Source organism: Rhinopithecus roxellana, chromosome 3 (assembly GCF_007565055.1).
Source record: "Rhinopithecus roxellana isolate Shanxi Qingling chromosome 3, ASM756505v1, whole genome shotgun sequence".
NCBI lineage: Eukaryota > Metazoa > Chordata > Mammalia > Primates > Cercopithecidae > Rhinopithecus > Rhinopithecus roxellana.
Genome location: NC_044551.1, coordinates 3,016,818 through 3,506,041, shown reverse-complemented (window position 1 = coordinate 3,506,041; position 489,224 = coordinate 3,016,818). Strand labels below are relative to the sequence as shown.

General features: G+C 38.2%; 4 protein-coding genes, 1 long non-coding RNA gene, 2 other non-coding genes and 4 pseudogenes across 15 annotated transcripts; 4 read left to right on the top strand and 7 right to left on the bottom strand.

Annotated features, from left to right (window-relative positions):
• Positions 1-2,476: 2,476 nt before the first annotated feature.
• CERT1 (ceramide transporter 1) lies at positions 2,477-148,881 on the bottom strand. 2 transcript variants are annotated; one of them, XM_010352831.2, is made up of 18 exons: positions 148,320-148,881; positions 143,194-143,328; positions 90,427-90,543; positions 59,027-59,134; positions 58,024-58,162; positions 49,159-49,242; positions 46,893-47,050; positions 41,064-41,156; positions 33,395-33,481; positions 30,653-30,745; positions 29,765-29,842; positions 19,400-19,495; positions 16,314-16,446; positions 15,072-15,142; positions 12,380-12,508; positions 11,496-11,625; positions 9,673-9,809; positions 2,477-4,288 (listed from the first exon to the last, which is right to left on the bottom strand). In XM_010352831.2, exons 1-17 carry the CDS (start codon positions 148,413-148,415, stop codon positions 9,682-9,684), a joined length of 1,875 nt encoding a protein of 624 aa, XP_010351133.1. In that variant the 5' UTR covers positions 148,416-148,881; the 3' UTR covers positions 2,477-4,288; positions 9,673-9,681. The 2 variants fall into 2 exon arrangements, with proteins under 2 accessions (XP_010351133.1, XP_010351136.1); XM_010352834.2 differs by lacking the exon at positions 29,765-29,842.
• Positions 148,882-148,963: 82 nt separating this feature from the next.
• POLK (DNA polymerase kappa) lies at positions 148,964-241,366 on the top strand. Of its 5 annotated transcripts, none has more exons than XM_030926801.1 (15): positions 148,964-149,121; positions 184,939-185,086; positions 190,812-190,931; positions 207,788-207,940; positions 211,381-211,512; positions 214,400-214,553; positions 218,863-219,102; positions 220,930-221,054; positions 222,402-222,568; positions 224,670-224,702; positions 227,932-228,028; positions 231,834-232,005; positions 234,168-235,127; positions 235,705-235,747; positions 235,892-241,366. In XM_030926801.1, the coding sequence occupies exons 2-15, from the start codon at positions 184,952-184,954 to the stop codon at positions 235,971-235,973; spliced, it is 2,613 nt and encodes an 870-aa protein (XP_030782661.1). In that variant the 5' UTR covers positions 148,964-149,121; positions 184,939-184,951; the 3' UTR covers positions 235,974-241,366. The 5 variants fall into 5 exon arrangements, with proteins under 5 accessions (XP_030782661.1, XP_030782663.1, XP_010351132.1 ...); XM_030926803.1 differs by lacking the exon at positions 148,964-149,121 and adding an exon at positions 149,143-149,171; XM_010352830.2 differs by lacking the exon at positions 148,964-149,121 and adding an exon at positions 174,037-174,073.
• LOC115896669 lies at positions 176,312-176,372 on the bottom strand. The gene has a single exon (XR_004056575.1). It is a non-coding gene; the product is annotated as a U7 small nuclear RNA (small nuclear RNA).
• A 6,055-nt stretch (positions 241,367-247,421) lies between the features above and the next one.
• Positions 247,422-302,660, top strand: ANKDD1B (ankyrin repeat and death domain containing 1B). The gene is made up of 15 exons (XM_030926779.1): positions 247,422-247,614; positions 252,588-252,691; positions 256,129-256,227; positions 263,363-263,461; positions 263,567-263,671; positions 271,642-271,740; positions 272,524-272,622; positions 277,661-277,759; positions 283,328-283,426; positions 286,208-286,306; positions 290,060-290,158; positions 294,149-294,244; positions 297,571-297,772; positions 300,066-300,197; positions 301,791-302,660. The coding sequence occupies exons 1-15, from the start codon at positions 247,422-247,424 to the stop codon at positions 301,850-301,852; spliced, it is 1,686 nt and encodes a 561-aa protein (XP_030782639.1). The 3' UTR covers positions 301,853-302,660.
• A 2,396-nt stretch (positions 302,661-305,056) lies between these two features.
• On the bottom strand, positions 305,057-343,016 carry POC5 (POC5 centriolar protein). Of its 2 annotated transcripts, XM_010352826.2 has the most exons (12): positions 342,834-343,016; positions 338,307-338,404; positions 332,903-333,041; positions 330,847-330,930; positions 327,422-327,627; positions 325,534-325,710; positions 323,370-323,474; positions 321,360-321,539; positions 319,951-320,104; positions 316,146-316,423; positions 308,822-308,998; positions 305,057-305,438 (listed from the first exon to the last, which is right to left on the bottom strand). In XM_010352826.2, the coding sequence occupies exons 2-12, from the start codon at positions 338,388-338,390 to the stop codon at positions 305,295-305,297; spliced, it is 1,728 nt and encodes a 575-aa protein (XP_010351128.1). In that variant the 5' UTR covers positions 338,391-338,404; positions 342,834-343,016; the 3' UTR covers positions 305,057-305,294. The 2 variants fall into 2 exon arrangements, with proteins under 2 accessions (XP_010351128.1, XP_030783487.1); XM_030927627.1 differs by lacking the exon at positions 330,847-330,930.
• Positions 307,486-308,550, bottom strand: LOC104653750 (annotated as a pseudogene). The gene has a single exon (XR_004056396.1). The product of XR_004056396.1 is annotated as a 40S ribosomal protein S4, X isoform-like (transcript).
• On the bottom strand, positions 334,651-334,754 carry LOC115896626. Its single transcript, XR_004056540.1, has one exon. It is a non-coding gene; the product is annotated as a U6 spliceosomal RNA (small nuclear RNA).
• LOC115896506 lies at positions 342,960-357,083 on the top strand. Its single transcript, XR_004056397.1, has 3 exons — positions 342,960-343,112; positions 345,342-345,470; positions 356,193-357,083. It is a non-coding gene; the product is annotated as an uncharacterized LOC115896506 (long non-coding RNA).
• Positions 357,084-379,508: 22,425 nt separating this feature from the next.
• On the bottom strand, positions 379,509-380,420 carry LOC104653748 (annotated as a pseudogene).
• Positions 380,421-438,166: 57,746 nt separating this feature from the next.
• LOC104653762 lies at positions 438,167-439,668 on the bottom strand (annotated as a pseudogene).
• Positions 439,669-473,714: 34,046 nt separating this feature from the next.
• On the top strand, positions 473,715-475,991 carry LOC104653747 (annotated as a pseudogene). Its single transcript, XR_746724.2, has one exon. The product of XR_746724.2 is annotated as an oxysterol-binding protein-related protein 9 pseudogene (transcript).
• Positions 475,992-489,224: the final 13,233 nt, after the last annotated feature.

Below are 489,224 nucleotides of genomic sequence, written 5' to 3'. Positions count from 1 at the left end.
TGTGTCTTAATAGGCAGACAATGTACATGATAGTATGAACCCTGTAGTAACCAAGTTCAAATAATGACAAGAAAAATCTGGAAGAGCCTATAAAAGCAACCCCATTTGAAACTGCTAGTTACAACTACACCTTACTTGCAGGTTATATTCCAAAGTCAAGCCTAAAGCAAAAACTGCAGTTAAAACTGCCCTAGAAAATCCCTCTAGGAATGAGGACCACATATTTCTCTGTCAACAAATTCAACACAAGTCAGATTTTTCCCTCCAGCATCCCACCAGATTAAGTAGTTGGTTTTTATTTACAGATCACATTGTTTGGATGTCATGTATTTTTGAACACTAGGAAAGAAATATGCTCAGTGCCTTTCAATATGAATCCACTGGCTGAGTGAACTGCAAGTTCACACTTCCCATTTCATGGGTGTTTCTAGGGCATAAATTCTGAGTGCAACAAGTGGAGCTGAGATTATTTAAATGAGATTTAAATAAATGAGATGATTTATTTATGGTTAAGTGCATACAGATCAATTACAAAATAAGTGTGTATCATTCGCCAGCACTGTGCTTCCATTTTAGAAACACCCAAGTGAATATGGCTTCTCTAGCAATCTTTTAAAACTTCTGGACGTGATCCACAGTAAGAAATTCATTGTAAACTGTAACCCACTACACACATATGTATAATACATATGACAAAATACATACAAAGTATTTATTACATGTCATATACTTGATATATTCCACTGTTATATTTTGTTAAAAAAAAAAAAAATTTGGGCTGGGCAGTGGCTCATGCCTGTAATCCCAGCACTTTGGGAGGCCCAGGCTGGTGGATCATCTGAGGTCAGGAGTTCGACAACCAACCTGGCCAACATGGCAAAACCCTGTCTCTACTAAAATACAAAAAGTAGCCGGACGTAGTGCCTCACGCCTGTAATCACAGCCACTTGGGAGGCTGAGGCACAAGAATCACTTGAACCTGCGAGAGGGAGGTTGCAGTAAGCCAAGATCGTGCCACTGCACTCAAAGCCCGGGTGACAGAGCAAGACTCTGTCTCAAAAGAATAAAACAAAATAAAAATGTCGGCTGCAACTCTGTGTTTTCTTGATCCCAGTGATCCCTAACTGGGTTACAGGAAGAACACTGAATTTCAAGCTCTTAGCTACTCAGAGTAGGGCAATATCTCAGGGTTAAGGAAACAAATCAAGCCAGCATATTTGTCCATAATATTTAATACTTTTCCACTTTAAATACTGGTTTTAATTTTGTGATTGTAACATGGAAGATCCAACTTTATTATGTTTAAAAAACATCATCAGGATCATAAAGCTATTATAGAAGTTACTCTACACACTCCCAAGGTACTTTAAAATGATTATGTTTTCAGTCTGTAGATGAACCATGACAAAATCCAAATACATCGTCTGTACAACTCGGACTAAATACTGGTGAAAAGTGTTTAACTGGACAAATAACTGATCAGCTTAAAGATAACCAGCACAATTTCACAAGAGAACCAGCTCAGCCCAACTAAAAATTTCTTAATAGCAGTTGACACTGACGTTGTATTAGGTGTATAAATTAGTTGATGAAACTGAACAAAGAGAAATCCATTCCTCCTTTTCCTTATTTTGCCTTCTTACACCTCCCTTGCAGATAAAACCCTCCTTTGGTTTAGTTACCCCTGTGGCAATACCAAACCAAGTACTGCAGTGATCATCCTCTACCTCAAAACGAGGAGTCCTGAATTCCAGCTGAAACACTGTGCTCTCTTGTCCTGTGCAGCGGCAGTCAGGGATAACACCCCACATCACCAATATATTTCAAGTTCTAACATAGCACAAAAGATAAACTGAGTAGAAAAGAGAGTAAAGGGTAGTTTTTTTCTTTTGGTTTGGGGGAAGACAAATATCTGTAGATGAGAAAACATGAATATTCAGGATGTAGGAATCAGCTTAATGAAAATAATTCTAGAGGATCTAAATGTTGTCCAGAAGGCCAGTACCTCTCCAAATTCTGACCTCTTTTGGACTCTTTCCATATTCACCAATTTATTTCTCAATCTGATTGGGTGGGATTAACTCTAGTGAAGTACAAGTGCAGTTATCTAAAGGTAAAATGTTATCTTTTCTTTAATACAAATATTTTAGTGTAATCATTTTATTTACAGAATCAATTGCAAAAGTATATCATCACATTTAGTCCAAATGCAACTAGTGATAGATTTAGATATTGCTTTGTAAACTTTCCATACTTCTGTAAAATAAAGCTATCCAATTTAGCAATGAAAGAGTTAACTGTCTGTGTTCATGACAGTTACCAGAAATGGCAAACAGAGAAACATTTGTAGTGAGCATACAGAATTTTTTTGAAGATTCTTATCAGTGGCTATGGTGAATAAACCTGCCCTCCCCAACCCTCCCATTCTCCCATCCCAGCCCCATAACCCACAGCTGATTGTAAAATAAAATACACATTTGAGGTATAAACTTTTCTTTTTTAAACATCACAATATAAAATGTTAACTGGTGATGTAGTAAACCAACATGATAATTTGTCTTATTTGCCTTACTAGCATTACCACCATATAGGCACTTTTCCACGTAGTCAAATTATGAACAGCATTTTTCTATAAGGCATATTCCATGCACATCATTTACAGATAGGTAAATTAAAAAATAGAAAAGATTATGGAGCGTGAAATCTGCGTGCATGTAATGTAAGCATATGTTTTATATGTATTTTTCTCTCTGTACAGAATAATAAATATCACTATATCTGATGCAAGTAATTCACTTCCAGGATTGTGCATATTAAGCGATCAGACTAATCCCATCATTAAATTATTATCTTGCACTTATCATTAAGACTCCATTACCATGTATGTGATATATACAGGAAATGTTCCATGTGACATAACTTTCTGCTTTACAAAATGGGTCCAATTTCTGTGTTTTTACAGAGCTGAACAAGTCAGCAAAGCATCTACAAAATGCCTCTGATTTGTATAAATACACTGGTGTGTAAACACAATGAAGATTTTGAAGTGGGCAGTCATTTCAACTTCAGTGAGTACTATTCCTTGCCTCATCTCCATGCTTCAATGTTGTTCACAGGACTTAAACTGAAAAAGGTATTTTACATTTTAAGTTCATATAGCAACAAAGAAACTCATTTCAGTTTGAATCATGTGGAATCTTTACTGCTCTGCTGAAGTTTCTGATCAAGAGGCAGAGAGGCACTGCTCACATTTTCCATGTATACTTTGCAACCTATCTTTTAAACTGACCCAAACTGGAAGAACAAACATATATACCCGTTACTGAATACCAGAAATATTGAATTAAATGTCAAACTCAGTCTGATTTGCTTTAAACAAGTTATACCATATACTATCTTAGAAATTTAAAGAAAACATGAACTTATCTTGACCATTTTCCAGAAAGTAGTCTATACCAACAAGATTTGTACGGATATTTCTGTTTGGAGACAGGCAGAACCAATTTAGGGCTTACCAAATTGTGTTTGTAATAAACTGAAAAAAATATCTAGCACACAGTACACAACTAAAAAATATAATAGAAATATAAAGATATCTGGGGGAAGAAATAAAGCTTTTCACTTTCTCCATCAGAACCAAGGTTCTTCATGGGAGTAAGACTATAGAAAAGGCAAAATCACAGGTTATTGACAGCCCTCAGTTATTAAGAGACACACGACAACATGAATCATTATAGAAATCAGCAGCAACGAATTCTATGATTATACAAAGCAAAAAAGTCAAAAAATTCTGGACACAGATTTGACTGTAGGCCTGAAAAAAGAACCTCATCCAGATATTTGCTGCACAGAAAGCACATGCCCCATGTGCGTTCAACTTTTGTGCTTTTCTTTTGTGCACAAAACCTGATACAACAGAGGATCTTAGGCCGGACCATAGTAAATTAAAAATTCTGGAAAAGTATCCAAAAATTAAAGCATCAATTCCTAGTTGTGATTCAAAGTTGATTTTTTTTTCTCTTCTAGGAGCAAGCAAATAAAAATATAGCCATATACATGTAATTTTACATGTATTTATAGTTATATGCTGAGCAAGGAGATCTAGCAGGAGATAGCTAGTGTTAGATGTTCAGCTTTGCTATTGCAGTATTTTGTCATTTTTGTACACAAGGCCAAGGTCTTGGGCCACAGACAAGGCTATAGATCCTACGTTCCAGCTTAGAGCATTCAGCTTTTTTTTTTTCTTTTTTTCTCCAACATGGAATGTCACACAGCCTTGCTTCAGTCACTGAAGGAAAAAAAAAAGACAAGTAAAAAACTCAGCAGTATGTTTGTTACTAACAGCTGCAAGACTACTAGAACAGAGTTCGCCCACTCTCCATATTCATGGAATGCACAGAATCTCTATTAAAATTTATCATTATGAATGCAAAATTATTAACCTTACAAATTTGAACTTATCCTATCAGCAAGGAATCGAAGGTATATGGAATTTTTCAAAAGTTAGGGGAATAGTCCTCTCTATGGTCTGGGCCTCCAAGATGACAAAGAAAAGAAGGAACAATGGTTGTGCCAAAAAGGGCCGCTGCCACGTGCAGCCTGTTTGCTGCACCAACTGTGCCCTATGCGTGCCCAAGGACAAGGCCATTAAGAAATTTGTCATTTGATACACAGTGAAGGCCACAGCAGTCAGGGACATTTCCGAAGCAAGCGTCTTTGATGCCTATGTGCTTACCAAGCTGTATGTGAAGCTACATCACTGTGTGAGTTGTGCAATTCACAACAAAGTAGTCAGGAATCGATCTCGTGAAGGAGAAGAATCAAACACCTCCGCCCCAATTTAGATCGCGGGTGCTGCCCCTTGACCCCCACCAAAGCCCATGTAAGGAGCTGCGTCCTTAAAGACTGAAGATGGACTATTCTCTGGAGAAAAATAAAATGGAAAGTGTACTTAATACTGCACGCTGAGTGTATTTGTGCCACATAGGGTGAGAATTTTTTGTGTGTGTCAGACCAAGTGTGAAGTGACACAGTGTATTTTCATGAGGGAGAAAGCTTATTCATGTAAATCAAATCTTAATTGTTTGTAGTCACATCCTTGGCCTCACAATTTGCATAGGTGTGTGAAATAAAGGGGGTTTAGGCATCTGGAAAAAAAAAAAAAAAGGGCAATAGAGGCAAGCAGAGGGGATCAGTGAAAGGTCTCCTGATTTTTACCCCACAACATGGCATTTCTTTTCTCTTAGCCTGCAATAAAAATTATGACATACAATACTATTTATCAAGAATTTTAAAAATGTATTCAAGCTATGAGAGAGATGCTTGCCTTATTTAATCAACAAACATGCTCCGACCTCTTTGTCAAATGAGTTTAAAAGTTTTTACTGGCTGGGCTAGTGGCCCACACCTGTAATCCCAGCACTTTGGGAGGTTGAGGCAGGCAGATTGCTTGAGCTCAGGAGTTTGAGACCAGCCTGGGAAACATGGTGAAACCCCAACTCTACTAAAAGTACAAAAAATTAGCCGGGCATGGTGGTGTGTGCCTGTAGTCCCAGCTACTCAGGAGGCTGAGGTAGGAGGAACACCTGAGCTTGGGAAGTTGAGGCTGCAGTGAGCTGAGATTGCTCCAGTGCACTCCAGCCTGGGCGACAGGAGTGAGACGCTGTCTTAAAAAAAAAAAAAATCTATCTATCTATCTATCTATCTATCTATCTATCTATCTATCTATCTATCTATCTATCTATCTAGTTTTTACTGTTAAACAACTTTGGATCTTATTAACTCTTTACAGAACTTTCTCTAAAGGTGATATACACACTATTTAATGTTACTATTTTTTCCATCACTAAAATTAAGAATGTTCGCTTTCCTAGGGTTTCAATGCTGGGTTTGACTTCATACATTTATCTTCCATAATTATTGTAAAAAAAAAAATCATGTTACAGTAACAAAGATTTTTTCACATTAAGGTTTGAATTTGGATCTTTGTTACAAAGAAGCTCAATCTGGACTCAAAAAGCCAGATTTGAGTTTGGGTCAATGAATCTTTTCAGTTGTATCTTTGCACACATATACACGTATCCACAAACAACAGACCTCTCTTCCCCAGAGATGTTTTTAAGATTCCAAGCTCCTCCCTCCTAGGTCCATAAATGAAAAATCTGTGCACATATACATGCACACACACAGACAGTCAGTAAAACATTGCTCTAAATCCAACAGCCTAGATGCAAATGCTGCTAATATCCTACCATGTTATCTTTCAAATGTTTCAAAAAGTTATTCTTCTCAAATATAATTGAGAGCACGTTTTACACAGAACTGCATTCTGATTTCTTTTGCTTTAATACAAAGTTGTATTTTCTGTCTTGCTTAGTTGAATATCTGAGCCCCTTTGGTAAGGAAGTCATATAAAGCATCAAGAGGCAGGCTGCTTCAGTGAGGTCATGGTGAAGAAGAGAGAAGACAGATAGAGTGAAACAAAATCTGGTCTTGGATCGAGTGAAACAGCACCACTTTAAAAACCTAGTGGCCATGGCAAAGAGACATATCGCTAAGCAGGGTGATAAGCCTGTTGCTGTCACGTGCCATCAGTTTTCTGGTTTATTTGATAAATATGGCACAGACACAGAAACAATAAGAAGTAATGCATCCAGATCTAGCTATAACAATTCTAAAGTACAAGATACTATAAAAATTGTGAGCACACTTAATGCAGTGCACATGTGCCTGAAGAGACACTCTAAAGAGTCAGGCTATATTACAAAACACCAATCATTCAGGTAAGAAAGACTGGAATCTGTTTAGTATTTTCAAATACCCTTTTTCCTGGGAAAAAGCTAAATAAGACATCAATGTAATATACCTTATGTTAGTATGGGATATTAGTATTGGACAATAAATTTAGCCTTTGCATTTTTTTTAAAAGAAAGACATACTATAAACATCATTAGAAATCAGATTTAACATTATTTCATTATATAATTGACTATTATTTTTAGCTAAAGAAAAGGACTCAAGAATATACATTTCTCAGCCAATTACTTAACATTCAGTATAGGTGAGAATGAGAGGATATTCACGTGTTACTGCTTACCATTTGTGTATCACAATTGGCAATACCTACTAATATTTTAAATGTTATTACAAAATAGAATTTATAGAAATAGTATTATACAAAAGATTCTCAATGGACCAAAGCAGGCTTAAACTCGGTCATAAGAAGAGGAATACAATTAAAACTACCCTGACAGATTATTTTTCACCTAATGAGTTGGGGAAGTTATGAAGTTTTGTTTTACACATTGTATGAAAAATTATGGGACACAGGCACTGCAATTCATTATTGCTGTTGAGATGGTCAATTACTATAACCTCTATGAAAAGTAGTATCTAAATTATAAATGCACAAACCCCTAGCAGGGCCAGTAGTACCACATCTATTAATTTTTCCCACATATAAACTTGCAAGTACAAAATGACATATGGATACAATTATAACACTGTTCTAGCAAAAACTGGAAACTGTAATATTCACCAATGCAGAACTGATTAAATAAATTATGTATATCTATACAATGGACTACTGTATAACCATCAAAATGAGGAAGCTCCTTATAAATATGTGAGACCTTCAAGATAAAATGCAAATGTAAGATGTTGAATAGTGTTTACAGTATGCTGCTGCTTCTCTAACAACAAAAAAAGTGTATGTGTGTAGAATTTACACTAGTATTTGTTCATTCAAGCATTAAAAACTTTCTGGAAGAAACTAGTAATAGCATATAGTAATAGTTAATAGTATATGGCGTATGCAAGACGGGGTAAATTTTACTGTGTAACTTTTTCATACTTCTTTTTTGTTTGTTTTTTGAGATGGAGTCTCGCTCTGCCGCCCAGGCTGGAGTGCAGTGGCCGAATTTCACCTCACTGCAAGCTCCGCTTCCCGGGTTTATGCCATTCTCCTCCCTCAGCCTCCCGAGTAGCTGGGACTACAGCTGCCCGCCACTTCGCCCGGCTAGTTTTTTGTATTTTTTAGTAGAGACGGGGTTTCACTGGGTTAGCCAGGATGGTCTCGATCTCCTGACCTCGTGATCCGCCCGTCTCAGAACTTTTTCATACTTCTGACTTTTTTTTTTTAAGAGACATTACCTGTCCAGGCTGGAGTACAGTCGTATAACCACAGCTCACTGCAGCCTAAAACTCCCGGAGAAAGCGATATTCCTGCTTCAGCCTCCCAAGTAACTAGGACTATACATGTATGCCACCACGCCTAATTTTTTTTTTGTCAAGATGTAACCTTGCTGTGTTACCCAGGCTAGACTTGAACTCCTGGCCTCAAGCCATTCTCCCACCTTGGTCTCCCAAAAAGTGATGGGATTACAGGTGTGACCCACTGTGCCTGGTCACTTTTGACTTTTAATCATGTTAATGTATCACTTACTTTAAAAAGTTAAAGATTCTGGGCCGGGCGCAGTGGCTCACGCCTGTAAACCCAGCAATTTGGGAGGCCCAGGAGAGCAGGTCACCTGAGGTCAGAGTTCGAGACCAGCCTGGCCAACACGGCGAAACCCTGTCTCTACTAAAAATACAAAAATAGGCTGGGCATGGTGGTGGACGCCTGTAATCCCAGCTACTCAGGAGGCTGAGGCAGGAGAATCACTTGAACCTGGGAGGCAGAGGTTGCAGTGAGCCGAGATTATGCCACTGCACCCCAGCCTGGGCAGCAAGAGAGAAACTTTGTCTCAACAACAACAAAAAAGGTTAAAGATTCTACCTCTTTGCATAGAGGCGTTCAGTGCTGTACTGGTTGACAGTAAGAATACGGAACCAACTCAGACATTAACGTGGGACTAGTTAATAAATTCTGCAACATGCATGTAACAGACGTTAAAAGAATGAGATGTTTTACACATCTGATGTCTTAAAAAAAAAGATAGTCAAGATACATTGTTAAGTGAAAAAAAAGCAGGCTATAAAACAAGAATTTTGTTGTAATAGTCAGTATAAACATTTTAACTCTCAAAAATATGTCAGTACATACAAAGAAAAATCTGGAAGATTATACAACAAAAATAACAGTTTCTAGGAAGGGAAAGAATACATACAGAAGTTTGCCCTTCTGCAATTCTACAGTTCTATAATATCAAAATTTCTTTACATAAGCATTAGAAGAAAAAGGAAACAATAAAAAAATTAAGTTTTAAAGGCTATAAACTACAATTCCCAAGGCCAGGCATGGTGGCTCATGTCTGTAATCCCAGCACTTTGGGAGACTGAGGCAGGATGATTGTTTGAGGCCAGAAGTTCAAGACCAACTTGGGTAACATAGCAAGACCCCTATCTCGACAAAAAATAAAAACTTAGCTGAGCGTGGTGGCACATGCCTGTGGGGACTCCCAGCTACTGGGAAGGCTGAGATGAGAGGATCGCTTGATGCCAGAGGTCGAGGTTGCAGTGAGCTGTGATGATGTCACTGCACTCCAGCTTAGGCAACAGAGCAAGACCCTGTTTAAAACAACAACAACGACAACAACAAAAACCAACGAAATAATACTCTATAGAGGAACATCAAAAAACACAGCAAATACTTTCAACAACTAAATTTTAGTATCGACAGAGTCATATTAGTCAAAGTTAAAAAAAAAAAAGATAAAACATATCTTCTAGTACCTGTTAATACTAGAACAAAATAGGCTTTCCTGCAGTTTTTTCTTGGACGTAAGAAGTAAAACGTTTTAGAAATTTAGGATACTCTCGCTTTGCCACTGCCCTTAACACTGAGGCTGGTGCCCATCCTCCAGGGTTCACTGTAAGATAAAGGAAAATTAAAATGTATTAAGATACAATTCTCCAAACATATGTGAAGCACTTCATTTGTTCCCTTGCTTTTAAAATATTCCTCACATTGGACCAATTCGCATCTTCTTTTTTTCTTTTTTCTTTTCGAGACAGAGTCTCGCTCTGTTGCCAGGGTGGAGTGCAGTGGCATGATCTTGGCTCACTGCAACCTCCGCTTCCCGGGTTCAAGTGATTCTCCTGCCTCAGCCTCCTGAGTAGCTGGGATTACAGGTGCACGCCACCATGCCCAGCTAATTTTTGTATTTTTAGAAGAGACAGGGTTTCACCATGTTGGCCAGGATGGTCTCGAACTCTTGACCTCATGATCCGACCGTCTCAGCCTCCCAAGGTGCTGGGATTACAGGCATAAGTCACTGTACCCGGCCGGACTAATTAGCATTTTTTAAGTCCCAACCTTTCATTCCTTAACACTATCCATCAGACATAATCAGACAGCAAATAAGAAAGCATTTATAACCTTTCTACAATGTTCTTGGTTCCCGAAGTTACCTGTAAAAATTACTATAGCACCACTTAAGGTTATTTAAGGCAGATTTATTCATAAATCTGTACTGTAATTAAATAGTAACTTACTCAGGTACAACTGTTTCTTTTTTCTTTTTTTTTTTTTTTTTGAGACGGAGTCTCACTCTGTCGCCCAGGCTGGAGTGCAGTGGCTTTAAACATACTAGCAGTTATGGCCCTGTATAAAGAAGGCTTGACTTTTGATGAGAGAGGTTGCAATGATTACTGCAGGTGCAAAGTAGGTAAAGTAAGGACCCAAAGCAAGCAATGAAAAGGCCTATCCAAAGCGAAAGAAATAGGTAACTAGCAACTAACAAGGACTAGGGAAGCGCTGACTCAGAAAACAAAAAGCCTGACAATGAATGCCAAAGAGAAATACATATGTAACTAGCAACAAATAAGGAGTAGGGGAGCACTGATTCAGAAAGTTAAAAAGGCTAACAATGAGTAAAAGAACTCTAATTTCCTTCCCCCACTGTTGCTTATATTCCTAATTATAAACACATTCTATTAGGCAAATATCTAAGAAAAAGTGCTTAAAAATGAAGGCTAGGCCGGGCGCAGTGGCTCACGCCTGGAATCCCAGCACTCTGGGAGGCCGAGGTGGGTGGATCACGAGGTCAGAAGTTCAAGACCAGCCTTCAAGACCTGGCCAAGATGGTGAAACCCCGTCTCTACTAAAAATACAAAAAATTAGCTGGGCATGGTGGTGGGCACCTGTAATCCCAGCTACTCGGGGGAGGCTGAGGCAGAGAAATGCTCGAACCTGGGAGGCGGAAGTTGCAGTGAGCTGAGATTGCACCATTGCACTCCAGCCTGGGCAACAGAGTGAGACTCCATCTCAGAAAAAAAAAAAAAAAGAAGTGTATATGACAGTGACCTAGGGATAAAGTTTTAAAATTTACCTATCCACCTCTAGCTTCAGAAATACTCATATAGTAGTAGCTCCAGGGTGAAATTCAGACATCTGTATTTTCAAAGATTCTCTAGTAATTCTGATATACCTTTCTCCAAATTAAAATTTAGTAATCTAATGGATAAGAACTAAAAAGGCATTTGTCCAAATTGTCATACAGGTCATGATCAAGAACAGCCACATTATCAAAGAGCAAAAACAATAAAATACATACCATTAGCTACATATGTAATCTTGCATAGAATGTTGTCCCTGCTAATTTCCTGGTTTCCCTCTGGTGGGCTTACCAAGGTTTGACAAATCATAGCAACATTTATTTTGGCACGGACACATCGGTTGTTTAGCTGCCAAAACAAAAAACAAAGCATCAGTAGATACCCAGTATTTTGTAAACTCTGCTGGTCTAGTATCATATTAGGTTAACCAAAATCATAACTCTTAAAAACTATCTCCAGTGAAATCTTACAAGCACCAAGCTGATATAACACCAGGATTCCTCCCCACCCACTTTTTTCGGGGACAGGGTCTTGCTCTGTTGCCCACTCTGGAGTGCAGTGGCGCCATCATAGTTCACTGCAGCCTCAAACTCCTGGGCTCAAGCAATCCTCCTGCCTCAACCTCCAGAGTAGCTGGGACCACAGGTGCACATCACCAGGCCTGGCTAATTAAAAAAAAAAGAAAAACGAAATTTTTCTTTAATAGAGATGGGGTCTGACCACGTTGCCCAGGCTTCCCTCCTCTTAAGTGCTAAATGGAGCTAAACTGTGGTAAACCACAGAGGTTTGGCTGGTAGTTGATAATGGCTTAAGAGATAACTGTGGGAAGTAGTCTATTGCCCAGTGTACGTACTGCCCTTTTGGCTGTTTCACCAAACCTTAGAAGGAAAGGTAAATGGCCCTGGTGCAATGTTCACAGCCATGACTGTTGCCCTCAGACAACACATGGGCTATACTATTGCTAGCACTCAATCTAACACAAAATCTAAGAAGCATTATCAAATCAAGTATTGTGTGTGGGATGTGTTTATCGTCTTTATCCTGCATTGTGTATTTAGCTTTATATTGTTTAATTATACACATTTATATATATTGTACTTACAGGAGCACTGTCATGATCCACAGAAAAATTACAAACTATCCAAGTTTCAGGGTCATTTTCAGTCAAGGCTGATATCTTTCGAATGGCAGAAAGATATAATACGTCTCGCTGAGAAGCAGGCCACACCCTCTGTGGAGAAGTAAAAATCTTCTGAAAAACAGATCTAACATGGAACTAACAGGACAAACAAATGTAATGCCAATAAATGTCTTAATTGAAGGTAAATCTCTCAAATTTTAAATGGAAAGCATCTGAGGCTATCTACCAAATGATTAATTATGAACAGAGTTAATAGCTTTGCAGAACAATATAATAAAAGGAATAATGTTCTTTTTTTTAATTATAGTAAAATATATACATGTATAATTTCCCATTTTAACTAATTTTTAAGGTACGATTCAGGGACATTAATTACATTTACAGTGCTGTGTAACCATACGGCGCTCTCTGAAATTTATCATCATCCCAAACAGAAACTTTGTACCCATTAAGCAACAACTTTCCATTCCTCTCTCCTCATACTCCATGATTATGGTCCGCTTAGATTCAAAGATTTAAAGAAAAAAGACTTCTTTGAATCAAATCACATTAGAAAGAATTCTAAGTCACTTAGATTGAGTATTTCAATATTAAGGTATGCAAGGGGAAACATATACTCTGGGAATGACATGGAGCCTAGGTCTTCAATAAATGGGACTACCTCCTTTAAATGAGAAAAAAAAAAACCAACAACAATCTTTTATCCTGTTTACGTTACTTCTGTTTTGGTTATCTCATATATGTACCTGGACTAGTCCTTATTATGCAGTGTCATTCTTGATTACTAAGAGTAATAAATAGCATACAATACAAATCATTTGCAAGATGAAATGATTCATTTTTTAAAGATACAAAATTTCATGCAGTTGACGAACACAGTGTTGGGTAAATTGTGTGGAGACAGTAATACATGAAGATTTGGCAAATTTAGACCTAATGAATACAAATCCACAGGATGGTAAGATAGAAATTTAAAGAATGAGAATGACTTAAACAACAAGAGACCAGTAGCCCTCTTTTAAGACCATATTGTAAAAGAAGTCAAATTTAAAGGGAAAAATATTGTAGTGTAAATAACACTATAGACTTTGAGACTAAGCAGAACATTATCATGGAATGTGAGGAGAGGGGAATGGAGAGTTGTTGCTTAAATGATTACGGAGTTTCTGTTTGGGGTGATGATAAATTTCAGATATAGTGTTAGTGGTATGGTTACATACATTGTGAATGTAATGTGATTTTCTTGAAAAAATTATTCCAGGACAATTGGTTTATTCCAAGAATTGGCAAATAATTATAACTGTAACACATTTTGTTACATATAAGATTTTAATAATTTTTAGTTTTATTTTTGAATCCTGATACAACTTACATGACCCTCTCTCCATCTACTATTTATCTAGTAGAATACCTTCAGCAGATGTTTTCCATGATGGATTATTTTCAGATAATAAGGCTCTTTTGGTTCTAAATTACTGGTTATTTATCTTCATTCCCAATTATAGGGTGACATTAATATTCTGACATTTACTAAATTTTAGATTTCAAATTAGACTTCAAAATTTGTATGCTAAAACCGAATCTTAACTGTTACGCATTTCTGAGCAGCTATTGTGTAAAATTAAGTATGGCTCCTAATTATTAGATATAAGATGTCTCAGATGACAAGACTGAGCTTAATACACAACAGACTTATAATGTTTTCATATAATGCACTCAAAAACCATTTAAAAAAGAAAAATGAAGTACTCACTGAATTGGAAAAACAAAGTACCTATTAAATCATTATATTTCTTTTATAATGTTTAATATTGTTTTTGGTGGATCTCTCCAAAATTTTAATTCCTTTTATTATGCTATACACATTATCTTATTGGGCAGTTTTCAGAAAAGAAAGAGCAGAATAAGGCAAGAGAAATATTAATTCTATAATTTTAAATATCAAGAATAGCAGAAGAAGAAATAAGGTGAAAGGGAACTAATTTATGTTTCTGTGTGCTCTGGTGTATGACTAACCTCTCAAGTCATGCTCTGCGATTTTTCTTTGCCTTCAGATAATCCACTTACTTTTATATCTATTAGTCTTAACATAGGCTAATACCGTACTAGCCATTACCCTTATTGTTGTTGTCACAGGAAGCTATAATTCACATTCATATTTGGTAACTATCATTTACCTCTTAATAGAGACTAGATACTAGAAAGGTATTTAAATGTATTTCAGTATTTCAGAAGGCTCTTTTCTAGACTTAAAATGTGTATAAAGAAAGCTGAGAGCGTGGCATACACCTGTAGTTCCAATTACTTGGGAGGCTGAGGCAGGAGGATCACTTGAGCTCAGGAGTTTGAGCCTAGCCTGGGAAACATAGCAAGACCCTGTCTCTTTAAAAATAAAAACTGCATAAAGGGAACTAACTGTTGATCTTTATCAAGCACTCTATTTCTAGATTGTATCTCTCAGATTCTTGCCTGCACACATTTCTGCTCTGAACAGGTTGATACACCTTTCAAATATATGACATTCATAAATCATTAATAAAGTCTTTGGATTTTTGTGCCTTTTAATAACCTACCCAATTTTACTTTAGGGAATCTGCATGTCTGTGTTTGAACTACATTGAAATTCTTTTAGGATGAATGAAGAGATCTTTACCTTGTGTGTTTGATAAATGATGATTGCATTATCAGCTAATGTTTCCACCACATGAAAGTTTTCAATAGTTGCTGAAATGAAGAGAATAATAAAAAGATAAATTATCTTTTCCTAGAATGTGATCAATTAACTTATGATGAAAGTCAAGTACGAATGGACAGTATGGTAAATTGAACAAGATACTGCCCTATCTAGGCTACGTCCAAATGGAAGGTAGCTAACACTTAGCATTGTGGTTACAGATGAGGGATGTGAGATCTCATCACCAGGAAGCTTCATTTTCTTTGGCCCAATATCTATCTCCCACAGCAAGAAAGCAATTCTAATCACTACTGCATCACTCGGGCACAAATAATTCCCTAACACTAAAACTGTTCCCTTTTCCCTAATTTATTGATGTTAAATAAACTGTTATATCTAATCTTAGGTGGCTATTTCTGTGAAAAAGGGATGTCAAACTGCCAATGATAAACATGATGTTGAGAAGTATACTTAGGAAATTTTGTGTCTAAGGGGAATACACAATAAGAATAACTCTAGGCTGGGCGCGGTGGCTCACGTCTGTAATCCCAGCACTTTGGGAGGCCGAGGCGGGTGGATCACCTGAGGTAAGGAGTTCGAGACCAGCCTGGCCAATATGGTGAAACCCTGTCTCTACTAAAAAATACAAACATTAGCTGGGCGTGATGGTGTACGCCTGTAATCCTAGTTACTTGGGAGGCTGAGGCAGGAGAATCACTTGAACTGGGGAGGTAAAGGTTGCAGGGAGCTGAGATCACGTCATTGCACTCCAGCCTGGGCAACAAGAGAAAACTCCATCTAAAAAAAAATAATAATTCTAAAGTAATCACAAAAGGATTCAACTAGGATTTACCATGGAAACAGTTTAGGAAAAAGTAGATGATGAAACAGAAATCTTCAATTTCAGTCTTGGCTTCTCCATCTTGTTGCCTTTGACAAGTCACTTTGCCTATCTGAGTTTTACTTAATTTGTACGTAAAATAAGCAATAATAACTACCTATCATTGTAGCATTACTGAGGTTATTGGATCAAATTACATAGTAGGAAGCATTTTGTACACTGAAAAGTTCCACATAAACGTATTGTTAGTCCTCTATATGATTTTCCAAATACTTTCTAAGTTGACTTTGTGAACTATGTATGAGATGCAGAAAACTAGGTTGGATTTGATATTAAATTCAAAATAATAATTAGATTAAAATATATTAATGACAGCTTACTTTCCCAGTCATTGCGAACGTCAACATTCCAGAAATAATTGCAGACCTCATGTCCTGTGACGCCTTTAACTGCATGGGTAGCTTTTAAAGGATCCAGAACAATCCCATTTTCTTCTACTTCTCTTCTGTATACCTAAAGATAACATAATTCCAAAACTGTTTGAAAATTAAAAATCAAGTCCATAAAAGCATGAAAACATGCTTTTAAATATGGCTGCTCTTTAGATTTTTATGAAAATCTATTTATAGAACATATTCTGCTAAAAGAAAATTAAAAATTTCAAATTAACAGACAAAAAGTACTGAAAATTATAAATCCAAAGTAAACTTCATAAAAAACATGCCTATGTGATAAATGACTTACTGTGAGTTGTTTAAAAATAAACGTATCAATTTGAATTTGGCATTATTTACCAAACATTCTCAAAGACTGTTTAACATGGCTAAGAAAACCAAATAAATCTGGCTAGAATATATTCTCCTTAAAGATACTAAATTAAGGTTGCTTTGTTCAATGCTGTATCCCAACATCTAGAATAGATGTATCTGAAACACAGCAGGCACTCGGTTATTTGTTAAATCAATGGCTGAAAGCTAAGATGGCAAAAACATAAATAACAGATCTATCTTACTTTAAATACTGAGGTTATATACCTTAAATGGTAAGTAAAATTAATTATTTTAAAATTATCGTTTGCTACTTTAGATAATTATGTGATAAATACTTTTGAGAAATGAAGAAACATGTATCATGGGGGAGAACCAAGTGTCAATTTATGAAGGACCTATGGGGCTAGACATTGTTAGACATTTCACATAGTTTCTACTACAGCATCTCTCAACAGACTACCTTCCCCTACATATTTATTACTCATATTACTGGGACCACCGTTTTCCCAGCTACCCAAACCAGAAACTCTAGACTTTTGATTCCTCCCTTTACAGTTCACACAGCTAGTAAGCTTTTTACTATTCTTCTTTTTTTTTTTTTTTTTTTTTTTTGAGACAGAGTTTCGCTCTTCTTGCCCAGGCTGGAGTGCAATGGCGCCATCCTGGCTCACTGCAACCTCCGTCTCCCAGGTTCAAACGATTCTCCTGTCTCAGCTTCCTGAGTAGCTGGGATTACAGGTGCCAGCCACTATGTCCAGCTATCACTTTGTGCCTGACTCTTTTAAGCAGTCTGCTTGTTCTCCAGTTTCTTCCCTATCAGCTTGATCTTCTTAAAATTATACTTTTCTATCCCAGCACTTTGGGAGGCCAAGACGGGTGTATCACCTGAGGTCAGGAGTTTGAAACCAGCCTAGCCAACACGGTGAAACCCCATCTCTACTAAAAATACAAAAATTAGCCTAGGGTAGTGGTGGGTACCTGTAATCCCAGTTACTCGGGATTACAAAAAAAAAAAAAAAAAAAAAAGATACTTTTCATACAGTGGCTAATCTACTGTTACAGACAATTGTTATAGACAATGACTATTCTCTTTAGAGAGTAACTTTATGCTTCCCATAATCTAGGCCCAATTTCTCTCTAACACTGTGGCTGTCGGAGTTCTTATTTTCTATTCCTCATTCCAGCTGGAGAGACTTCATCTAGACCATCACTCCTGGCTTCTCTTCAGTGCTTCACTTCCTCCTCCCTAGAGGTAGGTGACTCTACGGTGACTGAATGATGACTACAGAAGAAATAAGGCAGGTCTGGCTCAACCCTTTCTTCCACAAAGAGCATACATCCTGGCCTGCTTCTGTAGTAAAGGTTTGGGATTATCCAGCAATGCCAGGAACATGTTTAATTCTGGAATAACAAGACCCTGTAGCAGCTGATCTCAAACTATTTTCTACAATCACCTTATCAGAATTATAGCTAACATTCTGGTATCTCATTTATCTGTCTCTTTTATTTTATGTCTTAATTTGTTCCTTATTCAAGAGGAGAGGAGATCCCAGCATCTAATAATATATCTTATTTGCTAGAATAATTCTGGTCAACAAAGATTATGCAAAAATCCCGACTAAAAAGATTGCTTTCAAGTTTTTGCTCACATCATTATTAATAAAATTATTAATAAAAACAATTTTGTTATTATTTCCAGATGCAGTTCAAATGCTTCTCTGCATTGTAAAACAATCTAATTGTTTCAAATCACAGAGATCTTTCTTTTCTGATTTTCTCCACCACTCATCTGTACTCTTCACTCAGTACGTTATCAGATGGGGCCAAGTAATAGCATGCACACACATATATATACACACACTATTTTTTTAGACAGGGTCTTAGTTAGTCACCCAGGCTAGAAAGCAGTGGCACAAATGTGGCTCATTGCAGCCTTGACCTCCCTGGCTCAAGGGATCTTTCGCCTCAGCCTCCTGAGTAGCTAGGACCACAGGTGTGTGGCACTGCACCTGGCTAATTTTTGCATTTTTTGTAGAGATAGGGTTTCACCATGTTGCCCAGGTTTGACTTGAACTCCTGAGCTCAAGTAATCCACCTGCCACGTCCTCCTAAAGCGCTGGGATTATGCATATGAGCCACTGTGCCTGGCCAATAGTACCTTTTAAATGTCAATATTCTTTTTCCTCTCTCATTCCTTGCTCTTATTTTCCGTCCCTGTGTTTAGGGATGTAAACAAGATTAACTGACCAATGTCTGAACATCAAATAAAGGTGCAGTAAGATAAGAGAAAAGAAGGAGGGTATAGACCAAAAAGGGAGAGAAACAAAGTGTTATCTAGGCACAACATTCAGTATGTTAAAAAAACAAAACAAAAGGAAATATCCAAATACAGGACCATCAGCTAATTGTGACCTTTCATATCTAATTCTCCAAATTTTATTTTCTTCATGGCCTAGTCAAAACAGAAAGGTTTAATCATATATTTATATTACAATCATAAAGCAATTTTAGTAAAGGCAAAGCTAGAAAAGCAAAAAGACATTCTATTGTTCAATATATGATACTGCTTTGATCACATGTAATAATTTGTTTTAAAGGTAAGTTGAAAGTGCTATCCTTATTCATATCAATAGTAATGATAATATGACTGAAACAGAGATGCCTTTGGCAATCTACAACATTTCAGAGGGAATTACCTTCATTTCTCCTTCTTCTACAACCAACTGCCAATTGGCATCTCCGCCTACATCCTGTAATGAATAAGTCATGTGGTTCTGCACCATCTCTTCAACCTTGTGAGGGGAGGAAAAAGGCATGAGAATCCAATAGATATGTCATAATCTCTAAAACAGAATGGTATTCAGTTAACTTCAGTTAAGAAATGGTGCTCTTAGTAGCTGAGCAACCAAATGCACAAAGGTGAGGAGGTTTTACATAGCGTTTGAAGAGTTTGGTCCATATTCCAGATATCCAGGTTAACGACAGGAGACAGAAATGAAAAGAAGGAAGATGGGTCACTCAAGTAACACATATTGGCCTAATGTGTATCAAGTGACCAACAAGCATTTTCTGGAAAAAAGAAATATTCCATTCTATATCATAAAACAGAGATGATGTGTTAAAGTATAAAATAATGGAAGAGTATAGATAAAAGGGGCACAGAGATCATCCAGTCTAATGTTTCTATATTTAAGACTATGTAGAGATATCAGGAAGGTCTGATATGAACAAAGACATATAGAGAGAGAGCACATCTTTGCTCTCAGATGAGCAAAGATACACAAAGATTAGCAAAGATATATATGTATATGTCAAAGATTTCAATACAAAAAAGGTGAAAAACCTTCCTTATGCCACTGATAAACCTCTGTTTTACAACGGAATATAAGCCAATTTAAAAATAATCAAACTCTTATTTATTTGATTCCAGTTTCTTTGTTCTAAATTCTTTTAGGGACAATGCTAATATTCATATATTCAAGCATTTACACATAATCACCTTTTAGTTCATTTTAAAATTTCTAACAATTTCCTGTAAAAATTTTTAAATTTAAATTTATAACAACTTTTTACTGATATTTAAATGTAACTCTTAACTATCACAAATTGTCCTTATACATTTTATGTAAATAAGCAAAGAAAGTTGAATATTTCACACTACCAGATTTCTCAGATTTATTGGAGAACTGAAGTGATAACAAAGATTGTGGAAACAAAGTAATTTCATTTTATGTAATAAATATATTAGAAGACAGAAGAGCTGGAAAAAAATATATATATACACATATATATATCATACTTCCATTAAATTTTATCCTAAAGTTCATTTGTTTTATATAAAGTCTATTCTGCTCATTAGTAATATAGAACAGGAATCAGTTTTGAACATATTTCAAAGTAAATAATCAACTCCCCACCCCCCACCCAAGAGACAGGGTTATTCTGTCACACAGGTTGGAGTGTAGCGGCACAATCATAACTCACTGTAATCTTGAACTTCTGGACTCAAGTGATCCTCCTTCCTCAGCCTCCTAAGTAGCTAAAACTACAGGCCTGTGCCACCATGCCCAGCTAATTTTTTTTTTTTTTTTTTTTTAAAGAGACAGGGTCTCACTTTGTGGCCCAGACTGGAATACAGTAATATGATCATAGCTCACTGCCACTACAATTTCCTGGGCTCAGGGGATCCTCCTGCCTCAGACTCTGAGTAGGTGGGATTACACGAGTGCAACACCACACCTAGTTAATTTTTTTGTAGAGACAGGGTCTCGCCATCTTGCCCAGGCTGGTCTTGAACTCGTGGTCCCAGGTCATATTCCCACCTTGGCCTCATTAACAGTTTTAAAAAAGAAACTCACTCTGGGAATATAATTTTCTATACCAAAGGATGTTATCAATATGTTATAGTGATATATACTTCTGCTACCTCGATTTTCTGGATCTTAAATACATTTTTGATTACTGAAAGCAGGTATGGTCTTAAGTGTCTCCTGATACGTCAACCATCACAAAGAATATTTTTGATAAAAATGCTGAGATTCTATAATCTACTTTTGTACTAAATAAACACTAACAATATTTTATTCCTTTATTCATAATTCTCAAAACAGTGTGAGTTACTGATTTGACAGAAATTTAACAGGACATTCTACAATTTTACAAAGCCTTGGAAAATATAACTTTCAGTGTTGCATGGAGAAACTGTGCACCTTTATAATTTCAACATCTGCTTTGAGAGAGCAAGGATAACTAATGCAGGATTCCAAGTTACTAATACATACAAAATGTATCTGATTTCCAAAAAGAAAAGTGCCAATTACTATGTATAAATAAAAGTAGCATTGGCTTGATTCATTTGTCTGTGTCACACTGTGATTAGGAGAAATGTTTACACTCTTCAGATCCCAAAATCTTAAAAATCTTTAGATTTGAGTACATGCTTTGAGGTAGGAAACTAGCAGTTAAGCACACCTGTATTTATTATGAGATAAGAGACAGAAAGAAATGCTTCCCCCAAATAAACTCTACTTTCAATAGGTTACTTGTGAAAGAAGAACGTGAAGAACAGAAGAATTTTATTCTGTTAAAAAACAGAATTGGGTTCAAAAAAGAAAATTTTTTTTTTTTTTTTGAGATGGAGTCTTGCACTGTTGCCCAGGCTGGAGTGCAGTGGCGCGATCTTGGCTCACTGCAAGCTCCGTCTCCTGGGCCCACACCATTCTCCTGCCTCAGTCTCCCAAGTAGCTGGGACTACAGGCACCCACCACCATGACTGGCTAATTTTTTGTAGTTTTAATAGAGACAGGGTTTCACGGTGTTAACCAGGATGGTCTCGATCTACTGACCTCATGATCCACCCGCCTTGGTCTCCCAAAGTGCTGGGATTACAGGCGTGAGCCACCCCGCCTGGCCTAAAGTAATTTTTTAATGCTACTTAGCTCTTTTGTCAAAAACAATGCAGGTAGTTGTGTTTCTGTTTGGGAGATTATTCTGAATTAGGGATTTCAAATGCCTAAGAAATGAGGTGTTTTTGATTTGTGGTATTGTCCAAAAGAAACCAGATTCCACAAACATACACGCACAGTAGGTAGCACAAGTCAAAAAATATATAGAAAGCATATTTAACATTGTCTTTCTAGGTAGGCAAAAAATGCTATTCCTTCAACGGTAGGCCATGAGGCAGGTCCAGGTTCGATTTTCAGCCATGCTGTATAAAAATGTTTTAAAAATGATATTCCTGTAATAGCTACACTGCATCAATGGAAAACCAGTTTTCAAAAGGTCCAACAAAGAAACAAACATTCAGTGCTATGCTCCTAAAAAACTAAAGATCTAACGAAGTACTAAATTACTGTAATAAACTCTGCAAAGCTTTCATCATGGAATCTTCATTCATTGTAATATCTTCCTTGAGGTAATAACATTAAAGTTAAGAAGAGAGGTATACAGGTAAAAATCTCACTATAACAAATTTTATGTTTGCTATAGGAAAATATGAAGTAACCAATATTACCATAGGGGCAGTGACTTGGGCACTGGTGACCAGACTGACACTTCAGATCTAACCTAATAATCTGCTCACTTTACTGTTCAGTTAAGACACTACATATTAAAAAGAGGTGGGAAGCTGGGCGTGGTGGCTCACACCTGTAATCCCAGCACTTTGGGAGGCCGAGGCGGGCAGATCACAAGGTCACGAATTCGAGACCATCCTGCCTAACACGATGAAACCCCGTCTCTACTAAAAATACAAAAAAATTAGCCAGGCGTTGTGGCGGGCACCTGTAGTCCCAGCTACTCGGGAGGCTGAGGCAGGAGAATGGCATGAACCTGGGAGACAGAGCTTGCAGTGAGCCAAGATCATGCCACTGCACTCCAGCCTGGGTGACAGAGCAAGACTCTGTCTACAAAAAAAAAAAAAAAAAAAAAAGAAGTGGGAAACAAGGAAATACTGTTTCATAAAACAAACAAACAAACAATAAGCAAATATAGCCAAATTTACCACACTGTTAGGCTCAAAATTTGACATTCTAGGAAATAATATTATAGTAACACCTCCTGTCACTTATAAATGAAAAAGACTCAGTTAAAAACACTGAAGAAGGTGAACAGTGTTTCTAAGTTTTCTTTAGGCTAAGTGTAATTTCAGAAATCATGCCCTTGATTTTTCCGGACCTAGAGTTGAAAATGATTAGCTGACATACAAAGCATCTTCAAATTAATAAACTATGAAACAACATAGAGATAAAATACATTTGATACAGAAAATTAGCTGGGCGCGGTGGCGGGCGCCTGTGGTCCCAGCTACTCGGGAGGCTGAGGCAGGAGAATGATGTGAACCTGGGAAGCGCGAGCTTGCAGTGAGCCGAGATTGCACCACTGCAATCCAGCCTGGTCTACAGATCGACACTCCGTCTCAAAAAAAAAAAATACATTTGGGATAGGGGGACATTTGCTCCAATTCTAACCTTTTCTTCCATCTCATATCTGAATCACTCAGTATGATGCCATTTCCGGAGGCTACCAAGCAGGATTTTTCTAACACTATTACCCAGAAATCTGAAAAGAAAATTGCCTTTTGATAGCACAATAAAAGTCTAATTTGGGCATGGTGGTTCATGCCCGTAGTCACAGCAGCTTGGGAGGATCGCTTGGGCCCAGGAGTTTGAGGTTAGTCTTGGCAACATAGCAAGACTTCATCTACTTAAAAAAAAAAAAAAAAAAGAGTCTAGAAGGGCTCAAAAACAGCTCAGATCTCTTTCTCTTAGGCATGTAAAAGAAATACAACTATGTTGGTCAGGCATGGTGGCTCATGCCTGTAATCACAGCACTTTGGGAGGCCAAGGTGGGTGGATCATGAGGACAGGAGATTGAGACCATCCTGGATAACAGTGAACCCCCCTCTCTACTAAAAATACAAAAAATTAGCCAGGCGTTGCGGTGCATGCCTGTAGTCTTAGCTACTCAGGAGGCTGAGGCAGGAGAATCATTTGAACCCGGGAGGTGGAGTGTGCAGTAAGCTGAGATCGCGCCACTGCACTCCAGCCTGGGCAACATAGCGAGATTCCATCTCAAAAAAAGAACTACGAATACACTTACTACAAAGTCACCAAAGCACAGAGGGGCTTGTTAGATAGAATAATTATTAATAACAAATTAATAGTGTACTGTTAACCCAAAAGAGAGATGGCTAAGAACATAGCACTTTCAGTCTATCACATTGACAAAAATTAACTGAATTACAATATTCAGTGCTACTATATCAATAGAAAACTGGCCTGGGAATGTAAGCTGGTTCAACTTTTCTAATTAATAGTTTGGCAGTAAAAATTTTTAAAACTTGGCTGAGGCCTGTGGCGTGTAATCCTAGCACTTTGGGAGGCTGAGGTGGGAAGATCACTTGAGGCTAGGGGTTCAAGACCAGCCTAGGCAACATAGTGAGACTCCCGTATCTACAAAAAATAAAAAATTAGCTGAGAATGGTAGCCCATACCTGTAGTCCCAGCTACTCAAGAGGCTGAGGCAAAGATCACTTGATGCTTTAATGAACTATGATCGTGCCACTGCATTCCAGCCTAGATGACAGAATGAGACCTTATCTCTTAAAAAATAAATAAAATACCAGCCTGGGCAACATAGTGAGACCTCATCTCTGTTACAAATAAAAAAATTAGCTGGGCATGGGGGTGTGTGCCTGTAGTCCTTAGTCCCAGCTACTCAGGAGACTGAGGCAGGTGGATCACTTCAGTCCAGGAGGTCAAGTTGCAGTGAGTGTGATCTCACCACTGCACTCCAGTCTGGGGAACAAAGCAAAACCCTGTATTAAAATTAATAAAAATAAAATAATATAATATAATAAACACTTGAAAATGTTCACGGCCTTTGTTCCCACAATTATGCTTCTAGGAATACATTCTAAGGAAATAATTAGATAAGGGTGCAAAGATGTATATAAAAGGATGCTCACTGTAGCACTATATACAACAGAGAAAAATCAAAAATAAGCTAAATGTTCAATATTAGGTGAGTAGGTAAATCCAGCCATGCATATGCATAGACAAAGACATATAGACTTATATTTATTGATGGGAAGATGGGCCTAAATGTAAGTTTAAAATAAAGATTATAAAAAAGTTTATACAGTTACCTATTTTGGTAGAAGATTTTTTAAAATCTGGCACATATGGATAATTACATACACCTTAATATTTATCTCATATATATGACAGAAGATAAATGGAATATTAGTGAACTATTATTTTAATTTTATTTATTCTACTTTCAAGTTCTGTTAAAATTAGCATGTATCACTTGTACACTAAAAAAGGGAGAGGGGTGAAATAATTACCACAACAATAATGTGCTCCTATGGACAAAAGGTGGGAAAAAGCCTCACACAGAACCATTTTTTGCAATGATGCTCCCTATAGATTAAGCTGCAAATGTACTGTATATCCTTTGATTTCTTTCTTTTTCAACTGAGGATGATGTTTTTCCCCCTTTGATTTCTAAGGTGATACCTTTAAATGTGAACTGTTACGCAAATAAATGTGACCAAAATGATCAATTTATGAATCTAAATTCTTTCTATTCTCTGTACACCTGAAAATTATTTTCTGGTTGGTGGCTACAGTCATTATTTCAAGAACTTGCCAGCCTGGGCAACACAGCAAGGCCCTGTCTCTACAAAAAATAAAAACAATTAGTTGGGTGTGGTGGAATGCCTGTAGTCCCAGCTACTTGGGAGGCTGACAGGAGGATCACTTGTGTCCAGGAGGTCAAAGGTCAGGTTACAGAGCTATGATTGTGCCACTGCACTCAGCCTGGACAACAAGTGAGACCTTGTCTCCTTAAAAAAATAAAAATGAAAATAAAAAAGGCTGGGCATGGTGTCTCAGGTCTGTAATCCCAACACTTTGGGAGGCTGAGACGGGCAGATCACTTGAGGTCAGGAGTTCAAGACCAGCCTGGCTAACATGGTGAAACCCTGTCTCTACTAAAAATACAAAAACTAGCTGGGTGTGATAGCGTGTGCCTGTAATCCCAGCTGAGACAGAAGAATAGCTTGAACCTGGAAGGTGGAGGTTGCAATGAGTCAAGATCGTGCCATTGCACTATAGCCTGGGTGACAGAGTGAGACTGTCTCAAAAAAACCCAAAAAACAAAAATGAAAAAACAAACAACAACAACAACAACAACAAAACACAGAACCTGTAGTCCTTTACAACTTTAATTTCTCAGATCTGTAGTGACTTCGTTCCTAATATCTGCCCATCAGACAGATTCATGTGTTGGTACTAATTTCCTGGTAGATTTCTATATTTTATTTTAAGCTATTTTCAGGGCATCTCTGAGTTGTACACTTGATTATTTCAGCCAATTCAAGACTATAAAATATCATTTCAACAAGAACAAGGTAGTCATGAGCCAACACTTATGCAAACAGCAAAGTGAAATTACCAGAAATTTAGAAGGCTTCTGTATGGGAGCTGATATAAATGATCAAGAAACTAGGTATGATACATGTATCTGGACTTTTAAAATTTGTTGGAGTAAATAAGGATTATATTATGCTTATATAATATTTTGGCAAATTATCAAAGGTGATTAAAAATGTTGACTTAGTTTTTAAATTAATTATGAAGATCTTACAAAACAAAGAATTTGGCTACCTCCAATATTTCAAGTGTTGTAGAGCAACTGATGTATATTTGTGTATTAAGAACAATGTAGGCCAGGTGTGGTGGCTCATGCCTGTAATCCCAGCACTTTGGGAGGCCGAGGCAGGCAGATTACCTGAGGTCAGGAGTTCGAGACCAGCTTGGCCAATATGGTGAAACTCCGTCTCTACTAAAAATGCAAAAAATTTAGCTGGGCGTGGTAGCAGGCGCCTGTAATCCCAGTTGCTCAGGTGGCTGAGGCAGGAGAGTCGCTTGAACCCAGCGGGCAAAGGGTGCAGTGAGCCAAGATCACACCATTGCACTCCAGCCTGGGCGACAAAAGCGAAACTCCGTCTCAAAAAAATAAAATAAAATAAAACAAAAATAAAAATAAAAAACCGATGTAATATAACAAGTGTTTCTAATGTTAATGAATAACCTTTGAACCTCTTACTTTGCTTAATACAAAAGTCTCTATAGGGTGTGAGAACTGTAAAATGTAACACTACTGCATAGTCACTACTATACTTTTACACTGTGTTGACTGGAAGAGTTTTCCAGATAACACAATGTTTCTCAGCTAATATTAACTCCAGATCTACATCCAATGCTATATTCTCAAGTGTGACTATACAGAATCAACTTGCTAGATCCTTTGATAATGGGTGATAAGGCAGTGTAACATCCTCTGAAACAAAAACTCTTACAATTGGGAATCAGTCATCTATTCTAAAGGAACTGTCAAACATAAGGTACACAATTTAATCACAACAGTTAATTGCTAGAGTCCATATCTGGTAATGACAACTAATGCTTTAGCAAGGACAGTAAATACTTGAAGACCTTAATGTAATTTTCTTCATTTTTACCTCTGCTGGCATATAAAACAGTACATCATCAAAAGTTAAAACAGGATCGGATCAATCATGAGCACCATATATTAGGAAAAAAATTCAGCAAGATTTCTCTTGTTACATAGGTGAGCTTTACAAAAAGTTACTATTATGAAGAAGTAAGCTGTAATTCAGCAAAATTTTGTAAAAATATAGGCACCTGCTTCTCAGTGATATAGTTACCTGTACTTAAAGGCAATTCAGCTGTTCTACAGCACTACCATGAGGGCCCTGGTTTGGGTTCTGAACCCCTACTTCTTAGGCATTCTTTATTACTGGCTTACATTCTTTCCTTGCTGCCATTATATTTTCTTTCATTTATAGCCTATGTATTCCTCTATTTTTGATTAGTCTGTGATATTATTTTAATGCAACATGGAGCTTAGTATAATAAACCAAAGTCTCCTAGTATTATGTAGTTTTGTCACAGATTCATTATGAATGGATCTCTTTTTTAAAAAATATGTGGGGCCAGGCATGGTGGCTCATACCTGTAATCCCAGCACTTTGGGAGGCCGAGGGGTGCAGATCACGAGGTCAGGAGTGCGAGACCAGCCTGGCCAACATGGTGAAACCCCGTCTTTACTAAGAATACAAAAATTAGCTGGGCGTAGTGGCGTATGCCTATAATCCCAGCTACTTGTGAAGCTGAGGCAGGAGAATTGCTTGAACCTGGGAGGTGGAGGTTGCAGTGAACCCAGATCATGCCACTGCACTCCAGCCTGGGCAACAGAGCAAGACCCTGTCTCGAAAATAAATAAGTAAAATTTTAAAAAAAATGCATAAATGGACAAGCAAAAGGTAAAATAAACTGTAGTATATTTGGTTATGGATGATTTCTGATCCAGAATTGCTAAATCTTTTTCTTAAAAGTATTCAAAGAGAAAAAAGCTGTACAAGTCAGAAAAACACCATGCCATATTCTTCTCTATGGCAGGTTAAAAACTAATGTAAACTTTATTTATATATATAAAAATAATAGAAATCTCTTTTGACTTTTAAAAACTTTTATAGCAATATTCTCATAGAGGAAAAAATAATGATGTAAACTTTTATTAGCTCAAATAAATTATGTTATAATAGCAATAAAAGCTAACATTTATTGAGCACTTATTATGTGCCAGGTTCTAGCTAAAGCACAAAAAAGCAGCACAAAAAATTTAGAAAACTTACTGGGATCATACAGCTAACCAGGATTTAAACTTAGTCATTCCGACTAGAGTGCTCAGGTCTTGAATATAGGATTAACATAATATAATCTAATCCAATAAAATGCAATAACCAGAAAGATAAAAAGTTGAATGGCAAAGATGTGAAGATTAAGAAAATTAAAAAAAGAACCAGTGCTCACACTAAAAAAAACTTCCTCCAATGGTAATTTGATTTTTTTTTTTGAGGGTAGAGACTGCAAGCATCCAGCTTCCTGTCTTAAATTCCCAAACCCTTACCAATTTCCATAGATTTAGCATATGAACAGAAATATTCATTTATAATACCCAAAGGTAATCTGTATAAGGAAAACACAATCTGCTCAATGGAGCTTAGTATGATAATGGAAATGAAACATACTATTAAAAAGTGATTTCTTTGCTGAATATAATTTGGAGATACTTTAAATTAGCTTAAAAGTGAGACTGCTGAAATCTGCTTTTCTGCTATAACATATCATATAGACCACATCCATCAAAACTGCTAAATCCTGACTGAAGAAACAGATATTACATGATACCAAAACCCAGTATCTTCTATTTGTTTCAATTCAGTTTGAAAATCTTTCTGGAGTACCTCCTACATGACAAAATTCCAAGCTGTGAATAGTAAAGGACACATGCAAACCTGACAGAGAAACTATTTAGTAGACAAGGAAGACCTTTTTAATGCTTAATGTTACTATTTAAAGTTCAAAACTAAAATCAGTGGCCTAACCAAAAGATTTCTAGGAACTGGGAAAGCAGGCTGAAATATAGCACAGAAAGACTCAAGTCCACTCTATACATTCATACAGTACCTGGGAGCTGAATCTGTGAACATCATCAGAGGCACTGACTAGATCAATGGAAGACATGGAGGAAGAGCGACTATAGGGCTACCAGAGACAGACAAAGAAAAAACCAAGTAATCAGAACAAAGGCACAACAGAGCATTCAGTACCAACTTCCAAACACAAGATAAAGGGAAAAGAAAACAAAGCACTATATGAAACAAGCACAGCAGCAACTGCTGACTTCATGCACCTATTATGTATTATGTTCCAAAATCATTCCAAAAAAGAATGCAGTGCTTCCACTAATACAAAGAAATACCATTTAATCCCAAAGAAGAGAGAGATTTAGTATAACTGGATATGCTTCTGGTTAACTATTTTGGATTAGCCACTCCTAATTTGCCCACCCCCCACTTTCCCCTTAAATAAAAATGAAAGAACTTTATTTTCAGAACAAGATTTCTAACTGTTTTGGAGGATGTATATGGAATACAATATATAAAATCAAAAGCAATCTCATTACTTACATTCATGAAAAAGGGAGAAAACTTATACTACAAGATATTTCTGGCTGGGCATGGTGGCTCACGCCTGTAATCCCAGCACTTTGGGAGGCCGAGGTGGGTGGATCACAAGGTCACGACCATCCTGGCCAACGTGGTGAAACCCTGACTCTACTAAAAATACAAAAATTAGCTGGGTGTGGTGGCGCATGCCTGTAATCCCAGCTACTAGGCAGGCTGAGGCACGAGAATCTCGAGCCGAAGAGGCAGAGACTGTAGTGAGCCGAGATAGCGCCACTGCACTCCAGTCTGGCGACAGAGCGAGACTCCATCTCAAATAAAATATATTTCCACCAACAGTGAAGAACAATACAAGGTGTACTTTTAGTAAACTCTGACATTAGCTTACCTTTTGGACAAATCTATGTGTCCCCACAGAAGAAAAGGCATCTCCAGATGGCAAGGATGTAGGCCAATGTAATCTCACCTTTTCACTCTGTGACTGAAAAAACATATGTTAAGACGGGAAGGTTTTAAAGTGTATTTTGCAACTGAAGAATGCATAATATAACCTGGAACTACCAACATTCGATTAGTGAACGCCTTAGTGCTTATAACCATTAGAATTATGAAACTACTTCACAGACATGGCAAATCCTGATACTTGCCTCAGATATCCCAACCTCTTCTTTCTAACTCCGCAGATACTATGTTAGGCAAGGGATAAGTTCTTTGATTTTGCTCCTAGTCAGACTCCCTGCTACCTGCATAGCACTATTTATCATAGGTCAATCTTAACACTGCTGCCAATTCTCTCCTATCCAAACTCTGGCCAAATCATTCCAATGACTCTACCTTATAAGGCCCCTGGAGGGCTGACCCACAGGTTTATATATAATTGAAAATAATATTGCTGTTTGCTTCAGTCATGTTCCTAAGAACATAGGTATATCACTTTGCTTCCTCTCCATGAAGGTATTCTGCCCTTCATCTCATCATCTTAATCCTGTTAAGATGCCACTTGACCTCCTTCTTCCTCTTCAGTTTGCCTTGGTTGTTCTCATTTATTTCAACCAACTGCTAAGATCTCATTTCTCATGCACCCGTTTACCGCATGTATCTTTCCCTATGTTTGCAAATAATGTAAACTCAAAAATGTGTGATATGTCACCTGGAGAATATCTATTTAATGGCTGTGTTGTTGAGAGATCTGTGCAATATATACTGGGTATGAAGAGGGAAATGATCTAAATCTATGGAACTGATTTTATGGATTTCTGAAGCTCTCACTACTCTATAGAGTATTACCACACTGTATCTTTATCATATCAACATGCCTGGCTATTAGGCAAGAAAAACAACGCACTGTTCAATGACTATTTTGCAGAGCATCTAGTACAGTGTCAAGAATAGAATGAAGTTGATTGGATGGCCCCATGAATATTTCTTTTTCTAAAGCTTACAGAAGGGTTCATCAATTCTCTCAAACCCAACTCAATTACCGCACTGATACTCAGTAGAGTAGCATTTTACAGAAGAGATGTTTTGAATCATCTTGTCTACTTTGTTTCACAGATTAGAAAACCAAGGCCCAGAGAATTCAGTGATAAATTCATAGCTACAAAGTTAGAGGTAAAACTAAGAGTAAGACTGATGTCTTGACCCACTGACTACTTTTTCCCAAAACAGCACATCCTAGACAAAAAACCGAAGGGAAACAAATAAATAATGCTGCTTCAGGTAGTACTTTAGGTTTCCAAAAGTAGAGCCCATTTAGGAACTGAAAGTTCCCACTCTTCTTGAGTGGTATATAGCATCTTTTGGGTATTAAAAAAAATGAGCAATAAGCTTTACAAATTAATGTGACATGAACTTTTTACCAGTAATTTTTTAAAAATAATGAAAGATACACATGAGAAGCAGTTACTACCATAGTTGATTTACCCTTAGCTAGGTAGACCAGTAAGAGCATAGTAGCCATGTACTGCCTTAGCAACGACAGGAAATGAACAAGCTAACTTTTCCAGGCAAATTCATTTGTACTATAAAACTGACACATACATGATTATTTGGCAAGATACTCTGTAGCCACAGTTTATTAATACTTTCCCCCCAAAAAGGTTAAGTTTCCACCATAACTAGCACAGCTTAAACAAAGGGAGGAAATAACAAAATTCATCCTTAAGTACCATCTAGTGGTAACATACAGTAACTGTATTGTTGCCAAATTAAAGAAGACAAAGTATCAAGTTAATCTTGAAGCTAGAGTTAATGGGTTTAAGAAATACTTTTCTTTAATTTCCACAGCAGCTGGGTGTAACTACTATAAATTCAATAATGATGACAAAACACTGAACAAAGTAAAAGTGAGAAGGAAACTGAAGGTGAAGTAGTGAAGGCAATAAAAGGGTTAATAAAAACAATGATACTAATATAGATGAAAAAATCTTAAGTTTTTGGTTATCTTCCTTTTCATATCATACTGGGTGAAGAAAAATTCAAAGAAGCTTTTTACTTAAAATATATGCTTTATATTAAAAGAATGGTTTAAGTTGGACACTTAAAGGGAAAAAAGCAAAAAGAAAATTTCTATTTAAGTTCATGTTAATTATACATGATACCTTTTAACAATTATTGGTTTTCTTTCTATTGCTTGGAAATTCACATATAAAGGAACTGACTTATAACGATTATTTTACTGCCGGCACCATGGCTCACGCCTGTAATCAATCCCAGCACTTTGGGAGGCTGAGGCGGGTGAATCATGAGGTCTGCAGTTCGAGACCAGCCTGGCCAATATGGTAAAACCCCATCTCTACTAAAAATACAAAAAAATTTAGTCAGGCTTGGTGGCGTGGACCTGCAGTCCCAGCTACTTGGGAGGCTGAGGCAGAAGAATCGCTTGAACCCAGGAGATGGAAGTTGCAGTAAGCTGAGATCGCGCCACTGCACTCTAGCCTGGGTGACAGAGCAAGACTCCATCTCAAGAAAAAAAAAAATTTTACATTTGTGACTTAATATATTCACAGTTAAGTTTGTTGGTTATTAAATTCACAATGTTCAAATTCTATTTACATGAAATAATATACATCAAGGAATGCCTATAGTGTTAAAATAAATCTCAGCTTAGAATTTTCAATAATAGATATACCTGTTCTTCTATTTTATCTTGTCTGTCAAGAGCAGCTTCAACAGCATCAAAGAACTCTTCTTCATTAATCAGACTGTTAGGGCCTTCCTATTCCAACACACGGGGAAAAAAGCAGTTTATTTAAAGAAACAGAAAACTCTGATAACTCTGGTACTAACTTGAGGTTGAAAATTGACCTAATAAACATTTATAGAACACATATTTACAAACCAATCAGTAACCAGATCATATGTATGCTCTGTGTAAAATCACGAGTGTTATAATTAATTCACTTAGTACTCATATACTTACTTACTGTATATTGACCAATATTATGTTGGGATAATAGTCTAGAGCAGGGATTGGCAAAAACTGTGGCCCACGGGCCAGATCCAGTCTGCCGCTTACTTTTGTATAGCCTGTGAGCTAAGAATTTCATTTTTAAATGGCTGGAAAAAATAAAAGTAATAATATGACATGTGGGGATTACTTGAAATTAAAGGTTTGGTGTCCCTAAAGTTTTACTGGAAAACAGTGATGCTCATTCATCTATATATTATCTAGGGCTTCTTTAGTAGCATAGTTGAGACTTATGACAGAGACATCAGAGATATAAAATTGCAATGAGGTAAGTCAAAATGTGCACAAGAACTATAGCTAATAAGTATGGCTAGGCATTCAGAGGGGGATCTTCCTAAGCAGGGGTAATTGTTTCACGGGGAAATAAAAGTTGAGTTGATGCCTGACAGTCTGGCCAGATGGCAGAATAATGGCCATCAATCACTTGGGGAATTGTGTGGGAGATCTCTTACAATGAAAATTCCCAGGCCTCCATGCCCAGAAATTAATTCTCAGTAGGTCTTCAGTGGAACCTTGGAATATACATGTTTAATAATTCCCCCAAGTGATTTCCATGCAAGTGGAACCTCAGCAGCACCAGACGATAAACATATAAAGAACAATAACAAAATGTAAACAATCAACATATGTTCCTGCTGTGATGAACCAAGTAAGTGGACAGTAAGTGGAACGACAGCTTTGTATATGATAAAAGTAGAGGCTAAAAGGTAGGCTTGGGTTTAGAATTTCTTAAATGTTAAAATATATAAAAAAAGACACATGAACAATTGATGAAATCTTCCCAGTTAAACTTATAACGCCAAGTCATCATTAGTCCATTAAAAAGTATCTAGCAACATCATCCTAACCCCACCATAACCTAGAACCATACTGGAAGGGTGGGAGGTATGGGGTAACGTTCTTATAATTTGGCATGTAAGAAATATTGACTTAATGGAGTTCTTCTTTTAGGGTTATGAGGACTCAGTCCCCTACAACCTACTTCATAAAAAAACAAACAAACAAAAAACACAACAACAACAAAAACACCTTTCTATTCAGATACAACAAACATACAGAACAGTGCATATCTCAGTGAAGTATCATAAAGTGAATATAAACATCTAATGACCATCTGGGACAAGAGGGTCATGAAAAAAATAGTAACAACACTCTAGAGGCCTTCCTCCTGCAGGATTCTGTTTATAAAGTCAAAACATTTCAAAGACAGTAAAACGACAGCAGGATAACTTTGCTCTCTGTTGATCAGAGAAAACACAAAATATCCAAACTCAAGCATATTTTCTAATGATTTTAAAAACTATTTAACCACATCTACATTTAAAAAATATTACCATTCATTCACTCTACAGTGATTTAGTACACGTGGATTTCTAGTCCTTAAACAATCATGTCAGAGCCTCAAGAGTCTAATTGAAAACTAAAGCATTTTAAAATTCTGGCCAGGTGTGGTGGCTCATGCCTGTAATCCCAGCACTCGGGGAGATCAAGGAGGGCAGATCACATGAGGCCAGGAGCTCTAGACCAGACTGGCCAACATGAAGAAAACCTGTCTCTATTAAAAATACAAAAATTAGCTGGGTGTGGTGGTGCACGTCTATAAACCTAGCTACCTGGGAGGATGAGGCATAATAATTGCTTGAACCCGGCAAGTGGAAGTTGCAGAGGTTGCAGTGAGCCAAGATCGCACCACTGCACTCCAGCCTGGGTGACAGAGCGAGTCTCTGCCTCAAAAATAAAATAAAATAAAATAAAAATAAAAATTGTATTTTGCCAAATGAAATGGTTTTTCCTTTAATGGCAAACTTTTGGGAGAAGAACTGAAGTAATTGGCACAAAATTTTCTTTATTAAAAGGGACTTAAAAAAACCCTTTTATCTCATCATGCTTACTAAGGGCAGGAGCTACTTATCTGCCCTTTAGCACAGCATTTCTTATGTTAACAACTCTCCTTGAAGAGTTCTCTGACTATAAAGATCAACAAGAATTAGTTCAGATCCTGAGACAGTAGGTTTTAATCAAGAAAATGACATTTTCAGATTTGCAGTTTAAAAACTCATTCTCCCTGCAGTAGAAAGAATGGATTGAAGGTAACAATTGTGACTGGGCACTTGGACACTTTTTGTATAATAGAGATGAGAGTTGAAAGTGGCCTAAATTAGAGCCAAAGCAGGAGGAATAGAGAGGCACTGACAAATTACATATAGTAATCCCCCCGTATCAGTGGTTGGGGGACTCCTTTGCAGGTTTCCCCTTCTCTGCCTGTCCTTTAAATGTTGGTGTTCCTCAGGGTTCCATACTTGCTCTACCCACAGTATTCTTATTTATATCCAATGCTTCAGTCATCCTTTGATGACTCTTAAATTCACAGCCAGACTACCTCTCTTCTAAGGGTTAGATCTTTGTATCTAACATAGAAGACTTCCTCATATGACTCACCTCTTCTCCTATCTCCACACCTATCTGCAGAAACCTGGGCCTAATCTTGGATTCCTTCCTTTTCCCTCATTCAATCATCACACCCTTCAATTCTACTTTCCAAATACAATAGTCTCCCCTCTCTGTGGTTTTGTTTTCTGTGGTTTATATACAGTAAGATACTTTGAGAGAGAAAGAGACTACATTCATATAACTTTTTACTATAATACGGTGTTACAATTCTATTTTGTTATTGTTAAAATAAAAATTAAACTTTATCACAGGTACACACGTATAGGAAAAAACATAGTACATATAGGAAAAAACATAGTGTATACAGGATTCAGTACTATCTGCAGTTACTGGGGGGGTCTTGTAATGTATCCCCCTAACCACTGATACGGGGGGGATTACTATATCTCATTTGTCAGTGCCTCTCTATTCCTCCTGCTTTGGCTCTAATTTAGGCCACCTGCAACTCTCATCTCTATTATACAGAAAGTGTCCAAGTGCCCAGTCACAATTGTTACCTTCAATCCATTCTTTTTACTGCAGGGAGAATGAGTTTTCTAAACTGCAAATCTGAAAATGTCATTTTCTTGATTAAAACCTACTGTCTCAGGATCTGAACTAATTCTTGTCGATCTTTACAGTCAGTCTCTTAACCATTCTTTCCTCTCAATTTGTGGAGGCTCTACCTTCCAAAGAGAACTACTTTCAGTTGCCTGAGGAAAAATACTTTTACTTCTGACTTCTGGAAAACACTCTCTACTCAATTTACTCATTCTTAAGGTTCTGCTAAGAGGTTCTTTCCTCCGGAAAGACATCTCTGATTCAACACCTTCCCTGCTTTAAGTGTTTCATGACATGTATTACGATAATTGTCTATTAGTCTTTGTTCCCATTATGCATTCAGGTAGGGCCCTTAGGCAGGATCCTTATAAGCCTTGTTTCTTGTTGTATTGTATTCTCCAAGCTTAGTGAAGTACCCTATATTATGGTAAGTCGTTTTTTGTTTTTTTTTTTTTTTGAGATGGAGTCTGTCCGTCTCCCAGACTGGAGTGCAGGAGCGAGGTCTCGGCTCACTGCAGCTTCCGCCTGTTGGTTCAAGCAATTCCCCTGCCTCAAACTTCTGAGTAGCTGGGACTACAGGCGCACACCACCAAGCCCGCCTAATTTTTACATTTTTAGTAGAGATGGGGTTTCACCACGTTGGCCAGGCTGGTCTTGAACTCCTGACCTCAGGCGATCTCCCCGCCTCAGCCTCCCAAAGTGCTGGGATTACAGATGTGAGCTACTGCGCCCAGCCACATTGTGGTAAGTCTTACAGAATAAATTCAAGATTATAAAGTAATTTCTGAGGCTACAGAAGTCAGAAACACTTAAATCTTTTTTTATAATTAGAACATCATGAATGTCTGATTATAACCAAAAAGAGTCATAGTTTGAAAAATAAGTGTCTAAAACCCATACGACTATAATATCAATAACAAGAAAAGATAGATGGTTCGAAACTCCAAAAGGAAGAAGGGAAAGTGTAAAAACAGTTCCCAGTTTATATAAGAATTGTATATTTAACTTAGTGAGAAAAAAAAAAGTACCCTTAACCAGTTTCTTCGCTAAGAAAGAGTAAAGTGCATTTCAAATAGGTGAATAAAGGATGTTTATTCAACAAATGCTAGTGGAATAAAATAGGTTTCTACATTGTACCATTATTTTAAAAACTCCAGATGTATTAATATATGTAGAAGAGACCACTGGAAAATAAAAAATGAGAAAATATAAATAACGATTTGAAGTAGAAAATGCCCTTCTAAGCATGATACCAAATGTGGAGGAAAGTAGATCAAAGGACTGAGGAAGTTAATTACACGAAGGTTTAAAACTTTTATATGGCAAAATCTACCAAACTTTTTAAGTTATGAAAGAAAAAAATAAAATTAAAAAAAGGCAAATTCTACACATCTTCTAAATCAATAGGAAAAAACCCCCAAAAAACCACTAAAGGACATGGACAAGTTATTCATTAAAAAAGAAATGTGGCAGCCATAAAAAAGAATGAAATCATATCCTTTGCAGCAACATGGATGGAGCTGGAGGCCATTATCCAAAGTGAACTTCTCACAGGCCAGGTCTCACTAACAACCGTTTCAGTACTGACTGAGTGTTTAAGTCAAATATTAAAAGCCAGTGCCCTTATACAAAAGCTGGCATGTAACAAAAGTCCATCAAGAGTTTTGCCTAGGCCTTTCCTGGGCCTTAAAGCATGACAAAATAATAAAGGAATTCTTAATAGGACCCACTTAGGATTAAACAAGTTTGACCGTGGGTCTGAAGAAACTCACCAGTCCTCCACAAACAAGTTTATTAGCGGTCTGAAGGAACTCCTCAAACCTATATGATTTAGTAGGAGATATGATAAGGGTAATCACCCTAGCACTTTTCCAAGGCTCCAAAGGAAGGTCTTCAGGACTCAGACCTTAGTTATAGATTAAAAGAAGTTAATAACTTAGGTCTTTAGATGAATGCACACTTACAGGTAGACATATAGCTTAGAAGGTATATAAGCTGTGGAAAACTTTGTAATTTGGAGTTGGTCTGGTGATGATGTTCAGGCCTTCTCCCTGTAACCAGTTACAGAAATAACTCTCTTCCTCTCCAGTTTATCTGCATCTTGTTATTGGGCCGCAGAAATAGCAACTCGACCCTCAGTTTGGTCCCGGAACAAATTAACTCAGAAACAGAAAATCAAATACTACATGTTCTCATTTATGAGTGGGAGCTAAATAATAGGTACACACAGACATAAAGATGGAAACGACAGACACTAGGGACTCTAAAAGAAGGAAGGGTGGGAGGGAGGGGTGAGAGTTAAAAAATTAGCTATTTGGTATAATGTTCACTATTTGGGTAATGGGCACACTAGAAGCCCAATCTCTACCAGCATGCAATATACTGGAAGTACACAAATATGCGTGTGTACTTCCAATGTAAAATAAAATTAAAAAATAAAAAAAGAATGTCTGATAAACATAATTTTTAAAATGCTAAATCACATACATAAAGCAATTTTTTGGCTTTGAAACTAGTAAATGCATGTACCTAGCACAAGGGCCCTCTTCCCTCCACCCCGTCCTCTCCACATGGAAAAAAAAAAAAAAAACCTGTGTTGATCGAAGCAGAGATAAATATGTATACAAATTATACTTACATACTACTGGTAGATGATAAACTGTACAAGTATTGTTAAATTTAAAACATGGGCTTTATTGGCTTATTTGTATAATCTTCCTATAATGAATATATGTTTTATTTATAATATTAAAAAATAAGGTACTTTAAAAAGTTGGTATTTCTTCCAAAATAATAATCCTAAAATAGCAAAATAATTTGTTTAGTTTCAGAATAAAAATAATCATCATAATACCTCATATTAAAACCTCAGAGGATAGCTAATTATGTAATTCTAATACATTTTAGAAGGGATAAATTGAGAACAGTTAAAAAATATTGCAATTTAAGTCTCATCAGAATGTACTCACAGTTGGAAATTGATTCCAATATAAAAAAATTCAGCAACAGCAGAGCAGCTGTTTAGTTTTCCTTTCTAGAGCAAAAGTAGCAAGAAATTTTTCTTCTGTTTTCATAAATATAACTACAACTACTTTATTCTTCTGTTCCACCTCAATGATACTCCCTGATATCCCATTTTTAACTGCTCATTTCAGAAATAGCAACCCCCCCCCCTTTTTTTTTTTTTTTTTGAGACAGAGTCTCGCTCTGTTGCCCAGGCTGGAGTGCAGTGGCACAATCTCGGCTCATTGCAATCTCTGCCTCCTGGGTTTAAGTGATTCTCCTGCCTCAGCCTCCAGAGTAGCTGGGACGACAGTCACTTGCCACCACGCCTGGCTAATTTTTGTATTTTTTTAGTAGGGATGGAGTTTCACCATATTGGCCAGGCTGGTCTTGAGCTCTTGATCTTGTGATCCCCCAGCCCCGGCCTCCCAAGTGCTGGGACTACAGGCATGACCCACCTGTTCTGGCCAACACCTTTTTTTTTTTTAAGAGACAAAGTCTTACTCTGTCACCCAGCCTGGAGTGGAGTGGTGCAATCATAGCTCACTGCAGTCCTGGGCTCCTCAGTAGCTGGGAGTACAGGCATGTGCCACTACACCCAGATAATTTTTATATTTTATTTTGTAGAGATGAGGTCTTGCTATGCTGTCCAGGTTGGTCTTGAACTCCTGGCCTCAAGCAATCCTCCTGCCCTGGCCTCTCAAAGTGTTGGGATTACAGACGTGAGCCAGTGCACCTAGTCTCAACGTTGTTTAATGGCAATTACCAAATATATTTCTTACACATTTTTTTCTCTTAATATAGAAAGATAGCTTATAAGATTTTAACGTATGTGTGTATATATATATGTGGAGAAGGAGATTTTATTACCTGCTTAACAAATAAACACAAGGAGAAAAAAGCTGGCTTCAGATATTTCCAAACAAAGACAATAAGAACAGTTTATGTTCAGCTATGGATAAGATCTCACAGTATAGTACAGACTAAAATCTTTTGTCTGAAAAGCACTCAGAGTTTTCCTTTATAGCTTCCTTTTATGTTAAAAAAAAAAAGTAGATAACATTAAAAATGATCTTTACAGGGGAGATAAAAATTTGTCTTATGAAGTGAACAGGCCTAATACTAAGACTTTTAAAGCCTAAACTTTGTAGGCATTAAGAAATATATATTTGAGTATGCCTGGCATTTATATATCATGAAATATACACTGAATTAACATAAACACTGAGGAAAAAATTATATATTTAGAATAAAGTTACAAAACTATTATTAAAAATTCACTTTTGTGATAGACATGACCTATGTGTTTCTCTAAGATCAAAATATAAATTCATACTTCATAATCTGGTCCTCCAAAGTGGGATTTTTTCTTAAGTTCTGTCATTGCATTTTTATATGCTTCCTCTGTTCTTCTTTTCTTCTCAGTTTCCTATTAAAAAGAAGTGAAAATTTGTAATTTGAGGCAGGCATTTTAATTACAATGAAGTCTTTTAGGTGGAATTCCTCTACATTTCACTGAAATTTTATAATTTGATACAAAAAAATTACACTCCTGTGAAAAATAAAGAGTATTATTCTGCCCAAGAAAACACTTTTCTCTAGGATATAAATCACTTACAACCTACTATGTATGTATGGATGTATGTATGTATTTTTTGAGATGGAGTCTCACTTTGTCACCCAGGATGGAGTGCAATGGCATGTTCTCGGCTCACTGCAACCTCTGCCTCCTGGGTTCAAGCACTTCTCGTGCCTCAGCCTCCCAAGTAGCTGGGACTACAGGCGCGTGCCACCATACCCAGGTAACTTTGGTATTTTTAGTAGAGATGGGGTTTCACTATGTTTGCCAGGCTTTTCTCGAACTCCTGACCTCGTGATCCACCATCCTCAGCCTCCCAAAGTGCTGGGATTACAGGTGTGAGCCACTGCACCTGGCCACAACCTACAATTTAAATCATCACTAAAAACACATCCTTAAAAGTAGATGTGTTTAAATGGTTAAGTCACTGCATGTATACTTAAGAAAAAAAAAACAAATCCCAGGTAAATTAGCATCAGAAATACCTATTATACATTGTTGTATTTCCCCTTCCCACCAACCCCAGTAAGAGATACATTTATTTTGGTATGAAGAAAAACAGCAAGTAATACCAGAAAAGAACTCAGTAGGTGGGATCAATGAATTCTAAAAAGATATTCTAAGAAAGAAAACCTTCTTATACTTTCTCACTGCTGCTTAAGACAGTATTTTGGAGTTGAAAAATACTTCAGGTCTATTTTAACACTCTCCTTTTAATGATAGGGCCTATAGCTCTAAAAGGTTAAAAGACCCAAGGTCAACACTTAAAATAACAAAGGCTAGTCCCATATAAAACTTATTTCCACAACAATGGGGTTCACTGGGTCAAAACTGATACTGGAGTCCATTATGTTTGTAAATAATCTAATGCTTTTATTCCTTCAAGTAGAGTCATACATGGCTTTTTTCTTTTCTTTCTTTCTTTTTTAATCTTGTCCAAATTCCATTTTCTAAAAGACTGATTTGCTTGGTCCCCCTATTGGCTAATCTAAGCATGACACTTCTGAAAGTGAAAGGGAATGTCAGTAATAATCTTGCTGATTAAGAACTGCCTTGGTCAAACCAGGATTCATGGACACACTGGCAATAGGAAATGTTAAACAGCTCTTCCTATTTCCCCTTATTCCCAAAAAGACACTACTCTGAAGAGTGTGAGCATCAAAAATCATAAGAAAACAGATTATGCTTGTGATCTAAAGTAGGCTGATGAAAGCCACATGAATTTACTGTCACGTGTTACTTCACCACGGGGATACGGTCTGAGAAATGTGTCACTGACGACTTAATTCTTGTACAGACATCATAGAGTGTACTTATATAAACCTAGATGGTATAGCCTCCCTACACATCTAGGCTATAAACATTTACAGCATGTGACTGCACTGAATACTGTAGGCAATTTTAACATGATGGTAAGTATTTGTGAATCTAAACAGAAAAGGCACAGGAAAAATATGATATAAAGGATAAAAAACAGTATACTTGTATAGGGCACTTATGAATGGAGCTTGCAGGATTTGAAGTTCCTCTGGGTGAGTCAGTAAGTGAATAGTGATTGAATGTGAAGGCATAGGACATTCCTGCACACCACTGTAAACTTTTAAACACTGCATACTTAGGCTATACTAAATTTATTTAACAATGTTCTTTCTTCAATAATAACCTTAGCTTACTGTAACTTTTACTTTATGAACTTAATTTTTTAAACTTTTTGAGTCTTTTGTAATAAGATAACACATAAACATATTGTATGGCGGCACAAAAATATTTTCTTTCTTTATACTGTATTCTACAAGCATTTTTCTACAATTTAAACTTTTTTGTTATAAACTAAGAGACAACACAAACATTAGCCTAGGCCTGCACAGGGTCAGGATCATCAAGAAGTCACTAGGCAAGAGGAATTTTTCAGCTCCATTATCATATTATGGGACCACAGTTGTATATGTGGTCCATCACTGATGGAAATGTCGTTATGCAGTGTATAACTATACTTAATGGCTAAATTAAAGTCTAAACTGAACTCACAAAAAGCAAACTACTTCTAAATATCACATCAGCATTAAAGACAGTGGAAATCAATGAATCGATGGGTTCATTAGACCCAAAGATTTCATTAATTGATTTTTTTTGTACTAAAGAAAAAATGAGAGTACAGATCCACCAGAATGACTAAGCCAGGTGCAGTGGCATGTGCTTGTAGTCCTGCTCATTCAGGAGGCTGAGGCAGGAGGATCACCTGAGCCCTGGAGTTCAAGGCTGTAGTGTGCTAATGGCTGTGCCTGTGAATAGCCATTGCACTCCAGCCTGGACAACACAGTGAGACCCTGTCTCTCAAAAAAAAGAAAGACTCTCCCCAAAATCAAACAACACCAACACCACACACACATACACACAGACACACACACACATAATACCAAGTACAGTCAAGAGTGAACATCAACAACACCCACACACCCACACAACCCTAACAATACCAAGTGCTGTCAAGAATTAAAAGTAATTGGAATCCTCACCCATTGCTGGTAGAAATATTAATTTAATCACTTTGGAAAATCATTAGTATTCACTAAAGTTAAGCACATACCCCCACGGATCAATAAGTCTACTCCAAGGTATGAGAAATATACCTAAAGATATGCCCCAAGAACTCTCATAGCAGTTTTATTCATGATAGCCAAAAAATGAAAAAAACCTAAAAGTTCACCAACAGGAAAAGAGATAAGCAAATTGAAGTCATACAATAAAAAGTTATCATAGAATAAAATACTGTATAGCAATAAAAAAGAATAAACTACTATTAAATATAACAACATGAATGAATCTCACAGCCAATGTTGAGGGAAAGAGAAGGCCTGACTCAAAAGTATATTGTATGATTCAATTTATATGTTGTCCTAGAACAGGCAAAACTAATCTATAATGACATAGGTTAAAACCATATGATCACCTCTTGGGGTGGTGGTATGATATGGAATAGGAAGGAGCATGAAGTTACCTTCTAGGGTGCTAGAAAAGTTACATATCTTGATCTGACTATGGTTAAAGGGGTGTATACAAACATTAAAAAAATCAAGTAGTATACTTAAGATTGGTACACTTCCTTCTATGTATGTTATATATTTTAAATGAATAAAACAAAAATGCACGGCACAGCAATAATATTAAAGACTTACAGGAAAGTGAAAATGCATGTAAAATTACACATCTGTAAGTCTAATAATGTAAGCAAATGTATCTTCAATGAACAGGTTATCTCTCCTTAACATTGTTAACCGTAATTGCTAATTTTAGAATTTTTGGTCTTCCTGGACATGACTGGCTAACAATTAAGTACACTTCTTCTACAGTAGAAAGGATTATTATTATAGGTAACCAATAAAAATCATCACTACAAAATAGTATTTTCAATTAGCTGAAAGAATCCTGGAACTGACATGATAACTCTACGTAAGACTATAATATAGACAATTCTACTATTAAATAGTAGAATTTAATAGTAGCTGTTATTATCACCTATTTAATTGTTCTCATTAGATTTTAAGTCCCTAAAGAGACTACTTCCTGCTCATCACTGTTTTCCCATTCCTAGCTTAGAGTCAAGCACACAGCACCTGAATGAAACAATTTCAGTGAAACCATATTGCTATCATTGTACTTTCTTTCTCAATTCTAAGAATTACCTGAAAGACATATTTGTTGATAAACAACTTTCTCTATTCAAGGACTTTCTAGTCTTTAGTGTGTATATATACACACACACACACACACACTACATACAAAAGATTAGAAAGTTCTTGAATAGAGTTGATTACCAATAAATACACACATACCCTGCATATATTTTATATATATATATGAACACACACATACTGTGTGTACACACATGTGCAAATACACACACACTTACATTCCATGTAAAATGTAACTGGGATCCAGTTATTTCAACCTTGAGAAAAAATTACAGTGGAAAAAGTTAATAAAATTTGACATCAGATAGATTTGTAAGAAGACTATAAAACACAGTAGTGTCCAGATTTTAACCAATACTGCCATATTTTCTGGCTGTTCTTTGGTGAAGAGTGTTGCATGGAGAAGCAATAAAAATGATTTTTTTCTGCAGATCTTTGGTTTGCTCTGCTCATTGCTACCCAATAAAGAAAGAGAACTGGTAAGATAAACAATGCTGAAAGCAATCAAAAATCTATCTCCCCTTTTCAACATGGCAAATAAACTTGAATGCTAAAAAAATCAGGAAGTCGTGTTATATAATGTACAAAGGTTTAAAAAAATTTATTTTAGGCAATGTGGTTAGAGTATGTGACCAAAGAATACAATCTCTTTGTGAAGGAAAAAGAGACTAAAGAGAGAGAAAGTTGCCAAAAAGTTGGAAATAAGTTAGTCTGGACAAGTTGAATGATACTCTTGAACCATCAGTCTAATGTATTCAGGCATCAGTCTAATGTTTTTCAACATTGTTTTTTTGTGTGAACAGGGACTCTTCTAATAATTCAATTTGATCCACACTGAGTACAGAGTTGAAATCTTCGAAGATATAATAGTCTGGCTCCAGGATGATAATAAATTTTCTATACCTTAAAAGGATGTTTTCATTGCCTGTTTTAAAAGAAGACATATTCCTAATCAAAATGGCTTACTCTCACCTGCACTTGTGCATTCTGAACAGTTCTCCTTTCTTCTAAAACACGGGAACCTTCCTAAACACATACTGCTAACATTGCTTTCCTCAGTGTCCTGATCAAATTCAAAGGCCTTCAAACTCTGCAAGCAATATAACTCAGAATGAGTATGATTCTGGCTGATGTCTAATCTGGTATCCAGAGCTGATATATAAAAATAGAGAAAAATGCCTCTAACTCTGTTACTTTTCACCTTTTGACAAGCATCTGGGCCTCAATTCCTTCTTCTATAAAATGATGGCATTGGACTAGAACTTTAAGGTATGTTTCAATTCTAATATTTTACTATTTTTCCAAAGCTGAATTATAAATAGAAGTTTTCCTACTTAACAAATCCACTGAGCCCTACTTCACACTAGAAACTAAAGAGTCATACTGTAATACTATCAGTGCTGCAGTTTAAACAAAGGTGGGAAAATGTGAACATAGGGCAAATGCTCAAACAACATAATGTATGTTAAATGATATCACTGACCATGGAAAAAAAACATGAGTATTATTGTAATAAGTAAATGTTTACCTTTGTAAATTGGCATATAAGTTAGTTCGTATGCCTTAAATGCAGTTTCATACATCATACACTTAAAGGTAGGTAATGTTAAATGGCTCAACACTTCTATTCCAAATCATTACTAACATCATCACAAAAACTTTTATAGCAAATCTTTCAAGAAAGCATACTGTATAGTAATTTAACAAGTAACTGGTGAATCTTGTTAGGCAAATGAGTTTAAGATGCCCATAAAGCTTCAGAGTACTAGTATCATCTGCTATTTCTATCAACCCAAGATTCTTCCCTAAGAAGTTAGCTTGGTTTACATATTCAAACAATACATAAAACTTAAAATGTGATTATTTTTAAAAGGAAAAAAAAAACTAGTCTTACCTTATCCAGTCTCTTCTGCCAGCTGTCCTCACGTTTAACCATTAGTTCAATACAATGAGAAAGTGTTGCAAGGATTCCGGCAGTAGTTGCTTTAAAAGTTATCGCTTCCCCTTTAAAGTCTATACCATTAATTCCTTTTGGTGTCACATGTGGAAATACTGAAAATTAAAGTTATTTACTGAAAATATTTCTAATGAAGAAATAATTCATCACAATTTAAGATTAGAAACTGTTTAGAAAATTAGCAAGTCAGAGCAGATTTTGGGATTTTAATTTTCCTCCTGTAGGCTAACATTTAAAAATCTCCTATGCAAGCTCTATGAGCAAAGAAGCTTTGCGGCAGCATATGTACTTTCAAGTCCTTTTTTTTTTTCTAGATTCTGTTTCCTGAAATTTATTTGCTGTGCTGCACCCAATTAATCAAATGGTAGGAGGAGCAATACTTTAACAATAACATTCTGACAGCTTAGAGTAGGACCTAATTATGGCAAGAACTACCTTATATTTTGAAAAACCTAGAACTTAAAAACTCTCTGAAGATAAACTAAAGAACCTAATAAAATAATATACAATTTAAAAATAAACATACAAATTTAAATCCAGGACCAATGCACTTACTTAAACTCAATGCCTTTTACGTTTCAATTTTATCATTTTAATTCATGGTTAGTTTTTGAATTAAACAAAAAATCTTAAAACTCAAAGATGCAAACAAGAAAGCGTAATATTCTATAGTTAATAAGAAATCATTTTAGTAGAATCCTTATAAATGAAATGACACTTTTGACTTTAAAAACTATTAGAGATATGACAGTAAAGGTATAACCCATTAAAGAACAAATTGTCAAACTTAATCAAAATGTAAAATTTCTGCTCTTGAAAATACTCTTAAGAGGATAAAGAGATAAGCCACAAACTGGGAGAAAATCTTGTGTGGCATATGTTTAATAAAGGACTTCTATCCAGAATTATGAAGTAACCTCAAAGCTCACTAATAATAAACAACGGCCTGATGCGGTGGCTCACGCCTGTAATCCCAGCACTTTGGGAGGCCAAGGTGGGCGGATCACCTGAAGCTGGGAGTTTGAGACCAGCCTGACAAACATGGAGAAACCTCGTCTCCACTAAAAATACAAAATTAGCCGGGTGTGGTGGTGTATGCCTGTAATTCCAGCTACTCAAGAGGCTGAAGCAGGAGAATCGCTTGAAACCAGGAGGTGGAGGGTGCGGCGAGCCGAGATCACCCCACCGCACTCCAGCCTGGGCAACAAGAGCGAAACTCCGTCTCAAAAAACAAATAAAAAATAAAAAATAATAATAAACACCAACCCCAACATGAGCAAAAAATGTGAACACACACTTCACCAAAGAGAAGATATAAATGGCAAATAAAAACACAAAAAGATGCTTAATATCACTAGTTAGTATGGAAATGCAAACTAAAACCACAATGACATATCCCTACACACCTATTAGAATGACTGAAATTTGAAGACTGACCATATTAAGTGCTGGTGGGGATGTGGAGGAACTGGAACTCTCATATGTGGCTGGTAAAAAACAGTTTGGCAGTTTCTTTAAAAATTAAACACATACACATCTGCCATACAATTAGAACATTCTACTCCTAGGTATTTACCCAAAATAAATAAAATAAATTTCCATGAAAAGAACTGTCTATGAATCTCATAGCAGTTTTATTTGTAATAGTCAAAACTGTAACTGACCCAAATATCTACCAGTGAATGACTAGATACACAAACTATGGTATATCTATACCATAAAACACTACTGAGCAATGAGAAGAACTGATTGTGTTGACGGTTTTATGAAAATATTCAAATTTGTCAAATTATACACTTTAAATGGTATGTCAATTATATTTCAATAAAGCTTTTTTAAAGCTTGTATTTTCTTAATAAGAATAGACATGTACATCAACTCACCAGAATTGAGCGTGCAGAAATAAACACTCGCATTTACAGTCTATCAGTTTTTCACAAAGGTGCCAAGACAAGGGAAAAAAAATTGTCCTTTCAGCAAATGATGTTGGGACAGCTGGACATGCATATGTAAAAGTTACCATTATTACATAATGTCAGAATGTGATTTTTACCTACATGTCTTGGAAGCAATTTTCACTTGGATTCCAGCAGTTCTATTGCTTTTTAAAAAATTAATCAATCAGGTAATTATTCTTTGTGAGTTGTTATGTAACTTCTGAAAGTATACTTTATCCAGCTGAGGAGAAAAATGTATTACTTACACTTTTCTTTATTGCCGTTGGTATTATGCAAGAAGTCGCCATCAGAACGCGTTGTAGGAAAGTCATCTTCATCATCTTCTACCACTAAATAAAATATATTTAAGGAAATTAGGATGAAAAGAAACAGAAATTAATGTCTATTCTTATGTTCAACTGAGTCATTTTACTCTGGATTCTGATTTTGTGAGTACGAAGTCTTACTCATCTTTGTATTTTCACTGGTAATCAAGGTATGCTCAATAAATATGTGGTGGAATGTCTTTAGATACACTATTTTTAAACCACATTCATTCTCATTTGTGTAAGGGAAGGTTACTGAGTTATGATTTATTTCACCCTGTAGTCTTCCTCTATCTTGCTCCCTTACATGGGGCCATTTCAACTCTGTAACAGGACCAGAAGGACTGAGCAGGACTATTAAAAGGTACCTTCTATGCAGAAGACACCTTAGCTTGCCTCTGAGAGTTCTTTTTTGTAGATGGAGTCTCACTCTGTCACCCAGGCTGGAGTGCAATGGCATGGTCTCCGCTCACTACAACCTCTGCCTCCTAGGTTCAAGCAATTCTCCTGTCTCAGCCTCCCAAGTAGCTAGGACTACAGGTGTGTGCCACCACAGCCGGCTAATATTTTTGTATTTTTAGTAGAGAAGGGGTTTCACTATGTTGGCCAGGCTGGTCTTGAACTCCTGAACCCGTGATCTGCCTGCCTCAGCCTCCCAATGTGCTGGGATTATAGGCGTGAGTGACCGCACCCAGCCGAGAGTTCTTAAATATACTATTTCTGGAGGTGCAGGGAAAATAAAATGACTTGCAGATATGATATCAATTTTCATTCATCCCAGTGTATATCTGTACCCGGACATCCCTTTTAGCTTCTCTAATGGCAGAAAAAACAGAATCTCTTTTGTTCCACTTTAACATCTCTTTCTTCTACATGCTATCCCTTCTTCTACTACCTCACATACTTTAATTCTCTGTACTATGCATTCCATTCATAATGCAAATTCCTGCATCTTAGCTCCCAACATTATTTGCTGCTTTTATCAAGCTTTTCACGGCTTCTTCTTCTTCTTGTGAGACAGAGTCTGGCTCTGTTGCCCAGGCTGGAGTGCAGTGGCACGATCTCAGCTCACTGCAGCCTCCACCTCCCGGGTTTAAGCAATCCAGCCTCGCACACCACCAGCCCAGCTAATTTTTGTAGAGACGAGGTTTCACCATGTTGCCCAGGCCGGTTTCGAACTCCTGAGCTCAAGGAATCTGCCCACCTCTGACTCTAAAAATGTTGGGATTACAGGTGTAAGCCGCTGCACCCAGCCTACATGGCTCCTTTATCTATCTTTTGAGGAACTCTCTTTATAAAGAAGGAATCTACATTTTAAACTAATGTCTTACTTACTGCCTTTATCTTTTTACCTCAGGAGCACCATGTCTCTATAAGGAACATCTCATCTATCTTAGCTGTCTTTTTTATGGATGCAGAGTCCAATTCGATACCTTATTTCCTTCCTTTGATTAAATGGTAGGAATCACCATGGAAAATCTTCTGTACTGCCATTTTCTAATTAGTCGACGATTTTGTTTTTTAATAATCACTTGAAAATGTTGCCAATCATCTATAACAACTTTTACAAATCATAAACTGCCATTATCTATTAATACCTTGTATTCATTTCTACCTGGCTATGATCTCAATATTTAATTCTTTTTCTTTTCCACTTCCATCATTCCTATAGACTTCAATATGAGCATACCTTGATTACCAGTGAAAATACAAAGATGAGTAAGATCTGATATGCTCAATAAATATGCTGTGGAATGTCTTTAGATACATTATTTTTAAACCATATTCAGATAAAAAACTATGCTGACCATCAGTTGAAGTTACAATACGACTATCCTAAATTAGTCCCCTGGCATAATCCCATAAAGATGACCTTCAAGTACCTTTTGAGATCCTGACTTCCTGGGGCCTTTTCAAATTTCCCTACTTTTTTTGCATCATATCAATGAAAAATTAAAGCAGTTTGTTACTCACTCTTCAATTCTACCTTCATGCATTCTTTTCTACAGTAGCAGCAGATATTTTGTTTGCTCTAGATTTGACCTATTCTCCCAATTTGAAGGACTTGTTTTCTTGGAAAACTCAAAAGCCTTCTTGGAAAACTCAAAAGCCTTCTATACAGCATTTGTTTTCCGCTTTCTGCTGTGCTTTCCTTCTGCCTTCAGAAGGTTTGTTTATAATGCTAGCTCATACTTCTACAAGAGAGGGTATCCACGTATCAAGGAACTTTTGGTTATCTACCTATTAAGGAACTTTTTTTTTTTTTGGTTTTTGTTTTTTTTTTGAGTCTTGCTCTGTCGCCCAGGCTGGAGTGCAGTGGCTGGATCTCAGCTCACTGCAAGCTCCGCCTCCTGGGTTCATGCCATTCTCCTGCCTCAGCCTCCCGAGTAGCTGGGACTGTACAGGCGCCCGCCACCTCGCCCGGCTAATTTTTTGTATTTTTTAGTAGAGACGGGGTTTCACCGTATTAGCCAGGATGGTCTCGATCTCCTGACCTCGTGATCCACCTGTCTCAGCCTCCCAACGTGCTGGGATTACAGGCTTGAGCCACCGCGCCTGGCCTATTAAGGAACTTTTAAAGAACAAAACCTTAATCTCTCTCCCCTCAACCCCTGAATATTCTGGTTTAGTTGAGACTACGGTGAAGGGTATGATACAATTATTTCTTTTTTAAAGCTTCCCGAGATGATTACAATATCAGCCAAACTACTATTTATTTTTGCCACCCAAATATTTCTCAGCCACCAGCATTATAAATCTTCCTCTACCCCTTTACCATAACCCTCCAACCCCAAAACAGACATAGTTTTTTCAGGCTGGGCGTGGTGGCTCAAGCCTGTAATCCCAGCACTTTGGGAGGCCTAAGTGGGAGGATCACTTGACGTCAGGAGTTTGAGACCAGTCTGGGAAACAGCAAGACCTCATCTCTACAAAACAGCCCAGGAGTTCGAGACTGCAGCTATGAGTGCACCACTGCACTCATGTCTGGGCGACAGAACAAGACCCTGTCTCAAAGAAAACAAAAACAAAAACAAAAGTTTTTCAAAGGTTAACTACTGTTTAATAAAATCTGTTTTTATGGTTTGCTCCCATCTCTTTCTTGACGTCTAGGCTGTATGACACTGCTCATGCTTACATGTCAAATTTCTACTTGACAAGACCAAACAGCCTTGATGATTCTCACATCTTGCTAACATGACCCTATATTATGTTCGTTTTAAAAATTAAATTTCCTTTTACTCTTTAGCTGTGGGCAAACTTCAAGTCTCCTTCCTCAGATATTTATCCTTCTACCCCATGGGCATTTTATTCACTGTTATGACTCCAACTATTTTTATGCTAATGACTCCTTATTTTCCTGTGACTTCTTATACTAACACTAGGTTCACATCTCCTATATGATTTCTCTAAAGAAATGTCTATTACTAAAAGTAGTTCCATAAACAAACCAGCTATGCTAACATTGTTGCTTAGCTTCTCTGTGCAGTTCTCTCGTCTATAAAAAGGGCTTAATACTTATACCTACATAAGGTTATTATAAAATTATATTCAGATAATTAAAGTATTTAACATAGTACATGGGGAATACTATAAACATTACAAAAATTAATCATGGTAACTCCCCTCTAATGGATTTCCTCTATTCTTCATACTTATCTAGGGGTTCATTTACAGATGTTTACATTGCTACAATTGGTTACCACATGATTTTCTCCTATCTAAAGTCTCTCACCATTCTATCTAATCTATGTTACAATTACCTACAATGATTAATCTTTCAAAAATATTAACTTCAACTTATATCCTTGCCTAAACAGTAACTTTTCAAATTACCAATGTGAAAATTATTTTTTAGATTAAATCGCAACTGTTTCTGTGTTCAATATTCTCCACCTAATAGCCTACCAGCATCAAACAGTGATTTTCAGCTTTTTAAAGCTTTTTAAAATATATTTTTAAGGCCAGTAATATATAAAAATGATGAAAATAAGCTAAAAGAGTGGACTTCCCTTTTTTTCCCTAAAATAACTCCTTGTGCATCCTTGAAGCAACTTTATAGAACTCTTAGGGATATCTCACATGGTTTGAAACCATCATCCTAATACAAAGTTCCTCCATTCCAGTCAGACTGGTCTCCCTTACCAACATTCAAGTCTGTTAGGCTAAATCCCACCTTTGGATCTTGTACATTTCTGCTTCCTGTCACTCCAGCAATAATCCAAATTAACCATATTAATAACAGCTATTATTTGAGTTTTTGCTTTTAAACATAGTGCTAACATATACATTATCATTTAAGTCTCACAATCACAGGTGCTAGATATAATAACCATTTTATAGTTGAGGAAACAGGTGTTGAGAAATGTTGAGAAATCTACTTCATTAAACAATAAATAGAAGAGCAAGATTAGAAGAAATTTTACTTTTAATGTGGTATATATGTATTGTTTTTAAAATTAAACAATGTGTTTAGGTAAGAGGTGATGTCTGCCACTTCTGTAATTCCCAGAGTATCTAGACTTAAAATGTTCATTAAATCTTACTGAATGATATACATAAAGACAGACAGTGATTCTTAAAATTATTTACGTCATAAACTTAGTTTTAATAATTTAATGACAGTATATCCACAGAGATCCTTTAAACTCAGGTCAGCAACTCTGCTCTGCCAAGTAGGAAATTATGGTCCATGTCCTTATACCCAGCATGTATTCTTAAAAACATCAGTATTTCAGGCTGAGCAGGTGGCTCACGCTTGTAATCCCAGCACTTTGGGAGGCAGAGGCAAGCAGATTGCTTGAGCTCAGGAGTTTGAGACCAGCCTGGGCAACATGGCAAAACCCTGTCTCTACAAAAAATACAACAATTAGCTGGGCGTGGTGGTGCACGCCTGTAGTCCTAACCACTTGGGGAGGCTGAGGCAGGAGGACTGCTTGGGCCTTGGGGGCGGAGGTTGCAGTGAGCCAAGATTGTACCACTGCACTCCAGCCTGGGTGACAGAGGAAGACCACGTCTCAAATAAAAATCAAAGGATCAATCAATCAGTTGGTATCTCATAAATAACATTTGTAGGGAAATCAGTTGTTATGGGCTGAATTGTGTCTCAGAAATTCATATGTTGAAGTCCTTAATCTCCAGTACCTTAGAATATGGCTGTTATTTGGAGACAAGGTTTGTAAAGCAGTAATTAAGTTAAAATGGGGTCATTAGGATGGGCACTAATCCACTATGACTGTACAATATGCAGAGGAAATTTGGACATAGATACATACAAAGGGAAAGATGATGATGTGAAGATATAGGGAGAAGTTGGCTACCTATAAGCCAAGGAGAGAGGCCTGGAACAGGTTTTTCCCTCATGGCCCTCCGAAGAAACAAACCCTGCCAATACCTTTATCTCAAAACTGTGAGAAAATGAATCTGTTGTTTAAGCCACCCAGTCTGTGGTACTTTGATATGGCAGCCCTAGCAAACTAATATATCAGTCTACATTTTGCTATTTATTTAAACATGTAGCAGAAAAGATTCAGTGTAATGTCTAATACTATTTTTTAAGTCATCTACACAACGTGGTTATCACCGCATCCCAACTTCTACTTTTTCACCATCACTTTTGTCCTTCTAATACTATACACTATTGGTATGGACCATTAAGATAAACAAGGCACTGGCCAGGCATAGTGGCTCACACCTGTGATCCCAGCACTTTGGGAGGCCGAGGTGGGCGGATCATCTGAAGTCGGGAGTTTGAGACCAGCCTGACCAACATGGAGAAACTCTGTCTTTACTAAAAATACAGAATTGGCCGGGCGTGGTGGAACATGCCTATAATCCCAGCTACTAGGGAGGCTGAGTCAGGAGAATCGCTTGAATCTAGGGGGCGGAGGTTGCGGTGAGCCGAGATTGTGCCATTGCACTCCAGCCTAGACAACAAGAATGAAACTCCGTCTCAAAAAAAAAAAAGATAAACAAGGCATCATATTCTATATGTACCCTGTTTTTGTTTAAAGGACTACTTGCAAGTATAATAAAGCTAATCTGTAACATTTAAATTGATTAAAAGGTACTCTTTTTTAATGAAGGAGAAACAGAAGTTCAGACGTTTTTTATTTTTAGAGGGGGAAAAAAAAATCACACATTAACGAGCCAAAACCTTTATTAAAAGTTTTTATATTAACAAATAGAAAGGACTTCAAGGCCAGGCACAACAGCTCAAGCCTGTAATTCCAGTATTTTGGGCGGTTGAGGTGGGAGAATCCCTTGAGGCCAGGAGTTCAAAGACCAGCCTGGGCCACATAGCGAGACCTCGTCTCTACAAAAAATTTAAAAATTAACCAGATGTGATGGTATATGCCTGTAGTCCTAGCCAGTTGGGAAGTTGAGGTAGGAGGATCACTTGAGCCCAGGAGTTTGAGGTCACAGGGAGCTATGAACATTCCACTGCACTCTAGCTTGGGCAACAGAAGGAGACTGTCTACAAAATAAATAAATAAACAAACAAATACATAAAAACAGAAAATAACTTCCAGGCTACTAAATGTACACAAAATTGAGAAACTTTAAAAGGAATACAGATTTCTGCTTCTGTTCAAGACGAAATAACCGGGATTGAATTTACTCTCTAGCATAAAAGTAAAAACTGGACAAAATATATGAAACAATGCTTTTCAAGATACTGGCTATCAGGCAAAAAAGGACAGTGATCCTTAATAGTTGGGGAACAAATGAAGTGAAGTCTATTCTGCTCTAGCTCATTGTCTTAGGAGTTTCCAAACTGTACAGTAAGGACAGGAAACCCAGGAGAAGCCTTCTGGATTCCCTGAAATGAGATGAAGCTGAGCACCCAGAGACAAAGGCAACTAGCAATAGTTCACAAGGCAGAGTACTGCAGAGGAGAGAACTGGACAGACAGAGAACATTGGAGAATGGCAGAAGGCTACCCGAGTACTCTGCAGAGTACTGATAGCACATGCAAGGGAGCAAACTATAAAGGCAAGGGATAGAACCTTTTTAAAGGATTCCAAGAAACAGTACTTGAAGCTTACATGGGACCAGGGAAAATTATCTGCCTTATAATGCAGACTGGAAAACCTTGTAATTCACAGGGAATTGGTGAGAACTCAGAAGATTCTTGCCTCAGGAGTGAGGACAAAGAAATACATTATTGGAAGGTTCTGATACTACACATAAAGTGGTATATTATTTGAAGGTAGACTGAGGTAAGTTAAATATGCAAACTATAAACCTTAAAGTAGCCAATAAAATAATAAAACCACGAGTTATAGCTAAGAAGCCAACAAAGGAGTTTTATATATATATAAAAACTTCATCCAAAGAAGGCAGAAAAAGGGAATATAGAATAGACAAAAAGAACTTGGATCCAGATCAAACACATTTAATAAGAAAGAGAAATGAAACCATGTCAAGCCACTTAGTTATACTGGGAATGAACTTAGTCCTATTTGGTAATAATGGTAGAGTAGTTCATTTTTGCCATCACAATAAATTAAGAGAAAAGCTGAAGAACAATGTTGACATCAGCAGCATTTTCAGCACTAACAAAGGAAAGTTAAACTATAAACCTAACACTAAAAGTTAATTGAAGATATCTTGTTTCTTTTAAATAAAAACTCAATAAAATTATTTTTAAATGTATATACAATTATTATTTTCATTTCTATTACTGGCTTTTTCTTCTGAGAAAAAGGGTAGAGAAAGGGAGAGATTGAGAGAGAGAGGAGGCCAAGCGCAGTGGCTCACACCTGTAATCCCAGCACTTTGGAAGGCCGAGGTGGACAGATCACGAGGTCAGGAGATTAAGACCATTCTGGCCAACACGGTGAAACACAGTCTCTACTAAAAATACAAAAATTAGCTGGGCATGGTGGCGCGTGCCTGTAATCCTAGCTACCTCGGAGGCTGAGGCAGGAGAATCACATAAACCAGGGAGTCGGAGGTTGCAGTGAGCTGAAATCACGCCACCGCACTCCAGCCTGGTGACAGAGCAAGACTCCGTCTCAAAAAAAAAAAAAAAAAGAGAGAGAGAGAGAAAAAGACAAAAAGAAAGGAGAGGGGAGAAAAAGAGAAACGAGAGGGAGAAGGAGAAAGAGATCAACTGGCTGATTTCAGACCTGAAGGATTTAACATATACTTATCTCCTATAAGACTCATCATGGGGAAAATTTATCAGACATAATAATAATGTGAAATGTTCCATATTACCAAGATAATAGATACCATTTTTTAATGGAATAAAGAGTATCATTTGAAAATCTTTGCCTGGTGTGGTGGCTCACACCTATAATTCTAGCACTTTGGGAGGCCAAGGTGGGAAGACTGCTTGAGGCCAGGAGTTTAAGACCAACCTGACCAACATAGTGAGACCTCTGTCTCTATAAAAAATAGAAAAATAAATTAGCTGGGTGTGGTGACGCACACCTGTAGTCCTAGCTACTTGGGTGGCTGAGGTGGGAGGACTGCTTGAGGCCAGGAGTTCGAGGCTGCAGTAAGCTATGATTGCGCCACTGCACTCCACCCTGGGCTAGAGAATGAGACCACGTCTTAACAAAAAATAAATAAATAAAATAAAGGTCTTCAATGGCATCTGGTATGGATGATCAAAATGAATTAGTATGTGTAACTGAAGTACCCAAGTTACAAGGACACTGAAATCTGTTTCACTGGGGGTTTGCAGCAAAAAATGACCTAGATACCTTTATCACTTAAAGACATTACCCTTTGAGATCAAGAGGCTTTTAATCCATTCATTCTCCAAGTAAAAATAGTGGTAATAGCCTAATTAACCTTTATCCCTTTGAAGTTCATCCTTAGAGACAGCATCAGCACAGGCATCAAAGTACTTCTGTAGCGTGTCAACTTGTCTACATAAGATGTCTCTAAATGTTTCCATTTCAGCCAACTTCTCACGTAAACTGTGGCCTTTCTGCAAAACACAAAATAGGGAGATGTAATTCAAGTAAAACAAAACTGGATTTTATTTGGTCCCATGGTATTTCATCAACTTTTAAGGTCTGTACCTTATAACTGAGGGCACGGGATAAGGAGAGCTGTCTAGTTCAATATAATACTTTTAGGAATAGGCTTGAAACTGACTAATCTATTGGCTTGATAGTGATAAGTCACTTAGGAGTGATAACCTTGTAAGTGATATTACTTATAAATAAGCCTTATTTTTTATAGAAAATAAGAAAGCAGTAACACCTGACAGTTTGCAAATATAACATCTGATATTTTCAAATTAAAAAAAATTGTGAGGAACAACTGTGAAAGACTTTGAACTGGGCAAAAATATTACTAGTGTCCTTTCAAAGTAATGGTGAGCTGTCATTTATGGTGCCCTTGGGAAAGTACTGTTTGATCATATAGACACTTTTGCCTTTCACTGCATTTGAGCTATTTTACAACTCTTCTAGTAAAAAACTGAGTAGTATAAATAATTCTTGTTCATAGAGATGCAAATGAACTTTGTCTGGTGCAGAAGCACTGATTATTAATCTGTGGATATTGACCAGTTTTGCACACATTTGCAAATCGTTTCAGTTCTTCAGATTTTCCTTTGAACCAGTTTTTTTATGTTTTACCTAATGAATGAATGAAATAAAATCAGTGACGTGTTCATTTGTATGAGTTATTATTTTATACCTTAAAAAGTATTTCTCTAATAAGTTCAAATAAATTATATTATTAAAAAGCTTGTTCAAAAATTATCAAGTATATTCTGTTCACAACATCCAATACTAAGCTCAATTTACGTTGCTTTAACTTAAGGCATCCATTAACTACACACCTTGAATGAAGAGGTGGATGTTGCAGAGTAGCCACTTGCTCCAGACACCAGGGACACCATTGAGCCATGTCGACGCAAGCTGGATTCAGATCCATATCCAGATTCAGTCTAAAAAAAAAGTAAACTATGTGAAAAGAATTTAAATAAAAAATACTTCAGAAAACCAAAGGTTTCCTATGAATTAACAAGGTTATTATAACAATAATTGGCAGTTTGGGTACATATAAAATATATAGTCAATCCACTGACATAAGCAATGCCTTTCAATTCCTAAATGCCATTTAATTTAGAAATTTATTGAATACCTACTATGTGCTGGGCTAGTGGTCACAAAGACTGTTTAATAATAGGAAAACTAAAGTAGGCAAATTCATAGACAGAAAGTAGAATAGTTGTTACCAGAAGCAGGGAAAAGAAGAATGGGTAGTTATTATTTAATGGACAGAGTTTCAGCTGGGGAAGATAAAAAAGTTCTGAAGATGGATGATGGTGATAGTTGAACAATAGTGTCAATGTACTTAATACCATAGAACTGTATACTTAACAGTGGTCAAAATGGTAAACTTTATGTATTCTCACCCATTCTTAACACACCACAATTACAGCATTTACTACTCACAAGTTTGTGTTTTGTTATTACTACTGGACTTGGATCTTTCTGGAAGCAGCTTGTATCTTTTTAATCTTTGTAACCACCTCGACAGTTGATGGCACAAAGTTTCTAATTTTGCTAGTCTGTTAAGTCAGCATCCCATGGAAGATAACTGATGGGGACGATACTCTTCAGAGCATCAATTTTATATTTTACCTTCTCTAATACAAATGCAATATAACAATATAGACAAAGGAATAGAATCTTTGAACTTCCAAGTAATTAAAACCAGGTATTTTGGATCTCTGATTATTTTCTACTGTTACCTTTAAAAAGTACAGTGAATTAGGCCAGGCGCGGTGGCTCACGCACGTCTGTAATACCAGCACTTTGAGAGGCCGAGATGGGTGGATCACTTGAGGTCAGGAGTTTTGACACCATCTTGGCCAACATGGTGAAACCCTGTCTCTACTAAAAATACAAAAATTAGCCAGGTATGGTGGCAGGCACCTATAATCCCAGCTACTCAGAAGGCTGCGGCAGGAGAATCGCCTGAACCTGGGAAGTGGAGGTTGCCGTGCGCTGAGATCACACTGCTGCACTCCAGCCTGGGTGACACAGTAAGACTCAGTCTCAAAAAAAAAAAAAAAGTACAGTGAATTAATAAGCTTGTGTGGAAAAACCAAGGCATCTGTATTATATCCTTTGACAATGTATCATATCTATTATGGTTTGACTGATTTCAATCCTGCTCCTCTGTACTATTATGGTTCTAGATAAGTATTTATATTGAACAGCTTTCCTTCATTTGAATGGGGGAAAAAAAATCCCTAGGTTTACTAAACATTTTTTTTAATACTTAGAGATCAATACTGAAAACAAAGGAACAAAAAGCTACATTGCATTTAATTTTAATTCTACTCAGTAAACTTAAGTGGTAAAATAATATCTAATTATTTTTAGTGTCAAACCTATGGTTACAATGAAAAATTATTTAAAGTTACACAAATTTCAAGATTAATATTAGGAAACAAAATTACATACAATGTGTTATAGAAAATATACCCATTGACATTTTATAGCCTCTGTGGTCTAATTCCTGAAAATCCATTACATTTCCTATATAGCTGTTGGTTTACCCATGATATTATTCTAATTGGAAAATATTCTTTTTAGCTATAAGAATTCTAAGCTTCTATAGTTTAATAAATAAAACTTTCATGTTCTCATTTTTATGTAAATGATATCAGCACTAGTTTAAAACATTTTCCAGTTAGTATCACTTCATTTACCTTAACTTTAATATTCTAGGATCTCAGAAAAGCTATCAGAAACTAGATAAGTTTATCCAAATGTAAGAAAAAATGAAAAAGAAAAGCAAGGGTAAAAAGAACAGTAGAGATTAGAAGTGGCAGTAACAATGGCAAGGAATAGCAACAAAGAGGGACAATTCTCCTGAAGGTACAACAGCAACAATCTCAAAGGAAGAGCAAACTTGTCCCCACCCCCAACATCAATAATCAGATGGATCTGGTTAAAACGGAAAAAAGAAAAAAAAAAAAAAAAAAAAAAAAAAAACAGACGACGAGAGGAGGAAAGGAATCTGTAACCAAAATAACAAAACTGCTCATGAAAAAAGAAATGGACATCTTCAGGCAGACACTAGGAATATATCCATATGAAAACAAGTAGCCTCCTTAATTTCAAACTTCTAACACCTTCCAGCTGCCAAAGTAAAATGGTCACACTTTTTAATAATGCTTGCTTATAAAACATTCCATCTATAAAAAGTACTTCAATATGTTCTCAACTCTTAATTAACTAACAAATTACATATAATTTTAAGAGAAGGTGGAATCAAAGCTCTTCTCCAAGACTTTACATGACTCCACATCTCAAAGCAATATCTTAGTGATGAAGGAAAATAAATGTTCTGGAGTCAGGAAAATGATTAATGAAAAGGTAATCAAAAGTATGTACTTTATGGTATGCAAATTATGCCTCAAGAAAACTGATTTTTAAAAAAGACAAAACTAATCTACGACAAACAAGAGCAGGCCAGAGTACAACGAGGGCACTGAATACAAAGAGGTAGAAGAAAATGTGGGAAGTGTAGACTACATTTGTCAAAACTCAAACTGTACAATTAAAATGGGTACTTTTTAAGAATGTAATGTAGGCCGGGCGCGGTGGCTCAAGCCTGTAATCCCAGCACTTTGGGAGGCCGAGACGGGTGGATCACGAGGTCAGGAGATCGAGACCATCCTGGCCAACACAGTGAAACCCTGTCTCTACTAAAAAAAATACAAAAACTAGCCGGGCGAGGTGGCGGGCGCCTGTACTCCCAGCTCCTCGGGAGGCTGAGGCAGGAGAATGGCGTAAACCCGGGAGGCGGAGCTTGCACTGAGCTGAGATCCAGCCACTGCACTCCAGTCCGGGCGACAGAGCAAGACTCCGCCTCAAAAAAAAAAAAAAAAGAATGTAATGTAAATTGTACTCCAATAAAGATAAAGAAAAAAATGTAAGCTTGTTTCAACATAACAGAATCACAGCAAAATAGAATTCTAATTACAGCAATCAGTTCACAAAAAAAGGAGAACTTGACTAGGTGCATTACTAGGCTCATGCCTGTAATCCCAGCACTTTGGAGGCCAAGGCAGGAGGACTGCTTAATCCCTTCCTGCTTAATCCCAGGAGTTCCAGAACAGCCTGAGCAATAAAGCAAGACACCATCTCTACAAATTTTTTTTTAAAAGTTAGCGGGGCGTTGTGGTGTGCTCCTATAGTCTCAGTTACTTGGAAGGCTGAGGCAGGAGGATCCCTTGCATCCAGAAGTTTGAGATAGCACTGAGCTAGGATTGTGCCACTGCACTCCAGCCTGGGTGACACAGAAAGACTATCTCAAACAAAAGTCTTACTGTTTTTCAATTTTAATCTTAGGTTCAGGCAATACATGTGCAGGTTTGTTATATGGGTAAATTGCGTGCTGCTGGAGTTTGGTGTAAAATAATTTCATCACCTAGGATGTGAGCATAGTACCTGATAGGTATTTTTTTGTCCCTTGCCCTCCTCCCATCCTCCACCCTCAAGTAGGGTCCGGTGTCTATTGTTTCCCTCTGTGTCCATGTGTACTGAATGTTTACCTGTCACTTTTAAGTGAGAACATGTGGTATTTGGTTTTTTGTTCCCGTGTTAATTCACTTAGGATAATGGCCCCCAGCTGCATCCATTTCATGATCAAGGGAATTAGCACCCATTCCAGACTTACTACACTGAAGAGGTGGTCTAGCGGGCAGAGGGAACTCAAGAAGCACTTTGGATGAACCATGCTTCAGTAGCCCTATGTGAGCCCTGCCATGGCAGGAACTTTTGGCATCACCCGATTCCCTCCCTGTGTTATGGGGTTGGAAATGAACTAATTAGAGCTAATGTTGGACATAAACTTATTAGATAAGCTCCATGATTTGGCCCACGTGTTCTCATTATTTCGCTCTCACTTATAAATGAAAACGTGCTGTATTTGTTTTTCTGTTCCTGCATTCGTTTACTAAGGACAATGGCCACCAGTTCCATCCATGTTGCTGCAAAGGACATGATCTCACTCCTTTTTATGGTTGTGTAGTATTACATGGGGGTATATGTGCCACATTTTATTATCCAGTCTATTGTTGATGGGCATTTAGGTTCATTCCATGGTTTTGCTATTGCAAACAGTATTGTGATGAACATACACATGCATGTGGTCTTTATGGAGGAATGATTTATATTCCTCTGGGTGTATACACAGTAATGAGATTGCTGGCCAAATGGCAGTTCTGTTTTAAGTTGTTTGAGAAATCACCAAACTACATTCCACAGTGGCTGAACTAATTTACATTCCCACCCGCAGTGTATAAGCATCCCCCTTTTTTTTTTTTTTTTTTTTTTTTTAGATACAGACTTGCTCTGTCGCCCAGGCTGCAGTACAGTGGCACAATCTCAGCTCATTGCAAGCTCACTGCAACACTGCAAGCTCCACCTCCAGGGTTCACAGCATTCTCCCGCCTCAGCCTCCCGAATAGCTGGGACTACAGGCACCAGACACCACACCCAGCTAATTTTGTTTTTGTATTTTCAGTAGAGACGGGGTTTTGCCATGTTAGCCAGGATAGTGTTGATCTCCTGACCTCGTAATCCACCTGCTTTGGCCTCCCAAAGTACTGGGATTACAGGCGTGAGCCACCGCACTTGGCCAAGCATTCCCTTTTCTCTGTAACCTCACCAACATCTGTTATTTTCTGAATTTTTAATAATAGACATTCTGATTGGTGAGATGGTATCACACTGTGGTTCTGACTTACATTTCTCTAATGAACAGTGATGTTGAACACTTTTTCATATGCTTAATGGCAGCATGGATGTCTTTTGAGAAGTGTCTGTTCTTGTCCTTTGCCCACTGTTTAATGGGGTTGTTTGGGTTTTGCTTGATTTAAGTTCCTTATATTCTGGATATCAGATCTTTGTTGGATGCCCGGTTGGCAAATACTTTCTTTCTGTAGGTTGTCTGTTTACTCTGTTGATAGTTTCTTTTGCTTTGCAAACGCTCTTTAATTAGGTTTTACTTGTCAATTTTTGTTTTCGTTGCAATTGCTTTTGGAGACTTCATGAAATCTTCACCAAGACCTATGCCTAGAACAGTATGTTCTAGATTTTCTACTTGGGTTTTTATAGTTTTAGAACTTACTTAAGTCTTTAATCCACCTTGAGTTAATTTTTGTACAAGATGAGAGGAAGGCATCCAGTTTCAATCTTCTGCATATGGCCAGCCTGTTATACCAGCACCATGTATTAAATAGGGAGCCTTTTCCCTATTGCTTATTTTTGTCAACTTTTTCGAAGAACAGATGTTTGTGGTTGTGAGGCTTTATTTCTGGGTGATCTAACCTATTCCACTGGTCATGTGTCTGTTTTTGTACCCGTACCATGCTGTTTTGGTTATGGTAGCATTGTAATACAGTTTAAAATTAGGTAGTGTGATACCTCCAGCTTTGTTCTTTTTGCTGAGGATTGTTCTATTTGGGACCTTTATTGGTACCATATGAATTTTAAAATAGTTTTCTCTTATTCTGTGAAAAAAGACATTAGTAGTTCGACAGAAATGACAATGAGTCTGTAAACTGCTTTGGGTACTACATAAGCACGGAATGTTTTTCCATTTGTTTGTGTCATCTCCAATTTCCTTCAGCAGTGTTTTATTATTCTCATTGTACAGATCTTTCACACTTACCTGGCTAGCTGTATTCCTGGGTATTTAATTCATTTTGTGGTTACTGTGAATGGGACTGCACTCCTGATTTGACTCTCAGCTTGGACGTTATTGGTGTATAGAAATGGTACTGACGTTTTATCGAGATAGGGTCTCGCGCTGTCACCCAGGCTGGAGTGCAGTGGCGTGATCACGGCTCACTGCAACCTCAATCTCCTAGGCTCCAGTGGTCCCACAGCCTCCAAAGTAGCTGGGACTACAAGTGCATGCCATTACACCCAGGTAATTTTTTGAGTTGTTGTAGAGATGGGATCTCACTCTTTTTGCCCAGTCTAGTCTCCAACTCCTAGGCTCAAGTGATCCTTCTGCTTCAGCTTCCCAAAGGGCTGGAATTACAGGCATGAGCCATGGTGCTTGGCGTGTGGTACTGATTTTTGTACATTGATATTATACCCTGAATTTGTTTATTGCTTCTAGGAGCCTTTGGGCAGAGACTATGGGGTTTTCTAGGAATAGAATAATATTTATTGTCCATGAAGATAGTCTGACTTCCTCTTTTCCAATCCAGATGCCTTTTATTTTTTTTCTCTCGCCTCACTGTTCTAAGAACTTCCAGTATTATGTTCAATAGGAGTGGTGAGGGTGGACATCCTTGTCTTTTCCTGGTTATCACAAGGGGTACGTCCAGCTTTTGCCTGTTCAGCATTACATTGGCTGTGGGTTTCTCAAAGATGGCTTATATTGTTTTGAGGTATGTTCCTTCAATGCCTAGTTTGTTAAGGTTATTTTTTTCTTTTTCTTTTTTTTTCTATCATGAGGGGATGTTTAATTTTATCTAAGTCCTTTCCTGTGTCTACTGAGATGAGGTGTGTTTTTTGTTTCTAGTTCTGTTTATCTGATGAATCACATTTATTCATTTGCATATGGTGAAACAACCTTACATTCCAGGAATAAAGCCTACTTGATTGTGGTGGTGTTTTGACGTGCTGCTATATTCAATTTGCTAATATTTTGCTGAGGATTTTTGCATCTAAGTTCATCAGGGATATTGGCTTGAAGTTTTTGTTTTTTTGTTGTGTCTCCGCCAGGTTTTGGTATAAGAATGATGCTGACCTCACAGAATGAGTTAGGGAGGAATATGTACTCCTTGATATTTTTCAGAATAATTTCAGTAGCATTGGTATCAATTCTTCTTTATATGTCTGGTAGAATAGAGCTATGAATCTATGTGGTCCATGGCTTTTTCTGATTGGTAGGTTTTTTGTTTTTTTAAATTACTGATTCCATTTCTGAACTTGTTATTATTGGTCTGTTCAGGATTTCATATACTTCCTGGTCAAACCTTGGAAGGTTTTATGTTTCCAGGAATTCACCGTTTTCTAGTTTTTGTGCACAGAGGAGTTTAATCTCTGAGGGTTTTTTGTATTTCTGTGGGATGGGCGGTAATGTCACCTTTGTCATTTCTAAGTGTGTTTATTTGGATCTTCTTTTCTTCATTAGTAGTCTAGCTAGCAGTCCATCAATCTTATTCTTCCAAAGAACCAAGTTTTCATTTTGTTGATTTTCTGCACAGATTACATGTCTCAGTTTCATTCAGATCAGCTCTCATTTTATTTGATTTCTCCTGCTAGCTTTGGGGTTGGTCTTGTTTTTCTAGTTCATCATGGTGATGTTAGGTTGTAAATTTGTGATCATTCTAACTTCTTGATGTAGGCATATTTTTTGGAGGTTTTGTTCATTATTTAAAATTCTATCTCTTTTATTTTTGTCTCTCTGCACTGATTCAAAGGAGTGGTCTCCAAGCTCTGAGATTCTTTCTTCAGTTTGGTCTTTTCTGCTATTAATACTTCCACTGTGTTCTGAAATTCCTGTGGTGAATTTTTCATTTCCAGAAGTTCTGTTTGGTTCTTTCCTAAAATGGCTATGTCATCTTTCCACCCTTGGACTGTTTTACTGTGCTCCTTGGACTGCATTCAACCTTCTTTTGTCTGTCAACGAGCTTCCTTGCCATCCAGATTCTGAATTCTCTATCAGTCATTTTAGCCATTTCAGTCTGGTTCAGAGCCATTGCTGGGGAGCTAGTGTGGTCATCTGGAGGTAAGCAGACACTGGCTTTTAGAGTTGCTAGACTTCTTGTGCTAATTCTTTCTCAACTCTGTGGGCTGGTGTTCCTTTAATCTTTGAAGCTGCTGTCTTTTGGATTGGGCTTTCCTTTTTTATATTGTTTGAGGCTCTTGAGGAATTGGCTATAGTATAAGTTGGATTTAGTTGATTAGTTTCGTGTCTGGTCACTTTAAGGGGGCCAAGGCTTAGTTCAGCACCCCTTAGTGATGTGTTCTAATCTTGGGAGACTGAGACCAGGATTACTGTCTGGTCCCTAGAGGTTAAGTACATGCTGTACTGGAGGGATAAGGTGTTCCCAGTCTGCTGGTAAGAACACTCTGATGGGGGCTGCTGGCAAAAGCACTCTGGTAGGGTGGTGGTAGCTCCCTCACCCTGCACATATGCACATGGGGGGCGGTGGGGGTCCTCACTCGTGTGCACACCAGCAGGGTACCTGCAGGTGTCCTCATATATTTGTGTACCTGTAGGGATCTTTGCATGCATGCATGACAGCTGGGGCAGCGGCAAGTCCCTGTGTGAAAAATTCTTTTGAAAGAATGACGTGTATTAAAATCCTAGAGCAAAGGTATCATGTTAGGTCCTTTACTTAAAATGGTTCTAGTTTCTTCTTTTCTGAGACACAATGCTAACTTTGTAAGTGTAGTACTCTATTTCTTATACCGGTTTTGGTAAAGGTTTCCCTCCCTCCCTCCCTCCCTCCCTCCCTTCCTTCCTTCCTTCCTTCCTTCCTTTTCTTCCTTTTCTTCCTTCCCTTCCTTCCTTCCCTTCCCCTCTTTTCTCTTTCTTTTCTTTTTTTTTCTTTCTTTTACTAAATATGGGAGACTACAATTAAAAATAAGAATCTCTCTGTAACAGATGAAAATATAAGGTATTTCAGAAATTACTTAGACACCTTTGTGTGATTGATTTCTAAGCAAAATCTGGATTGTTCTTTTAAATATAATAATATCCCCTACAACTTATAATCCTATTTCATACTATTAAACACACATTTTGGACATTTATTCGAAAATATTTAAAACTCAACAGTTTGAATATACATATTCTTTTGAGACAGGGCATCCCTCTGTTACCCAGGCTGGAGTGCAGTGGTAGTCATGGCTCACTGCAGCCTCGATCTCCCAGGCTCAGACAATCTTCCCATCTCAGCCTCCCAAGTATGCTGTATGCTGGGACTAATGGCATGCAGCAAGATGCCCCGCTTATTTATTTTTAATTTTTACTTTTATAAAGACGGGTCTTATTGCATTGTCGAGGCTAGTCTCAAACTGTTGGGCTCAAGTGATCCTCCTACCTTGGCCTCTCAAAGTCCTGGGAATTACAGGCAGGAGCCACTGTACCTGGCCCAGTATGAAGTTTAAATCCAAATGAATCCACTCTATTCATGTCCAGTGTCAATGAGTCTTAAACAGAGCAAGTCAAAACTACTGATTTTTTAAATGATCTTAAAACAAAATATAAACATTAAATACTTTACTAACGGTGTCTTCACTGTATGTCTTATACCCTTATGTATTTCTTCAAGTTCCAGTATTTCAAAATAAGTAACATCATCTTACAACAAAGACATGATAAAACAAGACTCCATTTCAGCAAAATCGATGCAACACATTTTAAGTGATAGGTAACAGATAAATGTGGAGGCTACAAGTTTAGTACAATTGCACTTCTAAGTCTAATAAAATTTCATTTAAATAAGTTTCATTATATATTGTATAAATAATTCCAATGAAAAAGAAAAGAGGTCAGGCATGGTGGCTCACGCTTGTAATCCCAGCACTTTGGGAGGCCGAGGTGGGTGGATTACTTGAGGTCAGGAGTTTGAGACCAGCCTGGTCAACATGGCAAAACCCAGTCTCTACTAAAAATATAAAAACTAGCTGGGTGTGGTGGTGCACACCTATCATCCCAGATACTTGGGAGGCTGAGGCAGGAGACTCGCTTGAACCCGAGAGGCGGAGGTTGCAGTGAGCTGGGATCGTACCACTGCACTCCAGCCTGCGCAAGAGAATGAGACTCTGTCTCAGAAAAAAAAAAAAAAAGATAGTATACTCATGAATCCTACTTTCATTGTTATTCAATTTAATAATGAGGGTTCATTATTCCAGTAACTACAATAACTACTAATATAAAAATTTTGAGTTTTTAACAAATACACATAGACACACAAATATACCCTCATTGTTTAAAAATTAGTCATTCTGGTAATGTCTACAATTGTGCTAATGATGTTGTCATTGTGTGAAATTTCCTGAATGGTCCTACCATAACCATATTGAGAGCAATTCATTAGGCAAAATAGAGCTATTTCAAATCATTTTGGTGATTTTAGAATAAAAATTAAAGAAAAGTCTCATTATATTAAAGGAAGAGCTTAAATTGATTGTATTTATATGACACGGCTCTGAATTAGTTTTCAATTTCTCTCAAAAATCAACTCTATCATCAAAGATATCAGTACCTTTAAAAAGTATGATAGGGACCAAAAATAGTTCTAAAAGATAAGTTATCAAACTATTCTAAAAAGTGATAAAAATTTGTTAACACATCTCTTTGGCTTCCCAATATATCCACTTTGAAAAATGACAGTTTTTATTTGCATTTATAATGTCTGCTTTTTTTTTTTTTTTTTTAGACGGAGTCTTGCTCTGTGGCCCAGGCTGGAGTGCAGTGGCCGGATCTCAGCTCATTGCAAGCTCCACCTCCGGGGTTCACGCCATTCTCCTGCCTCAGCCTCCCGAGTAGCTGGGACTACAGGCGCCCGCCACCTCGCCCAGCTAGTTTTTTGTATTTTTTTTTTAGTAGAGACGGGGTTTCACCATGTTAGTTAGCCAGGATGGTCTCGATCTCCTGACCTCGTGATCCGCCCGTCTTGGCCTCCCAAAGTGCTGGGATTACAGGCTTGAGCCACTGCGCTCGGCCATCATGTCTGCTTTTTGAGAGTGAAGCAGGGTTAAGGAAATAAGGATGAAAATGAGAAGACATTACTTAGTGGTCATAACTGATACAGTGTTAAATGTTCTTAAAATTTGTAACATGCTTTCAAAATCCCAATGGCAGGAGTTTTGGGGACAATATTTTAAAGGCACGCTGGCTTTTTCTTAGTTCCACTTACACTTCCACAAGAAAAAAGAAGGTGAACTCATTTATAACCTCTAATCACCAATCCATTATTTTGAAAACACCAAATTCTATGAAAATTAATAATCTGGAATTCAAATATAGTTACTATAGGAGTATTTTCCCATTTCAACATATCTGCTTTAAGATCCCTCATACAAACTATTTTGCAAAAAAATTGCTCCCCAAATTTGTTAGTGTTTGTAAGCAGTATTCCTAAGCATGCTCTACATAAATGAAAAATAACATCTTGGGTCAATGAAGCACTTACTGAAACACCTCCTACACAGATCAAGGTTTACTACTTCTGAATACTACAGTAATGAGACCACACCTTTGTTATATTATGACATAACTTTTTTTTTTTCTTTTAACAGCAATACTAGCCTGAACACTTTTTTTAAATGGCAATCTTTTGGCCACTAGAGGAGGTCAGTAATATTTTTCAATCTGAAAGCTAATATGAAGGTTAGTACTGGTCAAAAAAAAAAGTAAACTTCAGACTAAATCCAAAATATATACCTTTATGCTTTAGACTTTGACGTTTTGAGAACATTTAAAAGCATTTCAAATTAAATAATATAGTTCAAAGTTATCAATTAAAATACCAGAAATGCTTAAAAACTGATCTGAACAAAAAGAAAAAGCCAAAAAACCTCCTTAAAGTTGCAGCTAAATTTGGTAGCTTGGTTTAATTATATGGAAGATAAACTCATACATTACCATTCTGCACAGTTTGTTCATCAGTCTATCTACCCTCCAAAGAAAGTGGTATAAAATATAGTTAAAAGGTTGACTTTAAAAAAACAAATAGCACTTGCCTTTTGAAAACCTTCTTCCTTTTCCTAATAACACTCTGTAGCAAGAAGCATAGCAAAGAAATTGAGAGAGAAATTAAGTAACTTCCTCATGGTGTCAAAAATTACCTAGTTATTAATGTCATAGTTCCTCACTCCCACTCCCTCCACCTAAACTACACTGTCTCTCTCTGTTTTAATTATGGAAAATGAGAAAATACAAGATTAAATGTTAACATAAGCATAATAAAGGATTTTTCTGAAAATAAAATTCTGAAACCCATAATAAAATCAAACAAGCTGTGTTGTGAGCATCCATACATTTAACTTCAATATTACTATTTTAAAACAAACCACATGAGAAGCCAGATACAATATCTAAGAGAGCAATTTAATCAATAAAATTGTAATTTAAAATATGCAATGGAAACAATTTTAGCTTGTCCAGGTCAATATAAATATATTATCTGAGATAAAACTTAGCATGACAATTTCATGCTCATTAATATTAAAATTTATTTAGGCTTTCAAATACTTATGGGTCCCCCACTAGAGAAGTTACAGTCTGTAGCAAAAACCCCACAAGGATATGAGTGAGAAAATGGGCTTTTGAATCACTGTTAACAGATAATTAGACACATTACTTATTACCTTCCCTGGGCTTCATTTTATCTTTAAAATGATATGGCTAGTCCAGAAGTGTAATTCTCTATACTAAACCTAAATACCAAAACTCAGGCTGAAAATGTACATATACAGTGGAAACTAAATAAGACAGTCCCTTGCGGATCCAGCTGGAGAGAGAAAGCATACAATTCATCAAGAAAACTAACTTTATAAGAAAAGGCTCAACTGACAATGATTTCCAGGAACTGAACCACTCATGAATCAAAAAAATTTTAAAACATATATTTTCAAATAGTATTACACAGGATTTTTATCATATTTCAATGATCTAAAACTTAGGTACAGTACAATTAATTTCACTGAGCGCACTATTTGCTTACCCTCAAGATACTTTTCTCAAATCATGCTGAAAATCAGAACATTTGTAAAAATTAGCCCATAAACTACCACGGGAGAGCTTTTTCAAATCCTAGTCATTCCTGCATCATAATTTAAGAACTAGTATCAAATACAGCAACTCATTTGAAGGTCATTTATGGGAGTTGGTTATTCACTTGGCATTTTCTTTTACTAAACTAGAACATGCGATAAACTTTCCTTTACAGAAATACATGAATAGGCAAAATGCTGAAGTGAGATGAAGCTGGAAAAATTAACCAGGGCCTATCATACACCCTAGTTCCTGTGTCTTAAGCAATGACTTACCTAACTCAGGGCTAAAAAGGTGAGTGTTACAAGTACACTAGAGGGGAAGAAGAGAGTAAGACATTGCTTATGACCATCCAAAGTAAAAGAAAAACCCCAAATATAACATGGTACCATAGAAGTAGAGGGCTATAACAGCTGCCCCCATTCTCTGCTTGGTTTCAATCTTCTTTTCTTACACTTATAATTCAGGGCTTCTGATTCCATAATATCATATACCTGCATCCATGGCTCCCGTTTCTCTTAGGATCAAGTCCATGCATTGCTAATAAGGTCTTGGTAGAGGCAGAAATACAATTACACTTAACTATCAGCCTCTATATTCATTTAGTATCCGATATTTAAAATATGTCACAACAGTATTGGTGTATAATAGTGTTTTGTTCCAGCACGTACAGTCATGCACTGCATAATGTTTTTGTCAATGACAGACCACATATATGATGGTGGTCCCACAGGATTATAATACCATATTTTCATTGTACCTTTTCTATGTTTTGACACACAAATAATTATCATTGTGTTACAACTGTCTATAATATTCAGTACAATAGCATGTTATACAGGTTTGTAGCCTAAGAGCAATATGCTCTATCATATAGCCTAAGTGTGTAATAGACTATACCATCTATATATAAGTTCACTCTATGATATTTGCACAACAACAAAATCGCGAAACTATGCTTTTCTCAGAATGTATCCCTGTTGTTAAGAATGTGGGTATTTGTTATAAAGCTATATTACATTGTGAAACAGTGGAACTATCTTAACCATTAAGACTATAGTTCAGTAGTATTAAGTATATCCACTTTATTGTACAATTAATCTCCAAAACTTTTTCAGCTTACAAAACTGAAACTCTATATCCATTAAACAGCAACATTCCATTTTTCACTCCCCCTGTCCCTGGCAACCACCATTCTACTTTCTGTCTCTATGAATTTGACTACTCTATGCACCCAATATGAGTGGAATCATACAGTATTTATCTTTTGGTGACTAGCTTCACTGAGCATAGCGTCCTCACACTTCAGGAACATGTGGCAGAATTTCCTTATTTTTTAAGGTTGAGTAATATTCCACTGAATGGACATACCACATTTTGCTTATATATTTGTCCATTTATGTACACATAGGTTGCTTCCATGTTTCTGCAACTGTGAATCATACCAGGAACATGGGTATACAAATCTCTTCAAGATCCTTATTTCATTGCTTTTGGGTAAATACCCAGAAGTGGTAGATCATATTTTAATTCAGTTTTTCATTTTTTGAGGAATTGCCATACTATTTTCCACACTGGCTGTACTATTTTACATTCCTATCAACAGGGCACAAGGGTTCCAATTTCTTCACATCCTTGCCAACACTTGTTATTTATTTGATAATAGCTACCCTAATGGGTTTAAGGTGGTATCTCATTATAATGTATAATTTGTACATTATACAAATTAATATACAATATTAATTTGACTCTGTCACTCAGGCTGGAGTGCAGTGGCATAATCTCAGCTCACTGCAACCTCTGCCTCCCAGGCTCAAGCAATACTCACAGCTCAGCCTCTCCAGCAGATGGGACTACAGGTGCACACCACCACGTCCAGCTAATTTTTGTATTTTTTGTAGAGATAGGGTCTCAATATGTTGCCCAGGTTGGTCTTAAACTCCTGGTTTCAAGCGATCCACCCGCCACTGCCTCCCAAAGTGCTGGGATTACAGGCAAGAGCCACTGTGCCCAGCCTTTCTGATTTAGTCTTGGTCAGCGTTGTGTTTCTAGGAATTTGTCCATTTCATCTAGGTTACTCGATCTTATGGCATACAATTTTTCATAATGTCTTACAATTCTTATTTTGTATAGTCAGTAGTACAGTAATCCCCTCTTTCCCATGGTTTCATGTGCCTAGATTCAGTTACTTGTGGGAAAATCTGATCCAAAAATAGGTGAGTATAGTACAGTAACACATTTTGGTGGGGGGGGGACCAGGGGAAGAGAAGAGAAGAGAGAAGAAGAGCCAGAGTGAGCATGCACATGTGCTCACATTCATATAAATTTTCCTACAGTATACTGTTATAATCAATCTATTTTATTATTTGTCATTGTTGGTAATCTTACTGTGCTAAATTTCTAAAATAAACTTCATTGTAAGTATGTATGCATAGGAAAAAAATTTATATATATACATAGAGAGTTCGGTACCATCTGTGGTGTTTCAGGCATCCACTGGGGGTCTTGGAATATATCCCCTTGTGAATAAGGCAGGACTCCTATAACATCCCTACATTAATTCCTGATGTTAGTAATTTGAGTGTTCTTTTTTTCCTTCGTCCATCTAGCTAAAGGTTGGTCAAATTTCTTGATCTTTTTAATCAAGTTTTAGTTTCAATGATTTTCTCTATTGTTTTTCTAGTCTCATTTTGTTGATTTCAGCTCACATCTTTATTATTTCCTTCCTTCTGCTAGCTTTAGCTTTACACTATTTTCCTTTTTAATTTGTAAAGCTATGTTGTTGATCTGAGGTCTTGTTTACTAATGTAGTGTTTATAGCTATATTTCCCCTTAGCACTGCTTTCACTGCATCCCCTAAGTTTTGGTATGTTTGTATTCAACTCTTAGCATTTTCTAATTTCCCTTGTAATTTCTTCTTTGCTCCACTAGTTGTTTAACTTCCATGATCCTGTAAATTTTCCAGTTTTACTTATTACTAATTTCTCAAGTCACCCAGCTGTGGTCAGAGAGGACACTTTATATGGTATTTATCTTTCAAAATGGAATAAGATTTAATCTTTGTCCTAATATATGATCTATCCTAGAAAATGTCCCATGTGTACTTGAAAAAAATGTATATATTATAGTTTGGTACAGTGTTCTGTATATGTCTTTTAGGCCTAGTTGGTATACTGCGTTAAGTTCTCTGTTTCTTAATTCTGTCTGGTCTATTACTGTAAAGGGGCATTAAATTATTATTGTAGAACTGTCTATTTCTCCTTTCAATTGTTTTTGTTTTATATTATTTTGATGGTCTGTCTTAGTATGTAAACGTTTATAACTGTTATAGTCTTCTTGCCGCAGCGAACCTTTTATTAATACACAATGTCCTTATTTGTCTCTTAAAATCTTCTCTAACTTAAAGTCTATTTTCTCTGATATTACTATAACTAACCCTGCTCTCTTTTGGTTGCTATTTGCATAAATATTTTCTTCCATTCTTTCACTTTCAATCTGTTTGTTGTCTTTGGATCTAAAGGGTCATATAGACAGCATGTAGTTGATCATGTTTTTTATTTTGCTGTCAACCAGGCAGGAGTGCAGTGGCGCAATCTTGGCTCACTGCAACCTCTGCTGCCCAGGTTCAAGCAAGTCTCCTGCCTCAGCCTCCCGAGTAGCTGGGATTACAGGCACCTGCCACCGTGCACAGCTAATTTTCGTAGTTTTAGTAGAGATGAAGTTTTACCATCTTGGCCAGCCTGGTCGTGAACTCCTGACTTCGTGATCCATCAGCCTCAACCTCCCAAAGTGCTGGGATTACAAATGCGAGCCACTGCACCTGGCCTGATCATGTATTTTTAATTCATTCTGTCAGTCTCTATCTTTCAATTGAAGAGTTTGATTTATTTACATTTAAAGTAATGACTGATAAGGAAGAACTTACTTCTTTTTGCTATTTTCTGTGTGCCTTATTAGCATTTTTGTCCCTCATTTCTTGCATCACTGTCTAGTTTATCATGGTTTAATTTTTCTTTTTCTTTTTTTTTTTTGAGACAGTCTCTCACTCTGTCACCAGGCTGGAGTCCAGGGGTGTAATCTTGGCTCACTGCAACCTCCACCTCCTGGGTTCAAGAGATTCTCCTGCCTCAGCCTCCCGAGTAGATGGGACTACAGGCCCATGTGACCAGGCCCAGCTAATTTTTGTAATTTTAGTAGAGACTGGGTTTCACCATGTTGGCCAGGGTGGTCTTGATCTCTTGACCTCGTGAGACACCCGCCTCAGCCTCCTAAAGTGCTGGGATTACAGGCGTGAGCCACTGTGCCCGGCCTAGTTGATTTTTCATAGTGAAATGTTTGATTTTTTTTCGTATTTCCTTTTCTGTATTTCTATAGCTATTTTTTTGTGGTTATCATCTGGATGATATCCTGAAGTTATAACACTATAATCTGAACTTACACTAGCTTAACTTCAGTAACATACAAAAACTCTATTCTTTTGCAGCTCTGTCTTCACCCCTTTCAGTTGCTGATGTCACAAAATTACATCTTTATATTCTATATGACCAAAAAAATGAGCAAATATTCTTTGAAATCCATTAGTCTACAGAAAAATCTGCAATTACAAACCAGTTACAATACTACTAGCTTTTAGGCTTAACTGTGTTCTTAAACATGTATCATTTTCTTAAATCATGTAGAAAACAAAAAGCAGAATTACAAACTGTTACAATAATTCTAATTTTTATAATTGCTCATGCATTGACTTTTACTAAGATTTTTATTTCTTCATACAGCTTAAGAGGTATTGTCCAGTATGCTTACAATTCACTTCAGAGGACTCCCTTAAGCATTTCTTGCAGTGCAGGTCTAGTGGTAAATAGCAAAGCTAACTCCCTTAGCTTTTGTTTATTTGGGCATGTTTAAATTTCTCCCTCACTTTATCCCCTCTTTTTACTGCTGGAAAACTAATTTTTTTTTCTTTCTCTCTTTCTTTAAGAGACAAGGACTTGGTATTTTGCCAGGCTGAATTTAAACTCCTGCGCTCAAGTGACTCTCCTGCCTCAGCCTTCCAAGTAGCTAGGACTATAGGCACACACCATCACACCTGCTATCTCCTTCTCTCTTGAAGGACATTTTTGTCAGACATAGGATTGGGTTTTTACTGAGATGAGGTCTTGTTATGTTGCCAAGGCTCGTCTCAAACTCCTGGCTTCAAATGATCCACCTGCCCCAGCCTCCTGAATAGCTGAGATTACAGGTGCAATGCCACCATGCCTGGTTCCACAAATACGGGAATCTTGGTTGACAGTTCTTTCCTTTTAGCGTTTTGAATATATTGGCCCAATACCTTCTGGCTTCTAAAGTTTCTGACAAGAAATCTGTTGATAATTATATTGAGGATTCCTTTTATATGATAAGCTGCTTCTGATTGCTTTCAGGATACTCTATATGTCTTTTGAAAGTTGATTATATCTGTGAATCTCACTGATTTTATCTTATTCGGAGTTCGTTAAACTTCTCACGTTTATATTCATGTCTTTCATCAAATTTGGGAAGTTTTCGGCCATTATCTCTTTGATTATTCTCTCTGCTCCTTTTTTCTCCTGGCACTCTCAAAATGTGTATTGAGGTCCGCCTGATGTGTCCCACAGTTCTCTTAGGCTCTGTTCACTTCAATCTTTTTTCTTTCTGTTCTTCAAACTCAATCATATCCACTGTCCTATATTTAAGTTCACTGATTGTTCTGTTTGTGCAAATCTGCATTTGAATCCCTCTAGTGAATTTTTCATTTCAGTTACTAAAGTTTCTAGCTCCATAATTTCTTTTTGGTTTCTTTTCAGGTTTTCTATTTCTTCATTGATATTTCTATTTTGTTCACTTATCTTTTTCTTAACTTTCCCCACATCTTCCTATAGTTATTTGAGTATCATTAAGGTAGTTGCTTTAAAGTCTTTGTGTAGTAGATCAGCCATCAAGTCTTTTTCAGGGACAGTTCCTGTTGATCTACATTTTTCCCTTGAAAAGGCCACATTTTCCTGTCTCCTTCTATGCCTTTTGTTTTTTTGTTGAAAACTGGACCTTTGAATTTACTGGTGTGGTAACTCAGGAAATCAGGTTCTTTTTTTCCTCATGGTTTGTTATTTGTTATTGTTATTTTTTGTTGTTGTAGGCTATTTCTGTGCCAAGGATCCAGCCTGAGGTGGAAAAGTAAAGTCTTCTTAGGGTCTTTTCTAGCCTTGCACCTTTCCCTGAGCATGCACAGTCATCACTTTCTAATTTTTCCTGTATATGCAGCTGTTTATGAATGTCCCAGTCTTTAATGTCTTGCTCCCAAAAGGAAAAAGAGAAAAGTTAAGGAGAAAGAGGGCACTGGCCCTTCAAGTCCCCTGGAAATCACTACAGCCAGAGGGGAAGGGACTTGCAACAACAATGGTCACCCACTTTTTGTCTGCCCCTCTGTGATAAGAAGCCATAATTGGCAGTCAGAGAATCCTTTGTGCTCACTCTGGCTCCCACAAGTTGTGTATGGATTGCTCTAGGAACACATGTACAGCTGCCTGCCACCAGGCTTGGATGGGTAGAGGTATAGGAAGCTACTACTGTGTTAAGAGCTGAAATTAACCGAAATTAACAGCAATTTATCACTCAAGCCTTCTCTGGAACTTGCAAGCCTTTAGTAGACTCAAGAGTTTCAAAACAGTTATATTAGACATATCTGGCTAGTGTAATTGTTGTCTAGGTGGGGAGACAGATTCTTGGTGCTTCCTGCTCTGCCATCTTCCCCAAATCCTATCTCCATCCATAGTATTTTTGAAGGAAAAGTTACACAGAAGAGAAAAATATACCATTGTCTGGATTATAAGACTGAAGGTAGCTTTTACATTTTCTTCCTTTTTTTTGTTAAAGAGACAGGGTCTCATTGTGTTACCCAGGTTAAAGTGCAACAATGCGATCACAGCTCACTGTAGCCTCAAACTCCAGGCTCAAACGATCCTCCTGACTCAGGTTGCCCAGTAGATGGGACTACAGGCATGTGCCACCATGCCCGGCTTGTATTTTCTTACTTTATAATTAACAAATATTACTTTAAAAAACCATGGTTGAGGGGTCAATAACATTTATGTAATACAACAATTTGCAGAAATAGTTTTAAGACTTGATAAGCATTGTTAGAGCTAACTGTATGAGTATTTTAGGTTGCTGCTCTTGAAATAATAATGTTACCACTTACCAATCAATAATCAATGTTCTCATAATCCATTCAATTTCATTTTTTATGTAAAATGGGGGCTTCTGGGAGAATTAAATAACACATTAAAGTGCTGAATTATTCCTTCTATCCCTCTATAGATTAGAGGAGTACTATTAAGAAGAACAAGGGGCTAAGAACTGAACAGCAATATAAGCATTCCTATATTAATCATTATTTGCCTGTGAAGTACATGGAGTTCCCGTGTGACTGAACTGTTTTCAGCTAGGGTAATATTTTAATCTATGGGACACTAATTTACTTTACTATTTTTATTATTCCTACCCCAATGTTGTTTTTCATTCTCAGTATCAGACAAGCTGAGAATATGTACCAAGCAATAAAGATAATATAAGTATAATACTTTTAAGTGATTGATTAAAAAGATTTATTTGATGAAAAAGAGCAGTTCTGTGTTGACTTTAGGAAACATTTTCTCCCAGCTAATGTCCTAATACTCAGCAAGTAAAACTGGAAAACAGTTTATATTGCTGTCAATATGTATAAGCCATATCTCCCACCATTACTTTTCCATAATAAATATAGAAAGAAGCAGAATCCCATGTGTCCCAGTGACTGTCAGAAATCTTCCCTCTTCATTAAATAAAAATTTAAATACCACATTAGGGCATTGTACAGAAATAACTTTTGCAGTATATAATCTCATTTTCTTTAATATCTTCTGTAAGAATTATATGGAACAGTTATTCGACTCTAGATTAACTTTTTTTTATAACTTGTTATTTAAATAAATTATTTCACAAATTACAGACGAAAAAGGATAGAGAATTAAGCTGAAAATCTAGTAATAGTAACCTAAATTGTTAGTGGTAAACATGTAGTAAACATTATAAAAACTTGAAAATCTGGTAAACTCTATGCAAAATTATAAAATGCATTTTCAGAATATTATACTTGTATAACTGCCAATCCTACCCTTTCCTTTAAACTTTATTTAAAAACAAATAATTAACAAATTCATAGTAATGTGGTGTGAAATGGCAAGTAGACTTTTTTTTATCTTTTTACTTTGGGAAATACTAAGAGATTAAGGCAGTTAGGGGTTGAAATCAAAAGACAGAAAAATGACAAACCGAGGAAACAGAAACTAAGAATAGGATAGGAGAGCAAAAGTTATGAATAAACAGGAATTTCAAAAAGGAGAAAAGAAATAATAGGATGAAACAGATATATTAACTGTAGCTGAGGGCATGTGATTGGAGTTTTGTTAACAATAAGAGCACTTGGGTTAAGTATACAATTCCACCTTTCCTTGCAGGTAGGGTATTCTAAATTTTCTTGGTTGCTGGGAATTTTCCCATCTCTCAAGGGAATATAGGCTGGCCTCCAGTCCCTATAACCTAAACAGCTTAATTAAAATGAATGGACCTATGACATCAATACCTGTGAGAGCTTCAAATTTTCAATATGCATCTGAGCAGAGGGGACATCTATGCTCAGCTTTAGTAGATATTGAAAAATTGTTTTCCAAGTGCGTGCACACTTTACAACTTACATCAGCAATGTATGAGATTACTTGTTGCTCCACGTCCTCACCTTGGTGCTTTTTTTCTTTTTTTCTTTTTTTTAAGCCATTCTGGTGGGTATATGGTGCTATCTCACTGAGGTTTAAATTTGCACTTCTCTGATGATTAATAGCATGAAGTACCTTTATTTATGTTTATTACCCATGTGAGCATCCTACTATGAAGCAGCAGTCAAATCTTCTGGCTTTTTCCCCCTTAATTGAACTTCCTAAACTTTTTGTTTTGATTTGTAAAAATCTCCCTGTCTTTTTGACATAGTATCTTGTTAAGTTACATCTCTTCGATTGGTTATATTAGTTAATATGATTAGCTATCTAAATATTTTCTTCCTTCACTATTCAATGTACAATCTTCCCAATCCTTTTACCATCTTGGTAAAAGCTAAGCACCTTCTCAGACAGAAGAACCCACCTGAAAAATCACTGACCTTTCCTCTCTCTCCAAGATTTATTTCTTGAAGTATTTAGCTGTAAACCAAAAATGAAATTCTAGGCGCCCCACCATCTGGCTGAATGTACCCTCCTCCTGGCCAAGGGGACCCAACTAAACCTGAAAAACTAGTTCAGACCATGAGTGGAAGAGAGGTGGGTCAGGCATGCCTCATTATACTATCCTCCCTTGGGAGTTCAGGCACAGAGCTGACCAGCATAACATTAAAATAGAGACTCTAAGACTAACAGAACAGACTCTACAGCAAGAAGATACCAAATTCCAGCCTGACTCTAGTATAGTATAGTAGGGCCCTGAAAGAAACCGAAGTATTTTATTCCAAAACATATTTCTTTGACATATTTTGAAATGGCCCCGCAAAACTGTCTCTTATAGGGGAAACTTACTTCCTATAGAGAATAGAGAGCCTTTCCCTATCCAGGTCTTTTTCTAATCCTGAAGAGACTGAGTCTAGAGCCTTTTCAGGATCTGTATAGGAAACATTTGCCTTCTACTGCCTCTGGTGGGGCAGCCACCCATGAGACTTCATTTACATAAGAAATAACCTTGGTCTCCACAATCCCTTATCTTAACCCAACCACTTCTTTCTATTGATTCTAAGCCTTTAGATAACTCAACAAATTGCCGATCAGAAAATCTTTGAATCTCCCAATGACACTGTAAGCTTCCCACCCCTTCCAAGTTTTCCTGCTTTTCTGGACTGAACTAATGTATGTCTCACATGTACTGTTGATGTTTTATGTCTCCTAAAACATAACCCAAGCTGTAACCCAACAAACCTTGGGCACATGTTCTCAGGACCTCCTAGGGCTGTGTCATGGGTCATGATCCATAACCTTGACAAAATAAACTTCTAATAATAAAATAAAACTTCTAAAATAAAATAAAACTGGTCTCAGATACCAGTTTTCAAATATTGCAGGCAGGAAAAAATGACAAATATGAAGTTACTTATAAACGCTTGACAACTGAATTATTTTTATTCCAGAAGACTATAAAAACTAAAGGGGGTTGGTTGGTATCTTGCTTTCCTCTTTGATTTCACCAACCTCAAAAATGCTGGTAGTTTGATACTATCCACATTGTGGTGTTTTAAAAAAATTTACTAATGGTGTATGGATCACCGCATGCAATTTGGCAGTTAATTCCCATTATTAGGAACCAAATTCTTGATTTTAATGACTGAAACATCCAGAGACAACATGAAGTTTCTTTGCTGGTTAATAAAGGTCAGTTGTGATTCTATGTACTTATTTTTCTACAACTTGAGAAAATGGCAGAGCCCTGACTACTGTGAGAACTATGTATTTGTCCTTCCCTCAAAATTTAAAACTCTTGAATGTAAAGAGGAAGTAAAATCTGATCCTCTGTCATCATCATATGATGCAAATAGGTAAATGGAGACTTGGTTCTAATACACTCATGAAATTACTTACATGAAATAAACACTCAAAATAATAAGTTATATTTGCATTATTAAACACCTCCCACTTAAATCATATTCAAATGTGAAGCTAAGTTTTATATAATTTATAAAGCAGATAAGTATAGAAAGGGTATCTGTTAAAATCTAATACTGATTTAAAATGGCACACACCAACAGTATGACTTTATATAACCTTGATATTTAAAAACTACTAAGAGTGAATAATTCTGCCATCTAGCTATTTTAGAAGTTTCCTAAGATTATGTCAAATTTAAGACAAAAAAATGAAAGTGTCAACTAAGTAGAAACTGCTCCTAAAATTAGAAAAAAAAGCAGCAAATCAAACTGACTCTGACAGAGCACGGGGGAAATATTTCATTATGGCAAAAGCAACAAAATTATTAAAAGATCTCTAGAGTGGGTCTTGAGCTTCAATTAGATGGCTCAATAATGCGGTTCTCTCGGTAAAAGACTTTTTCCACACTTCATTTTATTTCAAGTAAAATATATGTTCCTTTCAAAATTTGTTTTCCATATAATTTCCCCAAAAAGAAATCTCTAAGCTTCTCAGGTTGTGAATGAACCTTTCTTTCAAAGTTCATTGATGCTTCACACATGAATTCGGCCTTCACAAAGGGTAAGAACAATTCCACAAATGTTAAATGACAAGACAATTGCCTCTAGATTCCCACTACAGAAAATCAACATCTCTAAAAATTACCATTTGGATTCTTCCTCCCTAATTTTATATTTTCATATGAATCTTTGTGTCATGGATAATTTCCACAATCTGGGGAAAGTCTGTGTGGCCCACAGGCACCAACACTGTAGGATCTACTAAGGTAGATCCTAAATCTTACGGACATAAGAATGTCATATGATTACCATAAACTCTGTCAGAGGCAAGAAACTTAACTTTTTCAAGATGATTTTTAAATCTGCTAGTGTCAGGAAAGACTTCTTGCTAGTTTTAGGGATTTGAGGGGTTGAAGTGGGGGACTACATTTTTTTCACAGTAAGCAGAAACTTTGTTTTATCAAAATCACATGTATTCTAGTTGTAGAAGATTCTGAAAATAATCCTATAATTAAAAAAAAAGTATCAAAAGATGGTTTATTATATATCTTTGATAAATTATATAGAAAATGCTCACAGAGCCCTTTGACAATAGGCACCTCTTTACTACAAAAATGTTAGCTTAACTTTATACAATCTTAACTTTAACTCACACAGCTTTCAGTTTTTTTAAAGAACTTTTACAAACACTATCTCATTTGAACTCAAGACAGCATGAAAGACGGCTAAGATATTTAAAACAAAACCCTATCTTTAAAAATAATTTAGTGTTGTCTCAAAATCATAAGGAGAAATGCAGAATATTAATGGATTCCACAGAATAAAGCCAGCACATTATTCCTAAATAAAATTACTGGTCTGGTATACATATGTCCTTTTCTATGTTATAAATTGAAATAGAATTTTTGAATTTAAGAATGACCTTGGGAATAACTTTTTTCTGCAGGGGCTGCTGTATAATGTCACTTTGAATTATGTGATTTCTAATACATTGAGAATATTTAAATCATACAGTCATTTCGTTAAAACTTTTCTTGTAGTGAGTAAGCCATTCTAGAATGGATACCAAGGAGGTCAAAAACAGTAAAGCTAGACAGAAAGTATTCTGTCAGTAATCACTGTAATACAAACCATGAGGATTTTAAGGGTGAAAAGCCTTCAAATATCACAAATTTCTCCCATAAAATCTGTTTTACAATACTGTAAATTATTTCAAATAAAAAATTTGCATGCCCAATGCTTTGCTGATTCCTACAAAGAAGGTTAATTAGAATATGTCTGAGTCTTTAAGAAGTTATGGTCTAACTAATACAGTTGTGAGGAACAAACAGAAAATATGAGAATACCGTGATTCACGAAGCCCATGATTTATGTCAACAAAACATAATTCGCAGAAATACATACTTAAAGCACAGAATTGCGTGCTGGTCAAAAGCCCCTGGTTCTTGGGTCAGAAAAGACCTAGGTCTGAATGCTGGCTTCTTCACTAACTAGTTGATTGACCTTGGACAAATTATTTCACCTCTCTATGCCCCAATTTCCTAATCTGTAAAAATAGGATAATAATGCTAATCTCATAAAAGTGAGGAAAAAATGAGATAATATATATGAAGTGTTTATTATATTAGGCATATATAAATCCTCAAAAATGTTAGCTATCTTCATCACCATCACCATTACTATTGTTTAGAAGTCCTGTAAAATAAAACTCATTTTGCTTGCACACGTGTATGTATGAGAAAGCGAGCGAGCAAGTGGAGGGTGCGTGAATGTGCATGGGTGAAATAGATCAATACAAAGAATTTATCATCAGTGTAAGGGTCTCCTGGGAAGGAAGGACAAGAAACCCCCAACCTCTTCCTCCAGATGTTGAAAATAACTGAAACGTTCCAGGTAAGCACTAACAAAAGGCCAACAAGAAAAGGTATTAAAAGCCCATCCAATGGCATCAGAACAGAAAAGTACAGGTCTACTAATAGCAAGTGGTGCACTGATGAAGTAACTGTGAAATGAACTGAATAAACTGGTATGATGGATGCCAAGGCTAACCGCAAAGGGTAATACTCTTGGTTTATCATGGATAGGTTATTTTGTTTGCTTATTTTTGTCAGGGGTGCTGAGAGTATGGTAACGCATACCGTAAACTATCATTTTTTTCCTCTTTTAAATAACTTACCAAGGCCACTCAGCTAGTATTAGGTTGGTGCTAATGTAACTGCAGTTTTTGCATTGTTGAAATTTGCCGTTTGATACTGGATTACATTCTTAAATAAATGTGGTTATATTATACATTATTTTAATGTGCATTTCTTGCTTTATGTTTTTTGCTAATGTTATTACTTGCTGTTTATATCTATTTTAGACTATGAAAATTGATGTTAGACAAAAAGCAAATACAGCACATTCAAATGATTTTCTTATTTGAGTGCAAAAGGGGTCATAAAGCAGTGGAGACAACTTGCAACATCAACGACGCACTTGGCCCAGGAACTGCTAACGAACGTACAGTGCAGTGGTGTTTCAAGAAGTATGCAAAGGAGATAAGAGCCTTCAAGACGAGGAGCGTAGTAGCTGGCCATGAGAAGTTGACAACGACCAACTAAGACCAATCATGGAAGCTGATCCTCTTACAACTACACAAGAAGTTGCCGAAGAACTCAATGTCGACCATTCTACAGTTGTTTGGGATTTGAAGCTAATTGGAAAGGTGAAAAAACTCGATTAAGTGGGTGCCTCATGAGCTGAGTGAAAATTTTAAAAATCACAGTTTTGACTGGGCGCGGTGGCTCAAGCCTGTAATCCCAGCACTTTGGGAGGCCGAGATGGGCGGATCATGAGGTCAGGAGATCGAGACCATCCTGGCTAACACAGTGAAACCCCGTCTCTACTTAAAAAATACAAAAAACTAGCCGGGCGAGGTGGCGGGTGCCTGTAGTCCCAGCTACTTGGGAGGCTGAGGCAGGAGAATGGCGTAAATCCGGGAGGCGGAGCTTGCAGTGAGCTGAGATCCGGCCACTGCACTCCAGCCTGGGCGACAGAGCGAGACTCTGTCTCAACCAAAAAAAAAAAAAAAAAAAAATCACAGTTTTGAAGTGTCATCTTCTCTTATTCTACGCAACAATAAAGAACCACTTCTCGATCAGATTGTGACATGTGACGAAAGTGGATTTCATACAGTAACTGGTGACCACCAGCTTAGTGGCTGGACCAAGAAGAAGTTCCAAAGCACTTCCCAGAGCCAAACTTGCACCAAAAAAAAGGTGCCAGTCTGATCCACTACAGCTTTCTGAATGCCGGTGAAACCATTCCATCTGAAAAGTATGCTCAGCAAATAGATGAGATGTACAGAAAACTGCAATGCCTACAGCCAGCACTGGTCAACAGAAAGGGCCCAATTCTTCTTCACAATGTTTGACTGTACGTTGCACAACCAATGTTTCAAAAGTTGAACAAACTGGGCTACGAAGTTTTGCCTCATCCGCAATATTCACCTGACCTTTTGCCAACTGACTATCACTTCTTCAAGCAACTTGACAACTTTTTGCAGTGAAAATGCTTCCACAACCAGCAGGATGCAGAAAATGCTTTCCAAGAGTTTGAGAATCCCGAAGCACAGATTTTTATGCTACAGGAATAAACAAATTTATTTCTTATTGGCAAAAACGTGTTGATTGTAATGGTTCCTATTTTGATTAATAAAGATGTGTTTGAGCCTAGTTAAAATGATTTAAAAATCATAGTCTAAAACCACAGTTACTTTTGTACTAATCTAATATACAGTAGTGCCAGGATTCAAATCCACATTTGCCAGACTCCAGAATCCAGTACTGAAACAGTTACCAATATAATACACTGTCCTGTTTGACAATCCATAGGCAAAAAGAAAAATGAGCTTGTATTTATCTTGCATAGGTATAGCAGAACTCAGATTATACACCATAATTTGCAGGAGGTGAACTCGTGGGAATTGTTCATAAATAATCAGTTTATTAATGGTAACAGATAGACAAGTGAATTAACACAAAATCGAATACTCAGAAATCATGAACTAAATAAAAGACAGTACAGTCTCAGGCAAATTACTTAATTTTAATCTAAACCTGTTTCCTCTTCTGCAAAATAATACTCTATTTTTCAGGATAGCAGGGAGAAAATAAAACACATAAAGCACTGAATACAATGATTACTACTTGGTGATTCTCAGTAAGTGGTAGCTCCTATCATTATCATCATTATGCCTGTACAGTTTTAGAGTATCAAGACAGTAATGCATACTTAAATAGTAAAATTACTAAACTTAGCTTCTACAGTCAATATTCCTTAATGATACTGAAGAATCAATCAAGAAACATCTCACTAGCCCTGGTCTATGGGGAAAAAAAAACAATGATAACATTTGAAATTTCTCTCTCTTACATATTAAATGACTCAATAATTTACTTTTAGAATTCATATTCTAAATACGAATTCACTTAAATATTCACTGATAGGCTGCTCAGTTGGCATACATCACATATTTTACTTTAGTACATTAAATAATATTAACAACAATTAACAAAGATTTCTCCTTGTCTACGAATAAACTATCTTTAAAAATAAGAAATGGTGGCTGGGTGCAGAGGCTTACACCTGTAATCCCAGCATTTTGGGAAGCTGACGCGGGCAGAACACTTGAGTTCAGGGGTTCAAGATCAGCCTGGGCAACATGGCAAAACCCTGTCTCTACCGAAAATACAAAAAATTAATTAGCCAGGCATGGTGGTGCATGCCTGTAGTCCCAGCTACTTGGGAGGCTAAGGTGAGAGGATCATTTGAGCCCAGGAGGCAGAGGCTGAAGTGAACCGAGATCATACTCTGTGCTGGGTGACAGAGTGACCTCATCTCAAAAAAAAAAAAAAAAAAAAAAAAGAAAGGGCAAGTTTGTACAAGGCATCACAACCCTGCAGTTGAGTATTTTTTTCAAGAACTAAAAATCACTTGAATTTGTTATCTCAGCTTAAGTCCCACTGTTCTGAGAGAGACCCAAAGATTAAATCTATCCATTGTTCAAAGACGTAAAGAAATCAACAGTATAGGAGAAATATATGTTTCGTGCATTAATCTTCACTAAAGGAAGAAAACACAAAACAGGAACCTTGCAAAGGAACTGTCATTGGACTTAACAGAGAAAAGTGAGCAAAATAAAATACGTTTAATTAAAACAGAAAAAAACTTGCCGTGTAATAAAAATCAACTGATTAAGCCCTTAAAGGTCATCTCCATTAAAAATATAGAAATTAATTCTACTTAACATCTTTAATCACTAGTGAGACGGCTGGCCTTGATTAAATAACATGAAACAGGATGTTCTCCTTATATGCATATTTAGCTTCTCTCACCTAATGTAAAACTCTTCATCCAGAAACAAGATGGTATAATTTAGTGAATTTAGTTGAGACTCCAAATCTCTTGCTTTTCCTATATGCCATAAATGGGCAAATATATCAGTCATTCTGGTAAGAAACTTTCCATATTATCTCATTTATGTCTTACTACAACTTTGAGCGGAAGTACCAACATTGACAGCTGAGAATAAACACTAAGAAGAGGTTAATTACCACGGCTAAGCTCACACATGTCATACATGGCAGAGGCTGCATGTATGGCCTGGCTCCAGAGCATTGAGATTTTTTGAATACCAGCTCATTTCTCTTTTAAATAATAGAAAAACAATAATTTTTTTCCATATTTAGACTTTTCTGAAGTAACATTACCAAGATAACTAAGACTTAGAAAATGTTTTAAAAACTTAACACTAAAGTTTAAATATATAGTCCTAAAGCTAAAACAAAAAAAGACAGGTAACAGTCAATTTTATTTAGGCTGGTAGAAATCTTAATAAACCAAGAAAGAAAAGCTAATACGACTAGATAAAGTAGTATGCAATCTCAGGTGAGACTGGTTTTTCTTGGGTGTATGGGTGTAGGTGTGTGTGTGTGTGTGTGTGTGTGTGTGTGTGTGTTGTGTTTTGTGCTTGTTAAAAATAACCAAAACAGTACCTGAGATTTCACAATCACATACTTCTTTATCAATTGTGTTAGTTTTTCTTTTTCAGGCCAGACTGGTTTTTCTCGGGTGTAGGGGTGTAGGGGTGTGTGTGTGTGTGTGTGTGTATGTTTTGTGCCTGTTAAAAATAACCAAAACAGTCGTAGTGTTTCAACTACAACTCAGTGAAACTCAAACGAACAAGTACAGGCAAGTATGTAAAGAAGCAAAACTTCTCTAAAGTTATACTCAAGAATGATATGGTGGATTTAGAACTTTCTCTGTTCTTTGTTTTATCATGGTATTACTAAATTAGCTAATAATACATATTTATTAATATATTTCTTTAGTCTACTTAATATTTATTAACAGAAGTCAAAGACAAGCTTTAAATTATATGAATGTACCTTATATATTTATATAATAAGACTTTCTACAGGTTTATAATTAGATAGCCTCACATTTACAAAGAATAACTGATTTACAAATGTTCGTACTAAGAATTTACCCAAAGAGTTATAACAAAAATAAACACTGAAGCTTTTACAAGTTAGGGTTTTACAATCCAATGTTATTTCAAAAATCCTTTTCTTTAGATCATAAAAAAGGTATTTATTATGAAGCAAATCATAAATAAAAAATCGAAATATGTTTTATGAAAAAGGGCATATTTTTGTTTTAGTTAACAAGGAACAATATTTATCTTTTCTTTTTTTGAGACGGAGTCTTGCTCTGTCGTCCAGGCTGGAGTGCAATAGTGCAATCTCAGCTCACTGAAACCTCCGCCTCCCAGATTCAAGCAATTCTACTGCCTCAGCCTCCTGAGTAGGTGGGATTACTGGTGCTCGCCACTAAGCATAGCTAATTTTTGTACTTTTAGTAGAAAGGGGGTTTCACCATGTTGGCCAGGCTGATCTTGAACTCCTGACCTCAGTTGATCCACCTGCCTTGGCCTCCCAAAGTGCTGGGAATACAGGCGTGAGCCACCACGCCCAGCCGAATAATATTTATTATAGCAAATACCCTTAGTACAACTAAAGTGTTAAAGATAAAATTATTTCAAAAATTTACATATGAACTGCTTTAATCTTTACCACCCAAGTAACGTTCAATGTTTCAGTAACTAATGTCACATGTCAATATTTTTTTGAGGCATTGTCAACAATCTCTTACCTAGTCCTCCATGGACAGGTAAACATCAGGGATCTTACCTTGTGCTGTTCAATGGCATCTATCCATTGCTGTCTATGATCTGGATCCTGAGCACGAAGATACCAAACACTATCATTTACACTAATATCAAATCGACATTCATCAAAATCATGAGGCTGTGGAGAAAAAGTAGAAAATGAAAAGCAAAGCTAATTATATCCTTAGAAGTGTTATACCCCAAAGCCAAAACATGAACATATTCTGTGCTAGTGGGAGACTTGTTACTCTTTATTTTTCTATTCATATAACTTATCTGAAGATGTCTCAGATAAGAATGTACAAAGGCACAGTTACCAAAAGCCAAATTTCACTCACTACTCTTACAAAAGAGTTGTCACATATGCTACAAACATCTACTTCTAAAACAGAGCTAATATTTTCATCAAATGCTTTGAGTTAACTAGTGAGAACACCATGAAAAGGATAACTTTTTATTTACTTTTGAGGTGAGGGTCTTGCTCTATTGCCCACATTGGAGTGCAATGGCAGGAACATAGGCTCACTCCAGCCTCAAACTCCTGGGCTCAGGTGATCCTCACTCTTCCCAACTGGGACTACTGGCACACACCACCATGCCCTGCTAAATTTTTAAATTTTTTTAAAGATGGAGCCTTGCTGGCCAGGCGCGGTGGCTCACGCATGTAATCCCAGCACTTTGGGAGGCCAAGGTGGGTGGATCACAAGGTCAGGATTCACGACCAGCCCGGCCAAGATGGTGAAACCCTGTCTCTACTAAAAATACAAAAATTAGCTGGGCATGGTGATGGGTGTCTGTAATCCCATCTACTTGGGAGGCTGAGGCAGAGAATTGCTTAAACCCGGGAGGCTGAGGTTTCAGTGATCCAAGATCGCGCCGCTCTCCAGCCCGGGTGACAGAGCGAGACCTACGTCCCCCCAAAAAAAGAAAATAAAGCAAAAAGATGGAGCCTTGCTATGTTGTCCAGGCTGGTCTCAAACTCCTGGCCTCAAACAATCCTCTCACCTTGGCCTCTCATGTTGCTGCAGTTACAGGCACGAGCTACTGTGCCGAGCTAAAAGCAGAATTTTTTTTAAGGCCAAAATAAGTTTCAGAATATAGATTTACTACTTTTTTCTTACTTCATTATTCAAAAGTAAATGCCCATTAATAATTTTATTTCATTATTCTTGATATCTTATTTATCAAATCTTATGAAATTTAACAAAGCAAGGTAAAAATAATGTTAACATTTCCCTTTAAGTATCTAAAATTAACTTCCAGGCTTTTACATGTCTTTGATAGTAACAACCAAGAGCACTTCTAGCTAAAGGAAAAAATAAAATGAATATTACATAAGATCTATGTGAGCTATCTACAGAATACTCTGCATTAAGGTGTAAACATTTAGTGAAAATGTCAACTTTTTGATTCAGTGCTCTTGACTCTTAAGAATATATAAAATGAGTGTTTTACATCCTTGTTTTTAATCTCAACAAATGAATTATAATATGACAGGAATACATTACATTTCCCACCTCTTTTTCCATCAGATACAGTAGAGACAGTCAATCAATATCCTCTCCTGAAAAGATTCTTAACCTTGGAGGGAAAAGAATCCGCTCTGGGCAACACAACAGCGAACTTATTTGCTCAACAGAATTTACATCTTGTACTCCTCCCAGGGTTTATTGTTTATTCTCTCCCTCCCTTAACAACATCCACTTTTTATCTCGTCAGTTTATTTAGCAAAAACAATATAAACTAACTCTACCATTTTCTTTAGGCTATGAAACAACTTCTCTTTTAAGATTAAGATAAGAAATCATGGTTCTGACTGATTAAAGGATTCAAGTTAAATTTCCTGAATCAGTATGTGCTAGACAATAATAAGACTACAGTGAGAAGTAGAGTGTGCTAGAAAGAAGCAAAAGGGAAAAACAATGCATATCCTGCTTCAGTAATTATAAATACAGAAAGATGTAAGCGATAACAAGCAACATTCATAAATAATGATCATAAATTTAACTTAATTCTAAATATCCAGGCATCTTAAGAATCAAGTCTAATGATTGAGAATAGCTTCTTGGAGGAAATGAAACATATGCTACGTAAAGCAGGAGTCCTCAAACTCTGGGTCATAAACCAGTACCAGTCCATGGGCTGTTAGTAACTGGGCCACACAGCAGGAGGTAAGCAGCAGGCAAGCAAGCATTACTACCTGAGCTCTGCCTCCTGTCAGATCAGCAGCAGCATTAGATCCTCATAGGAGCAGGAACCCTACAATGAACTGTGCATACAAAGGATCTAGGTTGCTTGCTTGCTCCTTATGAGAATCTAATGGCTGATGATCTGAGGTGGAAGAGTTTCATCCCAAAACCATCCCCACTTCTATGAAACTGGTCCCTGATGCCAAAAAGATTGGGAAATGCTGATCTAAAGAACCAAATAAAGAAAGTAAAGCAGATGATCAGTCTCTTGCTGTAAGTAGCCCAGGAGTTTTAAACTTTTACTCCATGATCATTCCCATTATATTTCCAGCCAGTATTTCTCAAAATGTTTCACATTTTGTACTGTTAAATATCCTTATTAAAGCTTTAGAAAAATAAAAAAACATATAGCTCACAATTCACCATTTTCTCTCGCAAACACCTTCCTATGCAGACAAGGGAGCCATTTCTACCATCAATGATCGGAAGCCTACGTGGCACAGAAGAGAAAAGCATGAACTGTAAGTGGTGTAGAAAGTCTGTGAATAACACAGAAGTTTTACATCTCAACAAAGTGGAAAAAAACCGAGAGAAGGCCGGGCGCGGTGGCTCAAGCCTGTAATCCCAGCACTTTGGGAGGCCGAGACGGGCGGATCATGAGGTCAGGAGATCGAGACCATCCTGGCTAATACGGTGAAACCCCGTCTCTACTAAAAAATACAAAAAACTAGCCGGGCGATGAGGCGGGCGCCTGTAGTCCCAGCTACTCGGGAGGCTGAGACAGGAGAATGGCGTGAACCCGGGAGGCGGAGCTTGCAGTGAGCTGAGATCCGGCCACTGCACTCCAGCCTGGGTGGCAGAGCAAGACTCCGTCTCAAAAAAAAAAAAAAAAAAAAAAAAAAAAAAAAAAAAAAAAAAAACCGAGAGAAGAGTTTGCAGGGCAAAGAAAATGACAGATTTGGTTAAGAGGATGTGTTACGCAATAAAGCTCACATCACTATATTACACACATGTATGTGCCCCAAACTTATAACAAATTGTTTCATTCAATAACCAATCCTGTCTTTATTAAAAATTTTGATATTTTGCTCATTACACAGTAATTTAGTCCTTTAAAAAATATTGCAATGAAATATTTATCTTGATTACTGAGCTTTTTCTTGCTTCCTTAAATTTTGTGATTGAGGTAAGTCCCTCACTGGTCTTATCCTCCTTGCCTTGGTGCTGACAGGTAATTATCAGAAAGAAACAAATGTAGGATAGAGGCCAAAATTAGATGGAACACACTGAGAGGTGATAAATATAAGATATGACCTAAGGCAGCAGTCCACAAACTTTTTGGCCCCAGGGATCAGCTTCATGGAAGACAGTTTTTCCACAGACAGGTTGCGGGGAATGGTTTCGGGATGAAACTGTTCCACCTTGATCATCAGGCATTAGATTCTCATAAGGAGTGTGCGACCTAGATCCCTCACATACACAGTTCATGATAGTGTTCACACTCCTATGAGAATCTAATGCTGCTGCTGATCTGACAGGAGGCAGAGCTCAGGAGGTAATGCTGGCTTGCCTGCCACTCATCTCCTGCTGTGCGGTCTGGTTCCATGGACTGGTACTGGTCTGTGGCCTGGGGTTTGGGGACTCCTCATCTAAAGGAAAAAAAGACTAAAAAGTTTAAAGAAGAACTAAGGTGACAAGTGATGAAAAGAGGGCTGACAGAGCTAAGTTAAAAAACAAAACAAAACAAAACAAAAAACAGAGTTAAAATGGGGGAAGCAACAACAAAAAGCCAGGTTTAAAAAGTCATGGATGGCTCACGCCTGTAATCCCAGCACTTTGGGAGGCCGAGGTGGGCGGATCACGAGGTCAAGAGATCGAGACCATCTTATGCAACATGGTGAAACCCCGTCTCTACTACAAATACAAAAATTAGCCGGGCGTGGTGGCGGGCGCCTGTAGTCCCAGTTACTCGGGAGGCTGAGGCAGGAGAATGGCGTGAACCCGGGAAGTGGAGCTTGTAGTGAGCTGAGATCATGCCACTTGTACTCCAGCCTGGCGACAGAGTAAGACTCTGTCTCAAAAAAAAAAAAAAAAAAAGGGATGGACATGTTAAACAGATTTGAGAAAAGCACAAAATGCAAGAAATATAATAATGTAGAGTATCAAAGGAGATAAAGCAGATAAAATACTTTAGCTGGTGTTTTCAAACATGAGAATATAACACACATAACAGAAAGACACACTATGCCCAGGAAAAACAGACACAGAAAGATCAATACGAATATATATTCTGTAAGGTTAATTAATTTCAAGAATAAAGAAAATGCTGTAGGACACTGTTTCTTAAGCTTTTTGCATTATCACACCCTGTACCCCCAAAATTAAATACTAAGGATAAGATTTTTGTCCATTAGAATTTTGGGGGCCATAAACCATTGTTTTATCTAAGATTTCACCCCTTCTCAAGAACCAAGTATCACCACCACTAAGAATGCATGCTACAGGAAAAAGACATACATAAAAAGGTGGGTTCCATATTTTCTCATGTCAACATTCACTGTTAAGGACAAAAATATTTCAAAAGGTGAATAAATCCATGGCACTTATATCCATTCCCTACCAAAATAACCTCATAGGAACAAAAGAAACATAAATGTCCAAAAGAAAAAGAAAAAACTTATCAGCAAAATTCACAATTGGAATGTGGTAAATGACTTAAAAGGTGTTACCAAAATACCAGGGGTTTGGTCTAGGTCCTGCTGCTCACAACACAGCAAGCCAATCACTGAGACAATGATTACTGCTAGGGAAGAAGGCTTTAATAGGGTGCTAAAGTTGTGATGGGAGGTCTCAAATCCATCTCCCTGACTAACTAAAATTAGGGGTCTATAGAGCAGGGAAGAAATATAACCATGTGTGGAAACATAAGAATTACGAAGGGGTAAGGAAAAGGAGTTGCTCAATAGGAAGCAGGTGGTTGGTTAGGCACTCATGCCAGGTAAGAGTTCTGGCATTTCACTGTCCAGATGCAGTGATCTGGGTAAGTTTTCAGTTCTTTGATACCACCCGGGAGGCCTGATGGTTGGCTTCCTGAGAAAGGAATTCAGATAAGACAAATGTAACTTTCTCAAGTTTCAAAACTGGAAAGGTCAAGAGCTAGGTTTATGCAAAAGAAACCATAAACATCTGGCCGGGCGCGGTGGCTCAACCCTGTAATCCCAGCACTTTGGGAGGCCGAGACAGGCGGATCACGAGGTCAGGAGATCGACACCATCCTGGCTAACACAGTGAAACCCCGTCTCTACTAAAAAATAAAAAAAAACTAGCCGGACGAGGTGGCGGGCGCCTGTAGTCCCAGCTACTTGGGAGGCTGAGGCAGGAGAATGGCGTGAACCCGGGAGGCAGAGTTTGTAGTGAGCCGAGATCCGGCCACTGCACTCCAGCCTGGGCGACAGAGCGAGACTCCGCCTCAAAAAAAAAAAAAAAAAAAAAAAGAAAGAAACCATAAACATCAGTTCTATAGGAAAACTGGACCAGTTTCACAAGCCTGAGAAAACTGAAAATTAAAAATCTACAAGGGAAAAGAAGACAAAAGAATCAAGCCAATTTGCACGTAACACTGGAGATATAAAGGAACTGGGGGCATCAGGTAGCACTAGAGGTTAAGGCATGGATGGAGCTGAGAGCAGAATTGGTCATTAAAAGGTGCAACTAGACCCCTGAAACCCTACATGTCCATCCTAAGCACTGGTGACTACTCACCTACCGCCACGTAGTAACATTAGAGGCCTCACTCTCCACGCTCCGGACAGACTGAATCAGACATTCCTTCTTTTTTTTTTTTTTTTTTGAGATGGTGTCTCGCTCTGTCGCCCAGGCTGGAGTGCAGTGGCCGGATCTCAGCTCACTGCAAGCTCCACCTCCCGGGTTTACGCCATTCTCCTGTCTCAGCCTCCAGAGTAGCTGGGACTACAGGCGCCCGCCACCTCGCCCGGCTAGTTTTTTGTATTTTTAGTAGAGACGGGGTTTCACTGTGTTAACCAGGATGGTCTCAATCTCCTGACCTCGTGATCCGCCCGTCTTGGCCTCCCAAAGTGCTGGGATTACAGGCTTGAGCCACCGCGCCCAGCCGAATCAGACATTCTTACACAGAATAGGGTACAGAGTGCTATGGGGGGTGGGGGTGAAGGGAAGCAAATAAACAAAAGTCTTCATATTAAAGGCCTCTTTCCCCTTCTTGGCACCTAGAAGGCTAGGGCCCAAACTTGCTATGCTGCCCAGGGAGGTCTGGTAAAGACCTGAGCAGTGTTTTTTTTTTTTTTTTTTTTTTTTTCTTTTTTTGTTTGTTTTTTTTGGACAGTGTCTCACTTTGTCACCTAGGCTGGAGTGGTGGAATCTTGGCTCACTGCCACCTCTACCTCCTGGGCTCACATGATCCTCCCACCTCAGTCTCTGGAGTAGCTGAGACCACAGATGCATGATACTACACCTGGATAATTTCTGTATTTTTTGTAGAAACAAGGTCTTGCCACATTGCCTAGGCACTGGTCTCAAGCTCCTGGACTCACACAACCCACCTGCCTCGACCTCCCAAAGTGCTGGGACTACAGGTGGTGAGCCACTGCACGTGGCCCAGTTTTATACTCAGAATTTTAGGTTCTCTTTCTCTGGCACTGTAATTTGGGATTATCTCCTTACTATCTAGGTTCTTTTGCCTGGTTCCTACAGCTAAAATGATGGCAGGTTTTCTTTAACGGAGTTTTAGCTCTCTCACATCTCTGCCATGATGGACAGTGCCTGAGATCATGGTTCAGACTGCTCTCAGTCAGGTGCACACAAGCATGGTTCAGGAGTCAACCAGAGACTTGGAGAGTTTATATATACGATTTTGAGATCCCTTCCTCTAGCTCTCTCTTTTTTCGAAGTTTCAACTTGCTTTCTAATAGCCTTGGTTATAGCAAGTAACTTTCCCAGGTTCTACCAGTCAGAAAAATGGGTTGCTGATTTTTCTGTTAGAGTTATAGACACCTAGCACTACCATCACAATGGAGATTTGACCCGATTCTACCCTGACAGTAGGATATCTGATAATTTCCAAATATCCTGCCAAACACTTGTGAAGGCCAAAGAGTTAAAACCGTCTAAGTCTAGCATCTCTCTTTTCTGTTTTTACAAATAAACACAAAGCATTAGAATTTCTTTATTCAACGAGACAGTTAAATAAATCCTATTAGGTTCAAACAAGATGAATCAATCAGTGCTCTAAATTGTAAGCCACAGATATTGATTCTTGCTCACTTAAGAAAAGGAATTCATTTAGAAGTTATTAGGCAGTTCACATTGCTAAGAAATACAAAGAACTGATATCAGAAAACGGAAAGGAGCCAGGGTAGACTAGGCAACAAAAACCCTGCTGGGACTGCACCACAGGTGTCATTTGTATGAACAGGGCTGCTTCCACTTCTGGACCTTGTAAGCCACTACTGGCACTGCTTCTACTGGAAACTGCATGCTCCTGCTGCCAGCACTGTAAGAAGAAAAACTTCCTGTCTTCTGATTCTCTATATTGGTCCTGTTACAGAATCAAAGTAAGGCTGGAGAGGAAAACAAGGAAAAGGGGGGTGGGGGATAGAGAAGGACAGAGCAACAGTCTGATAGGTTAGGCCTAATTCATATGCCTATATGCCCTAACTAAGGAGAATTAACAAGATAGGAGATTGTAGGATGGAGGAAGCAATTAAGTATCTGGTCTTTATAGATCATTTGAAGGAGACCTTCCACTCATATAGTGGGGAATTCCTCAAAAGCAAAAAGAGGATTTTGATAATGCCACTTAACAACCTATTATCTCTCTTAAATCCACCCTTCTATACTGTTTTGTGCTACTGGAACTGGAATGCTGCAAACTACATTTCTCCTTTGCCAGCCCCGTTTTACTAGGTGCTGTCAATGTGGGACATTAGATAAGGATTAGAAGCCAGGAACAAGATAGAAGGAACTTGCACATTGCTGTCTGCATACTGTTTCCATCAGTATCTGCCCAGCAAAAGTCCTTAGCCCTGGCAGTGGCAGTCAGTTCCACTCAAAAGGTTCTTTTAAAACTCCTTGGACCAGCTTCATCTAGACACCTCAGAGGTTCCAGTACCAGCTATGCACGGGCCACTTCTTAATTGTATGAGGTGTCACTCCACAAGATTTCCTTTACAGATTAGTGGGATATTAGAGTATATGTTACACGAGCTATAATTCCCCTTCTAGATGTCCAAGACCCAGCTGCACCAAGCATTTCCTTTAAGCTTCTGAGACAACAACAGCAGATAAAGAGCAACCCTCTCCAGCTGAGCCTCAACTCTTCAGAGATCCTTTCTCTGAGTTTCAAAAGTACTCATCAGCTAGGTGGCCCTTTCAGCTCAGAGGTTTATTAAGTCTCATTCCAGGAGGGTCCTAAGGTAATGGTACAAACACCAGCAGGCAGCAACTTTTCTTCTGAGTCCCACCTCTGCAGGACTATCCCTCCAGACTTACGGGTTCTGATAACCCAAACCACTTCCCTTTGTTCCTGTAGTCTAAGAAGTAGAAGCTGGTCCTCCTTGCAATTATCACTTCTGTATTACCTCAATGTTTTTCTTTTATTATTTCACTTCTCCCACAACTATCTGAACAATTTCCTATATTAAACACTTTCTGCTAAAATACCTAATGTGGTTTTTGGTTCCAGGTGACCCTCTCTGTTGAATGCTGAGCATAACATTCAGAAAACTAATGTCCACACAAAAACATACAGAAAAATATTCATAAAAGCTTTATTTGTAACAACCCCAAACTGGAAACAACCCAAATGTCCTTCAATTGGTGAATGCCTAAACTGTGGTACAGAGATAGAATACTACTCAGCAATAAAAAGGAACCAATTATTGATACATTCAACAACTTAGTAGATTCTCAAGGAAATTACGCTGAGTGAAATAAGCCAATCTCAAAAAGCTATATACTGTATGATTCCACTTTTATAAAATCCTCAAGATAATAAAATCATAGGACTGCAGAACAGTTTAGTGGTTTCCAGTGGTTAGGGATTAGAGTGAAGGGAGAAAGTTGTAACTATAAAGAGGTAGCATAAGAAGCTGGACGTGGTAGCTCACGCCTGTAATCCTAGCACTTTGGGAGGCTGAAGCGGGCAGATTGCTTGAGTTCAGGAGTTCAAGACTAGCCTGGTCAACATGGCGAAACCCCATATCTACCAAAAATACAAAAATTAGCTGGGCATGGTGGTGCATGCCTGTAGTCCCAGCAACTTGGGAGGCTGAGGCCGGAGGACCACTTGAACCAGAGAGGCAGAGGCTGCAGTGAGCCAAGATTGTGCCATAGCACTCCAGCCTGGGCAACAGAGTGAGACCCTATCTCAAAAAAAAAAAAAAAAAAAAAAAAAAGAGGTAGCATAAGAAATTTCTGGGGCGGTAAAACAGTTCTGTAATTTGATCGTGATTGTTACAAGAATCTAAGTGATAAAATTGCACAGAACTACACAGATGCACAGATTAGTATATGTAAAACTGGTTAAAATATAAATTAAGGTGAGTTGTACCAATGTTAATGTCCTGTTTTTGATATTTTACTATAGCTATGTAAAATCAGACCATAGATAGAAACTGGATGAATAAATGGAACCCATTTATTCCATTTTTACAATATTTTAAGAATGTACAATTACTTCAAAATTTTACAAAATTTTAAGTGAAAAACTTAAAAATTCAACAAAATGCAAAAAGCGGTTGGCCCTTAGTGTCAGAATTACAAGTGGTTTTCTTCTTTAGAAATTTTTATATTTGGTAAGAGTTTGATAATGGATAGGCATTACTTTTGTAATGAAACAAATTAATGTTATAAGAAGGCAGAGCCAGATGGAGAAAGAGGACTCTCCAGTGATCATCCCCTCAAGAAACATCATTTTGAATAACTATCCATGCATGAAAACATCTTCAAAAGAGCTAAGAAAACCAAGTGAAAGTTCATAATACCTGTTTATGGCATACTAATAAGAAAATACCCATTGAAGAGGGTAGAAACAATAATTTTACAGTATCTGTGTCAACCCTCCCACAATCCTACTCAGCAGAACGCAGAGATATCTCCTCTGCCTGGGGAAAAAAAGAGAAGTGTAGGATTTTCCCTTGGTCCCTAATATTGGGCCTGACACAGTAAAAATGCAGTGCCGGGCAGACTCCCCGTGGTGACTGAATCCAGGTTGGTATCTGTGAACTGAATCTTCTCACCTATCCCAGTGACGGGTGGCAAACTGTAGCCCTCACAAAATGTACTCAATCTCTGGCTCCCATCACTGCTGGATGATGACAGCAGCCTCAGGTTTCAGTCAAACCTCAGTAACAGGTAGGCCTCATGATTTTCAGATGCACCCCAGAGCTGTGCCAGCCATGGTAACAACAGATTCTAGTCTCTTGTTATGCTGACCATGGTAATTCTGGGTGTAGAAAGCCTAATGCTGTAACAGTTGCAACGGTCATGGGCTTAGAGATCATACCAGATGACTTGCCCAGGATCTAACAACAGGCTTACTGATAAAGAGCCAGACAAAGCCAGGCTGCAAACATTCCAATAAGTACCTACTTCTTCAACATGCAGATATAGATGCACAACAGCAAGGATCAAGAACAATCAGGCAGGGAAACATGACCTTATCAAATAGACAAAATAAACTTCCAATGACAAACCTAACAGAGATGGAGATGTCTCAAAAGTCTGACAAATAATTCAAATAGCTATTTTAAGGAAGCTCAATGAACTTCAAGAAAATACACAGAAACACTGAACAAAATGAAGAAAATAGTAAATGACCAGAATGAGAAAATTGATGGATTGAAATAATAATTAAAAGAAAACCAAACAGAAATACTGGAGCTGAAAAATACAATGAATAAAATGAAAAATGCGATAGAGAACATCAATAGCGAGAGCAAAGCAGCAAAAGAATCTGTGAACTTGAAGGCAGGTTATTTGAAAATATATGGTCAGGAAAAAAAGATGTAGGATTGAAAAGGAATAAAAGAAAGCTTACAGAATTTATGAGATAGCATTAACAGAGCAAATTTTTGAGTCATTAGAGTTCAAGAGGGAGTAGAGAAAGGCAAACAGGTAGAAAGGTTATTCAAAGAATAAGAACAGAAAACTCTGCAAACCTGGATTCAAAATTTGGTAAAGAATATGCAATAATGATGTAAATTGTAACATCAAAAATTCAAAACATTGAGGGACAGTGTAGTAAAAAGAGTTTATTTTTAGGTTGTTATCAGTTTAAAATAACTGTTTTTTGCAAACCTTATGGTAATCACAAAGCAAAAACCTGCAATAAATACAAATAATAAATAAATATAAAGCAAGGAATCAAATGTACTATTAGAGAAAATCACTTAGCCACAATGACATTAAGAATGGAAAACAATTAGGAAACAAGTGGCAGCAGTTAAGTCCTTACCTATCAATACATAAATACCTTATACATAAATGGATGAAATTATCCAATCAAAAGATACAGAGTGACTGGTTGGATTTTTAAAAAGATCCATCTATATATTGCCTATAAGGGACTCATTTCAACATACACATACTGAAAGAAAAGAGATTGAAAAAGATATTCTATGCAACTCAAACCAAAAGACAGCAGGAATAGCTATACTTCTATTAAGATAAAATAGACTTTAAGTAAAAAACTGTAAAAAAGAGATAAAGGTCATTACATGTTGATAATTCAGCAAGATGATATCACAATTACAAATACAATATGCATCCAACATTGGAACACCTAAATATATAAAGCATATATTAACAGATCTGGAAAAACTACACACAATAATAGTAGGGAAATTCAACACCTCACTTTCAGCAATGGACAGATCATCTAGAGAGAAAATTAACAAGAAAACATCAGAATTAAACTATATTCTGGACCAAATGGGCCTAACACATGTATACAGAACATTTCAGTTGCAGAATATACTATTCTTCTTAACTACATATGGGACATTCCTCACAATAGATCATATGCTAGACCACAAAACAAATCTTAACAAATTTAAGAAAACTGAAATCATACAGAGTATCTTTTCTGACCACAACGGTATAAAACTAGAAGTCAATAAAAGGAGGAGCTTTGGAAAATTCACAAATACATGGAAATTCACAAATACATGGAAATTAAACATCGTGATCAAGGGATGCAATGGTTCAACACAAATCAATAAATGTGGTACATCACATTAACAGAATTGATGGACAAAAGTCATATGATCAACAGATGCAGAAAAAGCACTTGACAAAATCCAACATTCTTTCATGATAAAAACACTCAACAAATTATTTACAGAAGAAATGTACCTCAACACAATAAAGGCCATATGCAACAACTCACAGCTAATAGACTGAACAGGGCAAAGTTGAGATTTTCCTCCAAGATCCTGAACAAGACAAGAATGCTGACTCTTGCAACTTCTATTCAGCATAGTACTAGAAGTCCTAGCCAGACCGATTAGGCAAGACAAAGAAATAAGTTAAATTGTCCCTGTCTGCAGATTACATGATCCTTATATATGGAAAACCCTAAAGACTCCACTAAATTACTGTCAGAACTAATAAATGAATTCAGTAAACTTGCAGGGAACAAAGTCAACATGAAAAAAATCATTAGTGTTTCTATACACTAACAGTGAACTATCTGGGGGAAAAAATGAAGAAAATAATCCCATTTAGAATAGTTACAAAAAGAAAATAAAATACTTAGGAATAAATTTAACCAAGGAAGTGAAAGATCTCTACACTAAAAACTATAAACCATTCAAGAAAGAAACAGAAGACAAAAATAAATGGAACGAGATCCCATGTTCATGAATTAGAAGAATTTATACAGTCTTGTGTCACTTGGCAATGGGAATACTGAGAAATATGCTGTTTGGTGATTTTGTCAGCTACACATATCTAGATGGCATAGACTACTACTCCTACTACTCACCTAAGCTACACAGTATAGCTTATTGCTTCCAAGCTACAAACCTGGATGGCAGGTTACTATACTGAATACTGTAGACAATTATTATACAAGGGTAAATATTTGTGTATCTAAAAATAGAAATCGTTATGCATTAAGTTGTGGTCTTATGATGGCTACATCCATCATTAGGTGACAGAAAATATTCAGCCCCATTATGACCTTATGAGACTATTGGCTTAGAAGTGGTATGCTGGGCGGACGTGGTGGCTCATGCCTGTAATCCCAGCACTTTGGGAGGCTGACGCAGGCAGATCATGAGGTCAAGAGACAGAGACCATCCTGGCCAACATGGTGAAACTCCATCTCCACTGAAAATACAAAAATTAGCTGGGCATGGTGGCACACACCTGTAGTCCCAGCTACTTGGGAGGCTGAAGTAGAAGAATTGCTTGAACCCGGGAGGTGGAGGTTGCAGTGAGCCGAGATTGGAACACTGCACTCCAGCCTTATGACAGAGTGAGACTTCGTCTCAAAAAAAAAAAAAAAAAAGTGGTATGCTGATGACTGAAACATCACTGTGTGACACATGATTGTATTGTTAAAATGTCTACACTACCCAAAGCAATCTACAGATTCAATGCAATCCTTCTTAAGATACCAATGACATTTTTCATAAAAACAGAAAAGGTAATCCTAAAATTCATGTGGAACCACAAAAGACTCCAAATAGCCAAAGGAATCTTGATCAAGAAGAACAATGCTGGAGGGGGTCACACTACCTGACTTCAAAATATACTACACAAAACTATAGGAGTCAAATCAACAAGTAACTAGCATAAAAATAGACACACAGACCAATATAATAGAATAGAGCCCGGAAATAAATCCGTGCATTTATAACCAACTAATTTTTGACCGAGATGTGAAAAACACACATTGGGGAAAGGACAGTCTCTTTAACAAATAGTGTTAGGAAAACTGGATATCCACATGCAGAAGAATGAAATTAAATGCTTATTTCTCACCATATGCAAAATTCAATTGAAAATGAATTAAAATCTGAAATATAAGACCTAAAACTATGAAACTAGTAGAAAGCATAGGAGCAATGCTCCATGACACTGGTCTAGCAAGAATTTTTTGAATGAAACCTCAAAAGCATAGGCAACAAAATAAAAAATAGATGAGATTTCAACAAACTAAAAAGCTGCTGCACAGCAAAAGAAGCAATCAACAAAGTGAAGAGAAAACCCACAGAATGGGAGAAAATATCTGCAAACTATATATCTGATAAGGGATTAATATCTGAAAAATATCCGGAACTCAACTCAGTAACAAGAAAACAAATAACCCAATTAAAAAAATGCACAAACACCTGAACAAACATTTCTCAGAAGAAAACATACAAATTATCAACAGGTATATGAAAAAATGCTCAATGTCATAAATCATCAGGCAAATGCAAATGAAAACCATAATGAGATATTATCTCACTCCTGTTGGAATGGCTATTAGCAAAAAGACAAAATACAGTAAGTGTTGGCAAGAGTGGAAAAAAGGGAATCCTCCTACACTTGTTGGTAATGTGAATTAGTAGAGCCACTAAGGAAAACACTATGGAGGTTCCTTGAAAAATTAAAAATAGAACTACCATATCATTCAGTAATGCCACTGCTCGGTATATATCTAAAGTAAATAAAATCAACATGGTGAAGAGACATCTGTACTTCCTACTTTCATTATAGTTCTATTCACAACAGCTAAGATATGGAATCAACCTCAGTGTCCATTAACAGATGAATGGATAAAGAAAATATAGTATATGAACAGAATGGAATACTATGCAGCCATTTTTTTTCCTGTTTTTTTTAAGACACAGGGTCTTGCTCTGTTGCCCAGGCTGGAGTGTAGTGGCATGATCATAGCTCACTGCAACCTTGACCTCTTGGGGTGAAGTGATTCTCCTGCCCCACCCACCTCACTAGCTAGGACTGCAGGCGCATTCTACCATGCCTAGCTCATTTTTTACATTTTTTGTAGGGACAGGGTCTTGCTATGCTATGCTACTCAGGCTGTCTTGAACTCCTGGCTTCAAGTGATCCTCCTGTCTGGACCTCCCAAAGTGCTGGAATTATAGGCATGAGCCACCAAATCTGACTGATTCAGGAATTTAAAAGAAAAAAATACTGCCATTTTTGACAATATAAATGATTCTGGAGGGCATTAAATGAAATAAGCCTGGCACAGAGAGACAAATAACGCATTATTTCCCTCATATGTAGAATCTTAAAAAAGTTGATCTCCTGGAAGTTGAGAGTAGAATGGTAGTTACCAGAGTCTGGAGTGTTTAGCAGGTGAGGAGGGTTAGGAAGATGTTGGTTAAAGGACACATATTCATGGTTATATAGGAGGATTAAGTTTAAGAGATCAATTGTACAACATGATGACTATAGTTAATGATTACATACTATGTTCTTGAAAAATGCTGAGAGTGGATGCTCAGTATTCTCACTGCAAAAATGACAACTATGTGAGGTAATATATTTGTTAGCTAGACTTAACCATTTCACAACGTATATATACTTCAAAAAAGCATGTTGTATACAATAAATACATGTTATATGTCAACTTTAAAAATTAATAGATTTTTTAAAAATGTAAAAAAAAAAGTTACTTTAAAATAAAAGGGCTGGCTGTCAATCTTTATCATTGTTATAGTTTGGTGAAATAAAGTTGTAATGAAAATACCTGACAGTAGAACCCATACCTTAATCAAGTAGAAGAGCTGTTCTCTTAGTACATCACGAAAGTCAGTTAAAAATAAATGATTTTTGGCACTAATCCAATCTGAAGAATAATGAATTTAGCCTTACTAATAATGAATTTAGCCTGCCCAGTGGATGATAGTCTCATGTAGTCTATTAGATTCCCTCTACTAGAGGAGACCTCTAGTAGAGTCTAATAATCTCATGTAGTCCATTTGAGGGAGTCTAATAGACCACATGACATTATCATCCACTGGGCAGGCTAATGACACAATGAAGACTGAGGTGTTAAAGGAGGCCAACTAGCTATATCCAGTACTTAACATACATGGTATGATCTTGGGAAAATACCCACAGTCCAAGGCACGTAAACAAAGTTTTGCAAATCTAGAAACTAGATCTTGTCCATGCCCCAGAAATAGAGAGATTCTTAAGTCTAACCTACGATGCTTCTATGAGATTTAGGAATGTATAAATGAAAATACCATACTGACAATTTAATGATTTATAGCAAGGAACAAATGCCATGATAACCAGACATTTCAATTTTCTGGTAAATGTGCTCCTTGTAAGAATCCTATCCAGAAAAATCGAATATAAAAGTTTCAGCATGGGATCAAAATAAAGAGAGCGAAAAGACTTTTAGTGACCAGTAGCACCAAATTTAGTGTAATGTCTTCCCAATTTCCATTTTAAGTGACAGAACCCTGTCTGCTGCTGCCCCACCTTCCCAAATCTTAACTTTAATACCTACATATTGTTTAAATGTATGGGAATGGGGAAGGAAAGAAGAGCCCTACTGTTTTCTTTTCCCCTCAAGATCATTGCCACTCTCACCAAATGGCTCCTGAGGCATTTTCACAAAACAGGGTGAAAACCACGATTAACATATCCTTTGACAATTATACTGTTCCTGGGGTGCCTTTTCTTAAACTTGCCAAAGGTCTGTTCTTTCAGATACTTGTTTTACTGCTTGGGGGCTTAATATTAGCCTTTTGGTTTTTTTTTCTTTTTTCAACAATTACTAATTTAGCTTTCCTTGGAATCAGTATATTCATATATAGAACTCGCTTATGTTACTTTCCAGTCTATCAAAGGTCAGAGATGGTATATAAACTTTGTTAACCTTAGGCAATTTACTCAAACTCTCCGAAGTTCCAATTCCTTATCTATGAATGTGGGGGTAACAATAAAATTTATTTCACTGGATTTTTGAGAGGACAGAATGTGATAATCCACATTTTGTATGTGCAAATAGTGAAAACATTTTGAGCAATGTTTGGAATAGCAAAAGCACTCAAATGTCAGCTATATACTTTTAAAAACCTATTTTTTATTCAATAAAAAAAAACAAGTTTTAAAAAAACACTAGTTTTGAAATAATACAAGCTTCTCTATAACATCTGTCTCTATCAATTCATAGGGATTATTTATTTAACGTAAAAACACAAACACAGGTGGAAAAACAAACATGTTTTAGATAATCTGGCAGCATAAAACATTTTAAGTTGTAGATGAATTAAATGGTAAGTTAAAGAGGTTGTTTTCTTGATTCCAATTTGTAATACTGGGCTTCAGATAACTGTATCCCAACTCTGTTAAGATATAAGAAGAGCACAGAAATCATGACTATTTTTTTTTGCACCTATCACTACCTATTACCATGTATTTAGTATATATAACAGAATGATTATTAAAAAGAAAATCAAATCATGTCACTCCTCTCTTCAAAGTCCTTCAATGTTCTCCATGACAAATTCTATACCCCTGACTTAACCTCAGAGTCTACCCCTGACTTAACCTCAGAGTTGCTCTTTCCTCTTCCTAGAATACTCTCCGCCAAATATATTCATTATTTAGCTGTTACTTCCTTAAGGTCTTGACTCAAGTGAATCCCTTCCTTTGCCACCTTATCTAAAATTTCAATCTCTAACTCCCACCTATTCACACATGCTTACCATCCGATTTAAAGGCTTGAAAATAAGAAACTAGAACAAAGGTAGTTAGGTAATCAAAATGGTAACTTGTCGGATATATCAAAACCATAAGAACTGGATAATAAAATACTTCTGCTAGTCAGGGAACTCCCTACCCTAAACAACACTGGAGACAGTGAAAACTACTTAGGTTATTCTTTTCCATGCATAATGCCCTTCCTTGGAGGCAAAACTGATGCCTTGTTCTGTGTAATTATGGAAAAGCCTGCACATCACATTCAAAAGTCAAGGGGAAAAATACTGTGTACTCTGAGATGGGGAAAAAAAATCCAGTCAATTTACTTAGTTTCAAAGTGCCCCAAATTCCCAAATTAACAAAACCTTGAGCTGTTCCTTTAACTACTGACTCCCTATGTCGGTAGTGAAGTAAGTCCCCCATGACTTAATGACTCCCTAACAAGCCCTTTATCCTTGACTTCTGCAAAGGTGTTATCTGAAGATACATGATGACCTTTGCAGATATGATAATCATATGCAAAGTATGAAAAACCATTGTTTTTCCTACTATGTAGAGACTAGATGGAAACTTTGGAATCTTATTTTCGCCCCTTTAAAACTGACAGCATTTTTATTTGGGGAGTTGGTTCTACTGAAGTCTATATTCTCTTGTAAACCTTCTTCATAAGTAAATTTCTAAATGACTTGCCCTCATTTTGATACTGCTTATTGGCTCTCCCCTTACTTGGCTTTCTCTGATCCATAACATCAGGGCAGGTTGAAAGTCTGTATGTGACACAGTAATAGTCTGTTTTTTGTTTTAGATAAAATACAGTAAAATTGGTTAGGTTTTCTACTCTTAGTTGTGTTTCCATGAAACTACATCCTAGTTCATGAACGACATGAACTATGATACTATCAAAATCTCCTCTGGCATAGTCTTTAAAACCTCTTAGTGTTATTTCTAAAAATTTCTGGGGTTTGTAACTGCCTTATTGCTTACCCTCATGTCCCGACCATAATGATAGATAGCACAAATAAGTTCATAGAAGGTCACTTCAATGAGAGTAAAGGTCTAATAAGACGTAAAAAAAAAAAAAAAAAAACCCAACCAACCAAACAACAACAACAAAAAGCCTACTATGATACCTACTCCATGGAATATTACCCAGCTCTTTTAATAAGCAAGTTTGTATACATAAAAAAAAAAAGTCATATCAAGGATTAACAGTAACTACCTCTAAACTATATAAGTAGGGCTAACTGTTTTCATTTGCTAATTGTTTTCATTTGTTTACCTGTATTTTCCATAAATCATACATAATACTTTTGTCAAAGGAAAAAAAAGTTCATTTAAAAATACATAAGACCTGTGGGTAAATATGGTGGCAGATTGATATATTCACTTTCAGTTAACGAACTCCACTTAAAAGGTAAAAAAAGGCATTAAAGCATTAAACTAGAAATAAGAAAATTAGAAGGAAAAGGCCGGGCACTGTGGTTCACACCTGTAATCTCAGCACTTTGGGAGGCCAAGGGGGGCAGATCATCTGAGGTCAGGAGTTTGAGACCAGCCTGACCAACATAGCAAAACCCCATCTCTACTAAAAATAGAAAAATCAGCCAGGTGTGGTGGCACAGCAGCTATAATCCCAGCTACTTGGGAGGCTGAGACATGAGAATTCCTTGAACCCTGAAGGCGGAGGTTGCAGTGAGCCAAGATCGTGCCGCTGCATTCCAGCCTGGGTGACAGAGCAAGATTCTGCCTCAAAAAAAAAAAAAAAAAAAAAAGAAAAAGAAAAAAGAAAAGAAAAGAAATAGCACAACAACAAAAAAAGAGAATTCAATCAAATTTTAGATATCTGAAAGCAAATAAGCAAATTAAGATGTCACAGGTGACTAGGGAAACCTAAGTGTGCAGGGAGGGAGGACAGATAAGATGCAATCTTACTTGTGCCAAAGAACCACAGAAATAATAAAAAGAATGAGAATCAGCAATTTCAAACTCCAGATTCCTCTGAAGCTATAAACAAAAGAACTGATTAAAAGTTAGAAGCAATTAGTCTGCTTAGACACTATCCCTAAAAATAACCAAATTACCCTTCTAGCAGAAGACTAGAGTTTTTCTATTTGGATATGTTGAATTGAAAGTAAGCACTATCAAATAAAGCTGAGGAAAAGGGTTCAAAACAGAAAGATCAAGGCAAAACCTATATTGAGTAGTGAAACTGTCACTCCCTACCCCCTATCTGATACTATTTCCCCATCCAAAGCAATCAAGGCTCCTCAGAGAAATGGTCCAGGACTGGGGCAGGTGAGGTATAAGATAAGATGAATCCAGAAAATCTTGAGCTTGAAAGTAAGTACCAAAAAAGAAAAAAAAGAAAAAAAAAGAAAAAAAAAGCCACAGGGGTATGTCAAATGGACCAAGGAATCAGCTCGAAGGTGCTTCCATTAGCCAAATCTGGGACAATTTTGATCATCAAAACATGAGTACAGTACTGGATTTTAACACATTTAATATTAAGCAGAAACAGGTAAGTCCCCTATGTTATTAAATGGGACAAAAAAAAAAAAAAGAGACTGGGTTTTGTTGAGTTTTTAATAGTAAAATGTTGGCTGATAAAGTCTGCAATGTTTGCAGCATTAAAAAAATCACTACTTTGCAAACATTATTAAACTAAGATTGAGTGGGGCAGGCATCATAAATAATTGCTAAATAAGAGAAAAGGATGATGAGAGAATAAGATTTTTACAGTCTTTTTTTTTTTTAACTTTTATTTTAGGTTCGGGGGTACATGTGAAGGTTTATTAGATAGATGAACTCGCACCATAGGGGTTTGTTGTACAGATTGTTTCATCACCCAGGTACTAAAACCAGTACCCAATAGTTATCTATTCTGCTCCTCTCCCTCCTCTCACCCTCTACCCTCAAGTAGACCCCAGGGTCCATTGTTCCCTTCTTTGCGTCAATGAGTTCCCACCATTTAGTTCCCACTTTTGAGAGCACGTGGTACTGTTCCTGCATTACTGTGCTAAGGATAATAGTTTCCAGCTCCACCCACATTCCTGTAAAAGATACGACCTCATGACTGTTTTTTATGGCTGCATAGTATTCCATGGTGTTTATGTACCACATTTTCTTTATCCAATCTGTCATTGATGGACATTTAGGTTGACTCCATGTCTTTTTTTTTTTTATTGTGAACAGTGCTGCAATGAACATTCGAGTGCATGTGTCTTTATGGCAGAAGGATTTATATTCCTCTAGGTATATACTCAGCAATGGGATTGCTGGGTTGAATGGTAGCTTTGCTTTTAGCTCCGTGAGGAATCCCCACACTGCTTTCCACAATGGTTGAACTAATTTACGCTCCCACCAACAGTATATAAGTGTTACCTTTTCTCTGCAACCTTACCAGCATCTGTTGTTTTTTGACTTTTTAATAATCGCCATTCTGACAGGTGTGAGATGGTATCTTACGGTTTACACAGTCTTAACATACATTCCATGGACCTTACCTTCTAGTTTCAAGGAGATCCAGAAATTATAAAGCAGAAAAACTAGACAATCCCTTGGCCCTTTGCTGGATTATTGAAATTACTGTCAAATGAGGGTCTACTATCTATGTCTCTGATGTGATACCCTGAGAAAAACACTGCATCATTTACATAATATTCTGAACCTTACAGGAGTTACCTATATTATTCTTGCAACTTTTCTATGTGAAAAGATTTCAAAATAAAAAGTTGAAAACCAAAATGCTACTTAAAACTACACCATTGGTCAACTCTATCCTCCCTTCCCTCACAAAAGTCCTTTGTAGAAGCTGGCTGCTTAATCTCTCCTTATATCTCATTGTTAAAGACAGCCAAAGCTCATCAGACATTTGAAGAAAACCTCTAATGATAAAATCATCAGACTAAACACAAGGGGGAAAAAATGGAATTCTGAAGCAATAATGATGCAAGAATCAAATGATAAACTCACACACATACATGCCCTACATAATACACACATATGTGTGCATGCATACACATAACTCCAACTGGGCCCTCTTCCCTCATCTCCAGACTTTTACTCAGTTGCTCTATTATCTTCTTGTAATGCCTAACAGGCTTCTGAACATAATCCAAAACTGATCATCTGATTTGCCTACCTCAACTTCTCCTGCAGGCTTCCACATTTCTGTAAATGGTAACAATACAGTTGCTTTGACCTGAATCATCTGATTTGTTATTTCTCTCACTCCATAGGAATTCATTAGCAAATCTGCAAATCTTGTCAGCTCTGTCTTCAAAAGAAATCCAGAACCCAAGTGCTTTTCGTAATCTCCACCACTGTAACTCTGGTCCAAGCTACCAGCATCTCTCATCGGGATTACCTGCAACAGCCTTCAAAGGCTGCCTGATTCTATTTCCCTGCTTCCATCCCTTCCTCCTACAATCTATTCTTAACATAGCAGCCCAAGTGATCCTGTTGTAAGGATCAAACCACTCCTCTGCTCAAGCCTCCAGTAACTTCCCATCTCACTCAGCATTAAAGTCAAAGTCCTTATGGATGATCCACAAGGCTCTCTAAAATCAGGCCTCACTACCACTTTGCTTTCCCCCTGTCTACTCTGCTCCAGCCATATTGGCCTTCTTTAACTAGCTTTGGTTGTCCTTTACAACTGCTGTTCCTTCTTACCTGGTCACCACACTCATTCCTTTCCCACCCTCAGACTGCTTCTCAAATTCCCCATTTCACTCATTATAAAAACTGCCCCAACACACACAGTTTTATATCTCTGAAATAAGGATATATCTTACAAATGATATACATTTGAACAGTTACTATAGTATATAATGATATGGTGCAACTTAAATTTGGCGGCATCAAACTCATTAAAATACAGTAATACTTTGCCAGAGAAACCTTCCCAGCCCACCCTACAATAAAACATGTTAAAATAACAAAAGCTACTTAATAAAAATGTGTGAACAGCCTAAGAGGAACAGACTTCCAAAGTCAGTCTGAATAACTGTATCATCCCCAAATGTAAAATATCTTAAACAATTTGTTTTCTGTTTGTAAATCTTAACTGCAAATTTTTCAGGAAAATATATGGGAAAGCTAATTATAACTATTAATTATTCATTTCCAATTCTTTCATATAACATATTGACTTGATATATCCACTTGATTCGTTCAACTCTTCAATTTTGAGAATCTCTAAATAAAACAAAACCCTGTTTTTAATTTTTGCTCTCAGATGAAGGCACAGATACTGACAATATTGCTGTAATTTTTGGCTACAATGATAATAAAAGAAAATGCTAATTTTGTGGTTATATATGACTTTTCCTCTCGTAAGAATCACAATTTAATAAGACTAACATATAATATAATGGGATGTCAGAGATCCCGAAATATATTTTTACAATGATACTGGAATGTTACAGGACCTTACCAGAACTGATTTGATTATAATTACTTGATAAAAACGTATTTTAATGACCTTAACTTAGCTTCTAAACTATTTCTTTCCTGGTATAGAGCACCAGATGGGCTCTTGGGGTCCCAAATTCCAGGCCTTGGCTCCTGGATGCCATTTCTAGACCAGCCCTGGGCCAGAAGGGAGCTCACTACCCTAAAAGGAGAGACCCAGGCCTGGTAGCATTCACTACAAGATGACTAAAGAGCCCTAGGATCTTTAGTGAACATTGGCAGTATCTAGGCAGTACTCATTACAGGCCTGGGGTGGTGGTTAACACAGGAAGACACTCTATCATGAGGAAAGGTAAAGGAAGAGTGGGAAGGACTTGTGGCTTGGGTGCTAGTTCAGCCATAGCAGAATAGAGCACCAAGTAGACACCTAAGAGTTCTGATTCCAGGCCCTGGCCCAGGGGATAGCTTGCCACCATGAAGGGAAGGACATAAGCCTGGCTAAATTTGTCACCTACTGACTGACACCTACTGGAGAGCCCTCAGGCCCTGAGTAAACATCAGCAGTAGTCAGATGGTAGTCACTGTGGGCCTTGGGCAAGACCTAGTGCTGTGGTGGCTGTGGGTCTGACCCAGCGTAGTCCCAGTGGTAGTGGCCACAGTGGTACTTGTGTCACCTTTACCCAGCTCCAGGCAGCTCAAAGCAAAGAAACTCCATTTAGGGGAAAGGGTAGAGAACAAGAGTTTCTGCCTGGTAATCCAGGGAATTCTCTTGGATTTTACCCAAGATCAGCAAGGCAGTACCTCTACTTGTGAGTCTGCAAGAGACACAGCATTACTAGGCTTGGGGTGCCACCTAATGCAGATACTGCTATAGCAACTAGAGACTTTGATCGCACCAGTCAGTTCCCATTGAATACTTGGAAAACCTTCTTAAGAAGAATGGGTACAAAGCAGCCCACAGTGTGAAGACTATAATAAACATCTAACTTTTCAATGACCAGAAATCAATGTACATCCATAGCATTAAGAACATCCAGGAAAACATGACCTTACCAAACAAACTAAGGCACCAGTGATAAATCCCAGAATGACAGAGATATGTGCCCTTTAAGACACGGTATTCAGAAAAGCTATTTTGAGTTGGCTCAATGAAGCTGAAGATAAACAGAGAAGAAATTCAGACTCATCTCTGAATTTAACAAACTGTACAAATTTAATAAAATCAAATAGAAATTCTAGAGCTGAAAAATCCAATTGATAAAATGAAATATACATCAGGGTCTCTCAACAGCATAATTAATTATGCAGAAGATATAATGAGTGAGCTTGAAGATAGGCTATTCGAAAATAGAGAGTCAGAGGAGATAAAAAGAGAGTTAAGAATGTAGCAAGCCTATAAGATCTACAAAATACCCTCAAAAGGGCAACTCTAAGAGTCACTGGCCTTAAAGAGAAAATAGAAAGTGAGGTGAGGGTAGAAAGTTTTTTCAAAGCGGTAACAACAGATAAATTAATAAACACAGATAAAGAGATCAATATGAACATATAAGAAGGTTATAGAACATCAAGATTTAACCCAAATAAGTCTACATCAAGGCATTAACATTAAGATAAAGATCCTAAAAATAGTAAGAGAACAGAAACAACATACAATGGAGCTCCAATACATCTGGCAGAAGACTTCTCAGTAGAAACATTATAGAACATGAAATAAAGAGCTGAAAAAAATCTTTTAGGGCGGGAGGTTCCAAGATGGCTGAATAGGAACAGCTCCAGTCTGCAGCTCCCAGCGTGAGCGACACGGAAGACGGATGATTTCTGCATTTCCAACTGAGATGCTGGGTTCATCTCACTGGGGCTTGTCAGACAGTGGGTGCAGCCTACGGAACAGGGCGGGGCATCGCCTCACCTAGGAAGTGCAAGGGGTCAGGAATTCCCTTTCATAGCAAAGGGAAGCCGTGACAGTTGGCACCTGGAGAATCGGGACATTCCCACTCGAATACTGCGCTTTTCCAACAGCCTTAGCAAACAGCACACCAGGAGATGATATCCTGCGCCTGGCTAGGAGGGTCCCACACCCATGGAGTCTCACTCACTGCTAGCACAGCAGTCTGAGATCGAACTGCAAGGTGGCAGCGAAGCTTGGGGAGTGGCATCCACCGTTGCTGAGGCTTGAGTAGGTAAACAAAGCGGCCAGGAAGCTCAAACTGGATGGAGCTCACCTCAGCTCAAGGAAGCCTGCCTGCCTATGTAGACTCTACCTCTGGGGGCAGGGCATAGCTGAACAAAAGGCAGCAGAAACTTCCGCAGACTTTTTTTTTTTTTCCTGAGACGGAGTCTCGCTCTGTTGCCCGGGCTGGAGTGCAGTGGCCGGATCTCAGCTCACTGCAAGCTCCACCTCCAGGGTTCACTCCATTCTCCTGCCTCAGCCTCCCGAGTAGCTGGGACTACAGGCGCCCGCCACCTCACCCGGCTAGTTTTTTGTATTTTTTTTTTAGTAGAGATGGGGTTTCACCATGTTAGCCAGGATGGTCTCGATCTCCTGACCTCGTGATCCGCCTGTCTCGGCCTCCCAAAGTGCTGGGATTACAGGCTTAAGCCACCATGCCCGGCCAAAACTTCTGCAGACTTAAATGTCCCTGTCTGACAGCTTTGAAGAGAGCAGTGGTTCTCCCAGCATGGAGCTGGAGATCTGAGAACTGACAGGCTGCCTCCTCAAGTGAGTCCCTGATCTGCAAGTAGCCTAACTGGGAGACACCTCCCAGTACGGGCCAACTGACACCTCATACAGCCTGGCGCCCCTCTGAGACGAAGCTTCCAGAGGAAGGATCAGGCAGCCACATATGCCACTCTTCAATATTTGATGTTCTGCAGCCTCCACTGGTGATACTGAGGCAGTGTCTGGAGTGGACCTCCAGAAAACTCCAACGGACCTGCAGCTGAGGGTCCTGACTGTTAGAAAAAAAACTAACAAACAGAAAGGACATCCACACCAAAACCCTATCTGTACGTCACCATCATCAAAGACCAAAGGTAGATAAAACCATAAAGATGGGGAGAAACCAGAGCAGAAAAGCTGAAATTTCTAAAAATCAGAGTGCCTCTTCTCCTCCAAAGGAATGCAGCTCCTCGCCAGCAACGGAACAAAGCTGGATGGAGAATCATTTTGATGAGCTGAGAGAAGGCTTCAGACGATCGGTAATAACAAACTTCTCCGAGCTAAAGGAGGATGTTCGAACCCATTGCAAAGAAGCCAAAAACCTTGAAAAAAGATTAGACAAATGGCTAAACAGTGTAGAGAAGTCCTTAAATGACCGGATGGAGCTGAAAACCATGGCACGAGAACTATGTGACACATGCACAAGCTTCAGTAGCCAATTTGATCAAGTGGAAGAAAGGCTATCAATGATTGAAGATCAAATGAATGAAAAGAAGCGAGAAGAGAAGTTTAGAGAAAAAAGTGTAACAAGAAATGAACAAAGCCTCCAAGAAATATGGAACTATGTGAAAAGACCAAATCTACATCTGATTGCTGAACCTAAAAGTGACAGGGAGAACAGAACCAAGGTGGAAAACACTCTGCAGGATATTACCCAGGAGAACTTTTCCAACCTAGCAAGGCAGGACAACATTCAAATTCAGGAAATACAGAGAATGCCACAAAGATACTCCTCGAGAAGAGCAACGCCAATACACATAATTGTCAGACTCACCAAAGTTGAAATGAAGAAAAAAATGTTAAGGGTAGCCAGAGAGAAAGGTCAGGTTACTCACAAAGGGAAGCCCATCAGACTAACAGCAGAACTCTCGGCAGAAACTCTACAAGCCAGAAGAGACTGGGGGCTGATATTCAACATTCTTAAAGAATTTACAACCCAGAATTTCATATCCAGTCAAACTAAGCTTCGTAAGTGAAGGAGAAATAAAATCCTTTACAGACAAGCAAATGCTGAGAGATTTTGTCACCACCAGGCCTGCCTTACAAGAGCTCCTGAAGGAAGCACTAAGCATGGAAAGGAATAACTGGTAAGAGCCACTGCAAAAACATGCCAAATTGCAGACCATCAATGCTAGGAAGAAACCGCATCAACTAACGAGCAAAATAACTAGCTAACATCATAATGACAGGATCAAATTCACATATAACAATATTAACCTTAAATATAAATGGGCTAAATGCTCCAATTAAAAGACACAGACTGGCAAACTAGATAAAGAGTCAAGATCCATCAGTGTGCTATATTCCGGAGACCCATCTCACGTGCAGAGACACACATAGGCTCAAAATCAAGGGATGGAGGAAGATCTACCAAGCAAATGGAAAACAAAAAAAAGCAGGGGTTGCAGTCCTAGTCTCTCATAAAACAGACTTTAAACCAACAAAGATCAAAAGAGACAAAGAAAGCACTCACTCAAAACCGCTCAACTACACGGAAACTGAACAACCTGCTCCTGAATGACTACTGGGTACATAACGAAATGAAGGCAGAAATAAAGATGTTCTTTGAAACAGATGAGAACAAAGACACAACATACCAGAATATCTGGGACACATTTAAAGCAGTGTGTAGAGGGAAATTTATAGCACTAAATGCCCATAAGAGAAAGCAGGAAAGATCTAAAATTGACACCCTAACAACACAATTAAAAGAACTAGAGAAACAAGAGCAAACACATTCAAAAGCTAGCAGAAGGCAAGAAATAACTAAGATCAGAGCAGAACTGAAGACACCAAACACCCTTCAAAAAAATCAATGAATCCAGGAGCTGGTTTGTTGAAAAGATCGACAAAATTGATAGACCTCTAGCAAGACTAATAAAGAAGAAAATAGAGAAGAATCATATAGACACAATAAAAAATGATAAACAGGATATCACCACCGATCCCACAGAGATACAAACTACCATCAGAGAATACTATAAACACTTCTACGCAAATAAACTAGAAAACCTAGAAGAAATGGATAAATTCCTGGACACATACAACTACCAAGACTAAATTAGGAAGAAGGTGAATCCCTGAATAGACCAACAACAAGTTCTGAAATTGAGGCAAAAATTAATAGCCTACCAACCAAAAAAGTCCAGGACCAGACGGATTCACAGTCAAATTCTACCAGAGGTACAAAGAAGAGTTGGTACCATTCCTTCTGAAACTATTCCAATCAACAGAAAAAGAGGGAATCCCCCCTAATTCATTTTATGAGGCGAACATCATCCTGATACCAAAGCCTGACACGACAAAAAAAGAATTTTAGACAAATATCCCTGATGAACATTGATGCAAAAATCCTTAATAAAATACTGGCAAACCAAATCCAGCAGCACATCAAAAAACTTACCCATCACAATCAAGTTTGCTTCATCCCTGGGATGCAAGGCTGGTTCAACATATGCAAATCAATAAACCTAATCAATCATATAAACAGAACCAAAGACAAAAACCACATGATTATCTCAATAGATGCAGAAAAACCCTTTGACAAAATTCAATGGCCCTTCATGCTAAAAACTGTCAATAAACTAGGTATTGATGGGACATATCTCAAAATAGTAAGAGCTATTTATGACAAACCCACAGCTTCTGAATGGGCAAAAACTGAAAACATTCCCATGAAAAACTGGCACAAGACAGGGATGCCCTCTCTCACCACTCCTATTCAACATAGTGTTGGAAGTTCTGGTCAGGGCAATCAGGCAAAAAAAAAGAAATAAAAGGGATTCAATTAGGAAAAGAGGAAATCAAATTGTCCCGGTTTGCAGATGACATGACTGTGTATTTAGAAAACCCAATCGTCTCAGCCCAAAATCTCCTTAAGCTTATTAAGCAACTTCAGCAAAGTCTCAGGGTACAAAATCAATGGCAAAAATCACAAGCCTTCCTATACACCAATAACAGACAAACGCAGAGTCAAATCATGAGTGAACTCCCATTCACAATTGCTTCAAAGAGAATAAAATACCTAGGAATCTAACTTACAAGGGATGTGAAGGACCTCTTCAAGGAGGACTACAAACCACTGATCAAAGAAATAAAAGAGGACACAAACAAATGGAAGAACAGTCCATGCTCATGGATAGGAAGAATCAATATCATGAAAATGGCCATACTGCCCAAGGTAATTTATAGATTCAATGTCATCCCCATCAAGCAACCAATGACTTTCTTCACAGAATTGGAAAAAAACTACTTTAAAGTTCATATGGAACCAAAAAAGAGCCCACATTGCCAAGACAATCCTAAGCCAAAAGAACAAAGCTGGAGGCATCACACTACCTCACTTCAAACTATACTACAAGGCTACAGTAACCAAAACAGCATGGTACGGATACCAAAACAGAGATATAGACCAATGGAACAGAATAGAGCCCTCAGAAATAATACCACACATCTACAACCATCTGATCTTTGACAAACCTGACAAAAACAAGAAATAGGGAATTTAATCCCTATTTACTAAGTGGTGCTGGGAAAACTGGCTAGCCATATGTAGAAAGCTGAAATTGGATCTCTTTCTTACACCTTATACAAAAACTAATTCGAGATGGATTAACGACTTAAATGTTAGACTTAAAACCATAAAAACCCTAGAAGAAAACTTAGGCAATACCATTCAGAACATAGGCAGGGGCAAGGACTTCATGTCTAAAACACCAAAAGCAATGGCAACAAAAGCCAAAATTGACAAATGGGATCTAATTAAACTAAAGAGCTTCTGCACAGCAAAAGAAACTACCATCAGAGTGAATAGGCAACCTACAGAATGGGAGAAAATTTTTACAATCTACCCATCTGACAAAGGGCTTATATCCAGACTCTACAAAGAACTTAAACCAATTTACAAGAAAAAATCAAACAACCCCATCAAAAAGTGGGCAATGGATATGAATACACACTTTTCAAGAGAAGACATTTATGCAGCCAACAGACACATGAAAAAATGCTCATCATCACTCACCATCAGAGAAATGCAGATCAAAACCACAATGAGATACCATCTCACACCAATTAGAATGGCGATCATTAAAAAGTCAGGAAACAACAGGTGCTGGAGAGGATGTGGAGAGAAAGGAACACTTTTACAATGTTGGTGGGACTGTAAACTAGTTCAACCATTGTGGAGGACAGTGTGGCGATTCCTCAAGGATCTAGAACTAGAAATACCATTTGACCCAGCCATCCCATTACTGGGTATATATGCAAAGGATTATAAATCATATTGCTATAAAGACACGTGCACACGTATGTTTACTGTGGCACTATTCACCAGAGCAAAGACTTGGAACCAACCCAAATGTCTATGAGAGACGGGATTAAGAAAATGTGGCACATACACACCATGGAATACTATGCAGCCATAAAAAAGGATGAGTTCATGTACTTTGTAGGGACATGGATGAAGCTAGAAACCATCATTCTGAGCAAACTATGGCAAGGACAGAAAACCAAACACCTCATGTTCTCACTCATAGATGGGAACTGAACAATGAGAACACTTGGACACAGGGTGGGGGGTATCGCACACCGGGGACTGTAGTGGCGTGGGAGGAGGAGGGGGGAGGGATGGCATTGGGAGATATACCTAATGTAAATGATGAGTTGACAGGTGCACCACACCAACATGGCACATGTATACCTATATAACAAATCTGCACGTTGTGCACATGTACCCTAGAATGTAAAAAAAAAGTTAAAAAAATTTTATCTTAGAATAGTATATCCAGCAAAAATATCCTTCAAACATGATGGAGAAATAAAGACTTTCACAGAAAAGCAAAAGCTGAGGGACTTCAACACTAGACCTGTCTTATAAGAGATGCTAAAGGGAGTTCTTCAGTCTGAAAAAAGAAAAAAAAAAAAAAAAAGGACATTAACAAGCAATAAGAAATCACCTGAAGTTATAAAACTCACTATTAATAGTATGTACACAATCACAGAATACAAAACACCATAATTGTGGTGTGTAAACTACTCATATCTTGAGTAGAAAGACTAAAAGATGAACCTACAAAAAATGATAACTACATCAACTTTTGAAGACACAGACAGTGTAACATATAAAGAGAAACAATATAAAGTTTAAAAGTGGAGGGTGATAAAATTAAAGTATAGAGTTTTTATGAATTCTCTCTGCTTCTTCGTTTCTTTTAGTAACCAGTGCTAAGTTATCATGAGTATAAAACAATGGCTTGTTATTTGAAAACCTCACGGTGACATCGAATCTACAACAGACAACAGACAAAACCAACAAGAGACAAAAAGCAAGAAATTAAAACATACCACCAGAGAGAATAACCTGCATACGAACACAAAAAGAAAAAAAATAGGAAGGAAAGAAAAAAAAAGACCACAAAATAACCAGAAAACAAATAACAAAATGGCAGGAGTAAGTCCTTGCTTATTAGTAACAATATGAATGCATATGGACTAAATTCCCCAATCAAAAGTCAGAGTGACTGAATGGATTCAAAAAAAAAAAAAAAGCAAGACCAAATGATCTTTTGCTTACAAGAAATAGACGTCATCTATAAAGACACAGACTGAAAATAAAAGAATAGAAAAAGATATTCCACGCCAATGGAAAGCAAAAAACAGCAGGCTTAGCTATACTTAGACAGTATTTCAAGACAAAATCAACAAGAAATAAGGAAGGTCATTATATAATGATAAAGGGGTTAATTCAGAAGGATATAATAACAGTAAATATATATGTAACACTAGACCACCCAGATATATAAAGCAAATATTAACAGAACTAAACAGACAGACCATAATACAATAGCTGGAGACTTCAACACCCACTTTCAGCACTGGACAGATCATTCAGACAAAAAAATCAAGAAAGAAACATCAGATTTAATCTATACTATAGACCAAATGGACCTAAAAGATATTTACAGAACATGTTATACAACAGTTGCAGAGGACACATTCTCCTCAGCACATGGATCATTCTCAAGGACAGACCATATGTTAGGCCACAAAATAAATTAAAAAATTTAAAATAACTGAAATCGTATCAAGTACCAAACCACAAGAAAAAGAGCTGATGGTATACGTTGAAAGTAGTACTAAGAGGGGCAGTTATATTAATAAGCACTTAGATAAAAAATGTAGAAAACCTTCAAGTAGACAACCTAACGATGCATCTTAAAGAGCAAACCAAACCCAAAAGTAGTAGAATAAATAATAAAGATCAGAGCAGAGACAAATGAAATTGTAACAAAAAAATACAAAAGATCAATGAAAAGTTGGTCTTTTGAAAAGATAAACAAAATTGACAAACCTTTGATCAACAACCTAAGAAAAAGAGAGAAGACCCAAACAGATAAAATCAGAGATGAAAAGGGAGACATTATAACTTCTACTGCAGAAATTCAAAGGATTATTAGAGGCTACTATAAGCAACTATATGCCAAGAATTGGAAAACCTAGAAGAAATGAGTACATTCCTAGACACATACAACCTATCAATATTAAACCAGGAAGAAATTTAAAACCTTAACAGACCAATAACAAGTTAAGGTCAAAGCAGTAATAAAAAGTCTCAGCAAAGAAAAGCCTGAGACCCAATGGCTCCACTGCTGAATTTTACTGAACACTGAAGGAAGAACTAAACCAATCCTACTCAAACTATTCTGAAAAACAGAGCAGGAAATACTTCCAAACTCATTCTATAAGGCTAGTATTACACTGATACCAAAAACGGACAAAGACACATCAAAAAAAGAAAACTGCAGGCCAATATCCCTGGCGAACATTAATACAAAAATCCTCAACAAAATACTAGCAAACTGAATTCAACAACACATTAAAAAGATCATTCATCATGACCACATGGAATTTATCTCAGGGATGCAAGGATAGTTCAACATACACAAATCTATGTGGTACATCATATTCACAGAATGAAGGACAAAAACCATAAGGTCATTTAAATTGATGCTGAGAAAAACTGATAAAATTCAACATCCTTTCACGATAAAAACCCTCACAAAACTGGGCATAGAAAGAACATACATCAACACAATAAAAGTCATACACAAAAGACCCATGGCCTATATCATAATAAATGGAACAAAAGTGAAAGCCTTCCCTGTAAGATCTGAAAGACAAGGATGTTCACCTTCACCATTGCTATTCAACATAGGACTGAAAGTTCCAGCTAGAGCAATTAGAAAAGAGAAAGAAACAAAGGGTATACAAATTGGAAAGAAAGAAATCAAATGATCCTTATTGGAAATGATATGACCTTATATTTGAAACAACCTAAAAACACCAAAACTATTAGAACTCATACATTCAGTAAAGTTGCAGGATACAAAAATTAATACACAAAAATCAATAGCATGTCTATATACCAACAAAAACCTGAAAAAGAAATCAAGAAAGTAATTCCATTTATAATAACTAGAAATAAAATGATACCCAGGAATAAACTTAAGCAAAGAAGTGAAAGCTCTCTACAATGAAAACTATAAAACAGTGATTCAAGAAACTGAAGAGGACACACAACAATGGAAAGATACCACATATTCACGGACTGGAAGAATCAATATTGTTAAAATGTCCATATTACCCAAAACAATCTACAGATTTGATGCAATCCCTATCAAAATAAAAATGACATTGTTTACCAAACCACAAGAAACAATCCTAAAGTGTATACAGAACCACAAAAGACCCAGAATAGCCAAAGATATCCTAAGCAGAAAGAACAAAACTGTAGGAATGCCACTATCTGACTTCAAATTATACTACAGAGCTATAGTAACCAAAACAGTATGGTACTGGCATATAAACATATATATAGACCAGTGAAACAGAATAGAGAGCTCAGAAACGAATCCATACACCTACAGTGAACTCATTTTTGAGAAAAGTGCCAAGAACATACATTGGGGAAAGGACAGTCTCTTCAATAAATAGTGCTAGGAAAACTGGATATTCATAAGCAGAAGAATGAAACTAGACCCCTATCTTTTGCTATACACAAAAATCATGTCAAAATGGATTAAATACTTATATCTAAGACCTCAAACTATGAAATTACTAAAAGAAAACACTAGGGAAACTTCAGAACACTGTACTGGTCAAAGATTTCTTGAGTAATACCACATATGCACAGGCAACCAGAGCAAAAATGGACAAATGAGATCACATCAAGTTAAAAGGCTTCTCTACAGAAAAAGAACAATCAACAAAGAGACAATCCACAGAATGGGAAAAAATATTTGAAAGCTATCCATCTGACAAGGGATTAATAACCAGAATATACAAGGAGACAAAACAAGTCTACAAGAAGAAATCTAGTAATCCACTTAAAAAAATAGTGGAAAGATCTGAATAGACATTTCCCAAAAGACAACATACACTGGGCAAGCAGGTATGAGAAAAGGTGTCCGACAACACTAATGATGGAAATGCAACTGAAAACCACAATGAGATATTACTATCGCATCCCATTTATAATGGCCATTATAAGTGTCCGTCAACAGATGAACGAATAAAGAAAATGTGGTAGATATACACAATGGACTACTATTTGGCCATTAAAAATGATGCGATCCTATCATTTCAAGTAACATGGATGGAACTGGAGGACATTATGTCAACTGAAATAAGCCAGGCACAGAATGACAAACTTTGCGTGTTCTTACTAATTTGTGTGAGGTAAAAATTAAAAGAAATGAACTCATGAAAACAGAAAGTACAATAATGGTTAGTTACCAGAGGCTGGGAAGATTAGAGGGAGGGAGTGTGGAGGTTTAATAAGTACAAAAATATAGTTAGATAGAATGAATAAGAATCTAGTATTTGATAGCACAACACACTGACTAGAGTGAACAAAAATTTACTATACATTTAAAAGTAACTAAAAATATAATTAGAATGTTTGTAATACAAAGAAATGATAAAAGCTTGTGGTGGATGCTGCATTTACCATGATGTGATTCTTACACACTGTATGCCTATATCAAAATATCGTATCTACCCCATAAATACCTACCATTATGTACCCATAACAGTTTAAAAAAAAAAAAACAAAAAAACAAATTCTTGCCAATTCAAGTCTTCTAAACAACAAAAATAGTAACTTGAAAATGCTGATGTTTCTTCCAAAAGATTTATTTTTATATAGAACTTGCAAATGTTAAGTCTATCACTAGACTGTGAATTTAAAAACTAATAAATTCTCAGCAAATACACTTCATATAGTACTGCTAAACTCTAAATTTTAAGTTTTAATTTTTATCAAAGTTGTACATAGCTTATTTTAAAAATCACTTTTCTGAAGAATTGATATTTAAAGGACTCCTTGGTTAGACATAAAATCCTTGATCCACATTTTGTTTTCTAAGTTTAAAAATGCTGCTCCCTGTTGCCTTCTTTCTTAATTTTGTAAAGTGTGGTGCTAATCCAATTATTTTTGCTTTTATGATTTGTTCCTTTTGCTTGAAGAATTTTATATTTGATCTAACAGTTTTACTGTTCACAGTTTATCATTCTGGTTTAATTTTTCCAAGTACCCAGTATCCTTTTCAATGTGTATATCCAGCCTCTTTCTCTGAGACAGTTTTCCTTGATTATGGTTTTAAATAATGCCCCATTAAAAATTTTTTTTTTCAGAGCCCATATAACCAAGACAATCTTAAGCAAAAAGAACAAAGCTGGAGGCATCATGCTACCTGACTTCAAACTATACTACAAGGCTACAGTAACCAAAACAGCATGCTACTGGTAACAAAATAGATATGTAGACCAGAATAGAACAGAGGCCTCAGAAATAACAACACACATTTACAAACATCTGATCTTTGACAAACCTGACAAAAACGAGCAATAGGGAAAGAATTCCATATTTAATAAATGGTGTTGGGAAAACTGGCTAGCCATATGCAGAAAAATGAAACTGGACCCCATTCTTACACCTTATACAAAAATTAACTCAAGATGGATTAAAGATTTAAACATAAGACCCAAAACCATAAAAACTCTAGAAGAAAACCTAGGCAATATCATTCAGGACATAGGCATGGGCAAAGGCTTCATGACTAAAACACCAAAAGCAATGGGAACAAAAGCCAAAATTGAAAAACAGGATCTAATTAAACTAAAGAACTTCTGCACAGCAAAAGGAACTACTATCAGAGTGAACAGGCAACCTACAGAATGGGAGAAAATTTTTACAATGTACCCATCTGACAAAGGGCTGATATCCAGAATCTACAAAGAACTTAAACAAATTTATAAGGAAAAAAAACATCAAAAAGTGGGCAAGGGATATGAACACACACTTTTCAAGAGAAGACATTTATGCAGCCAACAAACATGAAAAAAAGCTCATCATCACTGGTCATTAGAGAAATGCAAATAAAAACCATAATGAGATACCGTCTCATGCCAGTTAGAATGGAGATCATTAAAAAGTCAGGAAACAACAGATTCTGGAGAGGATGTGGAGAAACAGGAACGCTTTTACACTGCTGGTGGGAGTGTAAATTAGTTCAACTACTGTGGAAGACAGCGTGGCAATTCCTCAAGGATCTAGAAAGCAATGCCATTACTGGGTATATACCCGAAGGATTATTAATCACTCTACTATAAAGACAGATGCACAAGCACGTTTATTGCAACACTATTCACAATAGCAATTGCCCATCAATGTTAGCCTGGATAAAGAAAATGTGGCACATATACACCATGGAATACTATGCAGCCATAAAAAAGAATGAGTTCATGTCCTTTGCAGGGACATGGATGAAGGTGGAAACCATCATTCTCAGCAAACTAACACATGAATAGAAAATCAAACACTGTATGTTCTCACTCATAAGTGGGAGGTAAACAATGAGAACATATGGGCTCAGGGATGGGAACATCACACACCGGGGCCTGTCAGAAGGTTGGGAGCAACGAGAGGGATAGCATTAGGAGAAATATCTGATGTAGATACGGGTTGATGGTTGCAATAAACTACCATGGCACATGTACACCTAATGTAACAAACCTGCACATTCTGCACATGTATCCCAGAACTTAAACTATAATAAAAAAAACTTTTTTTTCTTCTTCAGAGACTCTAGTAATACAAAAATTAGTCCTTCTTTGTCCGTTTTCCATTTTCAGTAATTTTTCTGATTCTTTTCATCTTACTTTCATTCTCTTCGTTGTTGTCTACTCTTTCAACATCTGTACTAAATTTTCATTTGACTCTATTTTCAATATCTGGTATCTTTTTTATTCATTTAAGATAATCTATTGTCATTTTCTTTAATCTCTTTCAGTACAATTATTTTTTCATTTTTCACCTGGTTTTTGCCCATTTTTGTTCTTCATTTTGAATTTCTGACTCAAGGTGGTTCCTCCTATCTTCAAACCAAAGTGTTGTATACTTTGAGTTCTATTTGGAGTGTATACTAATAGTTTTCATTTGCTTCGTAAGCAGTTTTATGGGATTAGAGGAATCTTCCTTAGTTGATTTGTATGAAATTGTCCATAATTTTATACACTAAAGGAAAGGATTTCATTTTCCTTTTGTTTCTTTTTGTGATTTCGGGGCATTTTTTCAATATCCTTAGTTTAATGGCATCTTTTCCTTTCTGAGTGGAGTTTTGTTTTGTTTTGATAGTAGACAAGAGGGTTGTGAGACTTCTAATTTTTTGGTTCCTTTTTTTCTTGCAGGTCTTTAAAATTTTTCCTTGACCATCCAATTTCCAAAGAACTCTTGTTTTCCTTTTCTGTCTTCCAGAAGTTATACATTCAGAAGTCTGTCTCTTTAAATCACATTTAAATGGCTGTCTAGCCCTTTAAAGTACTCATACTTTGAAATTCTTTTCCTGTAATCCTGCTCTGATCTGCCTGGTTAATTTTTTGCATTGAAAATACAAAAAAAAAAAAGGGTAGATTTAATCTTTCTGGTGGTTCTTCCAGCTCTCCCTCACTAGTGCTCCTTCTGTCTTCTCAGGGAACATATCTTGGTCTCATTTTCCTTGCCACAGGGTCCCCTTGTGGCAATGCGGTAAAAGCATGTAGGACTACTGCACTGGAGTGTGTTACCTTTTTCTTACATGATTATTTTGCAGTTTTGGCATTATCTATCTACAAGTAATGTTGAAGATGTTGTTTCATGTAGAAATGATATAGATGTGAAGTTATTTTATATCTTTCAGGGAGATAACATTTTGGGATGCTCTGCTTACCACAAGCCTACCACCTGCCACTGTCTTCAGCTACTCAGAAGCCAACCCACAAATTAAAGAGTTAAATCATTCCGAACTCTTTGAGTTAAGGTTTGATATGAAAAACAGTTGTAGCTCTTCTCACCTTTATTTCTCTCTCCCTAACCATTTTCACCTTTTTCCTGATAATACATAAAACAGCTAGCACAATGCATGTCACAGTTGCTCAGTCCTTATTTATATTTTTAAAAATCTGATCGTGGCCGGGCGCGGTGGCTCAAGCCTGTAATCCCAGCACTTTGGGAGGCCGAGATGGGCGGATCACGAGGTCAGGAGATCGAGACCATCCTGGCTAACACGGCGAAACCCCGTCTCTACTAAAAAATACAAAAAAAAAAACTAGCCGGGTGAAGTGGTGGGTGCCTGTAGTCCCAGCTACTCGGGAGGCTGAGGCAGGAGAATGGCGTAAACCCGGGAGGCGGAGCTTGCAGTGAGCTGAGATCCGGCCACTGCAATCCAGCCTGGGCGACAGAGCAAGACTCCGTCTCAAAAAAAAAAAAAAAAAAATCTGATCGTAATGGCCAGGTGCAGTGTCTCACACTGTAATCCCAGCAGTTTGAGAGGCCAAGGCGGGAGGAGTTTGAAATCGGTCTGGGCAACATAGCAAGACTCAGTCTCTACCAAGAAACAAAAACAAAAGACAAAAAAACAGCCAGGTGTGGTGGTGCACCTATAGTCCCAGCTACTATGGAGGCTGAGACAGGAGGATCATGAGCTCAGGAGGTCAAGGCGGCAGTGAGCCATGATTGCACCACTGCATTCCAGCCTGGATGATAGCATTAGGCCCCGTTTAAAATAAATAAATACAATTTTAAAAATTTGATGGTAGAGACAAAGATGAGAATGAGATCTGAAGTGGTTCACTAAAAAGCTGTGGTTTAGTTGAGCCCAGCAGGAAAGAGAGGCTTTTGATAGTAGAGGAGGAAAAGGCATTCCAGATTAATAAAAATTTCAATTGGCAAATTCAGCAAAGGATGTCAAGGTGCAGTTAGACAAGCAGCCAGGTTGGTATAAGGCGTGTTCATGTGTTCACCTCACACCTCTTCCCATTTCTGATACAATCACTATACTTAAGAGTTTCCTTAAATCTGAACTTTTACATCCATTGTCGAGATTGTTAGAACCAATAGCACAATACAGTATTTTTTATGTATAACAACTCAATTGATTTAGATGCCAGAGCAACTGTCAAAGTCCAGAGAGCAAGCAGTTAAGAAAATGAGATGATACAAAACACCAGTCATGTCCATTCTTTACTTGAGTAAAGCTATTTTTCCTGCTTTAGGAAAGTGGTTCTCAAACTTTAGGATGCATCAGAATCATCTGAAGGGTTTGTTAAAGACAGAATGCTGGACTCCATATCCAGGGTTTCTGATCCATTAGGTCTGGGGCAGGGCCTGATAATTTGCATTTCTAACAAGTTCACAGTTTACACTGATGTACTGCCCTTGGAGATGACACTTTGAGTACAATAACCTCTATCACATCTTCCTCTTGCTTATTTAATTCTTCCTCGTTTTGATGGGGCATATCTTTCAGCAGAAGACAGACGTCTGTGTCTGTGTTTTACTTTTTATTATGAAAAATTTCACATACATGAAAAAAACAGAATAATGAACCCTCTTATCACTATTTGGCTTCAACAATTCTTAACTCACGATTATTCTTTTTTTAAATCTACATCCTCATCAATTCATATCCTTCCCAAGGCATTATTCTGAAGCAAATTCTAAACATACTATTTCATCTGTAGATATGTAAATATGCATCTCTAAAATAAAATATTTTTAAAACAAGAAGAGGTAAATTTGTTGAGACTATATTTTAAAATGTTTTCAGTCTGTCCTTATACTTGCTTGGTGATCTGGCTGTATATACAATTCATTGTTGAAAATAATTATTCTTCAGAAGAATGTAGGCATGATCCATTGCATCTTAGCTTCCAGCACTGCTTTTGAGAAGTCCACAGTCATTTTGAATCCTTAACCTTTGTTGTGATGTTTTTTTCCCTCTGGAAGCATCCAAGATCTTCTTCCCAGTGGTCTGACTCAGTATAATGTGTCTTTAACGTGAGTCTTTTTAAAAATCTATTATACTGGACCTTGCTTGACCCTTTCAGTGTAAAACTCCTGTCCTTTATTTCTGTGAACTTTTTTTTAAATTCTTTCACTGATAATCCTTTTCTGCTCTGTTCTCTCTGCCAGGAGCTCCTATGTTCAGACGTTAGAACTCCTAGATCATTCCCTTAATTTTACCTATGTCCTCTTTACTACCTTTAAAAAACCAAAAACCTTTTTCTTTACTTTCTGGGAATGTCTATAATTCTACCTTCTAACTCTTCTAATTTCTTTCATCACTGCTACCATATTTATAATTTCCAAGAGCTCTTTTTTAACCTCTTCCTTTTTTATAGTATACTTACTTTTTCATGATTTCAAAAACTCTTATCTCTTTAAAAATGCTGACAAATTTCCTTCTTTATTTTTGTTGGACATCTGAATAATGTGTTTCCCAGTGTTGCATTTATTCTCGATCTCTTTCATATTGGAAACTTTCCTCATATGACTGATAGTCCTTTGCTGTCTGCTCATTTTTAACAGTAAGGAATCTTCTGACTGGAAACCCAAAGGCTGTACTTAGAGTTTACCAAAAATGGACTTCACCACAGGACAATCCAGTTGGGCTACCTTGTTAGGGAAGCTATATTGTTATCTTTAGGTCAAAACTCTTATGCTAGTCAGATTCTTAGAAAAGACCCCAGCAACCTCCTGTCCTGAGGATTAAAGTTTGTTGGCCAGAGTTTGGAAGTTGGGGAATAGTGGAGGGATAGGGTTGTGTGAGGCTCAGTAGCTAGTTTGCTTGCTTCCCTAATCTGTATTCAATGTGATACCTTGATTTCAATTGTATCTGGTGCCTACTCCTCTACCCTCCAAGACCAGAGACCCACGATTTTATTCTCTCTATAGAGGTCCAGTGTGGGGAGGAAATATCGAGATTTGATTGTTTCTTAAATTGACATATAACTCATCCTCCTTACACACTCCACCTTCAACACCCCATTCCAGGAGGTATCCAGAACTGCTACAATGTTATATAATTATGATGTAAATCTAGTTTTGAGCTTCCCTAACTGATAGTTTAGGATCTGGGTTTCTCAGATTTACTAACTCACTTAGCACTTGACCATTTCCAGTTTCTACAATGCTGTCTTCTGTAGTCTCCTCTCTTGTCCACCCTGTCTTTTGGGATTTCAACAGTTTTTAGCCCCATTTCTTTTCTTCATAAGGAAGAAGATAAACTAGATGTACCTTTATCTGGATGAAATTCCTACCTTTTAAAAAGCCAAGTGAAACTATCTGATGTCTTTCACAACAGGAGACAACCTTACTTTATGAAACTGGGTTTATCCGTAAGTTTTCAGGAATCATTACCCTTTCCTATCTCCCACCCTCGAGACATTATCACTTTACAGACTGTCTTAAAATCAAGATTCAACTGGTCATGGCTTCTCAATCTTTTGGTTCCTTATAATGAATTTATAAATAACCTTTTTCAAGTGATGAATCCTCATTAGAGAGAAAGTATATTTTTAAAATACATAATTGTTGGATAATATATATTCTCTAAATTGGAGACCAAGAGAATAGCTCAGCTTTCTTTATCAGCCACAATTTTCTTCCTTCAATAAAGACATGACAAGGTGCAGTGGCTCATGCCTATAATCCCAGAACTTTGGGAGGCTGAGGCAGGCAAATTGCTTGAGTCCAGAAGTGCAAGACTAGCCTGGGCAATATGGTCAAACCTTATCTCTACAAAAACACACAAAAATTAGCCAGGCATGGTGGCGCATGCCTGTAGTCTTGGCTACCCGGGGGGCTGAGGTAGGAGAATCACTTCAGCCCAGGAGGTAGAGGCTTCAGTGTACCAAGACCACACCACTGCACTCCAGCCTGGGCAACAGAGTGAGACCTTATCTCATTTACAAAAAAAAAAAAAAAAAAGAGAGACCAAACCTACACAGCACTCACTCCAAGGAAGCTAAACAGGAATACCAGCTCCCCTGGTGAATGCACTACATAACGAGTTGTCAGCAAGTTTTAAATTTAAGGCTTTGTCACTTTAAACAACAGGGTGCCACTGTAGACCCAACGTAAAAAATAAAAATTTAAAAACAGTGAGAAATGTTGCCTCTATATACATAACATAGAAAAAAAGTAAATAATAATGCTGTTAAGAACTCAGAGCAAAAAGTCATCAAAATACACATTCACATAGGTCTTAACTATAGATAAGTTTTTAGTGTTGGTGACAAAAATCAGTCTCTCAGATTGGGAGAAAATATTTGCCAAACATGTACCTGACAAAAGTTATGGTATCCAGAATACATATGAAGAATTCTCATAACTCAACATTAAGACAACAAACACAAGATATTTAAACAAACATCACAAGAGCTACAGATAAGCAAATGAAAAGATGTGCAACATCATTAGTCATTAGGAAAATGCAAATGGAAACTACAATGAGCTATCACTACATACCTACTAGAATAGTTAAGATAAAAAAAAAAAAGTGACAATACTGAATGCTGACAAAAATACCAAGCAAATGGAATTCTCACACAATGCTAGAGAGATGGTAAACTGGTACTGCCACTTTGGAAAACAGTTTCACAGTTTCTTACAAAGTTAAACACAGTTTCTTATAAAGTTAAACATATACTTACCTTACAACCTAGCAATCCCATTCGTAGGTATCTACCCAGGAGAAATGAAAATATGTTTATGCAAAGACCTGCATGCACATGTTTAGAGCAGCCTTATTTATTGTATCTCAAAACTGGAAATAAACATATATCCATCAACTGGTGAAGGCATAAGCAAAATATGGTACATCTCTATAGTGAAACAGTATTCAGCAAGAAAAAGCAACAACATGGATAAGTAGTAAAAGCATTCTGCTAAGTTAAAAGCCAGACACAAAGAGATGCATACTATAAGATACCATATATGTAATATGCTGGAACAGTAGTTACCAGAGGTTGGGGACACAGAGGTAACTGACTACAATGGAGCAGAAGAGAACTATCTGGGATTATGGAAATATTTTATATACGGATGTGGTAATGACTATATGACCGTATACATTTGTGAAAACTATAACTGTATACTTCAAAAGTATGTATGTATTTACTGTATGTAAATTGTATCTCAATAAATGTGATTTTTTAAAAGGCACAACATATTTCTTTTTTAAAAAAAGATATAGAATAAGGAAAACCAAAAAAAGGTAGAAAACAATAAACAGAACAGAGAAAAAAAGAATATCTAGAATACACAGAAAACATATAAAGAGTTAACTATTTTTTTAGGTTGGTAAATAGAACTGTTTGGTGGAAGAAAATTTCTAAACACAGTTGCATGAGAATCTGTTCAAACAGGACACACTACATATCCTGGCTCTAATGAGTCAACTGCATCTTCGTCCCCCTTTGATAAAAGGGTTTGACAACTTCTCCTGTCCTTTTAATTTTTTAACTGTAGGCTTTACTCCCAATACAAACATTTCACAAAATAAATTTGAGAGCCTACTACTGTGTACCAAGAATTGTACAAAGTACTTTTATATGTTCTTTTAATTACATAATCATTCCATACTTAGATATTATCCCCTTTGTTTAATCAGTTAAGGAAGCTGAAAGCTCAGAGAAATTTAGTAATCTGCCAAATGTACCTTTGGCTGTAAAAAGTGATATGGTTCGGCCACGTCCCCACCCAAATTTTATCTTGAATTGGAGTTCCTATAATCCCCATGTGTTGTGGAAGGGACCTCATGGGAGATAATAGAATCATGGGGGTGATGGTTTTATAAGGGGCTTTTCCTCCTTTGCTTGGCTCTCATTCTTTCTCCTGCCACCCTGTTAAGAAGTGCCTTCCGCCATGATTTTAAGTTTCCTGAACCTCCCCAGCCAAGCAGAACTGTGAGTCAATTAAACTTCTTTTCTCTATAAAAAGAAATACCCAGTATCGGGTATTTCTTCATAGCAGCATGAGAACAGACTAATACAGTAAAGTGGTACCGTAGAGAGTGGGGTGCTGCTATAAGGATATCTGAAAATGTGGAAGCAACTCTGGAATTGGGTAACAGGCAGAGGTTGGAACAGTTTGGAGGTTCAGAAGAACACAGGAAAATGTGAGAAAGTTTGGAATTTCCTAGAGACTTGAACGGCTCAGAAGATAGGAAGATGTGGGAAAGTTTGGAACTTCCTAGAGACTTACTGAATGGTTTTGACCAAAATGCTGATAGTGATACGGACAATGAAGTCCAGGCTGAGGTGGCCTCGGATGGAGATGTGGAACTTGTTGGGAACTGGAGCAAAGGTGACTCTTGTTAAGCTTTAGCGAAGAGACTGGCAGAATTTTGTCCCTGCCCTAGAGATCTATGGAACTCTGAACTTGAAAGACATGATTTAAGGTATCTGGCGGAAGAAATTTCTAGGTGGCAAAGCAGTCAAGATGAAGCAGAGCATAAAAGTTTGGAAAATCTGCAGCCTGTTGATGTGACAGAAAAGAAGGACGCATTTTTTGGGGAGAAATTCAAGGCTACTGCAAAAATTTGCATAAGTAACAAGGAGCCAAATGTTATCATCAAGACAATGGGGAAAATGTCTCCAGGGCATGTCAGAGACCTTCATGGCAGCCCCTCCCATCAAATACCTGGAGGTCTAGGAGGGAAAAATGGGTTTCCTGGGCTGGGCCCAGGGCCTTGCTGCTTCGTGCATTCTTGGCACATGGTGCCCTGTATCCCAGCTGCTTCAGCTCCAGGTGTGGCTAAAAGGGGTCAAGGCTACTGTGAGAACAGTTCAGGCCATTGCTTCAGAGGGTGCCAGCCCCAAGCCTTGGCGGCTTTCCCATGGTGTTGGGCCTGTGAGTGTAAAGAAGTCAAGAATTGAGGTTTAGGAACCTCGGCCTAGATTTCAGAGGATTTATGGAAACACCTGGATGTCCAGGCATTAGTTTGCTGCAGGAGTGGTGCCCTCATGGAGAACCTCTGCTAGGGCAGTACAGAAGGGAAATGTGGGGTTGAAGCCTCCCCCCACACAATCTTCACTGAGGCAATACCTAGTAGAGCTGTGAGAAGAGGGCCACCTTCTTCCAGATCCCAGAATGGTAGATCCACTGATAACTTGCACTGTGCACCTGGAAAAGCTGCAGACACTCAATGCCAGCCTGTGAAAGCAGCCAGGAAGGGGGCTTGTACTCTGCAAAGCCACAGGGACGGAGCTGCCCAAGGCGGTGGGAGCCACCTCTTGCATAAGTGTGACCTGAATGTAAGACATGGAGTCAAAGGAGCTCATTTTGGAGCTTTAAGATTTGGCTGCCTGCCAATGTCTCCCATTTGGAATGGGTGTATTTACCCACTGCCTGTACCCCCAATGCATCTAAGAAGGAACTAATTTGCTTTTAATTTCACAGGTTCACAGGTGGAGGGGACTTGCCTTGTCTCAGATGAGACTTTGGATTTGGACTTTTGGGTTAATGCTGGAATGAGCTGAGACTTTGGGGGACTGCTGGAAAGGCATGACTGTGTTTTGAAATGTGATGACATGAGATGTGGGAGGGGCCAGTGGCAGAATGATACAGTTTGGCTGTTTCCCCACCCAAATCTCATCTTGAATTGTAGTTCGCATAATCCCCATGTGTTGTGGGAGGGACCTGTTATGAGGTAATTGAATCATGAGAGTGATGGTTTTATAAAGAGCTTGTCCCCCTTTGCCTGGTTCACATTCTGTCACCTGCCGCCCTGTGAAGAAGTGCCTTCTGCCATGATTGTAAGTTTCCTGAGGCCTCCCCAGCCACGAAGAACTGTGAGTCAATTAAATCTCTTTTCTTTATAAATTATCCAGTCTCAGGTATTTCTTCATAGCAGTAAGAGAATGCACTAATACACACAGTTAAGGTCTGAACCCAGATTTGACTTCATAGCCCATGCATGATGTTCTAAACACTTTGGAATTAAGAGTTGCTTTATAAATATTTAACAGTCATGTTCCTGCAACCCCTACACAAAATAAAATGTACCACATATACAATTTTCTTATGCCCAGTGATGTCATAAAATAACAGATGGGAATCTGAAGACTTGGGTTCTTGAGTTAACAGGTACTTTGTGTTATGGGTTGAACTGTGCCCCCCTCAAAATCATATTATATGTTCAAGTCTTATCTCCCAGTAACTCTGAATGTGACCTTGTTTGAAAATAGCAGCATTGTGGATTTAATTAGTTAGAATGAGATAACAGTGGAGTAGGTTGGGCCCCTAATCCAATATGACTGGTGTCCTGATAAATAGGGGAAATCTGGGAAAAGACAAATACATAGAAAGAATGCCATGTGTACATGCAGGCAGAGATTGGAGTGATGCATCCACAAGCCATGGAGTACCAAAGATTGTCAGTAAACCACCAAATCTAAGGAGAAACTCATGAAACAGCTTCTCCCTCACCGCCAAGAGAAGGAACCAACCCTGCCCACACCTTGATCCTATTTCCAGCCTCTGGAACTGTGAAACAATACATTTCTGTTGTTTAAGTCACCCAGTTTGTGGTACTTTCTTATGGCAACCCTAGCAAATGAATACATTTTATAATTACCTAATTTAAATGATACAATTTTCTGTAAGTTATTTCTACATTCTAAGCCCCAAATTTCAACAGGTGCCCTTTTTCATGTTTTTCTTCTTCCAAGACCTCTTACTAAATATTTTAAGTACTTTCTACTTCATGCTATTTGAGTTACATTATCTGAATCACATGTTATTGAAAGATGGAATATATTGTTTTCAAATGAACTGCTAAACAGATAAATTATGAGTTCCTTAAAGCATAAATCTTAGCAGATTGAGAGTCTCACTTCTTTAAAAATTCACTGACAAATGCCCCTCCAATGAGAATTAACAACTAGTTTCTTATCTAGTGCTTTTATTTGCTGCATACCTTCCTCTCTTTCCTTTAGTTCTCATTAATACAGTTCAATATAGTAAAACTGCACACTTGAGAAAAGGCCAACTTCTTGGATTTCTCACTAATTTGGAGATCTTATAATGACTACTTACAGCACTAATCATCTTTGGTGATATCTAATTTGCTGAACTTCATTTCCATAATGTAATTTCTCATTTTACAATTCCACATTCAAAAACCTTTTAGATCTGACTGCTATCTGGCACTTTCAAAATTTATGTTTATTTTTGTGGTTCTCTTCAATTTTGAACACTTCCTTCCCTTGCTTTTGTATCTCCATTGTCTGGTTTTTGTTTTTTAGGTATTTTTTTTGAGACAGGGTCTCACTCTGTCTCCCAGGCTGCAGGGCAGTGGCATCACCTTGGCTCCAACTGCGAGGCTGAAGTAACTGATCCTCCCACCTCAGCCTCCTAAGTAGCTAAGACTACAGGTGTGTACCACCACGCCAAGTTGATTTGTGTATTTTTTGATGTAGAGATGGGGTTCCATCAGTTTATTTAATTTTTCCAAGATCTTTCAACCTCCACTCTTGTGGCAACCCCCCACCCCACCAACTTACCTAATCACTATTTGGATTTAATTTTTTTTTAATCCAACAGTAACATTTTCATTACCTTTCAGTTTTCCTTCTAAAAATATTAAAACATAAAACTGGAAAATTTCCCTAAAACCAACCTATGATAAGAATAATAGGAATCCTACTCATTTGGTGATTTGAGAAGTTCAACAAGATATCAGGTATACAAAGGCAGATGTCTAAGGTGAGACATGAAACTACAAAACTTAGGAAAACCAATTCTATCTGAAGATATTATACCAAAAATCTCTACCTGTTTTAATTTTAGTAACTGCAAATAAATTACTTTTATCTTCACCAATGGATCATTAGCAGTTTAAGGAACTGGTTGAAGAAATACTCACAATATAATTTTAAACAGAGGATAAGGAGGAGGACCAGCCAAATGCCCAAAAGAGAGTCCAGAAACAACCTTAAATAAACATGGGACCGTAACATATGATGAAAGTGGTGTTTCAAACCACTTGGAAAAAGATGAGTTATTTAATTAATGCTACCCAGATACATAATTAGTCATGTGGAAAAAAATTAAAAACATCAATATCACTCCTTAAACTAAAATAACTTTCACAGGAATCAAAATTCAAGTATAAATTTTAGATGAAAATATATCTACATTTATATAGAGTCTTTGACAGAGAAACACCTATCTAAACAAGTAAATACAGAAGCCATAATAAAAGATGCCAATAAGAGTATGTAAAAATCTAAGATTTCTCTAGGGCCTAATATAGACTATAAAACAAGCAAAGAAGAAACAGACAAGTGACAATGTGGGGGAAAATATTTGCAACAAATGTGCCAAATGGCTAATTACCATATGAAGAGTTTCCACAAGCCAACAAGGAAAGAAAAACCAAAAAAAGTACATAAGCAACTGGAAAAGGAAAAAGAAATAAAAATGGCTATAAATTATTAAGTTACTCAACCTCATGGATAAACAGTGCAATTTAAAATAATAAGATACCATTTTAATGTAGCAGTTTGACAAATACTTTAACATTTGCCAACACCCAAATTCCTCAATACTTGCGGGTAGGGAGAAACAGAGGCACTCATTCACTACTGGTAGGAGTGAGGAGTGGTACTGTTTTGAAGGAGTATTTGACAATAACTAAAAACAAATTTTAAAGTACATATTTGTTTCAATAATGACTGTAATAAAAATTAGGCATGATTTAAGTGTGCAAAAACAAGGACCAGGCAAATAAATATATCCATACGATTCAACAGAATGTAACAGTTAATGTGTAAGATATATTAAAACAAGGTGCAGAATGAAAGGCTTAATATAATACCATTTGTGTAAATATTTATGAAAGATATAAACAAATCCTTGTATAGGCTCACACATTTTCTGAAAGGATGACCAGAAATTTAAGTTGGGTTGTCCCTTGAGTGCAAGACTAAAAAGCAGCATGTACTTCTTAAACTTTTTAATGCCATGAATTATAATTTTTATCATGTGCACTTTATTTAAAAAATAGAATTTAAAAAGTAAACAGTGTAAATGTTCCATAAACATTTGCTTTTAACTGAAACAATTACAACTAACATATTCAGAATATCTACTATGTGACAAATTTTGTAGCAGGGGCTGGGTCTTCTAAGTATCAAGCTATAACTGAAGAATTCAACTGTCTTTCTACAAACACTTATTCTACATACAAATAGCTCTTTTTACATAAAGTAAGGGAATACTATTTTTCCTCTCACCTACTTACTGTCAATTCTTTCACATTAAGGAATAAATTCTCTCAAGACATATTTTCTTCCTTGAAATTATTTCACTCACTTTATTATCACACAACTAAAGAACATTGTTTTTATAAGAGTGATTTAATCATTAAACTAAGAATGAACTTAAAATGGATTAGGCTCTATCAAGAAATGTGGGCTCAGATGCTAGATGCTTAAAATGGATTAGGCTCTATCAAGAAATGTGGCCTCAGGGCTCAAGATCCACCAACAAATAATATAGTAATGAATGGTTATAGTAAAGTCACATCAACTCTTCAAGCCCAGATTTCTCCGTATGTGAATACTATGAATTTCATAAGGGTGCCATATAAACAATTAAACATTTATATTCTTTGTATTCCGACATGAAGTGATATAGGCAATAGCCCATATTTAAGGGAAAAAAATGCCAAGAGATGCCTATTAGTATTTAATGAGGAATATTACTATTACGTTCATTTATTTAACTAAAGTACACACTCTAATTTGTAAACTTCATCCTGAGTTCACTGAATTCAGTTATATTTTCAATTTCCTTTAAATATGTAACACGGAGTCTGTGAATCCACAGGGCAAGGAAAGTTCAAGTTCAATAATATAAATGCTTGTGTTTTTTCCTATCATCTGTTTCATTGTATCTAAGACTACCACACAGATTTTGCTGCCTCATTCATCTTTTTACTTTTATTTCTATTATCTCTCCTTCAAAGAATTCAAATTGTTCCACATTCCTACTCATGTCTTTCACTATGTACCACAATGAAAGTTATGCATGTACATATAGCTATAACAAAAATCATTTACAATAAAGTAACAGTTTTCTTCCTGAGATGGATGTAAATGTTTATTTAAAATTTTCTTTTCTCCAAATAAGCCAGGCAATATTATTATAGTCCATAATTCAAGACAGAACAACTATATCTAAATCCACAGAAACTAGCAGGAATACTACTACTTAGGGAACAATAAAGATAAAATTTAATTCCTCCCCATTTTTACATCAATCATTATACTGCTTTCAAACACTTAAGCATTGAAACTAATAAACATCCAATAATACGCAAAAGAAGGGGAGTGGAGGATCAAGGAAAAACACTTCAAGATTGCAAGGTACATTTCAATCCACTATTCTGTCCCCTGACATGAATAATGATCTATCTCAGAAGAAAAACACTCAAAATATTAAACTAGATACAATTTCTAAACACATTACAATGTACCACATACCAGTCACAATAAATACTGAGCCTTTATGTTAAAGTTATTTCCTAAAAATTGTCGCTAAGAATAGACAGTAATGGTTTCATTATCAACACTTCCAAACACTTCTTCTGTGTTTCTCTAATTTGATATTCAATTCTAAACTTTTGTTTTCAAACTTTGAATATACAAGCGGGGAAATAATGTATAAAAAATAATGTAAAAATACTGTAAGATTTTCCCTAACTGCGTAACAAACGTGTGCTAAGTTAGGATTAGATATTAAGAGAAATCTGAAGTATTACATATATATATATACTCTTTAACTTTTGTAAGCCATATAAATTCTATCACAAAATGTGACTTCTCTTTGAGTGAGTTAGTAAAATCTGTATTTTTGTTTTAACATACCCATTTTCAGATTTTAACTACAATAGCTCCCTTAACTGACCTCTATCTAAAATAACTCTCTGGCCTTAGCCAACACTTTTTTTTTTTTTTTTTTTTTTTGCCCATGGCATGCTGACCATTCTTAACTAGTATGTTATTTTTTGTATAATCAGGCATTTGTAACTAGTTGGGTTACAAGCTTAACAAGTCAGTTGGTTGTTCCCAAACCTGTTTATGCTCATTTACTTGTTATAGTTCTTACATATCTTAAACATTATTTATGTCTAATGACTATGAGTGCAAAAAGGAACAGTTGTTTCTATATAATAAGTTAAATATAAACTAAATAGGCCGGGCGCAGTGGCTCACGCCTGTAATCCCACCACTTTGGGAGGCTGAGGTGGGTGGATCACTTGAGATCAGGAGTTTGAGACCAGCCTGGCCAACACAGTGAAACCCCATTTCTACTAAAATTACAAAAATTAGCCAGGCGTGGTGGCACGCAGCTATAGACACAGCTACTTGGGAGGCTGAGGCAGAAGAATTGTTTGAACCTGGGAGGTCAAGGTTGCAGTGAGCTAAGATCATGGAACTGCACTCCAGCCTGGGTGACAATGCAAGACTATCTCAAAAACAAAACAAAAAAAAAACAAAAAAAGAACAACAAAATGTAAACTAAGTAGAATGACTCAACAAAGGTGAGTTATTCTTTCAAAAGGTGTTGAATTAGATAAAAGGGACATAACTGCAAAATATAAGGGGAAATCATAAAGTTAGAAGGAGTCTATACTTAGGGTTTTTCAAAAGTTATCTTTAGACTTTTGTTCCACGTTAGAGATATCAAAACTGCAAACAGCAAATCATGTGTGAGGATTGTAAGAACAGCTTCTCTCAACTCCACAAAGAGATGGCATTAGCTCAATGTTAAAAAGTTTATATTTTTTAAGTTAAAATTTTAGAACGTTACCTACAAGATGTATTATTTTTAAATTTTCAGTAACCTACAAAGTAACTGTCCCAGCCTCAACAAATAAAAAGGCTTCAAACATTTTTTTTTCCTGAAGTCCTTAAACCACTTTGATATACCCACTAGATAAAAACTACCTGTCTATGCAAAATAACAACATGTAGCAAAAAGCACAGTAAAATAACTTTATGGAAAAAAGTATTAGAATGTATATTCTACAAGGGCAAGGATCTTTATCTTATTCACAGATGTATCCTGAACATGTAGAACAGTTCCTGGTATGTGGCTGACACTCAGTAAATATTTGTTAAATGAAGAAGGAAAGGAACTTACTGTGATGACAGCCTTGCTGAGACAGATGGATCCCCTGCAGCCATACTCTGTTTCGTCTTCAGATTTGTAGTAACTCAGAGCATTATTTTTCAAAACTACCCAACGATCCTGCCACCCATGAATGTAGTTTGTCCACTGGGAGTGGGAAGGGGAAGGGAAGGGAGAAGAAAACAAAAAAGAGAAGTATTTTAGAAATCCAGACTTTTTAAAACAGCAATGTAATTTTAAAACAAAACGTGAAAAGTCCAACTTAATTCTTTTCAGTAAAATGATTACAGAGAGTGAAAAGTTGAGATTTTCTAGATTGCATAATGATTTTCAGTAATTTTTACAATATTATAAATAAACTGGTAAGAAACAAAACATACCATTTTCTTCTAACATTTGAAGAATAAAACAAAAGCCAGATTTTGGTTAAAATTATTGTTTGTTCTTTGTGTGCTTTCATCCTCTCCTAAGTACCTTTGTGATATTTATTTTAGTCCTTGTCATAATTAACACATTCAACAGAGAAGTATGTTCAGTTAGGTATGGAGTCTCTCATTTTCTGACACCAAAGACTGCATGAAGCCTTCTAAATCAATGGAAGTATAAAGTCAATTATTGCTAAACTCTACTTTTGTTGTTATTCCCATATGAAAATTTATAATGGTCATAACTACATCAAAATAAAAATAATAATCTTTAGTAAGCTGGCATCAACTTTAACTTCTCCTCTACAGAACGGAATAATATTTAAAATGGCCAATTCTTTTTCCAAGTTTCTCTGAACATATATTTTTCAAACTCAAGAGTAATAAAACAAAAATAAAATTGGTTTTCAAAAACATATTGGATTGCCTTCAATACCTTAAAAGAGTTTCTGTGTTGCTAAAGTCTTGCTGCACAGTGAAGATCACAATAAACTGGAAAAGGCAGAAATGTAACCTTTACAGGAATACTTATTTTTGCATGTTTTTATCTATGCTCTGGGGTTTTAAGTATAGAAAAATCTCAAAACTATCTGCCAATTCCAAAAACTTATTAAAAATGGATTGCCAAAATATACTGCATTGGCTCAGGCTCTATATCCACTGAGAAATCTTTTTCTATTCTCTAATTAAGCATTTTTGAGATTTATTCAGTTCTTAAATTTTCTTTTATTTTGTATTTTTTTGAGACAGGGTCTCACTCTGTCACTCAGGATGGAGTGCAGTGGCACCATCTCAGCTCACTGCAACCTCCCGGGCTCAATCCTCCTGCCTCCTCCTCCCAAGTCATCAAGACTACAGGTTCGTGCCCCACGTCTGGCTAACTTTTTGTAGTGATGAAGTTTCACTGTGGTGCCAAGGCTGGTCTCAAACTCCTGGGCTCAAGTGATCTGTCTTCCTTGGTCTCCCAAAGTGCTGGGACTACAGGTGAGCCACCATCCCTAGCCAGTTCTTAATTTTTCTAAGCCCCATCATTACAACCCCTGAGAACTCATCCAAGCTGACTATTTAACTCATTCTAGTGGCTCCTAATCACCCACTTCCTTATTTCTAACAGCTTGTGATGTACCACCACTTAGACACAGGCTTGAAATAAATGATAGTTACCAACAAAACTGAATTTACTTCTCTCTATAAGGTGTACTTCCTTCCTTTTTTCCTATTTCCTTGGGGGGGGGACTGCTACTTCTGCTCAGAGTTTGTGTATTTGATATACAAACAGATTAGTGTATACAGGATTAAACAGGCTCAACTACTGTACAACTCACGTGAAGAGTTTTGACAAGTTACTTTTGTAAGCTTCAGTTTCTTTGCCTGTTGATTGATGGCTGAATAAAATAATGAAAATGCCTAGCATAGTCACAGAGATACTCCTAAGTGTTCCTTCTCAATATTTATAGCCCATCACCAAAACCTGCTTATCTTTCCTTCATAGTAAACCCTTAAATTTGCCGCCTCTTCTCATTTTCAACTATTCCAATCAAATTACCCAGTTCCTGTATTCTTTACAGGACTTAATCTTTTCGCTAGTATCTTCTGTGTTGTTCATAATTTACACAAGCTTATTTACTTACTAAGCATGTTTGTCTACTTTTCTTACATGTTGATCTTATTGAGTCTCCAGCTCCAAAACTTACATGGACAACTTCCCACTGACTGTCATACAAATTGTTTAGGGCATTCAAGACCCACCATGGATTAATCCTACCTCATTTATAATTACCACACTTCATAAGGCTAAACTTTGTGACAGTGGTCAAGTTACTTACTCTGTGTTCTTTTCTCTGTCAAACTCTGTCTCTCAGAGTTAAGTTTAAACAAGAATAGACTTAGAACAGTGCCTGGACATAGTATTTTCTGAATCTGAGGAAGAGTTATACATGGTTAATAAAGCTTAATCTTCAGCATTTCTCACTAGAACTCTTTCAATATTAGAAAAGGGGTCCCAGCAATTATGTATCCATAACAATATTATGTTCTTGTAAGAGGCTGAACAAACTATATCAGCTTCAGGACCCTCTTCTCAGTAAGCTGTTAGCTGTTATTATGACACTTGGAAGACAAGTTTTTTGTCTTTTCTCTGCTCTCATAATGTTCCCTCACTCTTCCCCATTTAACAAATACAGACAAGGCAATATGCTAGACACTGCAGAATTGAATATTACTGTGGCCAACAGGCCAGCAAACACAAACACAAGAGAAAAAAATATATATTTAGAAAAAAACAAAATGCTATGGGAATTCAAGTGAAGGAGGTCTTGAATGATGGCAAAATACGAAAAGGCTTTACGGAAAGGACAGTATTTGACTTGGACTCTTAAGGATGGATAGAATTTCAAACGGTTTGGTGTGTGCAAAAACAGAAGGTAAACCATGAAGGATGGAGGTAATTCTGAAATTGAATGAGATTATTTTATCCAGGCTTAGTTGCTCTCAAGTCCTACACTAAGGCATGCATCTTTTCCCCACCATGATCCATCACGATACTTGTTATAACCAGATAGAATTATTGCCTATCAAGTATTTTTGGAATCTATACACTTAAGTGATTCATAAGAAATATGCTTCATAGGTATTTCCGTATATTTCAGATTACCATATGGAAAAATGCCTTTTGAACTGGTATATTTCTAATATAAATTTACCCAAGCCCATTCCAAATCCACCCCATTTTGGGGGACAAAGAAAACAAATGGTACCAGGACTTATTTATATTACTCAATGGAAGGAAAAGAACAAAAGCCAAGTTCTGACCCTTGTTTAAATTACCAGGTGAATATGAAGAACTCAAAATATATAATTTACATTTAAAAACATGTACCATACTCAGTATGAGTATATATATTCAATTTAGAATACCCTTGATTACAAAGTTTCCAGAAAACACTGTATATAACCATAAATTGGTAAATCTCAGGAAAATTTCCTTCATAGCTATTAGCAAGAATACCAAAAGCTTTATTCCTATTCATTCTACATAAGAAGCAACAGTCAAAATTTAAGTTATTCACTTTCCATAGAGGTGATCAAATGCATTTGTATGCATTTAAATATCGAGATTGGTATTCCATTTTTTGATCTATAGTATACCCACTCCACATAAAGTAAAACTCAGAGCACTGGTGACTTTTTCCCCCAGTCACTCCATTCCCCCAACCCCCAAAAAACTAATTATCAGTGGGTCAAAATTACAATTTGTTTTGTAAAATACTCAACACATCACAATACTAATATGGCAGTCAGCTTCCCATCTTATAAGCAGTGATGAAACTATCAAAATCACTGAGAAGCAAGTAACCCACTTCCTATTACCAAATGAAAATGTATACCTGCTACACAATGTGTTCAATAGGGATTCCTAAATTATAGGATACATTTAATGTAAAGAAATCCTGAGGAGCTTCTCGTTGCATGAAGGTTTCAATGCAAAACCTTGCACTGAAATTTCAAGAATGATCACAGCATCAATATACAACTAATTTTTCTGCTATACAAATAAAAGTCAACACTTGCAATCCTTAGTTCTGACTACTCATGCCTTTCCTGGTCCCCTTCTCACTAGCTTTCTACAGACATTACAAAAGCATTATATTAAACAATTCCACAAATAATGTCCAAGTGATGTGCCAAAGTATGAATACTGGAAACAGGGTGATTTCTTAATAGCCAGTAGCTGCACATGACATAGTATCTTATGACCAGCTTGTTGAGGGACTGGCCCAGCTCCCCCTCTCCAAGTTAACTGCTAGCTCCAGCCATTTCTAAAAAAGTTTAACAGGAAGGGGGAGAGAAGTCAAAAAGGCTGTGTGAATCTTCTTATAGCAAAAACTTAAAAAAAAAAAAAAATCCCAACCATGTAATATCAAGAGATCACCCATCTGCAGTTCTATAATGGCTGCTTTCCTAAAATTTTGATACACGGATTTTAAAAAATATATAAAGGTAAAACATATTTTCCTTACCCTGGACCCCTTACCGCAAAAAGAGTTTATTATTAAATAATGCTCTTCTTCCTGGACTAAAGATCAGTCTCCTTTCCACATGTTCCAAGTTACTATGAATATTTCCTGTACCCATCACGTGCCGATTCAATATCTCTATCCTGAACTACGGTATAGGGTGAGGGAGAAAGTCCTCTACATTCATCTGTCTCACTACATTTAACCTGGCGAGTTCAACACCTCAAATTTCAACACCAAGCCGAGTCGCTCCGGCTTCTGTCGAAACAGTTGCGTCCGCAGTGCCTACCAACCTACTCGGCTTGGCATCCTCAGACAGACCAGCCTCTTTTAAGAGGTCCGACTTGAACCGCTCCCGTGCCCAGTCGTTCGGACACCCCTGAAGCCCAACCCGGATTCCTTACACCCGGGACAGCTGCCGTCCTAGGTCCCAAGTCACGGCACGCATCTGGTCTCCCAAATTGGATCCCGGGTTGATACACCCTTTCCCTGGTCCTCGGCTGCCCCCTACGAGCCCTCGGGCAGCAAGAACAGGCCCCCTATATGCCCCCGCCTCATCCCTAGTCGCTGCAGCAGTATTCAGCCTAGCACCCCGGCACGTTCCGCGCCTCCCGCCAGCCCCACCCCACCGCCTCAGCCAATTGCCTCGCGGCAGGTGAGTCCGGCCAGGGGTCCCCTGGCACCACTGGTTGCTCACCTTACTGAGGACCCCGCAGCGCTCCACAGGCGGCCCAGACTCCGTCTCTGGATCCTCCTCCGAGCCCGACGAGTTCCAGCTCTGATTATCCGACATGGAGGCGCGACAGCCGAGCAGGAGACCGGCCCCCGCTCCCTCAACTGCGCCGGAGGAGGCGCCCAGTCCTCGGGGTGAAGGGTCGGGGAATGGCGAAGCGAACAGTGCCAGCTCCGGTGTGGGGGGAGCAGGAGGAGGGACGAAGTCCGCTCGCCGCGCCGCCGCCGCGCCTGACACCGAGCGGAGCGGGGAAGGAGGACGAGCGATGAAGGAAGCCTACCCTTCCAGCCGTCGGCCGCCGCCGCCGTCTCCGGGACCCCTGCGTTGCGCCCGGTGCTGCCACCTGAACTTAGCCCCCTCGATGCCAATTTCAAATAATGAAGGAAAAGGGAGAAGAAGGGAAGAGAAAATGCGGCCGCTGAGACCCGAGTCCACTCACACCTCCGCTACCGCCGCCATCTTGCTGCCTGGCCCACTATTTTCCCTCCCCTCCCCTGTCCTTTCCCCTCCCCTTCGTCCTCCCATTCTCCCCTCCTACTCCCCGGCCCGGTCCCCTCCCGGCGTCTGACGCGACACGCCGAGCGTGCGGGATCCTCCTCCCGCACCCTACCCCCGGCTCTCCCGGATGACGAGAGGTAGAAAAGTAGGAGGAGCGCAGTAAGGAGAGGGCGGGATAGGGATGCCGCTGTGCTGCATTCTGGGAAGGGCGTTGGTTCGTCGCTCGCCCAGCCTTCTGGGAGTTGTAGTCGCGATCCTGAGGTAACGGGTGAGTATCCCGCGCGGGGATCGCTTGTCGCCTTGGGGACTTGTCAGTCGGTGGGTGGGCTTCGTTTGACAGTTGCGTGACCTGCCCCTTGGCCTCGCTTCTATCCTTGCCTTGTGTGTTTGGGACGAACCCTCCGGGCTTGCGGGCCAGAACGTGAGAGAGCTTTCTGCTGAAGATGACGGGCCTGCGTTCCAGGGCGGCTTGTCGAAAGCCCGGGAGCGCATAGCCGCTTCCGCCTCAACCACTGGATGGGGTTTTGTGAGCTCCTAGTGCCAAGGGGGTTTTCTTTCCACCAGACCACCGCTGTAAATCTCGAGGGTCTTACCCATTAGAAGTTAGAATTCACATTTGACGTTTAAAGGAAGAATTTCCTTAGTACCTTCTGACAAGCACGCACTTCGCATTTTTAGATTTCTAGAGTTTTCTTTGTGGAAAGTAATTTTGAGGTTGTCAGAGAATGAATAACGTTAGAAAGGTTTTTTAAGTAAACCAAGAATGTCAGATGATAGCCTGGGATTTTCTCTTAGTTGTAAATGAATATCTTACTGAGAACCACGTTAACCATGCCTGCCCCTCAAAGATAGGAAAGTTTAGATATATATAAACTTTCTCGTATTAGAAATACCGAAGTGCAATGGTTTTGTGTATACAGGGTATTAGGCAATAGGTGGCTATTTTTAAGACTAGGGTTGAATTAGCAGAAAGACCAAAAGAAGATCTAACAGCTCTTGTCAGTTGTCAAGGATAACTTTGATGATGAGACCTTTGACTTTGTAGCTTCAGTAATTTCCTCTCGTTAGCTATTTTAATATAGTCGAGTTCCTGATAATTGCCAAGAGTAAAATTTGTTATTAAACCTTAGAAAGAATACTTTCTTAGTACAAGGATGGGACGATAGGAGCGAAATTTCGAGTCTAAGGGAAAACGCTGGTCGAGTGCGGTGGCTCACGCCTGTAATCCCAGCACTTTGGGAGGCTGAGTTGGGCGGATCACCTGAGGCCAGGAGTTTGAGACCAGCCTGGCCAACAAGGTGAAACCCCGTCTTTACTAAAAATACAAAAATTAGCCAAGTAGGGTGGCGGGTGCCTGTAATTCCAGCTCTTTATATCCTGGTTTCAAATCTAGGTATGATGACCTTTTCCCATATCCCAGTCTCAAATTTTTTTCTTCCTCCATGGGGGATTAATTACGATTCTAAATGGTTGGTAGCATGAAGCTAGGTTATCTCTATCGTGGCAGTGGATATTTAAGTAGGCATTGCCAATATGTATCTTGTTTTCTTTTACTTCTTTTTCTGACCACCCACACTCCATTTATATTGATGAATTCTTTTACTAATGTCAATTATTATTGTATTATGCTCATACTGCCATGTCTTATTCTGCAGCTTTGATCCTTAAGGTGACTTAGCATATCTGTCTAAGACTTCTTTATCTGTTGATTTCTACCATTTAAGTTTCCAAAGACAGCTGTATTTTTGGAAAAGTGGGAGGGAAGAGGTAGATGGGGGTACTCATTGATACCTTAATGCACTTCACAGCTACTTGAGAATATGTCAGATCCCACAAAAAGTTCTAATATTCGAGAATAAGACAGTGATTTCAGAAATGGAATTTCAAAGGGTGTGTAGGCCACCCTTTTTATTCTGTTTCCTGTTGTACAAATGAGAGCCAGGCTAGGAATGTTTCAAGGAGAAATATTCTTACTATTCAATGAAATTGAAAATATATTCCTTTATCTTTTACTCGTATCTGTTTGGTTTATGGGATAAAAACTTGTTAGGGTAGTTAGTATTTCATAGGCTTCACTATAACATTGAAAAACCTTTTAGTCTAAAAATCACACAGTACAGTACACTGATGAACAGTATTAGTGCCCACTCTTGGCATGTACACATGTTCTTTCTTTCGTTTTTATTTTGCTTAGCTTTTGAGTCGCTTTTCCTGTTAGATTGAGAAATTATTTTATTAATATTTTAAAGGCATACTATATAAAGCAGTGTGGTCATATCTTATGTATCAGTAGAATCCTCATGATAGTTACTTTGTAAACGTGTTTTGCTTCTTGTTTTTTTCTAACCCTTTTATTGTTTCACTTCTATAATTTCAAATCCTTTTCTTCTTAGTCAAATAGGTTGAAAAAATATTTTTATAGAGCATACATGTTGCTATGGTGATAGCTTATGAAAATATAGTTTATCCCTGTTTAAGATCTTTATTAAGATCTTGCTGTATGATCATCTGACTAAGATACTATAAAAGTAAGATATAAACCACTTCTGTAGTCATTGTTTTCTAGCATTTTACTGTCTAGGTATTCTGACAATAATTATGTGTAGAAAGTGAATAAAGATTTTAAATTGCCTGTGACGTAGGAGGTTTTCAGTAAATAATAACCGATAAATGAAATAAGTTTAGCCTGGTTGATAATTGAAGGGAAGTTGTAGGAACTGCAATTAACAAGGCCCAAGAAAAAAATCACCAGCATGATTAAAATCAGTCAGAGACCAAAGAATCAAATAACATTATAGCTTTTTGTAAGTAGCAAGTGTCATTTGCTAAAGGCCTACGAAATGTCAAACATTGTTTTAGGTTCATTTGATTTATTCACTCTTCACAAAAATCCTGCAAGGTAGACATTATTCTTATTTTACACATGAGGAAATTAACATTCAAAGAAGTTAAGTAAATTGCCCAGATCATCGCTAGTGAATAGTCTAGTTCAGACTTTGGACCTTAGACGCTTGTAATACATAACTTTTAATATGTATAGAATTGATTTTAGATTTAAGAAAAGCCACTCGGGCATAATGGTACATACCTATAGTCCTAGCTGCTCGGGGTGCTGAGGCGACAGGCTAGCTTAACCCCAGAGGTTTGAGGCTGTAATTAGCTGTGATCGTGCTAGTATACTCCAGTGTAGGTGACAAAGTGAGACCCTGTCTCAAAAAACAAATTTCCCAAACACTATTATCCCAAATTATTTTAAATGATTAAACATTTGAGAATCTGTCAGAGCCAGATAGATTACATTCTAGGTGTGTTACATAGTTTTTCTTTAGTTTAACGGTTTTCTTAAAAGAAAATTCACCCACATACATTTTTAAGGTACAATAACATACAGCCAGTTTACAGTTCTTTTCTTGCTAGTGTATACTAGCAAGTATATGTTCCAATTACCCATAAATAATTTAAATGATCTCTGGAGCCTCTTGCAACTATCACCTTGGCTTGTGTTGCTGCTAAAAGGAATAATAACGTGTTGATTTTAATGTTTAGTATTATCAGGAAAAATAGACATTGTCATTTACTATCATTTTATTTTTTATATTTTTGGTCATTTTATGAATAGTCCTGAGAAGCAGCAATAAAGGGATAGTGGAAAAACAACTTTATTAGAAATTATAATAAAAATAAAAATATAGCAAACTCAAGTTTTTATTCCATATATTCTTGAAATAGGGAGGCCTCAAGCAGTCCTCCTGCCTTGGCCTCTCAAAGTGTTGAGATTTGACGTGAGCCCACATGCCAGGCCCGATATTCTTTTTTCTATGGCTAAATTCCATTGTGTATATAGACCACATTTTCTTTATCCATTCATCCATTGATGGTTGATTCCATATTTTAGCTATTGTGAATACTGCTGTAATAAAACATGTGAGGTCAGATATCTCTTCAATATATTGATTTCCCTTTTGGATATATATCTAGTAGTAGAATTGCTAGATCATATAGTAGTTCTACTTTAAGTTTTCTGAGGAACCTCCATACTGTATTCCATAGTGACTGTACTAATTTACATTCCCACCAACAGTGTAGCAGGGTTCCCCTTTCTCCACATCCTTGCCACCATCCATTATTCCCTATCTTTTTAATAAAAGCAATTTTAGGCTGCCCATGATGACTCATGCCTGTAATCCTAACACTTTGGGTGGCTGAAGTGGGAGGATCACTTGAGCTGCTCAGGAGTTCAAAACCAGCCTGGGCAACATAGTGAGACCTCGTCTCTATTATAATAATACTTAAAAAAAATGTTTAAGCCATTTTGACTGGGGTAAGATGATACCTTATTGTGGTTTTGAATTGCATTTCTATGATGATTAGTGATGTTGAACATTTGTTAAATTTAACTCTTGGCCGTTAGTATGCCTTCTTTTGAGAAATGTCTATTCTTTTGCCCATTTTTAAATCGGATTATTTTTCTTTTATTGAGTTGTTTGAGCTCCTTATGTATTCTGGTTATTAATCCCTTGTCAGATGGATAGTTCGCAAACATTTTCTCCTGTTCTGTGGGCTGTCCCTTCACTTTCTTGATTATTCACTCTGCTGTGAAGAAGCTTTTTAGCTTAATAGAATCTAATTTGTCTATGTTTGCTTTGGTTGTCAGTGCTTTTGCGGTCTTACACAGAAAAGTCTTTGGCCAAGCCAGGAGTTGTGCCTCATGCCTATAATCCCAGCCCTTTGGGAGGCTGAGGCAGAGGCTTGCTTGACCCCAGGAGTTTGAGACCAGCCTGGACAACACAGGGAGACCCTACTTTCGCAAAAAGAATTTTAAAAGTTTAAAAATTAAAAATAAAATTAAATAAAAAAATTAAAAAATTAAATGTTTAAAAATAAATAAAGTTAAATGAATAAATAAAATTAGCTGGATGTGGTAGCACACACCTGTGGTCCCAGCTACTCAGGAGGCTGAGGTGGGAGGATCGCTTGAGCCCAGAAGGTCAAGGCTATAGAAAGCTGTGATTGTGCCACTGCATTCAAAGCCAGGTGACAGAGTGAGACCCTGTCTCCAAAAAAAAACCAAAAAACCAGCATTTGGCCAGACCTATGTACTGGAGTATTTCCCAGATATATTTTTCTAGTAGTTTCATAGTTTCAGATCTTAGATTTAGGTTTCTAATCCATTTTGATTTGATTTTTGTATCAAAAATCAAAAAGAGATGAGGAAGAAATATCTGAGAGATAGTCTCATTCTTCTGCATCTGGTTATCTAGTTTTCCCAGCACCATTTATTGAAGAGACTATTCTTTTACTATGATATGTTCTTGATTGCTTTGTCAAAAATTAGTTGGTTGTAAATGTGTGGATTTATATCTGGGTTCTCTATTCTGTTCCATTTGTCCATGTGTCTATTTTCTTGCCAGTATTATGGTCATTTGGTTACTATAGCTTTGTAGTATATTTTGAAGTCAGATAGTGTAATGCCCCCAGCTATGTTCTTTTCCCTTAGGACTGCTTTGGCTATTCAGAGTCTTTTGTGGTTTTATATACATTTTAGGATTCTTTTTCTATTTCTGTGAAGAATGTCACTGGTATTTTGATAGAGATTGCATTGAATCTGAAAATTGTTTTTGGTAGTATTGTCATTTTAACAATATGCTTCCAATTCCACAAGCTTGGAATATCTTTCCTTTTATTTGTGTCTTCAATTTTCTTCCGTGTTTTGTAGTTTTCTTTCATAGATCTTTCACTTAAGGTAATTCCTAGGTATTGTATATTATTTGTAACTATTGTAAATGTTATACTTTAGCAGCAAACAATATGAAAAAGAAATCAAGAAAGCAATCTAAATAAAAAATGTCTGTACTGACTTTTGTATGTTAATTTTGTATCCTGAAACTTTACTGAATTTGTTTATCAGTACTTAACAGCTTTTTGGTGGAGTCTTTAGGGGTTTTGTAAATATAAGATTATGTTGCCTACCAACAAAGATAACTTGACTCCTTCCGTTGCAATTTAGATGCCCTTTATTTCTTTCTCTTGTCTGATTGCTGTGACCAGGGCTTTCAGTATTATGTTAGGTAACAGTGGTGAAGGTGGGCATCCTTGTCTTGTTCCAGAACTTAGAGGAAAGGCTTTCAATATTTCCCCATTCAGTATGATGCTAGCTGTGGTTTTATCATATGTGGCCTTTATTATCTGGGGTTATGTTCCTGCTATATCCAGTTGGCTGAGGGTTTTTATCATAAAGAGATGATGAATTTGTCCAATACTTTTTCAGTGTCTATGAAAATGGTCATATGTTTTTTGTTCTTGATTCTGTTAATGTGATGTATTATGTTTATTGACTTGAATATGTTGAACTATCCTTGCATCCCTTGGATGAATCCCACTTGATCATGGTAAAGGATCTTATTAATGTGATTAGCTAGTATTTTGTTGAGAATGTTCATCAGTAATATTGGCCTATAGTTTTCTTTTTTTGTTGTATCCTTATTTGGTTTTGATATCAGGGTAATGCTGGCCTTGTAGAATTAGTTTGGAAGTATTCTCTCTTTGATTTTTTATTTTTTATTTTTATTTTTTTTTTGCGGGGTGGAGAGTTTGAGTAGAAGTGATATTAGTTATTCTCGAAATGTTGGGTAGAATTCAGCAGTGAAGCAATCAGGTTCCAGGCTTTTCTTTGATGAAAGACTTTTTATTGCAGCTTCCATCTTGTTACTTACTGGTCTGTTCAGGTTTTCAGTTTATTCCTGTTTCAATCTTGGTAGGTTGTTAAGTGTCCAGGAATTTATCCATTTCTTCTAGCTATTCCAATTTGTTGCGTATAGTTGCTCATAACAGTATATAAAGATTCTTTGTATATCTGTGGTCTCAGTTGTTATGTCTACTTTTTCATTTCTGTTTTTATTTATTTGAATTTTCTTTTCTTTGTCTAACTAAAGTTTTGTCAATTTCATCTATCTTTTGTTTTTCTTTTAACTTTTTTATATCTTTTTTTTCTTCATTTCATTTTTTTTATTATTATTATTATACTTTAAGTTCTAGGGTACATGTACATAACGTGCAGGTTTGTTACATAGGTATACTTGTGCCATGTTGGTGTGCTGCACCCATCAACTCGTCAGCACCCATCAATTCGTCATTTATATCAGGTATAACTCCCAGTGCAATCCCTCCCCCCCCCCCCATGATAGGCCCCAGTGTGTGATGTTCCCCTTCCCGAGTCCAAGTGATCTCATTGTTCAGTTCCCACCTATGAGTGAGAACATGCGGTGTTTGGTTTTCTCTTCTTGTGATAGTTTGCTAAGAATGATGGTTTCCAGCTGCATCCATGTCCCTACAAAGGATGCAAACTCATCCTTTTTTATGACTGCATAGTATTCCATGGTGTATATGTGCCACATTCTCTTAATCCAGTCTGTCACAGGTGGACATTTGGGTTGATTCCAAGTCTTTGCTATTGTGAATAGTGCCACAATAAACATACGTGTGCATGTGTCTTTATAGCAGCATGATTTATAATCCTTTGGGTATATACCCAGTAGTGGGATGGCTGGGTCATATGGTACATCTAGTTCTAGATCCTTGAGGAATTGCCATACTGTTTTCCATAATGGTTGAACTAGTTTACAATCCCACCAACAGTGTAAAAGTGTTCCTATTTCTCCACATCCTCTCCAACACCTGTTGTTTCCTGATTTTTTAATGATTGCCATTCTAACTGGTGTGAGATGGTATCTCATTGTGGTTTTGATTTGCATTTCTCTGATGGCGAGTGATGAAGAGCATTTTTTCATGCGTCTGTTGGCTGTGTGAATGTCTTCTTTTGAGAAATGTCTGTTCATATCCTTTGCCCACTTTTTGATGGGGTTGTTTTTTTTTTTCTTGTAAATTTGAGTTTTTTGTAGGTTCTGGATATCAGCCCTTTGTCAGATGAGTAGATTGCAAAAATTTTCTCCCATTCTGTAGGTTGCCTGTTCACTCTGATGGTAGTTTCTTTTGCTGTGCAGAAGCTCTTTAGTTTAATTAGATCCCATTTGTCAATTTTGGCTTTTGCTGCCGTTGCTTTTGGTGTTTTAGACATGAAGTACTTGCCCATGCCTATGCCCTGAATGGTACTACCTAGGTTTTCTTCTAGGGTTTTTATGGTATTAGGTCTAACATTTAAGTCTCTAATCCATCTTGAATTAATCTTCGTATAAGGAGTAAGGAAAGGATCCAGTTTCAGCTTTCTACTTATGGCTAGCCAATTTTCCCAGCACCATTTATTAAATAGGGAATCCTTTCCCCATTTCTTGTTTCTCTCAGGTTTGTCAAAGATCAGATGGCTGTAGATGTGCGGTATTATTTCTGAGGACTCTGTTCTGTTCCATTGGTCTATAGCTCTGTTTTGGTACCAGTACCATGCTGTTTTGGTTACTGTAGCCTTGTAGTATAGTTTGAAGTCAGGTAGCGTGATGCCTCCAGCTTTGTCCTTTTGACTTAGGATTGTCTTGGCAATGCGGGCTCTTTTTTGGTTCCATATGAACTTTAAAACCGTTTTTTCCAATTCTGTGAAGAAAGTCATTGGTAGCTTGATGGGGAAATTCCTTGGGCAGTATGGCCATTTTCATGATATTGATTCTTCCTATCCATGAGCATGGTATGTTCTTCCATTTGTTTGTGTCCTCTTTGATTTCACTGAGCAGTGGTTTGTAGTTCTCCTTGAAGAGGTCCTTTACATCCCTTGTAAGTTGGATTCCTAGGTATTTTATTCTCTTTGAAGCAATTGTGAATGGAAGTTCATTCCTGATTTGGCTCGCTGTTTGTCTGTTACTGGTGTATAAGAATGCTTGTGATTTTTGCACATTAATTTTGTATCCTGAGACTTTGCTGAAGTTGCTTATCAGCTTAAGGAGATTTTGGGCTGAGACAATGGGGTTTTCTAAATATACAGTCATGTCATCTGCAAACAGGGACAATTTGACTTCTTCTTTTCCTAACTGGATACCCTTGATTTCTTTCTCTTGCCTGATTGCCCTAGCCAGAACTTCCAATACTATGTTGAATACGAGCAGTGAGAGAGGGCATCCCTGTCTTGTGCCAGTTTTCAAAGGGAATTTTTCCAGTTTTTGCCCATTCAGTATGATATTAGCTGTGGGTTTGTCATAAATAGCTCTTATTATTTTGAGGTACGTTCCATCAATACCGAATTTATTGAGCGTTTTTAGCATGAAGGGCTGTTGAATTTTGTCAAAAGCCTTTTCTGCATCTATTGAGATAATCATGTGGTTCTTGTCTTTGGTTCTGTTTATATGCTGGATTACGTTTATTGATTTGCGAATGTTGAACCAGCCTTGCATCCCAGGGATGAAGCCCGCTGATCATGGTGGATAAGCTTTTTGATGTGCTGCTGAATCTGTTTTGCCAGTATTTTATTGAGGATTTTTGCATCGATGTTCATCAGAGATATTGATCTAAAATTCTCTTTTTTTGTTGTGTCTCTGCCAGGCTTTGGTATCAGGATGATGTTGGCCTCATCAAATGAGTTAGGGAGGATTCCCTCTTTTTCTATTGATTGGAATAGTTTCAGAAGGAATGGTACCAGCTCCTCCTTGTACCTCTGGTAGAATTCAGCTGTGAATCCATCTGGTCCTGGACTTTTTTTGGTTGGTAGGCTATTAATTATTGCCTCAATTTCAGAGCCTGCAATTGGTCTATTTAGGGATTCAACTTCTTCCTGGTTTAGTCTTGGAAGAGTGTAAGTGTCCAGGAAATTATCCATTTCTTCTAGATTTTCTAGTTTATTTGTGTAGAGGTGTTTATATTATTCTCTGATGGTAGTTTGTATTTCTGTGGGGTCAGTGGTGATATCCCCTTTATCATTTTTTATTGCGTCTATTTGATTCGTCTCTCTTTTCTTCATTAGTCTTGCTAGCGGTCTGTCAATTTTCTTGATCTTTTCAAAAAACCAACTCCTGGATTCATTGATTTTTTGGAGGGTTTTTTGTGTCTCTATCTCCTTCAGTTCTGCTCTGATCTTAGTTATTTCTTGCCTTCTGCTAGCTTTTGAATGTGTTTGCTCTTGTTTCTCTAGTTCTTTTAATTGTGATGTTAACGTGTCAATTTTAGATCTTTCCAGCTTTCTCTTGTGGGCATTTAGTGCTATAAATTTCCCTCTACACACTGCTTTAAATGTGTCCCAGAGATTCTGGTATGTTGTATCTTTGTTCTCATTGGTTTCAAAGAACATCTTTATTTCTGCCTTCATTTCGTTATGTACCCAGTAGTCATTCAGGAGCAGGTTGTTCAGTTTCCATGTAGTTGAGCGGTTTTGATTGAGTTTCTTAGTCCTGAGTTCTAGTTTGATTGTACTGTGGTCTGAGAGACAGTTTGTTATAATTTCTGTTCTTTTACATTTGCTGAGGAGTGCTTTACTTCCAATTATGTGGTCAATTTTGGAATAAGTGCGATGTGGTGCTGAGAAGAATGTATATTCTGTTGATTTGGGGTGGAGAGTTCTGTAGATGTCTATTAGGTCCGCTTGGTGCAGAGATGAGTTCAATTCCTGGATATCCTTGTTAACTTTCTGTCTCGTTGATCTGTCTAATGTTGACAGTGGAGTGTTGAAGTCTCCCATTATTATTGTATGGTAGTCTAAGTCTCTGTAAGTCTCTAAGGACTTGCTTTATGAATCTGGGTGCTCCTGTATTGGGTGCATATATATTTAGGATAGTTAGCTCTTCCTGTTGAATTGATCCCTTTACCATTATGTAATGGCCTTCTTTGTCTCTTTTGATCTTTGATGGTTTAAAGTCTGTTTTATCAGAGACTAGGATTGCAACCCCTGCTTTTTCTTTGTTTTCCATTTGCTTGGTAGATCTTCCTCCATCCCTTTATTTTGAGCCTATGTATGTCTCTGCATGTGAGATGGGTCTCCTGAATACAGCAGACTGATGGGTCTTGACTCTTTATCCTGTTTGCCAGTCTGTGTCTTTTAATTGGAGCATTTAGTCCATTTACATTTAAGGTTAATATTGTTATGTGTGAACTTGATCCTGCCATTATGATATTAACTGGTTATTTTGCTCGTTAGTTGATGCAGTTTCTTCCTAGCCTCGATGGTCTTTACATTTTGGCATGTTTTTGCAATGGCTGGTACCGGTTCTTCCTTTCCATGTTTAGGGCTTCCTTCAGGGTGTCTTGTAAGGCAGGCGTGGTGGTGACAAAATCGCTAAACATTTGCTTATCTGTAAAGGATTTTATTTCTCCTTCACTGATGAAACTTAGTTTGGCTGGATATGAAATTCTGGGTTTAAAATTCTTTAAGAACGTTGAATATTGGCCCCCACTCTCTTCTGGCTTGTAGAGTTTCTGCCGAGAGGTCTGCTGGTAGTCTGATGGGCTTCCCTTTGTGGGTAACCCGATCTTTCTCTCTGGCTGCCCTTAAGATTTTTTCCTTCATTTCAACTTTGGTGAATCTGGCAATTATGTGTCTCGGAGTTGCTCTTCTCGAGGAGTATCTTTGTGGTGTTCTCTGTATTTCCTGAATTTGAACGTTGGCCTGCCCTACTAGGTTGGGGAAGTTCTCCTGGATGATATCCTGAAGAGTGTTTTCCAACTTGGTTGCATGTTCCCCCTCACTTTCAGGCACCCCAATCAGACATAGATTTGGTCTTTTTACATAATCCCATACTTCTTGCAGGCTTTGTTCATTTCTTTTTCTTCTTTTTTCTTCTGGTTTCTCTTCTCGCTTCGTTTCAGTTCATTTGATTCTCAATCGCTGATACTCTTTCTTCCACTTGATCGAGTCGTTTACTGAAGCTTGTGGATTTGTCACGTATTTCTCGTGTCATGGTTTTCCTCTCTGTCATGTCGTTTATGACCTTCTCTGCATTAATTATTCTAGCTGTCAATTCTTCCACTCTTTTTTCAAGATTTTTAGTTTCTTTGCGCTGGGTACGTAATTCCTCCTTTAGCTCTGAGAAGTTTGATGGACTGAAGCCTTCTTCTCTCATCTTGTCAAAGTCATTCTCTGACCAGCTTCGATCCGTTGCTGGCGATGAGCTGTGCTCCTTTGCAGGGGGAGATGCGCTCTTATTTTTTGAATTTCCAGCTTTTCTGCCCTGCTTCTTCCCCATCTTTGTGGTTTTATCTGCCTCTGGTCTTTGATGATGGTGACGTACTGATGGGGTTTTGGTATAGGTGTCCTTCCTGTTTGATAGTTTTCCTTCTAACAGTCAGGACCCTCAGCTGCAGGTCTGTTGGAGATTGCTTGAGGTCCACTCCAGACCCTGTTTGCCTGGGTATCAGCAGCAGAGGTTGCAGAAGATAGAATATTGCTGAACAGCCAGTGTACCTGTCTGATTCTTCCTTTGGAAGCTTCCTCTCAGGGGTGTACTCCACCCTGTGAGGTGTAGGGTGTCAGACTGCCCCTAGTGGGGGATGTCTCCCAGTTAGGCTGCTCAGGGATCGGGGACCCACTTTAGCAGGCAGTCTGTCCCTTCTCAGATCTCAACCTCCGTGTTGGGAGATCCACTGCTCTCTTCAAAGCTGTCAGACAGAGTCGTTTGCGTCTGCAGAGGTTTCTGCTGCTTTTTTTTGTTGTTGTTGTTTAGCTGTGCCCTGTCCCCAGAGGTGGAGTCTACAGAGACAGGCAGGTTTCCTTGAGTTGCTGTGAGCTCCACCCACTTCGAACTTCCTAGTAGCTTTGTTTACCTACTTAAGCCTCAGCAATGGCAGGCGCCCCTCCCCCAGCCCCGCTGCTGTCTTGCAGTTAGATCACAGACTGCTGTGCTAGCAATGAGGGAGGCTCCATGGCCGTGGGACCTTCCCGGCCAGGTGTGGGATATAATCTCCTGGTGTGCCCGTTTGCTTAAAGCGCAGTATTTTCCAGGTGTTGTGTGTCTCAGTCCCCCTGACTAGGAAAGGGATTCCCTTCCCCCTTCTGCTTCCAGGTGAGGCGATGCCTCGCCCTGCTTCAGCTCTCGCTGGTCGGGCTGCAGCAGCTGACCAGCACCGATTGTCTGGCACTCCCTAGTGAGATGACCCCAGTACCTCAGTTGAAAATGCAGAAATCACCGGTCTTCTGTGTTGCTCGCGCTGGGAGTTGGAGACTGGAGCTGTTCCTATTCGGCCATCTTGCTCCGCCCCCCTCATCTATCTTTTGAAAAAAAACTTTTGTTGATCTGTATTTTTTAGTCTTAATTTTATTTACTGCTGTTTTTATCTTTATTATTTATATTCTTCTACTAATTTTGAGTTTGGATTGTTCTTGCTTTTCTAGTTTTTAAGATGCATTGTTAGGTTATTTATTTGAAATTTTTCTCCTTTTTTGATGTAGACATTTAGTATTGTAAACTTCTCTCTTAGTACTGCTACTTTTGCTGTATCCCATAGATTTTGGTATTTTGTGTTTCCATTGTCATTTGATTCAGAATATTTTTAAATTCCCTTCTTAAATAGAGACAGGGTCTCACTTTGTCACTTAGGTTGGAGTGCAGTGGTGTGATCATGACCCACTGCATCTTCAATCTCCTTGGCTCAGAGGATGCTCCTGCCTTAGCCTCCTGAGTAGCTAAGATGATAGGCACACACCACCAAGCCCAGCCAACCCAGGTATTGTTATGCTTCCTAGGCTGGTACTCAAACACTTGGCTTCAAACAAGGTCATTCCACCTTGACCTCTCAAAGTGGTGGGATTATAGGCATGAGCCACATTGCCCTGCCAGGAACAAATGATTTGGTTTGAACTTGCTCGAAATTAAATCAAACAATTAATTAATTAATTTTTTGTGTTGTTTCCGAGGTTCCTCTTGTTAATGATTTCAAGGTTTTTTCCATTGTAGTTACAAAAGATATGTGATATGATTTCTACTTTATTGACTTTGTTGAGACTTGTTTTGTGGCCTAAGATGTGGTCTGTTCTGGAGAATGTTCCATATGCTGATGACAAGGTTATCTGTTCTGCAGCAGTTGGGTGAGATGTTCTATGTCAACCAGGCCTATTTGGTCTAGTTTAACTCCCCTGTTTCTTTGTTGATTCTCTGTCTGTATGATTTGTCCTTTCCTGAGAGTAGGGTGTTGAAGTCTCCCTACTATTATTATATTGTACTCTCTCTCTCCCTTTATGTCTCTCAATATTTGCTTTATAGAATTGAGTATTCTAGTATTGGGTGCTTAGATATTATTAATTGTTATATCCTTTTGCCGAATTGACCTGTTTATCATAATATAGTGACCTTCTTGGTCACTTTTTGGAGTCTTTGACTTATAGTCATATTTTATTTGATGTGTTAGCTACTCCTGCTCTTTTCTGGTTTCCCCTTGCATGGAATATCTTTTTCCATTCCTACACTTATAGTGTTATGTGTGTCTTTGTAGGTGAAGTGGATTTCTTGTGGGCATTGTATGATTTGGTCTTGCTTCTTTATCCAGTCAGCTACTCTGTGTCTTCTAATTGGAGACTTGAGTTCATTTACATTCAGTGTTAATATTGGTAAGAACTTATTATTGCCATTTTGTTGCTTGTTTTCTGGTTCTTTTGTACTTCTCTCTTTTCCTTTCTGTGTTCTTTTGTGGTTAAGTGATTTTCTTTGATAGTATGTTTTAATTAATTGTTGTTTATTTTTAGTGTATCTATTATAGGTTTTTGCACCATGAGGTGCATTTTGTTACCATGAGGTTTATTAAAAAGTTTTAGAGTTATGACAAGTTATTTTAAAACAATGAAAACTTATCTTAGATAACGAAGAAAAAAATAGAAACTAACAAAGAAAGAAACTTAAAAACTTCTACACTTTAACTCCATCGCCCCTAAAATTTTGATTTTTTATTGTCTCAACTTACCTATTTTTATATTGCCTATCTCTTAACAGGTTGCTGTAGCTATTATTGTTTTTAACAAGTTTGTCTTTAGAATTCATACTACAATTATGAGAGGACCAACAACAATTATAGTATTTGAATATCCTGGGTTTGTCTATGTACTTACTTTTACCAGTGGATTTTATTTATTTCACTTATTTTATTTTTGTTTTCAGAGACAGGGTCTTGCCTCGTCACCCAGGCTGGAGTGCAGTGGCATAATCATAGCTTACTGTAGTCTCGAACTACTGGGCTCAAATGATTCTCCCAACTTAGCCTCCTAAGTATCTGGGACGATAGGCATTTGCCACCATGCTCAGGTAATTAGAAAAAAGAAATTTTTTTAGAGATAAGGTCTTATGATGTTGCCCAGGATAGTCTTAAACTCTTAACCTCAGTCAGTCCTCTGTCGACTCAGCTTTCCAAGTAGCTCGTATTACAGGCATGAACCACAGTGCCTGTAATAGACTAGCAGTGGGTTTTATACCTTTAAATGTTTTCTTTTTGCACATTTTTTTCTCTGAGATTGAAGAGCTCCCTTTAGTGTTTCTTGTAAAATGAGTCTGGTGATGGTGAATTTTCTCAGTGCTTGTTTGTCTGGGAAAGACTTTATCTTTCCTTTTTTGTAGTTGAAGGATAGGTTTGCTGAATATAATATTCTTGAATGGCAGTTTTTTTCTTTCAGCACTTTGAAAATGTCATCTGCACTCCCTCCTGGCTTATTTGGTTCCCACTGAGGAGTCTTTTGCCAAACAAATTGAAACTCCTTTATATGTTACTTGCTTCTTTTAACTTGCTACTGTTAAAATCCTCTCTTTGTCCTTGACATTTGAGAGTTTGATTATTACATGCCTTGGGGTAGTTTTATTTAGGTCAAATCTGTTTGGTGTTCTCTGGCCTGAATATTGATAATTTTTCTTAGATTTTGGAAGGCTTTATTTTTTTGAATAAACTTTCTATTCCTGCTCTTGCTTAGCTCCTTGAATACCAGTAATTCTTAGATTTGCTCTTTTGAGGCGATTTTCTGTATCTTCTAGGCAATCTTCATTCCTTTTTATTATTTTTTTTTCCTCCTCTATGTGTTTTAAAATAGCCTGTCTTCTAGCTCACTGATTGTTTTTTCTGATTGATCCACTATGTTGTTGAGAGCCTCTAGTGATTTTTTTAGTTCAGCAAACATATTTCTCAGTTCCAGCAAGATTTGTTTGATTTTTTATTGTTTCAAACTCTGATAATTTTCTCTGATACATTTCTAAATTTATTTTTTGTGTTATTTTGGATGTCACCAAGTTTCCATAAAATCACTATTTTGTATTCATGGTCCAAGAGCTCACAAATCACTGTCTCATTAGGGTTAGTCACTGGTTCCTTGCTTTGTCTGTTTGAGGAGATCATGGTTTGCTGTTGTTTCTTTTGGATGTACCTCTATGTCTTTGCACTGAAACATTATTTACTTATTTTAGATTTCTCTGACTAGTTTGGTTTTTATTGGACATGTTTGCTTAGAGATTCTTTGTAACTTACCAGTTGAATTTCTTTCTTTCTTTTTTTTTTTTTTCTGCTAGGTCACTCTGCCTCTTTTTTGGCACTAGATGGAGCCTTGATTCCAGGTTTGCCTCTACCCTAGTAAAGGATCAGATTGCTGCCTGTTAGGATTTGGGGAGGTCCCAAAGGCGATGTCTCAGCAGTGTAGAAAGGCTGGCTAGGGGTTTGTACCCAGGGGACCTGTGGAACGTACCTCCTGCCTAGTGGTCCTGCCGAACAAGTACTCTGATTTGGTGTCTCCTTTGACTAAGTTAAAGAGCAGAGTTTCCGAGACTGGGAATGGTAGTCCTCCCTTCCCCCTCTAGCCCTGAGTGTCCTCAGGGCTATTTTTCCCTTTGTGTACTCATGATGCTTCCCATGGGTTGAGTCAGCGACCCCATGGGCCACCAGGACCCTAAGATGGTGGGGGAAACTGGTTGTCTACTTCAGTCTCACTTTTTCAAGTTTAGACACTGTGAGTCAGGGATATTTTCCACATACTTGGTGTCAGGCAGGTTGTGGGGAGGGGTGTCATAGATACTGAATTCTGATTCTTTTTCTGTCTGCTTGGAGTTTTTTTCATTTTTTTGTGTCCCTTGGAACCGTTGATCTACACATTTGAGTTATGGGATATTACTAGCAATAATCTCAGCACCATATGTTTGTTTTTGGTTTTCGCTAGTGAGGGAATGAAGCCAGCTTACTTCTGCTTACCATTTGGAACCCAAAACTGGTTTCAGAACTCTTAATGGTGTTAATAAAAGCCACTGAAGAGAAGACTGCAAAAATGAGGTTTCTATGCTTTTCTGCTTTCAGAGATGTTATACTGTGGAAAACAATATGAGAGCTGAAATATATAAAAATGATTTCTTTTCCTACTGGATCATCTTTTTAGGTGATTCCATTTTATTTTTTAATTATTTTATTTTTAGGCCGGGCGCGGTGGCTCAAGCTTGTAATCCCAGCACTTTGGGAGGCCAAGACGGGTGGATCACGAGGTCAGGAGATCGAGACCATCCTGGCTAACCCGGTGAAACCCCGTCTCTACTAAAAAATACAAAAAATTAGCCGGGCGAGGTGGCGGGCGCCTGTAGTCCCAGCTACTCGGGAGGCTGAGGCAGGAGAATGGCATAAACCCGGGAGGCGGAGCTTGCAGTGAGCCGAGATCACGCCACTGCACTCCAGCCTGGGCGACAGAGCCAGACTCTGTCTCAAAAAAAAAAAAAAAAAAAAATTATTTTATTTTTAGCATATCTCCCAAGAAATAATTCATGAGTAATGGTTAAATAAACCCTAGGATGATGAAATACTAAAATACAGAGCATAGGAAAAACAGGATCCCTAAGATTCTGTTATGCATTTTAAATTAATAAAGAGGATGAATACATTCAGATAGTAATTGTAGGGTAGAATCAGTTTTATTCTTTTAAAAAAAAGAATCCTTTTTTCTTTGGAAAACTTCTAAGAAAATAAGATATGAAATATTAATGTTTACAAATAAAGTTGCTCAAAGAAGAAACTCAGAAATAAAAGACCCTAGTGGTATATAAGGGCTAGTGTAACTACATTCTTCAATTTTACTTTACAACCAAACCTGAGTTGGTTTATATTTCCTTCCCCATCTCAGGGTTAGCTGTTGTAATTCATTACAAAATAAGAATAATTTGCCTAAATAAGGTACTCTTTATCTTAAAGGTCAAAGCCATCGTAATATACTGCTAGTTGATTTATCTTTGTCCAATGTAGTAAAATTTTTTGCATTACAAAATAGAAAATATTATATATGAGTGTATTTATTAAATACTTATCCATTGGGATATCTAAATGTCATTTTAGTTAGAAATACCTAAAGTATTAAAATCATTTTTCAGGTTTCCACATAAAAAAGGTATGTCTGTCATGTAGATCACACCATAGAAATCAGTTCGTAGTAGAACCATACTGTGTAAATTGCAATCTAAGAGAATTATCAAGGACCAAAGTAAAGTCAAGGGGATCAATGACTAATATGCAGTAATATTTACCGTAGCCCTCACGCAGATATGTGAAAAGATGTGTCAAGTTAAGAAATACCTGTAAACTCCAGATACAAAGGCTTTCTGCAAACAAAGACCTTTGCTGCTTTCTAGGGATTATTGCTAGTTTTATTGTGGAATGAGAACCCAAACTGTTTTGCGATTAAGTTAAACAGGTAGATGATTCAAGGTAGGTTTTGTAGGTTATGTTCTTGAAAGAAGGCCTGGGAACTTTTAAAGCCTTGGAAAGCCTTGGTTGTTTTTTTTTGTTTGTTTGTTTTTGCTTTTTTGTTTTTCACTAAAGAGTGCTTTTTCAAAACTAGAAAACAATTTAAAATACGCATAATTAGGATTCTGGGGAGGTGAGGAAGGCATCTATGTTGCATGTCAGAGACAGATAAAACTTTAAGATTGTAGGCTGGGTGCCATGGCTTAAAACTGTAATCCCAGCACTTTGCGGGCCGAGGCAGGCAGATCACCTGAGGTCAGGAGTTCAAGACCAGCCTGACCAACATGGTGAAACCCTGTCTCTAATAAAAATACAAAAATTAGCTGGGTGTGCTTTCAGGCACCTGTAATCCCAGCTACTCAGGAGGCTGAGGCAGGAGAATCACTTGAAACTGGGAGGTGGAGGTTTCAGTGAGCCGAGATTGCGCCACTGCATTCCAGCCTGGGTGACAAGAGTGAGACTCCATCTCAAAAAAAAAAAAAAAACTTCCAGATTGTAAAAAGGGCAGATAAGAGGAAGCAGGAATAGGAGGAGGTTCTCATAGAGAATACAAGAACCTGTTTTATCTCTGTACTTTGAAGATGGGGTGGACAGTTCACTGAACAGGTTTAAATCTAGGAACTGAGTCAGTTCCAGGTACCTCCCTTAAATACTTGAGGGTTGAATGACTGTGTTAACCCATCTGAAACCAACCTAGGATTAAAATTTTAGAAGAGACTGGAGTTTAATTGACTGCTCTCCTCGCTTTGGATCTTGGAGAAGTCAGTGCTGTCAGCAAACATCTGTTTAAACACGTGGAATAGCTGCACTTTGGAGAGCAAAAGTTATTTTAGTACTTCAGGAATATGAAGTAAATTATGTATAAGTTTATGTGCTTTTAAATTTTTAAGAAACTTCTACTTCCAGTAGGGAGAAGTAAGCTCCTGCACATGACTGAAAACCTAGAAAAAAAATATAACAATCAATTACTTGTGGGGTCTGGAACAAAAAGCAGATAGATTTTGGAAGGTGTCAGGATCAAACTTTGACAAAGCAACCCTTACAGAGTGAGATTCTCATTCTTTGCAGCTTTGCCTTGAGGGCAGACACAGTATGGCATAACTAATGTTTCAGTAGGAAGCCCCCCATTATTCTGTCCAAAAGAACCAGGGAAAGGGGGCCAGTGCTACCAAGGAGTAGGGAAGGAACCCAAGAAAAGAGAGAGCCAGAGAATGGAAATTCTAAATGCCATATAAAAGCTTCATCTGACTCTCTGACTTGCATAGTCTACATGCATGCCCAGGGCAAATTGAAAGCAATCTGAACTGAGATCTGAGTCTCTCTCCTCACCAAACATAGAGAGTTTACAGTTAGAGTTTATTTGCCTGCTAAAACAAAAATATTAACACTCTTCAGAAAGATTAACCAGAATCCAGAGTTCTTACAACATAGCATTTACAATATCCAGGATACAATCTAAAATTACTTGATATATGAGCCAGGGAAATGTGAACTATTTTCAAAGAAAAGACAAGTCAATAGATGGTAACCCCAAGATGATCCAGATGTTGGAACTGACAAAGACTTTAATGCAACTATTAAAACTGTGCTTAATGAAGTAAAGAAATATGTTTCACTAAAAAGAAAGGAAATCTCAGCAAAAAAGATAATATAAAAAATCAAATGGAAACTGTAGAACTAAGAAATACAATATCTGAAATCAAAATGATGTTACTAGATGGACTTAATAGCAGAATGGAAATGACAGAGGAATTGGTCTGTCAGTTCGAAGATAGCAATACAAAATAACCAATATGAAGAAGAGTAAGGGAAAAGATTAAAAAAAAAAACAACAACAGAAAAGGAAACTCAGGTACCTGTGGAACAATAGCAAAGGAGTAATAACAGGAGTAACAGGTAATTGAACCTCCAAAGGGAGATGAGAGAGAGATTATAGGAAGAAGAAACAATTGTAATGGCCACAGCTTTCTCAAAAAAGGAAACATACATAGAGGAACAACAATTTGAGTGATCATGGCCTTAGCAGAAATAATGGAGGCTAGAAAACAGTGGAGCAACATCTTTAAAGTACTGAAAGAAAAAAAAACTGTCGATTCAATTCTAAATCTGATGAAAATATCTTTTGAGAATGAAGATTAAAACTGGCATCTTAGGCATAGTTGTATATTTGGCATACTGATTAAGAATGCGGGCTTTGGAGACAGAATCTGGATTTGAGTTTCAGCCTGAGTACCTCTTGTGATCATGGGCGAATTATATAAATTCTCTAACCTCAATTTCCTTATGTGTTAAAGATACTTTAATGAAATAACTAAACTAATGAGTAATCATGAGTAGCAATGAGAGGATGCTTCCTAAGCACTTAGTATCTGCTTGGCAAATGGTAAATTGTTGGAAAACATTAGTTACCATTTATATATGCATGTTTTAAACTTTCATAGTAAATATAACCAACCTTTATAGAATTTCGTATTTTCTATTTTTATCTGTTTCATTTTTGTTCAACTTTAGAGAGGTTGGCTCTATCTTGAAAAGGGAAGAGCGAGACTCCATCTCTTTAAAAAAAAAAAGAAAAAAGGGAAGAAACCACTGACAGTATTGTAAAAGGGAAATCACTTTTACTACTGCTTTGACTTCAGCACAAACAAGATTTAGGAAGCTCTTATTTTCAGAAAAGGAAATGAGAGGGGACATTTTTCTGTCTTAGAAAACAATACCCTCAGCACCTAATTAATAAGATTTTTACTATGTAAATTAAACTTTATCCAATCATTCTTTGTCCCATTTGGTACCCTTTTGTTTGTTTTGTCTCCTTATTTCTTTTCTTTTTCAGTATTTTTCATGGTATTTTAAAACGATAATTTAAACAGTTGGAGATAAACTTCTGATTTAATGTGACTTTTTGTTTTGGAGACAGAGTCTTGCTCTGTTGCCCAGGCTGGAGTGCAGTGGCACCATCTTGGCTCACTGCAACCTCCACCTCCCAGGTTTAAGTGATTCTCATGCCTCAGCCTCCTGAGTAGCTGGGATTACAGATGTGCATCACCACACCCAGCTAATTTTTGTATTTTTACTAGAGACGTGTTTTGCCATGTTGGCCAGGCTGGTCTCGAACTCCTGGCCTCAAGTGATCCACCTGCCTCAGCCTCCCAAAGTGTTGGGGATATGGGCATGAGCCACCGCACCTGGCCTAATGTGAATATTTTAATACCTAAAACCATTTATTTTCCTTTGAAGTAAAAGAGGTATCTAAAGCAGGTAAAGAGAGTCAGCTAGGTATGTGGAGTTTATCTCTCAGTCTGATTAGAGTTTTAATGTTCATAAGCATAAACCATAAGATACCCCTTTTGACTTTGTTTCTGTATTTGATATGAATGGTAGTGAAGGATATTGTGTATTAAATTTGGCTTTTAAATATAATTCATTACATAAAAAAGTCTCCAAGGAGGTTATTCTTCGTTTTGTTCCTTCAAAAAGAATTATATAATCAAACATGTTTTTTTTATTCCAGTTGGAAATCTTAAGATGTAGTTTTGGCCAGGTGCAATGGTTCACACCCCTAATCTCAGCACTTTGGGAGGCTAAGGCAGGAGGATTGCTTGAGCCCAGGAGTTCTAGAGCAGCCTGGGCATGTGAGACACTGTCTCTGCAAAAAAATAAAATAAAATTAGCTAGTTTTGGTAGTACACGCCTGTGGTCCCAGCTACTTGAGAGGCTGAGGTGGCAGGATTGTGTGACTGTACTCCAGCCTGGGTGACAGAGTGAGACCCTGTCTCAAAAAATATTTTTTATATATATATACACACACATACACACATATACATGTGTATGTGTATATATATAGTTTTATTCTTAGATCAACTATTTGGACTTTGCTGTTGACATACATACCTGCTTTTCTTCTCTTAACCTGGTAGTTTTGCTTTCACTTAAATTTTTAATTCTTTTTATAAGGTATCTCAAAATCTTTTTGGAAAGGAATAGATAACCAGGCAGGCTGATAGGTAAGAAGGTAAGAAGACCACTTGTTAAAGAATTCCTTGTGTTGCTTTTAAAATATCTGTCTTATTAAGACCAGTACCTAAAAATTTATGGGCATAGATATTCATCACAGCATTTTTTATAATAGAGAAAAATTAGAAACAACCTAACTGCTGTCACTAGGGAGCTGTTATATAAAATATAGTTCAACCATACAGTGTAATACTGCACAGCCATTAAAAATAATATTAGAATATTGGTACTGTCAGATAAAGATTTTGAAGCATGAAGTTAAAGTTCAACCATCCCCAAATGGCCAAACTAAATTCAGATGCCCAGACACATCATGATGGCATGGAAAATTTCCCTTCATACAGTCTTAAATAAAGAACACAGACTGCAAAACGATATGTAGGATGAAATCAACTATGTGTAAAATGTATAGATTACACACTTATACTCCATATAAGTAGAAAAAATATGTAAGAAAAATGATTCTATAGTTCCATAATTATTTAAATAAAAATAATTCTATGATTAAGAGGGGAAAAAAGATTACAAAGCAGTATGAATAGCATGATGTCATTTTTGTATAAAATATGTGAGGAACTAGACATAGAAGAAAGTAATGAAGTATCCCAAAATATTATATTAATGATCATTCTCTCTGGATTGTTGCATGATATATTTATTATCTTTGTTTCCCTTTTATGCATTCTGATATAAAATTTTTTTGTAGCAAGCATGAACTTTTATCATTGGAATAAACATTGATGCTATATTAGAATTAGAGTGTGTTGGAGCCTGGTGGCTCATGTCTATAATTCCAGCACTTTGAAAGGCCTAGGCAGGAGGATCACATGAGGCCAGGAGTTTGAGACCAGTTTGGGCAACATAGCAAGAGCTCCACTCTACCAAAAAAAAAAAAAAAAAAAATTCAGGCAAGGTGGCACATACATGTAGTCCTACCTACTCTGGAGGCTGAGTCAGAAGGATCACTTGAGCCCAGAAGTTTGAGGTTACAGTGAGCTATGATTGTGCCACTGCACTCCAACCTGGGCAACAAAGCAAGATCCTGTCTCTTAAACAAAAATAGAATATAATGAAATAGATATTATAAAATATAAAGTTATATATTTTCATTACATTAAGTGAATATAGTTATCCCTTCATATCCATGGGGGATTGGCTCCCAGACCTCCCACAGACACCAAAATCCATGAATGCTCAAGCCCCTGATATAAAATGGCATAGCATTTATATATAACCTTTATATAGTCTTCCATAGACTTTAAATCATCTGTAGATTCCTTAGAATACCCAATTGTGTTAGTCCATTTGCATTGCTTTAAAGCAATATCTGAGACTGGGTAATTTATAAAGAAAAGAGATTTATTTTGACTCAGGTTCTGCAGGCTATATAGGAAGCATGGGGCCAGCATCCACTCTTGGTGAGGGCCTCAGGAAGCTTCCAATCATGGTAGAAGGCAAAGGGGAGGCAGGCACATTACATGGAGAGAGCAGGAGCAAAAGAGAGAGGGGGAAGGTGCCACACATTTTTTAACAACCAAATCTCTTGTGAACTCTGAACTCAGAGCAACAACTCACTTACTAACACAAGGAGGGCACTAAGCCATTCATGAGGGTCATAGGTCATGACCTACCCCCATGACCCACCCCCATGACCCAAACACCTCCCACTAGGCCCCACTCCAACATTGGGGATCACATTTCAACATGAGATTTGGAGAGGAACACACATAAACCATGGATGCATGGTTTGGATGCTGTATAAGTAATTGTTATACTGTTACATAGTATATGCTATACAAATAGTTGTAAATGCTGTATAAATAGTTGTTATACTATTGTTTAGAGAATAATGACAAGGAAAAATGTCTGTACATGTTCAGTACAGATTTAAAAAAATTTTTTTATGTACAGTATGTTGAATACACAGATGTGGAACCCATGGATATGAAAGGCCAAGTACACAGATTATAATCTTGTAATATATATATAAACATATCAAAATGTATACTGGAGTATGTAGAGATCTTTTAGATTGAAATAGTGTAAAAAAATACTTAATACATTTCAATTATATAAGTATATACATATAATTGAGTATCAACATATACACATAGATGAAATTGTACCCTTCATATCCAGTCTTACATTCCAGGAGATACAATAGAACTATCAGCACAAATTTTGCAGTAAATCTTAGTTCACTCAAATTCACATGAAATGGCTAAGAACAACAAAAACTTACTTTTTATAAATAATGCTTTCCCTTTACTTTCCCTTTTCCTTTAAGTAGAAATACAGGGCCCTATTTTCTTGATAGTTGATTTTTCAGTTTTTAGGTTAGGTAATGTCTGGAGAAAATAAGCCGTTTTAGATGCCATGATTATTGAAGAAATTACCCTTTGGATTACAGGGAAGATCTCTAGTTGATCCCAAATGTTTTTTTCTTTATGTTTCTCACATTTCAGGGTATTCAAAAAGCTGAATCTATTTGTATTTCTCCTCTATGTTGATGATCTTCGTTTCTATCCATATTCTGAATTCTGTCTCTGACATTTCAGCCTAGTTAAGAACCATTGCCTGGGAACTACTGTGGTCGTTTGGAGGTAAGAGGACACTCTGGCTTTTTGAGTTGCTAGAGTTCTTGTGCTGGTTCTTTCTCATTTGTGTGGGCTGATGTTCTTTCAGTTTTTGATGTTGCTGTCCTTTGGATGGATTTTTTTGCTTTTCTCTTCTTTGATGCCCTTGGGGATTTGATTATGGTATAAGGTGGATTCAGTTGACGAGCTTTGATTCTAGTCTGTTCCTGGGTCTTGGAGGAACGCCCTCTGATTACTTTCTCTGTGCCTGCATTTTTTGGGGGGTGTTCTGGTCCACAGAGCTTCCTCAGTTGGGGTCCTCAGTTGGCAGAGAGGCTGCATTCTTGCCACATCAGCCCTAATCTACTATCTGTGTGCTTCCTGGGGAAGCATGGGGTTGTGCCTGCCCGTAGAGTTCAGGTGGAAGTGGGAACCCTGAATTGGAAGTTCTAGTAGTTGTGGCCCATCTGGCTACAAGAGGCAGGGTGGGTAGAATTGCCTGCTCTGCTATCTGGTTGTTTCCATGGCAACAAGAGGGTGCACCCCTTGGCAAATTCAGGCAGAAACAGGACCACTGGTCCAGAAGCTATAGCAGGCATGGCTCACCTGGCTACCAGTGGTGGGCGTGGGTGGAGGCACCCACCCTGCCCCCTGGGTGTTTGCTGGGACAATAGGAGGCTGTGCCCACCAGTTGAGTTCCCACAGAAGCAGGACCCCTGGGCCGGAAGCTCTAGCATGTGTTGCCCCCCCAGCTACCAGAGGCAGGGATGGGCAGGGTGGCATGCTCTCTTGTCTTGGTGTTTACTGGGACAACAGGAAACTGCACCCTCCTGCTGAGTTCACACAGTGTGGAGCCGCTGGGCTGGAAGTTCTCACAAGCATTGCTGGCCTGACTACCAGTGACAGGGGCGGGTAGGGTCATGTAATTTGCTGTCCCGGTGTTTCTTGGGATGACAGGAAGCTGCGTCCTTCAGCTGAGTTCACACAGAAACAGGATTGCTGGGCTAGAAGCTCTAGCAAGCATTGCCTGCCTGGCTACCTGTGGCAAGGGTAGGTGGAGTGGCCAGCCAAATTCTGGCTGAAGCAGGACCACTGGGCTGGAGACTGTTGCTGAGCCCCATCCAGCAAGGAGTAGTGGAGAAATACTGCTTTCAGGCACTGCAGTGGCAGCCTCTATTGGGGCTATAACACTGGTGCTGATCTGCTCCAGGGCCCAAGGCTTATAGAGGTCCCCTTGCACTTCAGAGTTGCCTCCACCAAACATCCCAGTGGCTCTCTGCCTCAGTCTAGAAGCGTGGGGATGGGGGGCACAGGGTGGCCAGGGGGAATCTCCCATTCCCAGTCTTGCACAGGTCCCTGTGGAAAGTATGAATCCCCCTGGGGGCTCTCACTCACCCTTCCAGGTGTGGTTCTCCTGACTCTGTGCTCAGCCCAGAAAAGCTGGTGCCCAGCTTCATTCCTCTGTGCTCTCTGTGTTCCCCTGCTGCCTCGATAGATCCCAACATTGTTTCTCAGATGATCAGCCTGCAGGGTCAGTGTTCACTAGCCCTTTTGCTTATTCTCTGTGAGAGCAGTGCACATGAGCTGCTTTTAGTCTGCCATCTTGGCCCCACTAACCTAACCCATTTTGAGATGTTACATTCCATCACTTCTACTTCTGCTATATTCTATTTGTTAGAAACAGGTCACTTAATTACACATTATGACATTAGTTTGTTGTGCCTTTTGTGCTTTCCTAGCATCTGTGAAGTATTATTGAAAGTAATTATTTTAGTAGTGTTAGGAAATGTATATTTTATAATAATTATTTTAGTAGTGTTAGAAAATGTATATTTGCAGTTCAAATTTTATTTTTTAGTGTACTTTGTAGTATAGAAATAAGTACTTCATATGCTGGAGATTACCGTTAACATTTTATGAATTTTCATAATGCTATATGTACCATGTGCACATTTTTTAAGCCTTCTTAAAATAAACAGCATATTTAGATCTCATTAATTTAGAAAAAGTTACCGGCAAGTCTAGACTGCTTTTTATTTTATGAACAAAATTAAGCTAACATAAACCACATGTTGTGATAGTTTGATGAACTAATCTAGCTTGGTGTTTTGCAATGTTTTATAACCCGTACTTTCTTTCATAAACCTTCCATTAGTGTTTTTTGAAACTTCAAAAAAAAAAAATATTACTAAATACAAACCAAGTTATAGTATCTCAGAGGAGAGAGAGATATCATCTCATCAATATTTTTTTGGCAGGGGTGGTGGGAGCTTTCTGGTGAAGACCGGAAAACCTGTTAGACAAATTCTGAAAAACTGTAACATTCATCTCATCAATTGAGAATAATTATTTTTACTAATTTAGTGTAAATCCCAGATGCTGTTGTTTATTATCAGATGCTTTTTGTATAATATGTGTTTAAGTGGTTCTATTTTTTATTTATTTATTTATTTATTTATTTATTTATTTATTTTTGAGATGGAGTTGTGCCCTTGTTGCCTAGGCTGGAATGCAGCAGTGCGATCTCAGCTCACTGCAACCTCTACTTCCCGAGTTCAAGCAGTTCTCCTGCCTCAGCATCCTGAGTAGCTGGGATTACAGGGCACGCCACCATGCCCAGCCAATTTTTTGTATTTTTAGTAAAGGTCGGGTTTCATCATGTTGGCCAGGCTGGTCTCAAACTCCTGATCTCAGGTGATTCACCCACCTCAGCCTCCCAAAGTGCAGGGATTATAGGTGTGAGCCAACGTGCCCGGCTGTTTAAGTGTATTTTTATAGTGTAGTTATTTGTTAATAATAGTTTCCAAATGGACTGTCAGTATTTTAAAAGTAAAGCTCTTTTTAACAGTGTGATCTTAAAAGAAAAAAAGATTATTAAGGATTTTTTTTTTTTCAATTTATTGGGCAGGGGGAAGGTATGTGATTATGTTTCTAAGTCGTTTTGGCTTAATCACTCCAAGACCACAACCTCTTGCTGATTTTTTTTTTTTTTTTTTTTATCATGTTTGGCAAGTCCCAAAGCAGTGTTTTTGGGATGTTTAATTTTTTTTGTTTTTGGCATTTAGGCATGTATGATATGACTAGGAAGAAAATAGAATAATGATTTTCAGAGCTTATTTGCTGTGGAAACCATCTTTTAAAATTCATCAATAGTAAAAAACTGTTATTGCGGTCTTTGAGTTGGTAACCATCGCAATGTATGTTAGTGTTCACATAAGTATTTCTTTTTCTGTTTCTTTTCTTTTTTTGAGAAAGGGTGTGTCTGTCACCCAGACTGGAATGCAGTGGCACTATCGTGGTTTACTGCAGCCTAGACCTACTAGGCCTCAGAGATACTCCCACTTCAGCCTCCCAAGTAGCTGGGACTGCCCAGCTACTCTTTAAATATTTTTGTAGAGACAAGGGCCTCACAGTGTTGCCCAGGCTGGTCTCAAACCCCTGGGCTCAAGCAATCCTCCCACCTCGGCCCCGCAAAGGGCTGGGATTATAGGCATAAGCCACCACACCCTACTCACATAAATATTTCGAAGGAATTTGGAGAATCAAATAAATGAAGTTTACTATGAGCTTTCCCCTTTTTGTAGGTTACCCATTTATTCTTTTAAATTAGTGATAGAATACATATGAAAAAAATATAGAAGAGCTGTAGAGTAACATTGGTAGAACAGAGATCTAGGGAAATACTTGAGATTTTTATCTACAATTTCATTTGAACGGGGTTATGTTGCTAAGGAGTTTTAAACCCCTGCCATACACTATTAGAGCTGTAAGAAAACTAAAAAGTCAGGAGCAGTGGATCAAGAAACAATATCAAGGTTAGAACTCAGAAGAAACTTAGGAGCAGTTTGGCAAAGGGGACAATTGAAAGGATCGTTTTTCCAGGACAGGAAAATGATAATAGCTTACACAACTCTTTTTGATTTTATTAGGTATTTTCCTTCCAATAGTGTGGAGTGTAGCATAGAGATAAATAGCACAGTATCTCAATTTCTTATTTGTAGTGTAACCCTACCCTATTATCCTGACTTCTGTTGTAATTTTTTTTTTTTTTTTTTTTAAGACACAGGCTTCGTCACCCTGTCTCTTAAAAAGTCTTGCTCTGTCGCCCAGGCTGGAGTGCAGTGGCATAATCATGGCTCACCATGGCCTCGAACTCCTGGGCTCAAACGATCCTCCTGTCTCAGCCTCCCGAGGAGCTGGGACTACAGGCACATGTCAACACACCTGGCTGTTTTTTTGTGTAGACAGACAGGGTCTCACGATGTTGCCCGTGCTGGTCTTGAGTTCCTAACCTGAAATGATCCTTCCATCGTGGCCTCTCAAAGTGCTGTAATCACAACCCTGAGCCAGGAGAAATGTTTTCTCTTTTTCTAAGGGCATTAGTATGAACTTGTCCCTTAAGACCTGTGCACTTTAATGAAACAAAATTAGTCTGTTTAGCATCACTTTTATATAGATAGATATTTTTGCCTACAACTAGTGCCCACAGAAACTCCCAGCCTATCTCCTTCATGTTGAGTCAACATTCCAAGAAACAATCAACTCCTATAAGATAAAAACTTAGATTTTCACACATATTAAATGTCTTGAGTATGTTTATTTCTGAGTTAAAGTTTTCATTGTTAAAGAACCTGGAAGGCTTTTTATAAAATATGCACCTCATCATCCAAATAGAAACTTAAAAACTTGGAGGCTGGGCGCAGTGGCTCACACCTGTAATCCCAGCACTTTAGGAGACTGAGGTGGGCGGATCACCTGAGGTCAGGAGTTTGAGACCAGCCTGAACAACATGGAGAGACCCCGTCTCTACTAAAAATACAAAATTAGCCATGCCTGGTGGCTCATGCCTGTAATCCCAGCTCCTGAGCTACTTGGGAGGCTGAGGCAGGAGAATCGCTTGAACCTGGGAGGCAGAGGTTGCTGTGAGCCAGTGTTGCGCCATTGCTCTCCAGCCTGGGCAACAAGACCGAAGCTCCGTCTTCTGTCTCAAAAACAAAACAAAACAAAACAAAAGCTTGGGGCTTGGGGAATTTACCTTTGAATTGACACTGTAGGTAATATGTTTATATCAGAATATTATTCATCCTGTCAAAATAAGATAATTTCCGCTTACTGTTCTATAAGAATGAATTTAATGTCTTTAGGATGAAGTAGAGTATAGGTTTTTAAATTTCCCTCTGTCCCATTCTTCTTCATTAGAACCAATTAAATGAATTTTAAAAAGGAGAAAGGCAATACATGCATGGTAGAAGAGAATACATGCATGGTTCTCACAAGGTAGGCCTTCTGTCTCTGGTGAGAAACTTGAGTTTTCTTTTAGCATATATACTCTTGGTTTAGGATCTGTGGGGTTTCGTATTTCTTTCTCTCAGTGACACATGTAAATGAGAAAATCGTTCAAATCCAGTTTAAAATATTTTTGAAAGATTTTTCCTCTTATTTTGCAAAAAATATTAAAAGCTAAAGCTAAAAATTCAAAGTTGCACCTATACTTTCATTTTTGTCATATAAAAATTGTGGCCATATGGTTTCAGTGTATGTTTTCATGTATCTGTGTGTAAAATAATTGGAGAACATGGAAAAATAATTTGTTACTTGAAATTGTGTTTTTTTATTTTCTTGAAATTTAAAAAAGTATTTTTACAGTAAATGAAAATGAAAAAGGAAATTTTAAAGTAGATCATATAAGATGTATTGGTTTGAAAATCACTACTTTAAATGTAGAGTTATATCCCCAATTCAATTCATTGTATTTAAATTTATAGAGAATAACAAGAACATTTAATCAGTCTGAAATTTTGTGCCAGGTGCTTAATCTGTTCAAAGTATTAAATATATGAATATTTGGGAGATTTAAAATAGTATATATCCTTAAGGTATATAAAGGTTTTCTGAGGAAATTATTGCATTTGGTTATTTACAGTATATTAGAAATAGGAAACAAGCTCCACCTAGGAACTTACTCTAGTTTAGCTTTCCATATTCCTCTCTCTCTCTCTCTGTTTCTCTCTCTCTGTCTCCCCCACCTTCCTTTCCCCCATCGCCTTTCTCCTCCCCTTCTTTCTTATTACTTTTGGTATATTTTGCATATTTTCTGGTAGATTAATTCCAGATGACTTTGATCACAGTGTGATATTTTTTATATAGCTTCTTTTACCTCTTACAGGTAGGAAGGAACCCTACCACACTAAAACTTTTTCCTTAGAATTCCTTCTTAAAAATTCTAAGTTTCCATCTTTATTACTACCAAAAGCAAAAGTTTGCCTTATATGTGTGTGTATATATGTGTGTGTGTGTATATATATATGTATTTTTTTTTTTTTTTTTGAGGCACAGTCTTACTCTGTTGCCCAGGCTGCAGTGCAGTGGTGTGATCTTGGCTCACTGCAACCTGGCTCACTGCAACTGCCGCTTCCTGGTTTCAAGCAATTCTCCTGCCTCAGCCTCCCAAGTAGCTGGGATTACAGGTGCCTGCCACTGCGCCCAGCTAATTTTTATGTTTTTAGTAGAGATGGGGATTCACCATATTGGCCAGGCTGGTCTCAAACCCCTGACCTTGTTCTTCTTTGTTTCATTTCTTTTTTTTTTTTTTTTTTTTTTGAGAGAGTCTCGCTCTGTGGCCCAGGCTGGAGTACAGTGGCACAATCTCACTTCACTGCAACTTCTGCCTCCCAGGCTCCAGGGATTCTCCTGCCTCAGCCTACCTAGTAGCTGGGACTACAGGTGTGCACCACCACACCCAGCTAATGTTTGTATTTTTACTAGACGTGGGGTTTCTCTATGTTGGCCAGGCTGGTCTTAAACTCCTGACCTCAGGTGATCCACCCACCTCGGCCTCCTAAAGTGCTGGGATTACAGGCGTGAGCCACCGCGCCCAACCTTATTTATTTATTTACTTATTTATTTATTTATTTATTTATTTATTTATTTATTTATTTTTGAAAAGGAGTCTTGCTCTGTCTGGCCCAGGCTGGAGTGCAGTGGTGTAGTCTCAGCCCACGGAAGCCTCTGCCTCCCAGGTTCAAGCGATTCTCCTGTCCCAGCCTCCTGAGTAGATGGGACTACAGGCATGTGCCACCATACCCAGCTAATTTTGTATTTTTAGTAGAGAGGGTTTCACCATGTTGGCCAGGCTGGTCTCGAACTCCTGACTTCAGGTGATCCATCCACCTCGGCCTCCCAGAGTGCTGGGATTATAGGCATGAATCACTGCTCCCAGCTGTGCCTTATATTTTTAACTAGTAACCTGAATAAATTCAGGGTGATTTTGAAAGCAGAGCTCACAGGATTTCCTGATAGTTTGGATGTGGGTGTATGAGAAAGAGAGTGGTCAAGGATGAGTCCTGGGTTATTTACATGAGCAACTGGAATAGATTAGAGTTGCCCTCAGTGGATACCAGGAAGGCTGTAAATGGAGCTGGTTGGAGGGGTGGAGGCAGATGAAAAGATTACTTTTGGACATGTTACACTTGAAATGTCAAACAGGTATTTGGACTGGTGCTATAAACCTGTAAGTCATTGGCATGTGGATGATAGTCAACAATTGCCTATGAAACTGGACAAAAGTTTCATGGTAATTAGATATCAATAAGCAGGAAGGTAGCAAAAAACTAACTCTACCTATCTCACAATTTCACCTTGTCCCAGGATTGCCCATAGCCCAGTTCTTTTGACTCAAGCACCAAAACCAACTCTTGAGTTTTTGTTTGTTTGTTTGGTTTGGTTTTTTTGAGGCAGTTTCCTGCTCTGTTGCCCAGGCTGAAGTGCAGTGGCATGACCATGGCTTACTGTAGCCTTGACCTCCCACACTCAAGTGAAACTCCAAACTCAGCCTTCCAAGGAGCTTAGACTACAGGTGCACATCACTCACTACACCTGGCTAATTTTTTACTTTTATTTTTGTAGACATAGAGTCTCACTGTGTTACCAGGGCTGGTGTTGAACTCCTGGGCTTAACCAGTCCTGCCTTGGCCTCACAAAGTGCTAAGATTACAGTCATGAGGTGCTGCACCCGGTCTCTCCTCAAGAGTTTTTTGGCTAAGCAATTAATATATCATATGTAAAGAGTAGGCATTCAATAATATTTCTTTTCCAATTATACATTTCATCATTTAAAGGGCAAGGCAGCCAGGAGTTGTGGCATGTGCCTTCAGTCTCAGCTATTTGGGAGGCTGATGTGAGAGGATCTTTTGAGCCCAGGAATTCAAGTCCGGCCTGGGCAACCCACCCCTGTCTCTAAAAAACAACAACAGGCAGGTGCAGTGGCTCAGACCTGTAATCCCAGCTCTTTGGGAGACTGGGGCAGACGGATCACTTGAGTAGTTCAAGACCAGCCTGGCTAACATGACAAAACCCTATCTTTACTAAAAATACAAAAATTAACTAGGCGTGGTGGTGTGTGCCTGTAGTTCAAGCTTCTTGGGAGGCTGAGGCAGGAGAAACACTTGAACCCAGGAGGCGGAGGTTGCAGTGAGCTGAGATCACACCACTGCACTCCAGCCTGGGTGATAGAGTGAGACTTAATCTGTGAATGAATAAATGAATGAATGAGTGAATGTGAATAACAACAATGACAAACCCAGAAACATATGGGCAAGACAGCTTAAATGTAGGATGTTTGCATTTAGCCATTTCACTCTCTAGTAGTGAAGGTATGGTGAAATTGTGACTGAATTACATTCACCTGCTTTACTAGAAACTGACAAGTAATTGGATTAATGAAGCATAAGGCAAAATGTAGAGTAATATTAGCTCAATGTGATCGTTGAAGGGAAAAAATTCAAATGATAACAAAAAACCAACCTATATTCCCCTGGGCACTACGAAACAACATCTGTACCAGTGGTTCCTATACTTTGGGACACATTGAAATTACCTGGGCATCTCTTTAAAATACTCCTGTCTGGCTGCTACTCCCAGACCTTCTGATTTATTTGGTATGGGAGGATCATTGGCGTCACAGCTGTCCAGGTGGGCCTAATGTGCAGCAAAGTTTGAGAACTACCGTGATGTATACTTTTATTCCTAGTGGAACTACCACTAATAGTCACAGTATTCAGAGTCCCTTCCAAAATTCTTTTTATTCTTTGCCGGTGCCAAAAAAAGAAGCAACATTGTTAAGGGAAGATCCTCAAGGCAGAGTAGAGTAAATTGGCACCCTCTCTAAATCATGCAAATAAGTCACAATTATAATTTATTTTAGATTCATGACAACTGTTCACCTGGCCACTTATTTATGGTATACATGATCCCCAAGTCGGAGGCAACTGTAATATCATGGAGTGCATCAGAGTTGAAGTAAGAAGGCTTGCATTCAACTCCCAATTCTTCCACTTACTAACAGTTATGATGGCAATTCATTCAATCTTGCTGAAGTTCTCATTTTTTTTCTCCCTAATATGAAAATAACCAGATCTGTTTTGCATGGTTGTAAATATCTTTAAAAGCTAAGGTATGTGAAGGTAAACTATAAAGTATATAAAGATATTAAAGATTTATTATTTGAAAGGATTTTTCTTAACCTTAGAGGTGACTTAACTTTCTAGGTTTTTTTTTTTTTTCCTGTATTTTTTCATTGCCTTAAGAAGGAGATCTGCATATAGTAGATAATAAATGCAGTTGAACTTAACATGTGTATAGTAGAGGAAGTATTATTTTGTATTTCTATTCCATGTTTTAATCTGGGTAGAAACATAAGTTTTGTACTCATGCCTGGGTTCCAACACATGTTTGCCACTTGTTAGCAAATTTCTCAATAGACATGTTCTAAGACTCTGGTTTGTTATCTTTTTGTATGGAGAATAGTACCTATCTTTCAGGGCTGTTATGATCCTCGCATATAGTGCCCTAAGCATAGTAGCTAGAATGGAGCATGCAGAAAATGCTAATTCCTTTCTTCTCTCCAAAAATATCATAATCTTGTGATAATACAGATGACTCTTGAATACCACAGGGGCTAGGGACCCTGCCCACGCACAATCAGAAACTTACATATAATTTTTGACTCCTGAAGAATGTAACTACTAATAGCCTGTTGTTAACTGGAAGCCTTACTAATAAGGTATGCAGTTGATCAATATGTATTTTGTATGTTATATTTGTTCTGTACTCTATTTTTACAATAAAGAAAGCCAGAGAAAGGAAAATGTTATCAAGAAAATCATAAATGAGACAGAATACATTTATTATTCATTAAGTGGAAGTAGATCATAAAGATCTTCATCCTCATTGTCTTCATGTTGAATAAACTAAGGAAGAGAAAGCAATGGAGTTGGTCTTTCTGTCTTAAGGGTGGCAGAGGCAGAAGAAATTCAAATATAAGTGGATCTTCTCAGTTCAAACCTGTGTTGTCTAAGAGTCAATTGTAATTTTTAAAGTCTGAGTAATAATTTTTAGTAGCTAAAAATTCTTAACTGTCATTTAAAAATTTTGTTTTGCTGATTTCTATACCATTTAACATTTTAAAAACTTTTTTATTGATGCATAATGGATGTACGTGGTGCTCCTGTCTCCCTATCCCCCACATGTTTTTTGGAGTTTTTTTCTGTTTTTTGTTTGTTTTTTGGAGACAAGAGTCTCGCTCTGTCACCCAGGCTGGAGTGCAGTAGCGCAATCTCGGCTCACTGCAACCTCTGCCTCCTGGGTTTAAGCAATTCTTCTGCCTCAGCCTCCCTAGTAGCTGGGAGTACAGGTGCACGCCGTCACACCTGGCTAATTTTGTTTGTATTTTAGTAGAGACAGGGTTCCACCATGTTACCCAGGCTGGTCTCGAACTCCTGAGCTCAGTCAGTCTGCCCGCCTCAGCCTCCCAAAGTGGTTGGATTACAGGCATGAGCCACCACACCTGGCCACAGATGGTTTTAAAAGCAGTGTTTATCTTTATGCTTTTTCAGATAAGTTTATACCATGGATAGCACAAAGGAGAAGTGTGACAGTTACAAAGATGATCTTCTGCTTAGGATGGGACTTAATGATAATAAAGCAGGAATGGAAGGATTAGATAAAGAGAAAATTAACAAAATTATAATGGAAGCCACAAAGGTATGTTTCTTGTTTCTTTTGATATGTGTAATTTAATGACCTTTTAACTTTCTGTTTCAAAGAAAATCATTTGAATGTCATTTTTATTTAATATTTCAATATTTCAATATATATTATTTTTAAACTACAAAAGGGTATGGAATAATCTCCCTTCTATTCTGTTGCTCCTACCATCCAGGTTTCTATTTCACATGCATATAATAGGCATATAAAACCAAAATAATGTACATGTTCCTATTCACCTTTCTTTTGTTTAACCCCAATGGGAGAAATTGTTTTGGTATTTGGATTTTTTTTTCAGTTAATATAACTTGGAGCTCTTTCTGTATAGGTAATTAAAGATCTTCATTCTTTGTATGCCTGTGTGTGTGGATATAATGTAATTTATTGAACCAGCCAAAAAGTTTATAGATAAATATATGTCATTTGTAGTCTTTTATTTTTACAAACATTATTAGTAAAGTAGGGAATAACCTTGTATTTTATAACTTTCTGTATGTGCAAGTACAACTGTAGAAGAGATTCCTACAAGTGGAATTGTTTCACCAATTACACATAGCACAAAAGAATATATGCATGTGTGATTTTTACGAATTGCCAAATTACCCTCCATGGTGTTTCTGTCAATTCACACTTCCACCACAAATATGTGTGTATTACCATACTGAAACTATGCCAACACAGTGTATTACTAAACTTTTGTATTTGTCAATCTGAGGTAATATAGTATAGCATTAATTTGTATTCCTTTTATGAAAAATTAGTTGCATATCTTTTCTTTCTTTGAGACAGCGTCTCACTCTGTCACCCAGGCTGGAGTCCAGTAGCACAATAATAGCTCATTACAGCCTCACCCTCCTGGACTCAAGTGGTCCTCTCACCTCAGCCTTTGAAGAGCTAGGACAATAGGCACATGCCACTAAGCCTGGCTAACTTTTTATTTTTTGTTGAGGTGAGGTCACACTATGTTGCCTAGGCTAGTCTTGAACTCCTGGCCTCAAGCAATCCCTCTATCTTAGCCTCCCAAAGTGCTGGGATTATAGGCATGAGCTACTATGCCTGGCACTCTTTTGATATTTTAAAAATTACTTGTATTTCATTTTTTATGAACTCTGATTATATATTCTATATACATATGCACATTCAATAATTAGTTATCTTTTGACTTTGCTTATGGTAGTTTCTCCTGTTCAGAAATTTTTTGTTTGCTCCATTTTACGTAGTTGAATGCCAACTACGTAGGGCTTTCTTTAAGGTCATAAAAGAATTCTTTAATTTTTTTACCACTTCTTTGTTTCATTTATATATTATATAGAATATATATGTATTAATGTGTTATGTGTATTATCAATGTATATCAATATTAAGATACATTAATAATATATACATAATATATAATATGTATTAGTATGTTGTATTATGTATGTTATGTACATTAATAAACACAATACATGTATTAATATATGTGTAGAAAGATGTAAACTTTAAGAGAATATCCTTATTCTTAGGAAATGCATGGTGATGTCCACAGCAACTTACTTTAAAATGGTATAGCCAAAAGGAGGGGAAGGGGTGTGTGTGGAAGTTGAGGAAGAAATCAAATGTAGCAGGATATTAATTGATGAATCTAGGTAAGGATATATAGGTGTTCATTGTACTATTTTTTCAGGTTTTGCAGTTTTGAAAATTCCAAGATAAAAAGTTAAGGAATTATCATTAATTTTGTTAGCTATGAAAATGCTACTGTGATGAGGTGCGAAAATGGCCTTATTTTTAAATGCATACCGAAATCCTCTGTGGAATGGCTATCTTGATATTTATAATTTAAAATGTTTCACTTGTAATGAAGCATATACAGTAAAATGTTAACAGCTGTTAAATCTGAGTGATAGTTTTATACATGTTTATTGTATTCATGTTTTTTCTGCCTTTGAGACTTTTTTGATATTTTCATCATAAAAATGTTCAAAAAGAAGAAAAAGAATAAAACCTATGAATCTAGTTTTTAGGTTAAGAAATAGAATATGTAGGTTACCCTAGATGTCCCTATCTGATCCTCCCTCTCTATTCTCTGCATTGCAGTACAATTTATTAAATAGTCCATCCTTTTCCTACTGATCTGCTGTGCTTTCTCTTCTGTTCCACTGGATCATTTGCCTATGTTTGCATGTGTATTGCATGTTTTTTATTATCATGCTTTATAATAAGCCTTGATATCTGCTAGCACAATTTCTTTTTTTTACACTTTGCTCTTTTTCAAGAATATCTTGAGTATTCTTGAAGCTTTGCTTTCATATAAATTTTATGTGATATATATCAAAAATATATAGGTACGTATATAATTGGCACATATCACATGATTGTTATATAAAAATACATAGAATGATATATATTCCTCTAGTATATGAGGTGAGTTTATCATAAATGGTATCTTGATTAAATTGGAATTTTCTAATTGTTACTATTCCATAGCAATACAATTTACTTTTTTAAAATTCTTTTTTATTTTATTTATTTATTTATTTTTGAGACAGTGTCTCACTCTGTCGCCCAGGCTGGAGTGCAATGATGCAATCTCAGCTCACTGCAACCTCCGTCTCCCAGGTTCACGCCATTCTCCTGCCTCAGCCTCCCGAGTAGCTGGGACTACAGGCACCCGTCACCTCGCCCGGCTAGTTTTTTTGTATTTTTTAGTAGAGACGGGGTTTCACCGTCTTAGCCAGGATGGTCTCAATCTCCTGACCTCGTGATCCGCCCGTCTGAGCCTCCCAAAGTGCTGGGATTACAGGCTTGAGCCACTGCGCCCGGCCTGCTTTTTTAAAACTCTTATCAGAAAGTTTAAAATATATAGAAAATTACAGAGAATAGTAAAGTAAATCCCCATATAATCATCACCCAGCATCAACAATTACCAACATTTTTGCAAATATAGTTTTATCTATCTTACCCTTCCCCTGCTGATTTTTGGAGGGAGGAGTAGAGTATTTTAAAACAAATTCCAATAAATTGGAGGCATTTCTAGAAGTTTACAATTTTTCAAAATGGACTCAAGAAGATACAGAGAATCTAAATAGATCTATATAATAAGGAAATAAATTAGTAATTAAAAATCTCCCCATCAAAGAAAAAAGACCAGGCCATTTGGCTTCTCTGGTGAATTTTATCAAATATTTAAAGACGAAATGATACCAATATTCCACAAGCTCTTCTAGACAATAGAGAAGGATGGAACACTTCCCAACTCCTATGAGGCCAGTATCACCCTGATAACCAAAGCCAAACACAAGGTTATACATCATTATGAATGCAAAAGTCCTCAACAAAATATTAGAGGACTGATTTAAACAATATATCAAAAAGATTATGCACCATAACCAAATGGCATTTATCTTAGGAAAGCAAGGTTGGTTTAAGATCTAAAAATCGGCCAAGCTCATGCCTATGACCCCAGCACTTTGGGAGGCTGAGGCGGGTGGATCACCTGAGGTCAGGAGTTCAAGACCAGCGTGACCAATATGGTGAAACCCCGTCTCTACTAAAAATACAAAACTAAGCCAGGCATGGTGGCGTAGGCCTGTAGTCCCAGCTACTCGGGAAGCTGAGACAGAAGAATTGCTTGAATCCGAGAGGTGGAGGTTGCAGTGAGCCAAGATCATGCCACTGTACTCCAGCCTGGGCAACAGAGCAAGACTCCCTCTCAGAAAAAGGAAAAAAAAAAAAAGATCTGAAAAATCAATTAATGTAATACATCATATTAAAATAAAGGGCACAAAACCACACAATCATCTTAGTAGACTCAGAAAAAGCATATTTCATAAAATTCCACCACTATTCATGCTAAAAGCTCTTAACAAACTTGAAATAGAAGGGTACTTCCTCAATCTGGTAAAGGACATCTATTAAAAAAAAAACTACAGTGAACATCATACTTTATGGTGGAAGACTGAACACTTTCTCCCTAAAATTAGGAACAAGGCAAGAATGTCCACTCTCACCTTTTCAACTCAACATAGTCCTAACAGTTCTAACCAGTGCAGTGAGACAATAAAGATAAATAAAAAGGCCAGGTGCAGTGACTCACACCTGTAATTCCAGCACTTTGGTAGTCCGAGATAGGAGGATCAGGAGTTTGAGACCAGCCTGAGCAACATAGTGAGACCCTGTCATTAAAAACAAAACAAAACCCTTATACCATACACAAAATTAACTCAAAATAGACTTAAAGAGCCAAAACAATACAAATTTTAGGAGAAAATTTGAGAAAGCCTCTGAGACCTTCAGTTAGGCAGAAATTTAGATGTGATACTAAAAGGACAGTCAATAAAAGAAAGTTGATGAATTGGTCCTCATCAAAATTTAAAATGTTTACGCTTCAAAAGACAGCAATAAAAGTAAAAAGGTCAGGTGTGGTGGCTCACACCTGTAATCCTAACACTTTGGAAGGCTGAGGTGGGAGGATCAGGAGTTTGAGACCAGCCTGGGCAACATAATGAGACCTCCCATCTCAAGAAAGAAAGAAAGAAAGAAAGAGAGAAAGAGAGAGAGAGAAAGAAAGAAAGAAGGAAAGAAAGAGAGAAAGAGAGAGAGAGAAAGAGAAAGAAAGAAAGAAAAGAAAGAGAAAGGAAGGAAGGAAGGAAAAGAGAAGAGAAGAGAAAAGGAAAAGAAGGAGGGAGGCAGGAAGGAAGGAAAGAGATCAGTGTGCCTTGGGTAAAATATTTGTAAAACACATATGTGATAAAAGACTTATATCCAGAATATACAGAAAATGTCTACAACTCAATAAGCAACCGAATCAAAAAATGGTCAAAAGATGTGAATAGACATTTCAGTAAAGAAGATATACAAATGGCTCTAGGCACATGAAAAGATGCTCAGTATCATTAGTCATCAGGCAAATACAAATTTAAAAACCACAAAGAGATGCCATTCATACTACTATTGCTTAGAATAGCTATAATAAATAGGACACAGTAACAAATGTTGGCAAGGATGTGGAGAAATTGGAACCCTCCTGCATTGCTGATGGGATTATAAAATGGTTCAACCACTTTGGAAAACAGACTGGCATTTCCTCAAAAGTTGAGTATAGAGGTACCATATGACACAGAAACTCCACTCCTAGGTACATACCCGAGAGAAATGACAACGTATGTCCACATGAAAACTTGTCCACAAATGTTTATGATAGCATTTTTCACTGTAGCCAAAAAGTGAAAATAAGCTAAATGTCTATCAACCAGATAAATGGATAGACACTATGTTCAGTGATGAAATAATGGTCAGTTTTTTGAATTATTTTCTACATTTTCTTTAATGACTTAACATTAAATGTTTGAAAATACTTTGTAAGGAGTATTTTTTAATGCAAGAGATAACTGATGACCCAACCCATTAAGGCCTTTGATATGCCCTGTGGATACTACCTAGGACATACCGTTCTTTTCTGAATGCAAATCTGTATTCATCTCAGAGAGCTTGTACTATGCTAAGTACTGCCTCACAACAATCTTGTAATTTAATTAACTACTAATAAATTCATCTTACAAATAAACTGAGATGTAGAAAGATTAAATAATTTTAGAGTCACCTAGCTAGTAAGTAGTAGAGCTAAGTTTTAAATTTAATCTTCTGTTTCCCGAGTATGTGCTCTTAGCCACCAGGTTATACTACAGTGATGCTTTCCTTCAGATATTTTTCTTATGCTTTGTTTTGTTTTCCTCCATAGGGGTCCAGATTTTATGGAAATGAGCTCAAGAAAGAAAAGCAGGTCAACCAACGAATTGAAAATATGATGCAACAAAAAGCTCAAATCACCAGCCAACAGCTAAGAAAAGCACAATTACAGGTATTAATTAAATTGTTAAATAAAGTGGAAGTTGTAGAATAGTAATTGACAGTTAAAATGTATTGTCAAGTCATAACTGAAAAGATGAAATGTAAATGTTTATTATATTGTAAAGCGTACATATTCAGCAAATGAACATACTTTGCTAAGTGTTGCTCTGCTCATTTACATAAAGACTCCATACCTAGACATTGTCACCTCTATTATACAGATGAGTAAATGAAGTGTTAATTAGGTTAAGTAACTTGCCCAGCTTGATAGGACAGGTAGTTGGCAGAACGAGGATTTAATCCAAAGCCTATGTTCTTTTTATTGTATACATACTTCGCAGCTAGAAAAAGGCCACAGGATAAATGTGGCATGTTTCTGCAATGCTGATGTTGCAAAAAATATTTGAGGAATATGTTAGCTAATTAAATTGGAAAGTAACTTAAAACATAACCATGTTATAGTAAAATAAAAAGTCACACTATAGATTAGAATGCCAAATGTACATGAACTTTTAAGATAAAACACAAGACTTCTAAAATCTTGGAAGGTTTTTGCCTTCTCCAGAATCTCGGGAAGTAAATACTCAAAGTTTCCTTTTCTATTAAAAGTTATTTCAGGAGAAAAGTTTGGGAATATCCAAGTTGCAGGGCACTGTGTGGTAGACTGACAACTCAAAGCAGTCAAATTTCTGATAGTAAAACAAGTCATGGCAAGAGGCGTTTACTCTTTATCAAAATCTGATCCAATGTTAACAAAGCTCTAGTCTATAAAGTAACAATAAAATTAGATTAATCTAATATGCTACAAAATCCTTGTCTGTGATTAATCTAATATGTTACAAAACCCTCTGTCTGTGACAGAGTTCAAAGATCATAAATTTTATGTTTTCTTTACCAAACTATATAATGTGTCATTTTTTGATACATATGCCTTCTCAGAGCACAAGATAATTTTTACATGGTCTTCTGTTATGATGAAAGATGATTTATTTGTCATATCATCATTTTTAATGCTTCACGGCATTCCACTGTATGGAGGTACCATAATTTATTTACCATTTCCCACCTTGATTTCAGTTTTTTGTTTCATACGCAACCCTGTGATTATCCTTCTTACCTTTGTACCCTAGTGCTGTTATTTTGATCAAAGATGGTATCATTTTACATTTTCAGCATGAGAGTATTGATTTTCTCACATAATTGTAAGCCATTAATATTTCCTTATTGTGAGAATTTCCTCTTTTATTCTATTTGTGAGGATATATGCTAAGTTGCTAGCACAAGAGACCAAAAATGTAATATTTTAAATAAGAGCTGCTTTCTTTCTCACATAAGTGAGTAGTTCTAGCTGGTGAGTGACTCTGATTATCATTTAGAGACCCAGGTTCTTTAAATCATGTTGTTCCATCATCCCCTGGCGTTATCCTTACCTGAATTAGCAAAACTGAATTATTTTCCATCCATATTCCATCTCCTGGTTAAGGAAGAAAGAAAGGGAAAAAATTGAAGGCAAGTACAGTAATTTGCTATTAAACAAGTGCAAAAGAAGTTGCACACATTACTTCAGCTCACATTATTTGGCAAGAATTTAAGTTACATGGCCACACCTAACTGCAAGAGAAGCTGTAACTTTAGCTGGGTGCCCATGTGCCCAGCTGAAAATTCATTACTATGGAAGGAAGGCAGAATGGATTTTGGGATTCAAGTAGCAGCCTGAAGCAATGTTTTTTGCTCACATTTCTAGGGGAGTTTATATCTATCTTGATTTATAAGGTCTTAATATATTAGAGATTTTTTTCTTGCCATTTGTTTTGAATATTTTTCCAATGTATTGTCTTTTAATTTTGCAGTTTTTCCCATATAATTTTTAATATTTATGTAATCAAAGCTGGTGACTTTAAAAAAATTGTATATATATGTATATATCTTCCTTTCACTTCAAAATTTATTTTTTTTAACTTTTAAGTTCGGGGTACATGTGCAGGTTTGTTATATAAGTAAACTGGTGTCATGGGGGTTTGTTGTACAGATTATTTTGTCAGCCAGGCATTAAGCCTAGTACCACCCATTAGTTATTCTTCCTGATCCTTTTCCTCCTCCCATCGTCCACCCTCCAGTAGGCCCCAGTGTATGTTGTTCCCCTCTATGTGTCCATGTGGTTTCATGATTTAGCTCCCACTTACAAGTGAGAACATGCCATATGTGGTTTCTGTTCCTCTGTTAATTACTAGGGAAAATGGCCTCCAGCTCCATCCATGTCCTTGCAGAAGACATGATCTCATTCTTTTTTATTGCCACACAGTATTCCATGGTGTATATGTATAAAATTTTCTTTATCCAGTCTATCATTGATGAGCATTTAGATTGATTCCGTGTCTTTGCTGTTGTGAATTGTGCTGCAGTGAACAAACACAAGCATGTATAAAAAGACCATATTTTTCAAAGCGGTTTTAGGTTCACAGCAAAATTGAACAAAAGGTACAAAGATTTTCCATATACTCCTTTCTCCCCACAGGCATAACCTCCCCTGCTATCATCATCCCCCACCAGAGGGGTACATTTGTTACAGTTGATGAACCTACGTTGACACAACCTTATCACCCAAAGTTGATAGTTTACATTAGGGTTCAATATTGGTGGTGTACATTCTGTGGGTTTTGACAAATGTACAGTGAGGTGCATCCACCATTATAGTATCATACAGAATAGTTTCACTGCCCTAAAAAAATACTCTGTGCTCTATGTATTAATCCCTCCCTCCCCCAGTAACCCCTGGCAATCACTGACCTTTTTACTATCTCCATAGTTTTCCCTTTTCCAGAATGTCATATATTAGAATCATACAGGATGTAGCCTTTTCAGACTGACTGTTTTTACTTATGCAGTGTAAATGCATACATTTACATTTCCTTCATGTCTTTTCATGGCTTAATAGTTCATTTATTTTATGTACTGAATGTTATTCAATTGTCTGGATGTACCACAGACAGTTTTTTTTTTTTTTTTTTTTTTTTTTTTTTTTTTTTTTTTGAGATGGAATCTCTCTCACTTTGTTGCCCAGGCTGGAGTGCAGTGGTGCAATTTTGGCTCACTGCAACCTCCGCCTCCCACGTTCAAGCTTTTCTCCTCCCTTGGCCTCCCGAGTAGCTGGGATAACCAGTGCCCACCTCCATGCCCAGCTAATTTTTGCATTTTTTAGTAGAGACAGGGTTTCACCATGTTGGCCAATCTGGTCTCCAACTTCTGGCCTCATGTAATCCGCCTGTCTCAGCCTTCCAAAGTTCTGGGATTACAGGTGTGAGCCATACCACAGACAATTGAATAATATTCAGCACATAAAATAAATGAGCTGTCAAGCTATTTGTCCATTTACCTACTGAAGGTTACTTTGGTTGCTTCTAAGTTTGGGGAATTATGAATAAAGCTGCTATAAATATCTATGGCCAGGCTTATGTATGGACATAAGTTTTCAACTCTTTTGGGTAAATACTAAGGAGTGCAATAATATGGTAAAATAAAATTATGTTTAGCTTTATAAGAAACTGCCAAACTGTCTTCGAAAGTGACCATACCATTTTGTCTTCCCACCAACAATGACTGAGGATTCTTGTTGCTGAATATCATTGCCATCATTTGGTGTTGTCAGTGCTGTGAATTTTGGCTATTCTAATATATGTATAGTGGTATCTCGTTGTTTTAATTTGCATTTCCCTGATGACATATGATGTGGAGCATCTTTTCATGTGCTTATTTGCCATCTGTATATCTTCTTTGTTGAGGTGTCTGTTGAGGTCCTTGACCATTTATGATCAAGTTGTCTGCTTTCTTATTTTTGGTTCTTAAGAGTTCTTTGTGTATTTTGGACAACAGACTTGTATCAGATATGTCTTTTGCAAATATTGTTTCCCAACCTGTGGCTTTTCTTTTTACTCTATTGACAATATCTTTCACAGAGCAGAAATTTTTAATTTTAATGAAGTCTAGTTTATCAATTATTTCTTTCATGGATTGTGCCTTTGGTATTGTATCTAAATAGTCATCATCAAACCCAAGTTCGTCTATATTTTCTCTTGTGTTATCTTCTAGGAATTTTATAGTTTTGCACTTTACACTTAGGTCTGTGATTCATTTGAGTTCATTTTTGTGGAGGATATAAGTTCATCTTTTTTTTTTTTTTTTTTTAACATGTGGATATCCAATTGTTCCAGCACAATTTGTTAAAAAAAAAAAAAAAAAAAAAAAATTTTCTTGCTAGGTGTGGCGGCTCACACCTGTAATCCCAGCACTTTGGGAGGCCAAGGTGGGAAGATCGCTTGAGCCCAGGGGTTCAAGACGAGCCTAGGCAACATAGCAAGACCCTGCTTCTACAAAAAATAGAAAAAAATAACTGGGGGTGGTGCACAGGCCCATGGTCCTAACTGTTCGGGAGGCTGAGGTGGGAAGGGAAGATTGTTTGTGCCTGGGAGGTCGAGGTGGCAGTGAGCCATGATTGCACTCCAGCCTGGGCAACAGCATGAGTCTCAAGAAAAGAGAGAGAAAAAAAAAAAGAAACTCTTATCCGTGTTATTGAGTCATTGCTCCTTTTTCAAAGACCAATTGTCTATATTTATGTGAGTCTATTTCTGGGCTCTGTATTCTGTTTCATTGATCTATTTGTCTGTTCTTTTGCCAGTACCACACTATCTTAATTACTGTAACTTTATAGTAAATCTTGAAGTCAAGTAGTTTCAGTCCTTCAGTTTTGTTCTTGTTCTTCAATATTGTGTTGGCTAATTGCATCTTTTGCCTCACCATATAAATTTTAGAATCAGTTTGTTGACATCCACAAAATAACTTGCTGGGATTTTGACTAGGATTGCACTGAGTGTATAGATGAAGTTGGGAAGAACTGACTGGCATTTGATAATAGAGTCTTCCTGTTCATGAACATGGAATGTCTCTCCATTTAAGGATGCTCCTTGGCTTACAATGGAGTTACATTTGGATAAACCCATTATAAAGTTGAAAAATTGTAAGTCAAACCATCATAAGTCTAGATATTCCCTGACTTAATGGTGGGGTTATGTCCAGATAAAAACCCTTCATAAAGCTGAAAAATCTTAAGTTGAACCATCATAGGCCAGAGACTGTATTTAGTTCTTCTTTGCTTTCTTTTTTCAGACTTTGTAGTTTTCCTCATGTTGATCTTGTACATATTTTGTTACATTTATACCTAAGTATTTCATTTTTGGAGGTTTTAATATAAATTGTAATGTGTTTTTTTGTTTTGTATTGTTTTGTTTTGTTTTTGAGACTCCCTCTGTCACCCAGGCTGCAGTGTAATGGGATGACCTCAGCTCACTGCATCCTCCTCTTCTGGGTTTAAGCGATTCTCCTGCCTCCACTTCCCAAGTAGCTGCGATTACAGGTGCCCACCACCATGCCTAGCTAGTTTTTGTATTTTTAGTTGAGACAGGGTTCCACCATGTTGGTCAGGCTGGTCTTGAACTCCTGAGTTCAAGTGATCCACCTGCCTCGGCCTCTGAAAGTACTGGGATTACAGGTGTGAGTCACCATGTTTGGCCTCTAATGTGTTTTAAATTTTAAATTTTACTTGTTCATTGGTGGCATATAGGAAAGTGACTGACTTTTGTATATTAACCTTGTATCTTGTAACTGATTATCACTTACTGGTTCCAGAAACGGTATTCTTATAATGGTTTTTTGGTTTTTTTTTTTTTTGGTCTTGGTATTGTACTTGGAAGATTATTCCTCACAGCCATGCCTATGTCTTCTTTTAGTATTTTTTATAGCTCTTGGCATACTCATATCTTTAGTCAATTTGGAATTTGTTTTGATGTAAGGTGTGAAGTATGTTTTTCTTAAATGGTGTTATATTTTCCCTACATAGTATTATTTTCCCTAAATGGTGATTCACTTGTCCCAACTCCATTTATTGAATCATGAATCCTTTCTTCACTGAGTTGAAATGAGGCACTTCCAAATAAAAAAATTCTCAATTGTTCTTTGATTTATTTCTGGACTCTCTTCTAATAAGTTCAGTCTTTTCCTGTATCAGTAACATACAGTTTTAGTTATTGAACAGCAGGAATATAGTTTAATATTCTCCCTTGTAATGCTTCCTTAAATTTTTTTTTCTCATGCATGTTTCTTTCAAATAAACTTAGGCATCATTTTATCAAGGTTTTAAAAAAAATTAGTTCTATCCATAATAATATTATTTTTAAATTGATATTAATCCTTAAGCAATGTACTTTCTGGACATTTTCATTTTATTGATCTATAACCTACAAATATGTTTAACAGTTTTAATGATATAGTATATAAGTGATGCTAACAACTGCTAGCTATTCATACTATTTTTAAAGCTCATATCCTTAAATATACTAATAATCTGGAGGAATAGGAAGTATCTTCCATTGTGTAGCAGAATATAAGATTTTGTTCCAGTGTTGGTTGACTATTTCATCAGAGGCTCTCTGGCATCTTTTGCAACAGGAATGGCAGGAAATGTGTTTTATGTTGATTGTTAAATTGTTTCATTTGTTGAGCTTCCTCCAAAAGAAGTTGTATAAATGGGAGGGGATTGAGGAAGTTTGAGTCAAGAAGGCCTGAGAGAACAGAGTTGTTTCCATAGGAAATGTGTTTCTATTTTAGAGTCTTAAAATTTCCAAGTACTCAATTTTATTATGTGTGATATGCTATTATGAACTATCGCTAGTCGAGCTGAGGTAAGCAACTTCTACAGGCATGAACCCCCAGGGTGTTCAGAACCTCTCTTAAGTATACTCCACCCTTTCTCAACCTCAGTGGACTTCTTCAAGACACAGTCATTTTTTTGTAACTGACAAATTGTTGTATAAGAACATGGGTTCGTAAATCAAGTAGACAAATGTTCATGTTACATTGCATGACAGCTACACAGCAAATCAGTGCATTTTGACCATTTTGGCAATTTATTGATTTGGTTTTTGGTGTTTTTTTTTTTTTTTTTTTTTTTTTTTGAGAGACAGGATCTCTCTCTGTCACCCAGGCTGGAGTGCAGTGGTCCCATCATGGCTCACTACAACCTCCAACTACTGGGCTCAAACAATCCTCCTGCCTCAGCCTCCCAAGTAGGTGGGACTATAGGTGTACACTTTCACCCCAGTTAATTTTTTAAATTTTTTGTAGAGACAGGATCTCGCTATGTTGCCCAGGCTAGTCTCAAACTCCTGGCCTCAAGCTACCCTTCCACTTAAGCCTCCCAAAGGGGTTACAGGCATGAGTCACTGGGGCTGGCCAACAATTGATTTTATTAACTCAAATTTATTCAGTAGTCTTGGGGAAATACTAACTTAAGAAAACAACAACAAAAAAACCACATTATTTCTGAGTCTCCTCAATGTAATAGAAATGGGGGATTTTTAAAGAAAATAAGACATATGAATAGAAAATATGCCATTACAGTTCAATTTGAGTGTATTTCAACATTACAGACTTTAAAAAATCTATTATAGAGAAGCATCGTAACATAATCAAAAACAGACTTCAGAGTAACTTGGTTTCACTGTTTAGTGCTAACATTTACTGGCTGTATGACTTAGGGTAAATTACTTACTCTTACTGACCTTTAGTTTCATCTATAAAATGGGAACAATAATTATGATCTCAGAATTATGACCAGTAAATGATTTAACTTAGAAAGCACTTAGCGTATTATATGACACATGTACTCAATAAATGTAACTTCTACTTTTATAATTATAGATAATTAAGCCCTTATTGTATCCCTAGATAGGTGCATTATATGGGTGTCTCTTTTAATTCTTTCAATAACCTATTGAGGTTGGTTTAGTACCACTTTACAAATAAGGAAAGTAAGCATGAAAGGGGTTAAATTGCTCCCTGTCCTGTAACTAATGTAGTTAAATTGAAGTGCTAGGACCCAAACCAAACCTGTTATTCTATTTTTTGTTTCTTTAAAAAAATCTATTATTATTATTATACTTTAAGTTCTGGGATACATGTGTAGAATGTGCAGGTTTGTTACATAGGTATACATGTGCCGTGGTGGTCTGCTGCACCCATCAACCCATCATCTACATGAGGTATTTCTACTAATGCTATCCCTTCCCTTGCTCCCCATCCCACAACAGGCCTTGACATGTGATATTCCCCTCCCTGTGCCCATATGTTCTCATTGTTCAGCTCCCATTTATGAGTGAGAACATGCAGTGTTTGGTTTTCTGTTCCTGTGTTAGTTTGGTGAGAATGATGCTTTCCAGCTTCATCCATGTCCCTGCAAAGGACATGAATTCATTTTTTATGGCTGCATAGTATTCCATGGTATATATGTGCCACATTTTCTTTATCCAGTCTATCACTGATGGGCATTTGGGTTGGTTCCAAGTCTGATATTGTGAATAGTGCTGTAATAAACATACATGTACATGTGTCTTTATAGTAGAATGATTTATAATCCTTTGGGTATCTACCCAGTAATGGGATTGCTGGTCAAATGGTATTTCTGGTTCTAGATCCTTGAGGAATCGCCACACTGTCTTCCACAATGGTTGACCTAATTTACACTCCCACCAACAGTGTAAATGCATTCCTATTTCTCCACATCCTCTCCGCATCTGTTGTTTCCTGACTTTTTAATGATCACCATTCTAGCTGGTGTGAGATGGTATCTCATTGTGGTTTTGATTTGCATTTCTCTAATGACCATTGATGATGTGGTTTTTTTGTTTGTTGGCTACATAAAGGTCTTCTTTTGAAAAGTGTCCGTTCATATCCTTTGCCCACTTTTTGGTGGGGTTGTTTTTCTCTTGTAGATTTGTTTAAGTTCCTTGTAGATTCTGGATATTAGCTCTCTGTCACATGGATAGGTTGCAAAAATTCTCTCCCATTCTGTAGGTTGCCTGTTCACTCTGCTGATAGTTTCTTTTGCTGTGTAGAAGCTCTTTAGTTTAATTAGATTCCATTTGTCAAATTTGGCTTTTGTTGTAATTGCTTTCAGTGTTTTAGTCATGAAGTCTTTGCCCATGCCTGTGTCCTGAATGGTATTGCCTAAGTTTTCCTCTAGGATTTTTATAGTTTTAGGTCTTATATTTAAGTCTTTAATCTATCTTGAGTTAATTTTTGTATAAGGTGTAAGGAAAGGGTCCAGTTTCAGTTTTCTGCATATGACTAGCCAGTTTTCCCAACACCATTTATTAAATAGAGAATCCTTTCCCCATTGTTTGTTTTTGTCAGGTTTGTCAAAGATCAAATGGTTGTAGATGTGTGGTGTTATTTCTGAGGCCTCTGTTCTGTTTCATTGGTCTATATATCTGTTTTGTTACCAGTACCATGCTGTTTTGGTTACTATAGCCTTGTGGTATAGTTTGAAGCCAGGTAGCGTGATGCCTTCAGCTTTGTTCTTTTTGCTTAGGATTGTCTTGGCTATACAAGCGCTTTTTTTTGTTCTATATGAAATTTAAAGTATTTTTTTCTAACTCTGTGAAGAAAGTCAATGGTACCTTGATGGGAATAGCATTGAATCTATAAATTACTTTGGGCAGTATGGCCATTTTTACCATATTGATTCTTCCTATTCATGAGCATAAAATGTTTTTCCATTTGTTTGTGTCCTCTCTTATTTGTTTGAGCAGTGGTTTGTAGCTCTCCTTGAAGAGGTCCTTCACATCCCTTGTAAGTTGCATTCCTAGGTATTTTATTTTTTCTCTTTGTAGCAATTGTGAAAGAGTTCACTCATGATTTGGCTCTCTGTTTGTCTATTGGTATATAAGAAAGTTTGTGATTTTTGCACATTGATTTTGTATCCTGAGACTTTGCTGAAGTTGCTTATCAGCTTAAGGCGTTTTGGGGCTGAGACAGTGGGGTTTTCTAAATATACAATCATGTTATCTGCAAACAGAGATAATTTGACTCCCTGTCTTCCTAATTGAATACTCTTTATTTCTTTCTCTTGCCTGGTTGCCCGGGCCAGAACTTCCAATACTGTGTTGAATAGGAGTGGTGAGAGAGGACGTCCTTGTCTAGTGCTGATTTTCAGAGGGAATGCTTCCAGCTTTTGTCCATTCAGTATGATATTGGCTGTGGGTTTGTCATAAATAGTTCTTATTTTGAGATACCTTCCATCGATACCTAGTTTAGTGAGAGTTTTTAGCATGAAGGAGTGTTGAATTTTTTCCAAGGCCTTTTCTGCATCTATTGAGATAATCATGTGGTTTTTGTCTTTGGTTCTGTTTATGTGATGGATTTTGTTTATTGAATTGCGTATGTTGAACCACCCTTGCATCCCAGGGATGAAGCTGACTTGATCGTGGTGGTTAAGCTTTTTAATGTACTGCTGGATTCGGTTTGCCAGTATTTTATTGAGGATTTTCACATTGATGTTTGTTCATCAGGGATATTGGCTTGAAATTTTTTTGTTGTTGTGTGTCTCTTGGGTTTTTTTGGTATCAGGATGATGCTGGCCTCATAAATGAGTTAGGGAGGAGTCTGTCTTTTTCTGTTGTTTGGAATAGTTTTAGAAGGAGTGGTGCCAGCTCCTCTTTGTACCTCTAGTAGAATTCAGCTGTGAATTTTTGTATTTTTAGTATGGATGGGGTTTCTCCATGTTGATCAGGCTGGTCTTGAACTCCCGACTGCAGGTGATATGCCCACTTCAGCCTCCCAAAGTGCTGGGATTTCACACGTGAGCCACCATGCCCGGCTGTGAATCTGTCTGGTCCTGGACTTTTTTTGGTTTGTAGTCTGGCTAGCAGTCTGCCTATTTTGTTTATCTTTTCAAAAAACTAGCTCCTGAACTCATTGATTATTTTAAGAGATTTTCGTGTCTCTATCTCCTTCAGTTCTGCTGTGATCTCAGTTATTTCTTGTCTTCTGCTAGCTTTTGAATTTGTTTGCTCTTGCTTTTCTAGTTATTTTAATTGTGATGTTAGGGTGTCAATTTTAGGTCATTCCTGTGTTCTCCTATGGCCATTTAGTGCTATAAATTTACCTCTAAACACTGCTTTAGCTGTGTCCCGGAGATTCTGGTATGTTGTGTCTTTGTTCTCTTTGATTTCAAAGAACTTACTTATTTCTGCCTTAATTTCGTGTTTATCCAGGAGTCATTCAGGAGCAGGTTGTTCAGTTTCCATGTAGTTGTGCAATTCTGAGAGAGTTGCTTAATCCTGAGTTCTAATTTGATTGCATTGTGGTCTGAGAGACTGTTATGATTTCCGTTCTTTTGCATTTGCTGAGGAGTGTTTTACTTCCAATTATGTGGTCAATTTTAGAATAATTGTGATGTGGTGCTGAGAAGAATGTATATTATGTTGATTTGGGTGGAGAGTTCTATAGATGTCTATTAGGTCTGCTTGGTCCAGAGCTTAGTTCAAGTCCTGAATATCCTTGTTAATTTTCTGTCTCAATGGTCTGTCTAATATTGTCAGTGGAGTGTTAAAGTCTCCCACTGTTATTGTGTGGGAGTCTAAGTCTCTTTGTAGGTCTCTGAGAACTTGCTTTATGAATCTGGGTGGTATTGTATTGGGTGCGTATATGTTTAGGATAGTTAGCTCTTCTTGAGATTGCATCGATCCCTTTACCATTATGTAATGCCCTTCTTTGTCTCTTTTCATCTTTGTTGGTTTAAAATCTGTTTTATCAGAGAATCAGAGACTGGGATTGCAATGCCTGCTTTTTCTTCTTCTTCTTCTTCTTCTTCTTCTTCTTCTTCTTCTTCTTCTTCTTCTTCCTCTTCCTCTTCCTCTTCCTCTTCCTCTTCCTCCTCTTCTTCTTCTTCCTTGGTAAATCTTCCTCCATCTCTTTATTTTGAGCCTATGTGTGTCTTTGCACGTGGGATGGGTCTCCTGAATAGAGCACACTGATGGGTCTTGACTCTTTATCCAATTTGCCAGTCTGTGTCTTTTAATTGGGGCATTTATTTTGATCCTGTCATTATGATGCTAGCTGGTTATTTTGCCCATTCGTTGATACAGGTTCTTCAGGTGTCAGTGGTCTTTACATTTTGGTATGCTTTTGCAGTGACTGGTACCAGTTTTTCCTTTCCATATTTAGTGCTTCCTTCAGGAGCTCTTGTAAGGCAGGCCTGGTTGTGACAAAATTCCTCAGCACTTGCTTGTCTGTAAAGAATTGTATTTCTTCTTCACTTATGAAGCTTAGTTTGGCTGGATATGAAATTCTGGGTTGAAAATTCTTTAAGAATGTTGAATGTTGGCCCCCACTCTCTTGTGGCTTGTAGGTTTCTGCAGAGAGATCTGCTGTTATTCTGATGGGCTTCTCTTTGTAACCCGACCTTTGTCTCTGGCCTACCCTTAACATTTTTTCCTTCATTTCAACCTTGGTGAATCTGATTATTATGTGTCTTGGGGTTGCTCTTCTCAAGGAGTATCTTTGCGGTTTTCTTTGTATTTCCTGAATTTGAATGTTGGCCTGTCTTGCTAGGTTGGGGAAGTTCTCCTGGATAATATCCTGAAGAGCGTTTTCCAACTTCGTTCCATTCTCCCCATCACTTTCAGGTACACCAATGAAATGTAGGTTTGGTCTTTTCACATAGTCCCATATTTCTTGGAGACTTTGTTCGTTCCTTTTATGCTTTTTCTCTAATCTTGTCTTCACACTGTATTTCATTAAATTGATCTTCAATCTCTGATACCCTTTCTTTCGCTCTATCAGTTCAGCTATTGATACTTGTATATGCTTCTCGAAGTTTTTGTGCTGTGTTTTTCAGCTCTATCAGGTCATTTATGTTCTTCTCAAAACTGGTTATTCTAGTTAGCAGTTCCTGTAACCTTTTATCAAGGTTCTTAGCTTCCTTGCGTTGGGTTAGAACATGCTCCTTTAGCTCAGAGGACTTTGTTATTACCCACCTTCTGAAGCCTACTTCTGTCAATTTGTCAAACTCATTCTCCATCCAGTTTTATTCCCTTGCTGGCATGGAGTTGTGATCCTTTGGAGGAAAAGATGTGTTCTGTTTTTTGGAATTTTCAGCCTTTTTGCACTGTTTTTTCCTCGTCTTTGTGGATTTATCCACCTTTAGTCTTCGATGTTGATAACCTTTGGATGGGGCTTTTGCGTGGTCATCCTCTTTGTTGATGTTGATGCTGTTGCTTTCTGTTTTTTAGTTTTCCTTCTAGCAGGACCCCCTTCTGAAGTTCTGCTGGAGTTTGCTGGAGGTCTACTCCAGACCCTGTTTGCCTGGGTATCACCAGCAGAGGCTGCAGAACAGCAGAGATTGCTACCTGTTCCTTCCTCTGGAAGCTTCGTCCCAGAGGGGTACCACCAGATGCCAGCTGGAGCTCCCCTGTATGAGGTGTCTGTCGACCCCTACCATCAGGAGGCATTGGAATCAGGGACCCACTTGAGGAGGCAGTCTGTTCCTTAGCAGAGCTTGAGTGCTGTGCTGGGCAATCTGCTGCTCTCTTCAGAACCAGCAGGCAGGAACGTTTAAGTCTGCTGAAACTGCGCCACAGCTACCCCTTTCCCCAGGTGCTCTGTCCCAGGGAGATGGGAGTTTTATCAATAAGCCCCTGACTGGGGTTGCTGCCTTTCTTTCAGAGATGCCCTGCCGAGAGAGGAGGAATCTAGAAAGGCAGTCAGGCTACAGTGGCCTTACCAAGCTGTGGTGGGTTCCACCCAGTTCGAACTTCCCGCTGGTTTTGTTTACACTGTGAGGGGAAAACCTCCTACACAAGCCTCAGTAATGGCAGATGCTCCTCTCTTCACCAAGCTGGAGCATCCCAGGTTGACTTCAGTCTGCTGTGCCAGCAGCGAGAATTTCAAGCCAGTGGCTCTTAGCTTGCTGGGCTCTGTGGACATGGGATCCACTGAGCTAGACCACTCGGCTCCCTGGCTTCAGCACCGTTTCCTGGGAAATGAACAGTTCTCTCTCTCTGGTGTTCCAGCACCACTGGGGTATGAAAAAAACCTCCTGCCGCTAGCTCAGTGTCTGCCCAAGTGGCCACCCAGTTTTGTGCTTGAAACCCAGGGCCCTGGTTGTGTAGGCACCCAGTGGAATCTCCTGGTCTCCAGGTTGTGAAGACAGTGGGAAAAGCATAATATCTAGGCCGGATAGCACCATCCCTCACTAACGGCACAGTCCCTCATGGTTTCCCTTGGCTAGGGGAGGGAGTTCCCAGACCCCTCATGCTTCCTGGGTGGGTCAACATCCCACCTTGCTTCTCCTAGCCCTTCTTGGCCTGCATCCACTTTCTAATCAGTCCCAATGAGATGAGCTGAATACCTCAGTTGGAAATGCAGAAATCACCCACCTTCTGCCTTAGTCTCACTGGGAGCTGCAGACAGGAACTGTTCCTATTCAACCATCTTGCCGGGGAATCCCAAAAGCTGTTACTCTTAACCAGTGTGACACACACCAGTTTTGAGCGGTAGCAAAAGGAACAATGTGCATGTTGGAGACTCAGATCAGAACTTGAAAGTCATTGGAAAATGGAAGAAAGGACAATATGAATGGGGATTTCAGTTGAAGAAACTTTTAAAAGCAGTAGTGGCATGCATCTGGTTGATGTAGAAAGAGAAGAGTTCAGACAAAGGTAACTAATGAGAGATAGTAAAAGGAAAGTAGAATGTATGAGTCATGCAGTGGGGAGGTTTCCTTTTGCCAACTACTGTTGCTTTAAGCACAAAAAAAAGAGAATAGCTTGCTGAAGACATTTTTATAGCATTAATACGTGAGTCTGAGGAGAATTTTTTCCCATTTGACTTGCTTTCTATTCATCATCTTTTTCTTTTCTAGATGATTCCATGTCACGGTATTTCAGATGCCACTTTCTTATTCTCATTTGACTGTTATATCTTAGGTATATTTTCTGGATTAAAATAGAGTAGTTTTTAGTTTACGTTTGTTTTTATTAATCTCCATAATTTGTTTACATGTGGTCATGATGCTATTCTCAGGTTCAGAATTGAGGTACTAAAAGAAGTAGGTTTTAATTAGCATGTTAAATTATAGTAATGTTGAAAGGTTCCATTTATTACGTATGGGATTTTACTGTAGGAAGTTAGTCTTCTTCAAGATTTTTTACTAGTACTGCTTTCACTTTTTAAACCAACTTTAATATACTGCTGTAAATTCATAATTTTTCTCCTTCTCGTCTCCCCTCCCCATCTCTCTTGTGAGAAAATAATTTGAAGTCAGATGAGGTCTTTCTTCTGAAGGAACTGACAATTTAGTATCTAACACAATAAGTGCCATGCAAGAGCAGGGAAACAGGAATATTAAATTCTGTGGCACAGAGGACAGACATTCTATTAAGATACCAAGATATATTTCAGCTGATCCTTAAAGGCTTGTGACAGAGCTCGGAAAGGCACTGTAGACAGAGGAATAGCCTGAGGAAGGCATAGAGCAACCCAGGTCATTCAGTGAGCTGTAGCCTAAACAAGGGGAAGCCTTCTACAGATTTCACTGTACCTCCTGGAGACAAACATGAGTCAGGGTGATTGCTTCTAAAAGAGGAGTTATAGGTTTAACCTGCGACTAGTGTGCAGCTGGTGTCACTATAACACTAAGAAGGAAGGACATAAAAAAAGTTCTGTAGAATGGAGGCAAAGCGGGAGTCCAACATGAGGGAAAAAACATAGACACCTATAGCTCTCCACCTTTGAGAAAACTTGCTAGAGGGAACTCCACATGACAGAAGTTATTTCCATTCCATAGATCACCCCAGTTGCTCCTTGCTGGCTGTTTTTCTCTCAGTTTTTGATGTTTTATTATGCAGCTATCCATTGATCCTTTTAGTGATAGATGCATTTATTGAACTTGTGCCATGTACCAGGTACTGTTCTATGTTCTGTATGTTTTCCAGCTTATTTAATAGCTTTATTCTCTTATGATTTTACTTTAATGGTCTTGGTAACTTCCCTGTGTTGCATAGATCACAACTATTACACAGCCACCCCCAGCTGCAGGGTAAGCTGGGTGAGTATTTAGCCTTTCTTGCCTTGATAGTGGAGGCCGGCCACAAAAATAGAAGTTAGAAATGAGTATGTCTGCTACATAATCACTTTTCTTACTTGCTTCCTTTGTTTAGTCTATCCCCTTTCATTTCTTTCTTGTAAATCTGACTCTTTTTCTCTGAAGAAACTAAAATTCTTTAAAGATTAAGAATCTTCACTATTTTATTTGACATATAAAAGTTCATGAAGAATAAACTACAGCTTGGGTTTTAAATTTTACTTGTATAGATTAACATCAAATTTTAACAATATAAAAGCAATTCTACAGAGGGAACATTTACATTATGCTTCAGTATCTTCAGTTGTACCTTACTGTTCAGCATAAACATCATATGCCAAAGAGGTATAATCTTTTGTTGTATATTTCCTTTGCTGATTTTTAAAGACATTATTATTATGAATCAAATGGCAGTTGTTTATTTTACCTACATTGAAGCTTTTAGTTATAGTGAGTTGAACTCCAAATTTATAAAGCAGTAGAATCATTTGATAAAAGCAGTTGGATTATGCTCATTCGTTCATTAAATATTAAGTTCCTGTTATGTGCCTGAGAGTATGGAGAGATGAAAGAGTTGGTAGGGAATGATATTTGAGGATAGGCTGTCTCTATGAAAATAAAAGCAATTACCAATTTTAATTTAAAAAACAATAAAATATATACCGATAAACACTTATAAATGGTAATAAAATATAAACCCATAAACACTCATGAACAACAAAATACACGCCCATAAAAGTAAATGGATGGGTGGATGGATGAATGGATGGATGGATGAATGGGTGTGTGGACAGAGACTGATAGACACTTAATAAATTAAGATTAATGTTGTGGTTAATGGTGTTTCAATATTATGTTGTCTAAAAGTATGTTAACTTTTTTAAAAAATTAAGGTTGACAGATTTGCAATGGAATTAGAACAGAGCCGAAATTTGAGCAATACCATAGTGCACATTGACATGGATGCTTTCTATGCAGCTGTAGAAATGAGGGACAATCCAGAATTGAAGGATAAACCCATCGCTGTAGGATCAATGAGTATGCTGGTAAGTAAAGATCAAAGACAAAAAGGAAATTTTATAACATATTCAAGTAAGCTTTACTATTTCATGAAGGGTGAATTCTTTATTGAGGTCTACCAGTTTGCTGAGTATTTTTCTGGGTACCTTATATATGACTCAATTACTGAATCCTTTCAACATACTTTAAGGCAGGGGACTCCAGCCCCTGGTTCACAGATTGGTATTGGTCCATGGCCTGTTAGAAACTGGGCCTCACAACAGGAGGTGAGTGTCAGACAAGCAAATAAAGCTTCATCTGTATTTACAACCACTTCCCATCACTTGCAGTATACCCGAACTCGGTCAGATCAGTTGTGGCACTGGATTCTCATAGGAGCACAAACCCTATTGTGAACTGCGCATGCGAGGGATCCAAGTTACATACTCATTATGAGAATCAAATGCCTGATGATCTGTCACTGTCTTCCATCACCCCCAGATGGGATTGTCTAATTGCAGGAAAACAAGCTAAGGGCTGCAATTGATTCTATATCATGGTGAGTTGTATAATTATTTCATTATGTATTACAATGTAATTATAATAGGAATAAAGTGCACAATAAATGTAACATGCTTCAATCATCTCGAAACCATCGCCCCACCAGTCCGTGGAAAAATTGTCTTCCACAAAACCAGTCTCTGGTGCCAAAAAGGTTAGGAACTGCTGCTTTAAGGTACTAGTTTTTATTTCCATTTGGCAAAAAAGAAAACTCAGAGAGATGCTTAATAACTGCCCAAAGTTACAAACCTAGTAACTTCCATGGCAAATTAAATTTTTCCGTAAGTAACCATTCTAGTTAAAGAGAGTTGAATAAGAAAGAAAAGGAAGTGTTCTTCTAAAGTATTAATAGAGATTTTCAAACTGGTCTGCAGGCCAAATCCAGCTTTTTATTGGAACAAAGTCACACCCATTTATTTATTACTATTGTTGCACTAGAAGAGCAGAGTTCAATAATTCAATGATCTGCAAAGCCTAAAATGATTACTATCTGGACTTTCACAGAAAAGAAAAGGTTTGCCAACCCTAGTTCTGAAATAACATATTTCATTAATAGAGTACATTTAGAATGCAGTTAAATTGTTTCTCCCATGACTTAGAACTTTGCTTTTCTGATTACTGTGTTGCTGTTCCTTTTTACACTCTAACTTTAGAAGGTGAAAATGACCAGGATAGCTATGTGTGGCTGAAAGTGTGTTGGGAATTAAAAGTAGCAACTGAAATAGCTGGGCTTTGGTACTTAAAAAGTACTAGATAAACAAGAAGAGTTCTTCCCTGTTCCTAAGGCATGGGAAGGCCATGCCTTAGGTAGCTACAAAACTAATTCTTACTGAGTGATTATTTTATTATAAAACTATAATCTGTTGGTTTTTTATCTCTGGCTCTGTGAGTATGCAGGCAACTGATAACTCTGTTTCCAAACCACTGTTATTTGAAAGGGAACTCCCCTTTCCTACAAATCATCAATAAGTATTTCAAAAATATATATTTAATTTTATTAAGATATAACACCATAAATTTATGTATGTTTATGTATGTGTATACATACAAACTTGCTATAGCCATGTTAAAGCTAAACCAACTGCTTTTGAAATCTACAAAATATTTTCTTTCCTACAATTTCTGTCCTCCTAAAAATCAGTTATTGTTTCTAAATTCAAAATTACTATTTATTATATTTAAACAAAGATTACCCCCTTTGTATGTTGAAGAAATAGGTTTCCCTTCTAATAAGCATAACTTTTTGTCCTATTAAACATATAAAAGTATATCTACAAATTAATGGGAGTCGTTTCATTATTCCTACTGATAGAATTCTTTTTTGGTGAATTTGATGGATTTTTGAAATGTTCTAACTTGTCACTGAGAGTTGCAACTGAGATCCTATAGCAGTTATCTATTGCTGCATAACAGCCTCCCGCAGTATTTAGTGGATAGCCAAAATTTATTAGCTCATGATTCTGTAATTTGAGCGGAGTGCAGCATGATTCTGTAATTTGAGCAGAGTGCAGTGGCGATGGCTCAGCCCTGCTCTACCTGGATTTGGCTAGGGCAATTTAACTGAGGTTAAAAAATCCAAGATGGCTTCATTCACGGGTCTGGCACTTGGACTGAGGAGATCAGAATGGATTCCAGCTTCAGAACTCTCTCCTCTCCATTGTTGCTTCAACATTGAGTAATCTACCCCAAAATATTTACAATGGTTGCTGGATTACTAAAAGCAAAAACTTAGGTTTCGGAACTCAGTGTCACTTCCCTCACATTATTTTCATCTAACCAAGTCACAAGGCAAGTCACATGGCATGAGGAACTAGAACCCACTTTTGATAAGAGTAACTGTAAAGTGTTGTGGCTGTGATCTACAATATACCACAAATTTAAAAGTTAGAGAAATTCTTATTTAAAAGTTTGTTTCTCCTCTACTATACATCTAGCTTTTATGTCAATTCTATTAAACTTACTTACTGAAGCATTGGTTTTGTTTCTAGTGCTATCCACATTTTCTGTTCCAGAACACTAAGGATTAGTATAGTTCTGAGTACTATCAAGATGTTTTAAGTGCCATTTGAACATCATTAGAGGAAAATTCATATTATCGTGAAATAATTCCTTCATTTGATTCTGTTTTGCATTTCTTTGAAATTTCACTTGAGATTCCAAATAAGGATTTAATTTGTGATAGAATTTGTTTTATAAATAGTCCTAAGGTCTACCAGGTTCACATGGACTTTCATCAGATATCATCATCAATAGGATTTAATAAGCAATATTCTCCTTTTTACCCTCATACTTTTATAGTTCCATCTCCTAGTCAAAATGTTTTCAGTAAAAAAGATAATTAAGCCTTAAGAAAAAAACCTTAATTTCTCAACTTATTTTAAGCTTTAATCACTTCATTTTGGAGACTTAATTTGGCTGATCACATAGTAGACCTTTTATTTTTGTTCTAGATGAAGTTTCCAAAATCCCAAATAGAGCAAATTCCAAAAGTTTACTATTATACTATACTATTACTTTCTATAATGTAACATCTTTACTATTTGTATACTATTATTTTATGACTATTCTGTACAACTTACTATACTATTACTTTCGTGTAACATAACTCACCATCATCCAAACTTTGATATTCATTCTATAACAAGTATGCCTTAAAACCAATGACGTTTAGTTAGTAGAAATTTAAGAAAATCTTTTTATTAGCACAGTCTTGTTTGTATCTGGTATCGCATTATAAATATAGGGATAGTAATGGGGTATTTTGATACCATGACAGAATAAGTCAAAACTTGGATTAAAACAGAGGCTATAAATGAAATGTCCTTGAATTGAAAAGACACATATTAATGTATTTCCTATGAATGCATTGATCAATATGTCCATTTAGATTTGTATATTTTTTTCCATGTGGTCAAATATCTTTCAGTCTACTTCAAATTACCATGCAAGGAGGTTTGGTGTTCGTGCAGCCATGCCAGGATTTATTGCTAAGAGACTCTGCCCACAACTTATAATAGTGCCCCCAAACTTTGACAAATACCGAGCTGTGAGTAAAGAGGTAAGTTAATGTCTCACCCCTACTTTAGGCTTTCACTGATTTCCTGTCACCTGCAGAGTCACGTCCGAGTGCCTTAGCACATAGGATTTGGTCTTAGCTTACGCTTTCAGTCGAGCCTCCTATCACTTCTTCAGCTTGTATATTGAATACTGAGCTGCATATAGTATCCAGAATACATCATTCTTTTTCCCAATTCTTTGCCTTTCCATGCAGTTTTCATTTGCTTAGAAAACTCTTCCCATTTCCTTCAACTTTGAACTGCCTTAATGATAATATAAAATTAAATTTAGCTCTTTTTTCTTAATGTACAATATACATTTTTTCTAGAACCACATTTTATTAATAACTTACAGAATCTACTCATCATTAATGTCAACCTATTATCTGAATAATTATTTGTTAATGTTGTTAAACAGTGACAAAATTCATGTATTTTGATTAGCCTACTTTTCTTGCCCCATAATCATTTACTGTCTAAGACTGATAATTGAAAAGGGAGTAATCCATTGCTTTGAAAAGGATCTTTGAAGTAGATTTGATTATTTACTAAAATTGCCAAACTGTCATATGTGAAAACTTTCATTTTTTCTTTTTTTTATGACAAGTGGTTTATCATGCAGTGCTGGAATAAAATTTTAGACTGCTATATCAAATACTTTTAGACTGCTGTAGTAAAATGTGTTTAAGACTACTGTCTGAATGGAAACACTTAAAAAACTGTGGCCTAATACTTACTACTCTTTTGTTATGCCAGGGGTCTTTAAATTCACCCCTCTTATTTTTATTCCACCTCATTTTCCCGAGAAATGACACTATTCCAAGTTTAAGCACAGGTTTGTTTTTTTTTCTGTCTAAGGCGGTCTGTGACAGCAAGTGCTTTGTGTATACCTCTGAAAAGGCAGTGTAGGAGAGGGGAGCACACTCACATTTGATTACTGTTTATCTCTTTCATTGTATTCCTAATTAAAAAGAGATAAAATACTAATCATAAATATAGCCTTTTAAGAAGTTTTAAAAATCCTACAAAAATTTAGTAAGAGAAGGCATTCTTTAAAGTCGTGCTTTAACTCAGCAATACTTCTGGCAGTATGCCAGAGAAAACCAAAGTGTTTTTATTTTAGTCTGGTTACTTATGTAAGTCAGAGAACTCTTCAAATTTGAGCTGGATCTAGCTAGTTTATTTGCAGATAACAAATGAGTTCTTATGTATAAATGAACTATAGGACAAATTCATCACTGCCTATGGATACATTAATATTCATGACTTGGTTAGAAAGTTTAAGAAAAAGCCTTCCCTATTTTTTGAGACAGGGTCTCACCCCGTAGCCCAGGCTCAATGCTGTGACTTGATCATACCTCACTGTAACCTTAAACTCTTGAATTAAGCAATCCTCTGTCCTCATCCTCCTGAGTAGCTAGAATGACAGGCGTGCATCACCACACCCTCCCAATTTTAAAATTTTTTTGCAGAGATAGGGTTTCCCTATGTTGCTCAGGCTAGGCTTAAACTCCTGGCCTCAGAAAATTATCCTGCCCAGGCCTCCCAAAGTGCTGGGATTACAGGCATGAGCCACCATGCCCAGCTAGCCATTTTTGTTTTATCCAAGATATTGGAGCTTTAAGTGCTTGATTTTTACTGGAACATGTCTCTTTTAATTCTTATAGCAATATCCTATGTAAAGGAAGTTAATAAATACTCAACAGTGTCTCTAGGGAGTACTTCTCATTCAGAATCTTAGTTGGCTGCCAGTTACAGACTTCACAGGGTTTCATTTTCATTGCAAAGATTCTATTTGAGCACATTATAACAAGAACAAAGCTAATTAAGGCACTCTCTGAGTAAAACTTGGCCAAGTTTATATCACCATTTTCTAAAATTCCCTTTGACTCAGCTGTTCATAATTATATTAAGCTAAAAAGCTTTCTTTTTATAAAACAAGAAACAGTTTTCTTGTGATACAGTAGACAGTTTTAAAAGCTAAATGGAAGCATAGCATAATTCAGCAAATATGTTTTCTAATACACATTTTTTTTTTGAGGCACGGTCTCACTCGGTCACCCAATCTGGAAAATATGCATATTATTTTGACAACCATTGCCTCTAATTATAGCTAATACTTAAGTGGTTAGAAAAAAAAGTCATAGTTTTATGTAATAACACTATCTTATATAAAAGACGTTTCTGAATTATAGCAACTATAATTCTAATCTTTATATGTATTTCTTTTATCCTAAGATGTAACTCCAGACTTTTCCCCATCATTTAAGGTAATCATGGAAGTACACTATAGATTTGTCATTTTTTTCCATTCCAGATCTTAATAAGTAACAAGAAATAGAGAACATTCATTTTTGGATTAATGCATTAATTAATGTTAAGTGGACTTTTATGTGCCTGTTATAATTAATTGAAATATTTTCTAAAGCAACATAGTACCTTTATATAAGATTATTCCTTTTTAAAATGAACCAAAAACAATAAATCACAAAAGGCAGGAGGGAATAGAATCCTATCATTCCCACTTCAGCTTCTGACAAGCTACCTAAATTTAACCTTAACCATTTTTTTGTATGTGCCTACCAGATAATGTTGTCTGAGATTTATTTGAATTGTTTATTATAACTAGATATAGGTAGCTAAATAGAGATTGTATCAAATGAAGCTATTTTGTAGTCTTCTGCCTTCATAGTCTATTTAAATACAAAAAGAAATTTTGAAAATATTCCCTGGTAGTGGATTATTTATTCCTTAAATCCATGAGCTGTTGACTGCAGGATTGTTACTGTAGTTGCAAACTAAGAATATTAACGTTTCTTATCAGCTACATATGACAGAAGAAATTTGCTATCACAGCAAAATTTAAACTTCTTTTTGTTTCCTTTGAAGGTTAAGGAAATACTTGCTGATTATGATCCCAATTTTATGGCCATGAGTCTTGATGAAGCCTACTTGAATATAACAAAGCACTTAGAAGAAAGACAAAATTGGCCTGAGGATAAAAGAAAGTATTTCATCAAAATGGGAAACTCTGTAGAAAATGGTAAGCAACTTATTAAGACTATCAAACCAAGAAGCAGTGAAAAAAAAACCCACAACTCTTTGAATTGATCCAATTAATTTATTAGCCTGTATAGGTAGAAGGCATAGATGTACCTTTATAAAAATGTAAAATCAGAAAATTTTAAAAATACCAGTGGGTTTTCTGCATTAAACATGTAGAATATCACATATAAACGAAATGTGATTGTTAAATCTCTAAGCTTAAGAGTCTGCAGAATCCCTGAACAAAGTAATTTTATAGCAGTTATTTTCCTAAGGTCTAACTAACGAAGAGTTTGGATGGCATTGAAGCTGAGGAAGTTATCTGTTTAAAAGTGGCCTTTTGTTGTTGTTAGAAAAGACTAGCCTCAAACATATCAAAATATTGGATGATTCTATTTTTCTTCATTTTCCTAATTTTCCTAATAATCTAATTATTATAGCAATTATAACTGTTTTTAACTCTGCCAAAATTAATGACTTCTCACTCCCTTCTTTGCCTTACACTGTATAATTTCAAGACTCCAGGGTTTTTAAAAAAAAAATCCCTTTATTACCTATCCAAAAGCAATGCCAAGAAACATGCAGATATTACACATACTGCTTTCAACATTTTGTCAAAGGTATGATTATGTCTGAGATGTCCTGGACCCCTGAACAAAGTTCACCTGGATGAAAAAGTGACGCAGAAGGGTTTGCTCACAACCCACAGGAACATTTCATGTGCACAACTCTGCTTCAGACGGGCCAGACAGTGCTGGGGAGACCTGTTTGTAACTTTCCCTGAAGCAAAAATGGTAGATCCCCAGTGACATTAATGTAACTCTCTCACATTGTTTGTGACTCACATCATTTGGAGCAAGTTCAATATGGGCACTAAATCACAACTTCATTACCTTATTTAAAGCCCTAAGGGATTGGTCTCTCTTTTCTTTTATAGGAACATTAAACAATAATCATCATTTCTGGACACAGAGGCATAGAGCAAAAGGTTTTCCTTATTTGGTGTAACTTTATTGTTTGAGGATGTGGTACATAAAGCCTGACGTCACTTTGTATAAAATCTTACTTTATTAATTCCTTACTTTCGCAAGAGAATGAGGGATTATCATTAAATAATTATGTCAAAGCATCCCCTGAGGGCCTCCCATAACCATTACTTGCATGATATGTTTTAAAATTTTTACATTGGGATTAAAGTAAGTATTTTCATTTTCTACTAATTTTTTTTTTTTTTTTTTTTTTTTGAGATAGAGTCTCACTCTGTTGCCCAGGCTGGAGTGCAGTGGCATGGTCTCAGCTCACTGCAGCCTCTGCCTCCTGGATTCAAGCAGTTCTCCTGCCTCAGCCTCTCAAGTATCTGGGATTAGAGGTGCCTGCCACCACACCTGGCTAGTTTTTTGTATTTTTAGTAGAGGCGGAGTTTCACCATGTTGGCCAGGCTGGTCTCAAACTCCTGACCTCAGGTGATCTGCCTGCCTCAGTCTCCCAAAGTGCTAGGATTACAGGCGTGAGCCACCACGCCCGGCCTACTAATGTTCTTTTCATTTATTATAATGTCCAAACTCACTATCAGTATGTGAGTTTTTAATATCGATTGCTTTTAACATATTTACTTGTACAGCACCCTCTTCATGTATTTTCATATTCCTAAGCAATTGGAATAGTTTAAATTTTCTTCTCATGTATAAATACCTGTGGGCTGGACTTTCAGGCATGTCTCATCTCACATCATGCCATGGGAAACTGTCAATAGTGCATTGGAACTGTGGCAGGCAATTGATATATCTTCCTCTAAAGTCCAAGACATTTTTTTGCTGTTTCCCCATTTTCTAAAAGGTGTTTGTCTTTGGAAATATATTGCTAACTACCATCTCTACATACAAATAAAATAATTTTTTAAATGTTTACTCTCCCATCTAAATCTGGATGGTGAGTGCCAGATAATATAAGAAACTGGAATGCCATACACTTTTTAGCACTTGTCGTTCAAATGAAATGTTTTAATCCTAGTGTTACATTCTGATTACCTCAGTTATGGGGATTATAAAGATGTTTCTGACACGAAGCAAATAAGAAACTAGTCCAGCTGTTAGTTGCACAGCCAGGCCTCACAGAAAAGTAGAATGTAGTTCAGATTGAAAAGGTACCTGAGCATTTTGCAGCAGCTCTGATAATGTACTAGAAGGCAGCATTCTTTGCTTCCTGCTCTCACAGTGACTCACCTGAGGGCTGGGTGGTTGAGGCATGAGGTACAAACATGGCATAAAAAACTCGGCGGAAGGGACTTATGAATGTGACAGATAACTTACTTGGTTTGCAGTTTTTCTGTAGCTCTCTTTACCTTTACTTCTACCCATCCAGATGAGGAAAAGGTCTCCAGGTAGATACCATTTCAACTGTTTCACAGTCTTTTGTGTGTGTGTGTGTGTGTGTGTGTGTGTGTGTGTGTGTGTGGTGGAGTCTCACTCTGTCACCCAGGCTGGAGTACAGTGAAACGGTCTCAGCTCACTGCAACCTCTGCCTTCTGGGTTGAAGTAATTCTCCTGCCCTAGCCTCCTGAATAGCTATGCGCCACCATGCCTGGCTCATTTTTGTATTTTTAGTAGAGATGGGGTTTCGCCATCTTAGCCAGGCTGATCTTGAACTCCTGACCTCAGATGATCCACCCACCTCAGCCTCCCAAAGTGCTGGTATTACAGACATGAGCCACCGTGCCTGGCCTGTTTCCCCTCTGAATTGCTCTACATTTTAAAACCAGAATATTAAAAAGTGACAGGAGAGAACTGAAGCACATAAATATCAGCTAATGTAAGTTTGAAAATAAGGCTTATTGGCGAGGCAAGGTGGTTCACATTTATAATCCTAGCACTTTAGGAGGCTGAGGTGGGAGGATCAGTTGAGCCCAGGAGTTCGAGACCACCCTGGGCAAGATTGTGAAACCCTATCTTTACCAAAAAAATATAAAATTAACTAGGTGTGATGGCTTGCGCCTGTAGTCCCAGCTACACTTCAGCCTGGGCAAGAGGGAGACCCTGTCTCAAAAAAAAAAAAAAGGAGAGAAAGAAAATTGGCTTATTGTGTATGTGCCCTGGGAATTCAGATTTGGAAAACATCTGACTGAATTAACATCTATGACTTAATTCACACTACATATTTTAAATTTTTAAATTTATCAGATGTCTGTCATATTTATTTTATATTATTTTTAAATTTTTTTCCTAAACAGCCAAGTTCATTTTTCAAGTAATATACATTCATATGTGTCTTAAAACTAGAAATTTAATTTTTGCTTCTGCATTTACCTTAATTTGGAAAATATTTATATGTAATAAAATTACGAGATGGGATCAGAAAGCTTTTTTGGTAACCTTGGTTGTTACAAATGCATTTAAATTGTATTTCTTCTACTTTAAGCCCAGAAAATAGGCTTTAATAGATTTGTTCATGGAGACATTTTTAGTATCAGTATAGATTTAAGTATATTTTATAGAGTCCATTTATGAAAAATATAAATATAAGGAAGTAATAACCAGATTGGTATTTTTACTTTACTTTGTAATAATAGTTTATAGCCTATTAATAATAATGTCTCTTTTTCTTAAACTTGGATCATCCAATCAGACCTTAAGAATTTGTATATTCAAAGCATAACTTTCAGAGGTAATTTCTATTTATTACAAATGTGCCCTTAGTCAAAGTGATACTTTATAAACAAGCAAATCAAAATTAAAATCAGCATTTGAAAGAAGAAAATTCAGATTATTTTAAAATCTGAAAGGTCTCTTCCATGAATGAAGAAAAGTTAAGTGTTTTTCCTTCTAAAAACAAAACTTTATTTTCAGGTGTAATTATTATATGTTGCTTAAATGCCTTTTTCCTCATTCCTAAATTCTAATTTTAGAAGATGCTTTTTCTTCCTAAAGGAGAATAAAGAAAATATTTCCTTTTTTTTTTTTTTTTTTTTTTTTTTTTTTAAGGAAAAGGTAATGTGAACTGAAACCCAATTCTGAATTTCAATTAATTTAGGTACGAACATTAAAGAGTTTTACGTAGGATATTTTCTTTCAATATTTATGTTGTGGAAATGGATAATAGTCTTGTTAGGAAAAATTCATAATCAGTGTTCTCTTTAACAGTTATAAAACATTAAATGATAAATGATGGCATTTCTGATCTTGGATCCTAGAAACTAAGCTAAACTAGATTTTTTTTTTTTTTTGTTTTCAGAAATAATGTAGGGAAACCTAACTTATGAAGTATATACTTCTTAAAATAAATGTGAGTTATTGTTCCTGTTTATGATTTAGATAATCCAGGAAAGGAAATTAATAAACTGAGTGAGCATGAACGATCCATCTCTCCACTACTTTTTGAAGAGAGTCCTTCTGATTTGCAGCCCCCAGGAGATCCTTTCCAAGTGAACTTTGAAGAACAAAACAGTCCTCAAATACTCCAAAACTCAATTGTTTTTGGAACATCAGCCGAGGAAGTGGTAAAGGAAATTCGTTTCAGAATTGAGCAAAAAACAACATTGACAGCCAGTGCAGGTATTTAAAAGGGTATTGGTGGCCACTATAGTTATAATTTTCAGACTGGCTAATTCAAGTGTAATATTAGTAGTTTCTCATTATAAAGTATTTAGTAACATTTTACTTATCTAGTCTTTGATTCAACTTCTAATGACTTTACCTATTCAGAATAGCTGTGAACCTAGTAAGTAAATTGGAATTAAGCAGACTATGAGCCTGAAGAAAAAAGAGATTATAAATTTCTTTCTTTTTTTTTTTTTTTTTTTTGAGATGGAGTCTTGCTCTGTCACCCAGGTTGGAGTGCAGTGGGGCAATCTCATTCAGCTTATTGCAGCCTCTGCCTCCTGGATTCAAGCAATTCTCCTGCCTCAGCCTCCTGAGTAGCTGGGACTATAGGTGCATGCCACCACGCCCAGCTAATTTTTTGTATTTTCAGTAGAGACGGGGTTTCACCATGTTAGCCAGGATGGTCTTGATCTCCTGACCTCGTGATCTGCCCACCTTGGCCTCTCAAAGTGCTGGATTACGGGTGTGAGCCACCATGCCCGACCCATAAATTTCATATAGCTATCTTTTTCTAGCACAAAATATATTTTTATTGGTTTTGCATGTAATACTTATTAGTTTTTCCTTGGGAGACTTCAATCCTGTCCAAGATTACATTACAGGAGAGAACCCGGATGGCCACAAGGTAGGAGACAAAAGAAATACTAACTAGCAACATAGCAATCCAGGATCATCTGGTAAAGGAAAAACAAATTTACATATGTTGTTAACCCATGAGGCCATCACTGTCTCTTAGCATAATAACTATTATTCATCATGAGGACCCTGAAGTATCTTGTAAAAGCCAAACTGTGATTAGGTAAATCTTTTCTTTCTACACCAAAACATGAGAATGAATAATGTATTTTAGGAAGATCTATATAACAATTGACATGAACTGTTTAATGAATATATTTGAATATACCTATTTCAAATTATCTTAATCAGGATTCCTAGAAATTGTAAAACATCTTTCTGAAAAATAGTAATTTGTTCTGTGAATAACATAAAAAGGATACACCAATCTAATTATTATTTTAAATATACTATAACCAGAATCTTCGATTTTTTGCTTTATGTGGATAATCTATGCAAAAGACCTTTTCAAAGAGTAAACATCCACCCTAAATTCTGGATCTTTTCTGAAAGGTAGATATAGAACCACTATAAAAACAATTTGGGCTGGGCATGATGGCTCACGCCTGTAACCCCAGCACTTTGGGAGGCTAAAGCTGGTGGACCACCTGAGGTCAGGAGTTCGAGACCAGCCTGACCAATATGGTGAAACCCCTGTCTCTACTGAACATACAAAAATTACCCAGGCGTGGTGGTGCATGCCTCTAATCCCAGCTACTTGGGAGGCTGAGACAGGAGAATCACTTGAACCCAGAAGGTGGAGGTTGTAGTGAGCCAAGATCACGCCACTGCACTCCAGCCTTGGGCGACAGAGCAAGCCTCCATCTGGAAAAAATAAAAAATTCTGTATTCCTACTAAAGGTAGTAAGTAAACTAATAATTACACTTAATATTACTTAGCTCAGAAATTACTCTTACATTTAAAAATATCATGGAGAATTAAATATTTCTCATTTTTGCTGCCACAATAACTAGTACAATTTCTTTTCCTAAAACCATAGCAAGCCCTGGGGACATAGATGGTAATCAAATGTTATTTTTAAAGTAGCATTATATATCATTTGAGATTTTTTGCAATTAACATTTTTTTTCTGTTTTGTTATTGCGTTTTTAAAAGTCATACATATCAACTTCTTTGAGTTATCAGAGTATTCTTCTTTTAAGGCATTGCCCCAAATACAATGTTAGCAAAAGTATGCAGTGATAAGAATAAACCAAATGGACAATACCAAATTCTTCCCAATAGACAAGCTGTGATGGACTTCATCAAGGATTTACCCATTAGAAAGGTAAGATTTTTACATACAGTTTATTTTTACATATGTACTCTGAATTCTGAAGAGATACTATGTAGGTCAATAGTTAATCATTCTTTGCTAAAATGTTTTAAAACAATTGATAACAAGCAAGAGCTATAATGGGTGATTGAATTTGAACTGGAAGAAACCTTTCTGTGAAACCCTAAAAGTGAGATTTAGCTTATTTGCTGTAAACTTTTAAGAAAGTAATAATCACAGATTTTTAAGTGAATTCCTGCCAAGGAGAAGGGAAATTAAAAGAATATTTCTAAGAGTCCCTTCATCTGTAACTTAGTGCTATCTTAGTTCTAAAGTCCAGATTGCTGCTAGATTAATGGGCATGATGCTTCAAAGAGATTTAGAATTTTAATTGTTTTTGACAAAGAATAAACCAAAATATTTTGCCATTTTAAAAATGGTAAAATTATCCCTCGGGGGTTCCAGAAAGTGTATACTTTATTATTTTTTAGAGCTTCTAGATTTTTCTGCATATATATACTTTTTTTTTCAATAATTGCACCATACACTACTGTATATGATGTTCTAGGACTTTCTTTTCTCATTCAACATAATGTACATGAATGAATTTAAATATTTTTCAATGCTCAGTATGTAATATATAGTGATTACTGACTAGTATATGTAAGGTGTAGCTGCAAAGCAGTGTTTTCCAATATGTTTTTCAAGTATGAATAGGTATTCCCTTCAAAAAGGTTCTGGGGTCAAATACCTTTGGAGTGTACTACTCTTCATGTATCACTATGCATATTAATATATTAAAGATTCATAAATCTTGGAATAAAAAGTTTCACTTAAATTTGTTAATCCCACCATTCCCCAAGTTTATATGAACACAGCACTCCTTTTTTAAATGCCTTTTGAAATTACATGAAGCCCTAGTTTAGTAAATGTGGTCAAAAAGTAATTAAAGCAGTTTTCTTGCATGACTTGTGAAGATAGTCACATTATTCATACCTTTTATCGATTATACAAGATAAAATGAGCACTTTGGGAAGCCAGGGTGGGCGGATCACCTGAGGTCAGGAGTTCGAGACCAGCCTGGCCAACATGGAGAAACCCCATCTCTACTAAAAATACAAAATTAGCCAGGTATGGTGGCATGTGCCTGTAATCCCAGCTACTCAGGAGGCTAAGGCAGGAGAATCGCTTGAACAACCTAGGAGGCAGAGGTTGCTGACGTGGCGCCACTGCACTCCAGCCTGGGCAACAAGACGGAGACTCCATCCCCCCCGCAATAAAAAAGTGTAATGAGATTGTAATCTCAATTTTTAGCTTAACTTTACAATCTATTAATAATAAATATTGATTCTTTTCTAGGTTTCTGGAATAGGAAAAGTTACAGAGAAAATGTTGAAGGCCCTTGGAATTATTACATGTACAGAACTTTACCAACAGAGAGCATTGCTTTCTCTCCTTTTCTCTGAAACATCTTGGCATTATTTCCTTCATATCTCCTTGGGTCTAGGTTCAACATACCTGACAAGGTATCTGTATGTATTGTCATTCTGCTTTTTCTTTAGCGTTTGCTGCAATATCAGTTTTAACCATTGAGATGAGGCTATCTGGATAACATGTTTTAAAATTCTTTTAGGCTAGTTTAATTCAAAATATAATGTTTGAATTAGAGTCAACAGATTGGATGTAGGAGGAAAGGAAAAGAAGAATAAAGAATCACTCCTAGGTTGTGGCGTCAGCAGTTGGGTAGAGAGACAAAAGGAATGATAGCTACTTTCTTTTTTATCCCTACCTTGTTCTTTGTTCAGAACCTAAGAAATGCCAGTAGTTAGGTTGTTGTGAAAAGAAAGATGGCCATATTCCATAATTCACCCTTTAAGGAAGGAGATGTAATGATTCTTTGAAAGCCTTAAACTACATTTCTTTTCTTTTCCAGATTTGTAAATTCATTCAGTACTGAGTACTTTACTTAGTGTTAGGTACTATTCTAGGCATTGTGGATAACAGCAGCGAAGAGGACAAATTCCTGCCCTCGTGGAGTTTACAGACTAGTGTGAGAAATAGAAAATAATCAAATAAACAAATGAAGAAAGTAAAGCAGAGTGAGGGCATAGAAAATGACTGGGGAATAATAAGTGTGAAGCGTTAGCAACCATCATCCAAAGGCAGAGAGACTTAGGGAGCCTGCCATGCAAAGGCTAGAAGAGGGAACAGCTGGAGGAAATACCCTGGGTTTTCTTCCCTGCCACTCTTTCATGTAGGTCTTAAAAAGAGGAACCCTAGAGGTAGAAGGTAAATTGTTGTGGGATAGTAGGTGAAAAGAAGGAAATTTTAAAAGACTGGGAATCATGGAAGTCAACACTGGGCACTATTTTTACAATTTTGTTATCACCTTGTCAGCCTGTCCTCAAAATGACTCCTTTATATTCTTGTATTTAAACTGAAGGACAGCAATAAAAATCAATGAGGATGCATGTAAAATTGATGGACCAATTAAGCCTACTAAATTTTACAGAGAGTGCAAGGCTTGTTGTATTGCTTTTCTCATCTCTTCCTGCTCTTCAATCTTTTGAGTCCACAGTTAGCTGACTTTGATCTTCAGTGGGCATAATGAAAGATAAAGATATCACAGCACCATAAATAATTATATTTGAAGATAGCAGGAAATAAAACTTCATTTTTAATCCAAAATTTTTTTTTATTTCCATAGTGCTTGAAAACAATATAGTTCTGATGTAACATAACATATATTAACTTGTGGTATTTAGAGATGCAGGTAAGGCTTTTACATGAAATTCATAGGTAATTTATAATAAAAAATACAAAGCCTGCCTTTCCCTCTGTCCACATTCTCTATTTATTCTGCTTTGCTTTTTAATCAGAGTACTTCTCCCCTTCTAACCCGTTCCATATTTACTACTATATTTGTTTCTCTGTCTCTCTCCAATGGGATATATACATTTCCTAAGGGCAAGTACTTGGTCTGTTTCCTTCATTACTGTATCCTCAAGTTCTAGAACAGTGCTTGAATCATAATAGGTTCACTAAATATTTGGAAAATGAGTACTCTACATGTCATTTCAACTTTTTGGTTTTAACTAATCCTGTCAGAGCAGCTAGAATACAGCCAAACTAGGTGGTTCAGATTCCCAATCTTCATCCTATAGCTGTGTACCAAATTCTGACTGAGGTTCTATATAGTGGTATAAATGAATAATGAATAGGCTGTGGGAGAAAGAAGTTAATATTCTAAGCCAAAAACTAGATAACTGATTTTAAATTATTTAAAATTCAATTATATTTTATAACTGGAAGATATTACACTATCACTTCCTATTTGTTTTTATAAGTTGTGGTTTTTGATAGTCAGGCTTTTAATAGAAGCAGTTTCTAATATCTACCTATTTTCAAGTTTGTTCTCTTCAATAGATATAGACTTGATTCATAATCATATTAGCATCTTACCTGTCTATGTTCTTTGCTGATTTATTTTTAGATAAAAAACTTTTTCATGATGTATAAATTTTAATAAAAAATTTGAGATCTCTAAAAGGTAATTGATATGTTAAATCCTCTTCGTTAACTAAAAACAACTCAGTCTTTGAAAGATACTCTTTTTTTCATTTCAAGGGATGGAGAGAGGAAGAGTATGAGCGTTGAGAGGTAATGTTTTATTTATTAATTATTGTTAATTGTGCATAATTCATGTTATTTTTAACTAATATTGAATTAATTTTTAGTAAATATCACTGAAATAAGAAATCTATTTGCAAATTACTATAACAATTTTTAGTAGTTTACACTCCCTGCAGTAAATGCCTTGGTATAAGACTATTATTTTCAGTTACTATAATCTCAGAAATTAACTTCAGCTATTTTTTAATGTTGGTTTTAATCCTACCTAGTGCAAACCAAGCATTTTAGAATTTCATATCTTAATTTCTAGCTTGTTTATAAGGGCAATTGAGTATTCAGAAATTTAAGAAGTAACAATTGGAATTCTTCCTAAAATTATTTCAATATTGGTGATTAAGCAGAAGCTTAATCAAACAGTAAAATATTACTGATGAAAGAGAGCTTAGTGGTTTACAATCTTGTTTGAAAACCAAACGAAATAATGATGGAAACTTACTGTTTGGGGAAATAAGTCATTGTTTGAAACGTCCTTCAATTATCTCCTCAAAGCAGCAAGGTTCCACTGAGACGTTTAAGAAACACTGACCTAGGGCCCGGCAAGGTGGCTCACACCTGTAATCGCAGCACTTTGGGAGGCTGAGGTGGGCAGATCACTTGAGGCCAGGAGTTCGAGATGAGCCTGGCCAACATGGCAAAACCCTTTCTCTACTAAAAATACAAAAATCAGCCCGGCATGGTGGCTTACACCTTTAATGTCAGCTACTTGGGTGGCTGAGGCAAGAGAATTGCTTGAACCCGGGAGGCGGAGTTTGCGGTAAGCTGAAATGGCACCACTCCACTGCAGCCTGGGCGACAGAGTGAGACTCTGTCTCAAAATCAAAACAAGACAAAACAAAACACTGACCCTAGCACGAGGTTGTGTTCATATTTCACATATGTTATTTGTGGTCAGAAAAGCTGAATAACTTTTACAGGACAGCATAATAAATGGCTTTGATAAAAATTGCTATTTTAGTTTTTGGTCCATATGAAAGCAAGCAAAGAGAGATTTTTAAAAAAGCATCCAAAAGCAAAATAGTATTGCCCTATTTGATAAATTTCTCTGCCATTTTCTCTGTTATTGGGAGCACTATTTGATGTACAGGAATGTGTTCTCCATTTTTTTTTTCTGGAAACTGTCTCCTCTTGGCTTTTTAAAATGGGCAATATAACATCAAATTTGGTATGAAGTTGGGGGAAAGGAGGTTGCAATTTATATCACAAACTAACTTCTCTAATACAGAAGGAACTCATAATCAATAAAAAAAAAAAAGGGACAGTAAGCCAACAGAAAAAATGAACAAAGGTCTAATTAATTAACAGAAAAGGAAATACAAATGGCTCTTAAAACAAGTGAAAATATTACCATTTTCATTTATAATTAAAGAAATACAGATTGAAAGTTCTCTCAGATACCTTTCTTTCACTAATGAGGTTGGCAAAGATTCTAACATACTCTGTTGGCAAAACTGTAAGAATGAAAATGTGTAAACTTTAGAGGGAGTACATTAGGTTTTTTTTATTGCTATTAAAACAAATTTCTACAAATTTAGTGGCTTAAAACAACACAGATTTATTCTCTATCATTCTGAAAGTCAGTGGTTCTAAAGTTAATGTGTTGGTAGAGCTCCATTTCTTCTAGAAGCTCTGGGAGAGAGTCCATTTCTTTATGAAAAGGTTCTAGAGGCCATAGAAGCTTTGGCTCATAGCCTCAGCAACTTCTTTCTCTGACTGTAACCCTCCTGCTTCCTTATAAGGACCCTTGGGATTACATTGGGCAAACCTGGACATTCTAGAGTAATCCTCTGTCAGAATTTAATCACATCTACTAAGTCCCTTTTGTCATGTAAGATACTAGGTTCACAGATTTCAGGGATTAGGATGTGGACATCTTTAGGGACCATTATCTAGCCTACCACAGGGGGTAAGAAATTTGATAATATATATCAAAATCACAGATACATGTACTTTGATGCCATAATTCTTTTACTAAGAATTAATTCCAGAGATGTAGTCACATGTCATTTTACATATATGCAGGGTTACTACTCATTGCATTTTTTATGATAGAAAAAAACTGTAATATCCGTGAATAGAGAATGGGTTAAATTACCTTACATCATTAAATTAGAATATTATGCTGCTATATAAAAATGAGGAAATCATTTACTCATGGGGAACTCTCACCATGATAAATTGAGAAAAGCAGGGTACTAAACAATGTATCTAAAATTCTACTGTTTATATAAAAAATGAGAGGAAAATGTCTAATGGTTTGCTTATTATATATATATATATATATATATATATATATATATACTTGGAATATTTCTTTTTTTTTTTTTTTTGAGATGGAGTCTCTCTCTGTTGCCCAGGCTGGAGTGCAGTGGTGCAATCTTGGCTCACTACAAGCTCCGCCTCCCGGGTTCTCGCCCTTCTCCTGCCTCAGCCTCCCGAGTAGCTGGGACTACAGGCGCCCGTATATGTGGAATATTTCTAAGGAATTCATAAGAATAAGAAGCTGACACATTGGTTGCCACTAGGGAAGAGAACTGAGCAGCTGAGGTTAAGGTTAGAAGTAGAAAGGGGACTCTTTACTGAAGAGTTACTTGCTCAGGGTCCATACCCATCATTCTGGTCTCTTTGTATTATCCTCTTTTATGTTAATATCACTTGTCAACTTATTTCAACACTCTTTTGTAGATGAATTCAAAATACCTACATTTAATCTTATCAGACTTCTATTTTCAGCTGTCTATTAAACAACTCTGCCTAGGTTTCATGAGCCAACCCCTTAAATCTAGTTAATGATGTTTCTCATCCAGAAAAATCCATGTACAGTAATTATAATGATGTTCTCATTTGGACTTTCTTAACATAATCTTCTGTAACAAAGTCTACATATACATATACCCTAATTTGTTTTAAGTTCTGGAGGCATTACCATTATCTGCTGGTAATTTAAATTATCTTTTGTGATATAATAGAGCAACAGCATAAAATTGTTTCTTTGCTAATCAAACTTTCCTGTTTAAGTGGGTTTCCATTATTTATATAGATCTTAGATGTTTTTACTTAATTAAATTTTAGTTCATCTGAAAACTTTTCTACTGCAGAAAATATAACTTCATACTAGCCATATAAACATGCATACCATTTCCAAATTATCCTGGATTATAGTTTACTTTGTGCACCAAAATTATTCTTGTCTTTCTAGGACATTCAGTGAGATTAATAAAGCGGAAGAACAATACAGCCTATGTGAAGAACTTTGCAGTGAACTTGCTCGAGATCTACAGAAAGAAGGACTTAAGGTGCTTTATTTTGATATGGTGTCCTTAGTTTTTAAGTTTTTTAATAATAAAATGCTACCTTAAAGCTAGAGTTAGATTACACATTATTCTTAAAGGTGAATACAAATTAATAAACGTCAGAATAGTGCAGTCCTATCACCAACAGTCAGATACAAATCCAATTCTGACCTGTATCTGGAGTCTGTGATGAGGTGATTCTATGAAGAAGCAACTTGTGAGGATAGAGTGGTTCAGTATAATTCAGAGGACTTTACTCCTGTACCTCAGGAGTATATTTGAGTAAGTTAAAACCAGAGTTACACTGGCATTAGAGAATATGGCAGAAGAAAGAATTTCCAGAGAATTGTATTCACATATTACAAATGTCTTTCCAATCAGCCTTTAATGTTTTTCTTACTTAGACAATGACTTTCTCAAATAGGCATTTTGTTTCAAGCTTGTAATCCAGGTTGCTTAACACAGGACAACAAAATCTATAAGGCTTTGAACTTGCTATTTTATAATCTTCACTCACAACAATTTATATTTAGAGTATTCCCAACACTCTCAAACCAGAGGTAGAATCAGTACAAAGCGTAATAAAAAGGTATTTTAAAATTGCTACACAGGTACAAATATCTGGTTTGATAGAAGAAATGAGACCTAGTGTTCAATAGATCAGTAAGGTGATTATAGTGTACACTAATCTATTTTACATATCAGAATAGCTAGAAGAGAATAATTTGCATGTTTCTAGCATAAAGAAAATACAAATATTTAAAGTGATAGATATCCCAAGTACACTTATTTGATCTTTACAAAGATCAAAACTATGAGGTACATGTGATAACTTACTATGTTCATATAATGCATCAGTAAAACTATTACGCTAATCAGTGAAAAATTTGTTTTAAAAAAATTACTACCAAGAGTGGGATATCTTATGAGTATTTTTCTCATAGTCCTTCTCTATCATACCTTGAGTTTAAATAATTTTCTTTTTGAAAAACATTTAAATAAACATTTAATTTTATGATCATTTTAGGTTTCCAGAAAAGTCACAAAAATAATAGAATTTCAGCATACTCCTCACCTGGTTTCCTCCATTATTAACGTATTACCAGAGTACATTTGTCAAAAGTAAGAAACTGATATTTCATTCATTGCCAATTATTAAGTCAACCCCAGACTTTATTTGGAGTTTACTTATTTTTCCATTAATATCCTCCCTGCCTTCCAGAATTCAATCCAGGGGACTACATTGCATTTAGCTGTCATGTCTCTCTGGTTTCCTGGTCTGTGATAGTTTCTTAGTTTTTCCTTCTTTTTCATGACCTCGACAGTCTTGGGTATTACTATACAGGTATTCTACAGAATGTCGCCCAATCTGGGCTTTGTCGGACGATTTTCTCATAAGTAGATCAGGGTTACGGATTTTTAGAAAGAATATCACAGAGAGGAAGTGCCCTTCTCATAATATCCTATCATGGGGTATATAATAGCAACATGATGTCATGGATGATATTAACTTTCATTACTTGGTTACTGTTTGCTAGGCTTCTCCACTGTGAAGTTAGTGTTTTTCCCTTTGGAAGTAAGTCAGTAAATCTAATCTACCCTCAGATGAGAGAGAGCGAGAATTAACTTCCTCCTCCAGGGGATACTAAAATATACATAACATAAAATTTACCATTTTAACCATTTTTAAGTGTACAGTTCATACTGTTTTATAACCATCACCACCACCCATCTCTAGAACTGTTTCATTGTCTCCACTGAAACCCTGCACTCATAAAACACTTAACTGTAAAAGGAATTCTTACATTTAAATTATTTGGCATAGCATCTGACAATGCAGAAGGCACACAATAAGTGTGAGCTATTCATAAGTCCTTTTCAGTGAGACACTTTTAGAAAGATTTTTTTCCTTCCTTTGTAGATAATGAATCAACCTCCAAAAGAGATTCAGTAAAAGTAAAAGTGATCATTTAACCTTTCCCTTAATGTAATGGCCTTTCATAAAAATTCAGTTGTGGGGCCAGGCACAGTGACTCATTCCTGTAATCCCAGCTTTTTGGGAGGCTGAGGTGGGTGGATCACCTGAGGTCAGGAGTTTGAGATCAGCCTGGCCAACATGGTGAAACCCCGTCCCTACTAAAAATGGTGGCGGGCACCTGTAATCCCAGCTACTCTGGAGGCTGAGGCAGGAGAACCACTGGAACCTGGAAGGCAGAGGCTGCAGTGAGCTGAGATCCCACCACTGCACTCCAGCCTGGGCAACAGAGTGAGACTCTGTCTAAAACAAAAAACAAACAAAAAAATTTAGTTGGAGGCCGGGCACGGTGGCTCAAGCCTGTAATCCCAGCACTTTGGGAGGCTGAGGCGGGCGGATCACGAGGTCAGGAGATCGACACCATCCTGGCTAACACAGTGAAACCCCGTCTCTACTAAAAAAATACAAAAAACTAGCCGGGCGAGGTGGCGGGCGCCTGTAGTCCCAGCTACTTGGGAGGCTGAGGCAGGAGAATGGCGTAAACCCGGGAGGCAGAGTTTGCAGTGAGCTGAGATCTGGCCACTGCACTCCAGCCTGGGTGACAGAGCGAGACTCCTTCTCAAAAAAAAAAAAAAAAAAAAAAAAAAAAAAAAAAAAATTCAGTTGGGAAGGGGAATAATAATTACTGGCTAAAATGGGGTTTTGGGTCAGGCATAGTGGCTCATGCCTGTAATCCCAGCACATTAGGAAGCTGAGGCAAGAGATTGCTTGAGCCCAGGAGTTCAAGACCAGCCTGGACAACACAGTGAAATCACGTCTCTACAAAAAAAAATTTAAAAATTAGCTGGGCATGGTGGCATGAGTGTGTAGTCTCAGCTACTTGGGAGGCTGAGGCAGGAGGATAGCATGAGCCTGGGAGGTCAAAGCTGCAGTGAGCCATGATCACGCCACTGTACTCCAGCCTGGGCAATAGAGCGAGACCCCCATCTCAAAAACAAAATAAAATGGGATTTCAGCTTGTGTTTGGAAAGGGGAGTAAAAGTTTTTGGCTAAAATGGTATTTTTATTATTATTATTATTTTTATTTTTTTTTTTTTGAGGTGGAGTCTTGCCCTGTCACCCAGGCTGGAGTGCAATGGTGTGATCTCGGCTCAATGCAGCCTCCGCCTCCCAGCTTCAAACTGTTCTCCTGCCTCAGCCTCACCAGTCGCTGGGATTAAAGGCGCCTGCCGTCACGCCCAGCTAATTTTTGTATTTTTAGTAGAGACAGGGTTTCACCATATTGGCCAGGCTGGTCTTGAACTTCTGACCTCATGATCCGCCCGCCTCGGCCTCCCAAAGTGCTGGGATTACAGGCGCGAGCCACCACACCCGGCCTCTTATTCTTTGTGGTATTTTTATCACCATGTTTTATAAATAATTGGTTATACTTCCATAATCTTATGTCTGTAAACCTTTCTGAATTTTTCTAACATGTAAATGACTTTTTTCTAGAAGTTAGGAAGTCAGACAGAATAACGTATTCTGGTGGGTGCGGTAGCTCATGCCTATAATCGCAACACTTTTCAAGGCCAGGATCGCTTGAGGCCAGGAATTTGAGACTAGCCTAGGTAACGTAGTGAGACTCCATCTCTACAAAAAAATAAAAGATTAGCTGGTGTAGTGACATGCACTTGTAATCTTAGCTACTCAGGAGGCTGAGGCAAGAGGATCACTTGAGCCCAGATGTTGAAGGCTGCAGTGAGCTACAGCTGTGCCAGCGCACTCCAGCATGGACAACAGAGAGAGACTCTGTCTCATAAATAAATAAATAACATATTGTATATGTTATAGGGTAGAACTGTTACCATTAAATTGAAGAATGTGAATTTTGAAGTAAAAACTCGTGCATCTACAGTTTCATCTGTTGTTTCTACTGCAGAAGAAATATTTGCCATTGCTAAGGAATTGCTAAAAACAGAAATTGATGCTGATTTTCCACATCCCTTGAGATTAAGACTTATGGGTATGACTTTTTTATTGTTTTGTTTTTCCTTAAATCTGCTAGGTTTTCCCAAATAATTAACTTTGGGAATACAGGGGGCCCCCAACTTAACAATGGTTCAACTTAATGATTTTTCAACTTTGCGATGGTGGGAAAACTGTATGCTTTCAGTACACTCTTGACTTACAATGCGGTTACATCCCAATAAACCTGTCATAAATTGAAAGTATTGTAAGTTGACTTATTATGTTTTCAATTTACAGTGGGTTTATCTGGATACAATCCTATTGTAAGTCCATGAGCACCTGTATTCTCGCCTTCATTTTATTTCTTAAATCTGTTCAGGAAGTTCTTCCTTTGCTGCTGCCATTTATCTTAATTATTAGACCCTGATGTATGAAGCCATGATCATTAGTTTAATTCCAGTAAGAGCCAATTAAAGTTGTTCTTTTCCTCATAACTTAATGAAATTCTTGTGGCCAGGTGTCTTTCAAAATTCAAAACTTTTCAGATTTTGGAAAGCAAATTCAGTGCATGTAGAGTATATTATGTTGTAATACTACTTTGTGGATCTGGGGCAACACCCCCTATTCAAACATATTAATATTTCTATAGCAAAACAAAATATTCAGAGACTATAAAGACTGATGACTTTAATTTAGTCATCAGGTATCACTTGTTGCTTAAAATTTTCAGAACTTTTTGGAGTTTGGAATTACAGATAAAGGATTGTGACATTGTGAAATCACATCTCCAGCCATTACATGGTAAAAACTAACAAGCCATGTTTCCAAAGTGAACTGGTTGAAAGTATGTATCTGGATCAGCACTCCAAATGCACATTTTACTGGTAAGGAGTGGGTCACTAGCCATACTTTCATTTATGAAAGATATAGCACACACTGAAATCTACTGAATAAAGTGTTAATTAAAAGAGCCAGGCCAGGCGTGGTGTCTCACACCTGTAATCCTAACACTTTGGGAGGCCAAGGCAGGTGGATCGCCTGAGGTCAGGAGTTCGAGACCAGCCTGGCCAACATAGTGAAACCCCATCTCTACTAAAACTACAAAAAGTTAGCTGGACACGGTGGTGGGCACCTGTAATCCCAGCTGCTCGAGAGGCAGAGGCAGGAGAATCACTTGAACCTGGGAGGTGGAGGTTGCAGTGAGCTGAGATCACACCATTGCACTCCAGCCTGGTCGACAAGAGTGAAACTCCACCTCAAAAAAAAAAAAAAAGCCAAAGAGCAGATATCTATAGAAGCTTAATTCATAATTGCCAAAACTTTGAAGCAAGCAAGATGTCCTTCAGTACGTGAATGGATAAATAAATTGTGGTACATACAGACAGTGGAATAATATTCAGCACAGAAAAGAAGTGAATTATCAATTCATGAAAAGACATGAATGAAACTTAACTGCATAATGTTAAGTAAAAGAAGCCAATCTGAAAAAGCTAAATACTGTATGATTCCAACCATATGAGATTCTGGAAAAGGCAAATATGAGTACCATAAAAAATAATTGATTGTCAGGAGTTAAGAGGAGAAGGAGGGATGAATAGGCGAAACACAGGAATTTTAGGGCAATGAAATGATTCTGTATGATTCTATAATGACACATCATTATAAATTTGTCCCAGGCACACAGAATGTATTCCAAGGGTGAACCCTGTGTAAGCTATGGACTTTGAGTGACAATGTTGTGGCAATGTAGGTTTACAGATTGTAACAGATGTACCACTCTGGTGCCACATGTTGATAGCTGGGGTGGAGGGGTATACTTGTGTAGGGGAAGGGAATCTATGGGAACTCATTGTACCTTCTGCTCAATTTTGCTGTGAACCTAAAATTTCTCTAAAAAATAAAGTTTATTAGAAAAAAAAGAGCTAAAGAGTCTGTATAGTTGACTCTGGTTAGTTACTGGTATTAATGTAATGGTATGTGTCATATATGAATTAAAATCCTACATCATTATGCTAACTCCAAATAGTTAATATTTAATGATATTCTTTTATAAAGGAAGGTAAATTTGTACTTATAATACCAGCTTTGAAATGTGACTTATTTTTTCTCTCTAGCCAACCTTTTGCATATGTCATAGCACTAGACAAAATGTTTTTATGCATTGTGAGTGAATTGGCTTTGTTCAATATGAAATTGATTGTGATTGGTTTAATTTAGGTGTTCGGATATCTAGTTTTCCCAATGAAGAAGACAGGAAACACCAACAAAGGAGCATTATCGGCTTTTTACAGGCTGGAAACCAAGCCCTGTCAGCCACTGGGTGTATACTAGAGAAAACGGACAAAGATAAGTTTGTAAAACCTCTAGAAATGTCTCATAAGAAGAGTTTCTTTGATAAAAAACGATCAGAAAGGAAATGGAGTCACCAAGATACATTTAAATGTGAAACCGTGAATAAACAAAGTTTCCAGACATCACAACCATTCGAAGTTTTAAAGAAGAAGATGAGTGAGAATTTGGAAATATCAGAGAATTCAGATGCCTGTCAGATATTTACCTGTCCTGTTTGCTTTAGGGCACAAGGGTGCATCAGTCTGGAAGCCTTTAATAAACATGTAGATGCATGTCTTGATGGATCTTCAATCAGTGAAAACTCTAAAGTGTTCTCGTGTTCACATGTTTCTGCTACCAGAGTTAACAAGAAAGAAAATGTTCCTGCTTCTTCACTTTGTGAGAAGCAAGATTATGAAGCCCATCCAAAAATTAAAGAAGTGTCTTCAGTAGATTGTGTAGCTTTAGTAGATACTATAGATAACTCATCTAAAGCAGAAAGCATAGATGCTTTAAGTAATAAGCATATCAAGGAGGAATGTTCTGATCTCCCAGGCAAGTCTTTTAATATTGAGCACTGTCATCAGAATTCTTCTTGCACTGTTTCGTTGGAAAACGAAGATGTTGGATTATTAAGCAGACAAGAATCCTGCCAGCCTTACTTATGTGAAGTGATAACAGGCCAAGCTCTAGTTTGTCCTGTTTGTAATGTAGAACAAAAGACTTCAGATCTAACCTTGTTCAATGTGCATGTGGATGTTTGCTTAAATAAAAATTTTATTCAAGAATTAAAAAAGGACAAAGTTAACCCAGTTAATCAACCCAAAGAAAGCTCCAGAAGTACTGGTGAGTGTGTAGTCATTTTAAACTGCATGATTTTCTAGGAATATGTTTTATTAAAATTAATGAGATTGTTAAATCTGAAACATATACTATTAAATGGGTAGTTTGTGTATGTCACCATTTAGGGAAATGTTGGTTACCTTGCCATAGGTTAGAATTAACTCAAGCCTATAGATTGTGAATTTGGGGAAAACTTTGGTTTGATCTTGATTTAGCACAGAATGAACTCAAAAGTTTAAGGAGCTGAGTGATCTAATCAAAAAAGAAATTCCTTCAGAGAATATCTGCAAAGACACAGTGGTAAATTAACTATAACTGCATAACCAGAAAGCCTCTTTAACTTATTTTTTGGTAGTGCTGACTCTACCCAAATTTCACCAATAAAATTAAGTGTAATGCTAATAAAATTAGTAAATTACAAAGAAATTATTGTTTTTGGTGTGTTTCCATATGAACTATATAGTACCAAGGAAGTTATTATATTTAATCAGTAAGTTTTAACTTTTTAAATTTTTGTACAACTTTTTAATTATTTCATATTATTCATTATGGAATTTCTTGACTTTTCTTTCCTCTAAAGGTAGCTCAAGTGGAGTACAGAAGGCTGTAACAAAAACAAAAAGGTATGGCTAATTTGAGCTTTAATAAAGCTGGCTACAATATGAAAATTCAATCATTTTATAAATTATTAAGTAATCAATATTAGAAATGAATTATTTTCTAGAATCTCTTCCTGCATTTTAATTGTGTGTTCCTTTTAATTCTAGGCCAGGATTGATGACAAAGTACTCATCAAAGAAAATAAAACCAAACAATCCCAAACATACCCTTGATATATTTTTTAAGTAAACATTGAACATTTTATCATTAATTTTAAATTGAAACTTGTTATTTTATAATCAATGAATTTGTTCTTTCTGATTTTAAGTTTGCAGATTTATTTAGTGAAGGCAAGTGTAATAATCCTCAGATGATGTTTACTTTTCTAAGATATATATATACTGATTCTGTATATCTTTTTTATAATCATGAGAATTTTACTTCCATTATACATCAATTGGAAATTAATGCTGTTATGAGATAATTTTTAAAAGGGAAATTAGGAATGAGATAAGAAGGTGTTTTTTTATTATTTTTATACTGAATATAAAAACATATTTGTAAGGGCTCTCAAAGATTCACACAAACCTATATTATCATAAGAATTTTTCAGCACTTAACTACTTTGTTGGCATTGATCCTAGTATCTAAATACTTCATGAGCATTCATAATTAAAATTTATCTTAAGTTCTGTGAAGAGTATTAACATAACTAGTACAAGTGGTTTTCTTCAGGAAAATAAATATCACAGTATTATCTGCATTAAAATGGTTTTCGCCTAAAATATAATTTTTAATCTGGCTTTTCTTATTTAGAATTCCGTTATCTTATGAATAAGCACTTGAATCACTTTTTAAAATATTTAGTCTAAGATGATTCAAAGTAGTTTTATTTTAATACAGGACTTTTAAATGGCAGTATTTCATTTCTTGTCAATTATGTTGGTACTTTCCACAAATCTATAAAGAATTGTACAGTCATTTTTTAATAATCTTCAAGAGAAAATGTGTAATTCAAAAGATTAATGTGTATTAAAACACATTACATATCTTAGTTACATTTCTATCAACATGTTTATTAATATTTGTGAAAGAAGAGAGCTTAATAGTAGTTAGCTTAAGTAGTTTCTCCAAATACTTTTGTGCTATCAATGAGTTCTTCTCAAAAAAATATTTATTTAGGCCAGGCACAATGGCTCATACCTGTAAGGGCAGCACTTTGGGAGGCTGAGGTGGGCAGATCACTTGAGGTCAGGAGTTTGAGACCAGCCTGGGCAACATGATAAGACCCTATCTCTACTAAAACGAAAAAAAAAAAAAAAAAATTAGCCAGGCTTGGTGGCACATGCCTGTAATCCCAGCTACTCAGATGGCTGAGGCAGGAGAACCTTTTGAACCTGGGAGGTCGAGGCTGCAGTCAGCCAAGATCTTGCCACTACACTCCAGCCTGGATGAACAGCGAGACCCTGTCTCAATAATATAATAATAGTTATTATTACTATGTAATTGTGACATGAAGTTGGAACCATTTTCTGTCACTTCTTTAAGGAGCTAAATCTTTTGTTCTCTTTTATTTTTGTTTTCTCTCCTCTTTTCATATTTTAGCTTATGATCTAAATATATATTTTATATATTATAATATTTTAGGAATAGCTTAATTAAGAACTCACAGACTTTGGCAAAGTGGTAACTGGACTTTTAATTACTAGATTGTTTAAATTAGGCTTAATGCCTGTTAGCATGCCAATCAAATCCCATGACTGATGTTATTATACACTGTGGCAAATACAAAATTGTAGTGTTATGGTTCTTGAGCATGTGATTTACTTATGTAAATTCTGTACAAATTTAAGTTCAATGAAATATTTAATATACTGAAAGGTAAATAATACCATATTGAATTATTTTCTGTCTTGCCTTAAGTTTATTTTTATTATCTTCAATTTAGATTAAATGCTAAATTATTTTCATTTAAGGATTTATTTAGTTGAATGTTAATCATTTAGTAATATTTAATAATATTTGAAATAAAATTTAAAACTTTTATAGATCTAATAGAGATGGTTTTCTTACTTTTCCAATCTTCCTCCCTCTTATGCCTTCATTTTTATTTTCTCTGCCCAGAATTTTCTTCACATTCTTTACTACCTGTTTTGTCTATTATATCCAACCCATTTTCTTTTTATTATAATTTTGATATGGGGCATTTGAAGAAAATACAGCAAAACTACAAGGACTGGTAATAAGCATGCATAATCTTACCTACTTAGTGAACCTAATATAAACCTAATATAAAGAACCACCATATTTGCAATATATATAACTGGTGAAAAACTAGTGTCCAGAATATATAAATGATCCCTATGAATCAGTAAGAAAAAGATAGTCAATAGAAATTTGGACAAAAGACTTTATATGGCATTTCAAATGAAAGGAAATCCAGATGACCAAGAAACATGAAAATATTCCCAGCCATATTAATATTTGGGAAGTGAAAAATTAAACTACAAGGAGATATCATTACATCTCTACCTTATTTACAAAAATGAAATGATCTGATGATACTAAGTTTTGGTGATGATGTCAGCTCTTACGTTGAAAACAATCCCTGTGGAAAAATTTGTCCTTCAGTAAATTTAAAGATAAACATGCTCAAAACCCAGCAATTGCCCTCTGAAGTGTACATCTTTGCAGGTTATCTTTCATTACAGTAATTTTTTTCCCTGTCAGGACCCTAACTAATACAATGCCTTGGGAAAACTACTGAACATGTATCCTAGAAAGCATGTACAAGAAAGTTCTGCCCAGTCAGGAAGGTGGCCTAGAAAAAAATTTTTTAGTGTTCATAGCAGCACCGCAATATCCAAAAGTTAGAAATGAACCAAATATTCAGCAATGGTAGAATGGTTAAATTCTACCATGGCATTTGTGTTGAAACAATAGAATTCTACACAATGGTGAAAAAGAAGGAAATAGCTAATCACAACATAGATGAATATCACAGGCATAGCATAGAGCAAAAGAAGCAAATCACAGAGGGATGCCATCAACATGATTCCATTTGTATAAACTTTAAAACAGTAAAAACTGAACAACTATATTGTTTTAAGGGTATATATTTATATATATGAGATAAAACTGTAAAGAAAAGCAGTTGCTGTTGCTGTCCCCAGAACCAGAATAATGATTTCCTCTGTGGAGAGGTAAGGCAGTGTGATTGGGAAGTGGCACCTGGCACTTTTGGGATGCTGGCAGTGTTCTATTTCTTGTCTTGGCTGGTGATTGCATGGATGTTCACTTTTAAAATACACTTTATACATATATATTTTATGTATTCTTATTCATATATGACCTTTATAATAAAAAGAAAAAAATGGCAAAAACTGCTTTCGTTAACAAGATATTTTCCTCCATCTCTGCAAGCTAGTTTCAGTCGAGAAAAAAATATATTTCTTTCTTCTAGGACCTTGCTGAACACAGCAAGAAAGAGCCATCCCATGGCAAATTTTTAGTTTTTCTCTAGCATTTCCCCTAAGGCTACCGCCTCAATCAGCATTTGGTCTTCTTTCCAAAGACAGCTGTAGACAGTTTGACCAAATATTTTGTTACCGCTTGTGATGGTTAATATTGAGTGTCAACTTGATTGGATTAAATGATGCAAAATATTGTTCCTGGCTGTGTCTGTGAGGGTATTGCCAAAGAAGATTAACATTTGAGTTGGTGGGCTCAAGAGGCAGATCCACCCTCAGTCTGGTTGGGCACTCATCTAATCAGCTGCCAGCATACCTAGGATAAAAGCAGGCAGAGGAACGTGGAAGGACTACACTGGCTAAGTCTTCTGGCCTCCGTCTTTCTCCTGTGCTGCATGTTTTCTGCCCTGGAACATCAGACTCCAAGTTCTTCAGCTTTTGGACTCTTGGACTTACACCAGTGATTTGCCAGGGACTATCAGGCCTTCAGCCACAGACTGAAGGGCTGCACTGTCTGCTTCTCTGCTTTTGAAGTTTTGGAACTCAGACTGGCTTCCTGGCTCCTCAGCTTGCAGACAGCCTGTATGGGACTTCACCTTGTGACTGTGTGAGTCAATTTTCCTAAGAAACTCCCCTTCATATATACATCTGTCCTATTAGTTCTGCCCGTCTAGAGAACCCTAATACACCACCAAACAAGTCACCAGTTTTCCAGTCTGTGATATTTGTGTCCCGACTCCCTGAAGTCTTCTCTCCAACCCTAAGTCAATTCGTTATATTAGGCTTTGTTATTTGCAGTACCCTATTTATCAGTTCAGTCACAAGTTTCCTGGTGCCTCTTCCTCGGTGAGTCACATGGGGACATTCTTCATTCTCCCAGAAATGTGTGACAGCATGTGTAAAATATTGCCAACCAGGGAAGCTCAACCAATCCTTGGTGTCCAAGGTTTTTACTGGAAGTCAGTCACACAGACATGCATCACACATGTGACTGACCTTACCTATTAAGTCTCATGACCCTCATGGCCCAGGGCTTCAGCCATTCAAAAACAGACATTCACCATGAGTCATACTGTTAGCATAAACTATCTCATCAAACTAACAAAATGCAGCCCAAGGCCTCAGGCATACTAGAACACTATTATCAAACTGGAAATTCCAAGGGCTCAGGTCATTTCCCAGGAGCTAAGGAAGGGCCAGTACCTGAAGACACCTCTCTTTGAAAAGTGCAGGGCTTGAGTAACCTGAGGCTGCTGGGTTAACCCTTTACTGCATAAATGTCGAATTATTAGAATTGTATTCAAATAAAATATAAAAAAGAAAGATCACTTAGAGTAACTTTTTCCTGCCTCACTTGAATAATGCAGAGAGACACTTCAAATTCATAACATGTTTAGGAGGTCTCAAGGAGGATGGGCTATGCGTTTGGAATATATGCATATTAGAGTATAAAACAACAAATGACATAATTTCTTTGCATGTGTATAATCCTCTCTTCAATGTAATTCAAAGGTCTCTTTTAATATCAGTCTTTACATTGTCCCTGTAATACAGAGCTATACACCTTTCCTCAATCTTATGTGATAGTAGGAAAAGTAACATTATAAGAAGTATTTATAAATTTAATTCACTCCACCAGAAGTGCTTTATTTTAAAGTTAGCATGGGAATTGTGGTATCCGCAAGGTCAATGTCCCCACTGAAGAAGTGACCTTCTAGAGTAAGAAGTTTCAGCATCACCGTGGGTAATGGAAGCCATATAACAGAATTTAAGAAGGAACTTTGTGCTAAGAAAATGTAGACAGTGGTTATAGGCATTTATGTAAGAAGGCTGTAAGTTAAAGGCAAGAGAGATGTAGCAATTAATAGGAGATATTTTTTCTGCCCTCATTAACAAATGTGTTTATTTACTACTCCTTACCTTTTAACTCATCCCCCCTGTATCCACTGCTACCTCTGCCAACCCTGTATCTGTTACTGAATTCTGTCTACTCTTGTGGGGCCTCTTGAAAATATCCATTTCTTTCCATCTCTTGTCAAACCCTTATCAGTTGTCTAAACTCTGACTTTCCAACTGATGTGTCAGTTTTCCTTGCTCTAAACCATCTCACGCATTTTTTTACAGATTAGCCAGAAACAGCGTTCCCATAATAGCACACTCATGTCAAAAAAACAAAGCAATTTTCAAAAGCTCTCAACTGTCCCCAAGATTAGCAGTGGAATGAGTAGGAAAAGGGAGTGATTTTTAGTGTATGATTATTTCTGTGGTGTAAATACTCCCACTATGACAGATTTCAAGTTAATGTGGTGTCAACCAGTTCACAAAATTCCTGAAACTTTAACAGCTCTTGCAAGCCAGTACAAGCTAGCTCCTATATATCACTGTCCATGATGCACTCTAAACACTGGCTTGGCATTCAGGGTTTCCTGAACAGACCAAGCTGTTTCTCCTTTCTGCCATCTGTGCTCCATTGTTCCCTCTGTCCAGAATATGCTTCCTGGATGCCCCTTTTCTATCTCCCACCTCCATAGTCACTCGTCTTTCAACTCAGCTCAGGGGCCACCTTCAGAAAACGGTTCCTTGCCCTCTGGAAAAACTGATCAGTCACTATTTTGTGCTCCTGTTTCTCTACAAAGATCCTGAAACATTCTTTGCATGGCCCCCGATGTTGGTTTCTCCCTACCATATTGTAGGCCCCAAGAGATCCTGGGCTTTCACTTATCTCTGAATTCCAAGTATGAAGTGTATGGCCTGGCACACAGTAGATACGGAGAGTCATTTGTTGACATGTAAATGAATAAATAGTATGTGTCCAAGAGTGTTTACTACTATCTTACTGTTTTTCTCTGGGAAGACAGAATGGTGGCTAAGTGGCTGCACTCACACTAGGTCCTAAAGAGTGGGCATTCCAGAAGGAGACAATTGTATTTATTTCCCTTTATTAGATAATGGCTTGCTTTATACATGTTTTATTATTATACTGTGTCCTTTTGGAGTGACTTGAAAGTATTTGCAAGAAGACTTAAAATATGACTATTAACCTGGGGCTAATAAAACTGTTTTTTGAGGAAATATTTCATTTAAAAAATCATACCTGGTGTACCTGATGCTGAACTGTTGTTTTTAGAGACAAGGTCTCACTTTCACCCAGGCTGGAATGCAGTGTCATGATCATAACTCACTGCAGCCTGGAACTCTCGGGCTCGAGATCCTCTCATCTCAGCTTCCCAAGTAGCTGGGACTACAGGCTGGTGCCATGATGCCCAGATAAGTTTTTGTAATTTTTGTTGAGATAGGATCTTGCTTTGTGGCCTAGATTGGTCTTGAACTCCTGGCTTCAAGCAGTCCTCCTTCCTCAGCCTCGCAAAGCTCTGAGCCACCATGCCTGGCCCTGGTACTGAATTTTCTTTGACGTAATGTTCCATTTTGAAAAGCAGTGATATATTTGAACACACTTTGTGTTGGCAGGATTTTAGTAAACTTCACAGAGAGGTGATGTTTATTTCCCTGGAGAAAAAACTGTTTTTTCATTGTATAATTAAGGACTAATGGCTTTTGCTTTGTAATACATAACTGAATTAGGTTGTTAAGAAAAACTCCAATGACATTATGGTGACTATTGGAAACATGATTCCATTTATTAAGCAAATCATAATATTGAACTGTTCCCCTTACCAGTATGAGGCAATTGTGATAGTGTTACTTTGTAACTGCTGCTGTCTACAGAATGCTCAGGGAAATTAAAGATAATTCAGAGACAAATGGTACTAACCCTTCTAACCTGTCTCTAAAGTGTAGAGGACTCTTTCCTGTATACACACACATACACACACACACACACACACACACACACACACACTACCTCTGCCAGCCACATACCTATCATTGAGTTCCGTCTACTCTTGTTGGGCCTCTTTGAAAACACTTCTTTCCATGTCTTTTATCAGGTTCTTATCAGTTGTCTAATATCTGGCCGTCTAACTCATTGCTTAGCTTTCACCAGTTGCTTTCCCTGCTCTAGATCATCTTGTGCATTTTTATATACAATACTTTCCTAATATCACTCATGTACTTGGGTGTCTGTGGAGAGAGTGAGAGAGAGAGATTCCCTAAATTAGAGACAAAAAGGAAAAATAAAGGTTGAGTCAGTTCTAGGATAAAATCTAGTTCTCTTTTATGAAGGCTCAAAAGTTTTTTCCTCTTAGAATATGCTAAATATCAAATGTGATCTCTGAAACCATCCACAAGTGTGAGATATGCCAAGGTTTTTTGGGTTTTGCTAGCAATTCTGGGCAGAGATCCCGGTTGTCCTTCAACATTCTACTTTTCTGCCATATTATTAGAATTTTAGCTTGGCACGTGATCACCCAGAATAGACTACTATATTTCATCAATTCTTTATAAACCACTAAGAAATAATACCTAAGATAGGGAGTCTAATAGGTTACCAGTGCATAAATATGGGACACCAAGGTTTATACCTTCAGAGCAAGGATAAAGGAGAAATCCTCCATGAAGAAAGAGGGAGCAAAGCAACTTGCCTGCTCAACCTTGGCACTGGTTGGAAGGAGGGACTGCCAGTGAGAATTTGAATCACAAACCAGTACACATGTAGGTTTGTAATCTGAATTCACACAAATGATATCATCCTGAAGAGCTCAAGCAGAAAATGTAAAGTGAGGTTAGTATTGTCCCTAGTGACTGGCAGAAGCATATGCAAATCCTCTCTGGAAGAACTCAACTTCAATTCAGGCGGACAATTTAGTATCTCAATTAAAAATACGTGATAGTGTGAAAAATAGGTGTTACAGAATTGATGACTACAATATATCTCCCATCCTTGCAGCTCACACCCTCCCAGCTAGGGGTAGCCATGTGACTGAGTTTTGACTAATGGGATATAAAAGGAAGTACTGGCTGGGTGCGGTGTCTCACACCTGTAATCTCAGCACTTTGGGAAGCTGAGGCACGTGGAACACCTGAGGTCAGAAGTTCCAGACCAGCCTGGCCAAGATGGTGAAACCCTGTCTCTACTAAAAATACATAAAGTAGCCGGGCATGGTGGCACGTTTGTGATCCCAGCTACTCAGGAGGCTGAGGCAAAAGAATCGCTTGAACCCAGGAGGCGGAGGTTGCAGTGAGCTGAGATTGCACCACTGCACTCCAACCTGGGTGACAAAGTGAGACGAGACCTTGTCTCAAAAAAAAAAAAAAAAAAAGGAAGTATTATGTGTGGTTGCTTTTGGGAAACTTCCCTTCTTGCAGCTGTAGCATTCTCTTTGCCTCTTCTATTTCTCTGTTCCATCCTGCTGCCTGGAAGCAGATGCTGCCGTTTACACCTAAACATAAGGGCTGCACATGGGGATGGTGGAGTAGCGGGCTGCAGAGGCTGATTCCTGGGGGCGTTGTAAAACAGAGACATATCAGCACTGGCCTGCACACTTTGAGACTTGCACAAGAAGCAAATAAAAAAACTAAGCCATAGTTACTTGGGTTTTCCTATTAATTATAGCTGAATCCTAGCGGACAAAGGACATAAAGATTATTAAGACATGTTTGTCCTCAAAAAATGGACAGCCACTCCAGGGACAGTTTCTATTCAATGTAGGAAGGGCTATAATAGGTGAATATACAAAGTGGGAGTCTAGGGAGAAATCATCTGGTAGAGGAGGGCAAAGAGAAATCTAGGAAGATGTTTTTAAAAATATGGAATCCTTGAACAGGATCTGGTTTTAAAGGTTTACTTCAGAATTGAACATATTTTTTTAGTCTAGACCTTCCTTTAGGGAAAAAACTAAAGCTTTCAGGACTCAAAGACAAGTTACTGCTCACATGGCTAAATTGCATTCCATATTTATTTGACAAATACTTATTGCAGGTTGGGTAGCCATTGGAGATGCAGTAGGAAACTTTTTTTTTTTTTTTTTTTTTGAGACAGTCTTGCTCTGTCATGTTGGAATACAGTGACATGATAACAGCTTGCTGCAGCCTTGACCTCCTTGGCTCAGGCCATACTCCCATCTCAGCTTCCCAAGTAGCTAAGACTACAGGTGTGCACCACCACCACCAGCTAATTTTTAAATTTTTTGTGGAGACTGGAGTCTCACTAAGTTGCCCAGGTTGGCCTCAAACTCCTGGCCTCAAGCCGTCCTCCACTTCAGCCTCTCAAATTGCTGGGATTATAGGCATGGGCCACCACGCCTGGCCCAACAAACTTTAAAAAATCACTGTATTCATGAAGTTTACCTTCTGGTTGTGGAAACAGACACTAAACAAATACAGACATTTCAGTGGTAAGTGCTACAAAGGAAAGTGACAACAGCATAAGAGAATGGAACATGAAGGTAGGGGACACTTTTAGAATAAGATGATCCGAGAAGGCTCCTCTGAGGAAGTGACATTTAACCTGAAACCTTACTGATACAAAGGATCAAAACTATTTAAAAAATTCGGAAGTGGAGGTGGGGGAGAGAGGTTCTAGGCAAAGGGAGGAAATAAAAGCTGGATGGCTCTCCACCAGGAAACACTGGATGAAGAATGGAGAAGAATTGTAGGGCCCAAGATCAGAGAGATGAGTAGTGCCAGATCATGTGGGCAAGCTTTTTATGTATTAGCACACTTAGAATTAATATTCTGCTTGAGAAGTAACCTGATACTTGAAACAGAGTGAAAAAGAAAATACCTCCCACAGTATACTTCATAGCTTCTCATTTAGCCCAAGCTCTCGGGGAAGTAAAGTCCAGCTGTGGCTGAGTTTCACATAATGCACTGCTTTGGAGTTTTTGTCTCATCTGGTAGAGTAAGATAAGTACCACATACTATTATAAGGCTAGATAGCATAAAATGATGATGCATTTTCTCCAGTCATTGGTAAGAGGATTTTTTAAAAAGTAAATTTCTTGGTTTAGAATTTGAAAGCAGTTTCAAAGTTGGATAACACAATTCAGATCTTTTTCTTCTTCTTCTTCTTCTTCTTCTTCTTCTTCTTCTTCTTTTATTTATTTTTTGAGATAGGGTCTGGCTCTATCACCCAGACTGGCACACAGTGGCACAATCTTGGCTCATTGCAACCTCTGCCTCCCAGGCCATCCTCCCACCTCAGCCTCCCAAGTAGCTGGGACTACAGGCACGCATCACCATGCCTGGTTAACTTTGTAGAGAGGGGTTCTCACTTTGTTGCCCAGACTGGGAGATCTTTCTGTACTTGACTGTATGCTTTCCACTGATCTGCTGCTGTTTTCACTATTATTCCTTCTTTTGTGTGGGTATTTTCTTCTGATTTTTAGAATTTTACTTGTAAACATGCTACATACACATATAATTTGTGCCCTGTTTTTCCATTTACATATTATACTTTCCATATTAGTACATTGTCTGATATATCTGCATAATACTCAATTCAACTTATCTGCTGTTGTTTTTATCATATCCCTATTACAAACATGAGGCCCATTTCCCTTTTTTAAAAAAGGAAAGTTTGAGGTTACGGGTGGTGTTCTGATAAATAATATTTTGTCATTTGTTTTCATTGATAAGGAAACTGTTTTGAATTCAATGCCTCAAATTGGGTGCACAATAATTGGAAGGGAAAAGCTGACAAGTTTGAAATGAACATTGATATTACATAATTTACATTAAAATGATACATCTTTTGTAAATTTGTAAGAAGAATAAAAAATAAATGAAAACCTGATTACCTTTCTTATTTGAAGTTTATTTTGGGGGGTCAGAATTTGACTTGCTTCTGTATTATTTCACTTTTCAAAAGAATCCGCCAGGAGAGATTATAATTGCGTGATCTTCAAATGAGAAATCAAGTCTTACTTTATTCAAAAGAAAATGTTGGAAGCCCATTTAGAAATCATTTAATATTGAAGTTCCTATAGTGTTGGCTATAAATTCAACCTTGACATTTCTTAAAATTGTACAAAGAAGTGGTAGAGTAGAAGTGGGAGTTCACTGGGGCTTGTAGATTTCGCAGGATGTTTTATTTCCCGGAGAACCAAACCTTAAGCACAGTGCATGCCACACCTGAGGGCGGATTCTCCCAGGCCGGCCCAAGTCAGGGCAGGGCTGGAACCAGGGGCTTGTTTCCCAGCGAACCGCCACAACAGAGAGCGGACTCTGCGCTCCGGCCGGGCTGACCTGCCAGCGTCCAACCTCGCGCCTGGGCCTGTCTGGGTCTAGGTCTGGGTCTGGCCCTGCGCTCCGGTCCGCGGAGGCGACCATGGACCTCGCCGGGCGCGCCCGGGGCCACGGGGCCACGGTAGGGGGGCTGCTGCTCGCGGCGGCTGCTGCCGCCAAGGGTCTCAGGGAGGACCTGAGGGGCGCGGACGCCCTGCCTTGGAGGGCCCTGTCCCGGATCCCGAAGCGGGAGGGGCTTGGAGAGGAGGACACGGCAGTTGCCGGACACGAGCTCCGTGAGTCCTGGGACGAGGTCTCAGAAAATCAGGTTGCGGGGCGGGCTGGGTCGAAGGGACTTAAAAAGGTACCCAGTGCAGCGCCTCCGGAAGCTGCGGGAGTGAAACTGGCGCGGCGACTCCGCCCTGGGACCCCGAGTCCCAGCCTCCACCGCTGCACCCCCTGTTGGCTGGTTTTCAGCTTTGGAATCCACCCCCACCATGTACTGTGGGTGGAAGGACAGTATTATTCTTCCGAATTAAGGAGGAGGCTTTTAAAAATAATGATTAAGTCCTTTTGCAAATAAGAGTTTCATGTACCCTTCTTATCTCCTATATCGTGACTCATGCGCCGATTTATTGTCTGACTTTAAATAAATCACTTATCTTTCTGCACTTAAGTTTTTAAAGCATGGAGTGGATCATCTATGCCTTGGGAATAATGTGTAGTATAAACTAAGGCAGCTGTTAAGCAGTTCAAAAGCTGAAAGCGATTCAAGTCTCTCCCCAGCACCCTCCACTCCCCACCCGCCTCCGACCCCGGCCCCCCGCAAGCAGGGTCTTCTTGCTCTGTTGCACAGGCTGGAATGAGTAGTGCAATCACAGACCTCCTCAGGCTCAGGAGGCCTTCCCAGTACTCAAGTCCCACCTCAGCCTTCCCAGTACTCAAGTCTCTTAACGGGGCACACCATCCAAGCCTACTGGCTGGGACGACCTTATTTCCTAAATTAGACTTGGAAGCTGTACACCAGTTCCTCAATATAGTGTTCATTCAGTCATTCTGGAAATATTTTCAAGGGCTTAACTATTTTCTAGGCATGTTCTAGATGTAGGGATGGAGAGAACAAGACAACCCTTGTTCTGGTGGAACATTCTGTTGTGGTGGAGGGGTGATAGACAATAAAATAAGTAAGCAAATAAATGAATAAGATAATTTAAGGTAAGTGCAGTGAAGGCCATGAGACAGGGTGATGTGGTTGGAGTCAGGCTGCCTAGGACAATTCTATCACTTATAAAGCATGAACAAGTGGTATAACTTTTGAAGATCTCAGTTTCCTCATCTGTAAGATGGAGGAATCATGCCTACATCAACAGGTTATTTTATATAAACCCTGGGGCATTCCAATAGTTGGAGATCAAGCAAAGGAAAAAGAGCCGGTAGAAAAGACTAGAAAGCAACAGTTGGCTTACCAGACCTCTAGAGAAGAACATGTTACAAGGGGTGTGTGTTCCTCTGTGTCACAGTTGCCAAGAGCTCAGTGCACATGACAGAGGTATGATGACTGGGTTTTGGCAAGACGGAGTGACCTCAACAAGAGCAGTTTCAGTAGAGGGGTGGGAAAGATGTCTGATTAGCATGGGTTGAGACAAGACTGAGATGAAGAAATGGAGACAGCAATTATAGAATACTTAAGTTTGGGATAATGGAAAGTTGAAAAATGCAGCAGCAGTTGGAAAGGAAGCTAGGGTCAAAGGAGGGTTTTTTACACTTAGGGTATTATGGCATCTCCGTATTTTTTGAAGGAAGTGATCCACTGGAGAGAGATTAAGTGATCTAGAGGAAAGAAGACATAATTTCCAAGAGACTGACATATGAAACACTTGAAAAGATAAAAAGGGGATGGGATCCAGAGCCCAGGTGTAGAGGTTGGCCTTTCCTAGGTACAGGGATGCCTCATCCTGTATATATAAATGAAGGTAGGTTGGTAGACTCACCTAGGTGGGAAGATGTGGGAATTCGTGTCCTACTACTTCTGTTTTCACTATGAGGCAACGGTATTGACTGAGAATTAGGTGATGGTAGTGAGAGGAAGTAAGTTAGGTAGATTAGTAAGTTCAGATATTCGAGGAGAAAGGAAAGGATATGACATATTGAAGAAGGGAAGACTAGGGAAATGTAGAGGCTAGCTAGTCGTGCTGAGATTAGTGGGGAAGAATTTAAGAGACCTGTTAGCATGTGTATCAATCAGGACAAAGTAAGCTTTTCCTGCAGCAATAAATGAGTCCTATGTCTGAGTGACTGGACATAAAAACAATCTATTTCTGGCTGGGTGTGGTGGCTCACACCTATAATCCCAGCATTTTGGGAGGCCCAGGTGAGAGGATCACTTGAGGACAGGAGTTCAAGACCAGCCTGGAAAACGTAACAAGACCCCATCTTTAAAAGAAACATCTATTTCTTGCTCGTGTAGCATGTCCAAAATAGGTTGGCGAGGGTCTCTCAGGAACCCAGGTGTCAAGGATCATAAAGGGGTTGAGATTTTACCCTACTTGTAATCTCACAAGTTAGCTTACTAGGTGATAGAGATGCTGGCAGAAGACACTTTTGGATCAGAGATGATGGATTTCATTACTCACAGCAGTAGCAGTAGCCAGAGTGTTAGCATTTGTTTCAGTTCTCCAAGCCCCAATTCCCACAGGGAGATATAAAGATGCCAAATGACACCTGCACACACAGTGGGTTGTGTTACAGAAAAATCCTGCACTTAGGGAACCCAAATCTTTTGTAAGAGTCAGTAAGCATGCCTTACCATTGCTTTCTTCCAAGGCTGCAAGCAAACCTGCCCTTTGCTCCAGAGGAAGACATTATCTCTATTTGTCAAGGCTTTTCACTATACAAACATCCTTGAAAAGATAGTAAAGAGCAAAGCCGGTCAATGCTTTTGCTTGTAAGATGTGCGGAAATGTGAGAGACCCAGAGAGAATTATCTCCCAATACCAAGTTGATGGAGGTACCACCATCTTGTGACCCCTTCATTTAAACACATGGCTTCCAGTGTTGATAAGGCAGGGAAAAGAGACCTAGAGGGTGACACAGGCTTTTCACTGACTCAGCCCCAAAGTGACGTGCCATCACTTCTGCTTTTAGTCCATTGGATACACCTCATCTAGCTGTATCCAGGCTGGGATATGGGCTTACACATGTGACCAGGTAGAAGAGAAGAAGCAGATATTGATGAACACTAGCTATGTTTACCACAGCATGGTTGTGTGTTTTTCTCCAGTACCGTTTAGCTGTTCAGGTACAGAAACAAAGCAAGTAGCAGTTGGATTTAATCTCAGAATTAGGATTCTGACCAACTAGTCTAATGGAGGAAAAGAATGGTGAGGGAGGTGTTTGCATAGAAGTGATTTCATAGGTGGACCATATGCTATGGTCTGAATGTGTGAAATAAATTTCTGTTTTTTAAAAAATTACTCAGTGTCAGGTAGTTTGTTACAGCAGCGAAAACAAACTGGCACCATGGAATCTAAACATGGTAAGGAGGGAAGTAAGGGCACAGAAATGAAGAATATGAAAAAGGGTTAGAACTGTGGACTGGAGGACTTCATAAGGTTGCAGAATTTCTGGACTTGGAGAACTAGAGCAGCTGAGCTGAATGGATGAGAAGTTGTGGTCAAAGAATAGGATTCTGGAAGTCAAGATTTCAGAGGTAGTGCAGTTTGAGTGATGATTAGTTCAGGAATGTGTCTCTGAAATTTGATGACTGAGGTCAGATCTACGGAAGATTATTAGAGGGAACTAAGAGGCCAAGGTGTTGGATTAATCATCTGTGAGGAGGCTGAAGTCACCTAGAATGGTGACAAGAGTAGGGGTAGGAAGGAAGAGAAGGATCCAGGTAACAGAAAGAATGAACATGTGAATCTGTATGAGTCTGCTCGGGCTGCCATGACAAAGTACAGCAGACTGGATGGCTCATACCACAGATGCTTATTTTCTCACAGCTCTGGAGGCTACAAGTGCAACATCAAGATGTTGGAAAAGTTGGATTCTTCTTAGGCCTCTCTCCTTGGCTTATAGATGGTCACCTTCTCCCTGCCTTCACCTGGTTTTCCGTGTGTGTGTGTGTGTGTGTGTGTGTGTGTGTCCGTCCTAATCTCTCTTCTTTTAGGGACACCAATCATATCAGATTGGAGCCCATTCATATGACCTCATTTTACCTTCATTACCTCTTTAAAGGCCCTATCTCCAAACATAGTCAACATTCTGAGGTACTTGGGGTTAGTAGTTCAACATATGAATTTTGGAGAGACACATTCAGCCCATAACAGTATTTCCCAAGAAGATACTCCTTGGTTGGTCCTTGATTGGAATTGGCAGTATCCTTAAGGATCTTTGCTTCGGCAAAAACTTGGGGAACATTGAATGTCATGATGGTATAATTTAAAAACAAGCAAACGCTTAGGACACTATTCAGCAACACATCTACAGAAACCTCTCTTACAGGTCCTTTCTGTTTGGAGATGGTCTGTTATTGACTCCTACTTAACCTCAATTCTGGTCTTATCCCTTCATGTTGGGCTGTCCTCTGAGAGCCCTCTACTCCCCTACATAACAAAAATACTCAATAAACCCTGGAATCTTCTCTATGACAGTTAATAAAGCCTACCATATGAATGTGTATATGTATGTGAAATATGATGTTTATAGTAGATGTCAATCTACTTCTCTGTGTTTTTATATCAATGAGAATAAAACATTTTCATCCCCTTTACCTTTGTGTCTGTATACATGATGGGCTGCATTTTGAAATTTTCTTCGTGCAGGCCTAGCATCTGTATAGAGTTCTGAAGACAACAGTTTTATCTCTGTAAGCTGTAGGAGCATTTGGACTCCTCCCTGCCTAATCTTGTACAAGGTTTTTTACAAACAATGCCCCCTGGGAAGTCTACTGCCTTCTGACCTTCTAAGCCAGATACCACATTACTGACTTCAGGGTGGTCCTCATGAATAATGTTTTGTTTGGGGCCAGGAACATTTTTAAGGGTGTGAAAACCCTTGCAGCATGAGGATAAAATTGAATCTTGATACTACAGTTTTATAAGATATTAAAGCAAAGTTTCTGTGTCCTAAATAAAAATAGCGAAATGTGAAAGACTCAAGGCTGTTGTTTCGTTTCAAGGCTGTTGTTACAAGGTTTGCCCTATGAAATATACTTTCTCTTTGGCCTCCTTAAATTCCCTTAGTTCATGCTTGCCTTGCTTTCTTTCAGTACTGCCAAATGAGAGAAGCTTTCAGAATGCTGCTAAAAGCAATAATTTGGATCTTATGGAGAAGCTGTCTGAAAACAAGGTTAACATTAATGCTGTGAACAATGTGAGTAGAAGTCATAAATATGACAAGTGACTACTCCAGTAATGGCTTGGGTTTACACAGGACATCTGAAATAATAATAAAAGTAAAAATCATGGTGCTGGCTGAGATAAGGGAGCGCTCCTTTGTTGGTAATCCCGGGGTGTTTAAGCTAAAAGGTGGAGTCAAACAGTGGAAGAGGCTCTGTGCGTTTTAATTCCTCTTCCAAGAAGGGCAGTGCACAGAATCTTCATGCATATCTATTCAAAGTCTGTGGGTGGGCAGTAAAGCCAGCTGTCGGGGTTATAGGTAAAGCCAGCTGTTGGGGTTATAGGCTTGGACCTGGTCCTGGATTGTCGCCTGTGGATCAGTTTGGCCTCACACATTCTGGAAAGGCACAACATTTTTTGCTACACAGTCTGGGTTGTTTTCTTGCCAATGATGTCCTGTGTGGTTCTGTTTTTACAAATTTAAAAATCTAAAGAGGCATGTGGATTTTCATTGTACTGGTTTTGAAATGTAGTGTGTCTGTCTCTTGGGCAATGAGGCCTTATCTAAAACCTGGCTCTTACTTGTTCTTTAAGTCCCTGGGTTTTAGCAGAGGGAAAGTCCGCTGCTATAAATTTGGATTCTCTACTGCTTGCTTTTGTGAGGATTTCCTGATAGTCCTTTGAGGCCAGGTTTATCAAAGTGAAGGTTGGAGGCTGTGTCAATTGCTTAGGACAATTTGTGGAGTGGTTCCAGGTGCGTGTGGCACCCACCTGGGTGGTGGGTAATTGTATTTAATGGTAAATTTAATGGTAAATGATTTACTATTTAATGGTAAATGAAGCATAAGCTTCAGGGCCCTTGCTTGTACAGGCCCCTTGTAAGGCACTGAGAGGGCTCTAGTAATATATTCCTATGACTATATGATTTTGTAAAATCTGAAAACTGCAATTATTTAAGCTTTCTGACTCTGGCTTTAAAGAAGACTCCCTAAATAGTCTAAACTCAGGTTTCACAAAACCTATATCTATCGCAGGCAGTAAGGTCCTAGAAACTGAAGCTGCAGAATCTGAAATCACGTACTAGGTGCAGTGGAAGATGTTGTGCATGTGTTTGGGGGCCTTTGTGCTTATGTGTGGGGATAAGTGTGGGGATTGATATGTCTATGTGTATAATGTGTGTGTGTGATGTGTTATGAGTGTATATAGTGTTCATGTTCCATAGATATCCTAGAATAGGAAAGCAGCAAAATTTTGTAGCATAACAATTTTAGAGACAAAAAGAAAAAAAGGAATCAAGAAAGGAAGGAAAGGCAGAAAGGAAAAAGGATGGAAAGGAAGGAAAAGAAAAGAAGTAAGCAAGTCTCTTTGAAGGGGATATTTGCATAGTTTCAAAAATATTTATGGATAGGTATCTTTGAAGATTATTTTGACCATGAAAGGTTAATTGTGGGAGTAAGTGAAGCAATAATCACTTTTCCAAGTAGCAGGAAATAGATTCTCTAGTATACTGTTTAAACCATTTAACATTTTTCCATATTCAACTTTCTATTTTGTTTTAAACTTTTTTTTAATATTAAAGTACTTGGAGAGATAGTACAATCGAATATACTTTAACTTACAGCGTGGCAAGTTATTATAAATTCCTAATGAATTGTATTATACTTTCTCATAACATCTGTTTACTGTTTACAGCAAATCGTTGACATGGTTACTTGGAGAGTTCCTTAAAACCAGTGACGATGGAGCTTTTTAAAATATAAGTAATTTTATTGAATTATCTTGGGTGAAATTTTGGCTTACATCCTTATTCACAAGTAAAGTTAATAGTGGAGCTTATAAGCCCATATTTGACATAGTAGAACAAAGCTCCAGATTTCAGACAAAGTCATAATAACTCATGGGTTTTTTTTGTTTTGTTTTTTTTTGAGACGGAGTCTTGCGCTCTTGCCCAGGCTGGAGTGCAATAGCGCAATCTCAGCTCACTGCAATCTCCACCTCCCGGGTTCAAGCAATTCTCCTGCCTCAGCCTCCTTAGTAGCAGGGATTACAGACACACGCCACCACGCCTGGCTAATTTTTGTATTTTTAGTAGTTACAGGGTTTCACCATGTTGGCCAGGCTGGTCTCGAACTCCTGACCTCAGGTGATCTACCCACCACGGCCTCCTAAAGTGCTGGGATTACAGGCATGAGCCACCGTGCCCAGCCATAACTCATGTTTTGTCGAACTTATTTTATCACTGATTTAGCTATTGTGAAAGTTTTCAGAATCAAAATGGGGTCACCAATATTAAGAAAACCTTGACAAATAGAGCTGGGGAAGGCCATGAAGACAGGTTCTCATGCTTGTATACTTGATAACAAAAACTATCACTAAAGACTGCAAAATCCACAACCTTACACAAAGGCCATCACAACCTTACACAGAAAATACTTCTGCAAGGACATCTGCCCAGAAAATGCCTGTCTAATCCAAGACTGGTGTCAGCTTGTTGTTGAACTTTGCAGCAAAGGATAATTATTTCAAAACAATTATGTAATCCTCCTCATTTTTTTTCCTTTAAAAACCTTTGTCTTCTTTTACTTCCCTAAATACACACATAGTTTACTATGACATGCATATTCCCGTTGCAATGCTTTATTCCCAAATAAATTTCTTTTGAAAGTCTCTTATTATTTGGGTTGACACTACCAAGAAAATCAAATATTTAAACAGTTCTCATTTTTTTTCTTATTTATGTGTAACAAAGAATAGTAAAGCCATGCCCAGACATCTTCTTTGGGAGCAAAAACAGTGTCTAGAATATGGGAATTATGATTCATATCACTTCCAAGCAAAACTTTCATTGTCTTAAATGTATTAGACTGTCTCTGAGTATCCCAGGAGCACCACATGGACTTTCCTTTGGAGCAAGATGGTCATAGCTTTTCCTCTGCCTTTCTGTCTTTCCTTCCTCTTTTCTTCACTCTTTCATCCCTTCCTCCCTTCCTTCTTCCTTTCAGAAGGAATTTATTTGCTTCAGTAAAATTTACAGTCCAAAAACTTAGAGAAGAATGAACATGAGTGGATTGAATACCTAGGAAAATTTCCGCTATGCATTATTAGTATATTCTAAGCAGAAAAATTTACCATTATTAATGATTATATAACAGGGAAATCCAACTTTTACTTTCTAAACAAAACCCATTATGTTGCCGCAACATAATGCTACAATACAATATAAGTTGAAACAAGAATTTCAGCTTGAGGCCTGTCCTTCAGTGGATTGCCAAATTCTCTGCTGTTATCTCATAATGAAGGCAGAATTCGGCTGGACACAATTCTCACAACTTTCAAAGGTAAAGGCAAAGAGTGGAGCCAAACAATCAATATAGAAACACCTGATAGAAAAGTATGGCCATTCAAGAAACAGGAAACCTAAAAGCACTAAATAATGATCAGTGACTAAAAACATAAATTATGCTTCCTCAGATGAACCGCACAGCCCTGCATTTTGCAGTGGGGAGAAGTCATTTATCTGCAGTGGATTTCTTGCTTAAACACAAGGCCAGGGTGGATGTTGCTGATAAGGTAAGCTCATCTTGAGTAGAACAAATTGGAGCATAACCAATGTACAGGGAGAATCTGATCACTCCAGACATCTTTTCTTCACATACATGCAAAATATTTTAATTGGCAGTGTTTGTTTTGGAAACGTCTCTTCAGAGAATATACATATATGTGCTCTTTGTATTTGGGGACTAAATTGTTTCCCTTTTACCTATGGGATCTGGGTTTTTTGCTTATTTTCTCATATTGACTTTATGGCCAATAGCATGCATTTGTAAAAGCAAGATCATTGTCCAGAGTAGAATCTGGGATGTGGAAGACAGAAGCTAACTGACCCCAGAGACTTTAAATATTGATTTTGCTCTATGAACTCTGATAATAAATAGGCTTATTAAACAGCTCAGGGGTAAGCCCAGTAGCACACACACAACTTTATGCCATCCCTTTCTCAGGCTCCATCCTCTCCATGATCAACTCCCCTACATTTTCCAGCTCCCCGCCCTGTTTTCCTGGTCCTCTGACTGGAAGGCCAAGGATGTGGTCTCCTAGCCCTGCTGTGTACTTCCCACAAATAGGTCTGCCTCCAGGACCAAGTGGGGGAGGGTAACAAGAGAACATTTGGATTCTCCCTCCACCCTGCTTTATGACCACAGTTCCTCTGGTCAGAGAGAAAGATTCACCTATGTCGGACTTTAAGGTGCTTGCCCAGACACTGCTGCTACCCTTACCACTGTCAAGTTGTAGCTTTGGGAGTGGAGCTTGGCTTGCAGGGAGGGGGCAGGGCCTGTAGAGAAAAAAGAAGCAGAGAATTTCCCCTACCTTCTCTGTTCTATAGGGGCTCCCTTCTCCTCCTTACACCAGAATGAGAGAGCTTCTGTTGGAAATCTTTCTGACTGTGCCCAGGGCACTGTTCCATGATTTGCACTGCCTCAAGTCCAAGTTGGAAGGTATGGGAGGAAAAGAAAAATCTGGAAAGTCACAGCAGGATTGTCCTTACTTTGAGTTCTGATTTTTTTTTCCCCAATCCACCTGATACCGTTTACAGAGTCCTCAGCTGTTTCATGCATTCTTTTTTTTTTTTAATTTTTAATTTAAAATGTGTGTGAGTATATAGTAGGTATACGTTCCATGCATTCTTTCCAGAGATTTTATTTGTTTTGGTGGGAGAGACAGAGTGGACTGTGCTTACTTCGTTTTAACCAGAACCATAACCCCAAATCTTTACTATACCAAAGTAGAGGGAATCATACAGTGAACATCTATGTATCCATTGCCAGATTAGATTGCATCTTTTCTTTTAAACAGCATATCTGAGGATTGCCATGTTTCTGATATATTAAATACAGGACTGGTTTGTGTCAGAGTGCAAATCAATTATGTGGGGAAAAGAAAGAAAGATCAGACTGTTACTGTGTCTATATAGAAAGAAGTAGACATAAGAGACTCCATTTTGTTCTGTATTTGAGATGCTGTTAATCTGTGACCCTATCCCCAACCTTGTCCTTGCAAGAGTCATGTGCTATGGTGACTCAAGGTTTAAAGGATTTTGGGCTATGCAGGGTGTGCTTTGTTAGACAAGTGCCTGAAGGCAGCTTGCTGGTTAAAAGTCATCAGCATTCTCTTAATCTCAAGTACCCAGGGACATGTACACTGCCAAAGGTCGCAGGTACCTCTGCCTAGGAAAACTAGGTATTGTCCAAGGTTTCTCCCCATGTGATGGTCTGAAATATGGCCTCGTGGGAAGGGAAAGACCTGATCGTCCCCCAGCCTGACACCCGTGAAGGGTCTGTGGTGAGTGTTTTGTTTAATTTAATTTAATTTAGGAGAGCTAAATAATTAAACATGAAGCCAAAGTACATAAGAAAGCGGCAGCCTTGGCCGGGCGCAATGGCTCAAGCCTGTAATCCCAGCACTTTGGGAGGCCGAGACGGGTGGATCACGAGGTCAGGAGATCAAGACCATCCGGGCTAACACTGGTGAAACCCGTCTCCACTAAAAAATACAAAAAACTAGCCTGGCGAGGTGGCGGGCGCCTGTAGTCCCAGCTACTCGCGGAGAATGGCGTAAACCTGGGAGGCGGAGCTTGCAGTGAGCTGAGATTGGGCCACTGCACTGCAGCCTGGGAGACTGAGCGAGACTCCGTCTCAAAAAAAAAAAAAAAAAAAGAAAGCGGCAGCCTTTTATTGCAAATATGCACATACTCTTGGGCGAGGTTCTCCAGTCCTCAGGTATGGGGCCAGGGAAGTCCCGCCGGGGCTCTTGGGTGAGGTTCTCCGGTCCACAAATAAGAGGGGCCGAAGAAGTGAGGCCAGCTGCTGCCGGCGGCGGACTTTTATGCATTGGTACTGGAAGGGGGAGGGCAGTGGGTGGGATAAGGGCGTGATAGGGGCCTCTCCATAGGCATGGCTGGGTAAGTTTCGATCTCTTCCGATTGATGTCACCTGGCGCATGCTCGGTTGATCTGCATCTTCCCGGGGTGGGCTGCATTTTCCCACGCGTGGGAAAGTTGGTGAGGAAGAACCCAGAAGCAACATGGATTGTGCCTTCTTGTTCACCTTTCTCCATCTTGTCCTTTCTCCCTCACCCAAACAGTGAGGAGGACTAGTACAAGGAAAGAAGGCCTCTTGGTGGTTGTTGGCAGTTGAGATAGAGAAAAGCATCTGTCTCCTGCCCCTCCCTGGGCAATGGAACATCTCGGTATAAAACCCGATTGTATGTTCTGTCTCCTGAGAAAGGAGAAAACCGCCTTAGGGCGAAAGGCGGGACTTGCTAGTGCAATGCTGCAATTTATGCACTAAAAAGTTTTATGGAGATGTTTGCATATGCATATCAAGGCACAACACTTTTCCTTAAACTTATTCATGTCACAGAGATCTTTATTCATATGTCTTACTGCTGACTTTCTCCCTGCAATGATCCTATTATCCTGCCACTTCCTTTTTTCTAAGATGGTAAAGATAATTATCAATAAATACTAAGGGAACTCAGAGACCAGTGCTGGCATGGGTCCTCGGTATGCTGAGCGCTGGTCCCCTGGGCCCACTTTTTCTTTCTCTATACTTTGTCTCTGTGTCTTATTTCTTTTCTCAAGTCTCTCGTTCCATCATTTCTTTTCTCAAGTCTCTCGTTCCACCTAACGAGAAACGCCCACAGGTGTGGAGGGGTAGGCCACCCCTTCAAATTATTCCTGAAATGATGGAGAGATATTTCACCAACTTGTTCTCCTTGAGGTTTTTCTAAACATATGTTTGCATTACTTTGTCTCTGAAGCATGACTGTTTCTCTTAACTTTGCTTGAAGATTGAAATAATATCAGGTGGGAAATATAGTAATTCCTGGTGTGTCTCTTTTTCCTGCTTTGAAGGTTTCACTAAGTTAAATATGTTTATAACTGATTAAATCATCTACAGTGGCATTACTCCATAACTAGTCAAATGTTTTTCATAATTCAAGCAAGGTCACGTTTGACCCAATCTGGCAGCTTCTTTATCTGAATGATGAGCCTTGAGTTTGACTTCTTCTGAGTTCTAACACCATTTGCAAAGAACTAACAGTTGATCCCCTTCACCCTCAATATTTATTCAGTGGCTGTTGTGCGTGTGTCTCAGTGTCAACTACTGAGGATTCAACTAGACAGAAGTCCTTGCTATTTAAAGTGTGGTGCCAGGACTTGAAGCACGTACATCACCTGCAAGCTTGTTAGAAATGCAAGAGCTTGGGCCCCACCCCAGGCCTGAATCAGAATCCGCATTAAAAAAAAATTCCCAGGTGATTGTTTTTGGGAAGCACTGGTATGATATAGAGTCATGGCTTTGCAGGGCCTACAGTTTCTCTGGGGAGCAAGGACAGAGACTGTACTAACTGAGTGCCATTCAAGGCACTGAATGCTAGGGACCAAAGTGAGCAGCACCCCCAAGTCCTGGGAATAGGCACACTGGATAAATGGAGGGTCTTACTCCAGACAGGACTAAAGAATCCCAGGTGGGTGCACCAAGTCCTGGGAAGAGGCAGACTGGATAAATGGAGGGTCTTACTCCAGACAGGAGTAAAGAATCCCAGGTGGGTGCAAGTGGTGCTCAGAGCATAAAAACGTCTGCTCACAGAGCTTCTTATCTCTGGGAAGCTCCTAACATAGAAGTGTTCCCCAAAGGAAATTATTGACCTTACCTATGACGAGATTGGCAATGAGGACAGGTTGTCAGTGACTGTTGGGCAATGTACACTTTGCAGAGCTTCATGAGCCACCTGTGAGTGTGATTTGTGACACATGGTCTTAAGTAGTCTCAGGCATGCCAGTTTCATACCAGAAGAATTTGTTTTATGGAGGTTCTTAGGGAGTTTACATCTGTGAGCCGTGATTCATTACCTCTGAGGAACAATGGCTCCATTCTGAATTTGTGGTTTTAGAGACTTAGGTTGTTTGCAGCTTGAATTCCCAGCTTTTAGATTTTGTGATCGGAGCTTGGAATTTTAAAATGTAGGCTGCTTTGAAATTAGGAATTACCTCTTAGGGAAAAAATAGATCTCCTATCAAAGAGTGATTTGTCACCTGTCTCAAATATTTCTGGCTTTTTTTTTTTTTTTTTTTTTTTTTGAGGTGGAGTTTCATTCCTGTTGCTCAGGCTAGAGTGCGATGGTGCAATCTTGGCTTACCGCAACCTCCACCTCCCAGGTTCAAGCAATCCTCCCGAGTAGCTGGGATTACAGGCATGCACCACCACGCCTGGCTAATTTTGTATTTTTAGTAGAGATGGGGTTTCTCCATGTTGGTCAGGCTGGTCTCGATCTCCTGACCGCAGGTGATCTGACCGCCTCGGCCTCCCAAAGTGTTGGGATTACAGGCATGAGCCACCACGCCTGGACTTCTGGTCTCTTTCATATTTGAAAGCAGATTTAGTATTACTAAATATAGAGCACTGACTTGTAGGGAAGTCCAAATTAAGAGGTAGAATTGTGTTTAGGAAACATGTTTTGGAGAACCTCAAGTAGTCAGTCATTGTACATCATTTCTCTTTGGGACAAGGAGTCCAGAAATGAAGAGTCTTCTTCATGCTGGAATTGTAAACCTACAAATGGACTAACTGACCCTCTAGACTGACAGCTGAAATATAAATTGGATAGGATATGCACATTAAGAGCAGGGTTTCTCAACAGTGGTGCTACTGACATTTGGGGCCAGATAATTCTTTGTGGTTGTGGCTGCCCTGTGTATTGCAAGATGTTTAGGAGCATCCCTGGCCTCTATCCACTAGGTGCCAGTATTAACCTCCCCTCACCCACAGCATGACAGTAAAAAATGTCTCCATACATTTTTCCAAATGTTTCCTGGGGGCAAAATCACCCCCAGTTGAGAATCACCAGTTTAGAGTTACGCCTCAATAATTTGGGACTTGCTGTTTTACTCTCCCAACGTGAATTCTACTGAGAATAAGAGAATACATTAATGCAACTTGGCGGCAGCCAAAATAAATGCCAGAAGGCTTATGCACTTCCCAAGTAGAAGTGTGCCACAGGCCCTCATTCCTTAAGCATTTACTCATACTGTGTACATCTGACAAACAGTTTCCAGATCACAAACACAACTGATTAGAAGAGGGAAATAAAATGTAGTGTGAGAGCTTACTTTGGGCAGGCACTTGTACTGAGGAAATGGATTACTTTTTCGTGGGGCTAAAGGAAACAGAAAAGCAGACACTTGAGTTTACAGATAAGGAAGCTGAAGCTGACAGTTAGAATTAAGTTCACCAAGATCCCCATACTTGAAAGTGATAGAAAGTGACCAGAATTTGAGATTAGTTCTGCTTGATCCTGAAGATCAGGCTCATAGTGTCTGCCCTATGCTGCTTCTCTAACTTAGGGCCTGGGGTGCAGATACATGTTTTTGCTTATGTCCCTCGAATCTCACCTCCCTAAAATAGCCAATGTTAACTGCTGGCTATGCTTCCTTCCACACTTTTCTCCCTGCTTATTTGGTAGACAAGTCAGCATACAACTGCCCACAGCATCCCTATGGGTCAGTAAATCCTGGTCTCTTTCAGTCTGACAACTTTGTGCACATGTGTTTGCACACAGACAAATCTAAATAATTTTGTATAAATAAAATATTTTAAGTAGTATCTATATAAATGAGATCCTTTTTATAACTTGTGTTTTTTTCACCTGTGTGTACCCTCTCCTCTGATAACTATACTTAACAATCTGAGATATATGTGTTTATTTCTGTACTTTTCTCCTGCTCACATAGTCATATCTATATTAATCAGTCTACCTACCTACCCACCAACCCACCTATAGATGGATATAGATATATACATATACATGTACGGGGTTTTCTTAATCACTCCTTTTTAGCAAATGGGATTATATCATATTTATTCTCAATCTTATTTTCCTTATTTAGTAAAGCTCATGAAAATCTTTCCAAGTCAATTGTTGTAGCACTAATTCATTATTTTTAGTGCTTGCATTATATAGTCTGACTATTCCATAACTTATTCAGCATTCCCTTGTTGATAGGCCTTTACCTTGCACCCAGTTTTTAGTATTACACTTAATATCCTTATATATGTAGCATTAGGTAATGACATTTTTATTTTTATGGGATAGATTCCCAGGAGTGGGATTGCTGATTGTATTTTCAATTCTAATAGATATTGCCAGATACTTAAACAATAATCATTTCCATTTCCTTTCTTTGTCCATTTTTCTGAGTTTGTCTTTTTCTTCTCCATAGGTAAGTGTGCTTCATGCATTAGAGAATAACCATTTATCTTTATTAAAGATACGTTTTTAAAAATCTGTCATTTTTAATTGACTTTGTTTATTATCTGTCTGTTCTCACTCTGGATTAAGAGACTGTACATTATAGTCTGGATTTTATTCTAATATGTTTATTGTTTGTGTGCTATTTTGTGAGTGTGGTATGATATAGCTTTTCATTTTATTTTCTTCCAGATGGAGAACTACTTGTGCCTGCACCACTTATTAAGTATACCCTTTTTTCCCCATAGAACCGAAATATCACTTTTGCTGCATATTAAATTCTCTATTTCTTAGTTTTCAACAATCTAGTATTAATTTGGCCTTTGTTGATGAGGCAGTATATGCTGTGGCTCATCAGAGTAATAGATTCTCTTTTTCTGTCTTCTTGGGGAAGCACGGCTTGACAGTAATTCACCTTGCAGCCTGGTCTGGGAGCCTTGAGGTCATGCTCATGCTGGTTAAAGCTGGAGCAGATCAGAGAGCCAAGAATCAGGTAGGTATGTGAGTCACACCTGGACAAAAGCTCTTACCTCACCATTGCAGGAGAGAGGAAGTTCTGAGGTCACTGTTTATCTCCCCCACCCCTGGCTCTCTTCAGGATGGAATGAATGCCCTCCACTTTGCTGCTCAGAGCAATCATGTGCGCATCGTGGAGTATCTTATTCAAGATCTGCACCTCAAGGACCTGAACCAGCCTGATGAGGTGTGTTTACTTTGGTTGTATAGGTCTTGCATCCACCCCTGTCAAATTTCACTTTCTTCCTGCCTCTGGTACAGCTGTGAAAGCAGCCAGCACAGACAGACCCTGCCCTGTAGCCAGCTCCTCCATCACGATGGCAGACCACAGAACCAAAGAGGAGTGTTGGTATTAGTGGTGGTCCTGGCCCCTACTTGTAGGGAGAACAGGAAGTGTTGAGGAAGCAGCCAGATTCCTTCTTCCCATTCTACTCCCTCATCCTGGCCGGATTGTGGACAGTATCCTATCCCCTTTAGTAATAAAAATGTGTATCTACATTTTATTTTATTATGCTTGGCCTTTTGGTAATATATTTGACCCAAAGCTATGCGGTAATGAGCCATGAAATACAATGCAGTTTTATTGCATCTGTCAGTATTTCTTTTCTTTAAATAAGGGGATACATAACAATACCAGCTACTACTTAACGAGTATCTATTAATGTAGGTACAGAGGAAAGCTATTTACATACATTATTTCAGTAAGAGGTCTTGGACCTGACACCTACCGATGCTCAACAAATCATTGCTGAATGAATGAATGATCTCATTAACCCCTACAATAATCCTATAAGGTAGAAAATATTTTGCTCATTTGTAGAGGAGAGGAAGTTGAGGCTCAGAGAGGCCAAACACCTGATCAAAATTCTCACAACTAAAAAGTGACAGAGCCAGGACTTGGAGCCAGGTCTGGCTGAATCCAGCCTTCATGCTGTGCTGTCTCCCTCCTCAGACTAACAGTGGGTATTGTTCATATCAGGGACTGTCCTTCCCCTGGAATATTTCCCTGTAGGCATTTTTTTTTTCTTCATAGAGGAGTAGCCTTTGTGCAATTGGCATTTTGATTTCTCAGCAGTAGAATATACTTCATGAATGGGACTTCCTTTTCTTTGTGCCACCAGAATACTATACTATAAAAGTTTCTTTAGAAGCTGGTCAGTGATAGTCACTTCATTTCACCTCTTTTTAAAAATTTTTACATTTTTTTCTGACCTTAATCTCAAAAACAACGATATTAACAATAAGAAGTATTTCTTCAGATTAGGTCTATATACTTCTTTGACTTCCTCTACATATGATTAAACAACTATACATTTATAGCTTAGAGGAAGACAGACTTGGGCTTTAGTCTGGTCAGTACCACCATGCACTAGCTGTGTGGTTTTAAGCAAGCTCTTCAATTTCCGAAACGCTCAGTTTCTCCATCTATACAATGGAAACAATAAAATCTACTTTATGGTAACAACAAGGGTGACAGGAGAAGTCTTGTCCCACATATAATTTTTTTTAAATCAGCAAACCTCCATTCTTTGGTGTATAATGATTGACATTTCCTCAATCTTATGTAAAAGTACCTATGCAAATGAACTTCATGATGAGCCATTCCATAACCCCTTTTCACTTATGCCATTCCTATGTAGGAATGTTGGAATAGCTGAGATGCTTAAATGAGCTAATGACTATAAAGCACTTAGCAACGAGCCAGGCACATTGTAAGTGCTCACTGTTGTAACAATTGTTATAGGATAAAATATCCTATCTGATTTTCTGAAAGTGACAATCATAGTCAAATGCCATTTATTATCGAGGTGAGGAAGTCGGATCTTTCTAATTTTATCCATGCCAAGTAGAGACGTGGCCAATTAATGAATTCCATTATTCATTAATTGGGTTCAGTTCAGCAGATATTTGTTGATGGCCTGTTATGCATGAGACACACAGTTATTTTCCCCTTCAATGTGCTCTGATTGCTTCCATGAGAGAGAGTAGTGTATGGGAAGGATCAGGCAGGCTGATGGGATTCAGAAACCAAAGCACGTTTGCAGGAAGCCTTCCCCACTTCTTGAGTTTCTGCTGGCCAGCAGCCTTCCTCTCCATAACTCTTTTCAGCTGATTCTGGGCATGTCCTCTCCTCTCACCTTCTTCCTCCTCTATCTGTTGGGAAAAAGGGTTTAGGAGCACTGGCAGCAAACTGCAGAGTGACATGTCCAGCTGCGAGATCTTAAATTGAGTTCAGAGACATACAGGAATGAGCAAATAATGACTCCACTGGGTCATCTAGGGAAAGAAGACTCTTTGAGTCTGAGCCCAACCTTAGTTCCTTCGGAAAACTAAATTGACGAATAGAAAAGACAAAAAAAAAAAAAAAACACTACTTTTTTTTCTAAGATCTGTGAGTGGGTCACACCTGTCGGTAAACATCAGTTGGAATGGTAGTTGCCAGGAACTAGGAGGAAGTGAAAGTGGGGAATTATTGTTTAATGAGGACACAATTCCAGTTTTGCAAGATGAAAAGGGTTATGGAGATGGATGGTAGTGATGGCTAGACAACCATATGAGTATCCTTAGTACCACTGAACTATACACTTAATAATGGTTAAGATGATAAATTTAGTTATGAGTACTTTACCATAATAAAAAAAAATATGGGGGGAAAAGCCAGTTGCAACTGGGATCAGAAGCTCAGGGTGTATTGATTTACTGTTGGGTTTCCCATTTGCATCTGCTTAAAGGTATTGTGGAGTTTGTGAAATACATTTGATATTTAAGACGTCTTCACCTTCACAGTGTTACTCTCTTGCCTAGTTTCTTATCAACAGAAAGTGATTGAGAGCCTGTGTACCTGCCAGGGTTGGTAAAATCCATCTCTTTGGCCTGGAGGGAACTCCAAAAGCTAACAAGGAAAGCTTTCCTGGAAGGAGGCCCTTAACACAAAATGGATTTAACTAGGCCAGGGGTAGTTTGGGTGGGGAGAGATGGAGGATGCTGGGAAAACTTTTGAGATTTCCCCCAGCTCCACAGCCATAAAAATCGTTGAGGCCTTTCTAGGGGAGAGAGATTAGAGCAGCAAGGAGTTAGGAATAAAGTATAGATATTTTGAATCTACATGTAAATGTCCATCTGGTGATCAAAAATAAATACTCAGACTAACATGTTTGGAGAGGGAGAGAAATAGGAAGGGCTTACAAGCCATTCATATATTTGTTCAATATTTACAAGAATTTGGGGGTACAATATTGCGTTGATTTCAAGTATGAATATGGTAGACTTCCATTAGTTTAAAGTCTCTGGAAGTCAAAATGCAAAGAATCTTCTTTTTCTGGGAGGGAAGGGGATAGTGAGTAGAAGGGGACTTGAGAAGACACCTGTTTTCTTATACAGACCCAAGCAACATTTAACAATTTTAGATTTAATCAAATCTATTGTTTCCTGTCTGTGAGGGGAGAACTAACCCAGTGTCTCCCACCCCACCAGTGCCACTTTTTCATATTTAACAAGCTGCTTTTTCTTTTTTTTTTTAACCTCATGACACATAATTTTTTACCTGTGAAATTTCTAGTTATTCAGGGTTTTCCCCTTCCTCAAGTGCCTGATCCTGGGGTGATGGGAAGTGTTGTGGGCGGGAGCACGCACTGGAGGCCCACCCAGCACCTCTCCTTAGAGGCTCCTGAGAGCGACACATCTCAGGGATCCCTGTGGTAAAGGAAGGTCAGGTTGGACTTTGGATACCCACTTAATGGCTATTTATGAAATTTTTGCTGAATTTTATAACATCAAATTTGATGATTTCATCTTCTCAGTAAACTTAAAAATAAATTATAATAAACAATCCCAATCCCTCAGACTTACATGCCAAAAAAAAAAATTAAATGCATTGAGTTAAAACATATCAGGTTAGCCAGGCACAGTGGCTCACACCTGTAATTCCAGTACTTTGGGAGGCAGAGGTGGGAGGATCTCTTGAGTTCAGGAGTTTGAGAACCAGCCCAGGAAGCATGGTGAATAACTGCCTCTACAAAAAAATACAAAAAATTAGCCGGCATGTGGTGGTGCGCACGTGTGGTCCCAGCTACTTGGGAGGCTGAGGTGGGAGGATCACTGGATTCCAGGAGATGGCAGTTGCAGTGAGCTGAGATCATGCCACTGCATTCCAGCCTGAGTGACAGAGTAAGACCCTGTTATAATCAGGTTAAATAGATATTGAGTTAATAGAGGAAAGAAAGAACAGGAATCCTGGACCCTCCTTATTTTAGTACTTAAACGGACAGGATCCTGAGCCAGGGAGTCTTTGTGATTTGCCCAAGGCCTGGAGCCCAGGGCTCTGACACCAAGCTCCACCATCCTTCTGGCTGGAAAAGCTTCCTGCCTTCCAAGTAAGGGAGGTCCTATGAGACTGCCCTGGATAGAGGCCTACTTGAATGTGATGAAAAAGGATCAGGTAGTTAAAAAAAAAAGGACATAATAAGAAACTATTTTTTAAAAACCACATATATCTTTGAAATTCCTGTTATTTTGTCTAATAATATGTACTCAATGAGAGAAAAGATTTATATCTCATTATGCTATAATCTCACCTTTCTTTATGCTACCTTTTCATATATTTATCATAGGTTACTTTAAATGTCTTTACTTTGTGTGATTTTGCTTTTACATCTTTTTCCTGGATGATAACTGTTTTAAAGGGCTTCCAAAGTTCAAACTAATAGTGTTTCCAAAGGAAAGGAAAGCTCTTTCATCTGTGGTAACTGTAGTCTTTTCTCAGAACCTTCCATCTCTTAGCAGGTGAAGCTTTCTTTCACTTTGTTATCTATGCAGTAATGCAAAACTTTGTAGCAACCATGGGTAAAAGAAAAGCACCATTTTAAAATTGAACAGATTAGTATTGTTACCAAACTGACAAATATGTATTAGTTAGAATTCTTTCTGTTGCAAAGACAAAAATCCATCTTGATTGAGATTAAGCAAAGAAGGTAATTTACTAACTTGTAACTAAAGAGTATAAGGGTGTATCTTTCCAGCTTCAGGCATGGCTGGACCTAGCTCTTTTTCTTTGTCCATTTCTTAGCTGTCTGCCTGTCGGCATTATTCATAGGTATACTTTTCATATAGTAGGAAAGATAGCTGTTAGCAGCCTCAGGTTTAATATCCTTATGGATTTCAATCCATAAGAAATAGAAATAATAATCTGTCATTAAATGTTTATGTATAAATCTCAGGAACAACTGGCCCTACCTGAATCATATGCCCAATCTCGAACCAATCACTGTGACGGCAGGGTTATGTAATTACTTCATGTGGCAGAAGGCAGGCAGATAAGGCCTGGAAACGGACAGCACTAAATGGGCTAATTGACAGGGTGTGTGTGTGTATGTGTGGTTGTTCTGCAAAGTAAAACAAAGTTACTAGAAGAAAGGTAAATATAAAGGCAAAAGCAACAAATGCCACACTAGGGCACAACACCTTCATGTATTATTTGTGGTCTCCGTGCATAAAGAGCTAACAAAAGCCCTTTCCTTCTGCATGAGCCAGGGGTCATTCTCCAGTGTAAAAGATAACAGGCAAGAATCAGGTAACAAGTTCTCTTTTCTCCTGTTCCAGTGCATTAGCAACCTTTAAAGCCTTCTTCCACCACTTCTCACCACCTACCTTTCCAGCCACAAACGCACTTATGCTGAGTTATATACCCCCGTATATCACCAGCACTCGGTTACTACATTACATTGTAATTACTTGCTTATATGTCCATCTCTCCTTTTGGACTCTGAGCTTGAGGATGGGCAATATATTTCTCACCCTGGTCATTCTATTGCCTAGCACATTATCTGGCATATTCATAGGCATTCAATAATTGTTGAACAAATGAATGAATTATTTATGAGGATATGTGATCAGATGTTTTCATCTAGTATATAATCACTGTCTCTTGTTCCCTCTTTTGTGATTTGTTTACATGAACCTTTACCTGTAGTCACTATTTGCACATATTTGTATATCAAACATAATAATTTTTGGTCTGTCGTTTCCAAAGAGTTGCTCATGACTCAAGATTAAATTTTACCCTTCAATTAGTGCAGAAAACTGTGGTTCCAAGCAATCTCTGTTTCTTTCCTTTGCCATTTCTAGTGATCTCCTGAGAATGAAATCACTGAACCCTTTAAAGGGTTGGAGATGTAGATCTCATTGGTGACATATGTGGCCCAAGAATGATGAATTAGGTGAACTTTTTGGTGCAAATTTGTTTCTCCAGCCTCCATACATGCATAAATACAGACCTCTGTAGGACTGATCTTTATAGATTTGTTTTTGTTTTTGCTTTTTGCCATTTATTATTTCAGCATTTTTTCTTCCTTTTTTCTCCAGTTACTGGGGGTTCCTATGTTATTATCTCAGTTTAACAGTGGCCATGATCTTTTCATTACCCTATTTTATCAAGTGTTAGATGAGGCTTGTATCTATTTTTTAACATTAAGACACCTTGCTAAGCTTTCAGTTAGTAACACACTAAGCCAATTTGTGAGTGTTTTCTCTTTAATTGAAGAAAATACTTCTGCTATCATATTGCCACCACAACTTCCTTTTCCTTCTTTTAATTATCTCAAGTTACAACATTACATTTTCTGTGGATCTGCTATAGTTTGGCTATGGTTTGTCCCCACCAGAATTCATTTTGAAATTGGATCCCCAATCTGGTGGTGTTAGGAGGTGGGACCTCTTGGGAGATGTTTGTGTCATGAGGGTGGATCTTTCATGAATGGCTTGGTGACATTCTTCAGGTAGTGAGTTCTCACTCTGGTGGGACTAGATTCATTCTCATAGGAATAAATTAGTTCCCACGAGGGTGGGAGTTAGGACGCCCCTTGGGTTTTGTCTCTTCACACATGTTTGCATCCCTTTGACTTTCTCTGTCATGTTATGACACAGTGTGAAAGCCCTTGCCAGAAGCCGAGACCGTGCTCTTGAACTTCCCAGCCTGCAGAACTGTGAGCTAAATAAACATTTTTTCTTTTTTCTTTTTTTTTTTTTTTTTTTGAGACGGAGTCTCGCTCTGTCGCCCAGGCTGGAGTGCAGTGGCCGGATCTCAGCTCACGGCAAGCTCCGCCTCCCGGGTTTACGCCATTCTCCTGCCTCAGCCTCCCGAGTAGCTGGGACTACAGGCTCCAGCCACCTTGCCCGGCTAGCTTTTTTTGTATTTTTTAGTAGAGACGGGTTTCACCGTGTTAGCCAGGATGGTCTCGAACTCCTGACCTCGTGATCCACCCGTCTCGGCCTCCCAAAGTGCTGGGATTACAGGCTTGAGCCACCGCGCCCGGCCCACATTTTTTCTTTATAAATTACCCAGACTGAGGTATTCTGTTATAGCAACACAAAACAGACTAAGACAAGTCTTTCACTTTTCTTGATGACATTTTGGCTATGGAAAATATAGTCTCCATTGGCAACATAAAAAGTAGGAGGAATTCCATAATCAGAAAATTCTATATTTGAGCTTATCTTCTAAAAAAATCAAACCTAAACATTTCTCTTCATCTGTACTCTCTGGGTAATGCCTCATTTCTTGATTCCATTTCATAATGACCTATTCTTGAGAGTTTTCCTATTGATTCTTTGTAGATATTGTAGATAAATCTATGAGGAAGAAAGGAAGGCCTAAGGAGAAGCAGTTAATCAAATGTCATGTCTGAGTGAGCCATGTAAGTAATAAGCCCCAGAAAATTTCTGTTTCAAACATAGTTATCAATAATGGAAGGCTTAGTATGATGTACAGGTGCCTAAGGCAGGGTCTGACACATAGTAGCTTCTCAGTAAATGGTGAAAGGACTGTTGAATAAATAAAGTTCATAATATTGCTATATTTGAAAGGGAATCTTGTCATCTGACTGTGATGTTGCACCTCCCCTGATGCTTGAGAGGACCTTTTCTGAACAGTATTTGTGTGCCCCCATGAAACAGATTTCATGCTGATGTGGAGTCTCCCACAGTTTTGAGTGAAAACCCAGAACCTGATCTGGTTTGGAGTCAGAAATAGCATCATCTTCCTCCCCTAAGAAGGGTCATCTTGGACTTCCCATCATCCTTAAAATGTCACTAGCTTTGTCCACTGTCTTGCTTGTTCACTAAGAGTGTAATAAATGCTTGAGGTTTGTGATTGATTTTTAGAAAGGAAGAAAACCATTTCTTTTGGCAGCTGAGAGGGGCCATGTTGAAATGATAGAAAAACTTACCTTCCTAAACCTGCATACTTCAGAAAAGGACAAGGTGAGTTGGACTTTTATTTCTTTGCTGAGAACAAGAGAAAGGGGAGTAACAATTGATGTAGAGGGGTAACAATTGGCCTGTAGGTTTGGTGAGGGACTTTTAGTCAGCAGGAGAGTTGTAAATTGTTACTGTACTCAGAGAGAATCATGAACTATCCAGGCAAAATCCTTCCATTGTTGCTGTGGGTTGTCCAGATTGGCAGTTTTTGCTTCATAAATATTTGTGAAGTCAATAGACCACATGGCTTTTTCCATGATCAACTACACCCCTTTTCCCTCCTCCCATGAGGTCTCCTGGAGCCTCAGCCTTACATGAAAGGGGAGGGGAAAACCCTGGAGTAGACATCGTATCTGTATGTACACCTTTGATGACTTTCTTAGGAGAAATTCCTAGATGTGGAATTGTGGGTCAAAGGCTTCTGCACATTTTAAAATCTTTGGGTATATAATATTACTAAAATGACCTCCCAGAAATCTTTCACCATTTTACCCTCACATAGGTCAAATGGAATTTCTTCTGTTGCTCCATGTTTTGCTAGCAATTGGTAGCAAAGTTAGAAGAAGGAGCATGGATGATTTTCTACTGGTTCAGAAAGCTATACCTTTTTATTTAAAACTTTAAAATGTATAAAATTCACTTAAAACTGCAGATACAGTGGTCCACACTCTGGACCGTGCTTTAACCAAAATGAAAACTTCCAGAAACTCCATTGCAGCCCTTACTATTGAAGGAACATGCTCTCCCAGCACAGGGGATTCTACCCTGAGTGTGTCTCTGTTGCAGGAGGGAAACACTGCCTTGCACCTCGCTGCGAAGCACGGTCACAGTCCTGCAGTGCAGGTGCTGTTAACCCAGTGGCAAGACATAAATGAGATGAATGAGGTATGTGGAAGTGCGGATTACAGGCACAGGACTTAAATGGGGAAGGGTTGGAGGAGTGGCTTTCAAGAAAAGAGTGGGAAGAAAACAAAGGTGTTAGTGCCATAGGGTGTAAAATGTGATTCTGAAAGATTCTTACTTTATTCTTCAAAGTATTCCACAGCACTTCATTTGTTAATCCATTCATTTATTCACCCGTTCATTCAAATAATATTTGTTTAATATGTACTGTATGCCAGATGAAGTATGTACTCTTATTCTAGAAGCCTACAGGGCAAGAGGGGCATGCAAAACAAATAATGTATTGGGCTACATGCAATAATAGAGGTCTACAGAGAATGCCATGAGAATACAGAGGAAGATGTTTTTCAGAAATTACGGTTTTCACAGAAGAGGTGGTATATTATCTGGGTCTTGGCATTGTAATGAATGTTGGCAGGAAGGATTTTGAGGATGGCACAAGTATAAAGTATTTCAGAGGGAAAAGTCCAAGGAAAAGAGCCGAGGCAAGAGTATGGTGTGTTCTGGGCTGACAAGCTCAGGGTGGCAGAAATTGTGGCTAGGAGGGCTGGGGAAACTGGAAGCCTAGTAGGCCAAGGCAGACAGACGACGAAAGGCCATGCTTTACAGGAGGGAGGGTTTGGCTTTGATGTAGTTGCCAGCAGAGACCTTGAAGGGTTTTAAGTAGTGAAAAGGGATAGGATTCATCTTAGATGTGGGCAGGTAACTGTCACAGCTGTTTGAAAGGTAGACTGGGTGCCAGGAGAGCCCAGAAGTGGGGAGGACCAGTCAGGTGACTGCCAAAATGGAGAAACAAGACCTGTGGAAGGTCTCTCACTGAGACACTCATGAGTAACAAACAGGATGAAGTGGTAGGAGGAGGCAGAGTCCACAGGACTTGTGACAGGACTTAGAGAGAGGGAGGACTTTCTGCCCCCAGCTGTCTGACTTGAGCTGTTGCTAGGGAGTACAGGTGTGGAGCAGGTGAGTGGGGTAGGTAATGAGGGCTTGCATGGGTTTGTTTGAGGCACTTGGGAGGTGGGTACATTCAAGTGGAGTGTTAGTGAGCTGTAAACTGGTTCTGGGGCCAGACATGGTGGCTCACGCCTGTAATCCCTCCAATTTGGGCAGCCGAGGTGGGTGGATCACCTGAGGTCAGGAGTTTGAGATCAGCCTGGCCAACATGTGAAACACTGTCTCTACTAAAAATACAAAATTAGCTGGGTGTGGTGACAGGTGCCTGTGATCCCTGCTACTTGGGAGGCTGAGGCAGGAGAGTCGCTTGAACCGGGAGGCAGAGGTTGCAGTGAGCCGAGATTGTGCCACCGCACTTGAGCCTGGGCGACAGAGTGAGACTCCATCTCAAACAAAACAAAACACAACACAACAAAAAAAGTAAAAAGAAACTGGTTCTGGATTTGGTGGAGGGGATGTGACTGTGGCTATGCAGGGCAAGTTTGTGAGTCATTTGCCCTGGATGGTCACTTCTTAACCTATGGTCCAGTGACTTTTTGTCTGGCTCTTTGGAAACTCAGGTCAGTGGGGTCCTCTTGGATTTCACAGTTTAATGTTCTGATCATTTCTAAAGTTGATGCCTCGCCTGAGAGCTACCGAAAGAACTAGTATCATAAGCATTTACCTTAAGATACCATTGATTGTAAGGCACACCATTATTTTATGTAACACTCAGAAAAAATAATGCTGCCATTTAACTGTGACAAAAAACTTTATTGTCACTTAAAATATTTATTTTATGCTGCCTATTTAAAGATGTTTTTAGACTTTTAGTTTTTTACGTGCATATATAAAGGAAAAAAATAAGCAAGATAACTCAGTTAATTGTTTGTAAACTTCATGCTGAATTAGATTCTTCTAAATCACTTATTCAGTCTTTATGATTTCTTTCTTTTTTCTTTTTCTTTCTTTATTTTTTTTCTTTTTCTTTTTCTTTTTTTTTTTTTTCTTTTTTGAGGCGGAGTCTCGCTCTGTCGCCCGGACTGTAGTGCAGTGGCCAGATCTCAGCTCACTGCAAGCTCCGCCTTCCGGGTTTACGCCATTCTCCTGCCTCAGCCTCCTGAGTAGCTGGGACTACAGGCGCCCGCCACCTCGCCCAGCTAGTTTTTGTATTTTTAGTAGAGATGGGGTTTCACCGTGTTAGCCAGGATGGTCTCGATCTCCTGACCTCGTGATCCACCCGTCTCGGCCTCCCAAAGTGCTGGGATTACAGGCTTGAGCCACCGCGCCCGGCCCTTTATTTTTTTTTCTTATAGCGTCAGGGTCTTGCTTTGTCACCCAGGCTGGAGTACAGTGGCACGGGAGATGCAGCATTTCTTAGAGAATGCCCCACTGTTGTTTCTAAGATTTTCTTCTAAGCCACTGATACCCATTCCAGTGTAATGCATGTGCTCAAACAACAATTATATCCACCTGGTTGACTGAACGAGCCCTCATGATTTAATCACCACATAAAAGCCACCTCTTAATCTTATTGCATTGGGGATTTAAGTTTCAACATGAATTTTGGAGGGACACAAGCATTCAAACCAGAGCAGAGATCAAGTCCTGTAGTCACAGGATTTATAGTCTTATTTATAGTCTTAGTTATGCTTTCCCTGTTCTATTAAAACATATTTAAACCACTGGAATGTGTGCATGCGTGTGGATTTCATCTTCCTTTTAGCAATTTTGGAGTCAGGGCACGTTGGGGAAAACTCATAAAGCCCAACAAACTTTAATTTCAGATTATGATAGGTTTAATTTGTACAAAATTAAGGGCACAGTGATAATAATATCTTTTTTTTGCATATGATTCATAATGTTTGTCCATTCGTGGACAGCCTCTGTTTCCTGATACAAGCTGTTGCCAGATCAGTTAGAGGGACCCATGTGAATGTGCTCTAGAGCCATGGTCTCCAGACATTCTTGGCAGCAAACTCATATCAGTAAAGAAAGTTTGAGCATGTGCCTATCACATATACATTTATAATTCAATTAATTCATTATAAAGTATATGTTAGAAATATAAATGTTTAAAATTCAAGATAAAAAATAAATAGCAGTTTTGTATTTTCTCTAAACTCACAGAATTATTATTATTTATTATTATTAGAAATAGGGTCTCATTATGTTGCTCAGGCTGGTCTCAAACTCCTGGCTTCAAGTGATCTTCCCATCTCAGCCTCCCATGCAACTGAGATTACAGGTGTGAGCTACCATGCCCAGCTCAAAGGATGATCTTATATACATCTGATGGATTTTATTGTGTTCCTCTGCATATATGTACAATATATTTTTCATAACTGCCCCAAATTCACTTAACTATTCTTTAGCTCTTGGTTATTTAGTTTCAGTTTTTATTATAGGTTGTGCTGTCACAGACCTCTTTGTATATAAACCTGAGTCTGATTTCCTCACAATTGCCTTGGGGTATATCCTTAGAGGCAGATTGTAGGGTCCAAGATATGAAACCTTATCAGGCTCTGGATATGAATTCTTTCCTTTACACTTTTTTTTAACAAATATTTTCCCCACTGGGATTTGTTTTTTTACATCCGTTTTCCTGGAAAAATGAGAAGGAAGATTATGGGGAGAAATGCCTTTTTTGTTTGTGTGTTTGTTTGTTTTTTTGAGATGAAGCTTTACTCTTGTTGCCCAGGTTGGAGTACAGGGGTATGATCTCGGCTCACTGCAACCTAAGCCTCCCAGGTTCAAGTTACTCTCCTGCCTCAGCATCCAGAGTAGCTGGGATTACAGGGGCCCACCACCACGCCCGGCTAATTTTTGTATATTTAGTAGAGATGGGGTTTCACCATGTTGAGTAGGCTGGTCTTGAACTTCTGACCTGAGGTGATCCGCCCACCTCAGTCTCCCAAAGTGCTGGGATTACAGGCATGCGCCACCATGCCCGGCAGAGAAATGCCTTTATAAGTAGATAGCTGCCCCAGGCACCCAGGTAAAGCAGCCTGGAATATGATTTTCCCACCTTGTTGGAATGGGAACACTGGTTTCTATACTCTTGTGTTCCTGTTAACATGATTGTTCATACCTAATTCGCTATGAGTAAAGCCTTCTGAATTTATCCTAAAGTAGTTGTTAAGCAGATTCATGTCCAAGGAGGGAAATGGTTAGGGAATGGGGAAGGAATTCTGCATTTCTTCCCAACATTTTTAGGAAACAGTCTGCATGAGGAAAGGGAAATAGCCAAGTAGCTATTGTGTGGGACCAACTCCTTCTTTTTCCTCTATGTTTTGGCCTGAATTAAACTCTTACTTTGTCCTCCTAGTATTTATCTTCAGTTTCAGGAAACTGAAGCACTGAGATTTTTTAAAGTAATGTTATTTTTTAAATGTCGTGTAACATTTAATCAGTTGTAAAGATTAAAGTTATACTTGGTGCAAATGTACTTCTAATTTTGTATGTTTCATACTGTACTATAGTTCCTTATTTCTGAGATTATCTTTCTTTGTTTTGTTTTTGTTTTTGTTTTTGTTTTCGTTTTGAGACAAGGTCTCGCTCTGTTACATAGGCTGGACTGCAGTGATGCAATCCTGTCTCACTGCAGCCATAACCTCCTGGGCTCAGGTGATCCTCTCACCTCAGCCTCCTAAATAGTTGGGACTATAGGCATCCACCACTATGCCCGGCTAATTTTGTAAACTTTTTGTAGAGGTGGGGCTTTGCCATGTTGCCCAGGCTGGTCTCTAACTCCTGGGCTCAAGTATTCTGCCTGCCTCAGCCTCCCAAAGTGCTGGGATTACAGGTTGAGTCACTGAAACCAGCCACTTTGACACTTTTCAGCTGAGGTTTAGTTTTCTTATCTGTAACATGTGGATAATATTAACCCTGCCCTTATAGCATTGTGTGATTTAACTGTGCCAAAGCATATAGTCTTGGCAGTACAAGTTGACACATAGTTGTTCAATAAATGCTATCCATTATTAAGAGTAATGCACAAAAGGCATAGAGAAAGCATGTTGTTTGTCAAGCAATTTCATTCCATGACAAGGGGCGATTAAATTTAACTTATTTTTCCTTTTGTTAGAATGGAGAAACACCATTCTTTCTGAGTGTTGAAGGAGGTCATGAAGAGTGCAGCAAAGTGCTGCTGACAGCAGGAAGTGACATCAACATTCCAAATAAAGTATGTGTTCCAGACCATGTTCACTCATGCAGTGGGAGGGAGACTTAAAATGTTCTTTGGAAACTCTGGTCCTACATTGATCCACTCACTGGTACTTTAGAATTAATATTTATAATATGCTTTGTTTTTGGTAAGAATTAGTGATTTACCTCCAATATTTCCCAGTTACTGTGTCCTCAAAAGCAATGCTATTCTTTCTATTCTTCTGGGGAAGGAATAATTGAAAGTGGGGCAAAATGAGCAAGTACTTATTACTTCTTAGAAACAGACACTCTATTCTACTTTGTTTTCTCATAGCAACTAGTGCACACCTGGCTTATACAGAGAAGACGCTGAAAAAAACTTTATTGTGTGAAAGCTCAAGTGGTCAGCCTGGTGCATGAAGAAGGAAGGATGGTGCCTTCCTCTAAATGCAGAATACTTTTGTATGTAGTCATTGTGCTAAGAACCTTTGAAACTTTTGAGACTGTGTTATTATTTTCATTTTTTTAGATCACAAAAATAGAATTTGGAAAAGTTAAGGAAATCATTCAGGATCATACAACTAGTCAATAGCAGTGCAAGGATTCAAACTCCCGTCTGATGCCAATGCCTCAGCTTTTAACCCCTGCAATGGCCTTGTCCTCAGATGGTTTAGTTTCTTTTCCTGTTTTTCTAATTAATTATAATGAAAACTCATGACAAAACATTTGAATAGTACCAAAGGGTATATGATAAAAAAGTGTCTTACTCCAACCCCACATCACAATTTTACTCCCCAGAACTAACATCCTTAATAGTTTATTTAGTCTTCCAGGAATTTTCCATGAATCCACATGGAAAATGTGATTAAATCCATACACATATATATACCAACACCATATAAACAGTAGCACAGTATATAATATATGCTGCTCTGCATCTTGTTTTCTTTTGATTGCCAATATATTTTAGAGATCTTTGTATCCGCGCAATGTATAAACAATTTCTTTTCAACAAGTACAAAGTTAAACATGTAAGAATAAAGTCCCAATCAAGAATAAAGTCCCAAACTGGCATGTTTGATACCCTGTATTCTGCTGGTGGAAGTGTATATTTGTATAATCTTTCGAAAAGCAATTTGTCACTTTCCTTTTACCCACACATGGTGGATTATGTTAAGGAAATAATTTAAAAGGTGGAAAGCTAGCTGCATGCATTCAGATAGATGATAAAGTTAGCTCCAATAGCCAAGAATTAGACATAACATATACATGGAATTAATGGTAGGAGAAGGCTGAAAGAAGGTTTGGTGCATCTACTTCTTGGAAAATTATGTAGCTGTTAAAAATTATAGTGATAAATACTAAAAATATATTGCAATATTGAACATGTTAATCATAGAACACTAATTGAAAAAATATAGTTGAGTAAATATTAATATAATATTGGATTTATATATATATGGACAAGGATTGTGACAGGAAAATCAAAGTAGCGTGAGTTGATTCCCACTGAAGTTGCAAGGTTATTGATGCAATAAATAAACAGAAAGTTAAGAATTCATGGGAGCCATGAAATATTCAGAATGTGGAGAGCTGTGCTGCTGTTCAGTCATTGCACAGGTGCCTCCTTGTCCCCAGTCTGTATCCCCTTTCAAGTTCCTGGGAAAGCTTCCCAGGTTAGCGAGACTCTCAGCCTTACTCCATTATTTTGTACCCTGCCTCACCCTTGTCCTTAATTATTTTGCCCTTAAGTATTTTGCTTTGTAGTGATTTTTCATATGCACACATTCTCTCCATCCGACTAAGACTGCAGGCTCCATATTGCCCCTGTCCTTACAGCCAGTGGCCTCAGTTGCTCTAGGCAGCCTGGAAATGATCGCGAATCCGTTTTTTAGCTTTTACTTGTAGAGTTTTTCCTGAGTTCATCAGCTCCCTTCTGAATCAGCAACCTCAGCCCCCACTAGCTATCCACACCTATCTGTCCAACCCGGTGAAAACCTTGGGGGGAAAAGCAGTGTGAAGCAAGAAGCCAACAGCAAGAGCACACATGAGCCCGGGATGGGTTGAACGTTCTTTTGCTTTCACATTTGTAGGTGATTGCTGTGTTTGATCTTGGAAATGCTTCACCTGCTGATACTGATGAGTCTTGGTTTCCAGGAGTTTGCTTTCGTGCTCCCTCCCACCTCGCCATCAGCAAGGGGAGCGGGTAAAGGGTCGAGTCGTTTCTAAGGAGGATGTTGGAGTGAGATTATGAATGTAGTTGACAGCTGGCTTCCTCCGTTTATGTTGGGTGGAGGAACTGCCCAGAGTTAGGGCAACAGGATCTTTTTAGGGCCCTATTAACTGCCCTGGGTCCAAAAAAGGCTTTTGTAGGTCCTAAGAACTCATATTTGTGGAGGTCCTACCTCACATTTTATCATACATATTTAAGTGCTCCCACATTCCTCTTTACTTTTTATTTTTATTTTTTTTTTGCTGTTAATTGCTCTAAAAGGCTTTTTTGTTTTTGCTTTTTGCAATTATTTGGCTATGACAGACTCACCTAATTTATGATTGACTCTGATTTCTTAGAACTCTATGTGCATAATTGGGAATTTGAGGGAGGTGAAAAAATGCAACCTGCAAATTGTTTATAAATATAATGAATATTTTATGAATATTACATTTAATAATCAATGAAGTATGACTGTCAATTAAATATTTATTCACTTCAATTTTGTGGTTTTCTTTTGGTATTGTGGAACCAATAATTTTTTTCTTTTTTACATTTTAACGGTTTCTTTGGCTCATAAAAAGTCTGTAGGCCCTATACCCAGAGCCCATGATGCCTAGAGGTAAATGCTGCGGACTCCCACAGCTCTTCCTACTACAGGGTTCCTGCTTTGAGTTTCTCGGAAATTTGTTTCTGCTTTAGGTGGCTTCTGATCTTCCCAGTGAAGGCACTGCTGACCATTCTGATCTCAGTTTAACTGTCACCTTATCCAAGAAGGCTTTGTTGATCAGCCATGAGAAAGTAGCCAACCAGTCATGCTCTTTTATGTCTTGTTATAGAACTTACAACTAGCTGATGTTATTCTTCTAACAACATCTATAATCTAATAAGCAGATTCAAGTCCACTGATTTGCTGATCTACCAGTCTACCAATCAATGGATCAATCGATTGTCCACCGCCACTGAAATGTAATGTCGGAGATCTTGTCAGTTTTGTTTACCAACATATCCCTCCACTATCTAAAATAGTGCCTGGCACAGAATAAGTGCTCAATGTTTTTTTTTTGTGTGTGTGTGGAATGGATAAAATAATAGTTACGGTTACCATACACATTTACTGGCTCATGTATCCTCCCAGTAGTACTGTGATTTCAGAGAAAGAGGTAGGATGATGTGGTAGGCAGAATCAGGCTCCCCACGCCAGAGATGTTCACATCCCAATTCCCGGAACCTATGAATATGGTATATTATATGGCAAAGAAGAATTTAAATTGCAGATGGAATTAAGGTTGCTAATTAGCTGATCTTAAAATGAGATTCTCCTGGATTACCAGGTGGGCCCAATGTAATCATGAAGAGTCCTTTAAAGTGGAAGAGGGAGGCAGACGAGGATGTCAGTGATGCAGTGTGAGAAGGACTCAGCTAACTGTTGCTGGTTTTGACAATGGAGCAAGGGGGTGTGAGCCAAAGAATATAGGAGGCTTCTAAAACCTGGAAGAGACAAGGAAGTGAATTCTCCTGAGAGCCTCCAGAAGGGAACATAGATCTGTGAACATTTTTTTTTTTTTTTTTTTTTTTTTGGTTAGCCCAGTGGGATCCATTTCAGACTTCTGACCTCCAGAACTATAAAATAATACATTTTTATTAAGCCACTAATTTTGTGGCAATGTCTTGTAACAGCAATAGAAAACTATTATGGGACCAGCTTTGCAGATGAAGACAAAGAGGCCCGTACTTGATAGGCCACTTATCCAAGATCATATAGGCACTTAATATCATGCAAGCTAGATTTCAGTTGGTCAGAGATACACAGGTCATTGCTGTTGGCATCTGTTCCATTATCTATTGCTTCCTGACAATCCAACCCAAAGCTCGGTGGCTTAAAACAACAATCTATTATTATTTTCACGGCTCTGTGAGTTGACTGGGCTCAGCTGAGAGGATTCTTACTTTGAGTTTATCATGTGATTCCAGTTGGAAGTCGGCCAGGATTTTGAAGGCTTACCTGAGCTCAATATCCAAGAGAGTGCACTCACATGCCTAGCAGTTAATGCTGGCTGTCAGCTGGGAGCTCACCTGGGCCTCACCATGGGCCTCAACCTACAGCCTGGGAACTGGCCTCTAAGAGGAAGGATTACAAGAGCAGGCATTACAAAAGGCAGAGAGCAGCAGCTGCCAGGCTAGTTAGGGGCCATGCCTGGAACTGGCACGCTGGAACTTCTGCCATATTCTATTAGACAAAGCAGTTACAGGGTGGACCCAGATTCAAGGAGGTGGAGAAATAAACCCTGCCTCTTGATGAGGGGAGTGGCAAGGTCATATTGCAGAGGAGCCTGTGGGACAGGAGATACTGATGCAGCAATTTTGGGAAAGCAATTTCCAACAGCATCCTTATTTGAAAGACCTGCAAATACTTTGTAGCAAACTTACAATTAATCAGTCAACAAGGAATTACCTAATAACCTCCGAAAGGCCCCACCTCCTATCATCATCACATTGACATTAGAGTTTCAACATATGACTTTTGGGAGGGACACAAACATTCAGTCTATTGCACACATGTTCCCTAGGGCTCTGACACTTTTGTGGGAGACACTTAGAATAAAACAGACAATTAGGTAAAAACCACAGTTGCTTTTGTACTAACCTAATACTAGCTCCCCCTCAACCCAGTAATTAAAAACACAATGGATTTTCTTTTTATTTATTTAGAGACTGGGTCTCACTCTGTTGCCCAGGCTGGAGTGCAGTGGCATGATCTCGGCTCGCTGCAATCTTTGCCTCCCATGCTCAAACCATCCTCCCACCTCAGTCTCAGCCTCCTGAGTACCTGGGACCACAGGGACACACCACCAAGCCCAGCTAATTTTTGTAGAGACAAGGGTTCACCATGATGCCAGGGCCGATCTCAAACTCCTGGGCTCAAGTGATCTACCTGTCTTGGCCTTTCAAAGTGCTAGAACTACAGGCATGAGCCACTGTGTCCAACCAGATTTTCTTTTTTAAACTCAGCTATGCATCTCTGAATGTCAGGGATATGTTATGAGGAATGCCTGATTTCATTGTGTAAACATAAATAGAGTGTACCTACATAAACCTAGATGGTACAGCCTACAACACACTATATGGTATATCTATTGCTCGTAGGCTACAAACCTGTACAGCATAGTAACACAGTAATGTAGTTAAGTACTTGTGCCATAGGAATTTTTCAGCTCCATTGTAATCTTATGGGACCACTGCTGGTCTGTCATTGACCAAATCACTGTTATGTGATGCACGACTGTAGTTGTACTATTTCATTGTATTAACTGATTACCATGTGATAAACACCAGAAAGCATGCTGAATTATAATGGGAGTTCCTCCCTGCCCTCTCCATTGTCTCTTGCAGCTCAATATCAGTAGTTTGCAGATAGCAACCAGGAATGGCCATGCGTCGCTTGTCAACTTTCTTCTCAGTGAGAACGTTGATCTGCACCAGAAAGTGGAAGTGAGTTTACTCCAATGACACGGGCTTTGGTCCTGGCACCATGAGGTTGGCTGTGCTAAGGAGATGCCCCTTGCAGATACGTGTAGGAGATGAGATGTTTCACAAGGGAGGAATTATTCCTGGGAAGGCTGGCTGACTTCTTTTGGAGGCTGAGTCTTAATCTTGAGAAATAAAATCCAAGGGATGAATTTTAGAAAGTCATTGAAGTTCCTGAACAAAATGAAATCTTTGTGTTTTAAATATTTGTATTTGCTGCAAAAAAGCTTTCTCATATGTCTAGAGATGCCATTACTCTTGTATTAATTTTATCAGTCTGGGAAAATAATGAAGCAGCTGTACATATCAAGAAGAGTGATAATTTTTCTCCCTTCACTGAATGTTCTTGTTTTTCTTTTGAAAGTCAATTCTTTATACTGATTTAGGTTTTCTGACGTTTGAATTAGCTTTGGCAGAATTAACAAAGGCCCTCTGTGCTGGAATTAAACAAGAAACATGCCTCTATTTTTCCACTCTATTTTCATTTCTCTGTTGAGAATATGATTTCCTCTGATCTTGCTGAGCCATTACTATTTATTGTATTAACTCAAGAGGAGGGATGTGATTTAAACCATGTCAGATAGCTTTTGGAGCATGGTGTTGGGGGAATTGGCTCTGAACTTACCTGGTTCAGTACAAGGACACTTCCTGTTTCTCAGGAGGAGCTGGGCCCAGCAAGGTGGGTGGCCCCAGCAAGAAGGACAATGCCCACTTCTTTGCAATGTGGGATGCTTTCTCGTTTTTCACGCTTAGTGCATCAAGGAGGTTATTCCTGGGCAGAAGAAACCTACACAGAAATTCTTCCCTTCACGCTGCCCCCACGGCCCTGCTCACACCGTCTGTCTGCTTTGACCCTTACTGGCCTCTGACAGTATCTGACTTACTCAGCTGTGGTCTTCTACCTGTCCCCTCATCACCCCTCCCTCCATCTGCTGGTGACACTCTTGCCAACTCATTTTGGTCTCTCTTCCATCCATCTACCCCCATCTCCTGAGACACAGCCTGGTGCAGATGGTAGAGTCAGAAAGGTCTGGGTTCAAGTCCTGTCTCTATCACTTCCTTGCTGCATGGCCTTGTGGAAGTTACTGATCCTCTTTGTGTCTCATGTATGAAGTGGGGAATATGAGATCAAATGTCTAGGGTTATTGATGTGGTCTCTGAAAAACTATCAGCCTGGTGTTTAAAACAGAGTATAAACTGTTAGGGCAGCCTGGGCAACATGGCAAGACCCCATCTCTACAAAAATTTAAAAATTAGCCAGGCATAGTGGTGCATGCCTGTAGCCCCAGCTACTCGGGAGGCTGAGGTGGGAGGTTTGCTTGAACCCAGGAGTTTCAGGTTACAGCGAATGACAATGGCTCCATTGCCCTCTAGCCTGGGCAACAGAGTGAGACGCCATCTCTGAAAAAAAAAATAAAATAAACAGTTGGGGAATTGAGCGTGTAATAAGCACCATGATGAGAATGTGCTGAGTGTGTCTGATGCATATCATTAATATCAGCTGTTCCACTTGAGCGACGCTGCACTCGCACTAATCACTCACCCTTGTAGGCGCTTATTCTCTCTCGCCACTCGCTCCACACTCAGCTCAGCTCCTGATCTGCACAGTGTCACTGGATCTTCAGCCCTTGCTGTCACACCCCTGTCCACCTTCCCCTGGTGTCCTCCCTCCCTCGTCATGCTGGATGCCCCTCACTTCCCTCTCTCTCATGCCTTAATCGCTTCTGCCCTCACTTCCCTTCATTGCTTCTTCCCTCCCTTTTCCCCACTCTCAGCTGACTCTACTCCTGGAGGCATGTCTCCTCTCATGTCTCCACAGGCCAGTGGCAGCTGGGTGGGACTGCAGCAGCACGGGAGCCTGGAGGCAAAGTGTTGGGGGTAGACATAGGCACTGCAACCTAGCAGGGCCGGGTAAGAAGCCAGTGATGGGGATGGGTGAAAGGGGGTGGGGGCTCCATGAAGGGCTGTGGCTGGGAAGACAGGTGGTTTAGCCACAAAGGAGAACAGGAGAGCAGGCTGCAGAGGGCTTGTGAACATCCTGTGGCTGGACTCTATGCGGGGAGAGCTGAGCACGAGAATGGTGCCCCTGAGTAAGGGGGACTCCAGTCCTATAGGACACACTAAGGAGTCAGGGCTCCAGAACAAATCAATTCAGGAAATGCCAACTGTGCAACGATTTTGCCCTTGTGGCTACTCTCATTGCCCTTTAGTTCTTTGAAGGCTCTGAGAAGTCCTGCGGTTTGGCCTATTTAACACTTACTTCTCCTTCATATTTGAGCTTAAATGTCAGTTCTTCAGAAAAGTCTTTTCTGGTCTCCCGAAAGGTCAGCCTTCCCCCTATCCCCACACTGGCTCTTCTACTTCTAAAGCACTTAATTTTATACCGTATTTATGTGACTTAAAAAAAAATTAATATTTGCTTACCCCACTAGATTGAAAGATTCCTGAGAATGAGCTTCGTTCATGCTAAATCCCTGGTAACCTGAAAAGAGCTTGGCCCATAGTAGGTGCTTAGTGTGTTGCTCCAGAAAGAACAAAGGGGGTGAGCTGATTGCTGGGGAGCGAGTTTGCTTTAAAGCCTCGGGATGACCACAAATGCTGAATACTTACTAAGGGTCACCACTGGGATGGGTAGTTTCAGTACTTGGGAGATCATCAGGAAATAGCTGCTGAAATGAGTTGCTTTTTGATTTGAATGATGAAACCAGAACCTTTTGGATTTGAAATGTTTGTTTCTCTCTGCAGCCTAAGGAGTCTCCTCTTCATTTAGCTGTTATCAACAACCACATCACGGTTGTAAACAGCTTATTAAGTGCACAGCATGATATTGACATATTAAATCAGGTAAGCCAAGCAAATCAGAGCCTGGAGGGTCTCTTTTCTTATATTTCAACACAGTGGGTGTTTATGGGGAGTTTTGATCAAGTTCGAGGTACCGAAAAATTCCTGGGAGGAACATGTGCATCTTTTTTATCCTTTTCCTTCTGTAACTCTCATTCCATCCCCATGACCACACACATACTTTTGTCTTTCTCAGCCACACAACTGGAGTTCAGCCAGTGCATGATTAAATCTTTCATGTTTAACAGGCCCAGCACTTTTGATAGAAAAACAGTAGCTCAGAGCTAAATGGCCAGAGGCTCTTTAAATCAAAAGCCACTCCCCCAGAGTGAAATATTGTAATTGGCAGGGAGCCTTTCCCCCACAAGAAGGAAGCTTTGTTTCTATATTAAAGACAGTAAATGTGTCTTCTCTTTGCCTAAAGGCAAAAGAGACCTCTTGGAATAAAAGAAAAATCACCCGAAGTTCAGTCAACTGAAGCAGAATCAAAAGACTCAATAAAGCAATCCATCACTGGCTGGAAATGGGAATGCCGCAGCGGAATGATGGAGACAATGGGGGTGGGCACTGATGAGCCTGCTTTCTGGGGCTCTTCTGGGGCTGGCCTGCCCTCTTCCAGGATATGTAGGGGAGTGGCAAGAGGAGCCTTTCCAGGGTCCTGAGGCCAGACGAGACCTTCCGGCCGCCTCTTCCCAGAGAAGCCTCTGAGGTGCCCCTCCGGCTTAGGGAGGAGCCACGGTGCAGTGGGCATGCCTGCCTGTCTTAATGCACTGTGAAACCAGGGCATTGACTCAGATCTCTGCAGTCTCCTCCAATTCCCACCTATGAGCTAAATTTTGCTCTGAGCTGAATGAAGATTTACTTGTCCTTCTGTCCCTTCTCTCCTCCAGGGAACCTAGCTTCCTCCCCTGCCTTTACCTATCCCAAAAGGTTTTTGGGGGAAAAAAACGATCTCCTCTTGTTATTAAATATGCTTATGTATTCAACTATGTTAATATCTGAAATCTTTCCCAATGGGCAAAATCTTTGCTAAATACACAGACAGAGCTTTGTACTCGCGACATTGGTTTTGACAGAACTGGCCAGATGTACTCTAGGGAAGGAGTGCGTGTTAGGCTTGCTATCCTTTTACAGAACCAGACTTCATCACTTTAATTTTTTATTAGACCAATAATATGCATAAAAAATAGGAAATTTTATATTTTAAATATAAAATATGTATGTAAAATTTTTAAAAAAGCTAAAAAGACTTAATGTGTTTGAAGTACCCAGCAAAGAAAGATGACTCTTATTAATGTTTTAGTGCATTTCCTGCCTTCCAGACTTGTAGCATGTTGTTAAAATGGGTGTTGCTGGATTTGATACATTCCATTTTCACCTTTGTTCCATGTTGGTAGAGATCTTTGGTAGGCGTGTCAGTATAAGTGTAAAGTTTTCAATGACAAACACCTAGACACACTGACATTTGAAGGTGAGTCTTTAAGAAATGCTTTTTGGGGCTGGGCGCGGTGGCTCACGCCTGTAATCCCAGCACTTCGGGAGGCTGAGGCAGGTGGATCACGAGGTCAGGAGTTTGAGACAAGCCCGGCCAACATAGTGAAACCCTGTCTCTACTAAAAATACAAAAAATTAGCTGGGTGCCTGTAATCCCAGCTATTTGGGAGACTGAGGCAGAAGAATCGCTTGAACCCAGGAGGTGGAGGTTGCAGTGAGCTGAGATCGCACCACTGCACTCCAGCCTGGGCGACAGAGTGAGACTCCATCTCAAGAAAAAAAAAAAATAAAAGGCTTTTTGGAGGCCAGGTGTTTTGGGTCACACCTGTAATCCCAACACTTTGGATGGCCAAGATAGGAGGATCACCTGAGGTCAGGTTTGAAACCAACCTGGGCAACATAGTGAGACCTCATCTCTACAAAAAAAAAAAAAAAAAAAAAAAAAAAAATTAGTAGAGCCTGTAGTCTCAGCTACTCAGGAAACTGAGAAGGGAGGATTGCTTGAGCCCAGGAGTTCCAGGTTACAGTGAGCTACTATCATGCTACTGTACTCCAGTCTAAATGACAGAGTAAGCAACTGTCTCTCAGAAAAAAATAAAAATATAAATAAACAAATGTTTTTTGGTCATCTCCCCAGCATACTGGCCCTGTGCTGTGGTGGGAGGAGGAGGCCACATGCTATTGCCCAGCTCTGTGACCCTGGGGAAGTTGCTTCCCTTTTCTGGTTAAGGAGTTGGGCTAGATCACGTCTAAGGCTCCTCTCTACCCTAATATTTTAGAAATCTCTTCACAACTGCATTCCTTTTGGTGAGAGGTGAAGATGGGCGATTTTCTTGTGATTTCAGATATTTCTTTTGAAACTCTTATCATCTTGATAGGAAAATGATTACTCCAGAAGAAAATTAGAAGTCTTGAACTCCTTTATACATTATAATGTAGAAAATTTAGAGAACAGAGAAATGCATTAAGAAGGCAATAAAAATAAACTTTAATCCCTTCAACTAGACCTTAGCATTAGCATTTTTCTGTACTGTGTTTTCTTCTCTTCCTCTATATGTAGTTTTAATTAAATCAAGCTCAACTAGATAGTATCATTTCCTGAAGTTTCAAACATTGTATCAAAAGCATTTTTTATTTTCAAAAAATCTTTGAAATCATTTTTTTTTTTTTGAGACAGAGTCTCGCTCTGTCGCCCAGGCTGGAGTGCAGTGGCGTGATCTCCACTCACTGCAAGCTCGGCCTCCTGGGTTCACGTCATTCTCCTGCCTCAGCCTCCCGAGTAGCTGGGGCTACAGGCGCCCGCCACCGCGCCCAGCTAATTTTTTTTTTTTTTTTTTTTTTTTTGTAGAGATGGGATTTCACCCTGTTAGCCAGGATGGTCTCGATCGCCTGACCTCGTGATCCGCCCGTCTCGGCCTCTGAAATCATTTTTATTGTAGTAAAATACACATAACAAAATCCACCATTTTAACCATCTTAAGTGTACAGCTCAGCAGCATTAATTACATTCATTTAGTATAATATCACCACCATCCATCTCCAGAACATTTTTCATCTTCTCCAACTGAAATTTTATATCTTTTTTTTTTTTTTTTTTTTTTTTTGAGACGGAGTCTCGCTCTGTCGCCCAAGCTGGAGTGCAGTGGCCAGATCTCAGCTCACTGCAAGCTCCGCCTCCCGGGTTCACGCCATTCTCCTGCCTCAGCCTCCCGAGTAGCTGGGACTACAGGCGCCCGCCACCTCGCCCGGCTAGTTTTTTGTACTTTTTAGTAGAGACGGGGTTTCACCGTGTTAGCCAGGATGGTCTCGATCTCCTGACCTTGTGATCCGCCCGCCTCGGCCTCCCAAAGTGCTGGGATTACAGGCTTGAGCCACCACGCCCGGCCTAATTTTATATCTATTAAGCAGTGACTTCCCATTCCCTCCTCATCCAGCTCCTGGGAACCACCATTCTACTTTCTGTCTCTATACATTTGACTACTTTAGGTACCTAATATTGAAATCATTTTTTAAAAAATAATTTTTAATGGTTGCCTATTATTCGAACATATAGATGTATCATAATTTATCTAGTGAGTCTCCTTGTTAAACATGTAATTTCCTTTCAGTTTTTCACTATTGCAAATAATAGTGCAATGAATGCCCCAGTATCCATTAAAAAATGTACGACCTGTGTTTTCCCTTGAGCCTAAACAGGATGGCTATACTTTCCGTTTGTCTTTTCACCGTCCAAGTTTGTTCCCCTCCTTAATTTCATGGCAGAAACAACAAACTCCTCTGCATGTAGCTGCTGATTGTGGAAATGTGGAACTGGTGGAAACCCTGCTGAAGGCAGGCTGTGACTTGAAGGCTGTTGACAAGGTAAGTGCATGGACTTAATCCATTCAGCTGAGATGGTTGCTAAGACCTTCCCGTTGGCTGTCAGCCTTGAGCAGAAGCATTGGAATATCTTTTGTGAAATGGGCACAAACTGGAGAAACCGTGTATCTTCATAGTCAGTAAAATATCCCAATTTTGGTTGAGCTATGTCAGTAAGAATTTTTACTTTGAATGACAAATACGTGTTTTTAAATTCAAATTCTTTATTAAATTTTTGAAAAGATTATAGATTCATATGGTCCAAAAATAAAAGAATATAACTAGTAAGGGTTTAACAGTAAAAATTTCCCACCCACCCCTGTTCCTACTTGTCTGGTTACCATGCCACCCTGCCTATATGTATCCATTATTATAAATTATTTCTGTTCCTTCCAGAGTTTTTATGCACATGCAAGCAAACATAAACACATTGTACTCTTATTCCCTTCCTCCATCCTTTTTAGACACTGATGGCTTACCTATAACTAGTATACTGTTCTGCATTTAGCTTTTTTAGCATTATTAAGTGGAGATATTTGCATATTAGTACATGGAGAGTTCCTTCATTTTTTTTTTTTTTGAGCTGCATTGTATAGCATGGCACAGACATATCACAACTTGTTCAACTAGTCCTCAATTGATTGATATTTAAGCTGTTCCTAAGGTTTTGCTCTTATAAACAGAGTTGCAATGAATGACTTTACATATGTCTAAATTTTTTTTTAATTAAAAAATTTGTGGTGAAATACACATACATAAACACTGTCTTAACCATTTTTAAGTATATAGTTCAGTATGGTTAAGTATGTTCACATTATTATGCAATTGGTCTCCAAAACTTTTCATCTTTCAAAAGTGAAACTTTATACTTGTTCAATAACTCGCTATTTCTTCCTTCTCCCAGCCCCTGGGAACCACCATTCTGCCTTCTGTTTCTATGAATTTGACCACTCTAAGCATCTCATATAAGTGGAATCACATAGTATTTGCCTTTTTGTGACTGGCTTAGTTGACTTAGTGTAACATCCTCAAGGTTTCTCTATGTTGTAGCATGTGTCAGAATTTCATTTCTTTTTAAGGCTAAATAACATTTCATTGTATGTCTCTACCACATTTTGTTTATTCATTCATCCATTGATGGACATTTGGGTTGCGTCCACCTTTTGGCTATTGTGTAAACTTGTTTTTAAAGAAGGACAATTTTGTTTCTTTCAAGTGGTGGAATAGTGCAGGCTAAGCCTCCAGAGGGTTGTCAGAGAGCTGTGTTAGGTCTCAGCTTTACTGAAAGTTATACAGGAGGCCCCTGGATCCAGCCCTGTCAGGTACTCATGCATGCTATATTACTTCAATCCTCACAGCTCAGTGAGGTGGACAAAATTACTCCAGTTTTCAAGAGTAGATTGGAGAGATTCTGATGACATTGGGTCACACACATAGTAAGAGGCAGAGCTGGCTTCAAACCCAAGTAGTGGCTGCTTTGTCATCTGGTGCTTTGCTACAACTGTCAGCAAAGATGATTGCTTCCGAAACTTGCAGTTTTCCCTTCCTCATTTTTACCCACACAGTTCAATAGCCAGCACCTCCCTAATTCACAGTGCAAGCCTGAATCCACCCTACTCTAGTTCAGAATCATCCATTTTACAGGTGTAGGATCTAAAGTAGTTATATGTTATATTACTTTTCTCTGTGTGTCAGTTTCTAAAATTAGATTTTTTTTTCCTGATCATAAAAGTAACACAGGCCGGCTGGTGCAGTGGCTCACTCCTGTAATCCCAGCAGTTTGGGAGGCCAAGGAGGGCACATCACGAGGCCAGGAGTTTGAGACTGGTCTGACCAACATGGTGAAACCGCATCTCTACTAAAAATACAAAAATCAGCCAGGCATAGTGGTGGACGCCTGTAATCACAGCTACACGGGGGGCTGAGACAGAAGAATCACTTGAAACCGGAAGGCAGAGGTTGCAGTGAGCCAAGATAGTGCCAATGCCCTCCAGTCTAGGCAAAAGAGCAAAACTCCGCCTCAAAATAAAAAAGTAACACAGGCCCACTGTGGACAATTTAGAACACATAGAAAAGCTTAAGGAAGGAAAACACAAACCCATAATGTTATCACTTGTGTGGAGTTCCACCATTTTCACCAGTTGTACCTGGTTAACTTGGTTTAACATTTAGCAGTAATATTTTCTAATGCTGTTGTTTTGTAATTTATTTTAGTTTTTCATGAATACTTAATACACCCAAAGCCATTCTGTGGGTACAAAATCTATACCCTTGGGCAGGGATTTACGTTGGGGTCCCTGGTGCTTAGTGGACTAGATATTCCAGTAAACAGTCAATGCTGCCATTTGACTTTGTTTTCAAAACAAGAACTCACAGTTTTCTGGGCCTCATAATTTGATTTTCCCAGATTTCCCTTTTTCTCCTTTCTTTTCAAGGTCTGGCACATAGTTGGCACCCAATACATAGTTAATTAATGAATAAAAAATATCTTTTCTATTGGCTCCCACAATTTATTTTGATTTTCATTTTTGCCAAAGAAAAGTGTTTCTAGGACCATGTTAGGGTCTGGTTAGGAAATAAGGAACCAAAGTCTGGTATAAATTTGACTTTCCCAGCAGCTTGTTCTCTGCTTGTCCTCTTGGCCTGAGGTGTCAAAAAGCTCTCAGAGAACCTTCTATCCATGCTACCTCCCAACCCCTAAGGGCAGAAGTGTTTGGATTTTCACTCCAGCATATATTCCCTAGGAAAATTTTCCTATGAACTTGGAAACTCTGGCTCTCAGAATGCTGCCTTCTCAAAGCAGGCTAATTATGGTGATTCAAATGGCTTTACAAGCCAGAATGTAGACAGCATACAATTAGAGGCTTGCTAAATGCCTGCAAAATGCAGTTCTCCCTAATTTCATTACTGTCTCTTTTGATTAGAGGCTGATTACTTTCAGCCCTAATTTTCCTGCTCGCCTGGGTCTTAGCGCCTAGACTAAGAACCAAATCATTTATATTGGTGGGAATTGTACATGTTGCAAATATCGAACCATATAAGATAACACTTGGGATATATTTCTGGATCCATAAGGGTTCCTGAGATTGGAACTTCTTCTTGGGTCTTTTCTGACTATTAATTTTCATTGTTTTCTGAGCAAATTCTTCATGGGGCGTTTGAAAAGCAAATGAGAACGAGCATCCTTTGCTCAGGGTAAAATGTTTAGGTGTAGAAGTGGTGCACTCTATGAAATCCAGAGGATTCTGCTTGCAAATCTCTATGCCCTGGCTTTGAGCTCTGTCCATCTTGAGAAAAGTGTACCTTTTTGTAATTTGTCTGAGATTACAATGAACTCCAGGCATTTCATTCCCAAACTTATGTCCAGAGCAGCCCTTGCTGATCATTCCATTTTTAAGATTCAAACCTCTCGCGCTTGGTTGGAGGCAGTATGGTGTAATAGAAAAAATTCTAGATAGGGGTCCAGTGACCTATGAATTACCACTATTGCCTTTATTGATATTATTCTTAATAAGATCCAGCCCTTTTCTGTCTTATTACTGAATGCTCCTCAAAACGCGACTTCTACTTCCTGGTCTAAAGTGGCTGTTCAGGCTCCTGTCATCATGTCAGCATTCCACTCAGGAGGGAGAAGAAAAGAAGGAAAATGCCGTTCATCCCTCTTCTGTTTAAAGATACTTCCTAGAAGTTACATGTCCCACTTCTATTTAAAGACCATTGGCCAGAACTTAGGTCACATACCTAACTGCAAACAAGGTTAGGAAATGTTCAGGGTAGCACATGTTCTAAAGGCTTTATATGCATTATCACATTTACCCCTGACCACTCCACTACGGGGTAGTTATAAAGACCCAAAGAAGCAAAGGACTGGCCTAAATTTACGCAGCATGGGCTGGTAGAATCAAGATTTGAACCCAGGCCCCCTTGTTCCAAAACTAGAGCTCCTAATCACTAGGACATACCACCTGAATTTTTTTTCTTTTTTAATTTTAGCAAGGAAAGACTGCCCTGGCTCTGGCCTCCAGGAGCAACCATAGCCTTGTAGTGGACATGCTCATTAAAGCAGAGAGATACTACGCCTGGAGAGAGGTAAGGAAGGCCGATCCCAGCACAGCAGGGGCTCTCCTGGCAACACCCATCTTCTTTGGGGGGCAGTGTGGGGTCTGTGCCATTCTTTGCTCTAATGAGGAGAGTCCTGGTCAGTACAATTATAACTCTCCCTTCTGTCTTGTGCTGCCTCATTCATGGAATGAACAGCTGCCTCTTCCTCTGCTGATGTCAGACGTCAGAACTGAGTGCGTAGAGTTCACTAGGGCCAAGGGGCATTGTCCAGGCTGGCTCTAATGGACCTAGCGTGTGAGCCCCTGATGGGTGACGCCCTGGTTGTGCCCTCTGTCCACAGTCTGGCCATGAGCTATTCCCAGAAGCACGAATGAGTGGTTTAAAAAACTCCTTTCTGTGGCTCGGCAGTTTTCAACACATCCCTGCGCATGCTTTCGGGCACTCAAGTATTCTGTGAGAGTCACGAAAACCTTATTCATCTAAGAACGCAAAAAAAAACTAGTCTGTAAGTCATTCTTTTTGCTGTTCTTTTATTTTTATTTCCTCTGATATCTGCTACCCATGCAGCTTCTCAATAGACTGCCCTCCCCTGCAAGATTCAACTCTGTGCCCTCAGGCAAGAATGGCACTGCCAGGCACCATTCTTGACTTACAGTGATGTGCTGTTTCCATTCTAGGCTGCATGGCTACCCCTGGCCCAATGTGTTAGCTCCAGAATTCCGGCCCGAATCACTTGAGGCCCACCCTGAGTGTCTACGAACCTGGATTGCTGTCCACCTGGCCAGTCCTGGGAAATTTCCCTTAAATCCTTAAAGCAAACAGCATTTACTCATCTCCTTCTCTCTCACAATCCTGTTTAATTAGCTTGGTAGTCTTGATATATATGGATTCTTTTAAAGGTCACACCATCCTCCTTGCAACTTTTCTTGCCTGTAAAACAAAACCAAAAAAAGTGCTTTGCTTGTAAAATTTTTTTTTTAAATTTTAACAATTGGAACTCTCTGTTTCTTCTCTCCCATTCATCATATTCTACGTTCTTCCGTCTCCTCCCTTTACCTCTTCCTCTTTTCCTATCCTCAGGCTCAATTTCTTAAATTACCATTGTATTTTATTGAAGACAACTTTACCAAGTTCCATCTTTTCTCTTTCCCTTTAACTTGCTTTCACATTTTCTTTGGAAATAGAAATATTCATTGGTTCTATTTTTAATTCCTGATAGCTTTTTAAAAATTATTTTGGGTAGATGAGAATAAATTACTTTCCCACCAAATGAATACGCCCTCTTTCCTAATGAATCTTTAAGACATAAAAGTTAGGTATACTTTGAAAACCATATCTAATACATGAGTATAGCTAAAGGAGACCCCCAGAAATGGTAAGAGTTGTTAACTCTGGGGACAATTGGGATCCTGGGGTCTGGAGTGGGAGAAATACTTGGTTTTTAAGATGCATCTTTAAACATTTTTTTAACCAAATGCATTTATTATTTTAAATCATCTTTGTTCATTGAACAAGTTTATATCCTCACCTAATATAAAATGGTTCCTAGTAAAAGGATTAAAGATATGATTTAAATTCCTCTCTTATATTCATTTATCCTTTAACCTAACCACCCAATCATCCATCATTGAATTCAGTGGTTCAGAGGCAAATGGGAGCTTCCTAAAACCTGACTTATGTTATTTTAATTTCCACCAGTTCTGGCTCATGTTATTCCTGCAAATAGTTCAGTGCTTTGGCAGGCAAGCTATTTAATGCTTTCACTGGCTGCTGAAAAAGACCTAGATTTCCAAATCTCCTGCCCTTTTCAATGGAAGCCTAAGGGACCATACAATCCAATCCTGAAATGCACAAACCATGTAAGTTTCTTGAAGAACTAAAAATGTTATCGCATAAAGATAAATGCGGAAGCATTTTGTGTTCTTCCCTTTCCCTTGTGACGTTTAGGCTTTTGTTCTTGTTGGATTCATCATTGTTTCAGGAGATGGAATGAGGAGAGAAGGACAAAGTGAAGTGGCCTGCAGCTCCCAATTTTGTTGGATCTCCCCATCCTCAACCTTACTTCTTTTGGAATTCCTGGGAGCTAGGCACTGTGGAAGTAAAGCTGAGGTTGGGTTGGAGAAGACCCTGCTTTTTACAGTCTCTAAAACAATTATGGGTAATTCACACCTCCCATTCCTATTCCAACTTCTGTACACAAAGTTCAGATACTAGAGGAAGGTTTTGCCCTTCTTGGCCAAGCTTCCCAGGAGGAGCTTATTGCGCTTTCCTTGTCGAGCTTCCTGGAGGAGGTTGCTGATGCTGTGAAGGATCCATGGTGGGGGCCCATCAAGTTCTTCTCATCAGTGTTGAAACCCAGGGTCCTAGACACTTTTGGTTCATTTCCTGCCCCAGCCTTGATTCCCATCTTGTTGTTAAGAACATTTTCATTAAGGTACACCTCTATGTAAGTGAAAGACAAAAATAGAAGTCACTATACATGAAAAAGGAGAGGTAAGTAGGAAGTCCCAGACTTCTTGGTGGGCCACGTGTCCTGCGTGTCCTTAACTGATCTGCAACCTTCTGTAGGAGGATAACCTGGAGCCCTACTGGCATAAGCACAACATGCAGTTCTAGGAAGCGGCGATGTCTGCTTTCACTCAGTGATTTTCTCCAGTGTTTGTGGTTTGATTCTGCAGGACTCTGGTGGATTCTGCTGAAGGGACAAAAGGAACCTTGCCAATCTAGGCATAGCGCTGTTGGGCTGAGTCTGGCTGCAGTGACTTTAAATGACGTCCACTCCTGTCCTCTCTACCCCCTGGGTCACCTCTTCCCCAAGCCCCACCCTGAGCTAGGCTCCTAGTTTGCTCTCCTCATGCTCACCAGAGAGCAGGATGAATGAGGGACCATCTATGGGACATCTTATTAAGGGACATCTTATTAAGGATACAGCCAATCTGGGCTCACCGAAGCTTCGATATGAGAACATCAAATACACAAAAGAAGAAAAGCGGATGTGGGTTCAAACAAAGGCCATTAAAGATGGTTTTGTTGTTGTGACACATCCTTTCCCAAGGCAGCCTCTCTGTTCTCATTCTCTGTTCTAAGCAGCATGGGACACAATCGGCAAAATCCCTCACATTTCCTGTGTCAGACAGACGGTACCCAAGCTTTTAATTTCAAGCATTTGTTTCCATTTTGGATGGCAAAAAAAAAAAAAAAAAAAAAAAAAAAAATGGTCCAGTGACAGATGGCATTGAAAACATAGTCTCAGTGACCACCTTACTAGTTATGTATGAAAAACATATATACTCTGAAATAAGGTAATAAGTAGAACATGTCTGAAATCTTCTGATAAATTATTTTCACTTTAGGAGCATCATGAAAGCATCAGGGACCCATCAACAGGCTTTCCTCTGACATTCAAGCAAGACCACAGTCTGGAGACCAGACACATTCGCACGCTCCTCTGGGGCCTGGCTTACCATCAGCTGAAGGCCAATGAGTGGCAGAGGCTGGCCCGTTCGTGGAACTTTACAGATGACCAGATTAGAGCCATTGAGGCACAGTGGTCAGGTGAGTACGGACTAGGTGACGTGGGCAGGAGGAAGTCACTGTTAGGAACAGCAATGCCTCCTGGTGTGGGGTCTTCCAAGGAAGTGTGTGGCACTCACAATAAGCCGCAGTCTTCGAGGGGCCCAGGAGTAGGGGCAGCTAGCTTAAATCCACACCAGCGATTTGGGTGTTAAGATTTGCAGAAAGTGAATGCTCATGGTCTGCAGGAAACTGAAGTTTGCAAGGGATGATTATATTTATTGAGCCATATCAAACATGTGGCAAAGGCTTAGAGAGAAATTCAGGTTCCCAACTGGACGGTCACTTAAGGAAGCAAGGATTTAATAGCTGGTGTGTCAGTGGGAAGCCAGTCTGATTTCTATGTTCCTTGAGACTGTCCTGGGGTGAATGGGTTTATTCCGTAATCAATAGGCTCACTGTTTAAGTCCGCGCTCCAGAAAGAGGAATTCCTTAAGCCAGGTGGGTGGGGGAGAAAGGGTTCTCGTAGGACACTGCCTTAGGGGAGACTTGGCTGTCCCATGAGAGACATGGGGAATATAGACTCAGAGGGCTTTCTTGGCTAGATGATTCCAAGCAATGGAATCATTTCAGGTGGACTCAAACTGTCAGAATTAGTGAGGTCAGGTCAGCTAGATACCTTAATTTCGCTTTTTTGTAGTTAGACGAAAACCTAGGAAACATAGAAAGTTTACTTGGCATTAATCAATGAATTAGCTTTGAAAACAATGAAGCAAACACGTTTCTCGGCAAAGTGTTTTATTCAGAGCACAGCCCTCTCGTGGACATCCTAAGACGAGAAGGTGTCCTTGCTCAGGGGTCGATTTGTACCAGGGATTGCTGGGAACTGGGGATGGCAGAAGCACAGCCTGTGAGCACACACCATTTATACCACATACAAGTATACGAGACTTTGTATTGCACATTCTTAGGATTCATTTTCATGTGAAAAATAGATGATAATATATTGAAAACATTAAATGCTCACTAGTTTCTAACTAGAAAAATTTTTTTATTGTTGAGATTTCTTTTTTGTCATTAGTTAGGCTTATAGTGTTGTGTGAAGTCTTTAGGAAAATTGAGTTGCCTCCTGGAACTCTATCTTGACCTAAAGAGATGACTGGAAAATACAGTGCTATCTTCAGGTACTTGCCAGCAGGACAAGGGAGATTTTAAAGTGTTTCGATGGAACGTTTATGGAGGGCCTGGAGTGTTTCTCTGCTGGATGAGGGACAGATACATCAGCTCTCTAAGCCATGCATGTTTGATAGCGTTTATAATCTAGTTGGCACAATAACAATGACATTTACAATTCAATTATATTATAAATGTCCAGGGTACATTATATTGTAATGTACCCTTATATCCAGGGTAAGGTTACCGGCAATGGGGAGTTTGTGGGCTTTTGAGCAAAGGAGTGACAAGACTCATGATGGTATTTAAGACAAATTAGTTTGTCAAGAGCAAGATTAGGAAAGGAACAGAGGACTTGTCCAGGAGTACATTCTGTAAGCATGCAGTTCCCTCTCCCTGAAATGCCTGCCTCTCTGTAACAGTCTGTCCAGTGAACTTCTCCCTCACCCCTGCAGAGCTCAGGCCCTTCCTTTGCACAGCATGTCTGCTCCTGCACACTCTTTCTCAGAGCAAGGAGCCTGTAGTGAAGTCCTTTTGGGAACCACAGTGGCTTTGTGGCTCCCTATCCCAAAACTTCCCCCAACACCTGTCCAGGCTGAGATATCCAGTGAGTATTTGTCAAATGCATAATCCTGGCCCAGGGATGCAAACTTCCCTCAGAGTAGCTTTCTTGAAACTGGAGTGGCAGAATGAACGGTGCATGCTTGCTGCTCAGAGTGGGGAATATGGAGCAGCAGTGGCAGCAGCACCCGGGAGTTTGTTAGGTGCATGGATTCTTACCCCAGACCTACTGAATCCGAACGTGCATTTTAGTAAGATACCCGGGTGACATAAGCACTGGGAGTTTGAGGAGCATTGGTCTATGAGAAGTTGCACATCTCATTAAAATTGTTACCACTGGGCAGGCACCACAGCTGTCCTCTCTCTTGTACATTCCTTTGGGTGTGTGCCAAGCACAGTAGGTGTGAGGCAAGAGTTGGAGGGAATGCAAATGCTGGTCATCATAAAGCAGCACAGCGAGGGCAACTGGAAGGGCTTTTTTCGAAGAGGAACAGACATGTGCAACCACAGTCATTCAGAAAGTTTAGTTGGAACCGAGATCACAATGGAAAGAGACAGCAGCTCGTGGTGTTTTACCTCGGACCTCTTGTGCTTGGCACAGGAAATGAAAGCTTCCGTGAACATGGCCACAGGGCTCTGCTTATCTGGCTACATGGGACCCTGATGACTCAGGCTGATCCGGCCAAGCACCTGTATGAAGAGCTGGTACACGCAGGTTTCCCAAAACTAGCTGGTAGGTGACAATTTCAACAAACAGAAATTCTTTCTCCCTTAAAATGTCAGAAAGCAGTCTACAGAAACACCATCCTGACCAGCTGCAGTCCCAGGGTGGTGTTAGCTGTGGCCCACACGGAACTATGGAAGGGGCTTGTAAGCTGTCAGCAGCTTCTCCTTTGGGGAATGACCCAGTCAATACTGATTACTTGTTAGCCGGGCAGTTCTGTGTCATCCCCCTACTCGGCATTTGAAAAAGTGGGGGAGTGTTTTTGTTTATGCATATGTGTGGTGGGGGGCGGGTGGGGTGGGGCAGAAGTGCTAAACCATCCCATACAGTTATAAGATTGTTCTCCACAACGAAGAGTTGTCTTGCTCAAAATGCCATTTTCCCCTCGTTGAGAAACTGCAGGTTAGTGTTTATGAAAATGTTATCTCTAGGTGGAACACAAAGAGCAGACAGGCTATTACTTTGCCACCTGTGGTTATTGCTAAAAATCACTCTGCCAAAATCACTGACCATATTGTCAGGAAAGATCCTTTAAGAGCTTATCAATAAATTAGGAGGTGTTATAAGTCTCATATAATAGCAAGCATTCAAGCAAAAAACAGGAACATCTGCCATTATTTTCACTGAAGCAGTTTTACCTGGAGCAAGAAGATAAATGAGTGAACACCGACTGATCCAATAGTTTCTACCGGTAGTAGGTACAAGGAACAGTGTGTGGATACCTACCTTCCATCACACGATCTCCTAATATTGGAGTTGTTCCCTCAACTTTAACCCTGTTCCCATTGGCCCCGAGAATATTCGCCAGCGGTGCTTGCAGCATTTACCCCGAGAAAACTTTGCCATGAATTATCTTGCTTTTATGATTATTTTTGCATTGCTCTAGTATATCGACTTTGGAAACAAAATACATCATTCTACTTATAGCATTCTGTTTTTAGTAGTGGTATTTCCATTTACAAAATATGGAAATTCTTGATGGTTGAAAACGTCAAGTCCTAGAAAATGTAGCATTCCTACATGTGATGTTGACATCGTTCTCAAACAATTGTTGCCCAAAGATTCATTCAGTGAATCTGATTTTTCGGAAATTGACGATTCGGATGATTCAGACTATTCTGATGTTAGTTCTGTTTAGAAATAACTCCAATAACAGTTTTTATATTTGTTTTTCACATTGAAAATCAGTCAGATTTGCTTCAGCCTCAAAGAGTGTGTTTATGTAAAATTAAAGAAGTGCTGGCAGTGAGCTGCACTTTTTTTTCTAAAAGGGAAAAGGGTTAAATGTATTCTTCCTATGAAAGAGGTTCCATAAGAACTCTCAGAGAAGACACAGATGCAGTCCACTGAACTGGCTAAGGGTATGTATTCTGACGCAAGGCTGTGTGAGCTCACTCTTGAACTCCAAAGCTGACTGCTTGTAAATCTTGAGCAAGTTCTATGACCTCCCTGTGACAACCTTCTCATTTATTAACTAGGAAAGAAAATAAAAATGTTTACTTCAAAGGGCTGTTGTGGGATTTAATAAACAATAGTGCCTGGTAGACAATAAGTGCTTTAAAAATGTTAGGTATTAATCAATGTTATCTTATTTTTTTCCAGAAAAGACTCGTCATTTCAAAAGCAAAACTGACTCAAACTCCAAGAAATGTGTAGTTTCATAAATGCCCAAAGAAATTGTATTTCCTTGATTTTCCACTCAGCATTCAGTTCTTTTAATGCCATAAATTTCTCCTAGCAGTAGCACTGATTTTCAGCTATGATGATGGTGGTGACAGGGTACTGTTTAACAAGTGAAAGAAGAGTAATACTATGATACTTTTCAACCTCTAAAAAGCCAAATACAGTTTTTTTGCTGAGGGCAAGTTATATATCATTTTTCCATTTCTGTCATTTGATGTAACACATGTAATAAGATAATCTAGGAGGGTTTTGTATGTCATGTTTTTTTCTAAAAACTCATGGGAGCAGCATCATGGTACAGTAAAAAACCAACGGTTTTTACAATAGACGAATATAGTTTTGAACTTGGTTTTGCCACTTATTAGATGTGAACCTTTGGGCATGTTAATGTTGTTTAAGTTCTTAGATCTTCAGTTTCCTTCTCTATAAACTGGGACAAATGTCTATTTAATCCACAGGGTTGGAGTAGAGATGAAGGGAAAATGCCTGTGAAATGTCTAGCCTCATGCCCACAGTATGGAAATCAACTATTATTTCTCTTTCAGTAAGAGAAACTGGGTTTGGAAATTTATAGTCATTGTTGACTTTAAATCACACATAATGTGTAATATATTACTTAGGAAAGACCAGAAGAATGTACACCAATTTTTTTTTTTTTAATCTCGTGGTGATGTAATTACTGATGATAATTTTCTTTGTACTTTTGGGTACATTCAATTTTTTTCACAATGAACATGCATTATTTTTGTAATCTGAGAGTTATGAAATAAATGTAAAATTGAGTATCAATTTGTGTCGGTTTATGTGCACCTATTCATTGGAATTGAAGACTCTCCATTCTCAGATTCTGACTCTAAATTTACAAGGCACATAATAAAACCATAAGCAATTTCAATCCAGTTATTCTATCATGAATTTATAGTTTTATGTCTTTGTCTCATACTGATTGTAAGTGGCCCACTTAATCTTACGAATGTTTAAAACAGGTAATAGAGTCATATGATTCCAAAACATTTTTCAAAACCATATTGAGAAGTCTTGTCCCATCTGTTCTTCAGCATGGCCAGTTTCCACTGACCTCTCTTTATCACTGCTCCCCACCAGACTGGAGTAACCTCTTTATGCAAAAAGAAACAAATATGAATACATACTATAACTGTGTAAAGTGTTTAATTGTTGAATTTATGTTAACTTAGGCCAACACTAATTGCTTGGTGCTTTAGATAACATACATTTCTAGAGCTTAAAGCTTAAAAAGATGTTTATAATATTCTTATTCACAACATTCATAATAGTCACTTTAGTTTGTCCATATTGTTTTGGCTTGGATACTGAAAACCATTCCTAGTTGTAGTCTAGATCCTCCAAAAGTAGAGCTAAGACTGAAGTTTGTGTGCAACAACTTTTTCAGAAGTGTGCATCCGGGGAAGCAGGAGTGGAGGAAAAAGGTGAGTTGTCCAGAGGAAGAGGGAGAGTGAGAACAAAGTGAATTACCTAAGTGGCCATCACTCGGTACAAGCATAGTTGATTATTTAATCTCAGGCTACTCTATTCCGAGAGACATAATATACTAATGCATCTCAGGACAATTCATACGGGGGAGGAGGAAGGGAGAATTGGTCTGTTTACCACAACGCCAAGTATTAATTCTGTGCTGCATGAGTGGGCTGCCCAGTGGAGCCTGCACTCTCCTGACTCAACTGGGAGTGAACGGGGAAGCCCAGGAAGAGCACGCACATGGAAAGGGCGCGAGATGAGGTGCTGGTGGTTTATGTTCATGAAAAGCTTGCTGAAGCCCATGGGGGTGGAGCTGTTTACCACAATGGTAGCTGGGCCAGAATCCAGAACAAGTGTTGTGTAAATATCTAACACCCTTTAAGAAACAGCCTGATAATAATTCAGAAAGGCCTTAGTGGGCCCCATTAGAAAATGGGATTCTATTTGCCTGTGTCACATTTATTCTCTGATGTCCTGTGAACAATGTGAGGCAGCAAGAAAATCTATTTCCTGTAATAAAAATTAGTGCATGAGAACTTATATTCAAATTAGAAGAGGCTTCAGATGATTAAGTCCATCCACTCAGTTAAAGATATGGAAATTGAGGTCCTAGACAGACTCTTTAGAACCTGTTTATTTTTAAGTATTCCATAAGTACTTGTGAAATAGTAGGTAGATTTTACGCTTATTTCACAGATGAGGATCCAGAGATTCATTTAAATTGTCTGGTCCACACAATCAGTCAGCAATAAAACCATTAGAAGCCAAGTCTTGTTCACCTAAATCAGTTCTGCCCAGATGGTTTCTTTGTACTGGCCAGCCATTGAAAAATTTCTGCCCAGGTCTAGGTTTGCTGAGTTGCACAGGGCCACACCACCACAGAACAGTGTTTAGATGTTCAGGGAGAACAAGGTAGGTTCAGTGCTGCAGAGTTTCAAATAAGGTGAGAAAGAAAACCAGAAACAGGATCATTCTAACAAGAAATTTCTGACACTTCTGTAACTCTAGTGCTAGTATTACAAATGTATTCCCTTTTGGCATTAAAAAATGATGCATAGGTGTTGCCATTTCCGTCTATTTTCAACTGTTAGAGTCCTGGAAAAATGAAGACTAACACGCTAAAGCCACAAAAAACTTGGGGCTGGGAGTGGTGGCTCACGCCTGTAATCCCAGCACTTTGGGAGGCTAAGGTGGGAAGATCACTTGAGGTCAGGAATTCGGGACCAGCCTGGCCAACATGATGAAACCTCGTCTCCACTAAAAAAGATACAAAAATTAGCCAGGCGTGTTGACTGGCACTTGGAATCCCAGATACTCGGGAGGCTGGGGCAGGAGAATTGCTTGAACATGGGGAAGAGGAGGCAGTGAGCCGAGGTCACACCACTGCACTCCAACCTGGGTGACACAGCGAGGCTCTGTCTCAAAAAAAAAAAAAAAAAAAAAAAAAAAAAAAAAAAAAAAAAAAATTACACTTGGTCTTTAACTTTTTAAAATAAAAATAATAATATCCTAGTTTCTACTAGTTCTGATACTTTGTTTTTAGTAAGGTTCCCTCTCAACACTTTGAGTGAATTATAGCTGTGTAATATTGGAAATAATTTAGTGTTTTATAAATAGTGAAAATAAATTTATATACTTTGATGATGTAATCAGCAACAGGCTAAACATATTAAAAAAATAAAGTCCAGTTTCTTTTTTAATTTAAAAAAGTTTTACTTAATTGCTTAAATAAAAAATAACATTAAAATAATTTCTACATATAGTTACAAAGCATGGTAGAGTTTGAAAAAGTCTCTTGTTAATTTTGAACAGATGAACGTGATGTATCCATGATGTTCTAACAATATGGAAAAGTTAAAAACAAAAGACTTCTAACCTTTGGTAAGACCAGAGAGATTAAAAGACCCCACTATGGACATATTCACTTTAGTCAACCACTTTTATGGAATGAACGCTTGTGAGAGATGGGGTGTGAGCTGATCTGGTTCCAAGTGATCTGGAAGCTGAGGTACTACTTTCAGGATGAATGGTCCGGGGATATTTTGCTGCAGTTGCTTGAGGAATGGTTTGCTGAAAAGACAAAAATCTGCTTTAATAATACTACAAGATTACGTATACTATGTATCATTTCATCATCTATCATCTATAATTTAACCCAACAAACATCTGTTAAGATCCAGTGGAGAGAAGCAATGAGGGAGTGAAGCAGCTGTTAAATTAGACGAGGCCCTTCTCTGTAAGGAACCCCTACCCAGTCTGACTGACATGTTCAACACCCACAATGTAGTATCAGAGCTATATCCACAAAGACCATTAAGAAAGCCATGGGAGCCATTCCTCCAACAGGGCCAATTGGAATCTTGTAATGTGTACAGAGGCTTTGTATACAGACAGAAACTGTGGTAATTGGAAGAGGGGTCAGCCCTGAGCCCTCCCCTCATTCGATCCAACTTCCTTCACTCTACTTGACTGTGGAAACCAATCCTGGGGCAGAGGGAAGCCCTCAGGATGCAGTCTGGTCCTTACTTTAAACCAGAGCCCTCATATTTAACCTGGTTCACCTAGGAGCAGACTAAAAGTTTTATGCACATCATCTCGGAGCTCAAAGGAACACCTCAGACATAAGCACTGAATCATTAAAGTCAGGACACACGAGACTCAGTCCACACATATAATACGCATGTAATACATGTAAGTACACACTATGTACACAAGTACACATTATATGTAAACATATGAACAATATGTATCAGTACAAGGCTTTTCCCTATTAAACCCGATAAAGCTTCTTAGTAGCCAGCAGTGGGATTTGTTATCAAGGTAAGTTATTAGTCCACGCCACTGACTAGGACATGCCAATTTCTATTAGGATCTTCCACTTAGAAAACTCATTGTTAAAATACTTTAAGTAAAACTATATATATTTGGTCAAAACATTCACTATGTATTTAAAAAACTCCAAGCTGTAGTTTTTGCTTAAAAAAAAGAATGAAACCTCTTAAAAACAAAAGATCCTGTCAGATTCTGTTTTAAAAAGAACAGAACTCCTTTTTAAAGAAAAAGAAAAATGACCTCTTTTCTTAAAGTATCTTATAAAAATGTTTCTTTGTACATAAATAACTGGATAACCATTATAAATAAGAGAGTACTCTTGCAACAGATAGGAAATTTTAGTTGCCAGTCACCTAATCTGAGCCTACTGAAAAGGCTTTCTCTTTGGGGAGGATGGGCAAGAGGAACTGTAGAAATAAAGAAGCCACTGAAATTATGATACATAAAATATGACAGAGAATGAAGTGGCCCTAGAAGCATGCAATTATCCAGAAGAGGCTACGGTGTCACAAATCGCATCCTTGGTTTTTTAGTAAAAAACATTTCTGGTAGATTTAGATCTTGACTCCCAGGATAAAAACAAATACAGTACAGATGACTGTCACTGTGTCTGTCACATAATCCAGGAAGCTGATGGCTATCTGATTCATATGCAGTTAGTGGGGAAGAAATGTACATACTGAATAAAGGGAGGGCAGCATGGGAGATAAGTATCAAAAACAAGGGTTCTAAATGTTTAGTTCTTTGATTTGTCTTCTGTAAAATATAAATTCTTACTATTACAAAACAAAAGGTTGTCTAATAAAAAATAAACACATATGTGCTCTCTTTACGCCTTCTTTACCTCACAAATGGACAGTCTCTCACCATCTCTATACATTTTCTACATCTGAAAAAACAGAAATGCATTCATTTCTTCTCATTTTTGGTAACTTGTCTTCCATATTCAAAAATATATAGAAAAGTCTTCTATGAACTTTCAGAGTCTGTCCAACTTATGAAACATGAAACCTAAGATAATTCTAAAATAAATCCTCCGTCATCTCCATGTGTCTATCTGGACTTGGTGCTTCTATCTCTAGCATTCCACCTTGCTAAGGTCCCACTTCACCTGAAGATCAGTTCAAATCAATCCAGCTTGTCTTCATTTAATCATCTAGTGACCAGCTAGTACTCAGGATAAAAGGATTTAAAATCATTCCATGTACTTTTGTTTTTGCTAATACTTAGTAAGTACACAGGAATGTTGTCCAATGCTGAGAATTCATAGAGGGCATTCTCTCTCTCTTTTTTTTTTTTCCTGCCACAATATTTTTAATTACGTACAAAGGTCTGACATGTCACCCAGAGACCCATTTCACCCACTGCTCTGTTTGGCCACCAGTCTTTTGTCTCTCTCTTCAGCAATGGTGAGGCGGATACCCTTTCCTCGGGGAAGAGAAATACATGGTTTGTTGCCCTTGCCAATAACAAAAATGTTGGAAAGTCGAGTGGCAAAGCTGTTGCCATTGGCATCTTTCATGTGAACCATGTCAAAAGATCCAGGGTGCCTCTCTCTGTTGGTGATCACACCAATTCTTCCCAGGTTAGCACCTCCAGTCACCATACACAGGTTACCAGTGTCGAACTTCACGAAATCCGTAATCTTGCCAGCCTCCAAATCAATCTGAATGGTATCATTCACCTTGATCGGGGTAGCAGATGGTGCAGGTATCATGAGTCACCAGATGAGGGATTCCTTTTGTGCCCACAAAGATCTTTCTCACTCTGCATAACTTGTATTTGGCCTCTTCAGGTGTAATACGATGTATAGTAAAGCGACTCTTGGTGTCAGATCAGATGGAAATTCTCTCCCATCTTGTCAATGCTGATGACATCCATGAATCCAGCAGGGTAGGTTATATCAGTTCGGACCTTGCCATCGATCTTAATGAACTGCTGCATGCAAATCTTTTTTACTTCATCTCCTGTCAGGGCATACTTAAGTCTGTTCCTTAGGAAAATGATGAGGGGGAGACACTCTCTCAACTTGTGGGGACTGGTGGATGGATGAGGAGCAAACACACCACTCAATTTATCCAGCATCCAATGCTTTGGAGCTGCTACCCACTTCAGATGCTTCTTGGGACCACGAGCCATGGCTGCGTCAGGCAAGGAAAGAGTGAGCATTCTCTTTTAAAATCAATCCCTGAAATTAGCTGGCTGTGGTGGTGGGCACCTGTAATCCCACCCACTCGAGAGGCTGAGGCAGGAGAATTGTTTGAACCAGTGAGTGAACAATTTTTGTCTCTTTTTAAAGTGATAATAAATCCTTTACATATTTTACTCTTTTGACCACAAACACACTGGATTACTTTTAGTATTTTATAATTTTTACAGTTTGGAAGAAACGATGTTTCTGAAATTAATTTCCCAATAGCAGAAAGGTAGATTTATAGCAGGTTTGAGAAATACAAGTATAAAAACAAACAAACAAACAAAAAAACTGTATCAGGAAAAGGCAGAACAAGTACCAGTCATCATAAATTTTTATCTTCTCAACATGTTATGTAAGTGTTTACTAGTCTGTGAACTCTCAGGAAAAAGACTTTTTGACAAAAGGTCATCAAATGTGGACTCACCACTGTGACTGGATGATGTTTTTCCACAACAACTGAGCTCATGGGAGGAGACACTCCCATTATAGCTAAACCGCTGCTAATTCTATTTTTTGAAGCAAAATCACATCTTCCTGTGATCCGGGCTGTAATAGTTCTTCCTGCTTTCTGTTGTGCAGAGGTTACAACTCTTGGGACATACTAAGAAGAAAAAAAAAATAAAAGAAGTAACGAGGTGGCAGAAAATCCACAGCAAAATTTCTATTAATTTGATTCCATAAATTACAAAGAAAATACACAGGCACTTAATTATACGCTCAACCAACTTTAACATGGAAAAAAACAAACAAAATCACAAGACAAAATGCAAAGCATAAAACTGAACACCCCAAAATATCCCTTTAACCTGAGTATGCCAACAATTTTATAAGATTTTAGAAACTTAAAACACCAACTTTTTATTTTGAAATAATGATAGATTTACAGGAAGACACAGGGATCATATTGAAAAGTACTGTGTGCTCTGGAAGCTCAACATGACATAATGCCTGTATATAGATCTCTGTCATTTCATCACCTAAGTTCCCATTAACTATCACTCAATCAAGATACAGAATACTCATCACCACGAAGATCTCCCTCGGGCCACCCTTGACAGTCATACCCATCTCTCCATTCCTTCCCCAACCATCCTTAAGCCCCGGCAACCATTAATCTGTTTTATGGACTTTTTGATCCTTAAGCATAATTAATATTATCATTACACATATGCTTCTGTGTTCTGCCTTTTTTCCTTCTCATTTTATCAATATACTTTTTTTCATGAGGTAATACAGAGACCTGCTATAGTTCTTAATGAGATGGTTTTTACATCAACAAACTACTTTGTCTTTCTTTTTCTATTACATTTAGCACATTTTGCAAAAGCAAAATCCTCTTTTGAGTTACTTCTGTATAATATATTGCAAACAATGGAACGATCATATCAAAAAGTATTATCAGCTTTTATAGCTTTTGTTGCTTACTGCTGGATGATACTCCAGAAAAATATTTACAGCAGGAATAACACATAAGTGGACTATTTTTGCACTGTCAGTCAATTACACACCTGCTCGTTTAAGTCTGAGGTGAAATCTATTCAATTTGTGGTTCCTTATTAATGTTTCATATTTGTATTCCATTTTGTCAACTATCCATCTTATTTGCTAAGAATGGAAAGGATATTAATATTTAAATTTTAAAAAATAGTTCCTGATGAATAGTAAACTCATCTAATAATTATAGATACTTATCTAAAAGTGTAAACAATTTCCTCATTTCATTTATTTGTCTTAATTTTGAATGCATATCCATTTTTTTAAGTTGTGGTTAATCCTGTCATTAATTTCCTCTTGCTTCCATGATGAAACCAAAATCAGCTTTGGACAGCTGAGGTAGTTATACTCTCATAACATTTACTTATTTTGGCTTAACTTATTAAAACATTCGAAATTTCAGTGTGAAGTATTAATCTAAATTCATTTTTTCTCTAAACAGTTTTTCCAAAGGCATTTATTAAGTATCAATCTTTTCCCGATTATTATCGTTCATCTGTGATTCTCCATATTCTGTGTGTAGCTAGATTCTGCATCTAGCTACACATAGTCACAGCTACATATTGAAATGGGAAGAGAGTGGGCTTCAGGAGAGATGTCTCTGGGATAATTAAAATGACGGAGTATTGATGTTTTTGGAAGACCCTACGGAAAATAGCATTCAGTAGGGTTCCGTGATCCCTGGAGAGTTTGCAAATAATTCACTATAGTTGGAGAGAAAACCGAAGAGAAAAATGAAGCAATTAATTCTAAAACAAAACATTATACCAGAAAGGAAATGTAGTCATAGTATACATTCATGGCTTAGCTATATTAGTCATCATAAATGATTTAATCTGAAATTGGAATATCTATAACTAAATATTTACATACAGGGAGGATGAAGAAAGTGAAGAGAGAGAGAAGGAATAAGGTGGCATAAGGAGGCCAAGTCCTTTTTATCTGTAATAAGTTAACAGATGTTTGAAATTAATACATGTAGAAATAATGATATAAACATGTTATTTAGGAAAAAATGGAAACAGAAGAAATAGCTGACAGAGTTAGGGAGAGGGATTTAGAAGACTGTTTCTCACTATAGTCCTTGTAAAAATGATTTGGCTTTTTAAACCATAAACTTCTATGGATCTTAGGAAGTTGATAAACTAAATCTCAGATTTAAAAATATTTACAAATATGTTTTTGTGGACTAAATTCATGCTTCTGGCCTGAGGGGAACTTTATCTTATTACTTATTACAATAAGGGACAAAAAATATTTTACAAACTCCTAAAGATGCTTAAATGCTATTTTAAAATACAAAACTAATTGCTGGCAGGAATATTCTTTGCCAAAATGTGGAAAATGAAGTACAATTGAGTTTGTAACTTTCCTCCTGCCCAATCACATTTGAGGGGTGTCCTCTCAGTAGCCGTGATTCTCTCCTGGAGCTTCAGGTGTGAATGAAAAACTAGAGAAATCGGGACTAAAGAGAATTACAGTAGTGGAAAAATTGCTCATAGATGACAAGTTTCATTCAACTCAGCTCAGAATTGCTTTAGAATGCCTCCAATAATGTGAAAATATATACTCCTGTAAATAAAATGACTTCTAAAAGAAATCCCTATGCACTCATTTGAATTAAACAGAAGTTGTCTTAAATGCATGTTTACTGTCGACTCCTTATTTTCAGATGGTTTGCCATTTGTACTTGTTAATGTTTATTTAAGGTATTAAAAATTGTATAAATTGATAAAAAAGTTTTGAAAATGTATAAGAACATTTTAGAAATAATTCATAAAGATAAATTATTAGAAAAAAGTTGCTACTAAATCAGGGGGAGGAAAGAAAAACCTAGAAGGATTCTATAATCAGATTGTTCGGAAAGTTTTGTTAGGTTCACGCTTTACAGAAACTGTAACTGGAGATCACAGAAAATATATTGGGTGCAGTTTATATTAAAAAAAAAAAAGATGAAAATTACAATCTTTGACCCCACATTCAATTTGGCTCCACATTAAAAACTAGCAAATTAATACATATTTATGCTTTAAGATACAATTATGTATTAGGTATGTATCATTCTCTGCAAATTAAATGACCACTTACTGGTACCAAGCATTTTGGAGTTCATTATCAGCCGACTTTAAAAAATGCTATAAAAATAAAAATTCTAGCATTTTAAGCCACATCAACATAAGCAACAAAATTGAAAGGAGTAAGAAAAAAAGAAAATGACAGGCCGGGCGCAGTGGCTCACGTCTGTAATCCCAGCACTTTGGGAGGCTGAGGCGGGTGGATCACGAGGTCAGGAGATCGAGACTATCCCGGCTAACATGGTGAAACCCCATCTCTACTAAAAATACAAACAATTAGCCGGGCGTGGTGGCGGCTGCCTGTAGTCCCAGCTACTCCGGAGGCTGAACCAGGAGAATGGCGGGAACCCAGGAGGCGGAGCTTGCAGTGAGCCTAGATCACGCCACTGCACTCCAGCCTGGGCGACAGAGTGAGGCTCTGTCTCAAAAAAAAAAAAAAAAAAAGGAAATAACATTAAAAACAGTATTTACACCTTAATATTTGACAGAGAGACAGTATAGATTATTGCTTAAGAGTAAGAGGTCTAAATCAGATTGTCAAAGTCTGAATTCCAACTCAGTTACTAACTGTGTCCCTAAGGAAGCTGCATCCTTTCTAAGTCTCAATTTCTTCATTGATAAAATGGAGAAAGCAGTACTAACTCCCTAATGACACCCCTTCACTTTCTATTCGAATGAAGAGGAAAGTTAGAAGAGAAACTTTACTAAAGGTCTTTACCAAATAGCTTTAAAATTCAATGAAAAATATTTCCCCTCAATTATTCCAATTGGAGTTAGAAAAAGAATAAAATGCCATCTACTGTTCAACTTTATGAACTGCAATATGCTTGCTTGTATAACAGTCTAGCCTTTTTTGAAAAATGGTTTCCACCATGAAATTCTGATATTGTCTTTAACATATTGAGGATGTGTGCATTAAAGAAAATCATTTTAAATATGAAGATATTACTTTATTAGCGTCGTAATCTTCCTTTCTCCAGTTATTTGCCAATTTCTCTGTACTTTCTACACCTAGCTCCTTTTAGTTACTGGAAATATCAAGAAAAATTGAAACAAATTTTGAATGTTCATAGGAAGCCTCTGTGGTTAAAATGAAAAGAAAGATAACCAAGAGAGAGATTGCAGATCTCTCTCTTCTTTTCCTATTCCCAACAATGACGGTTTCACAGTAAGTTAGTCAACTACTTACTGGATTTATTCCTACTTTTGTTATTAAGTTTCTTTTAAAAACAAAAACACATATTTGAGGTGAATCTGAGTATTTTAATTACATAAGGAAGGAAGAAAACTAAGATTATACTTAGGGAGAGATTTAATTGTGATTCTCTTTTTCTCCCTGGCCCTAAAGGCCACTTACTTATATGACTGAAATGGAGTGTGTACCTGTGTTTGAAGAAGTGGATATAGTGGGGTGGGGCAGATGGGGAAGGGCTGTCTACAGAATATTATGGTTTTCAGGTTTCAACGACTTCAACACTATCTCCGATGACCAGATTATTCAGAAAGTTAGCAATAAAAAGGGTGCTAAGCAAACTCATTCATTCAGTTCTTCCTATATATATTCAGGTTTACATATAAATGCACATGTACCCATGAAGTCACATTTTAGGAAGAGAATTTTGAAAAATCTAGCTCTGCATGTGTTAACTGCATATGCAAGATGAATGAGAAACCAGAACGTAAACACAGTGAATGAGTGTTTAAATGAGGTCATCTGTGCAGGATCACACTTCAAAATGTGTAATCATGGAAAACAAACACAGCCGAAAAATATGTCAGATTTGAATTTTAGTGTTTTATTTTATTTTTTTTTTTTTGAGACTGAGTCTTGCTCTATCACCCAGGCTGGAGTGCAATGGCACGATATTGGCTCACTGCAACCTCTGCCTCCAGGGTTCAAGTGATTCTTCCACCTCAGCCTCCCGATTACAGGCACAGGCTACCAAGCCCGGCTAATTTTTTTGTATTTTTGTAGCGACAGGGTTTCACCATGTTGGCCAGGATGGCCTCGATCTCCTGACCTCATGATCCGCATACCTCGGCCTCCCAGGGTGCTGGGATTACAGGCGTGAGCCACTACGCTCGGCCAGTGTCTTATTTCTAAGTCAAAGCTCCCCCACACAAATTTCTCTTAGCCATGTGCTATTCTTCAACCTCTTTGTGTCAATATTTGGTAAATAACTGGTCTCAATGTATTCTCTGCCAAAGTTAGTAGCTCTCGAAAGGTAAAAATTCAAATCTGGTAGAATACTAAAGGTGACCACTTGTCTGTCTCAACACCTCCTTTAGCTACAGACAGCCGTCCAGAGCAATGGCTCCTTCTAATGGCCAGCCAAGGGAACTTTAAGACCTAAAACTTACTCTCCCTCTTCTTGCCTCTTATGTAAGTGGTTAAGAGTTGGGAAGAAGAAGAAGACAAGCAAATCAGAATCATCTCAGGAGCTTTGTAAAACTATACGTGCCTTTATGCCAGATCCACACTACAGCGGGAGAGAAGTTAACGGTGTTTTGTTTTGTTTTTTGAGACAGTCTCGCTCTGTCGCCCAGGCTGGAGTGCAGTGGCATGATCCTGGCTCACTGCAACATCTGCCTCCCTGGCTCAAGCAATTCTATGCCTCAGCCGCCCAAGTAGCTGGGATTATAGGCGCCCACCACCATGCCTGTCTAATTTTTTGTATTTTTAGTAGAGACAGGATTTCATTATCTTGGGAAGGCTGGTCTTGAACTACTGACCTTGTGATCCACCCTCCTCGGCCTCCCAAAGTGTTGGGATTACAGGTGTGAGCCACTGTGCCTGGCTTTTTAAAAATACATACATATGTACATAAATAACTGATCTCTGCTAGCTCTGCACACGTGAGTCTGATAAGCTTGGCTTGCATCTGTACTCTGCCCTTACTTGAGAAACATGGTTTGTAGAATACAAGTTTAACAACAGGAGGCTAAGGAGTTAGAGCCACGATGTGCTTCATCTGAAATTCCAGCTAAAAAAAAATTTTTTAGAGATAGGGTCTCGCTCGTTGCCCAGGCTGGAGTGCAGTGGTTGCAGTCATAACTCATAGTAACCTTGAACTCTCGGGCTCAAGCAATCCTCCTGCCTCAGCCTCCTGAGTAGCTGGGAGTACAAGTGCACAGCACCATGCCTAATTTTCTACCTTTTTGAAAGATGAGGTCTCGCTATATTGCCCAGTCTGGTCTCAAACTTCTGGCCTCAAGCAAACCTTTCACCTTAGCCTCTCAAAGTACTGGGATTACAAGTGTGAGCCAACATGCCCGGCCTCTTACCATATTAACAGCTTGATCAATTTCACTTCAGGCAAGTTCTCACACAAATCTTCCATCCCCATTTAACACTATCCTCTTGGCACTTCTCTAATAGTAGCTGACTGATTCTAGGAAAAACTATTCCTATCTCCATTCTAATTCCAAATTAAAAATTAAAACTCGATCAAGATGGAGTTACTACAGAGCAGTGTTAGTGATATATCTGCATTTAGAAAAAAGGAAAGCTGTTTGCTGAATAGAAAATATAAAATTAAACATACATTAACCTCCCATACCTTTGAAAACACCCACTAGTGTTCTTCAAATGTAAAATCTGTCATCAACTCTTTCTCAAATTAAACCTACTTTTCCTACATAATTTTTGAAAAATATAAAAAAGTTCTTTGTCTTAATTATCACTACTATGACAGCACTTTCAGGTGTTTTCATTACAATTTAATGTTCTAGTCACTTTGTATATTAAATATTTTCAGTGACTTTGCCTAAATACCACACAGATTTTTTTTTCCTCCATAGGAAAATATTTTATGAGTTCAAAATATTAAATTTACAAACAAGTTTTTTTTTTTTTTTGAGACGGATTCTCGCTGTGTTGCCCAGGCTGGAGAGCAGTGGTGTGATCTTGGCCCGCCACAAGCTCTGCCTACAGGGTTCATGCCACTCTCCTGCCTCAGCCTCCCGAGTAGCTGGGACTACAGGCACCCGCCACCGCACCCGGCTAATGGTTTGTATTTTTAGTAGAGATGGGGTTTCACTGTGTTAGCCAGGATGGTCTCGATCTCCTGACCTTGTGATCCGCCCTCCTCGGCCTCCCAAAGTGCTGGGATTACAGGTGTGAGCCACCACATCCGGCTGCCCTTTTCATAAGGTAGGACCTCTATGAACTGTACTAACCATTTCTTCTGATGCAGCAGTAGCTGCAGATCCTGCACCAAGAACAGAAACAGGAACATGAGCAGAAGATGCAGAAGCAGCCCTGGTAGAAGTCATCGAAGCAGCAGAGGGAACGGCAGTCGCGCTGGCTCCTCCGACTGCAGCTGGTGGGGATGGCAGCAGTGGTGATGTAACCGGTAAGGGCATCGGAGGAGCTGAAGGATCCAAATGAGCAGAATGTTCTTTTCCTTGAACACCAGGACCATAGTCTTCCTTTTTATTATTCGTGGAGTCTACCCCTGTAAGTCACAAATTAATTCCATTCAAATTCTTCCAGGTTAGGACTACTATTATCTTCCAAACAAGGAAAACACATACTGGCTAAAGTTTGGTCCTAACAAAAATTTAGATGTTTGTTTATGTATATTAGATACAATGCTCAGTTAATACAGTTTGTCAGCATTAACCACTAAAAACTTCAGACTACTTCCTTCCACATGCGAAAGCGAATGGATCATTCGCTCTTATATAAAAGATGAAAATAAATTATGTACTCAGCTGGGACCTTAAATAAGTAGAGTATATTGCCATCACAACTCTCACAAAAATATGATCACAGTGAGCCCAGAGATCTAGGTTCCTTTGTATTAGTTCATATAAATATCCTGATAAATGGCCGAAATGACCTGGAATCCATCTTTAGAATCACTTTCTGATATCACTATACTCCCTAATTTTCATGTATTGCGTCTATCCCAAGAATTAATTTTTGTCCTTGAGTTGTCAGAAAACAAAAATAAATCAATAAAACTAAAATCTTCACTTTTTACATTGTAAAAGAAATGGGTTCTTGCAGATACATTATATAAATCATAAATCAAGAGCATATTTGTGCACCTAACTGATTTGTAGTGACACCCCAATCAGTAACCTTCCCTCAAAACTGAACCTTAATCTTGATCTAAGGAGCCAATAATGTCAAATTCCAGAGGCTAGTACAAAGGGTTTCTTCCAATGTTAGATGTTTTCTCTCCAGTATTACAATTTGGTTAGTTTCTGCTTAAGACTGTATCTGTGTGGTACCAAACAGTGTGGTGAGGGTTTAGAAATTCAGTCAATGAGCTGTTTCAGAACATCTGAACAGAGGGCATTATGTAAGTCCTATGTTTAAATGGTTTCTACGCAGTTCTCTTTCCATACAGAAATTTGGGCCTCTGCATAAGTCCTTTCCTTAGACTACCTGTATAGAAAATTTGTAGAGTATTAGTTACCTTATTTAAGAAGTTTAACAATGATTATAGTGCCTACCTAGATCATTTGAACTCCTCTGATGAAAGGGACTAATTCAATATAAAACACTGCTAATTTGAAAACAAAACACACACTGAGTTTTAACATGTTTTGGTAGAGATTCTGAGTGTCCACCTTTAGATGGTGGCAAACATTACGAGACGTAGAAACATTATGAGATGTAGAAAGAGTGTGAAGGTCAGGGAAGAGAGGCAGGTGACCAACTCTTGCTAATACAGGCTGATTTATGCAGTTCCTGTTTATCAGACAACTCTTAAGTTTAATAATTAATCTCATTTTAGCTGGAATAAATTTTTCAGTTGTCAAGTATTTTTTTTTTACTGTGCCTAAAATTGCTTTTAAAATTGGCAGATATAATTTTAAGGACTTCTTGTCATGTTCTAACTTCTTCATAAAAACCTCTAATTTGGAAGATTTAAGATACTGCACAACATGAGAGGCACTGCAAATTACAGACAGCAAAGAATACGTACAAATAAAAAACCAAATATTTATTTTGCTCTAACAAGACAGGTGTATTAGGAACTCTGCATTATTAAAAACTGCATTATAAAAAACTTTTTTTTTTTTGAGATGGAGTCTTGCTCTGTCACCCAGGCTGGAGTGCAGTGGCATGATCTTGGCTCACTGTAACCCTGCCTCCTGGGTTCATGCCATTCTCCTGCCTCAGCCTCCTGAGTAGCTGGGACTACAGGCACCCACCACCACGTCCGGCTAATTTTTTGTATTTTTAGTAGAGACAGGGTTTCACCGTGTTAGAAAGGATGGTCTCGATCTCCTGACCTTGTGATCCACCCGCCTTGGCCTCCCAAAGTCTGGGATTACAGGTGTCAGCCACCACACCCGGCCTATAAAAAACAATTGTTTTAATAGAAGAGGGCCAGAAGTAATTTTTTTCTTATGATAATTAAAAAAAAAAAAAGGTGTCATTAAAATGTCATAAAACCTAAATATCACAAAGCAGATCCACTGAATTACACTGAACTTTTTTGCCTTTGGTAGCTCTACCAACATTATTGCTAATGCATGTTTTACTATTCTTGTCATCTTTCTCATCCATTGTTTTAAAAATAACAGGAGCAAAACAAATCATGCTGTGTAACTAGCAGAAGATATTTTCTCCAAATCCTCTTATGGACATTGGCCTTTAGGAGACACAGCTGTATTTCAATTTAAATTTTAAGATGGTAAATTTATTAAGGTGGGAAACACTCCTAAATCAATTCAAAATCTTTTTAAGTAGGTTACAAGAAACAGGTTTCTTGTAATTTAATGTAAGAAGTTCTAACAGGAATTTGTCACTTTACTTGTGAAACCCATATTTCTCCCAAGTAAACAATTAAATTTCTCAATTTGCGACATACAACTTGCAAATACTTAGAACTGAAACAGACTATTCTATCACTGAAGGTGGTGAGTTTGTTTTCAACATTGATACTCAAATAAAAGGCCATTTATTGGAAAAATCAAGTACTCACCTAGATATTACCAAGATAAACTATTCAGCCTTGAGATTCCATGAGTCTCAGTTTCTAAATTAAATACGGACCACAAACCACAACCACTTCAGACAGAAAGCAATTTGCCTAAACTTACTCCTATCCACAATATGCACGCTTTAAATAATAAATGTTTGTTGATGTTTTAAAATAAGGGCATCACAAGCACAGAGAAGTTATTCATTGGATTGAAATCATGTTAATGATTTACAAAATCTTGAGAGGTTGACTTGAAATAAAACTATAATATTATATCATGACTATCACCTTACACATTAAAGTGCATTTTGTCTTTTAAAGTACTTTCAGATGTTTTACTGCATCCCACAAGAAGCCCCTAGAAAGCAGGTAAGGAAGGTTTATGTTATCTCCTTTGCTCAGAGAAGAAATCTAAGGCCCAATGAGGAAAATAGGCCCCTGAGTAAATTGGTGGCAAAGGAGTCCAGTTATGGGCTTTTCTACGCCATGCTGACAAATCTACTACACAAACCACTCCTATGTCAAACAATATGCGGATTAAAAAAAAAACAAAATTACTTCCCTAGATAGGCCTATATTTACATTTCCTGCAATGAGCTTAGTTGAGGCCTTTCTTAAACTGGAAGATTAGGAATTTTTAAAATGAGAAACCATGACTAGATAACTACTTACCAAAATAGTCCAAGACACTTGGCTACTTAAGAAAAGACAAAATTATAAATTTTGTACTTAAAAGGGCATTAAAATTCTTAGTTAAAAGAGATTTAAAATGTTATACATTAAAATATTAAACATTTAGCTTAAATACTTAGGAGTGACAGTTTACTTGATCAGATCTAAGATACTATAAGTAAACATGACTGAGCTCATTTTCATGGCAGATTTAAGGCTGGATATGACACCACTGAATTAAGAATAGCTGCACCTCGATGAAACATACCTACTGCAGATTATTAATACCGTAGACCATATCACAGTCACCAAAATCTCAAATCCTTTTTTGAAAGAACGCAGAGAATCTTCAATGAAATACTAACCTGTATCATTTCTGTTTTGAAATATAGTCATGGCTTCAAGATTTAATGCACATACACCCCTCATGAAAGCTTTTTTCATGGAATCTTCAAAGTGCTCTTTTTCATGTTGCATTCTTTGAATTTCAGCTTTTGCATTTTCCAAAGCTCCAGATAACTAAAATAAGAATGTTTAAAAAACAAAACAATTTCAGATACTAGGAAGAACATTGTCAAAAAAATAGATATACACTCTGAAATTATTCTCATGTGAAATATTAAAAAGTTTGCCACTTACCTCTTCTGCTATGTGCAATTTATTTTAAAAGGTACATATTACCTCTATTATCTCCATCAACAAATTGCTTTCATTCCTAACCTTAAAATCAAGGCTCAAACAAGGGGAATTTTATCCAGTCCCATTAAAGATTGCTGATGTATTTTCATTTTACAAAAAGATATGCCATTTTTTACTGTAAAACTTATGTAGGATGTTAAACAAAATACATTAAGAGCCACAGATAGCCCTTTCAGGAAAAAAAACAAAAAACAAACAAACAAAAAAACACACAAAAAACTACATGCCTGCAATATTAACAGAATTTTTATAAAATAAATGTTACCTTCAGTATTTGAAGTGCAGAGTGACCCTACATACAGCACACTTTCCCATAGGTCAAACCTCAAGGGACTGCATTTTTTGCAGGTCATATTGAATTGCAGAAAAGTATCTGTATTATGGATTTATTTTTAATCTTAAGAATTTAATGCTGTAATGATGAGCCATTTTTTCATTTTAATATTTAACTTCAAGAGGCCTATTGCATTCTTTAGAATGGTTTTTATTTCATTTGAATTCCAAATGTTTTCCCATGAAAACAGTGTTAATTTTATTATTAAAAGTCAATGGGAAAAAATAATTTCAATTTCTTGTTATTCTTCTTTGAGACGGATTTTTGCTCTCAATGCCCAGGCTGGAGTACAATGGCATGACCTCGGCTCACTGCAACTTCTGCCTCCCAGGTTCAAGCGATTCCCCTTCCTCAGCCTCTGGAGTAGCTGGGATTATAGGCATGCATCACTACACCCAGCTAATTTTTCTTTTTTTTTTTAGTAGAGATGGGGTTTCACCATGTTGACCAGGCTGGTCTCAAACTCCTGACTCAGGTGATCCGCCCGCCTCAGCCTCCCAAAGTGCCGGGGCTACAGGCATGAGCCACCGTGCCCAACCAATAATTTCAATTTCTATACAACTACTTACATCAACCATGTAAGAATATACAAAAAACATTAAATTAACACAAGAATAAACATTTTCATTTTTTTGTCTTCATTCTTGATTAAAGATCAAAAGAAGAAGTCTATTAATTAATAGTCTACCTACCTTTTTACTGTATTAGAAGAAAGTGAAAAGCAGGAAAAAAGATGCTTACCATAGCAACTTTGGCTTCATAATCATTGGAGATCTGGACACAAACTTCTTCAGCTCTTGCTTGACAAGCTCTTTCCACCACATCTTTCCACTGCTTTTGGACTATGGAACGCCAGCCTTTCCAGACTTTCTTCAGTAAAGTTCGCTGGTAGTATTGGTCAGCTAGTTTACCTTCATAAACCTAAATAAAAGTAAAATATAACTTCAAAAACAGTGGGCTGATAAATATATTGGTAGTATTAATAAACATAACATGGTGGTAAGTGTACATACATTATTTAATCCTGTGTAATCATACTATTCTCATCTTGCACATAGGAGAACAGGTTTAGAGAGGTTAAGTAACCTATGGAGGTCACACAAAGAGGATGAGTAAAGCCAGACTTGCCTGACTCCAGAGACTGGGTTCTATCCATTACATCATTGCTTTGCGCAACTAATCAAGTTAAAGAAAAAGAATACAATCAAATGAAAGAAAATGAGCAAATTACCACTTGCCATCCTACTTATGAATTTAGCAGGACCAGGAGAATAACAGAGTGGCTAGAAGGAAGGAAAAGGTGGTGGCTCTGGCTTCAGATGACACTGCTTTCTCTTCAGTTTGATGGCCACCACAAGCAAGATTAATGTATAAACCCTGCCATCATATATGGTGCTAATCCAAATAAGAACATATGCTATTTTTCTTTCATCAATGAATTTAAATTCTTTTGAAGAAGTAGTTCCAATTCTCAATTTCTTAAGTTTGAAAAACTATCCAAAAAGTAACAGTAGCCTCAACTATTCTGGCTAACATTTAAAAATAAGTATGCATTCTCATTATTTTACTTGATAAGTTTCAAAATAGAGTATAAATATTCATTTTAACCAGCTTACTTAATGTAGATTTAATCTATTGGGGGGGGAAAAAAAAAGAAAAAAACCAGAAAGTATATACTTAAAGGAGAAATCTTATTCCAGGATAAAGTAGGTTGAGCATCCCTAATCCAAAAATCAAACTTTCTGAGTGCCAGCAGGACACAACAAGTGAAAAATTCCACATGGAAGTACTTAACACAAACTTTGTTTCATGCATAAAATTATTAAAAATATTGTATACAATTACCTTAAACTATATGTAGAAGGTGAAAAAATATGAAACATAAATGAATTTTGTGTATAAGGTGTGATATGAAACATAACCTAAAATCCAAAATTCTCCTGGCGTCAAAGATTTTGGATAAAGGATACTCAACCTATACTAGCTTTTTCCTAAAACACTAATCTCTTGGAAACTAAATACACAGAGATTACTCCATAGCTCACATGAATATACACGGAAAACATATATATATATATTATATATTCATTTTCTATACTCATGTGTCTCTAAACTCTATCTTCTTGGGGGATATACTCTCATACTTTTCCACTTCTGATACAACAATTTATTATTCTCTTTCAGTTCACTATTTACTGATATACCAACTCAGCTCTTACTTAAAAGATGTTCAAGTTAAAACGATACATTACAAGCTAAGGATTAACTTTAAAAAAGCTATACAGGTATGGCTTTCTCTGACTCTCACTCTAACGCAAGTCTATATAACAAACATTTATATTGTGATTTAACGTATAAATATAGTAAAGCCTCTTTATGAATAAGTTGTATTCAGGCATTTTAAAAGTAGAAACAATATAGGAAGCATTTGATATATTAAAGGTAATTTTTTTCTCCAAAAACCTCATCTGAGGAGTTCTATTACTAGGGCATTTACAATTTAGGAACAATCCTTATTAACCCACTATGAAGCAGGAAATGATGTATCTATTGTAATATATATTATACGTCTATAAGACCTAAAATGTATTTTTTCCAAACTACATCAAAATCAAATTCCTTTGAAATAAGAGGAATATTAAATCACAAATTCATTTTGACTTATTAGAAAACAACTATAATAAGTGATCCTGAGTGCTTCTGAATTCAGAAGTCTAACATCCATCAGCTGTCTTCTGCTTTGACACTTACGTCCTGTCTGGCTCTGACATGGCCTATTCGCCAGTGGAAGAATGTTCTCATCAACTCTGTCTTTTCCTTTTGCTTGCCTATGGCATGCGACAAGCTAGAAATCACCTGTGAAAACAGCAATTAACCCAATTATTGTGATATTACAATAACAGCAGTTGGTAAAGTGATTTTCTCATACATCAAAAAATGCTAGAGAGGATAGGTATGGATCACTACTATATTCATTCAGTTAACCTTATTATTATCTTTAAAAAGACAATAAAACTTTCTCACATGAATATACTAGATATCAACTAATGAACAGGAACAAAAGAAAGAAATCTTCATTATGTGTATAGAGTAATCACCAATAAAGAGTTTATGTATATGCAAATTAGCCACTGACATTCAATTCAGGTAAACAATTATACATTTGAAAGTTCTTCTATATACACCATGTCTTCATTTGCTAGATTTGAGGGCAGGGGCCAGAATATTTAGATATTTAAATATCTTTCTGGTCCCTACTACTACCTTGGATATAGAAGTTCCTCAAAAACTGTCCAGTGATTTTCTGGATTAAACAAACCTATAAAAGCAAATAACAGTTATATTATTTGCTTATTAGTTATATGTTATATATATAACTATTAATAACATGTTATACATGTAACTATTAATAACATGTTATATATAACATGTTATATATGTTATTAATATGTTATATGTAGATGTACTTCTTCAGTGATATTACTCTTGTTCTTAAAAAAAAATTCACAAGGCTTTAAAATCCTAAAATAATATTCTCTCTTATAAAAGAACTAAATAACTGAAATAAATTTCTAAAAACAGTCACATTAGAAAGAGATTTTGTAAATTGGGCACATTTACCAAGAGATATTTATACCTGTTCTTTAAATAATTTCCAAAGAGGAAAAGGGCATACATTCTAAGATACTGGAAATATTCTATGTGTTAAGATGAATGGTAGAACCCGTCTATCCACTTTACTCATTCTCATAAACTGAACATATGATATCTATATTCTTTGTGATACTTCAAAATAAAAAAAATTAAACTTAAAATATTTCAAAACCATAGAACAGAATTTTGAGTATAACCAAGAAAATGACTGACATTAAAATCCATTGTTTCAAAAAAAACAAACTCTACAAAACGTTCAATTTTATACAAAATCAAGATATGTTTAAAAAAATTATAGTCTTTAATTCATGAAAACACTTAAGTGCTGCTTCTGCAGGCAAGCAGCTGAGGTGTCTGCCCAAGTCCTCCTCTTCTGAACACCACCACTCTCCTATCCATAAGTGGATGCCCATCCGGACATCCATTTATAGCAGGGCACAGATTTGTTGCCCATCTGCTTTGTTCCAGGTACTGTGTCAGGAGGCAAAAAATTAGCACAGACTTGAATTACCCTCACATTCTTAAGAAGCTAAAGGAAAGTGAAATAAAAGATGTTTTCTGTGTTTACCAATAAAATGAAGAAAGACTTCATTAATGAAAACACACCCATCACTGATAGAATTTGAGATGCTTAAACCCAGGCCTGGTGGTATGCACCTGCAGTCCCTGGCAGGGGCTGAGGCAGGAGGATCACTTGAGCCCAGGAGTTTGAGGTTGCAGTGAGCTACCATTATGCCTACGAATAGCCACTGTTCTCCAGTCTGGGCAACATAGTAAGACCCCGTTTCAAAAAGAGAGAGAGTAAAAAAGAATTTGAGATGCTTAAAATGACCCCTGAAAGGATGGTTTAAAATGTAGAAAATGCTGATTCCTTCATGTTCTCTTAAGGTTAGTTAGCAAGAAAGGATTAGAAAGAAAAAAACTAGTGTACTTACATTTACCACATACTCTTTTAAAAAAAAATTTAAATTGACAAATTATAATAGTTTCATATATTTATGGGCTACAAGGTGCTGTTTTAATATGGTTTACAAAGCAAACTCTCTTAAAACATCAAGAACATCAAGAACACTGAAGTCAATGGTGAGGGTAAAATGACATTACGCTGATATGTTTAACAGGAAGAATAAATCAGATGGCCACGAATTTTTCTGTCAGTTTCTGATAGAAACTATCTTGTATGAAGTAATCATTTCTTAGAATTTATTATTTAGCAAGACATTTACTGAATCTCAATTAAGAAAAATATAAAAAAGAAGACCTCATCTTTCCTTCCAATGGAGATTTCAAAGGTTTTTTGCAGCTCCTTCAAGTCATTGATCTGATTACACAGTTGTTTTAAATGTGCTGCATGTTTTTCTTTCTCTTTTCTCATTTCCACTCGGTGCCAGTCAATAAAATTAAGTCTCCATTTACTTAGCTCAGATATGATGTTTGTCTGAAAAATTAATATAGTGACAATTAAGTAGTTTGTTCATTAATGCCACTTCTTAAAACTACACTGAAATTAAGAAACATTAAAAAAAAACAGAACAAGCAATCAACACAAAAGCCATTAAAACAATTGGAACACACTAATGAAAAACATGTCAGTTCAACAGTTACAGGTCTGTGCAGTTCACAGTCATCATACTAGGGAAGCTAATTTTTTCCTATTTTAAGTAATTTTGTATGAAATCTTGTTGTCATTTCAAAAAAATTTCAGGCCTCATTCACTATGTTCTTTTGTTTATTCAAGGATTAAATGTCCATATGAAGATGGATCAGGAATAAAGGGAAACACAGAACAATGGCATAGGCTAAGCCATATTGACTCAGAAGTTATTTAGAAATGGGTGATGGAGGAAACCATGGATACTTTTTTTCCCAAGCCATTTATCACAGATTATTATCTGTATAATGGACTGCTAAGTTCTGCCACCCTACTGACTGGCATAAATAAAAAGACCAAATAATAATTTGTTATTAAAAAAACTGGACAACGTATTAACTAAACACAATTTAAATGGTTGGTGGTACAATACTCCAACTGACTTACACTATTATAAAGTATGAAACCCGTTCCAGGGGGAAAATGGTAAAACTACGCTGAAGAATTATTTCTAGAATTTAAGGTTCCAAATGAGGGAAAAATATAAATGCCACAGAACTCATATGGCCATAATTTCTCTATGTATGTGAATATGCAACTTAGTTTCCTCAAATTATATGTTTCAGAAAAACTGTCATTTTCTCCAGTTTTTTAATAATAGCAAAAAAAAAAAAAAAAAAAAAACCCAAAAAACAAAAAGCAAACAAAAAACCCACTTGCCATTTCTGCAATACTTTCTTTTACTTAAAGGTCAGTAGTATCAAAATAAAAATCAACTTTTATAGATGTATCACTTCTACATCATGGTTGCTATAGGAATGGCTATAAAATGAATATCCATTGCTAAAATTGGATCTTTTGTATCACATAAAAGGAGACATTTCCATTAGTCATAACTATGAGATGGTAAAGGCTCAGTATGTCTCAGTTACACACAGGCTGACCATTCAAAGTATCTGCGAAATTCTGTGGAGCATGTAGAACCGTTCCAGCAACCACTTAAAATCTGGCAACTCAAAGTACAGTTGCTGAAGCAGTAGCATCACCTGGGAGCTTCACAGAAATGAGAACACATGGACACAGGGAGGGGAACATCACACATCGGGGCCTGTCAGGGGATGGGGCGCAAGGGGAGGGAGAGCATTAGGACAAATACCTAATGCATGCAGGGCTTAAAACCTAGATGGCTGGTTGATGGGTGCAGCAAACCACCATGGCACATGTATAACTATGTAACAAACCTGCATGTTCAGCACATGTATCCCAGAACTTAAAGTAAAATCAAACAAACAAACAAACAAGAGTCAAAAAAATAAAAAAGTCAAAAAAAAAAAAACAAAAAAGAGTCTACTGCATATGAAGCTGCAGCTTAACAGGCTCCCCCTATGATTCATAAATACATTAAAGATTGAGAAGCAAGACTTAAGACACTGAACCGATCTCAGGAAATAAAAGATTTTTAAAAAGTTTAACTCAAAAAAACAAAACAAAACAGTATAAATGAGAGTAAAACTATTATATTACATATTAAACCATCGTAACTGAACAACTGCTGTACCTTAAGACCTGAACTCCAAACATCAAGTACATTTTCCATCTTCTGAAGATTTTCATCAGAAACAAGAAAATCGCCCACAAGTATTTCATGGGCATCTGTATGACTAGAATTTGTTGCTGGTGAGGAAGAGTCAGCTAAAAGATGTGAACTGAAAAAATCCATGACCGGATGAGAAGGCTTCCTCGGCGATAACACTGGTGATGACTCTAGAATAAAAGAAAAGTTGTAGCTGTCAAGCCAAATTGAAAATAACTCAAGTTGGTAAGGAACCATGTTGGAAGGCTAAAAGATGTCTGCTACCTATGGAGGCTGAGAGAAATGCAGAGAAACTACCTTTCAGGTGTACCTTAATCTATTTTTAATTTCAGTACTGTCACTGATTTAGCACCGACTGGCATGAGATAACCTCCTATACTCCCAATCCCTTCTCCCCCAGCAAATGACCTCTATCCCAAATATGGATCCTTCATATATTCAGGTCCAGGCTCAGCTGAAACTATCATCATCTGTATTACATCACCATTAATGAAGTGCTTTCTGTTTCTGTAACAAAAACATTATAAAGATTAGTTCTCATAACACATGCTACCCTAAAAAATAGGTATTATTATCTCCATTTTACTGATGAGGAACTGAGGTTCAGAAAGAGTTAAGTAATTGACCAAGGTCAGTGTGGTTGTATATAGATCAATATTACTCCATAAATTTAACACTGGGATTGGTTTTAATACCATTAAAGTTTGGCCGGGCATGGTGGCTCATGCCTGTAATCTCAGCACTTTGGGAGGCCAAGGTGGGCAGATCATGAGGTCTAGAGATTGAGACCATCCTGGCCAATATGGTGAAACCCCATCTCTACTAAAAATACAAAAATTAGCTAGGCGTGGTGGCGCGTGCCTGTAGTCCCAGCTACTCGGGAAGCTGAGGTAGGAGAATGGTGTGAACCCAGGAGGCGGAGGTTGCAGTGAGCTGAGATCATGCCACTGCACTCCAGCCTGGTGACAGAGTGAGACTCTGTTTCCAAAAAAACCCAAACCCCACCCCCACAAAAAAAACCCATTAAAATTAAACAATATAAGTAGAAAGAGACTCATAATTTAGTTTTGCAGATACTCTGTTGAAAGTACCCTGTTAGGCTTCAATATATAGGTGAGAAATATACACATCTCTGTATGTATGTGCATACATATAAAACGCTCATCCCCTATCCATATACAGGGAGGTGGGGGAGAGTCAGGGCCCTAAAGAGAACTGGTATCTATTTCTAAAAGAGCACTGAAAGGCTGAGCGCGGTGGCTCATGCCTGTAATCCCAGCACTTTGGGAGGCCGAGGTGGGCGAATCATGAGGTCAGGAGTTCAAGACCAGCCTGGCCAACATGGTGAAACCCTATCTCTACTAAAAATACAAAAAATTAGCTGGGCGTGGTGGCATGTGCCTATAGTCCTAGCTACTTGGGAGGTTGAGGCAGGTGAATTGCTTGAACCTGGGAGACTGAGGTTGCAGCGAGCTGAGACCACGCCACTGCACTCTAACCTGGGTGACAGAGCGAGACTCTGCCTCAAAAAAAAAAAAAAGTACTGAGAAAGAAAAGTTAATATTTTCTCACATATTTATGCCAGAATTAGAGACTATCTGTCACCACTTGTCACATACCTCACATTTGCTACGAGCATCCTAATAACAGAGATGGAAGAGCTTTCTTCTTATTGAATGAAAGATGAATCTATGATAGAAAACTTGTTACTTAAAAGTATTTCAAGAATTCCTTTTTAAAATTTGTAAGATTTTAATTTTTTTGCAAACATATTCTGCTTATGTAAAGACTTCTTTGCAAAAGGGAAAATAATTCCTTAAGATGTGTGTTTGGTATAAAAAACAACACAAGGTCTGGGCTAGTCACACTAGAAACGCTACCTGCATGTTCTGAGGATGGTGAAGAAACCCAAAGAACAGGTGGAATGACAATGTACATGAATATTCTCTTTTACTTGATTTTGCCAACTAGATCTGTACTCATAAAGAAAGCAATAGACTCTGCTTTTCAATTTAAAAAATATCTCAACACTCACCTTTTAAGAAATCAAATCGGCCGGGCGCGGTGGCTCAAGCCTGTAATCCCAGCACTTTGGGAGGCTGAGACGGGTGGATCACGAGGTCAGGAGATTGAGACCATCCTGGCTAACACGGTGAAACCCCGTCTCTACTAAAAAATACAAAAAAACTAGCCGGGCGAGGTGGCGGGCGCCTATAGTCCCAGCTACTCTGGAGGCTGAGGCAGGAGAATGGCGTAAACCCGCGAGGCGGAGCTTACAGTAAGCTGAGATCCGGCCACTGCACTCCAGCCTGGGCGACAGAGCAAGACTCCGTCTCAAAAAAAAAAAAAAAAAAAAAAAAGAAATCAAATCATGTAACTTCAGAACTTGGAAGGGCTGTCAGAGATTATGGTGCGTAAGACTTCTACTCACAAGTGAAGAAACTAAGGGATACAGGCATTACTTATGTGGTGGCAAAAACGGTTACCACATTAAATAACATTAAATAGAAAAATATTCCACAATATTACATTTTAATTATTTTAATTATTCTGACTGTCAAGAAAAAAGTTCAGTCCAGTTCTAGTATGCTTTTAAAAGCTCTTTAAAGCCAGGCATGGTGGCTCATGCCTATAATTCCAGCACTTTGGGAGGCCAAGGCAAGTGGATCACTCGATCTTAGGAATTTGAGACCAGCCTGGAAAACATAGTGAGATCTCAGTGCTACAGAAAATTTAAAAATTAGCTGGGTGTGGTGGCATGTGCCTGTAGTCCCAGCTACTGAGGGAGGGGGCGCTGAGGCAGGAGGATCACTTGAGCCAAGCAGGTTGAGGTTGCAGGGAGCCCTGCACTCTAGCCTGGGTGACAGAGTGAGATCCTGTCTCAAAAACAAAACAAAATAACAAAAACAAAAAACAACCCCCCCTCCAAAGTCTCTTTAAGATTTGCTAATCTTTCCTTGTAACAAAGACAAAGCAGACTTTTAAAGAAAAACACTAAATGATAGAACAGGTGGCATAAAGATAGGATGAAAATTCTTACATTGGTACGCAAATGCCTGAAAGTTGGGAAACAGTGCATTGGTTTACATAAAAACTTGAATTAGTCAAACTATATAATATGCCATTAAATCTTTTAAAAGACTTGCCCTCTAACTTAGAAATTTTAAGAAAGGATACTACACACTATAATGCATTGACCTGTCTTAGTTGTACTATTTTGGAATTTTATAAAATTATTTTAAATATTATCACTTAAATTGCTGACAATAGCATTTTAAAATCCTGCCAAAAAGTAATATGCTGAAATTATTCCTCTTACTACATAGATATTATTCATCAAACCACAAAATATTATATATTAATACAAATAAGCTAAAGAAAATTAATACCATCTGTCTTTGAATGACTTGAGATATTGAAATCACATCCTTTTCCAACTTCTATTGCAGTTTCTCTTACTTCAGAGTTATTTCCTGCCAAAAGGAAAGCTTTTTAAAATTAAACGGAACCACTCTTAAATAAAATGTCTAATCACACGTAATTTAATAAGGTAGCAGTACATAAAAAAGATTTTAGAACAAACAAAATACAACACGCCAGGGATATAGGAACACTAAAACAAAGAACAAGAAGAGATAACAATCTGAGACTAGAAAAAGACTTACTAGATCATTGATAAGCTCCAACTTACACACCAAATATAGATGAGAGATAATGTAGTCTACTATAGCATTCAATTCACACTAAGAGAGTAAGTGGGTAAATGACATTAGAACTTGGGAAAGGATCTGCTCTCTTAAGACACTGGGTATTTCCAGAGGCCCACTGCTTTTCACTAGCCACAATCAAACTAAGGTGGCACCGGCTCCCCCAAACAAGGACTTCCTGGCTTCCACTTCAGGAACCTGTAGTCAACAGATGGCAAAAAGGAAACTGGGAAAAACCTCTCAAGAATGACTGTTAGAGGCTTATACATATGTTGTCAATTTCCACATATCATGCCTTGTATCAAGCAGCTGAGATACCAAGAATAAAGAGAATGTGGGATGATGAATTTACATAGAAGACTTTAACAAAGTCTACTTGTGAATCTCAAGATGACTAAAGAATATCTAAACTTACTACATATTGTGTGTTTCAATCTCAAATCCTTTTTGGAAATGGCAGAGAATAAATAAATGCTATTTTACATAAGAGAAAAGAGCAATGGTCTTAAATCCCAGGTGATTACCTTGAACTGTTAACTATAGCATCTGGAAAGTTTTTTTCTTTCTTTCTTTTTTTTTTTTAAACAGAGTCTTGCTCTGTTGCCCCGGCTGAAGTGCAGTGGCATAATCATGACACACTGCAGCTTTGAACTCCTGAGCTCAGGCAATCCTCCCACCCCAGCCTCCCGAGGTGCTGGGACTATAGGCTGCTCTGCCTGGCTAATTTTTTTGTAGAGATAGGGTCTTGCTATGTTGCCTAGGCTTGTCTCAAACTCCTGAGCTCAAGTGATCCTCCTGCCTCAGCCTCTCAAAGTACTAGCATTACAAGCATGAGCCACTGCCTGGCCTATATTTTAAGGCTCTCATCCTGTGGTCCCATTTGTTGTTCCACTGCAATAGGCCCAAGACCGAGGGGCAGTGAAAAATCCATGTCTACAGACAGTGAGAGACAACAGACACTAGAGCTATGACTTAGCAGAAGCCCAGGAGACTTTGGCCTCTGAGTAGGCTATATCATGTGCCTTCAAGGACAGGGATCCTTGGAGTTATGCCTATAGTGTGATAACTGTTCCTTATCAGGACTGTTTTAGGAAGGCTTTCTGTGCCCTTTGAAAGAACATTTATTTAGAGTTTGGGATGTTGTCTTCACCTGAATAAGGAATGGAGGTTAAAGGAACTTTATCCTCTTTCCTCCACCTTTCACTCATCTATCAACACACATCCTGGTTTGTAGTAGCTTTCAGTTCTATTGCTGACATGGTCCACAGATAGGTTCACCTTTGTGATAATTATTCAAACAGTCCTCCAGGCCCATATAAATACCGCTGATAAAGCACTAGCATGAGGTTCGTAAAGTTAATTTAAGAGACTCTCAGGGCTACCATCTTTAATTTTAGGCTTGGGCATTTAGTTTTCAAGTTAATCCTGGCATAAAACTGTTGGAACAAGTACTGAGATACAACATACCTAAAAGCCATGTAGTTGCCATAGTGTTGCTTCAACTTTATTATTCTTCATAAAAGTAAGAGTCAAATGAAGTTCAAAGAAAAATCAAGCTGTCATATGAGAGTCAGGAATAATACATTAAACTGTAAAAAGCTCCCCTAGATGATACTAATACACACAAATGGTCGAGAAGAATCCCTGATCTGGACAGGCATTTTCACAATCCTGTCAGGATCATTAATAAACTCAGTAATATGTTAAATTAAGAGATATCTTGAAAAATATATATAACCTTGACTATGAAGAATATCATGAATTGTAGAAATTCTGACATCTGGCACCAATTCTTCCTTAGGATGAGATGACTGTGAAGCACCGGGTTCAATATTTGGAGTCACTATAGCATAACGAAGCAGCTCTTCATATTCTTCCTAAGAGAGGCCAATAATCAATAATGTAGTGTAACAGTTACAATGTTATATTCAACTGAATTTGTTTTTAAGGAATTTAATTACCATAATAGAGTCACATGCTTATTATATTACAAAGTTTTAGCACTTATTCCCAGCTTGAGTTCTTTGAGTGCTTCTTGTGTGATTTTCACATTTATGATTAACAGTTTGAAGAGGGCAGGGCGCAGTGACTCATGCCTGTAAACTCAGCACTTTGAGAGGCTGAGGCAGGAGGATGGCTTGAAGCCTGAGCAACAAAGCGAGATCTCTACAAAAAATGTTTTACAAAAATTTGCTAGGCGTGGTGGTGTGTGCCTGTAGTTCTAGCTACTCAGGAGGCTGAGGCAGGAGGACCACTTAAGCCTAGGAACTGGAGGCTGCGGTGAGACAAGATGGCACCACTGCACCCCAGCCTGGGTGACAGAGCAAGATCCTGTCTCTGGAGAAACAACAACAAAGTCTGAAGAGGTGATAAGATTCTGTGAGTGACTCAACACTGAATCAAAAGTGCTCTATCACTTAATTTTAGATGTCAGATCACTTTAATTGAAGATGGGACATGCTATTAAAAAGATACCATTTTCAGAATTAAATAAAAATTATGTAACCCAAACAAAATATAGAAGCAAACTGGATATTTCAGCTTATAAAACCACAATGGCCTTCTATTCACCCCCAATTTCAAATGTACATTTATCAAGGCAGCTTAACTGTTTTTATTAACTGACTTTGTGAGAAATAAATGTCACATATTTGAATTTACAAAATAAATCTACACTACTGTAGTTTTGTTTTCATCTCTTTTTTTATATTGGAATTTTAAGTAAAATTGTTTTAAAAAAGGTTTATGCTTTTATATACTGAAAACTGCTAGCTTTTATGGCAATTACATGTACTAGAGTGACCTGGTTTGCGCTTCTACCTTAATTTACATTTTTTCTTTTTTTCTTTGTTTTTTTGAGATGGAGTCTTGCTAGAGTGCAGTGGCATGGTCTTGGCTCACTGCAACCTCCGCCTCCCAGGTTCAAGCAATTCTCCTGCCTCAGCCTCCTGGGTAGCTGGGATTACGGGTTTGTACCACCATGCCTGCCTAATTTTTGTACTTTTAGTAGAGATGGGGTTTCACCATGTTGGTCAGTCTGGTCTCGAACTCCTGACCTCTTGATCTGCAGCCCTGGACTCCCAAAGTGCTAGGATTACAGGTGTGAGCCACAGCACCCGGCCTGATTCATGTATTTAACATAGAAACTTACATGCAGTAAATGTTAGGTATAGCAAATACTGATTTTTATATACTTTAAGGCTAACAACAGAAAAGGAAGAGAGAGATATTCCAAAGATAAAATCTTTAGAAAATTCAACCAGAATCTCCTTCATATTGCTATAATTAACCATTTTTGTTAGCGATGTCACCTTCATGACAATAAACATCTGTCTGAGTTTTAAACTAACATTTCCTAGTAGCAAATAAAAATCAGTATTTTACATAATAGTTATCACCAAGATGGAAGGCTCTTAATAGGAAACAAATCATTTAGGATATCACAATACAACATTGATTTATATTATAAAACTTAAAAAATATTAACAAATTATAGAACATTTCACGAATTTGCATGTCCTCCTTGCACAGGGACCATGCTAATCTCTGTGCGGCTCCAATTTTAGTATATGTGCTGCTGAAGTGAGCACCAACATTTAATTTTTACATTGACAAAAGTAACTACGGTTATTTAAATAGATTTAAATACCCTTAAGTTAAAAACAATACACTTTCCAAAGCATATTGGTTTTCCAATTATCAAAAGGAAATTCCCAAAGAGTTTGATAAATTGAGGCCATACACAAGACATTTACTAGTTCCTGTAAACCTGAATGTGAGTTGGTTCTAATAAACTAATACACAAAATTTCAAGTGCATAGAGGCTGTAACTAATCCAGCAGCATCCATTGCTTTTTAATTTCTTTAACTTAATAAAGCCCCAGGGTTTGATTTGGGCAAATGGCCATCCAGCTACATTTCCCAGCCTCCTCTGCAGCTAGGTGTGGCCAAGAGACCTGGTCTATGAGATTCGAATGGAAATGATGCATACAACTTTAGGTGAAGTCCTTAAAAAGGAAGCTGCTTCCTTCTAGTCCCCTCTTCCCACCGGCTAGAGGTGGTGCACTGTCAGTGCACCAGTACCTGACAATGCAAACACGGTCAACAGCTCATGGCACAGCAACAAGAGAAGGGATTGGGTCCTCAGATGATCTCAGGACTATGTATCAGCTCAGAATTTACGAGAGAGAGAATCAAACTGTAAGGAACCCACTTAAGCCACCCTTACTTGGTTTCTGTTAAAGCACTATTATACTTCCCAAACAGCCAAAATAAACTTTTGATTTTGGCTAAGAATATATAAAAGTGTGGGCCGGGCGCGGTGGCTCAAGCCTGTAATCCCAGCACTTTGGGAGGCCGAGACAGGCAGATCACGAGGTCAGGAGATCGAGACCATCCTGGCTAACACAGTGAAACCCCGTTTCTACTAAAAAAATACAAAAATCTAGCCGGGCGAGGTGGCGGGCGCCTGTAGTCCCAGCTACTCCGGGGGCTGAGGCAGGAGAATGGCGTAAACCCGGGAGGCGGAGCTTGCAGTGAGCTGAGATCTGGCCATTGCACTCCAACCCGGGTGACAGAGCGAGACTCCGTCTCAAAAAAAAAAAAAAAAAAAAAAAGAATATATAAAAGTGTGGCCATTATGGAGTTATGGACTCTGAATATTTGTGTACCCTCAAAATTAATATGCTGAAGCCCTAACAGCCAGTGTGGTTGTATTTGGAGATGAGGCCTCCAAGAAAGTAATTAAGGTTAAATAAGGCCATCGGCCGGGGTCCTGATAGCATTAATGTACTCATCAGAAGAGACACCAGGAAGCTTGCATTCTCTCTCCTCCCACCTGCACATACTGTACTGAGGAAAGGCCATGTGAAGACACAGCAAGAAGGCACCTGCCTGCAATCCACAAAGAGAGCCCTCACTAGAAACTGACTCTATTGGGCTGTGATCCAGAACTGTGAGAGGAAAAATGTCTGCTGTTTAAGCCTATGAATTTATGGTATTTTGTTATGGTAGCCTGAGCAGATTAATATGATGGTGATCTTATATTGTGAGGTTCATAAGCTTTTTATAACGTCCCTGCTGTGGTGTCAGTTACAACTAGATTTAGCCAAGTCAGCTCTGCTCAGAGTTAGCCTATTACCACCTCCAGCCTGTAGGAACGGAGGGAGAAGTGGAAGTCAGTGGCTTTCACTTGTGGCTTCCCTAGTCTGACTTCTGTTCTGGATAAGAGAAGGAAAAAAAAGATCCAAACATATATTTCAAATCATATATTTCATACATATTCATATATTTCATATATTTTACCACAATTGCTATGGCTTACAGGGGAAATAAATAATTATATGTCAATAGTATTTCAGGATCATATATTCCAACTTATTTCAAGAAAAACTTTTTAAAAAATCAGTTATTTATATGACTATTTTAGAGTTTCATATATGTAGATAGGCCAAATGAGTTATTTAAAAATAAGAATTCAAAATTAAGAATCAAAATAAATAATATTGCCTTTCTTAATTGCCAAACACAACCTGTGTTAACATTCAAAACTTGTAATTTTGGCCTCCTCCCCAACCCCCAAGAGCTGAATTGATATGACCCTGAAATATAGCTCCACCCATGCCTCAACCATTAGAGTCAGAGCAACTTGGCTGATAGGAGCTGTGGTCAGAGGAAATTTTCAGTGTATAAGCACTATGGATGCTGCCCATCCCTCAGCATTTGCCACCTTCTGGCTTATGAAGCATTCACATAACAGACAGGGTAACAAAAAAGTCCCTTAAGAGGAATATTGATTTATGAGGGGCTTTTGTATTAAATGTTTGGATTTACATATTTACTACATATGTAAAAATATGTATTTTATGTTATTTTTAAGATTATTTTTTGTATTTATATTTTGAAGTGTTTCCAGTAGTGAAATCCAAAGTAATAACAATGTATGTACAGGGAATATGGAGAGGCTTTCAACTTCAGTCCAAGAACCAGGAGGAATATTAGTTGAAAGTAATAGACTCTCAATTGGGCTTACATTATAGGTGGGTAACCAATAACACAAAATAATTTCTGGCAGGTTCTTCTTCCATCTCTCTAAAATTCCACTCTAGAGATTTATTCTTTTGATTTAAAGCTTTGTCTCTTGACAAAATGACAATGTGAGCGCTCACGAGGTGGTTACATTTTAGTATAAACGAGTTAATCAGTTCTATCTTCAAGTTTCAACCAGAGAGCGATGAAGAGTGGAGGAAGTACTGTCACCTGAAGAGAGGACTACATGGGAGAGGTACCATCAAAAGGGAAGGCTAGAGTACAAAAGCTCTGCCACAACTCCAGACTACTTTTATCCTAGTAAATATTCAGATATTTTCCCAATACCTTTCCCATTTTGAAATCCATAATTTCAATTAAAGGAGAAAATTTGTTTCATAAAATATTTTCCTAAAGCTTTTCTCATATTGTACAGAATCAATAACAATTTCATATGCTTAGGCATAAACAGCCTTTTCTCTTGAGTAATATAACTGTAAAATTTAGAATATACCATGTCATTATTCTCTCATTTAAACTCTACTCTAGAAATCTAAATCCATATTTTTGATGATGAAATATTTAGAAATAAGAGAAATTTAAAACATTTCATGCAAATACCACATCTGCTGTAGTCAACTGACCCATTTCATTTTATCTATCAACGTACAGGGCCTGGGCAGCAGATTGTACTGAATGTCGTGACAACAGAGACCAAACCTCAGCAAGTAGAACACAAGGGAATCTTGAGCTCTAGAACTTTGGATGGTTTGATATTGTATTAATTTGCATTAAAAGTGAAAGTAACATTCATGAGAGGTAGCTAAAATGAAAAAAATTTAAAGAAAAAATGTTTCTTGAACATTTCGGCTTTGCCTCTGTGTTGGTTGAAGCCTTTGTACAGTGTTTGAAGAGTTCATCAATATTTTCTGAAAAGTTAAAACAATGTAAAGTAACTCCTAAAATATGTATAGTAATTCCTAAAGTTTGATATTATAAATTGAAAAACTCCCTTGCAAATTGAATGAAAAAATTTTTTAAAAATCCTACTTTTCCCTTACATTCATTTGTTTAAAATAAAAAAAATCATGATAAATTTAGAAATTTTTTCCTACCTGAAGATTCGAAGAGACAGAACTGCCTGGACTGGAGTCATTTTGCACAACTGGAAGTGAGTATTTCTCCTCATCTGATGACATTCTGCACAAATGCTCTAAAACAGTAGAAGCTAACTTTAGCTTTTTTCCTTGATATTTAGGATAAAATCCTTTCCAGATATATATAAGTGCAACAGTATCCAAATCTGCAATCTTCATGTGATATGTTAAAATCATTCATTCAACATATTGAATACCTATAGGCAAAAATCACTGGGCAAAAAATAATTGAAGACCCAGTCCCAATATTAGTGAGTTTATAATGTAGTCAGGGAGATGAGAATACATGAAAGGTTACAGAAAAATAGAGGATCTTCAGAAAAATTCCCAGTGGGGCCTGTTGAGCATAAGAGATTGTGATCACTGTTCTTGAGCAGTGTGTGACAACCTGGGTGCTCTGTACTTTCCTCTAAGATACAGAACCAAGAGAGAACAAACAATTTGTGCAAATTCCCTTCTTGGGAAACTTACCTTTGGAAATATTATTTTAAGAAAAGTGAGCTTATACAGAACAACAGAATCAAATACATGCATAATTTGTTGAAAGTCCTAATCAAAAAATTATTAAAAGTACTTTTAGTAACAAGTAACCAAACTATTTAAAGAACAAATAGTGACTATTCGAACTATCTGAATATCAGTAATATGTAAGACATTGGTGAGGGATGTAAAATGAAGTCCTTATTCTTAAGGAGTTTACAATCTGTAGAGAGGGCCAGGCATGTATATTATATAAGTGACCGACTGCTGAATAAACTGCTGATAGGCCCTAAAATAACAGATACAAAGTAGAGAGGTAGGAGTCGCTATTTTTCATGGAGTAAGATTGCATGACTGTAAATAAGCAGGAAAGGAGTCAGAGAAAGTTTTTAGAGAAGATGACCCAGGTGCTGAGATCTGAAAGATGAGAAGGTCTCATCCTGAAAGATGGATAAAAGGTATAAACACAGTGGAAGATATTCTAGGCAGTATAGCAATGTAAGCAAAGACACAGAGTCATGGACATGTATGCCAGGAACAGCAAGCAGTTTGGTAAGGCCAAAGCAATGGGTGCAAAGCAAGGATTAGCTAAGGATGAAACAAAAAGTAAGGAGCAGCCAGATCACGGAAGGTCAAGATTTGTCATATTAAAAATCTGGGTGTTTATTTTAGACAAGTTATTGAAATATTTTTTAAAAGTTACATGATCAGAAAGATCATTCCAGCAGCGCTGAGGATGAATTTGGATATTAAGAAAGAGAGATCAGGCCGGGCGCGGTGGCTCACGCTTGTAATCCTAGCACTTTGGGAGGCCAAGGTGGGTGGATCACCTGAGGTCAGGAGTTCGAGACCAGCCTGGCCAATATGGCGAAACTCTGTCTCTACTAAAAATACAAAACAATTAGCCGAGTATGATGGCAGGTGCCTGTAATCCCAGTTACTTGGGAAGCTGAAGCAGGAGAATAGCTAGAACCCTGGGGGTGGAGGTTGCAGTGAGCTGAGATCATACCACTGCACTCCAGCCTGGGTGACAGAGTGAGGCTCTGAGAAAGAAATGAAACGAAACGAAACGAAAAGAAAAGAAAAGAAAAGAGATCAATTGAGAGCTGACTGCAGTAGTCTAAGACATAAATGCTCTCTTTGATAGTAATTAAGGAGATAAATGATGATCTAAGTCTACGAAATAGCAATGGGAAGGGGATGGAGGGTATGACTACAACACAACTGTGTTATGGTGATGGAAAGAGAAAATGATCAATAGATCAAGGGGTTAAAAATAACTGTTGGTGACTTCCAGATTTCTGGTTTGGGTAACTAGATGGATAGTGCCACCCACCAAAGCAAGGAAGGTAGGAAGATGAGCAGGTTGCAAGGAAGGACAATGAGTTCCGTATCAGGTGAGTTGGGTGTGAGGTTGCCTCTGAGGCACCAGGGTAAAGCTGCAAGTTTGCAGTCTGTGGTCACACTGGCTATGCAGTGCACCACTCCAAGGACTGCCATTCACAATGGCTACACTGTGAATGGTGTTTCCTGGAGTTAAGCATTGTGGGAGCCCCGCATTGGAAGGTATAAGTTGGAGATCCAGTTTGAGGAATCATTGGCATAACGGGAACTGCTTAAAAAAGGGAATGGATGAGGTCGCCTACAAAAAAGGAGTGTGAGAAAAAGCTCTTATCCTGAGGTCCTGTATTAGTACGTTTTCACACTGCTAAAAAGAACTGCCCAGGTCAGGTGCGGTGGCTCACACCTGCAATCCCAGCACTTTGGAAGGCCGAGGAGGGCAGATTACAAGGTCAGGAAATCAATACCATCCTGGCTAACATGGTGAAACCCCATCTCTACTAAAAATACAAAAAATTAGCCAGGCATGGTGGGCACCTGTAGTCCCAGCTACTCAGGAGGCTGAGGCAGGAGAATGACGTGAACACAGGAGGCGGAGCTTGCAGTGAGCTGAGATCGCGCCACTGCTCTCCAGCCTGGGTGATAGTGTGAGGCTCTGCCTCAAAAAAAAAAAAAAAAAAAAAAAACCAAACATAAAAATTCCCAAAAAACTGCCCCAAACTGGGTAATTTATAAAGAAAAGAATTTTAATTGACTGATAGTTTCGCATGTCTGGGGAGGCCTCAGGAAACTTAAACATGGTAGAAGGGGAAGCAGGCACATCTTAGATGGTGGCAGGCAAGAGAGTAAGTCAGAGAGTGCAGGAAAAACTACCATTTATAAAACAATCAGATCTCCATTTATAAAACAATCAGATCTCGTGAGAATTCACTATCATGAGAATAGCATGGGAGAAATCACCCTTATAATCCAATCACTTCCCTTCCACTACATGTGGAGATTACAATTGAGGATGAGATTTGAGTGGGGACACAAAACCTAAGCATATCAGGTCCCTACACCCAACTTGTATGTAATATTTTCATCACAAATGCAAATGTGTATTTTTCTAGAAAGAAGATCTTTAGCTTTAAATATGTGTTCAGAGGGGACTATAGCCCTAATAAAGTTGAGGACTATGACTGTGAATGAGAAGAGGGTTAAAGCCAGAACCACTAACATCTAAAGGGCAAGAGAACAGTCAGCAAAGGAGTCAGCAAAGTCAGAACATTAGAACCATGGGAGCAGCATCACAACTTTGAGAAACTTTGAAAAGAGAACAGAGTTAGATGCCAAAGAACCATGAGGAATGGATAGAATTTGGCGATTAGGCGGTTGCTGTGACATTTGCTTGAACAATTTCAGTGGAAAGTAAAACAATTTCAGGTCTCAGTTACAGTGGGCTGAAAAATAAATGAGAGATGAGGAAATTGAAGTAGAAAAGTAAGATACAGGGAAAAGTGCAAAAATAGAATGGAAACACAGGCTGGAACTAGATTGTGGAAAGGAAAGTTCAACTTTTTCCAGTGAGTATCACTGTGCATACACATGCTAAGTAAACTAAATCTCAGCATGACTGTCTTTAGTTAAGCCAATTAGGGAGGATAAAATAAGAGCATGTATCTGCAGCAAAGAATGGCTGCTTCACTGACTTCAAATCTACCACTGGGATAACTTGGTCCATTTATATTTTTATTCACTTCTTTCTTCAGGATTTGAGACCAGGTAGGTAACACGGGTGGGGAGTGGGGTGGTGCTGATTATTTTAAAAATGAGCTAGTTAAGTACGGTCAGATCTCAAAAACTGTTTCTTAATACGGACACTGCAGACACAAAAAAACCCACTGCACTTTTGGTAAATATGCTATCTCCCATCTGCCCTGCTTTATGCCAACAAAGTATGAGTTATTTGAAACTTTAGAACAGTAGCATTTTCCTGTTTCTAGGTTCAGAAACGAAGGAGAAAAATGAAAACTGCTTACATTTTCAGTAGTTTCTAATTCAAGGTATCAGAAAACAAGACCAAAACTTTTGTGAGCTTCTCTGTTGCCAGAGACATAAAATAACATCTTGGTAATTACTGGACTGACAGGAAAACAGGGCTCTGGGAATTCAAATGGAACCACCAAGAGTCAAAGGAAGAGCGAATTAACATGCAGACTAGCAGCAGGGTGATGTGCCCTGTGCCCTTCATCAGGCCTAGCTGCACGCAAGGAGAGGGGGTGCGCCAGCCCCTCCCCAAGGCAGGGACTAGAAGCAGAGGAGAAAAGTCATTGCAGTAAGCAAAAGGCCAGAAGTTTTCTTCCATCACCTTCCGACCCAGCCTGTTTAAAGAAAAATCTTACTTAAGCACAACAGAGCCTCATACATGGTTAGTTTTTCTCAACGTTTTAAGAGACAGGAGCCTCTGATGACAGTAACCGCTCAGCATCCCTCACACCTCTCTTCCTCTTCCTGCACGCCTCGGAGGGGAACTTTGAGACCTTCCGGCACAACAGCTGAATCACCCGCGTCTGGGGAAGAGTCCCGGGGGAGGAAGCCCGCGCCAAGGAACCTTAAATCGCACTCCACTACTTTCGCCAGGGATGCAGGGACGCAGGGTATGCCCAGAGCGCTGCTACCCACCGTCGCCGCTCGCGACCAAATCCCGACTCCTCGCTCTGCGCCTCCTAGCCGCGTCGCAGCTGCAGTCTCAGCAAGTGCAGACTCAGCAAGCACAGCCGCTACCTAGGGAGCAACTTGACAGTTTCAAACTGCTGGGAGGAATTAAGGACAGCCCTGTGCATTGGTCCTTTGGCTCAGCAATCTGCCGTTTGATTGGTCCGAGAGCTGGGGGCGGGGCTTTGGGCCGGTGCCGCGAGAAGCCGGAATTACTTTGGAGAGCCCCGCCCCCTGGCTCCGCAGGTCGGTAGGGGTTTGCTTAGAGGCTGTTTAGCAGGGATGAAGATGGCTAATGCCGGGTGCTGTTGGCTTTCAACAATTCCGGTAGCCTAGGTATGAGTCCTCATGCTTTCGTCTGCATAAGAACAATACGAAATTCTGAGCCAGGTGTGCTGGCTCATGCCAGTAATCCCAGCACTTTGGGAGGCCGAAGTGGGAGGATCGCTTGAGCCCGGGAGTTCGAGACCAGTCTGGGGAGCATAGGGAGACCCTTTCTCTATAAAAAATTAAAAACAAAAACAAAAAAATCTGCATCATCCGCAGATCCCCTGCAACAGAATCACTTGGAGGTGCTTTTTTTTTTTTTTTGAGGTGGAGTCTCGCTCTGTCGTCCAGGCTGGTGTGCAGTGGCACTATCTCGGCTCACTGCAACGTCTGCCTCCCGGGTTCAAGAGATCCTCCTCCCTCAGCCTCCCAAGTAGCTGGGATTACAGGTGCCTGCCACCACGCCTGGCTAATTTTTGTATTTTTAGTAGAGATGGAGTTTCATCGTATTGGCCAGGCTGGTCTCGAACTCTTGACCTCAGGTGATCTGCCCGCCTTGGCCTCCCAAAGTGCTGGGATTACAGGCGTGAGCCACCACGCCCGGCCAGAGGTGTTGATTCCTTCGGTCGTGGACACCGTCAGGAAATCTGAATTTTTAATACACACTGCCAGTGATTCTGATGCAGGAGTGTGCAGACCACGCTTTGAGAAATTGCTAGTCTAGGCTGGACGCGTTGGCTCATGCCTGTAATCCCAACACTTTGGGAGGACAAGGCCGGCGGATCACCTGAGGTCAGGAGTTTGAGACCAGACTGGCCAACATGGTGAAACCCCATCTCTACTAAGAATACAAAATTTAGCCAGGTGTGGTGGCTTATGCCTGTAGTCCCAGCTACTCCGAAGGCTGAGGCAGGAGAATCCCTTGAACCCAGGAGGCGGAGATTGCATTGAACCAAGATTCCACTACTGCACTCCTGCCTGGGTGACAGAGTGAGACTCTGTCTCAAAAAACAAACAAACAAAAAAACAAAATTGGCAGTCTAGTTTTAACTAATCTCAAATGTGTCAGACTTCAAGATAGAGCCTTCTGGTGAAGTTTTGACCTTAGAATAAGCTTTACCATCTACTCACTGTCAACTTGGATAATACTACTCACATAGTAAGGTGGTAGGAGATTAAAAGAATTAATACATCTAAAACACCTAACACACAAACATATAGTCTTTCAACTTATATTGGCAACAGATAGGCTAGAGGTATAAGGACCCAGATGGCAAAGGTGCTTAAGTAGCCCAGACTGGGGTTCTCCAGTCTGAAGAACAAATACTGAGATCTGGGTGAGTTTTCAGGCTCCCTTCTGTTACCTCCAGGATAAGGTTTCTTTTTTTCTGTAGATAAAAATGGCGTAGCCTGGGTCTCACTTTCATGTTGGCAGAACCAGACCTCTACAAACAATGAAATAAGAAAGAGCACCAGAAGTTTCTTTGGCATAAGTTATGTTTGTTCTCCCGCCTTTTTTCCCCATGCTTATTATATAGGACAAATTCCTATTAATAGCTGCAAATTCATACTTGGTTCTAGTATTTGTTTTTAAATTGAATTGCCTTTTGGTGACCCCATACACTATAATTGATACCGAATCACTCTTCTGGTGCCCTTCTGCCAGTAGGTTCCAAGTTCCTCTTTTCTGTCTTCCTTTTGGGGAAGGAGAGATTTTTATTGAAAACCATTTAGTCAGCAATCCCCATTCTCCTGTAAAACTGTAGAGAGGAAGAGACAGAATCTTGTCTGGATGTTATGAATTTAGAACTGATATCTTTTCTCAAGGTTCCTAGAGAGGGAGGGAAAGAGAGAGAGAATTTAAAGCCCCCACAAACCCATAATAACTTGGTTGCCAGTTTGAACTCTTCATAATTATTTATTCATTCAACAGATACTTAACATCTGTCATAGGCAAAGCAAATTTTTGTTGGTGCTGAGAGTGGTGAGCAAAACACAGTCTGCCCTCATGGAACTAAGAGTCTAATGGGAAAAACCAGTATCAAACCAACAAATCCACCACACATAGGAATATATAACAGCTGTGTGAACCTGGGCAAGCTGCATAACGTCTCTGTACCTCAGTTTCTGTATCTGAAAAATGAGGATAGGAATTCGCTCACTGAGAATTAAATTAACGTGGGTGCTATTCCTATCCTCATGTTTCAGATAGAGAAACTGAAGCACGGAGAGGTTATGCAGCTTGCCCAGGTTCACGCAGCTGGTAAGAACAGCGTCGGAGTCCATGTTCTTATCACTCAAGATGTTCTGTTGGGGACAGCATGCCGTGGTCTTGAGGTAAGAAAGGGCTGGTATCTGGATAATAACAAATACCAGTAAGACTGGAACTTAGTGAGGAGAGAGTGGCACAGGATGAGGCTGCAGATGGAGGTGGGGGCCCAACTATGCAGGACTTGTTAAGGATTTGAGATTTTAAGTTCAATGGGATGTATTTTAGATGTTCAGGAGAGAGATGAGGACAACTTGAACTAGAGGAGTGGCAAAGGAGACGGAGAGAAGACAGAAATGAGATACAGTTGTCACTTGCTATTCCTAGGGATTGGTTCCAGGACCACTCCCGCTGTCTTCCCCTCCCCACCCCACCCCGCCAATGTAAATACCAAAATTGAGGCTGCTTAATTCTCTTATATAAAATGGTATAGTATTTGCATATAACCTACACACATCCTCCCATATACTTTAAATATTAATCTCTAGATTACTTATAATACCTAACATAATATAAATATATGTATATAAATGGTTGTTATATTTTATTTTTTTATTTGTGTTATTTTTTACTTTAAAATTTTTACTTTTTTGAGTAATTTTGATCTATGGTTGGTTAAATCTACTGATGTGGAACCTGAGGATATGGGGGCCAACTGTATGTTTTGGAGGTATAATTGATGGGACTTGGTGATAGGACTTGGACTGTATCTGAGATGAAGAAGAGAAAAGTGTTAAGGACTCCAGGTTTCAGGTTTCTCGCTTGAGTAACTGAGTGGATGGCAGCATCAGATATTGAGAAAAACACTGGAAGACAAGCAGGTTTTGAAAGGGGAAGATCAAAATTCAATTTTAAACATTCTTTAAACATGAAATGCCTGGAGATACCCAAGTGGAGTATCCGTTAGACCATTGAACTTAATGTCTAGAGCTCAGAAAAGAGGTCGCTGCCTAGATATATAAACTGGGTGGCTTTTGCATATAGATTTTGTGGAGGATTGCAAAAATGGCTCCAATTCTACATCTCTCCAGGTATTGATGTCCAGTGCTATGTAAGCTCACTTGGAGTTCTTCTCTGCTAATGACCAATAGAATGTTAACAAGTATGATGCAAGCAGAAGTTTCAAAATACTTATGTGCTTGGCTTAGCTTGCTCTTGCTCTCTGTTATAACCATGGAAAATATGCCTGGGCTAGTCTACTGGAAGATGAAAGACATATGTAGTAGAGCCAAGTTGCCCCAGTCATCCTAGCCAAGGCCATCCTAGGTCAGCCTATAGCCATTTGACTCCCCAACAGGTGTGTGAATCTAAGAACCACCGAGACAGCCTACAGAGACATGAACTCAATTAATATTGATTGTTTAAATCACTGTGTTTAGGGTGGTTTGTTACATAAACTTATTATGACAACAGACAACTGATACAGATGCAATTTAAAGCCAAAGAACTAGATGAGACAATCTAGTAGGGGAGAGCAAAATGAGTAGAGAAGAGGATTTGGAACTGAACCCTGATGTCCTCTAATGTTTAGAGGTTGGGTAGCAATGGAGGAGCCAGCAAAGGAGACTGAGAAGGAGGTGCTGGAGAAGTGGGAGGAAAACCAGCAGAGGCTTCAGTAAAATGCTAGTGAAGTGACTATTGTGTTTGACAATATGGAGGTCCCCCATGTCTTGGCCCTTCCATGGGCCCCAAGTTCTGAACGTCCTCTAGTGCCTGTCTTCTTTCCATCTCTAATGTTTTTGGTTAAGCCACTGCTGAATTTGGCTTGGACTGTTTCTTGATTGTACACCTTCATTTCTTCTTTCTACAACTCATTCTTCACACTGCTGATAACTATCTTCTTAAAATAGCACTGGATTGCATCACCTATCCAAAAGCCTTCCATGGTATTGCATGGCATCCAAAGCTCTCCTAAACCAAGCCCCACCAAACACCAAAAGGACTATGCTGGAGTCCCCACATGTACCACTTATCAGGTAGGAAACTTTGGGACAGGTGTACATTCTTTATATGCTTGAGTTTCATCTTTTTAAAATTGAGAAAGTATTAGAACATATAAAATCTAACTCTATATCTAAACCAGGACCTGAACCTAAATCTATTGTGTCTCCCTCTCTTTCTCTGTCTCTCAATATCAGTTCCCTCCTGCTCTAGTAAAATAATTGAAGCTGAGCATATGGCTGCATAGCAAGACTACATTTTCCACCTACCTATCAATTAAGTGAGACCAGAAGCCATAGAGTGTGAGTGGAAATGCAGTGTACCACTTTCTGAACTGGGATTTAAGACATTAGGTATGCTTTCTCCAAGTCTTCTCTTTTCCCACTATGTTGGGCTGCATGACCATGTGGAATATAACTCCCCTGCTAGTTCTGTAGTATGAGAAAGCATCATTTTTAAAAATGTCCTTATATTTGAGGGTCAATTTGTTATGGCTTTTAACACCACATCTACACCTCTGCAGATGGGTATATAAAGTTGTTGAGAAGTAATGTATGTGAAAGCGCTGTGCAAAATTTTAAAGTAAGGCAGCCAGGTGACGTAGAAAGAACATAGAATTTGGATTCTTGAGATCTGGGATCCAGCCTTTCCTAAGATATAGGCATAAAGTTAAGATGACTTTAGGCACCTGTTGGAAAGCATCTAATAATTTCCACTAATATGATTATTATTCTGATTATTAGTGGAATAATAATCATATTAGTGGAAATTATTATTATAATATTAATAATAATATTAGTGGAAAGAGTTGATACCTATGTTATTTTTGCTGGACATGTGTTAGCGCACTGATTTGAAACCTGTTTCTTTTTAAGGTCATCCATGATTCACTTAAAAATCCTTCACCATATTATCTCTTCACCCTATTATTTGTTTAGCTGGGACTTTAAGAGAACATTCCTCACTCTAGGGATCTTTAAAACTGATGACTCCTGTCCAGGGTAGCAACCACAGTCTAGTCTGTTACTTTCATTTTATGAAGGAGGAATTTAGACCAAGAGGGATCTATATTTGCTTTATTTGAGTTGCAAATCTGGAGAGAGAGAGAGAGAGAGAGAAAGAGAGAGAGAGATTGAGAGAGAGAGTGAGATCTGGAGTGGGAGTGGAGATGGGTGCAGATTTTAGGGACAGGGCCCTTACTAGGGCCTACATCTAGGTAGAGGCTGCCGTGATGTTCCCTAAGAATTTGATTTTTAAAAAAAATATAATTTCAACTTTAATTTTAGATTCAAGAGGTACCTTTGCAGGTTTGTTACATGAGTATATTGCATGATGCTGGGGTTTGGGATATGAATGATCCCATAATGCAGGTAGTGAGCATAGTATCCAATGGTCTTTCAGCCCTTTCTCCCCACCCTGCCAGTAGTCCACCAGTGTCTATTGTTGCATGTTGCATCTTTACACCTACGAACACCCAATGTTTAGCTCCCACTTATAAGTAAGAACACAAAGTATTCGGTTTTCTGTTCCTCTGTTAATTTGCTTAGGATAGTGGCTTCCAACTCCATCCATGTTGCTGCAAAGGACACTTTTTTTTTTTTTTTTTTTAAGAGATGGAGTCTTGTTATGTTGACCAGCCTGGTCTTGAACTCCTGGCCTCAAGTGATCCTCCCATCTTGGCCTCCCAAAGTCCTGGGATTACAGACATGAGCCCATCACGCTGACATGATTTTATTTTTTTATGGCTGTGTAGTATTCCATGGTGTAGATGTACCGCATTTTCTTTATTCAACCCAACATTGATGGGCACCTAGATTGATTCCGTATCTTTGCTATTTTGAATAGTGCTCTTATGAACATACGAGTGCAGGTGTCTTTTTGGAAGAATAATTTATTTTCTTTCGGATATTTACCCAGCTATGGGATTGCTGAGTTGAATGGTAGTTCTGTTTTAAGGACTCAATTCTTTACAAGCTAGCCCCGTATCTGCTTTTCTACCAGACTTCTAGACTCACAGATTATCTTCCCTTCTTTTTCATCTTACCCACTCATCAATTCAAATATACCTGCCTTTGTTTTAGCCTCTCAGGCTGGAATTTGTTTCTCCAGGGTACAAGTGGCTGACGTAATAACTTAATCTCCACAGTTGAGAGAAGCAAAAGCCTCTAGAGCTTTCCGTTCCCCGTAAACTTTTTAGCACTGGCCTCCTGGAAACAATGCCCTGGTTTTTCTAAGTCAGAAAAGTGACTTGATGGTGAAATCTGAGTTCAAGTAGGACGGTGTGCAAAGATTGTGGTAAATTAATTTTGACCAAGTGGCTCACAATACAGGTCCCAAATAGAACTTCTGTAGTTAGAATACACAGTCTATTTACAGCCTCTTCACACTCTGAGAGCCATTTAACTGAGGCAGAGCAGAAGGAGAAAGACCCTATCAATAAGGCAAAAATGTAGAGTAAATGATGGTTATTATGGACACAGTGGTCTACATATGAGACAGTTCACCGCTTTGCTGTGGACTAAGGGCTTATTCAGAGTATTTTGATTCTCTGGATTCTACAGGCCTGGCTCTGTTATTGCAGAAGGGAGTTCATTTCTTGGCCCTCATCATCAACCTTCTGCTCTTCCTAATTATAAACACTCATTCTTAAACCTCTCTAGTTGTCTCTTATAGCCATATAAAAACTTCCTTACCCTTAGCATTTCTTTCTCCTGATAAAACACTCTAGCACTAGCTGTGAGAGGCAGGATTAATTAGCTTTTCAGAGAACAATATTACTGAGTTTGAGTACCATACAGATGCTGTATTCTTGGATCTTTAGGGCTTCTGAGGGTGAGTTTGCAGATCAGGGTCATTCAGCTCAATAAAAAGAATCTATGCAATTCTAAATTATGACCCTTCCTTCCTTTATCCTTTCTTCTCCCCCCCCCTTTTTTTTTTTTAATGGAAGGAAGGGAAGAGACGCTAGATCTGGTATTTTAAAGCAGATTTGAAATGTTGTGGAAGAACTTGTTTCCTGTCTTTGAAAGCACCATTCTAATTGTTTTTTTGTAGTTGCCTTTTGTGTGCAAGGGGTCATGCCAATCAGTCTACCTCACATCTATAAACATATCCCAAAGCTTAATTGTAGATCTATTGTTTGTAACTTGAAATGCATTTTCCTACAGAAAAATGAAAATCTTATTATGAGTCCATAATAGGGCTGAAACATTGTTTGCAAGCGTTGTTTGCAGTATGGTAGAAAACCATACTGTTGCAAGGCTAGTAGATTTAACCAACAGGAGGAATAATGCTAAATGAGAAAAAAGCTTCCTGTATTTTTGTCTTGAATGCCTATGAAAAAGAAAAATAATGATATGGTAGGAGTGGTGATACACTTATTTACTTAGAGGAGGCTACAAAAAATGTATTGAACTTAGGGAATTGATGGTGAGGTAGCAGGAGAGGAGTAGACATGACGAGCTTAGTGGGAAACAGATACGTGTTTTCTGCTCTGAGACATATCCTGTGGCTGCCATGCTCCTGGCCCCTTTGGAGCATCTGTATCTCCCAATCTCACGCAAGTTACTGTGTGAGTTGAAATACTAGTTTCCCTATACACAGCCTGTGTGTGTCTTAATATGTCTCTATTTCACAGTCTGTGAGAGGATAGGTAAAAGGAGATTGGGGATCCTAGGTCACAGTCTCCATCCTGTAGCTCACCAGTTGGGGTCTATTTTAAGTCTGATTAATGGAGATACTAATCTTCATTAGCAAGGTCTTCAGGTGACTTGCCTTAGTGGAATAAGTGTGGTGATAAGAAATGGAAAACTCAATTTAAATGGCCCTGAATCCATCCATTAGCACTCAATATATGAAATTGGTTAAAGGATGAATTAGTATGGCTAAAGTAAATGACCATCATCGCCCATTGCATTTGGCAAGTCAATATGCTGAGACACTGGGTTGCAGAAGAGAAAGAGATTCAATTACAGGGCAGACAAATGAGGAGATGGGAGGAAATCTCAAATCCATCTGCCCAGGAGTTTGGGGCTAGGGTTTTTAAAGGTCTTGGAGTGGGCCAAAGTGTGGAGATTGTTGATTGCTTGAAGAGTGCAAGGTGAAGTCATGGGACAGGGAGATGAAGAAACTGTATTCTCCTGCTTATTCCTCTGTGAGGGTCTTTGAACTGTTTCCCTGGAACTCAGGATCTGAAAAATCTCAAGCAATCCTTAAACAGAAGCTTTTAATTCTGATGTCAGCAGTTCTATCAATAGGAACAATGGGGATACAAATGGTCAGTATCTAGTGACTTTCAGTTACAAGGAAGTGGGCCAAAGTGCAGCTGGATTAATATAATTATAACTATATTTCTGTCTAGAATTCTTGTTAACCCTGTGGGAGGATGGCTTATTGACTTTTCTTTAGTTTTTTTTAATTTTTAATTTTTGTGGGTACATAGTAGGTGTATATATTTATGGGGTGCTTGAGGTGTTTTGATACAGGCATGCAATGTGAAATAATCACATCATGGAGAATGGGGTATCCATCCCCTCAAGCATTTATCTTTTGTGTTACAAACAATCCAATTATACTCCTTTAGTTATTTTTAAATGTACAATTAAGTTATTGTGGACCACAGTCACCCTGTTGTGCTATCAAATAGTAGGTCTTATTCATTCCTTCTATTTTTTTGTACTCATTAACTGTCCCCATCTCCCTCGCCAGCCCCTCAATACCCTTCCCAGCCTCTGGTAACCATCCTTCTACTCTCTATGCCCATGAGTTTAATTGTTTGATTTTTAGATCCCACAGATAAGTGAGAACATGTGATGTTTGTCTTTCTGTGCCTGGCTTATTTCACTTAGCATAATGATCTCCAGTTCCATCCATGTTGTTGCAAATGATAGGGTCTCATTCCTTTTTCTGGCTGAATAGTACTTCATTGTGTATATGTACCACATTTCCCTTATTCATTCATCTGTTGATGGATACTTAGGTTGCTTCCAAATCTCAGCTATGGTGAGCAGTGCTGCAACAAACATGGGAGTGCAGATATATCTTTGATATGCTGATTTCCTTTATTTGGGGTATACATTCTGCAGTGGGATTGCTGGATCATGTGGTAGCTCTAGTTTTAGTTTTTTTGAGGAACTTCCAAACTCTTCTCCATAGTGGTTGTACTAATTTACATTCCCACTAACAGTGTGCAAGGCTTCCCTTTTCTCCACATCTTCGCCAGCATTTGTTATTCTCTGTCTTCTGGATATAAGCCGTTTTAACTGGAGTGAGATGATATCTCGTTGTGGTTTTGATTTGCATTTCTCTGATAATGAGTGATGTTGAGCACCTCTTCATATACCTGTTTGCTATCTGTATGTCTTCTTTTGAGAGATGTCTATTAAAATCTTTTGCCCATTTTTGATTAGATTATTAGATTTTTTCCTATAGAGTTGTTTGGGCTCCTTATATATTCTGGTTATTAATACCTTGTCAGAGGGGTAATTTGCAAATATTTTCTCCCATTCTGTGGGTTGTCTCTTCACTTTGTTGATGATTTCCTTTGCTGTGCAGAAGCTTTTTAACTTGATGTAATCCATTTGTCCATTTTTATTTGTAAATCTTTATGTTGAACTCTGATGAAGAAATGTGCTATTTTATGTAAATGTTTATGTTTAACTTGGATGAAGAAATGTGCTATTTTATGTTGCAGAAGCACAGCCTTCTGTTGAACGATCTTTTAGAAGGAAGTCCCTTTCCTGTCTTGAGTCTTCATAAAATTAACTTGCTTTCTTCTAAAAATATCTGCCCATCACTATTACTTAGAATTCTTCTTTTTCCGAGACTGTTCATGTATTAGGATTTTCTTTCCCCCAGAGTCCCTGTTTTTTCCTTTACTCCTAATGAAGAATAGACTGTCTCTTCATTGAAAGATTTTTTAAAAAACATAAATAAATTATGATAATTAGATTGGAGTTTAAAAACCAGTTTGTACAAGTTACAAAAGTTCCTGAAGTGTTAAAGACCTTCATAGTAATTATTCACCATTTTCAATTTCCTGAGTTCTGAGGTGGTAGATACTGACTCTAGTTTTTGGTTTGCGAATCAGCTTATTTGTCTGGTGTAGGTGCCAAACTAAACTAATATTACTATAACCTGGAGTTGATACAAGTTAGTTTTATGGATAGGTCTGAGAGATGGTCCCTTTGAGAACATTCTTTCAGCTTCTACCTTCTGGGAATGGGTTATTCTTACCCCCATGTGTTTCCCTCCATTTTCCTCCCCTATGTAAACTTTCCCTGACCCAACATTGCTTGAGTCTCCTGTGTTCCCTAGTGTGCATCAAAATAACCTGTGTTGACCTAAAAGGAAGAAGCTAAAGCAAAATTAATATACGCAGAGAGAGTTAATTTGGGCCAAGTTTGAGGATTGCAACCTGGGAGCATAGATGCAAGTTGTCCTGAATGTATACTCCAATTAGTAGCAGTTACAAGTAGATTTTTTTTTTTTTTTTTTTTTTTTGAGACAGAGTCTCGCTGTGTCGCCCAGGCTGGAGTGCAGTGGCGCGATCTGGGCGCACTGCAAGCTCCGCCTCCCGGGTTCCCGCCATTCTCCCGCCTCAGCCTCCGAGTAGCTGGGACTACAGGCGCCCGCCACCGCGCCCGGCTAGTTTTTTGTATTTTTAGTAGAGACGGGGTTTCACCGTGTTAGCCAGGAGGGTCTCGATCTCCTGACCTCGTGATCCGCCCGCCTCGGCCTCCCAAAGTACTGGGATACAAGTAGATTTTTAAAGGCAGAAAGAGGGGGCAGGGAGTGGGCTGATACAAAGTCATCTGTCAGGAATTCTCATTGGTTTACAGAAATAACATTGATTAGTGATTGGCTAGACATTGTTAAACTATAGGGTGTTGGTTTTAGTGTCCAGTGTGGCATTAGGTTAATTTATATCAACTTGTGGCAATAGCAAGCAGTTTCAAGAGATGAATACATAGCTCAAAGAAGGGAGTAGGGTGTGATTGCTGTCTCATTTCAGTGCCTCTCTGGGCCTAATAATTTGGAAAGGCTCACATTCCTCAGATCAACCTCTTTTTCTTTCCTCACCTTGACAGTTTACTAGGACATGGGTTGCTGGGCTTCATTGTGGGAGTTTCTGATTAAGCAGGTTTGAAGTTGGGCCCAAGAATGTGCATTTCAAACACATTCCCATGTGATATTGATGCTTCTGGCCAGAGAGCCACTTTGCCCTAGGTCAATTAGGGTCCTAGCTTCTAGCAAGACCAGTATTCTCTCTGGCTCTAAGCTTTAGCATTGTTCACTCTATCACAATCAGGCCTCTCTATAACTTTGCTCTAGACACTCCAAGCTTCATAGCTGGTTCCCTGGAGGTTGAAGTAAATTTCCTCCCTAAACCCCGAAGACACTCTTCCAGACTTCCGATTGTGGAGTCCAGTTCTGACAGCTGTGCACGTTGGAAGTCTCCAGGGTTCTGGGCTTTTGAAGTCTCAACCTCTCTTCATTCCAGTTTCCTCTCTTCTTTTCAGTGGCCAGCAAATCCACCCTGCTGAAGCTCAGCTTTTCACCTCCCCTTCTAAGTAGCACCTCATCCTAATTCATTCATGATGGGTGTGTGATCCTGAGCGCCATTTTTCCTTCCATAGCTTATCTTTTCATCTTTTCCTTCCATAGCTTGTCTTAGTCCATTTTATGTTGCTGCAACGGAATACCACAGCCTGGATATTTTATAAAGAAAATGATTTTATTTATTACAGTTCTGGAGACTGGGAAGTCCAAGATTAAGGGGCTGGCATTAAGTGAAAGCCTTGCTGCATTAGTCCATGGTGGAAAGGGGAAGGGCAAGAGAGTGAAGGAGAGTAAGAGGGGGCCAAACTCGCCTTTGTAACAAGGCTACTCTCTTGATAACGCACACCTGCAATAACAACATCACTCCATTCCTGAGGGCAGATCACTCACAACCTAATCACTTCTTATTAGGCCCCACCTGCAACACTGCTGCATGGGGGTGGGGATTAAGTTTTCAGCACTTGAACTTCAGGGACACATTCAAACCAGAGCATAGCTTTGAGCAGATGTTCATCGCCTGCCTCAAAGCTGCTGTAATTGAAGGTGGGGACTGGGTTCCAGGGCTTACTGCGGCTCCTAGATCTGTAAGTGAAGATACGTCCCACGTGCTATTCCATTACTCAGACATTGATCTTTCTCCCAGGGAAATGGTTTTGCAGAAATGCAGTTTCAGGCTGATAGCAGCTTTGGAGTAAAGCCAAGGTCCCAGGAATATTTCTTTTGTTTGATTCCCAACAGTCTGACAACAAAGCCTTTGTTCTCTAGAGAAACAGAATTTGTGTGTGTGTGTGTGTGTGTGTGTGTGTGTGTGTGTGTTCATTATAAGGAATTGGCTCATTGGTTCATGCAATTATGGAGGCTGAGAAACTTTACAATCTGCCATCTGCAAGCTGGAGACCCAGGAGATCCTGTGGTGTCCAGTCCAAGTGCAGGAGAAGACTGATGTTCCAGCTTGAAAACAGGCAGAGAGAATGAATTCTCCCTTTTGTTCTATTCAGGCCTCCAAAGGATCAGATGAGGCCCACCCACATTAGGAAGGGCAATCTGAGACTAAGTCAGCCGACTCAAATGTTAACTCTTCCAGAAACCCTCACAGATTCACCCAGAATAATGTTTAACCAAATATCTGGGCACTCCATGTCCCAGTCAAGTTGACACAAAAAATTAATGATCACAGCCTTACTCCTAACTAATTCCTGTTAATCATAGGGGTCCATACAAATGAACAGTCACACAGAGCATCTTCTCAGGTACAGTGAGAAGCTTGCCATATTTTTCCTCTCCTTTAGGATCTCCTCCTTCTCAGATGACCTGCTGCTGACCTCAGATACCTATAGAGACTCTGCTGGTGCCTGTCAAAGGTGCTGTAACCTCCCACTCCCAGAAAAAGTGCCTCTGCTCTCTCTCATCTGCTGAAGGTAGCACTGCTGGAAGTCTTGTATGGAAGTGGAAGATCTGATGTCTTTGCTGCATGTATTGGCATCTCTGGTTGAGAAGGTTGCTAGTGTTCCACTCTGCTGATGCAGACACTGGTAGTGGCATTGATGTGATAAAGACTTCAAAGCACCAGTAAGTTCTCTACTGAAGTGGAAAGGAGCTTTTTGTGTCTTTTGTCTCCTGGGCTCCAAAGTCATGCTTCCTGGTGTTGCCAGTGAGCAGGGAGAATTTAGTGAAGAAGCTTTTTGCAGAGATGACTAGCTGTCTGCTAAAATTCCGTTATGTAGAATGAGTGTCAAGAAGTAGCCACACACACATTAAAAACATTCGGAACCCCTGTACCCCACCTTTACATTTAGTGGAGTCATAGGACTAGCTCACACCCATGTGAACAGAGCTGATGTGTCTCATTTCGGGGTCAAGGAGTTTAAGAAGTGGGGTGTGTCTCCTTGACATTCTCTTTTTCCTCTTCTGCCAGCTCTAATACCTCAAGGAATGTCAGAATAGGGGACAGAAAGAGCCAGGACATCCACCTTGCACTGTTCTGGGAGCAAGAGATACATTTTCTGGGTTGGGCACTGTGGATCATGCCTATAATCCCAGGACTTTGGGAGGCTGAGGTGGGCGAATTGCCTGAGCTCAGGAGTTTGTGACCAGCCTTGGCAACACAGGGAAACCCCATCTCTATTAAAATACAAAAAATTAGTCAGGTGTGGCAGCGTGTGCCTGTAATCCCAGCTACTCAGGTGCTGAGGCAGGATAATTGCTTGAACCCGGGAGGCAGAGGTTGCAGCGAGCTGAGATCACACAACTGCACTCCAGCCTGGGTGACACAGTGAGACTCTGTCTCCAAAAAAAAAAAAAAAAAAAAAAAAATACATTTTCTGTATACTTGAAAATAATTAAAATGATAAATTGTCTGTATACTTGAAAATAATTAAAATGATAAATTGTATCATTGTGTTATGTGTATTTTACCACAATTTTTAAAAATTACATTTCTACTGTGACAAGTTGCTGAACATTTGAAGTCTGTTACAGCAGCTAACTAATGTTACCTTAACCGATTCTCAGCTGCTTACATTTGTTCTCATTTAGGATTCATTTACCAGAATCTTGGCACAAGCCACACACAGAGTGCACTAAGAGCAATACTCAAAATTTCCTTTCTCTTTTCACGTTGGCCCTTTGCCCTTGGCAAGTGCCTGGACTGCCTTAACACTCCTTTAAGTATCTTTCTAGAAAAAGACTCTTGAGTCAAACTATGTAGAGGTCACATACCTGCTAGAGTGCACATAACTGCTTTACAACGTTTTTTTTTTTTTTTTTCTTTGAGATGGAGTTTCACTCTGTTGCCCAGGCTGGAGTGCGGTGATGGAATCTTGGCTCACTGCAACCTCCACCTCCCAGGTTCAAGCAGTTCTGCCTCAACCTCCCGGGTAGCTGGGATTACAGGTGCCCATCACCACATCTAGCTAATTTTTGTATTTTTAGTAGAGATGGGATTTCTCCATATTGGCCAGGCTGGTTACAAACTCCTGACCTCAGGTGATCTGCCTGCCTTGGCCTCCCAAAGTGCTGGGATTACAGGCATGAGTCTCCCTCTGTCACCCAGGCTGGAGTGCAATGGCACAATCTCCGCTCACTGCAGCCTCTGCAAGCGATTCTCCTGCCTCGGCTTCCTGAGTAGCTGGAATTACAGGCGCGTGCACCACGCCCAGATAATTTTTTTTGTATTTTTAGTAGAGATGGAGTTTCGCCACATTGGCCAGGCTGGTCTCAATCTCCTGACCTCAAGTGATCCTCCCACCTTGGCTTCCCAAATTGCTGGGATTATAGGTGAGAGCCACCACACCCAGCCTGCTTCACAAGTTTTAACTCTGTTACTGTTGCTGATGTACTTCCCAGACCCTCCAGTCATGCTACATGTGAATCTTGAGTGAGCAATTTAAGTTTGAGTTTCTTCCTAGAAAATAGTAAAATACTAGGAACAGCAGATGTAATTTCCAGAGATAGGGCAGAGGACTTTCTTACATTTTTTTGGGTACTCAGTCCAAAAAGTACTTGGGTACTTGCTATCCATCAAGCAATGTGCTAGCCCATTTCACATATATTTTGCTACTATAATAGTTGTTACAAAGTTCTGCATAATTAAACCATAGGACCAGAAGATTATACTCATAATAAAAATTTGGTTTGAAAATACTTGGAGAACTGTGATGCAATATTAACTGTTATTTTATATTACAATATTAAATTGTGCATGTATCTCTAAATTATAAGTATTATTTTATACAATGTTGTTTGCCCTTTAGAATTTTTACTAATAAGAAAAAAAGCAAATACATAAAACCAGATCAAATAAAGGTTATTCATATTCTAGAAATGCACCAAAGGAGAAATGACATTTAAAAATGAGATTTCACATTCCTCCTCATGTCATTTTTATTCTTCAGGATATGAAGATAAAGAATCTTAACACTATGTAAAACAAGCTTGATCATATCCTTTTAACAATTAAATACATTTTGTTAATATAAAAAAAGAAAACTTTTTTTAAAGTTATGGGTTGAGCTAGGTTCAGTGGCTCCACCTGTAATCCCAGCACTTTGGGAGGCCAGGGTGGACAGACAGCTTGAGCCAATGAGTTTGAGACCAGCCTCGGCAACATGGTGAAATCCGGTCTCTACAAAAACAAAACAAAACAAAACAAAACAAAACAACAAAAATTGGCCGGGCATTGTGATGCGTGCCTGTAGTCCCTGTTACTCGGGTAGCTGAGGCAGGAGGATCCCTTGAGCCTGTGAGGTTGAGACTGTAGTGAGCTGTGATGGCATCACTGCACTCCAGTCTGGGTGACACAGTGAGACCCTGTCTCAAAAATAAATAAATAAATAAAGTTATGGGTTGATGGAGTTTTATATTTAAAAAGCATTTTGCATAGGTAATTATTCAACTTACATAAATCATTATTTTTGCAAGATGAATGTGTATGTGTTTTAGTCCATTCAGGCTGCTATAACCAAATATAAACTGAATGGCTTATAAACAATGGAAATTTTTTACTCCTAGTTCTGGAGGCTGGGAAGTCCAAGGCACTGCTTGATTCAGTGTCTTGTAAGGGCTTTCTGGTTCACAGATTGTGCCTTTCAGCTGTGTCCTCACATGGTGGAAAGAGCAGCCAAACTCCCTCAGGTCTTTTTGATAGGGCACTAATCCCATTCCTGAGGGCTCCATCCTATGACTTTGTCACCTTCCAAAGACCCCACCTGCTAATACCATCACCTTGGGCTTTAAGATTTCAAAATATGTATTTTGGGGAGACAAACATTCAGACCACAGCGGTATATATTCGAAGACTATTCTAATAAAAATTCAAAGGTTATTGCTTTCTTATTAAATTGAACATTTATAAAATTTATGTAAATACCCTGAATTCGAAGAAAAATATACCAGGAACATATTTGATAAAATCAAAATTTAAATTCAAGAGTGCATCATAGCCCTGTCTAGACTAAAATTCAAATAATTGAAATCACCATTGAAGATGCTGAAAAAAGTACAGTATCAAAGCATTGATTTTACCATAAGAATAAAAAAGAGGATGATGTTGATTTGCTGAATTTCTAAGAATCAGCAGTCACATAGATTATCTGAACATCTTTTAAAAAAAGCTTGAAAAGTGAACAACTATTCTTTTATGTCCTGTGAATATGTAACATATATTAATGTAATATGTATTATGTGATAATGATAATATGAATATTTAATATAACTTATTTAACATACATCATCCTATCTTAATAAAATTTTGGAAAATTTATTTGGGTGAGTTTTTTTGTCTTTTGTTTTTTTGAGACAAAAATGATTTGAAGAAAACTTAGTAGCAGAATTGCTACCAAACTTTATCATTCATGATTCACTTTTTTTTTCTCTTTATGCTTTGATCTTTTTTTATTTTTTATTTTTTTTATTTTTTATTTTTTATTTTTTTATTATACTTTAAGTTCTAGGGTACATGTGCATAACGTGCAGGTTTGTTACATATGTATATTTGTGCCATGTTGGTGTGCTGCACCCATCAACTCGTCAGCACCCATCAATTCATCATTTATATCATGTATAACTCCCCAATGCAATCCCTCCCCCCTCCCCCTCCCCATAATAGGCCCCAGTGTGTGATGTTCCCCATCTCGAGTCCAAGTGAGCTCATTGTTCAGTTCCCACCTATGAGTGAGAACATGCGGTGTTTGGTTTTCTCTTCTTGTGATAGTTTGCTAAGAATGATGGTTTCCAGCTGCATCCATGTCCCTACAAAGGACGCAAACTCATCCTTTTTTATGGCTGCATAGTATTCCATGGTGTATATGTGCCACATTTTCTTAATCCAGTCTGTCACAGATGGACATTTGGGTTGATTCCAAGTCTTTGCTATTGTGAATAGTGCCGCAATAAACATACATGTGCATGTGTGTTTGTAGTAGAATAATTTATAATCCTTTGGGTATATACCCAGTAGTGGGATGGCTGGGTCATATGGTACATCTAGTTCTAGATCCTTGAGGAATTGCCATACTGTTTTCCATAATGGTTGAACTAGTTTACAATCCCACCAACAGTGTAAAAGTGTTCCTATTTCTCCACATCCTCTCCAACACCTGTTGTTTCCTGATTTTTTAATGATTGCCATTCTAACTGGTGTGAGATGGTATCTCATTGTGGTTTTGATTTGCATTTCTCTGATGGCCAGTGATGATGAGCATTTTTTCATGTGTCTGTTGGCTGTATGAATGTCTTCTTTTGAGAAATGTCTGTTCATATCCTTTCCCCACTTTTTGATGGGGTTGTTTGTTTTTTTCTTGTATATTTGTTTGAGTTTTTTTTTTTTTTTTGAGACGGAGTCTCGTTCTGTGGCCCAGGCGGGAGTGCAGTGGCCAGATCTCAGCTCACTGCAAGCTCCGCCTCCCGGGTTCACGCTATTCTCCTGGCTCAGTCTCCCGAGTAGCTGGGACTACAGGTGCCAGCCACCTCGCCTGGCTAGTTTTTTGTATTTTTTAGTAGAGACGGGGTTTCACCGGGTTAGCCAGGATGGTCTTGATCTCCTGACCTCGTGATCCGCCCGCCTCGGCCTCCCAAAGTGCTGGGATTACAGGCTTGAGCCACCGCGCCTGGCCTCATGATTCACTTTTTAAGGAAAGAAAAATTTAATTGTTAGTATTACAAATTAAGTATCTTCCACCGTTCTAATAATCAAATCCTAATCACAAAATGGCTCTGAAAATTATAAATTTTCTCATGTATACTTTGCTGATAAAATAATAAGAGAAAAATAAAATAAGATTCATTTTTAAACTAGAGGCTTTAATTTATTATTATTGGTATATATTTTTCCCCATCCTCCTCGATTCCCTTGCAAAGTTCCAAACTTCCTTTAAGGTTATCCCAAATGCCACTCCCCCTAAGACGTCTATTTTTGGGTTTTGTTTGTTTGTTTGCTTTTATGTTATTTTTCGTGATCTCTTCCCCTCTAAAGCATATTGCATGCTTACCTCGTGTTATATTCTGCCTTTAATTACTAGATACTCTAGGGCAGGGATTGTGCCTTCCTCATTCTTGTGTCACCGATGGCACAAAACACAGACTTTAAGTTCAGTGAGCCCTAAGTAAACATTTGCTGAATTAAAATGCTAAAGACTCATGATTTTCCCTTCCTGTATAAAATAATTTGTGTTTGCTGTTGATCCAAACCTCTCTCCACATTTATGTAGAGCCGCAAATTCTTCAAGAAGAAAAGTCAGCCTGTGGCATGACTCAGTAATGCTGGGTCAGTGTGTCCACCCTGCTCTGGTAGCTTCCAGAGAGTTGAAGAAAGTTTGTCCCAGCCACACCAGGTGGCAGTGTGAACCGTGTCTGCATGGCCACCAAAGCTGGAGTATGAGCAAAGCAATGCAGACATTCTACCAAAAAAGACATTTAAAAGCATTTTAACACAAAAGGGATAAATAAAGTCAATTTTCTATATTTTAGTGAGAGATTCAAAGACCCACATGATTTATACAACTGCTGTTGACACAGAAGAGTGAAGAAAATAAGTTTTGTTATTTGCACTGTCGACAGGTACAGAGAGAAATAAGTATGCATCCTGGCAGACAAGAGTAAATCTTGGCATTTATATACAGGAATGGAAGTGATCATATTGAAAGTTAATATTATTATGCTATTTTGTAAATATGAGAATAGCTGTAAAAGGCACAATTATTCCTTGAAACTCAAGTGGTCAGAGTATTTCACTTATTAAAAGATCAAGAGATTAATCTGATTTTAAGATATAACTGATTTTGGCATTATGGTTGAATTTTGGTACAGGTAAATGATTTGTGCAAAATGCTTTTCATGTATATGAGTACCTTTATTGTCTTAAAGTTGGGATTCCAGGTTAAGTCCTACTGAATTTGGGATATGGAGAAATAAGAACCAATTGCATTATTCTGGTATCAGTAACATATTCCTCCATGAAGTAGCACACTCTGCAGTACTTGATAGGTGTCAGCACTTCCACCTTTCAGTTGATCTTCTGAGTATTTTTTGCAACTATAACATAGAGGAAGCACTAACAGAGAGAAATCTCTCCTTTAGGGCTTATTGTGGACACTTGTTATTGTGGTCATTCCTGATTGCCCAGCACCCCTTGAATGCTCTTTTAATGCTTGGAAAATTTCCTGTCATAGGAGTTCCACTTCTCCAGGTTGCAGCAGGAAACTCTCTTTCCCAGCTGCCCTTGGAATCATAGGTGTGTGTCCTGGATTCTACCAATCAGATGCACTTGCGTGTGGCTTTCATTAAGAAGTGAGCAAGCAATGGGAGAAAGGAGACATGTAGGATTTGTCCTTCGGCAAGGTTGGCAACAAAGATGTTGGGGCTCTTTAGGATCATCAGTGCCAGGGTTTCTGGCATCTGATCCTGAGAATCCCCATGTGAACTGAGCAGCATTTGTGCAAGTCATGGTACGGATGCTGACCATGCAGCAGGGGTGTTTTGGTTGTAGTGGCTCCTGCAGAGTAATTGGACATTGTTCCTGACTCCCCAGCATCCATGCCTTGTCCTCAAGCCCTCTCAGAGCGTCTGTGAGCTACCTACCAGCCTTTAATTCCTTTTTCATTTAAGCTACTTAAAACCCTGACTGAAACAGGAAGAAGAGCATATACTCTTTTTTTCTAGACAAAGCTTTTGGGATAACTTGTAAGATTTTGTTGTGTTATAAACATAGGGAAATTTTCATATGAAATTCCTGGCCTCAAGAAAGGAAGAAAGAATGAATACAATATAATGGCTATAATCTGGAATTGATTAAAGATCCAGTAAATGAGGTAAAGCAATCTCAACTGAGTAAAGGTAAAGTCATTTCAATATTTATAAGTAGATGCTTTCTTTATAAAAGGGAGAAATAATTTTAACGTTTAAAACTAGAGCAATACTAAGAAACACCTAAATTTGATATCAAAGAATAATTTAGCAAAGCAACACTTTAAAAACAAGCAGAGTAGAAGACTATTGTTTTTGTCTAGCTGGTACGCTATTTCCCTTCTATTTATGGAATCCTTCTTTATTATGGGGAACCCTTAGCATGGGACTAACAACAGGCTATTCCACTCTGTTTCCCCATTGCCCCAGGAAGGCAGGTGACCCAGCCCTGGCCATTCAGAATACTCTCCTTCCTGTCCTGCGTTCACATATGGGCACATCATCCAAGCAGGGCACATTAGTCTTTCCTGGGATTTGATATGTGGAATCTGGGAGATTCTCTAGTCCACTGGGATTGCGAGCTCTAAGGACAATGTAACTATTCTCCCTAGCCATTTGGAAGAAGTTGCTTATTGTAGGAGGAAAGAGGCAACAAACAAAAGAATGGGCATAGAGGAGAGATGGAGGGCTTGAGACCCTTAATAACATTTTTTGAGCCTCTAGTCCAGCTGTGCCTGGGCAATTTCAATTAAGCTTATTTGATTGGGTTTCTGACACTTGGCAATCAAGAGTCCTGGTTATATGATGAAATCTGTTATTCTCTATTTCTTTTTAATTTCTTTTTTATCTTTTCTTTTCTTTTTTTGTAGAGATGGGCTCTCACTATGTTGACCAGGATGGTTTTGAACTCCTGGCCTCAAGCCATTCTCCCACCTTGACCTCCCGAAGTGCTGAGATCACAGGTGTGAGTCACTGCACCTGGACTTATTCTCTATTTTTTTATTTGCTCTTTTCTTACCATTATGCATAGTGGGAACAAAACTAAAGAGAAAAAAAATGCTTCTAGCAGTTTTTTTTCTGATTATAAAAGTAATAAATGCCTTTTATAGAGAAACTGAAAGACATTGAAAAGTGCATGGGCATAAGCACGCAGAGAAAAGCTAAACAAGTCAACCCGTAAGCCCGCCGCCCAGAGAAAAAGCACTTTCATTTATGTCATCCCACATATCTATGTATATAAGCCACTGGGAGCATACTGTACTTTTGTAATCTGTTCTTTTCATTTACTAATACATTGTGAACATTTTCTTGCATCATTACCTTTTTTCTCCTGCAAAATTAAATTGCTAAACCATTCTGGAGAGCCATGGTAAAAACTGTCACTTAACAAGCCCCAGGATAGTGAGTGTGGGGTAGACAAGTTTTCCAGCAGACTTATTAAATCTGTCTCCCACCACCCATCAGTCTTGTCCTAACAACTCCCACTCATTAAACACATTTTAGGGCTTCAGAGAGTAGAGCGGACTTGTTGTTAAGCCTCCCACTGACCTGACTACAGGGCATCAAACAGACACGATGGCCTCCTGTGGTAGAATAATGATGGAATGGGGTTTGGGGAGAGAGAGGAGCGTGTGGAAAGACAGTTCATGTGCTAGTGGGCCTACTAGTGGGGCTTCTGTGTTGCCTTATGAGAAGACAATAAGCCTTCCACGTAATGTTCCAGTACTAGCTCAGAAGCCGTAGAGGCTGCACTGACTAAGGTGGATTTGATTGCATTTCCTACTTAGGACCTATCCAAGGTAAGGCTAGATGCCCCATTCATTGGTGTCAGTAAGTACCAGAGAAGCTATCAAAAATAAATTTAAGGAATATAAATGTATGTGTATGTGCATGCATAGTGTGTGTGTGTATGTGTATGTTTATACAGTCATGTGTCACTTAATGATTGGGATGCATCCTGTGAAATGTGTCATTAGGTGATTTTGTTGTTGTGTGAACATCATAGAGTGTATTAGATAATACTAGACTATACTACTGTAGTCTACACACCTAGGGTATATGGTAAACCATTGCTCCTAGACCACAAACCTGTACAGCACATGACTGTGCTGAATACTGCAGACAAGTGTAACATAATGGTAAAACATATCTGAACACAGAAAAGGTACAGTAAAAATATGGTATTATAATCTTACAGGACCACCATCATCTATGCTGTCCATCATTGACCAAAATGGTGTAATACAGTGCATGGCTATATATGTATGTATGTGTGTGTGTGTATATCTATATATGAGATTCTTGCAGGTATAGAAGGTATAGACTGATGATAACCTCCTCACATTAGATCTTGTGAGTACTAAATTGGATGCTGTAGGGTAGCTCTGGTTTGCTACAATGATAGACCATAATTTCAGGGCTTGTTATTAGTAGGGGTTGAGCAGCAGAGATGCAGATGCTCTGATCTATTCAAGCACTCCCCGAGTCACTGAAAACATAGTAAGTTCAGAGGTTTGGAGAAAGGGTCATATTCCCTGAAGGGCAGGGTATGGTTCACAGACCTCGGTTCTCTCAGTGGCTATGGTGAGTAGAGTCAATAATCCAGAGGAGGATAGAGGATTGGTTTGATCTAGACCTCATGGGAAGATTTCCCTTGCCATTGTGGGAAGGGGAAAAGACGTTTTTCCCTGCAGGAATGGTGCAAAAAGTTTCTCCAAAGATATGTGAGTTCTGATCGAGAATTGGAAAAATTTCGCTCAAATTCAACAAATATTTATTGAGTAGCTGTTATGAGCCAAACACTGTCTTAGTACCAGGAATTTCAGTTGTGAATAAAAACTAAGTCCCTGCTCTTATGCAGTTTACATTTTAGTTAGTGGAGACAGACAGTACATTAACCATCACATAAACATTTTATTTGTGGCTAGTGGAAAGTGATACAAAGGATAAAGCAGAAAAAGGGGATGGTGATGGAGGCAGACTGCTATTTTCTATGGGGTGATAAGGTGGTACCTGAGCATAAACCTGAATGAAGTGAGAGAGCACATCACATGGGCCCCATGAGGGGAAGAGCATTCCAGGCAGAAGACTCTGCAGATGCAAAGGCTCTAAGGTTAAAGAGTCTTGGTATGTTTGAAAAACAGCAAGAAAGTGAATGTGGCTTAAGTAGATTGGGCAAGAGGGGATTAGCAGAAGATGAATTCACAAAGGTAACAGGAGCACCAGATCTTTCAGGGCCTTTTAAAACAATGTAAGGGGCCAGGTGCGGTGGCTCATGCCTGTAAACCCAGCACTTTGGGAGGCTGAGGCAGGTGGATCACCTGAGATCAGGGGTTCAAGATCAGCCTGGTCAACACGGTGAAACCCTGTCTCTACTAAAAATACAAAAATCAGCTGGGTGCGGCAATGTGTGCCTGTGATCCCAGCTACTGGGGAGGCTGAGGCAGGAGAATCACTTGAACCCAGGAGGCAGAGGTTGCACTGAACCGAGATTGTGCCACTGCTCTCCAGCCTGGGCGACAGAGTAAGACTCCGTCTCAGAAAACAAAACAAAACAAAACAAGACAAAAAGTAAGGACTTTGGCTTTTACTCTGACTGGGATGGGAAGCCATGAGAGCATTTTGGGCCAAGGAGTGACATAATAGAATTAGATATTACTTTGATTGCTTTGTTAAGAATAAATAGTGGGTGAAAAACAATGAAGTAGGGAGACCAGTTAGGAGGTGAAAATGCAGTAGTAATCCAGGTGGGAGTTTATGGTAGCTCAGACCAGGATGTGGTGGTGAAGATGATTGCATGATGGATGTATTTTGAAGGTAGAGTCCAGATTATTAACCGATAGGATGCGAGGTACCCAGGAAAAAGGGGAGCTAAAGGTAACACGGCAGATACTTCTAGATGCATCTTCTTTTTTCCCCTTACTGGTAGAATCCTGAATTTGTTGGGGGTGGCAAGTTAAAAATTACATCTCCCAATTGAATATGGAAGTCATGTAACCATGAGGAGCAAGCCAAAATAATTATACAGTCTTTAGTTCTTGAGCCACTAAAAAAGATTCCAGGAACTGTCTACTTACAGATTGCTTGATAAAAGCAATATGATTGTTGAAGTGATTTGGGTTTTATAATCTTAACTGAAATCAATTCCTACCTGAGATAACATCAAGGTTTTTGGCTTGAGAAGCTGATATAATGGAATCATCGTTTCCCAATATGGGAAAAACTGGGAGAGAAGTGAGTTTGGGTGGGAACTTAAAGTTCTGATTGTAGACGTGTTAGCGTGTGTGGATGTCCATTAGGCAGCTGACTCTACAGTCTGCTGTTCAGGGAATGGAGAGAAACATGAAAGTAAACATGTCCACATGGAATAGAAAGCCATGGGGTGGGAGGAGATTTCTAGTGAATTAATAAAGAGAAAACAATAGGTCCCATGGTTGAGCCCAGGAATACTCTCAAGTTTAGAGGTTGAGAAATTTTTAAAAGAGTAGAAAAGGAAACTGGAAAAGAGTGGCTATAGAAGTAGGAGAAGAACTGAGACAGATTCAGGCAGCCAAAGAAAGAAAGTGATCAGTTGTGACTTTGAAGTTGAGAAAAACCCAAGTGTTGACTACGTGGAGGGCACTTTGACCTTAACAAGAGCAATTTTAGTGTACTGATGAAAAAGAGCCCTCAGTGGTCAAGAGAGAAAAGGAGGTGAGAAAACAGAGATGGCAATTACAGAAAATTATTCTATAGGAGTGTTTCTTTTTTTTTTGTTTTTTGTTTTTTGTTTTTTGTTTTTTTTTTGAGATGGAGGCTTGCTCTGTCACCCAGGCTAGAGTGCAGTGGCACGATCTCAGATCACTGCAACTTCCGCCTCCGGGTTCAAGTGATTCTCTTGCTTCAGCCTCCCAAGTAGCTGGGACTACAGGCACGTGCCACCATGCCCAGCTAATATTTGTATTTTTAGTAGAGACAGGGTTTCACCATGTTGGCCAGGATGGTCTAGATCTCTTGACCTCATGATCCGCCCACCTTGGCCTCCCAGAGCGTTGGGATTACGGGCGTGAGCCACAGTGCCGGGCCCAGTAGTGTTTCTATGAAGGGGTACAGGGAAATGCAATGGGATCTGAAGTTAAGGGAAGGTGTTTTTCTTAATGATGGAAGATATTGAAGTGTGTTTGTATGCAATTGGAGATATTTAGAAGAGGTGAAAAGCCTGATGTTGAAGGATAGAGGACAATTGCTGGAGTGATGTCTTTGGCAGGTCCACAAGCAAAGGGGTGGGCATTAAGTAGGTGCATAGACAATCAGTTGTGTGCAGCAAGTGTATGAAGGCAGAGATGCAGGTAGATTTCATGTTGGGAGTATGCTTAGAAGTTCTCCTCTGATCTCTTCTACTTAAGCAAAAAGTAGCAAAATTTCTTTGAAAGTGAGGAAGTAGAGAGATATTTGAGTTTTGAGTATCCAAAAAGACATGACATTGTTGTTGAGAAAAGCAGGGCAGAGTGTTAAATGGAGCAACGTCAGCAGCAGTGAGGATCTCCTGGGGTTGGTGATCATGCATTTAGAATGAATCCTGTCAGCCTGGTTGTGTGGTTTTCTTCAACCATATTCAGCTGATTAGGTGGAGGTGGAGTAGGTAGAGTGATTTAATCTGGGAAATGGTCTATCCAATTGAAGTGCAGAGCAAGGATGGTGAAGGATGCAAGGGAGTGATTTATAGACCATGAAATTTAAGTGGGATAAGGGATACAAGGAGGTAGGTCAGGGAGAGTGAAAAGCTGGAGAGCTCACTGGGGACAAAGAGTTGTTGCACTGGTAATGTAAGGACTGAGTAGGAAAGAAGGAAGGTGGTAGTCAGAGAGTGGAATCATGGAAATTGAGATAAAAAACCTTTCTGTAAAAAGATATTGTTTATCCATCACTTTTCAATAATATTCTTTCTTTAAATAAGCTCCTTAAGGCACAATTTATAGTAAACTTCACATATTTTAAGTATATAGGTTGATGACTTTTTGACAAAACTATACACTTATGTCATTGCCATCAAAATTAAGATATAGAAGAGTGCCCTCTCTCCAAAATTCACTTTTGCCACTTTGCAGTCTCCTTCACCCCACACCTCACTGAAACACTGGTCTTTTTTTTTTTTTTTTTTTTTTTTGAGATGGAGTCTTGCTCTGTCACCCAGGCTGGAGTGCAGTGGCATGATCTCCACTCACTGCAACCTCTGCCTCCCAGGTTCATGTGATCCTTCTTCCTCAGCCTCCCAAGTAGCTGGGACAACAGGGGTATGCCACCACACCTGGTTAATTTTTGTATTTTTAATAGAGACGGGGTTTTGCCTCATTGGCCAGGCTGGTCTCAAACTCCTGAACTAGGGTGATCCGCCTGCCTCGGCCTCCCAAAGTGCTGGGATTATAGGCATGAGCCACTGTGCCTGGCCAACACTGGTTTAGAAAAAAAAATCACCATAGATGTATTTTAACTATTCTAGAATTTTACTTAAATGAAATCATACAGTATGCACTTTTTAAATGCCAGGCCACTTTTGCCCGGAAAAATGTCTGTGAAATTTATCCATATTTATTTTGTGTACTTTGTTCCTTTTTATTGCTGAGTGGTATTCCATTGTATAAATAATACAATTTTGGTATCCATTCACCTGTGGATAGACATTTGGGCTGTTTCCACTTGGGGCTGTTATAATATTAATGTTCATATACAAGTCTTTTTATGAGCATATGTTTTCATTCTCTTAGGTAGATACCTAAGACTGTAATTGCTGCTATGTATTATCCGTTTTTACATATTTTTGGATTTTACTCACTAACATTTTGTTTAGAATTTTCGGGTCTATATTCATAGAACTGAGAAGTCACCACGACAATTAGTCTAAGAGGGAAACATTTAGTCCTTTATTCCGAGATGGGGGCAAAACTAACCCTTTGGCTCTTCCTTTACTTGTGTTGGAGTCATTGTAGCAACAGTATCTTGATCCTATAAATAATGGTAAACTGAACCAGAATGCATATAAACCAGATGCATTCATCTGCCACAAAACAAAAGGCATAAAAATGCATAATAGGGTCATGGCAATGAGGGATCATGCAGAATTTCAGAAGCCACAACAGCCCATCCTTATAACTAAGTAGCTTTTTCCTGTACTCTTTCCAATCTCTGCTTTTTTGGGGTCTCTTTAGGTATGTTCTTGGACAACCAGTCCTTAAGTTTATCACCTTCTGATGGAAACACGGACAGTCAGAGAATCCCCACGGGGATATTGTTTTAGGGGCACTAATGGCATAATTTTAAATGTTGTTATGTGGCAGATTGTTTTCAGCTGTGTTGCAGCACTGTAACTGCTAAACCACCACACCTAAAGGTGTGTCCAGAGAGAAGCACAAGTGTCCTGGATCCTTGGAGTTATAGCTATTGACACTTGGATGAAATATCCTCTTCCTTAAGTGTGAAGTGTCTCTGGAATATGACAGCTTTGAAGACTGTCAATTTCCCAAAAAATAAAAATTACTTATTTCATAGTAAATAATTCAATTTGTAGGTTAAGTTTTACAACAAATTTACTGGAACTACTCTTTCCTACATACTCCTTAAATACCCCACAGAACCTCTGGCAGGTATTGAGGCAATCAGTAGATTTTTAAGAAAGCAATATTCCAAAATGACTCATCACAAAATTAGAAATTATGTAAAGATAATTGAAGTAAAAGAAAAATAACACATTGTTCTCTTGACTCATTTCGGTTCTTCCCTGACAATGAATTTTCATGAGCTTCTTGTACTGTTAAGGTAAATTGATATTTTAAAGTCTGTGGTTATGTGTGACAGGAGTACAATATTTGTAAGCTTTTATTTGTATATTTATATTTATACCAAATATCTATGAGCAATTGTGAGTAAAATACCTTGTCTTTAAATTGCTCGGTTAGTAGAATACTTGCCAAACATCATTTAAATGAATACTTATTATATGTGAAACACAAGTGCTTTATAACTTGCTTTTAGAATATTTAATTAAGAAATGGAAGGGAGGGCTGGGCACGATGGCTCACACCTATGATCTCAGCACTTTGGGAGGCCGAGGCAGGCAGATCACCTTAGGTTGTGAGTTTGAAACCAGCCTGGCCAACATGGTGAAATTGTGTCTCTACTAAAAACACAAAAATTAGATGGGTATGATGGCACACACCTGTAATTCCAGCTACTCTGGAGGCTGAGGCAGGAGAATCGTTTAAACCCAGGAGTCAAGATTGTGCAACTGCTCTCCAGCCTGGGCAACAGAGTAAGACTCTGAAAAAAAAAAAAATAAAGGAAATGGAAAGGAAAGTATCTTAGAGCACAATATGTTATATGTCTATAGGTTATATGACTTTGGGGGAAGGAACTGTTAGAATAAGTTTTCTGAACACCTAGAGCTTACACTTTCAAAAGCTTTTTTTCTTTTAACCAGTTAAGAAACTTTTTTTAAAAAAAGTATTGTTGGGTTTCCTGCCATCTCAAGCAGACCATATAGAATATAATCTATAAATTCTGCAGGTGATGATTATGTGTTTCAGTTCACCAAGTGTGCACACCTTGAGGTTGATTAAAGTGCATAGACACAAAGGAGGAAATCGGGAAACAAAGCAGCCTAGTAGTTTGAGGCCATGTATTAAATGTGTCTGCCTCCTCTCTCCTTCCATTCCCCTCCCTGCCACACCCATTTGCTTCCAATTATACACTCATTTAAACTCAGAAAGATGGAGGGTGGATCCAAGAGGTCAGTCGACCTTGGTTATTCTATCACTAACTTTGTTTTATGTTTTACATTTTGGTTTTGGAGGAGGTCCTAAGGCTGAATAAATACATCTATGTGAGACTCAAGTGCATATGTTTACAGAACTTTTTCTCTCATTTTGTGCACCTTGGTCCTCTAGTTTTTTTTTTTTTTTTTTTTTTTTTTTTTTTTTTTTTTTTTTTTTTTTTTTTTTTGAGACGGAGTCTCGCTCTGTCACCCAGGCTGGAGTGCAGTGGCCGGATCTCGGCTCACTGCAAGCTCCGCCTCTTCGGTTCACGCCATTCTCCTGCCTCAGCCTCCCGAGTAGCTGGGACTACAGGCGCCCGCCACCTTGCCCGGCTAGTTTTTTGTATTTTTTAGTAGAGATGGGGTTTCACCGTGTTAGCCAGGATGGTTTCGATCTCCTGACCTCGTGATCCACCCGTCTCGGCCTCCCAAAGTGCTGGGATTACAGGCTTGAGGCACCGCGCCCGGCCCTCTAGTTTCTTAAAGTTAACAAAAGAATGATTTCTGGTTACGTGGCACCTTGCTGGAATAAGCTCTGTGTACTTCAAAGTGCAGGAAAAGCATGAACGACTCCCTCAATACAAGCCTTTTCAATTCTTTTCTCTCTCCTCTTAAAAGCAGACCCTGAGATAAAGATCCAGATAAAAGCATTTTGTTTGGCAGGTGAAAGAAACACCAACAGGTGAGTGGGATGTGAGAGAAGATGAAGGTAACCGGTAAAGAGTGTGTTACAAGCCAGCCTCCACCCTGGGCAGCTGGAGCTAAAGCCTACTCTGGAAAACAATGTTCCACTCACCCCACAGAGTCACCACGACCAACTCCTGTAAGTCAATAGTTGAACATTGATGGGCTGTTAATACTTTCACATTTTCGGCCTGCCTGCTTGTGGGTGGACAAAGTGTGCTCAGGTGGCCGAAGAAAGTGGAAGATAGGCACCATGAGCTGACATGGTAATGGTGAGGAGATATGAGCAGGGCACCTACAGTGCAGCTGGAATTGGTAACATGAGAATGGCCCCTGTTCTCAGTCCATTGATTTGGAGACTTGCATTTCAAGAATGAATTAAGAGACAGCTATGACTTTCCTTTATAGTAGTATCTAGAAATGCTGGTTTCCAATGTTATTGGAAGAAAAATATAATCGCTACTAAGTAGGACCACATTCTACCTATCTGTGCAGCGTTTTCTGGTTTATATCCTGAATGCATTATCCCGTGAATTGCGTTACTTAACCTTATTTTACTTTTATAATAATTTGCTGACAATTTGAATTTCTTTCCTCTCTCTTGAATGGTCAGATAGGGGTTCATAAGAGGCGATTGATTTCCTAGCGTCAGTTTACTCCACTCCCTCAACCCAGACATTTCTTGAAATTATAGAGTAGTGATTTTGAAAACTATAAGTCAAGCATTGCTTATTTCTAAAAACTTTCTGTTGTCCTTATAAGGTTCTTAGCTGTGGGAGCAGGGTGTACAAATATACAGGGATTCTGTCTCATGTTGTAGTGGGACGCTGTTTTTTTTCTGCCAGCATCTTTTTCTTGTGGATCCGTTTTTCCTCAAATTCATCTGGCTGTGTGTGTATGCATAATGGGTCTTATAAATATCCCACTTCCAGGGTTGGCATGTGACTGGGACTGGACCCATCTTGCTGTAGCACTGACTGGACACACAGAGGTGGAAATATGATCCAGTCATGGCCAGAGTATACAGTGTGTGTAAGAGAGAGAAGGAGAGAGGAACTATGGATACTAGGGGACTGAAGCTCTCCTTCTTCCTTGTTTGCTCATCCGGGATAACATAAAGCTGGGGATGACTGTGGCCACTTTCGTGACTCCTCTAATTGGAGAGGCATAGATAGCATGCCGAGTGTAGCCAAGTGGAGACAAATAATAGAGATGAAAAGTCTGGAGGTTTAGACCCTGGATCTGGCTTGATTGAGCTTGACCTCAGGGCCTTCTGAACCAATTTATCTGTGAGCTAATTCTTCTTCTTCTTCTACTTCTTTTTTTTTTTTTGCTTAAGCTCATTTAAACTAGGGTTCTAGCATCTGCAATAGAAAGGCTTTTGACTAAAACATAGAGCTGGCAAGAAACTGAAGATGAAAGAGAAAGTGTATCAGAAAAAAGTTTTGAGATACCTAGCTTAATAATGAAAAATCTTAAACACAATAAAATGCATTCAATATCAACTAATGAGATTTTTTATGAAACTAGAGTATGTATAAAATTATGACACAACGGCCGGGTGCGGTGGCTCACGTCTGTGATCTCAGCACTTTGGGAGGCCAAAATGGGTGGATCCCTTGAGGCCAGGAGTTCAAGATCAGCCTGGCCAACATGGCAAAACCCTGTCTCTTCTAAAAATACAAAAATTAGCTGGGCATGGTGGTGCACCCCTGTAATCCCAGCTACTCACAAGGCTGAGGCAGAAGAATTGCTTGAACCGGGGAGGTGGAGGTTGCAGTGAACCAAGATCGTGCCATTATACTCCAGCCTAGGCAACAATACAGAAACTGTATCTCAAAAAAAAAGAAAAAATTATGACACAACTGGCCAACAAACACTGTTATTTTTCCTTAAAGTGACTAGAATACAAGGTAAAATGTCCACCAATACCCGCATCTGAATAACCATACTTTGCCACTCAGTGTTTTTTCAAGAAAATACGATGTTGCCTGAAAAAAGTGTCTAGTTCAGTGTGCAACTCCAATACTCACACAAATTGTTTTCCTCAAGTCCATCAGTACTTTAGCATGCAATAAAAGTGCCTTACAAGAACTTTCCATTTTATAATGGAATATTAAAAAACAGTACACTCAAAGGTTGATAACTAACAATTTTTAGTGCTTTATCAAGGACATTTCCAAGCGAAACTATTTTTCTTTAATTTTTTTTTCTATAACCTCATATTAGAAGTCATTTTCTTTTCCTTTTAAATCATGAGTGCTATGGCAGTGAAGAATATGACTATTTGGCCGGGTGTGGTGGCTCATGCCTGTAATCTCAGCACTTTGGGAAGCCAAGGTGGGCAGATCACCTGAGGTCAGGAATTCGAGACCAGCCTGGCCAACATGGTGAAACCCTGTCTCTACTACAAATACAAAAATTAGCTCAGTGTGGTGGCATGCACCTGTAGTCCCAGCTACTCAGGAGGCTAAAGCAGGAGAATCGCTTGAACCTGGGAGGTGGAGGTTACAGTGAGCCGAGACTGCACCACTGCATTCCAGCCTGGGCAACAGAGTGAGACTCCATCTCAAAAAAAAAAAAAGATGATTATTACAATAGTTTGGTGCCACTGCCTTGATGAGTGTGAGGATTCTAGCAGTTTTATCCACCAGTGCTTTTGCACCTTCAATGCAAATGTCAACCCAGAGAGTGACATAGTTTGGATATTTGTCCTCACCTAAATCTCATGTGGAAATGTAATCCCCAGTGCTGGAGGTGGGGCCTGGGGGGAGGTGTTTGGGTCGTCAGAGTGGATCTCTCATGGTTTGGTGCTGTCCTTGCAATAATGAGTGACTTCTTGTCAGATCTGGTTATTGTAAAGTATATGGCACCGTCCCCCCATTCTCTCTCTTACTCCTGCTTTGGCCACATGATGTGCCTGCTCCTGCTTCAACTTCTGCCATGAGTAAAAGTTTCCTGAGGCCTCCCCAGAAGCAGATGCCGGTGCCATGCTTCTTGTACAGCTTATAGAACCAATTAGCCAATTAAACCTCTTATCAATTACCCAGTCTTAGGTATTTCTTTATAGCAATGCAAGAACTGCCTAATACAGACAGCAAGATATATCCATTTCAATATTATTATGATGAAAATAGTTTTGATCTAGCAGATTCCTTGAAAGAATTTGGGGAACTCACAGAAGTGGGTGGACCATACTTTGCAAATCACTAATTTAAAATGTACTATTATTCTATCCATGATAAAAAGACTTATCGAGTCCCTATGATTGCCAGGCACTTTTGAGAGCATGGGATATGTCAGTGAACAAAACAAGGAACTCTGCCTTCATGGGGGCTATTTTCTAGCAGGGTGGCAATAGACAATAAGATAGGAAATACAATATGTAGGCAAATTAGGAAATGCCTTAGGAGATGTTAAGTGCTATGGACAAAATTAAAAGCAGAGCAAGGTAAGAGTGACTGTGAGTGCTAGTGGGTGACAGGCAGCAGGTTGAAAGTTTAGAGTGGTCAGGGTAGGCCTCATTGCAAAGGTGACAGTTTTGAGCAAAGTCTTAAAAAAGGTGAAGGAGTTAGTCATGTGGCTTTCTAGTGGAGGAGCATTTCAGTTAAAGGAACAGCCAGTACAAAAGCTACAAAGTAGGGGTATGCCTGGTATGGTTAAAAAACACTAGGACACCGGTGGGGAGGGAGTGGAGAGATTGAATGTAAAGTACTAGAAAATGTGGTCAGAGAAGTAAGGGATGGAGCACATCATGTAGAGAAATGGGAGACACTGGAGGGCAGAAGAGTGACCCAATTTCTCTTATGCCTTAAAAATGGTCAATTTTGGCCCGGCATGATGGCACATGCCTATAATCCCAGCATTTTGGGAGGCTGAGGCAGGAAGATCACTTGAGCCCAGGAGTTTGAGGCTGCAGTGAGCAATGGTTGCACCACTGCACTCCAGCCTCGGTGACAGAGTGAGACTTTGTCTCTGAAAAGAAGGAGAGGACAGGGGAGGGGAGTGGAGGGGAGGAGAGGAGAGGGGAGGAGAGGAGAGGAGAGGAAGCCGTGTTGAGGATCGAGAACAAGGATAGAAAATGGATGAGTGATAATAATGGGCCAGCCCAGAATGGTAGATGTGAAACTGATGAGAAGTAGACTCAGTAGAAATTCCTAATGGTTTTGATGTGGGGTATAAGAGTAAGAGAGAATTCGAAGGTAACTTCAAAGCTATTGACTTGAGTAACTGAGAAGATGGTGAATCTCTTATACAAAAATAATTCAAAATTTTCCATCAATCAAAGTGTAAAATTATAAAACTTTAGAAAGAAAATACTGAAGAAGATCTTCCTGACCTATAGATAAGCAAAGAATTCTTAAACTTGACACCAAAAGCATGATGCATAAAAGAAAACAAACAATGTATTGGACTCATCAAAATTAAAAATTTTTGCTCTGTTTAAATATTCCATTAAGAAAATAAAAATAAATTCATAGCCTTGGAAAAATTATTTGCAAATCACATATCCCACAAAGGCTTTGTATCCAGTATCTGTCTGTCTGTCTGTCTATCTGTCTACTTATCTATCCATCCATTCATCTATCTATCTGTATATATATATAGATATATATACACACATATATATACACACACATATATATACACACACACACACACGCACTCTTTAAACTCAACAAGAAAATAATCCCATTTGAAAATGGGGAAAAGATCTGAACAAATACATATCTAAAAGATGGCAGAGAAGCACATGAAAAGATGTTTAACATTATTAACCCTTGGGGAAATACAATTAAAGTCACCATGAGATACTCCAGCATACCTATCAGAATGCCTAAAGTAAAAAATACAATACCAAGTGCTGACAAGGATGAGGAACAACTGGGTCTCAGATATTGTTGGTAGAAATGTAAAGTGGTATGGCTAGTCAGGAATACAGTTTGGAATTTCTTATAAAGTTAAACATATACTTCCCATATGATCTGGCAACCCCAGTCCTGGATGTTTATCCCAGAGAAATGAAAACTTACGTTAAACAAAACCCAGTACACAAATTATTCATAGCAGCTTTATTTCTAATAGGCAAAAAGTAGAAACAACACAAATGTCCTTCAACAAGTGAATGAATAAACAAACTGTGGTGTATCTATATAAGCAAATACTGCTCAGACAAAAAATAAAAAGGATGCATGTAACAACTTGAATGGATGTCAAGGGTATCAGGCTGAGAGATAAAAAACATCAGTCTCAAAAAACTACCTACCATGTGATTCAACTTATATAACATTCTCAATATGACACAATTATAGAGATGTGGAATGGATCAGTGGTTGCCAGGTGTTAGGGTTGGAGGGGAGAGGGCATGAGGGAGCTTGTTTGGGCTAAAGGAATAATTCTACATACTGATTGTATCTACTGCTGGTTACAAATATCTCAACATGTAACAACATTTCTTAGAACATTTCATACATCAAGAAAAAAAGTGCATATAAAAACTGGTGAAATCGAAAAAGGTCCGTAGTTTGTTTAGTCAATAGTATTGTACCAATGCCAATTTCCTGATTTTTTATACTTGTACTGTAGTTATGTAACATGTTATTTTGGGGGGAATCAGGGTGAAGGATTCACAGGAACTCTGTACTATTTTTGCAACTTATCCATGAGCCTAAAATTAATTCAAATAAAAAGGAAAAAGCTAGGGTTTCCATTAACCAGCATTAAAAAGACTGCACATAGAATAAGTTTTACAGGAGGAGATGAGGGGTTCAATTTTGACGTTCTAAATTTCAGATGTCCAGTACAAATGCTTATGTGCAAGCCTGGAGTTTGGGAAGGGAATCTGAATGAAATATGCATTTGGGAAATTATGTTTAAAACCATGAGACTAGATAGGCTCATCTAGGACAGGAATGTAGATCAAGAAGAAAAGAGGAGCAAGGACTGGCCTTGGGGTATTCCACTACCAGACAACAGGAGAGAACAGAGTGAACTCTTGGGAGGTAATAGTTCCACGTTTACGATTTTCCTTTTTGTGAAAGCTTTTTAGGGTGAGTGTGAGTGTGTGTGTGTGTTGACAGAGCTCTGTTCCAATTCGATTGTTCCAGTCTACCAGATTTACTGGTAGATTTGAACCTCTTTCAGTTACCGTGGATTTCTTTCTCTTTCTTTGTATCTTAGATATTTTTATTTGTTCATATTTGTTACTTATCAGGAATGACTGAAATAAAAAATGTAATTCAGTCCCATAATCATAATCATAATCATCATTACCACTGTCATCATGATAGAAATGGCTTTAAGTGAGAACTGGTCATATGAATATTATTGCTTCTGATTTTCAACAGTACATAGTTGCCATTAATGAATGCACAACCCAGAGTCTATCAACAAGGCTCAAGATATTTTATGTAATATAACATGCCTGTTCACAGGGGAAAAAAACCGAGGAAATAACTTATGTGTACTTCTTGATTTTATCACATAAGAAAAGCACAAAAGCACCATCCATGCCTCTGAGAATGTTGGACCATGCACCTTTGAGAAAAGCTTTGTCTCCTTCATCATGAGCAATTTTCCTCCAGCAGTCAAGAATGCCTGCGTACAGAATATCAGTTCCTTTGTACCCTGACCACATCATCTTGTGGTGGCAAACAGTGTCAAATGGATAGGAATGACTTTCTATCCCAGCAATGCCAGTGACAGATTGTGTGATCATCCAGCTGATGAAGATATTAGTGTTCTTGGGATCTGGAAGAATTCCTTTTGCAATGTCACTGATACCAAAGTAGGAAGCTTGGTAGATGATAATACCCCACACTGACACATTAAAGCCTTGGTGCAGTCTCTTAATTCCATTGGATTTGTAGATCTTAACCAGGCAGTTACTGAGGCTTCTGGATTCCCTTCCAGCTCTAGCTTTACCCACAGTAGCTGCTAGATGGGTACAAGGTCAAGCAGCTGCAAAAATCAAGAAAGTACACCACACGCAAGAATGTGGCCCAGTGGCATCAGTGGGGGCCAGATAGCCTGCAATGTAGCACCACAACTGGGGCCTCTTGTCCACCCGACCTGGGAAGATCTGCCTCTATTTACCTCGGGCAAAGTTGACAGCCTAGATGGGTAAGTTTCTGATGACACTGGCCAGGTTACTATGGCAGAAGGACAGGACTCCCTGCTCCTTGGTATGAACCACAGAGTCTGTCAAGCCCTTGCATTGCTTATCTGCGGTGGTCTGCTTGCTGGTGTGCTGTACTTGCAGCAGCAGCAACTTGACCCACTTGATGGGCACTGCTGTGGTCTTGGATATGGCTGCAGCCACCCCACCTGCCAGAAAGTCCTTGGAGAAGGTCACAGTGGCATCTGTCATGTTGAAAGGAAAGAGGAGGCTGGCAGCTGTGAGATGGGACTCGACTGGGAACGAGCTTTGATTCTGGGGCTCTGGGCAGACTTCCTTCTCTTTTCCTCTGTATTTCATCAATTCTGGTAACAATTTACAGGAGATCAGTAGGAATGCCCCTCACTTCCCCTCATCTATTGAACTCAGCTCAATGATTTTACAAACTGTGATTTTTTTTCAATTCCTGCTACCACTAGGGATCATGTGTGGTCGTATCAATGCTTTGGGAAAAATGAACATTGGTTCCATTAAAAGAGGATGGAACGTATGTTGTGAGACTACTTCCCCTAAGGGGAAGATAAACACAAAATCTGATTCACATTTAGGAAACATTTTTTTACTTTCCTGAAATCATTGTTCATTTATGATCAGTATCTACTCTTACCATTTTATTTTGAAACAAAAGTTCTATATCCTTTGTCACCATTTTTCCATTATCGTTGCTGTTAAAAAATTAATCTACCTAATTAACTAGCGTTCACTTAATAGACAAATCATGATAATTGTTTTAAGGTTTAGGAATGCAGCCTTGCTTAGAGGGAAGCTTATAATAACTAATGCATGTGTTAGGAAACAAGAAGGGCTGAAAATCAATGATCTTAGCATTCATCTCAAGAAGTTAGAAAAAGAACAGCAAATTAGAACTAAACAAAGGGGAGAAAAGGTATAATAAAAATGAAAGCAGAAAATAAGAGATATAGAGCAAACACATAATATAATAGAAAAGTTCAACCCAAACAAAAGTTATCTCTGTGCAGGAAAGTTTGATAAGGACAAAAAAGAAAAGCTATAATTGTCAACATCAGGAATTAAGAATGGAACATTACTTTAGATCCTATTGGTATTAAATTATGTATGAGGATACTATAAAAATTTATTCCAATGAATTTAAAAAATGGCACAACTTAATTACTAGTAAAGAACGATTTACCAAACTGACACCTATTTCTGACATGAGTAGAAATAGAATATATGAGCCATCATTTTGTAACTCACCTATTCATATTCTCAGTCTATATTCAAATGGGATGTTTGTTTTTTAAAAAATTGATTCATGGAATTTCTTTCGTTTGTTGAACTTTTTCTTTCTAAATTTTTTTTGCTATTATTCTCAGTCTATCCTTGTATGTTTTCTTCCAGTTTATGATGATGACGATGATGTGTTTTTAAAATTAATTCTTTAAAACTTCTGGAACTACATTTGATGTGTGATGTGAAGCAAAGGATCAATTGTTTCCCCCCTGCCGCCCCGGCCCCATAGCTGATTTTCTCAACATCATTTAAAATATGATCAATATTTTCTTCCACTGGTTTCTGATGCTCCCTTGATCAAATACTTAAAGTTTGTGTATACTAGTGTCTGTTTCTCTTTTTACTTCTTTGTTAATTCTTCTGTAAAATTGCTCCTTAAGGTTTTTTTTTCTGCCTTTCACACCTTTTAGAACATTAATTTTACCATGTTAAAAAAATCCCATGGAATTTATTCAGTTGTTTTTTTTTAAAACTATATGCTTTGGAGGTGAAAATCCAGACATTTTCACAAAGTTAATGTGTCAAACTTAAGAAAAGATCAGATTTTGTACTCTGACATGTATTATCTCTAAAATGTTAATAGTAATATTTGATAGATTTGTTGGAAAGATACAATAAAATATAAAATATATAAAATCCCTTGAACAATCCTTGGTATAGCTGGGTAATAACTCCCAATATTCATTGCCTTCAGTGAATGCTGACTATTGGCTCACACTTCTGTTGATAAAATAAAAAATAAAATAAAATTTGCCTTTTATTAGTATTAGAAGTATTTGATCTTTACATCCTTTTATGCAAGCATCTCTCTTCTTTTATATAAATATTTTATTCCCTTAGCAAAATTCAATTTTTTTTTCATATTAATCACACACTTTTTGGTTAGGTTTATTCATAAATATTTTATGCTTTATACTGTTGTTTTATATAAACTGGGTTTTCTCTTGTTTTGTCTTTTTGATCATTGATGCTATTAGGCAAGACTGAAAATGTATATTTATCTTGTATCAAATTACTTTGCTGAAGTCTAAAAAATTAATTTGAGACATTTTCAATTCTCATATGGGCTATATAAGATTATCTTGTGTCCTTATTTCTAATAAAGTGTTTATTTTTTGTTTCTATTCCTTAATTTTTGAATTGAATTCAAAAGAAGAATGAGAGTGATATAGCTCTTGTTTTGATCCTTAATTTTAATGAAGTGCCTCTATCATTTTACTCTAAGTTACTGTGTTGGTTGTTGGTTTAAAGTAGTATTTGTTACCATGTCGAGAAAGTACCAGCTATGACTCTCAGGCTGCAAACTCAGGTGGGCAAGGAAAGTGACTAAAGTAAATTTGTATTTTGAGCCTTTATTCTGCCAGATGGCAAGACCTTCATCTCAGTTAATTAAGGGTTTTCTCTCTTTTTTCCAGGGAACTTACATTGTGCCAAGGCACGCGGGGAGAGTGGGGATCTGATCCTGTGCAATCTCCTCCTCCTTTTACCTATCGCTCTATTTCTGTCCTCCCAGTTCTTCTTAAATCAATCAGCAAAGGTGGGAGAGGCTGGGTAGGGAGGAGCAGCAGGGATTGGGGTATTCTTTCTTGTCTGTTTCTCTCACAGATTGCATTGGGGTATGGTAGAAAGCAAGGAACATTCAGAGAAGTTTTCCTTGCCCTGATTCTTCTTCTCTTTCCTTGACAGCTTGTCCCCTACCCTAAATTTCACAACTCACTAGCTGTGGGGTGAAGTCAAAGGTGGAGCGTGGAATGTGGAATGGTGGGGATGAGAAGGTCGGGGAGGAGCCGGGCAACTGTGGGAGGAGAGGGGAGGATAGAAGAAAGGACAATTCCAGTAGCAAGTAGAAAGAGGGCATAGGTCTAGGACAGCGTAGGCTGGCTGCTCTTCTGTTGATACCATTAGAAAAATAAAATAAATTTTGCCCTTTATTAGCATTTCACATAAGGAAATTTGCTGGCTATTCCTAGTGAGAGACATCTTTGATTTCAATCAGAAATTATAAAAAAGGAAAAAGTAGGTGTAACTTAACTTCCCCTTTTTAATATTTCATGTATATGTAAATATAGATCTCGTATACATATAAATACATATATACATGAATGTAGATTTCATGAATTTTGTATGTATGTTCTGTAAATATTCTGAAAAAATATATAAATTTGTATTTTGAACTCTCATTCTGTATGAACCTTCATATATGTGTGTGAAACTTTCATATAAAGGGCAGCTTTGACATGTGCCATTGATTTTGATACATGTCACTTGGAAGAACAGAGGTAAATGATTTATTTTGTGAGAATGTGTTTAAACAACAGAGTGTTTTGATTTACTTTGGAAGAAAAGCTTGCTCTCCATTCTACCTGTCCCTTGGAGAATGCAGCAGGCAGGATGGCTGCACTGGGGGACCACGCTCAGCAATGCAGTCTCCTTTCTCCAGATCGCACATTGTCATTTAGTTTTGAAGCTGCAGTTTTGTGCTGTTATTTTTTCTTCTCCATCTGATTCATTCTGAGTCATGGGAGGCACATTCTCATTGCTATGAGGTACACTGCAGAGAGGGCTCACTTGCTTGTTCTGCACCATTAAATTCTTGCTGTGTCTTTCTATCAGAAATGGTTTGAGGAGTCACAGCACAGAAAAAAAAAAGGGAGTATGAGCATTGTGCTTGGGAAGATTCAGACTAGGAGAAATAGGATTAATAAAGTGTTCTTTTTGTGTGTGTGTGAACTAATGTGCTTGATGGACAACTAAATCACTCTGTCTTTCATTGTTCTCAAGCAAACAGGGAACCACTCAACAATGGCATTCTCTACTGATAAAGCATTTCATTCGAGCATGCCAGTTTTCCAGGCAAGGGGTGAGGGGTCTGTGAGATCACCTTGGTGTCAAAACAACATGATCAAATGTCAAATGTCCTTGGTCATCTTCCCCAAATGTATTAGCTTATAATCTGTCAGCAAGGAATTGAAGGCTATCATTCCAGTCAAACTGAAGGGACATGATTTTCCAAAATATAGGAGGTTTCTGTTCATTAAGAACCCACCGGTGCTGAACATAGCTTGAAATTTTTAATTTGAAGAAAAGTGGTCCTGTTACTACCAAGGAGATAGAACGAGGGCAATATACTTTGAGGATATTAAAAGCTAGACTAGAATGAAAGTATGGTGCAGTTATCTCCTTTTCTCCCTTTTTTCCGTGCTTAATACAATTATTTTAAACATAAATATGGTGCGTTTTAGAACATGGAGGCAGTGAATCAAAAACTCATTATTTGACCTCTCTTTTGCCTCAAAACGTTTAAATCTAATTGATTTGCTGTAGTAGTAATAATTCCATTCACAAGAGACAAAAGCCATAACATCAATAAAATGATAGACAAATGTAATTTGTTGCATTAGTGGCAAGCAACTGGAACAAAATATAGTAGTAATTTAGAAACCATTCTGTATTTATGTGCATGCTTCCTATTAAAAAGAAATGCACAGAATGGAAGGACATAGGGGATAACATATTTTCCCATTGAGATGAGTCCTTTTATTTGAGATTTCTTCTATTGTTTTAAATTATAAAAAAGCATATTTGCCCCTGTAACTGCAGCTTGCAGTAGAATCCATTTTCAGCACTTTTGAATTCAGCTCACATAGCCTTCTTGTAGGCTACAAGGAGGTTCAAGCTGTTCTAAAATAGTCATCACGATCCATTACACTCTGTTCCCTGTAGCTTTTGTTCCCAGTTGCGTGTGATACTGTAATTTTGAAAGAAAATTTAAAATACGTGCTGAGTTTACACATGGAAGGGTTATAGTTTCATTTGTTCAAAGCATTTTTGCATATACTATCCAAAATCTAGTATGAATAATCCAGGACAAAGGTAACATCTCAAAACAGGACATATCAAATTAATATTTCTTTATGTTAAAATAAACACCTTAGGAGAAAAATGCCAAGTTTACATGTGGCATTTTGACTTGGTTTACATGTGGGAAATAGAAAATTAAAGCCAATAATTTAAACCCTAAAGATTTACTACAAATACCTGTATCACCAAAGTAAAAGCATTTTGTGTAAGAACACATTAAAAACTTCTTTAAAAATTGTATTCTTGGCCAGACGCGGTGGCTCATGCCTGTAATCCCAGCACTTTGGAAGGCTGAGGCTGGTGGATCACCTGAGGTCAGGAGTTTGAGACCAGCCTGGCCAGCATGGTGAAACCCCATCTCTACTAAAAATACAAAAAGTAGCTGGACGTGGTGGTGGGTGCCTGTAATCCCAGCTACTCGGGAGCCTGAGGCAGGAGAGTTGCTCGAACCTGGAAGGTGGAGGTTGTAATGAGCTGAGATCACGCCATTGGGCTCCAGACTGGGTGACAGAGCGAGATTCTGTCTCAAAACAAACTATCACAAGAACAGAAAACCAAACACCGCATGTTCTCACTCATAGGTGGGAACTGAACAATGACATCACTTGGACTCGGGAAGGGGAACATCACACATCGGGGCCTATCATGGGGAGGGGGGAGGGGGGAGGGATTGCATTGGGAGTTATACCTGATATAAATGACGAATTGATGGGTGCTGACAAGTTGATGGGTGCAGCACACCAACATGGCACAAGTATACATATGTAACAAACCTGCACGTTATGCACATGTACCCTAGAACTTAAAGTATAATAAAAAAAATTATTGGATAAATAAAGATTTCCAGATTTTTATAATAAACACAAATATCTTTTATAATGAAAAAAAAAAAGAAGAAGAAAATTGGATTCTGGGAGATTGTGTTTATTCCATTTCTAAATAATAATGAAAGACATAATATATGATATTTTAGATTATGTTTGTAATAAAATTATCCTGTTTTTGGATGTTGTAGCTTGAAGTGAAAGACTTGGAGAGTATTAGAAAAACAATGAAGAGAAAATACTTCCATTCTAATTCCTGACTTCATACATGTTTTAGGGAAAGCTCAATTTTTTCTCCCAGGAACAGTCTCCTATTCCTTATGCTCATTTTTGCTTCATGTCTTCCAGTCATCCAATCTTCCTTGACATTCTTCACTTTTCCCTTCTCTATCCAATCAGTTATCAAGTGCTGTTGTATCTTCTCTTGCAAAACTGCTCTCCTTTAGAGAATCTCAGAATTTTATGCCTTTGAAGGAGACTCCTACAGTCCAGATTTTCTCAAAACATTTTAAGTGTCAGAAACTTTTCTCCAAGTGTTACACAGAAGTCCCCAAATTGATAGTAACGATAAAAATAAAACAGATAAAAGAAAATTTGATTTGGTTGAAGCAAGACTTGGGTGGCACAGACTCTTACCTATTTGGTCCATTCACACTGCCTTGCTATTGTCTCCAAAGATGCTTTCCCTAACCTTGAGGGATCCTTGGAAGAGAAAATGAAGGTCCAAAGAGATTAAGTGACTTGTCCGGGATCATGAAGCCAGTTAGTGCAGAGCTGGTCCCAGAAGTCAAGCTAAAGTTTAGTGCTCTTTTGGCTACATCAGGCAAACTCACTATCATTACCACCACCTGACACAGCTTATTGTGGTCTAGTCTCTCCTGTAAAGCTTCTCCGTTTACAGAACATAAGGTATTTTCCATCCTTTGTATCTGTCCCCTGTGCAATAGGCTCCCAGGGCTCTCCACCACCTCTGAGATCAAGTGCAAGTCTTTATGGGTTCATTTCAGGCTCTTTATAATTTGCACAATTTCTTTATTATTATTATTATTATTATACTTTAAGTTCTAGGGTACATGTGCGCAATGTGCAGGTTTGTTATATAGGTATACATGTGCCATGTTGGTTTGCTGCACCCATCAACTTGTCATTCACATTAGGTATATCTCCTAATGCTATCCCTCCCCCAGCCCCCCAGCCCCCAACAGGCCCTGGTGTGTGATGTTCCCTGCCCTGTGTCCAAGTGTTCTCATTGTTCAATTCCCACCTGAGTGAGAACATGCAGTGTTTGGTTTTCTGTCCTTGTGATAGTTTGCTGAGAATGATGCTTTCCAGCTTCATCCATGTCCCTGCAAAGGACGTGAACTCATCCTTTTTTATGGCTGCATAGTATTCCATAGTGTATATGTGCCACATTTTCTTAATCTAGTCTATCATTGATGGACATTTGGGTTGGTTCCAAGTCTTTGCTATTGTGAAGAGTGTCACAATAAACATACGTGTGCATGTGTCTTTATAGTAACATGATTTATAATCCTTTGGGTATATACCCATTAATGGGATTGCTGCGTCAAATGGTATTTCTAGTTCTAGATACTTGAGGAATTGCCATAATGTCTTCCACAATGGTTGAACTAATTTATACTCCCACCAACAATGTAAAAGTGTTCCTATTTCTCCACATCCTCTCCAGCATCTATTGTTTCCTGACTTTTTAATGATCATCATTCTAACTGGCATGAGATGGTATCTCATTGTGGTTTTGATATCATTTCTCTAATAACCAGTGATGATGAGCATTTTTTCACATGTCTGTTGGCTGCATAAATGTCTTATTTTGAGAAGTGTCTGTTCATATCCTTTGCCCACTTTTTGATGGGCTGTTTGTTTTTTTCTTATAAATTTGTTTAAGTTCTTCGTAGATTCTGGATATTAGCCCTTTCTCGGATGGGTAGATTGCAAAAATGTTCTCCCATACTATAGGTTGCCTGTTCACTCTGATGGTAGTTTCTTTTGCTAAATTTGCACATCTTCTTACGTTGCTCTCCAATTCAAAGCCACTGTGCCAGCCTGGTTGGTTTCTTCACTGACCCTTGAAGCACTTCTAAAGCTTTTTTACACTGTTCTCTCTGGCTGCAATGCTGTCCTTCTGTTGAAGGTGCCCTTAAAGGCTCCGATCAAGATTTTTGGAGCCTGTTCTGAGTATACCAGTTAAGTTACCCCTTTGTCCTTTGACGAACTGTAATTCTGCACCTTTTTTTGCTTTCAAATTTCCCATGGGTAAGAATATGTAAAAACATAAGTTCTTCCAGGACTGTGGCTTATTTTGCACATACTGCTAGCATGCCGCTTTGTGAATACCAGCTGTGTTTTGTGGGTTAATTACAGTGGACTGTGTGATGAAAAATGATACCCCTTTCTTGGTCACCACACAAGAATCCACTGCAGTCTTTTTCGTGTAACTGATAGTTACTGGAGTTTACTATTGTCCGTTTTTCTTCTCCGCCATAGGAAATAGGGTCTAAACAGGCTTTCTATTTGATCTTACTCTGTAACTATGCCATCAGCCTAATTATTAAATAATTCTAATTGAATGTGAATTAATGTCACTAATAATAATTTAAATGTTCTCTGAAATTACCTATTTCTGTAAGTTTTCAATAAATATTTAAAGTTTTACAGTAGAGTGATTATAATTGCTTTTCAGAATATAAAGATCACACCAAAAGCCATATTTGTTCCTGAAGCAGAGGCTATCTATGCTTCACTCTTATCCAGATGACAAACTCAGGCAGGACTCCATTCCCTATTACCTCTATAACTACAATTAGAACTAGACTGGAGTTGCTGTCACAGGGTTATTTGAAATAAAAAATGAAGTCAGAATTCTGATTGGTTATTGAGTTTGACAATGATGAATAGTTTTACTAATTAGATTTCTGTAATAGGTACTTTTAATATACATTAATACAGTTAATAAAACTTCAAGCTACAGATTTAACTCAATTTATTAAAAGCATGTTAATAATATTCAATATACTTAACAATATTTTAGTTTTCCCAACCTTTTCTGAGTATACTAGATTAAACAGGATGTCTCTCAATGAGAGACTGAGAGGTGTAATTAATAGTCTTTTGATCAATCTTGGAAAAGTCTTTTTGATATATTTCCCAGAAATTGTGAAATTGATGTCTCTAATGATGGGTAACAAATCTCTTCACAATTCAGGATGATTTCCATTTCTTTGCTTTCAACAAAATTGAGGAAGACCTAATTGAGTTGTCAGCTGATGGATCACAAAAATAATATTTGAAGATGTGCCACTGTGTAGTTTTGGCATGTAAAGTGGAAGACGTTCAAAGAGTTGAATGACATTTCTATAGAAAATTTTGCCCCAATTACATCTATTTTTAATTGTGAACAAAGATTCTCAGAGCTTACAAAAAACACATTAGAACTGATACTAAACCCAGTCTCATTATAGCAATAAATAATATTCATCTACCAAAACATAAGTGAAATTAAAAATCTTCACCTGTCCCATGAAGAAAAATAATTTCTAATTTTTTCTTTTTATGTTTAAAATTTAAAAAACATTTATATTATAGCTATATGTAATAATATGTATCATAATAATAATACTGAATAAATTTTTTAAAATTTAATTTTATTTTTAGTTCTGGGACAATGTGCAGGACATGCAGGTTTGTTAACAGGTAAACATGTGCCACGGTGATTTGCTGCACCTGTCAACCCATAACCTAGGTATTAAACCCTGCATGCATTAGCTGTTTATCCTGATGATTTCCCTCCTCCTGCCCCACTGACAGACCCCAGTGTGTGTTGTTCTGCTCCCTGTGTCCATGTGCTCTCATTGTTCAGCTTTTTTTTTTTTTTTGGCTTTTAAATTTCTCATGGGTAAGAATATATAAAAACATAAGTGAGAACATGCGTTTGGTTTTCTGTTCCTGTGTTAGTTTGCTGAGGATAATGGCTTCTGGCTCCATCCATGCCTCTGCAAAGGACATGATCTCATTCCTTTTTATGGCTGCATAGTATTCCATGGTGTATATGTACCACATTTTCTTTATCCAGTCTATCATCGATGGACATTTGGGTTGATTCCATGTCTTTGCTATTGTGAATAGTGCTGCAATGAACATACGCATGCATGTGTCTTTATAATATAATAATTTATATTCTTTTGGGTATATAGCCAGTAATGGGATTGCTGGGTCAAATGGTATTTCTTTTTCTAGGTCTTTGAGGAATCGCCACACTGTCTCCCACAAGGGTTGAACAAATTTATATTCCCACCAATAGTGTAAAAGTGTTCCTTTTTCTCCAAAGCCTCACAAGCCTCTGTTGTTTCTTGACTTTTTAATAATCACCATTCTGACTGGTGTGAGATAGTATCTTATTGTGGTTTTGATTTGCATTTCTCTAATGATCAGTGATGTTGAGCTTTTTTTTCATATGTTTCTTGGCCACGTAAATGTCTTTTGAGAAGTGTCTATTCATGTCCTTTGCCCACTTTTTTAATGGGCTGTTTATTTTTTCTTGTAAATTTATTTGAGTTTCTTGTAGATTCTGGATGTTAGACCTTTGTCAGATGGATAGATTGCAAAACTTTTCTCTGATAGTTCCTTTTGCTGTGCAGAAGCTCTTTAATCAGATCCCATTTGTCAATTTTTGCTGTTATTGCAATTGCTTTTGATGTTTCTGTCATGAAATCTTTGCCTGTGCCTATGTCCTGAATGGTATTGCCTATATTGTCTTCTAGGGTTTCTATGGTTTTGGGTTTTACATTTAAGTCTTTAATCCATCTTGAGTTAATTTTTGTATAATGTATAAGGAAGGGGTCCAGTTTCAATTTTCTGCATATGGCTAGCTAGTTTTCCCAGCACCATTTATTAAGTAGAAAATTATTTCCCCATTGCTTGTTTTTGTCAGGTTTGTCAAAGATCAGATGTTTGTAGATGTGTGATCTTATTTCTGAGATCTCTATTCTGTTCCATTGGTTTATGTGTTTATTTTTGTACCAGCACCATGCTGTTTTGGTTACTGTAGCTTTGTAGTATAGTTTGAAGTCAGATAGCATGATGCCTCTGCAGGAAAAATTTTCACCCTCAAAAGCCTTACAAGTTATTGAATTTATATATTAATACATATATTTGGTTGCACAGAAAGATGAAAGGTGATCAATAAAGTATTTTCAAGTATGAAATATTTTACATGAAGATATTCTGTGGGGAAAGTGGAATAAAGTACAAGTTCAAGGAGAAAAAATGATGTAAAATTTATGAGCATTAAAGAAGAGTTTTTTATAATATACTTTTTCTTTAATATTTTATTATTTTTATCATTACTATTACTTTTATTTGAATAGGTTTTTGGGGAACAGGTAGTGTTTGGTTACATGGTTAAGTTCTTTAGGGGTAATTTCTGAGATTTTGTTACACCCATCACCTGAGCAGTGTTGTGTACCCAATGTGTAGTCCTTTATCCCTCACGCACCTCCCACCCTTTCCCCTGAGTCCCGAAAGTCCATTGTATCATTGTCATGCATTTTTGTCCTCATAGCTTAGCTCCCATGTACAAATGAGAAGGTACAGTGTTTGGTTTTTCATTCCTGCCTTACTTCACTTAGAATAATGGTCTCCAACTCTAACCAGGTGGCTGCAAATACCACTATTTTTTTTTATGACTTAGTAGTGTTCCATGGTGTATACATACCACATTTTCTTTACCCACTTGTTCATTGATGGGCATTTGAGCTGGTTTCATATTTTTGCAATTGTGAATTGTGCTGCTATAAACATGCATGTGCAAGTATCTTTTTTGTATAATGACTTCTTTTCTTATGGGTAGATACCCAGTTGTGGGATTACTGGATCAAATGGTAGCTCTACTTTTAGTTCTTTAAGGAAACTCCACACTGTTTTCCATAATGGTTGTACTAGTTTACATTCCCACCAGCAGTGTAAAAGTGTTCCCTTTCACCACATCCATGCTAACATTTATTATATTTTGATTAAGGCTATTCTTGTAAAGTGATATCTCTTTGTGGTTTTGATTTGAATTTCCATGATAATTAGTGATGTTGAGCATTTTTTCATGTGTTTGTTGGCCATTTGTATATCTGCTTTTGAGAATTGTCTCTTCATGTCATTAGCCCACTTTTTGATGGGATTGTTTGTTTTTTTTTTCTTGCTAATTTGTTTGATATTTTCAAACTATGCAAATTCAATGCATAGTTTGAAAATATTAAACTATGTCCTTTGTTGGATAGATACTTTGCAAACATTTTCTCCCGTTCTGTGGGTTGTCTGTTTACTCTGCTGTCTATTTCTTTTGCTGTTCAAAAGCTCTTTAGTTTAATTAATTCCTATCTGTCCTTGTTTTTGTTGCATTTGCTTTTGGGTTCTTAGTCATAAAGTCTTTGCTAAGCCAATGTCTAGAAGGGTTTTTCTGGTATTATCTTCTAGAATTTTTATGGTTTCAGGTCTTAGATTTAAGTCTTTGATCCATCTTGAGTTGATTTTTGTATAAAGTGAGAGACGAGGATCCAGTTTCATTCTTCTATATTGGCTTGCCAATTATACCAGCATCTTTTGTTGAATAGGATGTCCTTTCCACACTTTACGTTTTTATTTGTTTCATCAAAAAACAGTTGGCTATAAGTATTTGGCTTTATTTCTGTGTTCTCTCTTCTTTTTCCTTGGTCTGTGTGCCTATTTTTATATCAGCATCATGCTGTTTTGGTGCCTATAGCCTTAATAGTATAGTTTGAAGTCTGGTAATGTGATGCCTCCAGATTTGTTCTTTTGCTTAGTCATTTGAAAACGGTCATTTTCATAATATTGATTCTACCCAACCATGAGCATGGGATATGTTTCCATTTGTTTGTGTCATCTGTGATTTCTTTCAGCAGTGTTTTGTAGTTTTCCTTGTAGAAATCTTTCACCTCCTTGGTTAGGTATATTTCTAAGTATTTTATTTTATTTTATTTTTTGGCTATTGTAAAAGGGCTTGAGTTCTTGATTTGATTCTCAGCTTTGTTGCTGTTGGTGTACAGCAGTGCTACTGCTTTCTGTACATTAATTTTGTATCCTGAAACTTTACTGAATTCACTTATCAGTTCTAGGAGCTTTTTGGATGAATTTTTAGGGTTTTCTAGGTATACAGTCATATCATCTGTGAACAGCAACAGTTTTCAGTTTTATGTCTTCTTTACTGATTTGGATGCCCTTGATTTCTTTCTCTTGTCTGATTGCTCTGGCTAGGAATTTCAGTACTATGTTGAATAAAAGTGGTGAAAGTGGACATTCTTTTCTTGTTCCAGTTTTCTAAAGGAATGCTTTCAACTTTTCCCCATTCAGTATTATGTTGGCTGTGGGTTTGTCATAGATGGCTTTTTATTGCCTTAAGGTATGTCCCTTCTGTGCCAATTTTGATGAGAGTTTTAATCATAAAGGAACACTAGATTTTGTCAAATGTTTTTTCTGCTTCTGTTGAGATGATCATGCAATTTTTGTTTTTAATTCTGTTTATGTGGTATATCACAGTTATTGACTTGCATATATTAAACCATCCCTGCATTCCTGGTATAAAACTTGCTTGATCATGGTGGATTATCTTTTTGATATGCTTTTGTATTTGGTTAGGTAGTATTTTATTAAGTATTTTAGCATCTATGTTCATCAGGGATATTAGTCTGTGTGTGTTTTTTTTTTTTTTTTTTTTTGATTATGTTCTTTCCTGGTTTTGGTATTAGGGTGATACTGGCTTCATAGAATGATTTAGAAAGGAGTCCCTCTTTTTCTGTCTTGTGAAATAGGGTCAGTAGGATTGGTACCAATTCTTCTTTGAATATCTCACAGAATTCAGCTGTGAATCAATCTGGTCCTGGACTTTTTTGTTGGCAATTTTTAAAATTCCATTTCAATCTCACTGCTTGTTATTTGTCTGTTTGAAGTTTCTGTTTCTCCCTGGTTTAATCTAGGAGGGTTATATCTTTCCAGACATTTATCCCTCTCCTCCAGGTTTTCTAGTTTGTGTGCAAAAAGGTGTTCATGGTAGCCTTGAATGATCTTTTATATTTCTGTGGTACCAGTTGTATTATCTCCTGTTTCATTTCTAATTGAACTTATTTGGATCTTCTCTCCTCTTTTCTTGGCTTATCTCACTAATGGTCTATCAATTTTGTTTATCTTTTCAAATAACCACCTTTTTGTTTCATTTATCCTTGTTTTTGAATCAGTTTCCTTTAGTTCTACTCTGATCTTGGTTATTTTTTGTCTGCTGAGTTTGGGTTTGGTTTGTTCTTACTCCTCTAGCTCCTTGAGGTATGACATCAGATTGTCTACTAGTGTTCTTTCAGACTTTCTGATGTAGGCATTTGATGCTACATACTTCCCTCTTAGCACCACTTTTGCTGTATCCCAGAGATTTTGATAGGTTATGTCACTATTATTGTTCAGTTCAAAAAAATTTTGAATTTTCATCTTCTTTCTGTTGTCCAAATGATCATTCAGGAGCAGGTCATTTAATTTCCATATATTTGCATGGTTTTGAGGGTGCCTTTTGGAGTTGATTTCCAGTTTTATTCCACTGTGGTCTGAGAGAGTGCTTGATACAATTTCAGTTTTCTTAAATTTATTGAGACTTGTTTTGTGGCCTATAATATGGTCTATCTTGGAGAATGTTTTGTGTGCTGATGAGTAAAATGTATATTCTGCAATTGTTGGGTAAAATGTATTGTAAATGTCTGTTAAGTTCATTTGTTCTAGGGTATGGTTTAAGTCCATTGTTTCTTTGTTGACTTTCTCTCTTGATGACCTGTATAATGCTGTCAGTGGAGTACTGAATTCCCCTATTATTATTATGTTGCTGTCTATCTCATTTACTAGGTCTAAAGTAGTAATTGTTTTATAAATTCGGGAGCTCCAATGTTAGGTGCATATATATTTAGAATTATGATGTTCCCTTGTTGGACTAGTCCTTTTATCATTATAAAATGTCCTTCTTTGTCTTTTTTAACTGTTGTTGCTTTAAAGTCTGTTTTGTCTGATATAAGAACAGCTACTCCTGTTCACTTTCGGTGTCCATTTGCATGGAATATCTCTTTTGACCCCTTTACCTTAAGTTTAGGTGAGTCCTTATGTGTTAGATGAATCTCTTGAAGACAGCAGATACTTGGTTGGTGAATTCTTATTCATTCTGCCACTCTGTGTCTTTTAAGTGGAGCATTTAGGCCGTTTACATTCACGTTAGTATTGAGATATGAGGTACTATTCTATTCATTGTGCTAGTTGTTGCCTGAATGCCTTGTTTTTTTATTCCTTGTGGTATTGTTTACCAATCCTGTGAGATTTATGCTTTAAGGAGGTTCTATTTTGGTGTATTTTGAGGAAAGACTTAGAGCTCCTTTTAGCAGTTCTTGTAGTACTGGTTTGGTAGTGATGAATTCTCTCAGTATTTGTTTGTCTGTAAAAGACTGTATCTTTCTTTCATTTATGAAGCCTAGTTTTGCTGAATACAAAATTTTTGGTTGGTAATTTTTTTTTTTAAGGAGGCTAAAAACAGGCCCCCAATCCCTTCTAGCTTTTAGGGTTTCTGCTGAGAAATCTGCTGTTAATCTGATAGGTTTTCCTTTATAGGTTACCTGATGCTTTTGCTTCACAGCTCTTAAGATTTTTTTTCTTTCATCTTGACTTTAGATAACCTGAGGACAATGTGCCTAGGCAATGATCTTTTTGCAATAAATTTCCTGGATGTTCTTTGAGCTTCTTGTATTTGGGTGTCTCAATCTCTAGCAAGGCTGGGGAATTTTTGCTTGGGATTATTCCCTCAAATATGTTTTCCAAACTTTTAGATTTCTCTTCTTCTTCAGGAACACCAATTATTCTTAGGTTTGGTTATTTAACATAATCCCAAACTTTTTAGAGGCTTTGTTCTTTTTTTTTTTTTTAAGTATTCTTTTTACTTTGCCTTTGTCAGATTGGGTTAACTTGAAAGTCTTGTCTTCAAACTCTGAAGTTCTTTCTTTTACTTGTTCAGTTCTATTGCTGAGACTTTCCAGTGCATTTTGCATTTCTTTAAGTCTGTCCTTCATTTCCAGAAGTTGTAATTGTTCTTTATTTATATACCATAAATTTTGCTGAAGATTTTCCCTTCATACTCTGCATCATGTTTTTATTTCTTTAAGTTGTACTTCACCTTTCTCTGGTACCTCCTTGATTAGCTTAATAATCAACCTTCTGAATTCTTTTTCTGGCAATTCAGAGATTTCTTCTTGGTTTGGGTCTATCGCTGGTAAGCCAGTGTGATCTTTTAGGGATGTTGAATAACCTTGATTTTTCATATTACAGGATTGTTTTTCTGGTTTCTTCTCATTTGGGTAAACTATGTCAGAGGGAAGATTTGGGACTCAAAGGCTACTGATCAGATTCTTTTGTCCCATGGGGTGCTCCCTTGAAGTGGTGCTCTTCCCCTTCCCCTAGGGATGGGACTTCCTGAGAGCCAAACTGCAGTGATTATTATTTCTCTTCTGGGTCTAGTCACCCAGCAGAGCTACTGGGCTTCAGTCTGGTACTGGGGAGTGTCTGCAAAGAGTCCATTGATGTGATCCATCTTCAGGTCTCCCAGCTGTGGATACAAGCACCTGCTCCAGTGGAGGTAGCAGGGGAGTGGAATGGATTCTTTGAGGGTTCTTAGTTGTAGTTTTGTTTAGTGTGCTGGTTTTGCATTGTTTGGCTTCCAGCCAGGAGGTGTCACTTTCAAGAAAGCATTAGCTGTGGTAATATAGAGAGCATACAAGCTTGCCCTAAGGTCTCCTGGATAAGTATTTGGGTTTCTCAAGTGGTGGATGGGGCCAGGGTGCTCCCATGAGATGATGTTCTTTGTCTTCTGCTACTAGGGTGGGTGAAAGACCACCAGGTGGGGACAGGGTTAGGCCTGTCTGAGCTCATACTCTGCTTGAGTGGGGCTTGCTGAGGCCACTGTGGGGGATGGGGCTGTGGTTCTCAGGCCAATGAAGTTATGTTCCGAGGGGGATTATGGCTGCCTTTGCTGCTTTGTACACACCACCAGGGAAGTGGGGGAAAGCCAGGAGTGACAGGCCTCACCCAGCTCCCACACAGTCCAAAAGGCCAGTCTCATTCTCACCATGCCTCCCCAATAGCACTCAGTTTATTTCCAGGCAGCTGGAGAGCAGGGCTGAGAACTTGCACCAGGCTACAAGCCTCCCTGCTGAGAAAGCAAGCAGGGCTTTCAGGTTTCATGCCTCCCTGCTTGCTATAGCTTCTGTGCTGGTATCTGCACTTCTGGTTTTTCCTCTCCCAGATTCTGTCCAGGCAACTTTGCATTGGGTCCAAATTGTTACAAAGTTCAGTAAGAAGTTCCCTTCTCCCTGTGGTCTTTTCCCTATTCCACTGGCAGCCCTCTCCAAGGACCCCTGTGAGACAAAGTCAGAAATGGCTTCCCTGAGGATCCAGAGTGCCACAGGGCTCTTCCCACTGCTTCCTCTACTCCTATATCTTGCTTGGCTCTTTAAATTCATCTCAGCTGCAAGTAAGGTCTAATCCTTCTCCTGTCATCTTGACCTGCAGGTTTCCCAGTGAGGATGTATGTTCAGGGACAGATGTTCCCCCCTCACACTTTAGGCACTCACAGATGTCTCACAGAGCCTGCAGAGGCAAGCTGCTTTTTTCAAAGGGTTTGTGGATTCTCTCGGCTTTCCTCATATGTTCTTGTGGTATTTCTTGGAGCAACAGTTTATGATGTTGAGTCTCCACATGCTGCTCTGTCCAAGGGGGAGCTGCATGTTAGTCCTGCCTCCTATCTGCCATTTTCCTGCTTCTTTCCACAATATAGGTTTTCAGTGAATGGTGTTACATATCAATAGCTTTGGTATTTATATATTTCTCGGATACATTATTCCTTTATTTTTGTTTTATTTTATTTATTTTAAATATTATTTTAAAATATCAATACTTATACCGGAAATCAAATCCTTTGCAACTATGTATTTGAATTTAAAATGGGAGAATTTAGATGTGAATTGCCAATATATGAGTGGATACATAGTTTTTCATAATTATTTTAGAGGGATAGAGAAGCAAAATCTTGGAAACTCCTCTGGCCTAGAAGCGCTGAGTGACATAGCCTCTGTCAGCTTCACCAGCCCTATCCGGTGCTTCCCTCTCATTTGATGGTTTATGTTAACACCTACTTCACTAAGAGTATGTTTCCTTTTTTTTTTTTTTTTAATCAGGAAGAAATGTTTAAATTTTTCAGGAATATAATTCTGTTCCTTCTTTTAGGAAAATCTTCAGGATTTATTAGTAGTAGTTTTCGGAAAGTGGTAGTTCCTTTATTTTTTGTCCTCTGCTTTGTGACATCAGACCACATGTTGGCTGTTCTTTGTCCCTCATATTTATTATTGTCATAAGGTTGCTTTTGTCTCTGTCTTTTATCTCCTCCCTTGTATGATTTTCCCCAAAGCTGTCTTATAAGTCACTGACTTGGATTTCTGCCATGTTGATTACGTTCCTTTCTGTATTTAGCTTATTGCTTGGTCCTTAATCATGTTGTTTTTACTCTTGATATTTTTTTTCCCCTGAATTCTGCAATCTCACTTAAAAAATTAAATTCTACCATCTATCATCTGATTGTGATCCTTTAAAACACAGATTTAATATTTTCTTAAATGTGGAGAATTTATTTAAGGGCAGGAAAGATTTGTGTTCCTGAATTTTGTTCTGTTTCTTGGAATATGTCTTCTCCCTGAGTGTATTGTATGCCTGTATTTTTATGCCATGTTCAATTCCATCCTCTGTTCTCTCTTCTACTCCCCTGCCTTGTTTTATTAATTGCTTCATGTACTTTCTTTTCAGGTCACTCAAATTTGTTGGGGGCAGCCATCATTAGGCTTTCAATTCACTCTCTAAATATCTTAGCTTTTTAAATTTACTTATTTGTTTATTTGAGATGGAGTCTCACTCTGTCACCCAAGCTGGAGTGCAGTGGCACGATCTTGGCTCACTGCAACCTCCGCCTCTAGGGTTCAAGCAGTTCTCCTGCCTCAGCTTCCTGAGGAGCTGGGATTACAGGCGCCCACCACCACACACAGCTAATTTTTAAATTTTCAGTAGAGACGGGGTTTCATTTTCACCATGTTGGCCAGGCAGGTGTCAAACTCCTGACCTCAAGTGATCCGCCTGCCTCAGCCTCCCAAAGTGCTGGGATTATAGGTGTGAGCCACCGTGCCTGGCCAATATCTTAGCTTTTTAGGAATAATAGGTATTCATAAACAAAGTAAGGAAAATAAAAATAGAGATCTCATTTACTCCTTGTATCAGGTAGAAATTTGTTTACAATTGTGTATGACACAACTGGACTACAGTTGGCTTAAACAAACAAGGATTTACATTTTAAACCTAACAAGAAGCCTAGTGGTAGGCAGCCCAGGGAAGGTAAGTAATGGTCCACTGTGCCTGCATAGATGCAGGTTGTGCACTTGTGAACTTCAGTTTTTGTTGCCTTCGAATTGTAAGATGGCTGTCTCTCCTATGACAGAGGGCAAAGGCTTGCTAGCTGAGTCTTCCGTCTTTATATATAGAGCATTCCTGGGAGCTCCACCCAGTGACTTGTGCTTTCATCTCATTGGTCAGAACTCAGTTACACAGACGCTGCTAGCTTCAAGGAAGGCTGGGAAACGTAGCTTATCAGCTGTGCACATTCAAAATTAGAATTCTGTTGGTAAGGAAGAAGAATGAATGTTGACAGACACCCAGCAGTTTCTGCCATATTCCTGTTCTTAGCTGTTTTCTGTTTGTAATGATGAGATCAGAAACATCTGATTTTCTTATTTTGAGTAATATTAAGGTACATTCACACTCTTCAATTCAATGCCATCCTTTTTGATAGGAACCAGTTTGTATGCAAATGTGTGAGCTGAAACATATGATCCCAATAAGAATTATATCTATTGTCTTTTCATGTGAACAATCATTGGGAAACACTAAGCTTTTTCTGCTTTGTTCACATTTTACCCAGTGACATTCGTGGCATATGTCTATTATTCTACTTACTGAACATGAACTGAAGATTGTAAATTTGAAAGAAATAGGAAAGTGGCAAAGAAAATGGGAACAATAAGGGAAGCTTCTCAAGGCTGTATATCCACACTTAATTGTTAAGTAGCACTGGTTAGAACTTTACTGCACAATGCTTTGACTATAAAATATGATTGAAAGAATAAAACAAATGTATAAATGATGTTAAATCAGAAATGTTAATAATTTGTCCAGTGAGTATTGTGCTGCTAATAAAGACTGCAGCAGCATGCACTAATATTCAGGAGAATGCTGTGTTATTTTCCTTCACAGACATCCCCTGGGAACATACGATTTTCTCATTGCAAGGATTTCTGTCTTGAAAGACACTCTAGCCATTATGGACCGCTAATACAGTAATAATAGTTTACACATCTTTTTTTCAAAGTGTGGCTCTCATGGGTGGATCTAGATTTTGTAGTGCCTGAAGATTAGTAAAATGTTTAGTCTCTCTTTCAGAAGATAATGCACAATCAGATACAAATGTGATTATTTAGAATAAGAGAAGATATCAAAAAAAGCTGACAAATACACAAGCATCACAAAAATCTAGAAAAGTAACATAATTTAATTAATTAACTGTTTGAAATACCTCTATAGCACTTTTCTCCCCTATGATTTTTTGGCTGCATAATCTTTGATCATATTTTTATATGAAAATAATTTTGTAATATTATTTTCTCTGGTGAGAATAGAAAGATTATTTAATCTTTCTTCTATCATGGTTGATTAAAATCTATTTTATAATAGCTTAGTAAAGATTTGTTCCGTTTCATTACTCATTGTTGGTAATGTCATGTACTATCTAGGATTGTTGCTAAATGTTGGGAAATCTGGCAATTTTCTTTTATACATGAACTATAAGATTTTAGGGCATTTCAAATTTTCTTGTGTAGTAACTAATCTTAAATATTCTTTGAATTGATGACACTCATTGGCCAATTTATCATCAGTTGTCTTCATTGTCCTGGCATATTATGAATTTTATGTTATCTGACAGAAGAGAAATTTCATTTCAACTAGGCGTTGATGAGAATCATATCTTTTACTTGTTATTTTATATGTCTGATGCTGAAAAGATTTTCCACATATGCTTCTGGCTTCTTACGTAGCAACCTTCCCCAACACAACCCACAAAATTCCAGTGCCGAACACCATAGAACACATTCACATCTCACTGTGACATCTGCCCTTGCACCACTGTGTCGTGACACCATTCCCACAATAGCATAGCTATCCATAACTTGTCTATGCAGGAAGTGCCTGTTATAAAGGTATCCCACCAACCCAGATAAAATATATCCTTTATTCATCTTATACTTAACGGAATCTCCAAATGCCCATAACTTCTCTACCACCACACAACATGACGAGAAGAGTGAAGGAGTAGATGCTGAGATAGAAAGAGACAGCAATATTAACCAAATACAGTTAAAGTAACTTACTTTTGTCAATTTTACACATTTGCCGCATGAGTAGGTATAAGATTAGCGGCCCAGGTTGGCTCTCCTGGGAAGTGTACTCTCAGAAAAAATGCAGTATGTTTATTAGCAAGTGCCTTTGGGGTTCTCAAGGAATGAAATCTCAACAAATTTAGTTTAAAGGTCTAATTTTCTTGATTTACTTGCTTACTAATAAAAATTATATGTATATCTATCATCTAAGTAACATTGTTTTGCAATTGTAGAATGGCTAAATTGAGCTAATTATATGCATTACCGCATGTACTTTTTTTTTTTTTTTTGGCATGGTGAGAACACTTAACATTTATTCTCTTAGCAACATGTATAAACACAATGCATTGTTATTAACTATAGTCACCATGTTGTACGATATATCTCTTGAACTTCTTTCTTTTTTTTCTTTTATTTTTGAGGTGGAGTCTTACTTTGTCACCCAGGCTGGAGTGCAGTGGTTTGATCTCGGGTCACTGTAACCTCTGCTGCCCTGGTTCAAGCAATTCTCCTGCCTCAGCCTCCCGAGTAGCTGGGGTTACTGGCTCCTGCCACTGTGCCCGGCTAATTTTTGCATTTTTAGTAGAGATGGGGTTTCACCATCTTGGCCAGGCTGATCTTGATCTCCTGACCTTGTGATCCACCCACCTCAGCCTCCAAAAGTGCTGGGATTACACGCCTGAGCCATTGTGCCCGGCCGAACTTATTTCTTTTATCTAACTGATAACTGGCTTTTTATAAGTTTGCAGTTTGTGAGTAGGGCAGCATCTCATCAGAAAATTTGGAAAGAGTGCTCTATTAGGCATGGCTACTTTTTATACGGTATCTTGAACAGGAACAAAGAAACAGCATAATACAAAGAGTGGTTTGGTTAACATCAGGTTACTTCGGGTTACTTTTTTGCCTTGTAAAGGTTAAAGCAGAGGGGACTTCCTTCTCATGCCACTTTTAAAAACTGGCCTATTGGTGAGTTGGCTATTATCTCTCTCTCTCTCCTGATTTCTCAGAAGGTGAGGTAAACAACTTAGTTTTAGTTTGGTGCCATGGAACTTTAGCATCAGTAACTCAATTTTGCTTTGGTCTATTGGGGTGTGGTGCAGAAGCTCAGTCCAAATCAATGGTCTCCCATAAATTTTATTTAACGGGTCAATACCTGTGGATGAAAATAAAAGAAAGCAGGGCCAGGTGTGGTGGTTCACATCTGTAATCCCAGTGCTTTGGGAGGCTGAGGCAGGAGGATCACTTGAGGCAGGCGTTCAAAGACCAGCCTGGGACACATAGCAAGACCCTATCTCTACAAAAAAGTTCAAAAATACTTGGTCATATCTTGGCATTTAGCATATGCCTGTCATCCTAGCTACTCAGGAGGTGGAGGCAGGATGATCATTTGAGCACAGGAATTTGAGGCTGCAGTGAGCTATGGTTAGGCCACTGCACTCTAGCCTGAGAGACAAAGCAAGACCCTATTTCTAAAAAAAAAGAGAAAATAATTGGGCAGAAAGAGAAATTGAGTTGCCTGTGCTGACTTCATGAACTCTAGAATTAGAACAGCCCTTTTAAGTTGTCATCTAGTTTTTCATTTTACTTTTTTTGAATCAGTAAAATATTTACATTGTAGAAAATACAAATGTTCAAAGAGGGTATCTCAAGAAAATTCATTTTTCTATCCTTGACCCTCAGCCTCCAGGTCTCTTCTCTAAAGTTAACCTGTGTTATCAGTTTCTTGTGTGTACTTCCAGGGATATTCTAACCATATAAAATTACATTAATGTTTCTACTTCTTTATTCCTGTTTGTATACAAATGACAGCATATTATGCACAAGGTTCTGTACGTTGCTTTTATTTATTTATTTATTTATTTTTGAGACAGAGTCTCACTGTGTCATCCAGGCTATAGTGCAGTGGCACAATCTTGGCTCACTGCAACCTCTGCCTCCCAGTTTCAAACAATTCTCCTCCCTCAGCCTCCTAAGTAGCTCGGATTACAGGTGTATGCCACCATGCCTGGCTAATTTTTGTATTTTTAGTAGAGATGGGGTTTCACCATGTTGGCCAGGCTGGTCTTGAGCTCCTGACTTCCAGTGATCAGCCCACTTCAGCCTCCCAAAGTGTTGGGATTACAGGTATGAGCCACCAGTCCTGGTGTGTACCTTGCTTTTTAAAAGAACTTTTTATTTTTAGTTAATTTTAGACTTACAGAAGAGTTGCAAAAATAGTAGAGTTCACACATACCTTTCACCCAGCTTCCCCTTATGTTTAAATTTTACATAACAGAACAATTGTCAAAGCTTGCTGAATTTCCAAATACACTAATCAAACTTAGCAGCACAAAAAAGAAGCAGCAGGGCTTGGGGGTAGGGGAGGATGTAATTAAGTAAGGCATTGCTATGGTTTGAATATTTGTGCGCCCTTCAAAATTTCTGTTAAAACTTAATCCCCAATGTATTAAGAGGTAGGACCTTTAAGAGGTGATTAGGTCATGGGGGCTCGGCCTTAATGGATAGGATTCATGCCTTATAAAATGCATTGAGGGAACTAATTGGCCTTTTTTTTTAAAAAAAATTTTCCCTTCCACATCCTGCCACATGAGGACACAGCAAAAAGGCACCAACTTGGAAGCAGAAAGCAGTCCTCGTCAGACACTCAGTCTGCTGGTGCCTTGATCTTGGACTACCCAGCCTCCAGAACTGTGAGAAAATAAATTTCTATCCTTTGTAAATTACCCATTCTCAGGTATTTTGTTATAGCAGCAAAAATGGACTAACACTTGGAAAAGACATTTACATTTCTAGACATTACAATTCCATCAAGTCCATTTAAAAAATAGAAGTGGTATTAACATTACCAATGAAGGCAGTTTTTATATGAGTGACTGTAGATTTGAATATGGGCATATTTTGTCCTCATTCTTGTTTTGCAACTCACTCAGAAAACAAAAATAGGAGACACCCTGCCTCTCAATTTAAGCTGCATAAAATAACTCTTGGTGGAGATTTAGTTCAGAACATACTTTGGAATTCTAGTTAGTTTTTAGCGACTACCACATCCCATCTCTCTTTTCAAGAATATATCTAGGAAGTATATATTCCTGTATACTACATTTTCACTAGTGGTAGGTAGGATCAAAATCAAGTATTTTTAAGAAAAATTATGCTGAAGAGGAGATGGAGGAAGACGGCCAAACAGAAGCCTCCACCAGTCATCTTCCCCACAGGAACACCAAATTGAATAACTGTCCACAAAAAAAAAACACTTTCCTAAGAACCAAAAAATCATGTGAGCAATCATAGCAGCTGGTTTTAACTTCATATCACTGAAAGAGGGACTGAGAGGGTAGGAAAGACAGCCTTGAATTCCCAATGACACCCCTCCCTCATATCCTGGCGTTGGCCACATGGCACAAAGAAAAAAATCTATGCACTTGGAGGAGGGAGATTGCAGTGATTATGGGACTTTCCGTTGGAACTCTGTGCTGCCCTGTCACAGCAGAAAACAACACTGAGTAGAACTTAACTGGTTCCCATAGAAGGAGCATTTATACCAGCCCCTAGCTAGAGGACAACTTCCCATCCCAGTAGTTGGAAACTGAGTTCTGGCAAGCCTTGCCACTGTGGGCTAAAGTGTTCTGGGGTCCTAAATAAACTTGAAAGGCAGTCTAGGCCATGAGGACTGCAATTCTTCAGCAAGGCCTGGTGCTGTGCTGGGCTCAAAACCAGTGGCCTTGGGGGGCATATGACCCAGTAAGACACCACCTGAGGCAGCTAAGACAGTGCTTGTGCCACCCCTCTTGCAACCCCAGGCAGCACAGGCCACAGCAAGAGAGTCTCTGCTTGAGGAGAATAAAGAGTACTTTGTCTTGCATCTTGGATGCCAGCTCTGCCATAGTAGGATAGGGCACCAGGCAGAGTCCTGAGGCTGTCATTCAAGGCTCTGGCTTTCAGATGACATTTCTCAACACAACATGGACCAGAAGAGAACCTGCTGCCTTGAAAGGAAGAACCCAGTCCTGGCAAAATTTATTACCTGCTGGCTAAAGAGCCCTTGGGCCCTGGATAAGCAGTAGGGGTAACCAGGCAGTACTCTCTGTAGGCCTTGGGTGAGACTCAGAGATTTGTTGGCTTCAGGTGTGACCAGCATGTTCCAACTGGTGGCTATGGGCAGAGGCTCCTTCTGCTTGAGGAAAGGGTAAAGGGGACTTTGTCTGCAGCTTAGATACCAGCTTTACCACAGTGGGGTTGAGCACAAAGAGGGCCCTTGGGATCATTGATTCCAGGCTTCAAGTCATGGGCAGCAGTACTGGACCTGCCCTAGGCCAGAGGGGAGCCAGTGCCCTTAAAGGAAAGTCCAAGCCTAGCAGCATTCACCACAACCTGACTGAAGAGCCCTTGTAGTCAGGCAGTGTGCACCAAGGGCCTGCAGCGGTGGTGGCCATGGGGAGAGACTCCTCTGCTTGTGGAAAGTGGAGGGAAGAATGGGAAAGTCTTTGTCTTCTGACTTGGGTGCCAGCTCAGCCACAGTAGAATAGAGCACCAGGTAGATTCCTAAGATTTATGACTCCAGGAGCTGGCTCCAGGATGGCATTTATGGACCCATCTGGGGCTGGGGGGAATTGGCCACCTTGAAGTGAAGCCACAAGCATGGCTGGCTTTGCACCTGTGGATGGTAGAACCCTAGAGCCTTGGGTGAACTTAGATGGTAGCCAGGCAGTGGTTGCCACGGGCCTTGGGCAAGAACCAGTGCTGTGGTGGCTTCAGGTATGATATAGCACAGTCCTGGTGGTGGTGGCCACAGGGGTGCTTGTGACACTTCACTCCTAGCTCTAGATAGCTCAACACACCCACAGAGAGACTCCATTTGTTTGGGAGAATGGAAGGGAAGAGAATAAGAGCCTTGGCCGGGTGCGGTGGCTCATATAGATATGATGGCATATGGAAATGTTACTGATTTTTGTATACTGATTTGTATCCTGCAATTTTACTAAATTTCTTTATGAGTGCTCATAGATTTTTTATGGAGTCTTCAAGGTTTCCAAAATATAAAATTATACCATCTGCAAACAAGGATAATTTGACTTCTTCCTTTCTAATTTTGATGCTCTTTATTTATTTCTCTTCTCTGATTACTCTACCTAGAACTTCCAGTGTTATGTTGAATAAGAGTAGTGAATGTGGGCATCCTTGTCTTGTTCCAGAAGTTAGAGGAAAGGCTTTCAGTTTTTCCCCATTAAGCATTACACTAGCTGTGGGTCTGTCATACATGACTTTTATTGTGTTGGGATATGTTCCTTCTATCCCTAGTTTTTTGAGGGTTTTCATCATGAAGGGATGTTGCATTTTATCAAATGCTTGGTCAGCATCAATTGAAATGATCATGCAATTTTTGTCCTTCATTCTGTTGATATGAAGTATCACGTTTGTCGATTTGTGTACGTGGAACCATATGGCACATTTCCATATGCCAACAGCAAACAATCTGAAAAAGGAACCAAAACTTAATCCTATTTCCAATAACTACAAATGCAATAAAATACCTAAGAATTAGCTTAGACAAAGAAGTGAAGCTTCTCTACAATAAAAACTATAAAACATTAATGCAAGAAATTGACACAAAAGATGGAAAGATATTCCATTTTCATGGATTGGAAGAATCAATATTATTAAAATGTTCATACTATGCAAAGCAATCTACAGTCTCACTAAAATCCCTATAAAAATACCAATGACATTCTTCACAAAAATAGAAAAACCAATATTAAAATTGATCTGTAGTCAAAAAAGACACAGAATAACCAAAGCTATCCTGAGCAAAAAGAACAAATCTGGAGGAATCCATTACCTGACTTCAAATTATACTACAGAGCTATAGTAACCAAAACAGCGTGGTACTAACATAAAAACAGACACATAGACTAATGGAACAGAATCCAGAATCCAGAAATAAATCTACATACCTACAGTGAACTTATTCTTGACAAAGGTGCCAATAATATATATTGGGGAAAAGACAGTCTCTTCAATAAATGGTGCGAGGAAAACTGGTCCATATGCAGAAGAACGAAACTTAATTCTCTCACTTTATACAAAAATCAAATCAAAATGGACCACAGACTTAAATCTAAGACCTCAAACTATGAAACTACTACAAGAAAACATTGGGGAAACTCCAAGGACATTGGTCTGGGCAAGAAGTTCTTGAGTAATATTCCATATGCACAGGCAATCAAAGCAAAAATGGACAAATGGGATCACATGAAGTTAAAAAGTTTCTGCACAGTAAAGGAAACAATCAACAAAGTGAAGTGACAACCCATAGAAAGGGAGAAAATATTTGCAAACTATCCATTTGACATGGGATTAATAACCAGAATATGTAAGGAGCTCAAATAACTCTATAGGAAAATATCGAATAATTTGATTAAAAAATTGGCAAAGGGTTTGAACAGATATTTCTCCAAAGAAGTCAGTCATGCAAGTGGCAAATAGGCATATGAAAAGGTACTCAACATCATTCATCATCAGAGAAATGCAAATCAAAATTACAGTGAGATATCACTTCACCCCAGTTGAAATGGCTGATTAGACAGGCAATACGAATGCTGGTGAAGAGGTGGAGAAAAGGGAGCCCTCATACACTACTGGTGGCTGTGTAAATTAGTATAACCACTGTGGAAAAGTTTGGAGGTTCCTCCAAAACTAAAAATAGAGTTACTGTAGGATCTAGAAATCTCACTACTAGGTATATACCCAAAAGAAAGGAGATTGTATACAGAAGAGATATCTGCACTCCTATGTTTATTGTAGTACTATTCACAATAGTGAAAATTTGGAAGCAACTGAAGTGTTCATCAACAGACAAATGGATAAAGAAAATAGGGTATAAATACACAATGGGGTAGTATTCAGTCATAAAAAAGAGTGAGATGCTGTCATTTGCAGCAACATGGATGGAACTGGAGGTTATTATGTTAAGTGAAATAAGGCAGGAATAGAAAGACAAACTTCACATATTCTCACTTATTTGTGGAAGGTAAAAATTAAAATAATTGAACTCATGGAGATTGACATGGTTTGGCTCTGTGTCCCCACCCAAATCTCTTCTCCAATTGTAATCCCCATAATCCCCATGTGTCAGGGGAGGGACCAGGTGGGAGGTGATTGGATCATGGTGGCCGTTTTCCCCATGCTGTTCTCGAGATAGTGAGTGAGTTCTCATGAGATCTGATAGTTTTATAAGGCACTTTCCCTCCTCTTGCTCACTTCCTCTCTCTTGCCTGCCACCATGTAAGATGGGCCTGCTTCCCCTTCCTCCATGATTGTAAGTTTCCTGAGGCCTCCCCAGCCATTCAGAACTGTGAGTCAATTAAACCTTTTTTCTTTATAAATTATCCAGTCTTAGTTATTTCTTTATAGCAGTGTGAAAACGAACTAATACAGTAAATTGGTACTAGAAGTGGCATTGCTATACAGATACTCAAAAATGTGAAAGTGACTTTGGAACTGGGTAATTGGCAGAGGTTGGAACAGTTTGGAGGGCTCAGAAGAAGACAGGAAGGTGAAGGAAAGTTTGGAACTTCCTAGAGACTTTTAAAATGGTTGTGCCCAAAATGCTGATAGTAATATGGACAATGAATTCCAGGCTGAGGAGGTCTCAGATGGAAATGAGGAACTTATTGGGAACTGGAGTGAAGGTCATTCTTGCTGTGCTTTAGCAAAGAGACTGGTGGCATTGTGCTCCTGCTCTAAGGATCTGTGGAGCTTTGAACTTGAGAGAGATGATTTAGGGTATCTGGCAGAAGAAATTTCAAAGGAGCAAAGCATTCAAGAGGTGACCTGGGTGGTCTTAAAAGTTATAAACTCTCACAAAGAGATGGGTAGAAATTGGAACTTATGTTTAAAAGGGAAGCAGAGCATACAAGTTTGGAAAATTTGTGACCTGGCAATGCAATAGAAAAGAAAAACCCATTTTCTGGGTAGGAAGTCAAGCTGGCTGCAGAAATTTGCATAAGCAATGAGAAGCCACACATGAATCACCAAGACAATGGGGAAAATGTCTGCAAGGCATGTCAGAGGTCTTCATGGCAGCGCCTCCCATCACAGGCCCAGAGGCCTAGGAGGAAAAAAATGGTTTTGTGGGCTGGGCCTAGGGCCTTGCTGCTTTGTGTGAAAATGAACTAATACAGAGATAGTAGCACAATGGTTACTAGAGGCTGGGAATGGCAGTGGGTTTGGGAAAGTGGTGATGTTTAGTGAGTGCAAAAATATAGTCATATAGAATGAGTCAGATCTAGTATTTGATAGCACAATAGGCTGACTACAGTCAACACAAATTTATTGTACATTTTAAAATAACTAAAAGTATAATTGGATTGTTTGTAACACAAAGAAAGGAAAAATGCTTGAAGTAATGAAACCCCATTTATCCTGCTGTGATTGTTATGCAGTGTATGCCTGTATCAAAATGTTTCATATACCCCATAAATATATACATCTACTATGTAGTCACAAAAGTTTAAAGTTAAAAAAGGGAATTTTCTATGTTTTAAGAAAATAAAATATAAATAAATACAAGTATCTACGACATTGAATACCTGCACTTTAAGTCTGTAGTTTGGCATTAGTATTTCAAAAATTCCAGTTTCCTGTGTCTGGAGTGCTCTACAAGATAATCTACTTCTCCTCCCATCAGCATTATCACCAGCCCTTCAAAGGACATGCTCTCATTCTTTTTTATGGATGCATAGTACTCCAGGGTGGGTATATATGTACCACATTTTCCTTATTCAGTCTGTGATTGATGGGAATTCAGGTTAATTCCATGTCTTTGCCATTGTGAATAGTGCTGCAATGAACATATGTGTGCATGTGTCTTTATAATAGAATGATTTCTGTTCCTTTGGGTATATACCTAGTAATAGGATTGCTGAGTCTAGTGGTATTTATGTCTTTAGGTCTTTGAGGAATCACTACAGTGTCTTCCACAGTGGTTGGACTAATTTACACTTCCACTAACAGTGTATAAGCATTCCTTTTTCTCCACAACCTTGCCAGCCTCTGTTAGTTTTTGACTTTTTAATAAAAGCCATTTTGACTGGTGTAAGATGGCATTTCATTGTGGTTTTGATTTGCATTTCTCTAATGATCAGTTGAGCATTTTTTTCATGTGATTCTTGGCTGCATGAATGTCTTCTTCTGAAAAGTGTCTATTCATGTTCATTGCCCACTTTTTAAAGGGGTGGGTTGTTTGTTTGTAAATTTGTTTAAGTTCCTTATAGATGCTGGATATTAGATTTTTGTTAGATGCATAGTTTGCAAAAATGTTCTCCCATTCTGTAGGTTGTCTGTTTCCCCTGTTGATAGTTTCTTTTGCTGTGCAGAAGGTCATTAGTTTAATTAGAGCCCATTTGTCATTTTTTGCTTTTGTTGCAATTGCTTTTGGCTTCTTCATCATGAAATCTTTGCCTGTGCCTGTGTCCTGAATGGTATTGCCTAGGTTGTCTTCTGGGGTTTTTATAGTTTTGGGTTTTACATTTAAGTCTTTAATCCATCTTGAGTTAATTTTTGTATATGGTGTAAGGAAGGGGTCCAGTTTCAATCTTCTGCATATGGATAGCCTGTTATCCCAGCACTATTTATTGAACAGGAAATCTTTTCCCCATTGCTTGTTTTTGTCAAGTTTATTGAAGATCAGATAGTTGTAGGTGTGTAGTCTTATTTCTGGATTCTCTATTCTGTTCCATTGGTTCATGTGTCAGTTTTTGTACCAGTACCATGCTGTTTTTATTACTGTAGCCCTGTAGTATAGTTTGAAATCAGGTAACATGATGCCTCAAGCTTTGTTCTTTTTGCTCAGGATTGCATTGGCTATTTGGGCTCCTTTTTGGTTCCATATGAATTTTAAAATAATTTTTCTAGTTCTGTGAAGAATGTGAATGGTAGTTTAACAGGCATAGCATTGAATCTATAAATTGCTTTGGGCAGTATAGCCATTTTAATGATATTGATTCTTCCTATCCATGGGCATGGAATGTTTTTCCATTTGTTTGTGTAATGTCTGGTTTCTCTGAGCAGTGGTTTGTAGTTCTCCTTGTAGAGATCTTTTACCTCCCTAGTTAGCTGTATTCCTAGATGTTTTATTCTTTTTATGGCAGTTGTGAATGGAAGTTCATTCCTGATTTGGCTCTGGGCCTGACTGTTGTTGGTGTCCTGAGATTTGCTGAGTCTAAACTGTTGTTTGTATCCTGAGACTTTGCTGAAGTTGTTTATCAGCTCACAAAGATTTTGGGCTGAGACTATGGGGTTTTATAGATATAGGATCATGTCTACAAATAGGGATAGTCTGACTTCCTCTCTTCCTATTTGGATACCTTTATTTCTTTCTCTTGCCTGATTACCCCGGCCAGGATTTCTAATAGTATGTTGAATAGAAGTGGTGAGAGAGGGCATCCTTGTCTTGTGCCAGTTTTCAAGGGGAATGCTTCCAGCTTTTTCCCATTCGGTATGATGTTGGCTGTGGGTTTGTCATAGATGGCTGTTATTATTTTTGAGGTATGTTCCTTCAATACCTAGTTTATTGAGAGTTTTTAACATGAATGGATGTATTTTGTATTAGCCAGGGTTCCCTAGAGGGACAGAACCAATAGGATATATATATATATACACACACACATACACACTATTGTTATATATATAATATTATTGTTATATATAATAATAATATATAATATATAATTATATATAATATATATGAGAGTTTATTAAGTATTAACTTACATGATCACAAGGTCCCACAATAGGCTGTCTGCAAGCTTGAGGAGCTTGAGGAGCAAGAAGAGCCAGTCCGAGTCTCAAAACTGAAGAACTTGGAGTCCGATGTTTGAGGACAGGAAACATCCAGCATGGGAGAAAGATGTAGGCTGGGAGACTAGGCCAGTTTTGCTTTTCATGTTTTTCTGCCTCGTTTATATTCACTGGCAGCTGATTGGATTGCACCCACCAGATTAAGGGTGAATCTGCCTTCCCCAGCCCACTGACTCAAATGTTAATCTCCTTTGGCAAAACCCTCACAGGCACACCCAGTAACAATACTTTGCATCCTTCAATCAAGTTGACACTCAGTATTAACCATCACAAATTTTATCAAAATCTTTTCTTGCCTTTATTGAGATAATCATTGGTTTCTGTCTTTAGTTCTGTTTATGTGATGAATCACATTTATTAATTTGTGTATGTTGAACCAACCTTGCATCCCAGGGATGAAGCCTACTCGATCATGGTGTATAAGCTTTCTGATGTGTTGCTGGATTCCGTTTGCCAGTATTTTGTTGAGGACTTTTGCCTTGATGTCCTGAAGTTTTCTTTTTTTGTTGTGTCTCTCACATTTTGGTATCAGGATGATGCTGGCCTCATAGAATGAGTTATGGCCTCCTCAATTTTTTGGAATAGTTTCTGTATGAATAGTACCAGCTCTTCTTTGTACACCTGGTAGAATTCAGCTGTGAATCTTTCTGGTCCTGGGCTTTTTTTTTTTGGTTGGTATGTTCTAATTTCTACTCATACAATCACTGCAGCCTTTCTGCATCTCACTGAATGAGCAATTACATTTTGGGGGCATTGTTTTTAGGCTTCCTAAATTTTGAAACATTACTTTGAATTGGTTGAAAATGTATTTTCATCTCTGTTTTGTTTCCTTTATTTCCTACTGATTGAAAAACATCTCATTTCAGTGAGCAGGAATGTTACTGTTGTACAATTGTTTATTCTCTTACCATTTTCTTATTTAATGTCACATGATCTCTATTCTGAAAGACAATATATATATATATTTTTTTTGCCAAAACCACAATTGATTCTTCTAAAGGCTTTTTTTTTTTTTTTTTTTGGCATGCCTTAAATTGAGCTGTCATCTAGTTCACTGATCCAACAAAAGAGTGACAATACATTTTATATAAATAATTTAAGAGGATGTCTCCTGTCAAAACAAAAAGTGCATTTAAAAGTAAACCAATATTAATAGTAATAATTCATAAAAATACTGCAACAAATCCTAAATTTGAAATAGATTATGTTTCACATTTATCTTATGCCTTATGTGTGAAAACCATATTGCATATTGCCAATAATTAACTATATTTTAATATCAGGTTCTCAATCTACAATATTATGTAGCAATTGAAGGGACTGAGTGAGAGCATAATTTTTTTTGACAGAAAATATGACAAAAAACAATCACCAAACAAGTAGATTAAGAATTTTCCCCAAATGGCTACCATATGAACAATACAAATTGGAATCTGGATATTCCGATATTTTATATTAACTCAGAATACTTGACAGCCTTTACCGGTGGTGGACACATTTTTCTGTGAAAGGCCAGTCATAAGTATTTTAGACTTCGTGGGACCATTTGTTCTCTTGCAACTACTCATTTCTACTGTTGTAATGCAAAAGCAGCCATAGGCAAAAAGTAAACAAATGGGTGAGGATGTGAACTGATAAAACTGTTTACCAAAATAAGGGGGTGGGAAGACTGGAGTTGACCCTTGTCCTATATGATAGATATGACATACAGGAAGTGGAGCTCCACGATGTCACTGTAAGTCCAGAACTTGATTGTTGGGAAATATAGGAACATTTGTAAAAACATGTTACAAAAAGTAGGAAGAAACTATACATTGACATGGTTAAAAACAAACGTAGGGAGATAAAGTCTGAAATAATGTCATAAAAGCTTCCCCCCAATACATTATGATGTTCAAAATAAAAGTTTTAAAAGCTGAATGAAAGATATGAGAAGAGACTAAGATATAACAGAGGAGCTTATCTTCCTTCAAGCCAAGAGGGAAAATGGTTCAGAGGGTGCAGGGTGTGGGCCAGGACTAGGGACTGTTACTCCTGCATAGACTGCAACCTGGTCTTAATGCCAGAATCCCCATGAGAAAGGACCTTGTTTCCTTAGGTATTTAGGGGAGGAAAGAGCTACTGAGATGGACTTAGCTTGGTGTGTAGTGAATGGTTTCTACTTGATCTCACTCTGTTCTTCCCATAGTGGCAATCCTAGGGGCCAGCAAGGAAACTGTGTTACTCAAACATAACCCAAATTATGGTGGCCCAAGATCCACTGGCTTTATTTATTCTCCTTAAGGAATATCCAGATATGTCAGAGAGAACCTGGTGTGCTGCCTCATGTGCGGTAAGCCCCACTTCGTCACACTGTTACTCTCCAGAGTCCCTGTCACCTCTGCAGTACTGCCTCTCTGACCAATGGAGTTCATGGTCTGCATGGTACAGCTGTCCCTCCGCTGGTGAGCCTCACTGCCTCAGGAGAAAAGATGTTTTTCTCCTTGTAGAGATGGCATTTGGCTTTAGCTAAACCATTGTGGCTTAAATGGATACAGATTTATTTTTGCTACAAAACAATTACACACACACACACACATACACACACAGACAGACACACAAAGACTCCTTTTTTCCCACAATTCTTAGCCTGTGGTTTTTATCCTCATGATTGAAAAGTGGCTGCTTATACTTCTAGGTCATGTTCACAGTCCAGGCAGGAAGAAGGCAGCAAGGAAAGAATTGGCACCAGCAGACTTCTACTCACATATTTTTGGCCAGAATGTATCAAATGGCCATGTTTGGTTTCCATAGAATCTGAGAAATTTGTGTGTGTGTGTGTGTGTGTGTGTGTGTGTATGCCTCTATAAAATGGTTGTTGGGTTAGCCAATTGTACTGAATGCTCGGCTTCTTGTCTACTTCATTGCATGAGTAGGACAGGCCCTTCTCCCAAATTTCCCAAAGTATAATAAAGCTTAGGCTATAACTTTTAAACATAGCTCTGTATTTTGAAATACAGTCATGAGTTGCTTAATGACTAACTGCACTGAAATCTGAAGAAAAATTGTGTTAACAGAGTGTAAGATGAAGAGGCTGGAGAGTGAGCAGTTACTGAGTAAGAATTTGTTTAGTGTTCAGCAGCAGTACTGAAGATCTTGAAGATACTGCACTTTGAGTGTTTGGATTTTGGCCTCTATGGTTTCGATAGCTCTCATTTTCTCCATAACAGGAATAATGAGTTAATGTGGGGTGAGGGGAGAACGTGTTGATTTCTTCAGATGAAATGAACAGCTTCATTTTCAAGCTCATTAAACATTCTCCCATTCCTTTGTGAGTCTTCTTCAGCTCAATAAAGAAGGAAACCCATCCTGAAGTGCACCAGTACTATAAGTATTGATTTGTTGTCTAATCACTAAAGCGGATTTTACTTATTTGTCGGTGAGATTCAAAATGACCAACAGTGAGGAAAAACATCTGCTAGTTTTCTCACCAAAGTATACTCAATAACAACAACAAAGTAATAGAATTCAGCTTATCTCCATTCCTCTCCCACTCTTCTCCAGATATTTGACAGGCTAAGTAATTGGTCACGTTTATATTCCAATGTAATTTATAATAGCAATATAGTTTCTGACTTGGGAAGAGTAGATATTGATTTATGACTTAAAAAATGTTAAAACATTGATGTGCCAAAAACAGGTTGAATAACAAATGAATCATTAAGACTGACTAGGAATTTTCAATATATTTAATTGGATATGGAATACCAAGGGTCTTCGATAGTGACCAGGAGACAACAAGGAGAAGGAAGAGGTCCATGTCTCACCGTTCACTCTTGGTTCTAATGAATGAGGCTGGATGAAGCACTTCACCTTTTTAACATCGTGGTCTTTTCATCAATAAAACACAATGTGAAGACTGTCTCTGACCTTCTAAGTAAGGATTTCTTGGCAATGCTGAACCCAAAATGTTCCAAGGACTTAATTCAAGAAAGATGGGCTCAGATAGCTTGGGAATATGCCACATTATTAACAGTTGTGGTATCGGGTGATTTTTATTTCCTGTAGTTGCCAAAATTTCTGTCATGAATAAATACTGGTATTATAATTAGGAAAAATTAATACATATAATTTAGACAAGAAAAATGGATTCAAGCCTCACCAGTGAGCATTGTTATGTCTAGAAAGGCATGTGAGTGCACAACATTACATAAAGAGGACAATCTGGAGTCCAGAGGAAGATGTCTGATGTTGTTTGCTCTTTGCAGCCCTTCAGACCCAATTGTAGGCTGATTCCCTCCCCGTCCTCATAGCCTTCCTTCTTTTCTTTCCTACGTTCTCCCTTTCTCCACATGCCCACTTTTATTTCCCCAGCGGGGTGAAGGCTAGAGGAGTCATTGTTCTTGGCTGAGATATGCTAAATAATGGCCCCCAAAGACATCCAGATCTTAATTCCTAGAAACTGTAAATATAACTGTATAGGGAAAAATGGATTTTGCAGCTATGATTATGGATATTGAGATGGGGAAGTTTATCCTGGATTCTTTAGGTGGGCCCTAAATGTAATTGTAAGTATTCTTAGAAGAGGGAGACAGAGAAATTGGACCAGAAGTAGACAATGTGAAGGCTGAAACAGGATGCTACTCTGCTGGCTTTGAAGATGGACAAAGGGGCCTTGAGCTAAGGAAAGCAAGGAATGCAATCTAGCAGCTGGAAAGGGATTCTTTCCTAAAGCCTCTGGAGGGAGTGTGGCCCTGCTAACACCTTGATTTTTTTCAGCCCGGTGAAGTTGATTTTGGACTCCTGACCTCCAGAAGTGTAAACTATAAGAGAACACATGTGTGTTGCCTTAAGCCATCAAGTTTGGAATGGGCAATACAGGTTCTTGGAGTCAGCACCTTCCTTAGGCCCTCCATTGCAACAGGAACACCCACAACACAAGCAAACCTTTCTATTGCTAGTAAGAATCAATTTTCCTGGCTTTCAATTTTACTAAAAGTCTTCTAACTATGTAGGAAGGAATGAGACCGCTGAAGGTGACTGAAAACCCTACCAGGCCACAACATAGGCTGGACACTTCTCACCCAGTGCTTCGCTTCTATACATAATGCTTGTTCTGGCCCTGTCTCTCGGCCTGGTTAGGGAGATGTGGAACTGTCCAACCTGCTCTAGTTGGCAGGCTGGCAGCATGTGGAGATTGTCAATTCCTGGGCAGCCCTCTCTAGTAGAACCTCTTAGGGCAAGTTTGTTGTCAAGTATTTGTTCTGATTCTCTGTCGGTGCTAGATGTTGTAATTGATCACAGTATTTTTCCCCACTAAGATGGACCTTGGGCTCTGAATGCCTCTCCCTAAAGAGCTCCCAATGGCTACTGCCACATGAGGGAGGATCAGGAGGTTTTTCTTCCCAGCTCTAGGGCCTGCCAGTGCTGAGAGCACTCATGACAATTCTAGGCAGACCACATTCCCTCCACCAGGCAGTGGATTGAAATGACCTGATTATATTTATAAATGTTTTTTCCTTTTAAAAAAGATTCCTTCAGTGTCTCATCTATGACTCATGAATAGCATCCCTGGAAAATCTTAATTATATGAAACTTCAAACTGTGAGGACTAATTAGCTATAAGTGTTAATTGTTCTGCACTTATCAGATAAAGAGGTGTTATAGAAATAAAGATTTTTAGCTGTTTGTTGTTAAAGTTGCAAACAAGTTATTTAAGATTCATTCTCTTTATTGGTTGGTTTTTCCATGTTGGATATCAAATATTATTGTGTGCCGCTCTGTCTACTCTGTTGAGTGCCTTCCCTCTCAACTTTGAGTCACATCAAATTCTGATTTGCTTTCTACCTAAGGTATCCGGTGTCCTGCCTGTGCCTCTGATGGCCTCCAGCTGAGCACTGCATCTCCTAATCCAGTTGTGTCACTATCCCCAGTGGCCTTCAAGGTCATGGGACATTTGTTACCTCTGCTAGGTCCCTAGGAGCCCAGAAAATGAACTCTCTGGGGTCACTGGGTGCCTGTAGCCATGCCTTTTTGATCTCTACAGAGGAACTTGAACTTGGCTAAAATAGGTTTGATTCACTTGAAGGGAAGACACAATTTATGAGCTAGGCTTTCCGTTTTGGTGAATTCAAGTTTAGCAGAGCTCGCTTAATTGAATTTCTTTTCTATCTCTACATTTTAATGCATTTCCTTTGTACATAGTAGTTTAAACATGAGTGTATTTTGTAAGTACTTATGAGACAAAAATTTTAAGTGGAAGCATGCTTTCCACATTTGGAATTGGTTCACTGCAAGTGGTATATTCCTAGAAGTCACAAAATGGCATTCATTTCTTTTGGACAACTTTTCTCAGTACCTACTATTTGCACCCTAATAGCCACTATTCTAGAAAACTAGAGTAATTCTGGAAACTGTAGTCATCAGATAATTAAATCTGTATGCATAAAGGAAAAGCTGACATCTCAGTTTTAAAGAGAAAAATTTCTTGACAGGTTGACTGCTACTATTGAGACCTCTTTTATTATTGTTCTTAAAGACCCAAGTTTTAACTTGATGGGAAGAGTGAACACATATAGTTTTAGGAGCAATTCACAAAACAGGATGGCTATGGGTAAATTTACTAAAAATATCCCTGAGTGTTTTTAAAGGAAGCATGTCATGTTGTGTATATTTGCCTATAGAGAATATATGTATATTTTTAGTAGAGATGGGGTTTCACCATGTTGGCCAGGCTGGTCTTGAACTCCTGACCTCAAGTGATCTGCCTGCTTCAGCCTCCTAAAGTGCTGGGATTACAGGCATAAGCCACCATGCCCAGCCAAATTTCACTTTTGATTCTATTCTATTGATTTAGCCTAGGCTGCATTGGGGAACTTTCATCATTTGAAAGTCTCCTTTCTGTCCTCTTGGCTCATCCTTGCCCATCATCTTCCATCATCACTAGCTGTGCTAAGAAGATTGAAACACTTTAGATTGGGTTGACCAATTCAAGTGGCTCATCACTTTGGGGAGTGTGAATCTGTCTGCAGGGTGGTCCTTCAATTGAAGAACTGAGGGATGTATATTGTTGCAGTGCATACACAGCCATGAATCTTGCATGCATCTGGGACCTTGGAACAAACAGCAACAATAATAATAGTAGTTATGATGGGAATGCTAGCTGCCTTAGGTCAGATTTCCCAAGATGGAGATTTGCATGCAGGGGCTTATGAGGATGAGCTCTTGGGAACAATATTTACAAGGGAATGAGGGAAGCAGGATTGGGCGGAAGAAGAAGTTGAAATAAGATGCAACTGCAATAGAGGAATCTGCCAATCCCACTGGGAGCTCAGGAGTTGTCCTGGTTGAAGCCAGGGAGCTGAGCATTGATAGCCATTGTTTACTGGTTGGTTCCAACTACCCTGTGAGAAGAGTATTATTATTGTTATTCCTATTTTACAGTTAGGAAACCAGGTCCAAGTGAAATTAAGAAACTTGCCTAGTGGCAAATGACTAATAAGTAGCAAAGGCAGATTTTGAATACAGAGCTCAGGTAAAGGACCCATAATTGTAACACTTTCTCTACTTGTCTTGTATTTAGTCTCCTGGAGACAGTCACTTTCGTTAAAAATTCTGTATATTAAAGTGGTGATTTTTTAAAATTAATTAATTTTTTTTTTTTTTTTTTTGAGACAGAGTCTCGCTCTGTTGCCTAGGCTGGAGTGCAGTGGCACAATCTCAGCTCACTGCAAGCTCTGCCTCCCGGGTTCACGCCATTCTCCTCCCTTAGCCTCCCGTGTAGCTGGGACTACAGGCGCCCGCCACTGCACCTGGCTGATTTTTTGTATTTTTAGTAGAGACGGGCTTTCACCGTGTTAGCCAGGATGGTCTCAATCTCCTGACCTCGTGATCCACCCGCCTTGGCCTCCCAAAGTGCTGGGATTACAGGCGTGAGCTACCGCGCCCGGCCTTAAATTTTTTTTTTAATCTCCATAGATTATTGGGGGAACAGGTGGTGTTTGGTTACATGAGTAAGTTCTGTAGTGGTGATGTGTGAGATTTTGTTGCACCCATCGCCAGGCAGTATATGCTGTACCCTATTTGTAGTCTTTTATCCCTCACCCCCTTCCCACCCTTTCCTCCTGAGTCCCCAAAGTCCGTTGTGTCATTCTTATGCCTTTGCATCCTCATAGCTCAGCTCCCACTTATGAGTGAGAACATGATGTTTGGTTTGGTTTACTTCACTTAGAATAATAGTCTCCAATCTCATCCAGGTTGCTGTGAATGCCATTAATTCATTCCTTTTTATGGCTGAATAGTATTCCATCAAATATATATATCTTACTGTTTATCCACTTGATTGATGGGCATTTGGGTTGGTTCCATGTTTTTGCAGTTGTGAATTGTGCTGCTATAAACATGCATGTGCAAGTGTCTTTTTCATATAATGACTTCTTTTTTTCTGGGTATATACCCAGTAGTGTGATTTCTGGATCAAATGGTAGTTCTACTTTTAGTTCTTTAAGGAATCTCCACACTGTTTTCCATGGCAGTTGTACTAGTTTACATTCCCACAAACAGTGTAAAAATTTTCCCTTTTCACCACATCTTTGCCAACATCTACTTTTGATTTTTTGATTATGGTCATTCTTGCAGGAGTAAGCTGGTATCGCATTGTGGTTTTGATTTGCATTCCCCTGATCATTAGTGATGTTGAGCATTTTTGCAGATGTTTGCTGGCCATTTTATATCTTCTTTCAAAAACTGTCTCTTCATGTTGTTAGGCCACTTTTTGATGGGATTGTTTAGGTTTTTTTTTTTTTTTTGCTAGTTTGTTTGAGTTTGTTGTAGATTCCAGATATTGGTCCCTTGCCAGGTGCATAGATTGCAAAGATTTTCTCGCACTCTGTGGGTTGTCTGTTTACTCTGCTGACTGTTCCTTTTGCCGTGCAAAAGCTCTTTAGTTTAATTAAGTCCCAGCTACGTATCTTTGTTTTTATTGCATTTACTTTTGGGTTCTTGGTCATAAAATCCTCACCTAAGCCTAAGCCAATGTCTAGAAGGGTTTTTCCAATGTTATCTTCCAGAATTTTTATAGTTTTAGGTCTTAGATTTAAGCCCTTGATCCATCTTGAGTTGATTTTTGTATAAGGTGAGAGATGAGGATCCAGTTTCAATTCTCCTACATGTGGCTAGCCAATTATCCCAGCACCATTTGTTGAATAGGGCGTCCTTTCCCCACTTTATGTTTTTGTTTGCTTTGTTGAAGATCAGTTGGCTGTAAGTATTTGGGTTTATTTCTGGGTTCACCATTCTGTTCCATTGGTCTTTGTGCCTATTTTTATATAGTTCCATGCTGTTTTGGTGACCTTGGCCTTACAGTATAGTTTGAAATTAGGTAATGTGATGACTCCAGGTTTGGTCTTTTTGCTTAGTCTTGCTTTGGCTATGTGGGCTCTTTCTCGGTTCCATATTAATTTTAAACTTGTTTTTTCTAATTCTGTGAAGAATGATGGTGGTATTTTGATGGGAATTGCACTGAATTTGTAGATTGCTTTTGGCAGTATGGTCATTTTCACAATATTCATTCTACCCATCCATGAGTATGGGATGTGTTTCCATTTGTTTGTGTCATCTATGATTTCTTTTAGCAGTGTTTTGTGGTTTTCCTTATAGAGGTCTTTCCCCTCCTTGGTTAGGTATATTCCTAAGTATTTTATTCTTTTTGCAGCTATTGTAAAATGGATTGTGTTCTTGATTTGATTCTCAGCTTGGTTGCTTTTGGTGTAGAGAAGAGCTACTGATTTGTGTACATTAATTTTGTGTCCAGAAACTTTGCTGAATTCTTTTATCAGATCTAGGAGCTTTCTGGAAGAGTCTTTAGGATTTTCTAGGTGAACGATCATATCATCAGCAAATGGCGACACTTTGATTTCCTCTTTACTGATTTGGATTCCTTTAATTTCTTTCTCTTGTATGATTGTTCTGGCTAGGACTTCCAGTACTATGTTGAAGAGAAGTGGTAAGAATGGTCATCTTTGTCTTGTTCCAGTTCTCAGAGGAAATGCTTTCAACCTTTCCTCATTCAGTATTATGTTGGCTGTGGGTGTGTCATAGATGACTTTTGATTACATTGAGGCATGTCCCTTGTATGTCAATTTTGCTGAGGGTTTTAATCATGAGGCAATGTTGGATTTTGTCAAATGCTTTTTCTTCATCTATTGAGATAATCATGTGGTTTATGTTTTTCATTCTGTTTATGTGGTGTACCACATTTATTGACTTGCAGATGTTAAACCATCCCTGCATCCCTGGTATGAAACCCACTTGATCATGATGGATTATCTTTTTGATATGTTGTTGGATTTGGTTAGCTAGTATTTCGTTAAGGATTTTAGCATCTATGTTAATCAGGGATATTGGTCTGTAGTTTTCTTTTTTGGTTATATCCTTTCCTTGTTTTGTTATTAGGGTGATATTGGCTTCATAGAATGATATAGGGAGGATTCCCTCTTTATCTATCTTGTGGAATAGTGTCAATGGGATTGGTACCAATTCTTCTTTGAATGTCTGTTAGAATTCTGCTGTGAATCCATCTGGTCCTGGACTTTTTTTGTTGTTGTTGGTAATTTTTGAATTACCATTTCAGTCTCACTGCTTGTTACTTGTCTGTTCAGGGTATCTAATTCTTCCTGATTTAAGCTAGAAGGGTTGTATCTTTCCAGGAATTTATCCATCTCCCCTAGGTTTTCTAGTTTATGTGCATAAAGTTGTACATAGTAGCCTTGAATGGATCTTTTGTATTTCTGTGGTGTCAGTTGTAATATCTCCTGTTTTGCTTCAAACAGAATTTGTTTGGATTTTCCCTCTTCTTTTGTTGGTTAGTCTTGTAATGGCCTATCAATTTTATTTATCTTTTCGAAGAACCAGCTTTTAATTTCATTTATCTTTTGTATTTTTTTATTGTTTCAATTTCATCTAGTTCTGTTCTGATCTTGGTTATTTCCTTTATTCTGCTGGGTTTGGGGTTGGTTTGTTCTTGTTTCTCTAGTTTCTTGAGGCGTAACCTTAGATTGTCTGTTTGTGCTCTTTCAGACTTTTTGATATAGGTATTTAGGGCTATGAACTTTCCTTTTAGCATCACCTTTGCTGTATCCCAGAGGTTTTTATAGGTTGTGTCACTATTGTTCAGTTTGAAGAATTTTTAAATTTCTATCTTGATTTCATTTTTGACCCAATGATCATTCAGAAGCAGGTTATTTAATTTCCATGTATTTGCATGGTTTTGAAGGTTCCTTTTGGAGTTGATTTCCAGTTTTATTCCACTTTGGTCTGAGAGAATGCTTGATATCATTTCAATTTTCTTAAATCGATTGAGGCTTGTTTTGTGACCTATTATATAGTCTGTTTTGGAGAAAGTTCCATGCACTGTTGAAGAGAATGTATATTCTGTGGTTGTTGGGTAGAATGTTCTGTAAATATCTGTTAAGTCCATTTGTCCCAGAGTATAGTTTAAATCCATTGTTTCTTTGTTGACTCTCTGTCTTGATAACCTGTCTAGTGCTGTCAGTGGAATATTGAAGTCTCTCACTAATATTGTTTTGCTGTCTGTCTCATTTCTTAGGTCTATTAGTAATTTTTTTTATACATTTGGGAGCTCCAGTGGTAGGTGGTAGGTGCATATATATTTGGGACTGTGGGCAATGCCTTTTATCATTATATAGTAATGATGATTTTCCTGTTGGACAAGGTATTTTATCATTATATAATATCCCTCTTTGTCTGTTTTAACTGGTGTTGCTTTAAAGTTTGTTTTGTCTGATATAAGAATAGCTACTTCTGCTTGCTTTTGGTGTCCATTTGCATGGAATGTCTTTTTCCACCCCTTTACCTTAAGTTTATGTGAGTCCTTATGTGTTAGGTGAGTCTCTTGAAGACAGCAGACAGTTGTTTGGTGAGTTCTTATCCATTCTGCAATTCCACATCTTTTAAGTGGAGCATTTAGGCCATTTACATTCAACGTTAGTATTGAGATGTGAGGTACCATTGCATTCATTGTGCTATTTGTTGCCTGTATACCTTGGTTTTTTGTTTTTTCAATTGCATTTTTGTTTTATGGGTCTTATGAGATTTATGCTTTAAAGAGGTTCTGTTCTGATGTGTTTTCAGCATTTGTTGCAAGGTTTAGAACTCATTTTAGCAGTTCTTATAGTGGTGGCTTGGTAGTGGTGAATTCTCTAAGCATTTTTTTGTCTAAAAAGACTGTATATTTCCTTCATTTATGAAGCTTAGTTTTGCTGTATACAAAATTCTTGGCTGATAATTGTTTTGTTTGAGGAGGCTGAATATAGGGCCCTAATCTCTTTTAGCTTATTGGATTTTTGCTGAGAATTCTGCTGTTAATCTGATAGGTTTTCCTTTATAGGTTATCTCATGCTTTTGCCTCACAGCTCTTAAGATTCTTTCCTTTATCTTAACTTTAGATAACCTGATGTAAATGTGCCTAGGCAATGATCTTTTTGTGCAATGAATTTCCCAGGTGTTTTCTGAGCTTCTTGTATTTGGATGTCTAGGTCTCCAGCAAGGCAAGGGAAAGTTTTCCTTGATTATTTACTCAAATATGTTTTCCAAACTTCTGGATTTTTCTTCTTCCTCATGAGTGCCAATTATTCTCAGGTTTGGTCATCTAACACAATCCCAGACTTCTTGGAGGTTTTGTTCTTTGTTTTGTTGTTCTTTTTTGTCTCTGTTGGATGGGGTTAATTCAAAGACCTTGTCTTTGAGCTCTGAGGTGTTTTCTTCTGTTTGTTTGATTCTATTCCTGAGACTTTCCAGAGCATTTTGCATTTCTGTAAGTGCATCCATTGTTTCCTAAAGTTTCGATTGTGTTTTATTTATGCTATCTATTTCATTGACTGTTTCTCCCTTCACTTGTATCATTTTTTTAAAAAATTTCCTTAGATTGAGCTTCGCCTTTCTCTGTTGACTCCTAGATTAGCTTAACAAGTAATATTCTCAGTCTTTTTCAGGTAAATCAGGGATTTCTTCTTTATTTGGATCTATTGCTGGTGAACTAGAGTAGTTGTTGGGGGTGTTAAGAAGCTTGTTTTGTCATATTACCAGAGTTGGTTTTCTGGTTCCTTCTCATTTGTGTAGGTGCCATCAGAGGCAAGGTCTAGGATTCAAGGCTGTTCTTTAGATTCTTGTGTCCCATGGGGTGTTCGCTTGATGTAGTAATCTCCTCCTTTTCCTAGGGATATGGCTTCTTAAGAGCAGAGCTATAGCGATTGTTATCTGTCTTCTGGATCTAGCCACCCAGCAAGTCTACTAGGCTCTGGGCTGGTACTGGGAGTTGTGGGCACAGAGTCCTAGGATGTGAACCATCTGTGAGTCTCTCAGCCATGGATACCAGCACCTGCTGTGATGGGGGTGGCAGGAGGGTGAAATGGACTCTATGAGGATTCTTAGCTTTGGTGGTTTAATGCTCTATTTTTGTGCTGCTTGGCCTTCTGCCATGAGGTGGTGCTTTCAAGAGAGCATCAGCTGTGGCAATATGAGGAGGAACAGGTGGTAGACGGGGCCCTATAACTCCTGAGAGTAGATGAGAATGGCACTTCACTTCTGTGACCTTTCTTCCCAAAAGACTACTCATGAGAAAAACATCAGACAAATAAAGGGAAATCCTGCAATTTACCTGATCAGTACTCCTCAAACTGTCAAGGACGTCAAAAACAAGAAAAGTCTCAGAAACTGTCTTAGCTAAGAGGGTCTAAGGAGACATGACCACTAAATATAATGTGGTATCTTAGATGGGATCCTGGAACAGAAAGAGGACATTAAGTAAAACTAAGGAAATCTGAATAAACACTGGGTTTTAGTTAATAATATTGTATCAATATATGTTCATTGATTGTAACAAATTAGAAAAAACTACTTTAAATTTCATGTGGAACCAATAAAGAGCCTATATAGCCAAGACAATTCTAAACAAAAAGAACAAAGCTGGAGGCCTCATACTGCCTGACTTCAAACTGTACTATAAGGCTACAGTAACCAAAACAGTATGGTACTGGTACCAAAACAGATATATAGACCAATGGAACAGAACAGAGGCCTCAGAAATAACACCACACATCTACAACCATCTGATCTTTGACAAACCTGACACAAATAAGCAACGGGAAAAGGATTCCTTATTTAATAAACGGTGTTGGGAAAACTGGCTAGCCATATGCAGAAAACTGAAACTGGATGCCTTCCTTACACCTTATACAAAAATTAACTGAAGAGGGATTAAAGACTTAAACGTAAGATTTAAAACCATAAAAACCTTAGAAGAAAACCTAGGCAATACCATTCAGGACATAGGCGTGGGCAAATATTTTATTTTTTAAAGATTTTAGTTTTAAGACACCAAAAACAATGACAACAAAAGTGAAAATTGACAAATGGGATCTAATTAAACTAAAGAGTTTCTGCTCAGAAAAATAGACTATCATCAGAGTGAACAGGCAACCTACATAATGGGAAAATTTTTTACAATTTATTCATCTGACAAAGGGCTAATAACCAGAGTCTACAAGGAACTTAAACAAATTTACAAAATATCCCTCAAAAAGTGGGCAAAGGATATGAATAGACACTTCTCAAAAGAAGATATATATGTGGCCAAGAAACATGAAAAAAGCTCATCTTCGCTGGTAAGTGGGGAAATGCAAATCAAAACCACAATGAGATACCATCCTACGCCAGTTAGAATGGCAATCATTAAAAAGCCAGGAAACAACGGATGCTGTAGAGGATGTGGAGAAATAGGAAGGCTTTTACACTGCTGGTGGGAGTATAAATTAGTTCAGTCATTGTGGGAGACAGTGTGGCGATTCCTCAAGGATCTAGAACCAGAAATACCATTTGAAATAGCAATCCCATTTCTGGGTATATACACAAAGGATTATAAATCATTCTACTATGAAGACACATGCACATGTGTATTTATTGCAGCACTATTCACAATAGCAAAGACTTGGAACCAACCCAAATGCCCATCACTGATAGACTGGATAAAGAAAATGTGGCACATATACACCATGGAATACTATGCAGCCATAAAAAACAATAAGTTCATGTCCTTTGCAGCAACATGGATGAAGCTGGAACCCATCATTCTCAGCAAACACAGGAACAGAAAACCAAACACCACATGTTCTCACTCATAAATGGGAGTTGAACAATGAGAACATATGGTCCCAGGGAGGGGAATATCACAAACTGGGGCCTACTGGGGTATGGGGGGCTAGGAGAGGGATAGCATTAGGAGAAATACCTAATGTAGATGATGGATTGATGGGTGCAGCAAACCATCATAGCACACGTGTATACCTATGTAACCTGCACATTCTGCACATGTATCCCAGAACTTATATACATATATATACACACATACATACATATATATGTGTATATATATATAAAGGGCAGAGAACACCAAATCCCTCTGGAAAATGTGAAAATACTGGAGGTGAGATGGCAACCCATTTAAGCAATTTATTAAATGATAACCCATGATAAAACTTGTGCATATTGAGCATGGACATGGACGTTTTCCAGTAGCATTTTTTAATACTTTGCCAAATTTTACATGTATAGTGTTTCAACAAAAATTCATGGCCAGACACGGTGGCTCATGGCTGTAATTCCAGCACTTTGGGATGCTGAGGTGGGCAGATCACTTTAGATCAGGAGTTCAAAACCAGTCTTGCCAACATAGTGAAAACCCATCTCTACTAAAAATACAAAAATTAGCCAGGCATAGTGGTGGGTGCCGCTTGTAATCCCAGCTACTTGAGAGGCTGAGGCAGGGGAATCGCTTGAACCCGGGACATGGAGGTTGCAGTGAGCCGAGATCATGCCACTGCACTCCAGTCTGTGTGACAAAGCAAGACTCCATCTCAAGAAAAAAAAAAAATTTATGGCCAGTCAGACTGCTGTAACATATTCGGGGGGCAAATTATACTTGGCCCCTACCTCCCATAGACAGGGAGGAAATCAAGTGATTAGAATTTGAGCATGGCACAATTTATTGGCAATTAATATAGAATGCTTTGTTATGTAATCCAGGACAAGAAGGATCAAATATTATCATTATAACAATGCTATGATATTTGTTACTGTGAAATAAAATCAAAGTTATGCTATCAATTTATTGGGTGGAATTGAGGGTGAAAATTAATCCTATGATGATGACATATGTTCAGTAGTTTCCATCCTTTAAGAGAGAATGAGCTTGAGCGCAGAGGAGAAGTTTCTTTCTTTCAGTGGAGCCTCCTCAGTTGAGAATTAACAGAGCTCACCCTTGCCCTCTGCAGACCAGTGGTAAATGGACGCAATAGAAACTCTGGCATTAAAAAACACCTGGGGTTGTGGAAGCTGCAAGACTTGGAGGGAAATGATGGTGGTTGAGGTAAGACTATTTCTTATGGGGAGTTGTGGTAAACCCCAGGGGAGAAGCTTGTGGAACAGGGATACCAGAGAAGAAAAGAGTTAAAGGAAGAGGGCTGTGGGAGTAGGAGGAGGAAGTGGGAGAATAAGAAAGAGGAAGTATCCAATGAGACACTCCCCTAACACGGTCACCCCCATCCTGAGTCCAGGCCCATCTTCAAGGTCTTTTCACCTGTGTGGGAGTAAGGAGTCAGAAGCATGAGGCACCAGATTCTCATTCCATCACACCCTTAGCTGTCAACAGGTGGCTGCAGTGACTTCCCTATTGTGGATGACTATACAGCAAGGGCTATTTCTACCTGCAGGTGCCAGCCCAGCAAGGGAGAGAGAAAGGCCATTGTCATGGACACAGCTCTCTCTGGAGGACAATTCAAGGCATTCCTGGTCAGGGGGCCCACTTCAATGCAGAGAGCAGATCCAAGGAGCTACTTCTCACAGAAATGTGGCCCACAGCATTCATGCAGCCACTGTAGCCATAAAGACAGAGAAGTATTTTGACTTGTGGGTTTGGTTAGGCTATTCTGACATGGGAGACATTTGATGATGCCATAACAATGCAGCTGTTTGGAAGCATAGAATAAAAATGACTGAGTCTAATACAGGCAGCCAACAAACATATGAAAAAATGCTCAACATCACTAATCATCAGAGAAATGCAAATTAAAACCACAGTGAGAAAACATCTCACACCAGTCAGAAGGGCTATTACTAAGTCAAAAAACAACAGATACTGGCCAGACTGCAGAGAAGAGAATGCTTATATACTGTTGATGGGAATGTAAATTAGTTCAGCCTCTGTAGAAAGTAGTTTGGAGATTTCTCAAAGAACTTAAAAAACAGAACTACCATTCAATCAAGCAATCCTATTACTGCGTATATACCCAAAGGAAAATAAATTATTCTACCAAAATGACACATGCACTTGTATGTTCATCGCAGCACTACTCATAATAGAAAAGACATAGAGTCAATCTAGGTGCCCATCAGTGGTGTATTGAATAAGAAAATGTGATACATATACACCATGGAATACTATTGCCATTAAAAAAATCATGCCCTTTGCAGTAACATGAATCCAGTTTGAGTCCATTATCCTAAGTGAATTAATGCAGGAACAGAAAACCAAATACCACATGTTCTCACTTATAAGTGGGAACTAAACACTGGGTACTCATGGACAAAGATGGGAGCAATAGACACTGGGGACTACTAGAGTCGGGGGAAAGAGAGGAGGAAATGGGTTGTAAAACCAACTGTTGGGTACTGGGCTCACTAGCTGGGTGATGGGATCATTTGTACCCCAAACCTCAGCATCACGTAATACATGCATGTTACACACCTGCACATATACTCCCTACATCTAAAATAAAAGTTGAAGTTATTAAAAAAAAAAAAAAAAAACAACCAGCCAAACAAAAAAAGACCCAAATAGCTGAGTCTAAATGTTAAATTGTTGCCTCTTTTTACATAGTATCAAACACAGTAGACACCTTACACCCTAACCCCGAGTTACAGGCAAATTTGAACCTAGGGGACAGGCTAGGCATGGAGAAACAGTATTTTTTTCCTAATAAGATAAATGGTGGGCCTTTAGTTCCATCCTTGTACCAGCACTCTTTCCTTATTGACTATTCCAGAAGCTATGGTGCTAAAGAAGCCATAAAGCGTGGCTGTGAACAGTTTCCATAAGAATGTTCCATGCAGCAGATTCCATACATAAAAAATATGAAACTATATAAAGATTGCCTAACCGCTTATTTAGAGCCAGAACTGAGGGAAGTGGGATTCAGAGGAGCTAGGTTGCAGCCAAAAATTATTCCAGGAGGAATGTGAGAGACTTCTACAGCTTAGAGCTTAAATTCTGGGCTCAGCTTATATTATTAGTCAAGTACTTTCTTTGCAGTATAAAAAGCGTGATTTAACTTACAGGGAAAATGGGTTCTATGTTGCTGAATTACTGTTCTTCAATTAAGTGCTTTTTTTTTTTTTTTAAAACCAGATGTAGTCTGGTTTTAACATTTCTGCTTATCTAATGGATGTGATATGGCACCACATCATAGTTCTTATTTTTCTCTCTCTGATGTAAACCTTAGGTACCTACTTTTGGGAGGTAACATATATCAATTCTAGACAAGATTATTTGGAGGCCTCACAACAGAATCTACAACAGAATTAGATTAGTGTTTCTTTCCAACTTTTGCTGGCCCTGGATATTGGAGCATGTTATTGTGACTGATACTATAAAAATTTTTATCCCTGCCCTATTTCTTTGTATCCCTTGCTATACATCTAAAATTTTAGTTTGTATATCTGATGACTTTCTCCTGGGTCAAATGCCCTAGGTCGTGTGCCTACCACTAAGACTCATCAGGAAGGAGATACAGAAAGTTAGACAGCTCCAAATCCTAATGCATTCCTACTATAGTCCATAGTATTTGGCTACCTGACATCAAAGCACACCTTACTTCACATGCTCAGTTCCTGAAAAAGGAAGGAAAGAAAAGAAAAAAACTGCCTTCCTTACACCATGCAATTATCTCTTCATACGTCTGAAAGTACACTTGTCTCTTTCCAGAGGTAGACAGGTCAAGTTTCACCAGTTACCACATTTTCAAATCCAGCTCCATGTAGCTCTGCACAACTCACATTTGTGTTCCACAATTTATATTCAATAATGTGAAGTTAACCACCAGTAACACATTATATGAGATATTGAGTCCCATTGCCTCTCCCCACTTGTAAATGGAGCCCATGACCAGAAACAGTATTTTATGGGCAACCATAATGGTGAATGAGCCATTCAATAAGACCAGGGATAGTTTTGCTGGCAGAAGCATAGCAGGCAGGGACAGCAAACCTAGATCCAGAAGTTCCAGAATAAGTACGAATTATAGTGATTTTAAATTGCTACCCCTTTCATGACAGAGGAGATCTAATGTAATTAATCTGCCACCAGGTCAGTCTTGGGCTCTTTGGGGATACTGGCATCACTTTTCATATTTTTGTGATTGTACCCAAGATTTAAATCCCCAGTAAATAGAGATTGAATTCCATGCCCAACAACTGATCAGGAGTGGAGGTTTAAGGGGATTATGATAGACAGAAACAAAAAGTTTGATTAACAAATAAAAGGATAGGGATGCTTGGCAGGCAGAAAGAATAGATCCACATTCCACCACTTTGAGGCTCACTTACACTCCCTCTATATCACATATGAATTTTCATGCATTTCGGTTTTTAAATGCCTCTTTCTACTATAAAGAAATTTATCTTATGCACAACCAAGAATACTTTAGCTATTGTATCTAGCTTCAAGTTCAGGTTCTTGGGTTGAAGTCCAGCCTTCTTCTAGTTTCATTGTGATTCTGCCTTGATACTCTGAAATCTGAAACTTGGTTAAAAAACAACTTAATGTATTGGAGAGTCATCTATACTGACACATATAACTCAAAATCATCCCTTTTTGCTACTATATGAATAGTCTATGATTTACCCATATTTCTGTTGGAGAGCATTTGAATTTTTCTATTGTCAACAATTATAAATAATAGAGCAGTAAACATTCTGTGTCTCTCTGTTTACACATGCAGGAGTTTTTCTCAGGGAAATGTTTACCTAGGAGAAGAACAGCTGAATCAGTGCGTGCATTTCTAACTTGTTTGATTTTAAAATTACTTTCCACTTTATATTGCTATTAACATTGTATGAGAACTATATTTCTTGACTTCCCCAGCAATACTTGTTATTAAATTTTTAAACATTTGTGCTTATCTGATGGGTGTGACATGGCACCACATTATAGTTATTATTTTCTTCTCTCTGATGTCAACCTTAGATGGAGGGTATTTTTGTGAAGTCCATTTTACAAACAGGGACTCTAAGGCAGAGGAAGTAATTTGTCCAAGGCCTTACTAATTATAATTACTAGGAGACTGGAAGTCAGGAATGATCCTGGAGCAATCTAACTCCAAAATTCATGCTGTTAATTCTCTTGCTGTAACTTGTTAGCTTACACTTCACTGTTAGGCCAGCATGCATCCTTAGAATGAAGATACAGAGCCTAGAGTTGTATTTTTCTCCTCATTTTGTACTCTTCCAGTAGTCTGCTGTCTGCACGTTTTGTCTGTGCCTTTTTCCATTCATCTTTTCTATCCTTTCCTTATTTCCTTTCACCCATCTTTTCTCTTCCCTCTCTCCCTCCATCTTCATATTTTAAAAAGTGACTTTAGCTTGGTTATTCTGCACAGCTATTCATAAGATTGAGAGAATAGACACAATAAATCTTGAGATATTAGCTGATTTTTCTTTACATTGTATGTGAAAAAATTATAAACCTACCCATATCAGGGTTGAAGTGGAAAGGAACAACGCTGAATGCCTTTGCGTGTGTGTATTTGGAAATGACTGTTGGCAAAAACTCTCTCTGGAGCAGCTGCTTCTGATCACACCACTTGTCTCTTATAATTAGAAAAAAAATTAAGCTTTTTTTGTTTTTGTTTTTGTTTTTGAGATGGAATCTTACTCTGTCACCCAGGCTGGAGTGCAGTGGCGCGATCTTGGCTCACTGCAACCTCTGCCTCCTGGGTTCAAGCAATTCTCCTGCCTCAACCTCCCGAGTAGCTGGGGTTACAGGTACCCGCCACCACACCTGGCTAATTTTCATAATTTTAGTAGAGGTGGGGTTTTGCCATGTTGGCCAGTCTGGTCTTGAACTCCTGACCTCAGGTGATCTGCCTGCCTTGGCTTCCCAAAGTGCTAGGATTACAGGCATGACTCACCATACCTGGTCAATTTAAGCTTCTTTAGGAACTGAAGTTATGCAGCAAATTTATAATTAACAATAAAATGTTGAATGGAGAGTTGCCCCACCATTCATTTCTGCATTAATGTCTTTTAAATTTCTTTAAGTTCTATTATTAGCTAAATAAGAATTACCACCTAAGCAGCTAATATGAGAAATACCAAAATTACAAGCTCAGGATGCTCTAAACCTTGGGGTTGAAGAGCGGTGAAGCAAATTAGCCTCAGTCACAAAGCACCAAATTCAGCAAATTTCTAGGCCTCGGGGTTTGTTAGAAAGAAGATACAGAAGTTAAATCAACATTTTGATACAGAATTAAAGTTTTGTCTTTCTTGTGTTGCTCTTTTTCTTACCTATATAGGAACTCTTCCCTTTGTGCCCACACAGACTCTCTGTGCCCCTCAGGACATTCTGCCTTCCATGAAACTTTTGCTTTATATGGTTGCCATTGCCACAGAATGAAAAAATTCATGAGAACAGAGCTGTGACTTCTTCATCTTTGACTCCTCATAGAAATTAGCACCTTGGCTGACACATCGTAGGTGTACAATATATGATTCTCAAATTGAGGTGAACTGAATTCATTCAAGGTAACAAACACCTGCTTTCTAATTCTGAGCGTGACTGTGAAGAACTAGCACTGAGTACATGCTATGAGTGATGGTATGAATACAGCAAATCTTGCAATCACCGAAGCCCCAAATTCTGGCATAAAACTCTGTTAGTAGAAAAATTAAAGTGCCTTGGGTGGGATATTGGGAGTGATGTTGTGATATAGATTAGCAGATAGCCAGTAAAAGCAATTCTATTTCCTGCGTTATACCTTAATAAATGGAGATGATGCCTTACCTCTGTATAGATAAATTCAGTCTTGTATAAGATGTATTCTCTTTAAAGTAATACTTATAAGAGTTTTAGGAGATTTAAACGATTATTCAAAAGTTACTTTGGAATGCAGGAATTCACCAAAAAAATTCTGAAAAAGTAGAAAGCATTGCAGACTGGCCAGACAAGGTATTAACAGTAATATAAAGTGTAGTTATTAAGACCTGATGGCACTGGTGCAGGACTAGATCAACTTGTTTATCCATTCTCATTTGATAGACATTTGGATTGTTTCCAGTTTTCAGTTATTATGAATGGAGCTTCTATGAACATTCTTGTACAATTCTTTGTGTGGACCAAGAATTGAGTAAATACCTAGGAGTGAAATTCTAGGTCTTATGATAAGAGTAGGTTTAATCTTATAAGAGATTGTTACACTGTTTTCCAAAGTGATTGTGCAATTTTGCGTTTCCACCAGCAATGAATGGAATTTTAGTTGTTCCACATATTCTCCAATGTTTGGTAATGTCAATATGTTTACTTTTAACTGTTTTGTGGGAGTATAGTAAATCTCAATGTAGTTCTAATTTGCATTTGTCTGATGACTAGTGATGTTAAGCATATTTTCATGTGCTTATTGGCCATTTGTATATCTTCTGTTGTGAAGAATCTTCTCAAACATTTTCCCGAATTTTTACTTGAGTTGTCTTCTTGTAATTGAGTTTAAGAGTTCTTTATAGGCCGGGTGTGGTGGCTCAAGCCTGTAATCCCAGCACTTTGGGAGGCCAAGACGGGCGGATCATGAGGTCAGGAGATTGAGACCACCCTGGCTAACACGGTGAAACCCTGTCTCTACTAAAAATACAAAAAACTAGCCGGGCGAGGTGGCGGGCGCCTGTAGTCCCAGCTACTTGGGAGGCTGAGGCAGGAGAATGGCATGAACCCGGGAGGCGGAGCTTACAGTGAGCTGAGATCCGGCCACTGCACTCCAGCCTGGGAGACAGAGCGAGACTCCGTCTCAGAAAAAAAAAAAAAAAAAAAAAAGAGAGTTCTTTATATATTCTGGAAACAAATGCTCTTTTAGATGTATATATTGTGAATTTTTTCTTCCAGTCCATGGTTTACCACTTTGTTTTCTTAATGGCGTCTTTAGAAAAGCAGAATTTTGAAGTCGGGTAGTGTGATGCCTCCAGCTTTGTTCTTTTTGCTTAGAATGGTCTTGGCTATATAGGCTCTTTTTTGTTCCATGTGGATTTTAAAGTAGTTTTTTTTTTCTATTTCTGTGAAGAATGTAAATGTTAGTTTGATGGGAAAAGCATTGAATCTATAAATTACTTTGGGCAATATGGCCATTTCATTCTTCCAATCCATGAACATGGAATGTTTTTCCATTTGTTTGTGTCCTCTCTTATTTTCTTGAACAGTGGTTTGTGGTACTCCTTGAAGAGGTCCTCCACATCCCTTGTGAGCTGTATTCCTAGGTATTTTATTCTCTTTGTAGGAATTGTGAATGGGAGTTCACACATGACTTGGCTCTCTGCTTGTCCTTTGTTGGTGTATAGGAATGCTTGTTAATTTGGCACATTGATTTTGTATCCTGAGACTTTGCTGAAGTTGCTTATCAGCTTAAGGAGCTTTTGGGCTAAGATGATGGGGATTTCTAGATCTACAATCATGTTATCTGCAAATAGAAACAATTTGACCTCCTCTCTTCCTATTTGAATACAGTTTATTTCTTTCTCTTGCCTGATTGCCCTGGCCAGGACTTCCAATACTATGTTGAATAGGAGTGGTGAGAGAGGGCATCCTTGTCTTGTGCCAGTTTTCAAAGGGAATGCTTCCAGCTTTTGCCTATTCAATATGATTTGGCTGTGGGTCTGTTATAAATGGCTCTTTTTTTTTTTTTTTTTTTTTTTTTTTTTTTTTTTTTTTGAGATGGAGTCTTGCTCTGTCACCCAGGCTGGAGTGCTGTGGCCAGATCTCTGCTCACTGCAAGCTCCGCCTCCCGGGTTTACGCCATTCTCCTGCCTCAGCCTCCTGAGTAGCTGGGACTACAGGCTCCCGCCACCTCGCCCGGCTAGTTTTTATTTACGGGGTTTCACCGTGTTAGCCAGAATGGTCTCGATCTCCTGACCCTGTGATCCGCCCGTCTCGGCCTCCCAAAGTGCTGGGATTACAGGCTTGAGCCACCGCTCCCGGCCATAAATGGCTCTTAATATTTTGAAATATGTTCCATCAATACCTAGTTTATGTAGAGTTTTTAGCATGAAGGATGTTGAATTTTATTGAAGGCCTTTTCTGCATCTATTGAGATAATGTTTTTTTTTTTTTTTAAAGTATTGAGCATTTTATTAATGTTGAGTTTTGAAAGCTTTATATTTGGGGTACACTAAGATATAGGACTGCTGCTGCTTAAAGAAGTTATCCTTTAGCATTGGGTTGTTGTTGTGGGAAGTCAGGGACCCCGAATAGAGGGACCTGCTGGAGCCGTGACAGAGGAACATAAATTTTGAAGATTTCATTTTAATATGGACATTTACCAGTTCCCAAATAATACCTTTATAATTTCTTATGCCTATCCTTACTTTAATCTCTTAATCCTGTTATCTTCATAAACTGAGGATGTACGTCACCTCAGGACCACTGTGATAATTGTGTTAACTGTAAAAATTGATCGTAAAACATGTGTGTTTGAACAATATGAAATCAGTGCACCTTGAAAAAGAACAGAATAACAGTGAGTTTTAGGGAACAAGGGAAGACAACGATAAGGTCTGACTGCCTGTGGAGTCGGGCAAAAAGAGCCATATTTTTCTTCTTGCCAAGAGCCTATAAACGGATGTGCAAATAGGAGAGATATCGCTAAGTTCTTTTCCTAGCAAGGAATAGTAATATTAATACCCTGGGAAAGGAATTCATTCCTTGGGAGAGGTCTATAAACGGCCTCTCTGGGAGTGTCTGTCTTATGCAGTTGAGATAAGGACTGAGATATGCCCTGGTCTCCTGCAGTACCCTCAGGCTTATTAGAGTGGGGAAAAACTCTGCCCTGGTAAATTTGTGGTCAGACTGGTTCTCTGCTCTCGAACCCTGTTTTCTGTTGTTTAAGATGTTTATCAAGACAATATGCGCACCACTGAACATAGACCCTTATCAGTAGTTCTGCTTTTGCCCTTTATCCTGTTCTCTCAGAAGCATGTGATCTTTGTTCTGCTTTTTGCCCTTTGAAGCATGTGATCTTTGTACCTACTCCCTGTTTTACACCTTCTCCCCTTTTGAAACTCTTAATAAAAAACTGCTGGTTTGAGGCTCAGGTGGGCATCATGGTCCTACGGATATGTGATGTCACCCTCGGCAGCCCAGCTGTAAAGTTGCTCTCCTTGAACTGTCTCTCTTTATTTCCCAGCTGGTTGACACTTATGGAAAATAGAAAGAACCTATGTTGAAATATTGGGGGTGGGTTCCCCCAGTGGGTTGTTGGTTTAGGAGTTATGGAACTTGGCTATTTTTTGCTAAGCATTCCTAATCTATAAATTTGCAATCTTGGTTTAAGACTTGGCTCAGTAAAGTTAGGCTCTCATCTTCTTCCTCACCAAAGTGCTTCTCAATGATGTTCAAAGCAGACTGGCCAATCTGACAGTTCTCATGCAGTTGTAAAGCCTCAATTCTATTGATCCCACTGAGTTCTTCTATCAGAAAACATAGGATTTCCTTCTCAGACCATTTCTCTGCCACCTGGAGGATGCAAGAGATGACAATGAGGATGATGAGAACAATTTTAACATCTGGGGCAATGAGCAGATTCACCAGTGGCTCCGGGACCCCAGAGTGGAGGATCAGCTAAACCATGGTGACCCACATTGCAAAGTTAGCCACCGCCCAGACAGCCTCTTTCTGGACTTTAAATTCTCCATTTTTTTCTTTTTAGCAAAGCCACCAAGGGAGGCAAGACGTTGTAGCAAGCAGCTGCTGGGTGTGGTGAGAGGGCCCTGCCACCATGTTGCTCAAGGCCTAGGTCACCTCCTTCTGAATAGAGGGCCTGTTGTGCTGCAGGAGCTGGGGCAGCACATTCAGCATGCCCGTGTCAATGGCCATCTGTTTCTGCTCATCTGTGCCTGTGATAATGTTCCCCACAGTACAGAGAGAAGGGGTCAAGACATTGAGGTCTGAGCTGCTCATGAGTGCTACAAGCCTGGCAGGTCCCCCATGTCAACCACTTGGCTGATGCGCTCTTTGTAGCCATTGGTGAGGTGCTGCAGGAGTGAGAGGGCCAGCAGCATCTGCTTCACTGCAGTTTCACAAGGGTATGGGGTCTTCTTTCGGCACAGGTTCAACAAGGTCCAAGTGATGTTCCACAGAAATGTGATTGGTAGGGTGGGTGAAATCAGGGCCAGCAGATGTGGGATGGCATTGCTTGAAATGATATTATCTCTGAACTCTGGGCTGTCACCGGGTATATTATCAAGAGCTCACTTTGCCTGTTCACACACAGCCACATTGGGGGAATACAGGAGCTTGTTCAAGGGCTGGATGGGTCCCCCTTCTACCATGGCTCAAATCTGCTTGGAAGTCCCTGAAGCAATGTTGGTCAGGGCCCAGGCGGCCTCAGACTGCAAGCAGGGGTAAAGTGATGACTTCAGGAACTCCACCATCCTGGGAAGGAGGACTGCTTCAATGATCAATTTCAGAGGGGGGTTCTTTTCCTGGGATAGCATTTTCCTGGCTGTCTGGGTGGCCTGGAAACAAAGGACTGAATTTGAGCTATTCACACCTTTGATTATTTCACCCGGAGTGAGGCTGACTGCCACCCCTTTGGCTGGTTTTTTGGAAGCTGTGTCAGGGTGGAAGCTGGTGATATTCCTTCTCTTTAAGGTCTGCTCATCTTTCTTGGCCTTTCAGTCTTCCAGGCTGACCACCATCCTCTGCTGTCGCCTCAGAGATGCATCTTTTCCTCAGTACTTAAATTTTCTCAGCCTCTTCTCTGGAGCGTCTAAGGTTGCTTTTTATCATTGGTTCTGTTTAGGTGATAAATTATGTTTATTGATCGGTGTATGTTGAACCAGCCTTGCATCCTAGAGATGAAGTCGACTTGATTGTGATGCATAAGCTTTTTGATGTGCTGCTGGATTTGGTTTGCCCAGTATTTTATTAAAGATTTTTGCATCAGTGTTCCTCAGGAATATTGGCCTTAAGTTTCCTTTTTTTTATTGTATCTCCACCAGGTTTTGGTATCAGGATGATGCTGGCCTTAAAAAATGAGTTAGGGAGAAGTCCCTCCTTTTGAATTATATGGAATAGTTTCAGAAGGAATGGTAGCATCTCCTCTTTGTACCTCAGGTAGAATTTGGCTGTGAATCCATCTGGTCCTGGGCTTGTTTTGCTTCGTAGACTATTAACTACTGCCACAATTTCAGAACTTGTTATTGGTTTATTCAGGGATTTGATTTCTTCCTGGTTTAGTCTTGGGAAGGTATATTTGTCCAGCAATTTCTCCATTTCTTCAGATTTTCTAGTTTATTTGTATAGAAGTAGTTATAGTATTCTCTGGTGGTTATTTGTATTTCTGTGGGGTCAGACAAATAGACCAATGGAACAGAATAGAGATCTTAGAAATAAGAGCACACATGAACATCATCTGATCTTTGACAAACCTGACAAAAACAAGCAATGGGAAAAGGATTCCCTTTTCAATGAATGGTCCTAGGAAAACTGGTTTTCCATATGCAGAAAATTGAAACTGGACCCCTTCCTTGCACCTTATACAAAAATTAAGATGGATGAAAGACTTAAATGTAAAACCCAAAACTATAAAACCCCTAGGAGAAAAGCTAGGCAATACCATTCAGGACATAGGCATGGGCAAATAATTTCATGATAAAAACATCAAAAGTAATTGCAACAAAAGTGAAAATTGACAAATGGGATATAATTAAACTAAAGAGCTTCTGCACAGCAAAAGAAACTATCATCAGAGTGAACAGACAACTCACGGAATGGGAGAAAATTTTTGCAATCTATCTGTTTGACAAACGTCTAATATCCAGAACCTACAAGGAACTCAAACAAATTTATGAGAAAAAACAAACAACCCTATCAGAAAGTGGGAAAAGAATATGAAAAGACACTTCTCAAAAGAAGACATTTATGCAGCCAGCAAACATACGAAAAAAAACCTCAACAGCGCTGATCATTAGAGAAATTCAAATCAAAGCTACAATGAGATACCATCTCACACTATTCAGAATGGCAGTTATTAGAAAGTCAAGAAACAACAGATGCTGGCAAGGCTGTGGAGACACAGGAACACTTTTACACTGTTGGTGGGTATGTAAATTAGTTCAACCATTGTGGAAGACAATGTGACAATTCCTCAAAGACCTAGAACTAGAAATACCATTTGACCCAGCAATCCCATTACTGGTTATCTACCCAAATGAATATAATTAATTATATTATAAAGATACATGCATGTGTATGTTCATTGCAGCATTATTCACAATAGCAAAGACATGGAATCAACCCAAATGCCCATCAATGACAGACTGGATGAAGGAAATGTGGGACATATACACCATGGAATACTATGCAGCCATACAAAGGAATGAGATCATGTCCTTTGCATAGATGTGAATGGAGCTGGAAGCCATTATCCTCAGCAAACTAACACAGGAACAGAAAACCAGACACCTCATGTTCTCACCTATAAGTGGGAGCTGAGCAATGAGAACACATGGACACAGTGAGGGGAACAACACACACTGGGGTCTGTCAGGGGAGCGAGGGGAGGGAGAGCATCAGGATAAATAGCTAGTGAATACAGGGCTTAATATTTAGGTGATGGGTTGATAGGTGCAGCAAACCACCATGACACACGTTTACCTGTGTAGAAAACCTGCACATCTTGTATATATATCCTGGAACTTAGAATTAAATAAAATTAAAGCAGAATTTTAAAATTTTGATGAAGTCTAATTTGTTAATTGTTTAAATGGTTCATGCTTCTTCTTTCCCACCTAGGAATTTTTGCTATATCTAGAGTGTAAAGATTTTCTCCCATGTTTTCTCCTGGAAATTTTGTAATTTTTACTTGTTTAGATATTCTGAGTACTTAAGGCTATACATTATGCTCTAAGCTCTGCTTTAGTTTTATCCCACACATTTTGATGTTACCATTACCATTCCATTTAAAATATTTTATAATTTTCTTTCTGATGTTTTCTTTGACCCATGCATTATTAAGAGATATATTGTTTAATTTCTAAATGTTTGGGAATTTTCCTTATATCTTCCTGTTACTGATTTCTAATTTAATTATCTTGTAACAGAACATACTCTATATGATTTCAATCCGATTGAATTTCCTTATGGCCCAGAAAATGGTCTATTTTGGTAACTATTGTGAATGCAGTTGAAAAGGATGTTTATTCTTTTTTTGAATGGTATATTCTATACATTTATCAATTGGGTCCAGTTGGTTGTATGTTTCAAGTCTTCTATGTCTGTACTGATTTTTTTTGTGTACTCGTTTTATTAATTAATGAAAAAAACTGTTGAAGCTCCAAATTGTATTTGTGGATTTGTTTACTTTCCTTTCAGTTCTATCAGCCTTTTCCTTGGATATTTTGAATCTCTGTTACAGGATACACACACATTTAGGACTGTTATATCTTTTTGATAAGTTTACCCCTTTATCATTATGAAATTTACCTCCTATTCTTGGTAATATTCCTTGTTCCGAACTATACTTTGTCTGATGTTATCCATTCCAGTTTTTTTTTTACAATGAATTTTTGCAGAGTATATCTTATTTTGTCCTTTTATCTGTAATCCACTTCTTGTAGTCTACTCTGATAATCTGTTTTAATTAGAAAGTTCAGACCATTTACATTTAATGTGATTATTGATATGGTTGAATTTAAAACTACTATTTTGATACCTGTTTTTTACTTGCCCCATCTGTTCTTTGTTCCTTTTTTTTCCTCTTATTTTTTTTTGGGGGGGGGGGGATCAGTTGAGCATTTTATAATATTTCAGTTTATCTCCACTATTGCTTATTAGTCATACTTAGGTTTTTGCTTTTGTGTTTTAAAGGTTATTTTTGATTCTTGAATGCGCATCCTTTGCTTATCAACTTCTACTGTGGGTGACAGGGTTTGCTACCTTTCCCCGAGTGACTTAAGGCCTTTGTTCCACAGAAGAGGAGGAGCCAGATGGGTTTTGTGCCTTTTTCACTTTACTGATGGAGGCCCTCTTCTCCTGCCCTGCCCCAAATATTTCTCATGTCCACTTGTAGTTCTTCTCCACACACCCCCATTGGAGGTATGCGGAGAAGAACTGCAAGTGGGCATAAACTTCCTTCATGTCTAAAACTCCCAGGGGCTCTATGATGTCCTACTAGTCCAAACGAGGCCTAGCAACTTAAAATTTTTAACTGAATTCGTCTTACCCACTTTTATGATGTTCAGTATCTCTTCCCCCAGTACTCTGCCACAATTAAGCCAGTGCTTGTATCACCTTGGAGGCTTCTATCTTTCCTTGGCTTTCAGTCTATTTGGTTGCTCTTTACATCAGCTCTCTAATGAGATTAAGAAATATTCTGATTCTGTAGTTCATACATTTTTCTTATACTTGGGGCAGGAATGATACCTTCCCAGCTAAACACTATGCAGAAACAAAACTCTTGCAATAAGCTTTTATGCAGGCATTAGTCATGGAAAAGCTGAGAAGCCAAATAGGGGTTGGCGAGCAACTGAGAGACTAGCAACATTAGATAGATTAGGCTGGAGAGACAAAGAGAAGAGGTGCTGGTAAGCCCAGTAGCTAGGTTAATCCTGCAGAACCTAGGACCATGGAAGCTTTTCTGTCAGGAGCTGGAGCCATGGAAGAAACATAGACATCACTTAAGATATCACCTGAGGCATAGAAGGAAGAAGGAAAATATTCTGTCTTTTCCTCTTCACATTCAGTTTCCTGACAGTGTTTCCTATTAGTCAAACTAGCTATCTCCAACAGACATGGAAACTTGGAGAATATAGCATGCAGACAACAGATAACACCCTTATTAGAAGAGAACAGGAAAAGAATAAAACATAGAGCTGAGGCCAGTCACACTAAGACTAGCACAGGTGTTTATCCTGTATTTCTGAATGATGTGTTTATGTTTCCCCATATTGATTTTCAATTTTAGACGTTATCTGTTGTTGACTTCCTGACATAGAAAATTTGGTTCTCTTCCACTACTCCTCTCTTCCCCAACCCTAAACTTCCACTATCTTGCAAATATTATTTATGTTGCAAATTTTTGTCTAAAAATAATGAGTGCTACATTATTATAAGTACATGTGTAGATGTTGTCCACTGCTGAATAATGTAATATAATATTAAAATATTGTTTTAGCTAGGTGCAGTGGCTCATGCCTGTAATCCCATTATTTTGGGAGGCCAAGGCAGTAGGCCTACTTGTGCCTGAAAGTTTGAGATCAGCCTGGGCAACATAGTGAAATCTTGTTTCTACAAATAATAATAATGATAATAAATTAGCTAGACCTGGTGACATGTGCCTGTGGTCCCAGCTACTTGAGAGGCTGACGTGGGAGGATCGCATGAGCCTGGGAGGTCAAGGCTGCAGTGAGCTGTGATCATGCCACTTGTACTTCAGCCTGGGTGACAGAGTGAGACCCTGTCTCAAAATAAAAGTTGCTTTAATGTGGTAAAATGCACATAATATAAAACTTACCATCTTAATAATTTTTAAGTGTACACTTCAGTAGAGTAAGTATATTCAGTTTGTTGTCCAACCGATCTCCAGAATTTTTTCATACTTGTTAAACAACTTTCCATTTTCCCCTCACCCGAGCCCCTGGGAACAACCATTCTACTTTCTTTTTGAATTTGACTTCCTACAGATATCTCATATAAGTTGAGTCATATGGTTTTTGCCTTCTTGTGACTGGCTTATTTCACTTAACTAATATCCTCAAGATTCATCCAGGTTGTAGCATGTGTCAGAATTTCCTTCCTTTCTAAGGCTTAATAATATTTCATTGTATTACATACCATATTTCATCCATTCATCCATCAATGGATGTTTGGGTTGCTTTTACTTTTTGTTATCGTGAATAATGCTGTTATGAATATGGGTGTATAAATATCCCCGAGACCCTAACTGCAAATCTTTTCACTAAATATCCAGAAGTGAGAGTTTTTGACTCATATGGTATTTCTATTTTTAATTTTTCGAGAAACCATCATACTGTTTTTCATAGCAGCTGTACCATTTTACCACCAAAAGTTCACAAGAGTGCAAATGTCTCCACATCCTCACCAATATCTATTTTCTTTCTTTCTTTTTTTTTTTTTTTTTTCAATAGCAGCCATTCTAATGGCTGGGAGGCAATACCTCACTGTGGCTTTGATTTTCGTTTCCAAAATTATTAATAACATTGAGCATCTTTTCATATGCTTATTGGCCATTTGTATATCTTATTTGGAGAAATATCTATTCAATTCCTTTGCTGGGCTTTTCTATTTCTGCAAAAAAAATCATTGGGATTTTGATAGGAATTGCGTCAAATCTGTAGATCGCGTTGTAGAGTATTGACATCTTATTATATTAAGTCTTCCAATCCATGAACACAGGATATCTTTCCATTTATTTGTGTCTGCCTTAATTTCTTTCAGTGACATTTTGTAATTTTCAGTGTGCAAGTCTTTTGGCTTGCTTATTCCGAATATTTTATTCTTTTTGATTCTATCATAAATGGAATTATTTTCTTAATTTCCTTTTCAGATTATTCATTGTTAGTGTGTAGAAATATAGCTTTTTTGTGTGTTTTGATTTTGAATCCTGAAACTTTGTTGAACTTGTTTATTATTTCTAACAGGTTTTTTTTTTGTGGCGTCCTTAAGGTTTTCTACATACAAGATTCTGTTGTTTATGAATAGAGATAATTTTAATTCTTCTTTTTGGATGCTTTTTATTTCTTTTTCTTGACTAATTGTTCTGGCTAAGACTTCTAGCACTATGTTGAATAGAAGTGTTGAAAGTGAGCATTCTTGTCTAGTTCCTGATCTTGTGGGAAAGCTTTCAGTCTTTCACCTAGACTATGATAGCCGTGGACTTTTCCTAGGTGGCCTTTATTGTGTTGAGGTAGTTTTGTTGAGTGATTTTTTTTCATCCTTAAAGGTTATTGAATTTCACCAAATACACATTCCAATATTTTAAAGACAATATTTTTACTCTGAAGTTTAAAATTGTTTGCTTGATTTTCTATGTACCTATCACCAATTTTTAATCCCGAAATGCTCCAATAGATCAATGAATTACTTATCAAAATAGTCAAACACATCAGGTAATCTATCAATTAATTTTTTCCCCTGGTGACTTTGCCTCTGATGCCCTCTGTTCTGTAGGCAGAACTGGTTGCTCTGAAGGCTGAGCCCTCAGCTGTTATACTGGGACTTCACTTTAGCACCATCCAGGGAATTCTTTTTGCCTGTCACCTGTTTGAATCTCCTGTTTCCTCTATCCCCTATCTTATTCTTTATTCTGATAGAGCATAAGTTATAGTAACTTTCTTTATTATTATCCATGATGGGTAGTTTGGTTGGGCACAGAATTTCAGGTTGAAAATATTTTTCCCTTAATATTTTGAAGACATCAGTCTCTTCTAGTTTCCAAAGACGAGTCTTAGACATTGTCCGGTGTTTGGGCAGTTTATTCTGGAAGTGCTCTTACAAGACAGATAGCGGGAGCAGACTGGTGGCATGGGCCAGAGAGAGTCAGAAGTCAGATGACTGGGAGAGTCTCCATCTGGGGACCATTCTCTGAGTTTGGGGGATTCTTTCTCCTTTTTCATACCTGTATTCAGTCCAGGTCAGTTGCCAGGTATTCCTTTTATAAAGGAAGTATTAGTTATTCTTGTGAGGGTAAACATTGTTTTAAGGTTGCATCTATGTTGAGTGGTCTTGTCCCCAGGGCAACCAGCATTTTTAGGTCTCATTGTCATAGAGACCCAGTAATTCCCAGGCCATGGTTGGAAATCTTAGGCCAGGTTGCACCATACTGCTAAGTGAACATATAGTGTAGACCTGTGAGGTACTTGAGAGGGCCTTTTGGCCATCATTAATCTTATAGCAACAATATGTCTCTTATAGTATACACATAATGTAATTTTGAGATGTTTAACGATGCACTGATGCAAACCATTTTCTTCTATCCGAAAATTTTAGGTCTTTTCTTTCTCCCCTGCCTGCTGAAGTATTACCATAACATGCCTTGGTGAGAGTCATTTTTATTCATTTTGCTGTGTACTGTGTGGACCTTTTCAAACTGGCACTCATGTCCTTCAGGTCTGGGATTTTTTGACATGTATGCTGTTTTTTGAAGATATTCTCTTGCCCATTTCTTCTGTTTTCTTTTTCTGGAACTCTTACTAATTAGACGCCGAACTTCCTCTAACTTTCTTTTTTTCCTACCACTATTTTCCACTTCTTTGTCTTTTTTGCTTTTACTTTCTAGGAGATTTCCTTAACTTTATCTTCTAATTGTGGGATTTAATTTAAAAAGTATGTATCTATACTTTAATTTTAAAGAGCTCCTTTTCTTGAAATGTCCCTTTTTAATAGACTTCTGTTTTTATGAAGGTAATGCTTTATTATCTCACTGATTTTTGCCCCCGGTCTAATGCCTTACATTTATTTTTCTTGTATTTATACTGACTAGGCCTGCCAATACAATATTATTATTATTTTTTTAATTAACAAATAAAATTATATATATTTATGTATACAATATGTTTTGAAATATGTGTACATTGTGGAATGGCTAAATTTAGATAATTAACACGCATTTATCACATGCATTTTTGTATGCAATGAGAACACTTAAAATTAGTAATCAAGTATGCAATATATTGTTATTTATTATAGTCACAATGTTGTACAATAGAGCTCTTGAACTCATTCTTCCTGTCTAACTGAAATTTTATATTCTTTGACCAACACCTCTCTAAACCCTTATCTCTCCACATTCCTAGCCCCTCGTAACTACTACTCTACTTTCTGCTTCTATGAGCTCAACTTTTTAGATTCCTGTAAGTGAAATCATGTGGTATTTGTCATTCTGTGCCTGATTTAGCATCGTGCCCTCCAGATTCATCTGTATTCAGGCACCTGTTCTTCTTCAGACTCTGATTGAATGGGCTAGTGGAGTTCATTGGGGTCCTATCTATTCCTTATGAAGATTGTCAGACAATCCTCTTGCTTTCAGACCAACTTAAACTATTGGACTGAGTGATATCTGGTTTATTCAATCCTTGAGAATTTTCAAGATTCTGTAACTTCTTAACCTTTTGGCATATAATTAGCTTACTTCTTATTAGAGATCCTATTATAGATTCAAGCTTCTTTTGTCTTTGGTCTATTAGGCTGCTTCTCATTTATTGCTTTTCAGTTTCTAGATTTTGTTGACATCTCTCATATACTGTCATTATTTCTCTTTTTTGTGGATTTATAGTTTTAAATTCCTTTTCCTTTTATTTTTGTGGGATTTCAGAAGGTTACAAGGAAAAAATAATTATACTCAGTCCACCAAGCTTACCCATAAATTTATGTTAATTAATAATTCTATTTTAATTGAGAAAAATAGAAATAAAAGAAATGATTAGTAAAGTTATAACTGGGTTAATTTATTTGCTGGGTAATTCAACTTAAAAATAATTTTTTTATTAATAGTAAAGTGATGAGCAAAAATGAACATATTGCTTAAGCTATTAGATATTTCATTTACATTTTCTTTTCATGATTTTAAAGATTATAATGACAACAAAAATTATAGTACAAAGGAAAAATGCAGACTACAAATTTGTAAATACTGCTTGATCACAAATATGTAAATCCTGAGTTTTAGGATGAAAAGATAGATTTTATTTTCCCTTTGTACGCCAATAAAAATAGTTATTATAAATATTCTTTACTTTTCATTTGTTGTATTCAGGGTGCTTTGATGTTTACCAGTGGTCATTTTGAGCCCATAAAATGGTAAGAAATAACTCTGAATGGGAGCATGGAAAAAGGAGAACAAAGAAACAGGCTAGACACCACAGAAAACTCTGGACTCCGAGATAGGCAAGCAGCTTTTGAAGTGGTCCTTAACATTTTTCCTGTCGCTGTAACTGGTCATGACTTTGGAATGTCTTTCTATTAGCAGAAGATGAGCATATTTGTAGTTGTAAATGTCAGACAGGCCATGTTGGGAGTGGGCATCTCTGGAACTGTGTATGTGGGAGGAAGGGTATTTTTTTCTCCTTGTAGTTTTTTGTATTCTCCAAATTTTCTATAAAAATCATCTATTAACTGCCAGTGGGGAGCTCAAGAGATGTTCAATGGATGGGGTCAACAGGATGCAGATGTGTGTAGGACATAAAGAAGAGGAAGAAGGACCCTGAGTTCTGGGCAGGCAAGGGATGTAGTGCTCTGAACTGGCCAATGTAGTTCCTTCTAAGGGAGCTATCCCTGCTTCCATTCCCTAACAGAAGAGAGGCCATAGGTACACCTATGATCCCACTAGCCTTCGGCGTAGTTGATTAGAATAGGTATGAGCTTTGGCCCAGGACTAAACTTTGACTAATTTCTTTTGACACTCCTGTCTTTGAAAGGTGAATCTATCTCCCCCAACTCCTTGGTTCTAAGCTGAGTTTATGAGCAGCTGACTGGTAAGAGTATGGTGGAAATGATGCCAAGTGAGTTACAAGGCTAGGCCAAAAAAGGCAATGCATCCTTTGCGTGGCTCACTGGAACAGTCACGTTGGAACCTTGAGCCACCACGTAAGAATTTCTGTCATCTGAGGCCATCATCCTGAGATGAAGCCCAAAGTAGTGTACATGGAGAGACCTTTCAGAGAGCCCTTGAAACCTCAGAGGAAAGGGAGGTGCCTAACCAGCCCCCAGCTGCTTCGGCAGTTATAGTCTTCCAGCTCCAGGCTTTGACTACAGCTGTGTGGCAGACTCTGAACCAAAACTACCTGGCTGAATGCTTCTCAAATCCTTGACTCCCAGAAACAGGGAAAAACCAAAAAACAAAAAACAAAACAAAAAAAAGATCGTTGTTTTAAACCACTGAAGTGTGTAGTTTTGTGACACAGCTATAGGTAATTGACTTACGGTACCAAAATATTTTCCAGTTGTCTACTACTATATAACCAACTATCCCAGAACTTAGGGTATAAAGCATGCATTTTATTATGCCCACATATGCTATATAACAAGAATTCAGACAGGTACAATGAGCATGGCTTGTCGCTGCTCCACGATATCTGATGCATCAGCTGGAAAGACTCAAAGGCTGGGAGTGATCAACTGGGGACTAGTGTCCTCTGCAGATAGCTTTACTCACACATGTCTGGTGGTTGATGCTGGCTGTTTTCTGGGACCTCCACTGGAACAGTCAGCCACAGCCCCTACCTGGTCTCTTTGTGTGACCTGGGCTTCTTCACAACTGGTGGTCAGATTCCAAGAGCTGATGTCTTAAGGCCTAATCCTGGAAATCTGCCCACTGCCACTTCTATTGTATTCACATAGTCCCGATTCAAGGGGAGGAGACATGAACCCTGTGTCTGGATGGGAGAAATGTCAAAGATTTTTGTGTATATTTTAAAAACTGTCATACAGCCCATAGGCTAGGCAGTGATCTGTAACATGGTCTGGCTCAGAAAGATGAACTGGGTTATTTTCTCTTTTTCAAAAATTTGAACTAATGAATACAAAGGAACAATTTAGTTAGAAGTGGTGGGTGGAGATGAAAAAATACCATGAAGTATGGACAAGGCCATGGTAAGTCCAGGTTATAAAGAGTCAGGAACTATGAGAAAGCAAAACATCTATGGAGTAGAAATACAATGAAGAGAAAAGGAGAAACGGAATGAAAGAAAATTCACCTAGTCCTGGAGAGAGATCATGACAAGGCAGGGAGCCTCTAGAATGCCTAACTCTTTCTGACAGTTCCTATTCAGTTCCCATTCATTTGTTGTTTTTGACACTGATCTTACTTTTCTTACCCATTTTTCTAGGTCACAGTCAATGCCAATGACCTATATGGCAATAGGACATGCTGAAGTGAGCGGGGCTAGGCAGCAGGTTTCTTCAGTCCTCAGAATTTTTACTGACATGGTGAGAGCCACATTAGAAGAAAGAGAAATAATTGTGTGAAGCGGTTGCTGCTGAGTAGTAAGAAAGAGCCACTGTGTGCTTATTACTGCCTCTGAGCTTGATTATTACAGGCTGGGAAGAGGTGTAGGAAGTGGGAGCAAGAAGAGAAAATAGCTTCACTATTTTCAAAGATGTATTGTTTTATAATGCACATTGAAATGGAAATGGATAACAGTAGAGATATGGTTTTATCCAACCATAGGAATTATTTTCATAAGAGAATGAACAAAATTTAAAAATACATTTGGCCAATAGATTTTCCCTGAAATTTGAGAACCCTTATCTGGTGGATATTTGCCACATGATTACTAAATTTAGTGGCATACTTTTTTTTTTTTTTTTTTTTTTTTTTTTTTTTTTTTTTTGTGAGACGAAGTCTCGCTCTGTCACCCAGGTGGAGTGCCGTGGCGCGATCTTGGCTCACTGCAACCCCTGCCTCCCGGGTTCAAGCGATTCTCCAGCCTTGGCCTCTTGAGTAGCTGGGACTACAGGCATGCATAGTGGCATACTCTTTTAATAGAAACATTTGTTTCCCAAGAAACTAGGGCCAAGCATGGTGGCTAATGCCCGTAATCCTAGCACCTTGGGAGGCTCAGGCAGAAGGATTGCTAGAGCACGAAGGTTGAGACTGTAGAGAGCTGTGATTGCAGCACTGCACTCCAGACTGGATGACAGAGTGAGACCTGACTCAAGAAGAGGAAAAAAAAAAAGGAAGGAAGGAAGAAAGGAAGGAAAAGAGAAAGAAACTAGCTGTTTTCCTGATGTCTTAAATAGGGGCATTTTGATTTTATCTACTGCTATATACTGATTTTCTCTTGTAAATAAATAGTAGGCAGTCATTAAAGTACCACTACCAGAAAAGTGTTGACGCCAAAGATATCATTATTTTATTAGAACGGAGAATTCTGGGTTGTGAATAATACTGATATGTATATTTTTCTTACAGGGCTTGCTCGCTCCTTGCCTTGCCTTGCCTTTGCCTTGCCTTTGCCTTGCCTTTGCCTTGCCTTTGCCTTGCCTTTGCCTTGCTTTGCCCTGCCCTGCCCTGCCCTGCCCTGCCCTGCCCTTCCCTGCCCTGCCCTTCCCTTCCCTTCCCTTCCCTTCCCTTCCCTTCCCTTCCCTTCATTTCCTTTCCTTTCCTTTCCTTTCCTTTCCTTTCCTTTCCTTTCCTTTCCTTTCCTTTCCTTTCCTTTCCTTTCCTTTCCTTTCCTTTCTTTTCTTCTTCTTTGTTTTTCCTTTTACCAAAGACTCACTTAAAATTCTGCCAATAAAGTAGTGTTTTGAGCTGCTCTTGCTATGACAGAGAGGATACAATGTGAAGTCAAGTCAGGGGAAGGTTATACCTACTTACAAGGGTCATTCTTTGAAAAACACCTGGGTTTTTACTCTTTTATACCATAACACACTAACATTTAATACCTATTGTAGTTATTTAACCTAATAACAGTACCAAATATATAATGGATCTTTCTCCTGTAGGAGGAACATAGAATAATAATGCTTTAATTTTGTATGTCTCTGTTCTCTAATGGCAGGCTATCATTTTCTATAATTTACCAGAGATTATGAACAATGTGTGTAGGCTGAGTGTAGTTGCTCAGTAACCACTTTTTAAAACTTTCTTAAATGTAATTGCCTCTCTGCCAGGGAAACATTGATTCAACAAATTTGCATTGAACCACTTCCTAAGCAACTCAACATATTAAGTATCCCTGTGCTTTTTATTTCAAATTATTTGCCTTTTAAATTCTGTTAAGGTAAGCCACCTTTGTTATGATCATTATTTCTCTTTGAACAAAGTGAGACTTCCAAATGATTATCTGTACATTGTCATATTCTCTACTGTTTTTCTGTATCTCTGTTCTTATTGCTTTTTTAGAGTTGAGGATAGAAACTTGCAAAAAATCATGAAAATCCCCAGTTTCTCTCTGAATAATTCTAAATGCTTTCAAATACCACCAGTCTGGGGTTTGTTTAAACCTGTATATCAAAATTTGCATCATATGAATGTTCTCTTGGCTTCTGTCTCTGATTTCACCTCTTTCTGTCAATCAAGCATCTATATTGCTCTTAAGAAAATGTGAACTGCATGAGGACATCTTACCCATAACTTCACTTTTTATGGTTGTGTCTACCCATGCACACTGACTTGCAGGGGGAAAGGGTTAAAAGGTAGACTTCAATGGAATGTCTGTTGTTGGTATTTTAAATTATTAATTGCTTTGCCATTTCAAGTCCAACTTGTATAGCTGCCCACATTTTCTCATTTGGCAGAAAGTTCTGTTGGTGTAGGAATAGTTCACAGCTGATAACAAAGTTGACTTCCTCTTTAATTCTAAGTTCGAGGTAAGTGTAAGATAGAAGAGACCAGAAATAGGTTTGAGGAACTGAAAAGCATGTTTGTATTTCTGTCCCCAATCCCCAGACTTAGTAAATGACCTCCAAGCTAGAGGAGAGGAGATTTTAGAGAAAGAAAAAAAGGAAATGAGAAGCAGTGTAATGATCGCACTCTCTGAACTCCACCTATATACCCGTCTCCACCCTATAAAATCTTCCTTAAGTCTCAGGATCCTAGAGAGGAAAGTCCCAGGTACAATCTAGAACAGCAAGACGGAGAGAAAAGCCCTGCTCCCTGCCAGCTTAGCAAAATGGGAGGTGGTATATATGAAAAAAAGTGAACCAGATAAAACACCCTCTCCTCAGCTTTTCCTATGGATCTGGAATCCAGTTTTTCCTAGGCATCCAGCATGGGGACACAGAAGTTGTCTAAGAGTAGTAGCTGGAAAGCCTCCCAGGAGGTCACCCATTGGTCTGAGAAGGTCTTCACTGAAAGAATGCTGCATGCATTTCTAGCCGTGGTCCAGACAGAGTGTGGAACTGAATCCAGAAGACTTGCAGCACCACAAGACAAAGAAGAGCCTGTGGTCAAGAGCTCTGAGCCCTGCTCAAGGTCACATATACCACTTGAACCAAGAGGGCAGGAAAGTTATATCAGTAGTAGACACTAGCAGAGACAGGACCTTAGAGCCTTAGAGTAGCTACATATATTCTACCAAGGCCACAATGCTCCCAAAGGCTTCCCTAGGACTCAGAAACTGCCCTGGGAAGAAGGATGAAGGAAGACAGAACATTCAACTCACTAAAATTTAACCTGGTAAGTGACTTGATTACAAGTCAGAATTGAGATGAGAATCACTGCTGGACTGAGAAATCTCAAAAGTACTTGTTTTAAGTCATCTGCCATTAGAAAGTCCACAGAAACAACTCTGAGTTATACGAATAAAGCAATTGAACATGTTTGCACTGTTTAATTCATACCTGTGTGGGTCAGCCTGGTTGTGTCTCAAGACAGGAGGGGTTGGGGGGTATGTATGGGAGGGTACAGAGGAGGTGGTAAGTCTGAGTGTATTGGAGTATATATCCTATATGGGTCAGTCTGGTGATAGGATCAAGAATAGGCTACCTGGACACAGGCAGCTGTGGTTTGAATCCCGGCTCTATCAATTACCAGTTTTGTGTTTTAGGGCAAATTCTTCAATCTGCTGAATCTGACTTTCCTCATCTGCAGAAATATGATAATATTCAACTCCATAGGGTTGTTGTGAAGTTTTGAGATAATATACATTAAATATTTGGCACATAGTGCCTAGAATATAATGACAATGTATCATATCCTTGACCTCCAGTGCTCTTCCCTCCTCCCCACCCCTACCAGCTCCTTCTACCTCCCTGTATGCATGAAAGAAGTCTCTGAGTGGGTAGAACTTTATCTTATTCACTTCTCTTTTCATAGTGTCTGGCACGTAGTAGGTTCCCAATAAATAGTTGTTGGTGAATAAGTTGGGGTGGAACTCTAGGAAGACAGCTGGGAGTATTAAAGCAGGTTCTACATGTGAGGTAAGTCCCAAATGGAAGAATAAAGCTTAGTGGAGTGAACAGAAGAGTAGGTGGTTACAAATGCTAGGCTTCAGGCAAGCAGGTTTTGATCAGAGTGAGATAAACAGAACACAATTACACATACACCTATTTACAATAGAAAAGGAACAGAAATCTATGGTCTGTATACACAAAAACTCCTGCACTATAAAGGAATACCTTTATAGACCACTGGTTGTGTTTTCCAACAGTGTGGTATACATTTGGGGAGAAGTGCCCATGTGTATGTTAGTGTGTATTTCTGAATGTGTATAAAATACTTCGCCTAGATTTTTCAATCTTACCTGAGTTCTTTGATCAACCTTTCTATCATCTATCTTATGCAAACTGAGTTTTTTCTGTGTTAAAAATGTAAATAGAATTTAACTACATCACAAGGTCAGTATTAATGCTTTATGATTCTTTAAGAGCTTGTGAAGATGAAGAAAGTGTTAAACAATTTGAATTTGAAATTTCAAGATCACTGTAGGTTTTTAGAATACAATAAACCCTTAGATCTGGCTCGTTTATAAAATGAGTAACAGACTTGACCTTGGAATAAGAGCAAACTCTTAAAGGATAATGGGATTAGGACATAGTATGCCTTTCCTCTTTTTTTTCTTTTCTATTTTTTTAAAATAAGAAACTTTTAAAATCTCATGTTTATAGTTTTTATTATTTTTATCATAACTGCTTAGAATGATGGCCAATGGTTTTCTGAAGGAAGAATTTTGTATTTCTAATTTTTGAAGAGATTTACTGTCTTCGACATGGTAAATGATGCTGTTTAATTTTGTTTTCCTTGAAACTCTTCATTTGATTTCATAGTTTTAGGTATAAAAGGAATGTCCTGCATACAAAATTATCTTCCTTAATATTATGACATTCTCATCAAGCTGTTCATAAGCAGATTTAGCAGATAAAAATTAGATGTTAGACCAACAAATGACTATTAGGTACTTCTTTCTGTGCAGAATGATTTACTAAATCACAGATGCTCTGAATTAAAATGTATACACACACGGTTCCCGTGATTGGTGTGATCATGTTTTTCACTTCTGAGGCAAGTTAATTTTCTATCAATTTATGTTACATATTTGCAAAAAAAAAATCACAAAATGTTCTTATTAGGATTTTAAGCTTTGAAACTATAGCTTCTTTTTTTTTCTAATAAACAACATGAAATTAGATTTGTGAGTGGACTATTGCTTTTCATTTTTAAGAACAAAATGACCAATTTGTTACTATGACTACCTAATGTCATAGGTAGGTTGTGACTATCTAGGTCGGTGGCATGGGTGGTAAGAAGAATTTGCCAAGACAGTTTTAGGTTAGGAAAGGAAAACTTATTAGAGAAGATATGAAAATACATTGTAAGGGTGCAACAAACAGGTCAGCAAGAAAGGAGCTGACTGCAAGGAGACAAAGGCTTGCTGGGGATTTTATAGAATGGTGCTATGCTGTGTGCTGAAGAGGGCTTTGTACTAATAATGCCAGTGTTGCAGTGAGCTAACTTGGATTTTTCTGTCAGCTGAGGAGCTGGTGATAAGTCGGGCGTAGGAAGATTGTGAGTTATTTGCACAGGAGGGCTATGTGTCCTGGATCATGAAGAAAGGCAGACTCATAGCTTATCTGCTTTCTCCTTTTGCTTTCCCCTGCTCCCACCAGCATAACTCCTTTTCCCTAAATAGGACTCCACACCTAATACTGGTCAGAATTTAATTGTTAAATCCCAGGATGGCACACAAATTGGTATTCAGTTTTGATGGAGTCATTGGCTCCAGTTTCAGCTACACGCATGACCCAGCAAAATTCAGCAGAAATTATCATCTAACAGTAGCTCATTCTTTTTTAGTGGAATCTCTTAAAAGGTTTTCATCAGCTAGATGATATTTTCAGTATTAGCCACTAGCAGAACTGTTCTGCTAGTAAGTACAGTTCTGCTGTGTACATAGCTGAACTATGTTCTGCTAGTAAATACAGAGTCCAGTTTTTGAGTTTATGTATGTCTGAATCCAAAAGACCATATTCTTTTCATAAGGCTACTTTAGGAAATAGCTGGTGTAGGCAGTTTCACTTCAGGCTAGGATGTGAAAAGTTGTGGATGGCTTTTTCTCTCATGGTAACACCATGAAAAATCCGGACAACATACAACTCACATGTACCTATGGGATTTTTGAAGACTGTTGGATGTAGATAAGCCTTTACAAAGTGATTACAAGAAAGAAAAGTCCTTCATAAGTGAGCATATACTGTGGCAACTTCTGGGTGGAAACATTGGATCTTAATACAGGCAGGAGGAGGAGAAAGTGCCAGAACTCAAAAGACTTGACTGATTTCAATAGAAGCACTGGTGAAGGAATGGCAAGTAAAAGTCAATTTACCACCGCATGATCTCACTCATAAGTGGGAGTTGATCAATGAGAACACATGGACACAGGGAAGGGAACATTACACACCAGGGCCTGTCGTGGGGTCGGGGGCTAGGGGAGGGATAGCATTAGGAGAACTATCTAATATAGATGACGAGTTGATGGGTGCAGCAAACCACCGTGGCGCGTGTGTATACCTATGTAACAAACCTGCATGTTGTGCACATGTACCCCAGAACTTAAAGTGTAATAATTTAAAAAGTCAATTTACCCCGAGTTAAATAAATACACAAAAAATTATAAACTGATAAGAAGAAATATAAATAAAAAGTCCTAAAGGTTGCCAGAGGGGGAAAAATGATGTAACACATACAGATGAGAATTATGACTGACTTAACACAGGAAACAATGCAAGGTAAAAACATAATGGATTGACATATTTAAAACACTACAAAAAACACTTTTCACTCTATAATTTCATATGTAGTAAAAATATTCTTCAAACATAAAGGCAAAATGAAGACATTTTCAGAAAAATGAAAGCTGAGAGAATATTTCACCTATAGATCTTCACTATAAGAACTGCCTAAGGCAAGTTTTCAGTTGAAGAGCACTGGTCTCAGTAGAAAGCTTGGATCTACAATAATGAGTGAGGAGTGCCATAAAAATAAAACAAGTAATAAATACACAACAATTTAAAAACTTACCTTAGTTTTCGAAAGACATTTGACTAAGACAAAATTAGCATAAATACATAATAAATATATCAAAAAGAGAGGAAGTGATAAATAGAAATATACATACTGTCACAAGTTCTTAATGCTATATGTGAAGAGATGTAATATTAATTCCATGTAAACTGTGATAAGTTAAGGATGCACACAGCAACAACTAGAAATAAACCAAAGAGGTACAGGCAAAAAGTCAAAAAAGGGCATAATACTGAATACTAGAAATTATTTCAATATGAAGTAAACATTCCTACCTAAACTAACAAGAATTTAAAAATTGATACATCTATTAAAGAAAAAGTTATTTTTCTATTTTTTAAAATATTGCAAATTCATTGTCAAATGAAGAGGCAATCAATAATCAAGTAGCTGAAAATGTAGGGCAAAAGTATTATAGAAGTGTGTCAGCAAATTAATTTACATTAAGTTCTTTTCCTAAATTTTGTAAAGACTAAGTCTTTGAGACTATTTGTCAGTCTTTAAAAAAAATTTTTTAAACTCTATTCAGATAAAATGTAAATAAAATAAAAATAAACTCTTAAAATTGCATGTTTTAAATGTACAGTTTGATGAGCTTTTACAGATATATATATATACTACCACAATTAAAATATAGAATGCATCTACCACCAAAAAAAAAAAAAAAAAAGAAAAAAACCTCCTCTTTTTCCTTTGGAGTCAGTCCCCACCCAACCTTGCAACTGTAGTCTACATTCTTTCACAATAGGTTTGATTCTCCTTTTAAAAATTTCATATAAATCAAAGAATGGTGTATTTACTCTTTTTTTCTGAGTTATTTCATTCAGCACAATGTTTTGAGATTCATAGACATTTTTACACTTATATGTACTTCATTTCTTTTTATTGTTGAGTAGCATTCTATAATATGAACATACCACTTATTTATATCAATTCACCTATTTATGGATATTTGGGTTGTTTCTTGTTTGGGGATCTTGTGGATGAAGCTGCAAAGAACATTCATGTACAAGTCATTTTGTGGACAAATGTTTTCATTTTTTAAAGGTAAAATACCTAAGACTGAAATATCTGGGTTGTATGGTAAATGTATGTTTTTGTATAAAAACTATCAAACTATTTCACTGTGTATTTCTTTAAATTTACATTTCCCTAGTGACATCTTTTCGTATTGGTCATTCAAGTATCTTCTTTTGTAATGTGCCTCTTTAAATATTTTGCCCATCTTTCCTTGATTTATATCTCTTCTAACTTTTGAGTTGTGATAGTTTTTATATATTCTGCACATAAGTCCTTTGTCAGATATATATGTATTACTCATGTTTTCTTTCAATTTTTGCTGTGTTTTTTAACATTTTCATAATGGTATCTTTTGAAGAGAAGTTTTTTCTTCTGATGAACTTCCATGTGTTATTTCCTTCTTTTATTGTTTGTGCTTATTGCATCCTAAGAGGGCTTTGGTTACTCAAAGTGGCAAGGATGTTTTTCCTATGCTCTCTCCTAGATGTTTTATAGTTTTACCTTTTGTGTTTAGCAGTATCATTTATTATGAATTAATTTTTAGTATGATGAGAAGTAAGGATTGAGGTTCTTCTTCCCCAGCCCCCAGTTGCATTGCAAGTTGTTCCAGAACTATTTCTTTATTCCATTCCACTGATCTATATGTCTATGCTTAAACCAGTTCCACTCTGTCTTTATTCTTGTAGATTTACAGTAAGTTTTGAAATTAGTTGCCCTAAGTCCTTTAACTTTGTTTTTCTTTTAAAAAATGGACTATTCTATATATTTTGCATTTTAAATAATTTTAGGGCTCACCTCAATTTCTAGAAAAAATCCTGCTGGAATTTTGAATTGCATTGAATCTACAGATAGATTTGATTTGGGCATTTTTTGATCTTACACACATTTTGATAGATTAATCCCTAATCCCTAAACACCTAATGATTTTTTTCCTAGTATAATGACATTGGATTTTTAATTTCAATTTCCAATTTTTAATTGCTAGAAGAGAGAAATACAATTCATTGTTACACAGTGACTATTATCCTGTGATCTTGCTGAGTTAACAAATTAGTTCTACTGACTTTTGTTGTAGATTCCGAAGGATTTTCTACATACAGGTATACCTCATTTGTGCTTTACAGATATATATATATATATTTTTTTTAATTTATTTTTTTTAACTAAAGGTTTGTGGCAACCCTGCATTAAACAAGTGCATCGATGCCATTTTTCCAACAGCCCTTGGTGCCTCTGTGTCACATCTTGGTAATTCTTGCAATATTTCAAACTTTATTATTATTATGCCTGTTATGATGATCTGTCATCAGTGATCTTTTTAAAGTTTTAACTTTAATTTTTGTGGGTACATAGTAGGTGTATATATTTATGGGGTACATGAGATATTTTGATACAGGCATGCAATGCATAATAATCACATCATATAAAATGAGATATCCATCCCCTCAAGCGTTTATCCTTTGAATTACAAATCCAATTATACTCTTTTAGTTATTGTAACATGGACAATTATGTTATTATTCACTATTGTCACTCTGCTGTGCTATTAAATAGTAGGTCTTATTCATTCTAAGTATGTTTTTGGTGCCATTAACCATCCCCATTTCTCTCCCTCCCCACCAGCCTTCCTAGCCCCAGATCATTGTACTCTCTATCTCCATGAGTTCAATTGCTTTAATTTTTAGCTCCCACAAATGAGTGTGAACGTGTAAGTTTATCTTCCTGTGCTTAGTTTATTTTACTTAACATAATGACCTCCAGTTCCATCCACGTTGTTGCAAATAACAGGAACTCATTCTTTTTTGGGCTGAATAGTAGTATTCTATTGTGTATATGTATCACATTTTCCTTATCCTTTCATCTGTTGATGGATCTTGGGTTGCTTCCAAATCTTAGCTAGTGTAAATAGCGCTGCAACAGACATAGGAGTGCAGAGATCTCTTCCATATACTGATTTCCTTTCTTTTCAGTATATACCCAGAAGTAGGATTGCTGGATCATATGGTAACTCAATTTTTAGTTTTTTGAGGAAGCTGCAAACTCTTCTTCATCGTGGTTGTACTAATTTACATTCCCACCAACAGTGTACAAGGATTTCCTGTTCTCCACATCTTCACCAGCATTTGTTATATAATGCTGTCTTTTGGATATAAGCCATTTTAACTGGGGTGAGATAACATGTCATTGTAGTTTTGATTTGCATTTCTCTGATGATCCATGATGTTGAGCACCTTTTCATATGCCTGTTTGCCATTCGTATGTCTTCTTTTGAAAAGTGTCTATTCAGATCTTTAGTTTATTTTAAAATCAGATTATTACATTTTTTTCCCTAGAGAGTTGTTTGAGTGCCTTACATATTCTAAGTATTAATCCCTTGTCAAATGGACAGTTTGCAAACATTTCCTCCCATTCTGTGGGTTGTCTCTTTATTTTGTTGATTGTTTCCTTTGCTGTACAGAAGCTTTTTAACTGGATATGATCCCATTTATCAATTTTTGCTTTTGTTGCCTGTGCTTGTAGAACATTACTCAAAAAATATTTTCCCAGATCAATGTCCTGGAGAGGTTTTCCCAGTGTTTTCTTGTAGCAGTTTCATAGTTTGAGGTCTTCGACTTAACTTTAACTCTTTAATCCTTTTTTAAAATTATTTATTTATTTATTTTTGAGACAGAGTCTTGCTCTGTCGCCCAGGCTGGAGTGCAGTGGCGTGATATTGGCTAACTGCAGCCTCCGCTTCCCAGATTCAAGCCGATTCTCCTGCCTCAGCCTCCTGAGTAGCTGGGACTACAGGCGCCCACCACCGCACCTGGCTAATTTTTTGTATTTTTAGTAAAGACGGGGTTTCACTGTGTTAGCCAGGATGGCCTCGATTTCCTGACTTCGTGATCCACCCACCTCGGCCTCCCAAAGTGCTGGGATTACAGGCATGAGTCACTGCGCCCGGCCATCTTTAATCCATTTTCATTTGATTTTTTTAAGGTGAGAGGGACCTAGTTTCTTTCTTCTGCATATGGATATCCAGTTTTTCCTGCACCATTTATTGAAGAGATATTCCCCTCCTCATTGTTTGTTCTTGGCATTTTTGTCAAAAATGAGTTCACTGTAAATGTTTGGTTTTATTTCTGGGTTCTCTTTTCTGTTGCATTGGTCTATGTGTCTGTTTATATGCCAGTATCATGTTGTTTTTGTTACCATAGCTCTGTATTATTATTTGATGTCAGGTAACATGATTCTTCCAGTTTTGTTCCTTTTGCTCAGGATGGCTTTGGTTATTCTGGGTCTTTTGTGGTTCCTAAAGTTTAGAATTATTTTTCCTATTTCTGTGAAGGATGTCATTGGTATTTTGGTGGGGGTTGCATTGAGTCTGTAGATTGCTTTGGGTAGCATGAACATTTTAACAATATTGATTCTTCTAATCCATTAGCATGAAATATCTTTCCATTTTTTTGTGTCCTCTTCAATTTCTTGCATCTGGGTTTTATAGTTGTTATTGTAGAGATCTTTCACTTATTTGCCTTAGATAATTCCTTGGCATCTTATTTTATTTGCAGCTATTACGATTGTGATTGTTTTCTTGATTTCTTTTCCTAATTGTTCACTGTTGGCATATAGAAATGCTACTCATTTTTGTATGTCGATTTTGTATCCTGCAACTTCACTGATTTTTAATTAGTTCTAATAATTCTTTGGTGAATTCTTTAGGTTTTTCCAAATATAAGATCGAATCATCTGCAAACAAGGATAATTTGACTTCTTCCTTTCCAATGTGGATACCCTTTATTTCTTTCTCTTGTCTGATTGCTCTAGCTAGGATTCCCAGTCCTACGTTGAATAACAGTGGCAGAAGTGGGCATCCTTGACTCATTCCAGGTCTTACTGGAAAAGCTTTCGGTTTCTCCCATTCAGCATGATAGTAGCTGTGGGTCTGTTGTATATGGCTTTTTGTGTTGAGGAATGTTCCTTCTATACCCAGTTTTTTGAGGGTTTTCATCAGGAAAACATGTTGAATTTTATCAAATGACTGTTCAGTGTCAATTGAAATAATCATATGGTTTTTGTCCTTCATTCTGTTGATATTAATAATCACTTTGGTTGATTTGTGTATGTTGAACCATCCTTGCATCCCAGGGATAAATCCCACTTGGTCATGATGAATGACCTTTTTAATGTGTTCATGAAGTTGGTTTGCTACTTTGCTGTTGAGGATCTTTGCATCAAAGTTCTTCAGGGATATTGGGCTATATTGTCTTTTTTTCTTATGTGTCTTTGGTTTTGGTATCAAGGTAATACTCAGCTCATAGAATGAGTTTGGAAGTATTTTCTCTTCCTCTAATTTTTGAGATGGTTTGAGTAGAACTGGTATTAGTTCTTCTTTAAATGTTTGGTAGAATTCAGAAGTGAAACCATTGGGTCCCAACTTTTCTTTGTGGGGAGACCTTTTATTATGGCTTCTATCTTGTTGCTTGTTATTGGTCTTTCAGGTTTTGGATTTCTTCATAGTTCACTTTGGTAGGTCGTATGTGTCTAGGAATTTATTTTTTCTCTTCCCAATTTTTGGCATGCAGTTGCTCATAGTAGTCTCTAATGATCCTTTGAATTTCTGTGGTAACACTTGTAATGTCTTCTTTTTCATACCTGATTTTATTTATTTGGGTTTTCTCTCTTTTTTTTTAGTCTGGCTAAAGGTTTGTCAATTTTGTTTATCTTTCCAAAGAACCAATTTTTCTTTTCATTGATCGTTTGTATCATTATTTTGTTTCAAATTTTATTTCTTCCCTGATTTTTATAATTTTTTTCCACTAATTTTGGCTTTGGTTTGCTCTTGATCTGATTTTTTTTCTATGTTCGCTAAAGGGAAAATAGCAATTTATTGACTGAGCCCATAAAACTAAGGATATAAGAGTCACTTATATTGCATCGATGAAGTTATTATCCATCATTTGAATGAATCCAGATTAAATAATTAGGATCTTGATATCTCTCAACCTCTGTCTCTTGCCTCTTCACACGTGAGGGCATTTGCATTCTGAAAGTTTAAAGTCTCTGGAAGATAAACCAAAACATTCTCTTCAGAATAATCTGAAGGTGCTCATAAATTCTTTTAAAGTGGGCTCTGGGAAGTCCTAGCCAGAACAATCGAGCAAGAGAAAGAAGTAAATAGAAACCAAATAGGAAAATAAGAAGTTTAACTATCTCTCTTTATTGATGTGGGAAAGAGAGTTTCTGGAGCACCAGATGAGTTGGTCTCCCCTGTGTGAGACACCCTTGGGGAGCCATGGGCAGCCTCTGAGGAGAAAGCTCTCCTTATTGCCTTCATGTCTTTATGCCCCGAGAGCATAACCACTCCACGGCATTCCACAGGTTGCTCAGGGAAATAACACTCCCTTGAAGCACTGGAGTATAATCATACATCTTGGCTCCTCGAAACCCTCTCCCACCCATTTCAGTCCCGATAAGTTAAAGATCTTAAGTAGTTTAGAAACACGCCTTTGCTCAAGGAAATTCACGGAAACCGCCACTGCTATACATCTTATTGAATGACTCACTAGTTCTCCTTCACTGATTAATCCTTTTCTTCATCCCTTCCTACCCCTCCCATTTGCCCTAAGAACAAAGAGCTTGTAAACAAATAAATTAGGCTGAACTGAAAAGCTCTGGGCCCTAAGCAAGCCTCCAACTCTCTGGTCCCCTGGACCCACCTTTTAAACTCTTTTTGTATCTCTTTCTCCTTTGTCTCCACTGGACTCGGGTTACCTGCTGGGTGGTGCGGGGCTGATTTCCTTAACGGTTGATGATATTATTCTATACCTAGAAAATCCTAAGGACTCTGTCAAAAGGCTCCTGGAACTGACAAATGAGTTCAGGAAAGTTTTGGGATACAAAATCAACATACAAAAATCAGTTGCAAGTGTAGAAAATCAGGAGGGCAAGTGTAGAAAAACTACACCAGTAATATTCAAGCTGAGAATCAAATGAAGAACACAATCCCATTTACAATAGCCACACACAAACAATACCGGTTAGGTTGGTGCAAAAGTAATTGCGGTTTTTGCCTTTTTTTTTTTTTTTTTTTTAAAGTAATGGCAAAAGCTGCAATTACTTTTGCACCAAACTAATAGGAATGTATATGACAAAGAAGGTGAAAGATTGCTGCAATGAGAACTACAGAATACTGCTAAAAATATCATAAATGACACAAACAAATGGAAAAACATTTTGTGCTGTTACAGATTGGAAGAATCAGTATCATTAAAGTGGCCATAGTGCCCAAAGCAATCTGTAGATTCAATGCTATTCCGATTCAACTACCAATGACATTTTTCACAGAACTAGAAAAAAGCTATTCTAAAATTTATATGGAACCATAAAAGAGCCTAAATAACCAAAGCAATCCTAAGCAAAAAGAACAAAGCTGGAGGGATCACATTACCTGACTTCAAACTATATTATAAGGCTACAGTAACCAAAACAAAAGCACATAGACTACTGGAACAGAATAGAGAATGCAGAAATAAAACCACACACCTACAGCCATCTTTTCTTTGACAAAGCTGACAGAAATAAGCAATGGGGAAAGGACTCCTTCTTCAATAAATGGTGCTGGGATAGCTGGCTAGCCATATGCAGAAGACTGAAACTGAACCCTTACCTTTCACTATACACAAAAATTAACTCATGATGGATTAAAGATTTAAATGTAAGACTTCAAACTGTAAAAATCTTAGAAGAAAACTTAGAAAACACCATTCTGGACATTGGCCTTGGCAGAGAGCAGACAACCTACAGAATGGGAGAAAATATTCACAAACTATGCATCTGACAAAGGTATAATGTCCAGAATCTGCAAGGAGCATAGACAAATTAACAAGCAAAAACAAATAACCCCATTAAAAAGTAGACAAGAAACATGAATGTGAACAAGGACTTCTCAAAAGAAGACATATAAGTGGCTAACAAACATGAAAAAATGCTCAACATCATCAGAGACATTCAAATAAAAACACTATGATATAGTATATCCCACCAATCAGTATAGCTATTATTAAAAAGCTACCAAGGTGATGTCCCTGAACTTGGGCTTGGGAAAAGATACGCTGTACCCTGCTGAGGTGATGGGTGCACCAAAATCTCAGAAATTACCACTAGAGAACTTATTCGTGTAACAAAAAAAAAAACCACCTGTTCCCCAAAAACTGTTGAAATAAAAAAAACTATAGAGGATCCATTTTACCAAATATCATATAACATTTCTACCATACGAAGACAACAAATACAATCTAAAGACCACAGATATAATAGTAATTTTTTGTAAAATTAGAAAGTGATGAGTTTTGAGAATGTATTACCTTTGCTTTGAATATTGGAAATGTAGAGGTAAATATCTCGTTACTTGCAAATAATCTGATTATCCACGTGGAACAATTAAGAGGTTTCTTTGGCAGTTTTTCCTACCTTGTGGCTTTTCCACATGGCCTTTTTACATTCAGCTGCTCTGGTTCAGAAGGGTTTGTATGCAGTGGCTTGGCTTCAGATTTTGTTGTTTTACTCAACTATTTGGTTCTGACTCGCTTTGTGACATTAATTGCCTGAGATATTTTTAAAGACTGACGTTCTGATAGTGAAACATTTACCAAACAAGATTTTGTGTCCAAATATCATTTTGAGGAGATTAAATGTCACTCTTTCCTGCTGTTTTCCATAGCCCCAACCTATATTTTTCTGTTGATTTATTCGCTGAATAAGTTTGTTTACTAAGATATCTTTAAGATATATGAAGCTTTCAATTTTCAATAAATGACAAATATAAATGTGAGGCATATTCAACTTTCTGCTTATTATATAAAGGAAGCAGCTTATAACTAGCCATGTAACTTTGAATCTGTCCATTATTTCATTTTATGCAAAATAATTTTAGTGTAATATTCTATGCATCATGGTTATAGTTTCTTGTTTTATAAAAGACATGAGAAACAACATAAATGTTTCATTGAATAATTCATGGTTATGATTTATTGGATAAAGAAACACAGTAAAGGGCAAAGAAGTTTCTTACAGAAAAACTGAGCCTGGTTTTCTCTTATCTTCTCATCTATATTTCCTGCCTTATTCAGAAATAATATAAAACTACGATTTTAAAATAAGTTCTATGCTTTTCCAAACCACTGCTTGTCCAGTGCCACTTCATCCATCTATCCATCCATCCATCCATTCATCCATCCACCCGCTTAATAAATCGTACCTAATATGTACCAGGCCCCTATCTCCTGCAGTGAAAAGCTGACATAGCCAAGGGGCAGACACAGAGCTTGATAGAATCACAGATCCCCAGAGACAGAAATTTTCTGCTGAGGTAGACTTGTTACATCTGTTACACTCCTTTTCCCTGACTGGGCAACCTGGGTCCCTGAAACAAGGACAAGGACATCTGGGTAGATATTCCTGTAGAATCTGGCTCTGTGGTGTACCATGAAGCCTGAAAGCTGCAGGGGCTACATCCATGACCCTATTGAGAGCTGGTACTTCCCCATGCATGCAGATGCTATGGGGGTCCCTCCCAGCATGGGAGCAAGTATTCAGAGGTGTGCCAGAATAATTCCTTCAAAGTAAAAGTAACCTTGCTGCATTCTGCATCACTACTACAAAGAAGTAGGCAGATTGGCTGATAGCCTTTTGGGTTCTGAGGCAACAGATTTCACACCAAGAAAAATTTCTCCAGCACATGTGATTAGTGACATGGAAAGCTACTGACTTTGAGTGGGAGTACAGCAGCAGGTCCAGACTGCTATGCAAGCAACCCTACCACTGAAGAGTTGGAGGTATTGGTGGTGGGAAAAGATTCATTGTAAAGTTTACACAAAACTCCAGAGGGAGAATCGCAGCACTGGCCCTGGGGTTCTGGAGCAAGACTGTGCCATCTGCAGCAGAGACTTATACACTTTCTGGGAAACAGCTCCTGACATGTTACTGGGCTCCTGTAGAAAAGCAACAATTGAGCATGGGACACTGAATGACCACGTCCTGGACTTGCCTAGTATAAGCTGGATCTATCAGAGCACCTGAGGAATACAGTCAGAAAGGCTGGCAGCATTCAAAAGGTGGAACAGTCCATCTGGGATTATGTCTGAGTAGGGCCGGAGCTATGAGAATGTTAATTAGCAGACCAGTCCAGATCTCCCCATGTGGTCCTCCATGGGTGCGTCAGTGTCACTCATGTCGATGGTCATATAAAGGGTCCCATGTGACCAGCAGGAGAAGGAAAAAACTCATGCTTGGTTTATAGATAGGCTACCTTGGTATGTGGGAATAGGGTCGAAAAGGACATCAGTTGCATTAGAGCCACATCCAGAAGTGGCCTTGAAAGATGGTGTAGAAGAAGAGTCTTCCCCATGGGAGAGCTGTGAGCAGTACATCTGGTTATCTACTTTGCTTGGAAGGAGAAGTGACCTGATGTGAGAATATATTCAGATTTCTAGGCAGTGGCCAATAGCCTTGCCATCTGTTCAGGAGCCTAGGAAGAAAGGATTGGAAGATCAGAGACAAGGATGTCTGGGGAGAAACATGTGGACCAACATATGGGAGTCAGTCAAAGTGTGAAGATTTCTGTAGCCACGTTAATGCCTCGTAGAAAGCATCTTCTATGGAAGAGGCCCTGGTTAACCAAGTAGACAGATAACGTGGGTTAGCCACCCTTTGTCACTCTGGAACTGGCACAATGGGCACATGAACGGAGTGGCCTCGGAGACAGAAATGGAGCCTACACATGTGCCCTGCAGGTTGGACTCCCACTGACCAAACCTGTTGTAACTCCTGCCATTGGGAGGAGTTTCCTGCATCTAGAAACTATCAAAAATGCATTCCCTGCAGTAAGTTCTCTCCTGGAGGGAGTTCTGAGTCACACCCTTCCCTGGCTGCCACTTATGGGGTATTCAGTGAAGGTGAGAATGGAAAGAAAGAGAAGATCACTTTTTTACCTATTTTTTATAACTCATTTGCCATGTCTACATGCATCAGTTCATCTCCAATGCATTTTTTTCATTTTAAAAGATTCAATTTGATCTTTTCTTATGCTAAATAGGCAGTCAGTATTATGTAGTTTTATTATTCTTAAAAAATTAACTGTTATGCAATTTGATCCTGATGTTAGTTGTAAGAGATTCCTATGCATTGGGTACTTACAGTGTTCTGGGCACTGTATCAATGTGGCAAAGCTATTACTTTTAATAACTATTCACAATAAACCTGTGGCTGAGGCACAACTCTCCCCTATTTTATCAATGAGGAAACTGAAGCTCAAAGAAGATAGTGAATATTTCCAGGATCACAGAGTTAGAAGTGATATCACTGAAACTGGGGTCTACCCTGCTGACTTTCCAGCATTATCATTGGCCAAGGCTGAAGCTTATTTTCCTAGTGAAGATAAAACATCTAAGAATTCAGTATGAAATGAAGCCTCAAACTCATATCTCCAGAATCCACACCAGGTAACCTGATGGCAGGTGAATAACTTGGAGAGAGAAAAGATTTTTCTGAGAGAGGTTATGGTACAAATTCACAGCCTAGAATTTATACCATAAACAGTAAGGCTCCAAGACAGACAGAAAAGTTAGGTTAGTTTCTAGGCTGAGGGAGGGGCTTAGAGAGAACTTAGACAGGAAAATAAGACAGTGAGTCATTAGTGAGGGTCCCTGAGAAAAGGGCTTTCTACCTATCCCCTCTTAGGGTGCAGTGGAGGAAATGACAGGGCCTCCTGGGTGAATTTAAGTATCTGGCAGCTGAGCAAATGTGTTTTCATCTTTCTTGCTGGAATGCTGAGAGAAGAAAGTCTTGCTGATTTCTCTGTGTCAATGCAGGGCAGCCACAGTGGGAAAAATATGGTAGCAAGGTAGATATAGGCAGAGACAGAACCTAAGATACCTTCTCCACACCCTAGGCTCCTGTGCCTTGAGGAAGTTTCCAAGGTTTGTAAGTCTCCTTGAGAGGAGACTAAGGATTGACTAAGAGTAGGAAAGCTACCTGATGTTTGACTGATCATAGGTAGTTTGGCAGAGGAAGACTTAGAATACATGGACTTATCAACCACAGGGCATGGTGGGATGTGTGTTCTTCAATAGCAGATGCAACAGGGGTCACAGCCAATACTCAAGACGGATCAAACCTCCTTGGAAAGGGCTGGCTGGGACAGAGGACAGTAGGGGGACCACAAGCTCCTTCTCCAAAGCCAGGACAATATGCTGGGAGAACTTAGACCACCATGAGAGTGAAAGAGAGAAGGAAAGGAGAAGGGGAAGAATCTTGAAAAATGACGAAAATTCCTGGACTGAGGAAAGCTGTAGAATTGTTGATTAAATTGTCTGCCATTAGGTCAGAGATAAAAATGCATAATAGAAATAAAGTTACATTTTGTATACTGAGTTTTGTGATTGTAACGCATGCATCTGTTATATTTGATTCCTGTATGTTTCTTACATAAGATGAATTTCCATAGAACATAGCTCTTTCGAATGTTTCCTTCCTGTTGATGGTGAAGATTTCCTGTCTTTCCCCTTGTTGTCTCTTCTCACCCTTAACAACTTCTCATCTTGGGAGATCTTTCCCTTTCAAGGTCCTGTTTTTACCTCTCTCAACAAAAGCTGTGGGCTGAGGGTGAGATCTGCGATTCATTTATTCAGAAAACTTTAGCTGAGTGCATACTGTGTGCCAGGCACATGCTAAGTACTGATGATGAAGGCATAAACTACACGGTGCCTACATTCAAGGGGGTGCATAGTCTGTTGAGAGAGAGAGAGATGAGGAAACAGATAGTTACAATGAAGAGGGATGAGAGTTATGACAGAAATAAGCACAGGATATGTGAGGAACATTTATGAAGGGCCAGGACATCAAGGAAAGCTCAAAAGTGACATTTGAACTGAATTTTGAAGAATAACTGGACTGCTCTTAAGGGACTAAGAGAGGAAATATAAACGTTTGCAAAGGCATAGAAATTCAAGAGAAACAAAGAAGGACCAAGTATTTTGGTATATTTGGAATTTAAGATATAGGAAGGAGAGTGATAAGATTGGAGAAAGATTGAGGCCAAATCATAACACCCATGTATACAAAACTCTTTATGGAATGGCTTTTTCCCCCTGACCATTTATGAAGGGCATTTAACAAACAAAACCAAACAAACTTTGGAAGAGTAATGCAAACAGATTTGTTCTCTTAAATGAGCACTTGGGCTACTATGTGTGGATGGGTGGGAGGAGAGTGAGACTAGAGGGAAAGGGTCACTGTGTTAAACAATACTGGGACTAGACCAAACAAACAAGCAAAAACAAAACCAAAAATAACTTGGCTGCTTGCTTTAGGAAGTACTTGCTCCTGGAAGACAGCAAGTACTTCCAATAATAAACTAAGAAAACCCCAAAGCACAATAAAACCTTCACTTTACCATACCCACCAATCCAAAGCTATTAAGTCATAAGCTGAGGGTGGCGACATATAATGCTGAGAGTTGAGAAAGGAATTGGAGCTGAGGGCAGAATCCCAGGGCTGGGTGTCAGTGGAGTTAAAGGGAAGTCAGACTCAGAGCCAAAACCCATCCTGCCACTCCAGAGCCCCCTGCCCGCAATTCTTCCTTCCCAACATGTCTCTGTAACTACGTCCTCTACCAAGAAGCTTTCCCTTGTTCCCTGACATGAATTGCAGGGTGTAGGCTTTGCTTGAGAGATTAACATCATAAGCATGAGTTTTTCCTTCTTTACTTACCAGAAACAATTTTTTAAACAATAAAACCTAAGAAAGAGTAAACAATAAAGTACATAATTGTTTTCTTGCAAGTTTTAGCTAAAATACTTCTGGTTACATTGCTCTTAAGACTCCATATTTCCTTAATAATCTTATTCTTGAACTAATTTCATATTGTGTCTTCCTAATTCACTTTGAATTCTATCAATGGGTCAAAAATCAAAGGCTGTGTGTACTTTTAATACCTGGTGGCAACCTTCTGCCTCAAGTCAGAGGAAATATGCTCTACCTGCTTAGGCTGAAGAAGTGGACTAAAGTTGGATCTTCAGCAACACCAGCAAGTTAAAAAGGTCTGTGCAGTTCCCACTATATCCTTTATCTGAGTCTCTCTGCTTTATTTATCCCAGTCAAGAAAAAGAAAGAAAAAAAAATAGCTTATGAAGATTTCCATACCAACAGTGGAAAAATTCTTCAGGTAGGTTTCCTTTCCTTTATGTTCTTCTTCTTCTTTTTCTTCTTCTTTTTTTTAAAATAGGGACAGGGTCTCACTCTGTTGCCCATGTTGGAGTGCAGTGGTTTGATCATGGCTGACTGCAGCCTCAAATTCCCTGGGCTCAAGTGATCCTCCTACCTCAGCCTCCCAGGTAGTTAGGACTACAGGTGCTCACTACCATATCTGGATAATTTTTGTATTTTTTGTAGAGACGAGGTCTCACCATGTTGCCCAGGCTGGTCTTGAACTCCTGGACTCAAGCAGTCCACCCACCTCGGCCTCCCAAAGTGCTGGGATTACAGTTGTGAGCCACTGTGCCCAGCCTTCTTTTATGTTCTGAAAGAAGATTGAAGTGGCTTTCTCTCCATCTTGTTAGTAATGGAAAATAGCATTTCCCTAAGCACAGGTTAAAAAGGAATTAAGAAATTCCTGAGCAACTAATGAAATACAAGAAATCCACCACTTCCCTAGATTTTCATTTAATGACTGTAAAATAGTCAAAGGAAATTACAGAAACTGATAAGAGAAAATATAAATGGGTGGCACCCATATTTTCAGAAACTTTGTCAGTTATGGTGCAGAAGGGACTGAATTGCACAGACTAATATGAATCAAGACTCTCCACTTGAAGACTGAGAAATTGTGGAGCATAATTATTGGTAGAACTACCTCTTCATTCCCCATTTGGGGGTTTAGTGGTGTGATGGCCTGGCAAAGGATGACAAGGTAAAGAGCATGTACCCCGGGACATCCCATACTTAATGGGGCAAAAGATGATTTTATTCATGGCTTACACTAAACACAGACATCTGTTGCGGACAGAGCCTTATCTGGCTCCTCATGAGGATGCGTATGCTGAACAAAGAATTGGGGCATTGCTGCAACTAATTTCTGACTACTGCTCAAGAAATACAAGAGCTCAGCTCCAGTCCGAGAACCATTCTTTTTGTGGTCACCACTCTGGGTTTAGCTCTGGCTTAGAGACCTAGGCTGTTCAATCATTGCTTGGTATCTGTGAAAGACGGGTTCCAGGACCCCCATAGATATTAAAATCCATAGATGCTCAAGTCCCTGATATATAATGGCATAGTATTTGCATATAACCTACACATATCCTCCTGTATACTTTAAATCATCTCTAAATTACTTATGATAACTAATACAATATAAAGCCTATGTAAATAGTTATACATACTGTATTTTTTTACTTGTATTATTTTTATTGTTGTGTTGGTTTTCTTTATTATTTTTTTTCCTGGTTATTTTCTATCTGTAGTTGATTGCATCTGTGGATGTGGAAGGCATGGATACAGAGGGCTGATTATACTTTGAATGGAAAATTACACCAGATCCAAGCCTTTCACTTCACTTTTTAGCTTGGTTTAAAAGATTTGGACAAAGATCCAAATACTCTTTGTCAGAATCCCACACCTGAATAAGTATAGATTCCTCTTTAAGGATGAGCAAACCAACAAAACCCATTAGACATGTGGAAAGATATTACTGTTTAAAAAGAAGGGGTCATGATGAAGAATCAGAGCAAATGCCTTCTTAAGAACTATAGCTACCGTTAAGAATCTATTTCAGGTCATTGGCGGCTCCCAAGATGGCGTCCATCATGGAAGGGCCACTGAGCAAATGGACTAACGTGATGAAGGGCTGGCAGTACCATTGGTTCGTGCTGGACTACAATGCAGGACTGCTCTCCTACTACACGTCCAAGGACAAAATGATGAGAGACTCTCGCAGAGGATGTGTTAGACTCAGAGGAGCTGTGATTGGTATAGACGATGAGGACGACAGCACCTTCGCAATAACTGTTGATCAGAAAACCTTCCATTTCCAGGCTCGTGATGCTGATGATCGAGAGAAGTGGATCCATGCCTTAGAAGAAACGATTCTTCGACATACTCTTCAGCTTCAAGGTTTGGATTCAGGATTTGTTCCTAGTGTCCAAGATTTTGATAAGAAACTTACAGAAGCTGATGCTTACCTACAAATCTTGATTGAACAATTAAAGCTTTTTGATGACAAGCTTCAAAACTGCAAAGAAGATGAACAGAGAAAGAAAATTGAAACTCTCAAAGAGACAACAAATAGCATGGTAGAATCAGTTAAACACTTCATTGTGTTGCTGCAGATTGCCAAAGACCAGAGTAATGTGGAGAAGCACGCAGATGGAATGATAAGTACTATTAATCCTGTAGATGCAATATATCAACCGAGTCCTTTGGAACCTGTGATCAGCACAATGCCTTCCCAGACTGTGTTACCTCCAGAACCTGTTCAGTTGTGTAAGTCAGAGCAGCGTCCATCTTCCCTCCCAGTTGGACCTGTGTTGGCTACATTGGGACATCATCAGACTCCTACACCAAATAGTACAGGCAGTGGCCATTCACCACCGAGTAGCAGTCTCACTTCTCCAAGCCATGTGAACTTGTCTCCAAATACAGTCCCAGAGTTCTCTTACTCCAGCAGTGAAGATGAATTTTATGATGCCGATGAATTCCATCAAAGTGGCTCATCCCCAAAGCGCTTAATAGATTCTTCTGGATCTGCCTTGGTCCTGACACACAGCAGCTCGGGAAATAGTCTGAAACGCCCAGATACCACAGAATCACTTAATTATTCCACGTCCAATGGAAAAAGTGATGCTGACCTTTTCGATTCACATGATGACAGAGATGATGATGCGGAGGCAGGGTCTGTGGAGGAGCACAAAAGTGTTATCATGCATCTTTTGTCACAGGTTAGGCTTGGAATGGATCTTACTAAGGTAGTTCTTCCAATGTTTATTCTTGAAAGAAGATCTCTTTTAGAAATGTATGCAGACTTTTTTGCACATCCGGACCTATTTGTGAGTATTAGTGACCAGAAGGATCCCAAGGATCGAATGGTTCAGGTTGTGAAATGGTACCTCTCAGCCTTTCATGCAGGAAGGAAAGGATCAGTTGCCAAAAAGCCATACAATCCCATTTTGGGCGAGATTTTTCAGTGTCATTGGACATTACCAAATGATACTGAAGAGAACACTGAACTAGTTTCAGAAGGACCAGTTCCCTGGGTTTCCAAAAACAGTGTAACATTCGTGGCTGAGCAGGTTTCCCATCATCCACCCATTTCAGCCTTTTATGCTGAGTGTTTTAACAAGAAGATACAATTCAATGCTCATATCTGGACCAAATCAAAATTCCTTGGGATGTCAATTGGGGTGCACAACATAGGGCAGGGCTGTGTCTCATGTCTAGACTATGATGAACATTACATTCTCACATTCCCCAATGGCTATGGAAGGTCTATCCTCACAGTGCCCTGGGTGGAATTAGGAGGAGAATGTAATATTAATTGTTCCAAAACAGACTATAGTGCAAATATCATCTTCTACACTAAACCCTTCTATGGGGGCAAGAAGCATAGAATTACTGCTGAGATTTTTTCTCTAAATGACAAGAAGTCTTTTTGCTCAATTGAAGGGGAATGGAATGGTGTGATGTATGCAAAATATGCAACAGGGGAAAATACAGTCTTTGTAGATACCAAGAAGTTGCCTATAATCAAGAAGAAAGTGAGGAAGTTGGAAGATCAGAATGAGTATGAATCCCGCAGCCTTTGGAAGGATGTCACTTTCAACTTAAAAATCAGAGACATTGATGCAGCAACTGAAGCAAAGCACAGGCTTGAAGAAAGACAATGAGTAGAAGCCCGAGAAAGGAAGGAGAAGGAGATTCAGTGGGAGACAAGGTTATTTCATGAAGATGGAGAACGCTGGGTTTATGATGAACCATTACTGAAACGTCTTGGTGCTGCCAAGCATTAGGTTGGAAGATGCAAAGTTTATACCTGATGATCAGGGCAGTAGGCATAATTCAGCAACAATCTTCCTTTGGGAGAAACCTGTTCACTCCCTTCTAATTACAGTGGTTCCTATCTCAGGGATACTGGACTTTCTGATGCAAATTAACAATTAAGGGGAAAAGCTTCCCTTTTCCCTCTGTGGCAGTTACGATTTTGATTTCAGTCCTGAGAAAAATTTCAGGTTTTGAAAACCAGATGATGTCTTCTCCTTTTCCAAACACCACACGTTGAAAGCATTTATAAATCCAAGTCTGAAACTGCACTCTAGTTCTGCTGTTAAGATATACGACCTGTTTCTTAGTTCATATAATCTCGGGATACACACACACACACACACACACACACACACACACACACACACACACACACACACACATATATATAAAATATACCTGATGCCAGATTTTTTCATAAATATTCTGCCCACTGTAAATATGGGTTCCTCTGAGTTGTTTTAGAAAATTAGTGCAATGTATTAAAATAAAGTGTTAGGAAATTTCATGGTCTTAAAATAACTTTTATTTTGGAACTGAACTATTATTAAATTGTATCTAATCCTGGATTACAGTTTAATTAATTATTCTTAGTGCTTCTTAAGGCTTCATAAAGTAATTTTTCCAACCTTTTTTTTTTAAAAAAAAGAATCTATTTCAAATGTTTGTTTTAAAATTTGTGATCTTAACAATATAGAGAAAAGGTTATCAAGTCTCCAGAAATAAACAAAGTGGTCGTGAAGAACAACCTGAGGTCAGAAAAATAAAAAGTAAAAGAAAAACAATTGATTACCGTATTTAAAACCTAAATGAGAGGCAGAGCAAGATAGCAGAATTGTTCACTGATTGTCCATCCTACAAGGACACCAATTTGACAACTATGTTTTACACACACAGAAATCACCTTCATAAGAACCAAAAATCAGGTGAGCACCCACAGTACCTGGTTTTAACTTCATATAGCTGAAAGAGGCACTGAAGAGGTAGGAAAAACAGTATTGAATCAGATGCCGCCCCTCCCGCCCCCTCCCTGCAGTGCATGTGGTGTGGTATGAAGAGAGAATCCGAGTGCTTGGGAGAGCGAGGGTGCAGCAATTGTGACATTGCATTGAACTCAGTGCTGCTCTGTTATAGCAGAAAACAAAACAGGAAAGAACTCATATGATACCCAAGGATGGAGAAAGCATGTAGCCCAGCCCTAGTCAGAGGGGAATTGCCCATCACAGTGGTTGGAACTTGAGTTCCTGCAAGCCTTGTCATCATGGACTAAAGCGCTCTGGGACTCTAAAAAAAACTTGAAAGGCAGTTTAGGCCACAAAGACTGCAACTCCTAGGTGAATCCTGGTGCTGAACTGGGCTCAAAGCCAGGGGACTTGGGGAGCACATGACCTATTGAGACATAAGCCAGGGTGGCTAAGGGAGAGCTGGCATCACCCCTCCCCTAACCCCAGACTGCACAACTTGTGGCTTCAAAAGAGACCACTTCCTTCAGCTTGAGGAGAGGAGGGGGAAGAGAACTTGGTCTTGTGTCTTGAATGCCAGCTCCGCCAGATAGGGCACTAATCAGAGTCATGAGACCCCCTTTCAAGGCCCCAGCTCCCAGATGACATTTCTGTACACACCCTGGGCCAGAAGGGAACTCACTGCCTTGAAGGGAGAACTCAACCCTGGAAGAATTTATCATCTGCTAACTGAAAAGCCTTTGGGCCCTGAATAACCAGCAATGATACCCAGGTAGTATGTTGTGGACCTTGGATGAGACTTGCTGGCTTCAGGTGAGACTCAGCACATTCCCAAATGTGGTGTGTGGTGTTTGTGGGGAGAAACTCCTGCTTGAGAAAAGCAGAGGAAAAAGTTAATAAAGGGGACTTTGTCTTGTACTTTAGGTACCCGCTTGGCCACAGGGGGGATACACCACCAAGTGGGCTGTTGGGGTCCCTGATTCTACCAACCAGGCTCTTGGGTTCTTGCACTTTAGGTACCCACCTGGCCGCAGGGGGATACAGCACCAAGTGTGCTCTTGGGGTCCTGATTGGCTCTTGGATGGCATTTCTGGGCCTACCTTGGGCCAGAGGGGAGCCCACTTCAGTGAAGGGTGAATCCTAGGTAAGGCGGCATTCACCATAAGCTAACTGAAGAGCCCTTGGGCCTTAAGGGAATATCAGTGGCAGTCTGGCAGTATTCCGGGTAGGCCTGTGATGGTAATGGCCACAGGGTGAGGCTCATCTGCTGTTGGAAAGCGGAGAGAAGAGTGGGAAGGACTGCATCTTGTAGTTTAAATGCCAGCACCGTTGCAGTAAAATAGAACACCAGGTAGACCTCTAAGGTCTTTGACTCTAGTGCCTGGCTCCTGGATGGCACCTCTGGACCTGCCCTGGCCCTGGGAGGACTCACCACCCTGAAGAGAAGGACAAAGGCCTGGCTGACTTTGTCACCCGGTAATTGTAGATTCTCAGGGCCTTGAGTAAACATAGGTGATAGCTGGAGATTGGTTACAGCAGGTCTTGGGTGAGACCCAGTGCTGGGCTGGCTTCAGATCTGACCTGCCACAGTCCTAGCATTGGTGGCCATGGGGGTGCTTGTGTCACTCCAGCCCAGGTTCAGGCAGCTCAGAACAGAGAGAGAGAGAGACTCCGTTTGTTTGGGAGAAATAAGGGGAGAGAGCAAGAGTCTCTGCCTGGTAATCCAGAGAATTATGCCAGATCTTGTCCAAGACCATCAAGGTCTTTGCAGACATCTAGTCTGCAAAACCACAGTGTTTCTGGGCTTGGGATGCCTTCTAAATGCAGATACAGCCTGTATTACACCACCCAAGTCCTTTCAAATACCTGGAAAGCCTTTCCAAGAAGAACGGGTACAAACAAGCCCGGACTGTGAAGACTACAATAAATACATAACTCTTCCATGCGCAGACACAGATGAACATCCACAAGTATCAACACCATCCAGGAAAACATGACATTATCAAATGAAGTAAATAAGGCACAAGGGACCAATTCTAGAAAAACAAAGATGTGTGAACTTTCAGACGGAGAATTCAAAATTGCTCTTTTGGGAAACTCAAAGAAATGCAACATAATACAGAGAAGGAATTCAGAATTCTACCAGATAGATTTAACAAAAAGATTGAAGTAATTCCAAGGCTTTGCTATTGTGAATAGTGCCGCAATAAACATACGTGTGCATGTGTCTTTATAACAGCATGACTTATAATCCTTTGGGTATATCCCCAGTAATGGGATGGCTGGGTCAAATGGTATTTCTAGTTCTAGATCCTTGAGGAATCACCACACTGTTTTCCACAATGGTTGAACTAGTTTACAGTCCCACCAACAGTGCAACAGTGTAAAAGTGTTCCTATTTCTCCACATCCTCTCCAGCACCTGTTTCCTGATTTTTTTTTTTTTTTTTTTTGACTTGGAATCAACCCAAATGTCCATCAGTGACAGACTGGATTAACAAAATGTGGCATATATACACCATGGAATACTATGCAGCCATAAAAAAGGATGAGTTCGTGGCCTTTGTAGGGACATGGATGCAGCTGGAAACCATCATTCTCAGCAAACTATCGCAAGAACAGAAAACCAAATACCGCATGTTCTCACTCATAGGTGGGAATTGAACAATGAGGTCACTTGGACACAGGAAAGGGAACATCACACACCGGGTCCTATTATGGGGAGTGGGGGAGGGGAGGGATAGCATTAGGAGATATACCTAATATAAATGACAAGTTGATGGGTGCAGCACACCAACGTGGCACATGTATACATATGTAACAAACCTACACGTTGTCCACATGTACCCTAGAACTTAAAGTATAATAATAATAATAAAAAAGAAATAATTAAAAAGAATCAAGCAGAAATCTGGAGCTTCGGAATGCATTTGACATACTAAAGAAAGCATCAGAGTCTTTTAATAGAAGAATTGATCAAACAGAAGAAAGAATTTATGAGCTTGAAGACATGCTATTTGAAAATACACAGTCAGAGGAGACAAAAGTAAAAATAATTTAAAAAAATAAAGCATGTCTACAGGATCTAGAAAATAATCTCAAAAGGGCAAATTTAAGAGTCATTGGCCTTAAAGGGGCAATAGAAAAATAAATAGGGGTAAGAAGTTTATTCAAAGGGATAATAATGGAGAACTTCCCAAACGTAGAGAAAAATGTCAATATCCTAGTACAAGAAGGTTATATAGAACACTAAGCAATTTTAGCTCAGAGAAAACTACCTCGAGGCATTTAATAATCAAACTCCAAAATGGTCAAGGATAAAGTAAGGATTTTAAAAGCAGCAAGAGAACAGAAACAAGTAACACAATGAGGCTCCGATACATCCGGCAGCAGTCTTTTTAGTGGAAACCTTACAGGCCAGGAGAGAGTGGCATGACGTATTTGAACTGCTAAAGAAATATTTTCCATTTATTTAAACAAGGTTAGTGTGAGCCTAATGCCAAAATCTGATAGAAGCAACAAAAGAAATGACAGAATAACTTCACATAAATAGAGATTTAGAAATCTGAGTAAAATATTCAGTAAATTGTTTCAGTACATAATATGAGAACAATATGCCAAAATTAGATGAGGTTTATTTCAGAATTGAAAGAAGAGTTTAATATTAGGAAACCATTTATATAACATGCCAATAGATGCCAAAAGGAAAAAAGGTATATGATCATCTAGATAGATGCAAAAAAGACATGTCACATAATTCAATGCCTATTTCTGGTTTAAAAATGTTTTTAATTGTAGTAGAAATAAATGAGGCTTTTTTGAAAATCAAAACACCCAAAGCGAACATTGTGCGCAATAGTTAAGCAATGAAAGGACTGCAATCAGTGAGAACAAGACATATAACCACTGATGATTTTGGGAAATATTTGTTACTATACTTAGATGGGAAAAAGAATTGAGAAGTATAAATACTGGAAAATAAAAATGAAAATTATTTTCATTTGAAAGTGATAAGACTGTTTATGTAGAAAACCCCCAAAAGTAAGGAAAAACTATTTTAAAAACTATTTCAGTTTGCCAGTTAAAAAATAAATATAGGCCAGGCGCAGTGGCTCATGCCTGTAATCTCAGCACTTTGGGAAGTCAAGGGGGGCGGATCACAAAATCAGGAGATCGAGACCATCCTGGCCAACATGGTGAAACCATGTCTTTACTAAAAATACAAAAATTAGGTGCGCATGGTGGCATGTGCCTGTAATCCCAACTATTAGGGAAGCTGAGGCAGGAGAATTGCTTGAACCAGGGAGTCGGAGGTTGCAGTGAGCCAAGATCGTGCCACTGCACTCCAGCCTGGCGACAGAGCAAGACTCTGTCTCAAATATATATATATGTGTGTGTGTATATATGTATGTATATTTAACAAAGATATATAACGAAATATATATTATATATTTTATATAATAACAATATATAACAAAACTATCATATATGATATTCATTTAATAATCAAACTCACATATATTCACATATATGTGAATATTCACATATGTGATAGTTTTGTTATATATTGGCAACAAGCAATTAGAAATTACAATGGAAAAATATCACCAATGACAGGACAAAAACACCACACAACTTGGAAAAATCTTAACAAGAAATATAGGGCCAACATGAGAAAAATTGCTAAATTTATTAGGTAATATGAAAAAAGGCCCTGAATAAATAAAAAGATTTACCAATGCTTAGTACTGAGAAAAATAAAAATTATAAAAATTCTTCCCAAATTAATTTATACTTTCTTGAAATTAATTCCAATTTAAATTCCAATTTGTTTCTTCTTACACCAGACAAAATGATTCTAAAATTCCCTGGAATGGTATCTTTTGGGAAAAACAGAAGAAACAACATAGCTGTGAAAGGAACAGATATAAAAATACAATTTTAAGATACAATAATTAAAACAGTAAGATATTGGCACAAGAAGGTATAGAGAGATTAATAGGATTAACAGAGAGGAATTGACAAACTAGAAAAAGATCCCACTGAACAGAAGATTATCATATTTTATACAAGTATTGGAAAAGCATGCTTATTAGAGAAAATATACTTATTAGAGAAATGTAAATAACTGGCTGTTTAGAAAGAAAAATGATCATATTAGGTTCTTACTTTATAATTTATCATGAAATAAATTCCAGACAGTTTGAATCTTTAAACATGAATATTTAAATATGAAAAATAATAGTCATTTAAAAAACAGAAAAACATAAATATGTAGAAATACATAACATCTCTAGGTAAGGCCTTTTAAAGCCTAGTGCCAAAGCCAGAAACCAAAGGAGAGCATTGATAGATTATATACATAAAATTTAAAAATCAGAATCATGTACAAAACATAAAAGCAAATGAAAAAGAGATATGTTGGTAATCTATGTAGTAAAGTCTGTGTTGATAGATATTTGTTTAATACAATGAATTCATGAATACATGAATCAATCGGTGAAATTAAAAGCACTGTTATGAAACAATGATAAAGACATTTAAGCCCCAGTGAAAATGTAGAAAAAGGAAATGAATAGGGAATTCACAAAAAAGATACAAATTTTCAATATACATATAAGAATTCAATGTCATTAGAATAAAACACATCTAATAAATATGAGTCACCATTTTTTCACTAATTGGCAAAGTTTAGAAAAAATTGTAATAATTTAATTCTACAGATTTACATGTTCTCCTATCTCAGATACAAATGTAAGTAGCATATTCTTTCTGGACATCAATTTGGTAATTTACATTAAAAGTCTCAAAATATTTACATTATTTGAACAAGCCATTTTGCTTTTGGAATTTTATCCTAAGGGGAAAAATATCAGAAGACTACAAAATCATTTATTTATGAGAACATTCATTGTAGCATACTTAAAATTTAAAAAAACTGCAGGAAACATTAAGTCTTTGATATACTTTAAAAATTGTTTTTGTGCAACTAGAAATGATGAAGTAAATGCTACCATTGACCCCACAGAAATTAAAAAAAAATCAGAAACTACTACAAGCACCTGTATGCACATAAACTAGAAGGAAGAGATGGATAAATTCCTGGACACATACACCCTCTCGAGACTGAGCCAGGAAGAAACTGATTCCCTGGAGAGACCAATATCAAGCTCTGAAAATGAATCAGTAATAAATAGCCTACCAACCAAAAAAAGCCCAAGACCTGATGGATTCACAGCTGAATTCTACCAGACATACGAAGAAGGGCTGGTACCATCCCTACTGAAAGTATTCCAAAAAATTGAGGATCAGGGACTCCTCCCTAATTCATTCTATGAGGTCAGCGTCATCCAGATACCAAAGCCTGGCAGAGATACAACAAAAAAAGAAAACTTCAGGTCAATATCCTTGACGAGCATCATGCAAAAATCCTTAACAAAATACTTGCAAACTGAATTCAGCAGCCCATCAAAAAGCTAATTCTCTATGATCAAGTAGGCTTCATCCCTGGGATGCAAGGTTGGTTCAACATATGTAAATCAATAAATGTGACTCATCACAGAAAAAGAACTAAAGACAAAAACCACGTGATTATCTCAATAGACACGGAAAAGGCTTTTGATAATATTCAACACTGTGTCATGTTAAAAACTCTCAATATACTAGGTATCAAAGGAACATACCTCAAAATAATAACAGCATCCATGACAGACCCACAGCCAACATTACACTGAATGGGCAAAAGATGGAAGCATTCCCCTTGAAGAATGGCACAGGGCTAGGATGCCCTCTCTCACCACTTCTGTTCAACACAAGGTTGGAAGTCCCAGCTGGAGCAGTCAGGCAAGGGAAAGAAATAAAGCACATCCAAACAGGAAGAGAGGAAGTCAAACAATCTCTGTTTGCAGATGGCTTGATTCTATATCTAGAAAACCCCATAGTCTTGGCCCAAAAGCTCCTCCAGCTGATAAACAACTTCAGCAAAGTTACAGGATACAAAATCAATTTCCAAAATCACTAGCATTCTCATACACCAACAACAGCCAAACCAAGAGTCAAATCAGAAAGACAATCCCATTCACAATTGCCACGAAAAGAATAAAACACCTAGGAATACAGCTAACCAGAAAGGTGAAAGATCTCTACAATGAGAATTACAAAACACTGCTCAAAGAAATCAGAGAAGACACAAACAGATGGAAAAACATTCCATGCTCATGGATAGGAAGAGTCAATATTGTTAAAATGGCTATACTGCCCAAAGCAATTTACAGATCCAATGCTATTCCTATTAAACTACCAATAACATTCTTCAAGTAACAAACCAAAGCAACAGCAACAACACTATTTTAAAATTCATATGGAACCAAAAAAGACCCCGAATAACCAAGGAAATCCTATGCTAAAAGAACATAGCTGGAGCCATCACATTAACTGATTTCAAACTATACTACAAGCTAACAGTAATCAAAACAGCATGGTACTGGTACAAAAACAGGCACATAGAACAATAGAGGGGCTGCCTCAGAGATATCTGAAAAATGGCTTCAGTACCTTTTTTTCATTTTCTTGGCTATTAGCACCTGACTTCCTTTTAGATATGCAAATATCTCTACCAAGATCCACTTGGATTCTTTCCCTGAAAATGGGCTTTTCTTTAGTAGCACTTGGCTAGGCTGCAAATTTTCCAAACTTTCACACTCTGCTTCCTTTTTAAATCTGAGTTCCAACTTTGAGTCATTTCTTTGCTCCCACATCTAAGCATAGGTTGTTAGAAGCAGCCAGGTCACATCTTGAATGCTTTGCTGCTTAGAAATTTCTTCACCAGATTCTGTAAATCATCACTCTTAAGTTTAAATTTCCAGATCCCTAGGGCATGAACACAATGCGGCCAAGTTCTTTGCTATGGCATAACAAGGATGACCTTTACTCCAGTTCCCAAAAAGCTCCTCATTTCCATCTGAAAACTCATCAGCCTGGACTTCACTGTCATATCACTACCAGCATTTTGGTCAGAACTATTTAACCAGTCTCTAAGACTGTCTTAGCATCTCACATGGTGAGAATGGGAGCAAACTGTCCCTCATCTTCTTTTCTTCTTCTGAAACCGCCAAACTCTTCCAACCTGTGCCCATTATCCAGTTCAAAAGTTGCTTTATAGCAATGCCCCACTTCTCAGTACCAGTTATCCATATTAGACCATTTTTGCATTGCTATAAAGAAATACCTGAGGCTGGGTAATTTATAAAGAACAGAGGTTTAGTTGGCTCATGGTTCTGCAAGATGTACAAGCATGGCTCCAGCATCTGCTTCTGGTGAAGATCTCAGGAAGCTTAAATTCATGGCAGAAGGTGAAGGGGAAGCAGATCTTACATGATGAGAGAAGGAGCAAAAGAGATGAGTGGAGAGGTGCCACACACTTTTAAACAACCAGATCCACATGAACTCAGAGCAAGTACTCTCATCACCAAGGGGATGGTGCTAAGCCATTCATGAGGAATCTGCCCCCATGATCCAATCACCACCCACCAGGCCCCATGTCCAATACTGGGGATTATGTTTCAACATGAAATTTGGAATGGACAAATATTCAAACCATATCACCATTCATTTCACCTAATTTCTCAAACTGAGGAAATTAATAATTTTGTCAGTAAAATGAAGAGAAAAATAGTAGCTACCTCCTTGGTTTGCTGTGAAGATTAAATAAGTTAATATATATATAAAGACAGTGACTGGCTCCTGGCAAGTAATCCATAGTGTTAGCTATTATTTTTACTGGGATACTTATTAAATCTTTAAAGTACATTATATGTTTATAAAGGTTTTTTAACAAACATTCCTTTCAGGTATATTTCTGGTTTATCCTGTTAACTGAGAAATAGAACTAACTGGAGTGGACAATAGTCTGAGCACTCTATTTAATGGAATTTTCCTAATGGTATCATTTATTAGTCTGATAATTGAAGGATATGCAAGAAATTGTAAATTCTGATTAATAAAAATTAATAAAGACTGGGGATCAACAAAAGTGATTTTGGATGCTATTGAACTTCAGGAAGATAAACCCTAGTCTTGGGAGATTTTCTTCAGGAGGGTAAACTGAAAAATAATAACCCTGTGAATTAATCAAGCTCCCTGGGTGTGAGCATCAACTTTTGAGAAACACCAAAGGGGTCCATGCAAATGGACTATTTGATTGGCTTTGCAGTAACACTCATAAATGCTTGACTTTTGCCAATGTGATAATCTGGGAATATTAAGTAGAACCTGCCAACAATGCCATTTTGCTTGATTGCACCATGATTGCTTTTATATCATTGATATCAAACTGTGCATAATTGAGACTATTTTAACTCCAGTAACAAATAATATACTTTTTTACATAGCTAAATAATATCCTACAGAAGCAATATCATTACATCATAGAATAATGGCTCAATATGTCCATTAAAGGAAGACTTGCCTTTTCTAACTATTGGGTATTGCTCATAGTGTTGATGGACTTGGTCATTTTTACTTTACAATGTAAAACTGGGTTGATATATGCTTGTTGACTGTGCTGCAAACTTAACTAAACGATGAACTTAAAAAACATATTGTACAAGGGGAGGTTTTGAATGTTATCACCATACATAACTAATACATGTTTAAAGGTATGGATATTGTAACTACCCTGATTTGATCCTTATACAATGTATACATGTACTGAAACATCACACTGTACTCCATAAGTATATTCAACTATTATGTGTCAATTATAAATAAAACATTAATAATGAAACATTAAAATAGAAAAAGAAAAAACTATGTTGTACAGAACTTAGCAACAATGTTACTTCATTCTAATGTGCAAAAATATTGAATCTTCATAGTACAATTAATAATGATAAAATAAATCTTTGCAACATTTAAGATGCTAAACACTTGAAACTCAAGGAAACAAAAGACACTTAGCAATAGAAGAAAGGCTATTTTGAGCATCTGTTAATGCATTCATGACTCAACAAGTGAAAATTATTACATAACCAGCTTAAGCTGTTACACATACAAGAAATTTAATGCTGATTGTTTTAAAGTGTGGCTCTTTGTGCAAAAGAAATTCTAGAGATTTCCAAGTAAATCCTCCCCCTGTTGTCACCCTCCCATCCCCAAACCCTAATTAGAGTCCAGGGATGTCTAATATTTTGCGCTGATGGGACATTTATCAATTTGTGTGTCAGCTTACTCAACCAAAACATAATATTTTATTAGCCTCTGTACTGAACTATTTATTTAAGAATGTTTATATGGCGGAGAGGTGTAGGAAATAGAGACAGTATCTGCCTCCAAGACCAGTTTCCGGACCAGTACAGTAAGTGTCATGTCTCCCTCTGGGGCAAAGGATAGGCAGATTTGCTAGCAGTCCTCTTTAAAAGATTGAGATTTCCTAAGCTCAGGGTTTCTCAGCTGTGATGCAAACCCATTGTGAAATCTGCATCACCTGTGGGATTTGAGAAGCAAGGAAAATCAATTTAAGCAGAAGTTCATGTTAGCTACTATGCTATGAGTAATAACATTCTTTTAAAAAAATATTCACAGTCAAAAATCGTAGTGCACTACAGCCTGGAACTCCTAGGCACAGCCTGGAACTCCTAGGCTCAGAAATCCTCCCACCTCATCCTCCCAAGTAGCTGGGACCACAGGGTTGTGCCACCATGTCAGCTAACATTCTTTTTTCTTGAATCAGGAGTCTTGTGTCTTCTGCTGGCATCTATGAATTTGTTAGCTTACAAGTAGGGTAAACATCTCAGACCCTTCCCAGTTTTTGGCACTAAGAAGCAGACTCCTAGAAGGAGATTTGCATGTCCCAAATCAATGGGAAATGCTCTTGGATCAACACCATTGTGGCAATGAGGAAAAGAGAGCTGCTGCAGGACAAGAAGCTATTGGACTTCAGTACAGTCAAACAAAAGCTTTACCCAGTTCCGTCGGAAGCCCTGAAGCCAGGATGGCCTTTCAGAGCTGCCCCTAGTGGAACTGAGGGGCTTGGGCTTCTATGCTCTTTGCATGGACAAACCTTTGAATACAGGCTTCTCCCAGGATTGAGGCTTGACCTTGGGTGAGCCAGCCCCTTTTAGCTGAGGGCAAGCCCATGAGAGCTGTCATTTGCCATCACTCCTGGGAGCGCATCATTCCTGTGAGTACAGATAAGACACCCTCTAGTTTCCTTTGATTCAGCTCTTTGATTCTTACTAAGAAAGTTACCAGAAATCATATTCTTTCTCTTTTTGCTAAGGAAAATCTCTTGAGGCTGTCTTTTACATTCCCCTTCCCCATCTCCTCCCTAGCACAGACTCCTAAGTGGCACACTGCCTTCCCTTCTGAGCCACCAGAGGAGGCTAGAGTCCTCTTCAGAGTCTGTTTCTCTGACCCTGCCTGGGGCAGCTTCCTCCTTGTCCATTTGAGCAGAAAGATTATTCCAGGACTTTAGTTCCACTGAACTAGTTTTTCTCATTTTCAGCTTTTCCGTCTGGACTCCTAAAGTTTCCCTTTTGCTTCCTGAGATCCTGAAGCCATTCTGGCTTTAAGCAGATATTTGCCAAACACCATCTATGGTCTAGGGATTGTGCTAGACACTTAGGATATAACTGACAGAGATGCCCTTCTTTTAACTCAGTAACAACTAATTCAACTCAGAGCTCAATTAAATCGGCAGACATTTACAGAGTTATTACTTGGTGGTGGGGGTCGGTGGGGAGTGGTTCTCTTTGAGACTTTGAAATAGTATGAGTCAGAATGTTTTCAGCAGCAAGAAACAGATACTTGACTGTAAGTGACTTTAAAAAAATAAGATGTCTTCTAGGATGACTAACCAGACAAGTTTTCCTGGAACTGTTCCAGCTTTAGCACAGGAAATCCTGAGTCCCAGAAATTCCCCTGACCTAGGCAAACTGGGATGGTTGTTCAACCTAAGCCTACTAGGCAGTGCAGTTCCTTCTTAGCGGTAGGAGATGCAAGATGTAGTAATTTGTCCTTCACTTTATTTTTTTAATTTTTAACATATTTAACATTTATTTCTTAATTGACTAATACAATTATATATATTTGGCCAGGCGCGGTGGCTCAAGCCTGTAATCCCAGCACTTTGGGAGGCCGAGACGGGCGGATCACAAGGTCAGGAGATCGAGACCATCCTGGCTAACACAGTGAAACCCCGTCTCTACTAAAAAATACAAAAAACTAGCTGGGCGCGGTGGTGGGCGCCTGTAGTCCCAGCTACTCGGGAGGCTGAGGCAGGAGAATGGCGTAAA

Excerpts from the sequence above, each read along its gene's own strand:
- CERT1 (XM_010352831.2), bottom strand. The coding sequence starts at position 148,415 with ATGTCGGATAATCAGAGCTGGAACTCGTCGGGCTCGGAGGAGGATCCA. Across the intron at positions 59,135-90,426 it reads ATGCCATTGAACAGCACAAG|ACTGAATCTGGATATGGATC; the intron begins GTAAGATCCCTG and ends CTTTTTTTTTAG. Across the intron at positions 49,243-58,023 it reads TGAACTTCAAAGGGATAAAG|TGGTAGAAGATGATGAAGAT; the intron begins GTTAATTAGGCT and ends TATTTTATTTAG.
- POC5 (XM_010352826.2), bottom strand. The coding sequence starts at position 338,390 with ATGTCATCAGATGAGGAGAAATACTCACTTCCAGTTGTGCAAAATGAC. Across the intron at positions 327,628-330,846 it reads AAGTCATTCAAAGACAGATG|AGTCATCACCAGTGTTATCG; the intron begins GTATTAATTTTC and ends CTTTTATTCTAG. Across the intron at positions 321,540-323,369 it reads ATGTCAGAGCCAGACAGGAC|GTTTATGAAGGTAAACTAGC; the intron begins GTAAGTGTCAAA and ends ACTTTTATTTAG.
- POLK (XM_030926801.1), top strand. The coding sequence starts at position 184,952 with ATGGATAGCACAAAGGAGAAGTGTGACAGTTACAAAGATGATCTTCTG. Across the intron at positions 185,087-190,811 it reads TTATAATGGAAGCCACAAAG|GGGTCCAGATTTTATGGAAA; the intron begins GTATGTTTCTTG and ends TTTCCTCCATAG. Across the intron at positions 190,932-207,787 it reads TAAGAAAAGCACAATTACAG|GTTGACAGATTTGCAATGGA; the intron begins GTATTAATTAAA and ends TAAAAAATTAAG.
- ANKDD1B (XM_030926779.1), top strand. The coding sequence starts at position 247,422 with ATGGACCTCGCCGGGCGCGCCCGGGGCCACGGGGCCACGGTAGGGGGG. Across the intron at positions 283,427-286,207 it reads ATCTGCACCAGAAAGTGGAA|CCTAAGGAGTCTCCTCTTCA; the intron begins GTGAGTTTACTC and ends TTCTCTCTGCAG. Across the intron at positions 290,159-294,148 it reads ACTTGAAGGCTGTTGACAAG|CAAGGAAAGACTGCCCTGGC; the intron begins GTAAGTGCATGG and ends TTTTAATTTTAG.